Below are 534777 nucleotides of genomic sequence, written 5' to 3'. Positions count from 1 at the left end.
GGCCAATTGTTAGGAAACCATCCAGCTTTCTCTTTTGCCTGATGTGTTCATCTTTCAAGACTGAGGCTCAGGTCTCACTTTTTCCAGATTGATTTACGAAACAGCACTATAAAGTCATGATAGTTTGAGGCAAAAATGTAAATAATAAAACATGCACATATGTTCTAAATATTCAGGTTAGCACATTCTGTGTTTCTGTGAGATGGAAATCATGGAACATACTCAGCTGTAACAGACACTTTCTCAGAATGTCCTCAGTATACCTGTATGAGGGATGGGTTCTAGAATCGGCATTTTAAACAAGCACCCCACAAAACAAGCACTCCAGATGATTCTGAAGCCTACCCAACTTGCAAATCACTGAGTGCTTTTGCACTCTAAGGAAGGAAAAAATGAAGTTTTATTTCCTATCTCTAGGACTTGTAAGCGAAGCGAAACAGAAAAACAAGTAAATTATAAGTCAACATGTAGATTGGAGAAGGTGGAAGTATACAGATTAGAGTTACATACTTCTGATTGAGAATTGAACTTTTATTCTTCAATATGTCATAAAAATACATATAAAAGTATTTAATGTCAGTAACCCAAAGAGATACATGGTAAGCAAACTCAATAATAGATGTCCTGTAACAAGATGCTTTTTTAATAGTTAAACTAAAAACTATAAAGCAAATGACCTAATTAAGGAACATGACTTTGTAAGGGAAAGATTGGCTGGCCAGCTGCTGAAAGGGTTCAGAAAAATAATGATCTTTAAAAGATTAAACCTTGTGATCAAGGATGTTCCAACTGGGAGAAAAAAAGAAATAACATAATTAAATGAGTACCAGAACTAGAATTTGAGGCTCTAATGAAAAGACACTGCTCACGAAGGGGATGGGACCTCTGGCCAAACAAAGGAAAGGAGCCCTACAATCTATGTGAAATTGTACTCCTGTGACAAAGGTAAAATTGCATTAGTGCCCTTCTAATTATCTGCTCCTACCTTTTCTGTTCTCCAGGAGACCTCATGTGGACCAGGCAGTTTTCCTGTCAGTACAGTGGTTCCCCCCTTACCCATGCTGGATACGTTCCAAGATCCCCAGTGGATGCCTGAAACCGCAGATGGTACCAAGCCCTGTGTATACTGCTTTTTTCTATACCTACATATCTATGATAAAAGTTATAAATTAGGCCCAGTAAGAGAGTAACAACAACAATAATAAAATAGAACAACTGTAACAATATATTGTAAAAAAGAAAAGTTACATGGATGCGGTCTCTCTCAAAATTTATTGTGCATATTTAGTCCCTTTTCCATCTTAACTAAGCACGTAACACACGCTCTGTCCATAAATTTTACAGTTTGAGGTGCGACAGCAAAACTAGCATGATTTTCTTTCTCCTTCCTCACAATTTCATGGATAGAAAACAGAATGTTAGCAACCTCAGCATACAGGTTTGTTTTTTTTTTTCTTTCATTATCAAGTCGAGCTCTTCCACCGTCTCACTTAAAGGGGGCACTTTATGGCTTCTTGTCATATCTTAATGGCAGCACCAGTACTCTTGCAATTGGGGCTGTTATTAAGTAAAATAAGGGTCACTAGAACTCAAGCCCTGCAATACCTGAACAGTTGATCTGGTAACTGAGTCAGTTACAAAGTGACTAATGGGCAGGACAAAGGGATGAGTCACTGCCTGGGAGGGACAGAGCGAGCAGTGTGAGAGTTCATCACCCTACTCAGAACAGTGTGAAGTTTAAAATTTGAATTGCTTACTTCTGGAATTTTCCATTTAATATTTTCAGACTGGTTGATCTAAATAAAACTGCAGAAACAGAAACCTTGGATAAGGGGGCACTGTTGTACATTGACATTTTTGTTAAACCTCTTTATTCTTGGGACCAAAAAGGAACAAATCACATGGTTGTGAGGTATTTTAAATAACTTTGCAGTCAATAATAAAAGTAAATGTGACTGCAAAATGGCTGTAACTCAATAAAAAAATGTTTTAAAAAAAAGCAAATGGGAAATGTACTTATTAGAAGACAAATTTTAGGTGTTCTCTACCTCCTTGCCTCAGGGCCATAGGACACACACAAGACAAACACTTGAAGGAACAGAGGGTTAATCTACAAGGAGACTTACAAGGAGACATGATGATGCTGAAACTCAGGAAATAGTGGAGAGGCAAGAGATTATCAGCCAAAATCATTTGGGAATGGGAACCTGAATGAAACTGCTCATTCGCTACCCCCTGGTCACAGACCCCTTTAAAAGGCCAAAGTTTGCCCACAGGTCAGTTTTTCACTACCAGTCTCTTTCATAGGTGAATTAGCAAAATTTAAACCTGGCGTTTCCCTGCCAGCGTTTTATCATGAACTATTTCAAGCACACAGAAAAATTGAAAGAATTATGTTAAACACCCATTTATCCATCACCTAGATTCTATCATTAACACTTAGCCATCTCCGCTTTATCACAGTTTTAGCCAAACATCCATCTTACATTTTGACACATCTCCAAGTGAACTGTAGATATCAGTATGCTTCACCCCTAGATTCTTCAGCTTGTATATCATTAGCTATAGTTCAATATATTTACTTTTCTTGGGGTAAAATTTATAAAGTGAAATGCAGATTTCAAGTTCTACAAGTTTTAACAAAAACATATGGCTGTGTGACACAAACCCCTGTCCATCACCCCAGAAAACTCCCTCATACCCCTTCCTAGCCCATCCCCAACCCCCCGAGGCAACCATTATTTAAGGTTTTTTTCTCATAGATTAGTTCTTCCTGTTCCTAAACCTCTTATAAATGGACTCATACAGGATGTACTCTTTTTGCTCAGACTTATTTTACTCAGCATAATTTGAGATTCACCCATGCTGCTGCATATGTCACTGGTTTGTTCCTTTTCATTACTGAGTAGTATTCCATTGTATGGCTGCACAGCAGTTTGTTCATTCATTATTCTCCTATTCATAGGCATGTGGGCTCTTTTAAGGTGGGATTTGAGCCTGGTGTGTAAGGGTCTAGAGAGGTGATGACTGATAGTCAGGCAGAAGGCAGATATATGCTCCAGGCAGAGGGAAAGCCATGAAGCAACCTCACCTTCAGATGTTGGGCTGCACCCCGCAGGCCTGCCAGCCTTGTAGTCCCCCAGCCTCCAGATGGAAGAAAGATCCTGGAGACAGCGACACAGACATCAGTGGTTTATTGGATAGGGGGATCTTCCATGCTTGAAGCAAGGTCCGGGGTGACTCCCACCATGTGCTGCAGATGACAAGCAGGGCATAGTAGCAGTGGTTTGCTCCTCAGGGGAGAAGGAGGCTACCATTTATAGCGGGAACTGACATCAGGTGGCCTCACCAGTTACCAGGGACTAATTAAGCCCTATAATTAAGAAGATTGGATAGTTGTGAGTGAAGCAGGGCCTGGCTGAGTAGGGAGAATGAGAGAACAGCCTTCTTGAATGGCCTAACCATACACCAGACTCCAAATGCCAGGACAAGGCCTTTCCAAGGGAGGGTAGGTGTTTTCAGGCCCCACCTCCATCAAGTGCCAAGTGCCTGCTTCACCTTGCTGTGCCTCTCAATCTGCTCTTCACTTAGTCTTAGCCAAAAGGCTGAGAAATGATTCTCAGTTTGTTTTTTTTCATAACCGTATCTAGTTCAGGTCTTTATTTTCTCTCACTTGGACTGCTGGAGGAACCTGAACTGGTGGGTTTCCATATCTGATCTCCCTCTCCGACAATCCGTCATAAATACAGCAGCCAAGACAAACTCTCTGAGCTGCGCCTCTGACTATGTTGCTGCCTCACCTGAAGCTCACCCATCTACGGCCAAACACCACCTGGCCTTCAGGGTCCTCTACAAATGGCACTGATCATCCTCTCCAGACTTACCTACAATTTCCACTCCCCACATGTTAAATACAAGCTATGCTCAGCTCCTCACAAATCCCCCAAAAGATCTAAGCTTTGCCACAAACATGCCCTTGCTTATGCAGTTCTCTCAGCCCATAATTCCTCCCTCCCCGTATCCTCCAGTCTAAACCATACCTGGTTCTCAGGGTCCTGTCCAAATCCAAAATGTTACCTCTTTCGTGAAGCCTTCCTTCTCGTCCTCCTCTGAAGCACCTGGCACTACCTAGGCTCTGCTACAGCCCTTAAATGTGGCTTGCCTCCCAGCTGTTGGTTATTCTCATCTCCTCTCCTTTATTAGTAGGAATGTTTTCAGCTGCAAGTACCTGAAAATCCAATTGACAGCAGCTTAAAAAAAACTGGGATTTGCTGACTCAAAACAATTTGGTTTTTCACTCAAGATTGCAAAATGGCTTCCACTGCTGTGGAAATCAAGTCCATGTTCACAGCAGGAAGAAGAGAGAAAGGGAGCAATGTCAGGCACACATTTCCCTTTCATCAGGAAAGCAAAACTTGTCCCAAGTCCTAACATGGGAGTCTAATTCTAATAAGTTCACATCAGAACTTAGGATCACTGGCTTAAAACTAATCTTGATCTGTCAACTGGGGCTAGTATATTGTCCCCACCCAACAAAAACAGAGGTCTCTTGGGAAGTAAGAAAGGAGAATGGATATGAGACTACAATTAACAGTGCTTGTTACATCAACTCTGCCTGAATGCCAGATATTTCAACACAGAAACTACATCTTATTCACCTTTGTCTGCCCTCAAGATGTCTAGCATTACAAAATATTGACTGATGGATTGATGGATGGATGAGCAGAATCTATCCCTGGGGAGGACTCTAACTAGATGGAGTATAGCAAAGATCATTACAATGCAAGTCACCAGGTATAGAACTCCAAACACTTCTACCCACAGCATCTCGGTATCAGAGTCACCAAGGAAAACACAACACAGTCAAGCACTGGATGGAACATTTTACTCACATAGAGAATAAAGAGAGCAAGAGCAGCTCCAATGTTCCCCCATGGCTAGCAGGTGCCCTGACAGCCAACGTAGGGCAAACAGCCTACACACAACCCTCACCGAGGTCATTAGTGCCCACATTGAGCCTGAAATGGTGGTAAGCAGAATCCCACACATGGTGATAAACTGAGCACAAGCTATGGGGCTTTTTATCTCTGGGAAAGGAGGTGTTCAAGGTCCACATTTAATGTGCCCAAGAGGGGATCAAAATATGTGCCCTACAGCCGTTTGGGCTGAGGCGCATATGAGACATAGATAGATAGATAGACAGACAGACAGACAGCAAAATAAGTTAAACAGAATTTTGTATATCATCTTTGAAAACTCATAACCTGTATAACATTTTTTAGGAAAATGGGCTTCAACTTTTAAACAATTTGCAAATGAGCTATTTTCAAAAGAAAAAGAGTCGAAAACAACCAACACGGACGGCTCTTGTAGTGAGTGTTCTTTAGTTGGTTTTATTCCATGGGATCTGAATAGAAAACCATGCTAATTTCTCTCTTGTTCACTGTATGTCTGGTGGCTGTGTGTGAAAACCTAAGTAGGCAAAACACCTAGAGAGGAAACAACCGGCCTCCCATGGCCCCCAACCACCCTGCATTACTGTCCTCCCTGGTTACCAGTGACCCCACTCTCCACAGCTGATAAAAAAATTTCTAGACCATGAAGGCTCATAACACAACAACACAGTGCTTAGTGGGTAGAGGAGACTATAATCTAGAATTGAAATTGTATATTTAATTTCTATCATGTATTCAATCTCATTATAATAAATTCTATGTGGCATCCACATTTGGGGTTGATTTGGTATTTCAATATATTAGCCACATTGCTCTAAATTACATTCCCAATCAACAGATTAAAACAAAATTGAAGTGCACTTTCCCTGCAGTACATTAAAAGTGAAGTCAATGCTGTTCACTCACTGTTGAGTAAGAACTCACTGCCTTAGCAGATAAACCACTAATCACAATGACTTGATACAATGGAATTTTCTTATGCAGATGAAGTGCAGCACAGGTGTTTCTGATCAGCAGGCAGCTCTCCAGGTGGTGGTTCAGGGATCCAGACTCATTCCATCTTCTGGCTTCCGTCTTCAAATAGAGATTTCCAAGGAAAGAGCGTGGAGGATCATATGTGGGAGATCTGTTAGGGAGGGCAGGCTGGGAATTGGTACAGAGGACTTTCTTCCACATTCCACTCGCCAAAATTTTGACATATAACCACACCCAACTGTAGGGAGGCTAGGAAATGTAGTCTAGCTAGGGACCAGGGGAAAAAGGAAACAGATTTGATGAACAACTAACTCCCTGGGTTCTTCAGCTTGCAAAGGGAAGGAAATAGATACCAGGCTTACAACTTGACTTCTGCTTCCCCCATTTTTCTATTCTTGAATCTTTGTTCTGGGATTAAGAAATTTGGGTGAATAGCTTGGAACTGCATCTCGCTACCAGTAAGGGTCCTTGAGGTTTTTGAAACTAGACGACTAGAAGGAGTTAATGTTAATTGTTTTTTAATGGTTGTGAGAAATATAAGCAGAGTTCAGATCTTCTTAGGAAACAACTCCACATTTTAGGAAAGTAACTCATTCATGGACATAGACTAGATCTCTCTTGGAAAGAATGGAAAGAGCGATACCATTGTTTGCACATGGAAATAATTCTGTCATTTAGTCTTTTTTTTTAACATTATACATTGGGCTTGGATTTTAGTCCTATATATTACCTGTATTCTCATTGTCTATGTCTTTATATTTGGTAAAAAGTGTTCTTCTGTTGTGGGATATATTCTTGTTTGGCTTTTCCATCTAGGCTAAAAAGGCTGTCCTTTCTCAACAGGCCATTAGTAACATAGACTTCTCCACATTCTGTCCTCAAAACTTACTCCTGGAAGGCCTTTGTTTCAGGTGGTGAGTGGGAAGTGGGTCTGAACCCTGTGGGTCGCATTTGGTGACTACTCTCTGCTAGTCCTCTCACCCCTGAGTTCTCCTGTGTGCAACCCCAGGCAGCCTGACGACCCAAACATCCTTCTCACTTCCCTCCTCTATAGCACTTTGTGACATTTGACTTGAAATTAAGAATGTTGTCAATTGCCTTAATACAAACTCAGAGGGGCACAGAGCAGGTTCATTCAAATTGAATGGTTCTGAATTTCCATGTTATTACTCAGATACATAAATGTGATTGAATTGGTCAGAGTTTTCCATAGAATCAGAAATACATAGACAGATAGGTAGATACATACATACATTCATACATACACAGATTTATTTTAAGGAATTGACTCATGCATTTGGGCGGGCTGAGCAGTCCAAAGTCTGCAGAACAGGCCAGCAGGCTGGAAATTCACCCAGAAGTTGACGTTGCAATCTTGAGACAGAATTTGTTCTCTAAAAAACTGCTTTTGCTCTTAAGGCCTTCAACTGATTAGATTTGGCCTAACCATATTGTTAAGGGTAATCTCCTTTACTTAAGGTTTACTAATGGTAAGTGTTAACTATGCCTGCAAAATACCTTTATAGCAATCCTAGACTCATGTTTGATTAAATCACCAGATACTATGGCCTGGCCAAGTTAACAAAAGAAAACCATCACGGTAATCAAAACAATCAAAAATGTGATTGTGCTTTATGCCTCCCTGGAGTTATTTCCTTTTCACATCAGAAAGCTTTTTAAAAAAAAAAGGCAATACTCTCTTAAGCACTAATGTCACACTTGTTGGTCTATCAGGATGCTTTTTCTTAAAGATTTTGTGGGTCGATCTTAATGGAATGTCAAGCAGACTGGAGGGTTTTGATTTATGATTAGGTCTTAATTATCACATCCTCCATAGTTCAACGATGTTTCAAGCTTAGATTAAAAATAAAAAGTGACCTCTAACTTCAGATTGTCTCCCCTCTGCACGTGAAAATCCAGCTCCAACAGACCATCTCTCTTTGGCTTTTTAACAGTGACTCCAGGTATCTGCAGCTTCAAAAAGCATTCCTTTAGAAAATCAAATCTGAAAATATTCAAAGTGCTGGCCTTCAGCTCTGCAAACTTTTGACAATAATGTACATTGAATGCAATTTGTCAAAATCTGTTTCTTTTCAAAGCCTGTGGCTTAAGAGTGATTTCTGGAAAATGTTGATTGTAAGATAAGCTCTTTTCAGTCAGTTTCAAAAGATGACCCCCAGGGAGGTAATCATTAAGCAGAGGCATCTTTTCAGAGAAACAAAGAGGTGAGCAAACGCCTCTGGGCCTGCATTGCCGCTGCCCAGAGTCCTGAGCCTGCCCATTCAGGGCTTGAAAAGCAGTGCTGGGCCCCCACCAGGAGCTGTGTTCCTGCTGCCCCCACAGGCAGGTGTGTGGGGTGCGACTGAGGGAGCTTCAGCGTTTTGTATTTTAACTTTTCAACACAAATTCTAAAGCTGGGGAAGAGGGCAGAAAACAGCCAGGCTTCCACATGAGCCAGCCTTCAGATCCGTCCTTGAGTCACTCAGTTAAGTGGAACCAGTAATTGTCTCGTTGGAGACCTGCAGAAACAGCTTGTGGGAAAGAACAATTTGTACCTGAAATATATTCATTAGCTTGTGTGTCAAAAGGCCACACGTGGATAAAAACCATGATCTTGGCATTCTTTGCTCTCTGCAGTCTTGAGACTTAAGTGCAGAAGTCCACATGCCCAGGTGGCCACCTGTCTACCTCCCCTACCCACCTGCCTGGCAAGCCAGGCAAAAGGTGGAGGTGATGGGAGGGCCCGGCGGAACTCATGGGGATTTAGGTCCAGAGAAAGCAGAGAAGGCAGACACACTGTACAAATGAGCACTCCATTAAAGACCTGTTTCTGGTTTCTTGGGACCCCCCCTCACTGGTCTAGCTTAAATTGTGAGGGGACTTGGTATGCCTCACTGCCTGTTTCCTCCCACTCACACTCACAATTACAGTTCTGTTCATTGTCATTAAATACATTTAACAGGCACCATTTTTGCATGGTCTTCTGCTAAAGTCTGCACAAAGGCAACATTCCTAGCCCTGAAATTGTGGAAAGAGCACTGGACTCAGAGAGAGAAGGCCTGGGTTTCAATCCTCAGGTCCCTCTGGGAATGTTCATTAAAAACCTTAGTTTCAAGGAACATACCGATTGGAAACCTCTCATGTGATTGGGTGGGACAGAGTGCTGACTGTCAAGATACACACAAATTGAAACGGGAATATGAAGGAGGGGGTGGGGTGGGTGGGGGTTTGCTGGTTGTCAGTTGTGGCTTCTCTCCTGCTGTGTCTGATTGCCTGTGTGCCCCTTATAACTCCAGCCTACTACCACCAGAGGCTTTTGCTTGGGATCCTACTACTAAAACTGACTCTTCATTTTCCATGTTTCTTAATTCAAATTCCCCAGCAATAATATAATTGTTTCAGCTTTTAAAGTCAGGCCTTACAATAGCCCTATAAGGACTGGCTGCTTTGGGACAAGGGCCCTCCCCTGGTCAATCTACTGCCTTGAGCAGCCTATTCTCCCCTCCCTCTCTAAAGAGATGTGGCCAGCCAGGCATTCTGAGGCTTGGCTTGTCTAAAACACTTAAGCAGGTTATCTAACCTCTCCCAGAGGTTCCTCTGTTGTAGTAGGATGGTAACACCTGCCCAGCCAACAGAATGATCACTCATGCACTCAAAAATCATTTATCAAACTTTCATCGAGTGCTTTCCAGGCGCTGTGCTCAGCAATGGGGATTTAGGAGTGAACAAAACTGATGTATATCTGCCCCCGTGGAGCTGACCATCCAGGATCAACAAGATCGTATCTGTGAAAACACAGCCCCCACCCTCCCTCCTGCAGCCCCACCGAAGACCCAATGTTAAGATTCTTTCCTTCATTCTTTCGTTCATCAAGGATTTCATAAGCACCTATTGTAAGTCATATCAGCACTAGGGATCCAAAGATAAGTAAGACATGGTTTCTGATCTCAAGGAGCTCAGTCTATTTGAGAAATAAACATGTAAGCCAACAGGTGCTGGTGCCCAAGCACAAGTTAGCAGGTAGCGGATGAATCAGGGAAAAAGGAACCTCAGCTTGGCTGAGGAAGTAAGAGGAGGCTTCCCAGAGAAGGGGACACCAGAGCTGAGATTTAAGGGATCAGGAAAAATTTGTCCAGTGCTCAAGCAGTGGCGGGGAGTAGGGAGAGGAAGGACTATGCACATTCCAAGCAATGAAAATAACATGCAAAACACAGTGGTTATAGAGATTATCAGGAGTTCCAAAAAAAAGAAACACTCTAGGACTGCTGGAACTTAAAGTTTCAGAAATATGGCCAAAAAGGAAGCTAGAAAAGTGGTAGAGGCCAAATAATCATGCAGAATGTTGGGTGTCTCGCTGAGTAGTTTGAATTTTATCCTATGCCCTAGAGGGAGTCATGAAAGAATTTCGAGTGGTGAATCAATCTCAGTAATGAATCTGAGTCACCTCAGATCAACATTTTACAATGAGGATGCTGGGGGACAGAGCAAGGTTGGATTGGAGAGGGGCAAGAACAGAGGCAGAGATGCAGTAAAGACACCCTCCTAGGAGGGAGGGTATAGTTCAGTGGTAGAGCACGTGCTTAGCAGGCACAAGGTCTTGGGTTCAATCCCCAGTACCTCCATTAAAAAAATTAAAATAAATAAACCTAATTACCCTCCCCCCACAAGAAAGACACATGCAATAGTCTCCAGGAGAGATGATGAGGATGTGATGTGATGAGGGAACAGTGGGTAGGAGAGGAGGTGAGCATCCCCAGAGAGTTTTAAAAGGTAGAATTGGCAGAACTTGGTGATTGTTTTGAAAGTAGGGAACAGAAGGGATGAGAGGATGACTCCCAGGCTTCTAGCCTGAGAGTCTAGGGAGGAAAGGGGCACTGAACCCCAGAGAAGGAATTCAAAAAGGATGCAAGCAGAGAGGTGCTAACTCCATTGGGACACGTGGAGTTTGAGGTGCCTCTGGAACAAGCAGAGATGTTGAATGACTCTGAGCTATTGCTCAACACAGGAGGCTGCGATGGAGGTCTAGATGTGGAGACATCAAAATGTGGAAGCATCCAAGACTATGGGTCAAGAGACGGTACGGTGTTGAGAGTGAGGGTCCCTGGGAGGGACCATGGGTGGACACCTGTCTGCAGGAGTGAGGACAGTGAAGGCAGACTCCACTGTAATTGGAAGAAAACCCCACCTTCCCTAAGACTAGCTTCTCACTCCCATCCCACCCCTTAGGAGTCTGCTCTGGACAGAGACAGAATAAATCATTATTTCCTGACAAAGATTAGCGGTGTTTGCCTTAACTAAGAATTTGAGCTGGACTAGGATAAGCTGTAGCTTCAAAGTTTTAGCCGGGTGTGTTTGTGTATGCGCACGTGTGTTAATATATGTGGCATTAGGGTAGATGTTTTCTGAAAGGCTCAGTAATGGGCTGTCTTTCTGAAGCTCCATAAGTCTCTGGCTCAGTCCAGAACTCCTAGTGCTCTGCCTATTAACGTGCTCAGCTATCCCCACTGTGGACATGAGAAACTGCACTGGGAAACGTGAAACAGAGAAGCACTTAAGATGGGGGGGAGACGGGTGGGAAATGTACTTAGAGGTTAGCTGAAAGGAAAGATGTCAATGAAGCAGAGACTAGAGCTAGACAAAAGCAACAGAGGTAAGTGATGGAGCGGGAGGATGCCCCTGCGGGCTGCAGATCAGAGAAGGTAGGCTGGTCTTGGAAGGAGGCAGCAAGAAGGAAGGAGTCGGGAGGGTGGCTCCGCTCGCGTGGGAGGTGAAGTGAAAGGAAGTCACATGTGGAGAAACAACAGTTCCCAAGCAGAGCTTAAATCCGCGTGAAGATGGAGAGACGGAGCAAGCCTTTCTGAGAGAGGGAGCATGTGCTTATGCAATGTGGGCTCCTGGACAGGCAGCAGTGTGAGATGGAGCTGGCGAGGGGCCGTAGATATGTAAAGAGCAACCCAACTACATACAACCCATGCAGCAAAGTGCATTGAGTATCTGTCAAGGGCATGTATAATTGGGGATGAAAGTGGACATCTCATATATTCAAGCTTTTAGGCAGAACGTCATCATTTCTCCCTTAATAAATCCAGAATAATTCATAGAAAACACTAAAAGAAAACACAGGAATTGATGGAGGTTTGACAAGAAAGTGCATTTGAAAAAAAATTTCAGTCTCCATAATATATTAAACAGAGAAGAAAAGGAGAAAAGTGTTGATAGAAAAGTTGCAAAAGATAAGAACAGAAAGGTTGCAGAAAAAAAATACAAATGGCCCATACATATACGAAAAGCTGCTCACATTACTAAAAATAAGAAAAATGCCAATTAAAATTGTACTGTAAAACTGAAAAGCTTGACAGAATACTCTGGTACAACCCCTATGGAGGGAAATTTGGCAAAGTGAAGTACTCAGCACTACCTATGTAATCTTTTTTGCCAAAAAATTTAATCTGAATTGAATCAAGCCTCCAGACCCAAATTCTAATTTATTGGAAACACAGGGGATAAAGGAACAAGTCAAACGGCACCATCATAAAACCAGAGTGCTGAGCATTTTTTAGGAAAACTAGACTGGACCCTAAAAAGATGTCAATGTCAAACTTTAGAAATTTAGAAATGACCCAAATGCTCATCAACAGAGGCATGGACACATTTTGGTACAATTCTGTATTAGAATGCTATACAGCAAGAATGAACGAACTTCAATTACACACAACAGAAGAAATAAATTTCACAAATATACTGTTGAGTAAAAGAAACAGAAACAGAAGAATCAATACTCCACAGTTCAACTTACATTAAGTTCATAAACAGGCAACACTAATCTATGGTGTTAGAAGTCAGGATCCTGGTTACACTTAGGGAGATAGTGATGAGAAGAGATCAGAGCAGTTCAATTTGTGAAAATTCAGTCATAAACTTAGAATTTGTGTATATTTCTTTCCTTTCTTTTAAAACTTTAAAAAAATTGTAGTGTAACACACAGTGAAGGGCATAAAGTGTAATACTATTAATACATACTGTTAGATGGATTTTAACATTTATATGTACCCGACAGCCACCATCCAGATCAAGATATAAAACATTTTCAGCATCCCAGAAAGTTCCATGATGCCCATTCCTAGTCTATCTCTCTCTCTCTAACACACACACACACACACACACACACATACTATTCTGACTCCTATCACACTGGATTATTTTTTCATGTGCTGAACTTCATCCAACTTCTGTGTCTGACCTTTTTTGCTCAGCATAACACTTGTAAGGTTCATCCCAATCGTTGGAAGTGTCAATAGATTGTTTTAAATTATATGATAGTCCATTGTCTGAATATAGCACATTATGTTTATTCTCCTGTTGGAGAATATTTGGGTTGTTTCTAGTGTTGAACTTTTTTTTTTTTGAGTATAGGCAGATTTATTTAGAGAGATACACACTGCATAGAGTATAAGGCAAGAGAAAGGCAAGGAAAGAGGTGTGGGAATTGGGTGCTCAAGTTAAAGTAAAAGTAGGTACACACTCCATAGACAGAGTGCAGGTCGTCTACGAAGAGGGAGAGAGAGGGGCGGCCTCTAGTGTTGAATTTTGAATAATTCCTGTACAAATCTTTGGTGGACAAAGGCGCTCATTTCTCTTTGGTTGTAAATCTAAGAGTGGCCTTGCTGAGTCACTGGGTGGGCCTATGTTTAGCTTTAGTAGATACTGCCAAACAATTTTCCAAAGTGGTTGTACCAACCTTACTCTTACCAGCAATATATGAAAGTTCTAATATTTTCATAACCCCTTCAACTCTTGGATTTGTCATCTTTTTAATTTTAGCTATTTTGATGAGTGTATAATGGTGTCTCATTGTGGTTTTAATTTGCATTTCTCTGATGACTAATGATGTCTAACACCTTTTCACATTTATTAGTCATTTGGATATCTTTTTTTATAAAGTGCTGGTTAATGCTTTTGCCCATTTTTTTTTAAAGCTTGGTCTTGGTTTGGTTTTGTTTAGTGGTTTGTAGTGGTTCTGTATATTCTGAACCTCTGAGAACATTGTCAAATATAAGCACTGAAGCTATTTTCTCAATCTGTGGCTTTCTTGTTGCTTTCTTAATTGTGCCTTCTGATGATAAGACAGTCTTTATTTTAATGAAGTCCAATTTATCAGTTTTTTTCTTTTAAGGTTAATGCCTTTTGTTTACTATTTTAGATATATTTGCCTGCGTAAGGTCAGGAAGACTTTTTCCTCTGTTTTCTTTTAGAAATTTTATTGTTTCACTTTACACATCTAGGTCCATGATCCATCTTAAATTAATTTTTGTATGTTGTGTGAGGTAGGGGCCAACTTTTACTTTATTTTCTATATAAATATCCCATTTCTATATAAATTTCTGTATAAATACTCCAAGGTCATCTATTAAAAAGGTAATACTTTCCCCCATGTGATTGTAGTGGTGCTTTTATAATATATCAAATGCAATATTTGTTTCCATATATTTCTGGACTCTCTGTTTTATTCCATTCATCTATTTGTCTTTTTCTGAGTTAATACCACACTATCCTGATTATTCTAGCTTTATAAAAAGTTTTGAAAACTTACAGTATATATCCTCCAAATGCGTTTCTTATTCAACATTGCCTTGCCTATTCTAGGGGCTTTGCAGTTCCAAATAAATTTTAGAGTCACTTTGTCAATTTCCACAAAAATACCTCCTGGGATTTTGGAATTTTTATGAATCTAAAGATTAATTTATATAGAGTTAACAAATTTCCATTTATTTAGGTCTTCTTTAATTTCTTTCATCAAGATTTTATGCTTCTCAATGTCAAGGAGAAGTCTCACACATCTTTTGTTAGGTTTGTTTGTGGGAATTTGGTGCTTTTTGATGGTATTATAATTGATATTTTTAATACTTATTTTCATTTTTTGTTGCTAGTATATAGAAACAATTTTTGCCTAATGACTTTATATCAGGACACCTTGCTGAATTTGTTTATTCTAATAGTTTATAGATTCTTTTTTTTTTTTTTTTTTTTTTTGGTCTACAGTCATGTCATCTATAACTAAAGACAATTTTCTTTCATCCTTTCTAATCTTTAGGCCGATTTTTTTTCTTGCTTATAATGCTGGCTACAACTTCCAATTATTTTTGTACTTTTCTATATGTACAGTATAATTTAAAAAATTTTAATTTAGTGGCATAACTGAGCTAGACTAACAGACTAAAATGACATAATCATTGAATCTTGGTTTTAAAGTATTTACAAAAGGTGTGTTTTTACAATGTGGCAAAATGTTAACAATTCTTGAATCTAAACAGGCAACTGTGGTGCACAGGCTTGGAGTGGCTTCCATGATCCTCACCTCTTGGAGTTCATGCTCTTATGTGATTGCCTGTCCTTGGATGTGAGCAGGACATGTGAATTGCTTCTAGATGATAAAATATGGCAAAGGTGCAGGATGTACCTGTTTATGTGCATGTGACTGTGTGATTAAGTTACTTAAGATTGCTGTTTCTGTCTTAGTGAAGTTTCTCTCTCCCATGCTAGCTTTAAGGAAGCAAATGGCCATGTTGGGGGCCCATCTGGCGAGAGACTGTGGTAGCCTCTAGGAGCTGAGGATGGTGTCCAGCTGACAGCCAGCAAGACAGTGAAGCCCTCAAAGGACTGAATCTTGCCAGCAAACTGAGTGAGCTTAGAAGCAGATCTTCCCCAGTTGAACCTCAGATGAGACCACCGCCATTGTCAACACCATGTGCAGCCTTGTGAGACTTTAAGAACAGGACCCAGCTAAGCTATGCCCAAGATTGTGACTCAAAAACTGTGAGGTAATAGATACGTGTTGTTTTAGACTGCTGTTTTTAAGGTGATATTTTTGTGCAGCAATAAAAAACGAATACAAGGTGTGATGGTTAATTTTATCAACTTAACTGGGCCACAGGGTGCCCAGATATTTGGTTAAACTTTATTCTGGATGTTTCTGTGAGGGGTTTTTTTGGATGAGATTAACATTTAAATAGGTGGACCAAGTAAAGCAGATTGCCCTCCCTAATGTGGGTGGGCCTTGTCCAATCAGTTGAAGGCCGGAATCAAACAAAAAAGGCCTTTTTTTCCCCAAGCAAGAGAAACTTCTTCCTGCCTGACTGCCTTCAAACTGGGGCATTAGCCTTTTTTTCCCCCTGCCTTCAGACTCAAAGTGAAACATCAATTCTTCCTGGGTCTCAAGGCTGCTGGCCTTTGAAGGAGAACTACACCATTAGCTCTCCTGGTTCTCAGGCCTTCAGAATACCTAAGGATATACTGATATCAATGCAATATTCTTTCAACTTTTCTACATGTTTAAAAATATTCAAAATAAAAATTGGGGAAAATGTTCTGAAGTCAGGAAGCGTCAGGAGACAGTTCAAAGAAGGCTCCTATGAAGATTCACTAGATTTTTTTTCCCTCCCTTATTCTCAGCCTCCTTCCTTTCCTTTTTCTCCCTCAGTGAATTTACTTTATATAATATGAGTTTTTTAAATACACAATAGACAATGTAGTTAAACACAAATAATAAATCTACCCTTTTTTGGTACAGATTTATGCTCAATAAACATTACCCTAAGAAGGCTTAGCCTTAACCTTTGTTCTGCAAATGTTTCAGCATTGTTTCTACTGCCACATTACAAGATAAATGTCAGTGTAAATGAAGGGTTTTCTGTAAAACTCAGCAGTTTCACAGATGGCCTCTAATACATACTCAAGAAAGACATGATTACATATTTTTCAATAATTTCAAAAGCTCTTCTACTTTTGATAATGCTACTTTTGATGCTGCATGAGGTCACTTAAATAAACTCAGACACTGTCCTCCAGGAGTTATCAACCAAACTGAGAAAACTCCATAAAAATCAAGATTTTTACCTAGTCTTAATATCACCACTTTCCTCAGAAACCTCATTAATTACATATGGCCAAATTGCTGTTTTGCCCCACATTGCTTTCTCTGATGTGACCTGAATAATCATTCACAGAAAGTGAACAAGGTTAGCCAGGAGTAAATGATGGAGATGTGCCTCAAATTCATTTTCTTAAAAACATACCTTAAGAAAACCTATAACCATGAGACCATATTTTTACGGAGGTCTGTCACATCGTAGAGCAGTAGTTCCTAGCTAGGCTGCACATTAGAATCACCTGGGGAGCTTTAAAAAATACTGGTGCCAGAGTTCCCATCCTCCCATCTCAGAGAGTCCAATTTTGATCTGGGCTGTGGCCTGGGTATTAGTTTTAAGTTTCTCTTATGCAATAAAGGTTTAGAATTATTGTAATATAGTTCAGTGATAGAGTGCATACTTAGCATGTACAAGGTCCTAGGTTCAATCCCCAGTACCTCCAGTTAAAAAAAAAAAAAGAATTATTGTAGTAGAAGCTCAATACACATTGAGTAAATGAACTCTTTATATATTCTTAAATTACATTCGGAAACTAATTTGAATCAACTGATACTCTTTTAATTTACACCACTTGTGCTATAATGAAATGCACAAACTTACAGGAAAACAGAAAGGATCTAAGATGGAGAAAGGATTCAAAATGCTGTCAGATTAGGAATAGCTATAGCAACAGCTGATGTTGATTCTGAAGAGAAAGACCTGGGAACATGAGAGCTGCCTTCACAAAACTCAAGGGTACATTAGAGAGCAGAGATAGGGTCACAGATGACAGATAAAGCAAGTTAGATTTTGGCACAATATAAGACTTTCTTAAAAAGTAGTGCTGCACTGGGAATTATATTCAATATCTTGTAGCAGCTTACAGTGAAAAAGAATATGAAAATGAGTATCTGTATGTTCATGTATGACTGAAGCATTGCGCTGTACACCAGAAATTGACACAGCACTGTAAAGTGACTATACTTCAACAACAACAACAAAAAAAAGCAGTGCTATCTGTGGAACATTCTTTGACATAAATTGTAGCAATTTTTTTGGTTCTGTCTTCTAAAGCAAAGGAAATAAAAGCAAAAGTAAACAAATTGGACCAAATTAAACTTAAAAGCTTTTGCACAGAAAAGGAAACCATCAACAAAACAAAAAGACAACCTACTAAATGGGAAAAAAACATCTGCAAATGACATGATAAATAAGGGGTTAATATCCAAACTATATAAACAGCACATACAACTCAATATCAAAAAATCAAACAACATAATTAAAAAATGGGCAGAAGACCTGAATAGACATTTTTCAAAAAAAGACATACAGATGGCCAACAGCCATGTGAAAAGATGCTCAACATCATTAATAATCAGAGAAATGCAAATTAAAACCACAATGAGCTATCACCTCACACCTGTCAGAATGACTATTTCCAAAAAGAACACAACAAATGCTGGTAAGGATGTGGAGAAAAGAGAACCTCTGTAGACTGTTGGTAGGAATGTAAATTGGTGAAACCACTGTAAAAAACACTATGGAGTTTTCCAAAAAACTAAAAATAGAACTATGACATGACCCAGGAATTCCCCTCCTGGGCATTTATCCAAAGAAAACAAAAAACTAATTTGAAAAGATACATGCACACCAATGTTCATAGCAGCACTACTGCAATAGCCAAGATATGTAAGCAACCTAAGTGTCCATCAACAGCAACAGCAGATGAATAGATAAAGATGTGGATGAAGAAGATAAATATATTATATATATCACTCTCTCTCATTAGATTAAAAATTGTGAGAATGTGACATGGAAAATATGAACTTAGAAATAATGAAAAGAAGAGAAGAAAATTTCAAAATGATCTTATTAACAGCTTTAGATTAAATAAGATAATACATCTGTGAAACAAGGGGATGATGCTATAGAAAAAGAACATTCAGATACCAAAAAAGAGTTCTTGGAAATTAAAAAATATGATGACAGTTTTCACACACACACAAAATCAATGATCAGTGTGCCCTGGCTCTGCTCAACTGTCCTTAGAAGCATCCTCCACTCAACAGACTGCTTGATAAAACGCCTCCTATTACACTACTGAGCTGCCTGGGTTCTGCTGACAACTGTGTATGTGAAGTGCTTTTCTTGACAGTTTCAGTAAATCTCAGTTGTTAAAAACAAACTAATAAATACAAACTTTAAATATGATATTAGTAATGAAAAAAGCTCTTATGAAGTGGAAAGATAAATATGAGGAAATCCTGGGGGGGAGGGTATAGCTCAGTGGTAAAGCGTATGCTTAGCATACATAAGGTGCTGGGTTCAATCCCCAGTACTTCTTCTAAAAATAAATAAGTAAGTAAACCTAATTATCCCTCCTCAAAAATTATAAAAATAATAGAAAGAGGAAGTCCTACAAAAAGGAGGATAAAAAGACAAAGAGATGAATATAGGAGAGAAGTTACATATATATGATTAATCCAAGATTAACATGCTAAAAATCGAAGACCCAGACCAATAGAATAGAGAAAATGGAAGCAAATAAATTATCAAAGGAAAAATAAAATTCCTAGACTTAATGGACAGGAATGTTCATAGTAAAAGGTCTTACCACTGAAAGCACAGCAAAAATCAATTTTAATTTAGGATTAATATATACATAGTACTATATATAAAATAGATAAACAAGGACCTACTATAAAGTACAGGGAACTATATTAAATATCTTGTAATAACATATAATGGAAAAGAATCTGAAAAATAATATATATATGTATTATTGAATCACTTTGCTGTACACCCAAAGCTAATACCACATTGCAAATCAACTACACTTCAATTTAAAAAATTTTTTGATAATAAATTCTTATCATCATAGAGCTTGGAACAAAATAAAAATCAAAGCAGTGTAGCAGTGAAGAAGGGTCTTGACCAGACTGAAATGCAAATCTCTGCTTTCATAATACACATTTCTCTTCAACAAAGCTAAAAAAATTTAAAACATTTTAAAGCCTGGTATTTTGAGGAATTCTATAGTGACCTCTTTCATAAATATGGAAACCAAGATTCCTTGACCTAAACAAGACTAGAAGACAGAGTAGGTAATTTGAGTAAGGTTACCAGGAAAACAGCCTTGATGGTAAAGGCCTGCTGACTGCATATAATCCCAGAAAACTACATGTGACTAGTAAATTTCTCAAGATTACTTCTTAATATTTCAAAATTCTCTTGCTAAAGGACTAAATATTTGGATTCAGTGTATTTGAATTCAGTGTATAATGCATTTTATGAATGCCATAATTGTGTGAAAAGATATATCCATAATATAACAAGCTTAAAAATTTACAAAATTAAAATAACACATTTTGACTATGTTTCTGTTGATGATGTTTTTAATTCATCAAATTGTTCTTAATATTGTTATATTAGTTTTGCAACACAAAAAATTAAGTTCCTTTTCTTTTGCCTTTAAAGTAATTGGTCCCAAGTACAAAAGGCTAACTTTAATTCATTTTTATTATTTCCATGACATGTTCTAGGATAGTTTTGTGAAGACCTAAGTGTTCCATTTTGCATTCAGAGAAGTAAAATGTTCAAGGATGTTTAAACTCTGTAAAGTTGAATAGAATAGCATTTGACTGGCAGGATATAATTACAGATCACTAAGGATACAGTACAAAATGTACCCAGTCCCACCTCTTCATACTTAGCTAGGAACAGAATGCTTCAGTAAGATATGAGATTAATAAAATATCAAAAGAAATAATAATTCTGGAAGAACCAAATTTTTCTAGTTTGAGCCATCAGAGCTGGAAGAATTATTACCAAAATGTAATAAAACAAGGACTAGAACCTTTACTACTTGTGTGTCATTTAACTGAAATCTGCCTTTTGTTTTCTTTTTATTGTTTTCCAAGAATGTGTGCCCAAATACTCACCTAACCTTATAAAACCTCTATGAGCAAATACAATATTCTGTACATCTCTCTGTCTTAGTTCAAGTTCCCCCTCCACAAGGTCTAGGAACAGGTACTTTATTTGAGATGCGACCCTAGGAGGTAGAAATGAGAGAACAAAGCAAGAAAGGAGGAAACATATTTAAAGAGCACATTCTCAAGGTCATCGTTAGGTAATGGGGGCATGGCTGAAATTAGAGGTGGTCCGAGGGGATGGGACTTGAGGCACTGAAAACATCTGCTATACTCCTACCTAGAATCTTACCCCACATTCAAAAGACTCTCAGTAAAAGCTTTCTGAGTCATTTAATCTGTTTCAGTGACCACTCCCAAAGCTTCCTGCTCCCATCAGTGAGATTGCCAAAGATCATAGGAGAAGTTGTACATTGCCTTTTACAACTACATTCCAGGACCTAATTTCATTTTGTCAGTTCCACGTGTCTTTGTAGCAAATAACAAAAATCTTCTAATGATGGCTTAAGCTAAGGGAGTATTCATCATAAGGCTATGGGGATATCTCAGGAATCCCAACATGTCTATTAGGCTGAGTCTGGGTCTGGAAATCTGAAGGCAGCTCTCTTCTCTGCCTGCTGGCTTTTCTCTGCAGTTTAAAATGAGCCATAATGCTAAGTGGAACTGTAGATCAGTCATCCAGAGCCCACTGCCTATACTGAGGTGGCACCGCCAGTGATTCAAAGATCAGAGAGATGACCATGGGCCTTAAAGAGCTCAGAATTTTGCTAAGAAGTCAAGGCACATAAAGAATAATCTACATACAAACTAAGGACTAAATGACTGTTACCATGTAAGTATCACAGGAATTCATAAAATGGACTTGCCATTGTGATTGGGATGGTTGTCCAAGGCTCCATGGAGGAGGTGAGCTGGGTTTCTAAGGAGATGTAAAATTTAGAAAAGCTGAGAGGAAAACTGGGGGCAGAAAGGACAAAATGAGCAAGCAAAGGACCAGAGGAAGGAATGTGTCCAATTCATTTCCAAGAAATGACTTGACCGGTGGCAACAGATCACCATACTCCATCCATCCATACTGATTCACTAACTCCTTACTGAATGCTGGTCAAGATGGTAAACCAGAACCTATGATGATATTGGAAACATCTTCCTGTTCTTTTCAATCTTCAATTCAGGCATTGTCTTGCCTTGCATAAAATCTTGAAAACTGTTTGCACAGAATATAGCTTTGGTAATATCCTTGGAGATTTCTCTTTACCTAATCACAAGCATAGTCAATCTTAATGGGGATCGAGGAACACTTAAACCTCAGCCACTAGAAAACCACAAAAAAAGATGATTTTCTTTTCCAATAAGTCTTGACATGTTGGTATTTTTCCACAGAACTTAGAGACATAGACTATATTACATCAGTATGAGACCTCATAATCCATTTTAACATATCACGCTTAAAATGACTTCCTTTGAGGTGGAAGCAAAATTGAAAGCGATATTAATTTTTAATTTTCTAGTTCTTACCTCCTCATTCTTTGAGAAATAGAACATTCTCAACTTAAATCCATTAACTATCAAAGTGTCATATTACTTGATGATTAGTTATCATCACCTAAACATTACTTTAGTATAGAATATAACAGTTATTTTCATCACACTGCCATGTAATAATGCTCTCCAAATATTTTCAAAGTTAAAAATTTTTTTTAAAAAATATTGTATCTTAACCAGGTGATCACTTCTTAGTTTTCTTTCTTCCTTCTATATATTTGTTAAGTAGGAGCTACAACCTAAGCCTTGTAGGAATGGTTCTTATTTGAGCTCTCCTTTTTCCTGGTATAACATATACTGGACTTTTCCCACTAAGGCTTGTCCTAGTTTTGTCTGGATTTGCTTGTTTTCTCTGCTCTAGGACACCTCATTTCCTACATACTCGCCAGCTTGGTTTGGGGACAGGTTTTTTTTTTTTTTCCCACTGCACATCTTTTGCTTATCCAGTAATGTAACTTTTAACAAATAGTAAGAAGATCTATATTGGACATGAATCAAATGATAAACAAACAGCAACTCTAAATGGCAATAGCATGCAGAAGAGATAAGTTATCCTGAAGCACATCAGTGATTTTGACACATCCCATCTGTCAATGATGTAACATTAAAGTGTGCTGCATGGTAGTGATGCCTGGAAAGCAGTTTTATTTTAAATACTGATTTTCAAGCCTAAATGAGACAAATTCCATCCTTCAAAGTGACTTATTAGTTTTTTTTTTTTTTTGGTGGTGGTAGCATATAACTAATATCTGCCCAATATGTAAAGCCAACACTTCAAACTGAAGGAATAATTTTTCCTAGTAACCATCTAGTGTCACCAACTGGTGACAAGTCCAATGATGCCCACTCTCACCACTTCTATTCAGCATAGTTTTGGAAGTCCTAGCCACAGCAATCAGGCAAGAAAAAGAAAAAAAAGGGATCCAAATTAGAAGAGAAGAGGTAAAATTGTCACTATATGCAGATGATATGATACTATATATGTAAAACCCTAAAAGCTCCACACAAAAACTACTAGAGCTGATAAAAGAATTCGGCAAGATAGTAGGATACAAGATAAACATACAGAAACCAACTTGTGACAAGTCCAATTGCAAGGAAATTCTACTAGGCATGTCAATATCCAGACCAAAAGAAGAGGGGACCAAACTTCCAGAAGTTGCAGCTGGAGAGTTTTAGAAAGGTGACAAGTTCCTATAGGGTTGGGGAAAAAAAGTGTTTAAACACTTAGCCTTCTTGTCCACACATACTAGGGAGAGGAGGAGAAATTCAGGTTCAGTCCTGGCTCTGAGCCTAGCCTGCTCTTAGCCAAACCTGAATTTCAGCACCTACATAACTTTTCTGTGTGGCAATGCTCTGACCTCATGACCTGATTTTGTTACTGCCCTGGCCTCGTAACCAAACAGACACTTTTTGGTCTCATTTCTGCAAACTGGAGATCTGTCTTTCCCACCCCCTCCCCTACCATGCCTGTCTTTCCTCCAGGAGTAGTGTCTGATTATAATCCCCACTATGCAATTTGGGATAAATCAGTTAGCCAGCCTGCACCTCAATTTTCTTATTTGTAAAATGAGAGGTTTGGATGAGATGGTTTCAAAGATCCCTTTGAATTCTAAAATACCACTGCCTTTTTGTCAGGCTCTTGAAGACTGTGGCTTGTTCCTGATTAGACCTTTGTCTGTTAAAAGGGTGAATAGCAATTAAGTGCACTGAACAAACATGGTACAATGCAACATCCTTTGTAAAATATATGCTTTCCTGTCCATTGGACCCTTAAAGTAACTGTAGTTTTTAAATTAATTCTTCCTGGTCTAGAATTGGACCAGGTACAGAATAACACCACGTACCTTATTCTCACATACAGATTAAACAGTCGTTGTTTTTGCAAATAACAAAACCTACACATGCTAATTTACATTTATTGGAAAGATACTGGTATCTTAAAGAATTTCAGGAAGACTGGAGAATCAGCTTTGGGAACAGAAACTCAGGGGTGTGGGGCACAGTCAAGATCCCACCAGAGGTTCAGACAGTGTAGGGTGCTGGGCCGGGCACCATCAGCCCCGGTCAAATGTCACCATCCAGGAAAGCCTCCATTCCATCTGGCCACTCTGAGTGATCTCAGACTGTCTCTAGTCTTGCTGTCACTCCCTGAAGATCTGAAGTCTCAGTCAAGAATCTCTGATTGGCTGAGCCTTAGTCAAACATCCACACACAGGTCTAAGGAGTCCAAAGGGGGATTATCTTCTCCTCTTCAGGTTCTAAAGTGAGAAGCCAGATCCTGGCTATCACTCCTCTTGGATTTGCCAAAATATAAAGGATATTTGGATGCTGGACAACCCAAAATAGCCAATGTTCACAACACAGTTTTTTCCCTTTTGATTACAAACCTAATGCATTCCGGAGGCATATGTCAAAGGTTAATCATGATACGGAGAGGGGTACATCTGATCAATTATTCCAGTCTCACTTCATCTCCTCATTGATTTACATGAATAAGGAGTTGGTCCAGTTAATGAAAACATTTCATCAGTATGCTGACTAATTTACTGGACTGCTTTTCATATTTACATGGTTCCTCTGCATGACAAAATGAGTATTTGGAATGAATAATGAATCACCGGAAGAAAAGAAAAAACACATCTTCATTCTTAGCACAGGCTGTAATTAATTATTTTTTGTCATTGATTTTTAAAGTAAAGATAATACTACCTGGTATTTAGTTCTGGTCTAAAGTTCTTCACAGAGCTGATGTTAGTTTCCCTAAGACGTTGCATTGTCCTGGTTTTATAGGTCAGCTGGGATGTCTGTGGTATGTGGAATTTAGGTGACAGATGTCAGAAGAGACACTAGAGCTAAGTCTCCCAGACTCTTTCTAGAACAAATCCACTAAGCCTCAGAAACAGTCCTTCCTCCCTGAAAACCAGAAGGCCAGAAGACTCCCACCGGCTTGCTGCCATTAAGTGCGAACCCCTCCCATGGCCAATGTAATAGAAGAGAGTTTTGTCAAGTACAAGGACTGAGAGAATCTTCCAGAATAAGCAGTAGGCTCAGAGAACTTGTCTGAGGAACTGCAGGGGTATCAGCACATAAGAAGCCTTTGGTTCTGGTTATGTTTTTAAGATATTCAAGGGGCTAACTAGAGAAAACCTCCCTAAAGAGAAATAAGCAGCCAGCAACCCAGAGTCCTTTATCCTGGAACACAAAGTACCTCCCTGCACTGGTCCACCCAAGGGCTCTGACTCCTAGCCCCACAGGAGAAGCAGATCTTGTCAACGACTGAAGGAAATGTCTGTTCCGGTACAAAGAATGTATTTGTTGTGATACAGCTGTGGATGCCTATGACAGAGACCCTCAAATGACAATGGCTTAAATAAGCAAGAAGTTTTTTTTCTCTCCATGTACAGATCCCTCTACTCTTCACTGATGTGATACCCGCTTGTCCTTCAGGTCTCACTGGAAATGTCACCTCCTCCAAGAAGCCTTCCTTGATGCCACCTAGGCAAGTTAAAGTATTCTTACTCTCGGTTCTCTGAGCACCTTCTAACTTCTCTACCAAAACAATGGGTTATGGATTATTTAATTTTTTTCTACATTAAAATGAGCACAACAAGGGTAGGGACTGTGTTTATCTTGCTCATCAACTTATCTCCAGAGAACCACCTCCCACCAGCACATCACAGGTACTTATTTGGTGTGCTGAATGTACCTTTGTTGAATGTTCTCGAGGGTGGCAGGAATTGAGTACTTCTGTTTTATCATATGGAGGGCTGATGCTCAGAAGATTTCAACAGTAAATAGTATAAAAAACAAAACAGGGAAATAGTAATCACTTATGCCTCCACCACAACGGTAGATTTGGAAGAGAGCAGAAATGCGTATTTCCATTGGAAAATCCTTAGCTTATAAAGCAGGGTCTGGCAAACTTTATCTGTAAAGTGACAGTACATATTTTAGGATTTGCAGGCCATATGACCACTGTTACCACTACTATGCTCTGCTTTGAGGGTAGGAAAGAGGCAACAACCAAAATGTAAATGTATGAGTGTGGCTAGGCTCCAATAAAATTATACTTCAGAATACTGAAATGTGAATTTCATGTCATTTTCACATCTCATGAAATATTCATCTTTTGTTTGTTTTCAACCATTGAAAAATGTGAAAGCAGTGGACTTGGCCCATGGGCTGTGGTTTGCCAACCCGTCAGAAAATACACTTTTGTTCGTTTCTTTAGCCCCTCTACATGTTCAGTGCAATTCACACTGAATTGTGAGTCTCACTACCATGTGCCCAGGGCTGGGCCAGAGGCTGCTGACAGGCAAAGACGGTTAAAACCTGCTCTCTGCATCCAAGACCATGCAAAATGGACTCAAATAACGGTAACTAAGGCTGGCAGTGGTAAGTGCCCTAGAGAAGCCACAAAATGCAGCTGCAGCCTCTGATCAGGGGGAATGTATTTCATGAAAAGGTGGCATCTGAGAAATGGGCCATGTGCACCCAGGAACCAGCAGCTCTCAGTCTGACTGTTGCTTCAGATGAATCCCACAGGGAATCCTGGGCAGTAAGGCTGAAAGACTGTGCCAGGCTGTGTGAGGGACCCTCGGGGACCCTCAGGGTCCAACATAAAGCTCAGTTTGGTGGGCAACCAAGAACCAATGGGGATGATGAAACTGGTATTAACAAAGTATCCATTTTTTTAATGTTCTAAGTTTCAAACAGTTAAAAAATGGTTTCTGAAGCTATTTGGTCCCTTTTTCTGTAACTAATTTACCATCTATTTCACCAGACAAACTCTCCTGGGAAAAATACATTGAGTTCAAGGATGGGAAGGGAGGGAAAATGTTATTAGTGTACTCCAGCAAAGAGGGTTAGTGTTTTCCCAGGGGCCAGAGGTTATGAAAGGAGCCATTGTATGGTAAAAAGAAAACATAAAGCAAGAATGAAATAATAATTTCAAATATTCATTAGGTTTTGGGAAAACTCAGAGCTATCAATCACACAACGCCCTCCCTTGTGCCATATTAACTAAGAAACCCCCATTTCATCCCCGAGGAGAAAAATCACTCAATAGTATACTACCTCTTTCCTTTTGGCTTTGAAATGGGAGTATGGTTGCAAATCATGAATAGGAAAATAGTAAATCAGCCTTTCATATCAACATAAAATATAGGAAACAGGAAAAGTCAACTCAAGTTACAAGGGTGGAAACTGAATTCTGTTTCAGTTGTAGATAATGTCACCTTGCTCATGCAACCAAAAATTCAGGGCCAGTCTCCTGGAGTGCCCCCTATTAAAAGATACCATCTTGGGACATAAAATGCTCAGGAAATGGAAGTGACATTAATCTGCATGCAGTGACCATCTCCTTCACAAGGACGCACAGACTGATGAGAGATGAGGAGTCCACCTGCTGTGCCCAGATAAGCGGTCCCAGGCAGAGACTCAGGCAGAGCGCTGCAGCTCTGCCTTCCATTCAGGAATTTGCCCAGCTGCTCCTTTCTGCCAGCTTTATCCATCACCTTTCTCCTTTCCCTGGGCTTAGGATTAGTGAATAAGGGAGTCAAGTGCTGGTTTAGTGCCAATCAGTGATCAATTGGCACAAAGTATAGTGATGCAGTATCAACATTTCTAATTAATAAAGTAATTTTTATTTTAATTTTTGCAATAAGTATTACATTTATATGGCTCAAATTTCAACAGTTATTAATAAATATGGAGTAAAAACAAAACTCCCTCCCACCACTTTCCCCCAGGCTCTTGGTTACCCTCTCTACAGGTCACCTATGATTACAATTGCCTAAATATCCTTCTAGAAATATTTTATTCATATTATAAGCTAACATATTTTTAAAGGATAACTGTATTGTAATTGCATTGAGGCAAAAGGCTGGAATGACTAAGTCACAAAGTGCCATGGCTCAAACAAAATAGGAATTTCTTTCTTTCTCATATAACAGCCCAGGGTAGCTGTTCCAGGTCAGTGAGTGGCTCTGTACCACACAGTCATTCAGGGATCCAGGCTTCCCAGCAGCTCTGCCATCTTCACAAGGTAGCTCTAGCCACTGCCCTTCTTGCCATTGGATGGGAAAGGCTCAAAGGCAAGAGGCCAGGGATTCTCCCCTATGCACACTTCACTTCTGCTCACTCTCTGCTGGCAAAAGCTTAGTCACATGGCCACACTAGCTGCAAGGGAAGCTAGGAAATACAGCTGTAGCCCAGCTGTAGCTCTGCCTCAACTCTTGTGGTTGTGCCTTGTTACTTTCAGGAGTTTAGCCCCTGGCCCACTCTACACAGATCACCTTACAATGCTTTTCCATGCTGTATCCAAGTGAGGACAGCAGCCCTTCCCTTAATCCCCTGAACTACAGCTAATATTAGGTTGTAATGTTCAATAACTGTTATTACAAAAGAGAATGACCACACAGAACAGCCATGCTTAATGGTAGGCCCTACCAACTGCTTATCCAGTGAATACTCTCCCCTTTATTAATAGATTTTTAAAATACTTTAATAGCACTATGCTCTGTGTGCTTTATAAAAGTTAACTCATTTAATCTTCATAATAACCCTCTGAAATAGGGACAGTTATGGTCCAGTGTCCAGTTTACAGATGAGGAAAGTGGAACACAGAGAGGTCAAGTAATTATCCAGGTCACAGCTAGAAACCTATGCTAGGCTGCCTTTTTTTTACCAACAGAATCTTGATTTTATTGTAATTTCAGTGAACTCAGAAAAAAAAAAATTCTTGCTTTCCTTATGGTAGAGGTATAACCTAATTCAAGCTAATGAATATCAGGTGAAATCACTGAGTCAGGCAGCAAAGAAAACTATTGTTTTACTGAAAAACAAACAGGAGAGATAAAGATGACATACATATTTTGCCATTTGACCCTTACCCTTCTGATCTGGCATGTGGACATAATGCCTAGAAGTTAAGCAGTCATTTTGTGATCATGAGATGAAAACTGAAGATGGTTAAACAATAAAGGAACCAACTGCACCAGCCTTGGACTTATTTTTTATTTGAAAAATATATATATTTATAGCCTGCTTTGTTTAAGACACTAGCATTGGGCCCAAAGCCACTTTCACTGATATTTAAATCCAGATTATGGTTTGACTGCCCCAAAGTCCATAGGTCAATTATCCCTTTCTAGGGGTACCCCACTTATCCAGAGCCTCCGTCATCAGGCCTGTCCTGGGTCCTCTTCTCAGAGTTCAACCCTCATTCTGTCTGCATCCAGGCCTGATACCAACTCTATGTCCAATGGAGTCAACCATCTCCTCACGGACTTGAACTTCTGAATTCCATAATAGGATTTTGGATCTACCCACTTAGGTACTGAGGAAGCAGTCCTGAAACTGGGTAACCCATTTCACCACTGTCCCTGCAATTGTATTTGCTAAGACATTTACAAAGTCCAAGAAGAGCCAGATGTCTGCTAAATTTTGTAAAAATCCCAGACCTTTTGTAATGTCACAGAAGCCAATGTGCAGATGGACCTCTCAATCCACAAGGGTTCAGTCTTCAATCCAAAAGAGCCATATTAAATACTTTTCTGCTTGGGATACAGAATAGGTTCAGAGGCTGAGCTCCTACCCCAGGGAAGAGATGGCCTCGCCTGGGGATTGCAGTCTAAGGAGCAAGGGCTGGACATAAAACATATTTAACTGGTATCTGCTAACCTCCAAAGGCTATTATAAAGCTTTTCTTTCATGGAAACTTTTCTTTCCTTCTATCAGGAATTACATGGTGTGTGGGATCTGCTGTGGACAGACAGCTGGAGTTTTGGGAATTCTGGGCATAGACAAGTCTAAGGCTCATGGATTTTAAGCATAGACTCATAAATGGAGGTGTTAGCCCTAACTTCTGATCTTTTTAGCACATCAGAAGCATTTTTTTTTTCCAGAACAGGAAAGCAATTTTCTCCCAAAGATGAATCAGAAAACTGCTGGCAGCTTGGAAACAGCAGCGCATCACCACTCTAAGCTGTTAAGGTTTAGAAAATGTTGAGGAAAAGCTCAGCCAGGGCCCTGCCATTATGCTAGGACAGGGTGGGGAAAGAGGGAGACTTGACAGGAGTTGAAAGGAACCAGGGGGAAGCAAATTATAAATATAGGAAGTAAAACACACTCTGTTTTGCTCAGTGTGACAAGAAGCTTAGTGTTTAATGTTTTCCTACAGCCTTTTCTGTCCAAAAGAGAACCCTCCCCCAAAGATAATATTCACTGCATTTGAATCTTTTCTTAAGTGCATAAGGCCTTAAAAAATATACTTGCATCTGAAGAGCTGAAATTAAATATTTTCCTGTATGGATGAGAAGACCAGGGGCCACAGGCAAGGGGCTTAAGGCAAGAGGGAGAGAGCTCCACCCTGCCTTTGAAGAACAGGTATCAGACTCCTCCAGCCCACCCTGACCCAGCCACAGCCACGTAGTGTCGCCCGTTGTCCCTTGTCTGCCGCCGCCGCTCTGGAACACACCACTTAAGGCTTTCCAAAACTGTCCCCGAAACTTAAGAATGGTTTGCTTTAAGTGGTTAATTTTATGTTATGTGAATTTTACCTCAAAATATTTTCTCTTTAAGAAAGCTATTAGAAAAGAATATGTGAGAGATAGGCAGAAAAAGTAGTCAAGCAGGGTTTCCAGTTTAAATGCTGGCTCCCGGACCCATCCCTAGCACAGGTCACTCTTCTCCCAAACCTGGTTGGCTCCCTTGGTGTTAAAACCTCACTACACCACTGCTTCCCCTAGCAGCTGAATCACTATTCCAGGGTCTCCAGTGGGTATCTCCGTCATTTCTTGTTTGATCAAATGTACATAGTACTTTTCACTGACACACCTTGCTTTGTAAAGTGAGGCTCTCAGAGCCCCCACTTTCCTTTCATTCACTTACTTTCCCCTAACTCTCTGCTCTGTCATCTATATTTTTATTTTTATATCATTAAGGTTGATAAAAAGTTACTCTCTTCTGCAATTAAGTCTTCTGTGCATATATTTTTAGTGCACAATTTACAACTGCTTTTCAAGAGAATTTCCCAGAACTTAACAACATGAGTTCCCAGATGTTAAGTACTTACTAAATGCCTAAAACATTACATAAAAATAGACCCAGACCAAGGCAAATAATAGTGACACTGAAACCTCTGTAGAGAAAGAGTAAATTCTGCATGTTTCCAAAGAGAGAGGGAAGAAAATGTCCCAACTAAAAGATCAAGAATCACATGAAAAAATGCTCAATATCAATAATTATCAGAGAAATGAAAATCAAAACTACAATGAGGTATCACCTCACACCAGTCAGAATGGCCATCATTCAAAAGTCCGCAAACGATAAATGCTGGAGAGGGTGTGGAGAAAAGGGAATCCTCCTACACTGCTGATGGGAATGTAGTCTGGTGCAGTCATTATGAAAAACAGTATGGAGAGTCCTCAAAAGACTAAAAATAGACTTAAACATGTGATCCAGCATATATTCAGAGAAAACCCCAATTTGAAAAGATACATGCACCCCAATGTTCATAGCAGCACTATTTACAATAGCCAAGATATAGAAACAACCTAAATGTCCACTGACAGATGACTGGATAAAGAAGTTGTCGTATATTTATACAATGGAATACTACTCAGCCATAAAAAAGAATAAAATAATGTCATTTGCAGCAACATGGATGGACCTGGAGAATGTCATTTTAAGTGAATTAAGCCAGAAAGAGAAACAAAAATGTTGAATCTAAGAAAAAAAAAAGACAAGCAAACTTATTTACAAAACAGAAATACTCACAGACATAGAAAACAAACTTATGGTTATGGGGGGAAGACGGTAAGAAGGGATAAATTGGGAATTTGAGATTTCATTTGGTTTACTAACTAATATACATAAAATAGGTAAACAACAAGTTTATATTGTATGGCACAGGGAACTATATTCAATATCTTGTAGTAATTTATGGTGAAAAAGAATATGAAAATGAATATATGTATGTTCCTATATGACTGAAGTATTGTGCTGTACACCAGAAGTTGACACAACAATGTAAACTGATTATACCTCAGTAAAAATATATTTTTAAAAAAGAATCAGAATAGCCTCAGATTTTCTCTCAATAACTCTGGGAATTAGAATACAGAGAATACCTTCAGACTTTTGAAGAACAGTCATTTTCAACTTGGAATTTTCTACTCAGAAAAATTATCAAACAAGTGTAAGAGTAGAACAAAGACAGTTTCAGATATTCAAGGACTCAAAAATTACCTTCTACATATACTTTCTAGGAAGATACTGGAGATATGTACCAAAAAAGAGAGAGGAATGTCACAAATTAAGAAAGAAGAAAACACAGGTCTATCCATGAGAATCACAGAAACCCAGGGTGACAGCAGAGTAGAATTCCCAGGAAGCAGTCAATCAAAATTTGAAAAGAGTGAGGTAAAAGGAGAGTCCAAAGATTTGATACTATCCTTGAGAACTTGGAACAAGTTAGAGACAGAGAAGCTTAAGGGAGGTGGAAGGCGGGATGGAAGGGAAGACGAAAAGTCCAGGGGAAAAACAGCTGCTCAAGAAAGGAAAGTATTTATTAATAATGATGATGCCTATGATGATGCTAACCATGGGATTTTTAATTCAAAATGGCAGACTAACCTCACATCTCCTCTCTGCCTTGAGATCTGAATTAAGTAGATAGTAAATGAATTATAGTATAAACCACAATTTTGAAGAGGACTGGAGGGGTTCCAACAGTAGACCAAAGTGTTCAGCTTATTTCTACAGGGCAGAAAGTAGATGGAGGGATTTCAGACCAAGATGTTTATCAAAATCACACATCTACTTTTACTTTTTCCTAAGAAACTCTACCAAAACATATTTTCAATGGCATGAAACCATAAGGACAGGAAGTTGTATATTTCAGATCATCTCACTTTATCACTCACAAAGTAGGATGTGTTTCATTTGGTTTACACACCTTGGGTCAGTTCTGCCCCTCAGCTCTCATCACCTGGCGTCTTAGTGGATCTCACACAGCAGGGAGGTGGAGCAGGAACAGGAAGAGCTACAAGGCCCGTTCTGTTCCTGGTTCCATTCCTGAGGCTCCTTGAGTAAATCACCATGAGCCCTGGTGGTCCGATCGGTACAGTGGAGATAATAACATCTGTCCTATTTCCTTCAAGGGTGTGATTGCTGTACTAAAATGAGACCAGAAGTAGGTAGAAACTATGTGTCCTCATCTTCATGCCTTGAATGTTAAAGTCATCTTTCTTTAACACTCAAGTTACAACGAAGCAAGGCAAGCCTGCTTAGATTAAAAGGCTCTCCTGCCCCATCCTGTCCCATCTCATCCTCATCTACTGTTGAAAGTCAGTACCCACAGTTCTACCATCAGCCCTGAAACAGGTCGATCCTCAAAGCCTGGAGGATGGACAGGGACATGGCATGGGGTCAGGGCACTGTCCACTAACAGGGCCTTGCCCACAGTGCAAAATGTGATCCGTTGTCCATTGTTTTCTTGTATTGTTCGTTTTTATGAGGGGGAGGTAATTAGGTTTCTTCATTTATTTCTGCTTGGAGGAGGTACTGGGGATTGAACCCAGGACATCCTGGGTGCTAAGCATGCACTCTACCACTTGAGCTATACCATTCCCCACTCCATTATTTTCTTATTGTTCCAGCTCCCACAGAGGAGAGTCTGACTTTCCCAACGTTTCACTCAGCAGGGTGCACAGGTCCAAACTGACCTGGACTCTCATTCTTTCTAGGAAAGCCCCTTGCCTCAGACATGGTGGTGGTGCCAGGATTGTGGTGACCAAAGATGATGTTCCAGCATCAGCCTCCCTCTCCTGCCTACCGGCCCTGGCACAGCACCCAAGTCAACAGCACCAGTCCTCTAGGTGAACTGTATCTCAGGGCTTCATTGTTCTTTTTTTCCACCCAGTCCAGCCTCTCTCCATTCATCCAACATGTTCAACATCCATCCAAGAATACCCCAATAACAGGTGTAGTAGGCTGAATAATGCCCTCCCCAAGGAGGCTCACATCCTAATCCCTGGAATCTATGAATATGTTACCCTCAAAAACTTTGCAAGAAGTGATTAAACCAAAGATCTTGACGTGGGAGATTTCTCTGGATTATCTGAGTAGATACAGTATAATCACAAAGGTTCTTATGAGAGTGAAGCAAGAGGATAGAAGGAAGCGAGGGAGACAAAGACATGTGACAACAGAAGCTGAGTTGAGAACGAGAGAAACCGAGATATGAAGGGAGTAAGGGGCCACCAGCCAAGGAAAGCAGGCAGCTTCTAGAAATTGGAAGAGGCAAGGAAATGAATTATCCCCTAGAGCCCCAAGAAGTAACTCAGCCCTGCCAACACTTAGATTTTAGTCACCTAAAACCCCATTTGGACATGACCTCTAGAACTGGAAGAGGATACACTTGTGTTGTTTTAAGCTAAGTTTGTGGTAATTTGTTACAAGCAGCAATAGGAAACTAATCAAATAGGAGTCAAAATTCAATCATTTACTTTGAAAAGCTGTTTGGCAATATCTACAGAAGCTGAACATATGCCTGCTTCATGACTCACAATTCTGCTCCTAGGTATGTACCCAACAGAAATGTGTATATATGTTCACCGAAGACATCTGCTATAATGTTCCTAGCAGCATTATTTGTAATGTCCCAAACCTGGGAATTACTCAAATGTGTGTCAGTAATAAAATGACTAAACTAAGGTACATCCACACAGTGGAATACTATACAGCAAAAAGAATGAACAAGCTAAACCCATAGACAGCATGCATCTCTTCAACACAATGTTGAGTGAAAGAAGCCAGAAACAGAGTATATTCTGTATGATTCAATTGCTAGCAAGTGTAAATACAAGCAAAAGTCACCTATGCTGGTTGAAGCTATTACCCTGCCCCCCGGGAAGAGGGGGAATATGAGGGAGTCTTCTAGAGAGCTGGTAATGCTCTGTCTCTTGATCTTAATGATGCTTCAGTTTGAGCAAAATCATTGAAATTGTTAAATGCACATCTATTAACATCTACTATACATTAATAAAAACTTTTTAAATGAAGGAAAGGAGACCTGTGCCTTCATGCAAATTTGCCCAGTCCCTTCCTGGGAACCTCAGATTTTCCCAAACCAACAGGTGTGGGCAACCAGCAACCCAGATTCAGGATTCCAGCTCCCTAGAGACCAACTCTGGGCTGTGAACTTGCTTTACATATATTTACTAATGGGCCAAATTTAGCGGGCTATTTTTCTAAATAAAGGGAGCCTGCCCAGAGATAAGTCTCCTTTTCACCTTTGAGGACTCAAAACTACATATTATTTTTAATTGACATCATCTGCACAACGACAGAAAATGGTCATGGTCTTTTCTCCACCAGATAATCGCTGATAAATGAGTTAAAATCATTGCTTCTTAATTTCGTCTCTCATTATCCCACAGTGGAGTTTAATACATAAAATATACTTTGTGGAATTTTGTTAATTAATATGTATTATTGCTTTAATGACAGTATTATAAAGTTATAAACTGATAAAAACAAAAAGAAGAACGGTTGCTGCCACCAACACCCCAACCTGAAGTGAGACTCTGGCTTTCAAAAAGAGGATGCAGGGACGGGAAGGGGAAAGAGAGACACGTTGGGGAACAGACGCACGGACCAGCCAGGTGGCTAAGAACTGAGGAGAGGAATGCACATATGGATGGGGGGAACCAAGGGCCGTCTCCCCTCAGTGGTGGGAAAGACCCTGCTTCTTCTGCTCTGGGCCAAGCTGCCCCGTCCAAAGCGAGGTGGCGGGGTTGGGATGTGGGGATACGCGTTGGGGGGTATTTGCGGGGATAGAAGGCGGAGCTTCGGAGGCCAGACTTTGGCCCCTCGGGCCGGAACAGACTTTGGCCCTGCCGCCCCCACCTGCAGCACAGCCCCGAGCCGGCGCGTCACCCCCAGCGGAAACGCCGCGCAGCCCCGCCGTCTGGCGAGGTGCGCGCCTCTCAGCCCCCGCTCCAACGCTTCGCCGTTCGGGGTCCGCCGCCCGCCTCTCCCTGCCGAGCTGAGGAGGGGACAGGGCGGCACCTACCGGGATCTGCGACTCCAGCCGCCGAGGAGTCACCGAAGACCACAATCCAGCCTGGACGGCGCCCTGGGGCCACCAGCGAGGAGGGTCCGAACGGAGCCGGGGAGACGGAGGCGCCCCGCCGACTCGGCAGCGCGTCGCAGGTCAGTGTGCGGCGCCGGCTGTACGGGCTGCACTTGGGGAAACTTTGGTTTGCGTGTTGGCTGCTGGGAAGAGAGCACCTCCCCGCGCAGCCCGGGCCCGGCGGCCTCCGCGCGTCCCGCCGGGTAAGCTCAGGCCCTGGGAGCCGGCACCTCCCGCTCACCCTGATACTGCAGACACTTGACGCCTATCGAGGGCCGCCGGGGTGCAGGTCTCTGTCCAGAGACTCTGCCCCGCCATCCCGGGCGCGCTTCCCGGAGCCCACTTTCCGGCTTCCCGCAATCCCCGCCCGCTCTCAGCTAGAGCTTTGCGGCGGCGCGGGCTTGGACCCCGCGGGGAGGCGGGTTTCGCCTCCTTCTCGGCCTTGCCGCGCAGGGAAAGTCGTGGGGGCAGCCGGCGGCCGCAGGATGTCTGGGAGGATTCGGGCAGGGGCCTCGCTGGCGCGGGTCTGTGCCGCAGCGGGAGCGGCGCGTGCTCGGCTGCAGGAGCGCGCGGGTCGCAGGGTCGGACTTGGGCGGGTCTCCGCAGGTGCCTTTGGCGGCCGGGCGCCGGGAGTGCAGGCTGGGCGCGGAGGGCGGGCTGGTGGGGGCTGCGGAGCCGTTGTGGCTCGACAAACTCGAGCCACACAGGGGCGGGCAGCCAGCCGGCTCCCGGAGCCTCTTGGGGGCGCACAGGTTTGGCACCAGGACCCCAGACCTCCTTGTCGGAAAACTGGGGTCCATAGGTGCGCTTGCTCCAGCATGCGGGCATTGGCTGCCCTCCTCGGGCTTGCCATTTCCCAAGGGAAGGCAATATCCTCTCGGCGGGCAGTGCCGGGACTGCTCCGTAGCGGCTCTGGGCAGAACCCCTTCTCGTGGATGATGATCGCCTCAGCCCGCCAGCTGCTTGCCTGGGCTCAGAGGGGAGGCGACGAAACGCGCACCCTGCCCACATCGGTGTCCCTGCGCTGTCACCCCAGTCACCTTCCTTTGCCCTTCTCAAGCAGCACCTCGGACTGACACCCTCCCGCTCTCGGAAAAAACTGAGGAAAAGAGCCAGCGGGGACTGTTAGGACGTTACCAGAACCCTCAACAGCCTGGAAATCCTGTCAGCTTGATTCCCTGAGACTTGGAGGTATAGGTTTGCATGTCTTTATATGTGTGTGCTGGGAAGGGGGGTTTTCAGAGAGATGTAGGGATGTAGCTGCCCCAGGGCCCAGCCCCAGAGCCTGAAGGACAGCCGAAATAACTAGAATTAACCAACCCTTTCTGGGTACGTGTGGGAAAGACAGCAAACCTCACCAGCTATTCCTCCTTCTTGGGCAGTTTCTAAATATTTCTTACAAGCTGGTGCCAGAGAACACTTTCCCTGGCAAGTTATTACGTTTCCTGGGACAGTCTCAGCTGCATCTTTTGTCCTGGCTCTGCCCCTCTCCTTGAGTAGGGAGGAGACACATATTTTGCTGGCGGCAGGCAAGCTTGCCTCATTTCAGGTGCAGCTGGCCCATGCAGCAGCTCTGGGCTTCCTCAGACCCCTCTAGGAAGGCCAGGACAGCAGACCTCCAGTACCTGGCCCATTTTAACTCAAGGCTGTACTCTTCTCTGGACCTGTGGGTTTCCTTTGCCCCTCTGTAGGTATGGCAGGCATCTCTGCCTTTTGCTTCTGCAGGGGAGCATCAGATGACCTGGAGGTGATGATGGAGACAGCCTGAGGTAGAGGTTGATAGCTGTTGGAAGTGGGACTGGATGTGGGGCTGAATTGTGAGCTTGAAACACATTTGATAATTTCTACCTCCTGGCTGCCCTCCCCCACCGTGGTGGGATAAATAACTTTTGGGGGAGGGAGCATAGATCCTATTTGGTGGTGGAGTAAGAGGCGCAAAGGAAAATAAAATTCCTCTGTGAATGAAAGGAAAACTGGGGGTGTCTTGGGGAGAAAAAGCCACAGGGAAGGCCAAGCCTATCATCTCCAAGATGGCTTTTCAAGCACCTCAGCCCATGTGGCACTGCTGTGTAAGAAACCACACAAATCAGGTACTCAGAACAGAGCCCTACCCTGTGGGAAGCTGGTAGCCAAGAAGCAAGGGGGCATGCAAGAAGGGACATGGGAACATCTAGTTCAGTCTGGTAAGCAAAAGGAGTGATTTCGGGAGTTCCCCCACCTTCCCCTCCTCAGCTGCTTCATCTGCACAGAATAGGGTGGACCAGATGAGTGCTGCAGCCCTCCTCCCAGCAGTCCAGTGCTCCCCGAACACACACACACACACACACACACACACACACACACACACACACACACACACACACGGGCGCGCGCACAAATTGCCTGTGCATAGAATCCACTCCAGACACTTTACAGACTCATACTGAGTGAAATATGATTAACTACAAAACACCGTGGGGATGTCTTTCTTAACAAGGAATTAAAAAACTAGATTCCAAATAGGAGAGATATATGGACCAAATTTTTGGTATTTATGTAACTCTGAATAGCTTTGATTTCCTTCAGTAGGAACTGACAGCTGGCTGACAGAAAACTCATCCAGGGAGAGAATAGGCATAAGTGAAGTATGAAATTTTGAATAACGTTTTCAGGTAACTTTCTATTTCCATTTAGAGTGGGTGTCTGGTGGGGCAAATGTAATTATGGTTTGAGTTGCTTCATTTATTGACTGATATTTTTAATAGGGCTCATAATTTTAAGATCCAGTGCTTTTTCTTTTTCCTGGCTTCCTTTCCCCCGGTAGGGCTGCAAGCTGGAAATTCCACCCTTCAGCCTGTAGACTCTGACTTTATCCTGTTTTCAGCACACTGCCTCCAAGGTTGGAGCCTTCCTAATCAGTCTGTTCAGAGATTGAATCGTTGTTTTCTTGCCTAGGAGAGTGGTTGTCTAGTTGGGGTGGGGTAAAGTTCTGGGGGTCCATTTCTGTCCAGCCATCCTCATGTTCAGGCCTGTGCCTCATTGCTACTTTCTGTGTTGTTTGGAACCTCCAAGTGCTAAATCTCCTGGGTCCTGCAGGTAAGCTGGCTCCCTTCTCATGGGGACCACCCCCGCATGCTTTATGTTGTGGCCTCTGTTATGCTAAGGCAGTTTACCATGCTCAACCCACTCCCTCCTGCCATTTCCACAGCTTGTTTGAAGTTGCTCATCTGATGATGTCTCCCTTCCAGTTTTCTTTGTTCTTCAGAATATATATCTTCTTTTGTTAATAACTAAACTGTAATTTTAGTGGGGCCTTGGGAGTAGAGGCACTTAAAGATTAGAGTAAATATGCCATGATGAATTACAAGCAGTGTTAAAGTCATCCTGATTTTAAAATAAAAAGCAATTTATCCAGCTGTTTAATAATTAATATCTCATAGTACTGCAGAAATTATTGTATTTGGAAATTATAAGGAAAATGCATTTGAAGGATAGCTTTCTCCATATTTCACCTATTAGATTTGATTTATGTTTATAAAACATTATTTACAGATTCTAAAAAAGTATTTTAAATTTTTATGTCATTTAAATAGCCTGTGGATTAGAGACATGATAAAAATAAAAGATGGCTAAATTTTGAGATGAAATTTTAAAAAGAAGAGTGCAGTAATTAGGAAGGCACAATAGGAGTCTTTTCATAGACATTGTCTGATTTCATCACCAGCCCCCAGGGGATGAATGTTTTATGACTGTCTTCCACAGATGAGGAATCCAGGATTCTGAGAGGCTGAGAGATTTGACCAGGGCATACAGCTAATAAATAGGAGGTCAGGATGGAAATCTGGGTCTGTCTGACCCTTGAACTTTCTCCAGTTGAACTGCCATCTGTTTGGAAGGTATAACTGAACTGGGGAATCATTTATAACCTAGATTATAAAATAGAGTCCTATTGAATGTTAATATGGTATCAGCACTAGGTGCTCACTGAGGGTGTGTCCAGGGAGGAAACAGGAGGCAGGGACACTTCTGAACTAGGACACTTGCAGGCTAGAGAAGTGGGCTTCACCCCAGGTGGGGCTTACCTCTATGAAGAGCAAATAAGTCAAACTTCAATATCAGCATTTTTGACGTGCGAATTGGATGAGGTAAGATAAAAGAACAGGCTGAAAAAGAGTGAAGGCATGAAGACAAGGGAATTGTTCCAATAAAGTACTGATTACAGAACGAGACACTAGAAAACTTAACGTGTATACACACAGAATAAAATACCTGACAATTTTTTTCTCTGAAAAAATTTAATGTTCAAACGATTTCAAAATTGCTCTATTAAATGTGAACAATTTAAAAACTGAGAAATCCATTGGGCCTTACAAGTCTTTATAGTGAGCAATGTATAGTCTTTGTTGTTTTTGCTCAACAGTCCTCCAGTACTTGGGGGCTGGGGTCTGCCTACAGCTGCGTGGTAGGTAGATTTGTTAGCTGCTCCCCACTAGTGGTGCCACTGTCCAGCTTCTCTCAGGCCCTGAAGCCCACAGCACCCTCTCTTTCCACAGGACCATGGCAGGGCCACTGTCCCCCTACCCCCAGCATCCCAGCCAGCAATGCATTGCCAGCTCCCTTCTCCCGGAACCTCCTGATGCCAACCTTGGGAGGGAAAGTTATGACAGAAAGTAGCCAGATTTAGTATTGTGCAGAAAGGCCTTTACATGAGGATAGGTGAAAAAGGTTTGAAAGTCTTTCCAAAAGATTCTTATAAGACTTTAAAACAAAAACAAAAACAAAAACAAGATTGGCCCCAATATTAGAAACTGTCTGAAAATATAGTATTGAAATCTGGTATCTGGCAACTGGTTCTCATTTGAATGTCTGTTTCTCAAATGCTACTTTTGATCAAAGGTGTTTTTACATGATAGATTCTTCTTGAATTGCAGTTACTAAGTGGTTTCTATATTTTATATTATGTACCAGGTCATTTCTCTGAGTCTCTTTGCTTTATTAAATCCATTTGTATATGAAGAATGATAAAAGGTTTCTTTTAAGAGCGCCGTCTCATGAGCGCTCTTTTCAGATGTTTCACATTCAGAATAGACCTCTGAGTTGGGACCCAATCTGTCAACCAACTCTAAATTTCTAAGTTCCTGAGTTGCAGGTATGTCTGGCTCTGGAATAGCTTTTATAGAACACTAGATAGAGGGACCAAAAATTATGTATTTCATGTACTCTTTTTCATTGTATTCATGAATGCATATATTGAGTGATTGTTCTTCGCTTAACATCATGAATGAAACTAAAATGGAAACAAGTAAGTATATTCTTTTGAATAGTGCCTATTAGGAGCTTACTAATAAACTCCTTGAAAGTTTAGGCATAAATACTATTGATGACACCACAAAAACTGATTTATGTTGTGAAAACTAAGACCTAATATGATTCTTTATAAATTTTAGTTATGCAGCATTCTTATATAAATGCTGTGTTCTTGTTTGTATACATGTCCTATTTTACAATAAATAGAGTTTGGCAGTATCATGCAGAAGAGGATGTGAAACATACACTGTTTAAAGAATAATAATAAAATGGACACCTATATACACACCACCCTGGCTGAGAAACAGGACATTCCCTGAACCTTAAAAGCCTTTGTGTGTCCCTCCCAAATTGTATTGTTCTCCTTACCCCGATCAAGGGGTAACCTGCTCTTGACTATTGTCTAAATCATTCCCTTTGCTTCCTCCTCCCCTCAGTTTCCCAGTTATATATGATCCTTAAGTAATTATTTATTTTTGGAAAACTGGATAGTAAGCACACAATTAGATGAATAAAGAAAGGTCAGTATTACCAATATATGGCAAAAGTTCTCCAGAGAAGGTAAGATGAACAGTCTCTTAGACCTCAGTTCAGCTCAGTTCAGCTTAGTTCAGCCCTGCGTGTTGACAAGAGCCCCTCTGGGCAAGGTCGTGAGTCTTGGGAAACATGGGGCTTAACTATGATAGGGCTTCTGGTGGGCTGCAGTGTAGACCAAGTACTAGATATCCAAGGGGAATGGGAGTTTAGTCTTTTTCTCCTAAGCTCACATGACTTATCCCCAGATCTCAGAGCAGGTCAAAGCAGAACAACTGAGCAGGGCTGAAATGAGTGCCATTGGCTGACTCAGAAAACGGAATGGAGAGGAGAGCAGAGACGTGGGCAAGACAAAGCAAGTGGATTAAAGAACTGAGGTCAGGCTCACCTGGGCATTTGGTCCTCAGTTAACAGGATGGTAAAATGGTGGTATGATCTCAAATATGATACATGTGCCCATCCAGTATCCTGGCCTCTCCTCTCACCATCTTCCTGGAGATTTTTGGTATCTCTCCTTTGTAATGATCTCCAGCTTCTGGTGTCTTGTTTCTTCTTCCTTATTCTACCATCTTATCTTGGTAGATTATATTATTCAGTAGATTCTTGAGAGTGTATTCCAATTCTTGACTGATGTTTTGGCTAGATATAAAATTCTAAGCTGGAAATCATTTTCCTTCAGATTTTCAAAAACACTCCTCCATTGTCTTTCATTATTGTTGTTGATATATTTGAATTCATTGTAATTCTTGATCCTTTAGTATGTGACTTATCCACCCCACTCCCCACCTCCTGCATCCAAGCCTGTGGTATATATTCTGTTCTCAGTGTTCAGCCATGTTCCATTATCAGGATCTGCCTTCATCCATTGTGCTATGTTCTAATTGGGCCCTTTCAATTCGAGAACTCATGTCTCTCAGGTCTAGAAAATTTTCTTGACCTTATTCATCATGTCCTCTCCTGCTCGTCCCTTCCTCCACTCCCACTATTTTCTCTTGCAGGAACTTCTATTTGTTGGATCTTGGATTCACTGATCTAGTTCTCTAATTTTCTTGTTTTTTTCTTTCTTTTCTTTTTGGTTGACTGTGTTAGAGATTTTACTAATATTATTATCCAATCCTTCAGTTGAGTTATGCAGTCTGTATCATGTTTTTATCCTTTGAGAGCTTTTTATGGTCTCAGAATGTTCTTTTTTTCATAGAATCTTATCCTTATTTCATGGTTACATCATCTTCTTATCCCATGAGTTTTTGAAGTTTACATTTTCCTAATACCTGTCTTCTCCAGGTTGGTTTTTTCTATTTGTTCTGGTTTCTATCTTTAATGTAAGAGGCTTTTTTGTTGGTTTGTTTGCATGCTCGTGGTTAAAGGGCTTGGATTAAAAATCCAATGTGAAGCCTTCAGCACATGGATGATCTTTAAGCCATGCTGTAGGATGATCTGGGTGGCATGTAGGGGAACCCCTTGGTCAGTACTCTTAGGTATTTTTTCTTTGGTAGGTCAGATCCTTGAGAGAAAAGTATAGCGATTTTCTTCCAAAGGATAAAGGTATGGCTGCCATCCTTCTTGGAGCTGAGTTGGGGAGGAAGGCTATGAGTCCCTTCAAGCATTGGTCAGTTAGCATACCATCACGTCTCTTTTTTTTTTTTTTTTTTTTTTCTGTCCTCAGACATGCCCAGTGTCTCTCAGGCCAGAGACTCTGTTTCACCATTTCTGGAGAAAAAAAACCTCTAGACATTTTCTCAGGTAGGAGAGGGGCAGTCTCCTATCTCCTAGCGGCTCGGAGAAGAGTGACCTGAGGCAGTGCTTCTCAAACTTTAAAATGAATGCAAATCACCTGGGGATCTTAGTTGAACTGTAGGCTCTTGATTCAGTAGGACTGAGGTGGAACCTGCGATTCTGCATATTTAACAATTTTCAGGTAATGCTGCTGCTCCTGGTCCAAGATACGACCATACTTCCCATAGCAAGGACCCAGGGACCTAACTGCCTCTCTAACAGCTTTTCTCCTAGCCCTCCTTATGTAGCTGTCCTCTCCACCCAGCAGTTCTAGCGCCTCTGGCTGCCGCCTCTTTCACGGATTCTCCGGGGTACAGGGCTTAGTTCTCCGCTCTGCCACCAATGACTGGAGGCACAGCCTTCTCAGGTTGGCTGAGTCATTTACAACTGGCCCATCTGCTTGCTGGCTTCCAAAATGTTGCTGTTGTCTTCTCTCTTTTTCCTGCTATCTTTGTGAGTTTCTGTCTTTTAAAACAATCTTCAGTTTTAGGGGGTTTTAAGAAGGGGCAGAATTAGATGTGCGTGTTCTGCCACGTCACCCTAACTATAACCATCTGCTAAATTATTTTTTAAAGTTTGGTTATCGTATCGGTGTAGAGCCCGATGTATGATAAATACCTGGGCTATTTTAAGCCTCTAGGTCTTTGCACAAGGAGTGCTCTCTACTCCTTTCTAAACTTTTTCTGTCTGCCAGTCTTTTGCAGCCTTCAAGACTTAGCTCAAATGGTTAGCCTCGGTGAAGCTCCCTTCCGTCCCCAAACCATTAAAGCCTGTTGTGTTCTCATAACTTTAACTCATAACCAGCTGCTTATACAGTATCTCTTCCAAACAGCTCTGTAAGCTCGTCAGGGCTCGGGCCCGTACCTTTGTAGCTCAGCGCCCAGCACATATTAGGAGGACTTATAGCTGTTTAACAATGAAATTAATTTCTGTGTGTGTGTCTCTTTTCCTTTTTCCTTCCCTTTCTGCTCTCTTCATCTCTCTATTAAAAAGTCATATTTATTATCTATTCTATTATCTAATAGGAATTCATGCCCCATATTCTTAATTTTAAAAGTGAATGAGAAGAATAAATAATACTTCTCGATTTCTAAAAGCTACCCAATTAAATGAAATAGATTTAAATACTACATGAACTTTTATCTGATCTTTTACCCCAGCTCTAAGAACTGTCAGAAGACTAACATTTCCTTGGCTCTCGATAGACATAATTCTTATCACCTAATGAAATTATCTTTTGAATGAATTTGAATCTAAATTATTTAAATAAATTAAAAATCAATAATTTTCAGTTTTAATAAAATGTTTATAAAGTCTACATGTCTTTACTTCTAGCCTAGAAAACTTCTTTTTCAGAGAAAATGTACTGCTGTCAAAATTTAACCCACCAGTATGTTGCTAACCCCATAATCTAGTCAGTATATGATTTAAATAATGGAATCAGAAAAAATGCATGATCACATGCACACCATTCCTATCTCAGTGAGAATTCCAGACATTGTGTCAGTTATTTTAACATTTTCTAGTCCAAATGTTTTTCATCTTTTAAGAAAAACATCACAATGCCCCTCAAACTGAAAATCTAGATCTTAGTTGCATTATTTAACTGAAGGACATGTTTAAGTAACTTAATGCTAAGAAGTTTTTTAAATTAAGCTATCGTAAACATGCTCTATTTCAGTTGATTCAGTTGCAATTACACAGAATTTTGGCTTTTTTGCTTAAATTTGCATTTTAATATCACTTATAAAAGTATTTTTCACAAGTAGAAAATAAGTGGATTATTGTTTAATTAATGTGAGATTTAGAGAAGTTCTAGGCTAGTGTTATCAATATTCAACGAAGATTTTGAAAGTATATTTTACCTTGTACTTCCCTAAAGGTTGTTACTATTAAAAATTTTTTTAAAATTTTACAATTTACTATTTTGCTCCATATTTGTTAATAACATCTTATTTATGTCTTCTTCCTCTATACATATTTCAGAAATTAATTGTGAATAACATGAATATAAATTGGGCCATTGATTCTGGCTAACCTTTTGTTCTTCATCTTCTTTGATAACCAGTATTGATTCTGACTTCTGAAGATGGATGAAGGTATAGAACTTTCTAGTGATGGAAATTCCCTGATCAAAGCGGTCCATCAGAGCCGGCTTCGCCTTACAAGACTCTTGCTGGAAGGTGGCGCCTACATTAATGAGAGCAATGATCGTGGGGAAACACCTTTAATGATTGCTTGTAAGACCAAACATGTTGATCACCAGGGTGTCAGTAAAGCCAAAATGGTTAAATACCTGTTAGAAAACAATGCTGATCCCAACATACAGGACAAATCTGGGAAAACTGCTTTGATGCACGCTTGCTTAGAAAAAGCAGGTCCTGAAGTTGTTTCTTTGCTCCTAAAGAGTGGGGCTGACCTCAGCTTGCAAGACCATTCTAGTTACTCGGCCCTTGTTTATGCCATAAATTCAGAAGACAGAGAGACCCTGAAAGTTTTACTTAGTGCTTGCAAGGCAAAAGGGAAAGAGGTCATTATCATAACAACAGCAAAATCGCCCTCTGGCAGGCACACGACCCAACAGTACTTAAATATGCCTCCTGCGGATATAGATGGGGGTCATTCCCCAGCCACCTGTGCCACTCCTTCAAAAATAGACTTAAAAACAGTCTCATTGTCACGTTCACATTCTTCTGAAACTGAAATGACGCTTTTTGGCTTTAAAGATCTGGAGCCCTCAGGAAGCACTGATGATATGGGAGACCCAGTCTCCCCTGTGAGGAAGCCTGGTATGGCTCCTAACGGGCCCAAGCTACCTCAGGCTTCACCCTGGATCAAGAGTCCCCCCTCATTAATGCACCAGAACAGAGTGGCCTCCTTACAAGAAGAGCTCCAGGATATTACTCCAGAGGAAGAATTATCCTACAAAATCAATGGGCTGGCACTTTCCAAGCGATTCATCACTAGGCACCAAAGTATTGATGTAAAAGACACTGCACATCTGCTAAGAGCCTTTGATCAGACCAGCTCAAGAAAGATGTCATACGATGAAATAAATTACCAAGCATTTTTTTCAGAAGGAAGTCAGCAATGCACTGACATCCCAGTTGACCAGGACCCAGACTCTAACCAGACAATATGTGCTTCCACATTAAGAAATATAGTTCAGAAAAGAAACTCAGGAGCAAATCACTACAGCTCTGATTCCCAGCTGTCAGCCGGTCTTACCCCTACAACTTTAGAAGATGGCAAAGCACTTACAGGAAAGAAAAAAATCCTGTCGACATCTCCTTCCTTGTTGTCAGGGTCCAAAGAATTGTTGGAGAGTACCCCCCCAGGCCCCCTGAGCAGGAGAAATCATGCGCTTTTAGAAAGGCGTGGTTCTGGGGCATTTCCTTTAGATCACAACATTACACAGACCAGACCAGGATTTCTGCCACCCTTAAATGTGAATCCTCACCCTCCCATCTCAGATATCAATGTCAGTAACAAGATATCCAGCCTTCTTTCTTGTGGTCAAAAAGTGCTTATGCCAACAGTTCCTGTTTTCCCCAAAGAATTCAAAAGTAAAAAAACATTGCTAAGGAGACAATCATTGCAAACAGAACAAATTAAGCAACTAGTTAATTTTTAAGAGATGGCTAGAAAATACATTTTGTTCAAATGTCTATATCAGAGAAAAATGGAACTAGAGAAGACAATTCAAATGTTCATCCTTCTAAACTTATAATTGGTTAGTCCACAATAGGGGTATCAAAATCTACCATGTATCATCGTATTAGGCACTGTGGATCTACAAATAATATATAGTTTTTGCTAAGGGAATTCTCTCAAACAAAATTAAAGCTATTTTTCTAAAAACGTTCAATATCTAGCAACATCATGTGGTCCATATTTTTAATTTAAACAAAAATAAGCAAGGAAAGAAGGTCACATATGTTGGAGATAACTTCAAAAATTTCATTTGCCAAATGTTTTATTAGGAAACATTGCATTCAAATCAATAGTTTTTAAAAAACATTTCAAGTCAATAAATAAGATTATAACTTTCCACGATGCCAACCCCATAGAAGAAAACATTAACAGCTATAGTGTCCCGTGATCAATAAACCTAAGCTATAAAGAAAGAATGAACTAATTCTTGAAAAATGTTGACTGCAGGTAGGTGACATCTAATTAAAATTTTAAAAGGTCAACCATTATAGTAGACCATGCAGCTAATATTCATGTTGTCAGCTTAATCAGTGTCAAAATGGGAGATTAGAGTTTTATAAACTAGTAATAATCTATGACAAATGTTTGTGTGCTATTAGTTGCTTTGCTTTGTTTTTTAATGTTATCTTATGGAATTACTTCTCTATATCTTTTAATTCCTGTTATTGTTTTTTGAACACAGGTTCCCAATAACAAGATAAATCAAAAGTTAAAAAGCATTCCTAATTTACTTATATCTAACTATTCTTGTCTTTCCTAAGGACACCAAAAAAAAAAAAAAAAAGTTTGGGATTAATCACAAATAGAAATTAACTGCTTGCTTTGTCGTAAAAAGAAAAACTGGTTATTAGATTATCTTAGGTTAGCTACAATTAAGAAAGCCAATAGAAATTTAATTACAAAATGTACTAAATATTTGGCCAATATTACACAATACCTTTTTATTTCTGATATATAATTGTTAGACATTTGTATAATTAGGGTAATAAGGATAACTACCTTAATGTGACATTCCAATCGTCTAGTGTTTAGGACCTGTGAATAACTTGTAACAAAATAAATGAATACCGTGCCATTACCAAAAAGTATTATAAAATGACTATATTATCTATATGATTTCAAAATATGGTGTTTATACAGAGTCCTTATTTCAATCTAGCAGTTTAACAATAAAGATAAATCAAACTACAGAAAACCATACAAACTATACAAAACCTGAGTATATAATTTGATGACTGTCATACACAACTATTTCTCTGTCTTCTATCAGTAGAGGAGATCCTAGCAATTGGCATGATGCTTTTCTCTGTAACTTGATATAAGCAAGTTGTTATATACATAGTAATTATTTAATTTCTTGTGGCTTTTATTTGAAAAAAATAACTGGAAGTTTTTCATTTAATGTTTCAAAGAACACTAATACTAATTGCACTAGAAGTATTTTTTGACTCAGAACTTGGAATTGTACCTGATGTTAAAAAGTTAAACCCTTTTTGCAAGTTTTAATATTGAGGAAAGTTCTTGGCTTTAAGTTGTAAGGCTACAGTTTGGAAGAATATGTAGCTAGACAGTTCATAAATAAAATGGTATCAATAAAGACTTAAATGTCATTTTGATTATCACTGATATTTACTTATCTCAAATACTAATGATAAATATTTCAACATAACCTTAAGAGAAATTGTGCCACATGTTACTCTGAGAAGATAAAAACTAAGAAAGATAACTTTTGTTGCTATTCTTATCCCAACATGAAAAAAAATATTTAATAGGATTAAAACTTTGTTGGCCATATTTGGAAGAGCTTAGTCTTCTAACAATCCTGAGAACATCTTAGGAGCAGAGGTTGTTTGAGTTTGGTTAGTAAAGCCATCCTGTGGAACTTCACTCCATTAAGTGGAATGTATCACTAAGATCCCAACGGCAATCAGAGATGGTTGCAACAGGAGTTACATATAACCTCAAAGTATGATTTAACTTTAACTTAAAGGTATGATAACACTGCAGCCTAGATGTTCAGCTTTCCCCTAAGTTTTCTGGATATGTCTCCTTATGGTAACTTCCTCCCTAGCCTCCTCTATTTGCGTTAATTTGAGTAGGATTCTGTTACTGCACCCAAAATGTTTCTGACCAAGACTACTTAAAGCAGTATCAGTTGATCAAAATGGATAACATCGTCCAGAAATAAGTTATTAAAGGACTGCATGGCTCATGCACATAAAGTTCCAACTCATAGGGCAGCTTTGGCACCTAGGATTCAGGATAAGGAATTATGAAAAGCTAGAAAACATTATTTGATAAATTGGCAAGACAATGGCTGTAATTATTCTTTTCCCCTACAAAGTTCCAAATGGATCATTCATTTGATACATCCCTTTTAACTTAAAAACAACTTAAATACACTTTTGTACTGGGTTATGTGTATCAATGTTTACTACATTAAAAATTAAAACTGGGAGATTTAAAAAATATTCTTTTAAAATGACAAACCCATTACATAGTAGCATAAATATTTCCCAAAAATATATTGAGAAGAGTGGCACTGTTTTTATGTTTTTGCAAATCTTTTCATGTTTGGCTTAGTAGAAAACAGCTGTGGTCTCTTCTGTGTTTCTGCTTCAATCTGCTGTGATACGTTGTTTTAGTTGAAGTATATAAAGAAAATATGGCTTCACACAGATATGTAGTGGGGAAAGGAAGAAATAATTTAATAGGCTTTTCAGATAATTGTGGACAGTCTTCCTTGATACGATAGTCAAATTTGGCAAGTGGTAGTTTCTTAAATGGTTAGTTGTAACGTATAATCTGAGACCACATCAAGGAACTTCGATATTCTATTACACTAAATCTCATTGCTCTGTCTTACACTCTGAATGCAAGATTTTATAATACCATGCATAAGACATTTGGAAAATACTGATTCCCCGAGTTATGTAGATCTTCCAAGTGTTGACATGTTTCATTATATAACATAAAAAAACATTTTTTAAAATATTACCACTGATATCAGATAAGTCTTTAAGTATTGGGAACTGTCAAGCTTACAGTTGGATGAGTTCAAGTTAAGTCAAATTCTGATTTTTCATGTAAAAGCTCAGGTTTCATCATTAGCAACAAATACTGTTAATTGTCTTCCTTGAAGTGACAAGCTTGCTTTTGTTCATTTTTGAGAAAATATATGCCAGATACCCAAGACTAAGTAACTGGTCTGTCAGTTATTCTTCCAAGTAAATATTTTTTCCATGAAAAAATGGCTGGTTCAGTTTACCACAAGTACTTTTGTTTAAGACAACCACTGAACTTAAGTTTTATGTGTTATTTGACAAATAGTACTGTATTCAGTTGTAGCTAAAATTTAAAGTGGAAATACAATTATTTTCTTTAAGTATTTATATGTCTACAGAGTTTCAAGTTACATCTCTTACTGCTATCTATCCACCATGGATATGATCACATGATAAGTCTAAAAGAAGGGAACTATCTGTTAAGCACTTGCTATGTGATGAGCACTGAGCTACATGCTTCCATTGCATGAGTCTCCCTTAATTTTCACAACAATCCTACAAGAGAATCCTCATTTCCCCCTCCCCTGTTTTATTAAAGAAACCAAGACTCAGTGAGGTTAAATAATTCCCCAAATCTATGGCTAGTAAGGAACAAAGGTGGGGCTGTAAGGGAAGTCTGTCTGAATTCAAAACCCAAGCTCTTTTCTCTACATAGCACTACTTCATTCTCTGGGAGAAAACAGCTAAGTGTAAATTACATATCTTAGGACATCCATTGGTAAATTACTTTTCAGTAAATCAAAGAAGCAAAATGTTTTTCTGAATACCTTGCTTAGGACTGTGCCAGGCACTATAAAAGACAGTTTAAAATGTTCCCTTACCATGAAGGAAGAACTTTAGAATCCAGTTGAGGAGATATAGCTAACACGTATGACACAATTAGTAAATAATACTTCTTAAAATTAACTGTTAAAGTATTATCTGGAGACCACTGATGGTGTAGGCATTTTTGAAATGAAGGACTGTGTTGAGGACACTGAGTTGACTCTTAGAGTGGGAGTGCATTACAAAGGATCTTGAAAGAGTAAAATTCAATAAACCTGAACTTAAGCCCCGGGAGATCTTTTTATGTGGCATAAAGAAAGAACTTTTTTGTTTACAAAGGTTATTTTTCAGCAGAAATACTCACGGCATCTTTGAGTGTGAGAAATAAAGTCATGAAGAACTATTTTTTGAAATTCTAGTAGTAGAACAAGGGCCTGAACCAAGGTAGAGTTGGTGAGAAACTTGAAAATCAAATATTACCCAGATTAAAATTTCTGCTCTCCAACAGCTTGCTCATTCTAGATAAGATACTATGATCAAAACAAGGAATATAAAAACATTTATAGCTGCCAGCACACTCCCAACAATATAGAAATTCTAGATCCATCTAATTTAATCTATATATGGATTTGATTTTCCTACAAGAAAGCAGCTCACCCATGTGAAAGTTAAAAAAAATGTAAAAGCCTTTTTACTTACTCTTTTGTAGTCTCTGAAATAACCTGTTCTCCAAGGAAAAAGGGAAGAGGATGCTGCATTTTTGTGAAATATCTGTAATGCTACTGCCAACAAAATGTGACTTAATACTTGTCTGACACATGGAGTATTTCAATTACAGTATATCACAATTATTTTTATAAAAAGACTTAAAGCATCATTTTCATAAGTTATTATTAGACTAGGCCCACTGAAATCTCTTCTTTCCAAATCTTTTGTACAGTACGCCGAATAGAGTAAGCACCTGATAAATGTTCTTTGATTGGATGAACTGGAACATAAATCAGTCACCACAATTTATATGTTAATTAATTCAGACCAAAGCAAAGAAGGATTGTGAAACCAAAACATGAAATAGTTTAGAAGAATTTTCATCTTAGAGATTAATTTTGATTCCAATGGCTTGTTTAAATTCATGGTTTTGTGGCTCCAAGATATCATAGAAAACTTGTTTCTTGTCAAAATGGTCTCTAATAAAAAGTAAATCTTCAGTGGAATAGTTATCATCTTTTCCAGTCCACACAGTCAGGCTGTACCTACATTAAGATAAAACAGAATTACACAGTTAAAAGAGAAAGGTAAGAAATAGTGAAGAAGAATTCCAATAAGCCTAAAAATAGTTACTGTCATTTGTCTCTAACCCAAATTCACACAGATGAAAAAGTTCATTAGCATTGGTGGAACTATATTTTCCTGTTTCATTCTTTTATCAACATCAAAGGGACTAGAGAGAATAAAATTCACAATGCTGATGCCTAAATTAGGTACCTGCTGTATCTGAATTATAGGAATGTTAAATAGCTTTAGAAACCCAGGCTAGCAGCATTGGAAATGGTTCCAATTTTGGACAAAAGAACTGAGAAGACTGCTGATCAAGGAATCTGTTCCCTACAAAAAAACCACAGCTCTACTCTGGTTTCTTCAGGAGCCAGGCCAGAGCAAAAGCCTGACTGGAAGGGACAGTGAAGAGACACAAATGTCACTGACGTTCCCCATTCATATTCACTTATAAATGACCCTGCTATCCTTTCTGGGGGTTTCTGTATGAGATACAAGAATGCCAAACAGAGCAAATCTAGTTCTATTTCCAGAGTTAAAAAACAAGAATAATATATGCAGATTTATTATGGATGTAAGAATATGCTCAGAATTTTCATGTTATTTAAATTGTGTATTTCCATTTCTTCCTGTGACATTACTATCACATTACTCCTATTACATTAGAGTTTAGGAAAATGCAAAGCTGTTAAGTAGTTTCATATTTATTTTCTCCATAAACATGTCAGAATCCAGGGGAAAATCTGCAAAGCATTTCTTCTATTAACTATAAGAAACAGTCTGCCAATGCTTACACTCTTGTTATAGTGACATATTCCTGCCCTTAAGAACGATGACACCATTCTGGAAATGTAACAGAGAAAAGTACTTTGGATTTTATTCTATAGTATTATTATGTGACAAGCTCAAAAGAATTTTAAACTATAGCTGAGAACAAAGAAAAGAAAAAATGAGAATTACTTCAAAAACTTGTATTTTTGCTAAAATGGCATCTTTATTACTTTATTTCAGCACAATGGTGACAAACCTTATAAAAAGACACAGATAGGAATTTAGGTTAAAAGAAGAGCTTTCCAGTGTTATTTTGCTTCTTTTAATCCCCCCTCTACTGTATTTAAACTAAGACAGGAAAAATAAAATTGCCTAAGGGTATCTTAAATTGCATTCATTCAAATCAATTCTCAGGTTTCATTTTTAAAGCCCTTTTCATTGTGAAATAGGAAAACATGCATAAAACATAACTGTAAATACTTTAACAAGTTATTGTAAAATGAACTCCAGTGTAACCAAAACACAAATCAAGAAACAGAACATTGCCAACACCTCGCGAGACACCTGTATGTCACTGCCCCAACACCACCTCACCTCTCCCTTGAAGGAGTCCTCACAACCTTGACTTTTGGGCAGCCATCTTCCTGCTTTTTTTTTTGCTTTTGTTTTTAACCACCTATATATCCATCCTAAAAGATACAGCTTAATTTTTGCCTGTTAATGAATTCTACATAATTGGAATCATTTGGTATGTACTTTTTTTGGGTCTTGCTTCTTTTGCACAATATTGTTTGAGAAATTTATCCAAGTTGAAACAGGTAGCTGTGGTTTATTTATTTTCTTTCGAAAGCAGTTTAGCAGTATGTACTAAAGTTGAAAATATGGGGGAGAAGGATATACCTCAATGGTAGAGGTCCCAGGTTTAATCCCCAGCGCTGCCATTAAAATAATAAATAAGTAAACCTAATTACCTCCCCTCCAAAAAAACAAACAAAAAGAAAAAAAAAAAGGAAATATGAATACCCCATGACCTAGAGATTCTACTTCTCAAACTTCCTCTCTGATACAACCTTTATAAATGCAGGCACATGTGTACCAGGATATGTGTGTGTACACACATTTATATGAATGTTCACAGTAGCAATTTTTGTAATAACTCAAATCATGAAATAATCCAAATGTCATTCAACAGTAAAACAAATTGTGACATGCAAATAATAGAATATAGAATTAATTATAAATTCTGGATTAGAGCCCTTTTGAGTCACAAAAATCTTGCCCAGCTTTGTGCTAACCTGTACATGTTCTTCATGGTATCTTTTCACAGAAAGAATTCCCAGATTTTAATGAATTCAAATTACTCAAACATATCCTTTATGGCTAGTGATTTTTGAGTCTTGTTTAAGAATTCTTTCCCATCCTCAATGTTATGAAGATTTCACTACTGATATATTCCATTAAAACTTAGTTGTTTACCTTTCATATTAAAAAAAAGACTCTGAAAAAGATAAAGAGAAACCCAAAATCAGGGATAGAGTCCGTGAGGCCAAAGGACCAGGGAGTTTCAAACTGAAGAGGGTGACCAGCAGTACGTAAATGTTGCAGAGGTTAAGAATTTGGCTTGAACAAAGTATGATCTTCAAATGAGAAATTTCAGGAGAGTAATTAACTACATAGTAAGTGGAAAGTGAGGAAGTTGAGGAAGCAGATAATGAAAGAAATGGGATTGTAGGATCATCCTATTTGAACATGGCAGCCTGAAGTCAGCATTGCCTCCTTTTCCTCCTAGGGTCACTCCAAAGTAACAAAAAGAACAAAAGACTGAAAATAGAAACTTTATCTTCAATGAAGTTAAGAAACAGAAACTGCAAATTACAAAACAGGTGACAAGATTTCCAACAGCAACAGAAATTAAGGGCAGATGGGCATGGAGGTGGAGAGAGTTTGCTCAGGTATGCAGATTACAGAGAAAGCCTGTAACAAGACACTTCTAGACGAGAGTCATACCCACCTAAACACTGCATATTAGGAATGGGATCCTTGAACTACAAGTGGGAGCTTTCCTGGATTAGATTTGGTCTCAAGAAGCAGTGGAAACAAAGAGTTAGAACAGGGAAGCCATAGTGGTAGGAATCAGACTGTTCTTGTGAAAACCCAAAATATTAAATTTAAGAGATAGATGAGCATTGGATCTGTAGATTTCTTTGGGTAGTAGGGCCATTTTGATAATGTTGATTCTTCCAATCCAAGAGCACAAGATATCTTTCCATTTCTTTGTATCATCTTCAATTTCCTTCCATCAAGGTTTACAGTTTTCAGACTATAGGTAACCCCCTTGGTTAAGTTTATTTCTAGGTATTTTGTTGTTTTTGATGCAATGGAAATGTATATGCCAGTTATAAAATTCTGTTTCTTAAAGTGAAAAAAAAAAAACTGAGTGAAGGGCTGCAAATGGCAAAATTTCCTTCTTTCTTATGGGTGAGTTGTATTCCATTACATATATATGCTGCATCTTCTTTATCCATTCATCTGTTGATATGCACTTAGGATGCTTCCATATCTTGGCAATTATAAATAACGTTGCTATTAATAGTGGAGTGTATGTATCTTTTTGAATTAATCCTTATTTTGTGGTTGGCTTTATTCCTTTGATAACTATGTAAGTTTAAAAAGCTAAAGCTCTAAATGTTCTTAGAAACAATGAATAGTACATATGTGTAAATTTTAAAAATATGTGCAGTATATTGTGTACATGTATTTACATGCAATGTATTGTATGTGTGCAGTCAAATTGTAAGAATTCTACCTAATAAAACTGAGCAATGAAAAAAAAAAAAAAGAGCGAGAGACGAAGAATCTTAGAGATGCCACAACTGCCTATCTCCATTGACTGGGGAAAAGTTAAAGGCTAAAGTCACATGTAAGACTCTCTGAGTCATAAGGAGCACAGTCCCAATCCGTGTCCACTATAAACTTTGGGCAAGTAGCTGGTCTCAAATAAAAACCTCTCTTTAAGCAGAGTAGTCAAAAATAATCTTGCAGAGATTTTATACACGAGAGTGTGAGAAAATATAAGGAAAAACAAATGACAAATGGAGAAATAAAAACCTCATCTTTAAAAAACTATCAGATAGCTAAAACAGTAAAACTTAAAAAAAAAAAAGCCACAAAACAGATGAAAGCCATGACCAAACATCCTTTAAATGATGCAGTTGCCTGTTTGAAGAAAGAGCACAAAGCAGAGATATGAGTTCACAGGATTTCAAGATAATAGGAAAGAGATGATGAAATATGAATTGGTAGGTCTTAGGAAAGAAGTGGAAAATTAATACTATTATAGAAATAAGGTGAATTCTGAAGGTATACAAGGGAGAAAAGACATTGTTGGAAAATACTGTAAGGGACAAAGAAGACAAATTATTAAATCAAGTAAAAAAAATGTGAACAAATAAAAAGGAAAGAAAGACTGAAGGGAAAATAATAGATATCAAAGATAGGCAAAAGAGATCTACATATTCATAACTGGAGTCCCTGAAAGAGAAAACACAGTGTTACAAATGCAACAGAACAAGTATTTTAAAATGTCATTCACAGAAATATTCCAGAAAAGAAGAGCATTTGATTCTAGCTATTGAAAAATAACACCACAGCCCTGAAAAAACTGGTATAGAATGGTCCATATTGAGACATATTCTAGTAAAATTACTAAGCCTCAAAGATAAAGAACCCTTTCTACATTCTGTGTCCCCCATTACCCCTCTCCAAAATTAAGTCATTTATAAGGGCAAAAAAATAATCTGGCTGGCTTCATATTCTTCCACATCAACACTCACATTAGAAAGCGGAAGAGCAATGCTTTCAAAATCCTCAAGGAAAGGCACTATGAGCCAAGAATTGTACAGCCAGCCAATTTATCATTCGGTAATAAGTACAAAGTTGAACATTAAGAAAGGGAGTACAGTCAACTAAAATTAGGTGAGGGGGTGGAGAAATACACCAATTTTATTATTGCTCATGGAAGTTAACAGGCACTTGTAAAGAAGTAGATTAAGAGTATTTTATAAAGTAGCAGTAATAACAGGAAAAAAAACTAAACTTTTCAAATTTTCAGAATTAAAAATACAAATCAAAGAAAACAGCTACAGTGAAATGTATTTTTAAAGCTATAAAAAATCAAGTACACTAGTTTTTGAAAATGACAAGACAAAATGTGTCTGTGTTATGAATAAACTGTAAGTAAGTTAGACTCTTCTTTTAAAAGAAAAAGGGTGTTAGGTTATATTAAAAGGAGCCAGGTATCTAAGCCTCTGATAAGGAATTTAACAACATGGAAAAACAGAAGGCCAGAAGGAATCCTAAGGGTTTGGTTGAAATTGGAAGTATCAGTATGAACTCATGGGTTGTTTAAAACACACACACACAAACACAGAGATACAGAAATGGTTATAGATGTACATGTAGGGTTATGTATGTCTGTGTAGTTGTGTGCATGACTACACATATACACAAACATATATTTCCCCGTCCACTGAGAGGGAAATGACACCCTCGAAGAAATGATTATACTAAAATCCCATCTCTTGCTTTCTAAATACCATCTGCCACTATAATCAAGCAGGGATCCTGAAAGTGACTGATTTGAGAATTGGGACAAGTACATGATGAGATTGCCAAGAATGTAAGACTTGAGATGTGTCATGAGAGAATATTGAACTAACCCATATTGAAGACATCTTTCGTAATAAAAGGCCTGTAGTCTTTAAGACTGTCACATACATGAGAGGAAGGGAAAAACTGAGGAACTAACTAGGAACTAGTTTTTGAAGTTTTGAAGGAAACTGATGAGACATGACAACTAAATGCAGTGCATTTTCTTGGAGAGTTTCCTGGACCTCAAAGAAATAAAAACCATTGCTGGAATGGTTGGTAAATCTGAATGGGGTCTGTGGACTTCCTGCATGGCAGTGTTGCCTCAAAGCTGATACCCTGATTGGGAGGCTGCGTAGCAGTAATACCCTTGGGTGGGGAAGTACACACTGGAGTACTTAAAGAGAAGAGACTTCGTGACAGGAAAAGAGAAAGAGAGGTGGAGGAGCGCAAGAGATGGGGGTAGAGACAATGGATAAATGCTGGAAAACATTAACAATTTGGGAACTTGGGTGAAGGAGATGTAGTAGTTTTTTCCAACTCTTAAGTAGGTTTAAAATTATTTTTTCTAATGACAATAAATCACCCTTAAAACAGTCATTGAAAAATAAAACTCTATAAATTTTTTTTGAAATAAAGGATAAAGCAAAGTTATTTAAGACAAACAAAAAGAAAGACAATGTGAATTTAGGTACAAAATCATTAAACAATACCAAGAAGGAGATCTTTTAATAATAAAGGTATAATTCTTCATGAAGATAATAAAAGAGACATAAATATGTACCATATAACATATCAAACATTTAATAAGCAAAAATTATGAAGGCAGAAGAGGAAGCAGACAAAAGCACTTTAATAGTTGGAGACTTTAACTCTCTTCATCTATAAGAGAGCAAGTAGCCAAAAAATTAAATATGCCAAAGATCTGCACACATGCAAAATGGCACACTTATAAGGTTATTCATTAACACATTATTCATCATATCAAAGATTAGAAACATCCTTTATGTTTATCAAGAGGAGGCTGGTTAAATAAATTATAGGACATATATAACTGTGATGCACATTTAGAAAAGAATGCACATCTTGAAAAGAAAAATGAGGAACCTTTAAAAAAAAAGCTCCAAGATGTACTGCTAAGTTAACAAAAAAAAAGAACAGATCAGAAGCAAGGTGTATAATACCTTTTGTTTTAAAAAGGAGGGGAAATAAGAATCTATACTTGCATTCACTCTTATATGCATAAAGAAACTCCTAACTGTGGTTGTATAAGCAACTAACAGCTGTGATTAGTGAGGCTGGGCAGGACTGGGTGAATAGGAGAGAGGCTTGTCACACTATAGCTCTGTTCTCTGGTTTTTAAACCTTCTAGGAGTTATTACATTAAAATATTTTAAAAAGCAAACACAAAGGCATAGAATTAAATAACATAACTTATAATGTATGTTAATGTGTCACAGAAACTATTAGTTTTACTCTAATACCCAGTCTCTTTTCTTTCATATAACAATCCCCTGGGTTCCAACTATGCACAAGACTCTACAAATTACAGCTACATGTCCCAGATTCCCCTGCAGCTAGGTACAGGCACATGACTAAGATAAAGCCAGTGAGTGTGTGCAACTTCTAAATCATGCCCTTGAAGGAGAGGGTCAGGCCCCAAGCTTCTCTTTTTTCCCTCCTTCCTACCAATTGAAACAGATGTGGTAGTAATCGATATGACCATACAGATGAGGTCAACTTCCTAAGGAAAGCAGGCATCAAGATAGAAGGATTTTGGGTTGCTGACACTGTGGAGGCATCAGATCAGCCCTGGACTATTTATGCTTTCCCCGTTATGTGACAGAGAAACAAACTGAAGTTTAAGCTATTGTTAATTTAGATTTTTGTTATAACAGCCAAACTATATTCTCACTAACATACATGAACTCATACAAATACCCATATATCAAGCCATTAATAAAACTATAATAAAGTCTACAAAGTAGAAATAATATAGACATTATCTGATTACTGTACAATAAACCTAGAAAGCTATTAACAAATCCAAAATAAAATAATTCTACCACCTTGATGCCTAAAAACTTTTCTCTTAAAACAACTTTTGAGACTAAGGAGAAAAAGCCACCATTGCAGAATATTTATAAGTTAACAGTGATGAACATCTACATACAAGAAACAATAAGATACAGCTACAGCAGTGGTCAGAGAAACAAGTATAGTTTCAAATACTTACGTTAATAAATATAAACATATTAGTAAATATAAAAATGAAAACAAATTAAGCATACAACTCAAGAAATTAGAAGAAACTTCATGAAGCAGAATTTTAGAAGATATAGGGCAGAAATTAGCAAATCATAGATCAGAGAAATAAATAATCCAAGAGCTGGTTCTCAAAAAAGAGAGAGATTAAATCATTATCTAGTTTAATCAAGAAACAATGGAAAAAACTTCAAAAAAGCAAAATGAGGAAATTATTTTGAAGACACAGAAGAAACCAAAAGGATAAGAAATTATTTTAACCATCTATGTGTAAAAAATTTAAAAACCTGAATGAGGTGAACAATTTTCTAGGAAAATACATCAAAATTGGCTACCACGTAGAAAATCAACCATTTACCATATAAGAAATAGAAAAGATTATATAAGTTAAGCTTTCCATCAGGTTTAGATGGTTTCACTATTGAGTTTGCCAAAATTTAAGTACAGGCCACTTCAGTGTTACTTTTAACACCTGAGAAAATGTAAAAAGAAAGAAGGTCCCTAGTTTTTTAATAAAATGTTCATGATAGTAATACCTAAAACTGAGAAAGAAAAACTACAGACAAATCTCACTTTTGAATGCAGAAACCCCAACTAAAATATTAGCAATAAAATTCAGCAGCACATTAAATGCACAATAAATTCTGATCAAGCGGGGTTTATTCTGGGAAATGTGTGGATGATTCAATATATAAAATACTAAAATAACTTATTTTATTAATAGGTAAAGGGAGAAAAATAAGGTTATTTTCATAGCAACTGCAAAGTCATCAGTAAAAACTCAATACGCACAGGAATGTGGATTCTTCTTTAATGTTTGAGTATATACTTCCCTTACTCTCTACAGAACAGTGAATTACCAAACTGGGTCTTTTTCTGGATGATTTGTGAAAATTCTTTACCTGTTAGAATCTTTATATCTTTCTGACATATGTATCAAGAATAGCTTTACCAGAATCTTTCCATTTGTATGTTAAGTGTATCAAACTTTCCTTTTATAGATAGCTTCTAGGTTTTGTGCCTTACTAAGATAAGAAAGAAGGGTCTTCTCTACTCTGAAACTGACTAAAAAATCATCACTTGTGTTTTCTTTATGCATTTAATGTTTGGTGTTCATGTCTTTAATTTATTTGTAATTATTCTGGAGGAAGGATTAAGGAAAGATGTTAACTTTGTTTCTCCTGTAATGTTGGCCTGTTGTCCCAACACAAACTACTGAACTTTAGTTTCAATGGCTTGAATTACCAGCTTTTTCCTGTATTAAGTCCATGATAGAGTTGGGTTTATTTCTGGACTTTCCCTGATGTTCTATTGACTAGTCTATTAAAGAGATAGTATCAAAGCTGTTTCAATATCTGCAGCTTTTTTTTTAAATAATAATTTTTACTGAAGCAACATTTTCTAGTTTTTATTTATTTTTTATGAGGGGGAGGTAGCTAGGTTTCTTCATTGATTTCCGCTTGGAGGAGGTACTGGGGATTGAACCCCTAACCTCTTGGGTGCTGAGCATACACTCTACCACTTGAGCTATACCCTTCCCTCAGTAGCTTTTTAATATATAATATTTAATAGGTGATCCAACCAATTTTTATTACATATTAAAATAATAAAATTTTTATATGGGAAAGACTCCTGGAATTATGATTGAATTCGAAGGGACACTATTTTATCTTGTAACTTTTTGTCAATTTTTAACATAATGAAAAAAAAAAGGCCAATATTTACTGGGAACCTATTATGTGCAGCAACTTTTGTGAGGAAAGAGGTTAAAGACACGATGTTGAGGTTCATCAAGGAGCTTCATTCCAGTGAGGGAGTCTGACAGCTTATAGAATCAGTGTTCATTCTCTCCATCTGTTTCTCTCACACACAGTCTTTACATAACCAGTTTTCATTTTCTTTCTGTCTCTCTCTCTCACACACACACACACACACACTATTGTTAAACTTATACCTACCTGTTTGATTGCTTTAGCAGCCAAAGTAACTGAAAACACGACTGCCTGACTAATGCTGCTCTGACAGGAAATGTTACAGGCTGATTTAGTTCATTACATATATATTCCATCTCTTTCACCATTGCCCAACTGTAACCTTAAATGAAAAGAAAGAAATTTAACTTCTAAAATCAGAATCCTAAGTCAATTAAATTAAAAAAAAAACTAAATTACATATGAATAGGTAAATTCATACTAATTCAAAAAACTTCCATTTGGATTCAGAGTGAATTAAAATACCACTTAATGCAAGAAAATATTTTGAGTAGAAAGTGCAGAAAAAAATTAAATCTAAACTTGGGGGGAGGGTATAGCTCAAGTGGTAGAGTGCATGCTTGACATGCACAAGGTCCCAGGTTCAATTCCCAGTACCTTTTACAAATAGAAATAAATGAATAAACCAAGTTACCACTCCCTCATAAAAAGCAAAACAATCAAAAATTAAATCTAAAATCATGTCACAAGTGACCTAGAGTAAATTAAACAAAAAATTAAAACATTAGAAAATAATTTATTCTCTTAAGTACAAAAAAAACAAATTTTGAAACTATATTTACTTTAAAGATTCTTAGGTGCCACATCATTAATATTCTCTATAAACTTAGATTTTTCCATTTGTGTTAAGTTTTCTAAAAGAAAGATTGTTGCTAGGTATTTACTAACTGTTTAAGTAATAATTAACCTCAATTTTTTTTCTGGGGGGGGAGGGCTAGTCCAAAATAACTTACACATTTTTATCTAAAATAGAAATAGCATTAAAACTGACTTCTACATATGTGTTTCTGTGTTTTAAATCATGTTTAGATATTATGGAAAATACTTTTACCTGTTTTAAACAGTTTCAGGAAAAAATTTTATTTTAATAATAGCCTCTAAACTCTATCAAAAGCAGGTTATTAAAAATGTATTGGCCAGTAAAGGAACAATTTACAGAAAGCCTACGTGAATATGTTAAACAGCTAAATTCCTTGTAAAGAAGGGGAATATCTGCATTCCATTAAAATCTGGAAATTTTTATTTTTTTAATTAGAAAAAGGTGTTGCTAACAGAAGCTATACTTACACTACTATGAACTCTCTTTTCTAAAATTTGTAGCATAAGAAGTAAGAGAGGATAAAACACCTGGTAGTAATGACCAGGGGCCAGTGGGGGAAAAGCAGCTTGGAAAGATTCAGCTCCAACATGGCTTAAAGATCAGATATGGTTTAACTCAATCTCAACTGGCCTGAGATTAAAGCCAGAGTTAAGAATAAACTTTGAGTAAAAGGAGTTTAGTATCAGTATGGAGGCTGTTAAATTGTTTCCAGTTTACCTACTTTAACACTTTGAATTATATGCTATATTCTTTAATGAAATCAATATAAATTAAAATGATTAGAAAATTAAGATAGAATGCATTTAAAGCATGTTATTTTTCTCTCAGTCATATCAATTTTTGGTCTGGGGGATTAAAACCTAAATGTCCTACTCACTAGATAGCAGTTACTCTAATCTCTAATCTCATGTTAGACTTAAAAACTTTACATCTAAAAACAATAATAGCAAATGAGTAAAAAATGAATTTCCTGAACACAAGATAAAGGCTAACATCTCTATAGACTCTAAATACCTTCTTGGTTTGTTATTTTTACCACATGTTCAGGTGTCCCAGAGCTTATGGGCTGTTTACTGGAAAATCACTACCTAGGGATGTATGAAGAAATAGAAAGATGAATTCAAATAGTGTTACACATTTCAGTCAGGAAAAAGAAGCTGAATTTCAGGTCCATCTGTAAGAATACATGAATGGAAAGAAGAAATTCAGCCTCAAGGAGAGTCTCAAGGCCTCCCATCGCCAAAAAGAGCATGAGGGCACCAAGGTATCAGCAGCCTACATTTGGAGCCCCTTTTAATATTTTGGGGACAGAACTTGTGCTATTCAACCACACACCCTCTACTTCTGGCCTCACATTACATGAAAAGCTTTTATTCACCAATTCTTTATCTGTCATTTGACAAAGGGAGTTTGTGCCAAAGTAAGAGGGGGAAAAGAAAAAAAGAGTACAGAATGTTTTACAAGTTTAAAGAGACAAACTCAGGATTTGTTTAAAGTATGTAAAGAAGCAGCTTTGGTTATTCTAGACCTTGCAAATAAATATTTCCCATGGAAGCTTTGGTGACAGAACATCACCAGTGAATGAGCGTCTATCTGACATAGCAGAAGGAAGAGTCATACATACATCTTTAGGACCAGACCTTTCTCTCCACTAGGCTCATAAATTTTGTAGAATGTGTATTTGGTTTTGTAGTAAAGGTATTATTTTTATATTTGAGTATATTTTAACTTGACCAACAAGAAATACAATTTTTAAACTATTACCTTCATTGACTTTTTCAGGATGCCAACCTGTTGTCCAACCCAGGGAAAATGTCACATCTGGAAAGAAGGATGTCACAGTGTCTATAAAAGGTTTTGCATCCACTACTCTGCTATTACCATTTGGACCAGGAAGAATATCTGCATTAATCCACACAGGACGCTTCAGATGCCTCTTCACATTTTCCAAGAGCATCATGGATGGTTCTACAGCTGCTAGACTAAAAACAGTTTGTTGTCAATGAGATATATTCCTAAAGTAAAAGTAAAAAGAATTTCTTTTAGACTAGTAGCTTTAATGTTCTCAAATTCATAATAAAAGTATAATACAGTAATGCATGAGTTAAATAAAATCAAAGATCACATAGTACCAGAGGGGAAAATTAACATCTTAAAATGTTGATTTATACTTATTATTCATGAAAGTACTTTAAAGGTTCTATAAATGTATGAATAATGTCACTACTTGAGGATAGATAAAGATTTCAAAGCTCTGTGTTAGAATCACTCAGTAGAAAAACAATTTAAGAAAAGACAGGATTATTCACTCATCAGAGAATGTATAAACAAGATTTAAAAGTTAAATATACTCATATCCTGCAAATTCATATTTATGAAAATAGCCAAAGTGGCTTGTGACCTTGGAGAGAAGAGCCTCTTTTCCTTCATGTATTCTTGGGTGAGTCTGAATGCACAAACACATTTCTAAAAGTGACAGCAAAGTATAAAATTATAATATTTCCTTAAAGCTTTTATAAACTTCTTTTTTTTTTTTCCTTTATTGTAAACACCTTTCCTGGAAACTAGAGACAACTATATTTTGGTTACTTTTAAATTAAAAAGCAGCTTCACTCTTTTTACTTCCCTATATCTTTTCTGACACCTACAGATTTTTAAACACTATGGTTTTACTCAGTCTATATAATTTTTACTTTTTAAAAATATATACATAAACTTTACTGGAAAAGTATACTACTTATAATTCTGAATCTTTTCTGAACCTTTAAGGCCTATGTTCATTTTTTTAAAAAAAAAATTAGCTTTGAGTGAATCCCGTGACTGGAGGCTAAGAATCTGGGAGGTGGATGTTGGAAGGGAGAACCTCGGCACCCTCCCCCTATTTCCATTCCTCCTCTTAATGGACTGGGATCCTTCTGCCTGTGCTTCCACCACTCTTTACCTCACTCCTTTTGGGCTCCTACCATAACAGCAGAAACTGATCACCTCATTATTTATAGAGTCACATTAGAGAGCAAGGACACTGTTCATTAAAACCAGAGGAAACCAGCCTCCAGCCTCTCTTTCACTCTGCTTCTTAAGAAACCAGAATCCTTTCTGGAAATGAATAGGTCTTTTCGTTTCTTTCTTCTCACTTTTATGCCCCTGAAATGGAGGCCCTAGATATTAGCGGGTTAATAAACTCAAACCTTATAGACTCTAATTTAGATGTTGTCATTTTTCTGTCTCAAAGGCTTTCTGCCTTGAACAGCATCAATGCCATGTTAAAAACCACAATTCTGAGATCTGGTCGACTGCATCTCCTCCAAAATTCCCCCACTTCTAGTAACAAACAACTTGTACCTATAATACTCCAAAGCTTGCTTGTCTGCAAGTCCCACAGCAGCACAAGTCCCTGTGGGGTTCTGCTCTTCGTGGGTGGAGTAGGAGGAAACCTTGAACCAATCTACACATGTCTGCAGCTGACCTCTTCATTTCCAGAAGGGACTCTGATTTCTTAAGAAATCTGGAGTCTGTGGCAGTTGGGTTAAACATGAATTTCCAGTTTATATTCAGGAGGAAGCTTCTCAGTCTTTCTCAATTTAGTAAGCTGACAGAGAGCTGTTTTCAATGGTTTGCCATCTGACAATATCCAGTCTAATAGTGTATTCTCCCCCAAATTGAAATTCCACCAGCATATATTAAGTACTGTAAAGCACTGCACAGTTAAACATAAGGCACTAAGACAAAGAACATAATAAAATAAGAATTTAATATAGATATTCTGTTTTTTATATACATATTTTAATTTTCACTAATATATAGTAGTGCCACTTTCTCTTACCAGAAATTCAAATAAAAAGCAAAATCTACATGAAGAAAAACATAAAATCTTACTAAGGAAAAAACAACATTTTGTTGTAGTTTTAATTTTCTGGAACTTGATGAAATAATTGTAAAATTCCTCTAGAAGAGCAAATGTAAAAAAAAAAAAAAAAAAAAAAAGACTGAGGATGAACTTTGCCTACCCGCAAAATATAACCTTTACTACAAAGAATAACATAGTATATTCCTAGCCTGGAAGACTCAATATTGTAAATATTGCAAAATGATACTTCCCTCCCAATTAATCTATAAATTCCATGTAATTCTAATTAAAAATACCAGTGGCAAACATTTTCAATTCTTACATATATTAGTATTATAAAGTATTATAATTAGTATCATAAAGGATTGACAAAAGGTTTGCCAAGATGATCTTCTGACGAAAGAGGTCCTGATTAGTACACTACGTAAAATTTCTTTTTGGTAGTACTTATTTAGGAAATTCTAGCAAAGAAAGAATATAAACTTAGTTTTTATAGAATTGGGCTTTTTTTTTTTCCTAAAAAGTTACTTGTAATTCAAACTTTTGAGTATCACATCTATTTTCCTATTAACTTCATTTCGGAATTGGGGATAAAATAAAAATCATACTTAAAATTACAATAAGCCATTTACAATTACATTCTAAGGTAAAATTCCAGATAAAATTTTAAAATCACCATATATTACTAAGTTATTACTTGTATACAAACAAAACAACTTAGAGGCACAGAACAGGAACTATTAAAATTTGACTATAGGGTCACTCAGCTACCCTTACAGAGGTAGTACAGAGTTCTGGTTCAGCTCTCCTACAGATTATGTGACCACAAGCAGGCTACTTACCCTTCTCTGCCTGTTTCCTTATTTGGAAAAATTAGTATAATAGGATTACCTACCTATTAGGATTGTTATGAGGATTAAATGAATTAACACATTCAGTGCTCTTAGAACAGTGTCTGATGTGCAATAAGTGTTTATATAACTGTTAGTTAAATTCGTTCCCCTTCAAATATGACCAAAAACCTGCAAAATCTGTTTTTAGTGGCTCAGCCTTTTAGTGGCAGCTGCTAGCAGTTAGGAATGAATGAGCTGATCTGACTGGTGAGGAGCCAAAGAATGTATTATGGAGAACAATTCAATGGGCGATAGTAAAGATTTGAAAAACTGAACACATGAAAAAGCAAGGAGATCTAAAATGTTTCGCACCAGCATTAACAATCAAGTGGTTTATTCATGGTACAGAGAACACTGGACTGGCTGCAGGAAACCTAGAATCTGGTCCTAGCTCAGCTCCCAAGGGTAGCTGTTGTCACTTAACCTCCTTAGGACTAAGTTTCTTTGTCAATAAAATGGAGTGGGACCAATCACCATTCTAACAGCTTTCATTCACCAACGGTACAAAGAGGGTTACTGGTATATTTAGCCTCACAACAAATGATTAGAGTCATCTTAAAAACACTATGAATTAAGATTTCCAAATCCTTATTAATTTCTTGAGATAATTCAATTTTAAAATACTGTTCAAAGATAAGGTAGATTTACCACACCTCCTAGATTTTCACAGCAGCTGCCTTCATGGGCCTTATGGTGAGCTTTTGTGGTGTCACAATATATTCCTGGCTTTACCTGTAATTTTTATGCTGCCAGAATACCACAAAAGTAAAATTTCCCATGACAGCCAAGGAAAGGAAATGACACTTAACCTTGCTCTCTTCATTATCAATGTTTCCAAAATATTATTTGAAAGGAGCTCTTCAGTTATTGAAGAATTCTAGATAATTCCCCTTACACAAATATAATAACACAACTCAAGTAGGAAATGCATTAACTACCCCAATTACTGCCAACTCTCTCTCAGACTACCTTTTAACAAAAATAGTATTTTAAATTTACTGTTCTATTATTACAGTGATGAATTTTATTATTATGATAAATCTCTTTCTAAAACTAACTTAATTTTAGCCTCAAAGGATTTCCAAGAAACAATTTTAGCAAACAATCAGTAGGTCTTAGGTCCATTCCTGAAATATATTAGTTTGTGATACCATTTCCAGTTTAGATAAAGTATAAAGTTGGTTAGTCAGGCACAGATATATGAAACTACTGATCTTTTTCCCCATTGTTATTCTGTAACAACTGGGAGACTGAGTATGTTTGTACAAATACCTCTTGAAATCCAGCTTGATGCCTTTATTGCTTTTTATAACTTCAGCCAGCCATTCCTGTAAAGTATTATCGCTGTTTGTTTCAGGAGGATGGGCCATGATTGGCTGGCCATGTTCTGATCCATCACTTGGAAGAATGACATCAGCCTCTATCATATGAGCAGTACCTGTCCAAAAAGAAGAACTTATGTTAATGCTAATAAAATATTTGTACTGCAGAAGTTAGCAGGTCCAGTACCCTTTTAAAGAAGATAAAAAGGAAAGAAAATAACATTTACTGAGTAATGGCTAAGTGCCAGGTACTATACCAGACCTTATATGTCGTCCTTATTTGTTACGGATAAGCAGACAGGTGGTGAGGAGTTAAATACCTGTGCCTAAGTCACACGCTTAAGCTGTTGTCATAATATTTAACTTCTTCCCAACACACAGCAAAGTGAGTATACAAATGGAGGCTTAATAAATATTTGTTGAAGTTTCTGAGAATAAAAATAGTACTTTTATCTTCTCATTCCTCAAATTAGAAACTACAGATGTTTATTGTTTACGTTTGAAATTCTTTGTTACAGACTCAGTTCTTTGACCCAAGGCTTAGCTCATATTTAAAAACACACATTCCTGGAATGGATAACAAGTTTCACCAGTCACTTAGTGCTAAATGCTTAGCAGGCTGTGGTTGACTAACTACAAAGATGGCTGAGAACAATTTCTCCCATATGTACATACCTCTCTTCTCATTTTTTCTCCTCCTCTTGAGCCTAGACTGATTTTGTGACTTGTTTTGATCAACATAAAGTAGTGGAAGTAAAACTGTCATTTCTAGGCCAGTTTGTAAAAGGCATGGCAGCTTCTGCTTTTATCCTCTTGAAAGCCAGCTACAATGTAAAGAAGTTGAGGCAAGACTACTGAAGACTCAGAAACCATATGGAAGAACGCTAAATCTTCCTACCTGACAGACAGCAGTAAGGACATGACATGTGAGTGAGGACATTTTAGAATTTCCAGGCCCAGCTGAGCTCCCAGTGAAATGCTGCAACATGAGTGTCCCCAGCCTAAACCACATGGAACAGAGAAACCACTAGGTAACTCATAAAATCATGAAAAATAATAAATCACTGTTAAACTAAGGCCACTAAGTATTGGGGGTAGTTTATTACTTAGCAATAGAAAACAAGCAGAAATAGTTACCTGGAAGTGGGGCACTGCCATAGGAAAGACCTGAAACATGTGACACTGGTTTTGGGATCTGATAGGTTCTAGAAAGGCAATGCTAATGGAAGTTGGAAGAGCAGTGAGGAAATTATTTTTACATAACACTGGCACTTGTAGCAACTGGTAGAAGATAGAGAGGGTACCTGATGAATATTTGGATTTGGCTAAGGAGGTTTCCAGGCAGAATGATGAAAGTGCCAATGGGCTTCTTTTAGCTGCTAAAGAAGAGAGAGGTATGTAGGTGAGCTGCCCGGCCTCTCTCCCTGTCCTCCCATCAGGCCCTTGGGTAGAAAGAAGACTGCTGAAGGTCAGGGCATGCTTCTGCTTCGAGACTGTCTGGTCACCATAAGTCTCATCTCAGAGAGAGCCAGAGGAGGAAGTTGGCACATCAGGATATATAGCACCCTAAGTACAGGAGCCCCAGCTTGTGACAAACGCCAGACAATAGAAAACAGTTTTGTTTTCTCTTACTTTCTGCACAAGAAAATCCCAAATGGTTGCTATTTATACTCAAAAGAAAACTCAAAGAAATATCTTTATAGAAATGAAGTTAAATTTATCTCTCTTGCCTATACTGTTTAATGCTCTAATGCAGACATTTATTAATTTTTATGGATACATTTAGTTAATGATGATAGTCACACTTTTCCTAAATATATTGCAAAGGCTTTAAAAATACCAGTTTTCATTCTCAAAAAGACTTAATGATTTTTATTTTTTTAACCAGTATTTCTTTTAATAAAGATTTTTTAAAAAAATCTACATACAGAAATGTTATAACAAAATTATATTAAATGTAATTACTTTTATAAACAATTTTGACTATTTTAAGATCAGATATGTTGACAATGCAATGCCAAGTGGTGTTTGTACATTGTTCCTCCTGTACTTCATTTTTAAAATCACATTCTTGAAAATCCAATTTCATACGTTAATCAAAAGAGAAACAGCTCTGTTAATAACAGCCACACTAAATTTAAATATTCTAGGAGAAATGAGATAAACTAATGAATACACGTCTGCAGGAATCTGTTTTCCTTCCTTTAGACCAGAAAGAAATTGCAAGACTAGCCAGGGCTGAGAAAAGGGACCCAATGAAGAGCATCCTTCCAAACTATAAAACTTAGGGCTCCATTTGCCTAAGAGAAAGTGAAGAGGATACTATCTGAAAACTAAGTAACCTATGAAAAATTCCCAGATCAACATCGGACTGCCAGCAATTGGAAATAACTTCCATTAGTCACTTTAAAACAAGGTTAAAAGTAAAGTATCCATATTTAATTAGATTATTTCTAGGTATTAGACTTCTGCATATACTATTAAAAATTGTAAATTTTTAAGATTATTTCCAAATTTTTACTTATTGTTACACAGAAGTAAAATTTACTTTGTTTTGATTTTCTATTGTCAAAAAAAATTGAGATTGTCTAAATTAACCTATGAATTACAATCATTTATCTGTAGAATCTTGTTGGTTTTCGAGATACACAACCATTGTCTATAAATAATAGCTGTATTTCTTTCTATCTTTTTTAATTTTTAAAAATTGATATGTAATTCACATACAATAAAATCACCCTTTGAAAGTGTACCATTCAATGGTTTTCAGGATATTCAGAAGGTTATGCAACCACCACCACTATCTAATTCCAGAAAAATCTGATCATCCCCAAAAGAAACCCTGTTCCCATTAGCATTTACTCCCTAGGCCCTGTTCCCAACAGCTCCTGGCAGCCACTAATCAATGACTTCCTGAAACACTGCTTTTGCTAAAATTTATTTATTAAATAATCACTGTGTAGTTATTATGTACTAGGCACTGTTTTAGGTATTAGGGATTTGATATTAAATAAAATAAGGTTCTTCCCTTTGAGGAGTAAAGAAAAGCAAATTAAAATAGTATCTTTACAATAAAAGAAATACATACTCAGATACATTATCCAGATACATAATTAAGCAGGATGCAAAAAAAGTGTAAATTTTTACAATAAAACATGGAATTTCAAGGAATTCTTCCTTTTAAAACAGATCACTTCAAGCTATGCCCCAGCCCTCTGGTGATACTCTCATTCTCCTCTGATTGCAGCCAACAGGGGTACAGGAAAAGGCTAAGAAACTTGCTACAGTGTTCACCTATGTATATGATTATAGATTGAGCTAGCAAACCAAAAGGCTTGCTTTCTAGCCTAGGCACAAATACTGCCCAAGGCATTATAACTTAGTATTCAATGGCTTCAGCCATCCATTCAATGAATGCATATTGAGCTTCTCCTTAGTACACTGTGAAAGACACAAAGACATGTATCACATACAATCCTGATCTTAAAAATTTTACTTAAACCACTACAACATATAAGCAAATGTAACAATATATGAGAGTTTTAAATAAGGCACAGAAAAAGGTAAATCACCTCTGAAAAATGAGAAAATTCTTCCATGATGAAAATGTGAACATTCTATTAATAAAATGATCTTTTATAAAAATATTTATGTCAACTTAGAATTTACATTTGGATCATCTAAATCTCTGGTACCTGCAAATATGATGAGATATTTTTAAAAAGAGTTGAATTCATCCATTATGTAATGTAAATACAAGTCTGCTGACTCACTTTTCAGTGCCTCATTCACTTGTACCTTGTGGTTAGCTGCATGATACCAGATGATCTGGGCGCCATCTTCTGCTGTGATCTGGTTATTTCTCAGAAAATATTCTAGTATATTTTCACTCCAAGATCCTAAAATAACAGCATTTATATTAAAAAAAATTGTTTTTATTTAGTAAAATTATTTTTTCAATAAAAAACAGTACAACATATATTAAGAGAGAATAATAAAGTAATAAAACTGGGGAAAAGATAAGATTTTAAACAAGTATTATCAAGTGGCAAGTATAAAAAATATATATTTACATATAAATATGCTACATATGATGTAAGTAATAATTAGTAAACATACAGGATAGTCTGAGCCTCAGAAGCATGAGGGAATATGTAGGAGGGAAAGAAAACTGGTAAGAAGCAGATATTTTAAAGGAGGTATTTTCACATTATCTTTTCCAATCCTGGCACCATAAATAAGTAAAATGTATATAAAGCCAAAGCTACACTAAAAACTTCTAAATTTTGTAGAATTTAATTATTTTATCCATCTGAGGCTCCATTCTATATTTATATTAACAATTTAGAATCTTAAATTACACATTTAACCATATTCACCTTCAGATTATGAGTCTAAGCAACATTTACACAAGTGACTAAGTAAACTCCTGAGTTAGTATTTATAGATGTATCTAGCATGTACAAATACACATATATCCCACATCTATCGACTACTCCAGTTTACGGCAGACCAGATTTTCTCTTAATTAGTAATTAAAATGTGTGAGTTAACCAAAACTAAAATACTTGAATCAAGTCTACTCCATTTTATGCCATATTCAATACACCAGGGAGAAAAGGCTGAAAAACAGTGGAAAGTTATTTAAAATCCTACCTCCCCAATTCTTGTTCATTCATTTAAACATTTAAGTGTCTACCAAGTGACTGCAAATTTCCTATGCATTAGATTTTGTCTTCTGGTAGTTATTTATTAACTCCTCCTAATGATAGTTAAAAATCTAAAAATGGCCGTTAAGAAACTGCTAATGACATTGAGAAAAAGTAAAATTTGATTAGAGAATGAAGGAGCATATAAACATAACTTCAAACAAACATGCATGGAACTTAGCAACCACTCTGTATATTGGGCTAGAGAATAAAGAGAGAGCTGTAATGTCCACTATCCCCTAAGCAGTCTCCTGACCTTACAAATGCAGATGAAAATACAGGGTCATCATTTTTTAAATGTTTTATTTAAGCATTTTTAAAAAGCATATTAATTATTGGCTAAAACAATTATGTCCAACAATAGGAAATAATTAAATCACAGTATATCCTCATGATAAAATATGTAGTTGATGTGGCTGTTAAAATGAAAAGTTTTTGAGATACACCAAAAGTCTCACAGAGATGGTAACCATGCATGCTACCAGGATAAAAAAAGTTAGTTAATAGTGCATATGGGATGTGTCTGTGGCACCTTCAACTAAACACACTGCATTCAAAACTTTTATAAGGGTAACTTACAGATTAATAATAAAATACCATGATTCTAGAAAGTAAAAACATTTGAAGTAAAAAGTTTTCCTTGTCCTGTTAATGAGTGAATCTTCTACCTTACACTTAGCCACAACTATATATATATTTTTATATATACAGAATTTAAGACTCCAATTATCTATAATCTAGGATATTATTTCTATTTTAAGTAAACTGTTAGTCTGAAAATAGGGCCAAAAGAAAAGCAGAATTACTCACAATTTTTTAAAATTAAGGCTTTTGGGGGGAGCAGTTTTAGGTTTACAGGAAAAAAAACTGAGCAAAATGTATAGAGTGCCCATATGTGACCTCCCCCAATTTTTACATCTTTTTGTGGTGATGAAATTGTTCTGAAAGTGATTGTGGCAATGGTCACACAACTCTGAATATACTAAAAACCACTGAATTATATACTTTAAATGACTGAGCTGCATGGTATGCAAATTATATCTCAATAAAAATTTAAAAGAAAAAGTGTTTTAAAAAGAAAAATGTCTACCCTTTGACACAGAAATTCCATTTTCATAAACTTATACCACAGACAGATTTGCTTACATGTGGGAAATGACACATGTGATACAAGGATATTTATTGCAGCAGTGTTTGTAATAGCAAAAGAGTGAAAATAACCTAAATATTCATCAACAGTGGATTTGCTACATAAATTATGGCAATCCATGCAATGGAACATTATGCAGCCATTAGAAAGAATGAGGTAAATCCATATGTATGGTAATCTCAAAGGTATGTTAGGTGGAAAATAAAAAAAGCAAGGTGGAGAACAATATGTATAGGTACTGTAGTAGGAAGAATAATGATTAACTACCCCAGGATGTCCATATACTAATTTGGGGAAACTGACTATGTTATGTTACATAACAAGGGAGAATTAAGGTTACAGATGGAATTAAGGTTGCTAATCAGTTGATTCTGAAGTAGGAAGAGTATCTTTAACTATCCAAGTGAGCCTAATTTAATCAAATTAAGGATCTTACAAAATCCTTACAAGTGAAAGCGGAAGGCAGGGGAGTCAGTTTCAGAGTGATGCAATGTGAGAAAGACTTGACCAGCAACTGCTAGCTTTGAAAATGGAGGAAGAGACCATGAGCCAAGGAACTCAGGCCATCTCTAGAGGGTGGCAAAAGGCAAGAACACTGATTCTCCCTTGAGCCTCCAGAAGGAATGCAGCCATGCTGACACTAATTTTAGCCCAGTGAGACTCATTTCAAATTTCTGGCCTTCAGAACTAAATTTGTGTTGTTCTAAGTCACTAAAAACTAGTACCTCTAAAAAACTAGTTTGTATGTTAAAAAAAAAATTGTAAAACAAAACAAAAAAAGAGAACATAGTATACGGTGGCATGTATACTATGATCTCAACTATAGTTTCTTAAAAGTCAGAATAGTTAGAAAATATACCCAAAAGTTGCTAGTGGTGCCTCTTGAATATTAGCACTATGTAAATTTTCTCCCTACTTCAATATACTTCATCAATGTTCTATAATGAGCATTTATTATATTTACAATCAGGAAAACATTTAAACTGAAAAAAAAGAATTTTATTATCACAACTATCTGATGTGACTACTTATGTTTATGTAAAAGAAATTGTAACCTTCTGGAGTATAACTGCTTGGCTTAAAACACCTCTAACTTTGGGGTTAAATAATAGAGACACATTAATTACCAGCCTCCCAAGGTTGTAAAACCAAAAGCTGGAAAAATGCTTGGCCACATTTCTTTGTCTGCATTTCCTACTCTCACCCAGTTCCCAAAGAGGAATAAGACTGATCAAACTATTCCCCATTTCATCTGTTGAAATTATGGGTCAGGTAAACATCACATTTCTTCTATTTCAACCAAGATCTCAAAAAGCAATACTCCTCCCTCCTCACAGTCCTTTTCAATATCACACCAGAAGTGCTAGCTAATGCACTAAGACAACAAAAAGAAATAAAAAGTATACAAATTGGAAAGAAGAAATAAAACTGCTTTGTTCACAGAGGACATGGCTGTCTCTGTAGAGAATCCAAAAGAAACAACACAAAAACTCCTGAATTAATAAGCAATTACAGCAAGGTTGAAGGATTCAAAGTTAATACACAAGAGTCAATTGCTTTCCTATTGACCAGCAAAGAACAAGTGGAATTTGAAATAAAAACACAATACCATTTACATTAGCACCCACTAAACCAAAATACATAGGTGTAAATCTAACAAAATATGAGAAAAACTACTCTGATGAACGAAATCAAAAGAGAACTAAATAAATGGAGATATTTTCCATGTTCATGGATAGGAAGACCTAATATTGTCAAGATGTCAGTTCTTCCCAACTTGTTCTATAGATTCAAGCAATCCCAATCAAAATCCCACCAAGTTATTTTGTGAACATCGAACAACTGATTCTAAAGTTTAAGTGGAGGTCAAAAAACCCAGAATAGCCAACATAATATTGAAGGAGAATAACAAAGTTATGACTCTATCCAACATGAAGACTTACTAAAAGGCTACAGTAATCAAGACAGTGTGGTATTGGTGAAAGAAAAACAAATAGATCAATGGAACAGAACAGAGAGCCCAGAAATAGATGTGCATAAATAGTCAACTGATCGTTGATAAAGGAACAAGGCAGTCTTTTCAATAAATGGTGCTGGAAAAAGTGGACCTTCATATGCAAAAAAATGAAACTAGACATAGACCTTACACCCTTCATAAAAATTAACTCAAGATGGATCACAGACCTAAGCGTAAAATGCAAAACTATAAAACTCCTAGAAGATAATATAGGAGAAAACCAAGATGACCTTGGGTATGGCAATGACTTTTTAGATACAATACCAAAGATACCACCCATGAGAGAAATAATGGGGAAGCTGAACTTCATTAAAATGAAAAACTGCTCTGTGAAAGACAATCTTGAGAAAATGAGAACACAAGCCACAGACTGGGAAAATTTATAATTGCCAAAACTTTGAAAAAGACACCTACGATAAAGGACTATTATCCTAAATATATAAAGAACCCTTAAAACTCAATAATGAGAAAACAAATCTATTACAAAATGGGCCAAAGACCTTAATAGACATCTCACCAAGGAGGACAGACAGACGTCAAGTTTATGAAATGGTGTGTCACATAACATGTAATCAGAGAAACACAAATTAAAATGAGGTACAACTGCACACCTATCAGGATGACCAAATTCCGGAATGCTGATACACCAAATATGGATGAGGATGTGAAGTAATAGGAGTCGTCATTCATTGCTGGTGGGAATGCACAATGGTACAGCCATTTTAAAAGAGAGCTTGGCAGTTTTTTATAAAACTAAACATATTCCTATCATACAATCCAGCAATCACTACTTGATATTTACCCAAAGGAGTTGAAAACTTATGTCCATATAAAACCCTGCACACTGATGTTTATATGAGTTTTATTTATAACTGTCAAAACTTGGAAGCAACCAAGATATTTTTCAGCAGGTGAATGGATAAACCATGGTGCACCCAGATAATAGAATTTATTGTGCGCTAAAAAGGAATGAGCTCTCAAGCCATGAACAGACATGGGAAAACTTTAAACGCATGTTACTAAATGAAAAAAAAAAAGCCAATCTGAAAAGGCAACATACTGTATGATTCCAACTGTATGACATTCTGTAAAATACAAAACTATGGAGTCAGTGAAAAGATCAGTGGCCGTCAGGGGTTAGGGGGCAGAGGATAAGCACAAAGGCTTTTAAGGACAGTGAAACTATTTTGTATGACACTCTACCATGCATACATGTCATTCATACTATATTTGTCTAAACCCATAGCCGATACAGCACCAAGTGTGAACCCTACTGTAAAGTATTGACTTTGGGTGATAATGATGCATCAACGTAGGCTCACGGGTAACAAAAGTACCACCCTGGTGAGGGATGTTGATAATGGGGAAGCTATGTGTATGTCAGGTAGGGGGCATATGGAGACTCCCCATGTCTTTTGTTCACTATTCCTATGAACCTAAAACTGCTTTTTAAAAAATGCCTTTACAAAACGGCACAGTATTCTTGATATTCTTGGCTGCCCCAAAAGCTTTCCCCTTAACGCCCACGCCGGGAACCAAGGCTCTAGGCCAATTGATAGTGGGCGCACGATGAGAATGCAGACCACGAGATCCGAAAAAGGGAGGAGTGTCTCCAAAAGTCTCCCAAAGGGCCCCCAACTATGGGCAACGGGAGGGAGAAAATGCCAACTGCAAGCCAATCACGTGGAGCTCGGTCTGGGACCGGGAGCCACGGGACTGGCGCTTACCAGGGCTCGCGGCGGTCGCTGTCATCGTGATGGACAGCCGCAGTCCACGCAGGCGCTAAGCGGTGGGCGCCGCCGCTGACTGGTCACAAGTGGCAAGAACATCCGGCTCTACAAATTACAGGAAGCCGACCGAAAAGCTGCCTCCGGCGGCCGCCTGGGAGGAGCTTTGGACGCGGAGGCGGAAGGAGCCTAGAGCGGCGCGCACGCGCAGAGGCTGCGCTCGAGTTTCGCTTGCGCGCGGGATTCGCGGCTGGTGTTCGTGTCCAAGTGTCGCGCGAGTTGCTCTTCAGAAAGGCAGTCAGAAAACGGGTCGTTCTGAAGAGCGCCGCGTCAGGGAAGACCGAAGGAGAGCCGAGGCCCCATGGTTGAAAGCAGTTGCTGTTGTGGGGTACGAATTTCCAAAGTTGGATGTGTTTTCTCTTTTTGATTTTGGTAACATCCTGCAAAATGACGTGAAATCATTTTTCCGTAAAAAGGAGTATTTCAGCACAAGGAGACTGAAGTGATAACTTGAAGTTTTCTGTTTCCCTCTTTCTCACTCAGAAACACTTACCAGTTGGATCCTCCCAGCCACCGCCTTCTTTGCCCTCCATAACTGCTTTCCACAGCCAAGCTGGGGCTGGAAAAAGCGTCAGTGGAGGCAGACTGATCTGAGTTAGCAACATGGCACTGCCTTTTTCTGGTTCTGTAACTCCAATACAGCTCAGTCTGTCACTTGTAAAGTGAGAATACATCACCTGACACAAACCTCAAATGGCAGCCATTCTCGCCCAGCTCTTCAGATTTTAATATATTTCTTTCTAGACTTGAATTGTAATTATTTGAGTCTGTCTTCAGTCAGGCTTTGGTCTTACCTGGGTTTTTTCTAGCTCAATCAAAAAGATTTTTGGAGTTTTAGAAAACACTAAATTTAAATGACTTAACTGACCTTAAAAGAATTTTTCTTGAGGTATACAGTTCATTGGCTTGTATTTGATTTGCATTTCCTTATGATAAAAAATGTTATACATTTAAACTATACACTTCAGTGTAATTGTAGGCTTGTGCAACTGGCACCACAGTCAACTTTAGAATATTTTCATCACTCAAAGCAGTCGCTCCCCATTTCCTTCCCAACTTTAGGAACCACTTTCTGTCTCTATGGATTTGCCTATTCTTGATATTTCAGATCAATGGAATTATACAACATATAGTGTTTTGTGACTGGCTCCTTAGCATAATGTTTTCAAGGTTCATCCATATTGTATCATATTTATTCTTTCTTCTGGACAAATAAAATTCTGTTATTTGCATATACCACATTTTATTTGTCCATTCATCAGTTAATGCATGGACTGTTGCATAGTTTCCACTTTTTGGCTGCTAATGAATAATGCTGCTATAAACATTCATGTACAAATTCTGTATAGAATTATGTGGGTGTATTTCTCTTTGGTATATAGGAGTGGAATTGCTGGTTCACATGGTAACTGTTTAACTTTTTGAGTAACTGCCGAACAGTTTTGCAAAGCAGCTATATACCATTTTACATTGCCACCAGTAGTATATGAGGGTTCCAATTTCTCCAGATCCTCAGCAACGCTTGTTATTATCCATTTGTTGGTGTGTTTTAAATGATAGCATCCAAATTAACATGAAGTAACATCTCATTGTAGTCTGTATATCCCTAGTGACTAGTAATTTTGAGCATATTTTCGAGTGCTTATTGGCTTTTTATATATTTTCCTTGAATAAATGTCTATTCACATTATTTGCACGTTTTTAATTGGGTTATTTGTGGAAGTTTTGTTGAATTGTAAAAATTCTTTATAAAGTGTGACTGAAGTCCCTTTAGGATATCTGATTTACCAGTATTTTCTCCCGTTTTACAGGTTGTCTTTTCACTTTCCAGATGGTATCAGTTGCAGTACGAAAGTTTTTATGGCCTGTTGATCACCATATTAGGTCTGTATTTTCGTGGATTTTACAGTAACTGGTGCAATGAAAATTACCCTTCACTGTTCATTTTTTAGAGCCGCATAGTGGAATATGTAGCATGAAATGTCTGAGATTTGCTTGAAAAAAATCAAAGGGAAAAAAAAGCAAAGAAATCAAGGGATAGATAAAGCAAAAGTAGAAAATCTTGATAATTGTTGAATTTGAGGATTGTTGTAAGAAGGGTACGTGGAGTTTCATTATACTATTTTCTCTACTTCTGAGTGTTTGGAAAATTTTATGGCAAATATGTGTCTGATTACTTTTTTTTTTTTTTTGCACAAAGGAAGAGTTTCTTGCGTTAAGGGTATATGGTACATTGAAGAAAGAATTGAAGATGAAGAGCCTTATGAGGATTAGAATTTGAAAAATGGGCATTGATCTGACAGTTTGGAGCTGCTTTTGATGACATATATAAGTAGGAATAAATGGTATAATATTGGTTCTGATTAACCCAATTGGGGTAGAGGTGGTAAGATTATGTGTATTAGAGGAGTGGAATAAGATGAGGTCATCTGTGGAAATATGACCTTTGATTCAGTGTACACTCTTGAATAAGAGTGTAGCTGGCCTTGGAATTTACTTTAGACTCAGCACTTAAATATATATGTATATTTATAAATATTAATTTATATTCAATATTCTATATATATATATTATATATATCTCTATCTTATAGTTTTCTGGCCTCTATTTTCTTATTGACAAGTTTTCTGCTAGCCCAACTGCTAATTCTCCTAATTTTTACTCTCTGGTTGCCTTAGATTTCTTTTTAAATATGCCTACATGGGTAGCTTCCACTTACTTTGATCCTTGTCTTGGATTTATTCTGCAGTTCAGCAGACATTTTTCTACCAGAAGATGCTTAAATGTCATCTGCCAAATTGGGATTCTCTGCAATATAATTTAGTGCTAAAACCAGGGATCCTATTAATTATAAATTCCCTAAGTTGTGATTAAAAATGAACAAAAAACTAATGTAATTCAATGAATTTTCAATGGCCCTTAGGCTTGAAGTTAGTCAAAGTGTTTTTGAGAATTGGGAATTTAAATATTTTATATCTCAGTTCCTTTAGCTGCTTTAAGTTTTTCTTTTTTAATTTAACAAATTTATCAGGCATTATTGTCACTCACCCAATTAGCTGTGTTTGCTTACAGGGCTAAGTGAATCATGAAAACACAGATTCATGGGATTAAAAATGAATCTTAGTCATCATCTAGAATATGCACATTGGGTGTATTGAAAAGGGCATTGGTCAGAATGAGACTTGGCCTAGTTTCAATTATGAGACCTCTAACTTTATAAGTAGTTCCTAAAACTAGGGCTTCATTTTCTTCATTAGTAAAAGGAGGGACATTGGATTAGATGAACTTTATACTTCCTTCCTTTTCTGAAATTATAAGAAGAATCATCAGAAATATGTGTAATAAATTTAATATAGCTTACTTCATTGTTGGAAGTTATTGGAGAGTCATAATTGCTAGAAAATTTTTCCTTATATTCCAGTTCATTTAGTTCCTAGATGTGTGACTTTGGGTGAGTTACTGTCTTATTACCCAGTCAATAAATACAATAATAAGCCTCAGGGCAATTTTCCTTTTACTAAAGTCTGCTTTATGTGATATTAACATGGCCACTCCAGGTTTTATTTTGTTTTTTAGTGTTTGCATCTTTGTACTCTTTAACCTTTATATACCATGATATTTCACGTGGTTTCTCATAGATAGCATGTAATTGTCTTTTTTTTTAACCTACTCTATGTGTTTTAATAGCCATATTAGACCATTTAAATTTAATCTTTCATTTTGTTGGACTTAAGTGTACCATTTATCATTAATTTTCTGTTGTGCCTTCTCTTTTTCACTCCTGTTTTCCTTTCTGGCTTTCTTTTGAATTATTTGAATATTTTTCAGAATTCTCTTGTTATTTTGGCTTTTAAAAATCCATCTCCATGCATATTTTTTTGAATGGTTGCTGTAGAGGATGTTGTATACCAAGTTTTTTTTGTAATCTACCTAGAATTTCTTACCACTTCAAGAAAAATATAGAAACTTTACTACCGTACAGGGTCCTTTAGTACCTCCACATTAGGATGCAGTTCTCATACATATTAGGTTTATATACATTGAAAATCCCATCAAACAATGTTATAAATTTTTTATTTCAGCATTATATGTATTTTAACAAACTTAAAAGGTGAAAAAGTAGTCTATTCTGTTTACTCAGATATTACTGTTGCTCTCCCTTCTTTCCTGGCATTCCAGAGTCCTCTCTGCTGTCATGTCCCTTCCCTGTGAAATTTCTTTAGCATTTCTTTTAAGACAGGTCTACTGGTAATGGATTCTCTTAGTTTTCCTTTTTCTGAAATGTCTTTATTTCACTTTCATTCCTGAAGGACATATTTGCTGGTTAAAGGATTCTGGGTTGATAATTTTTTTGTTTTTTGTTTTTGAAGGCACTTTATAAACAGTGTGTCACTGTTTCTGGCCTCCATGATTTCTGATGAGAAATCTGCCATAATTCACATCTTTGTTTTCCCATATGTACAGTGTCATTTTCCTCTGGCTGTTTAAAAAAACCTCTTCTTTATGTTTAGTTTCATCAATTTGGTTGTGATGTGCCTGGGTATGGTTATACTTCCCCTTTTTGGAGTTTGCTGTGCCAGTGGACCTGCTGTAAATATATAATTTTTTGTAAATGTATATAAATTTATGCCTTTCACCAAATTTTGGAAGTTTTCAGTGATTATTTCTTCAAATGTTTTTTCTTCCAATCTTTCTCCACTTCTTTTGGGCTCCTATGACACAAATACTAGACAGTTAAAATATTGTTTTTTAATTAAATAGAGGTCTTGTAAAATCTTTATTTTGGCCAAAAAAGAAAAAGGTAATATGTCAAAGACCCATGTACCCACCACCCAGAATGAACAAATATTAACACAATTGCACCTTGTAAATACATGAATACAAACATGTATCAGACTAAGTACCGGCACTCTTTTCTTCTCCAGCCCTTTCCTGCTTCCCTTTGCTCTCTCTCTTCTGTTGGGTATTTTCTTTATTAGTCCACGTTTCATCCTTACAGATAAAAGATACAGTGACAATATGTAGTATTGTTTTGTGAGTTTAAATACTTCCAAAATGATATCATATTGTAAATAACTTTCTGCATGTGTTTTAAAACCCTCAATATTGTTTTTAAGATGTATCAGTGTTGATATATATACATCTAGATCAGAATTCTAATACATGAATCTACAACATTCGGGCATTTTCCAATTTTCTCTTATTAATAGTACAAATGGTGCAATAAATATCTTCTTATCCACATGTGCTAGTTTCCCAAGAGAAGATAATGAGAAATGGGATTCTTTAATTATTCAGGTTTACGTCTAGTCAACCTTACCAGGTATTGCCTGATTACTCTTCAGAGTGCTTGTACTGATTTAAACTCCCATCAGCGGTGGATGAGAGTTTCTGGTTATGCATATCCTTGACAACGTTCATCTTGTTTGATTTAATTTTTTAAAAATTTTATTGTGGTACAGACTTTTTTAAAACATTTTTTATTGAGTTATAGTCATTTTACAATGTTGTGTCAAATTCCAATGTAGAGCACAAATTTTCAGTTATACGTGAACATACATATATTCATTGTCACATTTTTTTTCGCTGTGAACTACCACAAGATGTGGTACAGACTTTTTAGTATTGCCCCATAGGTCCTTGAGGCTCTCCATTTTTTCCCACTTTTTTTTCTCATTGTTATTCAGACTGGATAGTTTCTACTCATGTATCTTCAAATTCACTGACCCTTCCACCCATCATCTCCATTCTACTATTAAGTCTCCTGTAAGTTTTCTAAATTGTAGTCTTCAGTTCAAAAATTTCTGATTCTTTTTACAGCCTTGATTTCTTTGGTGAGGACTTGTATCTTTCCATTGATTTCAATAGTGTTAAACTTTGCTTTGTAGAGCATGATTGAAATAACTCATGTTAAGTCTTTTTCTAATAATTCCAACATTTGGGTAACATCAGAATTGCTTTTTGTTCATTATCTTTTCCCTTGAGAATTGTTTATATTTCCCTAGTGTTTTGCATTTTAAATAATTTTGGATTATTATCTGGATATTTTGAGTATTACACAATTCTCGGTCCTATTTAAATCTTCATTAAAGGATTGTCTGTTTTAGCTGGCAGTCGATTCAGTTAGTTCAGACCGCACATCCTAGCCTGCTTTCTGTGGGCTATGGTTCCAATAATTTAGGTCTCAGTGACTTTGCACTGCCATTCTAATCTGCCCTAATTGTGTACCACCCAGTGGCTAGTCTGAAACTGGATAGTGAGCTACATTATAGTTCGGTCTTCAAAACCTTTGCTTGGCTGTTTCTGGTCAATTTCACACATGCACAGTGTGGGGGTGACCTCAGGATTTTCTATCCAAATTTAGAAGCTCCCTTTCTTCAATTCCCTCCTACCTATGGTCTTCCTCATACTCTCTGGTTCTAAGGTCACCCTTCTTGATGTTCTGGCTAGAAGGCAGGGCTTCCACTTCCATACAGCACTGCCAGTTCTGCCCTGCCAAATCTGCCACCATTGCACCAGAGGGGGAATCGGGTGCTGCCTTTTTGCTGTCTCTAGCTTGGTGCAGGGCAGGGAAAGTCCACACTGCCCCACAGGGTTTACACATGGTGGGGAGGGAGTGGTGCTGCTGCTTTTCTGTAGCTCTCCTGGAATAAGGTTAAGTAAATTAAAAAAGATTCTGTATCATAATCTCAAACCCCCTTCTCTGTCCTCTGACTAGAGAGAGCAGACTGTTGTTTATTCTGTTTGATATTTGTCTGGCTTTTTAAATCTGTGGAGTCACATCTTCCATCAGTTTTGAAAAGTCTACATTATATCTAAAAATATTTGCTGTCCTAACCTCCCCTCTCTGTCTGTAGCTAATTAAGCAGATGTTAGGAATTTGCACCATATCCTCTGTATGTGTTTTTTCCATCTTTCCATCTTTTTGTCTCTCCATGCTACATTTTGGATAATTTCTCCTGATTTATATTCCGGTTTATAAATCCTCCCCATATTCTGCCATTAAACCTATTTATGGAGTTTTAAAGTTCATTTTTTACATATTCTTGCAGCATTTGTATTTAGCTATTTCCCAGATCAGCTCCACCACTTTTTAGTTTCCTGTTCTCTACAGGTACTTCACACGACTTTCTCTAAACACAGAAAGCATTAGTACCTAAGACTATACGGGTTTAATTGTTTCTACTAATTCTTGCTTCTGGAGTCTAGTATTTTTATGTGCCTTTTTTTTTTTTTTAACTGTGTGCTAGTAGATGTTGCATTTGAAAAGTAGTTTGAGGCCTACAATTAAGGCCATTACTTTTCTGTGGAGAGAAGTTACATTTTTATTCCTCCTAGCACCTGGAGGAGGCATCACCAGAGGGGGACAACCTTAAAGCAAATTAATGCTTAAGATTCTTTGGATGATGCAGGCATTTCCAAACTTGGCTATTTTACCTAATTTATACTCTGGGTCATACACATCCAAAGGCCAAAACCCTCCAAGGGAGTCTCAGCCTATTGTAGAGTTCTTCTGGTAGATTCACAATTCCTGTTAGACTCACCACCTTGTGTGGGCCTTGAACTTTGGTATCTGTCCCCTATACCCATTAGATTGTCACATTAAGGCCCAAGGCTCACTTAACTTCTCTTTTTCTCTTTACTTTTGGACTGGACTTTCCATACTGTCTTATAAATCTCCTTTATATTTTAAGATGATTTTTGTATTTTAATCAGCTTTGGGTTTTCAGCAAGAGCATAGCTCTAAATATCCTAGCATGCAATTTCCAGAAACAAGAAGTTTCTCACAATTGCATCTTTGTTTTTACATGGCCAAACCCTACTCTTTCTCTTGGTATTCTGTGCACTTAGCACATACTGCTTGTGGCATGGAATCCATAAATGTTGATAAGAACTGTGCTGAAATTAGTCAAAGCAATTTTTTGAGCAATTTTTACTTACAGCTGCTCTAAGATAAAGGTATCCTGTTTTAGTTATCAAATATTAGTTAATGCATGTAATAAACCACCAGAAAACTTAGCAGTTTAAAACAACAGACAATTTATTATCTTACATGTTTTCTGAGATTCAGAAATCTGAGAGTGGCTTAGTTGGGTGGTTTTCATGATGTTCCAGTCCAACTGTTGGCTGGGGCTGCAATTTGAAGGCTTGACTGGGGTTGGAGGATCCCCTTCCACTCATGTGGCTGTTGTCAGGAGACTTCATTTGCTTGCCAAATGGCAGCTGGCTTCCCAAAGAATGAGTGATTCAACTGAAAGAGAGGGAGAAAGAGAAAGAGACAGACAGGGAAGGAGAGGTGGGGAGAGAGGGATGAAAGGAAGAGAATGAGTGGGGAGAAATGCACCAAAGATGGAAGCCATAGAATCTTTTACAACATAATCTTGGAAATGACATCCCATCCCTTCTTCTGTATCCTACTAGTCACGAAGACCAATTGTGGTAGTGTGGGAGGGGACTATACAAGGTGTGAACACCAAGGGGTGGAGATTGTTGTGGCCTATCGTGGAGGCTGGCTAGCACCTTATTTTACCAAAAGAAAAAAAAAAAAAGAAGAAAAAAACCTTTATTATATTTAGAGGTTCATAATGAAGCAATTGAATTAGACCTATTTTTTCATTTGCAAAAAGCATGAAAATATGGTTGTAATTTTATCAGTGTAAATGCAGAAAATGTTTCCCAAAAGGTGTTAAATATTAAATTGTGTATCATTCCAAGCTGAATTCAAAACAGCATATAAAGAGAAGATAGAAAACTACTGAAAATCTGATGTGAAAAAAAAGTGTCAATTAAGTGGTAAAAGGTTAGAATTTAGATGGTGAGGCTTAGTGTTAAGTAGGAAAAAAAAAATAAAGGTTTTGAATATAGCTCAAATAAAAAAACCCTTGCAAATATTTTAGTAATAAAAATTTGCTTTGAGAAAAATACTCTCCTTACTGAAATATGTGATCATAATTCCAATAATGCATTTTCTTCATGCCTTTCTGCAATTAAGATTGCTTTTTATCAATCATAGTGATTTTAGAAGCAATGAAACGTTCAATATTCTAAATATAAACCACCTAACTCAAGGTAATTGAGGAGATGACATGTAAACAGCATGCTATATGTTGTATTAAAATGAAGGGAGAAAATAAAAATAGATTATTTGTATTTGCTGCTACTACTGCACCTAAACCTTGGAAAGATATACAAGAAGCTAATACAAATGACTACTTGTTGAGATTGGAGACAAGAACGAGGTGGATACATACAAAGTGGGTGGTAAAACTTACACTGATAAATTTTTAACATTTTTTCTGATTTTTGAATGTTTATGTATTACATAAATGAAACTTTTTTTTTTAATCACAAAGAAAAAAATTAGAGGTTTAGAGATTTCTGGTTTATGTCAAGGTATTTTCTTTTAAAAATTGAGTCAAGTTATCAAAGTTATGCTTGCTATTTTAAAATAAGTTGTATTCTTTACTTATAAAACAATATTTGAATCCAGGCTGTTATAAACTTAAGCAGTTAATACACCCTAGCCAGGCTACTACTTTTATGATTAAATTATGAAGTAAGATATTCACACAACACAGAAGACTCTTTAAAGTAAATTGCCTTAAAAGGGAAAGTTCAATGTTCCGACATACTACCTATCTATACTCTTCAGATTTTCAGCTCTTGCCTAGATAAGTTTAATGCCCATTATCTACTAGGTCCTCAGGTTACCTTCTCATTATTGGTATGGCTATCCTTCTGGATTGTTTTCCATCGAGTTACTCGAAAATTCATCTCTCTATTATAGCAGTTACTTTTACTTTGTTAATTATCTGCTTCACACATTCAGCTCCAAGAGGGAAATAACTATTTTATTCATCTTTCAATCAATGAAGCCTAATAAAGTTCTCTGCACATAGCAAACAGATAGACACAGAAACTCCACTGGATTGCTGCAAGAAACAAATAGCCTAAATTTTACTTCACATCTCAAATTCAGAGAAAGACAGTACTCTTAAAAGGCACAGACCAAAATAGATCATTGTGGACTGAGTACAAAGAACCATTCTATTTCTTCACTTTTAAAAAAATTAAAATTAAGTATCAATGTGAAGAACATGACAAAATACAGTCAGAAACATATGATACATCTACAAAGAATACTTTAAAATGTGCCTCCAAAGGCGCGTAGTTCCAATTTTTATTAAATGTAGAGACTTTATGGAAACCTAAACCTATGCCCCCATCATGGGAAGAACTTTCCACTGGTTATTTTAAGGTAAATTCAGTATTCATAGATTGTGTGATTACTTACACTGCAAAGTAAACACACTATATAAAGAAACATACATCGAGTTTGAGATGCAGTTTTTATCTTATAGGATGTCAACAAAATTTCACAAGTTATTACATGTTGCCATTTTATTTAGTATCTGCAACATTTTATATTGTTTATGAAGTAGTTACTTCCAAAATATTCGTTTCCCCCATCTGTGTCTTTGGCTGTTACTACAGATGTGATTCAGTAAGAACCATATGACCAAACTGATTCAAATTCTCAGTCTTTCCTAGCCTGAGACCTAAGGTCCTGAGTTACAACTCTGACTTGGTCTTCAAGTTGAGATGCTTCATAAATACTTTTCTTAAAACAGGGCTGTTTAGTGTAGTTTCTTCTTCTTGAGATACAGGAATGTTTCTGATACAAAAACATATATTCCACATAAGAACAAAAAAAGCATTAAAATAATGATTAAATTTTATATAACTTAGATGACAGGATTAACTAAAATATGACCTTTACTTTTTTTTCAAACACAACGTACTTGTAAAAATTTTGCTATCTGAAGTAAAGAAAACTCTGTAAGTTTCAAGTACACAGAATTTAACTCATGTTAATATCCTGTTATAAAAAATAACTACCATATAAAGAATTTAAATATGCAAAAGTAAGTAGTTCATTAAAATTTATATTTAATACATTGATGTCAATGAAAATATGTCGACAAGCAACTTCTAAGGTTTAAAGGAGAAGTAAAAACAAAAAAACCTGTTGCAGGCTTCATTTATTGCTACATAATGACTACTTCAAGGGTCATCTGGCCTGTCGTCAATCACTCTTAGAAGTGGTATATATAGTGGTATACTTTGGAAGGAAAGGAGGAAAAATAATGCACTGCAATACAAAAATATTACCTATTTATAAATTATTAAAGCTTTATAAAACACATACCAAATCACATGGTCTCGCTATAAAAACAATATACTTAAATATAGAAGCACAAAATCCTGAAGCACCCACAATTATTTTAAGAATACCCATTTAATCAAGAGTAAACTATATATATATATATATAATTTGAAAAGAAAAAAGGCATAATTCTGATTTTAATGCAAACAATCAGTTTATCTAATCATTGGAGGTAGGTCTCCACTCCAATTATACAAATAAGTTATCTGCTTTATTCAAAGAATTATCATATAAGTCTAAGATCTGGAAACTGGTCTGTGCCATGGAAACATTTTTAACATACTTTAGAAACCAGTAATCTAACTGGCATATAAACAAAACAAGTATTTCTCTCATCAGATTACATCTGAAAAGATCCTTCATTAAAATCTAAAATCATTCTTGGCATAAAGAGGTATACCTAAGTGCAGATACTTTGGCTTAGTATTTAAATAACGCAATAAATGCTACAGATTTCTTAAAGACAGAAGAAATACTTGTCTTTCTTACTACTTGTGTAAAGCTTCAAAAACTGGATCTCTTAAATTTTTGGAGATTTAAATATTGTGCTAATGATTTAAAGAGATCATTCCTGCCTGAAAAGCAAAGCTTGCATCTTTCAAACATCAAACATATTTACTTTTAGTGTTTGTGGCATTTTAGCTTTAGTGCTGGAGTTAGTTTAACAAATCAGTTTGCAATATATAATACAACTCACAACCTTTCACTAAAATAGATTTTCTATAATAAAAAATACTAATTCTATTTCTAATGGTAAACTAGTAGAGTTGGAGGTCCCCCCATGGATCACAGGGATTAGAGCACTATCAAGATCATTGAGATAATGCTGAGGAAGAAGTTGGCCTTCGGATCCTGCCTGAAATTCAACCTGGAAAAAAAAAATCGTGATGAGTCAACCCTAGAAACTGGGCAGTCCTGTTTTGCTTAGCAGATGAACATAAAATAATTAAATTATTTAAAAATATCATTCAATTTAAGCAAGCATATACCTGATATTTTATTCATAAAATAATGTTTTACATTCTTCTATATTTCTTTTATTCATTTTCTACATAAATTATAATTGTCCCTCCCATGGATACTATGAAAATAAAATTGCTACTACTTCATACTTCAGGTTTCTTCTCAGTGAACATGTAAACACATTTGAGGACCAAGGTTTTAAATAATTACCAACATGACTAAAATAAAAACCCCATGGTATTTAAAAAAATACTTAAAAATATTTTGAATTTGTCATAAATAAAATATTTGAATTTAATTTTGCTGGTGAAAATTACATATGACTAAAAAACTTAACAGTGCTTACTGAAATAAATAATTATGAGACGCTTCCTTGAAAAAGGAGCTTTTAATAGTGAGATAAAAATATGTATCTTCTTTCCAGTAAGAACTATAACACACCCTGCCTGAAGAAAAGTAAACCTTCAGCATGTGAAATTGTTCATGTTTAGATTAACCATTCTAATGAAAAACCTGCTCTGAAATCTATTATACTGGATGTAGGAAACAGAAATGCACATTAAAATATTACTGGAGTACCATTTTTCACTTATCAAATTGGCAAAGTTCAAAAGTTTGATAATACACTGCTTTGATAAAGATGTGGGTGAAAGAACACTCACAAATTGTGGTAGAAATATAAACCAGCATAACCTCTATTTGAGACAATATGGTAATATCTATTGAGTACATACTTGGACCTGGCAATTGTACTTCTAGGAATGTTTCTCATATATACTCACACTTACGTAAAAGCAAAATATTCTGGATACTCTAATATCAGTCAGTACATACCAAACATGCAAAGGAACTAAATAAATTATGGTACAGTTATATAATCAACTACTACTATGCAACTGTTAAAAAGAGTATGTGGTAATATGAAATATCTCTAAGATATATTAAGGTAAAGAGGCAAGGTTAAAAGATAACAGTGAAAAGGGGAGGACAAAAAGGACATACAAACTTATTTGCTCATACATACAAAAAATTAGAAAGAATACATAGAAGTGGATAACATTTGATTGCCTGACAAGGAAGGGAGTACGAGGCGGAGTATGGAAGTGGACTAAAAGGTTAGGAGTGAAGGATAGGAAGGAGAACTTTCCAGGACTACTACCTTACACAACTCTACTGAACCATTTACATTGTAGCCTGGAATTAATCTCTCTAGAGGTCATCAATTACATAGAGTGCTGTGTGAATGCTGCTTCCTGGAAATGTTTAATGAGGTGGTCCTGCTATGTATACATTTGTGAGATAACAGAAAATGTATATGGTCTCTGCCCCCAATTCCTGGTACAGAGCTTCTAAAACCCTTGTCATTTCCCAAGTAATAAGAATACCAGGAGCATCTCTTACTCTAATATTTGTTTTTGACCCTATCCCTGACACAGGGCTCCTTAAAAAACTGTAAATTCCTAAGTGACAGGAGAAGGAGGAGCATCTTTTGTTCTGTTGAGGCAACTCTGGATGGGCTCCTGGATGGGGGCTAGTCACCAGAAAGACCAAGCCCGTGATTAGAAGCTTAAAATTTTAAGCCCTATCCCTCTTCATCCAGAGAGGGCAGAGGGGCTAAAAATGCAGTTAATAATTGATCATGCCTACATGAGGAAGCCTCCACAAAATCCCAATAGAAGGGGGGTCAGAGAGCTTTTAGGCTGGTGAACATATCCACACCAGGAGGGTGACACACCACAACTCCATGGAGACAGAAACTCCTGCACAGGACCCTACCAGACCTTACCCTATGTGTCTGTTCAACTGGCTGTTCATCTGTATATCCTTTAAACTGGCAAACGTAAACAAATGTTTCCCTGAGTTTTGTGAGCCACTCTAGCAAATTAATCGAACCCAAGGAGAAGGGGTTCATTGGAACTTTTGATTCATAACTGGTTGGTCAGAAGCTCAGGTGATAATCTAGGCTTGCGACCAGCATGTGAAGTAGGGGAGAGATAGTCTTGTAAGACCTGTAGGATCTGATGCTATCTCTGGGCAGATTCAGTCAGAATTGATTTGAATTCTTGGACACCCTGCTGGTGTCTGAGAGTTGCTTCTTGATGTGAGGAAAACCCTCTACACACCTGATGACCAGAAGTACTTTATGTGAGTAGGAAAAGAAAGACACTGTAGGGAAGAACCAGGTTTCTCCCTACATAGGGAGGAGAACACTGAAAGTTTTCCTTTTTTTTTAAACACCTTTAGACTTGTGTTAATTTTAAATCACATGACTATAGAATCTAGTCAGCATAATTTATAAACCTACTTATCAAGCAGGAATGTTGTGGAGCAGGGGTCAGCAAACTATAGCCTGTGGGACCAATCTGGCCCACGAACTGTTTTTGTAAACAAAGTTTCACTGGAACACAGCTGAGCTCGTTAGTTTACATTACTGTCTATAGGGTCTTTCACATAATAATGGCAGAGTTGAGTAGCTGTGAAAGAAATCAGAGAGCTCACAATGCCTAAATTACTTGTCTTGCCTTTTACAAAAAAAAAAAAAAAAAAGATTGCTGACCCTAGTTGTGGAGCATAAAGGAGATAATGTATGTGAAGTACGTAGCAAACATTACTGTTCAACAAATTTTAGTTCTCTTCAGTCATTGCAAAGTAAAAGGCTAAAGAAAACACTTCTGATTGTTTTAATATATAATATATTCATTTCAAAAATACATCACAGAAACATGCCTCACCATATCAGTGTCAATGGAAACTCTGAGGCCAATTTTATTCATCCCATTACTCTTGAGAGTTTTTAGGTGAGAGCACAGTGCAGCACTACAAGCCATGGCTATTTCTTTTGCAAACTGGTAACGTGTTGCTGAAATAGAGAAATCCTGGTCCTTTAGAAAGTAGAACACCTGAAATATATTTAATTAGGAAACAAGTCATGATTAAGATTAAAAGTAGGTTTAAAAATGCAACAACTGCTACTTTCAATTCAACTTTATGAGTAAAATTCTAGTATTAGTGCCATGAAATTCACTAGTTACGAGCATTCTATATATAGAGCTTGATCTATGCTCTAAGTAAAAACTTAAAACTAAAAGTTAGGGAATATGGGAATGACTTAGCTATTTTTGCCTAAAGTTAACCTGTAGCGACAAAAGCCTTGTTAATCCAGTATAAAGAAGGGTACTAATGAGTCAACCCCATAAGATCACCCTACTGTAAGGACATCTTAATGAAGTTAAGATCAAACAGAGTTTGATGTAACGTAACTTCTGTATCCACTATAGTTTCTATCTTGTACATGCATAAAATCACAAAGAATATATAAGAAATTAGTAATACTGTCTGACCCAAGAGATAGAATGAGGGGGAATATGGAGGAGGACTAAGGATGTGGGAGGCTATAGTTTCATATTCTCTTATTTTAAAAAAATTGAAACGTAAAAATAACTTTCCTATGTGAATGCTGATTATAAACTGATATCTATAAAATATTTTATTTTTTGTAAAATAAGAGGAAAATGAAAATATTATGGCCATATAACATATTATTGTACAAACAAAGGTGGCAATGCTGCCAAAATTTAACTGTGAGCTGACAGGCAGTACCACCATACAATAGCCTGAAATAATCCTGTGGAAATCCAAATCTGGTGTACAGAAGGCAAGGCTGGGGTAGAGATAAGTGTCTCAAGGTGTAACGTAAAGTGTAATGAACTGCAATTAAACATTCAGAGGTTAAGTCCTGCAAAATCTCCAAGTTAACAAAAACAAAAACATATCCAAACACAGCATGTAAAGGGAAGGAATCATCTTTCTCAGTTACCTCAGTACACTTTACAATCTTCTCATCAGTTTCAAAATCTGCTTCCAGTTTTATTTTTTCACTTGGAAATCCTTGTAATGATATTCCATCCACTGAACTAATAACGCTACAGAATAAAACACAATACAACAGAATTGTTTGCAGCAGAGTAATTTCTAAGAAATGAGTTATTGGATGTGAACAAATGGAATAAGGAGAAAAATTATGAAAGCTATGAACTTAAAGCAGGAATAAGATATCTCGATTATATACAAAATAATCAAAACTGGTTCATATTCATTTACCAAGAATTCTTGATTGTGTAGCAAATTACATCTTTTTTCATACACCCAATTCAGATCTGAGGTTTAAAATAACTTAAATAGTCTACTAACAGAAAACTTGTCTCATGAGTTTCAAAAACTCTATTTTGGAATCCTTCAGTGTTAGCCCTCTTCTTCTTTCTTTGCTTCAGACCCCTTAGCCAATCTCCATAAAACAAAGCAAATGGGTAACTAAAAAGAGGAGGAAGTGGCAGTAATATTCTGTAAGGTCTCTAATGCATATATTATTGAATTCAGTTATTTGTATATACAGCGAATCAATATAATATAGAATAAGTATCCAAAGGTTATCCATGACTTATATGACAAAAATAATCCTGAAATAATTCCATGGAGATTCATTTCTGGTGTATAAAAAGCAATCTGGAGTGAAAATATATGTGTGTCTCAAGGTACCATACAACAAAGTATCTTATCTTTCCTCAAACCTGGTATCAAAGTCCACACTGCTACACAATGCACAGTTTTTTCACTGGCCCCCTCCCAAAATGACCACCCTTTAGTAATTTACAGTATTCTGGCCAAGAAAACACACATGATGCTGGTTAGGTACGTGTTTGAAAAAACAGACTGCGTTCATTACTTAGAGTATAAGCATTCAAATTAATGGTACAATTCTGTATTTATTTATACAAAATGTTTAATTTTGTTAACAGGATGTTTTTATCCTTTCCCTTCGATCAAATCAATTACATCTTGGTAACAAAAAATTCCTACCCTTTGTTTCCTTTTTCTTCAGAATCTACCCAGCAGATATCCACATACTCTCTCATGTCTACAGCATCAACTTTCCCACATGTAATTTTAAAGTCCTTTTGTTCTCGTAGAGCTAGCCGCAAGCCATCCATGGTCTCCGGAGTTATTTGTACCATTAAGCCATCTAAAAAATGAGAGTTATGTTTCACATTTCTTTTATTAAATATCAATTTATGTATCTAAGCCATAAATTTTGCTATCAAAATGTGTTCTGTTTAAGTTTTAAATCATCTGTTAAATCATTTTGGTGGTTCTCTTCCACTAGGAAATACAAAAAATACTTCACAATGTTAAGGATTCTTTTTTTTTTTTAATGGTTAAACAAATAAAGGTAAGAATTTCTACTTCTGGCTATGATGAAATAACTTTGGCAAACTGCCCTTTCATAACAAACAACCATAAAAGCAGAAAGAATGGATAAGACAACTGTTTTCAGGTATTGGACAACAGGAAGTGCAATACCATGATATGTACAGGAAAACTCAGCAAATGAGCCCACAATTGCCCAGGCCCTCTGCTTGGGGCAAGTTTCTTCATGGTGACTCATTAAGCCTACAGTGGCCCTACTGGGCTGAGAAGTCAGAGACAAGACTTTAGGGAAACCTAGAATCTGCTCAAGACACTGAGGAGGGGAACACCAGAAGACTGTGTGCAAGGTCCTCTTTGAGTCCTTGGACTGGAAATGAGGAACTCTAATATTAACAGAGTGACACTAGATGAGGCCTAACAGAGAAGAGCTATTATATATGGTTGGGAACAGAACAGAGATACTAGAAGTCAAGCAATGTTGGCGGATGTTAGTAGTCTAGACCAAACAAGATAGACATTGGCACCTCATTAACCTGAACTGCAGCAAAGCCAAAACACAGCCCTTACAAAACCTGCAGGCAAAATAGATTTGGAGAATGAGTCCTGCCAGACTATAAACACTTCAGGATTTCCACAGATCCATCTGATAACAAAATAATGACTATACAAGCTCAGGGGGATTATTATTTCTTTCCTTCTACTAACTTAGGTTTTGTTTGTTCTTTGTTTTCTAATTCTTTTAGGTGGTAGGTTAGGTTGTTTATTTGAGGTTTTCTTCGTTTTTGAGGAAGGCCTGTGTTGCTATGAAATTCCCTCTTAGGACTGCTTTGCTGCATCCCATAGATTTTGTGTGGTTGTGTTTTCATTGTCATTTGTCTCAAGGTGTCTTTAAATTTCCTTCCAAGCAGAATTTTATATCTAGCAAAAATACCTTTAAAAATGAGAAAGAAAGAAAGACAGCTTCAGATAAATGAAAGGTGAACATCATTAGATAAATGAACGCCAGCTGACTTATATTACAAAAAATGCTAATGACTTCTGGTGTCTGCTCCAACATGTAAAAAGATTAGTAGTTGTCACTCCCATCCTCGTAACAGGAAAAAAATCTAAACAGTAAAATATCAAAGTATAAACCTAACTTCTATTCAACATAGTATGAGAAGTCCTAGCCATAGCAATCGACAAGAAAAAGAAATAAAAGGTATCCAAATTGGAAGAGGTAAAATTGTCATTATATGCAGATGACGATACTATATATAGTAACCCCTAAAGATGGAAAGATGTCCCATGCTGTTGGATTGGAAGAGCCATACTACCTAGAGAGAAATGGCCATCCTACCCAAAGCAATCCACAAATTCAATGCAATCCTTATCAAATTACCCAGGACAGTTTTCACAGAACTAAAACAAATAATCCTAAAATTTATGTGGAATCACAAATGACCCAGAATTGTCAAAGCAATCCTAAGAAAAAAGAGCAAAGCTGGAGGCGTAAGCCTCCCAGGCTTCAGACAATACTACAAAACTACAGTAATCAAAACAGCGTGGTATTGACACAAAAACAGACAAATGGATCAACAGAACAGAATAGCCCAGAAATGAACCCATATATCTATAGTCAATTACTTTTTTTAATTACCTTTGTCCTAGGGTTATTATGAAGAATAGATATAATGTATATGGTGCCTGGCATTAAAAGGCTTTCAATACTTGGCAGTTATTTTAATTATCAAACACCTTGACCTTCAAAGGAGTTTGGGCTGTGTGGGGCCAACTGACATCCTTCAAAGTCCAACGACCCCCATTTCTGGGCTCTCAGATGTCTGCCTGTGATTCCTTAATAGATAAAGTATATTCTTTTTTTAAAAAAAAATTATTTAATTGAAGTATAGTTGATTTACAATGTGTTAATTTCTGGTGTACAGCAGAGTGATTCACTTATACATATATATACATTCCTTTTCATAGTCTTTCTCATTAGAGGTTACTATAACATACTGAATATAGTTCCCTGTGTTATACAGTAGGTCCTTGTTGCTAATCTATTTTATATATAGTAGTTAGTATCTGCAAATCCTAGACTCCCAATTTATCCCATCACACCCCCTTCTCCCTCAATTCCAAAATATCTCCGTTTTGTAAGTAAGTTCATTTGTGTCCCTTTTTCTTCTTCTTCTTCTTTTTTTTTTGGTTCCACATATAAGTGATATCATATGGTATTTTTCTTTCTCTTTCTGGCTTACTTTACTAAGTATGATGATCTCCAGGTCCATCCATGTTGTTGTAAATGGCATTATTTTAATCTTCTTTGTGGCTGAGTAGTATTCCATTGTAAATATATACCATGACTTCTTTACCTGGTCATTTGGTCAACGGATATTCAGGTTGCTTCCATATCTTGGCTATCATCAACAGTGCTACTATGAACACTGTGGTGCAATGTATCTCTTGCAGTTTGATGACTAGAGAAGCTCTTTTAACGTTTGTTGTAAAACTGGTTTGGTGGTGCTGAATTCTTTTAGCTTTTGTTTATCTGTGAAGCTTTTGATTTCTCCATCAAATCTGAATGAGAGCCTTGCTGGATAGAGTATTTTTGGTTATAAGTTTTCCTCTTTAATCACTTTAAATATATCATGCCACTCCCTTCTGGACTGTAGTTTCCACTGAAAAATCAGCTGATAACTTTCTGGGAGTTCCCTTGTATGTTATCTGTTGCTTTTCTCTTGCTGATTTTTAATATTTTCTCATCCTTAATTTTGTCAGTTTGATTACTGTGTGCCTCAGTGTGTTCTTCTTTGGGCTGATCCTGTGTGGAACTCTCTGCGCTTCCTGGACTTGAGTGACTCTTTCCATTCCCAAGCTAGGGAAGTTTTCAGTTATTACCTCTTCAAATATTTTCTCAGGTCTTTTCTCTCTCTTCACTTTCTGGGATCCCTATAATATGAATATTAGTGTGCTTCCTGTTGTCCCAGAGTTCTCTTAAACTATCCTCTTTCTTCTCATTCTTTTTTCTGTTCTACAGTAGTGATTTCCACTAATTTATCTTCTAGCTCACTAATCCGTTCTTCTGCCTCATTTGGTCTTTTCTTGGTTCCTTCTAGTATGTTATTCTTTTCAGTAATTATATTCTTCAACTCTGTTTGAGTATTCTGTATATTTTCTAACTGTTTGCTCAACTTCCCCCTGTGCATCTATACTCCTTCTAAGTTCTCTGAACATCTTCACCATCATTACTCTAAACTCTTCTCAGATAAATTGCCTATCTCCTCATCACTTATTTGTTCTTCTGGGATTTTGTCTTGTGCCTTGGCCTAGAATATATTCCTCTGCCACCTCATTAGATTTCTATTTGTATTTTCAGATAGGTTAGTTAAGTTTCTCAACCTTGGAGAAGTGGCTATCTGTGGGAGACATCCTATGCATCCCAGCAGTACACTCCTCTCTTGTCACTCAAAGACCAGGGTCCAGCCAGTCCCAGGGTAGAGTCTTGCCTGCATTTGTGGATTCCTTCTACAGGCTTTGGGATTGTTGTTTTCTTATGTCTGGTATTTGCCCCCTGGTGGATAAGGCTGGACTAGAGGCTTTAGCAGGTTTCCTGGCGGAAGGAATTGGTGCATGCCTACTGCTGGGTGGAGCTTGATCCTAGTCCTGTGGTGAGTTGTTGGGTGGGGCTAGGTCTTGGTACTAATGACCCAGACAAGATGTCAGCCTCCAGGAAAGCATGTGTAGATGAACACTCCTTGAATGTCTGCCACCAACTTTTATATCTCCAGGGTGAGCCACAGCCGTCCCCTACTTTCCCTTGGAGACCTTCCATAATCAGCAGGCAGGTCTGGCCCAGGTTCCTATGAAATCACTGCCCCTGCCCTTGGACCTAGCATGAGCAAGATTCTGTATGCACTTCACAAGAGAGTGAAGTCTCTGTTTCCCCCAGTGCTGTGGTGCTCCTGGAGTTCAGCCCCACTGGCCTTCAAAACCAGATGGTCTGGGGTCTCCTCCTTCCAGTGTTGGAACTCTATGCTGGGGAGCCTGATGTGCAGCTCAAAACTCTTACTCCTATGGGAGGGCCTCTGTGACTTAATTATTCTGCAGCTTGTGGGTGGCCTACCCAGGGAGTATGGGGCCCGATTACATCACAAGCATGCCCCTCCTACCATCCCACTGTGGTTCCTTCTTTATGTTTCCAGTTGAAGAAGATCTTTTTTGCTAGGTTCTACTCTTTTCTTTTTTCTTTTTTTGATGGTTGTTTAGCAGTCAGTTGTGGTTTTGTTGTAGTTGTGAGGAGAGGTGAGCTCATGATCCTACTACTCCACCATCTTGACCAGATAACTACAGTCAATTAATCTTCAACAAAAGAGGCAACAATGTGCAATGGATAAAATAGTCTCTTCAGCAAGCATTGTTGGGAATGGACAGTTTCACTTAAATCAGTGAAATGAGAACATCTCCTCATACCATTTACAAAGATAAATTTAAAGTGGTTTAGAGACCTAAATACAAGACATGACACCATAAAACTCCTAGAAGAGAGCATAGGCAAAACATTCTGGGACATAAATTGTAGCAATATTTTCTTAGATCAGTCTCCCAAGGCAAAAGAAACCAAAGCAAAAATAAACAAATGGAACCTAATCAAACTTAAGTTTTTGCATACCATAAATAAAACAAAAAGACAACCTATGGAATGGGAGAAAATATTTGCAAACGATGTGACTGAAAGAGGGTTAATTTCCAGGATATACAAGCAGCTCATACAACTCAATATCAAAAAGCAAACAAACCAATAAAAAAATAAGAAGGCCAAAACAGACATTTCTCCAAAGAAGACACACAGATGGCCAACAGGCACATGAAAAGATGCTCAGCATTGCTAATTATTAGAGAAATGCAATTCAAAACTACAATGACATCACCTCACACTGGTTAGGATGGCTGTTATCAAACAGTCCACAAGTAATACATGCTGGAGAGGGTGTAGAGAAAAGGGAACCATCCTACACTGTTGGTTGGAATGTAAGTTGGTTCAGCCACTATGGAGAACACCATGGAGGTTCCTTAAAAAAAAAACAGTAATAGACTTAACAATATGATTCAGCATTCCCACTCCTGGGCATGTATCCGTAAAAGACAAAAATTCTAATTTGAAAAGATAGATGCACCCCAGTGTTCACAGTAGCACTATTTACACTAAGCATGACATGGAAGGAACGTAAGTGTCCATCGACAGGTGTGTGAATAAAGAAGATGTGGTAGATATATCAATGGAATATTACTCAGAAGCAACATGGATGGACCTAGAGATTATAATACTAAGTGAATTCAGACAGGAAAAGACACATATTATTTGATATCACACGTGGAATCTAAAAAATAATACAAATGAACTTATTTACAAAACAGAAACAGGCTCACAGTCATAGAAAACAAGCTTATGGTTACCAAAGGGGAAAGGGAGGGTTAGAATAAATTAAGGAGTATGGTATTAACAGATATATATTACTATATATAAAATAGAAAAACAACATAGACTTATGGTATAACACAGGCAACTATTCACTATCTTGTAATAACCTATAACAGAAAAGAATCTGAAAAAATCTACATATGTATAACTGAATCACTTTGCTGTACACCCAAAGCTAATACAATATTGTAAATCAACTATACTTCAATAAAAAAAAAACTTTTTAAAATAAATTTGAAAAAAAAGCTGAACAAATGGAAAATGAACAACTCTAAGATCTATCAGAGAATCGAGGTCACAGGGCAAACTGCTGCCCTGAAAACTGGAGCAAGATCAAAACATACCACAAAAAGCCCCAACAAAAACACATATATAATGTAGTAAGAAATAAGGAGAAGTATAATTGAATATATCACATTCCATCATCAGAATGATGGATATGGCACACAAAATTGAATTATGAAGTTCACTTATTTTTAAAAGATATTACTGAAAAACATGGATCTAGACAAGGAATTTACAATCACTGCTGCCATTGGGAGTCTCAGCCAATAAACAAGAAATGTAAATATAATAAAGGCATAAGGGCTATAAAGAAAGAAGCAAAACTACCATTATTAATAGATGTTGTACTTAGCTATATAGAAAACTAAAAGAATCTATAGATTAGAAGAAGTAATATTCTTGAAATTACCATACTGCCCATGGCAAACTACAGATTCAATGTAATCACTATCAAGATATCAAAAGCATTTTTCACAGAACTAGAACAAATAACTTTTACATTTGTATGAACATGCAAAAAAAAACCCAAATAGCCAAAACAATTTTGAGAAAGAAGAACAGAACTGGAGTAATCATGCTCCTTGACTTCAGACTATATTATGAACCTACAGTAATCAAAACAATATGGTACTGGCACAAAAACAGAACCACAGATGGATGGAACAGAATAGACAGCCCAGAAATAAACCCATCCACTTAGGGTCAATTAATCTATGACAAAGGGGCAAGAATATTCAATGAAGCAAAGACAGCCTCTTCAATAAGTGATGCTAGGAAAACTGGACAGCTACATGTAAAAGAATGAAATTAGAACATTCTCTAATACCATATACAAAAATAAACTCAAAATGGACAAATGACCTAAATATAAGACCAGAAACCATAACACTCCTAGAAGAAAATATAGGTGGAACACTCTTCGACATAAATTGTAGCAATTTTTTTTTGGATCTGTCTCCTAAAGCAAAGGAAATAAAAGCAAAAATAAACAAATGGGAACTAATTAAACTTAAAAGCTTTTGCACAGCAAAGAAAGCCATCAGCAAAACAAAAAGACAGCCTACTGAATAGGAGAAAGTATTTGCAAATGATATGACGGATAAGGGGCTAATATCTGAAATATATAAACAGTTCATACAACTCAACATAAAAAAAAAAACCTGATTAAAAAATGGGCAGAAGACCTGAATAGACATTTTTCCAAAGAATACATACTATGGCCAATTGGCACATGGAGAGACAGTCAACATCGGTAATCAGAGAAATGCAAATTAAATCCACAATGAGATATCACCTCACACCCGTCAGAATGGCTATCATCAAACAGAACAGACATAACAAATGTTGGCAAGGATGTGGAGAAAAGGAAATCCTCCTACAGTGTTGGTGGAAATGTAAGTTGGTGCAGCCACTATACAAAACAGCATGGAGGTTTTTCAAAAAACTAAAACTAAAAGTACCATATGACCCAGCAAAAGGAATCTAAATTGGAAAGGAAGAAGTAAAACAGTTACTGTCTACAGATGATATGATACTATACATAGAACTACACATACTATCCACTCCTGGGTATTAATAAAAAAAAAACCCAAAAATACTAATTAGAAAAGGTAAATGCACCCTAGTGTTCATAGCAGCATTATTTACAATTGCCAAGATAATGGAAGCAACCTAAGTGTTTATCAACAGATAAATGGATAAAGAAAATTTGGTGTATGTGTGTACACACACACACCAGAAAATTACTCAGCCATAAAAGGAATTAATTTTTGCCATTTGCAACAACATGAACGAACTTGAAGAGTATTATGCCAAGTAAATCTAACAGAGAATGACAAATACTGTATGATATCACTTATACATGGAATCTAAAAATAAAACAAGTGAATATAACAAAAAACAGACTCACAGATACAGGAACAAACTAGGGGTTACCAGTGGCAAGAGGGAAGGGAGAGGAGCAATATAGGGGAAGGAGATTAACAGGTACAAACTACTATGTATAAAATAAATAAGCTACAAGGATATATTACATAACACAGGGAATATAGCTAATATTTTATAATGACTAGAAATGGAATATAACTTTTAAAAATCATGACTCACAAGTGATTCATAATATTGAAACTTACATAATATTGTACATCAACTATGCCAATAAAATAAATTTAAAAATTATAATGGCATTAATATTACACTAAGATTATAATAAATAAATAAAAGTATATCATTTACATCAGCAATAAATTCTGTAAGGTACAGGAATAAGTCAAGATAAAATGTTCAAGACATATACCAAAACTTAAAATTTTATTGGAAGACATTTAATGTTATGTAAATAAGTTTAAGGTAGCCAATGTACACGGATAGGAACACTGAAAATAGAAAATATGCCAATTTCCTTAAAATTGAACTAGTGGTTTAATGCAATTCCAATAAAAAGTCCAATGGACCTTTTAGAACCTGACAAATTGATCCTAAAATTAATATGATAAATCAAAGGGCTTAGACTGGCTAGAGCACTACTCAAATGAGGAATAAGGCATATGTGTGGCATCAGAGATGGGAGGATTTCCTATAAAGCTATGTAAGTGAGATAGTATGGAGAATGATAGTGAAAATGCAAACCAAGAACCTCAGAAAATACTCTCCTTCAAAAAAGAACAAGGAAACGGATAAAGTATCAGAAGCAACTTTTTCAGAACTCTAGAAATTAATCAAAGACTTGCAGCAATCTGGGAAGTATTTATTTAAGAAAAATTGAAGAATCTTGGTAAGAACAGCAAGCTTTGTGTCATTTTACCTTTCTTATTCCCATCCTCTTCTCTCTAGCTTAGTAGAAGCCTTAAAAACCAACAGCCTGCAATCATGGTGAAAACCAGCAGCTTGGTATCTACTGGAGAGGGCAACAGTGGCTGGAACTCCTTCAAAACTTCATTACTGGAGAATTGTCATTTTTGACTTGCCAGCTAGTTTCCTGGAAGACTCCACTTACAAAGCTGTCTTTATTTGACCTGACTCTAAGCTTGCCCAGTGAAAAAAGTATTTTCCCAGGAGCATTTGTCAAAAACAATTAGAGGCCAGTGATCAATGTTATAGCTGTCTTATAGCAGCAGATAAGAGTAGAGGCAAACAATAGTCCAACCAAACACTTAAAGGAAAAGGTGAGGAATGAGATGTCCATAAGTGCTTTGAAAAGTTCTAACATATTTCTGGGAATTTAGAAGGCCACATGCATGTGCAATGCTGTGTGCATGCCCAGGGTATGTACATGATAAGGAAAGACCCTGAGCTCTTACCTCCGACTGACCATTAGGCTATGCAAAAGCAGAGAGTGCAGGCTAAGCAGTGTTGCTAAGTTTGAGGTAGACCCAAATATTAGTCATGTTCTAGTTCTCGGGCTGAGTGATGATTTCACATAAGTTTGTGGTAGGTTTGTAAGTATCAAATACATTTTAAGAAGGAAATGCAAAACATCTTTACATTAAAACAGTCTGAAAGATGAAACTCATACCTTCAACTATGCTGGACTTAGCAAGAAATCCTGAAGATGCTTTTAAGGCTCCATTGAATACCACAAAACTTGCACCTGTCACTGATTTAAAAAAAAAGTACAATTATTTATATCTTAGCCTGCTCTTTTTTTATGTTATATGAGATTTGTTAAATGCATAATGTGGAGTATAGCACATTTTAAGTACCTGATAAATGCTATGCCCATAACCCAACAAAACAAAATTAAGAAAAATATTGCATAAAGGTTAGTTAATACCCAGTATAAAATCACCTACTTAACATATATATCAATATAAGAAGCAAATATACTAAAATGTCAACAAAGGCTGTATCTTGGCACTTTTTTCCCTTTTACCACTTCTTGAAATATATTTTCCAAGCTTACTAAAAATGAATATACATACTGCTATAATAAGAGGAAGAAATTTTATTAACAGCCAGAATGTCTGACTATTTTAAATGCATTATTTTAAAACAATGCATCAGTTTTATGGAATACTTACTTCTACTTAACTTTCAATTTGTTAGGCCTTCTACTGCAAGGATTTGGTAATCAGAGCAATCACTGAGGCCATTCAGCCAGAAATGAGAGTAATGTCACTCACAGAGATCACCAGCTTTACCATTTTTATATTCTCAGCCACTTACAGTTTTTTAAATCATTGTTCATCCTTACCTACCCTGTGCTCCCTCAAGAGGAGTTAGAGCAGAGAGCAAACAAAGGTAAAAAACACCTTGCTCCAGAGAAAAATTACTGAAAACAAGAAACCTACCATATGGGATACCCTAAACCTGAAGACATCAAAATAAATACTGTATTCCAAGTCTTTAAACTTAATGTTGCCCAAAATAAAAAATAAAACAAACAAAAAAACCCTACACAAATTAGAAGCAATTTTTTGTTTGTATAGCTAAAAATGTAAAGCATACTGTTTTATCAGCATCAATTGTACAAATAAGTAAAATATATATATATATACCCTTTGAAAGGAATTCTACTTTTTGAGGTAGTTTTATGGATCAACACTAGGAACAAACACTCACCTTTTCTATGATGGCCAGTTGCACTGTTGGCCTGTGTTTGATAAACTCCATCATTCTGTATACAGACCAGATGAGAATCTGCTTCTGTACTAAAACTAGCTCCAATGCTAATGACATGTTCATTAGAAGAATTTATTACTTTCATTACCTGAGAAAAAATAATACTCATTTAGAAACATTTTTAATATTCTGTGACTTTATTAATTACAATAATTCAAAGGGTCACATTTCTGACCACTTTCATCAAGCTTCAGTCTGGACAACCTCCTGAGAATGTGACAGAAACAAATGTTTTAAGATAAAACTACCTTAATTAAAAGACACATAAAACAGTGAGGAAAAAATGAAAAAAATAGGATTAAACAAATTCCCTATTAGAAAACAAATCTAAAATTTCAAAAATAACTCTTTTTTGTCATTATATATTAGAAAGTCCAATTCAGAACAAACAAATTTAACACACTTCTAAGAGATCTAATGTTCAACAATTATCTTCAGAATTTGAAGAAAGCAGTTATACTTACATCATTGTATTTTTTCCGAGGTATTTTTATGCAGCTTTTCCCCATTTCCATATGAATCAATAGCTGATCTATATTATGCAAAGTATACTGGTAATTTCGAAGGTCCTACAAAAAATATTTCCATAAACCTTAAAGTACTATCCATGAACATTTATCCATTCATTAAATCATTTTTTAAGAGTATCCATCATTTTAAAACTTGTAATACATAATTATCAAAACGCCATCCAGAAAGCAATGCCAATTTCAAAAACCAACTAATCCTTCCAGCTGCTCCACAATAGTAATAAAGAATATCATTCTCAGGAAGAATTCTGTAGTATTGGGGGGTGATCTCCTCTTTCTCATTACAGATCTTCCAAAATAGAATAGGTCTTCAAACTGAACATGTATAAGTAAAAGCAAGTCCACTGAAATACTCTTCTATGATAGCTGTTTTAAACAGAAAATTATAGAAATTGGAGGGGAACCTGAGATCATCTAATCCAGTTCTTCCTATTAAAAATGAGGAAACTTAGGCCACAGTTTGCTCAAAATCATCAAACTGATTGACTTTTAGTAACTTTTACTAAGGCTTCAACAACAGTGTAGATCTCACATTATCTAAATGTTTAAGCACTGCAGCGTAATGAATCAAAAGGCAATTTGAATCAGGTACACATAAATTAGGAGATGTGTTCTAAAAAGCACTTCATCTAAAGCACAGGGACCTATATTCAATTTATTATAATAACATACAATGGAAAAGAATCTGAAGAGAAAAAATATAAATGTATGTATATGTATAACCAAATCACTTTGCTGTACACCTGAAACTAACACTGTAAATCAATTACACTTCAGTAAATTTTTTTAAAAAGGTGCTGCATCAAAAATAGAGCCCATTTATGTTAAATGAATTAGGATTATTATAAATGAACTTTCATTAATACAAATTTGCCAAATAGGAAAATATAAATATGTAAAATTTACTAAATAAATTTTAAAGTAACAATATAAGAACATTTAATAAAATAGTTCAATTACTCACAACAAGTAAGTTCATAATAGTGTGTCCTATTTCTCCAAAAAGAGGTTTTCGGCCTCTGATACTTGTTAAAGGAGCAGGATATGCTATACGTAAGAACAGAAAACTAGTTACCATCAACAAAAAACAAAAAAAAGTCAAATTTATTACCTTTAATTCTCATTTTTCAAACATTATAGATAAATACTACTCAATTAGTTTTTTTTTTTTAGACAATAAGAGATCACACCAACTCATACTATATATCTACTAAATGCTACATTGAACAGGGACCTTTAATATATTATCCTATTTAAATCCTATAACAACCAATGATGCCGGTATGTCTATCCCCACTTTACACATGGGAAGGTACAGACACAGATTAATAACCCTGCTTATGGTCACTAAGTTAATAACTAGTGAAACATATATGAAATTTCACATGCAATAAATAAACTATTCTTGAAAAAAGTAAAGGATAACTAAAGGGTACAAATTCAAAAAATTTAACACAGAAATTATTTCAACTTAGAAATAACCATATACAGAAACCTAGACCATTATTTCACAATCTTTATGTTTAGCTTTATGATGTAGACAAATTGAGCAGGGGGCAATAATTTATCTTCTTAATATGTAGGCAGCATAATAAAATGAACTCCCTACAGTATATACTTTTAAGAAAACTCTTCAGGGTTTTCTATGTTTTGTTGTGAAATTCAAAAAGAATTTTTTTAATGTAAGTTAATATGATAATTATGACTATCTAGAAATACATGACATACTAAGGTTGCCTAGACTAATTTGTAGTAGAAGAGGGCTGTTTTGTAATTTTAAAAGTAAATCAAAACAAGAGTAGTCCCATTAATCCACTGAACTTTTATTTTAATGAATCCTTGAAATTCTTATTTATATTCAGTATATCTGAACTCACTATGTAATTTAACTGACTATTCTAAAACTTACCTTTATATTCTGCACCCAGTCTCAACATTAAACGCATAGGAAAAACCTTTGCCCAGGGTATCTCTAGCTTCTGGATAAGAATTCCACAAAGAAAAGGATTACATGGTAACAGGAGATCATCAAGTTTCTGAAAAGTAGGGGTAATAAATAGAAATCCTCCGTGATCCTTGCTACTGAGAAAACTCTCAGAAAAGGTAATATTGTCCAAGTTTTCTATGTATTTTCCTGGAAATAAAGTCATTAATAAAAAAGTTTTAAGTTATTTTGAAGCAGCATTCTGAGTTTGAATAAACTTTCTTAATTTTTAAAAGGAATGTAAAATATTTTTTCCCCTTATTTCCACTCTTCAAGAAGCACTAATTACTGTGTGAGCATAAAGCTCAATTATTCCTAGAGATTGGACATTATGAACAAAAAATTTGAGAATGTTTCTAACTATAGGTGTTTTAAAATTTTTCTCCATACTGCGTGGTTGATTGAAAAGTCATCATGCCCCCCAAATCTTATATAGACAGAGAAGTATATGGTAGTCCCCACTTATCTGCAGTTTTGCTTTCCATGGTTTTAGTTACTCCTGGTCAACTGTGGTCCAAAATATTAAATGGAAAATTCCAGAAATAAACAGCAAGTTTTAAATCTCCCAGTGTCCTGCTCCATCCCATTGGGATGTGAATCACAACATGAACTCTTGTCCAGTATATCCATGTTGTATATGCTACCGGCCATTAGTCATTCAGTAGTAGTCCTGGTTACTAGATCAACTGTTGCAGTATCACTGTGCTTGTGTCCAAGTAACCCTTATTTTTCTTAATAATGGCCTCAAAGCTCAAGAGGAGTGATGCTGGCAATTCGGATTGTTCTCTTACTGTACCTAATTTATAAATTAAGCTTTATCATAGGTATGTATGTATAGAAAAAATAGTATACATAGGGTTCAGTACTGTCTGAGGTTTTAGGGGGGATCTTGGAACTTATCCCTCACAGATAAAGGGGGACGATTGTATAGACACATAAAAAGATCAGGAAAGTAAATCTATTTCCACTTTTAAAATAAAAGAAAAAAACAGTAAATATATTAATTATATAAAATGCTAGATTTAAGGAGATTGAAAATGATGACTAAACTTGTTTAAGTAATCAGCAATCTCTTCACAAAATAAATCTTTAGTACAGTTAGCATAGCTAAAAGCAAAAATGCCCTTAATTTATCCATCCCCTGGTCTGTACAGTTCAAAATAAAATGCTATACCTTTTAGAGCATCCTTATAAATGGTGATAAATAGTCTGAAGATGTCCTTTGGAATAGTATCTTCATTTGGCAAACATAACAGTAGAATAATAATTTCTGCCTGTCCCAAGCCATGTAGTCCATTGGTTGAGAAGTACCAATATTTATCTGAGGAATCTTAAGTGACAAAGCATACAACTGTTTAAGTGTCAGCTTCTATTAACCAAAAAAATTAAATATAATTACCCTTTGCATGAAGCACAACTTTTCAAATTCCTTATTTTCCCAAAGCCCTCCATACAAAAACTTTAAATTGAATTGTATAAGATTAATGTAAAAAAGAGAAAGGATGAAAAATTATCTGATGGAGTCAATTAATAAATACCACTAAAACAAAGATGCACTGACATGCTGAAATGTAGTGGGTAAGAATCAGGTTAGTTTCAAAGAGAATGAAAAGCTAAGAGATGCATTATTGAGTATTGAGGATTATCTATTACTGAGAATTATTTACTTCCTTACTTTTTTTTTTTACATTTTTTTATTGAGTTATAGTCATTTTACAATGTTGTGTCAAACTTCCTTTTAATTAAGCCTAATGTCATTTACTTTAATACTGTCTTTATTGTTACTAAATCCGGATTCTTGCTTATCTCAATTGCCAAATTTCAATTTATCTAAAAGCTATATGAAATATGGTCAGTTGTATAATAAGCATCAAAATACAACACAGCTATATGCCCATGGCCTTAAACTAGGACTGAATGAGGGAAACCAGTAAAAACCTTTAAGCTATTATTTTAAGTCCCACTGAATATAAACCTGCAAAATTTATTTATATTAATATTTAGCTGAAAAACTAGTATCTAATACTGCTTATTTTTCACAATTACCAGTCAAAATTTTAAATATAATTAAGAAATCCTGCTTACCAATTAGGCAAAGAAAGATGAATCATTACTTACAAAATACTAATTTGACATTCACAAGTAGATTAGCATTTAGGACAAATGTAACAGGGCCTTCGCCTTCAAGAAGCAAAATGATCTGTTCATGAGATGGGTGTTCTTCTACTACAGGCACTAAAACATGAAAGTAACATATTAGAATAAATATGTCTTTCTGTTAAATATGCTTGCAATGAAAAAAATGGATTTATAAATCCACCAATGGCTTGATCATATTTAAAAGCAAAAGCAAACAGGTTTCATAAAATCAACCAACATCTGGACAATTGTTATATACTAATTTTTACTTTTTGATTTATGTAAAGATATTAATATTGTCATACATATAAATCTTGATCAATTATATTATATATGGTACATGCACAAATATGTTGATTAAACAGCATATTGATGTAATATTTGCACCTTTAAAGTTTTAAAACAAACATTTTTATAAAGTGGATTCCAGTCTGCCAGCCACTCCAGTTATAAATTCTGATATTTACAACTGTGAAAGAAGTCTAGACCCAAGCTATACATGCTGCTTGCTGCTTGCTGCCTTATGTCAGTGACAAGTGGCGAAAAGAGCTTGACAATCAACAGGAAAATATACATGGCATACAAAGAACAGGGCTTTTTGCCACTAGCAGATGAGGAACTAAAATTCCTAGCTTTGTCATCAATCCAATACTCTTCTTTTTTTAAGGCACTATGCTCCTTAAAAAAAAAAAAATAGATATGGAGTCAAATACAATGGAAATATTTTTGGGACTAAAAGACTATGAATTTCCCTGTTGTATTAGACTTTTATCTTATTCTAAATTAGGGACCCAGATGAGATAAGTTATTAACAACAATTGAACTCAAAAGTTCAGATCTTTTCAGAATTTGTTTTTATATAGTAAGACTTTTTGTAAATTAAAATTACTAAGCCATTGTACTTATTTCAGGCAAATTGTCTAAGTTTAAAAAAATGTATTTCATACATCAAAATTCATCAATATATTCTTCCTTAAAAAAATCTCCTTTTTAAATTTAAATAACTGCTATCCTACCTGATCCCTTTTCTCCAGATACAGCCAGAAGAGGGGGTAAGCTGTCCTCATCATCAGGTAGAAGACTAATCTTATTGCAAACATTCTTCTCAATGCCACACAATAACCTATAATCTGAAGTACTAACAACTGGTAAATTGCTGTTAACCAAGACACCAGTAGGACCCGATGCTTCCTCAGTTTCTGCAAAAACATCATCATCTAGTACAAAAGAACCAGAAGTAGGTAACTCCTCAGTTCCTGTGTTTGTGGGCAGTTTTTCCACAGATGGAACCTGAGAAATAGGACTTTGAATCATCTCATTTCTTATAGTATCCCCTATCTCACTGTTTGTTTTTTCCATTGTAGTAGAATAGGCATGATCCTCTGTGTTTACCATCTGTAAAATATGGAATTAAGAAAACAAATCAGTTCGTAGTCTGTTCAAATGTAAAATAATATCTTTTTAATAAGAACAAATAAAACCAAAATGGACTCAGAAATTCTTCAGAAACCAAATTTCCCAAGAAATAGTACAATTTTGCTTCTTTAAATTCAGGAGCTTAGGTTTAGCTTTCCTGTATGCTCAGGTAGACTTTAATTTTATAGACTGGAAAAAGGAGGCAAAGAAAACTTCAGGATTCTGGACTCTTACACAAAGTGAGCAAGCTTAGTTCCCCCCAAGGTGCTCCTCCTCTTGATAGCCAAAAATGCCTGGGTTGGGTGGTAGCAAGGGAGAGGAAAGTTGGGGACGGCAGGAAAGGGAGTGGTGAGTAAGCAGAATGGTAGATATATTCCACAAAAGTAACCACTTGGAATAAACTACCCTCAAGTCTGCCTCATTTAAGCCCCTTTCTTTTTAGACTGGCCAAAGCTGAGTCAATAGAGAAACATTTATGAACTCAAGTAATACTAGCCTCTGTAAAACTGCTATTTTGTTAAAATGTTGATTGAGAATATGTGCTAGCTAAGAAACATACTTTTGGTAATTATGGCTACCTGTAAAATCTAGCTCATGAGCTCTTACTGACAAACAAAGTAAGTTTAAATGGTATGTGAATACAGAGCAGGATACATATCCATCTTGTCTAATGTATGTACCCAGGGTGAACAGGGTAACTAGCTCAGAGTAGATGCTCAGTAAATATTTGTTTAATGAATAAAAGCATTCCTACTTCATACATTAGTACTTGCTTCTATGAGTATTTTGCTCCTTTATGGGTATGAGGAAAGTAACTACCATTACATACTTTACTGAATATCTGAAAAAGCATTAAACAAATTAGTCTAAATTCAATTACGAAATCTCAGTTCTATTTCCTCATACCCGTGGTTATCAAAATGTGGTCTAGGATCCCTGGAGTCCCCAAGACCCTTTTAGGAAGTCAGTGAGGTCTTAGGATTTTCTTCATATAATTTACCTAAAACAACATACGACAACAGACTGAATTTAGAAGTAGACGTGAGAATCTATGTTCTATTAGACATTAAAGACATTCACAAAAAAATAAAACAATGTTATTCCCCTCACTAAACTTTTGGAAAACTTCCATAAAAATATTATTTCTATTAATATAATAAGTTTTTTGATGTAAGTTTATTTGTAATTAATTCCTAAAATTTTTCTCAATTTTAATTCCATAATTATCGATAGATATAACCCATATAATCTATAGCTCTTTGGCATTCTCAATAAGTTTTAAGAGCATAAAGGAATCCTGCAATCAAAAAGTTTAAGAATCATTGCCCTAAACTGACATTTAAAAAGGTAAAATATAAAATATATTCACTATATATGTTTCTCATTTCATGAAGCTCACAGCATTAAAAAAAAAAGTACTCTAATAATCATACAAAGAATTACCTACAAAATAAAATTTTCTTAAATTAACAAGTCATTCTTTAGATTCCTTACCAAGGGCATATCAGGTAAGAGAGGACTAAAATCTTCACAACATCTTTTACTTCCAGATGATAATTTTGTTGTATCTGCAACTTCGCCATTGGGCAGTATACCATCTGCAAACCATACTCTTTTCTGTTCTTTGGAGCATAATCCTAGAATCAGTTTAGAAAGTAAGCATTTTAATTTGATAATATTGCAATGATAATATTAAATGGGTCAGGAAACGTTTTCAGAAGCTTTTTGCTATCCATTGGCAAGCTCTGCATTCTCAGGGTTTCAAAGGCCTAGAAAAATGGCCTTTTGGGATTCATCTACCCAGAGTGGAAGTCTTTTTCCAATTCATACAAAGGCAGGGCTGGCCCTACTACATACAAAAAGAGTGGACAGGAGAGGTTACATCTTAAAGGCACTGAAGGCAGATTTAAAGCCTATATTAAGACTTAAGTTTGTGAATGTGGAGACTGAATAAAATTTAGGGACTAATGCACAGGGAGGGAAAGTGGAATAGATCAGAGCATGGCAGATAAGCAAAGGAAAAAATGTGAAGAACAAAAGAAAGAAGCATTAAAAAATCTAAAAAACAAACAGGATCTCTTGTGTATCAGAGTTCATTTCCTACTTTTAATTTACTTAACAAGAGGAGTAAAACATGTTTGTTCTTATAATGTGAATATTGAAATCTATTAATATTTATTAATATTTTCCTCTCAAATTTGGAAGAAGTAACTAGATATCTACATAAATATTTGTTCTCTTTTGTTAAAAAGCATCCATGGAGGAAGGTTATGAAAATTCCTGCCAGATGATTTAAAAACATATAAACATCATGGTAGATATTGACAGGCATATACAGAACAGATAAACAAGTTTATACTGTATAGTACAGGGAAATATTTACAAGATCTTGTGGTAGCTCATGGAGAAAATTCACATATGACTGAAAAATTGTGCTGTGCACCAGAAATTGACACAGCATTGTAAACTGACTATAACTCAATAAAACAAAAAACATATAAACATCAACAGAATCAACATCTACCTTCCAATCATAATACAGATAACACTGAAAAAATTTGAATCATATAATTTTTGCAATATGAATACACAAATAAGGTATCTTTCTTGTATTTGCAGTACTTTTATAATTTAATTATTTTAAAAGTCAATATATGAGAATATATAAATATTTTAAAGGCAGATTCATTCATCTTTAGAGCTATAATATACAACCATATATGCTGAATCTTATTATTTATGATAAACGGAAAATAGCTAAGTGAGAGATAAACTGAAATCCAAGAGAGTTGACAGAAATACTTGAATTTGTCTCCGACAGTTACAGTTCTTTTTCTAGCAAGTTACAGACTAATAGTTTTTGTTTAAAAGTGTACACAGGCTTTACTCAAGATCCTAAACTACAATAGGTTATGAAAAAAAAGAACAGAGAGCCCAAAGATTTTTAAATTTTTAGAAGTTTTTCAAAAGATTTAATAAACACTTTTTATTGTGGTGAAATATTCATTTAAAAATTTTTTTTAAGGAAAGGGAGATATGCCAACTTTTTACCTCCTAATTCTCAAACCCAAGCCCACCCTTCTACATGGAACTCTCTGATGCCAGGCTGGACGTCTGGGAAGTGCAAACTCCCAAACTCCCAGAGCAAACTGGTTCTGGTCATGTTCCATCAATGATAGGCACTGGTTGGAGACTGGAAGGTAGGAAGAGAAGGAATTCTTTGTTTCTAGATCCTGCCAGGATCTTTGCAGCAGCAGCATCACCAGATATACCTCTAAGTCCCATGATTTTCAGTACTCCTTACATCAAGCCTGGAACATGCCCTCAAGTCATGTGAACACCAACCCTACAAGGCACCTTGATGGTCCCAGCATTTGCCACTTGGTGTTCCTCTAAGAAGTCACAGCACCAGCGTGTGATGTGGTACCCTAACCCCTGAATCCCAGGTCTGAGAACCAAGCACCTCCTGGTGCTTCTGCACTGAGTTCTAGTAGCACTGTCTCTCCCCTTTTGTTCCCTCAACCCTAGGGATTGCTTCCTGCAGTTATGAATCTCTGAGCCACTTGAGCACGCCCTTTTTGTTCTTCCACCCTTCTGACGTATGTGTATAACCAGTTCCCTGTATTAAATTCCTTCTGATATCTAGTCTGGTTTCTCTTTTCTCACTAGCTCCTATCAACACTAGAAAATTTCTATTTTAATAATTTATCTTTAGACACAACATTTTCTTCTAGTTACCTTCAACACTTGGTTGTTTAAGTGCTGAGATTGGTAAAGTTGTAGGTGAGGGTATACTGGGTGTTTGAGTCTCCTGAAGAGGCTGGATGGTGGCACATTCATCAGAATGATTAGATTTAATAGTAGAACCAGTTGGACTCATCATCCTTTCAAATGCCTGAGCTATAAAGGGGGAAAAAAATTAAAATCTCAGATGTTTTTGAACTTCAAAGTCAGTTATGATAAATATTGTATTTTTTAAATTATAAGGGGAAAAAATCAATGGCTAAACAAGAAAAAGAAGTGGTACTTGGCAAAGATAATATCCTTACTTTGGTTGGCAGCACTCTACTTCAGTATAAGCTACCAATCAGTTATTTCCATATTATTTTGGCATATATTTGATATCTACTAAAGAAAATCATTGTTATTTAATATCTGTTTTTGCCCTTGTACCCCTAGACTCTATTTCCAACATAGTTCCTAGTAATTCTTTTAAGACATAAGTCATATCACATCATTCTTCTGTTTAAAATCCTTTAATGGCTTCCCAACTGGAATGAAAATTTCAGTTGTTACAATGGCTCACAAGACACTACATAGTCTGCATCTCTGCCTCTTCTGCTTTCCCAGTTAGCCATCTGACATCATTTCTCACTAAAATCCTACTTGCTCATCATATTCCACATAGGCCTCCCCGTTCTTCAAAAAGTAAAGCAAGCACCCTTCTTGCTTAGGGTCTTTGCTCTTACTGTTCTCTCTGCCTGAAATGTTCTTCCACATTGCTTTATCCTTTCACTTCCTTCAAGTCTCTGCTCACACATCATATCATCATAAACTCTTATTCTGATCACTGTTTAAAAATAACCACCTCTTGCCACCAATCTGTTACTATCTATCCCTCTTAACATTTTTTATTTTCATTTAGAACATTATCACCATCTGGTAGTCTCTTTGTTTCCTGTTCGCCTCTCCCCACATTCGTAAGCTCCATAAGATCAAAAGCTCCATAAGAACAGGGAGTATATTTTGTTCTCAGCTGGAGCTCCAAAATGCAGAACAGTGTATGAATATTGCTGAATGATTTTTTCATCCAAATAACATGGAACAGCACTGGTAGCTCTCCCTTCAGCCTTTCTCCAAACTAATCTGTTATAAATGCTGCCACTGCTACGATAATCTTCCTCAAGTGCCAATGATTTAGCACTTCCATGAAATGGCTTCCACTAACCAAATAAAATCCAAATAGTATTCTCAGTTTCAAAGTAATTTCCAACTTGCCCTAAGTTTCTATAATGGCACTCACATGCATGCTTCTTTGAAACTTGCAGAGTCTCAGCACAACTTCCTCATTATCCCAAATCTCTAATCAAACTATCTTTTCTTCAAGTAATTTGTCTTACAACCCTTGAACCAGCTTTCCCCTCTTATTTAATAACATTTTTTTTAATGACCATGTGTACTATTTTCAATCCCTCAGTTGGTGTTAAAATAACTTTTATTTATGTTTTCTTGTGGTGTATAAATTAGTGATAAACAGAACCATAAATAAAATTAATTACTATAAGATACCAAAACAGAATAAATAAAACAGATAACTAAATAGATAAATCCATGCAAAATATTTTCTTCGTTAAACCAAAGCTTGATCTCAGTATCCTACTGAGACTCTTTAATGATTATATCTTCTCTCCTAGATCGTTACAGTCAGAGTATGTTTTAATGTTCAACTAAAAATCTGACATATCAACTCAAATAATGTTTCAAATCTTCATGGCTGTTTTATTTTATTTTTCAAGTGGGGAAAAATAAATATGTAGCTTGTGCTAAGATTTCTGAAGTCTAGCAGGTCACCTGGCTAACAACACTAGCAGTAGTCTTAAAGGCTACTGAAGCAGCACAAGAAGAAACAAAACAACTATAAGCACTTAAACTAAAATCTTCATAAACATTGGTGGTAATATGGAAATACAAAAAGATTCACACTCTATCATCTTCCAGAGCAGAGGTCAACAGCAGGGAGTAAAGCAGCTTACCTCAGGCTAACAGACTCACATCAGAGCTTTTTGAAGAATTGCTGAAAAAATTTATCTTCATTCAAAAGAGAAAAACAAATTATTATCAGGTATTTATTCTCCTGGCTAACAGGAAGCAGTACCTGAACTAGTGCACAGGCCTGGTCTTAGAAAGTCCCAAGAAATATTTCTTGGGAATTAAACTGTCAACAAATCTTTGGAAATGCCAAGAAGTACTCAAAGGAACAAGCACGTATTTGAGGAAAAAAACACAAGCACGTGTGTACACCCGCACAAACACATACAACTGTGAGAACGCAAATAAGACCACCAAGATTATTGCTGGTAACAGTAAGCTAGCTAGGGAGCCAGAGAAGCAATGGGAAACACATGAAAATAAAATTCTAAAACTGAGAAGGAAAAAAAATGAGAAAAATGTCAAATAGCATGACAGTCCTATGAATTTATATAAAAATGATAAATATTACTACCTTATCTTTTATTCCCACTTTATGTTGTTTTTCTACAGAGTGGAACCTATTATCTTGCCTCATACTATTAATATATAAGACTGAATACTACTTATTGGTAGATATTCTATAAATGTTTAAATTAAGATGATGAGGATGAGGATGACAATGATGGTGACAAAAACAAATAGGCAGGTGAAATGTAGCATTTAGGGACTTGGTACCTGTTAAAAGTTAATGAACTGCCACTCCAGAAACTGAATGCTTCCTTTCCAGACTGGTAGTAATAATTGTGAGAGTGGAACAAAAAGAAGAGAAACCAAGCCTTGGGATGTCCCACCTAAGCCAGATAAGTCAACACTAGGTCCTCGCCTTAAGAAAATAAAGAAGTTTATCTTTGTCACAATCCAATTATTTTTAAGATTTATGCAATTACTGGAAGAAAATATGTCAGGTTAATACTCACCTTTACTAATAGTCTCATAGCAGACTACACATACTCTTGCTTCCTTTTCTAGATACTGCAGTTTACACTTCCTATTACAACAGACACCACAAAATACCTATGAAGAATAAAATATCAAATTTGGTTTTGTTTTAAGCACGTTTATACCTACTGGAGGCAGGGGAAGGGGAGACCCCCAAACTCTAACCATTTTTCTGATCATGTAAACAATTTTTCTAATCACTATAGGTAGTTATTAAAATGACTCTTTTTTTTTAAACTGAAATTAGGTTTCTGCAATTTAAAATTATATCTCTGATGAGACTTCCTTTAAATCAGTTATGTTAATTGGAAGGGAACAAAAATGTTCTTTAATGAATAAGTTAATAATTGAAAAAGCTTTCTCTGGTCCTTTACAACTTTTAAAAGTAGAATGTTATTCAAAAAAGAAACAGACTCACAGAGGGAACAAACTAGTGGTCTTCAGTGGGGACAGGGAAGGTGGGAGGGGCATATCAGATAGGGGTAGGGGATTAAGAGGTCAGACTACTATGTATAAAATAAATAAGCTACAAGTATATACTGTACAGTGCAGGGAATACAGCCAGTACTTTATAATAACTATAAATGGAGTTTAAGTTGTGAATCACTAGGTTGTATATCTGAAACTTATACAATATTGTAAATCAACTATACCTCAATTAAGAAAAAAAGTAAAATGTTATTTTTCTGAAAGAGAGTGGGGTTGATCTGAGACCAATATATTACTGAAAAATGATGAAAAAATGCAATGTTATTTCTACAGGCAACTCTTAAGAGTTTATAGATGATTAAGGCAATCAGACGACAAATAAAGACAGCTTCAGTGCTCTGAACCTTATGCAAGCCAATTTGCCTTTTTCTCAGTGTTTACTTCAAGTTTTGACCATGATACTAGCTGCAAGAGTGGTCCTGAAATTAAGTATTCAAGGACAAACTAGGAACTGACTGAATTTGGTACATCTGACATATTGTTAAAAAGACATGTATTCTTAGATTTCACAAAAATTAGTGTTCCTCATTTCCCAACATGTAATATTCATGACAATGTGACAGTTATTTAACCCTCAAGCAATCTGTAAAATGACAGTGCTTTATATATTTCCATGTAGGTGAAAAACAATGATTTTAAACTAATGAATCTTTTAATCATCAATTAATAAGCTTTTTGGTCACATTGTATTTCATTTGAAATGTCTTGAAAGAATAAAAGACAAAGATTTTTATAACTTACTTTACCACATGCTCGGCAGTGATGTCGCCGTTTGGTAAAAGTAAATTTAACTTGGCAGTTCATACAATTTGGAGCTTCTGAATCAGGAACCCAAGTAGGTTGTTTCTGGCCCAAAACCAGGCCTTCTTTGCAGGTGTTTGCAGGAAGAGAGTCTTCATTTGCAGTTACAAAACTAGATCCACCTTCAAAATTACTTTCTATATCAATGTAATTAGAGTTGAAGCTAACCTGAGGATCAGTAGTAGAATCTGTAGTACAAGTTGTTGGAACAATGGTATTTCCTATGCTGGGTTCACTTTCAGGCATATTTGGAACATCTGGCTTATCTGGTTCCTTTGAACTCCTTGTTCTTGATGGAGCACTAAACAATTGCTTAGGTCTGGCCCCTCCAACATGAACAGACTGACTGTTAATATTAGAGACTGATACTTCATTTGTAATCTCAGACTTACTGCTAGATAACCCTTGTTCAATGGGAAATGTACTTTTTTCCCCTAAAGAAAGGCTACCATTTTCTGTTATATTTTGTTTATCAACTGTTTCACAAATTATATTAATACCAGGGCTTTCCCCAGTAGCTCCTGCTTCAGCATTGAAATATATATTACTGGCATTTCCATCATCTAGGCCTTTCATATCTATCTGATTCATTTGAGATTTTGAGTCATTTACATTTTCTTCAAATGATTTTACGGAATTGGTCTGAAGATACTGTTCATTCAGAAAAGCATCAAGTTCAGCATCACTAATTGGTGCACCACTTTTCATGCCTTCATCAATATTAAAGTAATCCAAGTCTTGCCCATCAATATCATTGCTTGAAAAAGTAAGATCTTCACAATGATCTGGAGACTCTGGGGCATCAGAAAGCTCTATTTGAGATTCTGCAGCTGCAGAAGAACTGGTGTTATCAGAGTAATCCAAAGATTCAACTCTAATTACCATCTGGTCAGAATCTAACTTTCTGTCTCCCATCTTTTCAATTAGTGGCTGGTGAAGTATGTTTTTACATTTTTCCTGTTTCAAGAGATCACTCTCCTTCAAAGTTTCCCCACTTAAAATGACATTCTTCTGTATTTCTTCATGCATAGTCATTGCATCTTGTATATTATCTTTAGAGTCATTCTGAGGTAGACAATCACCATGCACTTTACTTTCGATTAATGATCCACACAAAGACCCAGGTACTGGAAGACAGGACAATGAGGAGTACATATATTCACTTGAGACATGTGAAGTTGAAGAGGGATCCTGGATTACATCTTTATTATCTTTAAGATCTAAATTTCTTGAGTCTTCTTTTGCAGATTGTTTTATAAATGCAGCAGTCCTATCTTCCTGAAAGGATAAGTCAGGTAATTTGAAATTTTCATCACTTAAATTTGAATCATTTAAGCATAAACCTCCATTTTTTGGAAGACTGCAAGGCAAAGAACTCGTGCTGTCTCCTTTTAAACATTCTGTGGCAACTCCAACTGCCACATCTACCTCCTCTTTTACCAAACAGCCATCAGCTTTTACTAATTCACATGGCTGGTTCTTGTGTTGTAGGTTGTCTTTGGCATCAAACATTTTGGAACTTTGTTCAGTCAAAGTAGATAGCATGTTAAAATCAACAACTGATTCTAACTGATTAGAGATCTTTTTATCCTTTAAATTTTCTTTTCCATCATAATTACATGAATCTAAAAGTGATGTATCTACTTTTATACCAAATTCTTTAGTTCCACTGATTTCTCTGTTTTGTAATTCAGAGTCATCATTTTGTTCCTCTATGACATTACCATGGTCTATTGAAGAAACACAGAAAGTTTCTGACATTGAAGATAAATCCAGTCCAATCAATGAATCTGCACTAGACTTAAAATCATCTGGCAATAATTTTTTAATATCTTCTTCACTGTTAGTTACATGAACTAAGTTACCCATGTCACTTATCAGATCACAGACAGGTTTACTACATCGTCCCTTGTACAGAGGCTGGATTTCATCTGAAGTGCCACTATCCACAGAAGAAAGGAGATCAAGTCCTGTTACATTTTTTTCATTTTGTATAGATGTCAGTCCCTCAAGTGTTTTTTCATTCAGGGAAATCTCATTTGTTTCACAGCCTGTTTCTGATGAGGCACAACAATTAATGCACTGTTGATCCTTTGGTAGCACTGAAGTTAGTTGTGAGGAAGCCAACTCTGAAGAAACTGAATAGTGGTTAGAATCATACGCATTTTGTGCATCCTGGAGATAATCTTGTTCATCTAATTAAAATAGAAATATAATGTTAGTCAGGAAACCCAAATTAAAATTATTACAAAGATATTATGGTTTGTAAGACTTCTGAACTAAATTTTTTTTAGACCAGAGATAGATTACTTTCTTGCAAAATGGTAATATCCTCCAAAATTATTTTTATTTGGATTTAAACTACCTGGGGTTTTTACTTTTCAATGTAGATGTCATACTATGACGGAAATTCCACTCAAAATAACTCAGTTGCACTGGAAAAAAACAGATTAATGAAGAGCTGAAAAACAATCTAACTTCTTTGTTCTGTCCTCTGGTTTCCTCGCCTTCATTCTAATATGAGGAAAATACTGTCTCTCATAATAATGAAATAGCAATTTATATAGAGCTTTCAAGTTGCAGTTTAGCTGGTTCATACGTTGATTTTAAAGGTCTTTCTTTACCTAAATTTGTATCTGGAGAGAACCTTCTAGTTCCTTACTTCTATCTCTGGCTATCGGTACTATTCAGTGTAAGAATACACTAATTCATGATAATGAGATAAATGAATGTTTTACAGAAGATAACCATGTGACCAAAATTGAAACCACATTTTGCTAAGATATTAACTACAGACATTTTAAAATTATATTAATGGCAAAAATGGAAAACCAACAAACCTGGATTCTGTTCAAAATCATCAAGGAGTTTGTCCAAGTCACTGACTGCTGCTTTAAAGTAACTGTCCATCCTACCTGTAGAATTATTCAGAATTTAATTCTTGTGTGCCTAGAAAACACAAAAAACGATAGTTCATTTAATTCTCTAACATATAAACATTATGCCATCTACTGCATGCCCAGAAACATAGTCAAATAGACACACAAAAAATTTAACAGCATTGCTTTAAGAAATCTATAATTTAGTTGGGGGAAATTCCTCTATATATACAAAAATGACAGGAAAACAAACTCTAACACCATAACATGCATACATAAACTATTGTAAAATGTAAAACTCTACATAACTAAATAACTCATGGGTCAAAGAATTCACAGTTTAAAGCTAAAAACAATTTTAAATACCATATAGCAAACAATATAAAATATACTACATACAAATAAAAATACTGCACATAAAAACTTGTGGGATTCAGCAAAAGTGGTACATCAACAGATACTTACAGCCTTAGATGCTTATACTAGAAAAGAAGAAAGAATGAAAACTAATCAGCTAAAAGCAGAAATTAAAGAAATAGAAAATGAGCATATAAGAGAGATATAAGAAAACTAAAAGTTAGTTTTATGAATAAAGTAGATGAACATCTGATCTGTCGCAGGATCTCCACCAAATAAGCCTGAAATACCTTGAAGGAATCTATCAAATGACTAATGGGATAATATCAAAAGGACACAGAAGCCAAGTTGAAAGGGATCTCACTGCTTAAATGGGACAAATGAATATCATATAAATGACTACAAAGGACTTACCACAAATCAAATGGATTTTAAAAAAACAAGAAATCTTAACCATACTAAAGACAAAAACGAAGAAACACTATACAGTAGAAGGGTTGCTAGGGCAGTAACCGTTATTCTGAAAGTTGATACTTAAGAGAAAAGATCTAAGAATTTATCCTGCCCTTTATTTACAAAATGCGTTTTAGGATAACAAAATAGTTGCTGAGGAAAAGTTCTTTAGATAAGACTTCCAGCTGATCAGTGCAGAAGGATACTAAAATTTTAAAAATCATCTCTTTGTAGTTCCTAATGCAATAAATGGACTAGGCAATGGCTATCAATGTATGCTAAAACTGTCAGATGAAAGGTTGGAGGGAAACTTTATAATGGTGGAATCAGGCCAACACATTTGAATCCAGTGATCAATTTCACCACCAATAAATGTGGAAGAACCAAATATTATGTGCTTCATGTTGAAGACAGCATCACACATAAAATATTCCTGTCTAAAAAAATTGAACCCGAATCTAATCAAGTTTTTAGAACTAACTACATGTTTACAGGAAATTCAAGCATAGAGGGACAAGTTAAATGATATCAAAAGAAGGCAAATGGCTTAATCCAGAAGAGGGAATACTTTATAGCAATGTTCCTCAAATTGTCAATGGTGAATGATCTTTTATTTTCAAAAAACTTCCAATCTGTTACAAACTATTACTTCTGTAAAACACAGTAAAACAATGCAGGTTTTGCAATAATGTACAAAAAGATACACATTAAGCATATCTGAATGATAGCCTGGATTAAGGACTAAGAGAGGGAAATGAAGGATAAAAGAGAATAAACAAATGAGAGGGCTTTACTAGGACCACTTATGATAGTTGCCATGAACTGAGGACACATGAGACTTAGAAAAAATTAGGGATACTTTAAAGATGGATTAAAAAGATTAAACAGAGCTTAAGAGAGCACTGAATGAACTAGAAGACCTATCTGAAGAAATAACCTAAAATGCAGCCCAGAGAAACAAAGAAGAGGAAAATATGAAAAAATAAAGAGACATGGATGACAGAATGAGAATGGAGCCTCATAAGGAGAAGAGAGAGCATGGAACAAGCATGTTTGAAAAGATAATGCTAGGAATTCCAGCATAAATGAAAAACACTATAGACACAGATAACTCATTATACCAAGCAATATAAATACAGCTGACCCTTGAACAACATGGGTTTGAACTGTGCAGGTCCACTTATATGCAGGTTATATGGAGGAACCATGGATACAGAGGGCTGACTGTAGTTTATGTGCAAATTTTCAACTGCAGAGGAAGTCAGCACCCCTAACCTCCATGCTGTTCAATGGTCACTATAAAAAGAATAGTTACTCTATAGGGAAGCTTTTGAATTCCTAAAATAGAACAGTCAGAGATACAAGGTCATCTTCAAAGGAACAATAATTATGCTATTACAAGGTAAACTTGAACAATTCTCAATAACACTGGTATGTCATCCTAATTCAATAAAGCATATTACTTCTTTTAGAGAGGGTAGGGAGGTAATTAGGTTATTTAGTTAGTTAGTTAATTTTTTTAAAAAATGGAGGTACCAAGGATTGAACCCAGGACCTCATACATGCTAGGCACATGCTCTACCACTGAGCTATACCACCCCCTCAGCATATTACTTCTTTTATTTCCATTTTTAAATTGTGATTATACCATACATATACAAGAGTACACAGACACCAAAACAAATAAAAGGAACTTGCAGGAAGAGACACGGTAGGAAGAAGAAAACTTCAAAGACACTAATATTCTCAGAAAAAAGCAATGCAACTATGAAACAGGAAGAGGAAGCCATACATAAGGAACATATGAAGAAAAAAAGTGATCGTGGAAATTCATAGCAGCAATCTTAAAATTCAAGTGAGGCTTATAGGATGTAGTAAAAGCAGTGCTTAGAGGGGCATATATAGCATTAAGTGCATGTATTTAAAAAGAAGAAAGATCTAAAAATCAATAATGTAAGCTTCCACCTTGGGAAATTAGAAAAAGAAAAGCAATTTAAGCCCAAAGCAGGGAGAAGAAAAGATAAAGACTGGAGCAGAAATCAATCACACTAAAAACAGGAAAACAACAGAGAAATGGAGAAAAATCACTGAAACCAAAAACTCTTTCTTTGAAAAAACTAAAAAGAATTGATAAACTAGGCTAATTTTTTAAAAAAGAAATACAAATTACCAATATTAGAAATGAAAGAGGGGTCATAACTACTGATACCATGGACACTTAAAGGAAAATAAAGGAATATTATGAACAACTCTATGTCCACAAACTTGAAATGGACCAATTCCTTAAAAAACACACACTATAAAAACTCACACAAGGAGAAAGAGATAACTTGAACAGCCCCATATATATTAACAAAACTGAATCAATAATTAATAACCTTCCACAAAATAAGTCACCAGGTCTAGATGGCTTCACTGATGAATTTCACCAAACATTTAATGAAGAAATGATCCCAATTCTCCACAATCTCTTCCAGAAAAAAGAAGCAGAGTAAACACTTCCTAATTCTTTAAGATCAGCATTACTCTAATACCAAAACCAATAAAGACATTACAAGAAAGAAAAACTACAGACCAATATAGTTTATGAACATAGAAGTAAAAATCTATAACAAAATATTAGCAAATTGGATCTAACAATGTATAAACAGAATTATACACAATAACCAAGTGGAATTTATACAGGTAAGCAAGGCAGGTTCACCATTTGAAAATTAATCCATACACCACATCAACAGACTAAAGAAGAATTATCATATAATCAAATCAACTGATGCAAAAGAAAAAGCATTTGACAGGATCTAACATGTACTCATGATAAAAACTCTCAGCAAGCTATAAGCAGAGGGGAACTTCTCCAATTTGATGAAGATTTTTTATAAAATACCTACAGTTAACGTTATACATTATACTTAAAGATGAGAAACTGGATGCCCTCCCCTCAAAGACTGGGACCAAGGAAAGGATGTCTTCTCTAACCACTCCTATTCAACACAGTACTGAAACTCTCACTAATGTAATAAGAAAAGGAAATAAAAAAGAAATAAAAATGTCTTTATTTGTGATGACATACTTTTCAATGTAGAAAATCCCCCAAAATTGACCCCCCCTCCAATGGAAAAGTGAGTATAATAACAAGAATGAAGGATACAAGGTTAATATACAAAAGTCAAATGCTTTCTATATATTGGCAAGAAACAACTAGAATTTGAAATTTTAAAAAATACCTGACTGGGACATTGTGCTGTGCACCAGAAACTGACACATTGTAACTGATGATACTTCAATTAAAAAAAATACCATTTACACTACACCTCAAAATATTAACTACATGGATATAAATATAACAAAATATATACAGGACCTATATGTGGAAAACTACAAAATACTGATGAATAAAATCAAAGCAACAAGACATCAGATTTATGTTTACCAGAAGTGAGAGTGAGGGGGAAGAAGAGTGGAGGAAAAACGAACTGGATGAAAGTAGTGAAAGGTACAAACATCCAGTTACAAGATAAATAAGTGTTAGGGATGTAATGTACAACAAGATGAATATAATGAACACTGCTGTATGTTACATATGAAAGTTGTTAAGAGAGTAAATCCTAAGAGTTCTCATCACAAGGAAAAAATTTTTTTTCTATTTCTTTAATTTTGCATCTATAAGAGTTAATGGATGTTCATTAAACTTATGGTGGTAACCATTTTATGATGTACATCAGCCAAATCACTATGCTGTACACCTTAAACTTGTACAGTGCTGTATGTTAATTTTATCTCAGTAAAACTGGGAGAAATAAAAGTAAAATAAAATGGATGAGACATAAATGTAAAATGCAGTATTATAAAACTTCTTGAAGAAAACATAAGAGAAAATCTACATAGCTTTGGGTTTGATCATGAATTTTTAAATACAACATCAATGGCATGAAAGAAAAAAAAGTGATAAGCTGGACCTTATCAAGGTTAAAAAATCTGCTCTGAAAAAGACACTTAAGAAAATGAGAAGACAGGCCACAGAATGGGAGAAAATATTTGCAAAACATGTATCTGATAAAGTAATTGTATCCAAAACTCACAAAGAACTCTTAAAATTCAGTAATTGGAAAACAAACAATCCAATTTAAAAATGGGCATAAGTTCTAAACAGATACCACTCGAAAAAAGATACACAGTTAGAGCATATATTAAAGTGCTCAACATCATTTGTCTTTAGGGAACTACAGAGTAAAACAATGAGGTACCATTTTACATCTATTATAATGGCTAAAATCCAAAAAACTGACAGTACCAAATGCTGCAGGGGTACCAAACAGCAGGAATTTTCATTTACTGCTGCTGGGAATGCAACATGGTACAGCCACTTCAGAAGACAGTTTGGCAGTCTCTTACAAAACTTAACATAGTCTTACCATATGATCCAGCAATCATACTACTAGCTATTTACCTAACTGATTTAAAATTTTATGTCCACACAGGAACTTACATGTCAATGTTTATAGCAGCTTTATTCATAACTGCCAAAATTTGGAACATCAAGATGTCCTTCAGTAAGTGAATGGATAAATAAACTCCGGCACATCCATGCAAAGGAATATTATTCTGTGATATAAAGAAATGTAATCAAGCCACAAAAAGATGGATGAATCTTATATGCATATTGATAAGTGAAAGAAGCCAGTCTATATACTGTAATGATTCTAATTTTATGACATTCTGGAAAGGGTAAAACTACAGAGACAGTAGACACATCACTGACTGCCAGTGGTTTGGGGTAGAGGAGGGTTTAACAGGTAAGGCAGAGTAGATTTTTTAGGATGGTGAAACTATTCTGTATAATACTATAATGGTGAATACAAGACATTAAGTATGTTTCAGTACCCATAAAACTTTACAGCACAAAAAATAAACCTCAATATATGTAAATTTTAAAAATATTTAGGTTAGGGCATCTCAGAATGCAGAATATGAGGGGAAAAAGTCTAAATGAATTACAAATATGTAAAACCACCATACTGAGGGCATGGAGAAATAAAGTGCTTCCTTTGGAAATCAGTGGAGTCTAAAGGCAAAAGGAACACAAACATTGTACTCTAGTTGATAAAGTTGTTTCTCATGGGGGTGTGGGTTAATTCTGAAGCCATCATACATGTATGCTAGAATTGAAATTAAATAAATGGATGGCTGATGGTAGGAGCAAGGTTTCCCACTTTTGGAGGGAAAATAGATAAGCAAGGGGAGGAAGTTAGAATGACCCATGTGGTAATGGATTTGAGTTGGAGACATCAGTATAAACTCCTGTTTGGCTTAATATGGACACAGATGGTTACACATTTGTACTAATTTTTTATTTGAAATGTTTATAGATATTAGCTTAAACATGTATCTCTTGCTCCATTAGCTGAGAAGGCCTAAATGCAAAATGTCTTGGTGGCAACAATGGAGCACACTAGTGCCCAGATCTTGGTTATCTGAGGTTATCTTCCCTTAAATCAAGAACCAAGATAATTATTGACTCTAGGAAAAACACAAAATTATATAATAAAGGTAGTATCATAACAATATACTACCTGGCTCAGCTTTAGATACTTAAATGATATAAACACTAAATAATGATTTAACTAAAAGTTAACATAGAACTAATTTGCAAATCTAAAGGAGGGGAGAAGTGCCATGTTTAAATATGGAGGCTGGTGTAACAAACCTAAACTCACATCTTCTATAAAAGGAAGGTGGTAAGTAATATCTAAAACTGGTAGGATCAGGGTAGGGAGGAGAGATAGCTGTATAAGTAAGCAAGTTATTTAGAAAATTAGAGGTGAAAAAGAGTTGACTGTGGAGCAGCCTTTCTCAATTAGGGTTCTGTGAGAGGCTTAAGCCTTAATGCCCTAAGGCATTCACTTTATGTAATGAATTAACATCTTTCCTATGTATCTGAAGTGTCAGTGCAGTTGACCCTTGAACAATGGGGTTTGGGCACTGACCGTCCATGAAGTTGAGTGTAATTTATAGTCAGCCTTCCGTATCCATGGTTCCTTAGCATCCATGGATCCCAAGCATCCGTACCCATTGATTCAACCAAGCAGGAACGTGTAATATTGTAGTACTTACTTACTATTGGAAAAAAATCCACATATAAGTGGACCTGCAGTTCAAACTCGTGTTGTTCAAGGGTCAACTACAGGCGTAAATCATCTTTGGGGGAATTGAGAAAAGTTACTCAAATTATTCTCTGTGTTTGTGAGTCCAATGAGGAACACTGAGAAAAGCTGCTTCTGAAGAGAGAGACTCAGGGGAGAGGATGAGGGCAAAGGGCTATTGTTTTTGAATAAAATTCTTGTAGTAGTATTTGACTCTTTAAATTATGTATAGGTATCCCTTTGATAAACATAAACATTACATTAAAAATAAATATATTAGCAAAATGTAGTAAAAAATCTGAATATAGAACATAGAAAAAAATAAAGAACAGAACTGAAAGGTCTAGAAACAGCTCCTCATTAGAAAAAGACAATTTTTCTTAAAAATTATGGATTTTATTAAATAATATCTACTTATAGAGTATTTCTATCTAAGTAGCAGTGTACTACTAAGTATTATGTTATCTGAGGCACCTAAAAGATACAACAAAAGGATAATTAAATAATAATATAGTCTAACAATTTGTAAAAGGTATGACATTGAAACCTTTTGACCGAAAATCTTATTAAACTGCACATACTTTTCATTCACTTACTGTGCCAGTAATCTTCCCTGTACAGAGACACGAAAGAAATACAAGACATACTCCCTATTCTAAGTTTATTTATGTGTGATAACTTGTTTTAGGTAGTATCTTTACTCACTTGGCCATGTATGTATTCACAGATTTACAAACAAATATTTACAATATTTACTTTGCAAAAAATGTTTTTTAAAAATCTCTTCATGACTGAAAACAAATTGGCAGCAACATGGAAGATTTATCAGAAAACAACAAAACCAAGAGTAAGGAGACTCCTAAAAAGGTTAAGGTGAGAGGTGATGAGGGCCTGAACTGAGACAGGGCAGACAGAAAGGAAACATATAAAAGTAGCTAAAGAATGGGAACTTTTGGAGAGTGAAAGTGAGAGAGAAAGCTAGGATTACTGCCAGGTTGCCATCGTGAGTGACTGGGTGGACACTGGTACCACTGACCATGACAGGCAACACAAAGAGGAGCAGGACGGAGGGAAAACATGAGTTCATGTTTGGACTGATGTTTGAAGTACCTTGAGAACATCCCAGGGAAGATGTCCAATAGGTAGTTGACTATAAGGATCTGGAATGCAGGAGAGAAGTCTGAGATAGATAAAAGATTTGGGAATTGGTAGTATATAGCTGTTAATAGATGAAATCACCTAGGAAGAGAATATAGAAGAGGACAGGAGCCTGACATCAGGTAACTAAAGGTCACAATTGGTGTTCCTAAAGCCACTCTGAAAAAACCTGCCCAGAGTACTTCCACAGAAAAATATCCAATATATATGTTAAAAGACAAAAAATCAAATTGCAAAACTTCATGCATAGTACAAACCCAGTTTTACAAATAAGTTAATATACATATAGTATTAGCAAAAGGCAAGGAAAAAAACAGAGGAGCAAACACCAAACTGTTAATAATGCAGTCAGATTATGCAAGCTTCTCACATCTATATTCTATGTCCTTATAGTTTTTTTTTTTACAAAAATATACTACTTCTGTAAACAAGAAAAGAAATAGTTTTGTTCCTTTCTTCAAAAAAAAATGATAGCATATATCCTTATAATATAAAAAGATAATATTAATCTGTTAGAAAAACACTTGGACAATGGACTATAAATGGGCAAGTAATATGAACAGATAACTAGTAGGATTATGAAAAAACATTCAATGTATGATCCACACTATCAAAGTGACATGAATTAGAACACATACCATTCCCTGAATATCATCTTTTTAATAATAAAACTACTCAATGTTTTGATAAGCGTCTGATAAAAAGAGCATCTGAGACACTGATGATAGGAACTTCTCTCAAGGGAAGAATGTGACAATATGCATCAATAGCCTCAAAAAGATTCCTAACATTTGCTCTAATAATTCTCTTTTTAGAAATTCAAGAAAATAATCTAAAATAACTGAAAACATGCAAAGATATTTCACCAAATCATTAAGTGAAACTATCTAAACACCAACATTAGGACACAAAATTATACAGGCATCAAAAGTAATGTTTATGTCTATCAAAGCCTTTATTTGGTGGGGGGGATTAGATATTTATTTATTTATCTTAATGGAGGTACTAGGGATTGAACCCAGGATCTTGTGCATGCTAGGCATTCACTCTACCACTAAGCTATACCCTCCACACTTCAAAAAAATTTTTGAGTACATACTCTATGACTTAGCAATTCTACTTCTAGAGAAACACTAGCAATTCTGCATAAGAACACATCACAAAGAACTTTCAACATTGCAATGTTTGTAAAAGTGAAATATGCAAAAACCTAACAGTTCATCAACACAAGAGTGGTTAAATCAGCTTTCTCAAACTGGACTGAGGACCTCTGGAAGCTCCAAGAGCTTTTAGGGTGTGAGGTCCTTCTAGTTCCAAATACCTATCTGTGCAAGAATGGATTTTCTTAATATGCTTCAGCCTAAACATGGTAGCACACCAGACTGAGGGAAAAGCAAATATGGGAATCTAGCTGTCTCCTGTAAAGCCAAACGTTAAAGTGATCTGCAAAAATGAAAAACAATGCCACCTTTCTCACTAAATATTTTAAAGAAAATATAGCTATTTTAAACAATATTATTTAATTCAGTATATCATGGGTTTAATGTTATTTTTAAATAAATAAGTAAAAATTTTCAAATTTTCTAAGTTTTAATTTCTAAAATGGTATATATCCTGTATTAGAAAACAAAAATTATTTTAGTCCTCAATAATTTTTAAGTGTGTAAAGGGATCATGAGACCCACTGGATTAAATAAACTGTGATACTGTAATTATAACTGGAGATGATAATTAAATGGGAATCTAGTTTTATCTGTAATGTAACTGTTTCAAAAGATATTTTGCTCATTAATCACTTGTGTAATCAAAAATCATAGTTATGTTTATGAAGTTTTTTTAACAACATGGGGAAATGCTTAAAATATAATTTTAAGCAGAAAAGCAGGCAATCCAACTGTATATAAAATCTCATCTTAGGAAAACGCCATGGGAAAATGACTCAAAGGTAAAAAGTCAGAAATAACTGTTGATGATTACCTTTAAATGTGGAATTATAGTTTATTTCCCCCTATTCTTTATTATATTTAAAAAATATTTACACTGAACATGCAGTTTTATATCCAGGCGACAAAAATGGGAAGAAATTCTAGGTAAAAAATTATATATAGTTCTACTAGATCAAACCACTTAACTTCTGCCAACTCAAAAGACAAGCTCAAAATAATACATTGAGGAACCTAATTCGACCAACGAACGCCTGTCTTGTTAAATGAAAAACATTAAGTTAACAAATTTATGGGCTGGTTCCCATACGAGTCAAACAAACAAAAACATTCTCAGTCTAACATACAATAATATGCAATCACGGTAGTACAAATCAGTTAATAGTTTAAAAGTTAGGTCATCTTTTACAATTTGTCAAAGGTACCAAAGAAAAGGCGACGGGAAGGAACAATACAGCGGCCTTCCGGTCTAAAACTGAGAAAATGCATCGGTGTGGGAATGGGCTTTGCGAGAGCACGGGCGGCGATGACAGATTCGTCTGCGGGGGCCGAGTCCTTTCAACGCAGAGGCTACCACTCCCGCCGCGGGAGCAACAGCCCCACTGCAGGCGCAGCCCCTCCCCTGCCTGGCAGGCGGCCCTGGGGGCGCTTCTCACCCCTACCTTCCGCGGCTCCGGGGTCGCTACCCCGGCACCGCAGAGCACTCGTGGCGGCCCCAGTGGGGTGGACACGGCAAACAGCCTCCGAGATGGCCCTCCCGGCCTGGTCCGGCCCTCCAGGTTTTACCGAGGGACCGCGAGGTTTGAGGGTCCAGATTTCCCGACCCGCCCAGAGGGCTCGGAAAAGGAATGGGTCCGGGGCCCAGGCTCGGCCCCTGGAAGGACAGGAGGGCCAGGCCCAGAGCCCTGGACAGCGAGACCAGAGGCCATCCCGCCTCCTCCGAGAGGGCAGCAGGGGTGAGGAGAGGCCAAGACGCCTGTTCCAGGGGGTTCTTACCTCTCCACACCCCTGCGGAGCTCTTAGAGGACTTGACGCGACACAGCGCTGACGAGTGAAGAGCGACCCCGGCCGGGAGTCCACGAAGTGCGCGACGTCGACTCAAGGTTTGTTTCCACCCCCAAGCCCACAACCTGGGGAAGAGTAGGTAGCGCAGGCGCAGAGGAGGCTTTCTTTTGGCTCTCACGCCCCCTCCCTCCACGTCCGCGGCCTCCCCAGTCCGGCGGCGCCTGCGCGATGCTTTGCGGAGTCTGATCCCTGGGCGCCCGGCTTCTTACCGGAAATGCCTACGGAGGTGCTAGGGTGATGGGGAAGCCTGAAGATCGGCCGTAGGTCGGGACTCGGTTTCCCGCTAGAGGCCCTGGAGCCGGGATCGGGAAGCGACCTGCGTCAATGTCCGGCTTCTTTGCCCTTCGCTGACCTAGACGCAGCTTCCCCCCGCCCCCAGCCTTCTGTGTCCACGGGGTCGGTGCTTCGCTCCGGCCTGTACCGGACACAGCCGCCTGCCCGGCAGCCAACCCAGCCTGCTCCTCGCGCTGCTGTCCTCCCGGAATACCTCGCTTTTTTGCTTCAGACTGGTTTTACACCCTCCGCCTCCACCGGCAGCAACAAAAATGTCCCTAACCCACTCGAGTCTCAAGCCCTCCAGCTGACTCTTCACTCGCAAGGGCTAGGTCTTTTCCTTTTGTAGCTTTAGTTCTGCTTTTCTAGCAGTGGCCACGAGAACAGCTGCCTCCCTTGTCTAAAAACAAAAGCTAAGTAATTTGGAGAAGTAAATGTCAATCATGTGATGCATATTTGTGCTTGTTGAGCTTTAGTATTTTCACCATGTTTCCTATAAATTTAAATGAGGGAAGAGACATTTGTATGGGGTTAGAGTATCAGTACAGACTGGGGGATATGTTCAAGAGTTACAGTAACTGAGTAGTATTTCAATCAGTTGTAATTTATGGTAAAGATTTGAGAATCAGGGTTCAAATCTCAAATCTGCAACTTGAACAACTATAGTTTGTAATTTTTCATAGATATGTAGTCTTCATTTTCCTAAACTCTGAAATGAAACTATGTGGCTTTAGTTCAACAATGAAACTTTCACTGATTGCTTATAATAATTTATGGAGCATATGCTATGCGACAGACATTGTGCTAGATGCTTTGCTTAGGTTATCTCAATAATTCTGTGAAGGTCATACAGTGTGCATTTACTATGTGTCTCTCAGGTGTTGCTCACAGACAAGTAAAGTGGGGTCACTACTGTTCGAGTTCTGGATTAAGTTTTTTGGGGCAAAATGAGGACTTTAGCCCAGGAGATAGTATCCCAGAAAGCTCCTAGATACTTCCGAGGAGGCAGGGGAGAACTCAGTATTATATATGATTTGAGTGAAGAGGGGGTTGTATGTGCAATCAAGCACACACTTAGGCAGAGGCTTGCTGCTAGTCATGAGTAGCAGTTGTCACCATTGATGAATTAGTGTTTTTCTAGATAGGAAGAGATGCAAGAATTTGGGCTCATAAAATCTTCTGAAAATATCTAACTATCTGAAGGCCTGTTCAGCCAGTTTTCCCAGAGCACAGAGTGCCTCATTTCTTACCTCCATCCTGAACTCATTTTAGGGTGTGTTGGAGGTCAGTGTTTGTAGTGGCTCACAATTTAATCCAAGCAGAGTTAGATGACAAGTGCCAACGTGATCCAATCCTTGTAGAGCAGATGGCAAGTGCCAATTTTTAGTCTGCATTACTCTTATAGAAACAGTCTAACAGCCAAGATGCATGTGTATATTTGAAATAGAAGTAGTTACATTGTACAGTGTGAGGACAAAGACTAGAAATAGAAAACACTAAAACCTTAAACAGATAAATGGGAAAAGTATATACATGAACAGTAAATTCACAAAATAGGAAATTTAAATGCCTTCTGCATATTTTACTGATGTTCAAATTCATTAATAATGAAAAGAAGATGAAAAAAATTATTTCCCATAGATCTAATTAGCCAGTTTGTTTGTATTGTGAATAAACTCCATTGGTGAGGACAGAGTGAAATGAGTACTCATATCCTGTTGGGGATATAAATTAGGAGAAAGATTTTGGAAAGTAACTTGTTGAATCATATCAAGGAATGTTCACATGACCTAATTTAGTAACTTCTCTTTTGGAAATTATAAGGAGATATTTCAGAATACAAAGATTTATATGAGTAACAATAAGGAAGTAAGGTATCAAAAACTCAAATACCTTTCACATATAAATGAAGTTGTGCTCGGTAATCACATTTTTTTTATGGATATTTCCTCTTTAGAGTGCATTAATACTAGGAGTTGTAAGGACTATAAAGATGGTTAAATTATGATTTTTTTTTCTGAAGAAGTTCACAACCCATTGTGTCATTCTTTTGCTTATTAACATAAATAGTTGAGAGATTGCTGCAGTATAATAAAATTACAGGACCTTTGTGTAGAATCTTGGTCAATTAAATTTTCTGTGATTTTCTTTGTTGATTGAAATGAATAAGAAAGCTACACATCAAATGCAATGTCAGATAAATATTAAGGAAAAAGAGTCTTTGGCATAATTCAAGTAATAATGAAGGAAATGTCCCATGCATCATCTTTGAACTAAAGATCCTAGTAAATGATTTCTTGACTTGAGGAAATCATCCTAGTTATAACATATTTGGCCAGTTTATCCTTAGACTAACTAGTCATTACTTGGATCATCAGTTTTTATTATTCTGAAAGGTAACTAGAATCTTGATAATTTTAAGAGGCTTAAATTCTTTTGTAATATGAACTTATGAAGGTGTCCCCTTTTCAAAAGTAAACTGGGTGGAGAAAATACCAGAAGTACATGAAAATAACTATTACAATTATTTATCTGTTTCATGGCTAGTCTTAGACCTACAGGCAATTTTAGAACTAGGGATTCATTGCTCCAGAATACAGAATGTGGCCTGGAACTGTTAGTTAACCATTAGTATTGAAGTGCTACATAACCATGTTCAAACACCCATGTCATAAGGAAAAGAGCCAAACCTCTTTTTAAAAAATTGTCTGCTGGTCCAGGGTCAGTTAGTTCAGCTATTTGGAACAATGTCACTAATGAAGAAATGGTTTTAATTTTGGTCACCATGAGAGCTAGTTTTTTAAAAAGCATAGAAAAAGTTTGGAAGGAAATCCACTAAAATATTAACTATGACTACCTTTGGAATGTGAAATTATGAGTGATTTCTCCCCCTTCTTTCTAGTGTTTCATATTTACCAGTGAGAACATATTATGTTAACAGTACAAGAGGAAAGGGGGTGGGGGGGTTGCCAAGAAAAAAAATCCAAAAGGAAAAATGGAATAATTCCTTTAAAAAATATTGCTGAATTTGTAATTGAGCCAACCAATTATCTTACATTCATTATGCAACCTCTATGTACAAAATATTGTATGACTGGGAGTCATAAGAGAGAAATAACCCAAAAGGTTGTATGAACACTTGTGTCTGGATACTGTCTTAGAAGTGTGCAAGGTACAGTCATTCCCAGAGCTCAACTTTAATACAATTTCAACATCATGACACAGGTTCTCCTGTTGAGGGAGTCAGAATTCTTTGTCAGTTATTTCTAGTTATCTTTTCTGGGCGTGTGATGGCAATGTACCTCCTGGCCCCCTTTTGGTTGACTAGGGCCATGTGACTGATTTAGGGAAATGAACTGTGAGAAGTGACATGTGTCTTTCTAGACTGGACATTTTACTTATGAGTGTGAGGCATTCTAGAGCCTCCTTTCCCTCTGGCGCAGCAATAGGCGAGACTTGATACTGTGACCACTTCATTAGTCTGAGTTCTTGAGGGATTCCAGAGCACTTCTAGAACAAGAAATAAACCTTGTTGTTGTATGCCACTGAGATGTTGGGGGTGATTTGTTACTGCAACATAGTTCAGCCTGTCAATGGCAGATAAACTTTGATCTAAGCCTGTGAGATTTGGGTGTGGCTATTCTGAATGACACAGAGAAAGTGTCTCAATGAGTCTATGTGCGGCAGCATTGTTTCCTAATGTTTTTCCTTTACAAGTGAATTATTCTGTACTTAATTATCATGACTTACCAGGTAAGTGTATTTTGTTGTAAATGCATGCTTAACCTCTGCTACAACTCAGAGTGACAGTGATTTTTTTTTTTGATGAAAACTTTCAATCACATGTGAAAGTAGAGAGACTAGTGCAGTAGAACTCTCAGCTTCATCATCAATTCACAGTCACAGATCTTATTTTATCTATAAAATCACCCACTCTGCCCCTCCCCCCACACCTCAATTATTTTGAGGCAAATCTCATTTATCATACCTTTTCATCTATAAATTTTTCTACACATATATTTAAAGGATAAGCACGGTTACAAAGTAGGAATAAAAATGCAATGAAATCCTTTTCTATTCAATATCTAACTTCCTTGCCAGAGAATAGGTTCTTGCCTTGCGCAGGAAAGAATTCAAGAGCAAGGCAAAGTGAAAGCAAGTTTATTTAGAGAGATACACACTCCATAGACAGAGTGTGGTCTGTCTCACTCAGAAGAGAAAGTGGCTTGGGAGATACACACTCCATAGGCAGGATGTGGGCCATCTAAAAAGGGTGAGAGGGAGAGAGGCTAAGAGGTGCAGAGTTGTTCTTTTTTATGGGCTTGGTAATTTCATATGCTAATGAGTAGGAGGATTATTTCAACTATGTTGGGGAAAGGATGAAGATTTCCAGGAAACGTGTCCCACTACTTTTTGACCTTTTATGGTTAGCCTAGGAACTGTCATGGCACCTGTGGGTGTGCTGTGGGGCTCAAAGTCTGCTGGAAGTTGAATCTTCGCCGTCTTGGTTGTAAACAGTCTGTCCTGTCCTCAGCTACTGTATCATTCCTTCAGTAGTTGTGCCCTGTCTCCTTCACTCCTGTCTCAACTTCAATATAGATAACCTTGTTTTATCTATACCCTATATCCACCCTTATTATTTTGAAGCAAATCTCACATGGCACATCATTTCATCCATAAATATTTCAGTATGTATTTCTAAAAAATAGCTTTTCACAAAAATGTATTAACAGTACCATTATCACACCTGAAAAATTTAACAGTAATTCTTCAGTAATGCCAAATATTTAAGCAAGGTCTATATTTTCAATTGTTTCATAAATGTCATCATTTTTAAATAGTTTGTGTGAATCAAAATCCAAATTAAGGTCAACATATTTAGATTGATTGATGTCTAATGAAGTTCCCTCGTTATTTTTTGTTCCTTGCAATTTGTTTTTTTGAAAAAGCCATGTCTTTTGACCTGTAAAATTTTAAGTATCTGGATTTTTCTGCACCTCCTTAACCATAATATCTTTTAATTCTCTTGCGTCTGTGTTTCCTATACACTTATAGCTAGGTCTAGAGGCTTGGTTTGATAGAGGTTCAGTTTTTTGGCAAGGCTATTCATGAGTGGTTTTGTGTACTTCCATTAGGAGACATACATCTTGCTGGCTGTCTTTCAGTGATCTTAGCAACCATTGATAAGCACTACTTGGATTCATCCTTTGATTTGGGGTTTGCAAAATGGTGACATTATAATCTATTATATCTTTTTTATTTGTTGGCTAGAATTCTTCTAGAGAAAAAAAATTTCCTCAACAGCAATTTAGTTTTCTTGAAATATAGTTTATGCAGGAAAGAGAAGTTAAATATTTGATCTTTTACTTTACTGACAGTTTTCAGAAGAATGAGTTGGTTCCCTTGTATCCTCTAAAGGAAACCAATGGTGTATGTGTGGGGGAGGGTGTTAAGATATATAGGTTGAATATATGTATATGTATGTATGATACTAAACCAATTCTCTAGGGTTTTTTTGGTAAAGAAATTTAAGCCTTTTCACCATTGTACATCCCAGTGTTTAATACTATAATAAACATATGTCATAGCCATTGCTAAAATCATGGTACTAAAAAATTATGAAAGTGGTCAAAAGAATTATAATTAAATTTAAATCAGATTAGGATGTACTTATAACTCTGTTAGATTTCTACTTTTTTCTAGCAAGTTATAAAACAGGTCAATAAGAAAAGGTTATCAAAATTATTCATTGCTCTTATAGTATATCTAAGGTTAGTCACAAATGAAGTCATCTACAAAAATTTCAAAGATACAGTTGTATCATATCAGTACAGAGTTATACTAATTTTATGTTTAGGAAGCTGGCATAGAGAAACTCAACCAAAGCTTAAATATGTTAAGATGGAATTGGTAATATCAGGCAATTTATAGAGAGCAGAAACAACTGTTAGTGATCTAATTCCACAGACAGCATATAAACCGGAGCCGGAAAGAGAAATGAAATTCAAATCAGAGAAGTAAAATTAATTATTCTACTTCTTAGTCCTTTGAATAATTATAATTCTTGAGGACAAGCTCAAAACAAAGGTTAATGTCCTTTCTGAGTCACATAAGCTTAACATTGTGCATAATTAAGAGAAAAGATGAACTGCATAATTAAGAAAAAAAATTATCATCTCCTTTCCTTATGTATATTCAAGAAAAGAGATCACGTTTCCAAACATTAGGAGAATTTTAGCTTTCTTCAGGTAAAGAGAAGACAAGGCACCTAGCACTGGGTGACGGAGACCAAGACCTGCAGGCATGCAGTGACCTTCTCAGGAACTTCACAGTGAGAGGCACAGTCTGAAGTCAATGGGAAGATCCCCTGTGAGATGCATTTCTGAACCTACCTGATCTTCAGTGCCCAAGAGGCAGGCTCCAGGGCTTTATAGCAGCATCCTTCAGTCAGAGCAATGGCAAAGATGGCAACCACGGAGAATAAAGGACATCCCAGCTTCCTGATTTTGACATTACTAGGATTGTTGCAGGACCCCATCAAGAAAGAGAAGGGAGTCCCCAAAATGATTGACTGAATTTTCCCTCCAACCTTAGAATAGATTAAACCTGATTTAGGAAATAAGGAAATGTGATATATCTTATATCCGGGCGTTGTGGAATAAAATCCATGCCTATTATATGTAGTTTTATAATGGTGATCTCTCAGTAAAAATAGAATGGAAATCCTGACCTTTATAATGAGAAATGATGATGTTTTTATTAGCTGGGTGTTTTATTTTTTTTTTATTTGTAACAGATATGATAGTTCAAAGGTGAATGTTCTCATATAAAATTTCTTAGACATACTCCTTCAAATCAAGAAAGAAAGATAACCAGAAGAACCTTTTCTGCACACCTTGCAATTTTCCTTAATATTAAAAAAGACAGTAGAAAAGCTAAATTAATCAGGTGTTTTTCTGTCATCTTCCTTGGCTTCTTAGCATCTGGCAAAGCTGACACTTCCTCTTTCTTGAAACTCCCTCTTCCGCTGGCTTTCCTGACACATCCCTCTTCCCGAAACTCCACGTAAATCTCCTTCGTGAGCTTCTCCTCTAGCAGAACACAAAATGGTGGATCTTCTAAGAGCTCAGTTCTAAGTGCTCTTCTTCTCCATCAGTACTGCAGGCTTCAGTTATCACCATCTGCTGAGGAGTCCCAAAACTACGTCTATAATTTGATTTTCTGTTTTTCAGTATCTTCTTTTTCTTTCAGTGTTTGAGCAAGCAAGTAACTTGTCTTTGATTAGCTAAAGCTTCTTCTTTATTATCCATCTGAATGCACAAAAATTTTTTAAAATGTGTGAACTTGTCAGTAAACCATAAACTGTATAGCCATATTAAGAGAAAAAAAAAAACTTATCATTATACTGTTCAGTCTTTTGTTCCTTAAACTGTCAGTATAAATAATTATCTACTACTTCTCAGACACATTCCCTACATATTATTGAGGATTTAAGAATAGAAACTATAGACAGTGGGGAGGGTAATAGGTCAGTGGTAGAGTTCCTGCTTAGCGTGCACACGGTCCTGGGTTCAGTCCCCCATACCTCCGTCAAAATAAATGAGTAAACCTAATTACCTCCTCCTCAAAATAAGAAAAAAAATTAGAAAAAGAAACTAAAGACAATGTCTCTTTTATTGGGAATTTTAAAATATATTTCAGAACAAATATATGCATTATATATGAACATATACCTTCAGTATTAGCTAAATAGGTAGATATATTCAATTGTGGGTTTTATCAACATTATCAATATTATTTCTTTCTGGGGAATTCTCTTTAAATCATCTACCTCTTTTCTTAATGTTTTCCACTAAAGCTGGTACTGTTTACATGAGACAATAGAATATAAAGCAGTGATTCTGCTGTTAGTTTGAAAAGATGATTTCATTATTACAATAGGTCATTGGCAGCTGTGACCTCCAATGTTATTCTCCTTTGTTACTCTATTCGTAGATGCTGCATTATTAAATGGATCACAAGTGTAAGTGAAACATAATTATAGCATTGCTTAAACTGAGCATGACTAAATATATTTATGTTTAATAATAAAAATATAAAAATTATACTTGATCGCTGTTATTAGAATGGTATTTTAACATTGCTTTAATTTATCTGTTCTGATTTTCTTTCTATACCTTTTGTCCATTTATGCCAATTTTAGTGTCTGGTTCTTTTTCCTGATCAAAAGGCAGTTTGGAGGACATCAGCCATTATAGCAGCTCCTCTTTACACTTTAAAATTTCCAAGCATTTTCTTTTTCAAAACTTTTTTTTGCATTCTTAGCCATTTTTAAGTTTACAGTTCCATGGTATTAAATACTACATTGTTGTGCAACCATCACCACCATCCATCCCCATAACACTTTCTTGTAAAACTGAAACTCTGTACCTACTAAGCCCTAATTCCCATTCTCCCCTACTTCTAGCCCTCAGCAACCACCATTACACTATCTGTCTTTATGATTTTGACTAATCTAAGTACCTTGTCTAAATGGAATCATACAATATTTGTCTTTTTGTGACTGGTTTATTTCACTTAACATAATATCTTCAAGGTTCATTCTTATTGTAGCGTATGTCAGCATATCCTTCTTTTTTAAGGCTGAATAATATTCCATTGTATGCATGTACCACATTTTGCTTATCCATTCACCCATCGATGGATACTGGGTTGCTTCCATGTTTTAGCTATTGTGAATAATGCTGCTGTGAGCATGGTTACACTGTAAGTGTTTTTGAAAGAATGTTTACCAGGTACTAGAGACAAACCTAGAATAATTCTTGCCTGAATTCTGAGACGATGAGCAGGTGATGAGCAGGTGTGGCCAACCGGCCTTGAGTCTCTCCCAGGGCCTAACGTTGTTCCTAGAGTAAGTCTGCTGACTTTGACTGTCCATTCATGTATAATGTGTTGAATTAACAACATGATGGAAGTGTGCATGGTCAGAACTTGAGGATTTGTGAGGAGTTGCTTTGGAATGATTGTGGACTCAGATATTCCTGTGGGAAATCCCTTATTATTGGTATCTGTAGGGATTTTCTCTTCAGCTAGCCAATTACCCCAAAGAGTATTATACCATACTCTTGGGGTTGGGGGAAGGGTTGGGGGACAAGGAGTGGGTAAATCTTGACTGGCAGCTTTCTCAGAATCAAAGGAGGAAGAATGATGGGGTTTCTTTTTTTTTTTTTTAACATTTTTTATTGATTTATAATCATTTTACAATGTTGTGTCAAATTCCAGTGTTCAGCACAATTTTTCAGTTATTCATGGACATATACACACTCATTGTCACATTTTTTTCTCTGTGAGTTATCATAACATTTTGTGTATATTTCCCTGTGCTATACAGTGTAGTCTATTCTACAATTTTGAAATCCCAGTCTATCCCTTCCCACCCTCCACCCCCTGATGGGGTTTCATCATTAGATATATGACTTCCACTTAGTAATTTCCCTGGATTCAGTACAAAGACTCTTGTATTACGTAAAAAATTAGAAAAAGGGCAGTTTTAAAAAGGACTTTTTGAAAACAAAAAGTTCTGAAATTCAGCATATCAAAAACCAAACTCTTGCTATATTCCCCAAACCTTCTCTTCTCATAGTTTGTTTACCTTGCTAAATGGCAATTTTATCCTCCTGGTGACTCAGAATAAACTTGGGCACTCCCTTCACTCTTTCTTTTTTCCCCTCACACATTCATCAATCAACAAATCCTCTTGGCTCCACCCTCAAAATATATCCACTTCTCACCATCTGGTATGAGCCACCATGATCTCTAGTCAATTGCATCACAGTTGCATCTATCTCCAGGCTTCCTCAGCTCTGGTTCTTCCTTACCTCGTCCATTTGTCCCACTGGCCATGGGAGAAATAACAATTTCCTGCTGTTGGTAAATTCAATGTTGCTTCACTGACCTCTGGATGACTTCTCAGTTCTCCCAACACTTTTGTGACTAGTTCCCCACATTAAATTTTCTATATTGGAATATCTTAATTCCGTTTTCCTACTTAGAACCTGACTGATAACTGCCCCTTTCAAAGTCCTGCCATGTGCTGCTAATACCTGCTCTAGTTTTATGTTTATAACCAGACTTCTCCTTTAGTGCATTGCTAATACTTGTTTGCTTTCACATCTACTCTGAAAGTTTAGAATAAAATTGTCCACCTTCTATAAAAGTAAAATATTTTTAGAATCATAGTATAAGTGTTTATTTCTCAAGACCAGAGAGAGCAGCTTCCAATTTGGCAAATCCCTATTAAGTTTTGGATACTGAGTGAGCTAGACATTTCGAAAATATTTTCTTGAATCCTTACAATAATGTGCAAGGTAGTTACCACTCTCTACTTAACAGAGGAGAAAACTGAGGCACGGAGAATTGAAGTGACTTGACCAGGATTACGTAGCTCATAGGTGGTAAGGCTTAACTTCACATGTATCTGTCTGATACGAGCGTTTTCCAGCGCCCCTTTCCACTTTCCTAATATGCCTATCTTCACGTTATTCAGTGTTTGCTCATCCTTGTGGTTTTAATAAGCACCAATAGGTTTTATTATATACTTTCATAATAATTTTAGGGCCACATGAAAAATATATGAATTTAGGAAATGTTAAGTGCCAGCATAAGAAACCGATTATGTCTTGATTAGGTCAACAATTGTACATGGCTTCAAATGTCATTCCAACTACTATTTGTACACTCAAACCATGGAAACAAAATCTAATTAATGAGTTTATTCTATTATATAAAACAAATAATATGTTTCAATACCATTGAGATCCACAATGAAGTTAACCCAGAACAGATTCTTCCATTTATTCTACAAAAAAGGGAGGAAAAAAACCAAAGCAGTTCTTTACCTAATTACTGAAACTGTTTTGAATGGAGAAAGCTGCCCCTTTTAGAAAGAAACAGGGCCCATAATAGAGGCAGTTCTCAAGCACCACAAGATTTCAATCTGAAAAGCATCCTAGTACCTTATTTGCTCACAAACATGAGTGTGCACACACAAGTTTATATATTATTTTTCAAGCAACATGTCCACAGAGCTAGAAAAGAAAGTATGAACCAAAGTGTTGAGGCTAGGATTTCAAGTGGGAATTAACAACAAATGGGGAAAGAACAGAGTTCATTTGACATAGAAAGTGAAACATGATCCCTTTGTCTTTTTGCTGTAAACCCTTCAGCCCTGGAATTTGCCTTCATTAGTTACAAATCCTTAGAAGGAATTTGGCCTAATTTCACAGATAGCACTTGGGTATATCCACATGTAGATTTGTACTTTGTGGATGTTCCTGTGACAAAGCAACATTCCATACTGGTTTCTCAGGGCTGCCTGGCATTCACTGTTGCCAGTTCCTTCCAATATTGGCTGCTATATGTTGAGAAATGAAAAATGAATTATAATATATAGTTGAGTAAAACACAAGCACCCTACAATTCCAATCTCCTGGGGAAAAAAAAAAACAACTTCAGAATCTACAATCTCATCATACATTTTTAAGACAAATAAAAAAGATTTCTTGATTGATCTACTGCTCTGGAAATACCTGTACCCCTGATCACTTATATTAGCACAGATGATCAGGAGTTAATTCTGTATCATTATGTATCCCAGTGCAAGGTAAAAGTACATAGAGTTTAGTTCTGATTAACTCACCAAAGTGTGATAAAAATAAAAAATCCTTCATTTGATACTGATTTTAACAACAAATAATATATTTTTATTTTTCAAGAAAAATCTGATTTCTGCCATATTAATGGGAGCATTATGTTCACCATTTTAGGCTATGTCTTTATAGTTTCAAATGCTTTCATGTGGAACTTATTATAAAATTATTTTTCTAGACTTACACTGGCTATAAAATATGTTCATTACAAAACATATGGACTTATTTTATATCTTATTTTTAGAGACTTGTAGGGAAGACTTTTGTATAACCTCTCATGATTGAGTGCTGCCTCCAAGAGAATAGCTAATCCTGTTCTGTTTACTCAGGGACAGGTTTTGCTGAGATTTATTTTTATTTTCAAAAATACCATAATGCTAAGGTGTTTAGCATTCCAGGCAGGAGTTAACAATGCATCCTCTAAAGATCTAGCATTTAGTCATCAGTCAGCAGATCTGGGTTTAAGACCTATCTCTACCACTAACTAATCCACGTCACCTTAGGAAAGTGCTTCAACTTCTCTGAGTCTAAGGTTCATATCAATACAATGGGATAATAATTACAGCTACCTGTCATTCACAGGGTTCAGGTGAAATAATCAAAAGTATATGAGAGTAAGTAGGGAATTTGTCCATTCTCTAAAGCTTGAGAACTTTATGCATGGCCGACATGGTGCCAGCAAAGTGGGAAGTACTCACCTATTTTCTCAGTCCCAAATTTGTGAAGTTTCCTACACTTCAACAATTTGACAAAAGAGTCGAAAGAGGAAGAACAAGAAAATTAAAAAAAAAATTTTTTTTTATCTAACTTTTGGATACTTCAAGATCCATTACCTCTGCAAAGGCAATCTTACAAACATCTATGTGTCTCCTGAGCATTCTCTTCCTCTTCCTTCTCTCCCTCCTTTTTAAATCAACCATTTAAAAATGAAACTCCAAATGCTTCTGATTCAAAACCAAGAAAGGGAAGATTAGAAAGAATTTGTTAAGAAGTTCTAACTGATGTTACCTAGCCTATTTGCTCTAACAAGAATAATTTCTTATAAGCAATGTATACAACATTCATCATCAACGAGACCTGATTCCCCAGAATTCCATCTTAAAAGTTGTATCAAATGAAATAAGTGCAATTCTGGACAATGTAATTATTTTGTCTTGCTGTATGAAAATATCCTAACTACCCCTAGTCCTGTTACTTTTTTCCTTATTGACAATTTAGAGAACTTAAAAAGTAAAAGTGGGACTACTCAAAGGCAAATTATCTAGAGAATTTCAGGATGGTGAAAACTAGTAACTAGAAATTTTATAGAGGTTCTTTAACCCAAGCATTTAGTTCTTGAGGTAAGTTTCTATCTTTTGGATAGTAAAAATAATAATAAAAAAAAACCAGTCCTCTCCACCCCCTTTTTACACAGAATAAGAAAGTAAACAAAGAGAGAGAGGATTGATGCTCAAAGCTTCTGAAATGCAGTATGAGGGACCAGATTTACTCTCCCATCAGAAACTACTAAAATATCATGCAGAAATATATGACAAATAGTTTTCAAAACATCGGACATCAAAAGCTGATGATGCTGGATAGATGTGAAATGACAAAGTGAGCCTTTTGTTTTTCCAGCTTACTGCCTCGAGAGTTTCCTGGCCATGGTGTAGAGAGAAAGCACCCAGGGGAAAGCCTCGTGGACTCCCCAAGTTGAAGAGACAGAGCTGGGTGCAGGGAGCACAAGGCAGCCAGAGTTTATAGATCAGAGTACCAGAGAGGAAACAGCTGCACAAAAAGAGACCCCCAGAGTTGGGCAGAGGGTCCCCCTCAAAGATTCGGCTAAGTACTGATAAGAGCACATTCATGATGGAACTACCCATGACTGGTTAGGATTAGACAGAATAGAAGCCAGAGCAGACACAGGGCCAGGACTAGAAAGCCTCACAGTTTACTGGGCATTGGAAAGAGTGCTTGCCTCAGTAGTGGGGACTAATTAGCCCTTGACTAATGCTGATTTGGTCCATATTTTTCTCAAATATTAATTTCTGTGCCATTTAGCTTTACATTTTATATAAAATTAAATGATACATTTTCATCTTCTATTATTTTACTTTACTACAAAATTCTAGCACTTTCTTTGTTGGTACAAGTTCTCAACATCTAAAAGATGTATCTATTTCATTGTAACACTACATATAAAACCAATTTTTAAAATACTATTATTTTTTAAGTGATTCTATATATTCTTTCTGCTTACTTGCGTTTTCAGAATTTAGCACTTTAGAATTTCAAGTTGCTTTAAAGATAATTCATTCATAGTACATTATTTTTTAAAGATTTTTGCATATAAATACATGTATATGGTTCAAAACAAAACAACAAAAAAGTTATACCATGAAAAATTCCACTCCCACCGATCCTCATCTCCCAGGGTTTCCACCTGTCACATACAAATAACCACTTTTAGGAGTCTTGTGTATTCTTCTGTTGCTTATTTATACACATATAAGCAATCACACTTTTCAATTCTCATACTAAAGTTAGCATACCGTATACACATTGTATCATGCTCTTTTTACTTTATAATTGATTTTGAAGATCTTTCTATCTCAATATACAAAGAGCTTCTTTATTCTTTTCTAAATTTGAATAATATTCCTTTCTATAGATTTGAAACCCGTATTTAATCAATCCCTACTATTGGATTTTTGAATTGTTCGCAGTGCTTTCTCTTAAATATTTCCACAATGAAAAACTTCATACGTACTTCATTTCTTATATGTATATATATGTAGTATAAATTCTCAGAAATGAAGTCACTGGGTCAAAGGGTAAAATGCATTGATAATTTTGGCTTTCATGAGGATCACACTGACTTTTACTTCTGCCAGTAATATATGAGAGAGCCTGTTTTTCCACAGACTTGCCAATAGAGTGTGTCCACTCTATATTTTTTAAATAGAAAATTCTCTTTTTCACTAATCCTCTGATACATTCTGATTGAATAAGAATATTTTCTTCTCTATCATTAAAATACGAAGTGTAACTTTTCATATTTTTAAGTATTCTTAGAAGGAGTGGGATACTAAAATTTAAAAAATAGTATCTAAATACACTTCTATACCATCATATATGCTTATTTACTTTCTTTGAGAAAAAACTAGTATCAGAAATGAGGTCTGTGAATATGTTATGTGCCTATTCTTTTCATTGATGTTTTAATTAAATTTAATGATTATTGATATGTACTGGTCCAAAACCAAAAAACTTGCTTAAAAAGTCATATTTTAAAAATTTAGCCCTGTTTTTAGAAACATTCGTTTGAATAAAAATTAGTATGAATCTCAAAACTTCTCAAGTTGTCTAGTATAAATGGCTTAAAAAATGTAAAAATAAAAACATAAGAAACCAGCAATCACTAGCTCATTACTTAAATGTATAGTTTAAAATGTAAATGCCTAAGTAATTTTATGGTGCATACTTGTGGAAAGTGTTACATTCACCAGTCTGGATTAGTCTTGGACCCTCTAAACAGTGGCTGATATCTACCATCATTCATTAACTTGAGACTTTTCAATTCAAGGTGTTATATAAGTATAAGTCATTGATTTTTTACTAAAAAACATACCACAATCAGACATGAGACAGACCTTGTGTGTGAAACCTGAGACCCAAGTGACAAATACAGATTTTTTGCCCAGTGGTTTGAGTATTCTAGGTCTCTGCTTCTCAAATTGGGTTCTGTAGAATCCCGAGACTCTAAAGACATTCTTTAGGGGCTTACAAATATTTGATTATAATTTCACATTGAAATGATGACTGTGATTTAAAAAAACCAACCTGAAATACTGTGGCTGCTATATAAAACAGTATAGCAGTTCCTTAAAAAATTAAAAATAGAATTACCATATGATCCAGTAATTACACTTCTAGGTGTATACCCAAAAGAATTGAAAGTAGGGTAAGAGATATTTTTATATCCATGTTTGTAACAGCATTGTTCACAGTAGCCAAGAGGTGGGATCAACTGACGTATCCATCAAGGGATAAATGGATAAACAAAATGTGGTATATACACACAGTGGAATATTATTCATCCTTTTTAAAAAGGAGGAAAATTCTAACAAATACTACATCATGGGTCAACCTTGAAGGTGTTATGCTAAGTGAGATAAGTCAGTCACAACAAGACAAATACTGCATGATTCCATTTTTATGAGATAGTGGAGTAGTCAAATTCATAGGTACTGAGAACAGAAGGGTGGTCATCAGGTACTTGTGGGAGAGGGAGATGGAGAGTTGTTGTTTAATGTGTACAGAGTTTCAGTTTTGCAAGATGAAAAGAGTTCTGGAGATTGGTTGCACAACATTATGCATACACTTAGCACTCCTAAGCGGTATGCTTAAAAATGGTTAGGTTTTATGTTATATGTATTTTACCACAATTTTTTAAAAATCCGAACTTTCAAATGTGTTATATTGGAATATCTGGAGGTCATAAACAAACTGATACTTGCACTGCCAAATAATTCATTTTTGCTCAGACTTCAGAATAAATCTTCCTTTGCCCTTTGTTTAGTTTAAAAGTATCCAGAAAGTCAGGCTATTAAATATCTGTCAGAATGTGGATGAATCAGAATATTCTCCACACTTTACATCCAAAACAAATATAGATATAAATCATATGCTAAGGTGATCTACAAACCCTGATTTCATATTTGGGCTGATTGAAACAAACTTCTTGTTCTTGCTGATTGATTTGCTAAAAGTAAATGCTATAATTTGACGTCATTAGTTAAATTCACAGTATAAAACAGCTAATTGTGAGATATTGTTTGGGAACACAGTGAATAGAGTCATGGCTAAAAGTGAATGGAGAGTGCTTCTCTTAGATGAACTGTAGAAGTGTGTTTAAAATTGAAAGACAGGGAGGTCTGATCTATAGGTAGAGATTTTTTCATAGAGAGAAAAAAAAAGCTTGAAAATAAGTACTAACAGGAAAACATGAGTTGATAAAATGGAGAAAAATAACAAGTTAATAAAATTTACAGTTAGGTGATGTTAAGACAAATGTCTACAGGTATAGCTGAATATATATCTGTGTGTGTGTATATGAAATAGATCTACAGTGGGTAGGGTATAGCTCAGTGTTAGTGCACATACCTAGCAAGCACAAGGTCCTGGGTTCAATCCCTAGAACCTCCATTAAAAATAGATAAATAAGCCGGAATACCTCCCCACACCAAAAGGAAGGAAGGAAGGAAGGAAGGAAGGAAGGAAAGAAGAAAGAAAGGAAGGAAGGAAGGAAGGAAGGAAGGAAGGAAGAAAAAGAAAGAAAGAAAGAAAGAAAGAAAGAAAGAAAGAAAGAGAGAGAGAGAGAGAGAGAGAGGGAGGGAGGAAGGAAGGAAGGAAGGAAGGAAGGAAGGAAGGAAGGAAGGAAGGAAGGAAGGAAGGAAGATCTGCAAATAAAACAGCGTGGAATGGTATGATATACTTACTCCTCACTCCTATAATATCTTTTTTTGAAGTCTATTGACTAGATGAACAATTTAGTGGCATGAAAAATTAAACATTTAAGATTATTCTTTACATATTTGGGATCTTGGTGAGGTATTAACCTCAGACATAAGGATTTTTCTTAAAAGCTAGACAAGCAGAGGGGACAGGGAAATGATCCAGAATTCCTGGGCCATGAAACAAGACAGCTTTATGATGTGGTTTTAGCACACTAGGACCTCTCTGTTTTACTTAATCTAAGAACAGAAATGGACTGCAGAGTCAGAACAATAATAGAGGAAGCATGTACCTTCAAATATGAATTGTACCTTCTTTTGCTTATCTACAGAGAAGAAATTTATTTGTACCTCTTGATTTTAAGTAAAACATCAAACACAACCATCAGAAAAAGTCAGCATTCTATAACTTTCCACCCACATATATAAAAATATCCTGTTCTTTGAGGAAAATTCTGCAATGGATTGAAATCAAGTCATACACTACCATCCTTTGTATATCCTTTAAGTCACAAATAACTAGATACATATGATAAAACCAGAAACCAAGTGTTATGCTGAAAAGTGCCTGGAAGAAAGGCCTGCATAACAGGATTAATTAACACTAAAAAGGAGATTTTAGAAGAAATAATGTTTAAAGCTTAATTGCATTAAACAAGACTACATACAAAAATCTGCTTAAAAATATGAAAATGCATATATGTATATATATGCATGACTGGGACATGCTGTACACCAGAAACTGACACATTGTTGACTATACTTTAATTTAAAAAAAAAATCTGCTTTAAAACCTATATGCACAGAGTTATATATACTACTATAGAAAGATATCTGAAATATATTGCCCATAATAAGGGCAGGATACAAAGTGGATTGTGTTCCTTTATAAAATACACAAATAAAATAATACTTAGCCCTCAATTAATGACTTTTATTTATTCCTGAAGATCCTGCTGTTAAATGAAAAGATATTTTCATTAATTTTGATGGGGGCAGTTGATGATATAGTCTATCCCATCTCAAAACACCCAAACAATTTTCACAAATAGAAAAAATCTATCAACAGAACAATGAAAACAAGATGATATAAGTAATATAAGTAATAAAAATTATTTAAAAGTAAAATAATACAGCATTGTAATAAGTGAAATTGTATTATATCATCAAAGGAGAAAGATCCCTATTTTTATGGAAGAAGGATGCGTGGAAATTTTTCTTTGGAGGATGGTGGAAAACAGATGGTTGATTCTCAGGCAGACAACTCTCTTCCCTATCAAATTGGAAAATATATATTTTAAATGTGTTAACATCTAATGTTTAATTGGTTGTTAAAATGGGTATCTCTTACACTCCTAGTGAGGTTCTAAACTGAAATAATCAATCTGAAAAACAATTTGATGCTATGTATCAGGAAGTATCAAAAATTATTATACCCTTTGAATAAGTAGTTCTCCTTTTGGAAATTTAAGAGAATAACAAAATAAATACAAAAGTCTATGGATAAAGAAGATACTTTCAACAGAGCAGTGGAAGTGCAACATTAAAACCATACAGTAGATTTTTATTTAAGCTTTAACAATGTCTATTATAATTAAATAATTTTCATATCTTATAACCCAGAAATTCCATTTCTACTTTTTTTTACCCTGAGAGAACATTAATCAAAGATATGTCAAAGAATGTTCATTGTTCAATGTTTGAATAGGAAAATAATGGAAATAACTCAGGACGATGACTAAATACACTGGTTTTGTCATATGAGGAATACTCTAATCAATACTGGTATTCAAAATTCAGTTGAAGAATTAAAAATTTCTGCTCTACAAAAGACAATGTCAAGAGAATGAGAAGACAGGCCACAGACCGGAAGAAAATATTTGCAAAAGACACATCTGATAAAGGACTATTAGCCAAAATGTACAAAGAACGCTTAAAATTCAACAATAAGAAAACAAACAACCCAATTAAAAAATGGGCCAAAGACCTTAACAGACACCTCTCCAAAGAAGGTATACGGATGGCAAATAAGCATATAAAAAGACACTCCACTTTATGTGTCATCGGGTAAATGCAAATTAAAACGAGATACACCCATATTAGAATGGCTAAAACTGGAACACTGACAACACCAAATGCTGACAAGGTTTTGGAGTGACAGGAACACCTATTCGTTGCTAGTGGAATGCAAAATGGTACAGCCACTTTGGAAGAAAGTTTGGTGGTTTATTACAAAGCTAAATGTACTCTTACCATCTGATCCAGCAATCTTACTCCTTGATGTTTACCCAAAGAAGCGGAAAACTTATGTTCACACAAAACCCACACACAGATGTTTACAGCAGTTTTATTCATAATTGCCAAAACTTGGAAGCAACCAAGATGTTCTTCAGTAGGTGAATAGATAAATAAACTGTGATACATCCAGATGATGGAATATTATTCAGCATCAAAAAGATATGAGCTATCAAGCCATCAAAAGACATGGAGGAATCTTAAATTCACATTACTAAGTGAAAAAAGGCAATCTGGAAAGACTATATGATTGAAACTATATGACATTCTGGAAAAGACAAAACTATGGAAACAATAAAAAGGTCAGTGGTTGTCAGGAGTTGAGAGGGCAGGAGAGGGAGGGGAGAAGAATGACGAGGCAGTACAGATAGAATTTTTAGGGTAGTGAAAGTACTCTGTGTGATACTATGATGGTGGATACATGCCATTATACATAAATCCAGACCAACAGAATGTACAACACCATGAGTGAACCCTAACATAAACTATGGACTTTGGGCGATTATGACGTGTCAATATTAACTTCACCAATTACAAATATACCACTCTGGTGGGGGATGTTGGTAACAGGGAAACTATGCATGTGTAAAGGCAGGGTGTATATAGGAACTCTCTGTATTTTACTTTCAATTTTGTCATAAACTTAAAACTGCTCTAAGAAAAAAATCTTTAAAAAATTAAATTGATACATATTCTTACACCTAAATATTTTATTTGAAAAAGGAGATAGTTTATTCATGTGTTACATGCACATTTAAATTGAATCATTATGTTTACATTTTTTAAAGATGGAAATGCTTGTAGTGTGATGTTGTGTGGGAAAAAAGCAGAGAACTCAACTGTAGGTACATTACAATGCCAAATGTGTAGAAAAACACCTAGAAGGACTCAACCCAAAATGTTAGTAACTGATTATCTGTAGATGGGAGGATTATGGCTTATTTTTCTTCTTTGTACTTTGTACCTTGCTTACTTTGTACTTTTCAATTTTTTAAACCTAAACATATATTGTAACAGAAACAAAAATGCATCTTCTCTTACCACCCCCGCAAAAAACTCCAGGCTACAATATGTATGAATCTTCTAGATCAGATCTTTAAACCCGATCTTGATGCATTAGCAATGCATGATTGAGCAAAAGGATGAAACACATTAAGCTAATAAGTGTTATTTTTAATAAAAAGAGATTATCGTAGGATTATTACATTGATGAGTCTAGTTTCAAGGCAGAATAACATAAAACACTAACACATTTCTAATCTGTCTTAACTGTAGAATTCACAGTTCTAGAAATAAAAATAAGTAAATAATATAAAATTCTGATCATCTTTCAGATTTTTTTTTCTAGGAAAAAGAGGTGGGAAAGGACCCCTCAGTTTTTAGCACATTACATCATTTGGTCTAAATGATGAGAAAAATACCAGTAGGGAAATGGGTACTGCATCAGCATGGAAGATGATAGTAGCACAAATCTAACAACTCTTGGGAATGAGAGTTGGGGGCAGGAGAGAGAGAGAGAGAGATGTCAGGAAATTAGGAGGCTCCTGAAGGAAGATGAGGGGCCGACAGAGTCTGGCTAGTCCAGTGTTTTCCAAATGACCAGTGACTACCACATAAGGCTATTGTGAAGGTTTCATGAATTAATTCATGTCATATACTTACCATAGTAGGCAGTCAATAAGAATTAACTACTATCACTATTGATGGTTATATCTTTCATTGTAAATTAATGCATTAGCATGGTTGTAGATATGTCAGTCTTCTGTAATTTTGGTTATATGCACATATGTGCCCTAGAGCCCAACCTAACCTGCATATCCTAATACACTGAATTTCCAAGTCTATAAAACTAAAGACAAGACACTGGACGTACTGATGTTCCACTGGATTACCACCTTATGCAGATCAAAACTTTTTAAAGTGAGAAATAAAAAAATTAGCAAATATGAAATGTATATTCCTTGATTCTTAAGTTTAGTGCCAAAAAATTTAATGATAAGGATTTAACTCTAAAGTTGACCAAATAATTGTAACAGTTTTGTAGATCTTTAGAGGTATAGTGATGTCTGTGTCATATTTGGAGTGGGTAGTATATTTGAATTTCATTAACCATGTGTAATATTGGAAAACAACCTTTGAAGTCAGTGATTATTACGTTAGCCAACTAATGACCTAAGAGTTGAGAAAGAGAGAAGCAGCCCCCAACATCTGGGAGATGGCCTGGCACTCACCATTAGGCCATGGTAATATATCACAGAATATTAATATTATATAAGACCATGATAGATCAAGACAAAGTAAGACCTCCCCGTAATCATGTCTGAATACAGACAATATGTGAAACAGTCCAAGCTTCAAAAATACCAAATATCTTCCTGTCCTGGCTAATGTGAGTGCTGCCTCTATTAATTAAAGCTTTAGTGTGGGTCTGGTCTTCCCTTTTTCTAAATAAGATATATTAAGATATCTAATCATAGAATTGTTCCCACTTCCTAACAGTCTTCAATCCAGAGCAAATTCCTGCTTCCTTAACTCCCATCCTCCCAAAATCACCTAACAGAAGTCTAAATCCAATAAGTTTTTTTCTAACATCCCTTTCCTGCAACCTCTCATAGTTCCCTGTGGTGTTGCCTCTCCCTTCCTGCAATGAGTAATCAGCCCAACTCTAAGTGTATTTCTGATAGTTTTTGGCTGAAGGGCACTGATGTAATTATATATGAAATATATTTACCGATTTCTAATAAGCAGTTCACTCTGGCCTTGACAAAACAGGCAAAAAATTTTATGTTCATGAACTCAGTTTTCAACTTTTAGTCCCTGCGTAGGAATAAAACAATAATCTTATGTGAACTCAAATAGGCCTTTCTTCCAAGTTATTTCACATAAACTTTAACCACAAAATGTTAATCTCTGATGGCAAGTTCTTAAAGCAGCAATATTCCAAAAGAGAATTAAAGCAGTTACTATGCATTGATTATTGTCATCAACTTTATATGCAAAATTGCTCATAGCAGTAGCCAAGTCATTGCCCCTTTTTACAAAGCCCTGATTGTGAATAATTTTGATCTTTAGCTCTGAGCCAGACTTACATATCAGTAGTTCTTCCTGGTGTTAAGATAATTGTTGATTAAATAAGAAAACTCAAGAACACATAATTGATGGCCTACCATCCTTTCGTGCCAAACAGTATTATTTAGTATTGGTTCTTATAAGAGCTTTTTCAGTGCTCTAAGGATAGTCACATTTGTAATGTCCACATTGCAATCACTGAAGGTACTTTGAAAGAGTGACAGAGTGTGTACCATTCCAAATATCAAAAAGTGCAAATGAGTAGGTTTTGGGGGGTTGGAGGAGTTGGGATCAGTAAACAAGATAACATAAGACAAGCTAATTATTTTATTGGCTTCCTGGTAGTCATAGCTCTAGACAAATTAATGCAAAACGTTTATACTTTCTACATCTTTAGTGAAATGTGGACATGCCTGTTATTCAAGTCAACAAATATCTGTTGTTCAATTGTTCCTGTTGATAATCTTGGTGCACTCATTGCAAAGTCCTGAAGTGCCTTGTAAATCAAAAAAAAAAAAAAAACACACAAAGAAATAGATTTATGAAGGTATGTGTAATTTTAAGGACAAAGGTATTTTATTACTTTTTTGGGAATTAATAATCCATACAAATTACACAGTGTGACTCACTCCTCAGCTGTTGCGGATAAATGGAAACTTTCTCTAAATCCACGCGAGTATTCAGTTACAATGTTCTACCCAAACTCTGAGTTTTCCTTAGTTTATTGAAACTGAAACAGAAGCCTGTTACTAATCTATAGTCAGAAAGGCATGCATGTTGAACTGTTTTCCAAACGTAAATGATTAAAGTGTGGGCTGTGCATAGTGGCTTCCTTCCAAAGAGTACAGACTGGAAAGGTGGGGGTGGTGGGAAATGGGGAGCAGAGGAAAGTTACTTTCCAGAGGAGAAACCTGAGAAATGCTACTTCAGCCAAGTGATCAAGGTCAACAGCTACAGAATTATGCTGATAATATATACCCTTGATATGATGTGATGAAAATGGCACTTTACCTCTGTGGTCTTCCTCTCATAAACCCATAATTCAGTCTAATCATGAGAAAAATAGCAGATGAAGTTCAATAGTGGGGCATCCTGCAGCATAACAGACCACTCAGTACTCCTCGAGACTGTCAAGGTCATCAAAAATGTGGAAGAGTGGAGGGTATAGCTTAGTGGTAGAGCACGTGCTTAGCACACACAGGGTCCTGGGTTCATTTCCAAGTACCTCCATTAAAATATATATGTGTGTATATTTTTTGAAAGACTGAGAAACTGTCATATCAAGATGAGCCCAAGGAGACCTGAGAACTAAAAATAATGTGGGATCCTGGAACAGAAAAAAGATAGGTTAAAAACTAAGAAAATCTGAATAAAGTATGGACTTTAGTTAATGATAAGATAGATAGACAGTGGTTTTCAATCATCTTGTATCTGTAAAATACTTGTTTCAGAAAATGTATTAGAGTTAACAGTCTGTGGCTGTGGGACTGAGTAAAGGTAACAAAATTTCTTCTAGTCCTCAGAACAATGGCTATTTTTTCTGCATATCACTGTTTTAACCAACAGAACTAGCCCAGGATGAGACAATTATTTGTAACAAGGGTGCTTTCTTCTGAGAAAATGATTTTAGCTGTTTTTCCAGAAATACAATTGTTTTAAAAGAAACAAATGCTGCTCACAAAAAATACTATCAACTCCAATGGCCAACTACAAATCTAAGAATTACAGATCACATTCTATTTTTGAGAGCATTGAGTTCCTTGTTTTAAAATGTTTATTATAGTAAGGCCAATTAAGAAACAATAAACATTGAGGGAAAAACTACAAATAGTTCAATGTTACACGCTCCTGGTATTTTCTCCATCCAGGTTATACACAAATGGGAAATAGCTTGTTTACAAATAATATGGTTTTTTAGCGTAAAACATTTGGAAATTTGGAAGAATTTACTACTATGCTATGTGCTACTATGTAATTTAAGCTTCCTAGAATCATCAACAAGATTTGAACCATCAAAGACCTAGAATTGCCAAAGCATTACTGAAGAGAAAGAAAGAGGCTGGAGGAATAACTCTCCCAGACTTCAGACAATACTATAGAGCTACAGTCATCAAGACAGCATGGTATTGGTACCAAAACAGACTTATAGACCAATGGAACAGAATAGAGAGCCCAGAAACGAACCCACAAACTTTTGGTCAACTCATCTTCAACAAAGGAGGCAAGAATATACATTGGAATAAAGACAGTCTCTTCAGCAAATGGTGTTGGGAAAACTGGACAGCAGCATGTAAAACAATGAAGCTAGAACACTCCCTTACACCATATACAAAAATCAACTCAAAATGGATTAAAGACTTAAACATAAGACAAGATACAATAAACCTCCTAGAGGAAAACATAGGCAAAACATTATCTGACATACATTTCAAAAATTTTCTCCTAGAAGAAATAAAAGCAAGAATAAACAAATGGGACCTAATTAAACTTACAAGCTTCTGCACAGCAAAGGAAACCAGAAATAAAACAAGAAGAAAACCTACGGAATGGGAGAAAATTTTTGCAAGTGAAACCGACAAAGGCTTGATCTCCAGAATATATAAGCAGCTCATACGACTCAATAAGAAAAAAATAAACAACCCAACCCAAAAATGGGCAGAAGACCTAAACAAGCAATTCTCCAAGGAAGACATACAAATGATCAAAAGGCACATGAAAAAATGCTCAATATCACTAATTATCAGAGAAATGCAAATCAAAACTACAATGAGGTATCACCTCACACCAGTCAGAATGTCCGTCATTCAAAAATCCACAAATGACAAATGCTGGAGAGGCTGTGGAGAAAGGGAAACCCTCCTACACTGCTGGTGGGAATGCAGTTTGGTGCAGCTACTATGGAAAACAGTGTGGGGATTCCTCAAAAGACTAGGAATAGACTTACCATATGACCCAGGAATCCCACTCCTGGGCTTGTATCCAGAAGGAAATCTACTTCAGGATGACACCTGCACCCCAATGTTCATAGCAGCACTATTTACAATAGCCAAAACATGGAAACAGCCTAAATGTCCATCAACAGGTGACTGGATAAAGAAGAAGTGGTATATTTATACAATGGAATACTACTCAGCCATAAAAGCCGACAACATAATGCCATTTGCAGCAACATGGATGCTCCTGGAGAATGTCATTCTAAGTGAAGTAAGCCAGAAAGAGAAAGAAAAATACCATATGAGATCACTCATATGTGGAATCTAAAAAACAAAACCAAAAACAAACAAACAAACAAAAACAAAGCGTAAATAAAGGACAGAAATAGACTCACAGACAGAGAATACAGACTTGTGGTTACCAGGGGGGTGGAGGGTGGGAAGGGATAGACTGGGATTTCAAAATTGTAGAATAGACTACACTGTATAGCACAGGGAAATATACACAAAATGTTATGATAACTCACAGAGAAAAAAATGTGACAATGAGTGTGTATATGTCCATGAATAACTGAAAAATTGTGCTGAACACTGGAATTTGACACAACATTGTAAAATGATTATAAATCAATAAAAAATGTTAAAAAAACAAAAAACCAAAAAAACAAGATTTGATTACCATTCAAAATAATGAAGCTGTTGATGATTAAAGTGATGACTAGTTTTGAGAGGGAATAATTTGGCCAAATACTTCAAAATTGGCATGAATTCCTCAAGTGCTCCAAATGCTCAGTCAAAATAATGAGATCTTCCCTAGAGTGAGTCTTAGCAGTTATTTCTCAAATTACACTAAGGAATTCTTTTTCATTAATATTTGATTTAGTACTACACCTGAAGTACAATTTTCTTCATTTCAATCATCATATGAAATAATAGAATATTTAATTGGTCAAATCTGAAAACAATCTGCAATAATTTCCCAATCTATGCATGTTGGTGAGAAAAATAATCATTAACTCCAAATAGTTGTCACAATGTTATAATTCACTGAATCCTTCACGCCTCTAGGACAAAGACATCTGTTACATTTCTGATTCTCAGTGACTGTAGCACAGTGCCTTTCTTATAGTACGTACTCATGAAATAGTGATATAATAAATCAATAATTTAATGAACAATTTGATTTGTTTGTGAAAGATACTTGAATTTTTGGCAGCCCGGTTACATTCTTCATATTAAATATTTTTATCTTTTGACAAACACTAATTAATGGTAGAAGCTAAGACCTTGGGTTGTTATGAAAGAAAAACTAAACTGTGATAAAAAATTTTCTGTATGTAATCCATAAAATATATAAATCATGCATAGGTAATCAAAAGGTGAATATATAGTGTGACCATACCATGTAAAATAAAATTAATAGCCAAAAGGTAGGGATGAAATATATTAAATTATTAACTATGGCTATCTTTGTTTTTTTGTTTATTTTTTTATTGAAGTATAGTTGATTTGCAATGTTGTGTTAGTTTCAGTGATTTAATTTTATATATATATGTATATATTCTTTTCATATTCTTTTTCATTATAGGTTATTAGAAGCTGTACAGAGTAGGACCTTGTTGTTTATCTATTCTGTATATAGTAATTTGTATCTGCTAACCTCAAACTCCCAATTTATCCCTCCCCTCATTCCCTTTTGGTAACCATAAGTTTGTTATCTATGGCTGTGAGTCTGTTTCTGTTTTGCATATACACGCATTTGTATTATTTTTAGATTCCACATATAAATGATATTGTATCATATTTGTGTTTCTCTGTCTGACTTCACATGCTATGATAATCTGATAATCTCCAGGTCCATCCATGTGGCTGCAAATGGCATTATTTCATTCTTTTTATGGCTAAGTAGTATTCCACTATATTATTTTTACACACACACACACACACACAGACACACCCCACAACTTCTTTATCTGGCCATCTGTTGATGGATAGTTAGGTTGTTTCCATGTCTTGACTATTGTAAATAGTGCTGCTATGAACATTAGGGTGCATGTATCTTTTCAAATTGGAGTATTTTCCAGATATATGCCCAGGTGTGGGATTGCAGGATCATATAGTAAGGCTAGTTTTAGTTTTTAAAAAAAAAATCTCCATACTATTTTCCATGGTAGCTGCACCAAATTACATTCTCACCAACAGTGTAAAAGGGTTCCCTTTTCTCCACACTCTCTAGCATTTATCATCTGTAGACTTTTTAATGATGGCCATTCTGACTGGCGTGAGGTGATAGATATCTCACTGTAGTTTTGATTTGCATTTCTCTGATGATTAGTGATGGTGAAATTTTTTTCATGTACCTATTAGCCATCTGTATGTCTTCAATGTAGAATCATTTGTTTAGGTCTTCTGCCCATTTTTGTATTAGGTTTTTTGGTTTTTTGTTATTGAGTTATATGAGCTGTTTTTATATTCTTACCAGTTGCATCATTTGCAAATATCTCAGTCCATTGGTTTTTTTCCCTTTCGTTTTTGGTTTCCTTTGTTGTGCAAAAGCTTATAAATTTAATTAGTTCCCATTTGTTTATTTTTACTTTTATTTCTATTATAACTATGGCTGTCTTTGAATGATGGATTTGTTGGGCTTATGTTCATAATATCTAGAATGAGGGATAACTATATATTTAGTAGATTTTTAGTACATACTACTTCAACATCATTACATAAGATCTCTGAATCACCCAAAATATATTTCAAGTGACATGATGCAATAGGGTTTCCCCCTCATTTTCTTTCTCTAAGGCATGTTTTGCCTTCATAAGCAAATTATCCTATATTTACACCTGTTATAGTTTTTTAGGTAAGTATATTTTACATAAATTTCCCCTCATAGTACCATTTTTTTAGGGTCATATTGAATTCTAATTCAGTTCCCCAGGGTATCAGACATCCCACCTAATTTTGTACCTTTAATACATCCAAGCATTTTCACAATTCTTCATCCAAATATCTAATGCATATAATAATCACAAGTAGTATCCATTATCATAATCCCAAACCATAATTACCATAAGTAGGTAATGCAGTCAGTAAAATTTAGATCTGAATAGGGTCTAGTTATGAATCTGTCAGATTTCTATTTTTTCCATTCACTTACACGAAGTGCTCAATATAAAAACTTTTTTTCAAAAATGTTATCTTGTTTTCACGTCTAAGCTTAGGTGCAAAACATACACATCTTCAAAGCTATGTACATATACATTTTCATATCCAAATACATATATTTAATACATATACTATACTTAATACATGTACAAATACATATACAAGTGTATATGTATTTCCTTTATACTTAATGTCATGTATATATGTATTATGTATTATACTTAGTATGTCATATTTGTTAAAAATAATATATATAAATACATACACTATCAAGCAAATATGTACTATTTTATAGAGCATCTGAATTGAATGCTTGAACACTGAGCACCAAGAAATTCATACTAGGGCTTAAAATGACACAGCACAGGCTTAGAACAAATCTATAGAGAGAACAGCCAGCTGCTGGTGAACTCATTCTCCTGCCAGTCACTTCTTAACACTGAAGCCAGGAAAAGTAGTGAAATTCTAATCAGTTGTTTTTTTCTTCAATAAAGAAATTTTGTGAGAGAGAAGGATGAAACAAATGACTAAGATAATCTTTGAGTTATATGAATTAAACTAGATAAGTTATTTTAAAAAGTCAAGGGGAGTTAGACAATTGTTAACTCATCCCCACCACTACAAAGATGGATCAGGTTTCTCAAGACTGAGAAAGAGTTTTTAGTGTCTTTCAGGCCTTGGACAGCAACAGAAACTAAAGGGACCACCCAGTGGTGGAGAAACAGAGAACAAGGGCATGTTCTGAAGTCAGTTGGAAAAGTCAGGTGAGACTCATACCTGAAGCCACCTGGGCTCAAAAGACTGCAGCCGGGACCAGGCTCCGCAGCAACACTAGGGGAGGGTCTTCAAACAATGACAACCATGCAACCACTGAGGACAAAAGGCCAGCTCCAACCTGTTTTCTGAGCCAGGAGCCCAGAATTCTTGTGTAATCCCAGGGAGGGAAAGAGGGAGTTCTCAAATCACTGAGGTTGACTTTCTCCCTTCTCAAAGCAGATTACATTTGTCTTAGGGAAATAAGGGTCTGTGACTTTTTGTACCCTATCATTTAGTGCTCATTAAGTATGGTTTTTAATCTCTCAATAGAGAAGTTTGGAATAGCATAGGAATACTTCCCTCTTTAAGAGCATTCCCAATGACCTTTATTAATATTTTCTACTCCTGGGATGTGGTAGCCAGTCACCTTTAATTTATTCCTTCAGATTAAGAATAGACTCTAAGGGAAACTAGCTGTATTTTTTCTCCATATGGTATAATTATTTTAATACTGATTTCATCCTACCTTCATCAGATAAATAAATCTCAATAGAAACACATAGATTTTCAGGCCCTTATAATATATATTAAACAAAAATATCCGATAAACATCTATTTTGTGCGTTTTTTCGGATTATGACACTTTAAAAAGTTTTCCTAGAATTCTATCTGCAATACGGTATAAGAAGACTTAGTAGCTTTCATGTGAGGATTATTCTTGCTATATTCTTGTATTCACACAATCCTGCCCTACAGATATTTTTTACTGAATCATGTTGATAAAAATAGGTAATAGGATAATAATCTCAAGTAGAATATTAAATATAATAAAATTATTATTTAATAACATTTCCTAATATTCTTTAAATACTAGAAAATCATTCTGAAAAATAATGTTAACACTTAAAGAGAAAAGTTTACCAATTGCTATATAGCAGTCATGTATTTTGGCTATGATTCTGGTATTACAGGCAATTTTCAAATCAATAATTTAAGCTCCCACCTCAAAAAGCTAGAAAAGAGAGAGAAAGAATAAACCCAAAGCAAGCAGAAGGAAGGAAATAATGTGGAGCAGAAATCAAAGAAATTGAAAAGAGAAAAAATAGTCAATGAAACAAAAAACTAGTTCTTTGAAAATATCAATAAAATTGACAAACCTCTACCAAGACCAACAGGGACAAAAACAGAGAAGACACAAATTTTCAATATCAGGGATGATACAAATGATATCACTACAAACCTCAGAGATATCAAAAGGATAATAAAAGGGATACTACAGACAACTCTATGCATGTAAGTTTGACAGCTTAGATGAGATAGATCAATTCCTTGAAAAACACGAACTACAACAACTCACCCAATATGAAACAGATCATATGAATAGCATTATAACAATTAAGGAAATTGAGTTTATAGTTTTAAATCTCCAAAAACAGACAAACAAGCAAAACCCCCCAAAAACCTCTAGACCCAAATAATTTTGCTGGAGAATTCTACCAAATGTTTAAAGCAGAATTAACATCAATTGTACACAATCTCTTCTAGAAATTTGAAGAGAAAGGAACACTTCCCAATTCATTTTATAAAGCTAGTATTACCTTAATACTGAAACCAGACAAAGACAGTACAAAAAAACAAACTACAGACCAGTATCCCTTATGAATATAGACATAAAAATTCTCATCAAAATATTAGCAAATACAATTCAGCAATATAAAATAATGCTGTGACCAAGTGAGTTTACTTCAGGGATGCAAGGCTGATTCAATATTCAAAAATCAGTCTATGTAATCCACCATATTAACAGACATTTTTTTTTAAATCACATAATTATTTCTGTTGATACAGAAAAAAGCCTTTAACAAAATTTAACATTTGTTCTGGTAAAAACTCTCAAAAACCTGGGAACAGAGGGAAACTTCCCTTCTTGATAAAGAATACCTACAAAATCTACAGCTGACCTCATATTCAAGGGCAAAAGGCGGAATGCTTTCCCACTACTTTTGTGTCTTCCAAGACACAGTTGCCCAAGTGGAAACCTTTAAGGAGGAGCCAAACTCAGCTTGCCAACACAATAAAGGTTTTTAAAAAGCCTTATAACATAGCAGAACTCCTATGTTGATAATAAGTGTATGAACTCAGAGGACTTCTAGGCTGAAGCAGAACTAATGACTGGAAGTCAGAGAAGATCATTGTCTACCAGTTGCTTTTCATAATTAAGAATTGCACTAAGGAAGGAGAAGATGCCAGCCTAGGTATAATGCTTCCCTTGAAAACATCCTCACCCTAATTTTAAAAGGTTATAGGCGTATTTGAGTTTGTGATTTTAGAGGTGCTAAATGTCCTCTTTTTAAAAATAATTTTTAAAAATATTTTTAAAATAATAAACGTGGTGTTTAAAAGACATTACTGGAAAATCTAAATATGGCCATGAGTGACAACAGTATATTTGGAAATACAATAACTGGTTAAAGTTGCCATTCTCTTTTCTTCCTCAGAGGATTGTCCCTTTTTAAAAACTAGCTTTAAAATGTTAGAACACTAGATAGTATTTTACTGTTGACAGAAATATATAGTAAGAAAAACACTGAAAAATGATAATGTTATAAAGATGATTGTATAAACACTAAGATATGTAAAACTTTAGATGATTAGTTTCAATAAAGTCCTTAAAGTTCTTAATAAAAAATATGCTTCTTTTGATTAGGTGTCATAATTGGTATCAGCCCAGAGTTTTGATCAGAGATGTCAAAAAACATCTCTCCATGCTGATATGTGTAAATTTAGTTCATTTTAGTTTCTGTACTATTATTTTTTATAATATTTTTATATATCCCAATTTAGCTGTTTTTTATTGATAAATAAGGGTTTATTTCCCACAGTATTGCAATGTTGCAAAGAATATTATTATACAGTCTACTTTTGCAAGAGTTTCTTTAGAGTTTATAAGTAGAAGTAAAATTGCTAGGCTGTAAGATAAGTGTATTTTCTTTCTTTCCTTGTAATTATTTTCCTATGTAATACATTAAACACAAACACTTAAAGGATATCATATAATGTCTATATATAATTTAAAATACAATACTTAAAGTCATACCAGTGTATCTACTAGATTGCTTAGTAATGTTTGGGTTATAAAGGAAACAACAGAAAGATATTTCTAAAAACTTAAAAATAATAATAATGAAAATATTTCCTATGAACATTTGTGATTCACATTCACAGTATATACAGGGAAATTTATAGCTCTTAATAAGTTTTTGAGGAAACAAGAAGAACTAAAAATGCACACAATAAGCATTCATCTCAAGAAATTGAAAAAGAACAACAAAACACTAAAAAAAAATTAAAATAAGGACAGAAATAATTGAAATGGAATAATAAAAATAATAAAGAAAGTTAACAAACCCAAATCCATTTTTTGGAAAAGATTAATGTGGTAGACCAAGAGAAAAAGTAAAGATACAAGTAAGCAAAATAGGATATTTCTCCCAGAAAAGTGTGACTTGCTAAATGGTACTTTTCTCTTAAATTAAAAAAAAAAACAACCCTTAAGATCAAAACAGAATATAAATATCAGTGCCTACTTCCTCGTAAAATGAAGCTTACAACAGACGAGTGCCAACCAAACTGACACACAATATGCTTCCCTGTGAGAGAAGATTTAATTAAACATGGATTAGTGGTTTCCTTGAGAAGTGTAATTGTCAGAAAAGAAAAACATTCAGCTGACTGTGACACTCCTATGATGAATCTTTGTCTGAGGCCTTTGCCTGTGTTAAGAAATATTTTAAAAATTACTTTCTACATCAATCAGGTTTGTGGGAGAACATTTTAAAAATAGTGACAATTATATGATAATGATAAATCCACTTCTCTACTTCACTTTGATCTGGTATACCTTTCTCCTTTATGTAACACTATCTTTCTTTTTCACTTTCAAAATATCAAGGAACCCAACTTCAGGACATCTTGTATACCTGTATTATTTGCTATTGTTCCCTTCCTTTTTGGCTGTGCTTGCTTCTGGTTAGTTTCTAATTCTCTCATCCAATCTATTCTTACTCCACAGACAGCAATAAGATCTTAGCTGAGAGAGAGCCAGAGAATCTTTGACCACTGGTCCTTGGTCCAAAAGAAAATTATGATCTCCCCTTTGTAAAAGGAACAATTAGGACCTACACAAGTTATGACTCAGAATCTTCCCTTCTTGGTGCAATGCTTCTTTTCATTATACATCCTTATGTTCTTTAATATAAAGCTTCTTATGGTTTTCTTATTGAAAAGATTAAAAAGTGCTCCCAAAGCATGGACATGCTAAAAGAACATGAAAATATCCATAATTGCAGTACCCTTAGACAACCAACCTAAGTACCTTGATGAGTCCCTCTGGATCCAATCCAGGGAGATTAAAGAAATAAATGTGAAAGATAAGAAATTAAAAGACTTTAGAAAACTTTTATCCATGATATAGGTAAGGGTTTCTTAAACAAAACAATGAAAATTAAAAGGGAGAAGTTTAATAAATTGCACTACATTGAAGTTAAGAACTTCTGTTCATTAAAAGAAACCACAAAAAAAGTAAAAAAGCCAAACCACAGTGGGAGAGAATGTTTACTACTCAACTGTCACAGGACTAGTGTTCAGAATACATAAAGAACTCCTATAAATCAATAATTTGAAGCAAAAATACAAGCACTTCATGAAAAACAAAACTCAAATGGTCAACAAACATAAAAAGTTGACTAAACTTAGTAACTGAAGAAGTGCAAATTAAAACTACCATGAGGTACTATTACATAACCATTGAATTAAAAAGTCTGGTAATACTAAATTTTACTGAGACTGTGGAGCAATGGAAGCACTTTTACAGTGATGGATGGCACATCAATTGGTACAATCACTTTAGAAAACAGTATGACAAAACCCAAGGGGTGGTTAAATAGATTTTTAATTTTTAATCATTTTTTAAATTGTATATATATATATATATATATATATATATATATATATATATATATATATATACAATTAATAATTTATTTATATATAAATAAATAAATTTCATGCATTTTTCTGTGCATTTGTCATGTTGCATATTTTTTAAACAGTTAAAAGGTAGTAAATAAACCCTTACTTTGATCTGAATGGAAACCAAATTTTAAAAATGAAATTTTGGCTCATGGAATATATTTAAAGGGAAACAAAGTGCTTATTCTTACTAAAATATTACTATTACCAAGAATTTTTTTTTCCCTGTGGAACTGCTATGGCTTGATGGGAAAAAGTTTATAGGGATCCAAGTACTTTGAAATAAAAAATCTAATACATTACTATGAAGAATTTACTAGGAAAAATGTCACAAGTGTGTATGGATTTTTCCTTCTTCCTAAGAGGATTATCCAAAAATATATATCTTAAAAGTTACTCTTGCTATTGGACAAAGTATACTGATGATAGGACTGGACATCCACAAGTTTCAAAAACACTGATTTTTATTGGTATTAGACCCTTAGGTATGAGAAAATACAGTGTTAAAGAACTCTGGACTAGGTCAATACTGATTCTTGTTCCAGATTTTCACTGATTTCACACCTTGGCTTTTCACTGTCAACAAGTGATGGCCTAAAGATCCTTCCACATATAAAATGCCATGATACTTCTCCAATAAATTTTACATTAATTGAAGGAACATAATACATTATTATCCACTGAAACCCACATGAAAAACCTTTAAAAATGTCTTGTTTCAGAAATTTTCATTTACATGTTTAGGAATTATATGTGTGTGTGTATATATATATCCTTATGGTAGAAGAACAATTTTATAACACATATAAAATGGTAAAGTCAATACCAAATCCAGACAGTCTGATATAGCAGAGATTTCTTGCTGTACTTGATGCTTAATTAAAAAGCTGTAATTTATTTTAGCAATAATTTTTTTTCCTGGTAACATGCACCACATATACAGTAAAGTATAGAATGAATTGCACAATGTTTTGTTCACCAGTAGCATAGATGGTAGTTTCCATTAGAGGGAAAGGCAAATGGAAAAATATGATTCTTTTAGTACCCCCAGTACTGTTTAATTGGAAGTCTTTTTCCTTTACTAAGGACTGTAATAGGAAAATTTTGTCTCTTAGATTATTTATAAAATGATACATATTCCAGACATGAAAAAGAAATGTTTATGGTGTAGGGAGCAATACTTCAAATTGTATGTTCCGTACTTGCAGCATAGTAAAATTTCTTATGCTCTATGTTTCATTCATAACAGAACCTGTGGTGGAGATTGTGATCAACTTTGTTGGGTTTTTTTAATTCACCTTTATTTTATCCTGAACTCACACATGAGATTTTTGGATCAGAGACAGATTATTATTACTTACATAATAGTAATTGTGCTAGTTAGTTCCCTTTGCTCCAGTTCTTATCTCAGGAGAGGTATGATGAGAACCAGATGTCACCCTACATGCAATGGAGCCTGTAACATAAGGGAGGAACGCTGAGAAAAGGAATCTAGGCATTTATGTAGAAAAGAAAGGCAGCTGTCCTTCTCCCCCTACAAAAGGAGGGAGAAAAAAAAACCCTCTGCTCCCTGAAGACAAAAAGGATCTGGGGTTCTCACTCTAACCCTTTTATAATGTAAATAAATCTCTCAGGGGTTAGATAAGTCCAGTTCTGCAGCTTTACAACCCAGAGATACCTTGATATCCCAGGCCTTACCCCAATTTAAAATGTAAACACCCATCTCTAAATTTAGGTAACTCTTTTGAGTTCCTATTATCTATACAGTTGTAAAATATCTTTCAGAGCTTACTTTTCATCCAGTATCTCAAGTTTCCATAAAATTTGCTTAGAAAGCCCTAACTCTGGGGGAACACAAAAATATTTTCTCTCCACTTCACAGTGTTCCAGGATTAATTTTTCCTCTGCCTGGACAACATGGTTACCGAGCCCTCATTTCCCAGTTGCTTCCAGATAGATGTGGCCTTGTGACTGAGTTCTCACCAATGGAAATTTCACTTTTGGGTATGGTGCTACATACAGTCTAAGGTTCAAACTGTGACTACCTCGAGTTTGTGTTGTGTGCAACAGATGTTAAATATCGTGGTGCTTCTCTCAAAAATTTGAAAATCCTGCAGTTCTCTTGTGAGTTGGTTGTGGTACCAATGGAGCTTCAGTGCACAGATTAGAAACTGGAGAGTTGGCCCCTTAACATTTGGCAGATAAATGACACTGACAGAATTCGTTCAGGTAATGCATATGAACAAGGGAAATGCAAGAAGTGATTCTTTGGTTCCGTGATAATGTAGTTTCTCATTTCATTCATTTAGCACCTCCTATGTGAAATCCCTGTTTGGAAATGGAATAAGACAAAGTCTGAGGCTAAAAGGATCACTCATTTTCTTGAATGTGAAGAAATGAAGATTAGGTGTTTAAACAAATGGGTTCTCCCAACAAATAGTGACAAATACAGTTTTCTTCTGAGGATATATTGACTTCACCTCCATTCCCAAAGGGTATTTTCACTGGGTAAATAATCCTGGGTTGATATTTCTTTCAGTTCTTGAAAAACATTTGTTTCTTCCTAGCTGCCGAGGTTTCTGATGAGAAAGTCGCTGTCATTTGGATCATTGTTCCCCTACATCGAATGAGTCTTTTTTCTGTAAATGATTTTTACTTTGTCTTTAGTTTTCAGAAATTTGATTGAGTGCCTTGAACTTCTTTGAGTTTATACTATTTGGAGTTCACTCAGTTTCTTGAATCTATAGGTTTATGCCTTTCACTAAATTTGGAGAATTTTCAGCCATTTTTTCGTTGAATACTTTTCCAGCCCACATTCTGCCTTTTTTTGTTGTTGGGGGAGTCTGATGACACCCATGTTAGATTTTTTCCATTCCGAGGTTCTTGGTATCATTTTTTCCAGCCTATTTTATCTGGAATCTTTCCTCTGATACCAACATTCTACTACTGAGTGCTTTCAGTGAGTTTATTTTACTTAATATATTTTTCATTTCTACAATTTCCATTTGTCTCTTCTTTATATTTTGTATCTTTGCTGAGACTTTATGTTATTTTCATTTTTTCGAGTGTTTGTAATTGTTCAATGAAACTTTTTTTTAATGACTTCTTTAAAATTCTTTTCAGATAATTCCAACATCTGTGTCATCCCCCTGTTGGCATTTGTTAATTGTCTATCCTCATTCAAATTGAGATTTTTCTATTTCTTGATATGGTGAGTGATTTTTCTATGTATTTTGGACATTTGGGGCATTGTGTGTTGAGACCCTGGATCTTGTTTTAAATCTTCTATTTTAGCAGGCTTCTTCTTATGCTCTGCCAGCAGGGTAAGGGTGTAGAAATCTAGGCTCCCCATGTGGCCTCCACTGACGGTTTACTATGCTGGGAGAAGGGGATCAGGGAGGAGCACCTTGTTACCATCAGGTGGAAGTAGAACTTCAGGGTCCCTCCTCTGCCACCTCTGTGCCAACCCAGAAGAAAGAAAGAGTGCCTCATTACTGCCAGACAAGGGTAAAAGTCTAGAGTCTATGCTCAGTATTTGCTGATGGGGGTGAGGGTGAAGGCATGGCATCTTTTTTTACAGTTTGGCCAGAGTAGGGCAGTTTTTGACAAAATGTTTCATTTTGCCAGACTGTTTCCTCATCCCTTGGCAAGAGAAAGCAGGCTTGTGGGTGCAGAGTGCACTTTTTGTCTAAATGCATTGGCATTTCTGGGTTATTGGCTCCTTAGTTCAGCATACATAATGGACAAAAAGAAAACCAAGGGAACTCAACACTATGCTGTTTCTTAAGTCTCAGGGTCCCTGGCCAGTACATCTCCTTCTGTCCACCTTTCAGAGTCTTCTTACATTCATTTTATACATAATGCCCAGGATTTTTAGCTTACTTAATAGGAGGAATAGGGAGAAATAATTCCGCTCCACTTTTCTGGAACCAAAAGTTCAACTCTCTTAACAGAAAATAATTGCTTTTCCCCTGGGTTCTGCCTCTACTTGGAGTAATGAGAGGAATTTTTTCAGCACAGAACTAAAATCTAGATACACATCTGTTCTAAACAAGCCAAGGTGTCCTTCCCCAAGGGCCTCTACTGCCTCGTATGCCCACCATTTACTAGTTGAAGAGCAAGGGAGAACTATTAGTGACAGCAGATCCAGAGGCTAGGGAGATTTATAAGAGAAAAATTGTTTAGAACATGGTTTATCAGCATTTTTTAAACTCCACTACTGCCCACACTTCAGTGGATAATAAATAGGAAAAAGAATATGCATTTGGAAAAATGAGCTTTAAAAGTTCACAGTTAAAGTGTTATATACTTTTTTCCCCAGAGCTTTCCCCCCAAGGGTAGTAAATAAATAAGAAAAAATATTTTCCTTTGTTTGTTCTGTTTTTTTATTTAGATCTTTATCTAGAGAATTTAGTAAATTCTCACTTTTGTTTAAAGTGTCATAGAATCTCAATCTAATAACTACAAAAACAAATCATAAAGATGACAAATGTGACCAAAAGTTGACATTAATGGTCATTAAAGACCAAACTTACGTAACTACTCAGGTAATGAATAAAGTTAAGTGTTAATCTTCCTACTCTATAGCTCGTTCTTGGTTGAACCAACAGGTCTAACCTAGGTTTGATGATTGATTGTGCCTGGAGCTGGATGTACTATAGTTTTGTTTTATTTTATTTTTTATTTTTGAAGAATTGCCTTTTCTTCTACTTTTGGTATTTTCTAACTTAGGCTGCTGGCTGGCCTCTTTTTTCCTATAAGAGCTCTTCTTGCAACATGAGTATTGAACTGGTTATTACAAGCTTTCTTTTTATGACAAGCATCCAGGCTTCTATAGAATTGATCTCCTTCTTGAAATGTACCTTCCATTTCTTGCATGTTTTGCTGTTGTATTCTGACCTTCTCTGCCTCTGATAACTTCTGTTCTTTCTTTTTCTGCTTGTGGTTTGTCTGGATTGGCTTCTCCTGTAGAGGTCTCTCTTTCTGATTATGGAGTTCCTTGAGAAGCTCTACTCTCTGCTCCAAGATTTGGCATTCATTCTCCAGCAAAGCTGCAATCAAATGCATTGAATATGTGTCTTGTTTCAGTTTCCTCACTTGTTCTTCCAGCTCATGCTTAGCTGACATCTCGTTATTTGGTTGAGTTTGGGAATGGGCTCCATTATGTTCAAGAGTTTTCATGTCTTTCTGAGACTTTTGATAGGATTTTATTAGTTCACTAAGCTCAGTCTGTTGCACACTCCAGTGTTCTGCTTCCTGTAGTAACTGCTCCATGTTGTTCCTCAGTTTGGTATTTTCTTCTTGAACGTGAAGGAATCCATAATTTGCTTTTTCCTTACTTAGCTGAGTTTCATGAAGGGCTGTTTTTACTTCTGAACAATTTACCAAATCCCTTGCAAAACCTTGTATTGTGTCGTTGGAGTTCTGGTTTTCCAACATCATCTCCTGTTTCTTTGTATTCTGTTCTTTTTCTAGGTCCAAACTACCAACCAGTTTTTTCAAGAGTACTTCATTTATTTTATCAAGTCCTCTGATTTTTTCTTTAAGTTCTGACACATCCTCAGAGATGTTGTTTTCCTCAAAAGATTCTTTTGTTTCTGTGGTCTTCTCTTCATAACTTGTCATATTTTTAATAATATCTTTAAGTTCTTTTAAGAGATTTTCAAACTTCTTTGCAATCCGTTGTTCAGTTGCTTCATGGTCACTAGTTTTTAGGGGAGGAGGAGAATCACAGGAGGCAGGGGGAAGGGATCCAGTTTTAAATAAGGCAATGATAATCCTAGGGTCCAAAGACTCTTCATTGACATCAGGAGGCTTAAGCGTTTTGGAGGGGGTGGGCCCTTCCATCTCAGCTGACTTGGTAGGACTGGTGACCAGGGCACAAGCAAAGCAGAAACTTAGAGATTCCAGGAAGGGAAGGTAGTGGTCCTCTGTGCAAATGGGTAGAGAATGTGGAACTAAGCAGACATCAGAGACCAGAGTTAAGGTCTGAAACCAGGAAGATGATGTTTATGTGGAAGGTAACATCTCAGACAACCTAGGGGGAAGGAGGGTGGGAAAGGGGACCGGGAGCTAGGGCTCCATCTCTCCTCCTTCAGGGTTCTGATGTTTATTCCCTGACCCTGGCAACTGGGTCTTTATTCTGTCACTGCACCAGTGTGGCCTGACCCCAGATTCTTTTTCCTTTGGGTCACAATAGAAGCCTCTTAAACTCCCACCCAGGGACTCAAAATCAACCTAGAGCTACTCCTAATCTCTGCTCCAGAAAGATCTCTATGCCAATCCTTCCTTTCTTTACTTTTCTAGGTTTTTATTCATCTCATTCAGTGACTTTCCTCTCATCCCCACCATACACAACCCATTCTCAGCTGTGACGTGTTTTCCTGCCCCGTAAGTGTGTGGCTGAGAGCACTTCTTTCATCGCATCTGGAGCACTTGTTGCTGTCATTCTAGGAGAGATGCTATTTCAAAATAAAGTTATCCTTACAAAATAGAACCCCAAGAGTGCTGGGATCTTTCTGTGCCTTTAGGAAAATAATGTCAGAAATCACTCCATTAAAAAATATTCTACTGCGGTAAGGAGAGAATATCTGAATAGTTCCTTAACAACCTAATTACAGATTGAGACTTTTCTTGGCTTGGAATGCAGGCACCCTTTAGGATAGGCTTAGTAAGCTTGCTCCTGAATCATTTACATCAGGGGATATAAAACTTTCATTACTTTTCCCAAGAACTTGTTCAAAATGGCATAATTTATCTAAAATATTTAAAACAGTTAAATCCTATAGTGGCTTACAGAAAGGTAACTGAAGGCTATTAAACCTAGTGCACTCTTGTCTCTGTCCTTAGGTGTCAGGACCTTGAGAATATTACATTCAATGAAAGAAAACATGAGTGGGACTTTTTTTTTTAAGTGAGGCTTTTTCTTGGCCTTCAAAATCTTGCTAGCAGGCACTTTACTGACCAGAAATATGCTTGCAGTCTTAAGGGAAAACTCATTATCTAGCAGGTTTGGGGTTTTTTTGGTTGTTGTTAGAGAAATTTATGGGTTCTTTTTCTTTCACAGCTCCCAACTCACTTGACTTTAGTTTCCCTGTTATGCTCATCTTCCAGCCAACTGGGCTCAGAGCCGTTGCCTCATGACCAGCCACAGATGCAGTGGTGTTGGTCTCTTTTTTACTTGAAGAAGGAGCACTTTTCTAACCCACACAATGATACTGCAGAGGCTAGAGGTTGCCCTTATGCTTTTAATCTGTCTCATAAGGTCCAACTTTGGTTGGTATTTTCCCTTGGACTCAAGCTCTCATTTAAGATACTTTTATAATCTCCAGGACAAGAAGACATTTTTTCCCTCTGATTTGGTAATTAACTCCTAGCTTTAGTGTATTGTAATCAAAACATAAAATATTTCTACTTTTGAAATTTTCTCTTTGCCCTAATAGATTATCAATGTTCATGTATATTTTACGGATGCTTGAAAGAAACTGTAGTCTCTATTTTCTTCTTGTGGCTTGCAGCTTTTTTATGCTTTTGGACATAAACCTGATATTACCCTTGTCTTTGATTTTTCTAGAAACTGGTTTGAAGGTAGCTTGGTCAAGATACCAAGAGAATTCTCCTTTTATAAAAAGGGGACTTAAGTATTTCCTTCCTCCCTACAAATATAATGAATTTCAAATAACATTTCTGTTAATTTTACTGAAATTTGAGTTGCTGTAGATGCTGAAAGATATCCAGAGTGGTCTTTTTTTCTTTATTGACCCGCAATCCCAGTGGATTGCCTTACAATTGCTATCTACTAAGTTTCCTATAGCGTAATGACTTTTCAAAAAAGAAACACAAAAAGAAGAGTAAAAAGCTATTAGAGAAAAAACTTGCATAGAATTATCTCTCTCTTTAAAACCAGTTTGCCTTAACAAAAACATAAACCATATCAAAGCGTAGATGATGTCAACATGTCTTATTTCCAGTGATGTTAACCTTGGTCACATCATTAAGTGATATCTGCTGAATTAATCTAATATAAAGTTATAATCTTTACCTTTGTAAGTAACAAATGTCCTGGGGAGGATGTTTGAGATTAGGAAGTTATCCTATTTCTCCTCAAACTTTTGCCTATACAATGTAATTTTAGTATACAGAGGTGAATCTTGCCTGCAACAATTTTTACAGTGGTGATCTAATGATGATTTTCTATTTCTTTTATTCCTTTTATATTTGTTGATTGGAATTATTTTGTAAAGAAAAGCTGTCTCTTTTCCTGTATTTATTTAACCATTTTTTTCTTTTTAAACAATTTCTTTTATTTGTCAATAGTAAAAATAGCAACTGTTTTCTTTTCTTTAAAAAAAAATACCTTTATTGTGGTATGATTCCTGTACAATAAACTGCACATATTTCAGATGTATAATTGGAAGAATTTTGATAGATATATACACCAATGAAACCAGTACCACAATTTCTGTCACTCCCCAAGAGGTGCAAATTTTGAATTCCAAATGTATCCCTTTCCACACCCTTTACTGCCTGGTAACCATAGTTTGTCCTCTATGTCTGTGAGTCTTTCTGTTTTGTAGATAAGTTCAATTGTGTCCTTTTTTAAGATTCCACAGATAAGCAATATCATAGGGTATTTTTCTTTCTCTTTCTGGCTTATTTCACTTAGAATGACAATCTCCATCCATGTTGCTGCAAATGGCATTATTTTATTCTTTTTTATGACTGAATAGTATTCCTTTGTGTGTGTATGTATGTATGTATGTATGTATATACACCACATCTTCTTTATCCAGTCATCTGTTGATAGACATTTGGGCTGTTTCTATGTCTTGGCTATTGTAAATAGTGCTGCTATAAACATTGGGGTGCATGTGTCTTTTTGTATTATATTTGCCTCCAGATATATGCTCAGGAGTGGGATTGCTGGATCATATGGTAAGTTTATTTTTAGTTTTTTCAGGAACCTCCTTACTGTCTTCCACAGTGGCTGTGCCAATTTACATTCCCACCAGCAGTGTAGGAGGGTTCCATTTTCTCCACACCTTCTCCAGCATTTATCATTTGTGGACTTTTTAATGATGGTCATTCTGACTGGTGTGAGGTGATACCTCATTGTAGTCTTGATTTGCATTTCTCTAACAAGTAGTCATGTCAAGCATCTTTTCATGCGCTTGTTGGACATTTTCCTTAACCATTTTATCCATTCATTCATTTACCTATGTGTTTATATAAGTATGGACTCAGATATTTATTTCATTTGGGATGATTATAATTGAATATGATCACTTTCTTACTCAAATACAAGTGAATAATTTAGTAGGATGAAATTTTTGGTATAATGAAGTATATTTTTATTTTGTGTAATTGTTCTACTTGCTCAATAGTAGTAGTAGTAGTAGTTGTTGTTGTTGTTGTTGTTGTTACTGCTGTTTTTTAACCAAAGTGTAATAGCTGAGTAATGATGGCTATTCAAGGGTTAGAGTCTTTATATTTACAAGGCATGCTATGCATGGTGTGATTTTAAACATAATGACCTATAGGATTGCTTTTATAGGTAGTAGCACACTTGCATGTAGCCATTTTGGAGGAGAAATTGTCTGAAATGTGAAATTTTATTCAAACAAGCAAAATATAGATGTGGCTGGACATGTGTATTAACCCTTTTCCTCAGCCATCCTCTCCCCTTTGACCACCAGGTGGTGCTGTGGGCTCTTAAAATTTCTAAACAACCACACCCTCCCCCTGACTTTTTTTTTTTTTTTTTTTTTTTTTTTTTTAATTATGGAACTCTAGAATGAGTGGAACTGTGGGGATATTCTCATCCACGGCCTAATTTTTTCTAGAGTTTGAGAGTGGGGATTCTACTTGACTTCCCCAAAGTTACAGCTGGTTATGATGAGGGTTGGAATTAGAGTATAAGCCTTAACCTCACTTGCCTGGGCCGGAAGGTTGGCTATGGAAGAATTTTAAAATTTCTCCTCAGTGTTATATAGGAAAAAGGTTATGTGGAAGAGCAGGTTTTCAAAGCTGCCGAGATTGGCTTGTTTTACAAGGACACTGGCAAACAAACCTATACACGCAAATGGCATTTTGACTGACATAACTATGACCAGAGACTCGCAAGAATCTAACCTTGTCCACATTTCCCTTAGAAGCAGGATTTCAGTATTGGCTAAGTCAATATTTGCAGCAACTTTATAGGACACAACTGCTATAAATAACGAGAGTGGCTGTATGGAGGGAAAAATTGAATTAAAAAAAATGCAAAACTTACACTCTGCAAACTACAAAGTACTGTTGAAAGAAATTAAATAACTAAATCAGTGAAAAAGCAACTCATGTTTATGGATTTGAAGACTTGATACTGTTAAGATAGAAATACTCCCCAAATTGATCTACAGACTCGACACAATTTCTATCAAAATCCCAGCTGACTCTTTTGCAGAAATCAATAAGCTGATCTTAAAATTCACACAAAAATTCAAGGAATCCAGAATAGGCAGAAAAGGAATTTTTCTTTTTCTTGAAAAAGAAAAACAAAGTGGGAAGACTCACATGACCTGATATCAAGACTTACTCTAAAGATATATGGATCAGAACAGCGTGGTATTGGTGAAAGGATAGATCAATGGAACAAAATGGAAAGCTCAGACATAAACCCACACAATTATAGTCAACTGACTCTTTTCAAAGACACAAAGGCAATTCAACAAATGGTGCTGGACAAATTGGACATTCATATGCCAGAAAACCAATAAATCTCGACATATACTCACACCTTCACTCTGCTTAGTTGTTCCTTATAGCCTGTATCCCTGTCTGGCATTATATTATCAATTTCTTTATTAACCACCTGTTTTCTGTGTTAGAATGTAAGCACTACAAGGACAAGATTTTTGTCTTGTTCTCTGTTGTATTTCTAACATTTATAAAATCCCTGACTCATGAAAGACATTTAATAAATGTTTGTGGAATGAATGAATGCATGTGAGATCTTGGCGAGTTTCCCTGGTAAGATTTACTGATGAGGCTATACCAAGATGCAGATAATAAAAAGATACTATTTCAGATACCTGAAGTGGCCTCCTAGGATCAATGGTAGGACCACTGACAGACACAGGTTCACTTTAACAGATCTATCCATTAAGACAAGCATAAGCAATTCCAGGTGGGTGTAGTATCAATAAAATAGAGGCTTTCACTGGTTTCAGAAGGGGGACCAGAAGACTGATCTTGGATTAGTGAATCTCCCTTTGAAAGTTTCTGTTGTTATGGTCTTCCTGAAGTTGGCTGGACGTTCACTGGCTTTGAAAAATTATTCTCCTTTGATACACACATACTAATATCTGTCTTGGGCTAGCAACTTGCCTTTTCTCGCTAGACCTCCTTCTGCAGTACGTGCAGTCAGCCAGCTGTCGTGACCTTTCTTATCATGAAGGGAAATCTGGGTTTCACAAGATCTTTGTTTTCTGTACTTCATTTTCCACTTCTTGAATTTTCCACTAATGAAATTTCACTGACTCTCAGCTGATATTTCTGCTCTTCTCTTCTTATTCTTCCTGAAACAGCTTCTTTGGAAAAATACTGCCTTTCTGCCCAAGAGTTTATTAAGAATATCAGCTTTCTGATGCAAAGGTTTGTGTTCATTTTCCAGTAGCGCTTTGGCTTAAATAAGTGAGCAAGATTTGTGTTCCAACTATTCTGTTTTCCAGCCCTTGCTGAGCTAGCAACTCAGCATTTAGTTTAGATTGGAAATGGCCTTTGTCTTTTTCAACTATTGTTAACAAAGATTCCTTTTTTGAGCCATCTATCATCTTTTTTAACTTCTTAGCTTGGTCACCTGCCAGCTTTCAGCTGCACAATGTCATTACTCAAAACCTGAATTTCTTTGTGTGTGTGTGTGTGTATGAGCAAAAGCTCTTGCTCTGTCTTTTGGAAATTTCTGAGCATGTTTTATTAGATCACTGAGCTTATTTCAGTTTTCTGCTTCCAGTTGTAAGTGTCCAAATTTCCTAAGTCCAGGATATTCTTTTTTAACCCTCAGGAATCCAGGTTTTGTCTCTTTACTAAAATTAACTTCATTAAATGCTCTTTTCAACTCAAAGTTTGCTAAAGTCCTTGTAAAAACTAGTAACATTTCCACTGAGTTCTTGCAATCTAATACTTTCTCCTGGTTCTTTACATTCCTGTTCTTGGGGCCTAAAATAACAAGTGGATTTACCACTGGCATTTGATTTGTTCCTTCAAGCCCTTTGATTACATCTTTAAGACCATTTTTTCGAAGAGATTCTTATTCTTATTTGTATCTTGAATTCCTCCAAAAACTTCTTTGTAGCTTTGATCTGTTTATAATCTGACAACTCTTTAAGAATTTCTTTTTTCCCCCGAGAAGCTTTTAAATTTCTGCACAGCATGCTGCCAGTCATGTCATATCTTTTTTTCTTATGGACAGAAGCATTCCCCCTGGAAAATGCCAAAGTAATTACTTCCTAGTAAGGCAGTTATGCTTATAGATTCCAAAGACACTTAGTGAAAATCAGGCTGTGGAGACTGCAGTTGGGGGCGGTGATGTGGCAGAGAAGAGAGAAGGCTGAGGCCAGCAGGCACCAGAGATAGAAGCCTGGATGCAGAACAGACGGTGGGTGTCCAGCTGATTCCTGGCAGAGCTGATTGAAAAGAAAAGTCCAGGAAGAGCTGGAGCTCAGGATCCATTGGCCCCTCAGGACTTCCTGCTATACAGCATCTGCCCTGGCACCCAGATCTCAATTCCAGAATCAGGCAAGGCTGGTCCATCTCCAGATCTTATTCTAGCCCTGCTACAGTCGGACCCTTTCCTCAGCAGTACAGGTAGCCCAGTGGCCCCTATGTAAGAATTGGAAACAGACACAATTTCCAGAATACTGTCCTGCCATCTGCCTGAGGATGGCTGTAATGAATGCACAAACCCACAGTGAGTATGGTGGGACTGGTGCCATCTACACCCGCACAGTCAGACACAGTGGGCACAGTGGGCTGTCCCTCTTGCCCCCTGTGGTGGGATCTCCTTCTCCAGAGCCCACTCGGGCTTCTCTAACTCTCTATGCTAGAATGATCCTAAAGGTAGGCATTGCTTTCCTCCTGGGAACGTCCCCAGTTCATTTAATTCCATCTGCCATCCACCCTTCTTTCAGTCCCTGACACTATTGCTACTTGAGCTAGAAGGTAAATCACACATGAATGTCCATAGGGGCCCAAAATATTTAAAGGAGAGAGTTAAGCTGCATAAGAAAGTAAGAAAAATTTGTTTTTGCTCTTAAGAGGCAAGTTAAAGAGCACGGGACTGAGTGTCACAAGGCCTAGGTCCCAGTTCCAGGTATGCCATTTTAGCTGAGCCAGGTGATCACTGACATTTTACTTTGGGCATTTTACTCTGGATCTGTGAGGTGTCACTGTAAGATCAGTAAATTGAACTAGATGATCATGAGGGCTGCTCTTACATTTGCCAATCTTTGGCTGTCCAGTGGTGATGGTTAGTGACCAGACTGAAGGAACAGTGAGAAACCTGGGAAAAGGCTCCCTGCTTTTCTGGGATGACGTGACTTGGGAGAAATTGCTTCCTTGGGAGGAATAAATATGTCATACCACCTAGACCTGGACAAGCAGCCTGACACTTTCCTGGTGTTTCTTTCATATCAAAGGCAGGGCCACTTCTAGCTTCTAATTGTGCAGATTTTGACCACAGTGCAAATGAGTGTTGAGGGTCTTAGGTAGAGTGCATCAGTTAAGGAAGTTTCTCTTCTAATTCTAGTCTGTCAAGAATAAGGGTTGACATTTATCAATTGTGTTTTCTGCATGAGCTGAAAGGATCACGTGGTTTTCTCCTTAAATCTGTTAATCTGGTGAATCACACTGATAGATTTTCTAACATTGAATCATCCTTGAATTATTTTGGAATAATTTTCTTTTAAAATACACTATTGGACTGGATTTGCTTATATTTTATTTAGGACTTTTCCATCTATGTTTATAAACAATGTTTTAAGCACAAAAGAGAGTTTATGGGCTCATTTAACTGAAAATTCCAGTGGTAATTCCATGTGTTTCTAAGTGAGAGTGATTTTTAAATTTCTCTTTCTGTGCTGACTTTGTCTGGCTTTGGTGTCACGAATAAACAAGTCTTGTAAAATAAGTTGTGTGTAACTTTCCTTCTTTTCTGTTCTCTTAAATAGTTTGTATAAGATGAAGATCAGCTTTCCTTTGAAGTTTTATTAAACAAACCTCTAAAAATATCAGCGTGAACTTGCACTTGGGCAGGATGGTGTCTGGATACCCTGGATGAACTTCCCAGTAAAACAACTATGACTGCTGGAGTAAATATTTTTAAAATTATATAACTGTATTACTGAGATGGTCAAACAAATATCAAAAGAGAAAGGAAAGTAGGAATTTAGAAGCAACAGACCATAGTCTTCCCTTGGGGCATCCCCAAATCCTCATAAACTTAAACTTCAGTTTTGACAGTTGAGTCTAATACAGGAGGATAGGTGACAAAACCCATCTCAGAGTCTACTAGAAGACTTCTCTATAAAGCTGGGTCTGCAAAATGCTAGGCCCTTTGTGTAAGGATAAAGTAGAAATGAAGGCACATCACAGAAGGGACCAGTAAGAAAATTGCTTATCTTGATCTTGTTGCTGAGTGGAGAGGGGGGAAAGTGACTGTCTTGAGAATTTAAAACCAATGATTATTTGGGCACAAGGCTGCCTGGAGTAAAGAGTATATTTTCCAGTCTTCTTGGCAACTAGATGTAGTCTTTCGACTGTTGTTCCGGCCCATGGAATGTAAGTGGAAGTGATGCTTGTGTTTCATTCAGGACTTTTCCAGGTATGTTCATAAATGAGACTGATTTTTAATGTTCTTTTCTGATGCTGACCTTGTCTGGTTTGAGAGTTCTCAGAAAGGGAGAAAGGCACTGGAGCAGACAACTAGCAGTCTGCCTCCGTGGTGTAAGAGGTGAATGAGGCATGGAAAGGGGGGCCACGGAAACAGAATTTTCACATCAGCCAAGGAAGATCCCAGCCCTGGGATCCTCTAAGCTTCAGCTACAATAGCTGCCGTAAAAAAGAAAAACTGCTATAATTACGTATGGAATGTGGAGGGGATGAAATGAATTATTTTCATCTTCATTCCAAAGTAATCTGGGGCATTTCGTGGGCTAGAAGTGGGGGGAGTTTTGAGTTGAGTTACTCAAAAGGGAGAAAAAAAGGTATGTGTTTGTGTGTGTGTTTAGGAGAGAGGTCCAATATAGTTTAAATATTTCTTGAATGATCCTTTTCCTGGATGTGCTTGTCAGAGCTTTTATTTTAAACAGACCTGAATTCAACCTAAACCCAGCCTTCTGCCTTCCTCAGTTCCTCTTCTCATCTGTCCTAACCTGCCTTTCTGTGGCCCTCAAAGGAGTTTCATAGTAACTGCAAATCAATGCCTTGTCCTTGAGCAAGCTGGGCCTCCCCTGTTCCCGCTCACAGAGCCCTGGACTTAAAGCCACAGTGCTGGTCTGAACCAGGGTGGGACACGTTAAGGAGTTCTTTCATCTGGGATGAACTGCCGACTTAAGGACTCTATTCCAGTCTCAGCAAAAAGTAAAAGATAAAATACATGTAACCCCATCTTGCAATCCCACTGAATTCCAACTGGTCCAGATCTACACCTTATTTCCCTATCACTAGATTGAATCCTGTGAGCACCTGTGTGTCTGTCAGTGCTCTACATTAGCAGTTCTCAATCGTTTTACTAGTATACTCCACGTAAAAGTTTTTAAAGTATGTACTTCCTCACACATTTCTAAATTGACAACTAAAATTTCTCATCACGTTTCATGTAGGTACATAGGATATAACTCCTGCATATTAAAATATTGACACAGATTTAACTGTTAATCATTCTTTCAAATATATTGAATAGAATCTAAATGCTATAGTGATTCTGATATGCACCACCATTCATATTAAAAATACACAGACAAGCTTCTCTTTGGCAATAGGAAATTCTATCTCACTCCTCCTTCTTGAATTTGTATTTCCAATACAGATCCCATCTCCAAATTTTATCCTAATGTAGCATATATTTATGCTTGAAAGTTTTTTATATCAACTCTGATAGTTATTTGCAATGAAAAAATATGTATATAAGTTGAAATTTTCTTTTTGTTTAATTTCTTGTGACCATAAGGCTTTAAGTCTTACAGGTTACAATTATTAGTGATATAAAATTGAAATATTATACTAATTGAAAGAACTTTAAAAATTATTGATAATCTTTTTTTTAATCTTGTAAAATAAATAACCATGTCAGGGTGGCTGTTCCACTCAGAGTCAATGTCCTTTTTGTCCCATACGACAGGTCTCAGGAGCATCAGGAGCATTGGTAAAGCAGCATTTCCTAAAAAACGATTCCTCTCTGGTCACAGGGTTTTCTTTTAAGTTGTTGACGTCTATTCTTTGGGTATTGAGGCTGGCATTTTTTGTTTTGACCAGAAGGTGTCAGGCAAAGACAACTATGGCAACACTGTCACTTGTGAAGGGGGAGGTAGGAAAGGAGGATTATATGAAGCTAGAACAGAGCACAGGTGGATGTTAGGGATCTGGAAATAGACTCTTTAAACTATGTACCTTGTGTACACCTCGAATATTGCACCCAAATTGAAGACCATGCCCTGCAAGAACAGTTCTCGAATTCAGGACCCTTTTGCACTCTTAAAGACTGTGGAGGACATCAAATAGCATTTATTTATTTGGGTTCTAGCTATTTACTTTATCAATAATTAAAATAGAAGAATTTTAAATATTTATGTAATTTACTTTTAAAAATAATAAACCCATTGCATGTTAGCAAAAATAACAAACTTTTCTGTAAAAAAAACCATATTCTACAAAACAATTACTATTTACATTTTTATGAAATAAATCTGACAGAAAAAGACAAATTCTGTGTGATCTCATTTATATGTGGCATCTAATAAAACTGAGCTTGCAGAAAAGTTAAAGGTAGATATTGAGAAAGAGAGATGAATGCAGTCACTAAATCTGCCATTCTGAACCCCAAACCTCTTCTTCTTTATTTTAGAATTATTTGCCGGTACAAAAATATAAGACAAGCTTCACTGTATGAGCTGTCCTCATCCTAAGGTGCCCTTATGACCCCTTGTCCTGATTTGGACAAAAAAGCTGAAATAAGACAAGATATTTAAGTTTGGAAATCAATGGGACATGATGGGGCCCTTTTGCTCCCAGCTCCCATCACATAAGAGCTGGTAGTTCTTGGCTCAGGCTCTTCCCTGAAAGCCAGGAGCCCCAGTGTCAACTACGGTAAAATCGAAAACCAGGAGTTCATATTCTAATATTTTGATCCCATCTGAACTAACAGCTGTTCCAAGACCTGTTTGCCCTCAAGCACTTCCTGAGTAACTGACTCCCAGAGTTAACTGGGATTAGGTTAAGGTACTGTTCTCTTGGGGACCCCCACGGAGCAGGGCCTGAGGGATGATGGAGACAGACATCACCTATTGACCAGGGCCCAGGTTGTTCGCCACTCCGAATCTGGTTGCAGTGAACATTTACGTAGAGTCAGCACTTGACATTCTTAAAGACCAAAAACCCAACAAGGCTTTACATCTACTGGTGTTTCTTCCTCCCAAGCGCTGAACCTCACACTTATTCTTAGTGTAGAAACTATAACATTCTACTCTGTCTCCTACTTTTCCAAAAGCCTCTGTGTTCCAAAGGAATGTAAAAATAACAGCAGCAGGAAATCTAGTACTTCTCAAAGGGAAATCTCAGGAGCTTAGCTCAGGAGGAGGGTGTAAAGTCATCACCATTAACCTTTCAGGGGCTAGAAGGTACCTCTGGAGACTGATGACCTACAGCACAGGCCTTTCACAAATTGGTGTCTAAGGCTTTCCTTGGGGGAGATTTTAGTCGAGACTTTTCTCTGCTAAATGGTTCGTCTTCTGTTTCCTCCTTCCCTTGTCTCTACCCCTTCACCCTCAAGTCTATAATGTGGTCTTAACTCTGCATTTTCCACTAATTGGTCTTATGTCCCAGCAAAAAAATTTTGGTGCTTGTTCCTTGCCTCAGTTTCCTGTGGCTCAAGTCACACGCCTCCATTTTGGGTTTCCTACTTTGAGGGGTGGGTCAGAAACAAATGTGCCTCCGACTCCATTTGCTTCTTCAGGAGAATGTAGTCCAGTTATGGAATAGAAGCCCACTGTTTTTAAGTAAAACAGAGGAAAAAGAGTGTTTAATCTTGCTTTCAACCTGCTAGAATCAGCATGGGAAAAGACATAGAAAAGTATCAAAAATTATTGATTGATGTCAGTTCAATAAATGCAGCCTTTTTTTTTTCCCTTAAAGCAGCTGTTTCTGTTTAACTTTTCATTTGGATTTCAGACTTATTAACTTCCTTGTGTGTGTATCCCACTTCCTTTTGTGTTAAAGAGAGAAACAAAAATGAAATGGTCTTTGAAATTTTTCTTATGATCTTTCTCAGCCATTGAAAGTTCTCCTACTGTTGAATCTAAAATGCTCTTCCCTTGCTGAAATCCTATTTTGAATAAATAAGCTGGATTGTCTTTCTGTGAAACCTCAGGAAGCTCCTTCCACTTTTCCAGTCTTCATCGAACAATGTAAACACCTTTCAAGTGAAACCCTCAATGAAAGCCTTTTATTGATTTTCATGAAACTATGGTTTCACAGGCAGTTAACTGACTTTAACACCTATCACCTCCAAAGGGCGCTTACTTCAAAGGATGCATCATGTAAAGTGAATTTAAAACAAACCAGCAGGAGTAGTCTCTTTAAATACGCATAAAAAAGATAAGACGACACAAAGTGCTCTTGTTTGAAGAAATGGGCTCACCTCTTGTTCGTCCTCTTAGGAAATTAATTAGAACTGACCAACCAGGAAAACTGAAGAGGACCCCTGCTCTCTTTTTTGTCCCCCTGCCTCCTACCCTCCCAGCCCAACCTCAAGCCTTTTCTCAATGTGTTTCAGGGAGTTTTTTTGAATTGAGTTTTAAAACCAAAGAAGTAAGACTAATTTTCCTTAGTATCCAGAAGAACATAAATGAGTTGTTTTCAGGAATATTTTCTTAAAGTTCATAATGAAGTTGAATAATGATTGTACTGATTATTTGCCTGATTTGCCCAAATATTTATTTCTGTGAGAAGTAATTGGAAACTTTCAAAGATCTACTTAAAGGCTACTACGTATTTTAATTAAATTAGAGCGGCCAAGCCTATCTAAACATTCCCACTGAGTTTTCTTAACAGAAAGATTAACTCAAAATCTGAGTGTACATGATACATCTCAGAGATTATGGTGAAGAATATGTACATATTATATAATAAGAATATATATATAAAATAAGAAAATATAAACATATATATATATATTATATATATATAATTTCCATTGATATGAAGACTATGCCCTTAACCCAAGAGGCCTTAAAAAAAATTAATTTGTTCCCAGAAGTGTTGAGCAATTCTGAAAAACCTGTTGAACAACCCTCAGCCCTCTTGATTAACTTGGAATTTGGGTTCCCTGGGGTGTTATATAGGAGTATTTTCCTTTGTATTATTTATACCCAAAGGGCTTGCCAAGCAAATTAATAATGTGAAATGGATTAAGGGGAGAATCTTTTGAATACTGAGGTGAAAGTTTTCAAAAGCACCCATTTGAGTGCTGAAGAATCATTAGTTTTCTCTACATGCAAGATAACAGGATAACTACAAAAGATTTCTCTGGTTGCCCCAAAGCATCTCCCCTAAAAATCCTGACCAGGCAACATAGTGTTAGCTTATTTGTTGTCACTACTTGAATTTGGAAAAATAAAAGCATATTTCTTAAAAAAAAAAAAATTCCTCTAAGTGGGATTGGCAGAATTATATTCAATTTTCTTTCTACCTTTGGATAAAGAGATATGAAGAAAATTATCTTAAGGAGAAGTTATTTCTCTTGTCCCAAGCAAGCAGGAGGCTGGGCGGGAGGTGGGGGGGGGAGCAGGGGGCTGTGGGGAACAATGACCTTAGAAGCTGCAGAGTGGGTTCAGGAGAGTGGAGCACCAAACTTTGTTTTCTAGAAGCTTTAAGACAGAGAAAAGAGTAAAGGGTGGTCGTTGAGTCAAAATGAGATTTTTGTTTGTTGTTTAATTTGGAAGAAATCTGACCATGTTTGCAGCTTGAGAATGATTCAATAGAAAGGAAAGACTGAAAATGCTTGGATGAGAGAAATCAAGGAGACAGGAGGTAATGGAATTAAGGTAGGATGAAGGTACAATGGAACCACTGGTGTTAAAAAGGAAGATGAATAACTTTTAAGTTGGGCAGCTCACGGAAGGTCAATACAGGGTTAAAAGCAATGGATTGGAGTCCCAAAGCTGCTGAGGTGCTCACCAGAACAAGGGAGTAAATCAAGAAAGAGGACTCCAGAAAGCCAGACATTCAACAGAAGACAGGAGGAAGGGGGTGGGCCAGGGTGGCAGTGATGCAATGGCAGCCTTGAGGGCTGCAGATTGCAGTAATCTGGAGAGCTCTGAGAGAAAGAAAATGCTCTTGGGAAAAATGGAATTGATACATTGTCCGACTTGGTGGATTATCTGGGAAAAATCAATTCTGGCAGATCAGATGGACAAATGGAGAAAAAATCAAGCGAGTCAAACGTAACACCAGATACTTGGTTCATGCTAGGTACTGCTTAAGTGCTTTAATGTGTATACATTTATGAATTTTTATGATTTATTTTTTAAGTATTTTATTTATTATTGGATTTTTAAATTTTATTTTATTTTGTTTTGTTTAATTTGAGGGGAGGAGGTAATTAGGTTTATTTATTTTTTTAGAAGAGGTGCTGGGGATTGAACCCAGGGCCTTGTGCCATGCTAAGTAAGCATGCATTCTACCACTTGAACTATACCCTCCCCCTGAATCTTCCTCATTTAAAGAGGAAGAAACTGAAGTGCAGAGAGATGAAATCACTTCTTCAGAATCACAGACCTAGTAAGTAGCAAATTGATCCCAGGGTCTGGCTCCAAAGTTTCTACTCCTAACTACTAGAATATCCTGCCTTTCCAGGAAAGGGGGATTCAATTGAAAAATTCAAGTGACAAGAAAGAAATGCTATTATTATACACTATGTGGCTATGCAATGAATAATTTTTACTAGGCACAATTACATAATCGTTGATTAATTTTATGAAAACTGTGATATCATTAGATTGGCAAGATAGGAGATGGAAGTGCTCAGTGGGTTAAGCTTTCAGATCACATGGAACATAAAAGATAATACACAATATAGTCAACAGATCAGGAAATTATGGCATAAGAATATTATTTTAAAATATGGAGGTAATAAGGAAAAACTGCAAAAATAGTTGAAAGTGGTTGTCTCTGGGGAGGGGACTGAAAGGTAGGATGTGGAGAAGGAGATACTACTTTTCATTTTATGTTTTGAAATACTTGTGACATTTAAAAAACATTGTACGTATATTAATTTCACAGAAATAAAGGAGAATGCAATTATTATAAGATGGGGGGGCACTACAGTGCTCCAGTTGTTTTTTCGTTGGTTTTTTTTTTTTTTTTTTTTTGGCCTGGGCCCCAAATTTTTAGGTTTTTGTTTCTAAATGAATACTTTGTTGTTTACTTGTCATTGAAATTAATTGAACTTTCACTACTAGATTGAGGTTCCTAGAGACTTTGTAAGTGACAACTAGAGAAATTTATTCTTTTATATTTAAAAACCTACAGAACACATCACTCAGTTTTTTTCCCAAAGTTGGGAAAGTTTTGTGGAATTAGAATAATAAATTTTTGTTTTTAAGCCATTCTTGAGCTGGAAATTAAATTTGCAATGAAGTTTTCCAAATTCAAAGACTAAAAAAAGCAAGTGTGTGGTTATGCTTTTGTTCTTTATACGTACTTAATTTTTTTCTATTTATTTATTTATTTTTAATGGAGGTACAGGAGATTGAACCCAAAACCTCATGCATTCTAAGCTTGTGCTCTACCACTGAGCTATACCCCACCTACTATGCTTTTTTCTTTACTAACATACATATATCACTATAGTTTTCAGTTCAGGGAGTGGTGTTTTTAAACTCAGCATTGGCTTCTCCTTCCTAAAAAGGGAAAACCAGAAAAATCTTCGAATTCAAGAGGGGAAAAAAGCAAATTATAAGCTGACTATTTATAATATGTCGTATATATAAACATGTATGATTAAATTGTATACAAGGAGTGAATTTAGTTAATTTTAGAACATTTTTGTGGGGGAAATATTTCACACAGTCTGCCAAGAGCTACAGTCTTTTTGAAGCAGGTCTGTTACTGCTTGTTCCTAAAAAATCCACATCAAAAGAAATGGTCTGTAAAATTACCTACATGTTAGGAATACCTTGTACAACTATCTTTCTTGAAAAGGCCTGCAGAGTACTTAAAATAAAATTAAGGTGCCACTGTTTTATGTTATGTCTGCTGACATGAACTCTATTCTTGTTAATGACCACAGATGCAAGGGATGCTACTTACCAGACCTTAAACAGTAACCTCAGAGCCAGGAAAGGAGTAAACCTTCAGACCTGGTGTAAAGAAAAGAGTGTTGCCAACTATTTTAGTTCTACAGGGAACAAGCCATCAGCCACTGATGCAGCCCAGTGACAGTGCGCCCTGAAAGGACATCAGGCTGGAAGAAAACAGGAAGCATTCTTCTTTTTGTCCCTGGATAGTTAAGATGCATATCTAAGGAATAATTTCATGATTCTTCCATCTTCCCATTCACAGAAAAGTCTTAAAACAATTAACTTGAGATGTCTGTTCTTTGTGATTAGCAGTAATCTTTTTATGTTTGACTACATGTTTGTTTTTTTTTTCCAGTAAAAATTTCATATATATCCTGGCTCTTCCCTAATCTCTTTGCAGAAGTTCCTCAGAGCTCCCTGAGAGGCTGTCTCCTGGGATATGCTTCACAGTAAGGTCCCCTAATAAAACTTAGTTCACAACTTTTACGTTGTGCGTTTTTCTTTCAGTTGACAATCCCCACATTCCTTTGAGTTATTCCAGCAGGGAGAAGGAATCAGCCTGTATAGATTATTTCTTAACATCTTTTTAATCCGTTTATTAATACTCCTCAGGGCAACTATTTAGTCAGTGCTTATGAAGGCCAGTCCCTGTACTGCATGGTCTGTAGGAGTGAGTTTAACGCACCATTGGTCCTAGTTTTGCAGATGATAAAACTGAGGCCCAGAGGTCACCCAGCCAGTTCTTGGTGGAGTTAAAATTTACAACTTTATGGCTCTAGAAGCTCAGGCTTTTTGGGTACTGTGGGCAAAGTCTACAAATCTTCCGGTTATTAAGTCATGTTCTCTCTTTTCAAGGCTAATGTTAATATAGTCACTGAGTCCTCCCACACTGACAGTGATTTGGCAAAAAGAGCACAGGTTTCAGGAGACGTGGATCCTACTACCAGCCTGTAATCCAGTGGCACCTGGTGAGGGTTCTCATCTTCCTAAGCCTCAATTTCCCTAAAAGATGAGGAGACCTCATGGTCCCACCTGGCTCAAACTTGTGTAGGAGTCACATCTTCCCTTTCCCCAGAAGCTGCCTGGCTCTTCCCAGCGGGTTGAAAACTCTTGGCACCCAAGTAGTCTCCCACGGCGAGAAGTGAGGCCAGAGTGACCACTTGAATGAACCTCACTAGACAGTCTTTGTGAGATCCTCGGCTTCTGATGAGTCACAGGCCGCCACCGAGCAGGTGGCTGTAGTGGTCTGGCACTGTTTATGCTGGGGTTTTTTAATTATTATTATTTTATTACTATTTTAAAAATTTTAGTTAGCACCAACTATCATTACTTTCCATGGCTTGAGTAGGGCCTGCTCCATTATTTCTCTTCCTCTAAATGCTTGCACCTGAGATTCTAGGAGATTTTTTTGTTACCGACCTGGCCCTTGGACTCTTTAATCAATAGAAATTGATAACAGGCAAGGTGAGAATTCAGACAAGGCTTAATTGGGGCTTAGCTGCAGCACCAGGGAGCAAAGGCGAGAAATAGGTATCCTTGCTTGCTTTGGAGGGAAGTTGTCTGGGTCCTTAAATGGGGTAACAATGAGGGTGGATCTGTGGGTTTGGCAGGAATTTCTTAGGTGGTCTCTCCACCCCCTTGGTGTACAGGGATCATGTGCAGTACCCTGCTTTTGCTCAGGGCATTTCAAACACTTGTAGTTTGTTTGTGGCCTTTTTGTATCCTGTTGCTCAAAATTGCCCCAACTGTTTGTGCATGCTTCCAGTTACTTTTAGTCACTTAGGATTTCTTTGTATCCTGTTGCTCAAGGAGCCATTTGTCCACGTGCAAGCACTGTGGTAAGGGATCCCAGGGGCCAGCCTGTCTCGATTATAGGAGATTCTGTGCAGCTCATAACCCAAGGACTGGTTCCCATGTGACTTTCCTCTTAGTGTCCACCTCCTAAACTGCTCCCAAAGACACTGCTTTGCCAAAAGCTCAAGGTCAAGTCAACCCCAGTATTGCTTCTTCAGCTTTGCTGTTAAGCTTTGGGCAAGTTATTTAACGTGTCTTGGCTTCATATGCCTCATTTCTAAAATATGTACAGGAATGTTTACTTTAAGGAGTAAAAGGATCTGGAGCAACGTCTGCGCTTGCGTAAATTCCGCTTACTGGGGAAGTGGCCGTGATGAGAGCAGATTTGGGTAGGGAGAAAAACTATGGGCGCCCTCTGCCTTCCGCATGGAACAAATATTGGGGACCCTTTTGTAGCGGAGTCGGATGAGGGGAAACAGAAATGCAAACTGAGTCCTTGGGCCGGAATCCGTCTTCAGGGTTGGAGAGGAGAGGTTGGAACATAGACCAATATCCAGGAAAGCACAGAAAGGGCTTCCCCGGGACCTCCCAAAATGCTGGGGTAACGTCAGGCAGAACATGTCTGGCAGAATATCCCAAGTGCCCAGGAATTCGAAGAAGTGTGGGCAGAGGGAATTTTTCCAAAAGTTAAGTTTTTTTTGGCAAATGAGGGAGATTAAGGGATTTCGGAAAACAGGGATCCCGTGGATACCACAGTTTGGCGAGAGGCAGAGCGCAGAGCACAGACTAGCACCCGGAGGTCCCCACTGCGCCGGTTCAGTGCAGGGCACTCGGAACAGCTCACTAATGACTCCAAGCTTCTCTGGAGTCGGTAACCAGCTCTTTCGCCAGAGCCGGGGATGAGGGGCGCCGCGCCCTCCTCGGCCTGGGACCTCCGGCTAAGGAATCCGGCACTGCCGGGCCAAGCCGGGCCGGGCCGGGCCGGCCCATCGACGGGCGGACTTCGCAGTCCAGCGCAGCACCGGGAAGTTATCACCACTGCCAGCCGCCTGACGCCAGCGGAAGTGAGAGCCCAGGAGGAGCCTGCTCCCCGGCGCGGCGCCCGGGAAGGGGCGGGCGCGGCTCGAGGGGGCGGGCGGGGCGGGGCCGCGGCGGGGCGGGGTTTGGCCGCGGTTGTTTTCACCCAGGCCGCGGTGCCTCGCGCTCAGCTGGGGCTACGCAGTGTGGAGGCGTGAGTGAGTTCGGAGAGGGACGCTCGAGGCCGGAGGGAGCCAGGAGGGCCGGAGGGAAGCTGGGAGCAGGCGAACGCGCCCGTGGTGGTCGGCTGTCGTGATGTCGGCGCAGTGCTGTGCGGGCCAGGTGAGCGAGGGGGAGACAGATAGGAGAGCCGGCCAGGAGCCTAGGCACCGCAGGCTGCCCGGGGTGCGCTCCACAGCGCCGCCGCCAAAACTGGGGCGAGTGACTACGGGCCGCCCGGGTGAGTGACTCAGGCCCCAGCGCAGCGCTCAGCCGTCGGGGAAACCCTGTGCCGCGGGCAGGCGGAGGGACACGGGGAAGCCCTAGAGGCGTTAGGTCTTAGGAACGTCACTTAGGGAGAGGCATGCAGGGCTTGAGCAGAGGATCTCGACTGCTTTCTGGAGCGTGTCGGCTCCTCCGGAGTATGAGTGTGCGTTGCTGAGCTCCGTAGCCCCCCGGCTTTGCCATCCCGATGTACCCAGGAAAAGACGTGGGTTTGGGCAATGTCTCCTCTTCCTGAACGAAACTCGGGTCGTATGGCCCAGGCAGGTTGCGCTTGACATCTCGCAAGGCTCTAGAGCATTGGCTCTGTTCCTTCGAAAACGTCTAGAAGCCTGTTTTCCAAATCACAGTGCTCAGGTCTGGGCGCGGGGAAATCTCAGCTCCGCTTCCTGAGTTTCCCGACCCAACCCTGGCTGGACAGATACTTGGCTGCCTGGGTAGAGCGTGAGCCTTCCTGTCCCTCCTTTCACCTAAACTTGCCTGAACCTGTTTTGTAACTCTCGCCTGTTAAACTCTTGATATTTGAAAGCACACGTCCGCTTGCGATAGGCGGCGTCTACTGGTTAGTAGTGCATCAGGGCAGAATTAGTAGGTTTTAACCCTTTAATGCTGATTTCACTCCTTCCTGCACAGTTAGAAAAAAAGTAGGTAAAACCTTGCGGACGTCGCGCTCCCTCTTTCCTAGCCATATTAATGATCAGCATTTCTGTACTGAGTTTCACTGGTGCGTTTTCGCAAATGAGTCTAACTCCGGAGGGCGTTCAGGTACCGGGCTGTTCTTGCTTCCTAATACATTTCAGCTTTGCTACAATCGAGGCCAGTCTGTAAGTGATGCAGGGGTTAAGCTGTGGGTTTCTGTAACCCGCCAATTATACTAGAAGATAATCTGTCCTCTTTTGAGTGGCCATGTGAAGTTATTACTTGGTTTTTGAGGTCTAATACTGTACTTGGCATACATTCAAGCTGGCCTTTTCAGAGATGAGGAAATTGAGGTTTTTAACTTTGAGGTAGAATGACTTGCCCAGAGTTAAGCAGGGCGATAGAGAGGGCGCTTAACACTTTCTCAAGGCTTTGGAGACCAGGGTGGACCTGAAAAGGCTATTTTCAGAATGTTAGGAATCTCAAGAAAGCTTTGCAAATCCTTTATTGTTGTTTTGAGAGAGTTCCAATTTGATGTGACGCTTCATTGTATAGTGATAACATTACGGATAGTTCGGGGCACCTGTCCTCCAGTCCCTTGAAAGCCCCTGGAGGCTTTTTGTGGCTCCTAGCAGCTAATTTAGAGCTCTGAAAATATTGCCAGTACTCAAGTGGGTCTTGTAAAAGAATTATTGGTATGGTTGATATCTTGGCAGGATTTAATGACTTGTTTCTAAAATCCCCTTCTCAGGACTTTGGAAAGAACCAAATCCTGGCTGTTCATCACAGGAAAGTTAACTTCTGCTTTCTTCTGGACTGCTTGAGGCTTCACTGTGGTGGGTCTCAACCCAGGGAGGGGGTGATGACCATATGCTTTCAAGTGGATGGGGCTGTTAAGAAATTTACATTTAAAAAAACACAGCACTGTCAGAAGCTATCTGAGTCTAGGAAACCTTAAGAAAAAAAATTTTTCAGCACCTGTGAATTTTTACTTACAGCACTTCTGACATAAATGTATGGGGGTTTGATTTTTTTGTTTTTTGGGTTTTTTTTTCCCCTCCCACCAATCAATTTCCCAACTCTCCAGATACTAATTGGATATACAGCAATTTGATTTAATTCTCACACTACTTGGAGTTAGTATCCCACAGGTTGAGTGTATAATCCCACAAAACTGCCCCGGCCCCCCACTCCCCAGTCTTCAGCTGCCAATCACCAGACTCCTGGGCCTCCTATACCTGGGACAAAGACCAAGTATATATTTCTGATTATATTGCAATATCACAGCACCTACTTACTATGTGCCAAGAGCTGGAGATGTGGCAGTGAACTAGACAAGCATCTCCTCTGCCCTCAGTGGTCAGTTTAGTTGTTGGGCTGGTGGAGGAGGGCAGCATTTCATAGCATGTAAACAGTGAAACAGTGAGTACTGGTACTGTAACAGGTCCTGGTGGCACAGCTGCTTTGGATAGGGTTGTTGGGGAAGTCTGGGAAGATGCTTGTGGAACTGAGACTGATCTAGGAGGAGAGGTGCCCCTGTCAGGGGTAGGATAAGGAGCTTTCCAGGGTGTTTGAGGAATAGAAGTGAGTCCAGGGTGGCTAGAGTGTCATAGATGAGGTAAGAGAAGTGGGAAATTTGACCAGGGACTGTCAGTCACCGTGGGAGTTAGGGTTTTTATTCCTGTTTCATTGAGAGGCTGTTGGAGGATTTTAAGCTGGTGAAAACTGTGGTTTGACTTACAGGCAGCAGATCACTTTGGGTGCTCTGACTTGACTGTATCAGGGACTAGAGTGGAGGCAGGGAGAACAGTCAGAGCTGTCCATTCAGTGAACTTTTTTTCAATTAAAAAATTTTATTAATTTTTTTGGAGGGGAAGTAATTAAATTTACTTACTTATTTTTAGAGGGAGGCACTGAGGATTGAACCCAAGACCTTGTGTATGTTAAGCATGCTCTCTACCACTTGAGCCAAACACCATCCCCCACCCCGATCAGTGAATATTTCTGACTGCCTCCTCCTGGGCTAGAGCAGTGTTGCAGGCTTCAGCAGTGAACCAAACTCCTTTCTGATGGTGCTGGAATCCTGGCAGTCTGCTGTTGCCATCAGCCAGGAAGGAGTGTGGTACCTTAATTTAGGCCGTGGTAGTGCTTACAGTGGGATGTTGTTGGCTTCTGGGCATATTTTAGAGGTAGAGCTGGACTTGTGCATGGGTTAGTAGTGGGGTGTGAGAATGAGGGAGATTCTGTTTATGGCCTGAGCAACTGGATACATGGTGGTGCCATTTACTGAGGTGAGGTGGGGGGCTTGACGGGAGGAGGACATTTGGCAAGGGAAACCCATAGTTTTCTTTTGGCTTTGTTACATATGAGATGCCTATTATAAATTAAATGGAGATGGCAAATAACTGGTTGGATATTTAAGCCGGGAGAAGTTTAATGTTGGAGATAGAAATTTTGGAGACTTTAACTGAGAACATTAGAAGCAATGTGTAACCGAGAAAAGAGCCTGGGCTCAGGTCTGGGTTCAAATTGGGAAATCGGGACACTGAGGGCTGGTGTGACTGTGCACATGTTACTTAGCCTCTGTCAACCTCAGTTTTTCCTCATCTGTTGAATGGGTGTGATAATCCTTCCTGGAGTTATTATGAGGATTACATGTGATAACAGACAAAAAGTCTCTAGTACAGGGTTTGGCACAGAATAAGGAACCCCCAAAATCTTAGAGGCTATTACCTACCTGCACTTGGATAGTTTCCAGGTCATTTTATCTTTGCAGTGACTGTGATATACACTTAGACTTTGCTTGGGCTGTTGGCTAATGGATGCTAATGGAAGCAGAGATTACAGGAGAGTGGTCACTGAACACCTGGGAACCCAGCACTGTTCCCAGGCCCCTGGGCACGGGGTGATAAACACAGAGCCTCCTTGCTCTCCTGCAACTTAAAGGCTAGTTGGGTCTGGAAGTGTGGGGAAAGCTACAGAAAATGACAGGACACCCTGTATAGGTGAAATGAGATGTGTGATTAGAAAATCTAGACACCCCTTTCAAGGCAGCTTGAGAATAAGGCTTGTCAGGGTTTATTCCGGGCAAGTGTAAGCATTAATGATAATAATGACAATAGTTGAAGTTTATTTCATGCCCACAAGTGTGCTGTTTTTAACATACATTGTATCATGCATTCTTCACAACAACCCTATGGGGTAGGTAATGTCCTAATTGGCCTCCTTTCACAGGTGAGGCCACTGATGTGCAGAGAAGTAAATTAACTTGATTAATGTTACATGGTGGTGGAGCCAGGCCTTCAACTTTGGTCCTCCTGACTCGAGTTGGAGCTCTGAGAGACTGCGATTCCTTATTATTCTTGTTACAGTATAAATACAGGATGCGGGACTGTTGCTCATTGTTGTTGCAATGGCCCTAAGGCAGTTTTGGGATACACAGCTGTGAGGCTGTCTTGGTAGATGTTGGTGGTTGCCAGGACTTATGGGTGGGTGAGGCTTAGCTTCTTCCCCACAGCCTGGTCCAGGTTATAAAGACAGCATGTCTCAGGCCAGATTCAGCCACTTGTGTGGCCACTCATCTGCAGGCGGGCAGTCAGGCACGGAAGAGTCCTGCAGCCTGATTTATGGCTTCACAAATTTGCCCTCGGTGCTCCGACACACAGCTGGAATGTTCACGTGAGGCAGCTGTGACAACCTTCTAGAAGGCAGAACTTGACCAAGACTGCAGGAACAGCAGGACCTAGGGGATGGATCAAGCCCACTTCACCTCTCTCAGGCAGACGACCCACTCTGTCCTTGTAGCCAGTTCATGAAATGGCAGGAATGCCCAGCCCAGGGTGTTTCCAGCCAGATTGTATTACTTGATCCCTGAGTTTTTCCCCAGTGGAAGCCCATTTCTAACATTTGTTCAATGACAAAGCCACAGAATGCCACCAGGGACAATCCGTTGTCGAAGATAATAAAGCCAGACATTAGTTAAAGCAATGAAAACAGATTTTATTCCATAACCACTCACTAACAATAGAAAAGAGCCAAGCTTCGTTCTGATGTGCACAGGTCACTGGGAGTTTTAAAGGGTAGAGGAGGGAGGGAGCCCAAGTAGAGTGAGGGAAATGAGGTGTAATGGTACAGAGAGGTGTTCGGCTCGGGTGTATGTGATGAAGCCAGCTGGGTCTGCTAGCTAGAGAGTTAGACTCTGTCCTGATGATTACATTGCAAAGAAATGGCATTTCCATCCTTGAGAAAGGCACTCCAGAGTTGTAGGAAACCTGTATATCTGTCCCTCTTCTCAGGGGCAGAAGGAGTCACAGTTGTAAGCCTTAGTAAATGCTCTTAAGAAAGGATGGTCTGGGCCCATCTTAGGTCTTGGCTCCAACAAACACATTTCTTTTTACAGCCTGGAGCTTTTCCAGAAAACTCAAAAGGCAGAAGGCAGTGGGGTCATCCAGGCATGCAGCCTTAGGCTGCTTAGAAGCCATGATAAAGTTTGGTCAGATCTCCTCACATGGGCGTTTGGGCAGAATTGCTACGTGCTGAGAGTTCTTGGAGTTTTCACCATTTCTCGTCATTATGCTGATTAACAAAACCTGGGGTCATCAGTGTCAGAGGTAACCAAAGCCTAAGCAGGATGCTTTTAGAGTGTAGCCTCTGTTAAGTGTTAGTTGGAATGGGACTTCGTCATCAGGGCATCTGATCATCTCTAGATGGTAGCTTAAAACAGACACACAGACAGACACACACTGTCCACAAAGACTTCTTTAGAAAGTAAATTACACACCACATAAAGGTACTGATTTCCCTGAGATGTCCTTCCTTTTTCTTTATACAACTCAATTTTCTGCTTTCAAGTCCAAGCTCAAGAAGTATTTTCCTCAGTAATGACCTTCCCTTTACTTTGAGAGTTCACGTAGATCTTGCACCCAGACCTGTCCGCACCACCTAGTACTTGGTCATATGATGTACTAGAATCGTCTCCTGGTTGCTGCATGAATGCGTCTTCTCTCTCCTCCTAGACAGAGTACATAGTATGACCTAGCTGAACCCCCTGTTGAGTGTTTTTTGGTTACAAAACTCTCCCTCCCCACCCCCAGCAGCTCTTTGTTTATAGTGATTAGGAATGTTAAGTCCTTATTACATCACTTGTTGCTTCCACCCTTGGAAGGGATCCAGGCACAAAGGTTCATTCTTTCCATGACTGATGCTTTTTTGGACAGTTTGGGGGTATTTGTGAAATACATGTCATCACCCAGAGAGAACCATATATTGATATTTTATAACAGTCACTCACACTTAATATATGTGATTTTACTTTGCAGAGTTGGGATTATGTTGTAAGTGCTATGTTTGATTCTACTCTTTTTGCTGAATTATGGGGTGGCCAAGCGGGTTTTTCAAGGGCATCAGCCACTCATTTGCAGCTGTGTTTTCTGGGCTTACACTCAGATGTAGGTAGTCCTCTCCCTTTAAACATGGCAGTTTTTCCAGAGGTGTTAAGTAAAAGTAAATATGTGAAAGTCAGTTAATAGGCTTATGTGTTAATAGTGTGTGTGTGTGTGTGTGTGTGTGTGTGTGTTTCAATTCCCAAAAGACTGAAAATAATGAAGGAAATCCTAACTTCACTCCCTTTAGATGCCATTGACAATATAGTTCAACCATTTTCAGCATCTTTAACTTGGGCCTTTTTTTTTTTTTACAGTCACTTACACGAATGGATGGTATTTGAGTCACCATTTTCCTGCTGTATGAAGGTGCTCGTCTGTGTTTCAGTTGCATTAAGTTTGAGTCCTGTGCTTGTCACTAGTATTGGCGGTTTTATTTTTCTATTCATTTTACAAAATGCTGGCAAGATGCAGTCAAATGGCTACATCATTGCTCTGCCTACTGACAAAGGTGGTGATTCGGCTGACGTTGAATTGTTGGCTCATGAGGCTCCCTGGGGAGCTGCAAGAGAGAGAGTGGTTTGGAGTATCTCTGTGTAGTTAGCCAAGTTCAGGTTGTTGGAAAGATGTCTGTCAGTGATCTTGAACAGTAAAGAGAGTGAAGGTTGCCACTGTAGGTAGAGAATCAACTTGAAGTTTGCTTAGGCAGATTTGTTTTCTTGGGCAGCTTTATAGCTGACCTGGGCGAGCTGACAAATAGCTTTGGGCTGTGGCAAGTCTGAATGGGATTTGCTCTGCTGGGAGGGCTGCGTGCGGGAGGGCCTGTCTGTAGGGAGTAGAAGGCAACCTCTGACTCATCTCTCTGCTGATGAGATAAAAGGTAACACCTCCTTCCCCAGTGCTTGCTTCCCACCCCTGTTTTCTGTATGAACATTGCCTCTAGATTTCCCAGAGATATTGAATATCTGGGAGTGAGTCAGCTGTGAGACTTGGAAGCTTACTTTTCAGTTTCCCAGGTGTTTTAATGTCGAGTGCCATTTAGAAGCCCTAGAAAGGATAGAGCAGTAATGATGGCATCGGCTGTTTGTATTTCACAGCAGAATGTGGCCAGTTCATCTATGATAATTTGACGTTAAAAAGGAAGTCCTCATATAACACGGTATGTCTGCAGAACTAGCCATTGGACACAACTGCATTTTATCTTTGACTAAGCTTCTTTCCGTGTCTTTCATCGTAATTGTTCTCTCAGTGTCCTAAGTTAAGCAGCATTGCTAGCGAATTGTCATTCTGTATTGCTCTTGTTAGTTGAATTTAGGATTGAGATTGGATGCTGGGGGCAGTATCGATCAAGTTACTCACCTAAACCACCTTGATTGTCCCTAATGATCAGGTTTTCCAAAGTACATCAGCTTTTGCAACCCTTGTTAAAATGCATTTTAAAACCTTTCCACTGGGGATGTCTTCTTTTCTCACTTGTGTATTAATGATATTTTAAAAGATTTTAGAACATAATCTGGGGGTCAGTGTAGCGTGTGGGTAGGAAATTCAAATAGTGGGTTGGTTTGATTACATCAAACATCTGTTTGAATTTTAAAGGAAACAGGATTTTACTTTTGGCTTTTCTTCTGTAGTTTGCCTTGGGAGATTAAAGTTGAGCTGATGTGTAAGGAAAACAGCTGTTATGGAAAAACTTATTTAGGGTGAGTTTTTATCACAGAATAAATTCTGAAACAATTTGTGGGTCTGAAGTAAGGTTAAAGTATATAGTGATTAGACAGCATTTTCCCCCTCATGAAAACTGTCTAGTCAAAACAAAAGTAGGAAAAACACATAACACAACCCCTTAAATCTTATTTATGCAAAGATAACTGGGAGAGATGGAAAACCAGATTAATGTTTGTTTAAGTATAGTTTTTTATAAACTGGCCAACTGTACTTTGAAACAAAGCCCACGAGGTCCTTTTGGGATTTATTTTCCAGTTTCTGTTCTCAGTAATTTAACGGAGGGCTGAGTCACCTAATGCTCTGATCCTTAGCATGTGCAGTTCACCAAAACTGGGGAAGAGTTCAGTCTTTTGTTCGTGACTCCCTGCTTATTGAACTCCTCCGGTGGTGATCTCAAACGACAGTATTTTGTAACCATAGTAATGAAACTGTTCTCTGTAATAAGACTCTATGTCATCATGAATTTTTTTCGGCTTTGGTAGCATTATTCCTAAGGACCCTAGGGTGTTGTTGACTTATTTCATTTGCTATTTTAAAAAAAAAAGCTAACAACCCTTAAAGCAATATGTCAATTGATAGATCTTCACTGAGTACCTAGTGTAATATAGACCAAAGGCAGCAACTAGGCTTGACATTAAAGCTTGGGAACAACTGGAGGATTGATGTTGGATGTCGTTGAGTATAAGATTTCTGCGGGGGGCTGATGGAGGTTGGTGTACCTCAGCTTCAGACCTTTCATGCCTGAGAAAGGGAAGGAAGCGGGGGGCGGGGGGGGCTCGGTGGGGGATGGGCCTACCCAGGGGAGCATGTGGAGAGCTGGGTCCCCGGGAATGGTCTCTAGGGGTTCCAGGCAGCCCTGCAGTCATACCCGTGTGTATTCTGAACGCTTTTCCTAGAAGAGGGTCCTTACCATTTCTCAGCTTCTCAAAGGAATCTTCTGATCTGGGAAAAAACCCAGATGTAGCCTCAGAAGGGAAAGACCAACAGTGGAGACATCTACATTTAAAAGGCAGACATTTCCTGTAGCAAACAGGAAAGAAAGAAAATTAACTGAGGATTAAGTGAGGGTACCTCCTGCCTGGAGGAGAAAGAGCCTAGGGGTGGGAGGGCCTAGGAGCTGGGGGAAACTGCTGGCTTGGTCAAGTTCTTCTTACTAAAGTTAGTGAGAGGGAAACTAAGAATTCTAGGGTGAGGGGTTTGACAGCCTTGGTTTCCAGGGAGCAGAAGCTCCAGCACTGTGAGTTGGGGAGTAGAGGGGAGCTGACAAAGTGAAACCAGGAAGGGTTGGTTATTAGGTTTGAAGAACCGTGGCAATGGAAGGGGAGGTCCAGTAACTAGTGGGGGATCTGGGGATTTCAGTGCAATGTGGTTTGGAGTTAATTTTAGGGAGGTATCTGAACAGGTTACCAAGGTGAAGGAGGAGCAGGTTATACCCGAGCAGATTTGAAGCTGGCCTGTGATGGGTCGTGGAGAAGTTTGGACACTTCCTGTCTCCAAACTGCAGGATGCTAAAGTTCTTTCACTCTAAGTTGCTGTGACCTACCAAAATTTATTGCAGAGGTAACCCCCATACCCTTGATGTTTCTCTTCCTTCTCCTTCAACCCCACCTCCCCTCTTTTTTCTGTTTCAGTTTGTTGAATCTAATCTGTGATTTTATTCTTTGGAAGATTCTGGAGAGGCAGGTCTAGTTCTGGAGAGATCCAGATTTTGCTGTTTGTGTGGTGATTTATGAGACAAATTGTAGAATCAGAGAAACTTTTGGAAGAGACTTTAAAAGGCGTCCCTTGTACTCCCCCATTTGAACCTTACGTGTCTTTTTAAAATGCCCCTCTTAATTGTACATCTGATATGTTTGAGCCTCTCCACTGTTGGGAAGTTCACTAGTTTTTAAGTTCCCAGTTTTTAAGTTTTCTGAGCCTTGGTTTCTTTGTTCATCAAATGGGGGAAGTCTGTGTCTTGCCTCCTTATGATTGTTGAGAGGGATGATGACAGACAATATTAAGACTCTGTTATCTGTAAATTGGTGATGCAGGTGTGTCAGGGTTCAGTGCAGGAAACTGAGACCACACTAGGTATTTTTAAGCTGAACGGCGTTTTTTGTTGTTGTTTTTTATACATTTTTAAATTGATTTATAATCATTTTACAATGTTGTGTCAAATTCCATTGTAGAGCACAATTTTTCAGTTATACATGAACATATATATATTCATTGTCACATTTTTTTCTCTGTGAGCTACCATAAGATCTTGTGTATATTTCCCTGTGCTATACAGTATAATCTTGTTTATCTATTTTACAATTTTGAAATCCCGGTCTATCCCTTCCCACCCTGAACGGGGTTTAATGTAGGGAATTAGTTGTTTAAGAAATGAAAGAACTAGAAGAGCAAGAATCAGGGGGCCACCTTTTGAACTCTTGGATTTAAGAACACACCACTGAAGCAGTAATCTAAAAATCTGGAAGCTCAGGCTGCTGCCACCACCATGACTGCCTCTTGACAGCCACACAGCTGGTGGCTTAACACCGAGATTCCAAATCTGGCCACTGCAATTGCCAGTCCTGTCCTAGGACCTTGCTTGGCAGACACTGCAGCCGGAGGCTGGCCCCTACCTTGTTTTCATCTTCCAAATATTGTGAGTGTTGCTAAATTGTCAGCTCCCCAACAGTAAAGGACTCTGAGAAATGTGGTTTCATTTTCCAGATTCTTCAGTGCTGGAAGGCCCATAGAAAAAGATGGGAATGAAAGCTGAATGAGATCATTGTCCACGTGGGGCACAGGCTATGAGGAACTAGTATAATAAACTCTACTAGTGAGCGCTGTACTTCCTGCCCATCGTGGCTTGATCAAACAGCAGCCTCAGAAGTAAAGCCAGAGTGTTGAGGGGTTGACTTAGAGATAGGAAGATGGAAGTGCCTTACAAACTGATTTCCCTTCCCTAGTCTCTTCACCACTTGCTCATTTTTCCATACTACCAGCAGGTTGATCCTTCTACTAAACGGTAGTCCTAATAATGTCATCCACAGCCTGATTTTTCAACCCTATTGGGGTTAATGTAATGGATTTTCCAAATACAGGTCTTTCGTAGAAATCTGTTAGTGGTTTGTATCAAGGTAACTTACATTCTGAATTATAGTGTGCTTAATACGTGTCTCCTCAGTCATTCCTCATGTTGGTAATTTGTGTTCTTTTTTCCATGACTCTAGCTAAGAATTTATCAATTTGATTACTCTTGGGAAAGGTACAATTTTTTGTCAGTTATTTGTTTTCTGTTACATTGATTTCTGCTCTTTATTTTCCTCTGAATTTAATCTACCTTTTCATTGATTTTTTTTCTTAAGGCAAAAACTTAGACTATAATTTTAAATCTTTTTGTTTCTCTAAAGTAAATATTTAAAGTCATATTTTATGTTGCACATTTTGATATACTGTTTTCGTTATCATTAATTTCAAAATATTTTCTCATTTCTCTTGTCATTTCTTCCGTGACCTATGGGTTACTTAGAAGTGTGTTCTAAACATTTTCCAAATATTTGAGGATTTCCAGGAGTATTTTTGGTATTTATTCAGAAATACCATCTTGTGATGATCAGAAAACACATTCTGTATATATTCATTCCTTTTTAACTTATTGTTTTATGGCCCAGAATGTGATAAATCTTGATGACTGTTCCGTGTTCTCTTGAGAAGAACATATATTCCACATTTATTGGGTATGGTGTTCAGGTTGGTTGCTAGTGTGCAAATCTTCCCTATCTTTACTGATTTTTGCAGGGAGAGGAGGGGTCTAATTCATTTACTGGGAGAAGGGTGTTAAATTTTCCAAAAATGATTGTGTTTTTGTCTTTCCCCCCTTTAGTTCTGTCAATTTTTGTTTAATATATTTTTAAACTCTATTAGGTGTGTACACATTTGGGATTGTTATGTCTCCTTAATGAATTGATCCTTTTATAAAATGATCCTCTTTATCTCTGGTAACACTCTGTCTTCAAGTCTTTGGATATACTACCCTTTTAACTTTCAACCCATTTGTGTCTTATATTTACAAATGTGTCTCATAAACAGCATATCATTGAGACCTGCTTTTTCATTTAACCTAACAATCTCTGTCTTTTAATTGGTAGTTTAAATCATTTACATTTAATGTGATTATTCATGTTTGAATTTCAGGCTATATATTGTTGGTCATTTCCATTTCCCCATCTATTCTTTGTTCTTTCTTACCTTTTTTTTGTGTGTGGGGGGGGCATTAATTGAATATTTTCCAGTTTTCTAACTTCTTGATTGTCTTTTTATTCCTTAAAATGTTGTAAAGACTTTAAGATATAGCACCTTGAAGAAGGATAAGAATCAGAATTGCACCATTAGTAATGGAAACTCTTATGGGTAGATCATCTACTAGACGCTGATTCAGTCTTTATCGCAAATGATGAAATAAATAACATTATATGAAAGCCAATTTTATAACAGTATTTACTGCTTTATAAAAATAATATAGTTATTATGGAAAATTTAGGAAATACAGAAAAGTATAAAGAAGAAAATAAATATCATTTGTAATCCCAGATAGAACAAACCCTGTTAGTATTTTGTTTTATTTCATTCTAATATTAAAATGAAATAGATCATGCTTTATGTTTTATATCCTAAGTTATTTTCACATAACATGAGAATTTTCACATAAGAATGAGAACATTTTAATGGCAATATTGCATTTAATTGATCGTATCAACATTTATTTCACTATTTTCTTTTTATTAGATGTTTAACATATTTCTTAAAACACACACACACACACACACAAAAGTATTGTAAGTAACTCTTATATAATTGTTTTTATGCCTATGCCTCTTACTTTAGGCTAGAGTCCTAGAAATAGTCCTATAACACAACGTGAATACGTATTTTTAAAAATCACACTGTGCAAGATGACACAGTAAAAAATGAGGTTGGGGCACAGCATTCAAAAGGTTTGACCAGGACACATTGAAAAAGCAGGGGGAACCCAGTAAAAATAGTATTACAGTTTTACAGATGTTAAATAGTTAAGAGATGCATAATTATTATGAAAAATTTAGCACTTGACCTTTAAAAAGACCTGAAATTTACTTGTAGAAGCAGGTGTTGGAATAGTTGCAGCTTGTGAGTTGTTGTGAAGTGGTGGACGGAGGGTTATCTGAAACTGGGTAGGAAGTTGTAACATCAGATGCGCTTTAGGAGTGACTCATACTGCACGTGGATCAGGGGAGTGTGCATTTCATGTGTTCCGCTGCGGCTCAGTTCTTGGGCACAGTGTTCTGCCTTCAGTTAATGTTTCTCACAAACAAAATTGCACGTCCTGTTATGCTCATATTGTTCCCTAACTTGGTAGGTGGGGAGAAAGTTTTCCTTGACCCTCTTAGGGTTTCTGGCTGGGTCTGAAAATTAAACTGACAAAGACAGATTAACAGCATACATTTATTTAATATGAGTTTTATGTGACTTGGGAGTCTTCATAAGGAAATGAAGACCCAAGAAATGGTGAAAACTACTTGCTTTTATATTAGATTGAACAGAGAGAGGTAGTTGTGGAAAAGTCACTAAACTATGTGGGGAGGGGAAAGGAAGATAAGAATTATTTTCACAAGGTCTGTTTGTATAGAAATCTCTCAATCTCAGCTTCTTGTCCTTGATAAAATTGTTTTCTTCCTGCCTCAGGGAAGGCATTCTCCTGTGGGAGTTTTATCTCCTGCTTTCAGAAAGAAAACTGAAGGTCAGAGTGTTCTTGCACCTGTTGTTTCTCAAGTGCACATAACTCAAAAAAATAATCCATAGGCCAAAGTGGGATATTTTGGGGTGAGATGCTTTGAACTCCTTCAGTATCAATCCTGTTGGAACAAATTTGTATTTTCAGAGCAAGTATAGCGGAACCAGCTGTCAAATGCATAACTCAGAAGCCGTAGACGGGGCAGACCTCCTTCAGAAAGGCTGACCGATTCGCGTGCCTGTTAGCTGTGTGAAGGAGGAGCTGCCCCACCACCCCCCACTGCCCCACCTCTCTTTGGACCAGCTCCCAGCGAGTGGCCGGAAGTGGCCAGAAGGGTCTTCTGCTCTCCTACCCAATTGTGCTCAGATTTATTGTCCTGTGTAGTAAGCGAACAACGCCACAGACAGCAACTTCCTATCTTCGAAAACAGCTCTCCTTCATTAGGGAGCTGTGGTTTAAAGTTGTCTTCCTGTCAGCCTCCCAAAGCTGAAATGACTTACTGGCCTGGATCTTAGAGAGGAATACGGTCATTTTGTATAGTGGAAGAGGCAGCGTAGAAGGTGGAAGTGGGTTCTGGCTCTGGGGCATAGAGGACCACAGTTGGGTTGATGCAGCTGCTCCTGGTTGTGAGAATCCTCAGTGTCTACCCAAACCGTAAACTGAAAATTGGGACATGCTGACAAAGGGGAATTGTACCTCTGGGTATGAGAAGTTTCAGTTGGAAGCCAAATTATTGAAACTTCTAGCACATCCAAATAGTTTTTAAGGCTAATAGTCAGACAGTTTGAAATTAGACCCATTTTGGGAAGTCTCAGGTTGGCAGCAAGCTAGAGAAAGTCTCGCTGCTGGCCGTGAGGTTTCTGATGGGAGTGATGCCTGTCGCTGCTGGTGGTGGGCTACCATTCTCAGATACTTTATGGGCTGGGAGAATCTGGTTAGTCACATGGTCATCTTCGGGAGCTAAATGAATTCTTAAGGGAGTGGCATGTCCACCCTCTCATGTTATTGAGGAAGAGGCAGATTCCCAGAGCTCAGCCCCCCTTCCAGGTTCACACAGCTAATCAGTGTGCAGCAAGGCTGCCACCCTGGCCTTTGCTACGCCCCCGTGCCCAGTACACGGGAGACGTTTGGTAACTGACAAGAGAGAGAATGGCTGAATATTGGGCACTTTCTGAAGGCAACTGCTGTCTTTGCAGAGCAGTTCAACAAAGAGTTCAACAAAGGGCTATAGATTTTAAACATAAAACTTATGATTGAAATCTCACTTTGGTTTTTTTTCACACTGTATTTTGCTGTAATAAAATCAGTTTAAATCTTTTGTCCTCTCTCTTCTCTTAAACTCCTAGGCAGTTGTTTGAATTTTTTTACAGGAAGCTCTGCTCTATCTATGGGTCACAGGATTTAATAGGAAGCAGTTTTTAAGAATGTGCTTTCTTATTTCTCACCAAGCGATGTAGTTTGTGAAAGTTGCAGGTTGCTGAGTGAGGGGTATTAGGCCATTTAGATACAGAAGCCTAACCAATGAGGTGCTCTATGCAAATTGCTATGCCCAGCAGTGGCTCCTGGCTGCATGCAGGCTTTGAAAAGCATGAAGCAGTAAATTATTTCCTTATGATGCGGGGGAGGGTTGTTGTGGAATTATATTTACTTGGAAGTAAGAGGTTTAGCAGAGCTGAGTCTCTGACTTCATCTTCCTGCTGTGGCGTGGCAGAGAGAAAGCAGGGCGCAGGCAGAGTGTGGAAGAGGCTGAGGCTTATTCCGTTTGCCCTCCTTGTGAGTCTGACTGTATCCCAGATTTCAGGGAGACGCCCCCTCCTCCCTTCGACTCAGCACTGTCCTTTCATTCCCCCTTCTGATCTAAGACTTTGAGAATAATAAAAATCAGGTACCATAAGCAAAGTAGGGAGCTCCTAATCAAAAAATAAAGGATCTATTCTCTAAGGCTGTTATTGGAAGAGATAAAGACAAAGCTGTAACTAGCTAAGTGAGTTACAGCATTTAGGAGCAATGGTCTTAACTAGTGTATGTGTCCCAGGGGCAATGCTGTTTGTATTTGAGCAGTTCTTTTCTCTTGAGTCCTATGCTGAGCTGGTACTTAGTATGCTTGATAACATTAAGATTTAGTGTCTAAGCTAAGCTAGTCAGATGTCAGTAGCACTCAGCAGTCTTTGTGAAAACACTGCCCTCACCTTAATAAGCAAGGCCACCGGGGATGGGATGGTGCTGCCTAGATAAGAACCACGGAGTGCTTGGGGCTTGATAATTTTTTCATACAGTTTCGAACTGCTACAAAACAGATTGAATCCTACTTGCAGAAGTGCACAGCTGTAGAGATGAAAAAGGACACAAATTAGAAAGGTAGATGATTCTACCACAGCACCGCCTTGACTGATGTGCACTCAAAACTTGACATAAAGGTGGCAGGTGGTATTTTAGATGTAGTTTAAGTGCTGCTCAGAAGTATCACATTAAGTGCTTAAGCTAATCTAGTTAGATGAAGTTATGTGTTTGATGGGAGACGGAAAAGCATATTTTGTGGTGAGAGAATTCATTTAGACATACTCCTGGTGTGTATTTTTAGGCTTTTTTTTTTTGTCCTTAGCCCAGAGGCGGTACAGTTGAATAGTTAAGAGCCGATTCTGGGGACAGGCAGCCTGATTTGAGATGTAGTCTCTGCTCCTTGCCAGTGGTGTGCCCTTGCTCTGTCCTTTAGTTTTCTTATGTGTAAAATGTGGTAATCACTAGCATCTTCTTAGGATCTTCCATATGGGGCAGTAACTGGCCCAGAATGTGGTGGTTCATAAATGTTCTTTGCAATAGGGAGGGCAGGGGCTCTTCCTTGGAACAGCAGGACTCAGAGTGTAAGCAGTGAATACCTTCTTTTGAGGTTTGATCCGTGCTCTTTATTAACATCAGAATAAGTAATATGTAGCTCTAATGTTTAATCATATTAAACTGGGTAAAAAAAATTGCATCCATAAAAAGTACTGGAACAGAAAGAAGAGATGAATAAAATTTTAAACTAATAATCTTGAAATGGTCAAGGCTTTTCTAATTGTGGCAGAAGATACATAAGCCAAATTGATGAATTTGATACATGAAAATTAAAAACTTGTCCATAGCAGAATATAAACAAAGTCAAAACAAATAACACAGTGATTCATAGGACAGAGCTCTGTTTTCCTTTATTTATAAAAAGTGTTATTATGAAACAACAGAAAAGACACGCAATAGAAAAATGGACAAAAGTTAGAGATAGTTTATGAAAAAGATGCAAATGGCTAATAACCCTGTGAGAAAGATACTCAGTCTTTCCCTTAATTTAAAAATATAATTCATGATGAAGGTATTTTTTACTAATCAGACTGGCAAAGTTAAATAATATAACAAGGATGACAAGGTGAAAGAAAAACATACCATCATAGGTTCATATTCATTCACCTTTGTAGGAATATTTAAATTAGCATAATCTCTTTGAATCATAATTAAATATGCCCATGTTTTTGGATCTAGCAATTCTACTATTTTTCCTACTATTTTTGTATTAGAAGTAAACATAGAACATCTTAATCATTGATACTGTAGACAAATTTAAAATAAAAATTGCTAGCCTTCTGTATGATGGAATACTATGTTGCCGTTAAAAAGAATGAGGTGAATTTGTGTGTGCAGGCAGGGGAGATGTCCAAGGCAAAAGTGTTCAGTAGGGGTTAAAGAACAGTATGTGTATGATGAACCCATGTATATGGTTTTCAGAAGGAAAAGGCACATATGTATTGATGTCTGTAGATGCTTGTATATACATAGGGATTTCTGGGAGTTTTTAAGATATACTAGAAACAGTCAACAGTGGTTACTGCACTGGAGTAGGAACAGGAGGTTGGGGATATTTCTTTTTCATTTGACACCTTGCTCTGTGCTGTTTGAACTTATGAGCGTGTGTTAGTTGCTTTAAAATTTTTCAAGCTTGTTTTAGCAAGCTTTAGGTTTTAACAAACTTAAATGTGTGAAGTTCAACATGTATGCATTTCCTGGCACTGGTTTCATTTTGATATTACTCGTGTGTGTGTGTGTGTGTGTGTGTGTGTGTGTGTGTGTGTGTGTGTGATGTATATTTAGAAAGTGGGTTTAGAGATAGCAAATTTAACTCATTTTTGTGTTAAGACGGAAACTGAAATTAGCAGCTGGGTTGCACAGTTGGTAAGGATATGTTATGTAATTTATTTTTATCTGCGCTCCTTACAGTTTACATATGTAAATGTAGACTCTTCTTGACTAAAGTGTACTGAGGTGAATAGAACTAGGAAAAAAAAAGTGTGCCACCCATAAAGGTGGGTGCCAAGGTTATAGTTAGGCTGTCAAGTCAGTCTTTGTCAGAGTGCTGCAGCTGGCTGTAGATTACTAGGAAGTATTGAAAGGGCTGTTTTTGGTACAAGACAAGAAAACTGTTAGTGAAATGGCAGCACCAGGACTAAGAAACAGCCATTTCCAATGTGCAGTCTGTTAAGAAAACTCAACGTTGAAAGATCGTGAAATACTTGATGTAAACTTTACAAAGCATTTTACAGCTGACCAGTAATTTAAGCATCACATGGAACAGTTTCAGCTCATAAGTGCTGGGAATTTGCCCTTGGGGACGCTTTATTCCTGTTGAAATTAACAGGTGTTCAATAAACTTCGTATTTTTATTTTTATTCTTAAAGTGGAGTTGGAGAAATGCCGAAGAGTTTACTTCTCTGTTGAGCAGAAATGTCCAACCTTTGAAAATTGCTATTTGAGGTTTCCTGATTTGTTGGGTACTTCTTAATTTGTCTAAAAATGACTATATTAGATTATTTTTTAATGAAAGAAATTATGAAATTTTAAAAAATCGTTTTGAGAGACAGTTCGCATACCATGTAGGGTACCCATTTAAAGTGTACAGTTAAATGGTTTTTAGTGTATTCAGAGTTGTGTGACCATCACTGCGATCTAATATTAGGACATTTTTGTCACCTCTGGCCGTTAACAGTTGTTCCTCATCTCGCCCCAAACTTCCTCAGAGCCCTGACAACTACTAATTTACTTACTCTATGGGTTTGTCTATTCTGGACATTTTATATGAATGTATGAACCATACAATATGTGATCTTTTACGACTGGTTTCCGTCACTGGGCACGTTTTCAGCGTTCATCTGTAGTCTAGTATGTGTCAGTACTTCATTCTTTTTCTGTACAGTACCACATTTTACTCACCCACTTGTCAGTTGATGGTTGTTTGTGTTGTTTCCACTTTATGGCTGTTTTAAGTAATGCTGTCATCAACATTTGTGTATGAGTTTTTTACTCCTATATCTAGGAGTAAAAATGTTTGATCATAGGGTAAGTATTTTTAACTTTTTGAGGAACTGCCACATAATTTTCCAAAGAGGCTGCTGCATCTTATTTTCCCACCAGGAGTGTATGAAGGTTCTAATTTCTCCACATCCTCACCGACTCTTACTGTCTTCTTTTTTTTTTTTTTCTTTAATTTTAAATTAAAGCTATCCTAGTGTGTGAAGTGGTATTTCATTTTGGTTTTGATTTGCATTTTCCTAATAACTAATGACATGGAACATCTTTTCAGGTGCTGATTGTCCATTTCTTCTTTGGAGAAATCTCTCTTCAGATCCTTTGCTCATTTCTAAATTGTTTTTTTTTTTTTTTTCTCAAATTGAATTTTAACAGGTCTTTATCTATTCTAGGTATCAGCTCTTTATAAGATGTGATTTGCAAATATTTTCTCTCATTCTGTGAGTTGTCTTTTCACTTTCTTGATGGTATCATTTGCAGCATAAAAATTTTTAATTTTGATATAGTCCAATGTATCTATTTTTTCTTTTGTTGCTTATATCTAAAAATACTCATGAAGATTTAGTCCTGTGTTTAAGGGTTTCATAGTCTTAGCTCATGTTTTAATTTTTCTGTATGGTGTAAGGAAGGGTCCAGCTTTATTATTTTGATTTGGATATCCAGTTCCAGCACCATTTACTGTTTTTTTCCTCCAATGAATTATCTTGGCCCACTTATCAGAAATTAATTGACCCTAAATGTTAGGGTTTATTTCTGGGCTCTCAATTCTGTTAATTTTTTAAAAAAGTAACTCTGCATTGGAGCAGTTTTTCATCTTGGGGTTTAAATCCAGTAGGACTATGGGTCAGTGGACTGGAGATTACAGTTTGGGGACTGGTGTCTAGTCATTCTTAGACGGTTGACTCATTTCTTTGTGTGATCATGAGATTAAATATTTACAGAGGTCTAATTGTAAGTTACACAGGACCTTAGTGTAGATGTTGTTGAAGGCATGAGACATTATTTTGTTTATACAAATCACAAAATATAAATACTGTGGCAGTAGAAACTGGAGTCATCCATGTATCAGTTAAGCTGGGCTCCTGAGTAATGATCTTGTCAGGACTAAAATACACTTCCTCGCTATTTGGAGGACTAGCCAGTTCTTTTTGCAGTATTTTCATTCATTAAGCAATGACTTAATTGGGAAATGAATTTTGATTGGATATTCTAAAACAATTACTGTTTTTTAAAAGTGCCGATACCATTTTTTTTTTTTCTTTTCCACATTTAGTTTGGTGAGGCAGTTAAGAATGCTGACTTTAAATCACGCCTGGATTTGGGCCCTCTCCTCACCCTTAATGAGCTGTGACCTTGAGCAATTTATTTCCTTGAACCCCAGTCTCTAGTTGCTTACAATGCCAATAATAGCAGAAGTAAGTATCTCACAGGTTACAGAGAAGTTGTCCACACCTTATGAGTCCATCATAGTATTTTTAAGTGAGTGCTGCATACATGGGGGAGTGGTTGTCTTTGTTACTATCATTTTATTTAGGTAATTATAAATCACCCTCCCCCAGTAACTTTTTGGATAAATGTAATGTTTGGGTGATGGAGCTTGTGCGTGAAAAAATATTGCCTACCATACCAGTAAACAAAGGATGCTGCGGCCGTCAAGTCATCAGCCACTACTGCTGCCCATCCCCCCACCCCTCTAGGTGGGGAGGATCCGGAGGGAACTCAAGGTGGAGATAAGTAGGAGCGCGGCCTCTGCCACCACCCGCAATGGTGTATCCCGAGGGGACTCAGGTGGGAAAGAACAGGACGCTAGCTCTAGATAGCTAGGTGCATGTCAAAGGAGTGATTTCAGTGAGCCCCAGATTTTTGTACCTTCCCACACATAGAAAAGTGCTAAATTCCTTAACTTGAGATATCTGATTTTCTTTAATTAACAGTAATCTTTTGATATAAAACTCCTATATATCCTGGATCCTCCCCTACCTCTCCAGAGCAGTCTCTCAAGAGTGATCTGAGAGGTGCCTCCTGGATTTGAGTTCTCAAAAAGTCCACCGAATAAAACATAATTCTCAACTTTTAGGTTGTGCTTTTTTTTTTTCCTTTTTTTCCCCTCAGTCGACAGGTTGAGGATGCTAAAGCTGCAAGTTCCTGGAGCAGGTTGAGCCTCCAAGAAGGGAGTCCTTAGGTTCCTTGTCCTCTGGGAGAAGGTTCATTGGTTCCTTGTGCAATGGGAAGAGAGCTGGCAGCCACATAAATCTCCCTAAGCATGAGGTTTGAGTTTGAGAAAATGAGATGCTGGTTGCTTTGGAGCAACTGGGTTCAGATCCCAGCCCTGTAAGCCTCCGAGTTTCCTTTTTGTGGGCACTGAGAATAATATTGGTAACCAGCGTTGTTGTTCTAAGTGCTTTACTACGTTTTTCATCCTGATAATCCTACGATGTAGAAACTACTGTTTGTAGATGAAGTGACGGAGGCGCAGAGCTGTAAGTAACTTTGTATTGAGTGGAATGAACATTTGATACAAGCTAATGTTGAACATGGCACAGGTGTCAGGTTGACATGGCTGATCTCAGGTGCTCTTTACCCATGTTATTATCGCCTTGATACAGGGAACAAGTCTGTTTGAACTGCTTCAGTGGCCAAGGGATTCCTTCCTAGGGAGCAAGTTTCTGTTATTTGTTTGTTTTTACCCTTGCCTGGTGTTGACTTGAACTATAAATGTTTAATGTAGGAGAGTTCACATTCTTGTTTCTTAATATTGATCACTTTTTAGTTATTTGGTAACTTCAAAGGTTGGTTGAAAAACTTTTGTTTTATGCAGACTGTGAAGAGATGATCCCAAGAAGTTAAATTAGCAAAAAAAAAAAAAAAAAAAAAAGAAAAAAGAAAGCTTCTATGTGTGTTAAGTATTGAGGTGATACTCAGGGAAAGGGAGTTTTCTGAATTTACCGCTAAATTTGCTTTAAGCCTAAGTATAATTTTTGTTTTCTCGCTTTGGCTTTGGTATCTTGTTATATAATTCACTTGAAGGAGTTTGGAATGATCTTTTTATTTATATTAGAGAGAGTGGGAGGTATTCTAATGTTAGCCATAGGAAAAAAGCAAGTCATGGGACATTTTAGAAATAGACATTCTGTGCAGAATCATAATGAATGAGAATGTAGGCAACTTAAGAGTTTTTTTTACCTAATATACTAGTTGAAAGAAGGCGGCTAATGATAAAAGGAGGTTTGGATTGTAGTTCAGATTTCATGCTTGCTATGAGGGCCAAACTCATTTTCACTCTATTTTATGCTTGGTGTCTATTTTTAAAACTAGAGTCCAGAATAATTGCTGGAAGCTTTTAAACACCATCCCCCTCCGTAGGACATAATTTTACCTCAGTGTGTGTCAGCAACTCTTGATGGCTGCTCCATCCTGGAGATGAACTGGGGAGGTGTGGGCGGAGTGTTAGATCTGGCTGACTGAGTTCACATCTCACGACCTTAGGAAGGTCGCCTCATCTCCATCCACCTCATTTTTCTCCTTTGTGAAAAGATGGAATCGACGTTCTTCCTCCCGTTTTCTCTTCTCTACTTTTTCTCTTGTCTTTCCATCACTCTTTCAAAGTCTCTGTAGCTTATAAACATTTTTCTTCTGATTCTAAAAGTAGTGCATTTTCATGCCAAAAAGTTAAGTAATATTTTCTCATTTGTGGAGAGATGGCAAAAATATCAGTTAAAAAAAATCATCAGTGAGTATCGTCTGCCTCTCAGGGTTGTGAGGATGAAAGGAATCTTTGTCAAGAATTTAGGATCGTACCTGGCACCTAGAAAATACACAATACAACTTTCTGTTATTCAGAAACTCATTATTTCTACCACTGCTATGACTTGCAAGGAGAATGAAGACTGCCGAGTGCCTTTCAGAATGATACTTGGATGTTGAAGGCTGTGGCTGTTTACTTATAGCTGCCTTTGGAACAGTGTTTGGTGAGGGTTGGTGAGGACGATGAGGATCTAATTTGCTCTTCTGATGGCCTCAGGTCTTATGTGCACATACCTGCTTTAGGGGCTCTCGATTTTGTTTTTTGTAAGGGGTGTGGGGCAGGTAGAGGAGGCTTCCAAACAGTGTGCCCTAGGTCTCCTGGAGATGTGGTGATGTAAAAACAGTTTCTGGACTCCTGATGGGCTTTGCAGTCAGAGACTCTGGTTTCCTCATCTGTAAAATGGGGATTGCGATCATAGGGCTCATTTGAAGATGGGAAAAGGATGTCTTGTTTGGAAAAAAAAAAAAAAAGGATGTCTTAGAAGCAGTTTTGGTGTACTGCCTGGATACAGAGGAAGTGTTTAAGGAATGGCAGGTAACTAGTATTTATAATGAGTACTGAGCAGAAGGATCTCCCTGGTTACCTGAGACACTCTCTGCTTTAATTTTTGGTGTTTTGATGGCAGCACAGCTTGTAATTTTGTCTTAAGCTGTGGAACTTGCTGCAGTTTGACACTTTGAAGTGGGTCTGGGGCTCTGGGGCTTTTTTCTGACTCTGGAGTATTGTTTGCTTTTGTTGGTGCACATGTGCAAGCACACACACGTGCAGGTGCATATCACACATGCGCACGGAATCGCCCTGTGCTTTCAAGGCAGTGTTGAGGTAGCAAAGCTGCTGCCTTTGTTTTCCCTGTGTTACAAGTCTCCTGTCCTTGCACATTCAAGGTCGTGATGCTCACGACTCTCATCCTTGCGCGGTTCTGCTAGAAAGAACGAGAATGAGCTCCAAAAGTAAGGTAACTTCTGTAGATCTTACGTTCATCTCTGTAGTGGGAATAAAGCTACTCTCCCTGCCTGTCACATAGGGTGGTTATCAGGATAGAATGAGAAGTTTCTGAAGGCGTGAATATATTAAATAGTAGAAAGAAATGGAGCTGGGAGGCCCCCAACTAAGACAGAAGTCCCAGTTTTTCCACTTATTATGTGTGCCTTTGTTATTTGATCTCAAGTTTCCCATTTATAATAAAGGTTCATGTCAGCAGACCTATGAAGAACTTTAAATTCTATGATGTATATAAAGAATCTAGTAAGGTATATGTTGCTCATAATAGGTGCTCAATAAATTGTGTTTGTACACACTTGTCAGTAGCTGTTGCTTCTGTTAATTTTGTTTCTGCTGCCTGTTTTACCCTATTTTCTCACTTTTCCCCAGTTTCTCCCTTGCCTTCTTTGGGAAAACCAAACATTGGCTAAAATTCCTGTCAGTGAAGCCCTTAATTTCCAGTTGGTAAGTGGGAGGTTGTATCATCAAAGGTTAACTCTTTGAGTTTCTGTTCATTCCTAATAGCTCTTTTTAGGGGGTTTTGTTTTTCGTGCTCTGGAATGCTTCATTTCAAGTTATTCTGAATGCCAAAGGGTACCAGGAATTTAGTCTGTAAAATGAGTTTTAATCTTGATGAGAACATTGACTCTCAAACTTGTTCTTGGGTGAGATACTGTTTGTAAAGCATGGTGTTCCTTAGTGGGTACCATGAGAAAGTTAGTGATATGAAATCAATATGATTTTATAGCAGAATATGATTATTATATATGTCCTATAAAATCCCAGGCATATTTGTCTGTGAAAAAGCAAGCTAAGTATCATCTTCTGATTCCTAGTTTTTAATTAATATTTATGATGTATTCTTTCTGTTTGCCATCTGCCCGTACATAATTGGGAACATGTGGTGAAGGCTTAAGGAAAATATATGAGATTAAGAAATGAAACTTGAGAAAATGAAGCTATTTTGGGGGTGTCTTTTAAAATGTAGGTTTTATTATTATTCAGGTGTGGTGAAGCCAACAGATCAAGAGACAGCTGCCTGGAAAAGATAGTTTGTTAAAGGGATACCCATGCCATGCAGGGCTACACAGAGAAGCACCAGGAGCTTGCAGAAGGAGTGAGGGGAAGGCACAGATAGGGGCCTTTTTTGTGGCTTCCTTGAAAAAGTCAAGGCAAGGCAGGGTAAGCAGGTTTAGGATTGGCTGATTTGAATAATTTCAGTGGACTCTAGAGCATAGATGTGGTTTGCAGTTGTCTGGTTCCTGACTCTGGGATGGTCAGGGCATCCTGGTCAGAGAACTGTTACTTCCTTGAGTCTAAGAGCCCGATTGAAGGGGTGGTCCAGAATGTAGCCCTGGGTTGGTTGTGTATAGGAGAGCCTTACTCACAGTGGGAAATTTGCTATCCCTTGGAATTTACTAGCCCTGGGAGGGGCAATCCTTCCTGGGTCAATAAGGCCCCAGAAGCCAGAGCATCAAGAATGCAGAAAATAAGGGAAAATTGCTGCATTATATTTTGTTCCTGCAAGTTGGGAAAAAAACTGTGATTTAATTTCAGTGACAGACCCTTTGGTCCAGCATGTGGCACAGGAGTGGGAAAAGGAACAGGGTGTAAGAAAGAACTCTGGGGTTGGAGCAGAGGAGGCCACAGTTTGGGATCTGGTCCCCATGTGGCCCAGCTGTGTTCTTACAGAGTAAATTTCTATTCAGGGACCACTGTATCACAGATTCTCATTGTCTTGTATATACTGAACTGCTGGTGTTGGTGGGAGGTAATGGCTGGAGACAGTGGGTCAGCAACACTTTTCCCTGCCACTGAGAAATCACCTCGAAGCTGTGGTCCCTCTGTGGTTGCTTGGTGGGGTGATTCTTCTTCAGGGAGGACAGTAGGATGTTCCCCATGTCAAAGCAGAGTCATAGGGGGGCTTATATCAGAGCATGAAGTTGGACTATTTTTATTAAAGCTATCCTTGAAACTTTTTTTATGGTATTTCTTCTCTTCTGGTATTCTTTGATTTTTGCCAAGATTGTCTTGTTCTTTAATGTACCCCCAAGAGAATGAATTTTATAAATAAAATAGACAGTAAGTCATAGCATATGTGGAAGGTAGTAAATCAATGGACTTTTTACTTTTTTCCAAGTCAGAAGACTTCTGCTCTTTGATTCTTCACCTTTTAATATTTGCATAATTTTCCTTTAATGAAAAAAAAACTTACTATGAAATTCATGCTAATGTTGAAAACCTGGAAAACGCAGGATAAGGTAAAGAAAACAAAGATCATTTAACATCACAGCTCTGGTTAATATTTTAGTGTGTTTACTCTGTCTTTTCCCAGTGATGTGTCCATGACCATTTCTCCGTATTAAATTATTTAAGGACATCTTTTTCAGGACTGCTTATTTGTCTGTCATAAGTCCCTCATCTTGTTGTATTGAAGCAGTGTTGATCCCATTGGAAACTTTTGTCGCCTGTTTGCCATCCATGGAGAGTCCTCCCGAGTGGAGAGCTAGGGGACTTGCTGTCAGGGTGTGGTGCGGCTGCCTTAAACACACATCTGTGCCTGCCCTTGGGCATGTTCCAGATCTGCACATTGGGATGCCCTGTCACTGCAGAAGGAAAGCTCTCATCTTTGTTCCCTGAGCCTGAGTAGGACTTTGAAGGAGCCACAGATCACCTGGGGAGCTTATTAAAAATGCAGGTTCCAAATCTGAGCCACTAAGTGTGGGGTGGGACCAGACAGGCTCCCCACGATGCCCCTGCTGCTGGCCTCATGGCCACACTCAGCACCACTGAGCAAAGGCACTTAAGAATTTTCTGGGCACACTGCACCCTCCTTTTGCTGGGAAGCAGTCTGCCCTGGGCTGGTCTTTTTGGTCTGCATTTCCTTTGTCCCCTTGTCCAAGCTTCTCAAGACTCCAGCTCTTGTCCATGGTCCTGTGCTCACAGCCGCATCCCCACCAGACCTGCTGTCCTCACTCCAGCACTCTCTGCAGTTTCCCAGGCCCCCACCCCCCACTGCCACCAAGTTAGGGTCCAGGAAAGTTTTTCAGTTACTTCCAACTTTATTGCCGCCCCCTCCCCCACCCAGCTTCCTGTCCAGGGATTCAGGCCTAGTGCTGTCTGATTCTTCTCTCTCCTGGAGGGTGGGGGCTCCCACTTCAGAGGCTCCTCTGTCAGCCCTGGCCCAGCTCCCAGCCTGGCACCTCACTGCCTTGGGGCTTCCTAATCCCCAGGCTGTGGATTTCCCTGGGGGAAGGAAGGAGGGGCGAGACAGATCCAGAGTCTTACCAGAAGCCATCTTCTCAATCCAACATCCAAACGACTCCACCCAGCTAGCTTGAGAAATGCTAGGTTTGATGGAACAAACAGCAATAATTAAGGTCCATTTCCTGAACTGCCTACCCCTTGGGCCTGTTGGCCTTGCAGCCCAATAGCAGTCCACTTGGTATGTGCATCAGCCTAGCTTTGTGGTCCGTGGTGTTTGGTTTTGATGCCGGGGTGCTGGATAGAAGTGCTCCATCTTGGTAGTTTTACATGTCAGAGGCAGCACCACTCCCAAAACACGTGAATGACGTCTTTCATTAAAGAGTGACCCCGGGGAAACCTCCCTCAGAGTCCCCTCTGCCCCACTTGCTCAAAAAGCCAGTGCTCTGTGAATTCAAATGAATTAAAAACACGAAGGTGAAGGTCGGGGCAAGGGACCCCCTGTATAAGAATATTTTCATTTCTTTTGATAAACGTTGATGGAAAAAATGTGATTCATGGACTCCGTCATGTGGCCCTGGTTCCTCTGGCAAATGTACTTTAATAACAGTGACAGGGAGCTTCCCAGGTCGGGGGCGAGTTGCCCGTGTGTGAGAGTTCACTGCCAACTGGTGCCATCGAGGCAGTCTGTCCCTGAATACAAGCGTTTTCACAAGTGCCACCTGGGGTTTGGGGCCAGCTGGCCTTGTCATAAGCCCCCAATTCAGAAGAGGGTCGAAGCTGCTGATAAAAACCAGGCCTCTTGGCAGCACTTCAACTGAAAAAGGCAGTTAACTGCAGGTATTTGCCTGCAGGAAAGACACACACCTAATCATTCCTCATCTTCGAGCTAGAAGTGGGAGGAGGAGATAAACTTTTGGGGATGAAAGGAGAGAAGAACCGGGAAGAAGGCTTCCTGAGGCTTTGAGGGACTGAGGGATGGTGAAATTAGCTGTGAGAAAGTGTTTTCTCAGCTGTAGGAAAAACACAGCTGTGAACTTCAGCTCTGAGAAAAGGCTGTTAAACCCAGCCCTTTCATGTGGCCCCAGGCTTTCGTATAGAGAGCTGGGTGAGAGCGACCCTGTAGAAGGGCCCCCATGAGAATCAAGACATTGCTGTTTCCAGTTTTTCTACTCATTTATGTGAAAATAGATTTGAAATGTCACCTTTTACCAGGAGTTTTGTGAATCATCAAGAGTTAGGATTATATGAAGTCCTGACCGGTAGAAGATCTAGGGTGGGTGGAGGTGGTGTGTGCAGGTTTGTCTTTGCACAGAGCCAGTGCAGCTAGGCTCGCCTTCAGAGAGAGGCATCTTGTCACCTGCCATGGGTCCGAGGTGTCTTGAGTAGTGGCCCCTTTTTGTGGTGGGGAGGAAGAGTGGCCAACAGTTGACCCTGCATGTGGGTTGTGTGTGAGATGCAGGGAGGGACTTTTCCAGCTGTGTGCTTCTCAGAAGTGGGCAGGAAGGTACATCAGGGGCTTAGGCACTTAGCAGCCATAGCCTGTAGCTTAAAGAGCATTCAGTTTTGTGGCCACCCCAGGGTTAACTCATCCTGTGCCATAAAGTGCCGTCACTTAAACTTTGTTGTGATGGAAACCTTTCAAATTGTACTGGACACTTTAACACTTACTGCCTTCTTGCTAGGGTCAACAGCATCATTTAAACCATTTAAACTATTTATGGTCTTTTAGTGATTTCCCATGTCTGAGTTGATTGCACTATAGATAAAAAAGCGAGGGCTCAAAGGCTAATAGCTCATCCTGCCTCCAGTCCGCTGAGTTGTCTCAGCTGGTGTGTGTTTTGCTGGTCCACTGATGTCTATCACTAGATTTGTCCTTGAGTCAAATCGCCTAATCTTTCTGGGCCTCAGATTTCACATCAGGAAAATGAGAGGACTGGACTGGATCAGAGACTTGCAGCCTAGGTGCTGCGACATGTCCCAGGTTGAGTAGAATTTTGGGGGTGCTGAGTTTGGTGTAAATCCACTAGAATGTAAGCTCCATGAGGGTGGGGGCTATACTTCTAGCTCCTAGAACAGTGCCCAGTCAGTAGTAAGCATTTGATAAATACGTGTTTATGAATATGTAAGAATGTTTGTAGTGTCACAGTGCACCCATGTTTTTTATACATCAGAGTTGCACATAGGATCTCACTTGGTGAGGAAAGATGTGTACCGTCAACCCCTTGAAACTGCTGTCCCGCCTGAGCTCTGAGGTCATGCCCGCTGGAACCGTCTGTGAAGCGAGCTCATTTCTGTTCTCTATCCCAGAGTATGCTTGGATTTAGTTGGCTCTGTGGCCCCCATCACCAGCAGTCTGTGGCTTGGCAGGGTCTGGGGACTGGGCTGGCGTAAAGCACCTCTTAGAAAGGGCTTAGCAGATTTCTTCATTGCAGTATAATCTCCATGACACAATCAGGCAAATTTGGGGTTTTGTGTTCCATTAACTGCTTGTTGATAAGCTATTATGAAGTAGAACAAGCAGGATTTTTCCCCCTCTTTCTTTGATGAGAAGACTTTAAAATGGTTTAAACCTAAAAAGGACTCTTCTTCCCATCATCCTACACTTTTCCATTTTGAATTTCAAAGTTTCGTTTTTTTACACTTTTCCCCCACTAGAACTTACTTTTAACTCATCTTTCTCAGCTCTGTTCTGCTGCAGGTGTTTGTGGCTTCATTGGGTACGAATGACCATTCTGATTGCCGTGCTTGTTCCTTAGGGGAAATAAAGAGGGCCCGTGGGAGGTGCTTCGGCGCACGTGGAGCAGCTTCTTCCAAGTTGCCAGGATGCTCTCCTGGGTTCAAATCTGAGGAGTTTCATTTCTAAAAGTGTTTTCTTTCAACAGATGAGCAGGAAATGACAATACTGTTTTTAATCATCAGTCCCCCTGCCTTCCGTATCGACCTGATGGGCTAAGGATAGTGGGCATCTCTGGGAGGAGGGACATGACTGTGATGATATAGATGGTGAGAACAGGTGGCTTTGGGGTGGGGGGTGGGGTGCTCTGTGCCAGGCTCTGTGCTAAGAACTTCTCCTGAACTGTCTCATTTAACCCTCATGACAACCTTGTGAAGTAGATATTTTTATTCCCATTTTACAGTGAGGTAACTGAGACCTGAGAAGTAAGAACTGATCCGAGTCCTCATGACCAGGCTGCATTCGAGCTTGGGTGTGAGCCCAGACAGCCTGGCTCCGGCACTCTTGCTCTTAATCCAGAAATCAGGGATTCTCAACGGGAGGGGGAGGGCAGTTGTCTGAGACATTTCTGATTGTCTCCACTTATGAGGGAGAAGGAGGGGTGCTGCTGCCATGTAGTGGGTAGAGGCCAAAGATGCTGCTAAACACCCACAGTGCACAGAACAGCCCCCCAGCCGAGAGTGATGCAGCCCCCAGTGGGGCTGAGTTTGACAGTTTGCTGTAAATGATGTCTCCCCAGGAGTGTTTGCTGTTGAACTGCCGGAAAGTGGAGTCAGCTTACCTTTTAACCTTAAACCTTATAGGTTCTTTCCACCAACCTAGTAAAATATATTAAGTGGTATTTTTTAGAACATATGTAAGCAGAGGGTGGTGTGATGGAATGATTTAAAGAATCCAACTGCTGTCTGAGAACAGAGAACTTGATCTACATCCTTTTGGTGCTGAAAGTAACCCTAACCCTGTGAGAAAGAGACTCCCAACAAGGGAGCAATTTTGTCCAGGATCCAGCGTGACCCCAAAGCCAGTGCTTCACCGGTGTTCACAGCCTGTCCTTGCACGTTTCAGATTCGCCCCTAGTGGCAGTGGGTACTGAGTGCCAGCTAAGGAGGGACTCGGACCCTTGACAGTGCTTTTCATGGAAGTGCTCTTGAAACCAGCATGTGCTCGTATGTTGAAACTCGCGTGAGAAACCACCCACCCCCAACTCCTTTCTGACAGACCTCCGGAGTAGTGTAGTAGGAGTCTTCTAGTTTTATGCCTCAATTCCAGTGATTGGCAGAAAACAGCCAGAGTGAACACATAGCTGAAGTAGATCTCATTTACTCACTGGCTGATTCATTTTTCAGATATTTTGAGTGTGTACCTCATAGGTAGTCATTTTGTTTTCTTCCAAAATAGAAACTTGTAATGTTTATCTAATTATAAGATGTGTGCTTGTTGCAAAGTGTTCGGAAAATACAGAAAAGCATAGTCACTCACAATCTTACAACTTTCTTAACTGCTGTTGGCATACTGGTACGTACTTCAAGATTGTTTGTTGTTATTGCAGATCTGTGTCTTGTTACAATTTTACCCCAAATATTATCACACCCTATACCATTCTTTTGTTAACTATTTTCGGTTAACACAGTGTGGGCATCTTTCCATGGTGGTAGCTTTTTCTGTATAATCTGTATAATCTTCTCAGTGGGTGCATTGGGTTCAACAATACGAACGTGCCAGGTGGAGATGGTATAGCTCAGTGGCAGAGCGCATGCTCAGCATGCATGAGGTCCTGGGTCCAATCCCCAGAACCTTCTCTAAATATAAGTAAATAAACCTAATTGCCTCCCTCTAAAAATAAATAAAAATAAATTGTATAAAATTTTTTTTAAAAATTAAAAAATGAATGTACTGTAATTTCAGTGATCAGTACTCTTTCTGATGCAGAAAGGAACATCTAGGTTTCCTTTCTTCTAAACAACACATAGGTGGTCATGCTTGTGTATATGTCTTTGTATTCGTGCTTAGTGAGGGTAGAAACAAGGGCCCTTGTTTATTGTTGCCTTCCCAGGAGCTAACATTGCACAAGCAGGAATGTAGTATAAGAACTATTGAGTGAATGAATGGCCTGGTTATTTTCATAGGACTAGGAATAGGGCTTTTTAAGTGGGGTAGGACTTGTAGGTGAGGTGGGGAGCTTGGTGATGGGAGGGGGTGAGCTGCTCAGGGCCGAGTTTTACTAGAGGTCATCCAGGTCCACTGAGGCCAGAGGTTGCCTGGGAGAGAGGAGGGAGCTCACCAAGGGAGATGCCCCCTTCAGATACTTGTTGAATGCTTTCTGTACCCCTGAGGGCAGGAGAGAAGAGCTGCTTCTTTGCTTGCCTCCTCCTTCCCACAGTTTCCCTGCTGTCGGAAACCAAGGTTTCAGGCCGGTGTTGTCTTTCTGTCTGGGACACCCTCTTTATATGCCAGCAGTAGGCAGAGCAGAGTAGCAGAGAGCCTACCAGATGCAAATCCTGGCTCTACCCGCTCGCTCACCAGCTCTGTAGGGCTGGGGTGATACAGTAGCTCATGGTAATAGTTGTTGGTTTGCTCTGTATTCTTCTGTGTGGGAGAAATCCACTGTCAGCCCCAAACAAACCAGCTTACTAACACATGGTAATATGTGCTGAGTTTCCTAAAACACATTCATTTTGTGAATTAGCGACTACCTGCCAGCTCTTATTTTCTGTGCAGTAAGATACTCCTTCACTGAGCAGAGGAATTGCGTGTTCTCGTCCTCCTAGCTTTCAGGTCACGTCATTTCCTTGCAAGCTACCGGGAAAAGGCAGCACCTGGCACCGTGGTGGCAAGAATTGTTATTTACGACTCCCTCCATCTTCTGGTTGTGGTGGACAAAAGGTCTGTCTAAGCTCAGTGGGCAGCTATTTTCTGAGAATAGAGTGGGGAGAATAAGCTGCAAAATGTTGATTAAGTTTTTCTCCTGTGAGTTCAGAGAAATCCCTTAAAGCTCCAAACACTGCTATCAAAGTAGAATCAGTTGTTCATTCCCTCTCTGCTGACCACCGGTGAGTCACAGCTAATCCTAAAACCTCAAAAGAAAGGGAAGAAAACTGGGCTATGACATCACCTGAGTAGTATCATGTGCTACCCCAAAAGGTGGAAATCTAAATATCGTTCAAGGATAGAGAGCACTATTTACTTTAATAAAATATTTTGAACCCAGTTTTATCTTTCCTGGTTTTTTTTTTTTTTTTTCTGTTTTCCTTGGTATTATAACTCCCCGCATGCACAGAAACATCTGGGTTCTGCTTCTAACAGATTCAACAACTTCATTTTTTTAGGAACTTCCCTGCTGCTGCCCCACCTCCTCACCATTTATGAAGGGACAGTATTATAATTATTATAGTTAACAGAAATCTCTTAAGTCTTTCCTCTGTTCTGCTAGAGCTTCTGGGTTTCCAAGTCGGGAAAAGGGACTGAATGTAGGGTGGTGTCAGATTTGAAGCTTTCTTTCCTGTTGCATTTTGGACTTAGTTTAGACGCACTAAGCCAACGGGGCTGTCCAGAACTCTCAAGGAATAAGTCTGAATGAATGAATGAATGTTTTCCATGTCACTGGGGGATTTACACGCCCCAGAGCTAAAGCAGTGAAACTGAAGAATGTGGCCCACGTTTGGGGTGATTCTTGTGTCCTTACACACTTGCTTGCCTTCCTAAGTGGAAGGAAGGGAACACGAGTTACGGTGATGAACATGAGTCACCGCCCCACCGCAGCTGTACCTCGGAAAGCATAGACGGGGAAGCATCGAGCCATGCTCATAGAACCCGTCGGCTGCCTGAAGAGCTTTTGACTGCTCCACTTTTTAGTTCTTCTCTATTTTTGATTGATTTTTCTCTCTTCCCTCTTGCTTTGGGTTTAACACAACGTGCTTGCTGTTGTGGGCCCAGCGGGTAGCCGGTCGGTGAGCCAGTGACACACGGGTTGGTAAAAGCATTTACCAGAGATTAAGTATAAGAATAGAAAAGAGTTTATCAGGGTACACTGTCATAGAAAACAGCAGGCCACACAGAAAGAGGTGTCTGTGTTAGCCCCGAGGTGAAGAACAGGGGAAAGTTTAATAGTTACGCTGCCGTAAGCACTAGCGGGCCACACCGGCGAGGGGTGCCTGCATGAGCACCGAGGCCTGGCTACTGAGGTCTTTTCTAAGGGAGGGTCACGAGGTGCCTGATTGGCTTGTGCACAAGTCTCTGGTTGCAGGTGAGGTAAGAGATGTAGGGTCCATGAAGGGCGGTGGGGGTTTGTGACAGATAAGGTGGGCTGAAACAAGCCAGCCTGAGCATTACCTAGGGCTGTTAGTTTGTTAGGGGAAACACACCCAGTAAAGAATATACTTTATCTGTTGAGGGATCACAGGCAGAAATGGGGGTCGTTGGACATTGAAGGACATCAGTTGGCCCAGCACTTGTCTCTTGCAGGTCATTTTTCAACACTAAGAGTTTATGGATGGTAGGGACCAGGTCACTGCTTGTGGGGATGACCAGACCGTAGCATGGATGCCACCACGCCTCTGGTCCTTGCGTTTTCACTGCTGAAACATTCAGCCTTGGAGCCACCCTCCACACGGTGTTCTAGACCGCCACCGATGAGCTGAACGGGAGATGAAACCTGTTTACCTCCCATCCACAGCCTACCTAAGCCCCTTCAATGTACAAGTGAGGAAGACGAAGACCCGGAGGCTCAGAGTTAGATCCTGGCCCCCTGCTTCTCCGACGTGTGCTGTTACACCAGTTGTCCTTCCTGTGCGCTTAAGCGAGCCTGTTGGAACTGTGAAAATAGGACTTGAGGGAGGGAGAGAGGAACTGTATAAGATCCATGTTGTATGTGTTTTTACACCAATTCTATGACATCTCTTTTGCTTTCTTCCTGATTCTTTGCTATTTCCAATTGGTGCTGTTGTCAGCTGTGAATTCTAGGTAATAAAGGAATTGTGCTTTTTAATTTAACAAAAAAAGAATCTGGAAGTTACTGCCAGTCCTAGCTCATGTTCTGCTTCTGTGGTCACTTTCTCAAGTGCCTGGCATCAGTCCTTAGAAGAACTGTCCTTAGAAGAGCTGGCCCAGGGGGCCAGCCCAAGGCCAGCGGGGGAGGACGGAGAGGGAGACTGGTATTTATTTATTGTGTTGTGTTGGGGGTATGTGTGTACAGCTAAGATTGGAGAAGAAAACTAACACTGAGGGGAGGCCCAACTCCAGGTAGCCGCAAGCAGCCTGCTGATCCTTTCTTTCATCTGGATTCTGCCCTGGGAAACACAAAGCACCTTCTGTTTAGCAAAGCCTTTGCTATTCATGCTGCTGCTATTTCCAAGGAAGTTGGAGAGGGTGTGGATGGCTCTTTGAAATTTTTCTTTTTCAGTATGTTTGGGGGAGAGGAGGGTTCTTCAGAAAGAAAAAAAATCGCAAAAGTCAGTGCCACAGTTGCAAATACTTTTTACATCCATATCTTCAAACTTCCCTTAAACTTTCTTTTTTTTAGTCATGAGAGTAATACACGCACACGGTGAGAACCTAGGCAGGAGAGCAGAGCAGCGAGATGTAGCTGTCTCATTCTCCTCCCCACTCTACAGGTAATCTTTGCATCTACACCTCCCCCCCCCCACCCCAGACATGGCAACTGAAATGAAAGCACACGACACAAGAGTTGTGAGTTAAGTTTTAGTTGGGGCAAACTGAAGGCAATAGCCCAGGCGACAGCGTCTCAGATAGCTCTGAGGAACTACTCTGAAGAGGTAGGCAGAAGGTCAGTATTACAGATGATTTTAGTGAAAGGGAAATACGTACAGTCAGGCACACGTATTGGCAGAGGCTGCTGCTAGTCATGAGGAGCAGATGTCACCATTAATGATCTTGTGTCTAGATATGAGCAGCTGCAAGATTCTGGGCTTGTAAAATCTCCTAAAATTAACTATCTAAAGGCCTATTCTGCCAGTTTTCCCAGAGCCCAGAGCACCTCGTTCCTGATGGCCACCCTGAACGCCTTTCAGGGTGTGTTGAAGGTCAGCGGCTGCAGCGGCTGCAGCGGCTGCAGCGGCTCATGGTTCAATCCATGTACAGGCAGGTGGGAAGGGCCAGTTTTTAATTAGTGCACAGATACGCATGCATATGAAACATCAGGGCTTACTGACTGTGTCAGTTTGCTGAGCTCTCATAACAGAGTACCACAGACCGAGTGGTTTAGACCACAGAAATTTAATTGTCATAGATCAGGGCGGCTAGAAATCTGAGATCAAGCAGTTGGAAGGGTTGGTCTCTTTTGAAGCTTCTCTCCTGAGCTTGTAGCTGGCTGTCTTCTCCCTGTGTCTTCATGTGGTCTTCTTTCTGTGTGTGTCTGTGTCCTGGCTCTTCTTACAAGGGCACCAGTCATGTTGGATTAGGGCCCACCCCAATGACCTTATTTAACCTTAACTACCCCTTTAATGGCCTCCTGTTCAAATTTAATCACATTCTGAGGTACAGAGGGGTTAGGACTTCAACATATGAATGACGGAGGTGGGGGTTGGGGTGGGGGTGGGTAGGGATGTAATTTAGCCCCTAACGCTGACTTCTTTTAAACTATATCCTATTGTATAGATCATCCATAATTCATTTATCCAGCCCCTTTGTAGCTGGAGAATAAGATTGTTTTTATGCTTTTAACAAACAACCTTATATCTAAATCTCTGTGCCCTTGGGCAAGTGTATCTGCAGAAGGAACTTGTAGAATTGCAAACATCATCCTCCAAAGAGATTGTCTTGGGTTCCTCTTGAATGTGTGATAATTTCTTATGGAAAAAGAGCGTGTGCGGTATCTACCAGTTAAAGTCCCTAATAATGAGCTCTCTGTGATACAATGCTGGTGGCAGAAAGTCAGAGTGCAGCACATGACTTGTGCCCTTGGCCCTGTGGAGTGGGCTGGCCAGCCCTTTGGCTTGAGGAGTGTTGCTCTTATGACTTTCCCGTATATCATTCACACAGCATCCATTTATTCCTTTCAGCCATTGATGGGCACTGTTTTGTTCATGTTACTGTTTATTTTTCGGTAGACTTTATTTTTAAGAGATGTTTTAATTGCTTCTTGGTCTTTTGGCTAGGATCAAGTGAAGAGATACTTTCAATTTGCAGCAAAACTGAGAGGAAGGTACAGGGATTTCCCTTAGACCCTCTGCCCGCACACATGCACAGCTTCCCCTGTTATCCACACCCCCCGCCAGACTGGTACATTCAACTTCACCAAATTTCACCTCAACTCATAAATACAATTCAAATGTTAAAATTGTATTCGTAACAGTGGTCATAGTGTGAATGAAAAATATTGCCTGTCATATCAGTAAACAAAGGATGTTGCAGCCACTGTAGCCGCCCCCCCCACCCCCCGCAGTGGTGCACCCTGAGGGGCTAAGGATGAGAAAGAACAGGACACTGGCTGAGGATAGCTAAGGTGTGTATCAAAGGGATGATTTCAGTGAGCCCAGATTCTTGCATCTTCCCATACATAGAAAAGCACTAAATTCCTTAACTTGAGATACCTGGTTTTCTTTAATACTCATCTTTTGATGTTTGGACTACCTGGTCTTTGTTGCAAAACCCCTATGTATCCTGGGTTCCTCCCTTACCTCTTTGGAGCAGTCCCGGGCTTGAAGTCCTCAGAATGTCCGTCAAGTAAAACATAATTCTCAACTTTTAGGTTGTACTTTTTTTTTCAGTTGACAATTACAACCAATGAACCTGCACTGACACATCATTATCATCCCAAGTCCATAGTTTACTCTTGGTGTTGTATATTCTACATTTGTTTTTTTATACCTTGACTTGTTCAGTAAAAGGTTTAGGGTTGTCTGGAGCCAGAGGTAACAGGACACAGGCACTTCTCTCCAAGCTTGGGACAGCCCCAGAGGTTAGGCTGGCCAGGAGTTGATTTTTCCAGTTTTGAAGGAAGATTAGGGGAGTAACATGCTCAGAGTAATAAAGCTGTAAGTGGCAGGGAATCGAATGTAAACCCATTTTATTCTAAATTATGCTCCTCCAGAAAGAAGTGGTAGGTCAGCAGGCCTGAGATGTTCTCGCTGCGAACATAACATTTCTTTTATGGATGCTGCTTTGAATTTCCACTTCTCATATCAATGTTTACCTTAAGAAACACACTTGTACCCTTGGTTACTGGCATCATTTGCTTTGATAAATAACTCTTAGGCTAGTAGAGAACTGCTGTTTGATGCTAACATTAGGCATGTGTGTATATATGTGCACACGTCTGTATATACATAAACACACATGAATACCGTAGTACTATGTAGAATGAAAGTGAAAAATAAGGAGAGTTTAAAAAATTAGATCCACACAGTGATACATGACTTTAATGACAGAATAGGATTAAATCAGTTTGATTTTTCTCTTCACATTTTCCGTAATCACATTACTGTGTCACTGTTTGTCTTTTAATGACTGATTAGGCTCACATTATGTATATATCTGTTCATTGTTCCCCTCTGCAGAAATAGTAAGTGTAAAGGTTGCTTCTGCTGTGGGTAAATCCTATCATGGGATGATACCATCAACTGCTTCTGAATTTTTCTTTTTCCAAGTCGGATAAATGTTTTGTTTATCACACTTGAATTTGAAATACAGTAAAACTCTTTATCTACGATCCTAGAGCTTAAGGAGTTAGCAACCAGTGAATGAGGCAGTTGTAAAGAATTTGGGAGGCAGAGGAGGAGGGAGGCAGGGCTGGGGAGAAGCCAGCTAAGCCAGTGGGTGGGGAGAAGGGGGAGCAGGGGAGGGAGAGAGAAGAAGATTCGGGGCATAGGAGTGAAAGGGATCAGCAGAATCAGGGACAGAGAATATGAATGTGTGCACGGAAAGGAAGGTGCCTGTGACAGCACCACACAGGCAGCAGTGTCAGGATCCCACTCGTGTGATCTGTTAGCTCAGCCCAATAGAATAGCTTATCTTACAGAGCAGTGGCCAAGCCTTAAGAGGTAAGAAAAGTCATGAGGAAAATGGCTTAGAAGACTGAACTTAAGATGGAGAGATTACATCAGCAGAATTTTTAGGTTATGAGATGGTACACAATGACAAAGGGCTCGAACAACGGTAGCTTCATGAAGTAAATGAAATAACTTGGGAAATGTGTAGGTTTCCAAGATCCGTTGTAACGTCATTATGATCACAGCCTGTGGTCTTACACCTCTGATCTCTTCTCTTCGTAAGTGATGTTTATAGTCTAGCCTCCTAATTGATGTTTGTTTTGAAGCCGTGCAAAGCTCTGGGCTTCCTGCTAAGTCATTACTGAGAGACTAAATTGTTAGGTTTTAGGTTTTATATATATATTGTGTTAATACATGTAGGCTTGGTTGTCTTTGTAGTTCATGGGAATCTCTTGTAGAATTCCCTGTTTGCTAAACAACAACAACAACAACAACAACAACAACAAAAAAAATCCCTCCCTAACCCCAGGTGTGTCTGATTAGGTTGTGCAAGAGACCACTGCGTATGCCAAGTACTGTTGCCACCATCACTGTAATAAACAAGGGGTTCTGAGTCTTCAAAAATAATTTGCTCCTGGTTCACAGCAAGTAGGTGGGCAGAGCCAGGCCCTAAACCCAGGCAGGCTGAACACACTGAGCTTTTAACAGCACTGTGTTCTGTTGCCCTGTGCTTTATTAAAGATCCAGTTTCTTTTTAGGGCTGTGGAAACATCTGATACTCTGTTGATGAGTATATGTCACCGTACATTTACTTAAACCCATTGAATATGCTACATCAAGACCAAACCCTTAGGTGAACCGTGGACTTGGGGTGATTATGATGTGCCAGTGCAGGTTCATCCTTGGGAAAAAATGTACCATTCTGATGACTGATGTTGATAATGGGAAGGCTATACGTGTGTGGGAGTCGGGGGCATAAGGGGAATCTCCATGCCTTCTTCTCATTTTTGTTGTAAAACCTAAAACTTCTAAAAACAAAAAACAAACTTTTTTTTTAACTGAAGTACAGTCAATTACAATGTGTCAGTTTCTGATGTTCAGCACAGAGTCCCAGTCATGCATATACATACATATATTCATAAAAAAACCCCAACTCTTAAAGAAGAAAAAATAGGTTAACACCAGACCCAAACCTGAAAACTCAATTCCTATTTTATTTAATATTCCCAAATTATGTCCAGTTGTGTTGACTGGTAAAGCCCAGTCATGCTCCACTCCTGAGCCTAAAGCCTACCCTGAGGAGCTTGAAGCCCAGTTTAAGGATGCTCGGAAGAGGCACCTATGTTTTTTGTGCTTCAAGTTACTGCCCCTCCTCTCCCCACCCTCCCATTACTTCCTGCAAAGGAGGATGGATGCAAGGGCACCTAACCTTTCCCTCCCAACATGTCCCCAGGTGTTCATGCAGTTCATTCTTTGGCTCATGAGTTTTGCAGGTCCATTTCTTAGGCCCAGCTTCTTGGTTTTCACATCCTTCTCGCTTCACTTAGTCCTTTTGCTAGTTCTTGGCTTCTTCTCTTGCTCTTGGCTGGCTTCTTTGAGAGTGATTGCAGTGCTTCGGGTGAAGGTTGCCTTTTCTGTGTAATGGTTGGACGTCTCCCAGGCCCTCACGTTTGTTGAAGACGATGTTAGACCTTCTGGTGAAGGCCCTGTTCACACACTCAACTGTTCGCTCACCCTCTGTGGGCCAGGTGCCTCAGAAGGGTGGTCTCCCCACCCACAGCTGTCTAGGGCAATAGGTTTGTAAAGTCGTGGCTCTGAGACTTTTTTGTGTTCTTTTCCTAGTTGGCCTGCTGCTGTGGGAGTGCTGGCTGCTCCTTCTGCTGTGGCTGCTGCCCCAAGATTCGCCAGTCCCGGAGCACCCGCTTCATGTACGCGCTCTACTTCATCCTGGTCGTTGTCCTCTGCTACGTCATGATGTCCAACACCGTGGCCAACGAGATGAGAGAGCACGTGAGTCAGCCGCCTCAGCTCTCCCCATTTCTGACAGCTGAGGAGGGTGCTTGGGAAACACTCAGTTTAGAGGGTGGTGCCCGCCCACCCCAGTGTGGTTTGGGGTTGTACCTGCTCTCCCGCACCTTCCTGAAGCCTCCAGTGCTTCCCTGCCAAGCGGGCAAGCCCTCGCCGTCTTGGTCTTTGATAGTAGGACCGATGCCGTCTGATGCTTTTGGTGGAGAGGATTGTGCGTGTTGGCTTAGCCTTGTTGACAGCTGTTCCTGATGAGATGTGTGGTCTTTTCTTACAGACTTCGGTACTTTTCCCTTGTCCTAAGGATGGCTGCCAGTATCTCAAGCAGTAGCTGTCACGTACTTAACGTGGCCTGTATGGGAAGTGTGGTAAAGCCTAGATAGTCCCACCAATAACGAGGAGTGGGCTCTAGGGCGACTTGTACTTTTCAGGACATGTCACTTGTAGGGTGGTTGTCTCCAGGGATGGGGGTGGATTTCCATCCATTTCTGGGGCAAAGGTAGGCCAGGTATATGTGATGCTAAGAGACACATATGGGACCTTTTTCTGGAATTTCCCCACAGTAGGCCTGATTACGAGAGGATGTGTTGGGGGTTCTAAGGGAGCCAAATACATAACACCATACTTCCCCTCCCAGGTTCTGAACAAAAGGGCAGAAAAGACTCCAGTGTCAGCTAGTAGATGCCAGATATCCCCCATAAAGCTCATGTAAGACAGTGTGACTTGTATCTGTAAGGAGGTGGGCTTCCTGCTGGTGAACCCCAAAATGAGTCAAACTTAACCCACCTGGGGAGCCCATCTGGGCCAGGGAACAACTGCCTCTGAGGGGGCACAGTTTACAGGGAAGAGCTGCAGGTGTGTTCTCTGGGGGCCGCGCCTGCTTGGAGGGAGCTGGGGAGAAGAAAGGCTCACCAGCCAAGCCCCACTTACCCTGCAGACCTACTGCTCGGCGCTGAATCTTCCCGGGGTCCAGCAGAGCGAGGACGGGAGAGGCTGGGCCAGTGCCTGTCTGGAACCATGGAGGTGGCATCACAGGGAGCAGCTCCCGAGGAAGTGTTTATTCTCCCCAACCTTATGCCAAAACTGCAGATAATTTTAATTACATTCAAGGGCTTCAGAACAACCCTTTTCTTAGAAGCATTTGTTATATTCTTATCCCTAGTTAAAGTAGGTCCTTTGACGCTTTCTGCTGGATAATGCTTTTATAACTGCAGTTGTATCGTCTGGAATGTACTGGAACTACTGTCAAAAGTTGTGAAAATTAGATTCTCCTCTGATTGCTTTAAATAGTGGGTCTCTGCTCAGTAAGGCCCTGCAGTGGGAGCTTTGGGGCTTTCAAACTTGTGAGAAAAGGAGCTTATAACCTCAGGAGTCAGTTGTAAAATCTTCCAAGGCATAAAACCAGGTGGAAATTCAGTGCCACGTGAGAGGACACATGAAGTGCTGTGGAAACAGAGTCAGGGAGAGCAAGAGTGGAGGCTGCCTCATTCATCTGCACCAGGCTCTAGTCCCTCTCTGTGGCGTTTCCCACCCGTTCTCTTCCTCTTGCAATGGTTTAATCTCGAGTGTTTGTGACATACAAGTGCCATACAATCTTGGGACGTACAGTGTTGTATGTTTGTCACAAGAAGTTTGAGAGGAGAGATACTGAAAGGGTAGATTTTAACTCTTATTCTGAAGGTCTGCTTAATCTCCCATTTACTATCTTAGCTTTTCAGGCAACTTTATGTTCTCTTTTTAAATTCAGGAGGCATTGGCATAAGGACCCAGTGTGTCCTTGTGATAGGAACTGCCAGTGTGTCCAGGTGTCTGTGGTGCTCTTGAGAAGCTGTCAGTCTCCGTAGAATTAGGCCTTGGATCCCAGAAACGCAGTCTAAACTACAAAAAGATAGTATCTTTTAGAGGTGAATATATTAGAAACATTACTGGAGTAAAGATAATTTGGGAATTGCAGGACATATTTTAGGATATGACTTTTGGGAAAAGTAATAATTTTTGTAACTATTAGTAATAATAATAATTTTAACATTTGAGTACCATCCAAGTAACCTGCCTCATGAAATAGTCCCTTACAACTCCAGCCAGTGTCTGTGATTTCTGATTGTTCATAGAATATTTAAGAAACAAAATATGTTTAAAAATACAAAGAAAGAAAAACAGAAGGTGTTGACTGGTATTGGTAGAGAAGGCTTCATGGAAGAAGTGACTTGTGTGATAATAATGAGTATTACAGTTGCTAAGATCTGTTGAATGATACCCTGTGCCAGGTTTTATGCTGAGCATTTTACCTGTATCATCTCAGTTCATCACTGCTGTGCTCACCTGAGCAAAAGGTACTGCCATTATCTCTGCTCTACAGATGAGGAAACCAAGACACTGTCATTTAAGTCATTCAGACCCTTGCCCAGGTCTCCAGCTGTAAGTGGTGGAGCTGGGATTTGAATCCAGGCTGATTGTGTTCTTTGTGGCTAGGCTCTGTAGGTAGAGAAAAGGGAGAAGAACCAGGACAACGCAGGTGTAGGACAGAGAGGACACGCGGGTAACTAAAGTGCTTGTATCTTGCAGGAGTTGCAGTGCTAAGATGAAGTGTATCGCCATGGTTGATGGCAAACGGGGAGCCTTGATAGAGTCTTGAGTAGGAGGAGGAGGCTGTTGTCACAGAAACAGGCAGAGATGTGTAGGGAGCTGAGCCCAGCAGTGGTGTGTGTGCAGTGTGATTTGGGGTCAGAGCAGAGGGAGGGAGGAGCGGGGAGGGGCAACCTTGATGCCTCACAGAGGCTCTTCTGAGTGTTTCTATGCCTGTCTCCTGAACGTACTTATTTGAAAATGGTTTGGCTGGACTTCCTGCCTAGGGAACGAGGCCCCTGTGGGTGAAACCAATCCTTTTCCATCTCTGGGACCTCTGAGGGGGCCAGCCAGCTGGTCACAAAGTCAGCTTGTTTCACAGCCTATAGAATAGAGGCTGACATCACCCTCAGGCCATGCTGGAGGGTGGGCGCTGAAAGGTCCCCTTGTGGGGAGCACACTGGGCTTCTGCTGTGGTCCCCTCCTCTTTCTTGGCCTGTGGAAATGTCTGAGGCTGTGACGGGGAGAGGAGGAAGCAGGCCTCGTTGTAATGACCGGGAAGGGAGTGTGTGATTGCCTGCCCGCCGCATTCTCGCCTTCGGCGCAGCGGGCTGGGCTCTGTGCAGAGCACGCGGGCTTTGGTGTGTGGCCGAGAACACGAGGGCAGCCCCTTTCAGTTATTTTCGGTTTTGGCCTTGGCTTCAGAGTGTGGCCTGTGTTTAAGTTTGAGCGAGAGGGAACCGCAAAGAGCTGCCGGGCCAGGCTTCGTCCTGCCTCTCTCACTGGGGAGACCGCTCTCCCGGGGGGACTTGGGCTCTGCTGTGCTGGCTGAATGGGGTGTGCTTTCTGTCTTCTCCCCCGGAGCATTTTCCCGTTCCAGCCATTTTGTTACAGGTCATTCTCTGTCAGTCACTGTGTAATTCAGGCAGGAACAGTCTTGAGATGTTTAATGCCTGCGGAGATTAAAAATCCATTTTAGAATGTATAACAACAACTAAAAAATTGGGGGAGAGAGTTAAGCTCCTGCTGGCACCTCTGAATCAAGATGTAACGTCTGTTTGGAGGCTGATGACGACACTTGGGGTTTGTGCATCTTGGGAAGCTGCATGGGCATTTTGGGAGAGAGGAGAAAGGAAGGTTCTTGTCCCTGTGGAATAGGGGAGTCCCCTTAGACTAATCGTTCATTGGAAAAGGGAGGACCCGTGACCTACGTGACCCTCAGGCCTTCCCTGCCAGCCGTGTGCCAAACCAAGGGAGGATGAGCCCTAAAGGTTCCTAAGCTGGAGCATCTTAGATCCATTTTCCTCACCCCGTGTTCCACTTGGTCCCCAGGCTGCTCTGATTCATTGACACGAGAGGTAGGTAGTGCCGGAGATGACTGGATCTTTGCATTTTACTTTCTTTCCGAATTAAAATATATCTTCCACATTGTAGAAGACTAATGTTTGTGGTGGTTTTGTAGTGTGTTTATTTGTTTGAAATTTAAATTTTGAAGAATTATGTCTTGTATGGAGATGAGAATCTACTACGGTTTTTATTCCTTCGTTTGTTTTACTTTATACGTTATTTTCTGCTGATGGGTTTGGGTCATTTTTCCTTTGAGTTAGTAGTAATGCGGAAATGGCACTGCTCCTATGATTGGATGAAAAGAGCTTTTCGGTTCTTTTCAGCACAGGGTGATACTATCGCAGGGCAGAGCAGGCTTCAAAGGAACGTTGGCTGAGATCTGACATGACCCAGACATCAGCAGGGCTCAGGACTGTAGTTTTCTCAGTGTCTTAAAAGCAGCTCCTGATTTCACTTCATTCTCTGCCTGGATGTGATGAAAGCCAGTGCTTGATGGTTAGAACCCCTGACCGTGCCTCCCACCCCACCCATTAGCCAGTGCCACACCCAGAGATTTCAGGTGTGCCTGGAAATCTAGCCCAGGAATTGTTATGTTGGCTTATAGGCTCTTGTTTGGCCAGCAGATTTTTGTTTGTTTGTTTAGTGTGGATCTGGCTGCCTTTAGAAGGGGCTAGCATGCTGCACCTCTCCACAGGCCCCATCACTGGACATTTACTTACATCACGTCTCATATATGCACGCTTCTTGTCCCCAGGAAAGGCATTTGGATTTGCAACTCCTGAAGTAGCCTAAACTCTTTGAGTTCACGAGTTTCTGAAAAGGCTGTAAATGTTGAAATGGACGCCAGGCTTCTCTGCCTGCAGCCATTACGGTGGGCAGTGTGGAGGTGACCCTGTGTGCTAGATTGATCTCCATGCAAATCTACATGCACAGCGCCAGGCAGGGACCCAAGAAGCCCTTCCCTGCCATAACTAGTCTACCCTTTGCATGCTGGAATCTGGCATCTTTATCCAAGTAACTGTTTAGAAATTGTCCTGATGAGGTTGATCCGCTGAGCTCAGTGCTTGACCTCTCAGTTTCAGGACTAATGTGGGGTGGAGGTGGGACACTGAATGGGACCTTCGTCTGGCCCCTCCAGTTACAGTCCCAAGTTACAGTCATCACCTCCCCATTTTAAAAAAATCATAAGTATGTATTCAAATCATGATTTCTACAGTTATGGTGAAGTCTGGAATTTGCCAGGGAAGGGGAGTGGGGTTGGATGCTGAGGCTGCCAACTGGATTTAAGCCCTTGGAACAGAAGTAGCAGGATAGACTTAAAGGATTTTCTCTATTGATTCAGAAAATCCAGTCTCTCTCAACACATTCCCTAGAGGTGATACATATTGTCTTTGGTCTGTACTTCTCAGCCATTTTCACTGTTCATTAGAAGGAGAAGGAGATGTGGTAAAGGGAAATTCATGTATATTAGTGGTATTAACATAAGATTACATGGAAGTAGATGGATGAACATGAAATAAAGGAAGGACTATTTATAGCCGGCTCACTGGGAGACCACATCCACATCTCGTTATCCTTCCCAGGAATGAGGTGGTCGTCTCTTGACCTGAGCCCTCCTTCGCCAGCTTTCCCCCGGCAGAGCATTCATTTCTGGCCTTGGTTGTTCCTAAATGTGTGTCTGCTGGTTGGGGGACACTTTTCTCAGGACAGCACCAGGGACCCAGACAGATCCATTCTCCCACTTTTTTCTAGACCCAGTGCTGACCACATAATTTCCGCAGGCAGGTCATAAAAGGATTGGGTTTCCACTCTGCATTCCAGGCAGTCCTGATTCAACCCCACCAGGCTCCCTGATGTCATGTTCCAGTTGTCATGTTTGGACTTAGATGGTCCCAGTGTCCCCAGCTTCATATGTTCACTTCCCTCGGACTTCTTTCTCCAGGTAACTAATCCCACAGGTGACTTGAGGATGCTGTTTGCTACTTGTATTTCTCCCAGACGATACTCCATTTTCAAATTCTGGAGTCACCAAAGTGCAGCACTATAGATAAACACAGAAGATAACTTTCCTTAGAAACAACTTAGATTTCAAAACGCTCTCCTGAGTACACCCTGCAGTCAGTTCACAGTGATGTTTAACTGTGCTTCAGTAGTTCCTGGAGTTGCCAGAGCTTTGATCCAGTTATGTTAAGAGGTGCTGAAATTTGGTAGATGAACTACTTTACTTTTTGTTTTTAACCTTCAGTGTTAGGAATTTGAAAGCATTAGAGTAAGTTTTGTTTTGGGGAAAGCTGTCCCATTCCTGTGCTAGTCATGGGGGATTAAAAAAAAAAAAAAAAGAAACGGTTACTAGTTAAAGGATCTGGTTAAACAGATAAGAAACGGAAAAAAGGATGCAGACCCCGTTGATGATAAGTGTTCTGCCCAGTGAAGAGACGGTAGATACCGTGAGGTGTGAAGTGTTAGGCAGAGAAAATATTGCTCTTTTTAGAGTATAATTTGAATAAAATGATTTTAAGGGGAAGAATCTTAAGTCTAATTCTAACCAACCCACTCATTTGACAGATGAGAGGATTGGGCAGTGAGGTGTCTTGTCCAAGGCCGTGACACCAGGTGGAGCTGGGACTAGGACCTAGGACTGCTGGCGCCCTGGCCAGTGGGTGCCTCTCCTGCCTGTCCGCTGGGTTTGGTTGTTGCTCAGATGTTTATGGAAGTAACAGGAGAAGCCTTAGCAAAACCCTCCCTCTTGATTCCTGCTCTTTGCCTGGACTAGGTGGTGAGAGAGAAGTAGTCCTTCTGGAAACAGTACCGCCTCAGGCCCTCAGAGGCTGTCTTAGCTTATCTTCCTCACCTGCCTCCTTCCTGCTGTGAAAGCCAGAAGCTGGGCCCCAGGGATGGCGGTTAGTCTGAGGTAGAAAATAGGGGCAACCGCAAATTTCGTCTTTATTTATTTGGTGGTTTTGCATGTGGAATAGAACCCACCCTTCAAGTTGTGTTTGGTGTGACCATCTTTTCAAAGTAAACAAATAGCAGCAACGAAAAATATTCCACTTTGATCCCAAACACCATGTAGTTCGTCCCAGCATAGACGGCAGGTATTCCTGCTGAAGCTGGAAAGTCTGGCTCTGGTTTGGATTTTGGTTTTTGCTGCTTGAATGTTAGGAGAACTGTGGACCTGAGACCTGCCTCAGGTGTTGCTACAGGGCACTGAAGTTCTGTAGAGTAGAACTCCCCATCCTTAGCTGGCGTTGTATGTTTTTGTGTTAGAACAAGTGTCGAATTATAAAAATTCCTGACCCAGTTCTTTGATTCTGGAGTGTTGTTTTTAATCCAGCTGAGACAGAATGCTTTTCAAAAGTTCTCTTTCTGAGCAGCAGATGGTTTGTATTGTTGTTGTACGTTTTATGTGTCAGTGTATCAGTGAGCACCTCTCTGAGGTTAAAGGTGGGTCTGGGCCATTGAACTTCAAGTTCTCTGTAGAACACAGAGGGAAAAGTCTCACTGTGGCCTAATCAGAGTTTCCCTGGGGGGAGCCAGCAGTGAGATTTTACCTCTTAAATCTTCTGGGTCCCCTTCTCTCTCCAAGTTGGGATGACTCTGGGGACACAGGTTTCCAAACAGTTCTATCTTAGATCTAAATTTCATCCTATACTCCAGACGTAATACCATGTGGGAAAAACACAGTCCCTGCAGCTGTCCCTTGTCCCATGGCTTCTCTTCTCGCTCAGGCCTCCGCTTCCTACACACAGGGAATGCGGGGGAAAATGACGGTGGGAAATACTTTTGTTCTGCAGGCAGTGATTTGAACTAATGTAAACCCTGCTGAGAGCCTTTTTGAGTCTGAACCAGAGACAAAGAGGTTTGATCCTCGTCCAGTAGTAATGAGCTTGCCAGGAGCCAGAAAACAAGAAACAATAGTTATTGTCCTGGGTCTGGAGGATCTGCGACCCAGAAGCTTTTGTGGGGCGTCAGATGTTAATGGGATCTCCCTTTCAGAATCCCTCCGACTGTAGGAGGGGGACAGTGATAAGATGCGAGAACTGAAGTTCTCCTAACCCTTTTTTCTGTCATCATCGAAAGCGTCTGTTAAGCAACTATCCGTAGACGGGGCCTTGGAGCACTCCGCAGATAAATGGGACAGTTGGAAACAGTTCTGTCGCTGTAAAAACGGGGCAGGAGGGCACAGACAAGTGGCACAACAACAGTAGCCTCCAGTCGCTGGGAGCAGGAAACATAAATACCGTGAATAGTTGAGTCTTGATACTTGATAATAGAGTTTAAAAGGGTGATCGTGATACTTGGTTAGACTGTAGTCATGTAACTTACCCCTCCCTCCTTTCCTGCCTGTGCAAGGGCCCAGCACTGTGCGAGGTGCAGGGGATGTGGATGTGAGTAACATGTGGTTGTCCTTAGAGACCCGGGCCCCAGGCAGTGAGTGGATACAGAAGGAGCCGCCAGCATTAGGCTGCTGTGCTTGTGGTTGTGTTTGAAAGTTAAAAATATGTGAAGTCCATTAGCAACTCTCAGACAGTGGTGTCCGCATAGCTTTGCCTTCTGTTAACCTTTGGGGTCACACTGGAGCTCAGGAATGCCTTCTCCCCTCCCTTATCAGAGGCCTGGGAGCTGAGGTGAGGTAGGAGGTTTGTAAGAGGGAATGAGTGCCTTGCCCTCTACAGCAGCGTTGAGCTTAATCACAAAGGGGCTTGGGTATTTTAGGGGTGTGGTTTTTAATTTTCAGTGTGACTGTTTCTACAGCCTTAAAATTAAGTCTAAAATTATCCCTTGACATGCTGACTTTCATCTGTGTGGGCTTTATTTTTGGCTCTGGGGACTGTGTTTGCATAACAGATGTGAAGACTTTTCTATGATGAGGGCTTCTGACCTACAGAGAAAAGCATTGAACTCACAGACACGTCTTTCTCCAGCCCTCTGCCACCTCCTCCGCAAAGCTTTTTTTTTTCCTTGCAGGCAGATAAATTAAAATACTTAATCTGCAGCTCTAACACTGACATATGGGAGATGGGCGATTTAATTCACTTAAAGCACAAGTTCCATTTTGGGACAGTGCACTGGAGAAGGCAGGAAACTCAGAAGAGTCCAAATGAGCTGGTTGGGTCTCCATTGTCCTTTGGCTTTTGATCTGTAGAGTAGGTCATCACCAGCTGAGGCGGTTCTGCACAGCCCCCTCGGCTCTCCTTCCTGGTAGTCCTGGAGCAGGCGAACTGTCCCTGTGAAGTGCCAGCTAGTAAACACTTTGCACTTTGAGGGCCGTGTTGGTCTGTAGCAGCTACTCATCTCTGCGGCCAAAACAATATGCCGACAAAAGAGTATGGCTATGTCACAATAAAACTTTATTTACACAAACAGGAGCTAGCTGGATTTGACCCACAGGCTGTCGTTTGCTCTGCTGGCACTTGTTAGACCTTGGTGGCCCAATGCATGTCGTAGGCAGTTACTGTCCCCTTATCTCTACAGGGGAAACTTCAGTGGCCTAAACTTTGTGCTGAGGGTGTCGGAGCTCCTGATGGAGCTGCAGATAGCTGGACTGTGGGAGCCACATACTGGATTGACCAAGCAAGAACAATGGAGCAGTAAATTTAGTGTGACACCTTTAGCAGTATTATGTCTTACTCTTTCTGGCCTTTTGAAATGCGTCATAAATCATCACAGGTAAAAATAATTTGCATTTGCATATAATATGTCACCTCTATATTCCAGGTTCACACACTCAAGAAGTTGGCTGATTGAGGGCTCACTTAGGCCATAAACACATTTTCCCACTGTTAAGTGGTCTGACTAGAAAGCTCTGCCTGTTTAGACATTTAGTCCACTTTATAGAATCTCCAGCATCTCTGTGTTCCAGAGAGAACTTTCAGTGGCCCCTGTTCCTCTCAGGGCAGCATGGACTCCTCCATCGGACCTGTGTTCTGGGGAAGTGGGGTGTGTTGGGGGGTTGTGGGGCAACAACCATATTTCCCATTTGAAACAAAGTCCAGATCTCCAGAGCTGCGGTTTTTCTCTCTGGGGTTAGACATGGATTTGTTTTCTGGACTCAGAGGGCCCCCTCCCCACTCCACCCCCCTCGATTATGGGGGCCAGTATTTACCGTTTAAGACCCTCAGAAGCGGGGATGCTCACCCTGGAGGCGGGGCAGCAGAGACTTCCTGGCCTGGGTGGGTGTGTGGCAGCTCTGTCGGTACCGCTCTTCCTCTTTTCTCTCCCTGTTAACCCCAACCCTAGAGTTTTCAGAAGCTCTCCCTGGGGAGAGTCAGGCATGATATGTCTATTAAAATTGAAAACGTATCAATTTTTATGACCCAATACTGCACCTTCTGGGTATCTATTCTCCTTAATGCTCTGCATGTGGATAGATGCACAATTTGGACGCCATCCATTGCACATTGTTTATAATAGTGAAAACTCAGAAACAATGTAATTGTCACTAGTGTCACAGAAACTAAGTTATGATTGGTCTGGGTTGTGGATTTCTGTCTAGTAGTTAAAAAGGATGCAAACAGATTTATGTGTTGAACATACAATAATCTGTACAACATAATGAGTGGGGAGTAACACAGCAAAGGGTCAGGAAGGTTACACAAGAAACTGCAATGGTGGTTCCCTCTGGGAAGCAGCCAGGTTAGGGCTGAAGTAATGATGGTCAAGGGGATTCAGTTATCTGCATCTTTTTTTTTCTTAAGTGAAGTGTAGTTGATTTACAATGTCATGTTAGTTTCTGGTGTACAGCAAAGTGTGTGTGTCTGTATATGTATATACACATATACATAATACTTTTTCATATTCTTTTCTGTTATAGTTTATTACAAAATTCAAGATATTGAATATAGTTCACTGTGCTATACAGTAGGACCTTGTTGTTTATCTATTTTATATATAGTAGTTAGTATCTACTAATCCCAAACTCCTCTAATTTATCCCTCCCAATCCCCATTTCTCCTTTGGTAATAACTAAGTTTGTTTTCAACATCTGTGTGTTTGTTTCTTTGTTGTAATTTACATTTTCTTGGGTAAGAAGAATATAATTATATATTGCTTGTATAACTGTAAGTAAATACATTTTGGAATGATCCTTGGACTCTTCTGTTTGCAGTTAGATTTCTTGCAAATGGAGGCAAAAGGCCTGCTGGGTTCACTTCCTGCCCCATACCCAGCCCCCCTGACTGTCTCCTCTCCTCGCCTGCCTACAGCCATCTGTTTGGCTTCTGCCCCTAACCCTGCTCTAGAGAATATTCTGATCTCTGCCTCCAATGACTCTTTATTGCCAAATCCAATGTTATTTCTGAATCCTCATCACTTTGGTGGTATTTGACACTGCTGACCACACTCTGCTTCTTGAAAGCCCCCCTCAGCTCTTCTCTGGTTCTGTACCTTTTCAGTGTCTTCCTCCCCTTCCCCCTTCTTCCCAGCCCCTGGGAAGCGTCCTGGGCACCTCTGTCTCCTTCTCCCTCCTTCACCCACATTCCTCTCCACATGAGTTTATTTACTCTACTGAAAGCCTCCTTCCATCTCTGCTGGTCACTTACCTTATCTCTAGACCTGCTGTCTTTCTGGAGCACCGCACCGTTGCCTGGCCATCTGCCCACACTTCCCTGTGATAATGGCAACCTAGCATTAAGTGAATTACTCCCCACCCTGAAACTGCTCTCCTGTGATCCCTACCCACTGCTGGGCCGCCATCTGACCAGCTGCCAAGCTGGAAACTGGGAATCTTAGTCCTGGGTTCCTCTGCCTTTACTCATAGGCCACATCAGCACACAGGTCCTGCCTGCTCCCTGGCCCCCAAGCCCCACTGCTTTTGCCTCTTTGAAGAGTTCTATGAGTTTTTGCTGGAATTCTTATTTCTCCTTCAAGATCAGTAACTCTTGTGGTTCTTGTTTGTACATTCTGCCTCTGTTATTACCTAATTCTCTAAGCAGATTGACGTTAGCTGGTCCTGTTGCCTCAAAACCATCCTCTGTACCCAGAAAACAGATTGAGGCTCGGAGGCAGAGTTTGGGGAAGAGTAGAAAAGAACAGCTTCATTGCTATGCCAGACGAAGGGGAGTCACAGCAGACTCGTGCCTTAAAGACTGTGAGTCTGTCTTGGGGTTGAGGTCTTGAGGTTTATAGAAAGACTGGAAGGAACAGAAAAGGTGACCACAATCAGGGCCTTCTACAGGGCGCTGCTACATTCCTCTGAACCTCGATGACTCATGGAGAAACTGTCCATGGAGGGTCTGTCTGCTCTTCTGAGATTATTGGCCCATTACCTCCTTCCTGGTTAAAGCTGTTGGATGTAAGGGGAAAGTTTGGCGGGGGGGGGGGGGGTGTTTAGCACAAAAGCAGTAAGAGAGAGAAAACAAACTGCAGGATTTCTTAGAAAGAATCAGCAGTTCTAGCCTCAGGGAAGGTAGTTCCATTCCTGCTCCTTCCGTCCCTGTTCCCTTCTGTGGAACAGCCCTTCAAACCATCATTAGTCAGTTCTCTGACAGTATCTTGTTCTCAGATTGAAAGGTTATTACTTAAAGTTTGACTGGAGTTCTTTTCTAACTGTCTAATCATATTTGTGGCGGTTTGATCCTGATGAAATGCTCGTGGTGGAGGAGGAGCTGTGAGCACTAGTGTCCAAGATTCTGAGGAGTTACTATTTGGGGACGTTTAGTTCTGATTGCAGAGGTGGTGGGGTCAAATGAAACCAGGCTCGGTGGAATTTTTGTCCCCCTTAAGGCTTTTAATAATGACACAATACAGACTTTTCTCTTAAAAATCCTTAGAAACTTGGACAAAAAGAAAGTGAGTACTGATTGATACTGTTTTTTAAAATAGCCCCCACATCCCAAAAAGGGCCTCAAAGGTTACAATTGACTGAAAATGAGCCTTGGTTGCCTGGAGACTGATTCTAGGGGAGGATGGAACTGATTTTAGCTTTCCTTCTCCATTTCTCAGCTCCTGTCCATTGGTGGGTAACATAGACATCCCTGCCGTGGACACTGGAATTATTCCACAGAGGAAAATAATTGTCTTAGAAAGCTTGAAAATAATTGGAATATTAGAAAAGGGAGAGGCTCTCAATTCTGAAACTGGAATTTGTTTCAAGTAAGAGGTATTAAACAGAACCTGCAGATCTGGTTCTTCTAGTTTGATATTACTCATGCTGAGCTGCCCAAAGCTTTCTTGGCTGCTGGGTTTCATTCAGTGCCCTCAAAATTTGATGCAATGAAATGTAAGATTCATTATCTTTGCTAATATGCCATTTTCTCATTTCTCCCAAATAATACTTTAATATTATAGGGGCACGACTCTTCTTTTCCTCTTCTGCATTTATTTCTGTAAGAACCACACCCGAAAGTCTGCACTTTATTTCTAAGTTTACAGCATCTGGGCCCCAGGCCATCTAGACCTGTTGACTTTTCATTAACTCTTCTGTTGTTTCTTTACATTTATTTGCCTGGGAATGAAATTATTTTGGTGGGTGGTATAGCTAGCATCTCTCTTTTATAGGGAAAATTGTATGGATTTTCTAGCTTCCACCTCTTTGAGCTTAATACTGGTGTTGATAGTTTGAAATGTCTTCCCTGGTTTGGAAGTTCAGATGTATTTTCTCTCAGGTGGTGACTAGGTCTCTGAAAGACAGGTAGTGGGTACTGTTTTTTTAGAACTCAGTTCTTAAACAGGCATACCTGGTTTTATTGCACTTTGCAGATACTACATTTTTTACAAATTGAAGGTTTGTGATAGCCCTGCACTGACCAAGTCTATCCGTACCATTTTCTGAACAGTATTTGCTTACTTCACGTCTCTGTCACATTTTGGTAATTCTTGCAATATTCACCCTTTTTCATTCATACTATAGTTGTTATGTCATTTGTGATCAGTGATCTTTGATGTTATTAACGTGACTCACTGAAGGCTCAGATGATGGTTAGACTTTTTGAGCAATACAGTATTTTTAAATTAAGGTATTTACAGTGTTTCCTACACATAATGCTGATGCACCCTTAATAGACTGCAGTATAGTGTGAACATGAGTTTTATGTGCACCGGGAAACCAAAAAATTGGTGTGACTTGCTATATTGTTATACTTGCTTTATTGTGGTGGTCTGGAACCAAACCTGCGATATCTCTGAAGTCTGCCTATATGATGTGCCAGGTAAGGATTCACCTTATTGAAAGTTACCTGGTACAGTTGTCCCTTGGTATCCATGGGAGATTGGTTCCAGGACCCTCTCAGATACCAAAATCCACCAGCACTCAATTCCCATATATAAAATGGTGTTGTGTATAATTTACACACCTACTCTTACATGCTTTAAATCATCTCTAGATTACTTATACCTAATACAGTATAAATGCTATGTAAATACTTGCTGGTGCGTGGCAAGTTCAGGTTTCACTTTTTGGAACTAAATGAAAAAAATTTTTAAAATATTTTCCATCTGTGGTTGGTTAAATCTGGGAATGTGAAACTGGCAGATATGGAGGTCTGACTGTATCTTTCAATATGAATCCTTTGGTAAAGTGAATAGAGCATCTACTGAATTCTAAGATGTTCATCTCTCCTCATGTTTAAACCAGAATGTATCAGCCAGTCAAGGGTTCATGAAATGTGCCTGGCTTCTCCCCCAAGAGTTCTTTTTATAAACTAGGTAGTACCTTAGAACTAAGGAAGCTTAATGGCTACTTTGGATTTAGGAGCTCTGATGAGCACTTTGTACAAGGAGTAACTGATGTAATTCTCAGGACAACTTCATGAGGTGGAAGGCAGTATTATTTCGTTGTACAGATAGGGAAATCAAGGCTCAGGAAGGGTGTATAATTTGCCCAAGTTGTTAGTGGAGTTAAGATTGGAAGTCCAATGAGCTGTTTCTTCTTCCTGATAACTTGTGGCTTTGAGTTTGGTTGCTTGAGGAATGGGAGGAAACCCTTTGCCCTCAGGTCTGTGCAGAACCAACACAGATGCTGTGTCCTTGGATGCCCAGAGCCAGACTTAGAGGCAACACCCTTAGCAAGCCCGTCCCCTTCACCCCACAGTGTGGAATCTGTGTGTGATGTCTGTTTTCTTTTTCCAAAGCTGGGATGGAGCTTGGAACAGCAAATATTTAATCAGAGCAAATTCCACTTGCTAAATCCTGCCAGCTTGTTCAACTCAGAGGCTCTTTGCCTAAAAATATTCACCACTTACTGAAGGTTTTAAATAAGTCACCCACAGAGCATAAAGCAGGTCTTAGTATTTGAAGCAGGAGTTGTTTGCCTACTTTTATTTTGAATTAAAGATGCAATGCCACCTACTCACCTTTCCATGAGCCTAAGGGCCTCTGGCAGTAGACAGCTTGGAGGGGATTTGTGGGGGTGTCGGGGGAGGGGTGCAGGCCTGCTGGCATCAGCATTCTCCCTGAGCTGGATTTGAGAAGAAGGCGGGGAGAGAAGTGGGTGTGGGGTAGGGAGGCAGAAAAGAGCCTGACCTTGAAAGATGGGCCAGTGTAGATGAAAAGGTGCTGATGTGCATGTGTTATAGTAGGGTGTTGGGGACGTTGGGGGCAGTGTGCGTCGTGAATTAGCTTTGCTGATAGAATGGAAGAGAGAAGAGAGGGAAGAAAAGAGTTGAATGAGTTTTATAGAGCAATAAACCCCAGGTGAACAGAACAGAGTAAGTGAGGTGGCCTGGTGCCTCCATGAATATGGCTTGGACAGTAAAGCAATATTACCTCCTTGTTACTGATACCACTCATTCAGGTGCAGCTTTTGTTTCCCACTAGAGGCTCTGAAATGTTCACTTTGTGTGGGGTCCCTCGTTACTTCAGTATATGAAGATTTTAACCATGTGAGTTTGCTCACTCACTGTGAAACACAGCGAAAAATTCAGACTCCTTCAGAAAGAAAGCCCTTGCTGGCTTCTCTCATTACCTGTGGCGCGGGGGTGGGGGAAGGGCGCTTCCTGTATCCTGTATCCTAATTGCTGTTCTGAAGCAATTTCCAGACCAGACATTCTCACTGGGATGCTCCGGTGCTTCCAGTCCTATATGTTAAAAACAAGCTCCTGATCTGTTCTTTCACTTCCACCCTTTGTCCTCTGCTAGCTCTACTCCCCCTCCACCCCAAACAGCTTTTTAAAAAGCAGTTAAGTGCAGAAGAGAACAACCCCCGCCTCCCCAGTCCTTCACTTTCTCATCGTCCCTGCAGTCCTACCAATTATGATCTCTACCCACAGAATTTCTGTTTTTCTCTGCCACTGCTTTACCTTCTTCATCTATAATCTGGACTAATAATCCAGTAGCCTTCTAATTTATCCTCCTGCCTCAAACCTGTCCCCTTTCTGGTATGGCCTCCACTTCGCAGCCAGAGGCATTCCAACTTAAAGAGTGGTTTCCCCTTGCTTACAGGATGGGAGCCAGACTTTAGCATGCCATATACCTGGCCCTTCCCAACAAGACCCTGCCTTTTAAGCTTCATCTCTTGCCAAGGAATACTTTTTTAGCATAAGTATGTCCCATGCAATATTAGTGCAAGTATGTCCCAAACATTGTATGGGACATAGTTATATTAAAAAATTAGTTATTATTTATACAAAATTAAATTTTAAGAAGACACTCTGTGCTTTATCTGGCTTGGTATTTTATCTACTTGGTCAAAAAGATAGCAGTATGTCTCTTTATGCAACTACATCTTGATCTAATGTGAAAAAATGGCAGTTGCACAAACTTGCTGAATGCAAAATGTATGGTGTTTCTTTATGAAATCTTTTATACCTGTTCTTGAAAATGGAGGCGTTGTAATACAGTCTCAGTATTAATGCATTTTTGCCTGAGACGCTAATTTGGAAAAACGTGTTTGAGATTCAGGTGCAGTAATCATTGCGGATCTTTTCTGAGGGAAGGAAATCCTCATCGAGGAAGATGGACTCCAATTAAATTTAGTCTTCTATGTATGGAAATCTTAACCTCAGTTATTATTGTTTCTTTAGAATCTTTTCTGGAGAAGAAACTAAATGCTTCAATTTTAACTCTAGCTTTGTGTCATTTTTCTCTAAGTGTTTTTTGTTTTTGTCTTGTAAATAATGGCTATAATACGATTTTAAACTTATTTTCTGTTCTGAAGAGTGTTCAACTTTGCTATTGATAAGCAGCAAGTTTTATTTTTTTAACCACTGACTAAATCTTTATTTTTCTGACATTAATAGAAATGTGCTGTTTATTCTCATTCTGTAAGATTTTAATTATTCTGATGATGTAAATAGGTTTTGCATTGAAACCTTCTAATTGGACTAGAATAAACCGTTATCAACATTTATCAGAAAATTAAGATGCATAAATAAAGAGCTCCAGTGGATCAAGAAAAAATCCAATTAACAACTAGTTTACAGAGAAAAATAAAATGGCTGTAACTTTAAGAAAAGATATGGACCTTACTAGTAGTTAGGAAGATGGGCATTGAAACAAGATAGGTTTTTTTATCTTTAAATCTTGGGTGGTTCAGGTTGGAAATGTGAGCTGTCTCAGATGTTACTGGTGGGATATAAACACAGCCTTTAAGAGTATAATTTAACTTTATCTCTTGAAATTTTAAAATGTAGATACTACTTTGACCCATTGATTTCATTTCTAAGGTCAGGAGTTTTTCGTATTTAAATAATAGCATATGTGCAACTATTCTATATATTTATGCATTTCAAGAAAAATATACTTGTGTATTATAAGTATACTTTTAAAAAATTCTGATGCTGGATTTCAGAATTCATTAGGGGTAAGTGAAAGTGGAGTGTGGTATATTATGAGCGCTGCATCTTTTAAAAAGATTCAGAAAAAATTAAGAGAAAGGTCTTTGGAAGGGAGACTTTTTTCTCAGTCTTTGTTGGCCTCTGCAAGTGGTGTATTTCGCATTGGGTTTTGACTTGTGGGCTGAAAGAACACTCCATGGCAGCCGCTCTTTATCCAGTTTTAACAGATGACTTTGTCTCTTTTTCCTCAGATCCCTTTCTTCGAAGACATTTGTAAAGGCATTAAAGCTGGCGACACCTGTGAGAAGCTGGTGGGGTATTCGGCAGTGTATAGAGTCTGTTTTGGGATGGCCTGTTTCTTCTTTCTCTTCTGCCTCCTGACCTTAAAAGTCAACAACAGTAAAAGTTGTAGGGCCTACATTCACAACGGGTAAGTCTTCGTGGGGACTGTTGCTCCTTTCCTTATGTTCAGAGCAGCATTCAAGGACCCTTCCTACTCGTCAGACCCTCTGACTGCTTCCTCTCTTTGAAAGTGTTGACCCTGATTTTAGGGAAGGTGGAACTTACACTTGTCACTGCACAGTGGCCTGAGAACTGGACTCCTATTTTAGCACCTGGTGCCATCGTGAGAAATGCAGGGGAGATAAGAGCTTTCGTGTACCAAGACCTTTTACCAGGTCACTTCCACCCCTGCAATGAAATGAAATAGTTTTGCACAATCAGAGGCCAGGCTGAGTCTGTCTAATTATGGGAAAAGGCAGCCTCCAGTCAGTTAATTACTTCCCCTCCATTTGGAGAGAACAGAATCGCAGATTGGCACGCTTACCTTCTAAGAGGTCTTTTGTCCTTCTTTGAATATCATTTAAATACATTTCCTCTTTTTTTTTTTTTTTTTTTTTTGTCTTTCTCCAGCTTTTGGTTCTTTAAACTTCTGCTGTTGGGGGCCATGTGCTCAGGAGCCTTCTTCATTCCAGATCAGGAGACCTTTCTGAATGGTACAAATTGGGTATTTGGGGGTATATCTATTTGGTTTTTACCCACTTTGTAAAATTGTTCAAAAGTGTAGTCCAAGGTACTTTTGATATTTAGAATTGCTGATCTTCTTGTGGCTTAAAAAAAATATGCCTCACCTGCCCTCACTTCACCCACCCCCTCTCCTCCCTGTCCCCCTCTCCCGCCTCTAACTCCTTCCCTCCCTGGCAAGGGGTGAGAAGACCTTTAGTTACTCTGCTGGCTGAACAGTTGAAATGATAAAGTTAAGGTTATTGGTTTAAAGGGGAAATGAGGCACTTAAAACTTGTTTGAAAACCAGTTTAGCACGTCAGCATCACCCAGGGAGACTTTATTCCGAGCTCCACATACAAACCCAGCGACACGGAACGCAGGGCTTCTTAGCAGCTTTAAATCTGCTGCAGCTCCAATGGGATCAGAAAGGCATGCTTCAGGCTATTTCTAAACTTACCTCACATCACATTTTGTAACACTGAATTATATGCCTTATTGATAGAACCTACCAGAATTATTGGATATGAAGCATTCCATCATAGCTGAAACAAGGGGCCCTTCTTCATATGAGCTAGAGAGGAAGAAAAAGCCTGAGTTTCACAGGTTTAAAACCCTGTTCAAACCCAAATGGATTCACTTTCCTAATTAAGATAGTGAAAATATTCACATTGTGAGTAAGGAGCAGCCCTAGTCCTCAAACATTCACATATCAGGGTCCAGCTAGTCTCTTAGGGTCATACTGGTTTTATATACTCCTTAAGAAAGTTGTATGCAAGTTGTCTTTTTACCTAAAATACTGTTAACTAGCCTTCTATTCCCCTCAGAGGTCCTTTTATGCATTAGAATCATATATTTAGAATGGGGCAGGACCTAGCAGTCAGCCCGCCAGCACAGCCCAGGCATTTTATAGACAGGCTGTAATCCAGAGAAGCAACGTGCTCATCCAAGGTTAGAGCATCTTTGTGGCTGAGCCAGAAGTAGAACCTGAGTCATTGGCCCCCAGTTTGAACCTCGTTTCCTCACTGGTGGGTCTCTACCCAATAAAATTTGAATCCTTGGTTTTTCTGGCAGTGTGTGTTTTTGCTTTAAAATTGTAGGTTGCTGTTGATTTTATGAATTACTGCATCTATTAAGATATCTGGCATTTATTTACAGCATGGAGGTGAAGCTTGGATGCTGTGGCATCAGACTGCTTGTGTTCACATCCTAGCCACACCCCTTTACTGTCTCTGGGACCTTGTCAACTTTTGTAGACTCTGTTTTTCTCATCTGTAAAGTGGGTATGATAGTAGCGCCACTTTGTCTGGTTGTGTGGGGATGAAATGTGTTACCAGTACCGTGAGCATGCGGTAATAATTACCTGTAGTCATTGCTCTTTTTTGAATTAAACACTGGGAATGATCACCTCATCTCCTTTTGAATGGTCTTCTTTTGCAGCCTGGCGCTATGTGGGAGCCGTCGGAGGCTTCCTCTTTCTAGGCATCCAGCTCCTCTTGCTTGTGGAGTTTGCGCATAAATGGAACAAGAACTGGTATGTGCCTTTATGGAAAGCTTCCCTGTGAACTCGCTCTCTGACTCAGAGAAAGTGCCTGCCTCGCAGACAGAGGCTCTGCTCCGAGTTGTACTGACAGGGGTTAGCAGCCTGCTTACACCAAAAACAATTTTGATGGCTCTCTCCCGTAATGCCTGCTCTTTGGGCCTCTGTGTTGACTCCTCTCTCATACTGTTTTTCTCTCCTTTCTGCCTTTGCTTCTTCCACTTGATTTCTTTTCACTTTTTGGCTCTTTTTCCCCCACACTCTCTCACTAGGGCTCTTTGTCAACCGGGGGTGTGACTTAACCACACTCAGCCCCCTCGCTGGCACCTTGCAGCCCCGGCTCTGTGCTTGTGTTAGTGGCTGAAAACTTGGTTAGACTTTCTCCTAAGCGCCCATCCTTAGGAGACTGAAAAAAGTGCTTTGAAGCTGAAGGTTCACTTTCTGCAGAGAATGTGTGATGGAATAGTTCTCTCCTCTTTTCAAAAAATTTTTTATTCTTTTTCAACTGCCTAAGAGGGGAAGGACCCCTTCATTAGGAAGACCTGTTGTATTACCTTAGAAAGCCATCCAGACTTTTAGAAAAAATGTAGACTCGTTCTGAGTCTTTGAAAATAGAATTCATATCCCAGGATAAGTGGGAAATGCCAAACTATTAGTGGCTTGTCTTATTTCTTGCTGAGCCACCTTAAAGAAATGACGACTAGACAAGGGTCCAGTCACTTCAGTGCTAAGGCCAAATTGACTCTCTTTGTAATTCTGGGCAAAGCACTTAGCTGCTCTGTCTTACTATACTTATAAAATAGGAATGAAAATAACTGCCTGCTGTACCCAGTAAGGCTTTTGTTATTTTGTAGATCTTGTAGACATCATGTTTTTTTATACTGTCTGGGGGGAAAAATCAGAAAGTTCTATATGAATATGACTCATTTATTTTGGACAAAACAAAATATATTGTCCGCATTCTCTCAAAACACTTCTCATTCTGACTACATTCCTCAGCTTGGTAGTAGTAGTTGTCTTGGTTTGGTTTTTTTAAAGATCAAAGTATAAGATACATGAGTGAAAAGATAGCATCACCCATTTTATTATTTGGTAAATATTGGAGTAAGCACCCCAATGCTTACAGCCAGTTTTTAAAATATTTACAGTACATTGAATAGTCATACAGATAGCACTACAGGAGTGTTTTGATGTTTTTTTTTTCAAGTCTTAATCTCTACAATAATACAGATTTTTAAATCTGAGTTGTGCTCATGTATAAGCTATGGCATACTGTCCTGCTTTTTGAGTCATCCTTGAAACCTAGTGATTTGTTTGGAGTTTCTACTAGATCTTGTTTTGAGGCAGCAAAGTTTTCCTAAAGATAAGCAAGATGGGTGACTGTAGTTTTATGTGACCATGTTTTCTCAGTCGTGCAGAAGAAATATGCACAGTAAGTTGGAGGTGCATTTTAATTAGATATCACTTTCCATTGGCAATTCTTAATGTTCTTGCACTCTGAAATTTTTACTAGACAAAAGAAATACGTCACCCTAAATCTTTTTCTAAAATTTTCACAAATCAACTTCGCATAAGGAACTTCATGGTAAAATATTAATATCTTTGATACTGCGTGCCTGATTTCCCATCAAATACTGTGTTCTCTTGAGAATTCTTGTGCTTCTTTATTCTGACCCTAATGTTTTGATTGATTCTGAAGCCATTTTCTGGGACTAATTATTGATGCCAACTTTTAACGGGCATTTTGGAAGAGTTTGGTTGCTTTAAAGACTTTCAGAAACCACCCACTAGGAATGACTCAAGAGCTTTGCAACAGTTGATTTTGCTGCTGTCTTGGCTTTGAGGCCAGTATCCCAACAAAATCCCTTTTGTCCACATACTCACAGTTGGTTGGTCTGCCTAAAATTAGGACTAAGCTAGGAAATGTACTAATATTGTTATTTTCATGTAAGTTCATCTGATTTAGTTTTTTTTGGTGTGCTTTGTGACAGAGATTATTACTTACAAGGTTAGTTTGAAAACGCAATATTCATCTCACTCTGCACGAAGCAACCAAAGTCTTCCTTCTCTTTTCCTTTCTTTTTTCTCTTTTTGTAAAGATCTTGAAAAGGAGGAGATCTCAAAGGCAGTAGGATAGAAAGGCCGTGAGCCTGGACACCAGGAGGCTGAAAGTTTTAATGCCTCTCACTGGCTGGCTGCTGTTTTACTTTAGGCATATGATTTGGCCAGTTGGAGCAAAAATTGATTCAAATTGGGTACCTTCCAATCTAGCAGATAGAAAGGAGCTCCAGGGAGCTGTGCAAAATAAAAAGACTTACAGGCAGAAGGGAGTGGGAGCAAGGAAGTTACACCACGCAAAAAGGTGGGCTGGATATTGTAAGATTACTTTCTTTTTCTTTAGTGGGTGGCAGAGGTCCATCAGTCAGATTACCTGACTAGTGCTGATCAGGAGATTCCTGAATGACTGGTTTAAGATTCAATTTCTGGGAGAGGTGAAGCTCTGAGTTGTGTTGGTTTAGTGACATGGGGCATAAGTGACTCCGTTTTGAACCTGTTGTCTGTTTTTTAACACTTTCTAGGTCAAATTTTGTGATTTGAAGTGTCAATTCTATATCAAAACTGAAATAACAAAAAGTAGATAGTATATTCAGGTGTTTCTAATGAAGACCCATTTTCTAGATTTTCTGGATTTTACATTCACATTGTCGTTGGGCTTTGTTTACTCCTAACCCTCACCCCAAACCTGAGCCCAGCCACCTCTCCTAACCTGATAACCTGGTTGCTCCTGTGTCCATACACTCCACCCTGCTGCCTGGTCGTTTTCTAATCGTTCTAATCTCCATCCGAGTGATTCTCATTGAGCATCGATTCAGAATTTTTGGACTATTAACTGTGTGCCAGGCACGGAGAGTAGAAGGGTGAATAGTTCACAGCACTTATTTGGGATGTCTGTACAAGAAAGATGTCATCAGGAGGACCAGCTGAGTCTGGAGCAGCAGGAATAGCAGCCACTCTGCTAACACTGCTGCATCAGGTTACTTTCTTACACAGTTGACAGTTCTTCTCTAGTGTTCATTAAGCACCTGTTTTTTGCCAGGCACTCAGCAGTAGGAGAGTAGCAGTGAATGCAGCAATGTCCTGCCCTGTGGAGCTTACATTCTCCTGGGGAAGCGGGAGTGGGGTGGGGGATCAACTTATAATCAGGCAAGTAAGTTATAGGTTCAGTGGTGGAAAATGCTCTGGAGAAAAAGGAAGTGGGGTGTGGGAGCTGGGGAGAGCAGGGCAGGAAAAGGCTTTCATGGTAAGGTGTGAGGGAAACGAAGGAAGCTGGGCAGAGCCCGAGGCAGGACTGTGCTGGGCTTGTTTAAGGAGCAGAGGGACATCCACTACGGCTTGACCCCAGTGGTGAGAGAAGGGCACAGAGACAAAATCAGAGATGGCCCTGGGGCCATTGTGTGGGATGGAGGGGTGCTAAAGGGACAGAACCTGATGTGTATTTTAAGTTGCGCAAGAGATTAGAAGGGGTCAGAGGTGCAAGTAGGGAGACCAGCGGGAGATGATCCAGTTGAGGGACGAGGTAGCTTGGAGCCAGATGGTCACAGCGGTAAGATTCTGATATAATCTGAAGTTGGAACCAGTGGAATCCTCTGCTGGTGATAGCATGGCGGTGAGGGATGTGAGCAGGGACAGAAACGTGGCAATCTCTGCAGTTCTTTTCTTATTTCCCCCCTCTCCCCAAACCCACTCCCAGTGAGAAGAGTAGAACTGCCATTTTCTGAGGTTGGGAAGATCATGGAAGAGCAGGTTTGGGGAGTGGAGGATTGACTTGGGAAGCTCATCTGGACCTGCACAGTTTGACATGCCAATTAGACCTCCAAGTGGGGATGTTAACAGCTGGATAATATGAGCCTGGAGTTGAGGGGAGAGATTAGGGTTGAAGATTTAACTTTGGCAATCTAAGCATAAATTGAATGGAAGAAAGACCTTCTCATACTAACAATTTGACCCAAAAGACGAGTGAAGAAACAGCTGGACCTACACACCGCTCAGCAGTGTTCACCTCTTTCTACTTAATTCATCCTCTCTCCCTGTCATCGATTACTGTCTGGCTCTTTCCTTTCTCTGTTCTCATTTTCTCTTTGTTTGTTTTCTGTACCTTCTTTGTTAGAATAACTCTGGTCATTGGAGCGTCTGGCTTGGTTTCAGGAATATGATGGTCATTATCATTTTGGCCTTTCCTCCCTGTTTTGTTTGTCTCTGGCTACAGTAGCTTTTTCATCATTGAAACATTTTAGCTGGGTTGCTTGAACACTTTCCAGCTTTGTGAAGACATTAAGCAAGTTGCTGTCTCTGTGAAAGTTTGTGAGAATGTGGTTATAAAGGACAATTTAATCCTAAGGCAGATGGTGGTGATTCAGTCCACTCACCCTGTTGTTGTTCTGTCCTCTTCATTTAGCGTCGACAAGAACTTTTTCTTTGTTCTGAACAGTTTCTATAGATTGTTAAACCACCACTTGCTTCTGCCATCCCTTTATTAATATTTATGTAAAGCACATTAACCTCATCTTTTAGATTCTTTATTGTAAATCCCATTAAAATTTTTACTCTTTTCCTGGCTGATTTTATTCTCCACTTCTTTTTAATGTCACATTCTCCTTAATCATACTCAGCATTGTTTGGGAGACAGATTCTCCTTTTCAGTGCAGGGATAAAAGAGCTGAGGTCAGCCAGCCTTTCTCTCAGTGAAGTTCATTGGCTTCTCTCTCCCTAAAGAGAAGATGGGCATCAGCAGAAGCTGCTGGTGGTACTTGGAGAAAGAGACTGGCACCTCCAGGCCTTGTGTTTATGGGGACACTCCTTATATAGAGAACTCCAGCAAAGAGCCACTTTCTGATCCTGCCAAAGCCTGTCCCGGGGTAACTGACATTCAGAAAGGGGAAGCTGGAATAGTCCATGGATATTCGTTTTAGTTGATGAGTACACTTAAGTCAAAAATGGAATTCTTTCAGTGTTTAGAGACAATTCCAAGCTTGAGCCAAGAAGTTTTTGTTTTTGTTTTTTTGTGTTTTTTTTTTGTTTGGTTTTGGCATATTTGTCTGTATCTCCTAGTTGGTAAAATAGTGGCTCTTCTAGATAACTCAGTCATGATGGCGCGGGGCCTGATAGCATTAGCTAGTAATGGCTGAGGGATGATAAATGTCGCCGGAGAATCAACTGACCTGTCTTCTCTCCCCTTCCTCTCGTCCACTTCCTGGAGAAACAGGACTGCAGGCACAGCTAGCAACAAGCTGTGGTACGCCTCTCTGTCCCTGGTGACCCTCATCACGTACTCCATCGCCACGGGAGGCTTGATTTTGATGGCAGTGTTTTATACACAGAAAGATGGCTGCACGGATAACAAAATTCTCCTGGGGGTAAACGGAGGCCTGTGTCTGCTTATTTCAGTGGTAGCCATCTCACCCCCTGTCCAAGATCGTAAGCACAGTGTTGTTTTGTTTTGTTTTGTTTTGTTTTTTCTCCTATGCTTATTTATAAGTGTCTTTGAGCAAACCCACTTTTTTTCCTCATTTTAATTGTGGTCATTCCTTAATTTATCACGGGTGGGTCAGCAACAGGAAAGGTGGGACTCCAGTGTCCTCTTCATATCACATGCCTTATGTCAAGAAAAATTTGAATGTGATAGAGTCAGTAAATAAGGAGATAGATGCTGCCATTATTAAATAATGTACTAAATTAAATAAAGGATCCTTTAAGTGGAAAATGCTCCTTAGTGGATATTTAGCTCTTCCCTAAAATCTCTGTGTAAAACTTGAATGAATGAGAAGGCTCTGGAAGGAGCTGTTTGTGGGCTCATCTTTCACTCGAGATCCCTGTGGACCAGAAATCGGGGACAGCATGGTCCCAGAGTCAGGAAGCAGGAAATCCGATCCCTGCTTGGCCAGCAGCTGGCCCCGGGAGCTAACCTTCCTCACCCCAAGTCCTTCCTCAGCAAAGCCAACAGAAACGTGCGAGCCCAACCGTGCTCACGGTTGTTTCAAAGCCAAGAGGAAGAGACGATGGGATTTGAAAGTGCTTTAGAAAATATAGGTGTGATTTGTCTTTTATATACAATTTCTGATATCTTAAGACAGTATGCTGTCTTTGATTATAGAAAGAAGTGTCCCTGGTCTAATGTCTCTTGTATGTTTCTTACATACCAGTGATGAAAGTGCACTGGACATTCAGGTCTCTAGACAGGAAAAGCACAATAAGGGCAACAAATGAATAGCTCTTGAATCCTTTCTAAAGTGGTGATTTAAAAAGGCAGCTAGTATAGGATAAAGGTTTTCTGTACTAAAAATTTCAAGTTCATTACTGAAAATGATATTTTTATTCCCCCAGTTCCTTTAACTGCTCAGTTAAGAATTTCCTAAAACATTATTAGTATTCAGATTAAAATTGCCTTTGGATTAAATCCTACCTTTTGAAATAGTTACAATATTTTGAAATATTTGGTTTAATGCCATTAGTTGTTAAGGTTCAGTCTTACTCCCATGCCAAAGAGCAACATTATAAAAGGGTCTATTTCTGTACCTATATTGGTCATTAGAATTTAATAATTATAATTCTGGAAATAAATTTAATCGTGGGTTGAGGAGGATATAGCCCAGTGGTAGAGCTAGTGCCTAGCATGCTCAAGGTCCTGGGTTCAATCCCTATTACCTCCACTATAAGAAAATAAATAAATCTAATTACCTCCCACTCCAAAAAAAAAAAAAAACCCACTTAAAAATGTTTTAAAATTTAATCAGAGTGGAGACCAGGTAAAATTAAATTTTTTCATGTCAGCAGGTGATTGAAAATTTCACCAAAAAAAAGGATAGATCCCTTTTATCACATCTTGGTTACTCTCAACCATCCAAGCAGTTTAATTTAAATATTGTAACATTAAAGCCCTTCTCCCCATGAATGATGAGTCCCCCATAGCTTTCCTCTTTGGCTTGGACCAGCTCTAGTATTCCCAAAAGTTTTTGTCCATTGACAGATAAGAGCTTTTTCCCACTGTCATGGACTGTGGGTGTCTGATGGCCTTGTAGAATGTGGAATCCAGACCCTACAGAATCCATTACTTACCCACTAAGCTATGTGATCTCACAAATAATGATGGTAAGTTTTCTTTGGAAAGCTTGTGATTTAAGAACTAACGTTATGAACCTTAGGGAGCCCAGGCAGTATGTTTAAGTACAGTTGTAGTTATTATCAAAATAAGGTGTTGGAGAGAGCTCGGCAGAACATGGTATCTCTACAGTGGCAGTTAGGCTCAGTAGGTCACTCCCTTCCCCCCAGATCTTTTCCAAGAAATCTGAGAAACACATCCTGTACCTCTTCTTTCCTGTAAGAGTAGGGCTCCAAGTTGGAGGAATATCATTTGAGGGAGACCTTTTTTGGGGGGCACGTATGCATTCTTATCATTGACATTTAAAACAACGTCTTCAAATCTGCCCCTCGTTCTCCAGGACAGCCGCACTCCGGGTTACTGCAGTCGGGCCTCATAAGCTGCTACGTCACATACCTCACGTTCTCAGCTCTGTCCAGCAAACCTGTAGAAGTAGGTAAGCCGGCTTGCGCTTGCAGGATGAATATTTTCATTTGTGGAGTCAGGACTGTTGTCTCCATGAGCTATTGTTTAAATATCAGGGATGTGATATATTAAAACAGGGAGAAGGTCCAGACTTTCTTATTAAACAAAGTCCTTAACATGAGATAGGAACATGGAAATTCCTTCTCTCAAGTTTTCCTGCTGTGCAGGAAAGACCTGGACTGAGGATGGCTGTTGAGTTTGCTTTTATGCCAAATCTGCATTTTCCTACTCAGAAATACTCAAATATTTAAGAAATATTTTTAAATATTCAAGAAATATTTTTGTTTTGCTCCATTTATTTTTTTATTACTATGATTTTTAGATGGTTATTAATTTACTTTTCTCTGGGTGGTCATTTCTCTGTAACAGAGTGTGGAAAGAGTAGGCAGCAGGAGACAGGATTGGAGCCCAGCTCAGCCCTTTCCTGGCTGTGTGACTGAATCGTTCATCTTAAATAGCATTTATTTATAGAGACAACAGAACCTGCCTGAGCTTTGGAGCTGGACTCCCTGGTTCTGCCACTTAAGTAACTCATGTTAAAGTTACTGACTTTTCTCTGCCTAGACACCGTGCCTTTAAAATAAGAATTTTAATTCTTTAATTTTAATTCTTATTTTAACAAGATAATTAAATAAGATTCCTCTCTTCCAGAGTGGTTTTTAAGAATTCAGTGAGTATGTGTGTATATGTAGGTATACGAACAGTTCCTGGCACATAGTAGGTGCTTAGAAAGGGTAGCTGTTATTCTTGTAGAGTAGTTGCAATGATTGTTTGAGAACTATAAAACCACTATTGTAAGTTGTTATATATGAGCCTCTGAACTTTGTCAGTAAAGGACTAGATTTTCTTATTTTGATTTCCAAACTTGTTATATTTCATCACCTTTATCACTTTTGTGATATATAAATGTGTACGTAAAGGTATACATCTACACCTAAGTGTATATAGACGTGTGTATGTTTGGGTACATTTGATCTCATATAAATCAGGTTAAATACATATACTCCCTTTCTCTAGAATAGAAAATTGAAGTTGTTTTCCGTTTTCAAATTTAAAAAGCAAATGCAAAGATGATTGGAAAGTTTTAGCATATACGTGTACTATGTATGGGTCTTGCCTTTACAGCTATTTATAGTACAATGTGGATATAATTGTAGGTCTTACGTTAAGTATAGTCTATCCTGGATATAGTTTTTTTTTTTTTTTTTTAAACTCTATCTTGACTCTAAGTTATTTAAATCTGGTCTCTTTAAGACTTTCTTTTATGGCTGTTTTGACTTTTTATGTATTAATCTCTGATTTTAACTTAATGGGGTTTTTGGTTACAACATTTTTCATTTTAATGGTAGGTATCACTTAAATACAGAAAAAAAAACTTTTATTTTTAATTTCGGGTGGTACTACTTAAATAGCAAAGTTCATATTTTGGTCAATTAAAAATTTTTGTTCATTGGCCTAAGAATAAAGATTCCTCAAACCACAGCATAAACAGTTAAGTTTACTGTTTCAAGTGTGAATACCAGTAATAATTTTAGTCCAACTTCAAACTCTTAGAATGTGTATGTTTGTAAAGTGGTTTCTAGCCTGTTATTTTATGTTTATGTTCCTTATTTTTGGGCAGAGTTGGCAAACAGACCCAGCTTGGGTGTTCAAAATTGAAGACTCTGTGTTAGATTAAAAAGTAAACTACTTACTACTGATGGCATTGTGATAGAAATCTTTGGTATGTAGCCTCTCAAAATTTTTTAGAACTCTAGACCACTTGAAGAGGTTCCCAGGTTACAGCCTGAAAGATGTCACAACCATCCTGTTACCAATAGTAAAGTGGTTCCTATTTGGTTGTTGAATAGTCTGGACACTTCTCCAAAGAGGATGGACACAGGGGACCCGCTCAGTTACTTGCACGCTGCCTCTGTTCAGAGGCTGCCCAGTCAACTGAAAAATGGGTCTAAGCGTACTTTTTACTATTGCTTCAATAGTACTGAAAAGAGCAAGACTCTTAGAGGCTCCTGGAACTGAGGAACCCTTTAGCACTGAGCTGGAACCCAAGGGTTGTGCTCTGAGAAGCTGCCTAGGTGGCAGGGGGCGCTTTGCAGTAGCAGCCGTCTAGTCTGAGTCGGACGGTGGAGTAGAAGTTCCCGGTGATGAGGCTTCATTATTCTGAGCTACCTGAATTTTCCCAGAGTGAGTGCTTCCGTGAGGTACAGCAGGCTTTTCTAATTTGGCTGTTTCTTTTCTCTCTTCTCTCTTCACAAGTTCTAGACGAACACGGGAAGAATGTCACCATCTGTGTGCCTGACTTCGGTCAGGACCTGTACAGAGACAAAAACTTGGTGGCCAGACTGGGTACTGCTCTCTCGTGTGGGTGCATCTTATATTCGTGGTAAGTTTTAGGAGCTATTTGAGGCCATCTTTAAAAGGCAGACTTTAAAAGTACAAGAGGAGAATTTAAATAAGTTTTAGCAGTGTGGGGCAGCCAAACAAGTACCATCTGAGGACAAGGGAAAATAGAGCCCAAAGGAAAAAGGAAGTATTACAGCACGAAATCTAGGTGGACTTCGTTTGCCTGACTTGTATTTATATGCGGTAAATAAAATGACTCTATGGTGTGTTGCAACCCTTTAAAAGACAGTTGAATATTACTTGCTGAAGCATTTTTGGCGGACACGGGAGCACAAAGTGAGGAAGAGATGGTATGTGCCAGAATGTTTTGGCAACTTTCTAATCCAAGGGAAATACCATTTGTTCTCCTGTTGATGGAAAGAGTACAAAGCACTACATACACAGTCATTTTGTGCCTGGTCCAGGAAAGACAAGTAACGTCCCTTTTCTTTCATGCTAAAACCCAGGGTGCTGTTAAGGAGGTGAAGTCGCTCCTCACAAGTGTGATAAGTAAGAAGGCTGTGTTTTAGATGGCGGGGGTGGGGTTTAGCCCACCTTTAAAATGTGTAAAAGATGCCAGAGGGAAAAAAGCAAGGGACAGATATGATAATTTTCTTACTCTGGGTACATATTTCACTGATGATTAAGCTTCCCTTTGACAGTAACCCTTTCATGTTTAGGTTTTACCTCCGTGTTTTACGTTATGTTTGTTATGTTTTAGTGGATAAAAATTTCAACTAATCACAGGCACATGATAGTCTTCCTCTGGCTGAAACTGAACAGCCCACGGTGGTGATAGCTTGTATAAATAGAACATCTTTCTGAGCAGGTTGGCTTTTTCTCTTACAGCTTCTAACTGTAATGCTTGAAAGGGACAACAGACATAGACGGGAGAGCTGAGTTTTATAAAGCACACGCTCACAGTCGTGCATGAAGTCATCACGTGCGTGCCTGTGCTGCAGGTGGTCCCACCAGTGAAGGCTGTGTCACAGCGACTCTCAGCCTGTCCCTGACGTAGCGACAGCCTCTCCTTACAGCAGAAGGGACCACGGTGACCACTTTCTGGCCTTTTGTTTTTATTAATTCCATAACTGTTCACTGACTCAGACCCACTTCAATGAATGTTTTCAGGAGGACCGTGAAGCACCCACATTTTACTCCTGATTCTCAGCCCTTCCTCTTAAGTAAGTTTTTCCTTCCTGAGCCCGTTATTTTATTGTTGGGCTTTGAGGAGAAATGGCAGCGACACAACTAATTTTATGCTTTGTCACTCACTTTTTTTCTGTATTGGCGTGTAAAAAATACTGGTAGGAGAGCGAGGAGAAAGTAAGTTACTAGGCTGTAAACAATAGAATATTCCATTTTTTACTTTTTAAAAAATTGGGGGGGTGGATAATTAGGTTATTTATTTATTTTTTAATGGAGGTACCAGAGATTGAACCCGAGACCTGGTGCATGCTAAGCATGTGCTCTGCCACTGGGCTATACCCTCCCTCACCATTTTTAAAATAAAATATAGTTGTGTTTACATAGGCAGAAAAAGCCCTGGAAGGAGATTTGCCAAGCTTGTAATAGTGGTGGTATTAGGGATAACATTTTTTTTCTCTTGCTTTCCTGTTTTTTCTAAAAAAAAGTTTTACAGTGAGCTAGTGTTTCTTCTGTTTGTATTATCAGTAAAAAAAAACTATGAAGATATTTAACAGAGTAAAATTGTAAGTTTTTTTGAGTGGCAGAATGCCTAATCCCACATGGAAAGAAAAAGGTTTGCCCCTTAGATAAAATAGAGTTTAGATTTGCTGTCACCCCATCAATGGAAAAGATGGCAAAAATGCTATTTAGTGTGCTGATGTAACTGCCACCAACGGTGTTAGTTTGTAGGATGCAACATCCACCCTATCACATTTCTACTGCCGCCCTTGAGTGAGAGATGATCATTAAAACGTTGTCCCCGTTGAAATTTAGAGGCACCTTAGTGGAGGTTATAAGTTCTGGTCTGATATTCCCAAAAGATGACAACTTTCAAAGCTGTCAGCTGCTACTTCAAGTCTGTCTACATGCCAGTAATAGACGTTATTGGATGCTAGTGATTGGACTGCAAAACTGCAGTGCCCAGTGGAACAAGGATGCAGAAAACACAGCTGCATCGAGTGGAGATGAGGAGTAACCAGGCAGCTCCGGGCTGGGGGCGTAATGGACAGGCTTCCTGGTGACGGCAGCTGATTCCTCCCAGGAGCCAGTGAAGCTGAGCACCCTGGGTCAGGGTGACTGGTATTTGCTCTAATTACCTACTGCAGCTCTAGGCAGAGTCAGCTTCGAGAACTTGATAACCAAGTGTCTTGGAGCTCATGAGGGAGTGAGTTCAGGCCTGGGAAAGCCTTGAAAAAGGGAATGCTGCGAGGTGTGGGAGGCACCCGATTAGGAGGGTTTCAAATCTTGACTTCCTAGACTCAGGAATGAAAGCTTGGAAGATGTTACAAATGGAGACTGCATTGCCTGGGTGAAAACCGTCCTTTGAAGTTGATTGCAGGAATATCTAGAATTCTCGATAGAAATTGTAGGAAGCCAGAAGACAGAGTGATGTATAATGAAAGGGAGAAGAAATCACCCATTTTCAGTGAAAGGCCAGGGTTGCCTGGGATTGGGGTTAACTTTTTTGGTAAGTTCTTAGAGGCTCACTGTGCTATGGTCTCACTCATCTGGACTCTCCTCACCCCCAGCACACACCAACACCACACACGCACAAATACACAAATACTCACATACTCACACACATCTTTAGGGGACTCTCACAATGACCTTCAATCTCAAGCCCTGCAGAAGCAGGGGCACTCACTGTGAGCATGTTTTACTCTTGGCTGTCTTAGCTTGGAAGAAGGGCTCAGTCAAAACCCACTCCCTGGCTTTCCAACTGAGGCCATCCTTACTCCTGAAGCCCCTTTTCTTGTACCTAGGCATTGTTGCTGTGACGAAGTGTCACAGCTTGCACCCCGTCAGGAGTTCCCTGGTGACTCTTTCTATAGGTCAATGCCCCTACTGCCTCTCAGGTCTGGATCCTTGCTGTGATAGACCCTGGCCTCCCCCAGCTATTCCTTAAGTCCCTCCTTTGTCTCTTCATTTTGACTGAAATTGTTATTCTGTTGGCTTAAGTTAACAAACTGTCAGATTGGACAGGATCATGAAGTCAGTCAAGTTCAATTCCCTTGTTGTACATAAAAGGCAACGGAAGCATGAATCCTGCTCCAGCAAATTCTCCCCCCAGTTTCAGGAAACTTACTTGAGTCTCCTTTGCCGGGAGTGTTGAGAGAGACGAGTTCATAGTCATTTTTCAGCCCCCTGGGTGGCGTGGAGTGAAGTCTTCACGGAGGTAGAATGAGCCGCTGGATGGCTTACATAACTGCATTATTAAGAGGCATTTGTGCTGTAAAATGTTCCCTGGCTGTTTCAGTTTTAGCTATGCGTAAGAAACAAGTGTGTGTATTTTTTCAGCTGTCCACGAATTTGAATACAAAATAGGAAAAACTAAGACTCTTTATTAGGGTCAAACAACTTGCTAGTTCAAAATGGGACATTCACAGCAGTACGGCAGACCATGTGAGACGGCAAATCGACGAGGGGTATCTATTCTTTTGGTGTGTTCTGGACCTGCTACTTTTATTTAAGAAGGAGAGTATCTTTATTTTGGGAATCCTGCCACTTCCTAATCTGCCAGCTAGAAATCTTCATGTCTCTGCATCAAGGGGCACGTTGAGGGCCCCTTCCCACCAGCTCCAGTCTCCTTTGAGAACTGTGAGTCACCAGTTGTATGGTACAGTGGGAACATCATTGAACCTTGATTATACTAAGGCTGGGGAAAGTCATGGGATCTCTCAAGGGCCCTGTAAGTTTGTTGGGGGCAGAATCTGTGGTCTCCAATAGGAAAGTCTGGACAAGTTCTTTGGAGATTCTCTGTGACCCTGGGAAGTTTGGCCAGTTCCAAAATCACACTGAAGCAGGTGTGTAGGGGCATCTGCATAGCAAATCATTCTTCTAGTATGAAAGAGGTTCTGGGCACCGCAGTGATTGAGGGTAAAAGGAGGCATTTTTTTGGTTGTCACAATGACTGCAAGGTATTGCTGGCTTTTTGTGAGCGAAGGTTCGAGACAAGTAAGGTGATTAGACATTCTCTGTCCAGTGAAGCATTGTCCCAACCAAGTGCTGTTGGTCTCCTCCCACCCCCACAGGAAGGCCTGAGTTAAAATCACTCAGGCCTTAGCCCTGGAAGGGAAGAGGTTATGGATAATCCGGGAATTGTTTTGTGCAGACCAGATGGGTCTTAGTAATAGCCAGAGTATAGACAATAAGAATTTCCTAGGCTCTTAAAGAGTTTGTAAAAACAGCATTTTCTTGATAATTCCAAAAAGAGTGTTTTGTGCTTGAAGGCCATGACTGAATAAGGGCCTTATTTCACAGCATTATCTACTTGTAGAAGTCGCACGTCACTAACGATGAGCTGATTACAGGTATTTCTAGAAGTGAGAACCACAGCTTCCCCATTTAGTGCTGTCTGCTGATGGAAGTGAAGTGGCAAAGATGCTAGGATCAAAAGCTTTGCTTTTCTGAAACACATTTTGTGCCCCAGAATTTTTATTCGAACTCTTTTAAAGAAGAACCATCATCTTTCAGATGAAAATTCCAGATATTGATCTCTTCCTAAAGTTTAGTCTCATTTTCCTCCATGGAAACAATACACTGTATTAAAGCATAATCCATATGCACAAAATGTGACACGCCCTTGAATGCAGGAGCAAGGTCTATGTTTTCTTGGGTGCACAGCCGTTGGGAAATGTTTCTGTCATTCCCTTGGCCAGGCTCAGGGTCAGAAAGTGGGGGTGGAGTGGGCCTCCATTAGTATCCATCTGTTCGAAGCAGAAATGAAAGTGATGCTGCTGGACTTGCGTGGACCACAAAAGAAGCAATAGTCTTGGATCCCAGAGGACTTTTCTATGAGGAAAGCTTTTTATTATTTATTTGCATCTCATTGATCTTTCTCTCCTTGCAAAAGAGGATGAGAATGAGCAGAGAAGGCAGCATTGCCTCTTGAGGTCTGTTTGGCTGAAATGAGCCTGCTGGGTCCTGCCTTTTCACCAACCCCTCCCAGCCCCCCACCCCCACCCCCTTGCCCCCACCCTGCTAGTGCAGGGGCTGCAGGACGGCAGGGATTGCTGTGTGTTTCGCTGAGACCCCAGTGCGTAGAACGGGGCCTGGCATGTGGCACACCTTCAGTAAATATTTGCTGAATAACTCTATACAGTTAGCTGGAACTCTAAGTATTGTATATTTTTCTATTTGCTTAAAATGGTCCTTTCTCCCCCCCAGGAAAATTAAATACCTTTTTAACCCCTGTAAGCCAGATTTTGTAGTATTTTACCTCTATGTGGAAAGTGGCAGGAGGAATTTTTTTTCTAATCACATTGATAGTTACTCTATGCTGAATTTCTAAATAAGAAAACCTTGTGTGGCAAAAGGTGTGATTATCACAGAAAATAGTGATGACCTTTGCTTTTCATGCCCTTGCGTTTCATTGCCATTTCTGGCTTCTTTCATTGGTTTTGATCTTTTCTAAGTGGGACTAATCAAAGGGAGAAGAAAGATAAAAGTGCAATCTGAAAATTATGTTGGCATTTGAGGGAAGAAGAGGCCAGAGCCAACAGTGAAAACCAAGATAATAGGACCAAAAAAGTTTTTTTTTTTCACCTATAAGCTTGTCTTTGCATAAAATAATCTAATGCAATCCATGTGAAAAGACACCAGCTCTCGAATCGGTCAGCCAGTTTGGGAACGAAGTGGGATGTTAAAATAGACAGCTTCCATTTAAGCAGAATGGTGGGTTAGAGTGAGCCTTGTTGGCGCCTGGCTCTGCCAGGCGTCTCTGCCCTCCTTCACTGTGATGTAACACGTTAACATGCTCTGCTGACCTTTTGCTTGTCTCTTAGTCTGACCTCGACGACAAGGTGGAGTTCCGATGCTCTGCAGGGGCGATACGGGGCTCCTGAACTGGAAGTAAGTTCGTTTCCTTTTCTTGCCCTGCTTTGTCTCAGAAGACCCTTCTTTCAGCAACGTTTTTTCTGTGTTCACTTGCATCTTTATTGGTCTGCAGTCCATGATCCCATTTTTCTCCTGAGGAAGGAACTCAGTTTTTTTACAGAAGAAATGTCCTGAATATACTATGGGATTGAAAAGAAATCCTCGATTTTCCTCCCACACATTTGGCCTCTGGTGTGGCATCTGGCTGCCCAGCTTCCACCAGCGGCCTGGGCGGCTTGTCAGGCTTTGTCAGGCTTCTCTCTGCTCTTTTCCTGTCGGAACAGAAGGGAGGAGGGTGGTTTCTTAATTTCCAGTCCATTCCCCTAGTCTATACCTGTCTTTGCTCTCCATCCACTGCACGACCACGAGGTTACATGGTAGCTTTCGAAGGAGGAGAGAAAGGTGGAGAAGGGGAGGAGCGAGCCTCTGTTCTGGGCCGCACTGGGTCTGTGCGGGAGCTTGCTAACTGCATCAGCTCCAGCCGGTGGGCATTTCACTGGGTGAAGAACTGTGAACAGTAGGCATCCAAAGAGCCAGGGCGGCAACAGATGCCTTTCAGTCAGCAAAACATCCGTTATTTTCTTTCTTGTGCAAAAGTTTCTCGGGGGGCCCTCAATGAAAGTCCACCAAGGTCAAAAAATAGACTCAGAGACATAGAAATAAGCTATGGTTACCAAAGGGGAAAGAGTGGGGGAAGATAAATTGGGAGTTTGGGATTAACATACACACAAACAACAAGGACCTACTGTATAGCACAGGGAACTATGGTCAATGTCTTTTAATGACCTATAATGGAAAAGAATCTGAAAAAGTTTATATATATATATAATGTATGTATAACTGAATCACTTTACTGTACACCGGAAACTAACACAACATGGTAAATCAACTATACTTCAGTTAAAAAAAAAGGTCTAATCACATGGAAGCAACCAGGAGACCCAGCCCTGACCCCAAGAATGGAAAGAACAAGAGGTCCCGGGGGTGGCCGAGACTTTGAGCCCTTGATGTGTGCCAGGCACGGTTCTGAGTGCTACAGCTGTGATTTCATTTAATCCTCAAAAAAAAAAAAAAACCCCAAAAAACCCAAGGGAGGGTTTTAATCTCCATTTTACAGAGGTAGAAAAACAGAAAAGTTAAGTCATTTAAACTTTTGATTTGCCAGCATGTGAGAATCTGTGTTCCTAACCACCGCTGCCCAAGAGCTCATTCTCCTGTCTGGCCCTTAGTGGAGGGAGAGCCCTGGTGTCTGTCCAGTTACGGGCACTTTGTTCTGCAGCTGTGTCTCAGGGGATGGTCCTTCCTGCACCTGACCTGGAGATAGTGGGCCATTATGAGGGGCTGTCAATCTGCCAGTATCAATCGCCAGCTCTTTCTGTCACTTAAAGAAGGAGAAAACTGTGCCGAGTTTGAATAGATTACTGCCTGCTACACAGAAGAGAATGGTCTCTAGAAGGCAGGCGTTTGTTCTCCCCACTGACTGGGTGACCCCCTGCTGAGGTTGTACTGCCGTGGTTTCAATATCCCTATTGTGTACAGAGTTAAAGTGCAGAGAACAGCAAGTCTCCAAGTTAGGTTTAAGAGAGATGTTTTTCTTCTCATTCCAACGAAAGAGCCCCAGTGTTTCCCTCTGAACTGGAGAACACGCAGGCTGGAAGTTGGTTTGCTAACTCCTTGCACCATGTTTCACAGGATGCACCTTTGAAAGAGAGCTAGTCATGCCTTGTGGTAACTTAAGCTTCAGAAGAACTGGGACCCCAGCACACTGTGTCTTGGGCCCACTGAATGAATTAGTGAATCTTAGACTATGTCACTTGATCCAAGATTCTGTCAAGGCCAGTCCCTCTAGGACAGGTTTTCTTGATACAGAAAGGAAGCAAGGGCTGGGCTTTGAGGAGTGTAAGTGGGACGAAGCCTCCAGCTCCCCAGCCCCTCCCCATGGCTCTCTGGAGTAAAAATACCGTCTGCCGGAAGGTGCCAAGGACCCAGCGCTTCCCAGACTGTAATGTTTCTTATTCTGTTTACCAGAGTCCTTCTGTGGTAATTTTTCATAACCTGATTTTTTTAAATTAAGTTGATTGTTTTGAGTAGGTAAGAAAGGGTACAAAATTTGGAAGGTACCAAAGGGTCTTCAGAGAAAAGCATCCCATTCATCACTGTCCCCAGCACCGCTGCCTCCATAGGCAGCCAGTTCAGAGCCTGATTTTAAGAGGAAGTGTGGGTAGGCCTCCTGGCCCCAAATCCCTTAGTTTTACCCTTGCTAATTCTGTTGGCTCCATCATCTCTTAGATGCCGCATGCTACTTACTGCCTCTTGTGAATCACGGACTTTGGAGTCCCCATCCTGCGTACCTGTCCCAGCTCTGTTACTAAGCTAGTTTTGTGGCTTCAGGCTGGTTACTTAACCTGCCTGACCCCTATTTCCTCAACTATAAACAGGATAATGACCCCAGCCACAGAGTTGGAAGAGGAGTTAATGAATAGCAAGGAGAATGAAGCACCAGGAGTGAGCTCCATGAGCGCCAGGGACCTTGTCTGGTTCACTGTGTTTCAGGTCGAGTTTCCCAGAAGCAGCTACTGAGGCAGAGCTGATGTGCAGGATATTTATTAGGGATCAACACATGTGGAAGGAGGGGAAGGGGGCAGAATTGGGCAGAGGGTGAAGTCCAGGGCACTGCAGGCTGGACAAAGCTGCTGCTCATCTCATGGGTGCTTGGAGCAGATATGGCTGATCAGAGCTGTCCCCCAGGGTCAGCGGCTGCACCTTTACACTTGTGCCGTGAGCTTGCCTGTGTGGGTTGCCCAGGAAGGGCTCGCTGTAGGGCAGGGCAACTCTGCAGCTGGGGCAAAGCCTGGGAGCTGCCATCCAGAGACTGTCCACTCAGGGCACTCGCAGGAGCTGAGCGAGCACTAAGGGAGCGCCTTTGAAGGAGGTCTGGGTGTCTTACCCCCAAGTCTTTGTATTTCCTGTCACCAGTGCCCCGAGCATCTGGGAAGGACAGATACTTTGTCAGAACCTTTCGAAGGACAAAATGTGCAGTCTGGGGCTTGGGATGTAGTTCGGATGGGGAGGGGCTGGCATGTAGGTGGCCTTTAGTGCTTCATTGATGTGGAGATGGAAAAGCAGGAAGCCCGCCTCCTGACTTTGTTGGTTTTGCCCTCCCAGGTAGCTCGGTGTTGCTTCTGCTTCGGCCCTGGTGGAGAGGGTAAGTAAGTAGGCAGCTTTCCTCCTGTGCCTCCATGCTGCCCTGTAGACGTGCAGCTCTGGTCTGCATCTGTAGGCATTTGGGATACAGACACAAGGAACTTGAATGGTGAGGGGAAATTTTGACTCCAAAGCTTGTTTATTGTTTATATACTTTATACATTCTTCTCGGAGGGTTGCTGGGTTTTGTTTGTTTGTACTGGTATTCTGGCAGGTGAGGGCCAGTCTGTATCTTGGCTCATGTTTATACAAATTAAGTTACACAGTGAGATACACAGGAGCAGGAAGTACATTTTTTTAAAGGAATGAAAATTCAGAAAATTTCTTTTGTTCAGTTTACTTTTCTTCTTGGATTGGAGGTCCTGGGGCTTGAGAACTCTTGGTCTGCTCTCTCACTTCCTTCTGAGCTTAAAAGAAATATTATGTTTTTAAGGGCTCTCTCCTGTTTAAAAAAGAAATGTGATGTTGGGTAACTCATCCTGTTGCAGAAGGTTCTGGGGTGAGTTGGGGGTTTGGGGCTTATGGCATAGATGACATTGCCTGAAGATACAAATGGTTGTGACATCTTTTCCACACACCAGTGCCTGGGATTAAAACAAGCAAGGGTGGCTTTGTGAAAACGGTAAGTGTGCATGTGTTCACTCACTGAGCTTTTGCTCATCTTGTGGTTCACAGACGCTGAAGGGCAGCAGAACGTCAAAGAGGGCTCACGGGTCATTTATGATGAGAAGAAAAGCACCGTCTATAACTACGCCTACTTCCATTTCGTGTTCTTCTTGGCCTCCCTCTATGTGATGATGACCCTCACCGACTGGTTCAAGTGAGTGGTCCGTTGACTTAGATGTTTTATAAGTTGTTTAAAAAAAAAGTCCTATTCTTTACATCCTGGAGATCAAATCTCTTGGAGTCAACGTAACTCTTCTCCAAGTCCTGCTTTACTCATCTTCAGAGAAACATTCTGAGTTCTTGGCAGTCTGTCGGCATGCTTTTAACATTGGAAACTGGTATGGTTACTGCAGCTTTAAGAAAATGGGAGGTTAACAGCATATGGGCAATCTTGAGAACGTTGTAATAGTAATAGGGGAAGAACTTAAGCAATCATCTGCTTTTAAGGAAGAGAAAATACCTCTTTTTCTACTTTGTCCTTTTTTATTTTTTTTTAACACTTTCACTGCAAAAGTTTGAAACATCTTTTTATTTTGTTTTTATATATGTATATATATTTTTTTTGTGGGGGGAGGTAATTAGGCTTACTTATTTATTTTTAGAGGAGGTACTGGGGATTGAACCCAGGACCTTGTGTATGCTAAGCATGCACTCTACCACTTGAGCTATACTGCACCCCCAACCCCGCCTCTGAAACATTTAAAAAAAAAAAACTAATGTGGAAGTATGAAAAGTAATAGTGACTCCCCCCCCCGCCCCCAACACCACCCTGTCCGGTAACCACTGTTGACGATATGGTGTGTATCCTTTCATTCCTTTTCTATGCATTTCTAAGGCTATATAATTTTTTAAAACATGAATGTGATTATACATATTTTTCTCCTTGAGGTTTTTTGGTTTTTGGTTTGTTTTTTTTTAAAACTTGGCAATAAGTGATGGGCCTGACTTTCCCTGTTACTGCATGGAGATTCTTTTTGGATGTCCTTTGACTGATCCAAAGTTTCTATTGGATCATAATTTGTTATAACATAGGATATACCTACGATAGACATTTAGGCATTAGAATAACCTAGGATAGACATTTAGGCTCATTGTGCAACAGACATGTGGAGGGTGACTCCTGCCACACTGCTGTAGATGGCCTGTATTCTACTGGAGGAGACAGACCATGATCCAAGTCAAATACAGTGTGTCAGATAGAGATGACTTTTGGGGATGAAAATAACAAGGAGGAAGAGGAATGAGAAGTACTTGGCAGGGCTGGGAATGGTGGGGGCAGCAGTTTCAAATGGGGTTATCGGGAAGGCTGCTCCGAGGAGATTCTTCTCAAACATCCTGAGGGAGAAGAGGGGTGGGAGCTTCTAATGCTTCCCAGTGATGCTTTGAGAATTCCTGGAAAATTCTGCCTTGGGAAGCTTAAGAACGGATGGAGGCAGCTATAAATCAATGCAGAAAATAACATATTGTCAAGGATGTGGAGAAATTGGAACTCTCTCACACTCCTAGTAGGTAAAATGGTACAGCCACTTTGGAAAACGGTTTGGCAGTTCCTCAGAATGTTAAACATAGAGTTATTATACCATCCCGCAGTTCCACTCCTAATTATATACCCAAGAAAAAAAATAAAAGACATATGTCCACGCAAAAACTTGTACACAGATGTTCATAGCAGCATCATTCTTAATAGCCAAAAAGTGGAAAGAACCAAATGTCCATCAACTGACAAATGGATAAACAAAAGTGTGGTATCCACACAATGAAATATTACTCAGCACCAAAGGAAATACTGTTACATGCTGCAGCATGGGTACTCCCTTAGAAACAATATGCTGAGTGAAAAAAAACAGTCACAAGCGGCCCCATGATTCTATGCATGGTGATGTGCTCAGAATAGGCAAAGCCGTATGGACAGAAAGTAGGTAAGTGAATGCCAGGGGCTGGGAGGAGGGGGGAAATGGGAGGGCTGCTAAAAGGTGCAGGGTTTCTATATGGGGTGAAGAGAATGTTCTAAAATTGATTGTGGCTGTGGTTACACAACTCTCTGAACATAATAAAAGCCATTGAATTGTATACTTTAAATGGGTGTGATTAGATCTGAATTGAGTTACAAGGGAAAGTAGAAAGGCTGGAGGGGGTGGAAGCAGGGAGAGATGTTCACTGCCTCCCCCCTCCCCACCCGCCCTTCCTGCTCTGACCACAGCCTGGTCTCTTGTTTCCCCAGCTATGAAAGTGCCAACATTGAAACCTTATTCAGCGGGAGCTGGTCCATCTTCTGGGTCAAGATGGCTTCCTGCTGGATCTGTGTGCTGTTGTATCTGGGTACGCTGGTCGCGCCCCTCTGTCGTCCCTCTCCGCACTTCTCCGTGTGAGGAGCTGAGCAGTCCCCTTGGTCCTGCAGGCTGGAAGTGACGTCCTTTGAACAAATGTCCCAGGAGTCTGAGCAGTGACTGGTACTTTGTGAAAAGCTGGTAGCCCCTAGCTGTCTTGAGTGGGTCTAACAAAAACTTTGAGGGGAAAAAAAAATCATCTGATTAGCTTTTTCATTCTAAAATTCAAAAAGAAACTACCATTTTGTCCCAAAAGAATTGAAATTTTCACCCAAGCTGATGCTGAGTGATGATCTATTTTGTATGTGTCTTACCCCTAAAATCTGGGATAGTAGTTAGGCTACTGTTTTCCTTCTGCATGTTTTTTTTTTTTTTTTAACCAAAACAGAGTTTGGGGCGCAACATCTTATCACAGGGATAAAAGCTTACCTTGTGTGGCCTGTTATTCCCATCCTTGAAATAGAAAAAAAAATATGCCAAAATCTTGAGCCCTTAGCCCCCGCCAGAGTGCAGACTCCTCTCCACACCTCGGCCTGCAGGACCCCTGCTCGCTATTCCCTGGTCTTTATCAGGTACAAGAAGGAAGCCCCTGCTTTTAACTCCACCCTTGTGCTGTTTCCCTTTGAAGTTGTGATGCTGGGAATCACAGACTTCGCTCTGCCCTTGTCCTCCCCAGAGGTCCCCTCATCCCTTCTGGGTTCAGCATTTTTTGTTATAATGTGAAAAAGCACAATTTGCCACCACCCCCCATGTCATCCCCCCACCAGATTCTCACTACCTGATCCGAGTTACTGCAATAACATGACTCGTGCTCGTGGTGTTATTCACATAACTATAGAAAAATACCGTGTTGTTTTCTTCACCTGAACGGTGGAGGGCTGTGCTTCTTCTTGTTTGTGTCAGTAACAGCACTCTAGGACCTCACCTGGGAAGCTGCTTCTTGACCGAAGCCCACTGCACCCCTCTTCCGGTGACTAAAGTCAGCCAGTTTCTCTTCCACTTGAGGCCTTTGAAACTGTAAAAGCAAAAGGACTTTTCTCCCCCCCAGATCTGTAATGTGACTATGCCATTTAATGTCTCTTATTATTTTGGGGGGTAGATTTGCTAAGGTAAGAATCACACGCAACACCTCAAACAGAGCTGACCAGGTAAGGCCTCCTATTATACGGGGTGCAGAAGTGACCAAATATACTTAGAAGAAATGCTGGGTGGGTGGGGGCAGTATTAAGCCATAAGCAAAAGCCACAGAAATTTCCGCAATACATACATCTAAGGTGATACTGAAGGGAAATTTGACTCTAGGCAGTGGCCCAAGAAGACGTCCATTTTCAGTGTTGATGCACTCAGCCAGGGAAGAATTTACTCAGCAGAAAGTCCATTAGAAACTCCACTGGAGAGGCGGTGGGGATCCTCCTCTTAGTATTTTCATGCAGGATGGAAGGAATCCTCTCAGCACCTTGGCAGACAGGGGCTGAGAATGAGAAGACTTGACGTTCTTTTTGTGCCCCGCGGTGTGCATTGGGCAGAATTGGGTCCCGCCTTGGCTGGGCTCCTGTGGGCCAAATGCTGGCCTGGGATGTGAGTCCAGTTCTTTATTTCCACTCACTCCTTTGCCCTCCACCCAGGAAAACCAGGGTTGGGAGTGTGGGAGACATACAACAGATGAACTCCTCCAGGAACTTGCCTTTTTCACAGTCCTGGAGGTTCAGTTTTTAAAGCCACTCACGTGTGTGTGTGAGAGAGAGAGCCTTGATTTGTAAACTTGATGAAATTTTGTTCAGACCAGGTGTTCTTTGAGCCCGGTGGTCCAAAAGTCTTCTGGAGGCGCCCGGTGAGTGGCTGCCACGTGCAGCCCATGGTTAAGCCAGCGGGAGTGGGAGCTGTGTGGGTCGGACAGGTGGAGGGAGTGGTGTGTGTCACAGCTGCAGCAGTGACACGGGCTCCGGGTGAGCCAGGATCAGCTTTAGCAAAGACCGAGAGGAGAGGCAGATCAAGAGCCAGCGTGCTCCCAGTAACTGGTTTCCTTGTGTTTCCTTCCTGCTTGGGTCTAGTGGGGTCTGGTGGCCAGCTGTGTGACTGCAGAACTGGCCCCTGTGGCAGGTCAAGGTCAGGCTGACCAGGCCCTGAGTTCCTTGTCTGGCCTGGAGAAGGAAGCTCAGGGACACACAAAGGAAGGGACATTGTCAGTAGCCCGGCCCTCGGAGCTTCCTTCTTTAGCCCCCTTCCCCCCCGACAACCAACCCACATTTTACAGGTGCTTAAGACTTGGTTTGTGGCTGAATAATGTTTCTTTCTGAAGGTTGGTCTGACATAAGAGGAAGAGTTACAGTCACTGATTTTTATTCTCCACTAAAAATTTAAGCAAGTTTATCTGAATGATTGAGAGAGACGTGGATGTACTCTGAGGACTGAGGGCATGTAAAAAGTTGACTTCAATGATTCTTAATTGTGATAAACAGTACTCAGGTGATAAGTCAACATTCATGGGTTTAAAGAACCTACATTTTTGTGCTGTTGTATTTTAAGAAACTGGAAAAATTATGCCAGTCTCTCTGAGTTGCTGTAAGAATGATGTTCATTTGATAAACTCACTGATAATCTTTTTAAAATGATAGACTTTTGCTTCCTAGAACTTTTTGTACGTGATTTTAAAAGTGCGTTCCCAGAAGCTGCTGGTCAGACTCCTTCAAGCGATGAGAACCGAAGATTTTTTAAAACTGCGTGTGATTTCTCTGTGCTGTTCTCCATGTGGGAATTCCCCCCTCCTGATTTTGTGAGTAAGAACACTTGAGTAGGGCAGGGGCTCTTCTGGGAGTGTGGCTTTGTGTATCTAGACATGTCACCTGACTGATGACCAAATGCTTTTGGAAACCCTACTTTGTCCTTCCTGGTTTGAATTTTTTAATACTGGTTAGTTGGTTTTGCCTTTGTCCTCACAGTTTCCTGGGAAATAGCTTGAAAGAATTGTTCACCAGAGGTGTTTGGAGCCCCTTGTAGAGTCAATGGGCTGTGTGCCTGTGGGGTTACTGGGGACTTGAGGTTCTGATGTTCATCAGGAGTGGCCTGCAGGGGGGTTCCCGTGCCCTGTTGTTCATTTCCAAGTGCTCAAAGGCGCCTTCATTATGGATGACCTACATGCAGTGCTAATTCCCCACCCCCCCACCCCCCAACTGTCACCTTCTGCCTTTTTAAAAATATGTGCTTATTTAATTTCGGCCAGAAGTTTACTTACCATTGGTGCTTCCTGCTCCCCTGCAGGGGGAGTTTCAGGGCCTGTGTGCATTTAAGCTGCCCAGGCCTTTTTCTCCCTTGACTGCCTTTCTAAAGAGCATGTCATTTTGATATATACTCGTGTCCCCAACCCCTCTTGTCAATGAAAGAGGGTTTGAGCTATAACTAAGAAGCGTGTGACCTTGGACCGAGGCCCCGCATGTCCAGACAGAAGGCTGGACCCTCCTTAACTAAGAACGGTGCCATAGCCCCTGGGTTCATGGAATTCTGTGTGGTATTCTCCTTAATTTGCTAAATCCCTATGGCTTTGTTCTTAGCCATGTTTCCTGCCGTCTTTAATATATTTGTAGAGCCTCAGACATTTTAATCTAGTGCTGCATTTCAGGCAGAGATGGACTCTAATGTTGGACCCATTTCACAGGAGTGAAGAGACGTTTACACTAATCTTTTGAACTAATGCTAGCCAGTCTAAAGTTCTAAAGATCTTTCTCTCTTTCTTTCTTCCTCAGTAAATCATTAGCAGATGCATTCATTTTGAAAGGGGGAAATATTTGGCTTTTACCAAAGAGGTTTTTTGTTTTTTTTTTTTTTAAGGCAAAATCCTTTCAACAGAAACTTAATTGGGGAAGGGTAAATTAAGAATGCCTATGTCCAAATCCACTTCTATAGGTGATTAATCGTATTTATGTGAGTAAAATGTTGAAAGAATCCTTTGTGGTGAAGGATCCTGGGAAATTCAGGTAAAGAAAGCTTGCAGTAGATGGGTAATATATGTCTTGAGAGCTATTTATAAGAAATTTAAGGATTGTTTTGTTTTCCTTTATTAAAGAGCTAAGTTTTTTGTGTGTTTTTTTTTTTTTTTTACTTGGTGAAAAAAAACTACGGAAGTTTTATAGTCATAACTTGGTTAATTTTTAAAATTTTTCTGAAACAGTTAACTGTAGCCAAGTTACATGGATGTTTTGCAGTATTAGAATTTGAAAATGTAATATGTATGGTAAATCTACTGTCTGAAATTTATAATGGTCTCAGATATGGTTGGAGTTTTTGTAACTTTTAAAATAGTTATTTTTTCCTTTTAGTCACAAAGGCAACTATGGATTTATATTTGTTTTTTTGAATGCTAATTTTTCTATGAAGAGTCTGAAGTTGACCAGTCTTTTCCTATGTAGAAAACTCAAAACTTGTTAACGCTGTACTTTAATAAAATTGAAAACTGAAAATCATGTTGGTGTTTTTTTCTCCCTTCCTTTGAATAAAGTTCTCCAGGTAATGTTTTCTAAAGATGTTGCCTTCAAATGTTAATCAGGTCTCTCTCAAGCTTCGTAGAGTCTGTTCTGAGTCTAGAGAATGAAGATACAAACAGGAAAACCTAAGCTTTTTGCCTTCTTTGCTGAACGCCCCTGCAGCCTGCTTCCTTTTTCTTATTCTTATGATAATGACACACTGTCTTAAATATGAAAATTAGAGTAGGTCTTTAAAGAAGGTAGTGTAAGTTCTCCAGCATGGTTCTTATTTTTCAAGATTTGGCTATCCTGGGTCTTGTGTGTTTCCCTTTGAAGTTTAGAATTAACTTGCCATTTCCCTCGATTTGGATGGTATGGAGTCCATTAGATCAGTTTAGGAAGAACTGACATCATAATGACATTGTCATCTGACCTATGATTGTATCTTTCATTTATATAGGTCTTTCAAATGTCTTTAGTAGTATTGAATAATACTTTTGTTTTTAATAAAATATCTTTGTGTGGGATTTAATCTTGATACTTCTGATTCTCATTTGTATGTGAGATTAGTATCCTGAATTTTTTATGTGTCACATAATATAAAATTTACCATTGTATTTGTTTTTAAGTGTACAGTCAGCTGTGTTGAGTACATCTATGCTGTTGTGCAGCCAGTCTCCAGAATTGTTTTCGGCTTGGAAAGGTGTCACTCTCTACCTTGAACAGCAGCTCCTCCACCAGACCCTGGCAACCACCATTCTACTTTCCATCTCTATGAATTTGTCATTTGTGCCATTTCCCCTCCCTCTGCTCTTTCCCACATAAATGCTGATACCGTTCAGGTCTTCTGACTTCTGTGCTTTGACATTCACCACTCCTGTTGTAAATGTTGCCCGTAGCTATGCTGTCTTATTGCTCTGTTTTTGTGTGGAAATTCAGGAAGATCCAAAAACTATGCTTTGACCATTGCTATCATTTCTTCTATTCGGTCTAAAATTGAACCCTCTGCAATAAAGCTTTCCACACACACCTTTCCTGGGAACCTGCTTTTCAAAGTTGTTGGTAACCTTCCTGTTGTTGAATCCATTGTCCTCATCTTACTTGACCTACCAGCACTTTACGCTCTTAACTGTCAACTAAATTACAAACCTTGTTTAGATTTCATTGGTCTTTATATACACTCATTCCTACCTTTTGAAAGGGATTATGTATTGTAATTATCCTGTCCCTGTTAACATTGCCCTTAAGATCATGGGAGGCAAATAACTTGTCTTTATGATTCTCGAGTCTGTGCACAGGATGACCTCCAAGGAACCACCCCCGGAAGAATCATCGCTACAGGACCTGACTTAGTTCTTAGCTCCACCTTCTGGGTCATCTTTTGTTTTCCTTGAGAAAAGGCCTGATTTGCAGCTGAATAGTTTACTCAGCCTGCGGCCTGCCTGGAAGTGGTCCGGAGGCCAGTGGCTTCGGTTTGAGCTGTCTCTGTTCCAGTCCCTTTTAGTACAAGCTGGTAGTGCTTTTGTTAGTTCAATTCTCTTAAAAACATTGTGTGACTGTTACTGGGATTCACTGCATTAGATAAAAACCATCCCCACCAATCCTTTCCAGAAACATCCCGGTCTTCTTTGGGCTACAGATCAGAGTGCTATGTGACAGTACCCTGATTCTTGCAGAAGCCCTTTTATCCCACTGAGATTAGGACACACTTAGGCATAGAAACCTGTTGTCTAGGTCAGAGGATTTAAGTACTTCCTTAAATATTTCTGAGATCTTAACAAGGGGCTTTATCTTAACCCTGAGGCCACATTTTACTTGCATCTTAGACATGGTAAGTAGCTAATAAAATAGTGTTGATAAGTATTTCATTGAATTTATGTTGATGCATGGTTAAATGAGAAATAATTTAGAAAACCACATAAACAGTATGATCCAAATCCTGTGTGTGTGAACTCTTAAAAATTATTCTGAGACTTGTTAAAAAAGAGAGATTTTATTCAAGACAATTCAGTAGGGGTTTTGCAATAGAGCAGAGAGATCAGTTTCGACTCCATGTAAGGACAAATGGGGACTGATAGCCGACGAGCATAGCAAGGGGGTCCCGTGGGTGGAAAATGACTAGAGGAGACATCGAGGGAAGAGCGATTCTTGCTAAAGGTGGGCCGAGTATAAGCAGATAGGGTAGGAGGTCCTCGGAGGAAGAGAACCAGACAGAACTTTCTTAACATGAGAGAAGCCATTTTTGCCCTAGCCATTCTGTGATCTAAGCACAGCAGAATAGGTCTCAGGAGTTAATGATATTAAGGGAACAAAAGAAGACGAAAACAGTTATTAATGGGACAAGGAGATACCCCTGTCAGAGATAATATATCAGTTGTAAAGACTCCCAGTTCTGTTTTAAAGGTAAAGATTAGCCTGAAGCACAATCTTGAGTTGTTTTGCAGAATTCAGAGCCTGCCTTCTCCTGATTTGGCTTGGTTGTGTCTTTTGGCTTGACACCCACCAAGAGATGAACTCAGTGTTGGGTAACATGATGCCTTATATGTTGAAGGTAGGAGGTGAAGAACTTGGATCAGATATCAAGGGTGGGGAGAGTTTTGCTAAGACTGGGTTGTGCAGCCCTGGCAGGGACAGGATGGATGTGGAAGGCTAAGGTTGAGACCTAGTCAAGAAGAGTGCTCAGGAGGCGCCTGACAAATGTTTGGTCATGGCTGCTGTACCCCGATTGCTGAACTGAGAGTAGGAGGCAGTTTTGGGGAGAATTAGGAAAAAAAAAAACAAACCAGCTTTATTGCTTTGCCAGGCAAAGGGAGTCACAGCAGGCTAATGCCTTAAAGACTGAGAGCCTCCCTTGGGGTAAGGGTCCTGGGGTTTTATAGGAAAATGGGAACAGAAGAGTGATGACAGTCAGGGTGTGAGCAGGGGATACTTACCTTTCATCTTGATAAGAACTTGCTGCTGTTATGGGGGAATTTAGGAGAGTCTGCCCATTTTCTTGAGCTTCAGTCCATGACCTTTGAAGACCTCTAGGGTAAAAGGGTAAGTTATTGTAAGAAAAGTGTGCACAGGGAGGGGAGCGTGTTAGTCATAAGGTCAGCTTAGCAAGAAGCACAGGCCTGAACAACTCAGAAGCCATCTTGTTAGTTCTCTGCTCTTTCAGTCAAGAAGAGGCGTGGTCAGGACACGCAAGCATGCTTGCGCACTCGGAGAAAATGCACCCAACATGTTCACCAACTGTTCTGTCTTCGCAGCCACACCCCCTGCTTTTCCCTCTCCATATTTTGGGAACTGTTCTCATGCTTGTAGCAGGAACAGCCATTTTCTTTCCATGCACTTGTCATACCTACAGTTAATTGACCCAGGAGTGGACTTTCCATCTAAGCTGGGCAATCAGCCTCTCTGGAAATTTGGACTGGGAACTGAAAGTTCAGCTTTAGACTGGGTGCTGTCCTGAACCGAGGAGTTGGGAAACTTAAAAGATGTTGTTGGTGACTGGTTGAGATGTTATGGACACAGGGAGAAGCCAATTTGCAGGAAGATCTAGGATTAAAGCGGATGTGCAGAGGAGCAGTTGTGAACAAGGGGGGGGGGGGTGCCAGAGAGAGAAAGAATGGACTCCTGGGTTTCTTAGGGTGTCCCTAATGTTCCCCACTTCCATTCCATTCTGGATCTCCAGCTGGAAATAACAATGATGGCTGACGTTCACTGAGCACTTGATATATTGGCACATCCCCTGGCACAATTCTCACAATGATCCTGAGGAGGTGACTGTTTCAATCTTCATTTTACGCATGGGGGGAAAAGGTGAATTTGTCTTAAAATCCTTACTAAATGCAGTTGTTTTTACAGAGGTTGCCAAATCTCACCTCTCCCCACCCCTCTTTCCCATCTCCTTTTCCTTACCACCCCCCACCCCCAAGATTTTCCCCTTTAGGTCAATTCTTCCTTTTCATATTTAGAGCTTTCTCTTAGTTTCTCTGTTGGTATAAGAATTGTATCAGTAAGGAATTGCATTTGAGTAACAGAGACTGAACCTCAGTGGCTTAAACATCTGGGATTTTGGTTTAGCCTCTCAAGGATGTCAGGTCAAATGTTACTGTGAATTCAGAAATTCGTTTGTGGACTCTAGGGGCTGCTTTGCAGGTTCGTTTTATCTGTATTCCAGGCAGAAGACTAAAGGGCACCGGGCTTCCTGAAGAGGAGCACGTTGTGTTTTACGGCAGGAAACATGAAGGTCTGGGATATCTTGTTATTGCTAGAAAACAAGAATGCTTTCAAAGACCCTCTGATGACAAGCTAAGTTATGTCTAGCAAGGAATATTATCTAGAAATAAGTTTTGTTATAGTATGTTGTGTATGTTTTTCTGCCTTTTAGTGTGAGAAGTTGAGTGAAGAGATTGATGAATTGGACTTACAGTATTAATAAAATTCACAAGAAGATACAGATAGTTAAGTTTGAAGCCAATGTTTAAATGTTTAATTATTATAATATATTAGGTTTATAAGGTTAATCTTTTTAGATTTAGTGAGTTTTAAAAGTTGAGAAAGCTTCATCTATACTAATGTGAGTCATCTTTGTTGGGTTTTTGAAGGGCTTGAGAAAGTGAAATGTATCAAAATTAGATTGTACTTTGAAATTTCTAAAACTTAATTTTTTTAATGTGATAAACATTTGGGTATAGTTATTAAATTTACAAGTCAATGAGACATTAATCAAAAACAAAATTGGCTAATATTAACAAAATTAATCAATTTATAAAAATGATATGAAGTTAAAAGCTTAAACATTGTTTTAAATATATATAATTTAAATATATAAAATGTAAGTTGAAACTCAGCTAATTTATTTCAGTGCATAAAAACACTCTTCAGACAAGGAAAACTCAATTGACACTTTGGGTGTATCAGTCAGTATAGGCTAAGGTATGCTGTGGTAACAAGCAACTCTGAAAGTCTCATTGGTTTACTGTGACTAAATTCAGTTCTTGCTCAAATGACATGTCAATTACAGGCTGTCAGCAGCTCTGCTCCAAGTTCTTGTCATTCTGAGAGCCAGACTGATAGAGCAGCCTCTATTTTGGGACATTGCTGATAAAGGGTGACCAAATATGCCACTCCAAAATATGCCACTTTGGAAAAAGGATTCTTTTGAGCTGAAAGCAATTGAGAAGAAGATACAAGAAAAGTTTTTTGCCCTCTCCCTGTTTGCCTAAAAGCAGAACGTAAATTTAGAAAAGTGTTTCTTCTCCCCTGTCTACCAGGAAAGACAAACATTAATCCCTGGAGACAACTTTGGACCCTTATCAATGGAAAAGGCATTGACTTAAATCTGCATAATGAACCTTACTCTGGTTCATCATGCCTTTCCTGGTCACCTCTTCATACTTAGCCTCCTCCACACCTTTCTTTTGTCTTTAGCTAAAGATTGTATTTAAGCCTGAGTTCTAAGCCACTTCTGAGAGTTACTCATTTTCCCCTGTATATCTCCATGTATACATGAGGTATAGAATGAAGGATAGCAAAATATGCCATTTTGGCATATTGATTATTTTGAGCTACAGCAAGGAGGGAGCAATGCAAGAGAGAGGCTTTCTCTGAACACCCTTTATCTGTCTGCAATTAGGGCCTCTAGAAGGAACTCAATTGTCATAGATCCCCCTCCCTGGGAATTTTATCAACCAAGGAAGAGTGACTCATCACAGGAGAGGAGATTAGAAGTTGACACCACACCCAGACAAACTTCAGCATAAACTCTATCTGTTCCTCTAAGTGTCCATTCATCTTTCTTAAAAATCACTTACTCTCCCTTAAGAGGCCTACATCCCCCTTCTCCTTTCCCTATTAAGATGGTATTTAAGTGAATTCTAAGCCATTTTGGAGACTTAATGATTTTTCCCCTGGGTATCTCTCATGTATACATGAGTTACACATGTTAATAAATTTCTTTGTTTTTCTTTTGTTAATCTGTCTTTTATTACAGCTAAGAACTTAGAAGAGGGGAAGGAAAATTATTTTTCCTCCCCTACACTAGTCTCATGGAAGAAAGGAAAAACATGGTAGAATCACATGATAACTCCAAAAACTTCTGCCTGACGGTGATGCATATCACTTCTGTTATCACTGCATTGATCAGAGCAAGCCCTGTGGCCACTCTTGAGGTCAACAGAGCTGTGCAGATAGAGAATCTTCCCACAAGGAGGGCTACCTCACGTCGCATGCCCAAGGCAATGGGCAATGAGGCAGGGAAGTGTCACCCTCCCCCAGGGTGGGGCTGCTAATATTTTGAGCAATAATACTGTCTTCTATAATGAGACATAAGATTTTTAAAAATTCTTACAATTTACTTTTTCCCCTGTCACACATGTAGTCAATGTGTCCTGACTTACAGAAGTGATTGTTACAATGTGTCCTGACTCACAGAAGTGATTGGGTATTGGAATTATGATTTTAATTTTCTTCTCTGAAAATTTCTGTAATGAACGTATATTTCTTTTGAGACAGAATTCAAATTTTAATTTAAACATTTCAATTAAAAATTTCTTTTGTAGACAGATTAAAATTTATAAATTTTATTTGGACAAAAATGACAGTGGGTAACTAATTTGTCTTTATCACAAAAAGGATGATGTGTTTAAAGCAGGGTTTTAATACCTCACAACATAGAAGGAAAAAATGTATTTTGGAGAGGTATGTAGGTATCTCTCTATCCACCCTGTCTGCTTAGAAAGAGTGTGGCTATGAAATGGAATGTGTTTGTTAAATACATCAGTAAATAATGAATGTTGGTTAGTTGGGTGGGGGGAACATAGTCTCATGAGGGCTCAGAGGCATTTTGTATTACAAGACACATTCTTTTGTGGTTATCTGCCTGATGTCATGAAATTCTGACTTTGCCACCAGGGAAGATGATATTTCTCCTTGGCAGGAAACTTATACTTAGTACAGTTTGGATCTCATTGCATATGATCACAGTGAAACTTCCGTGCTTAATTGACTCTTCATTTGCTTCTGCTTTTACAGTCAGTACCGAGCCTACTGATGAACTGGTTTTTTGGAATCCAAATTGGATCTCTGCCTAATTGGTTGTTTCTGTCCCAATTCTGCTTGGTTGAGAGACTCAATCAGATTTTCAGTTCTCCCTCCACACCCACCATTTTGGCTTTTCCATCTATTTCATTGAATTTTCATAATGATAACCCCAATATGTGCTTCTCGTCCTCTTTGTCTCTTGGAGACAAGAAAGCCCACAAGATCACACTGACAGGTGACTCCTAAGCTCCTCCTTGTTCAGATAGAATCTCTGAACTGAACAAACGAGATTAGGCTTGCAGAAAGGTTCATGATTTAGCCTGTGATCCTACTGAATAAACGGTGATAGAATCAATCTCACTCTCAATCTTTCTTCCTTTATTTCAAGTACTAACTTTATTTATGTATCTTCCTTCCACCATCCCATCCACTGCATGGCCTTTTCTTGACCCATGTGATGACATCTCTTGACATACCCAAGCCTGCCATCTTAGTTCACTTGAGAACCCCAGGGTTACTGTAACAACTTACCTGACTGGGTCCCTCCATTTTCAGATACCCTCAATCCTTTACCAGCATGGTGACCTTTCAAGAATGTAAATCTAGTCACCTAGGTCACTCCTGTGTAGGGAGCCCACTACCTTTATCATGTATTTATGGTTTTTCAAGCTGCCTGGGTCGCCTGTCCAGCCACTCACCCTGTCTTCACTGAGGATGGACTGCTTGCAGACTTATGGTAGAAGGACCCTTGAAGGAAGCACAGTAAGATGCTGCCTGCTCTTGAGAGCTTGCAGCCTAGAAGGGTAGACCTGCCGTTTGTGAGAGCTACCATTTACACAGGGAGTGTACGTATTCGCTTATTTATTTCTCGGAAACAACCCTGAGGGATTGGCATTGTCGGCAGTTCCCCCAAATGGAGGCTCAAAGATGTTAAGTAATTTAATCAAGATGACCCAACTAACTAGCAGTGGTGGAGCTGGTTTTTGAAGCCAGGTCAGTCTGATTCTAAAACTTATATTCTTCTCTGCCCTGAGCAGTGGGCTGAAAGGATATGTCCACATGCTAATCCCCCAAAACCTGTGAATATCACTTTGGCAAAAGTAATGAAGGTATAGATCCTGAGATGAGGAGACCATCCTGGACTATCCAGGTGAGTAACAAGTGTCCTTAGACACACAGAGGAGAAAACAGACACAGAGGAGGAGATGGGATGACTAGGCAGAGATTGGAGTGATGCAGCTGCAAGCCAAGGACTGCTGATAGTCACCAGAAGCTGGAAGATGCAAGGAATGGGTTATTCCTGAGAGTCTGGAGGGCCCTGACCGTATCTTGATTTCAGACTTCTGGCTTTCAGAACCGCAGGAAAATATGTTTCTGTGTTGAAAGTCACCAGTCTGTGGTTTTTTGTTTTTGTATTTTTAAACAGCAGTCACAGGAAAATAATACGGACTATTTGCTTTTAGTAAAAGCATCAGGGAGCATATAATTCAAGGCTAAATCATGTTGTGTATTGACAGGTTGAAAAAAACCTTGAAAATCAGAGATCACTGAAACTGGGGATCAGTTGGCCCCATGTAATTATCTGTTAGTGCCTGTCCCTTCCTCTGTGTCAGACTTACATCATCATCACCATCACCTTCATCATTTCTAATAGTGGGGTTTTTTGTGTGTATATATATATTTTTATTGAAGTATAGTCAGTTTACAATGTGTCAATTTCTGGTGTACAGCATAATGCTTCAGTCATACATGAACATATATTTTCATATTTTTTTTCACCTTAAGTTACTACAAGATACTGAATATAGTTCCCTGTGCTACACGGTATTAACTTGTTGTTTATTCTAATAGTGGTGAGTGCTTGAATCTGCTAGGTACCAGACTAAGTGCTTTACCTGCATCCCCTCAGCTAAAACTCCCACCGGTTCTATGAGGTAGGTACTAGTATTAGCCTGTTTTACAAATGAGAAAACTGAGGCTCAGAGAGGTGATTTCCTACCTCTGGTTGTACAGTGAGTATGTGACAGTGGGAGGACTGGAACTCAGGTCTGTCTTACTCCTGAGTCTTGGCTTAAGCAGATCCTGACACCATCTTCCTTGCTAGTAAATTCTTACACACATGCTTAGTCACTGTAGTTAAGGGCACCACCGTTTAGGGTGGCCATGGCCAGAGCAGGGGAGCAAGCGATGGTCTCCATGAACCCGAGTCCTCTGGTCAACAGCACGCCTCCCAGGCCAGACCAGGCCTGGCTCCACAGATGGGTGTCACTGAGTGAGTGACTGATGGGACGGGATGCCAGCTGAGCTCTGACTGTTTCAGGGCCATTGGAAGACTGTGTGACATTGTCCTGGAGGTAAGCCACCAGTTTCTGAAATTCTGTTCCTGGGCTGCTGTCTCCAGTAGGGGAAAAAGCAGGTGAGCACTGCCTCTCCCTGCCTCAGCCACAGGGCATGGAGACATGGCACGCAAATCCCAGCGAAGGAAAGGGGGAATATGGACTGAAGTTCCCTGTGAGGTTCGTAGTTATCTGGACGGATGGGCCTGTGCCACCCTCTGTGTGGCTGGAGGAGCAGGACACAAGGCTGGATTTTCATTTCTGTTCCCTTCCCAGAAATTATCAATATTGTGGAACTAAGACCCAGGCCAGATATCCTCAGTGCAAGAAGAATGGAAAGTCTCTGGCCCTGATTCTGACAGGAAAGCCTGGTTTTAGAATTTGAAAAGGTGATTGAATACAGTTTGCTTTTCTCTAAGTAGGGGAGAAACAAGACGGAGTGCTGGCGTGCTGGAGGGGCCGAAGGTAAGGGGCCTGGTTTTGCATTTTGCTGCAGCCAAGAGGAGGCATTCCACTCTGAACCACATCCTCACCCATTGCTCCCCACTTCCCCCACGGCCTTCCCCAGCATGTTTCCATGAGGCCAGATTGTTGATTTTTTTTACGCTTGTGTGGAATTAATACCTTCTATCCCTTCTAACTTTATGACCAATCTGTTAGGTACCCCAATCAAGGATTTCCCTCCTTTCTAGAATTTTCCCCGTTTAATTAGCACAGGTAGGAATCCTACCGAAGATTTGTTAAAAGAGCCGGGGAAGATTTCTAGCTGGCCCTGCTTGCAGAGGGTAAGTGCCTTGACCTCTGTTGTTTTCGTAATACTTGTACCTAGCCTTCAGATTTCAAAAGGGGTGGAAGTTACGTTTACCAAATTTCTGCAGACTGATACCTTAAAAGAAGTAAGTGTAATACAGCAAAAAGTGTACAGACTTTTATGCAATAAATGGTAAACTCAGGAAAGTTTTATTTATTCAACAAAATTGTGTTGCACACCTACTGTTTACCAAATTCTAGGGAAATGAAAAGGAACAAGTCTGCCTTCAACTTGCTGAAAGTCTATTTGGGGAAACCATTCTGCAGCTATTGAAAATCATGTTTTCTGGGGCTCTGGAGAAGCCCCAGAATTTCATAACATAAGCATGTATTGAAAAGAATTCAGGAAGCCCTCCATGGAACTGGGCTGATGACACTTAAGCACATACAAGATTGGAAGGACATTTTTCAAAATGTGAAAATGGATTATTTCAGAGTCGTAAAATTGTAGGATTATTTCCTTTATATTTTGCAACATTTCTGAGTTTTCTAAAGTGAGTTGCACGATTTTGATAATTAGAGGGAAAAAGATATCATTAAAAAATGGTTGCACCTGATTAGCTGCAGCCACGCTGTCTGTTGCCAGCTGATCCTCTGCCTTTGGCAAGAGATGAATTTCATGAGCCTGGAAGCCTGGCCAGGAAAAGTGCAATTACCCAGAACGAATCCACCCTGGGGCCCGGCCAGCCCCCGCTGGAGCGGGGGATGTTGTGGAGAAGCCCATCTGGAGAGGGGCTGTGTTGTTTCTCAGGGACACCCCCAAACTGAGCTGTGCCCGCCTATGGATTCCCTGGGCCCTCACTTAAAAATGAATTGCTGGTGCCGGACTGGCAGCCAGCTAAATGCTGCCTTGACTCAGGGACTGGTGCCTGCCTTGAAGTGCAAGGAAAACGTGTCTGGGCAGAAGCTCAGGTGGAACTGCATCCTCCACTGAGCTCCAGGGAGAGCATCACACTTCCCTCCAGTCTTCACGCTGCTTTACTGGGAGTCCAGGCTTCTGCCACAAGGCGTCTGAGCCTATGGTTCCCTCCTACTGTACCATCTAGCACTGCTCCACTGTGACCGGTGACATCTGCATCACCAGGGGGAAAGGCAGAAGCTCAGGGCCTCCAGGCAGATTTGCTGAATCTGCATTCTGACAAATCCCCAGATGACTCAAGAGCACAGCTGACTTTGCATAGCTCTGCCAAACTGCCACCTCAGGGGGCTGAACCTCAGACAGGCTGCAGGGGAAGCGGGGCGGGCAGGAGGAGGACGGCCTGGAGGAGCAGGAGCCCATGGGAAGCTGAGCCTTCAATCTGGTGGGCTGGGGAGGCCAGGCCAGGGCAGCTGGAGAGCACAGTGATCAGCATCTTACTTCTGCTATTGAGGGCAATGGAAGCTGGACAGTAGCCCATTCCAGGGCAACCTTCTCTAGGAACGTGGGGGTGCTTAGTGGCTAATCTCTCCTTGTTCGTCACAGGGTCCCTGGAGCCTGATGGGAAGCAGAGGCATTATCTTCATTTTCCAGATGGTTTTAGAGGGGCTGGGAGGAGGGAGGCTGGGATGTTGCCAGCCTAGTGAGAAAGCTCAGAGCTCCCTCCTCAGCCTAATGATGCCAGCTGGCTCTCAGGCCAGATAGGAAGGCTGTGTCCAGACACACCATCATTCCAGATCTCCGGAGAGTTGCCATTTGGGCTGTTGGATTCTCTCACTCAGCTGAGGCCCTGCATGGGGGCTCCTCGGAGGTACAGACTCCTGGGCCACTTTCATTTTTTGAGGTGGGGGTGGCGGTGGCAGTGGCAGTGGTTTCTGATACATTAAAAATGCAGAAATGCCAAAACAGGTTAAATGTTACAGCATTTAAACATTTTTTAATTAAAAAAATTAATGTTTAAAAACACATACAATGTGAAATACAGATTTTAAATTGTATTAGTTTTTTAGGGCTGCCCTAACAAAGTCCCACAGACTTGGTGGCTGACATCAGAAATGGTTTCCTAGCTTTAGAGGCCGGAAGTCTGAGTTCAAGGTGTCTGCACGGTTGCCGCCTCTGAGGCCTCTCTCTCTGGCTCGACAGTGGCTGTCTGCTCCCCAGGTTGTTACGTGGTCCTCTCTCTCTGTGTCTGTGTCCAGTCGTGCTCTTATAAGAACACCAGTCATATTGGATTAGGTCCCAGCCTAATGGCCTCATTTTAACGCAGCTACCACTTTAAAGACCTAGTGCAGTGCCTGCTGGCTAGGGCCCAGCCAGCCCCACTCCTGGGCTCTCAAATGTCTGCCTCCAGCCCCTCAAGAAGAACAGAGTACACCCTTTTCCTTGACTTGTGCCTGCCCTGGGAGAAATAACTGCCCTAAGAAATGGCTAATCTCAGAATACTCGAGGCGTACAGGCCTCACTACACATCCTGCCCTTATCAGAGTCAGAAATCCTTTTACTCAGAATAACCTGACAAGTCTCACCTCACTGGTAACCACTCAGGTACCTGTTCACGAGCTGATCACACAGCCCCCTGTCCCTTGGGTGCACAAACCCTTCCCCAATAAAAGACCCTGCACGTTCACCCTCGGGGCTCACACAGGCACCTCTCGTCAGTGTGGCCTGCCATTGTCTATGACAGAGTGCCTGGTAACCTCCTATCCTATTTTCACCCTTTGTCTTTGATAAATTCTTTTACTGCCCACGACACCAGCCCCCAACACCTGTCTCCAAATACAGTTGCATTCTGAAGTCCTGGGGGTTAGGAATATTTGGAGGACACAACTCAGCCCATTACAAGCATCATTTGGAGAGAACATCAAAAGCCTAAAATAAAACCTCCTCATGAATGTGAGACCCAGGCCCAGTGGCCATCTTCCTTCACCCTGTCTGTGTCCTGGACCCACAAGCCATCCAAGTGGGCAGCAGGAGGTGTCTGAGTTTTCCTGTGTTTGTACATGGGGGTGGAAACAGGGAGAAGAAAATCTCCCTCCCCCCAGCCTGCTCTGGCCTCTTGCTGTCCACTAAACCAGTCTCCACTGTGGTCCTCATGTGGAGGCCAGATTTCTCCTTTAGGGGGAAAATCTAAAGGCTTGGCTTCAGTCAGTGCCTGCGGTTGGTCACAGCCTCCCCAGGGGCCAGGACTCTGTTACCCCCATGCTTGGGGCATGCATGAAGAAAGTCTGCCCAACATTGGTGTCTTCTGGCCCTGAAGATGATCCTACAGTTCCAAATCCTGAAAGTACTTTCCTGGGGAATTATTCAGTAATCCTAAAATGCCTCTCTGTGCCTGAGGACCTGCCCCTTCAAATGGGCGAATTTCAATCTTTCAAGTCTTCCTTTCTCCCTGAAGCCACCTGTTAGGTGTTGAATTGTGTCCTCTAAAAAAATACATTGGAGACCTAACCTCCGCTACATCAGAATGGGATCCTCTTAGGGATGGAGTCTTTACAGAGGTAATCATGTTAAAATTGTTGCTGGAGGTTCTTGCCTCCCGCAGGAAAGAATTCAAGAGTGAGGCATAGTAAAGTGAAAGCACGTTTATTTAGAGATACACACTCCATAGACAAGAGTGCGTGCGGTCTGGCTCACTCAGAAGGGAGAGCGGCTTAGGAGATACACACGCCATAGGCAGAATGTGGGCCTCAAAAGGTGACAGGGAGAGAGGCCGCGAGGTGTGGGTGTTAAAAGTAAGTACACGCTCCATAGAGTGCGAGTGGTCTCAGAAGGCAAGAGAGAGATGACCACGAGGTGCGGGGTGGTTAGTTTTTGTGGGCCCAGTAATTTCCTGTGTTAACAAGTAGGGGGATTAATCCAGCTATGTTGGGGAAAGGGCAAGGATTTCCAGGAATTGGGCCCTGCCTACTTTTGGGCCTTTCATGGTCAGCCTAGGACCTGTCATGGCGCCTGTGGGTGTGCATGAGGCTCAAGGTCTACCGGAAGTCGAATCTTCCCCCATCTTGGCTGTAACCGGTTTATCCCGTCCTCAACTGCTGTGTCAGTCCTTCACTGGTCTTGCCCCGCCCCCTTCCCTCTGGTCTCAAAATGAAGTTATTACAGTGGGTCCTAATCCAATATGACTGGCATCCTTATAAGAAGTGGAAATTTGGATATAGATATGCATAAAGGGAAGATGATGTGAGGAGACACAGGAAGAAGGTGGCCATCAACAAGCCAAGGAGAGAGGTCTGGAATAGGTCCTTCCCTCACAGCCCTTGTGATTTCCCAGACTGATTCTCCAGAACTGGGAGGCATTATATTGCTGTTGTTTAAGCCACGCAGTTTACAGTACTTTGTTACAGGAGTCCCAGCAAACTGACGCATCACCTGTGGTAACTCCTACCCCCCATCCCCCCTCTCTCCTTGTTTGCCTGGCTCACTTTCCATTACACACAGACTTGACTTGTGCAAGGCTTGCTTGGCTCTCTTCAATGATCATAAGCCTCCTGAGGGCAAGGACCAGGATTACATTTCTTTAAAAAATTCCACTGGCCCTTGTCCAGTGCCTACCAGGAGGTCAATGAAATCATGTTGATCTGAAGGATTTTCCTCCCTTCCTGTTGCACTTCTGCCCAGAGACTTTCTGGAGTGGTTAGGATGGGAGGCTGAGTCTAATGTGGTCCTTCTGGGTGGGCCTGTACACAGCAGTGCGTTCATCCAGGCCACAGGTTCTCGTGACTTGGTGTCTCCCTTTCCAGTCTGATCCTGAGAATGAGCCCTCTCAAGTGGTGAAGTTGTCACCATGACCTTGAAAGGACATTCAAGAAGCCCTGGGCTCTGGAGGAGGGCTCTGTTGGTGTTGGGTGTGGTAGGGGAAAAGGGTGGCCTTGTTGGATTCAAGGGTCTTCTGCCTGTTCCCTCCTGGAAACCTTCTCTGGGTCTTCGAGCCTGAGCTGTCACAGAAGCCCACCTGTTCTCCAGGGTCCGTGGGCACCCTTGGCCTCCCTGCAGGCCCTTCTCAGAGTATGTCTGATTTGAACTTTGATGGTGGCATTGTCGAAGTCTGGAGTGCCAGCCTCTGCTCGATCCTAGCAGGCAGCCCTTGCCGCTGTGCGTGTGTTGGTGGGAGCTGAGTGGGACAGCCAGGAGCCTGGGGAGGACAGGGGACCAGAGCGAGGATGAGAAGCTCGAAGAGGAAGCGGTGGTGGTGCTTCTGAGGCAGGGAGGGGCTGAGCGCTGTAATCCCAGCCTAGGGAGTCAGCTCCGAGGTGGTGGTTAGTTTTGATTTAATCCGGGCCCAGCCCTCTGGCTTGTGATCAGTGCAATAAGGAGAGGAAGAGCTCTGGGAGCCCAGAGGGAGTGATTTCAGTTACCTGAAGGGCAGGAGAGGCCGCACAAGAGAGGTGACCTCTGAATCGGGCTCTGAAGAGGGAACAAAAAAGACTGACAAGGAGGTGCAGGCCTCAGGGCTGCCCACAGCCCCTCCTTGCCCGACCCTTGAAGGCGACCCTTGGGGCCAGGGTGTTTCCAACTTAATCACCAAGGCTGGACTCCTGGGATGGGCTGACTGCTGAGGGCATTTTAAAGAGCAGACCAGGTCAGGAGAGTGTCAGGAAAATATGTTTGAAATATTAACTCAAGTATTTCCCCACCTTGCCGCCCCCACTCCCCCTGCACCTGTCTTGAACTTTCTAGCAGCTGTCTTCCCGGTCCTTTGCCTCAGGTGAGGAACGTGACAGAGAGGAAAGCAGACCTCAGGTTCTAAAAGCCTAAAGACACTCCAGAATGGGCAGGACCCTGGAGCTAGCCCAAGTGCTTGGGACTTGGCGGGGTTTGATGAGAGGGTGATTTCACCTGGACATGAAAAAAGAGTCCTCCCGGGTGGAAGAAGGAAAGCAAGGACGGAACAGAGGAAATGGAGGTTCCTACAGTGAGGGGATGTCCTGTGCCCTGGGGACTAGAAAGCTCCCCGGGAGACCCCAGAGAGGAAGTGGCTTGTGTGGTGTGTTCAGGCAGAGGTGACATCTTGGTCCCCAGAGGGTCCTATCCCAGTGTGGTTCACAGCAGAGCGAGTTCCTTCGCAAGATAGCCGTAGCTGCAGTGGCAAAGCTTCAGCTTTGAGGACCGTGACCTTGGTCGACTAAAAAAATTGCACAACATAAAAAAGTTGAGATGTTTTATTCAGTGGACTTTCTGAGGACTTGAACCCAGGAGGCGGCCTCTCAGATCTAAGAGACTGCTCCAAAGAGGCAGGGGAGGAGCCAGGATATAAAGGAGTTTTTGCAACAAATACCAGGCAGTCAGAACATTAAAGGATTACTGTGGAAAAAACAAACAAACAAACAAACAAAAAACCCCTCAAGTTAAGGAATTTAGCTCTTTTCTGTGTATGGGAAGGTGAAAAATCTGGGCTCATTGAAATCATTCCCTTGATGCGCACCTAGCTACCTAGGGCCAGCGTCCTGTTCTTTCCCATCCTGAGTCCCCTCAGGGGGCACTGCTGTGGGCAGCAGCAGAGGCCAGGCTCCTGCTTGTCTGCATCCTGAGTTTCCTTTGCTCACTGTCTGGGGTTAGGGGGTGGGTGGTAGCGGCTGATGACTTGACATCACAGCATCCTTTGTGTACTGACGTGGCAGGCAATATTTTTCACTCACACCTTGAAAGGAGGTCTCGTGTTTCAGTGACTGTGGGCTGAGGGAGCGATGATGTCTCAGTGGGCACGCAGGGCACCCGGGCTGCACCCCTCCTGGGGGTGCCTTCTCACCTTGGTCTATGTGGTAGTTGGAATTTCAAAGTTTCCCCCCCCACCTCCCTGAGCCATCCTTCCATCCTCTCGTTATTCAATCAAACACCAATTTAGCACAGCTGGGAAGGGACTTTGCAGCTAGAATTAAGGTAACCAATCAGCGGACCTAAAATAGTGACGTCAGCCTGGATCACCCAGGTGGGCCCAATGGAATCAAGCAGAAGAGGAAGGCAGAAGGTGAGTCAGACATCTTCCAAGCGTGAGGAGGATTTGCTGCCTCCTTGCTGGTGCTGAGGGGCCCTTGTGCAAGGCCCAGATAGAGAGACTTCTAGGAGCTAGGGGTGACTCCGGCTGACAGCCAGCGAGGGAATGGGGACCTCAGTCTCTTGACTACAAAGAGCTGAACTGGGCCAAAACCTGGATGCACTCAGAAGACAATTCATCCCTAAGGTCTCTGATAGAAACCCCGCTTGGCCAAGACCTGATTTTAGCCATGTGAAGCCGGTGTTGGACTTCCGACCTACAGAAACTGTGAGTGGCTGTTTTTGTGTTGTTTTAAGGCACTAAGTTTGATAAGTTGTAGCAGCTATAGCAAATGTTTGGATGGTGCACCTGTAGTTGTGCAGAGCACAAAGTGACAACATGTGACAACATACAGACACACAGACAACCAGAAGACATTGAAGATCTCCACCTTTGAAGCTTGGGGGGAGCTTTGACAAGATCCTGGGTTCAGGGGGTGGGTAACTTTCAAACGGAGATCACGTTTCTGCTGTGCTGGTGGGATGAGGATTCAAAACAAATTCAGTGATAGAAAACGTGTGTGTATTCGGCACACCTGAGTTTGTGGCCTGAGCTCGGGACCCAGTTCTGGAACTTTTATAGAGATCTCACATTTGATGGAGTTAGAATTAATGTTTCCTAAATGCTAAGAGTTTCTCTGTCCAGGTCAGCACTTTAAAGGCAAGGAAGAGATAGAGGCAAGTGTCCCAAGGCGGGTCTCTACCCGGCCCCCAGCCTGTGCCCATGGGACCTTCCCGGGCTAGGGCTCGGGCTAGGACTCGGGCAGGAACGGCATTGTTCTCTTCTCTCACCCTGCTCTCCAGCTCCGGAAGCACTGGGGCCTTGCGCGTTGCTGCTGGGGAGGAAGTGTCAGCTGCTTGGGGGCTCTCAAAACCGCCCAAGCTTCTGCTTTGTCTGGCTTCCCAGCTGGGAAGGAGCTGGCGCTCCTGTAACATGCGGGAGCAAACCTGAGGGCAGCCCCTGAGCGAGCTGTGAGAAGAGAAGGGGGGTGGATTTGGTGGTTTCCAGGGTGGAGGAGGGGTGGGCGAATTGGTGAAGGGGGTCAAAAGGCACAAACTTCCAGTTAGAAAATAAATAATTTAAGGGGATGTGAAGTACAGCATCGTGACTAGAGTTCTTTTTCTTCCTGTTTTATGGAGATGTAGTTGACATACAGCACTGTGTAAGTTTAAGGTGTACAGTGTAATGATTTGATTTACGTACACCATGAAGTGATTATCACAGTAAGTTTAGGGAACCATCTGTCATCTCACACAGATGCAAAACTAAAGAAATAGAAAAAAAATTTTTTGTTACTGTGATTGAAAACGCTTAGGGATTGACTCTTAACAACTTTCGTATATAATATACAGCAGTGTTAATTATATTTATCATGCTGTACATTACATCCCTAGTACTGTTGCCGGTGGATGCAACTGGTGTTCCAGGTTCTTGTCCCACCCCAGAAAGAATTCAGAGATAAGAGGTGGTGGTTAAAAAAAGTAAAGTGAGAATTTATTAAAGGATGGTTAGTACACTCTCAAGGGGAGAACGGTCAGACTCAGGTGAGCAGCTGCCCTGTGTTTCTTTGGCAAGTTAGTTACGTAGGGTGTAAAAATGAATGGGCGGAATATTCACTGGGAAAGGAAGGGTTGGGTTCATATTCCCTGATTATTATTCCAACTCCACCTTCCCAAAGGGAGGAGGGATTTTTGTCCTTATTTAGTCTGGATCAGGAGTGTCATGGCGTCCTTGCATGATGGGTACTTGTAATCTGCAAGGCTAATGTTATTGAAATGAGGGCAGAATGAGCAAAAGGTTACATTCGGACACTGGAAATTCCTGCCTTTTCTCACCTTTCTTTGTCTGTCTCCAGGCCACTCATCACCCCAAAAGTTGTGGTCCCTTATCAGCCCAAAGGTTCCTGCTTTTCTTTCTCTGCCCAGGGATCCGTGGTGCTTACGTGATGTATGGTTTCCTGCATTTGGCTTGTGCCCCTCCTTTCTGCCCAATTCCTGCCATTTGGTCTGTGTCCCCCTTTCTCTGCTCATATCTAGCTATCTGCCTGCTCTAAAACTTTAAAACTGGGAGTTTGTACATTTGACTGCCTTCATCCAATTCTCCCTACCTCCACCCCACCCCACGAATCTGATTTCTTTTTCCTGTGAGTTCATTTGTTTGTTTTGAAGTATAATTGACCTGCAACACTGTTAGTTCCTGTTACACAACACAGTGATTTGATATTTCTATACATTTCAAACTGATCACCATGCTAAGTTTAGTTATGCTGTGTTGTTGTACAGAGATATTACACAGTTGTTGACTGTATTCCCTGGAGGCTGCCAAGCCCAAGATCAAGGTGCCATTCTGGTTGCCTTCTGGCGAGGACCCTCTTCCTGGCTCACAGCCGGCACCTTCTCGCTGGGTCCTCATGTAGTGATAGAGGCTGGGCTCTCCCTGGAGCCCTTTCTTAGGCACTAATCGTGTTGATGAGAGCCCACTCTCAGGACACACTTTCCAAGCCCTGCCTCCTGATACTATCACCTTTGGGGGTGAGAATTTCAACATATGCATTTAGAGGCAGGGAAAGAAATATTTATTTTATTTTATTTTATTTTCCTTTTAAGTGTTCCTCTGATCCCTTTATGGCCTCTCTCACCTCTCTGAACTGCTTTTATTCTCCCAGTTTGGTATCTCACCTTTTAGAGTGGGGCGCTAAAAAGCTAATGGAGACCTCCCTGGGCGTTCCTGCCCCATCACTCCATAATTAACAACAATCATGATGATCTTTGTTGCACTTTTTTCTCTGAATATTATTATAACACTTCCCATTGTTCGATATGCACCGTTATGTTCATGACTGTACTTCTAATTTCCCCGTTGTTTTGTTGGGCATTACGTTTTTCCTTTTTTCTCTTAGAGATGAGTTTGCTCTAAATATCTTTCCACATAGGGCTTTTATTGCCACCTAAATCATTGTCTTCGAATAGATCCTGGGATTGGAATTGTCAGGTCAAAAGCTTGTGGGCATTTTCATCACTCTTTCCTGTGTGTTGCCAAATTTCTTTCTAAAGGTAGTGGATACAGGTCCGATGTTAGCAGCAGCAAATGAGTAAAACCCTCAAGTGCATGATTTTCAAGTCTTTCTTGACTGCTGTTTGTCTTAAAAGTACGTAATAGGACTCATTATTGTTTAAACGTCATTATTGTTTAATTTTGTCTTTGGTTACTAGGGAGGTTGAACATTCTTTCCTAGGGAACTGGGCTAATTTAGGAGAAACATGAGGAATACCAATGGATATAGAAAAGCTCCTCAGAGGACTTTCAAATAGTTGCAAAAGCAAAATATTCTGTGTTGAAGTGTTGGCAGTGGTTCTTAACCTGCAGGCCACGGGCTGGGGTGGGTTGCGTCTCTGAAATTGTATGCAGAATTTTGTGTCTTTACGCATGTTAGCAGGTGGGGAGGGCCCTTGGCTTTCATCACAATTTCACAAGGGTCTAGACCTAAAAGGCTAGGTTAATTGGTGGGAGATTTCTACCCCAAATAAGAAAAAGGCAATACAGGAAGACACTGCGGTGAGGCTTCCCTTGGTTTAAAATCTCCTTCTGCTAAATTGCCAGCTCTGTGACTTTGGGCAAATGATTAACTTCTCTGTGCTATGAAGTGGGGATGATAACAACAGCAGCTATTTCATGGGGTCGTGGTGGTGATTACATGAGTTCATGTAGGTAAAGCACTTTTAATAGTGCCTGGAAAATAGTGAGTGTTTAACAAATGTCGATTGTTCAAAACTGTTATAATTAGAACCTTCCAACAATAGGGTAAAGACTGCCTCATGTGCCTAACAGGTCAAAAGCTTGGAGGAGCTAGTGAGTTCCCTGTCGCTTGATGGATTCATGACATAGATGGCGACTGTCAGGGAGACTGTTGAGAGGATTCCTGAATTGGGAGGAACTCTAAGTTTCTGTGAATTAAATTTTCCCTCTGGGCAGGTGGCAAGGGTGAGACCAGCAGCCCTCCAGCAGGAGCGACAGCTGCGCTTGCTAAAATGGAAATGTACTTATGAACAAGCAGGCTGTTTCGAGAGTGTGTTCCTGGCACAGGCTCCTGAGGATGTAGAAGAATAGTTGGAAAAAAACAAGTGCCATTTCTCCACCATTAGAGAAGAGAGACTCAGCCCTGGTGCCCAGGAAGATGATGTAGTAGCAACTGGGGGCGGGTGCTGTGGAGCAGGGGCTGCCTGCTTCTAATTACTTCTCTGATGAACAGATACTTAATGAGCATTCACCAAGGTCTGTGGGCTGGGTGTGATGGTGGAATATGGGTGGGGTTAAAAAGATGAATAATAATAATGAAAAAATAAGGTGCTATGGTACAAACTTCTGGAGCTCAGGGTACAAAAACATTTATTGAGCCCTTGCTGTATTCATAGCACAGACTCCGTAACTCTGGACTTGTATTCAAATTTAATAAGAGAATATTTATTCCATAAGAAAAAAAGAAGATGAATGAGATCCAGTACTACTATTCCTTCATCATTCTAGTTTGCATTTTAATTATTGGACCTCTGGGCTATTCATGGAGGGGCCGTGAAGCCCAGCTAAGAGGCTGAGGCGTATGGATGTCTTTGGGATGAGTGATGCAGAGAGAAGTTGGACATTTCTGCATAAGTATGTATGTGGGTTTTCATGAGCACAGGGTATCCATTCAAGCTTCAGATTCCCTAGCTCTGGATCAAGTGAAATCTGAGTGGGCTGGTTTGGAGGGAGGTCTGCTTCTGGTTGGTTTATCCAGAAGCAGACACTGAGTTAAGGATTTAGTAAAACTTGTTGACTTGGGAGGTGAAGAAACCCCAGGCAGGGATGGAAAGGTGATTACCACTGAGGCAACTGGAGCTTCATCTTGTTAGGGGTGACACAGAACACATGCCTCCAGGGCATGCCCCCCCAAGGTGAGGGGCTGGTTGGAGTCTGTTCCTGGGGGCTCTTAATCCGCCTGCACATCTAGCCTGCTACATAAATAGACAAAGTGGTCTCAGCCCCAGAGGACGCTCTGAAACAAAGAGCTGCAGGTGCTGGCAGCCTGACTTCAGTGAGTGAGGAGTGTTAAGGCAGATGGACGCCAAAAGCATCAGCCACAGTTTTTTTCAGTAGGAGTAAAAAGTTCCCTTGATGTCAGCAAGGCCAAGTGTGCTTTGGGAAGCAAGATGGATCCCAGTGAGCTTTTTGTCAAGCCTGAGGTTGACCAGGGCCTCTGTACCTTTGACCCTTGAACAGCACAGGAATTAGGGGTGCTCACCCTCTCTCACAGTGGAAAATCCAGCGTAACATTATAGTTGTCCCTGCATATCGTGTGGTTCTTCATCTGTGGATTCAACCAACCGCAGATCATGTAGTCCTGTGGGACATATTTATTGAAAACATCCGCATACAAGTGGACCTGCACAGTTTAATCCTGTTTTTTTCTTTTAAAAATATTTTATTTATTTATATTTTTATTGTATTATTTTATTTTTTTGGCAGGGGGGAGGGCAATTAGGTTTATTTATTTCTTTTAATGGAGGTACTGGAGATTGAACCCAGGACCCTGTGCATGCTAAGCATGTGCTCTACCACTTGAGCTATATCCTCTGGTATAGATTGCTGGGTCTTCTCCATCAAAACAGGAAGTGGGGATGGCATCCAGGAGACCGCAGGAATTTTGTCACATACTTTCTACGAGCACTTCCTGTTTGAGTGCTTTCAGACTTCGCATCTGGCCTGGCCTGGCCTAACTGGGGTGGTTCTCAGCAGGAGAAGGAGAAGCCTGATCCTGCAGGTCCCCAAACCTGAGATCTCGTCCAAGCTCTGCCCCTAACAGACAAATCCCAGGGGTGACTGGACCTCAGCTTCTCCAACTGTAAAATGAGGAGGTTGAAAAAGGTGGTCTCTAATGATCATTCAGGTATAAAATCTGGTGATCCTATGGTTTTGGATACATAACTTCATAAACACTTGCTAATCCTGAATATCTTCTGTATTAGGGAGAATTAAATTCAACTGGAAGTAACAGAAAAGCCCCAAATAAACTGATAAAATTGTCTCTTATTTTCAAAAAGTCCGGAGTAGAAGTTTTAGGGCCAGTGTGCTGTCGGTCCCATCCTGTTCTCTGCTGTGACACTTCCATTCCCAGAGTTTTCTCCTCAGTTGAGGATGGCTTCTGGAGCTCTGGCTGTTACATCCACATTCCAGACTAGGAGAGAGAATAAAGAGGAAATATCAGCTGTCTTTAAAAGAAGGTTCCCAGGGCTACCATGATTTTTTTGTTTTTGCTTACATGCCATTTGCCAGAACTTAGTCATATGACCACACCCAACTATAAAGAAATCTGGGAGATGTAGTTTTATCCTGGGCATCTATGTTCCAGATAAAATTGTGGGCTCTATGCCTGTGAAAGTAGGATAGAGCAGACATTGGGAGTCTTAGCCTCGACCTTTAGTTTCTCCAGGTACAGGACTAGCCAAATAAACCACCCATTTAGTCTCTGCCCCTCGCCCCTATGTGTCCAATCTCAGTGGGCTCCACTTTGAGTTGGCTTCTCTGGCTCTACAGGCAATTTGTGGTTATTAGCCTCAGCTTTTACTGTTGGGGCCCTCTTTCCTGTTATTTCCTCACTAATGGTGCAAAAATAGCGCTTCCTTTAGTATTTGTATTTTACAAGCTCCATGGCCTCACTCAGCTGCTGGTGAGAGGTGCCTGATGTTGCAGAGGTGCCCAAGACCACACCCCATTTAGTGACCTGCTGGGGGACTCACAGGACTCAGCATACAGTTGAGCTACAGTGGTGATTTATTATAGCCACAGATACAAAGCAGAATCAGCAAAGGAAAAATGTGCACGGGGCAAAATCTTGGGGAAACCGGCATAAGCTTCCAAGATTCCTCCCCATGAATTGTCACCCAGGCTGTGTTTAATTCCCTCCGCAAGAACTTGCCACAACACACGTGGAATGTCCACCAGGGAAGCTCATTAGAGGTTCAGCACCCAGGTTTTTACTGGGGGCTGGGCCTGTAAGCACTCTGCCTAGCATGTACCAAAGTTCCAGACGCCCAGAAGAAAAGCAGCTGTTCAGTATAAGCCACATTGTACAATATGTGCCACATTTATCAGTTCCGAGAATGGAGGCAGCCTTCCCCAAACCCAGGCTCTCAGGTGCCAGCCACTGGCCAACTTGGTAAACAGGCTTTTTTTTTAAGGTATAATTTAATATTAAGAGATACCTAAAAATATAATTCACCATATAAACAGAATAAAACAATAAACAAATAGTCCTTGTAGGAGATGCAGACAAAACAATTTTATCATTTAGCATAGATAGTCATCAAAACTACAAGCAGGCTTTTAGGACAGTAATCTCAGGCCTGCTATGTTAACTCTTTTCTGCACAATTGAGGATTATTTTCTATAACTATATAATCATTTCAGGTTATGGACCCAATGACACCGGATTTGGTTCTTGCCTCTGCCATTTATAAAGTAGGTGTCCTTTGGCAAGTCCTTGTGCCATTCTGTGCCTCGGTTTCCTCAGTTACAGAAAGAATCCTCCCTCGCGTCCCCCTCCTCCCTCTCTCCCCACCCCCCTTGCAGGGTTGTTGTCAGGATCAGAGTTAATGTGTACGAGGAGTCTGGGATGCTCTCAAATCAACCTATTACTGTTATTGTTAGTCTTTTTCCTCCCTGTCTTTGTTGGTGGTATGTTGTTTTGGTCCGATGCCTGAGGCAGAAGGCTGTGTGGTGGAGCTTAAAGTCGGGTAGGAGTGTACTGGGGTCTTCTCTTTGTCCTGGGGCAAAAGTGGGCCCTATTCCCCACCTGCCAACAGCAGTGTGTATCTGGAGGGACTGGCATGAGCATTCTGTTCTGCATCAGCGGACCCCCTGGCACAGCAGCTCTGGCTGAGTTTGAGTAATCAGTCAGGGAGATTGTTTCCTTGGCCCTCCTGTGGGGTTTTGCAGGGCTGTGCCCCTCTACCCCAGGCCGCAGCTCCTGTGGGCCACCGGCCCTCACTGCACCCCTGCCCTCCTTGGGAATGGTGACTGTTCTTTCCTCTTGTTCAGCCAACGGTGGTGGCAGGGAAGAACAGCTCCCCTCTTTTGGAGATGGGGCAGGGAACATAGGAAGGGATACTGTATCTCTTGATTTCCCCAAACCTGCCCCCACCTTCTTAAATAGCCCCTTTGTTAAACTCTTCTCAATTGTGAATTTGGGCGCCTTCTGTTTCTTGCGGGGCCCTGGTTGGGCAAGTTGCTAGGACACCTGGATTAGAGTCCAGGCTGTGTTGTTCACTGGCTGTGGGACTGTTGACAAGTTCCCTAACAGGTTGTCAGCCTGAGGGGTGGAGTCTGACCCTTCCCTACTCCCGCAGGCCTCGCAGAGTGCCTCGGACGTGGCAAGTCCAGGGTCTCAGGCTGTCACCTGTAGGGCCGGGCAGGAGCCTACTGAATAAGAGAGGGCTGAGCAGCACCTGGGGCGCATGGAGGACGTGGCCATCTCTGAGGTTCCTGTGCAGGAATGCAGATGGTGCGTCCAGAGCTTTTGACTTTCTTTTTTTAAGCAACACTGTAAATCCAGATTTTTATGTGAGCTTTTCCAAGTTTTAAATGTTTTTTCAAGTTAACAAAACACCAAGCAAAAAATCCAACAATGACAATAACGTGCAAGCCCAGTTTTGACTCAGTCAACTTCTGTCAAGCCCTTGTTGTGGCCTGGGACATACTGCCCTCTGCTCCCTGGAAAATCATTCTTCCTGGTGGGATCTTTAGGACAAGGCTCTTTTGGACCCAGCTAGGAAGTCTCAGGGTTAAGTGAGTAGGGGGTTCTTCCAATAGACCAATGCTTTATAAATAGAGTCCAAGGGCAAGGGAATCTGGAGATTAGCTTTAAGGTTCATCCAATTCTAAACTAAATTTCACTTTTGCAATTATGATCAGTATTCAAATGAAAATGGCTTTCACTCATACAGAGGCCTGGATTGAAGCCAGCTGGATTTGTATACTTTTTTGTATCCCTGACAGTGCTTAGCACAGTGCCTGATACATGGTAATTGCTCATTGGGTGTTTGATGAATGAATGAGCGAGTGAATGATGAATGAATAATGAACAGACGGATGAATGGCTCTTTGCTTGGCTCACGGAGAAGACTATCATGTGAATTTAGGTTGAGGGATGTAGAAAAAAGTCTTTTCTACGCATTTCCTGAAAAAAAAAAAACCCAAAGAAAATGAGGCATCAGTATTCATTCAGAGCCTAATTTGCAATAATTCAAATTTCGGTTGTTTGAAATATGGTGCTTGTTTTTTGTTTAGTTGTATGTTTTGGTAAATAAGAATTCTTAAGCACTGAACTATTAGTAGCATAGTTCTAGGAGTATAATAAATTTTCAATAAGTTGTAGTAGTTGTAATTTTCCTTTTAATGAACTTTGGGAGTCTTAATCAAAGAGCAGCTTGTTCAGAATAGGGGTATTTTTAGAGGATTGCTGCCGCCTAATGGATTCTATGGAGAAAGACAGAAATTTGAAGCTAACTGCTATTAGGCTTGATGTGGTGAGTTTTTCCAATTCAGCCCTTCTTGGAGGGCCCCCTAGTAGGGTGTGGAGATGAATAGTGCACAGTCCTCATATTCTAGGAGCTCATCATAGAACCCACAGGGCTGGAAGGGACTTACGAGACGTTCGTTCTTAAACCCTGATCCTCAGAATTCTGGTGGGAGAGGGGTGGGAACATGATGGACTTGGGAAGATAAATCATTAAAAATAAACTAATGAACATTTTCCACGAAAACTTTCCTTCTGTAAGTTTTCCTTAGACATTAGATGTCTGCTACTGTTTATTCTAGCAGCTGCTATATAAAACAAGCAATTAATGAAAAACTATTTAGACAGAAACACGAAACGTGGCAACAGATGTGCACACTCAGTTGGACATGTCTTTTTTTGTGGGCACATGTGGTCCCAGCAGTGATTCCTGTTGTGCTTTATAGTGTATAAATCTGATAGTACTCAGCAAGTTAAACTTTGTGGAGGGGAAACCATGTGTGCTAGTTCACAGCTTGGATAAAAGATTGAAATGAATCCCTTTTTCAGAGTACTTTGAGCTGGCGCTGTGACTTCCAAGGGCTACCCTCCAGGGCAGGGTTGGCACCAGGCTCCACCACCCAGCCACCCATCTGGAGCCCTCTGCTCAGCGGGCTATTAGTGGAATTTCTAGCATGAAGGATGTGGCCTGGTCTGAACACAGGCATCTTTTAATTTTAAGAACCAGTTGAAACCGTAGGAGCTGACTAATCCAAGTCCAATCTGTAGTGGCTCAAAAAACTGAGTTGAGGCCCAGACTTGGTGGTGTGAGTTGGGAGTTAAAATCAAGGCTGTTTGTTTTGTTTCTATTTCAGTTGCTCCTATTTATATTGTTTAATCATCCATACTTCTCTTAGCCAATATTCTGCAGAATGCATTTAAATTGCTCATTGGCTTGCTTGACGCTTCCGTAACTTCTATTCTTTTTCTTCTTGTAGAAACAACAAACATGCAGGAGTTTTAGGTTAGAATGGTATCTGCGCTTTGCGGACTCCCCATTTCTGCACATGGGTCTGGGGCTGCCTGCTTCTGCCTCTGGTGAATGGAGTGGGATGGACAGTGTCACCAGAAATACCTTCTGGAGTTGGGACTGCAGGTCCTGGAGGTGGTCCTGCTCTCCCTGTGACCCAGTTCTCTCTGAGTGTAGATCCCTCTGGCCCTGCCCCTCATGTCCTTCCTTCCTTCCTTCCTTCCTTCCTTCCTTGACTTTTCTTCTGTCTGCTCCCCTTTGTTGGGGCTTAGCAGATGCCCCTGCTCTCACTCTGTCCCCCTGCCCTCTCACTCGGCCGACCTCCACTGTCAGTTCTGATTGGGGCTCCTTCCTCACCTCCATCCCCTCCATTCAGGGCCCCGGGGGTTATATGGCTTCAGAACAGCAGGTCGGTAGCCTTATCTTTGGTGGTCATCCTCTCTGTTTCTCTTCAGCCACTGGTGGCGATCTGGTCCTTCACCACGTGGGGGCGCTATTTTCAGGGTGGCTGCAGTGATGCTCCTTATGGGTCTCTGCGCCAGCGTAGGCTCGGCTACCCAGAGCCCGCCCCTCTGCCCCTCTGAACACAGTCACCAACGGGTGCCCCTCCACCTTCTCGTGCTGTGTGGGCGTGGGGCAGACGCAGCCACTCTGGACCCACCAATCCTCGGGAATCCCCTTCTCTCTTCCTCTGCACCCCTCCTCCAGCTTCCTCTCTATCCCCCGCCTGCCGCCAGCAACTCAAGCTTCATTCCTTGACTAAGTCAGACTTTTCCAGTGTCCCTGGTGGCTATTTGTTTATTTCAGGTAGCCCCAGAAACCCAAAGATGAACCTACACTAGGGGTCACCAGCAGACGAGGTCATGCAGAACGGGGCGGGGGAGCTCCCCGAGACGCTGGCCGCCCCCTGCTCGTGCGCCCCTCCCCACGGCCCTTCATTCAGGCAGAGCGTGGACTCCGGCTTCTCACCTCAGAGGGGTTGTCAGGGCTGGCCTGCACCTGAGCTCTTAGAGGAAGTTTGGGGTTTGGGGGAGCAAGTAAAGGAAGACAGGAAACAGACAAGATTTCTTGGTCAGAAGAAGGGGGCTGGGGGGAGGATGAGGGAGCGGGAAGAGGGGAGGGGCGGTAGGGCTTCCTGCGGCCCCACAGGTGGGCGCCTGGGAGGAGGCGGCTGCCCAGTTCAAACAGACCTGGGGTCCCCTTCGTGGTCTTGTAGCCTCGGGGAGTGGGGGTGGGTGCTGAGCACGGTCAGGTCAGGAGGGGTTTGTGCGGACAGATGCCCCACCCCCCGCACTTTGGGCCTGAGTCGGTCCTGAGAGATGAGTGGGAACCGCAGGAAAGACTGAAGCTATGTTTCTTCCGAGTTTGGCAGAAAGAGCTCTCAGAGTACAAGCGCACTGAAATGTGGGAATTAAAGTTGTTTTCCTCACAAACCTGAGTTCAGCGTGTGAGTCATGACTACTCTGTAGCTGAGGAGGTGGGCGACGTGAGGAAAGGGCTTTTCGTTCTTTCTTGATAAGCTAAGGAAGAGGCCGCAGTTACTTCTCAGTCCGGTGTCTCCCCTCAGAGAGGGGAGCTCTCATTCGTGCATCCCCAGCGTCCCTGAAGCAGACATGCTTAGTCATCCTTATAAGGTTTAATGTTGAGGGATGGTAAGGAGAGAGGGGTGCTCCAGGCCACATCCCCACACGGGGTCCCAAGTTGGGGCTAGTGCATCCCCCTCCATCCAGTGACAGTCCCCTCCGTCCGATGACAGTCTCCTCTGTAGCGTGACAGTACCCCCATCCGATGACAGTCCCCTCTGTACATTGACAGTCCTCTCCATACACTGACAGTCCCATCCCGTGACAGTCCTTTCTGTCTGGTGACAGTCCCCTCCATATGGTGACAGTCCCCATTGTAGAAGTGGGCTGTGCTCTAGAACAATTGTCAGCCACTTATTTGTAATTGAGGATGCATTTCCCCAGACTCCTCCAAAATAAAAAAAAATCCTGTTAGTGTTGTCACTGGGCTGTTTTTTGTTGGTTTTGTTTTTTACCTATGAGGGCAGCTTTTGTACACAGAAAACACAATTTATGGCTACCTTGGATTCTTGCACCAAAAAATCTGGTCTAGAGGTGAAGAAACTTGAGAACTGGGTCATACATGAACTAGGGGAGTGGGATATGAGGCACCCTGTTTGGAGGGTGTACACTTGGGGTCCCTAATAACACTGGGACTGTAGATGGGCTCAACCCTCCCTCCTGAGTCAGGAGAAAAATCCCTTTCCATGTCCGCAGCTCCAGATCTTACATCCTCGCCCAAATCTTTGGCTAATAAACAACCTCAGTTCACCCCAAATTTCTTGAAACAGTGTAGTTTCCTTAGTGGGTAAGGGTCTTTTATTCCTGAGAAAACTTCAAATTAAGTATAGAGATGCTGAACCCATTGTCCTAATATTTCTGTGTGGTGTTTCGGAATTATCTTTGACTATGTGATATTTAAAGTACTTGATATATTTAAGAGAATTTGGCATTTTAGAGAATGGAATTAACTTGTGATTTGAATGACAAATGTAAAGTTGAGTGTTTGATTTTAGACCTGTAATTTTAAGTTAAAAGGTATGGGAATCTTTGGTTGAATATATAAATAACAGTGAAGTGGTTAAGATAACTTATAATTCACAGTATTTGTAAGTTTGTTACATTTATAAGAGTTACTGAAGTATGTAGGTAGGTTTTTCAGTGAGATGAGAGAAAAATTTATATGTAAAACTTAAACATACTCAATTTATAATACATTACAAATTAATGTAGTATTTTATTATGTTACAGATTAATGTATTAAATTTATAAATTCAATTTTAAATGCTTAAGTAAATTTAGTTAAGTTTGCCAATGAGATTAGATAATCAAAAACTTAGACGTGGTTATAAATTGTGCTGTAGAGTAATGAGTAGATATTTCTAGAGTATAGTAGGGTAATAAGATTTTTAAGTTGAATTTATAAACTTAAGATTTTGCAGTTTGTATCTTTAATTCATTCTGAGTTACAGGAGTAATAACCTGGGAGGGGAGAGGGAAGAGCTTCATGTTCCCTTTTTGGGGAGGTGAAATGAGTCTGACCTCCCTTTCTGCACCTGCTCCTGTGCCCCAGGGCTGTCTCCTGATGCTCTCAGAGCCCTCCTCCTGCGCCAAGAGTTCTCCGCTCATCCGGTGGGATTCTACTCAGGCACGGTCTTTTTCCCACAGTGACATGCCTCTTCTCTTTCCCGCTCACACCTCTGATGCCCTCAAGACCCTTGATCTCAGTGCGAAGTAAGGAGGTGAGTAGGCAGTGGGATCAATTTATCCTAGTTGGTGAGTGAGTGATGTTTGCTCAGACTCCTAAAGGTGTTAATAAAATTCAAGTAAGGACTCTACTAACCTGAATGAAACTCTAATAGGAATTCAAGTCACTGTGCTAAAGTTGAGTATAAACATTCAAAAATCCCACGTTGCAACTTGGGGAAGAGGGTACCATTCCCACAGTGTACATCTAGCACTTGGCCAGCCTCTCTCAAGGGCTTCCTGATTTTCACAACTTTCCCTACTTCTCCACTTTTAAAAAATTGAATCTATTTGACATATAATGTGTGAATTTAAGGTGTGCAGTGTGTTAATTTGACACACTTGCATGTTGTGATTGCTGTTGCAGAGATACTTGGTACTTCTGTCACATTACATAATTATTTCTTTTTAGTGGTTGGGATAATTTTTAGTCTCTTGGCAAGTTTGATGATGGTAGTGCAATATTGTGTATATTCACTGTACTGTGCATTAGATCTCTATGATTTATTTACTACTCATTGAAAGTTTGTACCCTTAAACCATAATAATCTTATCTCCTCACTCCCCATCCTCTGGTAACTTTTTTCAAAAGTTTAACTTTTTAGATTCCACATATAAGTGATACTGTACAGTATTTGTCTTTCTCTGTCTGACTTTATCTCAGCATAATATGCTCAAGGTCCACTCATGTTATTGCAAAAGGCAGGATGTCCTTTCTCATGCTGCAATAATATTCTATTGTGTATATATGCCACATCTTTTTTTTCTTTTTTTATTGAATTATAGTCTATGCCACATCTTTTTTATCCATTCATCTGTTGGGCATTTAGGTTGTTTGTGTATCTTAGCTATTGTGAATATAATGCTGCAATAAACATAGGAGTGCATATATTGCTTTGAAATCCTCTTTTCATTTCCTTTGAATATATACTTTGAGGTGAATTGCTGGGTCTTGTGGTAGTTCTATTTTTAATTTTTTGAGGAAATGCCATGTTTTCCATAGTGGCTGCATAAATTTACATTCCTACAGTGTATAATGGTTCCCTTTTCATCACATCCTTGTCAGCACCTCTTGTCTCTTGTCTTCTTGATTATAGTCATTCTAATCAGCAAGGTGAATCTCATTGTGGTTTTGATTTGTGTTTCCCTGATGCTTAGTAACGTTGAGCATCTTTTCACATGCCTGTTGGCCACTGTGATGTGTCCTCTTTGGAAAAATGTCTGTTTAGTTCTCTGCCCATCTAAAAATTGGATTGTTTTTGGTTATTGAGTTGTATGGAGTTTTAAAAATATATTTTGGATATTGATCCTTTATCTAATGTATGGTTTGCAAAAATTTTCTTTCATTCCGCAGGTTGTCTTTTCCACTTTGTTAATTGTTTCTTTTGCTGTGAAGAAGTTTTTGAGCTTGATATAGTCCCCCCATTTGTTGATTTTTTTGCTTCTGTTGTTTGTGCTTTTGGTATATCCAAAAAATCATTGCCCAGATCAATATCAAAGAGCATCTTTCCTAAGCTTTCTTCTAGGGGTACTTCTCTACTTTTTAAAAGTTTTCTGAAAGTTGCAAGCTTTCTACACTCGCTTCCAAGATACTGATGAGGGATGACTAGGAATAAGATAAGTACACCCAGTTGTGTGTTGGTAGATGTTTGACAATCAGTTCTCTAGAGCTCTGATGTATAGTATTTGTCAATCTCTGTGGTATAAATACTCCCACCATGGCCAATTTCATATTTTCAACAGTGTAACAACTGGCTCACAACTTTCCTAAACATTTAATGGTTGGCTGGCATGAACTGGCATGCGCTGGTTTAAGTACATCACTGGTTCTATCTACCCTCTTATTGCCAGGAAGATGAGTTTATTATATATAATGTAACAAGCTCTCTAAGGTGTGGAATTATGTCCTAGAGCTCCCGTGGGCCCATGGTACTAGCATGGTCATGGACATGAAAGTATTGATTATCTCCTGCTTTGGGGGGAGCAACTGCACAGCTAATAGCAGATCATAGCAGAGGGAATTGTGTGGGTTGGGGGTGGCGCAGGGAGGTTGCCTCCTCTTTCCACCAGCCTCAGGGAGGCAGTGTCGGGGAGAATCTAGGAGCATAGAATAGTTTTGTTAAGTATACCAGACTCACTGAAAGTCAGATCAAGATACTGTAAGACTTTAGTTGATCAGATCTGGATGTGAATCTAACACACTTTCCCTTTATAGCTTAGTGTACTTCATGTATGGATTTGCTGCATACTTCAGTGATTAGAATGAACTTCCTCAAGAAGAGGATCTGTAGCCTTCAGGACGGACTGCCTCGTAAAGTGCCAAGGACTCCAGAGAAAGGACACCAAAATAGCTATAAAGGTAAAACCTCACTGTGCCGTAGAACGGGAGGGGGCCCAGGAGGGCCGGAGTTCCTGGAGGCCCTAAGGGCTCAGGAAATGACCTTTCGGGGGATATAAAAAGCAAGGGAGGTGGGAGAGGAGAGATGACAGCCTCCAACCAAATGGGTTTACTTCTCCTCCCTGGGCTTTCTAGAATTGGAGATTTGCAGTTGTGGAACCGCAGGTCCCATGACACCAATATGACCCATAACTCCTAGGAGGGCAGCTCCTGTAGCAGGATTCTCCTGGGAGACTAGATAGTAGCAGTAGAGGGAACAACTGGTAGACAAGCTCGAGTTCTGGCTGCTCACTAAAGACCTTCATTGAAGAGCTAATGTCCTGAATTAGAGGCAACATACACCTGCAGGCTTTACATGTGGCCTGAAATCCTACACCTCTCATGCTGGTCATGCGTATGCCATTGTATTTTCTGACTACTGAAATCATAGTAAAACACTGGTGACAGTGTTTATTCTTTATGATTTAAGATATTTCCAGGAATTCTGGAACAGGAAAATGTATTACTACCCAGCAGTATTCCTTGAAACAAAATCCTTAGGGAATTTATAAATATTTGCCTAGAATCTTTGCCTGACCAATAGAATGGGAGACAGGCTAGTGCAAAAATCAGGCAAATTTCTGTCCTGTACGGACAGTGATGCTACTGATACCACTGTAGGTTGAGTCTAGGTTGTAAGCAGCTTCTTGAGTTGTAGGAGGGCTTTATGATCCATCTACACTATTGTCCCCCTCACTTAAGAGGCACTCAGCCAGCCAGCAAATATTTACTGGAAACCTACTACATGCCAGGTGCTATGTTATTAGGCCATTAGGGATACTGACTAGTGAGACATGGTCTTTTGCTCGCAATAAGCAGACATTCCACTAGGGGGAGCCAAATATATAAATAAGCTTAATAATTGTACTGAAGGTGCTGGGATAGTTGTCTGTGGGGAGGAGATCAGAAGGAATTGGACAAATCTGCCACAGGATTGATTAGGAAATGTCTTCACAGGGAAGGAGTCCTCAGGGCAGCGTTTCTGAGGCTCCTTACCCAGAACAAGGAAGCTGCTGAAGCGAGCGTGGGGCTGTTGGGCTTCTGTGTGAAGCGAGCTGGAGAGATGGAAGATGAGACCTTGTGACTGATGCACACACTCAGCCTCAATGACCCGGTCTGAGGATAAAAGATCCCTGAGCAAGTGGAACATGGACATTGCAGGGAACAGCAAACACACCATCAAAGTCTGAGCCCCGTGGAAGTGATGTCTGAGTAACACGGTATTTAGAAATTTATCTCCTCTTTATTGCCACATTCATACAAAAAGTCTGATATATCTGGGTGGGCAAAAGAAAGCCACAGTGTATACAAAGAAAGTTGGAGGAGGTTAAAAAATATATGGCTTTACTGTTTGAAGAGCAGTGACGGATCGTTTCCTCGGTTTAACTATCCAGGCGATCGAAATTCTGGGTTTGAAACTCTTGGAAGTCCTCTGGGATGGTGTCTGTAAACAAGAACAGGGGTGGGGGTGCGATTAGGAAGGCTCCCTCCTTCCTGCATCCTGGTGCAACTCGTTCTGCGAGGCCGCCTGCAGGGGGCGCCGTCAGCCTGCGCAGCAGCCTCCAAAAGACCCTGCAGCCATTTTCTACCTCAGACTGCTTTGTGAATTGCTGGCTTAAAGCCCAGGAGAACTCATTCACAGGCCTAAAGCAAATTAGCCGGCAGAGTGGATTTTGAGCTTGTGATGATGTTGGAACTGTATGAAAATAAAGGCTGCCTGTAAATTAAGCCTGACTCGATCTGTCAGTGAAACCCCAATCAAAAGCCAAGCAGTTTAATTCCACAAGTCTCAATTTCCTCATCTACCAAATAGGAAAAATGAGATCTAACGTTTACTGGATTACACTGGGACTATCAGGTCTCAGTGAGTAAGTGGCATGAGCTTTGGGCTTCTGGGAGGGAAAAGTGCTATAAAATAAGCTGGCATTATTTGAGTTTTCCTAGCAGTAATATTGTGCAGTGACAAGAATGTATGTTACCATTGCAGCGATACTTGAGGTTAGACCAAATGATGTTTTCCTGGGAGAAGCAGAACACGCCAAGCCTGCCTCCACGCATGGTGGTGTCTATGGTGACCCCGGAGTCAGCCACCAGCTCGGAGCCTTCATAGAATCGCACCCTGCAAACAACACAGCCGGAGGGGGTCTCCGTGAAACTCAAACCAAGGTCAGGGTGAAGTGCCCATTGTGAGACCCCGGGGCCCCACTTCTTACACACCTGTGTACTCCTGGACTGTGCTCTCCTGTTCCCCCTTCCCTACTAGACTGGAAACTCCATGAGGTCAGGGACCATGTGTCCATGTCCTCCCATTTTCTGTCTCTCCAAAGACCTTGCACGATGTTGGGCACTGAGTCCAACTTGATGGGTACTCACTGAGTTAGAGAGAAATCAAGTACGACCCAGGACCAGGAGGCTTTGTGACTTCACTGTCCGGTGAGTTATCTTGTCTAGACATTTTATCTAGTTATCTTGCTTTAAAATTGTGGCTTTTCCTTAGGTCTGATTGGTATCATTTGGTAGAATCCCAGAGCAATGATTCTCATCAGGAGTGACAGCACTCCCTAAGCGGGGTTTTAAAAATGTGTGGGGGCATTTTTGACTGTCACCGTGGCATTTAGTAATGACAGAAGCCAGGGATGCTGGGTGGCTCACAAGGCCCTGGAGTGAACAATCAAAACTTGTCCTGCACCCACTTTTGAGGTGCACCTCTACGCCCTTGGGCAGGTGACAAGCCTGCTTATAATTATCTGGGCCTAGAACCTAACTTTCTTACTTGTGAACATCAGGCATTTTTTTTGCACTAATATAAAGTGATTTTCCAGGGTAAACTGAGAAACTGTTGGGTACAGTTGACCCCAAAACAACACAGGTTTGAACCGCATGGGTCCACCTATATGCAGACTTTTTCCCATAAATACTACCCTACTACAAGATTTGTGGGTGAGTCCACAGATAAGGAGGCCGAATATGGGACTTGTGCATCTGCAGATCAGGGCGGGTCCTGGGACCAAGCCCCTGTGTTGTTCAAAGGGCAACTGTACTTCGTTTTGTTTGAAAATGAAGAGCTGTTCACCATGTTAGGAATTCACATCACTGCTGGCAACCCCACTGCTGTAGGTTAAGTCCCCAGCACAGTGCTCTGTGGTAGAACATCACCTTCACAGTGGTTCTAGGGGGTGCAAATGTCTATTTCATTTCGTGTTTTGGTGTGGTTGTGTCCCAGCCATGATTTTGGTGTAATTTTAGACAATCAATCTGATCCCTCATTAAGAAGTAAGAATAATTTATGTGTGAGTAGGTTATATTTTCTATGGTTTCATTTCAAAATATTTGTTATTTAAAAGGGGCAGTAAAATTAATAGGGCTGAGAACATGATCATCTTACTGTGAGACAGATTACATTTGATATAATGTCTCAAAGAGGAACAAAATATAAATTAATCCTCAGGGTTTCCTTTTTTCCTACTAGGCAGTTTTCCTGCCCTGGTCAAGAGAATGCACTCAGTACCCATTCCTAAAAGCACTACATAAAGCTGGAGTGGGTACTGATCTGCAATTCTGAGAAGTGAGAAAGTATACTGACGAAATGTCACAGATGTAGCCCTAAGGAATCCTAGCTTCTGAGAACAGCCTTTTAAAGTCGTCCTGCAGGGAAATAAGGCAGGTGACACTGGCTCACAGGAGGATGGGTTCATGCCGAAGGTGGCACGCTGTCAGGCACTGGGGAGCGCTGCCCTCGTGGAGATTATCAGACTGTAAGGGGCTCAGTGCAGCTGAAATATTCTCAGATAACTGATCACACAGGGCCTGGGGGCCCACACGGGAGCGCTGATGGGAGGCTCAGTGCACGTCTCACCTCACACAGGTCAGCGTGGTTCAAGAGCCCCAGTCTGGCCCTCATGTCCAGGCGGTCAGTCTGAGCTGGGGTGTCATCCTCCCACCTCTTTTCTGGGAACCTGGGGTCCCGGTGCGCCTTCGGGGACCATCTGCTCTGGGATGCAGAAGGAGGGTGGGCTTTGCTTCAAGTGCGGGGGGTGCGCCGCCTACCTGATGTAGCCCACCTGGGGCCTGTGCTGCAGGAACCAGCGGTAGGACACCTTGTCTTTCCAGCCCACGTTCCTGGAATCCTTCCACAGCAGCCTGACCTGGTCGCTGGTGTCCCCAGTGTGCCACAGGGAGTTGCGGAGATGCTCCCCAGGACCTGTCTTAGACTTAACAGCCTGGACAACAACACAAGCGAGGTCTTAGCACAGAACACACAGACCCTCTTCCTGCACCCCTCATCCCTGGGATGATGAAGGGGTGGGAGGTCATGGTTACCACCTGGCTGCCTTGGATCCAGACATAAAGCATAAATACTTCAGTGCCATTTCTACTGAGGTGACCCCCAACCTTGTAGTAATCAGCACTGGCTAGTAATCCACAAACCCCTCCCATGTTTTTCCGGCCATAAATCCATTGCTCCCACATTTGTCCAATGAGGACTCTGAATTGCTGCCTTTCCTCCCAGCAGAAGTGACAGAGGTAGCCTCTCAGTCCTCCTGTACGATGTCGGCCCCATTGAGGAAACTGATTAGCCAGTTTCCAAAAGAGTGGCCTGAAGGTGTCCCCCCAAGTCTCCCCCACCTCTTGGGCGCTATTCCTGCTGCTGTCCTCACCGTCAGCTGCCCAGAGGTGAGCATGTAGCTCGTGTGCAGGAAAGAAGGCCGGGCCCCAGACGGGCTCCAGTGTTCCTCGACTTGAATGCTGGCACAGAGGCATCAATTTCTTAGGTGAATCACAGAATTTAACAGGAGAATAAAGGGCCCGGAAGCAAAGGAGACAAATACCTTGAGCTGAATGCCAGGTTCTGCAACAGCTCGGAACGGGGTGGCCTGCCAGTACGTCTGCTCTGTCTGTTTCCACATGACCACATAGAAACTGGAGCTGTCTTGGTAACCAAAGATAAAGCCGGCGTAGTCATCATCCGTCTGCGTGTTGACGTGGAAGGTCCCTTCGAAGTCAACTCCATTAAAAGCCGTGTACCCTGCAGAGATGAGAGTAAGATTTGAAAGCCAGACAAGCCACATGAGTAGCTGGAAAAAGCGGATTCTACACAAGTGGTGACAGAGGCCCTGGACATACCCACTGCCAGGCCGGGATCGCTGTTCATGGTCTGCACGATCTCCATGCCCTGTGGAGAGAGTGGAAGGAGTTAGAGGGATGGAATAAGCTCAAGGAGGCCTGGAACCTCAGGCATCACCAGTAAGTGGACAGTGACATCTGAGCTCTGTGTAAAGATTTCATTCTCTGAGGAACTGCTCTAGCTTGTCATGTACTCAAAGACAGCACACACTTGCCAAAAAAAAAAAAAAAAAAAAAGCTCAATAGAAATAATTTTGCTAAAACTGTCACTTAAGCTGATTCAATAAGCCCTTAATTGGAGAATAAACACTTCAAATGAATGTGACCTGCTGGGTGACACTGGAAAATTTACTTTTAGTTACATGATGAAGAAGACACATGGGAGGCAGGCTGCTGCAGAGATTAAGAGCATGGCTCTTGGGTCAGACTGCTTTGGTCCCAAATCCAGCAATCTTAGCCGCTTACCTGTGATGCTACCATGAGTAATCATTGCAGCTCTATGAGATGAGATCCCACCATCGGTAAAACAAGGCTCATGAAAGTGCTCTGTCACAGGGCGACTGTGAGGAATAAATGTGATGTGGAACAGTGCCTGACTTGCAGTCAGCACCGTCTAAATGTTGCCTACTCCCCTCAGGAGGGCCTGGGCTGAGAGACAAAGCTGAACCGCCACCAGCCCTGGGACACTCACCTGGTTCAGGACCACCCAGTTGGGATCGATCTGGGCATCCCCTTCAGGGTCCAGGACCACGGTCTGATAGGCCCTGAAGTCGGTCAGGGTGACCTCCGCGTTCTCCGGGCACACGTCGATCCGATCGATGACCTGGTCCTGGTCAAAGTCCGCCTCACAGATGTCTCCTACGCCATCGCCTGAGGGGGTGGAGGAGGAAGAGGGGGGCTCGATAACCGATAACCGTACTAGCCCCAACCCCCTGCCCCGGCTCCACGACGGGGAGGAGGCCGGGTAAGGGGCAGAGAGCGCCCAAGCCCTGCTCCAAGCGAGGCTTTCAACCCGTGTCAGGAGAGGCATCTTGGAGTTGGCTGTGTCCAGGCCCCACCCTGGAGCCTGAGAGGTGGGCGGCTGAAGCCCACTGTATGTGAGCAAAAGGACTTTCTGGGGACAGAGGGGAGGCCAACTGTTCCAAATCGACCTGACAAGAAACCCTAGGTGTCCTCTGAGGATGCGGGTTTCACCAGCTGGTGGATCTTAAACCTGACCTTATGTAAGCAAATGACTATTGTACTTTCTAGACTGTAACATATAAAAAGCCGGGAAATTACGGTCACCAGATTCTAATAATAATTTACGGTGCTCCTTAGGCTGAACCTAGCTCAGAGTGTTTTATCCAGCAGACCTGATGGTATTAAAACTTGAATTTGCATAGCTGGGGCTGGGCGTGCCCTCGCCGGATCACCACCGTCCTCACCACGCTGCTGGTGCAGCCCTGGCTCTGTGCACAAGGTTATCAGCTTGGCCCCTGTGGACCTCAGAATTTGCGAATCCACCTGTGCTGGGGCTGCTGTGCCCGTGTCTATCTGGCTCCTGCCCTGGGACTCCTGGTGAAAGGCACGAGCAAGGTGGCAGAGCAGCTCTCCAAGCCCCTGGCGGGAGCATGTGGCTGCTTCCCTGCCCCGCTGTGATCTCATCCTAGGGCTGCTCAGAAGCAGCTCTTCCCTGACCTGGCGTCTCCTAGTCATCTACTGTCCCCACAAGCTGTGGCTGCTCAGAGGTGGCGCCCCGGGCTGAGCCCACTCACTGTTGCTGTCCTCCTGGGCGGGGTTGGGGACCAGCCGGCAGTTGTCTGGTCCAGGGGGCACCAGGTCTGGGATGCCGTCATTGTCATCGTCATCATCACACTCATCACCAATTCCATCCTTATCAGTGTCCAGCTGGGCACTGTTAATGACCGTGGGGCAGTTGTCTGTGCTGTCCTGGTGCCCATCTCCATCACTGTGGGAGGAAGGAGAGGTGTTTGCGTCACAGTTCAGCAGAGGACACGGAGAGTCCAGGTTTCTGGAGAGAGGGTTTGAGGTCTTAACCAGGCTTAGTCTTTTATCTTAGATGAGGCTGTCTTATGGGCCTCAGAGACTATTTCCCACTTCCTCAAACTAATTTCTGTGATTACGTGATCAGATGCTCCTATAAGTCCCTGGGCACAACTCTGACCCCTGACAGAGAGAATGTGTGAGGGGCGGGGGCCAAGGTGCTCCCAGGGAGTCCCAGCTCAGCCGCTCATCAGCAGGTGGCCCTTCGGGCTCAGCATCCTCATCTGTTCAATGGGAGTAACAGCCTATCTCACAGGGTGGTTAGGAAGATTAAATGATTAGAATGTTGTGTATTACATTTTAATACATGCAAATACCCTCCTGATTACCTGGCTCTTAGGAAGCCCTCCGGTGTTTCCTTTTCTGTGACTTGTCACCATTTCTGGCCGTAGACCAGGAGGATCAGATGTGGATGCCACAGGGAGGGGGTCAGGGACAGCAGGGCCTTCCTTCCCTACAACACTTCTCAGAACCCTCGTTCTCCACCCATCTGGTGTTTCTTTCCAGGCCATGCAGTCCCCTGAGGGTGAGTCTGCCCTGCCCCAGGTTTCCCTGAGTTGATGGAGACCTCCCCTGGCTACTCAGGACTAGAGCAGATACTCCTTTCACCGGCTCCACCCCCGGCCCTTCCTGGCTCAGCACCTGCCCCCACACACGAGATGCAGGAGGGAAGCCAGGGGCCAGTCCATGCCCTTCAGGCCACGCTTCCCAGGGGTCCCAGAGCCCAGAGAAAGTGAGGTCTCCCTGGACCAGCAGATGACGACAGGGCTCCAACAGTGGGATTCCTGGGCATGTGGCAGGGCTGCTTTCTAAGTCATAAGATGGAGCTATTTCCATGAGCAGCCATTCCATATAGCCCTGTATACTTTTATGCAAAAACAAGCAGTTTCTGTCCTCAAGTTTGTGGGAATTAAAATGTAGCGGAATGACTCATTTTAGGCAAATATCTAGAGGCCGGTGGGACAGGATATTTTAGAAATCACTTGGAGGGCAATCAGTGCAAGATGACCTGCACCAGGGAACATTCTTGACATACACCATTGAGGGAAGTTGTCAGCGTGCTATTCCCACCTTCCACTCAAAAACAGACATCCTATGTCACACTGGCACTGACCTGCCTCCCCGCCTTGCTGTGGTAACAGTAATACCACAGCTGCCATTTTCTGCAGGTCACCTGAGGGCGAGCACTATGCTGGGATTACCTATATTATCTTTCATTTTTACCATCACTCGTGAGATGTGAATTATCTCTAATTATCTCTACTTCGCAGATGAAGAAATTGGCACTCAGAGACTGAAGTATGTTTAAGTTCACGTAGCTAACATGTACTTTGCAGCAAGGACACAGCACAAGGACAGAGGTGGGACTTTACAGGAGCTGTCCTTGAGCAAAGTTGGGCTGGAAAGCTGCTGTCTGGAGGGCAACCTCTGAGAAGAGGTTGAGAAGGGAAGCTACATTGCCCCCTGCTTTGCCTTGTAGGGTCCTTTCCCTGTCTCATCCCTGTCCCGCTGCCCCTATGATTCCCTACGGAGATGAAAGGGTTTAGAGGCTTGGACAGCAGGTGCCTCTAGGGAGAACTGTCCGTGCCTCTGTTCTTGGTGATGTTCCTATAGCATGTGGTCCAGCCCTGTGTCTTAACGTGGGACTCCATCCATATGAGGCTAGAAGGGTTGACACAATTCATCAACATAGAACAATTTCACTCAAATAAGGGGAAATGAATGAAAAAAACATTCCAAGGACAATGAAATAACAGTGATCCTTCCACAAACTGTCAGCTTTCCATTTTGGGACAATGGTGAAGCTTTCCTGAGCTGAAAGAATCTAACAGCAAAGGAGTTAATATCTACTGAGTGCTCTCTATGGTACAGAAACTAGTTCTAAGAGCTCCATTCCACTGTCACCCCCATTTTACAGATGAGAAAATGGAGGCACAGAGATTCGGTCACTTGCCTCAGGTTAGCTGATTTGTAAGGGAAGCTGCGTCACTCCAGAGCCCATCTCTAAAGCGTTATGCTACACGGCCTCTCCTGTAATAGAATCTCAGTGGCTCAAGTGCCTAGTGACCCCTCCTGATACTGTCACCTCCCCCATGCACAGAGGTGCAGTGACCCTGACCAGAGGGCAGGGCTGTAGTCCCGCTAGCACCTCCATCTACCCAGAGAGATGTCAAAGCAGCAAAAAGCTCCGAAAGAGAAACCTTCCTTTGGGGTTTTCACCTGGCCCTGCGTAGCTGCGAGCGGTGCCGTACCTGTCCTGATTGGTGTCACAGGAGTCCCCAACCAGATCGTTATCCACGTCAGACTGCAAAGAGAACAGAATGTGTTATCCATCCCTGGGCCTGTGTGCACAACAGAATGTTCCAGAGAAGGCAGACCTGGCCCATCATCACGGGATCTCAGGAATCACTTCTCTGGAATTGGGGTGGTGTAGACTGTAAAAGGACAACACCATATTGGTGTAGGCACGAGGCTGCATTTTCAAAAAAGCCTTCCAAAATGCCACGCTCCGTGGCTGGGCTGCCTACACACCAGATGAGCCGACTGGAGAAGGGCGCCGGGGCAGCACGCGGCAGGGGGAGATGGGGAGCTCGGGCACGGGTCGGAAGGGAGCCAGCCACGGGCAGGGGACGAGGCAAGCAGATTCTGCTTTGCCTCTGCTTTTGGGAATCGAGCCCGAATGGCAGTGAGTCAGAGGGCAACAATGACTCCCCGCTCCCAGGGCTTTAAAAATACGTGACACATCATACCCAGTTATCCACAGGAAGGAGGAGAGAGAAGGGCAACCACTCATCACTGACTGAACCTAATCTGAAATGTCCATACACAGGCTGTGCTGGGGTTTCGGGGACAAAAGGGACACACAGTGCCCAGTGGTGAATTTCCATGTTACATTTTCCTTTCAGCAAAAAAAACTTGTTTTGGGCATCGTTAAACTCCTATTACTAACCTCAGAGGGACTTCGCAGCATGTGAGATTAATCCAGAGGCCCTCAGATCTCCTGCAAGGTGCTTCCCATCACCTCCAAGCCCAAGCCTGCAACCTCCCCTCCTCTGCTGTCAGGGGTAAGGAATAGCAAACAACTGAGCCGGTGGGCTCTGCGGGTTCTTCTAGACACTGGTCTCAACCAGTCTTTGCAGAGGGGAGTTCAGCCTCGAGTTTGAATCCCCTTGGATCCTACTAACCTGGTTAGGGTTGCTGACATCAGGACAGCTGTCACAGGCGTCCCCCACACCATCTCCATCTCTGTCCCGCTGGTCACGATTGGAAACTTTTGGGCAGTTGTCTAGGATATTCTTTATTCCTAGGAGAAAAGGAACGCTTCCCTGAGTCAGGCGAACATCACAGACTGGTGTGGAACACAGACTTCTAGATGCTGCAGACATCAGGGCTACCACCTTTGTCAGCAGTTACCTGGAGGTAATGTCAAAGGTTGGACTCTGGGAGAATTAAAAATGCACAGTGACCTCAGGCACTTAACCCCCGAGTTAGAATTTGTCCAAGGTAACCAGGGCTATCACTGCAACCAGATGAAGGGGGTCATGAGGGCCAGGTGGCTGACCCTGCAGAAGGAGGACCTTGTGGGTGTGTGAACTGTAACCGGGGCCTCGGGGCAAGGGGGCGCTGTGCTGGAGCCAGGCCCAGCGTGCCCATCTCTTCCCAGCTTTCTGTTCAATCGTGTCATCTGGTACTGGTAGCCTAAAATCAGTGGTGGCTGGCGGAGCATTTATAGCCTGGAAATTGTCAAATGCTACAACTTGGGGCATTTTTTGTTTTGTTGAGCTGATTTACCAGCACACCGCTGGATCGGGGTCATCAGTCAGGCTTGTAGAAGGTGAGGCTGTGTTTTAGAGAAGTGTGGATATTCTAGAGTGGTGTGTGTGTGTGCTGGTTGGTGGGGCGGCGGCGGGGGGAGTGTTTTTCTAAAAGGATCTTCCTCTAAGGCCCTGTGATGTGATATGTTTTGCAGAAATCATGGGATGCAACCTGTACTTTGATGACAGTCGTGTATGTATCATGGAAGCTATACAGGAACACGTGTCTTTCCTCAAGTCCTGGGAGGCTCCAGAGTTGTGCTCCAGGGGTGCCACTCACACAGATCACAAGACGAGGCCCTGCAGTGGACCCTCAAGCTGGGCAATACAGCTGCCCCGCCCAACAGCTCTTCCCAGAATGGGAGGGGCTGTCCGGTCTCCTGGGAAATGCCCGATTCTCTGCAGGAGGAGCCTAACCGGGGGCTGCAGACTGTGACCCTGCTCAGTCCCTGTCGCTCAGTCCTCCCCTTCCAGGACTCTCACACTTGAGAAGGATGGTAAGGAGAGGGGCAGGTGCAGTCTGGGAAGAGAGCTGCCCTACAAAGACACACCCCTGACAAGGCACTGCTTGACAGGATTCCTCCAGTTTCTGGCAATGGTGTTCCAGAAACACCAGGGTTATTAAATAGGAGAGGGGGCCGTGGAGTCTCCTTCCACAGGAACAAGTGGAGCCATCCAGAGCGGGAAGGCCCTGAGTCAGTAATTCTATTCCTGCCCCTAAGAGAGAACAAGGGGAAAAGGACAAATGGGTCCCAAGTAAAAGACAAAGCAAGACAAACCCACCATCTCCATCCATGTCATCATCGCAGGCATCTCCTTTTCCATCCCCATCAGTGTCCTTCTGGTCATTATTTAGGACATTCCGGCAGTTATCACAGGCATCCCCAAAAATGTCCTTGTCACTGTTCCTCTGGTCCACATTGTGGGTCAGGACACAGTTATCCTAAGGGACCAGGAAATCAACATTAACCCTGTCTTTTACTGAATCCCTGCTGTGTGCCTGGTCCTGCCGTGGATGCCAGCCACCCTCCACCCCCAACTGTCATGAGATGACAGAACTCAGGAGGCCCAAGTTTATCAACTTTACATTTTAAACATATGAGAATCTTAGAATAAAGTGTTGTAGTGCTCTGGGAGCGCAGGCATGGAAACGAACATTCGGGCTGACTCATAGAAATGGTTGACTTCACAGGCTCTCTTCCGCCAGCCCTGGTATGTGGCAGTTCACAGGCGCTCCCAGCAAAGCAGGAACCTACCTGCTCGTTCAGGATCCCATCTCCATCAGCATCGTCATCACAGGCGTCTCCAATGCCATCTCCATCGGCATCCTCTTGGCCAGAATTTGGCACGTACTTGCAGTTGTCCTAAGTCGGAGGAACACAGCTCAGAGAGACACCTACATCTGTCTTGTCTTTCAGCTTACTGAGGTATAACTGACAAATAAAATTGTAAGATATTTAAAGTGCATAATGTGATGATTTGATATACATATATAATGTGAAAGGACTCAACCATCGAATTAATTGACACACCCATCACCTCACGTATTTATTCTCCCCCCCCCTTTTTTTTTGCTGAGAACATTTAAGTTCTACTCTCAGCAAATTTCCATTATACAGTACAGTGTTATCAGCTAGTCACCACGTTCTACATTAGATACTCAGATCTTACTCATCTTATAACTGAAGGTTTGTACCCTTTTACCAACTTCTCCCCATTTCCCCCCACCCCATCTGTCTTAAGTCAAAAACTATTTCTGAACTTGAGACTGACTGTGGCCGCCTGGCGTTATTGTGATGGCTGTTTTGCTACATTTGAGCAAAGCTACAGAGTACGTGTGTGTGTATGTGTGTTTATATGGGTATGTGTGTATGTGTGTCTGTATCTGTGAGTTATGTGTTGTCTGTATCTCTATGTGTGTGTGTTGTGTTTATATGTATGTGTATGTATGTATATCTGTGAGTGTATGTGTGTATACGTATCTGTGAGTCTATGTGTGCCTGTGTGCGTGTGTGCGTGCGTGTCTTCCCCTTCTTGTTCCCCGTACCTTTTTGCAGTTCCTGGCAGAGCACGGCAGTTCTTCGTCAGGGTAACTGTCAATGTCCACGTCCTTTCCGCAGATGAAGCCGTCACCAGCCCAGCCGACTCCACACTGTGAAGGTAAAGCCCATCAGAGGCCCAGGAGCTGGCGCTGGTGGCTGACAAGGGGCCCTGGGCCTGTGTGCGCATGCCCAGAGGGAGGGCCCAGAGCCAGAAAGCTTTGTTGGGTAGGATTTTAAAACTATTAAGTTGTACTCTGAATAGGCCAATGGTTCAAAACTCAAAAGGTACAAAGGAAGATAGAGTGAAAACTTTCCCTGTCCTGGTTGTTGGCTCAGCAGTCCAGGCAGTCAGCTGTCAGAGACATGCTGGGCAGAGACCAGCACACACACATACGTTCTTTTTCTCTCTCTGTCCTTCAGCACCATTGGTAGTACACATATATCCACTGCTAGGCAACTTGATTTAAAAAAATTAACATTGTATCTTGGAGCTCCTTCCACCTCACTGCCTGTAGATCGTGTCATTCCTTTTAAGGCGCACAGATGCATCAAACAGAAGGTGGTGTGCATGCACCTCAGCTAATTCAACCCATCCTCTACTGGTGGGTGTCGAGTCATTAAAACCCTTTTCTCCTGCAGATAGTGCTGCCACAAATAATTCTATACATTTGTCATTCTGCACATGTACTGGTTTCTTAGTGTGAAATTCCTGGTTCAGAGGGTATTTGTAATTTTGAGTTATTGTCAAAATGTTCCCCATGTGATTATCCAGCTGCTTCTCCCAGTGGGAATTAACGCACACGTGGGTGGTGGGTGGGGTGGCCGCTGTGGCACTCTCCTTACCATTCCTGAATCTAATGGTCTTCTAGGTCAGCTTCCACCACAGGGAGAACCTTCCAAGGTGCTTCACCTCTATTCATAGCTTAAGGTTCCTGCAAGTGCACTGCTGGGTCTGCGTGTTCTCTAATTTCTTAGAAAAGTCTACCCAAGCTCCCTGCTACCACCAGCTGCCGACAGCAAGCCTTCGCTGTCGGCAGACTAGGCGTTAAGACAACAGTTATTCTATCCCAGACTCTGTAGCCATTTTCTCCAGTCTTTACGGTGCTGCTGCAAGGTCCTTATTATCTCCTTTTACAAAAGTGTCAGCTCAGCTCAGAGTGCCAAGTCTCTTGGCTCAAGGTCTTAGAGCTGGGACTTGAACTAAAGACTGTCCCAGTTCAGTATTTTTTGCCATTAATATTTGGTTAACGCACACTTAGAGTTCTCCCTCTGATATTCCATATCCTAGCTGGCCTAGGATGAATGACAAACCCAAGAGAAAGGAAATCCTTCCATAAGTGGCATCCTGGGTGGGAGCTCGTACCTGGGAGCTCAGCCCAGGAGCAGGATGGGTGCCTGCAGGAGGGGCAAGCAGAACAGCAGGGGGAACACAGGGAGGGGGCCCTGGAAAATGATAGGGAACCAGCAAGGGGCAGGGGAGGGAAGAGTCTGGGGAACAGGGTCAAGGCCAAGGGAAGAGAAACTTGACACGAGTAAATGTTAGATTTCCTGCCCTCGACGATCAAAATACAGTGATTTAAGACCAGTGACTTTGTAAGTCTGTTTCCAATCGTCTGCACTCTCCTGCAACCAGAGATTTAGAAGGCAGGATTCCAAAGCGATCCTTCCCATAACTACCCCCATTTCCGCTCAATTGCTTCAGCAGGGCCTTGAGAAGGCCTGGAAAGCGCAGCCATGGGGTACAGTCCTTGACTCATTTGAATGAAGAAAAAATTTCCTTTAGGAACAAATACGTTTTTAATGAGCCATTTTCTGGCAGATTAAATTATTTTAGTACTCACACCAAGTGTATTCATCCTTTACCATCTGTCCTTGTACCTTATTACAAATTCAAAAACATATCAAGAGCCCCATCACCCACCATCCCAGGGGCGCTGTTAATTTGTTCACAGAAAATGAGGATTTAAACGTAGATATACACCTGCCTCTCGAGGGTAATCAACATGTCCAGTCAATAGGAATTAAGAGAATTGGTTGATTTTTTTCTCCCCCTTTGACCCAGATTGTTCCTTCATCAGCACCTCGGTTACAGATTATCCGTATTGTTGGAGAGAGCTGACATCATTACAGTTAATTCTTTAGCTGAGTTTTGATTCTTCTCATTTTCCTATTTCAAAGTGATATGCTCACTGTAGGAAATTTTGCGAACAGAAAGGTAAAGAAGTCTGAATTTGAGGACTAAAGAAGAGGGAGAAAGTCTCCCAGCATCCATCCAGCCGCTCAGGGTGATCACTGTGAACCCGTGAATACCAGACCCCAAAGGGCCTGGCTCCCTGGGGAGGAAGGAGGCGGTGAGGCAGTGAGGCAGTGAAGATGGCTGATTTAGCAGTGTATCTAGAATCCCCGAGGACTCTGGAGCCTGGGATTTGTGGATGGATGGCAAGACCGAGCCTCCTTCCTTACCAAGGGCCCACTACACACCTGCCTGGCAAGAGACCCATGAGAGGCTGCAACTGACCCGCCCTCTTCCCGGCCTCCTCCTCCCCAGGCTGGATCCTGGCTGAGAACCTGGGAACCAAACAGGAAGGAGCGTGGGCACCCACGGAGCTAGTCCTGAACCTGGCGCAGGTGGACGAGCACTGCAAGAAACAGGAGGTTTTTCTGCCAGGGTTTATGACAGCAGCCCACCACCCATCACTGTGGCTCACCTCTGGGAGTATTAAGCCAGACTGTGAAACTGGACATCTTCAGGGTGAGGACAGTTAGAAACGGCAGCAGTGTGCTGATACCAACAATGAGCTAGGGCAGCGGCAGGAAGGGAGGGGAGGAGGCTCTTTCCCCTCCGACCGCTCACAGAGGGTGCTTGGGAGCTGGGGCTCCATGGGGGACTCTACCCTGAGGCCCCCAAGGGGATGGTGTCAACCCTCAGCCAAGAGGGAGAGAAAAGGCAGCCGATGGTTAGGGGGCCTTCAGATTGCTCCCTACAAACTCAGTTGACTTCCACTACATCCTTTGTTTATTTTGATGGAAATGTTTTCATTGTTGGGTATTTTTACTCTGATGCAAGCAGAAACTGGAGAGGGTTGGTGTTTCAAACGGAGAGAGAAAATGACAAAGCAAGTAACAAGTGACTCACCACGCAGGTCACATCCCCCTGCCTCTCCTCGATGCACTGTGCGTTCACACTGCAAGGGTTCAGTTCTGGGTTTCTGCAGTTTCTTTCCATTTTGCATCCCCTCATCTGATCCCCGATGTACCCTGGTTTACAAGGCCCACAGCGATAAGATCCCTGCAGGGAGCAAAGCGAGACAGTGAGCCAGGAGCTCAGACCTGTGAGCAAAGGTACTGTGACTGTATGTATTTTTATATGTAGTTGATGAGGCCAGGATGAAGTGAGCCCCCTGCCTGCCTGTGCTTCCCTACATCTTATGAGATCGTGTGAATACTGGGGAAGACACCACCAGGCTGGAAGCTGCAGCAGTCCACAGAGGCATGCAGGAATAGAACCGAAGGCAGAAGAAGGCTGCTGGGCGAGCCAGCATCACTTTGACTTGCCCGCTGCACTGTGGAGGGCTGAAGGCTCCAATGAAGTCCTGGGAGGTGGCGTGAGAGAATTCACTTTGGGCACAAGGGACAGTGGTTTGATTAAAGAGCAAGTTAGAAAGTTTTGGGTTTTTTTTAAAGTGACAAAGGTACAGAGAAATGTCAGTGGCCTTGCCCTGAAATTCTGCTGAGGCAGAAACCTGGCAAATGAGCTATCAGCTTCATTGCGATGGCACTTTCAGCACAAGCCTGACTTTTTTTTAAGTTAGTTTTACTGAGAATTTACATATCATGAAAGAAACCCACGTAAAGCATACAATCCAATGATTTCAGTTACTAACTACCCCTTTATCCCCAAGTCCAAAGGATGCCCCCTCAGTGATCTTTCTGGATCTGTCAGCCTCACTGGGCCACCCACTCTGGTCAGTCCTCTCCTTTCCTTTGTTCCTGTGATCTTTTTCCTTTGCCTGCTTCTTCACTTTTGAGGTTGTCTGGAGTTCTACTTTCTAGACAGTTTCACTGTCGACATTTCTCCTCCCTATGGGGGCTTTAGTTATTCCCTTCATATCAGTGTCTTGCAAATCTATTTCTGCAGACTAGCTTTGTCCCGGTAAAAATCTAAAAAGCAGTAAGTCCTGGTGTATTCCTTGGCAGTACAGCGTTGCGGACACAAAAAAGGGATCTGCAGCCAGACTGGACATCTTATGAGATGTGTGGCTTTAGCCTAATTACTGAACTCTCCTGTGCCTCAGTTTCTTCAGCTGTAAAATGGGGATAATAATCGTGCCTATTGACAAGGTTGTGAGGATGAAAATTAAAAACCTTTCCCAGGAACATATAGCAAGTGAGAAGCAGTCCTATAGAGAATCAGAGCATCTTCCACAGACAGTCGACTGGGCTACACCTACCATCTGGGAAACAGTCAACAGGAATGTGCAGAAATAAAACCCATATCTGAATGGTTAAATTTTAGACCTCATCCCACCCAAGTGCTAAGCATTTTAATTTAATACGAATGACTTTGAAAACTTCTATGAAAATGATAAATACCATTTGGGAATTATGTTGTTACCAATAAAATGCATATTCTGGAATACTGAACTATTAATACATACTAAGAAGCTCTTCAATATTTTTTTTCAGGGTTGGAAGTAGTTAGGTTTATTTATTTATTTTTAGTGGAGGTACGGGGGATTGGACCCGGGACCTTGTGCATGCTAACACACTAACATACGCTCTACCACTTGAGCTATATCCTCCCCCAAGAAGCTCTTCAAATTAAAAAATACAAGAATGATAATATTTTATTCACTAAATATTCATCTAAAAGCCCAATACTGCCACTTTGGTGGAAGATAAAGAACAAATTTGGCATTTATAAAATTATTCTTATATTAAAAATTACTTAAGAAATTACTCATGTTAAAAATTGTTTTCAGCACAAACTTTTATCCTCATTTGCTAATCAAATATATTATGTCCATGTGTTCTCTGTGTATTTGGGGGTTATGATTTACAAACATGCACTTCTTTTAGCAACTGGTCTTTGAAAACAAGAGCCATGAAAAATACTTACCAAAGTGTTGATACAGATAGAATTGAGAACACACGCTCCATTTCGACACTCATCAATATCAGTGCAGACCTAGTGCAGAAACATTTAAAAAGACACCCTGTTTAAGTAGAAACGCAAAGAAGTTTTGCTTTGTTTTGCTATCTTGGTGCGAAGTGATGACACGGAATTTCAGGTAGGGTGGGGACCAGAGCATCACTTTCACCATCTCCCTGTGTTTGTACCAGTCTGTACGCAACCTACTTTCAAGTGATAGTTGATGACCTGGTGTTTAAAGTTGTTCAGAAAAGACAACTTACATGATTAATCTTTTCCACAACCTTTTAGTGAGGAAGGTTCTTCTTTATCTTGCTTGGGACTTGACGCACTTCTGTCTGACGGTTCCCATCTTTCTTCAATTCTGAAAAATCCTTAGCTTCCCTCTGCTATTTTTTTTTTTTTAATGAAGGTCCTGGGGATTGAATGCAGGACCTTGTGCATGCTAAGCACACGCTCTACCACTGAGCTGTACCCTCCCCCCCCATTCTTTCTTTGTAACTATAACTTTAAAATATTTTATTTTCTCAATCTTTTCTTTTGACTCAACCTCTTGTCCCTATTTTCCATATCTTTATTTCTCTGTGCTGCATTCTGGATGATTTCTTAGATCCACCTTCCAATTTATAAATTCTCTGCTAGCTGTCTTGCCCATCTATTAAATTTTTAATGTCAATGGTTATATTTTTCATTGAATAAACTTTACTTGGCTGTTTTTCAAACCTGCCTGTTTTTTTTTTCCCCACATTGCCCTATTACTTTATATTGTCATGTTTCCTCATGGTAGCTTCTTCATAGAAGTTGCTTTTTTTTTTTTTTTAATGAGCACATCCTTGGTGGCCCCACTTTTGCTTTGGGCATCCCACTGGCCTGAACTGCGGAGTCTCTTTACAAAGTGATTTGGCTTTGACATTAGCTGGGGCCCTGGGGATCTGGGGATTTTACTGCTCCAGGGCTGGTTTTTACATCAATTTTTTGGCTTGTGCATGGAATACACTGTGCATTCTATATGGAAGATAGATTTGGAGCTCCTGACTGTATTTTGTACAAGCTTGGAGCTTTGCTTTGTTGTGGGCAATTTTCTTTTTCATCAAACCATGCCCAAAGCTGGTATCAAGCTTCCTGTTGATTTGGGGGCTAGAAAAGTTTTCTCATCTCCTTGTAATGAGTGGTAGCTCTTTGAGGCTCCTGGCTTTTCTTCAGGGGTGTTAGGTCTTTCTAAAGGTTCAAGACTACACCTGCTATTCCCACTAGTGCTGGAACCCCAGTTCCCCAACTTGGAGGATTTACAACCAGCTCCCACCTCCCATGAGCTGCCGTGGCATCAGCTTCCATCCACAGCTCTGACTCTGAGCTCCCTCTTGGTTTCCAGAACCTGCACATTTCCTTTTATTTCTTTTGATACTGGTGATGCACTAACACTTGTTAAATTTCTGCAAGTTGGCTCCCTTCTACTTGAGTTCTGTCTACCACATCGCTAGAAACCCACTAAAGCACCTTCTATTTCGTTCTGTCTAGTTTCCTTGGTTTAGTCTTGGAGATTTTGTCTTTAGAGAAGGGGAAGAAAAACTTGAGGTCATTACTCTAATGGCTTCTTGCCACTCCCATGTGTCTAGCTTGCTTCCTTTATCTAGTCTAAAAAAGGGTGCCCCCTAGAATCTTGTGATAGGCAGCTAGGAGATAATGAACCCTGCCCTTCTTCAAAGCTAGTAATTTCCCTAAGGTAGTAAAATATATTTATAGACCAACCATTTTTGAGGGCTGAAAACATCAAAAAGAATTTCAGTCAGGCAGTTAAATAAGGACCAAGATCTAGTAGAACATTTGGAAATAAATGGAGACTGTCATGAAGTGCGTAAGTGCTTTATGGCAATTTACAACTTATGTAAGAAGAAAGGGGGTTTTCCACGGGGGATTATTTCTACTCTTGAAATCCTCTCATCTCTGAAACAGCTTCTGATCAGCAACACTGACTCTATAAAAATGACCTAATTTTTCAAAGCTTGTATTTGTTTCGCCTGTTCTCAAGTCGTTCTGTGGGACAAAATGTTCAAATGGCTACCAAGGAAATAAGCCTGAAATCACACCATGTGTTCAGTATCTGCACCCCATTCACTGTTATTCTAAGGATACTGAATTATCCCAACTTACTAGCTTCCTCCCACCAGCCACGATGAACATAAATATTCAGAAATGAGCTAGAAAACTTCCTAATGTGCCCACATGCACATGACACTCCAGATGGCATTGGTGGCTCAAGGAGCAAAGGGTCATATGGAAAGAGGTAGGAACCAACCAAAGGTTTTCAGTTGAGAATTAAAGATTAAAAGACTCTAACTTCAGCTCACCTGCTTGTTTGTCTTGGCAAAACTGATCCCCACCCCCTGCACCGTGGGTCCTGTGAAGCCCACCGGGCAGGAGTCACATCTGAAGCCGGGAGCCAGGTTCACGCAGCGCACGCCTGGGTAGCAGGGATGGTATTTGCACTAGAGAGAAACAAAAATCTTGTCTTTGGCCACATGGAGAAATACTCTCAAACTTTCATTCATCTCTTTGCACATGCTTGTTTACTCTTTTAACTATCCACTTTTTGGTGGTCGAAGTGATAAAAGGAAATAAAGGCTTCCAATTTCATAGTTCCCTGTGGACTCCCTGACCCTCACTGTCCGGGGGTTGCCTTGTCGTGAGCTTTGCTGTATTACAGAGTAATGCACAGCCAAGTGCAAAGGGTCCGTCATGTCAACCAGTCTACTCCCAGTGTAAATTCCTTGGGAGTAAAAAATCTCTGTAAGAGGACGGTGCTCCTTGACCACTTGTCAGCTGGCTCTTACCTGAGTCCAAGGGCATCATCAAACCAACTACTCAAACAAAAAGACCTTGACAAGACAAAGCCAGGGCAACTGTTTCTTCAGTAGGATGGGCTTGGCCAGGGTCTGTGTCCGCCTTCACACCCTATCAAGTCCACGGCCATTCCAAGGCTCTCAGAGTCCCAGAGATTCATTCTGATTTTTTTTTTCCTTACCACTTCAACTAATGTAAAAAACATGACCACTTCCTGCCCTTTCAAATAGAGGAAAATTCCAGCTCACAGATAAAAACCAGATGCAGTTCTGAGAAACATGTGCAGATGTTTCTCCAATCGAGGGCGTACTGGAGGCCCCTGGGACTGCTCACTACCTGCCGAGCTAATGAGCCACCTCAAGCCTGCAGGTTCAATGCATGTGATGAGCTAAGCTCCTCCAGCCCTCCTCTGGCCTGATGGGAGGAGAAAGGCACATTCTGGGGGCAACCTTGCCACCTACTGTGAACACTGCTTTGGGGCTGGAGCAGTGACTGGCTAACCGTGGTCCTGAAACAGTCTCCTTCCGAGGCTTGGCCAGCCGGCCAAACAGCCTGTATTTGCTGTGTGTGTCTTTCTGGCTCCATCTCTGGGCACCTTTGGTTACCATAGGCCACAGGGCCACCTCAAAAGGTCCTGATGGTTTGAAATTCCTCTCTGCTCCCCTATTTAAGGAAGCCTGGAGAAATCAGTTGCAAGCCCTGAAATACACCCTTACACGGATCTTTCCCCTCCCATTATTTGCAACTGTGTGGCAAAATCACAATGGTAACAGAGCCTGCTTAAGAGAAATAATCGTTAGCGTTGAAGGCTGAAATATCAGCACCGTAGCAACAGGAACCAAAAGAGTGGGAAACGCAGAGAGGAGGTATCATGAACATGGCCACGACCAAGTGTCCTGCCCCCTCCTTCGCACTATGCACCGTATCTCTTAGGCTTCCTGAGGGAGCAGTTCTTATGTAGCCTGGAGGACAGCCCAGATCATCCTTTGGTCACAGACCTAGCTCCTTTTTCCGTAAGCGGTAGGGTGTGCAAGGCACCGAGGGAGCCCACCCCACCTAGCTCAACTGTACCTCATCAACATCAGAACAGGTGACTCCATTCCCTGTGTAGCCCTCGGGGCAGGGCCCACACTGAAAGCCATCTCTGGTGTCAGTACAGCGGACGCCGCGGAAACACGGGTTGGAATCACACCGGCGCACCGGGGGTGTCGGGGATGCCGGGGGTGCGGGGGGCACCAAGGTGTTTGGCGTTGGAGACTGAAAGCTGAGAGGACCTAGAGAAAAACAACCACCCACAGGTTTATTCACCGTCAGAAAAAGAGCTGATACAGAATGAAGTTTAGTTTCCCAATGAACTTCTTTTCCCTTCCCTCCATCTCTGTGCCAAACCTCCAGAAACCACAGCCAACGGAGCCTCACCCACCCAGGCCCTTCATCAGTCGGCATGTGCTGGTCCAACTCAGAATGCTCCAGTTACTAGAAAAGTACTTACCACAAGCCTGGCATTCAGCTATGGTGTTTCGCAAAAATGATGTTTCCTTGACCTTTAGAAATGGGAAGGGGGAAAAAAAAGCTGGAGAAGGAGTATCTGATGTATAATCCAGGGATGGAAGAATCCATGTGTAGCAAGCTATTAAACATTTCTCAAAGGAGTGCTGAAGTAGCCCTCGGTGGCTCCCACTCCACTTGGAGCCCTGGTGCGTGTATTACATGTCAGTCCCCCCTTTGCAGAGCCCTTCTGGCAGAGCCCTGGGGCAGCGGGCTGCGTGGGGCCACCTGAGGTCTGGCCCCAGGTCCGCCTCCCTGCCTCTGCGGGCCTGCAGTCCACTAGCTCCAACAGAGAGCTTCTCTAAGACTGGGGCTTTCTGGACTGTGTGTCTTGCTTGTTACCTGCTGTCTCAGAAGATCCTTCACTTCTCCCAGTAGCTGGTTTAGTTGTGACATTTGCCCCAAGAACTGCCGATTAAAGTCTCCTGTAGGAATAGCAGAAGGTAAGGAGCGTTCAGCCAGTCACAACCACTTCTATGGCGACTCAAAAACAAATGATTTCCCAGAGAATCAGCATGACAAAAACCTCGGGTATAGGAATTTACCTTGAGGTCATTCATCTAATTCAACCCCAAAAATAATGATGATCATGCCCTTGACGAGTTAGTCCAAATTCCTATGAGTTATAAAAATAAAAGTGCAGGGAAAATATTTCTTGCCCTCGACTTTGGCACAAGAGCCTGGTTTCTGTAGGTAAGTCCTGTGGGACTGCTCTGCTAACAGCCCCCCTTGCGATGAGGGGACCCAGCTCATCCAGGGGCCTGGGGGTTTGTCTGTGTTGACGGAGGGGCGCAAACAGCCCGAGAGCCCACACCTGTGCCTGTGGTGGCCAGTGGCTCACTCTGCTGCAGGAAGCAGTCCTGCAGGCTGGCCACCTGGAACAGCGAGCCTCTCACCACCAGCTTCAGCTCTTCCAGGGAGTCCTGGAAGAAATGAGATTCATACCACACATTGCTGATGCCATTCAAAAGCCAATGAGCGTGCAGACGCACACAATCTTCATAACCAAGGAGGCCTGTATACTTGGACTCTGACGTCTTACATAATTTTGTGGGTTTGCATTTTTCCCGAAGACTGCCAGCCCTATCCTTTTGACTGAAGCAAATACAGAAGTAGCCAGGAGCCTAGAAAAATGCTGGCATCGAACGAGGCCTGAGAGTTCAAGGTGACTAAGAGAAAAGGCTGTTTTCCTTCATGGTAAATAAGTTATTTTGTGGCCGGGGCCTCTTAAGAATTGTCTGTTTATGGAGTTCTGACTGTAATGAATAAGATACTGATCTCAATTTTAAACACTTATTGTTTTTAGGGCGTCTTGGCTCCAAGTTTTCAGAAAGCCCCTGGTTTCCTTGGATTATGAGAATGCATAAACAGTGGACTCTAGGATATAAATTTCATGTATTTTCACATTACTGATTGATATCAATCGTTCATTGTTAGCCAGGAGGTCAATTTCCTCACCTTTATTTTGTAGTTTTTACTTGTACCCATTATTTTATACATATATGATGGAAAAAGTTTATGTTAACTGTTGACATAAAGTTATCATCCTTAGTTTAGAAATGAGCATGCTAAGGAATTTCAGAGGAACTTTTTTTCTGATTTTCAATTTCGCTAAATTAAGATGCACGCAGCCCCTGCTACATCACAGAGACCGTGTTGGAAGCAGACCGTAAACTCTTTGGAGGCTGGGCCATAGCGGTTTTGCCCACTGTGGTGACCCTAATGCCTAGAATGGCCTGTTAATTGACTGACTGACTGACTGACTGAGAAGGTGAACAGAAGATAGGGCACTGTGGTCTTGTTGATAGTCAAAGGAGGTAGAAATTTTGAAGAAAATTGCAAAAAGTTCCATCCATTTCCGATAATCTTGTCACGGCTGACTCCTGGCTCTGACTTACTGGATGGTGGATACTAATTTCTAAAATGGCCAGTGACACGATTTCTGTCATTCTGATTACTTGGGCTACTTTGGGGATTCAGAAATGAAGTTCAGCATTCTCTCCATTATTTTTTCTCTATATGTAAGTCCACACTAAATACATATACATCTCTTTCTCCCTCTCTCCAAACTTGGATTTTACCTATCTTGAAATTTCTGCTTGAAAATGCTCCCTATTTTTCAGGCACAAAGTCTAGTATCAGATTCATAGTTTTTATATTAGTATCTAAAACTTCTCAGCATTCCTGGTTGTCATGGAAATTACCATTTACACTCTGCTTCTTTGTACAAAGGGGTCAGAACAACTTGGTAAAAGCACATATAATTTAGTTAAAACACATACAATAATGAAACAGAAATGGAAAATGCTGACTGAGATACAGAAGACAACAGTATGAGGCAGAAAAGATGAATATAGTGACTGATTTTGGCACTCACTTCCACATCAGATGAAATTCAGGAACTATAACCAGTTAGAGTAATGATTAATAGAGAAGAAAGAATGCTATTTATTTCTTAGAAACAAAGTATTTCCTATCACAAAATTCTAAAAGAAATATGTGTGGCAATTTCTACAGTAGGGGCAATGATGTAATGAAAAAAATACCATCAACATGGCATAAACAGAAAACAGAGGTGATGAGACTTTTAAGGCCTCATGGAACTCAGCTGGCCGTAAGGTCCTTTTTGTCAGCAGGGATGTTCTAGAGGGACCTGTGAAAAATATGGTTCCTGGTGCTGGCCAATTTCCAGTCATTCTTTTTCACTTTCATTAAAAAATAATAAATAGCAACATTAGAGAAAGATTAAAAATAGATCATCCTATTGCCCTAAGATAGTTGAAAAATCTTTGCTATTCCTTTCCAGCTTTACCATTATATCCCCAAACGATCCACTTATCGTCTAAAGCAGCAGTGCTCGATTTTGACTTCACGTTAGAATCAGTATTTTGAAGAACACTAATGCCTAGGCATCATCCCTGTAGATTCTGGTTTAATCCGTCTTGAGGGTGGGCCCTCTACTATCAGTTTTTCAAGTCCCATAGTGATTGATTCTAATATGCAGCCAGAATTAGACCCACTCTCGACCTCAGCCCATCCTCTGCCTTCCCTGGGCCTCAGCAAGCCAGCTTTCCACTGCGGAGGATGGTTTGTGGGTTCCTACCTGTGCCCTCCTCTGGAAAGTCCTCAGTTCAACAGACCCCGGACTCTGGGAGAGGCCAGAAAAGGCCCTGGGGAGGTTCTGAATGGCGTCCACCTGCGAGCAGTCCACGTAGAGCTCTACAGAGCCAGCCCCTCGGTGCAGGTTGGTCAGTCTCAGGAGGACCCTGTGCCGCCTGCCGTCAGCCAGCTGCAGGTTGTTGAAAACCACCAAATGGATCTTCCCATCATTCTTCAGGTAACGGAGGATGGCTGGAACCAAGCACATAGACCAGTGAATGATGGGCTAAGGGAAACGGGGGTGATGCTGTGCTGAACAGCCTCCAGGTGACAATGACAAGGCTGGGTCAGTGGGAAAGAAAATGCAAGCAAGTCTGGATCAGAAACGTCTTGTGTGCCAGGCATTGCTCTGGGCACTGCCAACCCACTCGGTCACTGAGGATGTTTTGTCCTCATGAAAAGACAGACAGTAAGTACTAAATGTGAAAATAAAATGATATAATTCCAGACAGTGATAAGTACAATGACCGAGCAGAACCCGTCAAAAGTCAACTAACATCCAAGCAAGCTCCCGATGACACAAATTCATTAGTTCACCGAACATCTACCGAGCACTCCTACTGAGCGCTGCCCTCACTCACTGCAACGACGACAGGTGAGGAACGTGAAGCTCAGGGAAGCGAAGGAACTTGCTCAAGGATGTAGCAAGTGACAAGACTAGACTGAAACAGTGCGGTTTATTCTACAATTAAAAGCATGGTAGGCACGCCGAGGCCTTTGTAAGCATATGGTGAGTCGAGTGTCATCTGTCATATCGGCCCTCAGCAACTCACTGTCAGACTTTGTTATAACAAAGCTCAGTCAGAAAACCAGAGGTACGCATGGTTGCAAAGGAGGGACTCGGTGGGAGATCCACTGTCTAAAACAAAAAAGAGCTCCCAGTATTTTGTTGAATGGAAAAAAGGTTATGAATCAGTATAGTTCCATTCTGAAAAAAAGAATTTGTAAGACCTGGAAGACAGACTGGCTAGACGGCCCTTCTATGACTGTAGTACAACACGACGCTTCCGGGAGGAAAGGATTGGTAAGACTTAAATAAATGTGGTATGAAGAGAAAGAAAGCAGATGTGAGTAGAAATTCTTGAGGTATTTTAAGTATGGGATACAACAGGAGTTTTACCCCTTTATTGAATATTGTTGAGAATTTATAATAGTAATTGCACGGCTGGAAATTGGAGGCATGGGGTAACCAACAGGGGGGGAAAGTTGAGCCCAAACATATGTGCTAATTCAAGTTTTTAAAACGTCTATTTCTTTCCTTTTTAAAAAGAGTTTTGCAAGTCTCTGGAGTTTTTAGAGGCCAATGAAAACAGCGCCTGGTCCACCAGACTTCAATCAGGTCACAGACACACATACGCAGGACCTTACTTTCACTACGGCCATAACCTCTGTTCCTCAGTAACAGTTTAAGAGGATACACACAGTAGCTTCAAACAAATACCCTTGGTTTTTCTCCCCAGACTGAGATTTCTGCGGAATTCAAAGGAAACCTATTTTCATGGGCTTCTTGCCTCTTTTAGCAGGCCTTCCAGGGCCTGTGGGCCATGATTTATTTTCATAAGTGAATCGCTAAGTTTAATTTTATAAATAGTACCTAGTGGAGTGCTTTACACCCAACAGGTGCACCTTAAAGGCTGCGAACATGAACTTCCAACGAATAATTAAACGATTGCAGTGAAACCTTTTCACATATAAATTAGAAAGTTTAGAGAGTGTTTAGAGCAATTCAACATCTACCGCAGGCAGCAAAACCTACTCTTGTGTTCAGCTGTTATTTAAGGGCATTCTATACTTCTGCCTTGCTTTGTGTTCAGTGCAACACTGAAATGACAGAGTCCTCACGCTCTTAGATCTTGTGACAATAGCAGGAGGAAAAAAAGGAAAAGAATTATGGAAACTTCCATCTTCCCAACGTCTGTTACAGAACAATTATCAGGTGCTTTGACATTTACTATTCTTCACACCTGATCCAGTAATTCTCATTTCTCTTATGGCTTCCATTTTTCATCTGTATTGTGAATTCCTTACTTCAGTGCTTCTGTATTTATTTTCTCTTCAGAGCAGTAAGACTATCCCAGAGGGTAGACAGGCACCTGCTCAGAAAACTCAACACCTTCACATCAGTCACACTGAGTCTAGGAAAACAGCCTAAAGCTCTGATCCCAGGAGCCTGCAGCCAGGGAGTTTCGCTGACTTTCTCCAGAAGCAGCATCATCAGAGGGAAAAGAACAGACATGGTTCCCTTGCTTTCTCCGATCCCCCTTTCCCAACTCACCTCACCCAGTCTTAGCCCAACACACACACATAGCAGAGGGGAGCAAGACAGAGGGGAAAATACTAGCCAGTAGGACTGTCACTTCCCCCTCCAGGAAGAGTGAAAAGCCCGGCTGGAAGCTGGAAGGAGCGGTCTTCTGGTCCACCCCACCTCTGCCCCTCACTGCCCAGGGAGCACTGCACACAGGACAACAAGGCTGCATACAGCTCTGCGTCTTCAGCTGAGGCGCATTCAGTTCTCTTGCTCACATCTCACTGAAACAAGCTGGCTTGGTGATTTCCACCTGGTTCTCTCGCAGTGTGAGTACCAAGAACGCATCTGATGAGATCTGAAGGTTGCAGGTCTTCAAATGGCATTTCTGCCTCTACTCTGTTGCATCTCTGGGTTCCTCTGCCAGATTCCTGACTCACCTTCCTGCTGGGGGTCTCTTTCTGTGCAATCTTTCCAGATTGACAGCTTGAGCTTCTTATAGGACTGCTCTGACCAAGTTATTGCCTTCTCAATGCAACACACAACGAACCAATGAAATCCTTCACTAGCTCCCAAGTGCTTCCTCATTAATGTCTATCTCAGGGCTGGCTCAGCCTTCCCGCCACCTTCCACGCTGCTGATAACCAGCCAAGCTGAACAACCTGTTCTAACAGCCCGCTGTCACTCCTCTCTAGCATTTCCCAGCCTCCCTCATCCTTTTCTTTCTGTGCAGAATGTTCTCTTCTCCATTGCTCTCCCTCCTGCTCCACCACTGTTAGAAACCTGAAGCCAAATCTAGCTCAAACGCACCGAACTCCCTCTAGCCTTCCTTCTTCTTCTGCACGGCTGGAAGTCACCTGCCTCACTCCCTTTCTCGGGGCTTTTCTAGGTGTACTTCTGCGGGACTTGATTCCAGGCATGGCTCGGATACTTACTACCCATGTGACTCTGGGCCCGACATGTCCATTTCTGAAATTATCAAAAGGAGTTAATAAAAGCTGCCCTTCTTACTTCATTTTGTTTTCAGTGGTTGTCAAATAAAAACATGCAAAACTATGAACTGCTGTACAAATGTGGGAATTGGTATGTTTATTTGCATTTATTTCTTATCTTCTCTACTAGAACATAAATCTTTGGGACCAGGAATCTATTTCTTCCTAGTTTTCCCATATGCCAGAGCCTCTGAGAACAGCAAATACAACTATTTATTGAATGAAAAAAATGGATAAAATATTCATGTGTCCACTCTGATTTTTTACTTTTTAAAATATTTTTAAACTCTTGTTATTTAAAAAAAATGTATTTAAAAACTTTTTGGTGGGGGTAATTAGGTTTGTTTATTTATTTATTTAATAGAGGTACTAGGGATTGAACCCAGGACCTTGTGCATGCTAAGCAGGCACTCTACCACTGAGCTATATTCTGCCCCTCAACATTCTGATTTTTTAAAATCCACAATCTTTTAAAAATGTGGGGAGCAGTTTCACTTGGTTTCTTTATATAAATCCTTTCCTTCCAAATTACCATCTTTGTGTACTTGAGAATTTGGAGCCTGTTTTTATGGCTACATTTCCATGCCTGGGGACCAGCCTGACAGGAAGCACGTAGCCTTGCCTGACTAAATGCCATCTCCATGACTGGTAGGAGATGAGGCAGCAAACCCAAGCAGTGAAGATATGAAATATTGCTATCTTGGGAAAGAATTTTCAAAAGGTGCTTTTTGAAAAGTGGACTGGGTAGTCAGAAATATGATGATGTGTTGAATGTCAAAGCAATGAAGCAGGGTGCCAGCTTTAAAGAACTGGAAATGATAATATTTTGTCTGCTTGGGCAAAGGAGTTCAGAGTAACCCAGCCTGCAAGCAGCAAACTCGGAAACATCATCCGGGGCTTTCTGCTTTGCTTGGCAAATGGCTTTGCTCTTTGGCACTTTTAACTATATGATGAAAGCCACTGCTGTCAACCTTTCCTCCCCTTCGTAAATAACTGTACATTAAAAAAAAAAGCCTTCTTGCCAGTAATGTCCCCTGTGAGGGACATTCTTCTTTGTCTTCACTCATCTTCATGCTCTATACACTCGGTCTTTGTAACTTTAGTGCTTTGGAAATACACATAAAAGGTAAATCATCAAACTGCTTTTCCTGTAAGTACTCTAGGTGACTCCCAGGTGTGGCAAATGCAGTCTGTGTGTTTTGAAATTTTCTTACAGTCGTTTAAACCAATGTAAAATTTACAGAAAACACACACGCACAAACACATGCATACATGGAGCAAAGAAAACACCCAGTGAAAGGAAGCGCAGCAATTACACTGAACACCTGCAAAGGGCTTCATGTTTTGATAAGTTATGAGACATCACTGTACACAACTATCTGGTAGGCGACAGAGCTGTAAGTACACACAGAATCCCAAGGTCATGGCACAGGAGAGAGTTGCAAAGAAATTTAAACGTCCATGGAACGCTCTCTAGCCTTAGTAGAGCCACAGAATACCAGCATTATATAAGTCATCCAGCTTAATATCTCCCCTCACAAATCCCTTCAATAAAAGTACAGCCTCTACCAGCCCATTTCCAGTAACAAAGAACTCATTACTTTGCAGAAAAACCCATTTCACTTTTGGATTGCTCCCCAAGATTTTCCTAATTCAGGGCCAGTATCTATTTCCTCTGACTTCTACCAGTGTGTCCTAATTTTACTCTTCAGAACTATAGACAGAAATAATCTTATCCTCAATCAAAATGATATTCTTCAAATATTTTAAGGCAACTTTCATCTCTCTATGTCTTCTGACTCCTTTATTTCTCCAGTTCCTTTTAACTTTTCGACTTTTGAGGTGGTTAAAAAAAAAAAAAAAAAGGGAACCAGAGGCGTGCTGGTTTGGTGACTCCCAAGGTAATCTCTGACTTGACAGGGTCCCTGTGAAACATGTCCACAACCAGACACAGTACTCTAAGATGTGGCGGGACAATTAAGAGTACATTGGGACTGTTAGCTCCCTTAATCTGCCCACATGCACATGTTAATGAAGCCTAAAATGTATGAAGCTTAAAGTTTATGAAGCTTTTTTAAAAAGTTGCATCCGTATATCTGTTCATTCATTCATTCAACAAACATTTTTGAGCAACTAAGTGTCAGGCACTGAGCTCAACACTGGCTGGTTCTTCATGTTGTTGACTAGAGCACTTAGGATAGGGTCTCCCACGTCCTCTATGTCTGCAATTTACTTTCCACTCCTAGAGGATGGGTTGACATTTATTGTTGTTAAATTTCATCTGATTGTGACATACTGTGTCAGCCTGGTAGGATCTTGTAAATCTTGATGATGGCATCTGACATATTCAACTGTCTTTTCCAGCTTTGTGCCAATTGCAAATATAATAAAATATTGTCTATGTTTTCACCTAAGTCACGTATGTATTGAAAAGTTCAATGCCTGGGGTAGAGCCTTGTAGGAAACCACCAGATATTTTGCTCTAAGGCAATTTACCAACCCCTAACAGTACTATTTATCTAGCTCACTTTTTAAAAAAAATACTCAGAAAGGTATAATGGGTGACTTCATTAAAGTCATTAAAAAGTGCGTCATGATTTATTTTTAGTAAACCCATTTGTCTTCAAATAATCCTAGCTTTCTTTTCCAGGCAATTCCAAAATGTGTGAATAATAATACAACCCTCTGGGGGCTTGTCCGAAAGTTTACTAAAATTCTTTCCACTTTCTGCATATGACCACTTTATAACTGAGCTCGTTCAAGGGTACCTCTTAAGAATACTGTGAAAGTTTGAAAGGAAAATGAGTGTTAAGCCTTTAGCACAGCCCTGGTTCCTTGTAAGGGCTCCATAAACACATATATTATTATTAGTGTTTGAGGCATCTCATTTTTTCCCCTTCATTATTTGGTTCAGAATTCTAGTCTTTAAGCTCCTTCATCCCTCTCAAGCTGTATCTCTCTTTAACCTGCAGGCTTCAGAACAACTACTCTGAACTATTTGACATCTCCTATCATAGGCTTGACTGGTTCTATTCTATTCTCCAGAATTCCAGCTAATTCTTGGGGTTCCCTTCATTTCCACAGCACCAAGTTCCTTCCACGTGGCTATCAAATCAAGACTAAAGATGCAAGGTAGGTGGGTATAGCTCAGTGGTAAAGTGCATGCCACACATGCATGAGGTCCTGTGTTCAATCCGAGGTACCTCCATTAAAAATAAATAAATAAACCTAATCCCACCCCCCAGAGTTTTTTTTTTTAAAAGACTAAAGAAGCAGTCTTCTTATGCTTTTTCTGAAAGATGAAGCTTCGTTAAGGTAAGCCAAGAATTCACCAAATCATCACTTTTGGAAGACAGTTGCCTAAATAGTAGAGGTGTCTGTCTCTCATCCAGCCATCCATCCATCTATCCATCTATCCATCTATCCATCTAGTACAAGAACCTGAGATTTTACTGAGCTTCACAATCTAAGCAATGTTATACTTCATATAAGTCAGTTCTTGCAATCAACGTGGGAAGTAGCTATTATCATTCCCACTTTAATGATAGTAAATCGAGGCTAAGAGTGATTCAGAGCTGTATTCATGGTGACATAGTTGTTAAGATTTTTAACTGTAACAAACTCGGGATACTAACTGGAAAGTTGCCTCTATGCCAGATTCAAGAAAATCATCAACTATATCTTCTACCAAGCCAGGTGGTTTCTGTAGAAAGCTTATTTCTACCAAGATCGCACCACCTGCTTTACTAGTAGTCTGATAGAGCATGTCTATCAGAAATACTACCTGTATTTCTTTTACAACCTCATTTAAATGATCTTCACCACGCATCCATTCAAAAAATGATTCTGAGCCAGAACTACTATGTGACAGATATCGTGCACCTCTAGAGTTGCCACAATAATGTATGTCTTTTTTTTTGTTCGTTTTAAACAAAGCTACTCTTCTCAGCCTTCATCTATCCTATCCTATCTGTTCACGAATCACTTCTTTGTACAGGGCACAAAGGAGCTACAGGCTGCAGTAAACACACAGATGAGTTAAGAGATGCTCAGTTCCTGCCTTAAGGGAGCTTATACCTCCTGGAGTAAAGATCTGTAAGTCATTCACACAAGGCAAACTAAGAGCAGCGCCTCCTCTAGAGGTACAAAGTCATAGAAGGGAAGGTGTCACAAGGAGTGTGATTTCAGTATCTGGAGATGGTGCAGGGCATGTCCTGGGGGGAGCAAAGGGCAAGAGGAAAAGAACAGACAAGGAGAGACAGCATGAGTGGGCCCGGGGAACGGCAGTTAGTCCACCCAGCTGAAGCACAGGCGGCACAGTGGCTGGAAGGATGGACAAGTTGTCAAGGCTGGCTGGGAGTCAGGCAGCGGAAAGCCCTGAATGCCCAGCAGGGTCGTATGCACTTTATTCTGTTTGGGATGGGAAGCCACTACATGTCTCTGGGGTCAGGCCTACCTTGACCGAGTGACGAGGTGGCCATGGTAGGCTGACTTGGCAGAGCGTGAGAGTAGAAAGAGATCAGTGGCAAACTCATTCCTTGTGGTCGTTATGAGACACACTTTAGTTTCTTGTAGGAGCTCATCTAGGGCCCAGACAACCAAATCCTGCTCTTTGAAACTGTACAGTCATCGTCTCCCAAATTATGGCCTTTAATAGACGGAAAGTTCCGTCCTATTTCCTACTCTGGGATTTTAAGTCGCTAGAGATACATCTTGATTTTCTCTGTTTCAGTCTTTTCTATGCAAAGCAACAGCAGAGGAGGTCAGCTGAGCCTTGCCAGTTGAATGATGGGGGCTCAAATTCCAGGCAGATGATTCTCCCACCACCGTCCACAATCACGGCAGGGGTGCACGGCCACATGTATGGGCAGGCCACTCAAGAGGGCTGCTCTCTTGCTCTTTGTCCATCCCCTGCTAGACCAGTCCCTGCTTCACCTGCACCCTACTCACACAAACGTGCTCGCTCCCTGCCGCAGCCAGTGTGTGTCCTAACCCTTAGGCCAGAACGGCTCCGCCTGCTAGTTTATTAAAAGGAGACATCTGCTCTCATGATGGTCATTCACCTGAGGGACTGTGAAGGCTGTGCCCCAGCTGCTGGTTTCCCTGGTAACTGATGAGCCAACCTGACATCAATTTCCCCATAAAAGATAGCCTCCTCCTCCCTAGCATAGGAAAGACCACTGCCTTGTCCTGCCTGCCGGGGTGGGGTGTCCCTCCAGGACTTTTTGTTTCAGACATGTAAGATCCCCTACCCAATAAACCGCTGATGTCTCTGTTGCTGTTTCTGGGCTCCTTCTTCAGATTCAAGGCTGGGCAACCACAAGGCATGTAGGCCTGTGGGGTGCAGCTCCAGACCACCACTGAACACGTCAATGGGGAGGCACAACCACATGCCACGCCTTTTCCTTGGACCTGGCGGACCCAGCGACCACCCTTTCTTGTTCCAGTCAGAATGGGCTGCTGCTCCTTTTTTTTTTTAGAACTTTCAGACTCACCAGTGATGGCAAATCTGTACTTTTTCCTATTGCTCCAGTGAAATTTCTGTGTCAAATTCTTCAACTCTCCGAACTCTAATACAAGTATAAATTCCTCTTTGTTGTCTGAGAATTGTTATTTCTGGATTCTCTAAGACTCCCTTTAAGAAATATTTTTCCTAAGGCTACTTATGTTTCCTAGTAGGTTGGCGGGTGGAGAGGTGTTCACAATCCTTTCCCCGTCCTTCCCCTTTGACGTGGAGATCAGCTGGTATTCACAGCTGACTCCAATGACTGGTGAGTCTTCAAAAGAAATGCACCAACAACCCCCTTACCCACCCATCTACCTGCCCACATGGCCGGCACTACCCCAGCCTATCCAGAGTGAGCACAAAGAATCAGCTCAAGGGGTAGGGGAGAGCGGAGTGGTAGAGCACATGCTTAGCATGCACAAGGTCCCGGGTTCAATCCCCATCACCTCCATTAAAAAAAATAAACCTAATTATCTCCCCTCACCCCCCCCCCCCAAAAAAAGGAACTAGGCTAGACTCAAAGACCAACAACAAAAAAACCCAAAAAAACCCCAAACCCCACAAGAATCAGCTCAGGGGAAGTTGCTTTTTTTTTTTCCAGGCAACAGATTTTCCACAATGGCCAACTTAGAAATAGAGGGTGAGATCTGGTGAGAGTGAATGGCTAGAAGCAGAGTTTTTCACTCTACAGAGGGCCTTTCGGCTACTAAGCTGAGTGAGCTAAAAGGAAAGGCTTTCAGTGCATCTAAAATAGACAGCTGAATGAGAAGCTACTGCTCTTGAGATAAAGCAGGATGGCTTTTATAGATCACAAGCTGAGTAGCTGGCTTGTTGGAGGATAAGCCATTCCTTCAGTAGATGGGAGGAAAGATGGGGCTGTCTGAACCAAGGCCAAGAGACGGGCGAGGTTATGCCCCATCAGGGCTGAAAGTGGGGCGCAGGGAGCAGGAGTGGCTGGACCACCTGCTGAATCACAAAGCAGGTCCCTGACTCCTTCTATAATTTGAAACCTCACCACAGCCCCGGAGAGCCCGTGAGGAACAGACGGAGAAAGCAGACTCACGCGTGAGATGGGAGGAGGGAAGGAGGATACTGGAACTTGACATCAAAGCGCCCCTTTCCTTTTTGCTTTTAACTCTGTAGTCCTATGACAGCTAAGAAGTAGGAACTTCTTTGAGCTTCTAACACTTGCAGATTTGAGTGTTCAATCACAATTAGACTCAGAGTCGGAAGCACTCGAAGTGTCTACTTTAAACAAGTAAAGCAAACTGAAGAAAATGGAATATCTAGCCAGTCCTTTTTTTCTTTTTTATTAAAAGCATGAGGCAGCACGAATGTGTATCTGTCACATTCCTCAGTAAGCAGGAACAGGTGTTGTCCCCAGGGCACGGGTGGAAGAGGAGATGAAAAAACAGCGACCTTTCTCTTTGGAAGGCATTTCTTAGCACATGTAGGAACTCACTTTGACAGTCAAACATCTGACAGCAGAAGGTCCAAACAGGTGACAGTCCTGTGTCTACTGGCACAAAACGGGCAGAAAAGTGAGCAGCTCAATATAGTTCTACTGCTGAGATGTACTGTCTCCACCAATCCAGGAAGGTGCTTACAGAGCCAGAAGTTAGGTCTGCTAAGCCACATGCTTCCAAGGGAGCACAGGAATGGTGTGGGTGGCTGTTCTGGGCTGAATGTTTGTGCACCTCCTAAATTCATGTATCAAAGCCCTAGCATCCAACATGATGGTATTAGGAGTGGGACTTTGGGAGGGAATTAGGTTTAGATGGGGTCATGAGGGTGGGACCCCCATGATGGCATTAGTGTCCTTATAAGAATAGGAAGACGGAGCTCCCTCTTTCTCTCCACAGGCACACACTGAACAAAGGCTATGTGAGGACACAGTGAGAAGGTGGCTGTCTACAAGCCAGGACCTGGGCTCTTACCAAGAACCAAATATGCTGGCACCTTCATCCTGGACTTACCCATCCCCAGGACTATGAGAAGTAAACGTCTGCTGCTTTAGTCACCTAGCCTATGGTATTTATTACAGCAGATCAAGCTGACTATGACAGTGGCCTAATGTTCCTAGGTCCGGAAGGACACGAGGAAGGGAGGATGTCAAAGGTTATTTTGGGTACAAGCAATTCTTTATTTTTTCCCCCAGTATCAACTCACCCTCACTATATAAGTAAAAGAACAATCAGAAGAATTTGGTGTTGAAAACAGAAATGAATGGTGGATGGAACCATCTTAAGGAGAGGAGACCCCAAATCTTGGAATAGGAGGAGAGGATTTTTAAGAAAATGATTTCTGTAAATTTGCTCACCTTTGTTTAAGCGTCCCATCACAGTAAATTCAAAATATTTGCTGTTGTCAGTTGAAGAGTAAAGGCCAAAGATGGTGGCTGTGCTTTTAGTTTGCAGCTTGAAGGTGGAGATCACATAGAGCTCGTTCAAGGTGGGGTCTGCCAGGATCGGCTGCAGAACACTTGGGTTCAGTCTCTGGCTGGCGGATGGGAGAAGGTCAAAGACTGGGGAGAAGGAGGAGAAAGGGATCATTAGTGGAAGATTTAACTTTGGGGCAAACATATTTTTTGGAGGGGGACAATTTGACAGTAAGCTATGAAGTAAATGAATATTGTCATCGTTTTTCCACATTGCCAAACTTGCCAGGTCTTCTTTATCACTCTTACAGTGGCTGGACATTTGAACCAGAGAAACAGCACAATATTCATCACTAGGTTACAGCCCCCAAGAGAAGAGGAAATCTGTAAACCCAGAATTGCATTTGGCTGAAGAAGTGGCTCTGAAAATGCCCACTAGGACAAGCAGATGAGAGCATCCAAGTCATTGTTTCTCTCTCTCCCTTTTTTTTTTAAATTGAAGTACAGTCAGTTACAGTATGTCAATTTCTGGTATACATATATATACATATATTCGTTTTCATTATAGGGTTCTACAAGACATTGAATTTAGTTTCCTACGCTATACAGAAGAAATTTGTTCTTTTAATCCATTTTACATATAGTAGTTAATATTTGCAAATCTCGAACTCCCAGTTTATCCCTTCTGTCCCCTGGTAGTGAATTTCCGCCTTGGGGTCCCTCATGTGCCTCCTGGACCAGAGCCAACTGTCTTTTCCTCGTCAGGGATAAATGACATGGGGAACACAGCAGAAAGCATCGATGTGGTGGGATACAGTGTCAGCAAAACAATCTGCCACCTTTGTGAGACTGAAGTGTTCCCTCTGTGCATTTACAGTTCCCCAATATTTCTCTGTTAAGGAATCCCGATGTAGAAACAAAAACAAAACAAAACAAAAAAAGTGGCTTCAATTTCCTGACTGTACCCTGACTGACAGAGTTGGTCTACAAAAACTAGATGTTGCATTTGTGTTTGTCTAAGTTACTTTTGATCATGCCAGCAGCACTTTCTCTCAAACTTTATGAAAGCTATGAGAGTATGTCCAGTTAATTTAAAAGGCAAAGGCCAAATTTGGGTAGTACTCACTAGAAGTTACTTAGTATTTCTCTTGATTTATGCAAATATTGTTTAAACAACTCCACAGTCTGTGGGAACCTCAGCCTCCAGAGCTGTCTCCTGGATACAATAATCTGGTTACTGAAAAGGGTCATAGTATCCATAATTAATAAAGAGCTCTTACAAATCAATAAAATAAGCATCCCAATAGAAAAATGGGCAAAGAACATGAGAAAACAATTTGCAGAAAAGGACAAAGATAAACAAGCATATATATAAGTGTTCATATGCTGAACTAATGATGAAGGAATTGCTAACTTAAACAATAAGATATTATTTTTACCATCAAATTGGAAAAACAATAAATACAATGATACCCCACTGTTGGTGAGGATTCAGGGAAACGGATACCTATATACTGGTGGGTAAGATATAGACTAGTATAAACATTTTGAAGCCAGTTTAAACAACAGTATCAAAGGCCTAAGACATTCATGCTCTTTCATTTACTGATTCTACTACAGGAATTCATCTTTAAGGAATAATGGATTACATGATGATTTATTTAGGTACAAGGAGAGTCAGCACCAGTGGTAATTCTAGAATTTCTATTTAGGAAGGAATTAGGCAAAAACCTAATTGGGAGAGGTGGGAGACCTGAAGCTGCGCCGGCTTCGCACTTTGTTGCAAAAACATAAACTGTCCTTGGCAGAGACAGGAGGACTTGGGAGCAATTATGGGGATTTCAGCCATCCCAACCATCCTGGGGCACTGCAAATGTTCAAAAAGTTCTTCAGAATATCAAAACCCTGGAAACTGAGTGTCCTATATTAGAGCAGGATAAATGAATTTTGGTCCACCCGAAAAGAGGAATACTATCCATTAAAAAGGGTAAGGCAGCTGAATAAAACTGAGATATGGAAAGATGTTCATGAGCTATTAAATGGAAAAAGATTATAACACTGTATATATATACATATATATATATAACATGATTCCATTTGAAATACAGATTTGCATAGAAATAGAGATGAAAGATAATACAATAAAAGGCTAACATGAATAGTAGTTATCTCTGGGTTGTATAATTATACATTTTTAATTTCCTTTTCTTTTGCTTATTCAATTTTCTATTTTTTAAAAACAATAAATGGGTACAGCTTTTGCAAGAAAAAAATAAATAAAAGTTATAAAATAAACAGGGAAAAACCTAGTTACTAAAGAGTGTCTACTCTTTCTAAAGAAAATCTATCTTCAGATGGGGTCTGTGCTGTTCCTTTCATGTGTACCAAGGACCTTATACAATAACAAATTTAATACTAGGAGTGTTATAAAGCAGAATTATGATCTTTCTAGCATCCCACATTCTCTAAACATGAAGACTGCTGCCTACTGTACTTCAAAAGGCGCACAGAATTTTTAAGTTTCCAAAGAACTGGAAACTTGACATTCCCACTAGTGAGGGCAAAGAGAAATAAAGCAGTATGTTTAAAAGTTCTATTCATGACAAGGCATCTTCAGAAGAGAAATATGTGTTTAAGGAATGGGAGCTGCACGCAGAGCTAAACTCTTGGTATTCCTGATTCTTGCTCTGACCACGATTACTTCATAATTCAGCTCAGACTAAATTTACCACATTCAATCTGGATGGCTTGTCTAATTCACTGGCTTCTCTCTCAAGAGGCAGAGTTGGGATTAGTTAGTAATGAGTTGGGAGAGTATTTTGAGAAGGAAATGAGACACCACAGTTTTCTATTAATGTTATTACACTTGAGTAATAGTGCCAGGATCGAAGCACAACGTTCTAGTGTGAGAGGTGAATCACTGCTGCCAATACCGTACTACTGTATGGAAGTCAAACTCATGGTACTAAGAGCAGCAACACAGCTCAGAGGAAAAAGGAGATAAGCAAATTACTCAGCTGAGTTGATAAACACAAGACTAATTAACTCAATAAAAGAATCTATCAGAAACTTGACTTAATCAGATTACCTATGGCAACTAAATTAGCTGAGTAATTTGGATGGTATAGCCTTATTTCATATTTCCATAAAACAGGCATCTCTAAGAAGCAAAATCCACACCTGCAACACACCATGAAACTGCGTTCAAATGTCAGGAACTTATATAACACAAAAATACTATACCCATGAGGTCAAACCTGTCTAATAATGTCTGCAATAAGAAAACTTATCAATTGTGTTTAAAAAGCTTCCCTTCTGACACCAAAAGCAAAGGCAACAAAGGCTAAAACCAACAAGTGGGACTAATATCAAATGAAAGCACTTCTGCACAGCAAAGGAAGCCGTCAACAAAATGAAAAGGCAACATACGGAATGGAAGAAGATGCTTGCAAATCAAATATCTGATAATAGGCCAATATCCAGAATACATAAAGAATTCATACAACTCAATAGCAAAAAACCCAAACAATTAGACTTAAAAGTGACAGGAAATCTGAATCAACATTTGCCCAAAGATATACAGATGACCAACAAGTATATGAAAATATGCCAATACCACTAATCATGAGGGAAAATGCACATCAAAACCACAAGATATCACCTCACACCTGTTAGAATGGCTATTACCAAAAGGACAAGAAACAGCAAGTGTTGGTGAGGATGTGGAGAAAAGGGAAGCTTTGTACATTTTTAGTGGGAATGTAAGTTGATGTATGGAAAATACTATGAAGGTTCCTCAAAAAATTAAAACTAGAACTACCATATAATCCAGCAATTCCCCTTCTGGGTATTTACCTGAAGAAAACAAAACCATTAACCTGAAACAATCTATGTACCCCCATATTCCTCTAAGCACTATTTACAGTAGCCAAGACATGGAAACAACCTAACTGTCCATCAATAGATGAATGCATAAAGAAAATGTGGTGTATGTATATGTATATATGTGTGTGATATACACACACACAGTATTATTCAGTCATAAAAAATAATGAAACTTTGTCATTTACGACAATATGGCTGGACTTTGAGGCATTATGCCAGGTGTAATTAAATCAGACAGAAAGACAAATACTGTAAAATCTCACTTATATGTGGCATCTTAAAAACAGAAGCAAAAACAAACAAAAAAGAACAATCTCATAGACACAGAAAATGGATTGGTGGTTGCCGGATGCGGGGCGTGGGGGAGTGAGGGGGTGTGAAATGGGTGAACAAGGTCAAAAGATACAAACTTCCAGTTATAAAATAAACAGGTAATCAGGATGTCAGGTACAGGATGGTGACTATAGTTAATAATACTGTACTGCATATTTGAAAGTTGCTAAGAGAGTAAATCTTAAAAGTTCTCATCACAGGGAAAAAACTTGTGGCTCTGCACAGTGGTGGATGTTAACTAGATTTAATATGGTGATAATCTGCAACGAATACAATTATCAAACAATTACGTTGTACACCTGAAACTGATATAACATTATCTGTCAATTATGCTTCAGTTCTTTAAAAAGTCATTGCATACTTTCTTATCTCTCTAGAAGCAAAGTCACAATGAATAAATACTGTAAGGTACAACATTTAAAACATTTCAACCCAAACTAAAAGCAGTACAGTATGCTCTGAAATCACAATTCTGGTTGCCTGGTCTGGCATCAAAATCAGTTATTTGGTAAAATGCAAAGTTTAAGGGCAATTACTGCAACGGGTGGGGAAGGGACCTGAGAATACCCCGCACAGGCATTCTTCATTCTGGCCTCCTAGAAATAACAGTTTTCACCTTAAGTGGTGCGTCTCGTCCAGCTTTCCTTAGTCAGTAATTAATCAACCTCGGGCATCAATTTCAAACAGATAAAGGTCGTCACTGGATAGCCAGTTAGAGCCTTAAAATCTTTTCTTGCTAAGAAAAGCTTCCCTTTTGTCTTTCCAAAGTTCTGTTTAAGCTTAAGTGCTTTCTGTCCAACGGTTATTTTCACCCCATTTCACAAAGGGGGGTTGAAAATTGATTATCCAGGGTTATTTATTGAATTTTTACCTCTTTATAGACAAAGACTCATATCTTAGTCTTTCCGGTTCAATTTACCTCAAGAATCAAGAAATCAAGCCAACTCCCAAAGGAGGCTTTGGGGTCCGAGCAAAGTTGGAGCAGAAAAAGGCGAGCGGCAGGGGCGGTAGAGTAATATCGCACCTTTCTTGGGGATGTGAGCCTCAGACTGAGCGAACATCTCTCCCGCCTCATCGAAGGATTAAGGTTGCAAGGGCTGAGGAGAGGGCCTGCCAGAGAGAGCCTCAGAGGACAGAATCCGCATTTCACCCTTCTCCGGACAGGACGCGTTCGAGGTCTAGGGCCTCCCCTAGGCTTGGAAGAAAACCCCAAGCCTTTGCATAAACTGAAAATAAGGTTTTCATCCCCCAAATTATTTATCTCCGAAAACTCTAATCTCTAATTACTCCAATCACAATATGCTTTGACTCGGGCCCCAGACGGACAGAATGGTGCACAGCGAGGCCCCAAGAGCCAAAGGCCGAGCAGGGCGCGGAGCTGGTCTCTCCGTTCGCCCAAGGGGACGGCGGGCTCCGCGACCGTGACCGAGGGACCAGAGCTCGTGGCCCCCGCCCCGGCTCGCGCCCACTTACCCTGCGGGGTGGCCTGAGCGCCGGCCCCCAGCCACGGCTGCAGGGCCAGGTGCAGCAGGAGCAAGGCGGCTCCTCGCGGAGCCAGCATGTTGGCTTTTCCTGCTCCCCGCGGGCGCCCGCGAGTCACACAGCAGCGGGGGTCCCGCCTGGGTGTGCGGGCGGCGCTCGGCCTCTGGGTCGGGCTCCCGCGCGCGGCGCAGGTGAGCGGAGCGCGGCGTGCGAGCTGCCGTCGGGGGCGGCTCTCGCGTCCTGGCGCCGCAGGGATGGGTGCGCCGGCGGCTGGGCTGGGCGCTTTATGGTCTGGCCGGCCCGGGGAGGGGGAGGGCCCAGGCGGGGGCGGCCCCCTTGGCTGTGATCTCCTCCCACCGGGAAGCGTGGGGGCGGCCAGAGCTGGGAGCGCGGGCGGCGGACAGAAAGGCGTGAGCGTTGGGACTGGGGACCCGAAAGATACCCCGGCAAGCCGGTCTCGGGGTGGGTGGGCGTAGTCGCCGGCCCGGGACCGGCGGGGGGGTTTAGGAGGATGGGAAGAGCGAGGGTGGGCAGCAGGGGGCTGGTGGGAAAGTGAGGACGCGCAGGACAGGGTAGAGATGAAGAAGAAAGGGGCAAAGGAGGAAGGAAGTAACACTGACCCGCTAGCGCTAGGCACCATCAGTCTCCTACCTCTGGTACTCCTTTTGTTTTCCAAACAGAAGAACGTCCTTTGGACAGGCTTTTAAGGCCCATCTTGGGTTCTTTTCCCCAAGGAACCCTGAAGGATCTCCAGGAACGTCGCCCCCTAAGATGGTCCAGAGAACAATTGGATTCTTTTATTTCTTCAAGCTTGTCTTGAATACTTCAGATGTTGACTTTTTCCCATCAAGTTTTGAGACATGAACAGTGAATGTTTCAAAGTTTTTGAGTTTTTAGCAGAAGTAAAACACATCTTTAAAGAATCCATCCAGACAGAACCATTTACAGGATGGTAGCGTTTTATGGAGAATTTATTTTCAGTCCAGTTTCCGAACACTCTGCCCACTTCTGTTTCGCCTTCCCAAAAGGTTCCATGTGACAGTTTAAAGCTATGGTAGTAGGACCTAAAAGAGACAGAAGAAGCATAAGGAATTAGTCTTCCTCCTAGGCAAAGCTCCCTAAAAATAATGTGGATTAACGAGAGGAAAAAATATTTCAGAACAATGGCAAACTTTTCCCTCTTAAACAATCTTGACTAATGGAGAAAATCCAGCAAAGTATTTATATCCCTATTTTTATGTCTCAGAGAATCCCACTTCAAAGTTTAAGAAGCTGTCTGCCACAAGCTGGAAGATTAACTCATTTTACTCCCAAACTCTGCTGGAATGACCCTTCGCTAATTATGATTCCATTTACAGCTAATGACCTGGAAATTTGTGAGCTAAATTCAGAGCTCATTTCTATTTGAGGTCTAAGCTAAATTCAGAGCTCATTTCTATTTAAGGTCTAACATAGTTCTAATCCAGGCTTCATTTAATGCCACATTACACTAAAGTCACTGTATGGTGTGGACTGCCATATGCCTATGTTGTGAGAGAGCCCCGAAGAGACAAAGGGTGCATGTTTCCAGCAATGTGACTACACTAATGAGATGGATTAGACTAGAGACTCTTCACATCTCCAAACAGTGTCCTCCGGAGTGGCCTGGGTTGGAGGGGGCTCCAGGCTCCCAACTTCTACTTTAAGCACAATAGCTTTCCTTGTATAAGTTTTATACAATGGATTTTAGAGTAAGTTATTGGAAGGCAGATGCCATTTTTTAAGTCATCTTTGTTTAGTCATCTTTGCCAGGCATCCCCTAATCTAGAAAATTCCCATCAAAATGGCTTAAACAAGTAGGCACATAACGAATTTTGGTTGAAACTGGATGACTACTAAGTGTAATTGAGCAACAGAAGGATCAGATGACTTTCTGCTAGCCTAAGGGAACTTACAATTTAGTTTTGCTTCTAAAAGAGACTGCATTTTTAATGAAGCCATTCTTTGGGGATTCTCAATCAGCTTTTTCTTCCTATCCTCAGAATCAGGAGGAATTTTGAATACAATAAAATGCATTAAATTGGCTGTGAAATATGTGGTAAAGGAAGAGAAAGGGTTAATCAGTTTATTTTCTGTGCCACCTCATTAAAATATCTGATGTTAACACTTAACAGACTGAATTTTAATTTAAGAATGTATTAATTTACTTAACTTCTCCCCAGTATCAGACTGTGAGCTCTTTGGCACGCTCTCATTTATTTTTGTAGTCCTAATTCTGAGTACAATGCTGGCACCTGATAATGAGTAGCTCATTGAACTGGCTTTCCTTCTCTGAGTACTGTAAAGCAGGATAAGAGGCTGTGATATGTTGCCATCCATTTGTGCCGTGGATTGCAAAAGCAGTCACAGCGCTTCTATACAGATCCTTTGCTTTCCTGTTGTAAGCCTAGGCTTAGCCATGTAGCTTTCTTGGTCAACAGGAATTTAGCAAAAGTCCTACAAGCAGAAGCTTTAAACGTACTTGTGTGATGGGACTTGCTTACTCTTTCACACTTGGCTTTGCTGTGATAGCGTGGCCGTGCTAGCCCGCTGGAGGATGAGACACGGTGCAGAGCTAATTCGCCACAGTCATCGTAGGCAAAGCCACCTGAGAGCAGGCGACAGCTGCTGACTCACACAGGTGGGTAGATTCAGGCAAGATCAGCAGAGCCCTGTTGTTGACTCCAGACATGAGAGCAACAAATGTTTATTTCTGTATGCCATTAAGATTTGGGGGTTGTTTGTTATGTAACATAATTATAGCAGTATGATGTTACTGTAGCAAATGATAGACTAGGTTTCATTCATTTTTAACTGTTGTAACACAGAGTATTACCCCATTTTTGATGATTGCTGACAGCTCTCAAGCTTCACCATTCCCCTTCCTCTTGGTCCATGTCTGAGCAAGTTGATAAGAAAGCCTGGGGGCTCCTTCCTTTGGTGCTGGTAGGGAGTTCAAACTGTGCAAGCCCTAGACCCTGCACGGGAACTCCCTCCCCAGCCCCACCCCCCTGCCATCCTGAAAACCCCAAAGCCAGTCTCCTTTCCCTGCTCTCTCAAGCCATCCTCAGACCAGCTGGGGAATCCATCCTGCTCTCACCAGAAAGCCTCTCTGTGGGAGTAATATACCTTTTGAAACCATTTTGCTGCTGGGAGTAGGGCTATCTCCTCGTGCTCCTGTTCTTCAGGAGTGGGAGTAGGTCCTCCTATTACAGACTGCTATTTGGCACAGCTGAGTAGAAGCTTTATACATATTTGTTAATTGATATTTGAATAAAGTTAGTTATCATTAGTTATGTCAAGTTTTCCAGTTGAATTCTTGAAGGGAATCGACATGGAGGATAATTCTTACCATTTAAAGATGGTTTAAAGGGAATATGGTTTACACTCTAGTGTGTGAGGACATTTACCCCACAGCACTGGAGAATGTGGACTTCGGGCTACTATTTAGTTTAGTGTTGATAACAAAGGAAGGTTCTTGACTAAGTGACAGGAAAATAGCTTCTCTAGAAACTAGTTAACACACAGAAGGGCCTAGTAAATGAAGCAGGGGGTTTTTGATTAGTGTGCAATTAAAATTAAAAACTTTTGTTCAGAACTCAAAAAAAGATACTTTAGCAATTAGGCACTGAAGATCAGTGAAGCAAGAAAAGAAGTATGTAAAATCACTCATTTTCAATCTCACTAAGGGTCTAAGTAGACTATTAAAAAATTCTCATTAAGCCTCTTTAATACACTTTACTAAATACTGTGTAAAAATTCCTTAGGAAAATAGCCAAAAATGCAACGGTGAGGACATTAATTACAGATAACTGTGTCTACCCAACTTGAAGGCCAGAGAGAGTTTTGACAACTGGCATTTCTTAAAGTAACTGCTCTGCTTCATTAAAAAATACATTAATCCATCCAAATGGTGGTTTCTGCAATGTCTAGTGGTAACAGTGACTACTGTGCCAGGAGAAACCCAAACTTAGTGTCGGATGTCTAAATGTATTCGCCAAGAGAGTATGAAGCAAAGTGCAATGAAATAATAGGGCATGATGCAAACTTGCAAACTATGCTAAAGTTCTATTCATTTGTGTATGAGGAGTTTAGAATTGGAGATAATTTGATGGGAATTGGATTGAAATTCATCTATGGGAAACAAACAGTTGTAGGCAAATGAATAGTATTACTTAAATTCCTGAGGGCATATTTAACTTTACTAAAAGAACTAACACATGAAGGATTTTAGTAGTTAACTGTCCTCAGTTAATTATAAATGGGCCCTAACAAGTTCGTAGAGGAGCTGGAGAGTATATATATATATATTTTTTCCAACTTTAATTCTAAAATTATGTGCGTACTGCCATCAAGTCATTGACAGAAGTGTTGAGTTAGAAAGAGTATTTGCTGACCAATCATAAAATCTTAGAGTTTCTTCTCATTAATATAATCAGTTATCCAACAAATAATTATCATGTGTCTGTTCATTAATTCACTCAACAAACATTTCTGGACAGTTTTCTAGAATGCGCCGCGCACTGTGTTAAACAGTGGCCCTACAACAAGGAATGAAACACAGTTCTTGTTCTCCAGCTCAGAGTCTGCTCCAAAAAACAGAGAGATAAATAATATGATAAAGGCTCTAACAGACATATGTCCTAAGAAATAAGGAAATGCTGAGGAGAGAGCAACTTGTAGTTAAAGAGAATTAGGAGTTACTTGCTAGAAGAGCTGGCTTTTCATTGGGGTTATGAAGGATGAGGAGGCATTCTCCACGCAGCAAAGGGAAGAACACTGTTAAGCAGAGGGGATGCTTGCTATGTGCAAGACTGTGGAGGGAGATGTTAAGATTATGTCTGGGGTCCTGACCTGGGCTGCCTGGCAGATCATAGTGCCATTCACTGAGACTTGATGATTTGGCTCAGCTATGTTGAAGGTGAGGCACCTTCAGGACATTCAAGTGGAGCTGTCCATGAGGTGTGTAGTTACGTGGGTCTGTAACTCAGGAGAGAGGCTTAGCGGTGTGGGTATCATTCATTTACAGGTAGCAACTAAAGCTGCAGGTGTAGATGAGGCCGCCTAAGAAGCATGTGTAAGATGAGGAAAGAACACTGAGGGACACTAATGTTCAGAGCTGGTAGAGAAGGAGGAGGCAGCAGAAAGATGTAAACGAAAATTGGCAAAGCGTGGTATCTGGGAGGCATGGTGAACAGTAGCAATACTGTGGAAAAGTCAAGCAAGATAAGAACTAAAAACTGTGCTTGGGCTTATCAACACGGAAGTCATTGGTGACTCTGTTGAAAGCAGCTGGATGGAGTAGTGTGGGTGAAAGAAAACCAGAGTACTGCCATTTGAAGCGTGGGAATGACACACTACGAAGTGGAGATAATAAGGGTAATAATAAAAGTAAGATAACTTTCAGGAAGCTTGCCTGTGGTCTGAAAAGTGGAGATAGGGCAGTAACTATTGGGGGAGATAGGGACATATTTTGATGTAGACAGAATAGAGCTGCCAGGGAGGGAGTTGCTGATGCGTGAGTTTTCTTAATCTAGGGGCATTGAAAGTTTAACTAGCATCATGTAGTGGTCTATTAAATTTGATATTTTGTTTTCTTATAATAGTTTTTGTTTTCTGCGTCACATCAATCCTCTAACAGCATGACCTTCACAAGAATGAAGGCTGTCTTACTATGGATAACACTAAGGAAATTCCTTAAAAAAACTAAAAATAGATATACTGTATGACACGGCAATCCCACTCCTGGGCATATATCTGGAGGAAACACTGATTTGAAACAATACAAGCACTTCAATGTTCACAGTAGCACTATTTACAACAGCCAAGCCATGAAAGCAGCCTAAGTGTCCATCAAGAGATGACTGGATAAAGAAGTTTGGTGTGTGTGTGTGTGTGTGTGTTTGTGTGTGTGTGTGTGTGTGTATATATATATATATATATATATATATATATATATATATATATATATATATATATATATATATATATATAATGGAATACTACTCAGCCATAAAAAGAACGAAATAATGCCATTTGCAGCAACATGGATGGACCTAAAGATTATCATATTAAGTGAAGTAAGTCAGACAGAGAAAGACAAATATTTTATGATATCACTTATATGTAGAATCTAAAAAGAATGACACAAATGAACTTATTTACAAAACAGAAAGAGACTCACAGACATAGAAAACAAACTATGGTTACTATAGGGGAAGAGGGGAGAGAGAAAGTGGGAGTCTGGGATTTGCAGATACTACTATATATAAAATAGATTAACAAAAAGGTCCTATTGTCCAGCACAGGTAACTATAATAAATATCTTATAGTAACACCTAATGATAAAGAATATGTATGTATAACTGAATCACTATGCTGCACACCAGAAACTAACACACATTGTAAATTAACTACACTTCAATTAAAAAAAATGAAGACTGTCTGTGTTAAGACAGTAACAAATTTCCCATCCCCGGGGTTCATTATCTCCTATAATGTGAAGTCCAGAGGAAGAGAGTTGCAGGGGTAGTGGTGGTTCCGTGAAGTAACACTGTGGTGCCTCTGGATCAGCTCTTGGACCTCTCTCATGGTTGCTGCAGCTCCAAACATCCTATCTTTACATGACATCGTACAATGGTAGGAAGCAAGGAGAGGGTGAGGTTTCTGCTTTTGTATCTCTCAACCGCCAAAGCCCTCTTCCCCCTTTTTTCCAGTGAGGAAAACCTTTCCCAGAAGCAGTCACACAGACATCTTTCTCCTCAGGTCTTATTGTCCAGGAGGGGGTCATAGACATACCCATGTCTCGTCTGCCAGCACAGGTGGGAAAGTGATGTTTCCAGCTTCTACTGTGGGAGTGGGCTGGACCAGGAAGGACTTGGAAAAGGAAGGTGGCTAACTGACCCCTCCACTGTGGTCACCACAGGCTCTGTGCCTGCCACTCTGAGAGCGCCCCCTGCAGGGCTGGGTGTTTACAAGGGAGTCTTTGGCAAATAGTCCTTAGTCTCCTTTGAGGATCATGGCGCGAAAAAGACAAGTAGGTGAAGTGAGAAGCGAAGTGATAAACTGGTAAATCAGAATAGGAGGCAGAGTATGGGGGAAAAAGAATAGACTTAAGGAAAAAAGTAGATGGGCAAAAAGAGATGAAATAAATTCCATTTCAGTGGGTTTAATATGAAGAATATTTTTCATATAAAAAAAGTTCTTGACCAGGGATTTAGCAAACTGTGACCCACAGGCCAAATCTGGCCCACCACCTGTTTTTATAGGGTCAACAAGCTGAGGGAAATTTTGATGTTTTTAAGTGGTTGAGGAAAAAAATTTTAAAAAAAGAAGAGTATTATTTATGACATGGAAAAATTATGTAAAATTCAAATTTCAAGGTCTATAAATAAAACTTTACTGGAACATATCCATGTTCACTTGTCCACAGCTGCTTCTGTGGCACAGTCACAAAGTAGAGGAGTTGCAACCAAGTCTGTATTGCCTTTACTCTCTGGCCCTTTATGGGAAGTTACTGTCCGCTGTTCTAGGCCATACATTTTCTGAAATCCTATCCATTATGTTAGACTTAATTACTAAGCAGAAGAAAGGATGGGAAGGCAGAGAAAGCAAGTGTGAGTGGATTCCTGTGGCTGGTTCCATCCCTTACTCTCCTACTTTCTATTGAGACCTGTGAGTTGAGGGGCTCAGGGCATGACAGTCACCTCGTGTTTCCTAGTAGCACCAGCTAATAAATATTAAATCTACTGTTCCTCTCCTTCCTCTCTCTAGGTACAGTTTCCTGCCAGTGGTATTAAAATGGTCCAGCTTTTTATCAGTCTCAGGAGAAACGGGAGAGAGTTGGTCATTGACTTGAAAAATCTGTCTAATGAAAATGTGCTTCCTCTTCTAGGGAAATGTGGACTGCAAGGTATTTTATTAGGCCATTTGAGCATTGCATTTCGTTGGTATATAGCATGTGTTTCATCATGCATGCCAGTTAAAAATGGGATTCCGCCTTACAAAACTCTCAGAAAGAGATTTCCGTATGGTGTTCTGGCATGTCCTTTCACAGAAACAATGCTGAGGATGGGCGTGATTGCTCGGGATGTTGATGATCTTGGCTGCTGTGTTTGAAAATTGACCAGAGGAAAGGAACACAGACATGACAAATCCAATAAAGTAAAAGTTTCAGCAGAGAAACCAGAGGTGAGCAAAGGTGGCAGAGGAATTGGGAACAAGGAGAGAGAAGGTGGAAGGAAAGGTGAGAAGGCAGCCACGGGTCCCTCTGGGACGAGCTTCTTATGTCCAGGGGTGTTGAGTGCTGATTCCTTTTAAAGTATCCATCAGAGTTCCATGCCCCATCTGATACCTTCATTTTTCTTTATTGCATGCACGCACACGCACGCATGCACACACTCTCCCCAGAATGTAAGCCCCTTTCTCAGTGCCCTCTGGGTGGGGCCAGGATGTTCCAATGCAGCATCTTGAAGTCACCAGTGGGGACATGGACTTTGGTGCCAGTCCTTTGAGGACTACTGTCCCTCTTATCTTGGTCATGACAGCAATCTTTCAACATTATCTGCACACCAGATAGTTAAGCAGCTAAAATCAAGGCCTGCGGGCTTGCCCCAGCACACTTTAACAGGACTTTTCCTGTGACATTATGACTTGTTTTTTTAATCTTCATTTGCCTATACAACTTATGTATGTACTTGCATGCATATTCATGCATGCATATATATGCATGTGTATGTATAAGTACACACACACCCCCCCCATCTTTTCCTCTTTTCTGTGGCAGAGTCTTAGTAACCCACATAATCAATCAACTTTATCTCATTTAGATATGAGATATTTGATCTCATTTAACCTCCACCACACTGAGGTAAGATAGATGGGATGGTTATAATTCCCATTGTACAGACTAGAAAACTAGGGAGGTGGAACGGCCTTCCCAAGGGAATGCTGGAGCCTGGACTCAAACTCAGGTCTCTGACCCTGGGCCCAGCGCCTTTTCTACTCTGCTGCACTGCCTTGGGGAAAAAATCAATGTCTGATCAATGCAGAAAACTCTGCTTCCTGGGAAGGCTAAGTGAAGTGAAGGCTTTAGAAGGAATTTCTTGTTGTTAATTTATTTCTTTCTAATATATTATGTGAAATCCAGAACTCAGTTTTCCAGTATTTGCTTTTTCTTTCTCTACACTTTTTAAAGACCATTGCCAAAATGGTGGTGGCCACTGACACAGTGTGTCATGACCTAGCCCTGTCTGTGAACGAATGAGCAGGACATGTGGCAAGTGGAGCCGCACCTGGGTGTACGGCCTTGGGGAAGTCCCTTCAACCCTGGCTGGCTGAGGGGGTGCCTCTGTTGCCTCAATGGGATATGGGCATGACGCCTACCTTGAGAATTGAATGGGAACTAGCTCCAGGATGGTGCCTGATATATTATGGCTTTCAATGAACAGGGGTTGCTTATTCGTGTGTTGAGGCTCTGAGTTCAGAAACCTGGAGCCAACTCCCAGGATGTGTGAAACATTTCTGAGAAGGGCCAGTGAAAACAAGCAGGGATGGAAGCCTGGTTAGGAATGCAGCCATACTGGCTTTGATCCCGGCTCCGTACTGTGTGCCCTCGGGGAGGCATTTAATGGCTCTGTTCCTTACACTGGAGTGTCATTCATAAGGTGGAGATGCTAATGGTACTCACTGTAAGCTGAGTGGAGATGCCGACAGCACTTTTTAGGTGAGAGAATAAGTATGAACATTTAACCCGGTGCCTGGACGAAGGTGCTTCATTGTTAGTATCATTTTTTCATGGGGTTCAGGTATTTCCATTTTAACTGAGTTTGTTAATCTGTTATTGTCCAGTGCCTAATGCGAGGAAATGGGGAGGCAGTAGGTTGCCTTGACCATCTTTAAACAAGTAGAATATATTCTCTTCGAAAAAGGGCACCCAACCCTCTGGTAAAACAAGGGAGGGACAGCAGGACTTAGAGGAAATTTTAATTACCCGGACTACAAGCAGAATTAATGCTTTTGCTCCCTTGGTAACCTAGGGCAAAAACTGAGCTCCCAAATCAAGGGGGAGGCTGTGCTATTACATATAGAAGCACTGTAATCTCACTCCTGGATAACTGTGTGTGTGCAGGTATAGCTAGATATACGGGCCAACTTATAGATCAGAAAACAGAGAGTTTGGGGCACTGGTAAAGGCTAAGGAAAGTCCCAGGATAGAAATATCCTCCATGTACCACCGTAATTGACACTGGGGAGTAATTACCTATAATCAGGGACTGTGGGACATCATGGAATTTTATGATTCTGAGATTTGCTTGTTGCAGAATAGATAATGTTTGTTTATTTTTCTTTTATTTCTTTTTTAAGATGAAAAAGATTTAAGAGATTTTAAGAGAATTCTTTTTTTTTTTTTTTTTTTTGATGGAGATACTGGGGCTTGAACCCAGGACTGTGCATGTTAAGTACATGACGTACCACTGAGCGATTACCCCGTCCTCCTTTTTTCCTTTGATACATACTCCTGTTCATCAGTTGAGGCTGATGTTCATCCAGCTGAGGAAACTGATGGTAACCTACTCAGCTATGTAAGGGAAAGGTTTGCCCTGTTCTTAAATGGAGGCTTGTGTTAAGAGAATTGTGACATCCTCACAGAGTGGTTTGGTCCAGAGTATCCCAAATCCGTTATGATAAAAAAGAAAATGTGAGAGATGTGGGCTTTGTAGTTTGATCCTTATATAAGTGAATAAATAAAGCATGAAAAAAGGATGTATCTTACTTGTGGCTGTGAAATGTATTCATGACTTACTGAGAAGGTGTTCTTTCATGATCTAGCCTCTCTTTATGTATGTTTTTGGTACATAATGTAGAATTATGACTTTACAATGATTTGAGTAAATGAGCTTCATAAATCAGGAGAAAAGTTGGCTTGATAGAGTACTTTTTTCGTGTTGAGACAACTATATTTTCACCTGGGTAGCCGAAATGTAAATATACTGGATTTATGCATTAAGGCCAGGGGCTTTTTAATAATGATATGATAAGGAATATTTTTTTTTTGAAACCTGCTTGTGGTTATAACTGTTATTTAAATCTCTATGGGAATTGGGAGAAAAATAATTGTAACTGAACTTGTATTTGAAATGTCGTTGCATGAAGACTTCTGTTTTCAGGAATGTAATAGAACAAGATGCCCTGAATGAAATTAAAATTTGGGGGTAGAAAATATTTTAAAAGTTAGATGAATTACTGAGCTGTATGAAAGCAAGAAGTTCACAGAGGCCAAATATAAAGTTAAAGCATGAATCTTGGGAGGCAGATGGGCACCAAAGTCAGCTTTTACACTGACAGCATCTGCCAAACCCTGGGACACTCAACTTCTGTTTTAGCAGCTTCATAGGTTGAAGGGACAAAAAAAAGCCCAAGGGCCTCCTAGAGTGAAGGGACTGATGGGAGGACCCCCTTCCCCATATAAAGCTGAGAGAAGGAGTCACATCCTCAGTGTAAGAGTAGATTAGAAATAAACCTCCTGTTCAGGTGGGCTAAGAAGGAAACTCGACTGTCTGGATCTTGGCTCTGGTACAGGGGAGAAAAATCTACCCCCTATGAATTTATAATTATAGCTATCCCTCATGTGTTTTTGTTTTGTTTGTTTGTTTTTGCCTTTTCCCTCAAAATTAAAAACTTTGAATGTTTTAGAACCTACAAAGAAATCAAGAGAAAAGTACGATGAACAGTTCTAGGGTCACTAATTTCTCTGTGCATATATTTTACATGTGTCTGTCTGTTCATATAGATAAATATCTGGGGTTTTTTGTTTGAACCAGTGGAAATTAACTTATATTCCCTGGACACTTTACCCTTAAATACTTCAGCAGGCATCTCATAGAAAATGACATCATTCCATGTAATCGCAGTATGATTACCTCACCTCAGAAAAGTAATGGTAATTCCATAGTATCGTTTAATATATGTTCTGGATTCAATTATTCTTGATGGCCCTGCAAATATATTTTATGACTTAAAAAGAAAAACAGAAGCTGCTCAAGTGCATTGCATTTGATCATTCTGTTTCTTTTCATTAAGAAGACTATCCTGCTTTTCGTGAATATGGCAATGATTGTTCTGAAGAATTCAGGCCAACTGTCATGTAGAATGTCCTATCACGTGGATTTGACCAATTGTTTCTCATGTTTAGATTCAAGTTAAATATTTTTGTCAAGAATGCTTCATAGTTGGTTTTACTTCTTGTGGTTTTCTAATCCCAAATTCATGCTACTGGACTGTGTGAAAAAATACCAGATAGTGGTAGTGCCTCCTGGCAACTGAAGCTGAAGAAAATCCCCTTGGAGGACAGCACCTTGAACTCAATTCTCAAATAGTTCCTACAGATAATGTTCCAAAAAATATAAGCCCACAAAAAATGACAAAACAGTCAAGGAAAGAAGGCACCAGAGGTGAGAGCCAATACAAACAACAGATGCAGAATCACACTTTCACAGACTTTCAAACTTTACGGTAAATATACTTAATACGCTTCAAGAAATAAAAGAGAAGTCTGAAAAAAAAGGACAAGAAACAAACAAAAAAATTATTAAAAAGCAATTATATTTGAAATAGAACCTCTAGAAATGGAAAATTGAATTGAAGTTAAAAACAATGTATGAATTAAACAGCAGATTGGATGAAATTAAGAGAGAATTGGTGAAGTGGATGATGCATCTAAAGAACTTACACATAACATGGCTGAGAAACAAGGTTAAAAAGAGATATGAGGAGTAAAAAGTAAGGGAGGAGAGAGTGAGAAAGGCCATATGTCAAACTGGAGTTCCAGAAGGAGATAATAGAAAGAATGGAAAAGAGACAGTATTTAAAGAGATAATGGCTGAGAATTTTCCAGAATTGTAGAAAGACAGAATCCCTCTCAACACCCAAACAGGATAAATAATAATTAATGGAAGCCAGAAGATATGGAATATTATTTTTAATGTGCTGAGAAAAAATAACTATCAATCCTGGAGTCTACAATTAATGAAAAGAATAATAGTAAAATAAAGACATTTAAATACAAATAAAACTGAGTATAGATCCTCACAAAATGAAATGCTAAGGAATATACTTTAGACTCAGAGAAAATGAACTCAAATTAGAAGTCTGAAATGTAAGAAGAAATGGTGAGCAAAGCTTTCATAAATAAAGAAATTTAAATACTATATAAAATAATAAAAATAATGTTTAATTTATAGAATTAAAAGGCAAGATATAACTAAAGTACCATAAACTATAAAGTTGGGAAGGAAACAATTCGATTTGTTCTTAGAAATGTCCCTGTATTTTTCAGGAGCAGGTAAAAAGACTAAGCTTATATTTTATTAAATATTAAATATCTATGCTAACCTCTAGAAGAATAGGAGATGTATTGCTCAGAAACTAGTAGAAGGAAGAAACTGAACAAGGAAAGAAAATACCCCCAAACACAAAATTCTTTTGATTTTCATGATGCTAAACTATATCATGGGATTCTGTCATCCACATCACTGAGTTTTTCTTATATAAAGATATAAATAAGAAATTTCTTTCTGCTCCAAGTATCAAAAAAAGCTTGTTTATTTTAGGAGGTTTCTTTATGGGTAATAGGTAATTTTGTAACTATCATGTTTTCATTTTTGCTTTTGTCACCTGGAAGCCCAGCCCTAACGCTGACCTTCACTTTAATAATTACATAGAAACTACTATCTTATCTATCTTTTAATTCTCCCTCCCGTGTTGATTATCTAACATGTATTCTTTTTCTGATCCCGATTTTCATCTCACGTTCTTGTCCGAAATGCTCTGTAGAACAAATTAGGTAGGAATAAATAAATATACAGTTGAGTGGATCAATAAGTAAAAATAAAATTATTAAAGCAAATGAAAGATTGAAATCTGGAAAGTGGTAACTATTGCTCTTTAGTCTTCTTCACTAGTGACAGCACAGGCAGAGTGAGATGGATTAATCTACCCTGTTTGAATGAGCGCATCCAACGTTGGAATTCCAAGCAGTCTGCCTATGCTTGGGGTCTTTAGCAGCTGCTAGTGGTGCAAACCACCACCAAGATGAGCAAAATCTACTATGAGAAAGAGAAATGAAAACTTACTACTGGCCAACTTTTAGAACCAGTAGTTGTTCTAAACATGATAATATACGTATACATGTTTCATCATAGATGAACAGTTTTGACTCTCAAGTAGAAAGGTGATGGAGAAAGAACCTGCCCTCCTTTGATATAATGAAGCTGATTATGGCAGTTGAGTTTGTTAGAAGGTTTCTTCTCACTTGATTCAATTTATGCTAAAAATATCCTTTCTCTGAGCAATCCCACTCAGAAAATCAGTGGAGACATTCAAAAGAACACAGAAAATAAAAATGAAATGAAATAAAACAAAACGACATTTTAAGACTGCAGTGTAGGTGTTATATGGGAGGAGGGCAACCGTGGGGTCACCTCAAGAATTAGGCTATGCAAAGAAATAGCCTTTTGTCAGCTGAGCACGCATAATGGGTAAATCCAGTATGCAGCCCCAACTTGTAGAATAGAGACTTGACTTTAACCTGTCCTCATGAAAGATTTTAACACATTTAAGGAAAGACTGGGACAGTCAGAAAGGAAACTGGTCAGCACTGAAGTTTGGGGATGGGTGGCATGGGAAGAGTCAGTGAGGCAAAAGTTGGCAGTGGACTCATACGTTGTCCTGGCCCCAGACACAACGCTTCTGGTCCAAGGGGCAGACAGGCCACATGGTGGAAAGGGATGCGTCAGGTAATCATAGGCTGATCCCATTCAACCTCATCCTCATTGCTTGCCAAGCAACTTTTTTGTTAAATTGGCTGCCTCGCAGTTTGTCTAAGAACGTACTTGCCAGGCTGAAGCTAACGTCAACCTTATAAAAGACACCTTGCCATTTAATGACAATACAGGCAGTCTTCAGCCTCCCTGCCACAATGACAAGAGATGGTGGCTTTTATGTTAGGTTCCAACCCCTGGGCCAGTCAGTAGCAGGAACTGGTCAGGCTACTTTGTTCAGGTTGAGGGGGAGCAGGCGGAGTTTTCTTAGTCTCTTTCCTCTCCACACACTGTTATTATGTAAGAAGTCCAATTACCTCTCATAGAAAGTGATACATTTGTATAAGTGCTATCTGCTTTGTGCCTGATTTGGGTGAATATAATTACTGTTTTTTTTTTTTGTAGGAACAATCATATTTCAGTATTTTTATCCTCTACATTAAGCGACTTGTTCTGAAATGTAACAGGTCTTAGACAAGCATCTAATCCCAGAGGTGGACACAGACAGAGCTCAAAGTAGGGCCCTTCATGGAGATGCTGCTTTATTCGGTTCCTCTAGTGGCTTGGGGTTTTGGGCAGCAGATTGGAAGTGTGCTCCTGGGAACTTCTTCCTGCAGAGCTCTGGGAAGCCAGTCCTGGGCTCATTCTGAAATCTAACTAAATTTGGTGTCGTCATCACTACTCAAGGGACATCACTGGATGTGAGCAAACTCTGCTGTTCTTGCCCCACTTTTACCTCTCTTCTTAGCTCTGTGCTTTGTGGGTAGCTTCCTTGATGTAATAGTTTTTGATCTCAAATAGTCAACAAGCTTCACAAATGCAAGCAATGATTTTCCTTCCCTCTTGTAATTGTTCCCCAATTTCCATCCACCTTTCTTCCCTTTAGGCAAGGATATGGATATGGCCTCTTAGCCAAAGACTGTATTTTCCGGCCTCTTTTGCAGCCATGGTGGCCATTGTAGACATTCTTGATAAGGAGATACAAGGACAAGGGGCTCGTGCAATTTCTGGGTCACATATTGTCATGGGTGCTGTGTTGAGCTGCCATCTAGCCATCTGGGGGTTGTTGGCGGATGGCCCTCTGAGAATTGCCTGAGCTGGAAAAAGCCATCTCATCCAAGGTCATGCCCCCTTTCCTGGAGCAGCTAACTCACAGCCACTAATTGGTCAAGGGATACAGAGGCCAACTTCCCGTTTCAACTCTGAAGGGCTAACTACAGGGTCATTTGAGGCCTGATTGTGACTGTCCTGCAGCCTACTTCTCCCTCTGCCCAATTCTGCTTCCTTCCATCCCCCACACAGAGGCTGATCCCAGGAGCACTCCCTAACGAACCTCCTACATGCTAATCCCCATCTCAGATTTCCCAGGAAACCCACATCTTTAAAAGAAAGCTATTTGCCTGCATCTCTGCCTACCTTTCTACAGGTTGGAACACAGAGGGGTGGTGGTGAGCAAGTTTTGACCGTATGAATGAGGAAAATGCCTTACAGGGTGGAGAAGCAACAAGATAGAAAGTACATGGGCCCCTGATGACGTCATGGGTCAAATTCCCAGTGAACATCGGACCACTGACCACCTACATGACTCTAGTCTGTTATGTGAGAAAATGATCAACTTTAATCTTATTTGATCCACTCTATTGTGGAGTCTCTATGTTAGAGCAGCTTAGCCTGTATCCTAGGAGTTGGAGAAAGTGTGATCAATTCTAGTCACATAATTTAAGACCTTATAGACCTCAGTGAGGACTCCGGACTTAATCTTAAGGGCATCAGGTCTTTGCTGCATCCTTAGGCATTGCGTATATTGTTTGTCTAAGACAAAACTGTGGACCAGAACTGAGTTGCTTTGCCCTTACAGCAGAATTGGCTTGACATACGTTTTTTGAAAAGTAACTTTAGTGGAGTATTTGCCTAAATTTAGTTAGAATGACACAGTTATTAGGACTGTTTTGCATTATCCTCACAAAATACAAATTTGTAGATTTCAAATTAATAAAGGCAGAAGAAGAAGTTCATGTGTTCTTTTTGGCATTTTGTTTGAACCACTGTTCTTTTGAGTCTCTTTTTACTGGAAGTAGATTTGATTTTTTCACTCCCTGGTCTGGCAGCCCTGTAGAACTTGAGTGGAAAATAGGATTATGCTGAAAATTCCTTGGAGGAAGGAATGATTAGTGACTCTATACGACTAAAGAACAGTAATTAGAGCCACCAAGACTTGAAAGGTCAAGTCTTTAAAAACGTCTCCATAATATGTGTAACCACATTACTTTCTTGGGTTAAGACAGCAAACTAAAGTCATATGTTTTCCTGGGGAAAACAGAAGCAACAACAATGGTAGCAAAATTCCCTGTCAAATTGTTTTCTGAAAATCAAATAGTAAACAGTTTCCCCACTCTGGTTTGTAACACAACTCTTGGCAATTTGTTTGTTTTGGACACACACACACATGATTATTCATCTAGGTGGTCTAGGTTGGAATTTCAGTTATTGCTATCCAAATAAAACACTCCTTTTCCAGAAATCAGCAGCCTCTGGACTAACTGTTCCCTCAGAGCCCAGAGGAAGGCTATGCTGGGAACCTGAGCCTCCTCACAAGTACATTCTACCATCCTTTTCTCTCGAAGAGGAAACAGAAGCTTCTCTACGAGACCCTCAGAGTGCAAAACAACCCCACGTCCACCAGCTCTTCAACTCCTCAACCATTTCCCATCAGTTCTCCATTCGTATCTCTCCCAAGATGCTATAAAATGAAAACTGCATAAAATATGGCTTCTCCTTCTTTCTTCAAGACCCAGACAGGCCAGTTTTCTCCCAAGATACCACATACCCTACTTGCTTATAAATAAGCTTCTTTCCTCATAAGAGTGGTCCTCAACCAGGGACAATTTTGCCCACACCCCAGGGGACATTTGGCAATGTCTAGAAACATTTCTGGTTGTTACAATTAGGAGATGTTACTTGAATCTACTGAGTAGAGGCCAGGACTGCTGCCAGCCTCTCACAACGCACAGGACAGTCCCACAACAAAGAACTGTCCAGTCCAAGGTGTCGGTAATGCCGATGTGGAGAGACCTTGCCTTGGTACGGTTTGAAATTTTATTTCATCATTTTCCGAATTAATCAGCAATCACATACTCTGGATTTTTTTCAGGAGCAGTACTTGGAAACAAAATTTGCCCCGTAGATTATAGTTACCATATTTAGCAAATAAAAAATACAGGAAGCTGAGTTAAATTTGATGTTTTTACTTATATGAAAAATCTATCCATTATTCATATGAAATTCAAATTTAACTGGGCATCTGGTATTTTATCTGGCAACTTTACCTTCGATGGAGATATTTGTCTTAGTTTTCACTGGTAGGACCACTTTCATATCTTAATTTAAACTACTGATTTTAGCTAGAAGATGCTCACTGTTTAAAAAAATTTTTTTTATGTTAATGTGGTACATAAACAAACTAATTATTTTTCAGAAAGACCACATTACTATGAACACAGCTTGAAAGTATCTTTAGTTTCTTCTCTGAAAATTATATCAATCTGATTTCTGTTAAACTGCCGAGATGTGATAATAAACTTTCTAATGTTTGTATGCTCTGCTAGGAATGTCCACGTTTATTCTGGACCTGGACCTTGTTTTTCCTAAGATCTTACCCCAAATATACAAATCAGGGTCTTTCATTTTCTTTTCTCACAGGAGCATCTATTGCTTTCTTCACCCTCAAAATAAAACTAAGTGATTACAATTTAAGAAGAATATGAATAATTAATATTGATAATCTCAGACAAAATCCAACATGCCATCCACATCACCAGAAAAAAAGTGACTATAAGATCCAAACCAGTAATATTTCTCTTTCATAAAAATGTGCAGTATGTGTGTGAGCCCAACGCTGGGGTCAGAAGACTAAAATGCTGGTTGAGGTTCTGCTGCTGGCTCACTTTAGGCCTCTCCCACATTCTCTGGGCTTCAGTTTCATTCACAGACAAGTTGGGTCTCTGGAGAGAGTGTGGAGAAAAGGGACCCCTCCTACACTGTTGGTGGAATGTAGTTTGGTACTGCTAGTATGGAAAACAGTATGGAGATTCCTTAGAAAATGAAAAATAGACTTACCCAATGATCTAGCAATCCTACTCCTGAGCATGTATCCAGAGGGAACTCTAATTCGAAAAGATACATGAACCCCAATGTTCACAGAAACACTAAATACAATAGCCAAGACATGGAAACAACTAAATGGCCATTTTCAGATGACTGGACAAATAAGTTGACTACAATGGTATATTTGTACAATGGAATACTACTCAGCAGTAAAGTGGAATTTGCTGCAACATGGATGGACCTAGAGATCGTCATTCTAAGTGAAGTAAGCCAGAAGGAGAAAGAAAAATACCAATTGATACCACTTACATGTGGAATCTAAAAAAATGACACAAATGAACTTATTTATAAAATAGAAACAGACTTACAGACATAGAGAACAAACTTATGGTTACCAGAGGGAAAAGGGGGTGGGAAGGAATAAATTGGGAGTTCAAGATTTGCAGATACAAACTACTATATATACAATAGATAAACAACAAGTTTCTTCCGTGTAGCACAGGGAACTATATCCAATATCTTGTAGTATCCTATCATGAAAAATAATATGAAAACAAATATATGTATGTATATGTATCCCTGAACTATTATGCTGTACACCAGAAATTGATACAACATTGTAAACTGACTATACTTCAATTAAAAAAAAAAAAAAGAATACCGAGAGATGTCCGTCACCAGTACCTGAAAGCACCTGCCCAGAAGGCATAGTCCTGACTTCCCCAGGCCTGTCGAATGCCATGCTGATCTCACTTGCAGAATTTGAACAGAATCATTTACACATCTTAGTCATCACGCTAAAATGGATAATCTAAAACCTTTCCGTTTTCTCCATTTGGGGCAAAAAGTAAAACCTTAAGGCAACCCTGAATGACACTTCAAAAAACCTAGCTTCTAATTTCAGCTCAGCCACTGTGGCTAGGCTTCCTGTGACAGCTACCTGCCGTGTGTAGAGTATCAGGATGCTGAACTGGGAGGGTTTTAAAGTCCTTTCAGCTGTAAAAATTTAGTCCCCTTTATGTTCACCTCTCTGGCCCTGATTCATTTACTCCACATTAGGAGAGTCCCAAGTATGAATGACTCGTCCCCCTACTTTCTATCTGCCTTGTGCTCAGCTGTACTTTTTAACTTTGAAAGACACAGACTTGTAGAGGAGTAGAGGAATGTTTAAACCCCACAATATATGAAGAGCTTCTCCAGAATCTCTCACCAATCTGTTTCTGATGATAAATACCAGATGCTATAGAGGAAGATTAACTATGCAGACAACTTGAATGTAAATTATACAGTAATGGCAAGAAGGGGGGCTATGGGAATATGGGATTTCATTTTGAACTTGGCTAAGGCATCTGCTTCTGCCCCCAAAGAGGAGTAATTTTCAGTTGCTGTAGGTTCATTCATACATACATGTTCATCGTTTTTTCTTTTCTTCTTGAGGGAATTGCATTTGCCCTACCCCCCCCCCCCCGCCCCCTGCCTTTTTCCTTTGGAAGAACTGCTTTTATGTCTGGGTTGCAGAGGTCAGAACGCTGCAGGCAGTTGCTTGAGCCTTGTGTGTGGTGAGAAGTGGTTAGAGAGCTTACTCACCCAGGGCAACAGTCCACAGGACAGCTCGCTAGTAAACAGCATGGTGTGAACACTCTTCTTTTCGCTCTCTCTCTACTCATTTCTTCTCTTTGTCTCATCCCCTTCCCCTCTGATCTCTTTTTTGCCCCCTCACTTCTTTCTCTAAATGTTTCCTGCATCTCCAATTTGCTTTTTAAAAGTGTATGAAATACTTCAGGTATCTATAAAGGAATAAGGAATCCTACAACAGACATTCATTCATTCCTGCTACTCAGCTAAGTTTGCTGTTGCAAATTATTGAAACCCATTCTATACCCCTTGCCTGATGTATCCACCCTCCATTCTCCATCCCAGGAGTTAAACACAAGGCTTAACTTGCTACTCAATCACCTGTAACAGGTGTAATATGGAGCTCAAAAAAAAATCTTGTTCTAACTGAAAAAAAATGCATTATTTCTTATGATGAAAATCAGGGTATTAATTAAATTTAAAAAAAGAAAGATAAAACAAGGTTTTTCAGATGAACTTTCACTGGAATAAAGGTTCCTCCAGCTGCCTCCTGCTGCACAGGCCTGCACTAGTTAAAGTGTCCCAGCACCATCAATGCAATTGTGTTCAGAAGTCTTTTTTCTGAATCTGTGTAATTCTAATGCTTGTTCCTTTAGTTCTCAGTCTTTCCTTTTTTTTTTTTTTTTTATCCCTCTGGAGTTTCCTCAACTTCCAATGTTTCTCTCCTGTCTTGTGACAGGATTCACTCCGATGACATTTACTGCTTGGACAATTTATTCTTGAACATAAAATGTTCTCTCTCTGCTCTGCACCAAGTGAATATAGTTGACTTTCTCTGCACCTTTTCTATTTAAATGATTTGGTGAAAAAGGATGAAGACCATTCACATTAGTATGGAGCATGAGGTCACTGAGAGGGATGCTTGCAGCCCTTCTGAGGCTGGGTGACTGTTACACATGGCAGAGGGCATGGTCTTTGGGCCTCTGTTCCCCTTTGGGAAATGCTAATGGTTTGGGAGCAGCAGAGTCACCCTTAGCAACCAGGCCTTCCTGACATCCATTGAGAGGATGTCAGTCCCCGATGCCAGGACTATGAGGGACTTCTGCTCCCATTAGGCCCAGCAGGTATGCCTTGGTAGAGGTGCCCTTGATGTGAAGGTCTGGTGTCAGATCCACATCTATGACAGGCAGCTGTCGAAGGCAGGGGCTGGATACCCAAAGAGCAGAGGGCTTGCTGAGGAGTACCCACCAAGTGCAAGCCCAGAATTAGATGCTGGTCAGTTTGCTCTTTTAGTATTGATGACAGTTAACAAAAACAGAGTGCACGGTATGGTATAAAATATGAAAGTAATAGATGTCTAATCAATATACCCAAAGTACAAAGGATACTGGAAGAAAGGTCATATAATACTGACTTTTTCCAAATAATGCTATTTAAATGTTTTCAAAATTGTTTTTCCCATTCTTGCAATATGATTTATTTCCATCTTTGGTAAATAGTTAATGGCAAGAATGTCTATGAAGTAAATATGACTTAGTGTAAAAAGCTCGGGCTTTGGAGATCAGCAGAACTGGGTAAAAATCTTCATGTAATCACTTATCGGGACAAGATTATTTACCCATGGTGTCTCCAAGTCCAAATTCCATAGCGGGACTTCATAGGCTTCTGAGGGTACCTGTAGTCTTATTTCTCATCATTATCTACTGCTCACTTTATCCTCATGAAATGTGGAATTACACGTAGTTGCCAGACCACAGAATATTATTTTTCTACTCCTTGTCTTTACCGGAGTTGTTGTCTCTGCTGGGAACTCCTCCTTGGTCAACTGCCTAAGGGGTGCTTGCCTGACACTGCCTCATCTCCAAGCCCTCTGCAGATGGGTGAATTATCCCTCCCGTGTAATTTCATGATCCCTTAAACTTATCCCCATTAGCACGAACCACACAGAATGGATATTATATGTTTATCTCCTCCAGTGCAAGACATTCAGAAACAAGAACCACATCTTATTCGTCCTGGTGTCAGCATTTAGTAAACGCAATAAATGTTTGCTGGACTGAGAGGGATATATCTGTGAAATGAGTATAATACTATCCTAGGATTGGTGTGAAGAGGAATTCTAAAATGCTGCTGCTCATTCTGCCACCCAAACTTCTAATGTATTCCTAAAACACAGAAACAGATATATTGCACGTGCAAAGAAAATATATATTGACAGTCACCTCTAGATGTTGTTTTTGTACTCATAACATTTTCCATAGAAAAATATGTTCATCTGAAATGCAACTGTATTTGCCAATTTTAAGATACCACTTGGCTTATGAAATCCAAATAACAGGAATAGATTTATGGACCAGAAGAGCAGTTTGAGAGTCAACTGGTCTCTCTTAGTTTTTATAAACTGTTGGCCATATCTGCAAGTAGAAATTATCTTGAAGAAGAATAAATGTAAAAATACACTGGTTTTCAAATAGGTCAACATACAAAATGAATATAGCTACACCTAAAAAGATCAGAGAGAAGAGATTTTTTTTTCCTTCAGAATGGAGACCCTGGGGTATATTTCTTTTGCCTGAGGAAGTTTCTTCAACAATTCCAGCCTTGTAACCCTTCTTCCACCCCCACTGCACACACACACAAGTTCTTGGAGCATGACCCCTGGGTATTCATACTGAATCACTGTTCAACACTGGAAAAATACACCCGAGAGAACTCCTTCTGAACTCGCCTTGCTCACTCTCTTTATCCTGTTGGTTTTCAGTATTGAGTTAGTCTTGGATGAGAGTTCGAGGTCACTGAATTACCTCCTCCAACAAAGAGGGGCAAGGGCACATAAATTGTGTTTACACACAATAGTCTTATCATCCATCCTTTTGATGGGAATCAGAGGTACAAATGGAAGGCTATGGTGGCAGTAACAGAAGATATGAAGTATTTGGGAGCCAAAGGATGGATATGCCTTATAGAGGCAGGGGTCAGCAAAAGGAGGAACTTTCCAGAAGCAGGGAGAAGATGTAATGGAGAGATAGAACATAGACAACAGAGGAAATCACTATAAAGAGGAGTAGACATTGTGATGAGAAGCAAAGGGTAAGTCTGAGACACTGGAAATTGAGGGGAAATAAAAATTCTGCTCTTTTAATAGTTGAACATATGCTTTGTCCATCCCTCTGCGTTGAGGGAACCCTCACCTATTAGGAGCATCTATTATGTCCTTGTTGGCTGCTGTGGGGGATATACGACTTAGCCCCTGCATTTGGAGTAGAAAACCAGGATGCAGCTTCATGTGTGGGCAACCAGATGGTGTGACTAGATACTGTAATACAAAATTAATAATATTAACAAGTATTTACATACAAAGACATTTTTTCAAGTAATCAACACATATTCCAGTCTCCCATATACCTACTCAATAAACCTTTTAGCTTGATTTTAGTGTTGTTGCCCTAGCACATCCATGAATATGGGAAGCAAGATGTCAAAAGCTGTGAATAATACACAAGTGTAAAACTGTCCTGTGACACCATTTCAAACTCATTAGACCCTGTCTTTTCATCTTCCTAACTCACATCCATTACTTAAAATATATACTAATTCCATTTAGTCTGCTAAGATAACATTTAAAACCTTGATATGAGTAATAATTGACATATATTTTTTATTTGGCAGATATCTCTTTATTTCTTTTTTTAAATTTTATTTTTTATTGAAGTGTAGTTGATTTATGATGTTTGTTTCAGGTGTACAGCAAAGCGATTCAGTTATATATTTATATATATATTTTTTCAGATTCTTTTTCATTATATGTTATTACAAGAAACTGAATATAGTTTCCTGTGCTACACAGTATATCTTTGTTGCTTGTCTATTGTATATATAGTAATGTGTATCTGTTAATCCAAAACTCCTAATTTATCCATCCCCTGCCCTTTCCTCTTTGGTAACCATAGTTTGTTTTCTATGTCCAAGATTCTATTTTTGGTTTGTAAATAAAATTTGTATCCTTTTTTAATATTCCACATATAAGTGATATCATATGATATTTGACTTTCTCTGTCTGACTTACTTCACTTAATATGATAATCTCTAGGTCCACCCATGTTGCTGCAAATAACATTATTTCATTCTTTTTTATGGCCGAGTAGTATTCCATCATATATCATTCCATCATATATACACACACACACACACATATGTATATGTATATATTTATATAGTGCTGCTGTGAACATTGGGGTGCATGTATCTTTTCGAATTAGAGTTTTCCCTAAAGCTAAAGATTTTTATACATTGCTTTTTTTCCTTAGAGAAAACTCTGAAGTATATCTTTAGCCAAAATAGAGTATGCTGGGTTATCTGTAAGTCACACAGAAGATTCCAATGATTTCCAAGGTTGACTCAATCTGAGTGGTATTGGGAACTTTATCCAGTGATGAGATGGTATCTCCAAGAGCTTCTTAATCCCAGCTATCTATCCTTATTCATTGTTATCAATTATGGAAAGCCACATGGTCATCTGAATGTAGCTCAGCACCATTTGTGGGAAAATATTTAATGGCATGGCCCTGCTGATGAAAAGATATCCTGAATACAAAGGTCCACATTTTTAATTGCCATCCGACAATTAAAGGGTCCTGAATATTTTGTGTACTTATTTTTTGTATCACACACCATTATATCACATTTAATTCTTTTAAAAAACTCTTTATTTAGCTATTTATTTTCAAATAAATAAGACTCATAGGAAGTTTCAAAACAGATGTACCGGGAGGCTCTATATACCGTTTGTACTATTTCCCCCAGAGTTAACATCTTGCATAACTACAATACACTATCAAAGCCAGGAAATTGACATTGGTACAATTCACAGAGTTTTTTCAGATTTCACTGGTTTCACATGCACTTGTTTGCATGTGTGTGTGTATACAGTTCTATGTAACTTTATCACATGTAGATTCGTGTAACTACCACCACAATCAAGATACAAAATCATTTCTTCACTGCAAGGCTCAAGCTATCCCTGGTAGCCACACCCACTCCATGACCTTTGGCAGCCACTGATCTGTTTTCTGTCTCCTGTTATTTCAAGAATATCATCTAAATGAAATCATACAGTATGAAACCCTCTGAGATAGTTTTTTTTTTCCAGCTCAGCATAATTCCTTTAAGATTCATCCCAATTACTGTGTATATTAATAATTACTTAGTTAATTAATAGTTAATTAATCTCTTTTTGTTGCTGAAGAGTACTCCATGGTTAAGGATGAACCAATGTTTGTTTAACCATTCACCTATTAAAGGACACTTGGTATTTTTCTAGTTTTTGATAATCATGAATAAACTGCTATGAACATTTGTGTACAGTTTTTTTGTATTAACATAGGCTTTCATTTCTCTGGATAAATGCCCAGCATTGCAATTGGTGGTTGTATGCCAGCACAATAATGCAATGCCTTTCAGTGAAATGTCTGTTCGTGTCTTTTTGCCATTTCTAATTGGTTTGTGTATTTATTTTACTGTTGAGTTTTGAGAGTTCTTTACATATTTTAGATATACGTCCTTTGTTAGAGATGTGTTTTAATCCAAGTCTATGTCTCCTTCTAATAGGGACACCAGTCATTCTATTCAGAGTCCATCCTAATTCAGTATGATCTCATCTTAACTTGATTACATCTGCAAAGCCCCTGTTTCCAAATAAGGTCTTGTCACAGGTACTAGGTGTTAAGACTTCAACACACTTTTTCTTTTCTTTTCTTTTCTTTTCTTTTTTTTGCAGGGGTGTGGGGGAGAGCAGAAACAATTCAACCCACAATATATGATAAGATAATGTTTAGCTTTGGGAGAAACTGCCAAACTGTCTTGCAAAGTTTTTGCATTCCCATCAGCAATGAGTGAGAGTTCCTGTTGCTCTACCACCTTGCACAGCAGCTGGGATTGTCAGGCTTTTGAAGTTTATCTATTCTAACAGGTGTGCCATGACATCTCATTGTTGCTTTAATTGCAATTCCCTATTGACAAATGATGTTGAGCATCTTTCTAGATGATTATTTCCAACTGTATATCCTCTCTGATGAGGTGTCTGTTCATATCTTTTCTGTTTTTAAATTGGGTTGTTTGTTTTCTTGTTGAATTTTAAGAGTTCTTTGTATATTTTGGATAACATGTCCTTTAACAGGTATGTGTTCTGAAAATATTTTCTCTTCAGTCTGTGGCTTATCTTGTTATTCTCCTAACAGGATATTTTGTATTTCATTATTCAGTTGAATGTATTTTTTTCCTCTGACACCTCCTCTTTGACTCAATGATTATTTAGGAGTGTGTTGTTTAATTTCAAAGAGTTTGGAGATTTTACTATTGTCTGTCTGTTACTGATTTCCAGCTTGATTCTAGTATGGTCAAAAAATATATTCTGTATGATTTCATTAAAATTTTTTTGTTGCAGTTTGCTTTATGAATCAGGATATGGTCTACCCTGGTCAATATTCCATGCGCTTTTGGAAGCATGTGCATTCTGTTGTTGTTAACTAGAGCATCCTGTAAATGTCAATTAGATCCTGTTTAGTTCATCTAGGTGTTTGCTTATTTTCTGTCCAGTAGTTCTATCAATTGCTGAGAATGGGTGGGGGGTAACTATAATTATGGATTTGTCTATTTTTCCTTCACATCTATCAGCTTTTGCTTCATGTATTTTGAAACACTGTTGTTTGGTGCACTTATTTAAGATTGGTATGTCTTCTTGGTGGCTTGGCCCATTTGTTGTTACGTAGTATCCCTCTTGTCCTTAGCAGTTTTCTTTGCTCTGAAGCCTAATTTATCTGATATTAATGTATCAACTCTTACTTTTTTTGTCCAAGTATTTTTTTTACTTTTAATTTTTGGGGGGAGGGTGATTAGGTTTATGTATTTATTTATTTTAATGGAGGTACTGGGGATTGAACCCAGGACCTCATGCATGCTAAGCATGTGCTCTACAGCTGAGCTATACCCTCCCCCACAACTCTTATGTTTTTGTCTGATCAATCTTTGCCTGGTATAGCTTTCTTCATCCCTATATGTTCAACCTACCTACATCATTATGTTTAAAGTTCCTTGTAGACAGCATTTACCTGGGTTGTGTTTTTTTATTCATCCTGCCAAACTCTGTCTTTCAATTGGTGTATTTAGACCTTTACATTTAGAGTAATAATTGATTTTATAGGGTTTAAGTCTATCATTTTATTCCTTGTTCTCTATTTGTTCCTTGCTAATCATTCCTCTGTTTCTCTCTCTCCTTCTTGTGAGTTACTTGAACATTCCTTAAAATTCTATTTCAATTTATTTAATGTTTTTGAGTACATCACTTTGTATAATTTTCTCATTGGTTGTTCTAGGTATTACAATATACACATATAATTTATCACAGTCTACTGGTATGTGATGTTTTATCACTGAGTAAAGTATAGAAACCTTATTTCCTTTTAGGATCCTTCAACACCTTCACTTTTAAAATATAATTCTCCTATTTCTACATAACTGATCACTATGTCAAATGACTATTTCATTTAATTCTTTTTAATACAAGCATACATTGTTTTATTGCACTTCACTTTATTGTGCTTCACAGGTTTGTTTTTTTTTTTTAACAAATTGAAGGTTTGTGGCAATCCTGTGGCAAGACTTGCTTCGCAATTGAGAAAGTCTATTGGAATTATTTTTCCAAGAGCATATGCTCACTGTGCATCTCTGTGTCACATTTCTCAAAGTATCTGAAACTTTTTCATTATTATTTTGTTATGGTGATCTGTGGCCAGTGATCTTTGATATTACTATCACAAAAAGATTTTGACTCATAGGCTCAGATAATGGTTAACATTTTTTGACAATAAAGTATTTCTAATTAAGGGATGTACATTGGTTTTTTAAAGATATAGTGCCATTGTACACACCAAACGGCCTACAGTATAGTGTGAATGTTAACTTTTGTATGCACTGGGAAACCAAAATATTTGTTCAGCTTGCTTTACTGTGTTATTTGCTCTACTGTGGTGGTCTGGAACCGAACCTACAATATCTGTACAAAGTATAGAGAACAGGTCACTATGCTGGAGGAGCAAAATGTATCCCTTTCAATGTGTATCACTAATAGCCTTGATACCAAATGAATAAATAAACCTGCTCCCCATTTAAATTTCTAGGCAATAAGGTACCATTGGAGGAATTCACCACAACTGTGCTAACTTGGCTAGGCTTCAAGATGGCTGAGCCCCGCTGCTGAAGCTTTAGATTCCACCTTCCTTCACTTCGCAGGGTAATTCCTAGGATCCCTTCCCTATTCTGTCATCATCCTCAGGACCGAGCTTTAAAGGGTACTAAAGCCCAGGTCTCCACATAGGACTTCTAACAGATGGAATTGGTAAAATGTAAATTGATCCTGCTACATTCTCTAGCTAACTTCATTTCCATGAAAAAAGGAGTTGAATAACTATTTAAAGAATATCTCTTCAAAAGGGCATCTAGTTATTAGCCTACCCATGGCTCTCACTTGATTTGTCTCCTTCATAGTAATTAAAATTTGACCTTTGCCAACTGTCAGCAATGCTTCCATTCACTTATTACTAATTCCCTGTTTACATTTTCTAAGTTGTTCTCTATTTAAACTCCAGCCTCTTTCTCTCAGGCTCTTTTGATTTGTTTTCTAATGTAACAAGGAAATTTGAAGGTGACTGATTTGAGCTAACTCAGCATCCCATGCTCCCCTTGAAACTTCCTCCAGTGTCAGAAAGAAAGCATGTCTCTCAGTTTCAATGCCAGCTCCACCGCTCAAGCTCCTGATCTCAGCCTCTCAACTCTTAGCGTAATTCATAGGACCCCAGCTCTCTGCCATCCTCGGGCTTTTGCCCACTGGTAGCCAATTTTGTCTTCATGTGTATGTACAGCCACCCTGTCATCTCCTTTAAGAACTTTATCTTGAGTCCTCTACTCCTGTCCCAGTCCTTTCCTTCCTTTATCTGTCATATTTCTCATGATATTATATCTGCCCTATTCCTAATACCATTTTTCTTCAGGAATCATATGCAATTTGATTTCTAACAAATTATTCAATGAAAAAATGCTCAGTGCAAGGGTGTCAGGTGCTTTTCTTCTAATAATATTCAGAAGCATTTCCTCTCTTCATTTCCCGCATTTTAATTCATATCATACAATTTATGTATTCATAAAACCCTTCCTTCTCTGATGTCCACGAAACAACAGCATTCCAACTCCCATCCATGACTATGTGAATCCATTCATGTTGTACTAAGACTTTTACTCTTCTTTTCTACTTCCTCAAAACTACGTATCCTTATGCCTTCTAATATCACCACTAATATCACCACTCTTTCTGATCAGTCTCCAGCTCATTATCAAATCCAGCATCCAGTTACTTATCTTCAGATTCTTTGCCACCTTCATATGCCTTGACTTGTGTAGCACAGCCCAGTGGAGTGCCCTCCGCTGTGCCGATCTAAACTCACTGTAGCCATCCTTCAAGGTTAGCTAAGGTCCTACTTCTCCCAACAGGCCTTTGCCAAGCATTGCAGCACACTAAAGCCTTCGTCTAAATCCACGTTAGACTTGTGGTCTGCCTGACAGAATGGTGCCTGCTAATCATCTCTAGCTACCTCAGATACGTAGGCCTTGTTTTATTAAGCATGAATCCCCCTGACAGCCCAGCAGGGTGCTGAGCATATAGAAGTTGCCTAATGAGCTTGTTTAATGGCTTAATCCTAAAAAAAATTATTAAACAAGTAATGATAGTAATATGGCACTGATAATTCTACTGAGTGAAACTAGGATTTTTAATGGACCTCTTATAGGGCTACAGGCAGAATGACATAGTGGTTAAGAGTATGAGCCCAAATTATCAGAGAAATGCAAATCCTAACTACGATGAGGTATCACCTCACACCAGTCAGAATGGCCATCTTTAAAAAGTCCACAAATGATAAAATGCTGGAGAGGGTGTGGCGAAAAGGGAACCCTCCTACACTCCTGGTGGGAACGTAGTCTGCTGCAGCCATTATGGAAAACAGTATGGAGATTCCTTAAAAAACTAAAAATAGACTTACCATATGATCCAGCAATCCCACTCCTGGGCATATATCCAGAAGGAACTCTAATTCAAAAAGATACATGCACCCTAATGTTCATAGCAGGACTGTCTACAATAATGTAGCCAAGACATGGAAACAACCTAAATATCCATTGACAAGTTACTGGATAAAGAAGCGGTGATATATTTATACAATGGAATACTACTCAGCCATAAAAAAGAATAAAATAATGTCATTTGCTGCAACATGGATGGACCTAGAGATTGTCATTCGAAGTGAAGTAAGCCAGAAAGAGAAAAAGAAAAATATCACATGATATCACTTGTATGTGGAATCCAAAACAAAACAAAACAAAAAGACACAAATGAACTTATTTACAAAACATAAACACCCACAGACATAGAAAACAAACTTATGGTTACCAGTGGGGAAAGGGGTGGGAAGGGATAAATTGGGAGTTTGAGATTTGCAGATACTAACTACTATATACAAAATAGATCAACAGTAAGTTTCTTCTGTATAGCACAGAGAATGATATTCAATACCTTGTAGTAACCTATAATGAAAAATAATTTGAAACCAAATACATGTATGTATACGTATGCTTGAACTGTTAGGCTGTACACCAGAAATTGACACAACATTTTAAACTGACTATACCTCAAAAAAATAAAAAAAGTATGAGCCCAGAATGTCTGGGTCAAATCCTGCTTCTATCACCTATTGGCTAGGAGGCCATGGGAAAGTTAGTTAACATCTTTGTGCCTTTATTTTCCTCTCTGAAAATTGGGGAACATTACAGCACCTACTTCATGGATTCACTATGAATATCAAATGAGTTATATAGGATACTTTAAACAATTTCTGGTTGTGTAGAAATTGCTCCATGAATGTCAACTATCAATGTTATATCTCAGAGGTAAAATGATAGTGTCTCAGAGGTAAAAGAACCTTCATTTTATAAGTGAATGAGTTGAGGAGTAAAGGTAAGATGATTGGCTCAAGGTCACATGGCTAATTAGAAACAAAGTCAGGAAACCAGCTCTCTGATTTCTAATTGGTGTTTGTTATTTTCCTCCCTTGGGTTTTCATATTTGAACACGGAGCTGAATTATAGAACTTTAGAGTTGAAAGTGACATTCAAGGCTCTCTCGTTCATAACGCATGATCACTTGTCACAAACCTTTCATCTTTGCTAACAGCACCACTTCACAGGTTCTTAACCACCCAGACAAAAGATCCTAATAGAACCTGCACCGTAGCTCCTAAGTTAAGAAACACATGAGGGATAGGAATGAATGCCAAGATCAGGTCCTCTGAGTTCAGATGACTATCATTAGATGAAGCCATTTTTAATGTCTATATTTTGAAAAATAAGGTTTCTTTTTCTGGCAAAACATTGTCTGGAATACTCATCACAAAGCTGTGATTCAGGTCATCCCACACATACGTGAATGTTTTGCAGACAGTATGCTTCCTGGTAGGAAACTGAAATTATGATTCTGATGAATGCTGAACAATACTCTTCAGCAGCCAGAAAAAGGCACAGGGGCCAACTACCCATACCAGGCATAATTCCTTGAGGTTTCAGCTTTCTGTGTGGTTCTCTGGAACAATATTCAGCCTGGTTGTGCAATCAACTGCACTAGGGTTTTAAAATTGAATCTAGCAAATACCGACTCTCAAGAGGAATTGCAGCAATAAAAGTTTGCTATAAAGTAAGGCACAAGTAAACCTGTGTGTAAGGATTCTCTCATCAGAAGCAACAGCTTGCTCTGTCTCAATTCAGTGCTAACAGATTTCATTTCTCTTTAATGCAAATGAAACTGTCGTAAGTAACAGCAGCAGTAAGGGAGGAGGGTGAACTGAGTAATTCTACTGTGTGTCCACGAAGAATGTACATCCACTTTCACCCTCACCTTCATCTTATAAACATAACTCAAGTAATCTACATTCTCTGTGTATGATTCTTACAAATGTTTGATTGTAGTGTATGGGCTCTGAGCTTTACGGCTTGAGACTTTAATCCTCTAAACAGGGAAGTCCAATTACTTGAGTCTGAAAGTTGAATTACCTTCTTTATACTGAAGACTGAACAGACAGCCTCCACTAATCCCACAGAGGATGCATCATTCCTGCTTTGTGCTTCCATATTATTTTATTTTTATCTCTAACTTTACTCATGGTAATCTGATTTCTTATACTTAATTCTTTGTCTCCTTCATAAGCTACAAACTCCTGAGGACAGAAATCATGTCTTATTTATCTCTGTATTCTCCCAGAGCCTTCCAGTGTTTTGGACATAGTAGCTACTCAATAAATATTTTGACATTTAATTTTAATGGTATGTATATTACATATTTCACAGTTTAAAGCACTGTGAATGGAATCTCACCTTCGACATACCTTTCCTTCCCACTTCTGAGAACTCTTGCCTTTGAAACATGAAAAAGGATTTTAGCAGATTGAGACCAGGATTTGAGCAGATTGGATGGCTACGTAAACAGTAAGGGAGTGCTTAGCAATTATTTGTTGAATTGTAATTTTATGAAAATATGTACAGGTTTCTTTCCAGTTCTCAGTTGTTTAAAGGGACCCAACCATCTCAGTGGGGTGGAAGAAAGGAAAGAATACAAAGTTAATAACTGGGAGGGTATCCCAGAAAGACTACCATAACTCTAGAAAAAAACCTGGCACCCAAATCCTAATTCCAAGACCCAGTAAGCATGTTAGGATCATGGCATTCCTCTTTTTCCTCAGTTTTTCTGGGAAATTGTCAGTTTGATGGTCAAGAAACATTTAGTTCATGCCGATTTGGCCCACAGACACGACTGGTGATGTGAATTGCAGGGTGCAGTCTAAATTAAAAGTGCAGGGCCTGTTGTTCAAACATTATTAAGAATTTCAAGACAATGGCACCATAACATGAAGGCAAGTGTGGGCTCTTTGAAGTACAGGGCCCTGTGTGACTATAGAGGTCTCACAGCTGTGAAGCCAGTCCTGTTCATTCTTCAAAGAACTTCCAGTACGTCGAAAGACAAAAGGCCTATATTCAATACAAGTTACAGTTCAAGTATGTACAGAAGCTGCAGGAACCCGGAAATTCTTAACTTTGGAAACTCGTCCCAGGGAGGTGACAGTTAAGCTCATTTTTTGAAGGAACAGTGGCAGGGGAAACAGCTATTCCAGACTGAAGGAAAGTAGAGCTCACTTGACAAACTTCAGGAATAGGGTTCCTTTTAAGGAGCGTCGAGCAAGTGAACACAAAGATGACACGATTGAGAGTGGAAAGAGGAAAAAGCCAAATATTTGAGGGAAAGGAGTCAATTACAAAGAACCTACTGTATGCCAAGTTCTTCACCTCCGCATCATAATTTTAAACACAACAATCTTGTGAATAAACTGTCATGCCTGGTTTACAAATGGATTAGTTTAGGCCCAGGGTAGTAATGTTCAAAGGGCTTGGGACATATTAGGCATCCAGTAAATATTTAAGGAATGAGTTTGTCTGACTTATGGCCCAGAAACCTTAACCCCTGGCCAAGCTGATGGTAAGGGTGCTGTTGTTCACCCCTTCAGGGGTCCTTGACATCTCTCTCCCAATCCCCAAAGTACCCTTCCCTCCCCCTCGCCCCGCCCCCGTGATTCCACGTGCCGGAAATTAGGCGGCAAAAGTACTTCCGGGATAGGAAAGGCCGGCGCCGGCAAGATGGCGGCCCCCTTGGAGCTCAGTTGCTGGGGAGGCGGCTGGGGGCTCCCGTCGGTGCACAGCGAGTCCCTGGTGGTGATGGTGAGGCCGCGTCGCGGGCCCGGGCGCGGGAAAGAAGGGGAGGGGCCAGAGGCGCGAGGCGGGCCGGGCCCCCGGCGGCTAGCTGTGGTTCCCCGCGGCGCTCCCGGGCCCAGGCCAGCCGGGGCGCTGCTTGCTGCACGGCCCTGGGCTCCCTCCCATCCAACGAGTTACAGCCTAGCCTGTGACCCCGCCAAAGCCTGGCGGGTTAATCGTGGCTTCTCCGCTTTGCTCAGAGTTTTCTCAGCCTTGCAAAGCTGTCTGGGCGGTGGAGTGAAAGCCCGAAGCAGGAGGCGCGCGCTCCCCTCTCTGCATCTCCCGAACCTTTTGGGGGAGCAAAGTCCCCGAAAGCCTCGTAGCTGGCGCGCAATCCCCGGCTAGAGGTTGGGGAGGGACGCAGTCACTGAATCAGGCGTTTCTGCCTTCGGGGGACCGGGCTTTGAAGTAAAGCTGCTCGGAAAATTGCAATACGTACTCACAGTCTAAAATGTTTTATTGCAAATTCTCTTTCAGGCTTACGCCAAATTTTCTGGTGCACCCCTGAAAGTCAATGTCATAGATAACACCTGGAGAGGTTCAAGAGGTACAGTGTAAACTTTTAAACACTCCTTTCTGCCCTCTCTATGCACCCCTACCCCCCACCCCCGTTTAAAGCTTTGAGGCATGTAGTCATGGAGTGCCTTGGGGTTTTAGTTCTCACCATATGACCTTGGCTGTGTGTTGCTTATGTTTTGATCATTCTGAGTAATACTTCAAAGGACAACCAAATGAGTGGAAATTATGAGAAATGAAAATGCTCTCCAGAACTGTTTTTTTGTGAAATGGCAAAAACCTAAAATGACTTACTCATTTTTTCCTCCTCCAAATGTGATTGGTATAGTTTTTAGGATACTGGAATATCATCAGAGGAAATCGAAATGCTTCCTTGTATGTAAACTGTTTTTTGATTATAGGAGATGTACCAGTTTTGACAAGTGAAGACAATATTGTTTCTCAGCCAGCAAAAATACTAAACTTTTTAAGAAAACAGGTGGGTGGTTCTGTTTGAAGAGTTAGCTTCTTGATCTCTGCATGTTACTTTCTAAAAGAATTTTTTTTAATAAAAATTTTTTTTAAATTTAGAATTATTTTTTGGAGATACATGGGGTTTGATATAAAAATAGACTTCAGAGTCAGTGCTCTAAATCATTAGTTGTACTGTGATTTGAAAGCCATATAGTTACAGTCAGTTTATATTTTATATTATATATTATTTTATATATTTATATATTATATTATTATATTTTATAATATTGGCTTTTATTGAAGTTTAGATATAAGCAGATTCAATTTAGCCATCTTCACTATTACACTTATTGATATGATTGTGAATTTAGTCACATAATTGCTACACATTTTGTGCTGGGTCTGAGATCTGAGTTCCCATCTACTAGCAACTATTTGTTTTTTAAAAGCATAAGCTAATAGTTGCAGTTAAATGTTTCATGAAATAATGTATCCAAAATGTCTAAACATTCAAAGATTTATATAATGTATCCAAAATGTTTAAACATGTAAAGATTTATGTAAATGCAAAAATTACTGGTTTTGCCAATACTTAAAAAAAATCTTGTATCAACACAATTTAGAACTTTCCTAAATTTGAAGGCTTTCTCTTTTCATGGTGAAATGCAACTAATTAGAACTTTCTCCTTATTGTTAACAAAAATAATAATAGCTTCTATGTATTAAGTTTGTATTACATGTCATGCACTAAACTAAACCAGGTCATTGACAGTCATTGAAATAATAGTTAATTTAAAAAACCTCTAAAACTAACGCGTATTCTCCTTACTGTGTGCATGATGCAATGCCAAGAATTTTATTTGTATTAAGCAGCATTTGTCACTGAATTTGTGTTTCTTCCCCTTTTAATATGGTAGCCAGTTTTGAGGAAGAATAGGAATCCTAATTTATTTAGCTTCACCATTTTGGGATGCTGTTGACTTAGGAGATTTTTGGGTTTTCTATTTTTTAATAGAAATATAATGCTGATTATGAGCTCTCAGCAAAACAAGGGGCAGATACACTGGCTTACATTGCTCTCCTTGAAGAGAAGCTTCTTCCTGCAATGGTGAGCATTGGTGAATATTATAGTATTTTAGTGAGCTATTGAAAATATACTTAGTCTGTTTAGAAGAAAAATAATGAAAAAGGCTTAAGAGAAAATTTCATTTACATATTAATCCTGATTCTTTCATGTAATTGGATTCTTTTAGACATCCAACTAGTGAAACAACACGAATAATCTACTGTGTTCCTTATTCTGGCTGCTTGGAGCACTCAGAGCAGTCAGCAAAACTCACACGTTTAAAAATCTTGATTTAAAAAAAAATCATGATTTATTCTTGAGTCATTCTAACTGGACAATTTGTATGAAGTCATTTTATTCAGAGATATTTATGAAAAACTTTCACATTGATTGAGTAATCTTGCTTTTAAAGGAATATTTTTGTAGTGTTTTTCTTCCTCCTTTTTGCAGCTTCACACATTCTGGGTTGAGAGTGACAATTACTTTTCTGTGACAAAGCCATGGTTTGCATCACAAATTCCTTTTCCCTTGAGTTTGATCCTACCTGGAAGAATGTCTAAGGGAGCACTGAACAGGATTCTCCTGACCAGAGGAGAGCCCCCGCTCTACCACCTCCGAGAAGTAGAAGCTCAGGTATGGTTGAGATCACCTTCAGAGCAAGGGCCCTCCTGAGGAGGGACAAGAGAGAGAGTGGAGATGAACGTACCTATAGATGCCTGCCTGAAAAGGAGTTTTGAGCATCTTTCCAAGTTTTGAGATGTAATTTTATCCTTATTTAGATATACAGAGATGCCAAGGAGTGCCTAAATCTTCTGTCAAACAGATTGGGAACATCTCAGTTTTTCTTTGGAGATACGTGAGTGCATCCCCTTAAAAACCATTTGATGTTTTGTGTGCATATATTCAGTGAGCAGTTATTTAAAGCAAGTTCCCTTGTCCTCCCTCCTTCCTCCCCCTCAATGAATTTTTCACTTAAAAAAAATATTTAATGAACTTTTACTATAGGAAACTTTTTCTGTTGGTGGTAATCTAACATTGATTTAATGTGCTGCGTATGTGAATTTAAAACATCTAAGGCTATTCCCACCCTGTCTCCAGTTTCTGTATAACACTTGTGAATAAAAATGAACCTTAAATTTACAACTTAATTTTCTTCTAAATAAAATACATGGTAGAGTATTAAAAAAAAAAAAAAACTACTAACGAGTAAAACCCTAGTTGTATCACTTTTATAAGCCGGAATGGGTAGTAAACCTTTAACTATATTCAATACCTTGCAATAACCTTTAATGAAAAAGAATATGAAAACGAATATATGTATGTATATGCATGACTGGGACATTATGCTGTACACCAGAAATTGACACATTGTAACTGACTCTATTTCAATTTAAAAAAAAAGACTATATTGTATACTTCAGAACTGACAAATGTATTTGAGAAAAAAAAATTTTAAACATAATCCCAAATTAGTATTTTCTTACATGCTTTAAAAAAATCCTTAATTTATTTTTAGGCCTTCAACCTTGGATGCCTACGTGTTTGGTTTCCTGGCACCTCTTTATAAAGTACCCTTTCCTAAAGTTCAGTTACAAGAACACTTGAAACAGCTCTCCAACCTGTGTCGCTTTTGTGATGACATCCTAAACAGTTATTTTAGGCTTAGTCTTGAAGGTAGGCTGGTTTCTCTTCAGCTAATTTTTGTTTGCATAGAATATTTGCATATTCTCCTCAGGATGTATAAGCCAAATTCATTACTTGTTAAAGAAGTTTGTGTATTGTCTTTAAATGCTGGTTTATAGAACATTAAAAAGTTCCAACTTTAGTTTTATTCTCATGTGTTAGTTCTTATTTAAATAGAGAAATAAATATTTGCCTTGTCTGTTCTTAGGGATTTTATACATTTCTTGCTTCTTGTTCTTTAACTATTGCCCCTTTGAAGTGGGTCATTTTCTTCTAAAAGTTAGCTACACATATTTATTGAGTCCCTGCTGAAAGATGGCATTTATCCTAATGCAAATGGGCAATTACTTTAAATGTTGCTTCTAGCATTTTCCTGGGTGAACAGAAATCAGCAGCAGATTGCTTTTGGTGAGGTACACTCCCATGATTCCACTACTTGAAAACTGATTGCATCAGACTGGAGGTATAGTAAATAGAGGGCACCTGTCACTTAGCATCTGACTCTGGGAGTGTGGGGCTTTGCGCTTAGTGATTGTAATACTGAATTTGTATTGGGAGATCTGGCAAAAATTGTCCTTTTAAGAAATGGAAGTTATAAGGATAGTTGGCTTAGGGACAGTTTGTTGTTTATAGTGGGTGATGTGTTTTGTATATGATACACTTGGGAAGTGTATAACAAGGGAAGGGTTAGTTGTTTGGAAGTCATGAAACTGAGTAACTTTCAACCCCGTTACTTTGGAGCAGTGGTTAGCAAACCTGACTAGAGAACAAATAGAAAATCTTGGATCCTATACCAGATATACTGAATTTGGATCTCTTAGGGATACATCCCAGGAATCTGTATTTTTTTTTCTTTTTTTTAAGTTCTTCCAAATGCTTCGGATGCCTGGTGGATGGCTGTTTGGACCTTAGAAAGCTGTTCAAATAGTTGTAACTAAAGACCCATTTGAATGGGTGGGGAAAGGTACAACTCAGAATTGAGAAGGAAATGAGGACTGCTGGGCTCTTACTAATTACTTTGGCTGTCTGCATAACACTTGGCTGGCAGGGTCTCCCTAAGGACACATGTAGTCCTTTTGCGTAAGGTTTGATTTTGGAGCATTACTATCCCTCTTAACTTTCCCTTTGAACCTAGAATGGTTTGTCACTTTTTTAGGGGGTGGGGTGGGGGATGGGGCACTTAGCAGGGTGGATAGACTCAAAATTCTTTCAATCTAAACAGCTTGTAAGGCTTTCAAAATTTCCTCTTTCTGATTTCTGTCCTGGCTTCTTAGGCATCTCTCCTGCTGGACAAGAAACGGTAGATGCAAATCTGCAGAAACTCACACAGCTTGTAAATAAGGAGTCCAACTTGATTGAAAAGGTCAAGTTTACTTCAATCATTATTTTGTATTAGTTGAGTATCTTCCTTTCTGCATTTAATGTTGTAATTTGGGTTATGCATTAACTTTACCCTTTTAGTTTTTTTTTAAGTTTTTTTTTCCAGGAAGCTATTTAATATATATTTACTAAAGTTGTACAAAGTAACTGTTTTGAAGCCAGTAATGGCTTGATTGCTTCAGGGGAAAATCTGATGATAAATGGTATTGTGTTTACTTCTACCACACTTTTCAAGGTAGGAGATCCAAAAGCCTGGCTTAAAAAAAAAAAAAAAAAAAAAGAGAGAGAGAGAGACAAACAGAAAACACTTCTTGCTTGCTTGTCTGCCTCTCTGCCTCTGAGGGTTAAAATTTCTTGAGATTGTAAGTGCCTGTGCTTCTCCTTTCTTGCTAATAGCACTGTGAGGTTTTTTTCTTTTTCTACATAAATGGTTTTATTTGTCTCCTTCCTATCCTCTCTGTTCTAAATGATGTCTACAGTTTTTTCCCCCAGTGTGGATATTTTTCCACCTTGGGAGTATGCATTTGGTGTGAGAGATTTTGAGGAACTGGGTAAGAGAGAGAGCCAACGATGAAATTTCAAGGGTGATTCTAATTGGAAAAATACGACAGTTATGCATTTTTTCCCCAAGTGTCTAATAAACTTACTTTTTTTTCTTTATACGATGCGGCCTGATAACACTGATTAGCAGTTCTTGAGGACTGATTTATGTGAGTTATCTCATTTAATCCTCGCAACAGGTGAGGTGTTGTGCAGGTACTGTTATCCCCATTTTACAGATGAGAGCCTGAAGCTTCAAGAGTAGCTTACAGTATCTCCTGCCTGAGGTCATTCCGCTGGCAAGAGCTGGAGGGGGAATTTGGACCCTGGAAATTGGATTCCAGCATGGGTTTTGCAGTTAGCCATTTAACTCATGAATAAAATTACGTATTTACTACTAATAGCCTGGTTTATAACTGCCACTCTCTGGAATGACCATTCTGTTTCTTTGTATGGTATTTCACATATCTCTTATTAAAGTTTGAGTAAATTGAATGAAAGCCAAGCTTGTCTTAATTCTTAGCCTAACTCAGGAAATCTCATGAGAGGAAATACATTGAAAGTTAAGTGTGGAGAATGGAAAGATTTCTCAGACTGTTTTAGACACTTCTCTGCTAGTTGAAGGCTATCCAGTGTAGTTTCTATTTCTATCTGTGGCAGATTCATTACAGACAAGTGAAGGGAACCATGAAATCCCTACATATGCAGAAAGTGAAACCAAGAGTCCCCATTAGCACTTTGCACTCTTCCATCTTGCCATCAACAATTACCGGAAGTTTCCTGACCTCTGTCTGCCACTGCCCCCTCCCATCCCACCTCCTTTCTGATCTTCAGTACACTTCACTGTTTGCTACAGCATATTAGAACAACAAATTCTATTGGCTACCACTGTTCACCATTTGGACAGAAAAACTAAACTTTAAAGAAAGAAAGAGTTATGTTTGAGGAACTTAGTTTTTGCAAGGAAAAAAGCCATCTAACACAATTGATTCAAATAGTTCACTGGGAATACTTTTTTCCTATTGGAAAATTAAGAGTTAATTTTTTATTCTCTTTCCTTTCCTATAAATCCCCTGTACCTCTGCTGAAATATTTCCTCTCTGCTTTATGAAAGCATCTTGAGAAGATAAGGGAGAGTTTTGCTCTGCATGTATTCAGAACTCTCAAAAAGCCTGCCTATCAAGTGGCTGATAAGATTCTCTATCTTGCTGGTTTGTTTTTTTTTTTTTTTTTAAAGCACCTGTGTATATCTTGCTGGTTTGTGGTCATTGATGGCAGCTGCTTTCAAGTCTTTTATGAGGCAGCTGAACCCCAGGACCTGAATCTTGCACTCAAGATGTGCGGTACGCTGGTTAAAGGTAGTTTTCTAAGGTCTGACTCAGTTCTAAATAACCCCTCTTCTAGCATGTCCAGGGATGCTAGTGCCCTCCTTAGGGTAAGTCTGAAACTCTTGGGTACTTTCTCAGTATGCTCCTTATTACTTTGTTTCTCTGGAGCAGACTTAGAACTGACCCAATGTTTGCAGTGCCTAGGTCTAATAATTTGTCTTCCTTTCTGTCTTTTTCTAGCTTCCCTTGGAAGCCTAAAAGAGGTGATCTTTTGGAGTGGAGTTAGGTCATTTTTATTGAGGCAATGAGGAAAGAACAATACTGTTAGAAGACCCAGGTTCAGATTTCAGCTCTGATAGTAGCTTTGCAACCTAATGCAAATTTGGTAACCTTTCTGAGCTTCATTTTTCTAATCTGTAAAATGGAGAATGATTGTGCCTTTTTTTCCTTTATAATTGTGTTGGGAAGATCAAGTGAGGTATTGTACATGAACATACTATGTAAACCGTGGAGCTTAGTGTAACAGAAATTTTGCTTTTATATTTCTATTAGAAGATCTCTTAAACCAGGTTGTGCTATGGCTGAGTTCAGTAGACTGTTCACTTTGTGGAATTACTATAATTTTGTGAAGGCATCAAGAATGAGCCATACTGCCTTTATACATATAGTGAGTCAGCTAGTATTTAGATATGACGTTTAGAATTTTTAAGAGATTATTTGCAAGAAAAAGGTCTCTCTAGCAGTCCTGGGAATGTAAGGTTCTGCACTCGTCAAGACTGTAGTCTGGATGGGGAGGCCACAGTCCATGTAAGTGGAGCCACAGCCATTAGTCAGATGTACCTTTTGTATTTTCCACAGATGGATGACAATCTTCGCCAAAGCCCTCAGCTTCCTCCTCGGAAACTGCCAACACTTAAACTGACTCCAGCAGATGAAGAAAGTAATTCCTTACGACTGTCACCCTGACAGTCATCATGCTTTGTATCCAAAGTTGTATAATTGTTGCAGTAATCTCACTAAGTGTGCGAGGGCAAACAAGAAAATGTCATAAATGGGTATAAGGAAGACTCTAAAACAAAAGGAACTTTCTATGACAGCAATTTCTTTTTAGCTAGGAAGCTTGTGTTTTAGCTTGGCAATGCACTTTAACTAACATCAACGTGAATGTTAAATGAACTTGGGGAAAAAAGAAAACACATTGTACTGTATATAAAAAATCTGCCTTAACCTCGGCAGATTTTTGTCTTTGGTTCACATTTGCTGGCCAAAAGCTCCACTTCTGTTCTGAATGTGCACTCTTAATTTATTCAAGTTAATTTATTAATTTAGTTTCCTTAGCCCAGTTTGAATATCTAATCTGTGGCTCTTGGGCTGAGGCCTTTTTCTTCTGGTTAGAAATCTGATGCCTATTTTAGACATTAGGAAAAGTATATTATTCTAATATTCTATTTACTTCAATAGAAAAGCCTGTATTTAACTTTAAAAAGCAACAAGGAATGTGTTTTTAAATTACGCTCTCATAAGTCTAATCTTTTGGGGAAATATATAAATATTAAAGGTGGTTACATACACTATTTGTCTGACTATATGCACTTCAATATAGCAGTATTTGCTGATGAGTTCAATATAGGTGAGCAAGGGCTCTTTTAATTTATTGGAGCTTTACACCTGTGTATTCGTAGTACATCTTTAACTCTAGTCATCTCTTTCTTGGACTGATTTCAGGAGAGCTGAATGTGTTGGTCATTGTCACTATGCCAGGCTGTAAAGTCTCACTGAAACTTGCCCAGGTGTTAGATACCTCGCAGGAGGGGCCCACCGACAGAGTAATAGATGTACCTACTGTGCGCCTGGTCCGAGTTCACCGTGCTTGGGTCAGACCAGTGTTCTTTCATAAGAAACATATCATGTGGTCAAAAGCTTTATGACAACTAATTATTTTCCATATAATTTAACTACAGTGGAAGGATCCAATGGAATAATTGGAAATAGCAGTTGATTTTTAAGAACATTTTCTATGTATTGGTTGCTGAATGGTTAAAGGATTTGCTGTGCAGGTAATTTTTACTTATAATAGAATCTTACTTATTTTAGTGGCTGAGGTGCTGCTGTTGTCCTAAAACCACTTCTGGGTTTTTTTAAATACAGGACCATGTTTTTGATTAGTGTCTTAAAAGACAACTATGGTGCTCAGCAAATCTTATCACATCCTGCAGAAACCCCCAGGTTAAGAAAACAGCTTTGTAGTCAAGAGATTTGTCTAATTTGAGCTAAGTTGAGCTCAGCTTTGACCTGTATCTCTCAATTTGTTCCGTATCTAGGTAGCTATTTATACAAGAGTCTTTAAGTCACTGTAAATATTTTTTCTTGAAGGTTTTAATTAAATGTGAAACGTGGTAGTGTTCAAAATCTTGTTCATCTGTTTGGATGCATTGAGGGAAAGTAACTCATGAGTTTCACATTACTTCTGCAACAGGTGGGAAAGGGTGTGTGTTACGTGTTAGACTTCTATTGGATCCCAGCAATTGGAAATCTGTATGAATATTCTATGTTGGAAATTATGACCGCAGGACTTTATTGTCCTCTTGGAATTGATGTATCTTGGAGAAGGGTGGTTAGCACGTTAATCAGACATCTGTTTATGCTTTAGTCAGGGTTAGTTGTTTTCAATTATGATTTCTATTAAAACTTCCAAAAAGCATTTGAAGTGGCTTATGATTGTCAAACACGTGTAAAACAGGATGACTAAAATTATTTTTTGAAAAAATAAAAAATGTGTTGGAGAGAGAACTATAATAGACCTAGCAGGTTCTAAAATCAAGTGGTAAATTTAACTCCGAGTTTCTCCATGGGCAAAGTCAAAAGATTATACTGGGTTATGTAAATTTTTCTGTCCGCAAAACTACTAATACCCATGAGTAAGAAAACTGTTTTTACATTTTTATAAGAATGTGGGAGATTGTGTTCTTGTGACACAAAGATGCAGCCAGTTAAGCATACTGTCATGTTTGCTGTGTTGGAAGTTTAATCAAAAGATGCCATTTTAGGATAACAAGTATTTGTCATTTTTTTAGTAGAGAAGACAACTGTAAGTATGATTTATTTCCTTTTGGTCATTCCTGCTTTGAACTGCCTTTAGATGTATACTGTATGGGCCATGATGCTTCCAGACTACCTTTCCTAAGATGCAAAATATGATTTAGATAAGTAAGACCTGATATGTTGGGTTACTTAGTTGACCTTGGTATAAGCCAACGAGATGCCCAGAAGCTATCATCGCACACACCACTCCAGGGACCAGCCACACATATAGGAAGCTCTTGGAAAGAAACAGCTTTCTAGATAGGGCAGAGAGCTTGTGATCAACCTGTCAGGATCTGCTATGGATAATTTGCTGAGATAAATGGTCCACAGTCTTTAAAGACTGTGAGCAACTTTCTTTTGGACGTGATGGTGGAGAATAATATGATAAAAGGGACTATGTTTGTGTTTGTATTTCTTGGCATTATAGGATTAGAAAATAGGTCAGATAAAGTAAAGATCTTCCATCCACAAACTCATCGGTCATCCATAAGCCTGACCATTCTCGTAATACCAAAGAAACTATAAAGAATATTGAGGATAGTCATTCCTACACACTGTTTTTTTTTTCCTCTAAAAGGTTGGCATTAACAAATGAATCAAATTTCAACCTAGGTATATTTGTATTATTTTTTGAGTGCTAGAGGATTGGTGATTCCACATTAAATCCAAAGCATTTTGATTTCCATTTGTAACTTCTGTTCATTTAATATTGCTTGATATATTAACATGAAAGAACAGGGAAGCTTATTTCAGAGTGCTAAGTTACAATTTTCAGAAGCCTGCAAGATGGAAAACTAGACATCGAAAGAGGCAGAAATTGGTTAACAGTGATAGTATCTGAGAAAACCAAGTTTTAGAGGCAGCATCTTGTGAAAAAAGTGGTAAAGTTGGTAGTATGTTTTCTTAGAGCCTCTTCCAGGAATAGACATTTACGAGGTCTATCAGATTTTTTGACAGTTTTTCATAAACTGTCAAAAATTTTCTCTCTCTCAAACCAGAATATAAATGCTTAAATGTAAAGATAAGAAGCTGAATGATGGTTACATAGGACCACTCTGTACTATTTTTGGAACTTCTTGTGAGTCTGTAATTATTTCAAAATAAAAGGGTTTTAAAAATAAATTCATTAGAGTAAATTTATCACTATCTACATAAGTTATGATTTAAAATTTAATGCTTCAAATATAGTATTCAGTTCCAGATGAATAAATACATAATATAACTTAAATATAATTTATTTCATTTTTGAGTTTAAAGGAAAAAGAAACTCAGGTTTGTAACAAATGATTATGTAAAGATCTATTTTGCCTTGTCAGCAAAGAAAAAACAAGCTAGAACCAAGAACCCCTTTACCCTAGGATATAAAAAAATTCTATGATTTTATATTTGTAATTACGTCTTTTTCTTCCTGCGGTACCTGGGTTTACTTTTGAGGATAAATGTTTTGAGAAGAGCCCTTCTGTGTCTCTGTGTGGCAGTCCCTCTTTGCTGTGCACGTGTTCTCCAACTACATAGCGCACGAAATGCACTCTAGGACCACGCTTTAATGAAGAAGGCTAGGCATGTCTGCATGCTTTTTATTTTAAGCTCATAGGGATTCAGTGATTGACTTTGTCTTGGTTGTTTATATAATTAAAGTCCTGAGCAGAGCCACATAGTGTATTTTGGGTTGTGATGGTGGTCTTTTGTGTATGTTGTTCGCATTAGTAATTATCTTTTGCCTTTTTTCTTATTCAGCTCTGTGGAATTTACATCTACTTTTCACTGTTTTTGTATTTCTTAAACAGATTGTTAGGAAATTTGCTAGTTACATGAATCAAAGATCAGTAATCCTAGCCTCAAAGGTTTTATTGAAATTTCATGAGATCTTCAAAATGTTGATTTTCACAGAGATATAAAGATGGAGTTTTTTGTTTTTAAAGGATTTGCAAAATAATTTAGCCCCAAACTCTTCTTGGGAAATAATATTTGTTAGAAACCTGAGTTACCTGCCCTAGGCTTAAAATTCTTGTGATTGAGGTGGAGAGGTACTCTCAGAATAAAAAAGCATACAAAAATTGTTTGTTGCAGATGAGGAGTCCAGTGATTACTGATGAGAATTAACATTTTTGAGCAATGATGTAAGAAAGGGTAACTTTGAGTTGGATGTTTGTAAATAGAGGGTGAGTGTTACAATAGAAGACTATTCAGAGCAAAACAAAGTAGCTTCTATAGAAAAAAAAATACAGGAAAGTAAGTCTTTTTGTATGCTCATTATTAATTTGAAATTATATTGTAAGATTTTTTAAAATTATCTTTTCGTTTCTTGGAGAAGCAGTTCAAGATATATCTTGGCAAAATATATTTTGTATTATTATGTAGAGGGTTATGTGGTCAGGTAAGTTTGGGAAATGCTGGGTTGGACAAAGTTAAGTTACTGTGGGCTTTTCAGGACCTTGGATATGCTGTGGTGTGGTTTCAAACTCTAAGAAGGGCCTGTATTTTATATGCCATTTCCCTAATTTATTTTTATGTGGATTTTTTTTTTAAGTAGGTGTCATGTGAGATTTTTGTCCTGGGAAATACACTTAGGGAAATGCTGCCCTAGAGTGTTTTTGCTTGTTTGTGCTCATTGCAAAGGTTTCCTGTTGTTGGCTGCCCCTCTAGTGAGTGGTGATAAAATGGGAAGAGACAGGTTAGGAATCCCTTAGACCATGGAGTTGATGGAGGAGTCACTGAGGTTTAATTAAGTTGCTTGTTTAGGCACATGAGGTCACATGTTGGTCAGTCCAGCCTCTTTCCCTAGAATCCCAGGTGGCTTGGAAGAGCTGTACAGAGGTGTGGACCGCTGGTTTCAGAGAACTAACCACTTCTTAGGCATCTATCAAACAGAGGGAACCAACTTGGAATTCTAGAACAATTTTCCAAACTGTTTTTGGTTATACTTTAAAAGTGACAAAAAGATTTCATGTATAACTGAAAAATTGTGCTTCACAATGGAATTTGATACAACATTGTGAAATGACTATAACTCAATTAAAAAAAAGTTAAAAAAAAGAAAATTCACTCATCAAACTAATCACAGTTCCCTATAAATATTATATCCGACAAAACTCTAGGGATACATATGGTTTTGCAACCTTCACTGCACAAGGTCGTAGATAACACTGTGTTAAATATATAGTTCATAGCTGCATTCACTTTGTATTCTTTGTGACATTTTATTGGCTCTCATGCTGTTATTGGTAATAGGGTAATGTCCACAGAACCAAAAATGGCAAAAGAGTTTTTCTTCCATTACCTGTGCTTTTTCCTTTTTTAAAATAAGAAAATCATAAGAAGAGCACAGTAGGAAGGTGTCTCCAGTTCAAATTAAGAATCAAATATTGTAGCCAACAAAGGAGAGTTTTTAAAAAACAGTTCTGTGTTTTTATATAGAAAACTGTTGTATTTTTTGAAACTTGTAATTATGTGAAGTGATGGATATTAAGTAAGCATTATGGCAATCATTTTGCTATAGACACATATATTGAATAATTATGTTGTATAACTTAAACTATTACAATGTTACATATCAATTATATATGAATAAAATGGGAAAATATTTAAAAAAATAAAAGTGACAAAAGGCAATGGTATTTGTAGCACTAACGTCACATACAAGCTGGTCATTATATACACACAGTGTCATAGAAAGTTACAGTTGCTTTGGTGACAAAAGCAAAGGAAATTTAATATTTTCAAGATCTGTTACTGAAGATATGGCCTAAATGAGGATTGTATGTTTATGTGTGCATTTTCTAAGATGAGGGTTTAGAGTTTTTTTTATTAAACTCTCAGCTGTTTTTATATCCTAAAAAACTTAAACCTCACTAGACCTCCAAATTTTAGAAGACTAAATATGTCTGATTTCATTTCAAAGTATGAAACCAGTTCACAAATCAAGTGTAAGGATGCTCTTTGTTTTCTGCAATGTATACTGTTGCATATTTGGAAATGCATGCTTTGAATGTGTATTTGATAGAAAGCTTGCCTTTGGGTTTGAGTTGTGGTGTAATGGTGAACATCTCGCCATGTGAAAAGCAGTTGGATCTTTGTTCTGATCCTTTAGATTTCCTCATGCAAATTCGGAGAAATGCCTTTTAATCATTGAGTTTACATATTGCAGATCCTTGAAGGCAGGAAAAAAAGACTTGCTGGAGTTTGCATCAGTCCTGAGCGAGTCATGCAGTATAGAGAAGGCTATGCCGTCCATTTGTTCTTGAGACTGTTGGCTGCCTCTCCTGCAGTGCTGGCATCTTTATTTCTTGGAGAAGGACGGGTGTACTCAAGCTTTTATGTTAATTGCATAAAGATGAGCTTTATTCTTCTTCTGACTTGATGTTTTATTTTGTAAACTGAGAAATAATGCCTTTCCATTTTTTCTGTTCATTCCTGAAGTGGAAATCTGAGGTGTCTGTAATGTAACTTTAGCTTTCTGGAAGACTGATAGCAAAGAGGACAATAGGAAATATATGTATACTCATACTGGTTTTGTTCCATCAAGCTCATCTTTGAATGATAAACATTTCAAACATCTGTTCTAGTGTACAAATACTATAGTTCTGTTATAAAGTAAACAGTCTTAAAATAAGCAATGTTGATCACAATTTCAATATTCTAGCCTTGCCTAGTGCGAATATATTTTACTGAGAGACTATGTATAAATACCCAGAAGTGGTGATGATGATCATTGTTGTAAAGAATTTATTCTCATAAATGAGAAACTGGATACAATGTTGAAATTGCTATTTTTCACAATAAAATCTCAAATTGCTTGAATGTTTATTAACTCCTGGTTTAATGTTATTTATTTCCGGAGGTGAATATTCCATTGGGGAGAATTTTTGGGTGGTTGAAAATAGTTCTGTACTAGGACTAGGCTAGGTAGAGGGTTGTTCTTTTTAAAATATCCATTCTTTGGAAAGATACCACATGCTCCTGGATTGGAAGGGCCAATATTGTTAAAATGTCCATACTGCCCAAGGCAATCTTCAGATTTAATGCCATCCCTATCAGATTACCCAGGACATTTTTCACAGAACTAGAACAAATCACATTAAAATTTATATGGAATCACAAAAGACCAAGAATTGCCAAAGCATCACTGAAGAAAAAGAATGAGGCTGGAGGAATAACCCTCCTAGACTTCAGACAATACTACAACGCTACAGTAATCCAAACAGCATGGTATTGGTACAAAAACAGATGTATGGATCAATGGAACAGAACAGAGAGCCCAGAAATGAACCCACAAACTTTTGGTCAATTAATCCTTGCCAAAGGAAGCAAAAACATACAGTGGAATAAAGACAGTCTCTTCAGCAAATGGTATTAGGAAAACTGGACAGCTGCATGTAAATCAATGAAGTTAGAATATTCCCTCAAACCATACACAAAAATAAACTCAAAATGGCTTAAAGACTTAAACATAAGACAAGACACAATAAATCTCCTAGAAGAAAACATAGGCAAAACATTGTCTCACATACATCTTAGCAATGTTCTCCTAGAGCAGTCTACCGAAGCAATAGAAATAAAAGCAAAAATAAACAAATGGGACCTAATTAAACTTGCAAGCTTCTGCACAGCAAAGGAAACCATAAGTAAAACAAAATGACAACCTACGGAATGGGAGAAAATTTTTGCAAACAAAACTGACAAAGGATTATCTCCAGGATATATAAGCAGCTCATATGACTTAAGAAAAAAACACAACCCAATCCAAAAATGGGCAGAAGACCTAAACAAGCAATTCTCCAAGGAAAAAATACAAATGATCAATAGGCACATGAAAAAATGCTCAATATCACTAATTATCAGAGAAATGCAAATCAAAACTACAATGAGGTATCACCTCACACCTGTCAGAATGGCCATCATAAAAAAGTCCACAAATGACAAATGCTGGAAAGGCTGTGGAGAAAAGGGTACCCTCCCACACTGCTGGTGGGAATGCTGGTTAGTGCAGCCACTGTGGAAAACAGTATGGAGATTCCTCAAAAAACTAGGAATAGACTTACCATTGACCCAGTAATCCCGCTCCTGGGCATATATCCAGAAGGAACCCAACTTCAAAAAGACACTTGCACCCCAATGTTCATAGCAGCATTATTTACAATAGCCAAGACATGGAAGCAGCCTTAATGTCCATCAAGAGATGACTGGATAAAGAAGAGGTGGTATATTTATACAATGGAATACTATTCAGCCATAAAAACCATCAACATAACGTCATTTGCAGCAACATGGATGTTCCTGGAGAATGTCATTCTAAGTGAAGTAAACCAGAAAGAGAAAGAAAAATACCCTATGAGATTGCTCATATGTGGAATCGAAAAAAAACCAAAAAACAAAAAACATAAATACAAAACAGAAATAGACTCATAAACATAGAATACAAACTCGTGGTTGCCAAGGGGCGGGGGGTGGGAAGGGATAGACCGGGAGTTTCAAAATTAGTAGATACTGACTGGCATATGTAGAATAGATAAACAAGATTATATGGTATAGCACAGGGAAATATATACAAGATCTTGTGGTAGCTCACAGTGAAAAAAAAAAAGTGACAATATATGTATGTTCATGTATAACTGAAAAATTGTGCTCTGCACTGGAATTTGACACAACATTGTAAAATGACTATAACTCAATAAAAAAAAGTTTAAAAAAAGTTGGACAACCAGTTAAATTGAACAAACAAACAAACAAAAAAAGAAAACATAGGCAAAACATTATCTCACGTACATCTTAGCAATGTTCTCCTAGAGCAGTCTACCGAAGCAATAGAAATAAAAGCAAAAATAAACAAATGGGACCTAATTAAACTTAAAAGCTTTGCAGAGCAAAGCAAACCATAAGCAAAACGACAACTTACAGAATGGGAAAGAATATTTGCAAAAGATGAGACTGACAAGGGTTTGATTTCCATAATATATAAACAGCTCATAATGACTTAATAAAACAAACAACCCAATCCAAAAGTGGGCAGAAGACCTAAACAAGCAATTCTCCAATGAAGACATATGAATGACCAATAGGCAAATGAAAAAATGCTCAATATCACTAATTATCAGAGAAATGCAAATCAAAACTACAATGAGGTATCACCTCACACCCGTCAGAATGGCCATCATTCAAAAGTCCACAAATGATAAAATGCTGGAAAGGTTGTGGAGAAAAGGGAACCCTCCTACACCGCTGGTGGGAATGCAGTTTGGTGCAGCCATTGTGGAAAACAGTATGGAGATACCTCAAAAGACTAAAAATAGACTTACCATATGATCCAGCAATCCCACTCCTGGGCATATATCCAAAGGGAACCTTAATTCAAAAAGACACCTGTACCCTAATATTCATAGCAGCACTATTTACAATAGCCAAGACATGGAAACAACCTAAATGCCCATCAACAGATGACTGGATAAAGAAGAGGTGGTATATTTATACAATGGAATACTACTCAGCTATAAAAAATGATAAAATAATGCCATTTGCAGCAACATAGATGGCCCTGGAGAATGTCATTCTAAGTGAAGTAAGCCAGAGAGAGAAAGAAAAATACCATATGATATCACTCATATGTGGAATCTTAAAAAAAAGCCAAATGAACTTATATATAAAACAGAAAAAGACTCACAGACAGAATATAGACTTGTGGTTACCAGGGGGGAATGGAGTGGGAAGGGATAAACTGGGAGTTCCAGATTTGCAGATGCGGACTGGTATATATAAAATAGATAAACAAGTTTATACTGTATAGCACAGGGAAATATATTCAGTATCTTGTAGTAGCTTACATTGAAAAAGAATATGAAAATGAATATACGTATATTCAAGTATGGCTGAAGCATTGTGCTGTACACCAGAAATTGACACAACAGTATAAACTGATTACACCTCAATAAAAAAAATAAAATGTCCTTTCTGTGATGCATGGAGATCATGTGTACTCTTTCCACTCTGTACTCAAGGAGGTTACAGACCTGCTCCCTAGGCCATGGTATGCGTATGACCTCAGACAGCTCACACAACTTCTCAGAGCTACAGTTATCTCATCCCTCTGGCCCTACAAGTTTCTTTAAAATTTTCGCTTTTGCTCACCTAGACAGTCCAGTGACGTTCCATGTAATTGCGTGACGTCATACACTGAGAAAAATAATGCAATTCCAGTTGGAGGGGAGATATTCATATTTTTTTGCTTCCTTTCTTTTTTTTAATGGAGTAGGATTTAGGGGTATATAGACTCCTGTTAGAGCTGTTAGTCAAGTAAGGGCAGGTTCCCTGAGGGGATGAATCTTTGTTAGTAGAGTTTATTTTTTACACTGAGGTATAATTTACATATGGTAAAATGCCTCAACCTTCCACATGTATTTCTCTCACATGAGGAGCCAGCTACATCTTCATTGATACTTCTATCCCCAAAGAACACAAACCTTAACTGCATACGAACTTTGGATTCAGATAAAGTTTCTCTGGGTGGATTGATCACCTGCTTTCTGCAAGAGAGCAGGAAAGGTGAATTGGTAGAGGTGGGATAATAGAATTTTTTTGAGGGAAGACAACTGTTGGAGTCACAAAGCTGAGAACCTTTCAACAAAGATCTCTGGAAATTTTGGTTCTTAATTGCTCAGCTCCGAGGCTTGACTTGGGTCTGGGGCTGTTGGGGGCGCTCCTGGATGACTGCTGAGTAGGAGATCCTCAGTGCACAGTAGGCTACAGCATGAACAGTGCTCTGTTTCCCCTTTGCCACAAATAGCAGCTACTGTTAGGAAGACATTTAAGTTCTACCGTTTGGGGATCTTTTCTGAAGTGAATCTCCATAGGAGAAAGACTGAGATGTAGGAGAACCACTAAGATCACTGAGTGCTGCCCGTATGTTTGAGATGAGTGTATATGAGAACAAGAGGGAAACGGTGGCGGACAGTGTAAGGATTTGTCTTACTCAAGGTCATCTTGTAATTAAGTTCCTAGTTGTAACGCAAAGGGATGCTCATCCCTTCTCGATCTGACAGGAGAAAGGATGAGAAGCCATGGTGCATTTCTCCAGGTACCTTCATCAGCCTCCTGGAATGCTCGAGGCATCTGTGGTTAAGAAATGAAGATGGCTGTGCATCATCAAAGGCGGTTCTAATTTCTAACACAGCCAACTGGAGGCTCCAAAAGTTGTATTTTTCCAAAAGAGGGAGGCTCTTATATTTATCCTACTTTTTGAGTAAGCGAGTGAAAATAAGGACATTTTGACGTTTATAAGTAAAATTAGGGATTGGTTTCTCAGATCCTAGTTTGGGGCAGGTGGTCTTTTCAAGAATTCACATTTTGAAAAAGTTAAGAAATCTTTTAGTGTAGTAGGAAGCATGATGCTTCCCAGATATCACAGTTAAGACCAAACAGATTTCAGTTTTATTTTAAACGCACAAAGCAAACGGACTTATCTGAAGGCTGTCAGATCATGCCTCTCCTGATATGTGTTGTCCCAGGTTTCCCCATAAAGGGGGAGATTGCCTTTTTCATCTAATGGACATAGTTTACATTTTGTATTACATGTAACATCCAATTCACAGGGTGACTGCTGCTAAAATGGTTTAGAAGAAGGTGGGAAGGGATGGAGTAGATGAAGAAATTAAGAGGAGAAAGGACCAAAGAGAAAGGAACTCTAAATATGATGGGATTGGGGCTGTGGGGATGAATAGAGAAAGAGAATGGATTTTAGAGTTAGAAAGCCTGTCTGAAGACAGCACACCAAACTGATGATTTTAAGCAAGCTGCTTGAGGCTTAGTCTGCGTTACTATTTATTGCAATGCAGTGGAGTAAGTGAACCTGACACCAATTCTCTTCCTTCCTTTTGAGGCCCCACAGCTCTGGGGTACTTTAGCTTATTACCAATTTTAAATATGATTACATTGTTATTACGTGTTTACTCCTAGTCTAGGCAAATCTTTTTTATGTATTTGATTTTTGGAAAAAAATTATTAAAATTTAGAAGCTATCAACAGAAAGAGCCCCATCCCACCTCATGAATAACTTCTGTTAACCTGTTGGTATCTAATCTTTTGGTCTTTTATTTTCTATACACACACATACACAATTCTGTATGGGCTATAATCCCATAGTATATACTGTTCTGTAATACGCTTTTTCACTTAATATTCAGAAAATCTTGTAGGTCATTACATATTCTACATGATTTTTAAAGGTTGTGTGGAATTTCACTGTATGGGTGTAACACTGTTCATTTCATTCCCTTGTGATGGACATTAGGTTCCTCTCGTGATGGTCCTTGTTGCGCATTATTAAGTTGTTTCTCAGGAAGATTGCTCCACTTTGTGTTCTCTGAGGCCCCGTGGAGGGGAGCCTGTTTTATTGCAACCCCACCAACTTCGAGTATTCTTTATCTTGTTACTAATCTGGGAGGTAAAAAATAGTATATTTATTTCTTTAATATGTATTTCTTTGATAACTAGTAAGGTTGAATATTTTCCGTCTGTCTACAATCATCTATATTTCTTCTGTAAGTTGTCTATTCATATTCTGCATAAAAGGAAAATTACTTAACTTCTCTGAAACCCTGTTTTCTCAGCTGTAAATTGGGGTTTCCATGTGGTCTAAATTCAATAACACATTGTGGATCCAGAACATGGCAGGTGTGTAAGAGTATTATTTCCTGGATTAAGAGCTCTCAGACGGTAGAGACATCTTTCTTTATTGTATCCCAGCACCTAGCACAAGGCTTGGAACATAGGAGGAACTCAGAAAGGTTTTGAGATGGGACGAGTAGATGGGGTTTGAAAACATTTTGAGTATATCAGGAAAAGGAATGAGAAAAGCTGAAGCCAAGACCCAGTGAATCAGCAGTGAGAAAACTGGTGGGTTCCTCAGAAGCTTACTATTAAAATGAAAGAATTTAAGTTCTCTTCTCAAAGCTCTACAAGAAACAATTTCTTATAGATTAAATGGCTAAAGGACATTAAATACCCATATTTAGGCTGTAATTAGCCTTGACAAGTTGAGTGATATTTTTTTTGGTAAGCTAAGGCGTACATATTTTAAGCACACTAAAGTACACTAAGGTGAATAGTTAAAGGAATTAATAATTAAAGTTTTTGTAAAGTGAATAATAACTTAATTTTAAAATGATTAATCCTAATTTTCACATATTAGATTTGCCTAGACTAGGAGTAAACACGTAATAACTATATAATATTTAAAATCGGCGATAAGCTAAAGTACCCCAGAGCTGTGGGGCCTCAAAAGGAAGGAAGAGAATTGGTGTCAGGTCTTATATTATCCAACATGCCCTGCAATCATGGAGGAGGGAGTCAGTGGTTTGTTAATGAGATTTGCAGATGGTTTTAAATTGAGAGGTATTGTAAACAGCAGGAATGACTGAGAAATGATACAAAAGGAGCTGGAAAGGTTAGGAACATGGACAGGAAATAAAATGATTCAGCCTGGAGTAATCCAAGCCATGTGACATCTGGGGCCAAATAAGAAGAAATACCGATATGCCATGAAAGAGACAAATATGGAAAATAGTCATCTCAAAGGAGGTTGTGGGGGGCAGGGGGCGGGGAGCGGGGGTGTGGGGGGAACTGGAGGAAAACAAGAGAGGTAGGACGCAGGAGCTATGGTGCTGAATGCCTACTTTGTGCCCAGTACTTTGATTTGGCACTTTCCATGTTGATTTCTTTTTGATCAAGGTTAAGCAACTCAGTGCTAGTAAGAAATAGAGGCTGTGAGGATTAATTATGCATGAGAGCTCAGTACTTAACGAAACAAAAGCTCAGCCTCCTTCTGCTTGATCCTAATGGTTGTTAATGGTATAGGGAGCATTGTGGAAGTGGCCTGGAATCTTCAGGAAGGCAGGGAAAAAGTAGGAAGATCATTTGCCACATTTCTACCTGGGCATTTCTTGTTGAGAGAGTGTTCCAAGAATTCTTAGGGCGGCTTCCTCCAGGCTATTCTAGTTGCCAGCAGCATGAGGGAAATAAATAAAACCTTTGGTAAATTAGTACTGGAGTCCAGCGGAAGCAAAAATCAGACATGTCTCAGAATGGCTGCTCCATGAGGCGGTCTGTTCCTTCCAGCCATGCCCCTCGCTCTCTTCCGGGGCCCTGATGTTAACCTCTAGTAACACAGAGCTTCCATCCCAGCCCCTTGCCTGTGTTTCCTACTACCCCTTATCCTTCTCTCTTCCTATAAAAGTCTAGTGATCATTTGTATTTCCTCTAGATATCAAACTAAATCAGATTTATTGGTAATATTGGCCTACTTGAGCAGTCTCCAACATTTTTTTTTTTTAATGCAGCCACCACTTCTCATTTTTTCAGTTATAAGGGTATTTTTCTTTCTCTTTCTGGCTCACTTCACTTGGAATGACGATCCCCAGATCCATTCAGCTGCTGCAAATGGCATTATTTTATCCTTTTTTATTGACTGAGGAGTAGTCTATTATATGAATATACCACAGCCTCTTTATCTAGTCCTCTGTTGATGGACATTTAGGTTGCTTCCATGTCTTGGCTATTGTATATTCACTGATCACTTTTTAAAAGGACTTACTTGAGCTGTGGTGCTGAGGCCTGACAAGGCTGCAAGCGGGAAGACCAACTGGGAGCATATTATAGTAATCTAGCCAAGAGATGGTGGTGGCTCAGATGGATTAGGATGGGAGCAGTGGAAATGGCAAGAAGAGATTGCTTTCTGGATATACTTTGTGGGTACCATCAATAAAATTTCTTGACTGATTAGATGTGAATTGTGAAAGAAAGAGAAAAGTCAAGGGTGACTTCAAGATTTTTGATATGAGCACTGGATGGATCGAGTTGCAGCTTTTCAGGGAAGATAGGGAGTTCCACTTTTGATATGCTGAGTTTGTGATGTCTGTTTCACATCCAAGTGGAGATGTTGAGAAAGAACTTGGGTAGATTTAAGTTTGGAGTTCAGCAGATAAAACTGAACAGCCATGAGGATAAGGATGTTATTTAAAACCATGAGATTGAATGATCATCAAGGGTTTAAGTTATAGAGACGAGAAGAGGACTAAGAACTGAGACCATGGACACTATGAACATGAAGATCATGGAGAGAGGCAGCAAGGAAGCCTGAGACCAAGGAGGTTGGAGGAAAAACCAAAAGAAGGTGATGTCCTTGAAGCTAAATGAAGAATGTGTGTTAAGGAAGAGGGAGTGATTAAGTGCAGTCAATAGAGCTGAGGGTCATGTAAGATGGGGACTGAGACTTGACTATTGGATTTAGCAAAACGGAGGTCATTGGTGACTTTGATGAGCAGTTTCCATGGAGTAGTGGATAGGAATAAGTTCAAGAGAGACTAGGAGGAGAGGAATTGGGAAGAATGAGAAGAAAAAAAATGATGACTATGATCATTGTAAACAGCGTGACAGAGCTGGGAAAGATATCCGGAGGTAAAAATGCCTTCCCCTGGGTCTTTGGGCTCCCACCAAGGAGGCAGCCACCTACTTATTTATGTATATATATGTATAGCTGTAAAGCAAGTCAGCATGCAGCCATCAGTGTTGAGCTAGGTCACTAGGAAATCTTCCCCATTAACAGAGATTCAAGTAGGGTTTAATAGAGTCTGTTAGGGGACTTCTGATTTATTACAAAATTATTGCTGTTTGAAACATGGGTTCTTTCTTGTAATGATGAGCTAAATTATTTCCTTTTGTGAATAAGTTCTGGCATATTAATACTTTTATACTCAGTTAAGCCAGACGATGCAGAGACCAAGTCAATCACTGGAGTCTTGTCTTCTTTGTCTAGAGGATTTCAGCTTCTGTGGTTTAGGTAATAGAATTTGTTTCCTCTACCCAGGACTGGGGCCAAGAGAACTGAGCCCAAATGAAGTAAATCTGCATCTTTATTTTCCATTTGAGCTACTTAATGACTGTGTGCATTCATTAGGGGACGGAATGAGAACACAATTTAAAATTAAAGAGTTACCACTATAGAAAGCATTGGGAATGGAGTGTCAGGCGTTAAGTACGTTTTAGGGAAAAAGTAATGTCTTAAAGACACCGACTTTGTTCTGAAAACAAACCAGAAGCCTTGGTGTCATCTTACGTCCATCCCTGCCTATTGAGTCAAGCCACTGGTCGACTTGAGGGCAGTCTGCTTTGCATGGGCCATAGCGAACCAAAACACGAGTTTATCAGTGCAGCACTGCCCAGGGAGAGTAACCCTGCTTAATACCTCTCAATGGCTTCTTCTTATGATCAAGTTGAAACTCCTTAAAACAGCTTGTAAGACATTTCATCAGCTGGTTCAAGTTTAACTATGTCTCACCTTCTGTCCTCACCATTGACTATCCAGCCACCAAACCACCTAAGTATAACCCTATACTTTCTTTTAAATCTTTGGATGAAGAGGTTCCAATGAGTAGGAGAGAAGCCACAAAATCAGCTTAACAAGACTAAACAGAGAATTAGATTTTTAGGCTCCATTAAAACAGAAATGGAAGGGAGTTTGTATGGTCAAGCCACTCAAGATGGCAGCCCTCTTGCTCTTTGTCCATCCCCTGCTGGACCCAGTCCCTGCTACGCCTGCACCCCACTCACATGAACATGCTCCCCGCCAGCCCTAGCTAGTGCCTGTACTAACCCTGAGGCCAGAAGGGCTCTGCCTGCTAGTTTACTAAAGGGAAACATCTGCTCTTGTGATGGTCGTTAACCTGAGGGACTCTAAGGGATGTGCCCCAGCTGCTGGTCTCCCTGGTAACTGATGAGCCAACCTGATGTCAACTTCCCCATAAATGGTAGCCTCCCTCCCCCCTGAGTAGTAGTGATCGCTGTCCTGTCTTCCTGCCGGGGTCGTGGGGTGTCCCTCCAGGACCTCAGGTTTCAGACATGTAAGATCCCCTATCCAATAAACCATTCATGTCTCTGTCTCTGTCTCCAGGCTCTTTCTTTGGTCTGGAGGCTGGGCAACTATAAGGCTTGCAGGCCTGTGGGGTGCAGCCCAACAGAGGTTCTTTGTTTTCGTGTTCCTTATATTCAAATCACACTTGATGAAGGTTTTTGTTTCCGCCTGGCTCATGCGTGTGTGTAACAGCATGCACATAAATCATGTTTGGCTTCTTCTCTGCTCGGCTTTGAGAACTCTCATGGCTTAGCGCTTGGCCCTGTTTTTACATTTTACTCACTCACTTCACACACCCACTATAGACACTTTCTCTTGTTTGTCTTCTCCATTCCCCGGTCTTTAAATGCTGCCTGTAACTTGACATCTCACAGACTGACATCTCCAGCCCAGGCATCTTGTGTGAGGTCAGACTCCTATTCAAAGGAGATACGTAAATGGTCTGAAGCAACCTCAAACTTCTAAAATGGAAGAAGATTATGCTTCCCCTCTGCTTAATACCTTTGAATGGCTCCTTGTTATAAAGTCTAAGCTCCTTAACACATTAAGATGTTTCAAGATCTGGTGCGAGTTTAACCATGCCCCACCCCGTTCAACACAAAGCTGAACTCTGATCTTCACTCTGCCAAAGTCTCTTCCTCTGCTAGTGTTTCCTATCTCAATAAATGTCATTGGCATTACTCCACTGCTAAAGTCAGAGACCTCAAAATTTATCTCTTTCTTAGTTTGTAAGAAAACCTACTCACATGCCAGGCAATGTCTGAAATGTTTTATCTATTAACAACTTGTCTAATCCTTTTAACAAATCTGTAAAGTAGCTACTATTTTTATCACTCACTTTATAGTAAGGAAACTAAGGCACAGAGAGGTTAAGTAATTTGCCCAAGGTCACACAGCTTACTAATGGTGCAACTGGGATTTAAACTTAGATGATGTGGCTTCAGAGTCCATGTGCTTAACCTCGACACCAACTATTATTCTAGGACTCTCTTTATGATTCACCCCTGACGAGTTCACATCCAGCTTATCAGAAGTGCAAACAGTACCACCTCCAAAAATGCCCTGAACCCACCTGCCTCTGTCCATCACAGTTGCTACCACCCTAGCCTTTTGCTGAGACTGTCATACTTCCTTGGAGATCTCCAGTTCTACACTTGTCCTTCCCACCTTCCTCAACTCAGCATCCCCAGTCATTCTTCCCAAAGAAGCCAGGTCTTAGCTTGAAGGTAATTTTTTTTTTTTTCTGAGAAGTCTTCCTTAACCCTCCAAAATGAATCACAGTCCCCTAGTGATTCTTTCTCCTATCACCCTATTATTTTCTTTCGTAGTAAACTTCATAACTGATAATTACTCATTTGTGTGTTTATTTTCTAAAGCTCCATGAGAAGGGTTTTATTTCCCACTATCTTCCCAGTGCCTAGCCCAGAGCTTAGCCCATAGTAAGCACTTAGTAATGTTTGTGAATGGATGGCTGAATGAGTGACTAACATTGAGCAAGAAGCGACTATATAATTTTTATTTAATGTGTTATAATGAAAGTACAGTCTCACTTCTTTATGATGGTCTAATGGGAGGCAGCTGTATGAAGCAGTGAAAAATACACAATGTATGATTTTTAAAACAAAGTGCAGTTTTACAGCTCCAGTGAAGGACGTTGTATAATTCTAGTAAGCATGCCACCCACTGCTTTCACCCAACATTCCTTTCTAAGAACTTCCATCACGACCATCGCTCCCCGAACTCAGCTCTTTGGACCAGGGATAGAAACTGCTTCAAGCTGGGCTAATTAGATCTCCCCCCGTCAGAATTTAGAGTCAGGAAACTGAGAAACAGATCTCTAAGGCAACTGCATCCATTCATCCTTTGAATATTTCAAATATTGAGCATCTAGAATGTACTTATTATTGGGGAAGTAACAAACAAGGCAGGTCTCTCCTTGAAGGCAGTTACAGCTCAGAGGAGAAAACCTGCTATTGGAATTCAGCATGTTAAGTGCTGTGACATGGGAATTACCAAGGAGTACACGGGGACACCTAAGAGAGATATTTAATACAGTCTTATGAAGGCACAGAAAGCTTCCCAGCAAGGGTGATGTCTTAGCCAAAAGAAAGTTCAATAGGTCCAGGGGAGAGCAGGCACGAGAGGAAAGGGTATTCATTCCAAGCAGAGGCAACAGAAAATGCCAAAACAGCACACTCAGTCTGGCGTGCGGTGATAGGGAGATGAGACTGAGAGGGGAACATGGTCTCCATCACGAAGCCCTTGTCAGCCTTCATAGAGGACTTTATCCTGAGGGCCATGAGAGGCCTGAACAAGGGATTTTAGCAGAGGAGTGACAAGCTCAGATTTGTACTCTAGAAAGATCCCTGCAGTCTCTGTGCAGAGGAATGTATTGGAAGCAAATGGATCAGTTAGATTGTTGTAGAAATTCAGGCACGAAATGATGTCGGCAGGACAAAGTTGGTGACCATGGAAGAGACAGAGTGAATGGCTAACGTGTATTTAGGATGGTGATGGGTGAAGGCAAGAGGAATTAAGGACGATGTCCAGGCTGATGGCTTAGGCTCAAAGGAGATCGTAAGGCCCTGAGACAGGAGACACATGAGAGACCTCAAGGAAGAGATCAGGGCTGGAGACATAAATGGGAGCATAGTCTCCCCCAAATTAAATAAAGCCTTTAGGGCTGACTTTATCCAGTGAGTTTGTGGAGATGGGGAAAAGAAGAGGTCCACGGGTGGAGTCCTGAGGAACTCCACCATTTAAAAAGGTAAGCGAAGTAACCCAGAATGAAAAAGAATATGAAAACGAATATACGTATGTATATGTATGATTGAAACATTATGTTGTACATCAGAAATTGACACACTGTAACTAACTATGCTTCAAAAAAAAAAAAAAGGTGAGCAAGGAGGGAGTGAATACAAAAGAATTTGAGAAAGTGTGTCCCGAGAGCTGGTTGGAAACACAAGGAAGAGTGATGTCAAGGAAACCAGTGGATGAGACCCTCTCCAGAAGAGCCTCCCGAATGTCTGTGCTCTAACAAAAAGACCTCAACAAGGAAAACTTCACGGGAACTAACTGCTCAGGGACATCTTACATACATGACCATTGCTCTTAATTAAGTCAGCATCACTCTTAACCTTCTTACAACAGCATTCATCTGTTTGTTCCTAAGGATGCTAAAAAGCTTCCTGACAGTCCCTTTGCCCTAACACCTTGCAGATTCTCTAAGGGTGGTGCCTGGATTCAAGAGGGTTGTCTGAATTTGGTTTTCAAATGTTATTACATGTCAGTTCGTGAAGCACACTTGAATGCCAGAGTTGAGAATGTGGAAGAAACTAGACATAAGGAACGCTTATTTTAAAAATGTTTTTCAATGTTAAGCATCTAACAACCCACTAAATTAAGCATTTCGTTTGTGTTTATGACCTGTCAAACACTGCCAGAACTTGGGAGCAAGAAGGAAAAGATGTTGCCTGTTTGTCATCTCTCAGAGCGTCCAACTTCTGAAGGCCACTCTGAAACCAAAAAAGAACTTTCCTTCATCAGTGGACATTTGTCGAAGGAGAGAAGCACTAGTAATAGGATCCAGGCCATGTAATGTTCGTTAAACAATGAGCTGCTGATGCCAGTCGGTAATCGCTTTTTTCCATTTTACTTTCAGTGTGCGTGTTCCTCAGAGGCTTGCATGGGGTTGGATCTGGTATTTTCATCAGAATTTTAGTATATTTTCAGTATCGGTAACATCTCCCTCCCTCCAGCTTACACTGAGCAATAGATGCTCCTGGGTCTGATTTGTGTGCCTTCTTCTGAATGTTTAGTCAATTTAATACACATGGCGGATGTATTCTGGGGGGAGGGGGGAACAAAACCGCTAGGCTTCTCGGCAGAGTCATTTTAAAGATGAGGTGTTGTTTAAAAACAAAGCCATACCATTCATCACAATTATAAGGCAGGGAATACAGCACTCTGCAATGTTTTATAAGAACCTTTCCTTAAAGACACTTGTTTTCTTGGCCTTACAGGCACTCAGCTTGTCTGAAGATGATTTGGTGACATTCCTCTGAAGCTTCAGGTCCTGGAAAAACTCAATCCTGTTTACTGAATGCTTTCTGCTTAAAACTGTTTCAGTGAATGATTAATGAAATGGAAAAGAAAGCATGATAGGAAGGCAGTTGTGGTGCCACTCTCGGGTCCAGGACAGACGGTCTGGCCAAGCGCCGGGGCCAGACCACAAGCACAGCCTTTTCTCTCCTGGGTTAATACAAGAGGTGCGAAGACGGGCGAGAGGGCTCCAATCCCAGTCCACACACTCAAGGTTTAACAAAAACTTTCTTCATTTTTTTATAACAACTTAGTTTCTAATGCCAGGCTCTTATTTCTCCTGGCCAACAGAAAAAAAGAAAGAAACAAAAAACGCATAACCTCAGTCCTTCCTGGGGTCCCCTCCCTACAGCTATTTACGCCAGTGTCTCTGGAGCTCATGTAGTGCTAGGACCCCTGGGGTGGGGCCCACCTGGTCCTCGTCTACACAGTTCATCTCTGAGCCAGCTCTGCCCTTTCCCGGCCTGCGTGGGTGGCAGACCAAGCCACTGTCTGTGCTGCTGGCGACCGGTGACACCCTCTCCACCTTCCACACTGCCCCCAAGCATCTCTGCCAGGCTGCCTTTATACCCCGCTGACGGTACTTTTCCAGGAAACAGGGCTTGCAAATCTTCCTCTGTGTCCCCTCCATCTCCCTTCCTCTTAGCTGAACAGAATATCTATTTTGGGGAAATCGCTTCTTTCTTTCTCTATTTCTTCAGGACAATCTGCCCCCACCCCCAGCTGAATCCTCTTCTGCTAAGGGCTTACTTAGGCTTTTGTTTGCAGTGCTTGGAAGGAGAGTCTTTGACTTGTGCCCTGCCGTGAACCTCCTGTGAGCACAGAGTCAGCTATTATCTGCTTAAATGGGAAAGAAGGAAAAGAGAACAAACAGGGATACAATCATGAGAGACAGCTCAGAAGAGCATCCTGGCTGAACACACACCTCCCCTGACTTCCTCTCCTGACACTGGGACACCAGTGTTTGTTAGAAAATACTGCCTCACTCCCTCCAGCTGCATTTCCTGATGTCCATGGGCCCGGGGCCCTCTGGGTTCACACACGGACAGGCGCACCACATGGCAGGGAAGGGGGTGCCCGGGAGAAAGACAGTCCTTCAGCTGAGCAAGAAGCCCTGACCCAGTCCACTGAGCACAGCACCTGCTCTGTGAACCATTCTGACCCAGCGCCGGGATGCTTCTACGCCCTGGATGGGAAGATGGTATGGAGAAACAGAAAGCACCATAACCCCAGAGTGGGTCCAGGCACGGCTGCTTCTGGTCTGCACCTTCCCACCCTGTCTATGCACGCGAAATGAAACACAGGAGAGCAGAACACAGAAGGCAGAGTCCTTTCCCCTCCAGCCAGAGAGAGGCCTTGGGGGTGAGGAGAGAAATGGAGGGCCCTGGAAGAAGCTGGAGAAGGAGCCTGGACGGCCCAAGGTCTCTGAGAGGTACAAGAGGGTTTCGCCCCCCAGGAGTTCTGGCAGGTGGTTGGGAGTTGGAGACCGCACCAGGTGGCTGATCATGAGGCCAGCGGAGAGAAAAGAGGGAGGGGCAAGCAATGGCCTGAGTTCTGGTGCCACCACCAGCATCTTCCCAGAGGCACAGAGGAACCTGCGACGGGAGGAAGTTCTGTCATTATGCAGGTGGGAACCTGCTGGGGAGGTGGTTGTTATTTTAGCGGATCTGTGGACAAGCTGCTAGAGAACCTTTACAAGGATCTGTCAGCTAGAAGGAGCCAGGAGTTACAGATATCCACACCCACGTTTCTCTACATACATCAGTATTTTAATCCATGCACCATAGTGGAATAAGATGAACCTTTCCCCCGGGGGAACCTGGGTATAAATTCCAGGCCCATTATTTCTAATGATATTAAAATTTTTTTCTTTTTTATTGAAGTAGAGTTGATTTACAATGTTGTGTTAGTTTCTGGTGTGCAGCAAAGTGATTCAATTTTACATATATATATTCTTTTTCAGATTCTTTTTTCATTAGAGGTTATTACAAGATACTGAATGTATTTCCCTGTGCTATACAGTAGGTCCTTATTGTTTATCTATTTTATATGTAGGAGTGTGTATATGTTACTCCCAAACTCCTAATTTATCCCTCCCCTGCTTTCTCCTTTGGTAACTGAAAGTTTATTTTCTATGTGTCTGAGTCTCCTTCTGTTTTGTAGATAAGTTCATTTGTATCCTTTTTTTTATATTCCACATATGAGTGATACCATATGATATTTGTCTTTCTCTGACTTACTTCTCTTAGTATGATAATCTCTAGGTCCATCCATGTTGCTGCAAATGCAGGCCTGTTAGTTTTTAGCTGTCAAGTTCTTGGGCAAATTGCATGATCTCTTTTCATTTTATGCAAATGGCATAATAGTTTTATAAAGTACACCCAGCAAATTACCTACCATATAGTGAGGACCAAATAAATGAGAGTTGCTACTGTGATTGTTGTTGTTATGATTACTGTCACTGTCATCTGATCCCTTGATTTCACTAGTGAAAAACCAGAGCAGGAACCTCCAGGGTTTTAGCCTCTCTTTGAGTTCTTCCCTTTAAGAGGCTGCAGTTGGCTAGCTAAGTGAAGAGAGCCTATAATCAAATGTCTAGTGGTTGATGTCTGGGAGACCCCAGAATCACTCTGTCCTCATTAAAGTCACACACTTGGGTCATCACAATTCTCTGGGTGTACTGGGGCTGAGTCTACAAAAATGATGGCATTTGCTGAACCTAAGCCGTGAACAGCTGTGCTGGGCTAGAAATAGTTTCCCAAACGCTGACTTTCTTTGCCAAGTCAAAGGCACAGCTCACAGAGCCACAGAAGCAGCTAATAGGAGAGGTGTCTCTTTTTCAGGGTGACACCCAGCAATCTTTCACCTTAAGAAAAAGAGAAATGGCCAATTTCTAGAGTACAGTTGTTGGCCTGTTTTGGTACCACGACACAAGAAGAGATTCAGAGGGAAAGAGAAGCCTCAGTAATTTATTAAGGGGAAGCAGGTTCATTAAATCAAAATCCCAGCAGGAACTAAAAGATAGAGAACTTCCAAGGCTTCTGGCTCCCACATCCTCTGTCGCCTGTTGTCAAGAGCATTTGTGGACTACGTAGCCAAGTCTATGTCCCCAAAACCCAAGCCAGCGAAAGAAAGCAATGCATTTGGTGGAAAAGTCATAAAAATAAAGACATCCTAATAAAGTAGTTGGACTAGTCTCACTGCATTTTGACCAGGAAAGGGAGCTATGGAAACATTCTGTCACCATCAGTGATCTCCTTGCCATGAAGTCATAAATCACAGAATGCTGGTGTAGGAAGGACTTCAGAGGTAGAGTACAGTCGCTCGCCTGTGCCCAGGGGCTTAAACCTACTGTGAGGCAGCTTCAGAGCTAGACCCCAGGGCTTCTCACTCTCAGCCAGGGCCCTTTCCACCAGCCAGGCAGCTGTCCCAGAGATGGCAAGGGCACACATTTTTGGAAAGTACTCCAAGCTCAGTAATGAAGAGGTGCCTCTTCAACACTAACTCATACTTGCAGCTGGGGATCAGGGACAAGAATAACTCTGCATGATGAATCTGAAGGAACCAGGAGGCCAGCAAGAACACAGCCTGCCTCTAACTTCTGATCGGATTGTGCGCCAAGTTCATTTTCAAGCCATCTGTTTGGACACCACAATATACTTCCAGATAGAAACAATGGTATAAATGGTTACATTCACAGGTCCATCTAGAGAAGCTTATTTAATATATAACTTTACCTGGAGCACCTGACTATTCCTGATACTCCAACTGTAATGAGCCACTATTTGTGTCTGTTTCATTAACAGAAAAACAAAATCCAGGCTCCAGCTTGGAAGGCAGCAACAGAGCTCCCGTTTTCCTCTAGTGGGAGTGGTTTCCCTTGCAGTTGCCTGAGACTCCAGGCTCTTGGGGTCAAGGAAAGAGGCAGGAACTCTTCCCCAGGCTCTGGGGACTTGCTCTTCCTCTGCTGGCTCTTAAACCTGACCCTTGGAGGGTGCTGGTAACCAGCAAACGTCTCACTGGTCTAAGGTGAAATATAATGTTGAAGTTCTAGGGCAAAAAGTTTCTCACAAAGCAAAGTGTATTCACCTTAAAGAACCACTCTATTCTTGAGATGACTTTTCTCAATTTAGGGTGTTGAATTATCTTTTTAGAAATGATTGGAGTCAATGGTACTTGTTTTCTTAATATCCTTTCTTGGAAAAATAACAGGGGCAATCCTATGTTGTTGGTCGCCAGAACTGCATTCCAAAATTTGGCGAACTCCAGTTCTGAGAAGCACTGCTCACTACCTCCCATTACTCGGGTCTGTTGGGGAAGGTTTTGGCTGTTGTGTCCATCCCTCGGGGCTCTGGGAGGGGTGAGCCAAGGTGAAGTGAGGGAGATATGGAATAGGAGGGGTCCCTCATCCTTTTCTATTGGTGCATGGGACCATATGGCTCCTCACAAGTTAAATGCCCCAAAAGAGGGTCTGATCACTCCATCATTCATTCATGCAATAGATATTAATTGAAAACCACTGGCCCAGTCTACCAATTTCATTTCCTGATGGGGCTTCCTGGCTCTAGTCACTACCAGGTCCTGTCCATCTCGGTAGTAGAAATAGTTTTCTAATCTTATCACTACCCTTTTCGGAAACTTTCAATTGTGTCCTTACTGTGTGTGAGGCCTTGAACCTATGGTATCCGCTGTATCTGAGTCTTTACCGAGAAAAAGGCGCCAGATAGAAGCTGAAAGTTGGTTTTATTAAAGGCTCAGTGAGACACAGGGGTACACGTGGAGGTACTTTGGTGCAGGGAGCAGAGTGAGACACACAGTCGGGGAGCAGGCTCACCACCTGGTCCTGGGAAGAACCAGCACTGCTGGGTCCCGGGCAGGGCCTGGGCTGGGTGTATAGAAATATGCATCCCCAGCAGACTCAGCAGGGGACCACTGATGCCCAGTGGCCCCAGGAGAATGTGTGTGAGTGGGTGTGCCCACAGCAGAGGGGGCTCGATTCCTGGCTGACGTAGTGGCTGCACCAGTGGTAGAAGAGGTCTTGTTTGGGAGCACGAGGGAGCCGCCTCCAGGGAACACCGGTGCTGTTTGCGGGACACTCACTCTGAGCGAGTCAGGAGCGGACAGAGCCTGTGGAACCCCAGTTAGTCCTGTTACTTTAAAACTTTTATCCTTCTGTTCTGATGAGCTCTGAGGTTGTCGCGGGTCATACAGGCTTTGGGAACACAGTTCCTGAGAAAGACAGTTGATGAGAAATAGTTGCAGGGCTAAAACGTATCCTTCCACTGTTGTTCTGAGAACAGAATGCTGTCAAACAGAAGATGTTCTGCACTGGGGACATGTTGATGAGAGCAGCTAATTACAGAATCCAACCTGACACAGAGAACTGGAGCCCTGGGCCTGTCACAGTCTCCCCAGGGCCTCTGTTGTGGTGTCTGCAGATTTGTGCTTTGTAGGCAGTCTGCTTCCTCACTTGGTTTGCAGCCAGGGGATGGGGTGAAGATGAACGGATCATCTGACAGTGGTGACTTCTGGAATGGAATATGGTTTGGGGCTCCTTGGGTGATGGGGGGTGACCTATGTTTAGACCTTGTGGGCCTGAGTCGGGTGTGGCCCGCAGCATCTGCCATGTCACCCAGCTCCGAGCTGTTTGCCCTCTGAGACAATGATGGCTTCAGAGCACCCTGGATGGGTCAGAGCAGAACTAGCATTGCCGTAACTGGGAGACAGGCCTGCAGTTTAACCCGCTGCTCCTCGGGGTCCTTCCCTGACTTAAGCACCAAGGTGATCAGGGCCTCCCAGCTGCCCAGGGGGCGTGCCCTGGCTTCCTCCTTCAGTTTTTCACAGGCAGAAGTTCCGTTCCTCCCAGGTCTGCTTGTGGAACCCCGATGGCGAACCATCTGTTCTCAGTGTTTTCCCAGGTTGCAAACTTACTGCAGGGAAGACGGAGTGTTTTACAAACTCTGCAGCTATTAGCTTCCCTGCTAATCATACTTCGGGGTAGTGGGGCGCTTTTCTGACGGTAAACTCTCTTTAAGCTTGAATCACTGAAAATGTACACTATCAGCAATGTTGGGAGGAAGCAAATTCCAGCTGACCGAGCAGAGAGGGCTCTGGAAATCTCTTGGCCTCTGCTCTGTGTTTCTGTTGTCTAAGTCTCCTTTCACGAGGAAAGATTTTAGCCTTCAGGAAGGACGCTCCGGAAATAATATTCATGACCAACGGGCCTGCCCAGATCACAAGCCCATCCCTACCCCGACCCCCGCCCTGGGCTCGCTGACTGACATTTCTTCCAAGCCACACGTTACAGGGGAAAGGCAGCTCCTTAAAGAAAATGTGGTGGTTATGACCCCAAGAAAGGAAAATGGATGGCGACTGGCCACAGGTACTTTGCAAGTTCAGGATTTCCATGGAGCTCTAAAATTCAACAACCCTAGCATGCGGTAGGGCATGGGTCATGGGTGGAACCTTAGAAATGTGGGACCATAGACCATTCCCTCTCTCCAGAGGGAAGAGGGGTGATGGGTGGTGAGGGGGAGGTAGGGGTGGGTAGAGGGGCCTCAGGAGGAATGGCCATGCTGGAGGGGTGGTTCTGGGAGCTCTTCCTTGCCTTTCTTGAGGACACCTTTCTTTAATCAAGGGCTGCAGCTTTCCCAGAGGCATTGTGAAACTGCTGCTGGATCCTTCTTCCGAGATCAGAGGATTAGAAGTAATTCCCACAAAGTTTCCTTGGAGTCCATGCATCTGACAGCTCAGACTAGGCTTAATGGGGAAAGGCAGCCAAGGAGCTAAAATTTTCAGAGGACTCTGGGGAGGATCCCCCGGAAAATGTTTTCAAATTCTGGACAATGAACGTTTTTGTTTTTGTTTTTTTTTTAATGACTAAAATTGGAGCCTATGACATATCGGCAAATGGAAGCTGAGTTCTTGTGAGGACAACCATAAAATCAGAAATTATTCAGAGTAAAGGCAAGAACCATTGTAGGTTTCCACAGAAGCTTCAAGCCCAGGACTGAAAGGCAGGTTCTGGTGCCAGGCATGGCTGGGGACATGGGGAAGGCCATTCTAATCATGACACGTCACTCAATCCAGGGCTACAGTTCCCAGGTCAGGAGGCAGGGCAGCATCATAACCTGAGTCCCACCAGACTCTGTTTCTGATGGAGCCTCTGAGGGCTACAGATGGTGCAGCATGGCTCAAACCTAAACACAGACTTAAGAGAAGGCATGAGTTGGGAAATATGGGCAAGAGGGCACATGGTTGGTGGTGACTTCAAGTGCAGCTAAAAAGGAGGGGGGCAAGGATTGGATGGAGGAGTTCCAGTGTGTCCACCCTTGGCCACCCCTACTCACCAGAGGAGCTAAATGTGAAGCTGCCATGTGACATTATCAGAGCAGAAAAGGCTCCATTTGCCAATTCTCATCAGGAAAGAGGTAGATCTCTGCTCTTAGCTGATAACCCTTAATCCACATCTTTGTCTAGCAAGCAATCCAACTTGGTCTATAGATATGACAATTTGACCTAATACCTACAAATGGACTTTGGCTGCCTAAGATCAGTCAGGATGAAGAGAGAGAATAAAACAGGTAGGGCTTGATATTTGATTCAGAGGAGAGAAGCAGAAGGAAGCCAGAAGGTTGGGTTAATGTGGAAAGAGTGAATACACCTTGCATGTGGAAGAGCTTGGCCAGCAGAGAGCAAGCACCCCATACTGTTAGTGGTACTCCTACAAGAACTCTGCCAAGTAAGTATATTCCTGGGAAAGCATTTTGCCAAGTGGTAGGCTGATTGGAAGCCTTTTTTTTTTTTCCTTTCTTTTTTCTGCTGGTATGTGTGTAGTTAACATTAACTGTGTCATTCCACCCGTATTAGAGTCAATCTGTTTCGCATCTATCTGGGTCACGACATTGTATGCTCCTTGAGGTTAAGGATGGCGTCTCATTCATCTTGGCATCCCAGAATCTGGCACAATCCTTCATATGTCATCAGACCTCAGTCGTTGTGGTTGTGTTGAATGTAAAGCAGCATGGATGGGGATACTTGCAAAAGTCTCCTCATGCTAATTACAGCCAGCTCCTTACCCAGTTCCCCAGTCATCAGGTCCTCAGAAGTGTGGCTCTTCCTGAACGCACTCACTCGGATCTGTGACCCTCTGGGAGGTTTGCTGTCCTTCTGAGGAGGAGGGAGAGGTGCCTGCCCTAAGGATAGGCTAGCCAGGCCGCTTCAGTGCCTGCTGCGATCCTGAACATCCCAGCAACTGCCCATCATCCTCCTAAGCTACTGCACATATTTATCTCCTGTTGACAAGCATCAAACCAAGAAAGGCTTACGAGTTACCAATGGGAATAAAGCAAAACACTTTCTTATCCAAGCATTTCCAACACAGCTGCCTTTGTTCTATTATTGGTCATCACCTTGGGGATGGCTTTGAGGACAGGGAGCCCTGGGCTTTTAACCTTCTGGGAAACAATGTCTACAGGGATTTTTCAGGTGGTCTTTTGCTGACTGGCAATATGTGCTGGACATGTTAATGGGGGGTAAAATGTAGTTTTGAGAAATAGGTATTTCTTCTTTTTTTAAAGAAAGAAACAGTGTTTATCCTTGTCCAGAAGATGCTCATACCCATTCCACTTTCATCACCAGCCCTGTGAATTCTCAGGCTGCTCCTTTCTCCATGGGGCCTAATTTAAGGATGTGAATGAAAACACCTGCACCTCAACCTGGGCGAGTTCCTAGGGCTGTGCAGGGTGAGAGGCATTAGCTGATGGGCACTGTTGTGCTTGGCTGCTGAGGGAGTGCAGTCAAGCGAAGTGTGTACGCCCAAACAGTCACGGTGGTTATCTCCAGAAGGTGGAATAGCGGGTGATATTTAGTTCTTTCTTGTATTTTTCTGAATTAATTGGATTTGGGGGCAATTAGCATGGGCTATTTTATAATCAGAAAAATTAATATAATACAGCCATTTTTAGAATGGTCCAGTGAATCAGGGCTCTTGTGTGTTCTCCAAACACAGCCTGCTTAAGGCAGCCCACTCCGCATCCTGTTCCTTCTTGCCTTGCTGGGAGTGCTCCCATGTACACTTATTCCAAGTGACCGCCCCAGCCCTACATCTCAAGGCCCACCCCTCCACAGACTATCCCCCCGACAAGGCCCCAGCGATGTCCCCACCCCTTTATGAAGCTCTGTAATGCCCTGGAGCTAAAACTTCCTCATATTCCAGTATCGCTCTCTTCACAATTTTTATAATTGATTTCAGTATATTTGTATAACTGATTTTGAAATACTCAATCAATGTATGAATTCATTCTCCTTGTAAAGATAAAATCACCCCTGGTCTTCTCCCTCCATCCCCAGGGTTAAATTGCTATTATCAATTGGTGTGTTTCCTCCCCAATTTTTCTGTTATGTACATACTTAAATGCAAACATAGATACTATATAGACATGTATTTTTGTTTGTTTTCCTTTCTATTTTCATAAATAGTGTATTTTAAGGCACTGCAATTTTATTTTTTGCTCAATAATGTATCTTGAAGCTCTATCTATTCAATAACTCTCTAAGTGCTACAGAGTATTCTAAAGTATAGCTAGTAATTCCTCAGTCTTGGATATTTAGATTGTTTCCAGCTTTTCATCATTACAAGCAATGACCATCCTGGGGATGCCGCTGTGCATAAGGATGGTGTATCTTGGCGAGAGTTACTGAGAAGTGAAATTGCTGAGTCAGAGAATATGTGAATTAAAAAAATTTTTTTTCAGTAGATTCTACCAGATTGCTCTCCAAAGTGGTTGCGCTAATTGTATTTCCAGTGGGATTGTGTGAACATACCTGCTTCCCCACACCCTTGCCAAATCCGAGTAGCATCAAATATTTCAATTATTGTCAATCTGGTGAGTATGATACATTATTGTTCAAAATTTTCCCTGATTATCAGTGAGATTGAGCAGATTTTCTTAAGTTTATTTGTACTTTCTTGTATATAAATTGCTTGTTCATTTAAAAAAATTTTCTTGTTTTTGGAGAGAGGGAAAATCTTTTTGGGAGAGGGAGTTTGTATGGGCTGTTGATGTGTTCTAGATAATAATCCCTTGTGATTCACATGTGTTGCAAATATTTTCCCTCAGACTTTGCCTTTTTTTTTTTTTAACTTTATGAATGATTGTCTTTTGTACAGAAGGTTTGTTTTTTTAAGAGTCAAATTTATCCATCATTTCTCTATGTTTTACTTTCTACTGGCTCAATAATACCTGTGGCTTTGCATTATATATTTTATCTTTCTTTTCTCAACTTCCTCGTGCCTGCTCCATCTCACAAAGCTTGGCGTGTGTGTGCAGTGAAGACTTGGAAGGACTATTTGAGCCCATTGCTGTCCTACTGCACATTCCTTATCTGTACTGACACCAACTCCAGTGACTGCAACCAATTCCTCCCTTCCTAGGGAATTATGAAAAATCAACTCGTTGGAAAGTAGGCCTTTGGCTGGGGTTGTGGAATCATTTATGGCTGTAGACATTTGTCTTTGTAAGGTCTTAGTTATCTTTAATTCCCACTCCAGAAAAATAAATCTTATTATTAGACAATCAAGCACACATGGAGTCCAGGAGAGAGAGAAAAAATAGAAAGAAAAGAAAAGCTCTTTCTGTTTCGTTCATTCATTCATTCATTCATGCATCTATTCATTCATTTATTCAGTCAGTCAGTCAGTCAACACATATTTATTAAATGCCTGTGATGTGTCAGGTACTTGGCTCTGAATTTGGAACCCAACAAAATATCCCTGCTCTTGTGGAGCTGACATTCTAGCTACACGTTTCTCTAACTTGTCACAATGAATGGGTATCAAACCCCCCTTGAAGAGACATTTGGGACCCTCCTCTGCTCACGTGATGGCAGTTGGAGAGAAATCTCATTGTGCCATAACTGTGTTTCTTTAAACCCTGTGTGATTCAGAGTCTGAACTTGGGGCAGATTTGTGGATATCAGAATAAAGGTATCGCAAAGTACAGAAACCTCCAGGCTAGTCACTTGAACTGTCTTTAAACATGTCTCTATATCATTCTGAGCTCTTACACCTACAGACAAAGTTGAAGCCACTTCTATTTTCAACACAAATGCATTGAGCCCAGGGTTCTACTGGGGTCACCAGAACTGCAGTGGGCCTGGCATCTTGTTGTGGTTCAGCCACCAATCAGTAAGGGACCACACTGATTTTCACCTTTGCCTCTATTTTGGTTTCCTACCACTTCTTTCTTTTCCAAAGGCTTTTGGAATATTCTGAGAAAAGAGAGAAAATGATTTAAAGAAAAGAACAAGTTTTGTTTTGACTTCAGTTTTCTCTAGCAGTATCTAGACAGACACTGGCCGTATCTAATAGTAGATACTTTGGGGTACAGCCTTGCACAGCAATACTGAGCAGTGGTTACAGATATAAGATACATATATATACAGACATAAGCTCTATATACTGACCCAGGAAGAACTCACGAAAAACACATTCAAAAGAAGAGGGATGGTGTAACTCCATTTGGTAGGAAAAAGAAACACCCCTGAGTCAGTGTGTGTGCGTGCACGTGGGCACAGGTACCTAAGAACCACCTCCAAGGATAAATGCCAAACTGTAGCAAAGTTACTGTTACGGTTTTCAGGGTTTGGGGAGGAGCGGGTCATGGGGGATATCTTACCTATTGTTGAAAACATTTCCATAATATTCGAATGCTTTATTATGAGAACATGCTATTCTATAATTGTAAAAAATAAAGATAACTAAAAATATTTTCTGTAGCTTTGGACAGTCACTTTTTTTGGTGATGCCCGGGATCTAGAAACACTTGGCCCCTTGGGTACTTCTGCCCGATCTCAGACCTGTCCATTCTCACACTTTCTGTCATTTCACAGGATATGAATGAAAGGCTTCTACTATGAGATTAAATTAATATTTTGTAGTGTTGTATAGTTCACAAAAAGGTATTTCTCTTCTAGTAATATATTGATATTCAATTTTCACAATAGTTCAAAGAGGTGAGGTCTTACATCTCCTTTTTGCAGATAAGAAAACAGGCTCTGAGAGGCGGGATGACTTGCCCAGTGTTGTAGTGGACTTGGGGTCTCTGCCCTGCTGATGGTGAAGCACTCTTCCTTGGAAACAGCAGCCCTGTGTGTCCCATGTCGCTGCCTTGGGGAGCAGGAGCAGAAACCTGACCTGGGCTCAGCCAATCAGATGCCCCAGGAACCTGAACTTGGGACTGAGAGTCACGATCCACACTGGCAGGACCTATAAGGTGTAAACCCAGGAGTTGTCTGCCTTGTGGGCAGGCAACCCCTCCCGAGCGGGCCCTGTCCCCTCTGCGCTGTCACCTCCACCATTGCAGTCATATCTCCATTCACAAACACTGTCACTGAGCTGCAACACTTCTATTGAAGGCGGCGTGGAATTAGGGGAGGAAAACTGTTTTGCTACAATAACACAGCTGTGGGAGACATGACAGATGTGCTGCATGAATCAGATTTCTTTGGCTGTAAACACTCCGCAAATTTGGGTGTGTGAGTAGGGGATGTACACCTTCGTTTCACACAAATAGTAACTCCAGGCTGCATCCCTGCTCCATATCTGGGGGAATCCCAGACAGGCAATTGTCATTATTTATTGATAATTATCCTCAAGTACACCCGGTGCCTTATGTAAGTTTCGTGGGTGTGCCTATGCGGGGGCACAGGTAGGGAAAGAAAGGAAGAAAAGATGCCGTTTTTCTCTGCTTTCTCCATGTTCACCCTTAACAGAAACCTAAAAAGTACAGTGTGGGAGGCCAGCTGCTTTAATAGTCACAATCCTTCACTCCTCCCTGTGTCCACAACCTTCCCCCAACTCCGGTTCTGGGCTGGGTTACGTGGTTTGCTTTAGCGAATGGAATGTTGGCAGATGTGAGATCAGCTGAGGCTTGAAAAAGCGTCTGAGCCTTTCCACTCTCTTGCTTCTCTGCAGTCACTGTGAGAACATGCCTACACTAGCCTACAGGAAGACAGTGAGGGGCAGCAGGGCTGAGTGACCTCAGTCCAAGCCATCCTGGAACAACGTCCAGCTCAGCCCCAGACACATGAGTCAGCTCAGCTGAGACCAGAACTGTCCACCTGAGCCCAGCTTACATCACCGACCTGCAGACTCTGAGCTAAAGAAATGCTTACTATTACACGTTTGCTGAGGTTTTGTGCTTGCTTTTTATGCGGTATTACTGGGGCAATTGATAACTGATTCATATTACAGGAGGTGTATCTGCATAGGTCACTGTGGTACATTCCTTGGACAATTATCTGGTTAACTTTTAGAACTTTTTAGGTGACCCAAAGCAATCCCCCTATAAACCTGTCCCCACCATCATTGCTTAAGAAAGAGAAATTGCTAAATCCTCACTTTTCTCTGATACTGTGTGTGCAGCAGAAGCCTTCAGCTGTGGCTTTGTGGTTGAGTTCTGTTCACTTCTCTAGAGCTCAGTTAATCTTTTCATAAACTCCAGTTTCAAAGAAGGTCAAATGGCTACCCTCTCACAAAAGAAAGATAAAGATCACACGGCCTTCGGATAAATGAGCTTACAATTATGTGGTGAAAACTGAAGTACACATTTGGGGTTGATATAGAGCTCTCTTGAGGGCATGATCATTGTGAACAGTCCTGTCCGTCATCCCACAGCGACCTGGCAGAGGCCAGGCCAATCCCACCAGGCCTGGTTGTAAACAGAGTGAACCGTGTAGCCTCCTAGAGGGGCAGCTATTGAGAGAAAGGGGAAGGTGGGGGACAACTCTCCCAATATGCACACTGCCATGTCCCCAGGGCAGGGGTTCCTAACCCAGACTATACAGTGTCAGCCTAAGGGGGAAGCTGGAGCATGGAAGCATCTCCTGCCCAGAAAGGATCTCCTTGACTCTGTAATGCTGCCTCCAAATTGGGAGGAGACCCTGCAAGAGTTAGGACCCAAAAGAAGAGGATGAAACCATAAATGAAACAAAATGACAAAACTATGGAATGGCAGAAAATATTTGCAAATAATGTGACTGACAAAGGTTTAATTTCCAGAATATATAAACAGCTTATACAACTTAATAACAATAAAACAACAACCAATCCAAAAATGGGTAGAAGACCTAAACAAGCAATTCTCCAATGAAGACATACAAATAACCAATAGGCACATGAAAAAGTGCTCAATTTGCACAGAGAAATGCAAATCAAAACTACAAAGAGGTATCACCTCACACCTGTCTGAATGACCATCATTCAAAAGTCCACAAACGATAAATGCTGGAGAGGCTGTGGAGAAAAGGGAACCCTCCTACACTGTTGGTGGGAATGCAATTTGGTGCAGTCATGGAAAACAGTATGGAGATTCCTCAAAAGTCTAAAAATAGACTTACCACATGATCCAGCAATCCCACTCCTGGGCATATATCCAGAGGGAACTTTAATTCACAAAGATACATGCACCCCAATGTTCACAGCAGCACTATTTACAATAGTGAAGACATGGAAGCAATCTAAACGTCCATCGATGGATGACTGAATAAAGAAGCTGTGGTATATTTACTCAATGAAATACTACTCAGTGTTAAAGAAGAATAAAATAATGCCATTTGCAGCAACATGGATGGACCTGGAGATCATCATTCTAAGTGAAGTAAGCCAGAAAGAAAGAAAAATACCATGTGATATCATTCATATGTGGAATCTTAAAAAAAAAAAAAAAAAGAAAGAAAGAAAGAAAAAGAGAGGACACCAATGAACCTGTCTACAAAACAGAAACACACTTGCAGACATAGTAAACAATCTTATAGTTACCTGGGTAACAGGGTGGGAAGGGATATATTTGGGAGTCTGAGATTTGCAAATGTTAACCACTATCTATAAAAAAAGATAAACAACATGTTTCTACTGTATAGCACAGGGAACTATATTCAATATCTTGTAATAACCTTTAATGAAAAAGAGTCTGAAAACAAATATATGTATGTATATGCATGACTGGAACATTATGCTGTACACCAGAGACTGACACATTATAACGAAATATACTTCAATAAAAACAAATGAGAAAACAAACGAAAGAAGAGGTTCATGTGAAGCGAGAAAAGCAAAGAGGGGAAGGGGCACTAGACTCCATCCCACACTAGTCTGGTCTTGGCCTTGAACTCAAGGGAGTTTGAGCTTGAAGGCGCTGGGGAGACCTACATAGGTCAGTCAACTTGTAATTCTGCCAAATGACAGATTACCCAAAAACAAAACCCCAAGTCATCTTCCATTATACTTTTTTAGAGCAGGACTTTTGGACCCCAAATAAGTGATAAAAGCATAATCGCAGTATGAAGAGTGGCCTTCCCCCTCCCCCAAAACAACTTAGTAATCTTACACCTTCTCATATATAAAATTTTTTATATTTATAATTATATATGATTATGATTATAGATATAATATTACAAATTTGTATATAATTATCCTTATTTTTCCTATTTCACTTTTCTTATTTCACTTAGTAATGAAAATGTCATCATGAATGAGTCAGTGCTCCTGGCCTCCCTCTTTGCTGGGTGCACATTCCTGCAGGACTAGTGTTGGAAGGCATGCTATTTCATGCCTCCTGGAAGACCCAGAAGACAGAGTATCCCCCACCCCAAAGGAAGTCTGAACTCTATGTGGTGGGGGGCGAGGTGGTGGGGGGCACGGGGAAGACGGAGATGCTCTAAACTCTCCTCCCTGTGCTGAAGGACCAGGGTGGAAGGAGAGGCCCTCCATCCCAGGTGCTTGCCTGAACCAGCCCACACATTCCTCTTTTTCTCCCACCTACTTCCCAGTTTTCTCTTATCCATCTTCCCTCTTCTTCCTGCTCCTACTTGCACCGTGGTTCATAGAGTGATACTTATACTAAGTATGTTAAGTCTTTACAAAATGCTCCACCATCTTGGTCTCTGCTTTTAACATTCAGATCTTAAAAAAATGTATAACCTCTTTGGAGAGAAGGATAAGCCCAAATTATTTTCTGTGGTTGCAAAGCAGGCAACGTCTAGTCATCATCTTTATGCTTCTGTTGTGGCCGTGGTGTGGGGCCATAATCCCGGAATGGCAACTGCACGCACAAAACAGTTTAGCTTCCGAAGGGATTACCTCAACCCTCAGCTCTGCTGTTAGCAGATGGGAGAAGATGAAAATGCTGGTGGCGAGATAATTGGAATAGATGGGGGCTGTCTCGGGTGTTTGCAGGTGTTGGAACGTGAGCAACGTAATCACTTAAATGTAAAGAAACTGCTAAATAACTTCCACCCCAAATTAGAGAGACAAAGAGGCTGACGCTGGGGAGGGCTGCTGGAAGGAAAGGTGGAGCAGGAGGAAGCCTGTGGTTGGCGCACTGAGCTTGGCAGCCAGGGAGCAGTTTGGAGTCCACTGTGAACCAGAAAACACCCACCCGGCCCCTAAGAGGGCTGGATTTAACACAATGCTTGGGATTGAAATCATAATAGGAAGCCATCTCTTTTCTTTGTCTTTTTTTTTTTTTTTTAGGTGAAATTTAACATTAAAGATTCACTTTGTTTAAAAATGGAAAAGTCTTTTTACTAGCAACCTTGAATTAAGAGATCGACCCTGGTAGCCTTCCCACTCCTGTTCAAGCCTAGTGTGTCTTATTTTAAAAGCCTAGTTTGCTTCTTTGGAGGCCAGGGGGCATGAAATGCAATGACTTGTTGATGCTCAGTTTTCCCAGCTGTGTCTCTAGGTAGACAATGACGTGAGGCAGACAAGGGCAAGTGTAGGCGCTGGGGCTGGGGCTGGGGCTGGTGGGAGGGGGCTGCACGGCCAGGGAGGGTCAGCAGCAGTGGATGCTGAGCTGTTTGAGATGAGATCTGGGTTATGGGTCATGGCAGCAATTTATAAGGAATACTAAAACATTCCTGGGAATGGAGCAAGATGGAAAAATTGTGTTTACCGGAACTGTTTTCAGGAAGATAATTGTAAAGAATCATTTGAGAAGCTGTTAAGGGTAAAGAGGAGGCACTGAGACTGCTATGGGACCTGTTCTTGCCCGAGCAGAGGATGCAAGCTGGGGCCAGAGCTGAACTGCCTAAACCAACAGAGGAGAGTGGAATGCTGCGACCAGGAAGCCTCCGTATTAATCCTTCAGCCACATGGAGCCTATCATTTAACCTCCCACTGTTCAGAATGGACTTCCAGCTGCTCAGGACACCCCACAGGCCTGAGAGGGCTGGGCCTGAGGCTCTGCGCTGGTGGAGGGAGAACAGAGGCCTGGGTCTGTGGGGAGGGGATTTGACCGTGCCAGGTCCAAATGAGCTCTAGGGGACAGAGCAAAGTCACATGCCCCTGGCCAGACCGCATGGGCCTGAGAACTGCCCTCTTTCTAGAGGGGAGAAGCATCCCACCACTGGGCAGCTCAGCAGCCTCTCTGAGAGCGTGATACTCACGTCAGCTCAGGCAAACGATGGCTGCATTAGTCAGGGCTCTCCCGAGAAACAAAACCAACAGGAGATTAGACACAGATCGCTACAGCTGCAGACGTATGGCTATGCTGAGGAGATCAGTACAGGAATCGGCTCATGCAGCTCTGGAGGGGGAGTCCCATGACCTGCTGACTGCACGTTGCAGAACCAGGAAAGCTGGTGGTATAATTCCATCCGAGTCCAAAGCCTGGGGACCAGGGGCACTGATGTCCAAGGGCAAGAGGAGAAGGATGTCTCAGCTCAAGCTGAGAGAGCACATTTGCCCTTCTTCTGTGTTTTTGTTCTATTCAGGTCCTCGGTGAATTGGATAACTCCCACGTGCATCAGTAAAGGTGATCTTTGTTTGCTCGGTCTACTGATTTTTCAAATGCTCATCTTCTCCAGAAATATCCTTACAGACATACCCACAGCTGATGTTTTACCAGCTCTCTGGACTTTGCTGAGCTCGGTCAAGTTGCCACATAAAATTAACCATCACAATGATGAAGTGAACTTAAAACTGTTATTTCTCCTGTGTGCTTGTCGGGACTCTCAGGGGCGATGCTGAGAATGGGGAGCCACGTAAAGATAGTCTACATTCCCTGCAATGACGAGCCCTAGGAAATAAGCCCTAGGAAATTGTTCTACCTGTCCAGCACAAAGTCTGGGTGCCGGGGCCTGGCTAGGGGCTGGGAACATGATGACGGAGAAGACAGACTTGGGCCCTGGCTGAATTCCCAACTGGGCAACAGGGCAGACAAAGAGAAGGACAATGCAGCCCAGGAAATGTCATGGCAGGGAAGACACTCTGACAACAGAAGACACTGTGCCACCCTGTCCCTCACCCTCACCAGCATCCAGGGTCATGAGTTCACAACTCTGTACACAATCTGATGGAATAAACGTTTAAAGGAATTAATTTGAATTTGGACATGGTTCTTAATGGCAGAGTGTGGCAAAGCTCCATTTGGCAGGAGCACATGGGAAGGAAGGGGAATTTCTGGCAAAAGAGGTGACAGCCAGAGTTGTGGTAAGTCTTAAGTGTCTGCCTAGAAGTCTTCACCCTATACATGAATCATTATTGGTTAAACTTGGAGGACAAAATCTGTGCAGACTTTGTATCCCTTAACACCCAGCATACTGTGGGTGAGGCTGTCAGTTGTCCTCTGACACCCACTTCCTCCCATTCTGCAAGTGCTAGACACATGTAGGGACTCCATCTCCCAGCATCCTTCACAGCTAGCTGTGGCCATGTGGCCAAGTTCCGGCCAGGTGTAAGATAAAGTGACACGTACAACTTCCAGACCACACCCTTGGAAGGGAAGCTTCTCCTCCTTCCTGTGGTCACAAAAATACAGACAGGGCAGGGCTGAGCCAGCTTGTTTCCTGTGCACCCCAGGGGATAGTAGAGCAACAAGGAAAAGGGAATCGGGGTCCTGAGTGGCCTCAAGTTGCCTACCCACCCTCAACCACCCCCTACTCCAGGCAGATATGTGGGAGAGAAATAAACTTCTGTTATATTTGGGCCCTAGTATTTTGGGGTCTGTTATAACAGGTAATTTGTACCCTTCCTATTACACTGGGGCCAAATGCACTATTAAATCATTTTTAGAAATTCATAAAGGAAAAGTCAATAAATGGCTTTGGAAATAAATAAATACCAACCAAATGAGACAAGCAAAAGCTATGTATTGAGAGCTTACTATATAGGTGGGGAGTCAGCCACGGTCACTTGCATTTGGCTAGACTTAAAGGCAGGCAGAAGAGAGGGGAAGCGTGATAGTGGAAAGAAAGGGAAGGCTTCAGATGTGCCCTGATTGGAGGCTGGTGGCCTGGGGAAGCCGGAGGCAGGCTAACCAGAAGCAGGCATCTTAGGTGATGGTTGGCGGGGGTGGCGGGGGCACATATTTGATTTTTTTTCTGGTTGGTTTTGAGTTGGAAGCAGGAACAAAAATTAGGGAAGCTGGAAGTTGTTAATCAAGTCCTGGCCATTTGGGGCTGATCATTAGAGAAGTCTTGTTGAGCTTCCTGGATTGTCACCAGAGACAGCAATCTGGCTTCCTACGAGTCTGACTTACAGCAGGCTGGCTTCCTGGGCTGTTGCTGGTAGATGAGTGGGTTGGTTTCCTGGGCAGGTTGCTGCAGGTTGTGGTGGTGTTGGGGGAGTGTTTTAAAATCATCTTGCTGACACAGAACAATGCAAGAAAAGAGAAGATTTCCTTTATTCCTCATGGATAGAGAGGGCATTGTTGGGTTGCACTGAGAACTGGTCCAGTTAGTGGCAAAAAAGGGAGGCCCCCGGGGCTGAGGAACGGGAGCTCTGTGACCCAGCAAAGGGATTTCTGTGGTGCTCACAGCCAAAGGGCATTGGGACTTGAATTGCTCCTGACACTTGCCTAGAAGAAAAAAGTGGCCTGCAGCTCCATGTTGTCACATCCCTCTTGGACTTGGGCTGGAGGACAAGGCTCCAGGCCACCCTCCTCCTCCATCCTAGACCCCCACAAGCCCAATGAGTCCTAAAGCACACTTTGTGAATTTGACAGACCAGTGGTCACAGAAGAAATTGGCTTTTTTAGTGAGAAGCCAGTTGTCAGCAGGACCCAACACGCCAGGAGGCCCTGATTGCCCGCAGATGTCTGGACGGCACCCAGCTGGCAGGTCCACGCTCCCTTTCAGATCTGGTGTCCATTCGCGTGGTGTGTGGGACAAGGGGACCCTTCTTCATGAAACCGAGGGCAGCGTGCCAGGTGCTCGCCCGAGCTGCTTTCTGGATTGGGGAACACCTCTCCCGGTCATGAGCTGCAGAGCTCAACCTCGTGCACTTCCGTTTCCAAGAACATGGAGTGTTGATCTTTGCTGGAGACAGATGCGGCTTTATGCTTTGTTCTCTCCACGGTTACGCACCCCCAGCCCTGCAGGCCCCGTCTCCTGCAGGCTCTCCAGGGGCCCCGGGAACTTCAGGCAGTCCCGACAGAGTCTGGGCTCTGTTCTTGTTGGGGGCACACCCAGGGAGGGGGATGGCCACAGCTGGCCGTCTGGAGGAGGCAGGCTCCTGAGTTTCCAAACTGAGCATCGGCTGTCTCCTAAAATCCTGCCCTCTTGCCTTGGTCTTCCTCATTTCTGTAACTGGCATCACCATCCACTGTGCGGATCAAGCCCCAAACCTAAGAGCTACGTGGGACTCCTTCCCCTTACCTCCCACTTCAGTCAGTCCTATCACCGCTCCCTTCAAAACATGTTTGGAAGAGATTTACTTTTCTCCATCTCCACTTTCCATTTCTTGCAACAGCCTCTACCCTGTTTCTCCTACCACACACTCAATCCCGAATGATTCATTCTCTTGGAACCAAGAATGATTCTCTCAAACTGGGCTCTGCAGGAACCCTACCCGCTGCACTCCGCTCCCTTCACACTAGTTTCTCTCCTTTCCTCGGCACATCCACCTCCTTCCCCCTTTGAGGATCCTTCTTGGTCTGAAGTAGTCCTACCTTTCCACAACTAGCTTCTGCTCATTTTTTCAGGCACTTGATAAATAATTTTTGAGTTGATGGATTGGTAGATGGATAATCTTGGGGCTGCAAAGGACCAGACCAAATTCCTCCTGAAGGTCACTCGGGTCTATAATTCCCAGAGCTGAGCCAAACTGAGCCAGGCCTCAGTCCATGAGTCCAGACAGGTGTCAATTCAATTCAGAAAATATTTATGGAGTGCCTACAACGTGCTAGTCTTGGAGATGTGATCATGAACAAGACAGACACGGAGCTTATAGGAAAGAGGGGTGGGAGAAAATTAAATATGCAATTATGATACAGACTTGTGCAATCTGTAATTATAATATGAGAAGGGGGGTGAACTGTCAGAGTACACAAAAGAAGCATCTGAATGTTGTGTGGGGAGTTGAGGGAGAAGACAGACCGCCTTCCTGAGCACTATGTTGGCTCAGGTGGCTCACTGTTCTAGGTGCTTCACACGTAACGTCGCATCTCCCTACAACCATCCTGCCAGGTAGTAATGATCACCGTATTACAAATGCGGATACTGTAAAAGTAAGAGCTGTGCCCAAAGCCACTGCTTTAGGATAGAGTCGCTGGGAAATTGACTGAGATGGAGATTTGCACAAAGGAGAGCTCTTAGAAACACCACCTCGAAGGCGTGCAGGCGATGGGGTTAGGCAGAGGGAGAAGCAGGGGCCACAGTGGCCTCAGATGATACCACAGGCTCTCAGGAGCTGGAAGGCTACTCTGAACTGAGGCAAGGGGGCAGGCTTTGAACCCCCCCGAACTGAGCAGTCATTGAACCCAGGTTGTGTCTGGGATGAGGGTGTAGCCCCGGGTGTGGTAGCCCCCTTCATCTGATGGCAGTTCCTGGAAGGTGGCGGGTAAATTGTTAACTGTCAGCCTTTGGGAGAACGAGAGCCTTGGTCCTAACCCAGGTGCCCCAGCAGCCACCCAGCTCCTGCATGGGTAGCTGGCACTTGTAATGTTGATGCATAATGTTGAGGAGATGCTTTAAATACGATGCCACGTTGACAGCTTTGGTCCCGTCTCTTCCCTGTCTACCATCACTCTTTGGTGATATCATTAGTTTTCACAATTTTAAATGCCATTTATATGATCCCACATTTATATCCCTAGTTTAGGCCTCACTCATGCCCTTCAGACTCATATGTCACTGTTTTTTGTCATCTTCACTTAACATTTCCAAAAGTAACTCCTGATTCTTACCCTCCTTGCAATCAGTTCCTCCCACCCTTCCCATCCCAGTGAAGCACCCCTCCTCTCTTCCAGCTGCTCAGGCTAACAACCTTGGATCACACTTGACTGTTTTTTTCCGCTGAGTCCTCATTCAATCCATTAGGAAACTCTTCAGAACATACCCCACAGCATCTCCCCATTTCACTCAAGGTAACTGCTTGTAATGGCCTCGTCATCCCTCACCATCTCCATCAACTTATTTCCTAGCCTCCCATCCCACCCCATTTCATCCAGACAGGCTTGTTCCTGGAACAATCCATGCATGCTCCAACCTCAGGGCCTTTGCATCGACCCCCACTCCCATACATCTTTATAGCTCACTCCTTCACCCCCTTTAAGTCTTTGTTCAGATGTCACCTGCTCAGGGAAGCTTCTCTGAACACATGATTTAAATCACACTCTCCACTCTCTGTCTCAACTTAATTTTTCCCCCAAGCATCCATTACCTCCTAAGATAACTTAATTATTTATTTTTATTTATTGCCAATCTCCCATCCCCTGGCAACCACGTAAATGTAAGCTTCATGAAGGCAGAGACTTTCCTGCTTTGTTCACCATAATCTGGGGACCTGGAATGGGACCTGGCACATAGTGGGCATTCAGGAAGTGTTTGTTGACTGACTGCATGAAGCAGTGGAGAGGGTATTCAAATGGGTCTGTCTGGTTTCAAATGCATGTTCTTGCCCACACACCACCCTCTGCACGTTTCCTACACAAACTCCTTCAAGACAGACATAATGCCACTGAAGGGCCTGAAGCAAATCCTGGCCTTGCCCAAGGTCTCACAGTGGAGCTGGCTGAGGTCCACATGTCAGAAGGGATTCCAGCTGGGCTTCATTTGCTGGGCCAAAAGAATTTCTCAGGGTGCTTCATAGGTGAAAATCTGGCCCCCAGCCCTCTAGTGACTGGCATGCCTTGGTGTCCAGGCTTCTGGAGCCCTCTCTGAGTAAGACAGGGCAGATTCTGACCTGCCCAGTGACTGGTGAGGTTTCCTATGGTTGTTCAGGTTCATGGCTGGGATGCGGAAACCTGAGCTGTGTGTTGACACAGTCCTCCAGCCTTTTCATTAAAGTAGCCCGGGCCTGCCTGTCCGCTCAGGCTGTTGACAACTGTCCATATTCTGATGTCATTCAGAATTTGTTGTTACAGGAAGTCTGGAGACAAGGGGTTTGGCCACATTAATTTAATCTGAGCCACATGTAAGTGGGCCCTTCTTCATTTTTAAAAGCGTGTTTTAAGAACTAGAGCCTGTATGGGGCAGGGGAAAGGGCTCCAATCTTGGAATTAGAAACCCGAGACCAGACTAACCTTGACTTTTCACTGAGTAGTTACGTGATCTTGAGCAAATTACTTATTCTGTCTAAATTTCATTGCCTGCTACACAATGATTTTTGCTGCGCAAAAGCTTTTAAGTTTGATTAGGTTCCATTTGTTATTTTTGCTTTTATTTCTTTTGTCTTGGGAGACTGATCTAAGAAAACATTGCTACGATTTATGTCAGAGAATGTTTTGTCTATGTTCTCTTCTAGGAGTTTCACGGCATCATGTCTTTTATATTAGCTCTTTAAACTATTTTGAGTTTATTTTTGTATATGGTTCTGGTTTCACTGATTTACATGTAGCCTGGACATCAGTAGTTTTTCAGAATGGAAACTGACTACCTCTAGGTGGCGCTCGAGGGTTCCATTTTACCACAGTCTGCACCACTCCCTGTTGTCTTTCACCAGAGTCACTCATCTGTGTTACATGCCTGGCCTTGAAGTAGCTGAGTTTTCCTTCCAGTGATAAAAATCTAATGATTCTAAGAAATACAATTCTTCCTGTAAGTAGTGGTACTCAATGGGTGAAGGTGGGGAAGGGAAGCAATAGCCTTTGAATTCTAGAATGAAGGGACAGTTCACATGCTGATTGTATAACCTCATTCTGTTATACTCCAAGCTCCATTAATTTTGTCACACTTCTTTCCTCAAAGATCGGACATTACTCTTACAAGATCTCTGACTGTCATAGAGTATAGTTCCACAATGCAAAGGAGAGGGAAGAAACTTTCTGCAACAAGGAGGCCCTGAGCAGATGCAGATGTGCCCCCTCCCACAACACATCTGTAGGTACACTAAAGTCTAAACATTAAGAAAAATGATTTTGGAGGAAAAAAAAGTATAATTCCCTCTGGGGGTGCCAGAGATAGAGAAATAAAAACCAGTGTATGAGTATAGGAAAAAGAATGTATATACAAATATATGTATAACTGAATCACTATGCTGTACACCAGAAACTAACACACTTTGTAAATCAACTATACTTCAGTAAAAAGTCAAAACAAAAAAAAACAGTGCATGAGCTGGTGTGGAGGTGGCCCAAGGGAGCTCTGGACCCAGACATGGATTTAGGGGTGGGAGACAAGGTCTGGGGTCTGTGCAGAGCAGGGGTGATATGGAGCCTTCTAGGCAAGCCTCAGAGAGGAGCTCTTCTGTTCAAATGATTAGTGCAATACAAGGAGAAATAGAAGCCATTAAAAAAAGAAAAGAAAAAAACCCCACTATGTTTGAAACAAGCATGTTTGAAAAAGAACAGAGCTTCACTTACCTTAAATGACCTCCTCTCTCCATGAATACTCAAGCTCTCACACTTCTCTGAGCCAGTGCGTGAAGTGATGGGTCAGTTTTTATAGCCAATGAAGTGCATTTTGAACATTCAGATCTTGAGATTTCAGATCCTAAGGTGCTTATCTCAACATCTAACATTTACTGACCACCTGCCTCATGGCAAACACTGGTGGTCCCTGCCCTCGAAATCTTTCATGACCTTCTGGCCTTGGGAAGTAACGTGGTCAGGCCTCTCTGTGAGTCCCTAACACCAGCCAGATGCCCAAACTGGTGCTGCCAGGTCTGGCCCACGAGCATCTGCCCCATCGTGAGAAAGGCTGACCACACTTCCCACTTTCAGCCCAGGGCATCTGTGGCCAAGTCCAAATGGAAACACTATTGTCTTATTTAATGAGAGAATTTTAAAAAAAAAGACTCAGTATAAAAAGCTACTCTGTTGGTGTCAGGGGAAGGGGTTTCAGGAAGTATTCTTAGTATCACTGGACTCAGTGAGTCTACGTTGTATTACACTGTAACTCAGTGTCGGTGCCATCCTCTCTCTGCTGAGCTATACCAAGATCTTCTAAGACATTTGGGATAAGAAGAGGCTTGGCAGGAACCGAGGCATTTATAATGGGAAAAAACAGAACATTTTCTTTCATGAAAGGTAAAACTTCATCACATATTCTCCAACTCAGATTTTCTGACGCGTGCCCTTTAATTGTATTCCAGTTCTTTTTTAAGGGGGAGGTGAGGGGAGGGTTAGGGATGAGGGTTAATATATTTCCTAGTTCTAGTCTTAGCAAAGGTGACAGTCCCCTTGGAATCAACAACTTTAGTACTTCGGACCTTGACAAGACCACTGTCCCTCACAAGATACAGTCCATTTAACAATACGATCATGGAAGTTTCACCTCTCCAAGGGTTTTTGCTTTGTGAAATCCAGGCAGCTCCTGGATTCCTCCTTTTTTCTTAGAGGAAAGTAAGGGTGGATGGGTGGGTCCTACAGCCTGGAAAGCCCAGAGTCTTCTGGGAATCCCTTGCACAGGTATCCAGGAATTCAGGATGAAGCTGCCTTATTCATTACCGCTGCCTCTGTGACCAGTGCCAACTGCTCCCAGTCTACAGGATCTGTGTGGGGAAGGTTAGGGGCTGCAAAGAGAGGGTCAGGGGGTTGAAGTCTGTTTCTCTGGCTGGCCCAGGTGTTCTTTTTCAAGCAGGGGAAGGGGCTATCTTATTTTTGAGCACCCTTCATGGTGTGATCATTTTAATTTTCTGATGTGCGCAAATGATGTACGTCATCACATATTAGTTTCTGAAGTCAGTGTTAGTTTTCTGATGCAGTTAAGACAACTGGATTTCACATCACTCACTCTAGCTTTTGAGACATGGAAAACACATCATCACCATCTTTTATGAAGCAGATGAGCGCTAACCTCCGTCCCCCAAACCCACGACCCTGTCTCCCTCCACTCTCTCACTCAGCTCCCCCTGTCCTGTCACTGCTGGGAACAGAGGTTAGGCCTCGTGAAATGCATTCCTCTCACCAACTCACAGAGTGTTCAAATAGAGTTTCCTTTGCTCCTTGGGCCATTTTCAAAGGGGAGACTTTTTAAATAGTCTTTCTACGGAAGTCACCAAAAAGACAGAAAACAGGAAATTAACTGAATTACCAAGAAAGACTGCATATGACTCTAATTTTGTCCTTTCAGCTAATGAAGGTAATATGCCCTGCATACACCACAACATCACTAAAACAGTAAAATAACAGGGAAACAAACAGTCACGTTTTTGCCTGTAACTGATTTAGTCTCTGGATTCATATTGTAAATTTTTTTTTCCTCAACACTTGGGAGGAAATGATATTTTTTTCTCTTATAAAAAGAAACTAGGAATTTATATTTTGTTTCTATCACAGGAAGAAGCTTTAAAAAAGCTTCTTGTGGCCTTGTTGAATAGATTCTAAGTATCTTTGATTTTTAGAGTAAAATGTACAAAACAGCAAAAAACAAACAGATTGGTTTCAACCAAATTTACGTTGATCCCAATGCTGCTATTTGATCCAAACACACTGTGCATTTCAAAGCTACAGGAAACACACACACACACACTAATAACAAAAGCCCAATCCCAACATAGTTCTCAGTTGGAGGAGATTTGATTTCTGGTAAATGGAAGCTCCCAAAAGGAACAGGAGAGGATAAAACCAGCATGCCAGACAAAGGTAACTGATCAGCTCTGAGACCCCCGCTCCCAAGTGCAATTTCAGGGGCTGCTGAGGGCACTGCAGATACCACCGTGGGATCAGGGCTCTTTGGACACTGGTATCTCTGTCCACATAGGGAGTCCTTCTTTCAGAAGTCCAGGGCAGTCTCCCCACATCCTTCCAGCAGGCTCATTTATTCCTTTCTGTTTATAGGCTAAGGGAAGCTCAGCACCAGCCCGCAGCCAGAAGGCACACCCCTACCTCACAGCCACGGGCTGCATGAGCACAGAGGTCGGGGTGGGCAAACAGCTGGGTTTTGCTGTTACTTAAGACATACATTAGGGAGAATCCCTGAGCCCACTGCCCTCCATTCCCAGAGCTCTCCTTGCAAGGAGTTGAATCACTGTGGCCATAGAATGGCCACCCAGAATTAAACATGACTGACTTCATTAGAGGGTTTCAGAAAGAGAAGCTAAATTGGTTTTGTTGACTCTGGTCATTAGATCTTGACTACAGTTGTTTGTTGAGATCCACCCAGTCTAGGATTCTTTCCAATAAGGAGATATTCTTTTAACTGAAGACTTAATACCTAAAATAATTGAGACTATGCCTACCAGTTGAAAGGAAAAATGTGCAGAGTTTTTCTAAATTCATTAAAGTAGCTCATGCAGTAGAATGCTACGTAGCAATGAAGAATCATATTTTAGAACAGCTATCTGTTGGCCTATAGAGATGTTCACGCCATATTACTGAGTGCAATATGCAATAGTAAGCACAGTATGATCCAGTTTTTGTAAAAAGTAAATTACTTACATTCTGTAGCTCAGACCTCTTCTTAGTGCCGTCCAGCTTCCAAGGTCTTTGGCTTCCCTCTGACTCTCTCCTCCTCTTCAAGCTAATCTGGGGGAGGAAGTCAAGAGAAATAATTTATCATCACTGAGCACTATTCTTCCAGCTCTTTCGCTGATGGCACACTTCTCTAACTGTTAAAAAAAACATAATTTCCATACATACAGATGGCAAACTCATGCCAAAGTTTTATTAACTCATTAATGAAGGAACCAGCAGCAAGACGAGAGCTGGTGTGAAGGAAATTTGAGACATGGGGATTACATAGTTAGTGGGGAAAGGAAGACTGACATAATATTACTGCATAGATACAAATAAGTTAATGTGCTTTAGGCATGTTCTGGGGTTAACTTCTTTACCAGCCCTCCACCCCAATATATCATCACACCTTATCATTTTTCTTAAAGTTCATCTCTTATTTACCAGGGTTGTAAAATGTCTGGGTCACAACCAAAGGGACAATTCCTGGGTGGGTCAGATGATCCTTCACAGACTTTTTAGAAGGTCATGCAGCCATCATTTTTGCCTTAATTTCAAGTTTTAGATAGTTTTTCTTGCACAATGACAAAAACTTTATGTCCTGGGTCCTTTGGAGTTTAGAGTTTGGAAATGTCAAAGCTAAGAAATGCTTCTTGTTCTCAACTTTCCTGCCATATGACCCTTCCTTTCTAGACCTAGGAGAGAACAATCCTAAACCAGTGTGGGGTTAGCAAAGATCCAAACCCAAAGTCTCAGTGTCAGCTTCTTCTGGAACTGGGGCTGTTGATGGACTGACAGGCACAGTGAATACCTCCCTCAGTTCCAGAACAGTGACATCCAGGCCTCGACCCTCTTGGAAGGAGAGAGGAAGAAATTTCTTGTTTATTTGGCCAGTCCAAAGAAAAGACTTAAACACAAGTCTTCCCCCATAAATGAGCTACCCAGATCCCCCTACAGTAAAGCCTTAGGATTGTCAAGCCTGACCTATATATTCAGAGCTTCCAAGCAGCATATTAGTCCCCAGCTCTTAATCATAAGCAGTCAGCCAAAGAATACCAGACAGCTGAGGGAAGTCAATTTGGAAGAAAGAGATGCAAAGAAAAAGCAACTTGCAGAAAATAGTGAGAAGCATGCTTTTTAAGAAAGAAACCAATTATGAGTAATATGTTGGAGAGCTAAGAAAAGATACTGTAGCCATGAAATGAGAACAGGACATTATATATCCCTCCCTCCATCATACACAAAGGAACATTCAGGGGTAAAAAATGCTCCTGAAATTAAAAATATGATAGCAAAGGAAGAAGGGATGGAAGATAAAGTTGAATCCTTAACTTTAGAAAGTAAAGCAGAAATATAAAGAAATGGGAGACAAGTAGGCTTCATCTAAGAGGTCCAAAAGCCAAATAACAGGAATTCCAGAAAGAGAAAACAGAGAAAATAGAAGGAAGAAATTACTGATGAAATGACTGAAAAAAAATTCCCGAAGTGAAGACTAGTGAGACAGGTGAACACAGGGAGCCATGGCTCACTGGAGCAGAGTTTCCTGAGTGGAAACCATGGTGGGAATTGATGCCAGGATAGGAAAATCTGCACTATAATGGACGCTTTGCTGGAAGCTCTGTGGGGACAAGCATGAATGTTAAAAACTCCAGGTGGACCCAGTTATAGAGTGGCCTCCACAATTTTGTGAAATTACCTCCAGGAGCTTGACCAGGTTCTCACAGTAAATATTAGAGACAAATCCCTTTGTGCTTCCAGCAGGGTCAGAGACAAAAGAGCCATTCTGAAATACACCAGAGCACTCAGTTCTATTTACCAAGGTCTGCCCTCAGGAAAGACTAACCAGAGCCTAACCGGCTGCGATATTATCAGAGCCTAACTGACCTAGATGAAGGGAAATACCCAACTCCAGCCCACTGTAGCCATTCTTTCTCACCGAAGGGGGAAGGAAAAAAACCTGAGCAAACCTTTAAAGTTCCCATCCATTCACTAAGAGACTGAGACCGAGTCCAGGGACTACAGAATGCTTCCCCTCCCTCACACTCATCACATTACTAAAGTCCTGTTTACAACAGTCGCTTTTACCTTGTACACCACATCTAGCTATTAAGAAAAAAATTACAAAGCATATCAGAAGGCAAAACACACAACTTGAAGGGACAGAGAAAGCATCAGAATCAAACATGGCAAGGATGTTGGAATGATCAGATCAGGAATTTAAAACAACTGTGATTAATTGCTAAGGTCTCCAACAGAAAGTAGATGGCATGCAAGAGCAGAGGGCAATAAAAGCAGATAAGCAAATCCTAAAAAAGAATCAAAAAGAAATGCTAGAGGTAAAAAATGCTATAACAGAAATAAAGAATGCTTTTGACAGGCTTACTAGTAGCTTAGCAGATGAACATGGCTGAGGAAAGAATCTCTGAGCCTGAGGATATCTCAACAGAAACTTCCCAAACCGAAAAGCAAAGAGAATAATATTTTGTAGTTTGGGACAACTACAGAAGAGTGTAACATACACATAACAGAAATACCAGAAGGAGAAGGAAGGTAGAAGAACAGAAGAAATATTTGAAATGACAATGATTAAGAATTTCATATTAATGTCAGACATCAAACCACAGATTGAAGAAGCTCAGAAAACACCAAGAAGCATAAATGAAAAAAAACAAAAACTGAAACATATCATTTGCAAACTACAGAAAATCAAAGATAAAGGAAAAACCCTGAAAGAAGCTAGAGGGAAATTTTTTTTTTATCTATAGATGAACAAAGATAAGAATTACATCTGACTTCTCCTCAAAAACCATGCAAGCAAGAAGAGAGTGAAGTGAAACCTTTACAGTATTGAGAGGAAAAAACCCCATCAACCTAGAATTCTGTACCCAGCAAAATTAGCCTTCAAAACTGAGGGAGAAATAGAGACTTTCTCAGACAAACAAAAATTGAAGGAATATGTTGCCAGGAGGCCTGCCTTGCAAGAAATTTTAAAAGAAATTCTTTACAGAGACAGAAAATCAGAAACTCAGATTTACATAAAGAAGAGTATTGAAGAAGGAAAAAGTATAGGTAAAAATAAAAACTTTTATTTTCTTATTCTTAATTGATCTAACAGGAAACAGTTTGTTCAAAATAATAAAGCAAAAATCTGTTCAATTATGTACACTTATATATATAATTGAAATGAATAACAGCAATTCACGGGACAGGAGGGAGAAATTAGAACTATTTTGTTATTAAAAGGTATTTACACTACCTATGAGGTGGTATAGTGTTTTTTAAAAGTGGACTTGGATTAGTTGTAAATATGTATTGTAAACACTAAGACCACCACTAAAAATAGTAAAAAAAAAAAAAAAAAAAAGAATTATAGTGGATATATTAAGAAAGGAGAGAAAATGGAGTTGTATAAAATGCTCCTAAACTACAAAAGGCAGAAAAAGAATAGAAGAAAAAATAGGAACAAAGAACAAGAGCAATAAGTAGAAAACAGAACACATATGGTAGATTTTAATCCAAATATATCAATAATCACTTTGAATGTCAGTGGTCTAAATGCACCAATTAAAAAGCAGTCTGAATAAGCCTATATCTACTAAAGAAACTGAATAACAATTAATGACCTACAAACCAGAGAGTACCAGGCCCAGAGGGTTCACTGGTGAATTCTACCAAAAATTTAAGAAAGAAGTTATACCAATTCTCTATAATCTCTTTCAGGGTGTAGAAGCAGAGGGAATACCTCCTAATTCAGTCAAAAAGGACAGCATTACCTTCATACCAAAACCAGATGAATACATCATAAGAAAAGGAAACTACAGGACCAGTACCTCTCATGAACACAGAAGCCAAAGTCCTCAACAAAATATTAGCAAATCAAATCCCAAAACATGTAAAATAAATTATACACAACAACCAAGTTGGATTTATCCCAGGTATGCCAGGCTGGTTCAACATTCAAAAATCAGCTAATGTAATTTATCACATCAATAGGCTAAAGAAGAAAAATTATATGATCACATTAATAGATGCAAAAAGACATTTAACAAAATCCAACACCTACTCATGACAAAAACTCTTCAGTAAACTAGGAATAGAGGGGAACTTACTCAATTTGATAGAACACAAAAAACCCACAGCTAACATTAGACTTAGTGATGAGAAACTCAAAGCTTTCTCACTAATATCTGGGACAAGGCAAGGATATATCCTTTTATCACTTTTCAACATTGTACTGGAAGTACTAGCAAAGCACTAAGACAAAAATAAGAAAGTTATACAAATAGGGAAGGAAGAAATAAAACTGTTTTTGTTTGTAGATGACACAACTTTTTATGCAGAAAATCTGAAAGAATCAACAAAAACCTCCTAGAACTAATCGCTGAGTACAGCAAGGTTGTAGGATACAAAGTTAATACATAAAAGTTAATGGTTTTCCTATATACTACCAATGGACAAGGGAATTTGAAATTAAAAACACAATACCATTTATATTAGAGCTCCAAAAATGAAATACTTACATACAAATCTAACAAAATGTGTACATACAGATTTATATCGGGAAAAGCACAAATCTCTGATGAATGAATTCAAAGAAGAACTAAATAAACAGAGAGATATTTCATACTGATGGATAGGAAGAATATTGTCAAGATGTTAGTTCTTCCCAACTTAATCTATAGTCAATACAATTTCAACGAAAATGCCAGCAAGTTATTTTGTGGGTACTGACATACCAGTTTTAAAGTTTATTTGTAGAGGCAAAAGACCCAGAAAAATCCATAAAACATTTAAGAAGAACAAAGTTGGAAGACTGATACCACTAGACTTCAAGACTTACTATAAAGCTACAGTAATCAAGACAGTGTGGTATTGGTGAAAAAACAGACAAAAAGATTAACAGAACAGAAAAGAGAGTCCCCAAACAGAACTACATAAACATGGCCAACTGATCTTCGACAAAGGAGCAGAGGTAACACAATGGAGCAAAGACAGTCTCTTCAACAAATGGTGTTGAAACAACTGGACATCCACATGCAAAAAAAAAAAAGAATCACAGCCCATTAACTCAAAATGATCATAGACTTAAATATAAAACAAAGCTATAAAACTCCTGGAAGGTAAAATGGGAAAAGACCTATACAGCTTTGAATATGGTGATGACTTTTTAAATATAAAAAAGGTGTGATCTATGAAAGAAATAATTGATAAACTGGACTTCATTAAAATAGAAAACTTATGCTCTGGAAGAGATAATGTCAAAAGAATGAGAAGACAAGCCACTGACTGGGAAAAACGTTTGCAAAAGACATGTCTGATAAAGGACTGTCATTCAAAATATATTAAGAACTCCTAAAGCTCAACAATAAGAAAGTGAACAATCCAGTTAAAAAATGGGCCAAAGATTTGAACAGACACCTCACCAATGAATCTTCTACAGATGGCAAATTGCATGTAGAAAAGATGCTCTACATCATGTGTCATTAAAACAACAATGAGATACCACCACACACCTATTAGAATAGCCCAAATCTGGAACCATGACAACCAAGTGTAAGCAACAACTCATTGCAGTGGAGATGCAAGATGGTACAGTCACTTTGGAGGACAGTTTGACAGTTTATTACAAAGCTAAACATACTCTTATTGTATGATCCAGTAATCACACTCTTTGGTATTTATTCAAAGGAAGTGAACTTTATGTTCACACAAAAACCTGCATTTATTCATAACTGCCAAAACTCGAAAGCAGCCAAGATGTCCTTCATCAGGTGAATGGATAAATAAACTGTAATATATCCAGGCAGTGGAATATTATTCAGCATTAAAAAGAAATGAGCTCTCAAGTCATGATAAGATATGGAGGAAACTCAAAAGCATATTAATAAGGGAAAGAAGTCAATCTGAAAAGGCTACATACTCTATGATTTCAACTATATGACATCCTGGAAAAGGCAAAACCATGGAAATAGTAAAAGATCAGTGGTTGCCAGAGGCTGGTGAGGGGTGGTGGAGAGGGATAAACAGAGGATTTTATTTGTCTCTATGCAGACCACAGAGGAATTTTAGGGCAGTGAAAATACTCTGTGTACTATAATGGTAGATGCATGTCATTATACATTTGTGCATAGAATGTACAACACCAAGAGTGAACCCTAAGGTAAACTACAAACTTCGAGTGATTAAGGTAAGTCAACATAGGTTTAACACTTGTAATGAATGTTCTACTTTGGTGGGGGATGTTGGTAATGGAAGAGGCTATGCATGTGTGGAGGCTGGGGTATATGGGAAATTTTACACCTTCCTCTTAATCTTGCTGTGAACCTAAAACTGCTGTAAAAAAATAGTCTAAAAAGTTCAAACAACAAAAAGTGAAAAATCACCTATAATTCCACCTCACACATAGAATAATTGCTAGTATTTGTACACACACAATTAAAACAGGAATATGCTACACATACATTTTTGCTACTTGCTTTCTTACTCTACAGTGTGTTGTAGCCACAAATAATATGGGATTGACCTTAATTTTTAATGGTTGCATATTATACCATATGTGGGGAATATACCACCATCTGTTTTAACTACCTAATAGAATATATTTCATCTATGTATGTGTATCTGTGTGACTATGTGTATATGCACATAGGTATACTTGTCTGGTTATCACCATATTATAAATTTCTAGGAACGGAATGAATGACTGAAAGAGAATGCTCATTTACCATTTTGATACATAATGCCAAATTTCACACCAGAAAGGTGGTACCAATTTATGCAGCCATCGCTGCTAATAAGAGTTCGCTTTTCCAATGCTAGGTGTTGGAAATCTTTTTTCTCTTTGCCAATTTTAGGCAAAGAAATGATATCTCATTATTTTTAATTGGCATTTTTTGGTGTCCAGAAATGTTGCACATATTTCCATGTGTATATTGGCCATTTGTGTTACCTCTTTTAAAGTTTGCTTACCTATGTGCTCATCCATTTTTTCTATAGGGATGTTAGTCTTTTCTCATTGATTTATTAGAACTCTTCGTATTGGGAATATTGATTCTTTGTCCTGAATAACGCACAATGATCGTTTAAATATGGTTTTCATGAAGCTGGTTTCCAATTTTATTTTTTCTCTTCCCACTAGATTTGTTCAATCCTGGATTTGTTCCATCTTTTTTTTTCCCCCAAGGTTTTTTTTTTTTTTTTTTATTGAAGTATAGTCAGTTTACAATGCTGCGTCAGTTCCTGGTGTACAGCATAATAATTCAGTAATCCTGGAACATTCTGTGCAAGCTCTGTAAAAGGCCTATTGCTTGTTACCCTGGGCATATTTCTTTCTGTGTATAGCACTGTGTTCTGTCTGTATCTTTAAGTTTCCTTACATCCTGAGGGACTCCTCAGTGATGAGAAGGATTTCGACTTTTTGGTGAAAAGAGAACATCTTCCAGTTTTATAACTATCTGGAAAAAAAAATTCTATTCCTCACCTGTGCTCAAAGTCCTACCTGCTAATCACATGATGAGTCTTTTTGGCATAGCCAGACTCCTTCCTGAGTCATCTCGTTAGTGAAAATTTAGTTATGGTCTGAGGGGCCCACCATGAAAATCAAAGACATTTCTATCCCTTGGGAAATTCCAAAGATTTAGAGGTTACCTTCCAGGAATGAGAGAGAAAGGCCAGCCACTATTATTATTATTATTATTATTATTATTATTATTATTATTATTATTATTATTATTATTAATTAGTGATTATGACAATGATATAATTTCTAGTGTCTCCCACCTCTTCCACTTCAGAAGCAAAATGCCCTAACTCAGTGAAACTCCTATCTTTTCAGAGAGTGCTGAAGAAGTCAGTCTCATGGGGAAATCTGAGAAACAGCTGTGGACCTGCATTTCAATTCTGCTTTGGTGTGGAAGAGATCCTTGGCCTCAGCTTCAGGTAAGAGGGTTTCTGTTGGTTGATCCTCCCTGGCACACACTCTGAAATCTCATCAAACTGTTAATTTCCTTTCCTGTGAACACTCCCTTGTTAACCAGCCCCTGGGCATTTTCCAGCAGAAAATGGAATTGCTGGCTTTCCCTGGCTCCTGTTTATAGTCCAGTGAATTGAAAGCTGAATCAAGTAATCACCATGTTCCATACTGATAGAATGCAGGTGGAGGACCGAAAGCAGGAGAATGTCAAGTAGTCCATTTGGGTCCATTGGGACCAGCGGAGGGAAAGAAAACTGAAAAGGAGAAATATGCAGAGACTGAGACAGCAGAAGACACAACATTTAAATAGGAGCTGTTTTAATGAGACTGTGTCACCTCAGAGCCAACAGATGTCAGCAGATGGGATGCACCTGTCCCTAGAGAGCCTCACAAAGCAAAATCAAGCACCAGAGCCCAAAATGGAAACAGGAAAACCAAAACACACTCCCAGATACATGTTAGCAAATAAAGTCTCAGCTCCCAAAACAACAGGTGTTGCTCAGAGGAGGTGCACCTATCATCCCCCCACACCTCTACATCTTCTGAAAGAAGACCACTACTCAGGCAATTTTAGAGCCTGCCTCTTCGGTCATTGTTAGTGTGATCGATTTGCACCACCAACACTCACTCATCTGTTTAAATTAAGTCAGATGGCTTTGGCTATAAAGAACCTGTGGAGTTAGTGCAGCCCAAGTCTCTGGGGTCTGTTTTGCAAGAGGATATTTTAACTCAGGTGATGAATTCACTAGGATTTTGGAGGATGGAGAGAGGAAATCTGGTAGAGCCTTTTTTTCTTGCTATTGTTAAGGGCAGCTCTTGGAACAAAGGAGAATCAGGAGATGAGTTGGCTGGTGTATATATGTTAACCTAACTTAACCCCCAGTACGCAGTGCAAAAATCTACTGAGCTTTTGCTAAGTGAGGAGGGCAGCTGGTGGAGGAGGGGTCTCTACACGAGGCTACTAATCTGATCGGTCAGACCTCCCCTTCCTTCCCAGGATGTTTGTGTTAATTCTCCACTTGTATCAGGGAAGGGCATTTTGGAAGCCTCGGGTAGTGTCCTCACTCTCCACTCCCCTCCTGCAGAATTGCTGCTCCTGGGGCTGTGTACAGACATGAGGGGAAAGCTTATTCCAGAAATACTCCATTTCAGTCTCTAAGGATGACGTTCCAGGGACAGGTTTACGCTTTCTGAGTTGCTGCTCATCAAGACAGACGCCAATGGTGACTTAAGGAGAGAAGAAGCTGAACTGTAATAATAAACAGTGGCCAAAATCAGAGTGTAGGGTTTCGGGCAGGCTTCCCACCCAGGCTCCAGCTGGGCAAGGACCCTGCCTTTGTTAATATCTTTGTTGCCACAACAAAAGCTCACCTTTCCCCACCATGCCCCCATCTCTACATTCCTCTCCCTGCAAAAATGGGACACCTCTTGTAAACCCTGGGATCCTACTTGAGTCCCCTGAGAGGTTTCAGAATTACTGTTGGGGGAGGCACACTGTTCCTTTCCAAGCTGCTGCTTAGTCACAAAGATCAATGCTGTGAAGAAACCACAAAAAAATAAGTGGAGGGGGTGGGTGGCCTTCAGACTCTGTTGCTATCCCCTGGGGTAGGGTGGGCTGGTGGGAGGGGGTGGCATGGCAGAAACACATTTGAAAGCAAGTCATGGGAAGGATGGGAAGGACATTTTGGTATCTTTAAGGGTGCCCTAGGTGGAGGGCCTCAGGCCTCCAAGACCAGATCAGCCCCAGGAAAAGATGTGACGGAAGCAGCCTGACCTCCGTGGCTCCCTCGCTCCTCTCCATCCCTCCCACTTTCCCCATACTTGTTCCTTCTCCTTCTTAGCAAAAATTAGTCCACTGGGGACTTGTGTGACTCACAGTGGCTGCTGATTACCCTTCCAGAAGCACGTGGGGATGATCCTTTAAGTTAAAAAAAATACTCTGCATTTTTACTTTCAATGGGTGACGAGGACATATTTGAAGGTAGGCTAGGGGGAACGGGGATATTTAACCATTTGTTCATTCCACAAATAATCATCGAGTCCTTGGTACATTCTGGACCCTGGTGGGGGCAAGATGGAAGGCTCTTCATGTCCTTTGGTCTTTCCACATCAATTGCTATGGCCGGTTTCCTCCTAAATTACCCAAGGGCAATACTCACCACCATGATTGGTGATTTTCTTTCAAAGTCAACATGTTCTATTCTCAACAAGGAAAGCATTAAGGTACTAAGGAACATTTGACCTTTCCTGGGTCAAGTTATATTACAAGAGTCCCAAACTTAGCAGAGATTGGCTCTACATGAGTCATGTGTGGTTGGCTCCAAGTTTAAGTGTCTAGGTCTCTCTCTTCAGTTCCATACACAAACCTCCATTTATTTGTCTGTTAATCAGCTCTGTCCATTTCTCCTGCAGGCACCTCAACTTCCACGTGTCCAGAGTCAAACACACTACCTTCCTGTGAGACCTACTCTCCTCCTCCTGTGTGCTGTGTATCACTGAACGGTGTCTGTACCCAGCCCCAAGAGCAGCAATTCTTCCCCTATTAGTTAGCCAAGCAGGCAGCCCCCATGGGCATCACTCTTGAAGACTCCTTCTTGCCCAATCTTTCAAACCAGTCACCAAGTCCTGACTATCCTACTACTTACAGAAGAACAAATTTTGTCATGTCTTTAGGTCAGAATTGGCCAAAGGCATGCTTTAATTTCAAACACTTTGCCAGGAGAAAACTAAGCAGTCAGGTGCTTTCTGTCTAATCTAATCCATTGAGTGATGGATTAATTAATACAATTATTGAGTTCACTTACAACTTAAGCAAGGAAATTCACTTTCCCACAACAAACACATTTATGATTTAAATAAACAATTTCTTAAAAGAATGCATTTTCTATCCTCTGAGGTTATCACAAAACTTTAATGGTTATTCTGAGAGAATCCATAAGTGCTTTGTAAAAGTTGTGAATCTTGGCAAAACCCTTTCTCACTGAAAATCTTAACCATAGAAAGGAATCAGCATCGTGATTCAAGATGCAGAACGTGTACATTTTTTTTTCTCAAACATGTCCTGACAGTGGGCTGCTAAGAGCACACCTTACAGACTGAACATGTACATTTTAATCCCATTTGAGATCTCTGCCTCATGTGGATTATTGTTAAATTATACTCCTGTCGTCATTAGAATGTAAATGTGGATTTTTCCTTCCTTATTTTGCAGAGAAGGGCAGTAAATGACACAGCACTTAATTTTTGAAGTACTTATGTCAATAATATGATTTATTTGTGTCTTAGTCCGATGGGCTGCTATAACAGAATCCCATAGACTTGGTGGCTTAAACAACATTTGTTCCTCACAGTTCTGAGAAGTCCAAGCTCAAGGCACTGGCAGATTCTATGTCTGGTGAGGGTCTACCTCCTGGTTCATAGACGGCCACCTTTTCACTGTTTCCTTACATAGTGGAAGTGGGGAGGAAGCTCTCTGGGGTCTCTTATAAGGGCATCAATTCCATTCATGAGGGCTCCACCCTCATGACCTGATCACTTCCCAATGACCCCACTTCCAAATACCATCACATTGAGGGTTAGGTTTCAACATATGAACATCAGAGGAGACACAATTAGCCTAAAACACTTCTCTTTATAGAGCTTCTCATAAAATATCATGGTGACCTAAGTCTTCAATTTTAACTGAGGTTAATTAGTGTTGAGATAACAATTTTCATTTCATATTCCTAAAATTCTCTTGTATCTATCTTCTTTTTCATCATCTCTACTGTCATAGCCCAAGTTTAGGCTCCATCACAATTTGCCTGGAGAACTGACCGACAGTCTTTTACATGCGCTCTCTTTCCAGGCTCGATATCTTCCCAACCATTCCCAAGACTGAATGACGCTTGCAATATGTGCAGATATGTTCTTGCAATTTGTCTGCTTTAAAGCATTTATGGGCTTCCCTTTGCTCATAGATTAAACAGAAACTCTTTAGAGTGGCATAATAGGCCCTGTGTAGAAAATGAGTAAAGATCTGTGATATTGTGATTTATAATAAGAAATATGTATTTGGTCTTTGTCCCTGTTTCTGGCATAGAGTTCCTAAAACGTTTGTAATTTCCTAAGTGATAATAGCAATAAAAGTGTCTTGATGTTCATAACAAACTCCTTTCAACCACAGCTGAGTTTATGGTAATGACGTGACTTTTGGAAAGCAAGGATAGGGGATGGTTGCCAGGGGAACCAACCCTCTGACTGGAAGGTTGGAACCTTCAGTCCCACCCCCAACCTCTGAAAGGAGGGGAAAGAGGGTGGAGGCTGAATCAATCGCCAATGGCCAATGATTTGATCCGTCATGCCTAGGTAATGAAGCCTCCATGAAAACCCAAAAGGTTGGATTCAGAGAGCTTCTGGATTGCTGAACACTTGGGGGTTTCACATTTGGGGCCTTGGGGAGAGAGGCACGCTCAGAGAGGGCATGGAAGGAAGCTCTGTGCTCCTTCTTACATACTTGCCCTGTGCATCGCTGCCAGCTGGCTATTCCTGAGTCATATTCTCCTACAACAAACTGGTAAACCTAAGTAAAGTGTTGGGGTTCTGTGAGCTGATCTAGCAAATTAATTGAACCTGAGGCAGGGGTCTTGGGAACCTGTGATCTATAAGAGTCGGTCAGAGGCCCAGTAACAACCTGAATTTGTGACTGACGTCTGAAGTGTGGGGTAGGGGAGACAGTCTCCTAGGACTGAGCCCTTAAACTGTGAGATTTGATGCTGTCTTCATGTAGACAGTATCAGAATTGAATTGAGTTCACTGCTTGGTGGTGTGAAAAAACACACACACACAGGACTCCTCCCTGAAATTTTCCTTTCATTCAGTCAGGATTCAAAAAGAATCAAAGAAATCACTCTAGACATTTTAAGAAGAGGATTAGTACAGAAACTAGGTGTTCATTAAAGTTTTGGGAGAGCTTGGGATGTAGCTGGATCTCCAAGAATGCCATCACAACTGGCCTGCCAGGGGAGATGGTACCTTTGCCAAAATTAAGAAGGTAGGGAATTAGGACACACTTCTATGGCTAGAACTTCGGTGTTAGCAAGCTGCTGCCACCACCATGACACTGACCAACTATGAACCACCAACTAGACACTGGAACACTGCCGCAGGACAGCTCCACAGCTTCAGCAGAAATCAGCCAAGGCCATCAGGACTACATAGCCTCTGTCTCAGCTCTGAACCCTCTAAATCTTGAGTCGTATATGCAATTGCTGGGACCTGCTTTGCATCCAGACCTCTGGTTGCAAGGGAATCTTGGAAAAGTAGTCTCTAGCCATCCAGGAAGACAAATAGAACAGAAGGTAGGAATGGGCACCAAAAGTGCCTATCGGCCATACCCAACACATTTTTTCTCTTGCCTTCTGTTATGACACAATATTCTGGTACCATAACCCTGTGGCACCTCTTCTTCTACATGTTTCGTACATATTGCTGTTACTCAGGATTCAGATCTATCTTTTTCTCACTCTGTAGACTCTTTCTGGGCAATTTTATGTACTCAATACACAAATATTCCAAAATCATCATCTCCAGCCAGGTTTCTTTCACACATGGTACCCACATCTCCAGCTGCCTACTGGATCTCTGCCTAGACATGTCATAGGCACCCCAAGCTGAACATATCCAAAAATTAAACTGATCATGTCCCCTCCCCTCAGACCTGCTCTCTCTCCTGATGTTCCCATCTCAGTAAATGGTGAGATAAACCATCTCATTTCCCAAACAAGACACCTAGGAGTCATCCTTGACTCCTCCTCTTTACCTTCCATGTCTAATTAATCCCCAAGTGTTAGGGAATTGTACATATTAAACATCTCTCACAGACACCCATTTCCACTATCATCTCCAGTGTGAACTCCTGCAAGGGCATCTCAGATGGTTTCCTTGTCTCGAGTCTTGCCTTCCTTCAACCTGTCCTCCATATTGTATACAGGAAGCTTTGTCAAAATCATACATCTGATCTCCTAAAATCCTTGTAGCTCTCCATACCCTTAGGATGGAGTCCAGAGCCATTCATATGGCTTCCCAGGTCCCAAGGCTAATATCCAACTTGTGTTCATCTGTAGAGCTAGTTATCCTGGCTGTTCAAATATTGAAATTCTCCCATACTTTAGAACTTCCACCTCACTAGCCATTAACTAAAGAGTTAATGCTGAATCTGTTCTGATTGGTTGATGCTTATGCCAGTCAGTACTCCCAAAGTATAGACTACTGGGGGCTACCATTGGCTTCCACCATGAGAAGGTTGACACATTGGTACTCCCCTCCCCTTAACCCCAGGTAGGTGTTGCTTAGAGATCATTCTGGTTTTCTTCAGCACACCAAGCCGATATGCTTCCCAAGCTCCATTCCTTGTCTCAGTGAAGTCCTCTACCCAGAGTGTTCCCAAGAACACTCCATGGTTGGGGGGATGATATGGACCCTGGCGGACAGGCTGGCACCCCAGGGCACTCTGAGACTATGATCAACTACCACAGGCCAGTGCTCACTCAGAGTCACACTCACCTGGCCACATGCGGGAACTTCAGCTGCTGTTGGACTTGAGCTTCCAGAGTGTAGGAAGAAAAGATGGGAGAGCAGATGAGTGGATGGTTTAAGGTCCCTACAGGTCCTAGTTAGTTACCAGGCAGGGTTTCTCAAGAATGATGGATGCTCCTGAGAAAGATGGGCACCCACAGGGATGGTTTGGAGACTAGTGTGAAATTCAACTCTGTTGAATTCCTCCTTTATTTATTGGAAGGGCTTGGTTAAAACCCACCCAATACCCTCCTGTCTTGGGCATTTACAATGTTAATTTTATTACTAGATATAAGAACTAATGAGTATAGAGTGCTGGCTCTGTTCACTCTAAATGTACATTAATTCAGTGGAGGACTATGGATGTCACAATGTCCACTTTCTGGATGAGAAAACTAAAGTACAGAGAAGTTATCTGAAACTTAAGTGGCTGAGCCAGGATTCTCAACTTGTGGTTCAGTACTTATCTGCCAACTGGAGCCTCTTATCTAGTCTGAAGGATTAGGTTAGACCAAGGTATGCCACTCCAGTATACACTTTTAATAATTTAGTCAATATAGAAAATATTGAATAGATAAAAATCTAAGACAGTATTGTATGAGCTAAGAAATTTTGTTAACCTAATTGCTGTTAGTTCTACAAATGCCGAAAGAAAATTCAGCATCTTGAAAAATATCACCAAAATTAAGTGAATTCTCTTCTCACTGAGTCTACGCATTACTTAATGTCCTGCAATTTAATGGGAAAATCTTTGGAAAAGTTTTATCCTGACTCAAGGGCATTGTTTATCTAGTGGTAGGTACATCAAACACAGAAATTACATCTTTGAACAATTTGTACTATTAGTCTAATCTCTTAGTAAGCAAGAAGTTGAATAATATCTATAATTTATTCTATTTAGAGGATAAAATGGGATACATTTTAAAAATTGGAGTTTATGTAATTAGTAATTTATATTCATGTCTCAGTTGTTAAACTCTTTTATTTCACTCTTGCAAGGCCTGCACAGTCTAGCCCCTGCCTGTCTCCCAAGCTTTCTTTCACAACTAACTCTTCCTCTCACTCTGTGTTCCAGCAGTTCTGGAAGTTTCAGCTCCTGGGAGTCCTCTCTTCTTCCTGGAACATTCTTCTCCCTATGACCTCAATTCTGAGCAACAGCTTAAGAATCACTTCCTCTCGGAGCTCTTCCCTGTTCTCTGGAGTACCCTGACTATACATTAGCAGAACCTTCTAGAATTCCCTCAGTGAAACCTCATCAGCCGTTACTGTGACCCCTTATCCCGGCTCATCCTTCTTGCCAGACTATCAGCCCAGTGAGGGCGGGGCAGCCTCAGTCCTGCTGCATTCCAGGGTCTAGCAGGTGGCCTAAATAGAATACCTGCTTGGCAGCCATTTGCTGAATGAATGAACATCTGTCTGTGGTCCCTCAAAGCAGTTTGCACTTACCTTTAAGTTAATAGATCATAGGGATATTTGTTTTTAAATTGACCACTGAAATTTTGCAGAAAGTTAAATTCAAATTATTTTCTAAGGTGGTTAAAATTGGGTGGAACCCAAGGTTTCTGACTGCCAGGAGTCTTTGTCTAGGGCTGGCTGTTTAATTGACTGAGCAAGACCACTTGTTATTTTTAGATTTTCCTTTGTAGTCCAGGGTACCTGCTCTCCTTCCTCTCCCCACAACTCACCACCCTGATGACCTCTGTATTTGAGCTTGGCCAGGCCCCTCGTGTTGTTTGACTTGGACAGCATTTTGACCACTAGACATTTGCTTGCTGGATTTTGTTTTGGTTTGGGTTTTTTTTTTTTTTTTGACATGCAAATGTTACATTTGGTTGATTTGTGGTTAAACCCTTCTTGAAAGTTTCAGACCTCAGCTTCTTGGTGATCTCATAAAGTTTCCAGAGACTGTGTGTCATTCATAAGCTAAATATCTGGAAGGAAACCCAACTTTAAAATGCAGTTCCCAGTGATTTCAGCCTGAAAGGTGATATGTCTGTTTTTCTAACATCTCCAAGTCACTGGAATGTGCATTGGCAATACTTCTAGACCAGATTTCTGGGGAACTGGCTCATTTGTCTAAGAGACACAGTTAAGTTAAAGACACTGAAATCTCAACAAGCCTCTTGGCGACTCCACTGCAACTACACAGATGGCTGATTTGGAGACTAGCATATATATTAGCTGAGACAAACAGCCACATGTCCTGAAAGAAGAGTAGTACTGCCCAACTGATATCAGAACAAAGCTTCTGAGAATGCCCATTAAGAACATCATAAATGCTGTACATGGTCAGACTACTGGTTGACATAGCTCAACATTCATTCATTCATTCATTCATCCATTCATTTGACATGCACTTCCTGCACAGGTGCAATGGGCCAGGCTCTGTGCTAAGCCCACATGAATTAGAAACAATATCTGTCCAGTTGGGCAAACAATTACAGTGCCCCGTGGAGGTGTCCCACTGGTGGAAAAGTGACCACCCTTGCCTTGGAGGAACTGGGGGGACTTCCTAGAAGAGGCTCCATTTGAATTGGGTCTGGAAAATAAGTGGTAGTAACTGGTCTTAGAAGAAAGTGGCAAGGGAACCTCAAGGACGTAAGTGTGGCAAAGGCACGGCGCTGGGAAGGAGCCTTCTGTGTTCTCAAGACATTAGGAATTTGGTGTGCCTAGAGCACAGGTCCCTCTAGAGAGCCACCGGGAACATTGCTGTGGGAACATGGTGACTTGGTCTTCATAGCTTGATTTTCACAACTATTGTATCTAATATCGATGAACTTATGTGGCCTCTTCTTGGACCTATGTTTAATTTTCATCTTGAACACGTTTGGGGGTAACAAGTTCCATTCATAGGCCACAGGCTGTAGAAAGATGCACTTCCTTTTATTTGTCCTAACATACTTCCCTAAATGATCACCAGCAGGGTCATTTTTTCCCCTTCTTTTTATAATTACAGTGTTTTGGTACTCCTACCTAATCCCCAGGGGTCACATAGATAAAGAATGAATTTGAAAGGCGCCGTTGAAATCCTGACCAGGGTAACAATGCCCACCTAAGAGCCAAAATCCACGTCCCTCCCCTTCCACCTCACACCTACAGGCTGCATGTGGCTTTTTTGTAACTCTTTCCCTCTTTGATGACCTCCCTTGATGTTAATGTTCTTATTTGTTTTTAGAATAAAAGCAGAAAACCAATTTATTAATGGCAATGAGAACTAGATCTGCTCAGTGAGTCACGGTAGCCAGAGCCAGGTGTCCTTCTTGTGCAGCTGGAAGGAACCTGAACCTGGGCTGCTGGTTAAAAGGATCCAGGTGTTGAATGGCACCAGGCGCTGAGAGCTGGTGGTGTCCATCTCCACAAGAAGGACTCACCTGGCACCTGGGCCGGAGTGGCCAAGCCTAAGAGGGATGGGCCTTCGCAAGGTGAGACTCCAGACAGTCACCTGCTTCTGATACCATAAGGATAAAAATGTTCCCAAAAAGGAAAAGTCCCTGTAAGTAGAATAAGAGCTGGCTTTGTGAACAATGTCCCTCAAACCCCAGCACCCTTTGGGATGCTGTTCTGAAACAGGAAGCAAGAGTCATTCTGGAATTTTTAAAGGAAGGGACAGATTTCTAGTCTGGAAACATCCCTGGAGTAAACTGTTCCCTCGTCATGCGTGACTTTTCCTCCTCCCCTTTCCTGAGGGCACTGAACTTGTATGGCTCTGCCCTGGGCTCTTTCCCGCAGCTTCTCCTTGCTTCTTGGTTCACCTCACCTCAGCCTTTATTCTCTCTGTGCAAGGCCACTCACTCACAGAGGCAGGCAGTAGGAAGGAGCAACTGAACTTGGAGGTCCGTGGGGTCCCATGCTTGTGGCTGCCATACCTGGCATCCTCCCCCATCGTCCCCATCCATCAGCTTCTATCGTTCAGGTCTTAGTGTGAACATTGCTTCCTCAGGGAAGCCATCGCAAACCTTAGGACTGACCAGACTTCCCTGCTCTCTGCTCCCACAACATGTCGCTTTCAGTTCCCACTCAATTATCTGACTCTCCCGACGCGCTCTGAACTCAGGAGGGCTAGAACTGTCTCTATGCTGTTCCTCACTGAACCAACCCTAGCTGGTAGCACCTGGCCTCTGGAAGACAGCAGGTATTTGTTGAATGAATGGATGACTGATGAAGGAGTGATCGCTCAAACTGTGTGACAATCTTGGTTTCAGGAAACAGGCTTCTTCTGAAATGGATCGTTCTAGACGGAAGCTTCACCTTTATGGGATATTTTCAACTTTCAAGCTGAGCTTTCAGAACAATTTAAGAAACCCCTTGAGGGAAACATTTCGAGTTAGAGCAAGGCTCCTGAGTCACGGTGGCTATTTCCCAATTCCACCTTGGAGCAGAGTCTGGAGCAAAGGAGAGGGAGATAACAGGATGCAGCAGAAGCCTAGTTCCTAGTCCAGCTTTGGTCACTAACAGGATCTTAAATTTCTTCTCCAAAAACCTGTGTTCATATGTCTTTCCCTCCTTGGGTTACTAAGAACCCTAAAAGATGTAACAGATGTGAGAATGTGTTGACTAATGCTGGTGCTGGCCCGAACCTGACTGTGTTACCACTGCCATTGTTGACGGATGACAGGTCAGGGTGAGGGGATGCAGGGCAAGTGAATGAAGGGAAGGGAAGCTGTCGGCTGGGATAGCAAGACTCCCCAAGATGTTCTGGGAGAAAGTTGTGCCTTGGAGAACAGCATAGGGGTTCAGAGAAGATGGGGTTGCCTAGAAGGACATCAGACCTTTTTGAAAAGTAAGGAGGGACAGATAAGCCATGGAGACCCACTCATTCACTGATTTGTATTGGGTGTAAAAATGGACCTTGGGGTTGCCAGAGTCTGAAACGATCCCTTAGTTCCAACTAATACTCTTCACCGGGAAAAACGTGGGCAGGTCTGCGGTATGAAGCAGCACTTCCTGACAAAGAAGTCTGCCGATCTGTTTAAGATGTTCAGAACAGTGTCCCTCAAGATGTCTGAAATGCCTCAGCCAAGTTGGCCAAGGCCCTAGGAAACATTACGTGCTACTGAGAACCATGTGGCTTGGCGGAGGCTGCTCTGCTGCTCTGTGCACAGACCAGTTCAACCTCAGCGCACTGGGAACGACCTGCTAGGGCCCCTCTCTGCTCCCTGAGCTCCCACAGGGAGCACCCATGGATGAGAGCCCCCTCCCGGTTTCTGAAGGTTCATGGTGTGCTTGGAATCAATCCTGGCATCAGAGAACCCAGAGAGATCTGGGTTCAAGCCTTGGTTTCACCAAGTCAGCTCTGTGACCTTGGGCTATTTCCTTAACTAGGACTTTTCCGTCTATAAAATGGAGCAAAAGCAGCAGCCTTTCTCATAGATTTGGTGTAAGAATTTCAGATAATGCATGTCAGGTTTCTGGCACACAGTAAATGTTCAATGAATGAGAATTATTATTGTTTAACTTAGTTGAGAGTGGAAAACAGACCTCGATTTGGACCCTGGTTTTGCCACTAATTAGCTGTGTGATCTTGGGCAGGTTACTTAGCCTCTCTGAACCTCATTATTTTCCTTATTTGTAAACTGAGGAAATACTATGTAACCTTCAGTGGTATTATAAGAACTAGAGTTTATTTAGGAGAGGTGCCTAGTTAGAGGCCTGGCATGTAGTGGTACTCAGTGGAAGTTATCTGCTAAGATTATCTGTAGATCAAAGAAGGAATGAAAATTCTTGATTTGGTTTGTACCGAGCAAGTATATGTAAGGATAACAAGCCACTTGGAATTGGTCTGCGGGAAACAAATTGTCTTCTACAACAGGCTGCTTTATTTCCCCAGGTTAGACCAGTTCTGAACCTGGGGGAGCCGAGGCAGAGGCTGGGGACTGGCCCAGGGCCTGGAAGGGTCAGACCCTGCCCCCCCGCCCCCTCCTAAGGGGGCCTCCTTCAGCTGTCCATTTTCCAGGAGACATTTTCGCCTCCAGGCTCAGGTCCCCTGAGGAGAGCTGGAGCAATAGGTCACCATTATTTCTACCGCCACAGAATTTTCAGACCATGAGACTCCCGTCTCTCCCCAAGCTGGGCTGGCCCATCCCCAAGAAGGAAGGAAGCCAGGAAGTGGAGGACATTACAAAACCATTTTCTATCTGTTCTGTTTTTAATTGATTTCACAGTAGGGGAAGAAAAATCGGAATCGTTCCTACCTAACCTTTCAACGCGGGAGGGAGTCCGCCTCTGGTCAGGAAGCCCACCTGGAAGGAGCTGGAGTTGCTCTGGGTGATCTCAGCTTTCCTCCCTGCAGCCTGCAAGCCCTGGCAGCACCCACCCGAGGGCTGCTTCTCTGGGGCCTCTACGTGCCACCCTCTTTACGCACTGGCTTGGGAAGAGGGGAGTCCTGCCTCTGCCCTGGGCTCCAAAAGGGCCAACTCTTTTCCACTCAGTGTAGCCCTCCTGTTAGCTGGGCTCCCCAGTCTCTTAGATCAGGCACCCCAGGCCACATGGCAGCTCAGAGTCCTCCCGGGATTTGTGTGGATTCCCGGATGGGGGGAGTAGGGGTGGCTAACGTTGCACAGTTATCTGTGGTCTCACAAATTCTCTGCACCTTGTGGCAGGATTGTGGCCACCCAGATGGTGTGTGAAGTAGTCTTTGTCACATCTGGTGTTTGTAGAGTGGTCATGGAATGGGCTACAGAGAAAACAATAAAGATGTGCACATTTGAGACCTGTTCTCAGAAGGCGGTTCAGCCATCCAGCCACGGATGTTGGGTGAGGGGGTGGGTAAGGGGGCGTATCTGCATTTACTAAGTATTTTTTATATAAACTGTGCCTCCCAGGAGGGAAATCTGACTGAGGAACAAGGAGGCAGGAGACTCTGCACATCTTTTTAACTTTCTGAATTTTGCATCATTTATATGTATAACTATTATGTGCCTATATGTGCACACACATACACACCATACCATGTGTGTATATATATATATACATATATACGTATACACACACACACACACACACCCCTCGTGCTCTCTCCCCTCACCATCTAAAATGCTCCAGCCCCTTCTCTCTGCAGAGCCAATCCTTCAAGAGCTGATTTCAAAAAGGCTTCTTTTTCCCAACTACTCAAGTCCTCAGCAGTCCCTTTTACCCTCTCTGAACGCCGACAGGATTTCCAATCAGTCTTGCTAAGGTTTGTGGGACCTACCCACAAACCATCTCACAGTGTACCAGAGTGTAACACTGTGTCTGTTTCCAGAGAGCCACCCTTGTCCCTACTCAGGTCCTTGAGCACAGAGACTGACCATAGCTCCGTTTCTCTGGATTTCTGACAGCACAAAGCTGAATGAATAAATGAGAGACAAAGGCCAAACTAGACAATTCTGAAGGAAAAGGGCATGGCTAAAACAAAATGCCCTTTAGAACCTCTATCAAGTACCTGGTAGGAGCTCCTGCTGCTCCCAGAACCAGCTGGAATGATGGAAGAGACAAGTTGCTCTCATTGGACCTATTACCTCTCTTCTGTTGCAATGAGAATAGCTGGGTCTTCTCCAGGGGATGTGTTTTAGACGAATATCCTGATGTAGGAACATATATCCCCATGCAACATATACTTCAGCAAGTTGTAATCTCTTTGCTGGTGGAGGGTCTTGCCTTGATGTTGACAGCTGCTAACTGATCAGGGGGGTGGTTGCTGAAGTCTAGGGCAGATGTGGCAATTTCTTAAAATAAGGCAACAATATTGACTCCTTTCTTCCAAGAATGATTTCTCTGTAGAACGCAATGTTGTTTGACAGCATTTTACCCAGAGTTGAACTTCTTTCAAAATGGAGTCAGTCCTCTCAAACTCTGCCACAGTTGTACCGACAAAGTTTATGTAATACTCTAAATCCTTTGTTGTCATTTCAATAACCTTCACCAGGAGTAGATTCCATCTCAAGAAACCACTTTTTTTGCTCATCCATAGACAGCAACTCCTGGCCTGTTCAATTTTTATCATGAGATTTCAGTCATTCAGTCACATCTTCAGGCTCCATTTCTAATTCTAGTTCTCTTGCTGTTTCCAACACATCTGCAGTGACTTCCTCCACTGAAGACTTGAGCCCCTCAAAGTCATCCATGAGGGTTGGAATCAACTTCTTCAAAACCCTTGTTAACGTTGATATTTTGACATCTACTCATGAATCATGAATATTCTTAATGGCATCTAGAATGGTGAGTCCTTTCCAGAAAGTCTTCAATTGACTTTTCCCAGATCCATCAGAAAAATCACTATCCATGGCAGCTTTAGCTTTACAAAATGTATTTCTTAAATAATAAGACTTGAAAGTCAAGATGACTCCTTGATCACTGGGCTGCAGAATGGATGCTGTGTTAACAGGCATGAAAACAACATGAATCTCATTGCACATCTCCATCAGAGCTCTTAGGTGACCAGGTGCCTTCTCAGTGATCAGTGCTATTTTGAATGGAATCTTTTTTTCTGAACAATAGGTCTCAACAGCAGGCTTAAAATAGTCAGTAAACCATGTTGTCAACAGATGTGCTGTCATTCAGGCTTTGTTGTTCCATTTTTAGATTATGGGCAGTATAGGCAGAGTAGATTTAGCCTAATTCTTAAGGGGCTTAGGATTTTCAGAATGGCAAATGAGCACTGGCTTCAACTTCAGGTTACCAGCTAGCTACATTAGCCCCTAACAAGAGAGTGAGCCCATCCTTTGAAGTTTTGAAGCCAGGCATTGACTTCTCCTCCTAAGCTGTGAAAGTCCTAGATGGCATCTACTTCCAATAAAAGGTTGTTTTTTCTACACTGAAAATCTGCTGTGCAGTGTAGCCCCTTCATCAGTGATCTCGGCTGGGTCTTCTGCACAACCTGCTGCGCTGCTACCTCAGCACTTGCTGCTTCCCTTTGCACTTCGATGTTACGGAGACAGCTTCTTTTCTTCAATCTCATGAACCAACCTCTGCCAGCTTCAGATTTTTCTTCTGCAGCTTCTTCATCTCTCTTGTCTTCACCTCTCTCCATCTTCAAAGAACTGAAGAGCTAGGGCTTTGCTCTGGATCAGGCTTTGGCTTTGGGGACTGTTGTGGCTGGTTTGATCTTCAATCCAAACCACTAAAACTTTTTCCACAACAGCAAGAAGTCTATTTCGCTTTCTTATCTTTCATGTGTTTCCTGGAGTGGCACGCTTCATTTCCTTCAAGAGCTTTTCCTTTGCATTCATAGCATGGCTACCTGTTTGGTGCAGGAAGCCTAGATTTCAGCCCATCTCAGCTTTTGACATGCTTTTCTCACCAAGCTTAATTATTCCTAGCTTTTGATTTAAAATGAGAGATGTGAGGCTCTTCCTTTCACTTGAACACCTAGAGGCTGCTACAGGGTTATTAATTGGCCTAATTTCAATAGTGTTTTGTCTTGGGGAAGAGGGAGGCCTGATGAGAGGGAGAGAGATGGGGGAAGAGCCGATCTGTGGAGCAGTCAGAACACACACATTTATTGATTAAGTTTGCTATCTTATCTGGGTGGAGTTTGTGGTACTCCAAAACGATTTACAATAACATCAAAGATCACAGATCATCATAACAAATTATAAAAGTTTGAAATATTGTGAGAATTATCAAAAATGTGATGCAGAGACACAGAGTGAGCAAAATACTGTTGGAAAAATGGTGCTGATATACTTGACACAGTGTTACCACAAACATTCAATTTGTAAAACAACATAGTATCTGTGAAGAACCATAAGTGTCATAAAATGAGGTATGCCTACATATATTATGTTTTTACTATTTTTATGTACATACCTATGGTAAAGTTTAATTTAGAAATTAGGCACAGTAAGAGAATTTCTGAATTGTCAGCATGACTCCTCTTGTCCTTAGAGGTCACTGGTAAGTAAAATAAGGGTGACTTGAACACGAGCACTGTGATACCGTGACAGTGGCTCTCGTAACCCAGGTGGGCTGCTAAGTGACTAACGGGCTGGATACCCTGACAAAGGGATGATTCCCTTCCCGGGCTGGGTGGGGTGGGTTGGCGCAAAATTTCATTCTCAATTTCAAAATTTTCCATTTCAAATCATTCCTCAGAATGGCCCACAATTGAAAACTTATGGATTATTTCTGCAATTTTCCATTTAATATTTTTGGACCAGCTGACCGTGAGTAGCTGAAATCTTGAATCAGGGGGGCTACCGTACTCCTCGCTTTTGAAAATGGAACCCAAACAGAAGCACGCTTCCCTCCCACAGCTGGCCCGACCTCTCCAGCAGGGGCTGGGGTGGGAGGGCAGGTCCCATCACCCAAAGGCCAAGAGGCTCTCCCAGCGCTCAGGCCCCTCCTCTGCGTGGCAGGAAGAGCGATGACCTTCGGCTGCTGTGCTTTCAGGGAGCCCCAGTCCCAAAGGCCCAGGCCTGCTGGCCCTGCTGAGGTTCTTCCCCGTCAGCCGTGGCTCTGAGGAACTACCAGCATGAAAGGCAAATGGCTTCATCCTTCCTGCCTCCGGCCTCCCAGAAATGCACCCCCAGGGAACAAGAATCCGCCCCACTCGGCTCTGCAGCTGATCCGGAATCAGCCAGATTCCTCCTCCGCTATCACCTCCCACAGCCCCTTCGTCTCTAAATCCTGAAGCCCGGATGTCTGCTTTGGGAGCCCAAAATAAAGTCTCATCTCTTTTGATGTTCAAACCGCATCAGCCTGGTATGAGCAGAACAGCCAGTCTGCCACGTGGGGTCTCCCTACATTTCTGGGAATCCCCAAATGATACAGCCCGGTGGGCGCTGGTCACTCCATCTGCCCCATGTGGTTCCATCGCTGCAGTCCGAGCCCCGGGCTCACCTCACGCTCCTGTAACTCATTTCTCCGGGATGTGCTTGTATAAACGAACAGACTCACTGCAAGGAGGCCGGTGACACTTCCCCCACCCCATCCTTGATCCCACACAATTTAACTCCCCAGGCTAGGACAAGGGGGCAGTGCTTCCAGAATGTTTGGGGACTAAGAAAAGCAGATCACTGTGTTCCTCCTGGGGCTCGAAGTCCCCAAAACCCCAACCTCAAGGCCATGGATAACTTCCAACAGGCTCCCCGATCTCAACAAGAATCTTTAGATCAACATTGCATCTAGATCCCCCAGCACCCCTTTCCAGAAAGCGGGAGTGCTGTCCCCTTCTCCTGGCTTATGCAGCCCCGGACCAACTGGCCCTGGGAACCTCCATTTCCTTCAAGATAAACCCAATCTCTGATTCCCCAGGGCCCAGATAAGGCAACTGCACTACTCAACCCTGCACTGCCTGTGTTACACTAATTCAAGCACCCCCAGGGTGTGGTAGGCAGAAGAGTGCTGTACTCCCCACAAAGACATACACATTTTAATCCCGAGAATTTGGTTACATGGCAAAGGGGAATTAAGATTTCAGTTGGAATTGTTTGCCAATCAGCTGACCTTGAGATAGGGAGATTATCTGGCACTGACAATGGAGGAAGGGCCACCAGCCAAGGAATGTGGGTGGCCTTAGAAGCAGAGAAAAGAGCTGTACGGCCTCCAGGAAGGAACACAGCCCTGCCAGCAACTTGATTTCAGCCACGTGAGAACCGTGAAGAGTTCTGACTTAAAGTGCTGTAGAATCATAAATTTGTGTCATTGAGAGTCACTAAGCTTGTGGTAGTTCATTATAGCAACAAACAGGAAACCAACACATAGAGGATACCAAGAATGCCATCTAAATTCTAACTTCAAGAAAAAATTTTCTAACTCTTCACCACTTAGCATCAAAACCTGCAGATGTCACATCCGGATTTATGAAGCCTTTACCATTTGTTTCAAGAACAACGTGCTTTACTTTGGTGTAGACAGTTTATCCTGGTGGTTCCCTTGAAAACAAGAGAGACTATTCCAAAGTTTAAAGTGTCCATCTCCAGATACCCAAATGGCAGTTCTCTTTGACAACAATCCCCAGATGATAAGTCCCTTTCTAAAATAATACATACTTTAAGTTCCTCTTCTCCAGGCGCCTGGATCATAGATCACAGATATCTCTCCAAGTCATCCTCCATTTCAACTGCTGTGAGTGAGTCTGAGGCCAGCTCTATCACTTGCTTGAAAAACTGTAACAGCCCCGGACCCCCCATTCCATTTCTCAGCACTGTGATGGAGGGATCTTTCTAGAGTCTGATCATCCTCCTGTTTCTGAACAGTCAATGGCTCCCCATTGCTCTCAGGATAAAGCACATGGTCTCCAAGCACATGATCAGCCCCTGCCCGTTTCTGGCCTGATTTCCAGCACATGTTGAACTAGCACCAGGGTGGCTCTATCAAATATGTAGTCACAGAGCACTGAGTGTCAAGCTATGGAACAGACAGAGCCATAGTTTTGTGCAGTCAAGCCTGTAGGACATAGCTGTGGCTGTTATGGTTTGAATTGCGTCTTCCCCAGATTCATATCTTGAAGTCCCAGCTTCCAGTACCTCAGAATGTGATTTTAGTTGGAAATAGGGTTTTTGCAGCTGTAATTAGTTAAGATGAGGTCATACTGGGGAAGGGTGGGCCCCTGTTTCAACATGACTGGTATTCTTATATAAAAGGGAAATTGGCTGTGAGCACACTCAGAGGGAGCCCGCCATGTGAAGACTGGAGGTACATGGCCAGGAGCCAAGGAACCACGAGCAGCTAGGACACAGATCTGGAGCAGACTCTTCCATGGCACCATCAAGGGAAGTGTGGCCCGGATGACACCTTGACTGGGAATTCTAACCTCTAGAATTACGAGGCAATGAACTTCTGTTGTTCGAAGCCACTCAGGTGGTGACATTTTATCATAATCGCCCTAGGAAGCTAACACAGGGCCCCACCGTTTTCTCAGCCACCAGTGCTCAGGGTTCTCTGCGTGGAAATGTGTACACACAGCAGGGCTCTGAGAGGGGAGAAGCTCACATTTTCAAAGGTCCATGAAGTTCATTGCAGTGAAAACCGAGAGGTCCCTGTCCTTTACTCTCTCACTGCTTCTCAGCCTCGTGGAAACCAGTGGCTAAGAAGAACTCATTAGAGAGCGTTAGTCAGCTGGCCTTCAGTGGATTGGTTTTGTTCTCTTCCTTAGAGATAATGAGGACTCAAGAGCAACTCAGTATTCTTAAAACATCAAACGTTCCAGTGAGATCAAAGCAGAGCTTTAATCTCTTTCCTTTGCCCCCATTTCTTACTTCCACATGGCTTCCCCCAATCCTCGTGTTCTCTTAATTAAAACCAAAATGGACGTGACTCTTCAGTCCCAGTTAATAAGAGGCAAAGCCAACTTGGTGAGTCTGGGCTCCGGAAACTTCCCCAAGCAGGATGTACACGTGAGAAAAGATCGTGTGGGTGGTGGGGGTGGGAATGGGTCAACACAAGCAGCCACCATCCCTTCCTGGCAGGTTAACTGGCTTCTGTGTGGGACCCTGGAGACTCATTCTCAGGTAGGCTCCACCATCCCTGGGCAGGAATGAGACCAAATGGGCACCGAGGCCCTACTCTCAGGGGGCAAGGCTGCAACAAGGGGCCAGGAAGTGGGTTGGGGACTCGTGTCAGATCTGCTCCTGGGGCCCAAGCCCTGAGGATCATCTCTAGGTGGAGAAGTGTCCATAGGCGAGGGTAAGGAGGTGGAAGTCAGGCTTGGGGAAAAGAAGGAGGAAAGGGAGAAAGGAGAAAAAGAAAGGGGAGGGAAGGATTAAAAGGAGGGAGGGAGAGACGAAAGAAAATGGCACCAGAGATGACGGAGGAAGAGCCTGTGTCCTGTGACCAGGCCTTGTAGGAGCTTCAGTCCAGTCCTTGTCAGCTTGGCCACCCAGAGGTGGGCTTGTGCCCCACGCAAGGCTGGCTTTCAATGTAGGAGACCCAGGCAGTAAAGGCTTCTGTAAAAACCAACCTACCTCCCAAATGTCTTCCCCATAAATGTGATGTTTGCCTCAACTGCCTTTGCCATTTGTCCCTTTGGATGAAATCTCTGTCTTGGAGCAAATAATTAAAGCTAAGACTTCTTTTGGTGGGGGGGCGGAATTAGGTTTATTAATTTTTTTAATGGAACTACTGGGGATTGAACCTGGGACCTAATTCATGCTAAGGATATGCTCTACTGCTGAGCTATACCCTGCCCTCAAAGCTAAGACTTCTCGAATGTCTACATGTTCTAGGCACTGTTCTAAGTGTTGTTTGTGTATTAGCTGATTTAATCTGTATAATAGCTTCCTGAGTTAAGTACCATTATGGTCGTCATCATCTCCACATTTCAGATGAGGAGACTGAGGCACAAAGTGGTGGAGCAACCCACACAATGTCATCCAGCTGGTAAGTGGTAGAGCCAGGATTTGAACCCAGTCTGGCCGGCTCCAGAGTCCACACTTTTCCCATGGAGCTACACTGATTCTCAAAATGAAAACCACAAGGAGCCCTACCACCATGGCTTTCAAAGCCATGTGTTGCTCCCTACTTGGAGTTTTTTTTAGGATGAGAGGTTATTTTGAAGATAATTAATGAGAAACATTTGGAACCATGGCCTCTGAGCACCCCTCTGTAGTCCGCCAGCTGGGGTCACTAACAATGACTGTCCACACTCTCGTGCCTACCCGCCTCCCCCACCACTCCTGAGCTGTGACTGGAAAGCAACAGGCAGATACCACAATTGTAAAACTCGGTCTCATCACCTTGTAATACGGTGTGTAAAAGCAGGTCACCAGGCCGGCAAAGCTGTTCCATCAAGGACCATTACTTAATTTTTTGGAAGCCAAATAACAACACTGGATGATACAAAAACAAGTCTGCCTGTCTTTTGAGTTTACTGACACTTTCCTCTCAAGAAAAACACAAGCTAAGCCTCTAAAGGCAGTGAGATTATGTAACAGTATTATTACCCAAAACAATGACAACCATCACAAAAATAGTCCTCTCTTGGGCAACTTTTATGCATCAGAATAGCAGGCTAGATCTGGAAATTACCTGTTTCATTTTACAGTTGAGATCACTGAGGCACAGAAGGAACACGGGTTTAAATGAGTTACTCAAGGTCAGATATATCAGTAGTTTTTAATCCTAACCATACGTCAAAATCATCTAAGAAGCTTCTAAGTACATAGCTACTTGGGAACCACTCCAGACCTGCTTAGTCAGGACCTCAGGCAGGTGGCGTCAAAGGGCAGCTGTACAGGCTGACTAGCGACAAGAAAGAGTAGACAAGTGTCCTGACCCCACATGACACTCTCTCCCCTACCCGCTGTTGTCTACTTGCCCACTCTTCTTTGTTATTCCCAGGATGTGTAAAAGAAAAAGACAGACAGGCAGTCATCTCTGTTTCATACACACACACAAAACCTGTAAACGACGTTTCCCATTACATGCATGGCCCCTACCTCTATTTTGGTACTTAGTGTGTTAAAAGTATTCCCTGACCCTGGGCCATAGAGAGTGATGTTTGACAAGGAAGTGACTTCACTTTTTAAAGTTTTATATATCCAGATAATAAGCTCAGTTCCCAGTACAAAATAGATGTTCAATAAATGCTTTTATACTAAGGAGTAGAAAGGAGGATGTGGGGGAAATTGCTTAGTATGGAAGTTAATAGGAATAATTAGAATCTTTTACTTCCAGAGGCCCAAGATACCTTGAGAATAAGTATTTCTCTCTGTGACAGAAAAGGACATGCGTCAGAATTACACAGAGGACCATCAGGAAATCTTGGTCAACGGCACAGATTGAACCAAGGTGGGAAGTTTCTCATTATGCTCCAAGCTCATATTAATTCTGGATAAAATGAAGCAACAACAAAATGTTATTGTTGTTGTCATCATTATTGCCATCATTTCATAGCCAAACTCACAACTAAGCAAGGAAAATTCCCAGGTCCCAGGAAAGAAGTCGAAATTCAAATCCATAAAGTCGAGCAGGTGCTAAAAGCAAATTGTCCATGGGGACATCAGAACCAGGTGCTGGCAGAGAAGATGCATTTTAAGATCCATGGGAACAGAATGAGGCTTCATGCCAGCAGGTGGTGGAAGAAGAAACTGACCTCTTTGAATAAAGCTAAAAGCCAGAAAGAGCTGTTCCTTCCATGAAATGAGGACTCGAAAACTCTGCCCACTGGTCTAAGGAACAGCAGGAAGCTGACCATCTGCCCAATGTCGTGGGTGGTGAGAGAGGAGACCTCTAGAAATCAAACTTCCAAAACTGTACCATGTGTAGGTGTTAGTCAGAATTTCTCCAAAGTATAACTAAAGGAAGTTATAGTCAAAAAATAAACATGAAAAGTCTCCAGGGATGAGCCCCACAAGGCAAATGTGAACCAAGTGACACAGATGCCTGCAGAATACAAGTTCAAAGAGTCCACAGCAGACTCCACCTGCTGAAGATGAGCGCATGGTAAATAGGTCTAACTTCATGACAAAAGGAACTATCTTGAAATGTAGTCAACGGATGAAACAGTTGTGAAAATTTGTACCCTATAAACTATAGATAATGGAATAATATTAAAAAGTTTTAAAATAAGTATGTTTAAAATATTCAAAAAGAGGAAAGGCAAAAGACATAAAGCAATATCAGAGCATTGTAAAAAAGGAACATGCAGTCAAGAAAGCAGCATTTTCTGATATTACTATATACACCTGAAAAATATAAGCAAGTAAATGGGAGACAGTAAGGGAATATAGGAAGGTGGTTAGGACAAGATCAATAGAGAAATCAATGGTCTTCCCATATAAAAGCAATAACCTCTGAGAACAGGATAACAAAAAGACCTCATCTGTAATAACCACAACATCAAAATATAAAATACCTAGAAATAAATATGAAATATTTAAGATCTATATGAAGAAAATTTTAGAACTACTGAGATATGCAAAAGATGATGATAAAATGTAACGACAAACCCTATTCATGCATAGAAGATGTGATATCAAAAAATGTGAATTACCCCTAAGTTAATCTATTCTTGCTTATTTATTTTTCAGAAATACAACTTGAAGGAATAATGGCCAAATTTTTTCCAAACTTCATGAAAACTATTCACCCACAGATCCAAGAAGTTCAGCAAAACCCAAGCAAGTTAAAGGCAAATCACACAAAAATGCATTATAATCAAATTTCTGGAAACAAAAACAAAGATAAAATCTTACAGGCAGTTAGAACAAAATAAAACAAAACATATTACATATTGGGAAACAAAAATTTTGAATTCTACTGACTGGTCATTAGAAACAATGGACGCCAAAAGCAAATAAAATGACATCTTTAAAATGCTGAAAGAAAAACTATTAATCTAGAATCTATATCCAGCAAAAATATTCTTTAAAAGTAAAGACAAAAATAAAAACATTTTCTGGCAAACAAAAGCTATGTGAATTTACTGCCAGCAGACTTGCACTAAAAGAAATCAAAGAGGCTATTTTTCAAGCTGAAAGAAATACCAGATAGAAATTTGGATCTGTGCGCAAAGGAATAATGGAAACTAAAATGGTAAATACTTAATATAAAGTAATTAAATATAAAATACTTATTCCTAATTTTTAAAATTTCTTTAAAAAGATGTTTGATTGTTTAAAGCAAAATAACATCAATGTATTGTGGGATTTACAACATATGTAGAGGCAAAATATATGGCAAGGATAATATAAAGTTTGGAAGAGAGAAGTAGAAATATACAGGTGTCATATGATATAAAATTTGAAGACAGGTTGTGATAAGGTGAAGGTGGGTATTGCAAATTCTAGGATAACCACTTGGAAAATAAGTTAATTAAAGAAAGAGCTATAGTCAAGCCATTGGAGGAGATAAAATGGAATAAAAAAAATAATAAATCCAGAAGAGGAAAGGACAAAGATGAAAAGAAAGAACAGGGATCAATTGGGACAAGTAGAAAACAACAGCAAACTATTGTATTTAAACCCAAGTACATCAATAATTACATTAAATATAAATTGTCAAGTGCACAAAATAAAAGTCAGAAATCAACAAACTAGATAGAGCCAACAAGTATTATCTTCAAGAAAACCCATTGTAAATACAAAAACTCAGAAAAGTTAGGCTGGGATGGGAAAAGATACACTGGGGAAATAATCCTAAGAAACTGGAATGGCTATATTTATAGCAGATGAAATGGATTTCAAAATAGTGATTACCAACAAAGATAACAGACATCTGGCAATAATAAAGTGGTCAAATGCTCAAGAAGACATAATCCTACACGTGCATACATCCAAAAATAGAGCTTAAAAAAATACAAAAAGCAAAAGTTAACAAAACGGAAAGAAACAAAATTTGAACACTTCATTTTTAGTAATTGATAGGACATGCAAATAGAAAATCAGAACCACACTTGGCCTAATTAACATTTACAGTTGATCCTTTAACAACATGGGTTTGAATGCATGGGTCCACTTAATGCGTGAATTTTTTTTCCCAGTAAATACCTACTACAGCATCATACGATCTACAGAAGCCTCAGATGTGCAACTGGGGATAAGGAGGGCCAACTTTAAAGTTATCCACAGATTTTTGACTGCTTGGAGGGTTGGCGTCCCTAACCTTTGTGCTGTTCAAGGGTCAACTGTCTAGACCATCATGCCCCAAAACAGCAAAGTAACATCTTTTCAAATACACAGAAAAATTCAATTTATAGTCAATGGCACTAGGCAGTAAAACAAGACTCAAGGCTTTTTAACAGGATTAAAATTATACTTAATATGTTCCATGATGATATCGGAACTAAATTAGAAATCAATAACAAAAAAGATACGGAGAACCTCTAAATATTTATAAATTAAATAGTGTGCTTCTAATTGGCCTATGGGTCAAACAGGAATCACAAGGAAAATTAGAAAATACTTTGAACCAAAGGACTATGAAGATACAACATATTAAAATTCATGGGATGCAACTAAAGCAGTGCTCAGAGGGAAATCTATAGCTCTATATGGTCACATTAGAAAAGAAAAAAGTCCCAAATCAATTATCTAAGCTTTCATCTAAAGAAGCTAAAAAAGAAGAGAAAATTCAACCATAGACAGGAGAAAACAGGCTGGGGCTAGATGGAATAATTACACTGATTAGAGCTAAAATAGTGGACAAAATACAAAGGCAACTGCTTGAGTGCTCTGAAAAGAAAAGCAGCAGGTTGAGAAGAGGAGTCCAAATTCGAATAAGCAACCAGCATAGGGGGACGTTTCCAGGGTGCCCCCACCCTATTTTGCTTGTGCCTTTCACCCAAGGGTGGGCTCTGGTCATGGTCCCCAGGGAGTCTCCAGTCATGAAGGAAAATCAGAAGAGTTTATTGCAGACGACCTGCTCGAAAAGAAATGCTAAAGGAAGTTCTTCAGGCAGAAGGAAGATGGTATCAAAGGAAAACTTGGAACTTCGGGAATGAGGAAGACCAAGAGATATGGTAAATATCTGCATTAATAACAACAATTTTTTCCCTTTCATTTACTCAATATGTACGGCTATTAAAAGCAAAAATCCTAAGATTGGTCACATTCTCGTGTACATAGATGTACTACATTTGACAGCTATAACATAAAGAAGGGAAAGGAAAAATCAACGGGGTAGCAAGACTTCTACATTTTATTTGAAAATAAACATCTTACAGTAAAATATCACCTCTAAGTAGATTGAAAGTATCTATGTGTATACACACACATATATATAGTAACCTCTAAAGCACCACTAAAACTAAAAAGAAAAAAGTTTAAGTCAAAAAGCCAATAGATAAATTGAAATGGAATACTAATAATTCAAATATAAATTAATCAGTAGTAATTAAATGTTCAAATAATCTAAAAGGAGGTATGAAATAGAAAACAGAAGACAAAAATTGAGTGGAAAACAGAATTCAAGAAATCCACTTTAAACATAAAACTAGAGCTAGGTTACAAGTACAAGGATGGAGAAACATACACCGTGTTGGTGTGACTATACTCTTATCAGACGAAGTCAATTTCAGAGCAAGGACTATTTCAGAGATAAAGGGGGACATTTCAGAATAAAGAGCTCAATTCACCACGAAGATAAAACAGTCTTAACTGTGTATGCCCCTCACAACAGGGTTTCAAAATATGTGAAGGAAAAACTCAAAGGACTGAAAGGAAAAGTAGACAAATCCACAATGTAGTTGGAGATTTCAATATTCTTCTCTCAGTAACTGATGGAACAAGCAGACTGAAGACGCAAACAGTACTATCAACAAACTTGACCTGAACGCTATTTACGTGGAACTTCACCCAACAGCAGAATACGCATTCCTTTCAAGTGCACGTGGAACATTCACCACAATTGATCACATTCTGTGCGGAAAACCAACCTTAGCAAACGTAAAACAATTGGAAGTGAGCTCTACTCTCTGAACCGAACAGAATTAATCCAGCAATCAGTAACAGAAAGATATTTGGAAAATGCTAATAGCCCTCAATAGTAATCTGTATGTTTATATGTCACTTTTCTGTTTTGTATACTTAAAAAGTCAGTGAAAATATAAACTATAACTTTAAACGTTTAAACTAGTCCAGAATGAAAGCTTGCTGAGAATTAAAATAATCATGGCGCCTTCTTATTACTAGATTGTTCTCAGTCTCTAGTAAAACTCAAAGGAGAGAGTGGGTGGTTGGGAGGGAAGTGAAGACCCCCTCAAACTTCCAGGAGAAAAAAATCTACAACAATCAAGAACACAGCAAATCTGTCAACAGCAAATGAAAATTGCAATGTAAATTGTTAAATTGTGAAATGTAAGCCTTGGTGCTGTTTTGTTCTGTGACACTTGGTAAATAGAGAAAATAAGGGAAAATTCTGAGAACTTGCTGTCCCTCCAACAGCCTCTACTTGCCCCTTCTCCCCTTGTGGCCTCCCTTCTCAGGGAGACTGGACAGTCACCAGGGTCCCCGTTTCACGAGCAATGTCGATTCAGACCATGGAGAGCATCACCTGTTTCTGCTCACAGCTCTGCCCGCTCCTCTCCCCTCAGCATAAAACACTGTGGTCAAGCTTCACCTAAACTTTAAAGCCACCACAGTGTCCAGGATGCAACTGTAAGAAGATACTCAGTCCCAGCTATGGGAACTTGGGCATGCCACCTGACTGCTCAACCTTGGTTTCCTTACCTTGGAAATAAAGGTAATTAACCCACTTCCCAGGAGTTGTGAGGATGAAATAAGATAATAGGTGTGAAAGTGCTTTGCAGGAAAAGCACCTCACAAATGATTTCTTGTTAAGGACACCAGTCTCAGGATCTCGAGCTTGTGCTTACTGAGGGTAGTGATCAGTTTCTTTCATCTTCCTTGAAACGGTGTGACCTGAGCCAGTGAATCATTCTATCATACTTATTAGAAGCGGGGCAGAGATGACCAGCTGACCATCCAAATCCCAGCTCCCCCTCACATGGTTTAGAGTTGGTGCTGGAATAGTAGCTGACCAGAAAGAAACTACATTCCAAGCCCCCCTGACATCCTTGTGTGGCCAAGGGTCAAGTTCTTGCCACTGGAATTTGAGTTACAACTTTCAAGAAGAAATGCTTTCTTCTTGTTCTTTTCTCCTCTTCTAGCTCGCTCAACATGTATGAAAATGACCAGACCCAGTTCATAGGGAACCACAAGCCAGCAAGGGTCTGAGTCCCTGATCAGCCCATAAGAGAGGCACCCATCACAAGAAATGTCTGCATGGAGCTGTTACACGAGCATGAAATAAACACCTATGATGTCTGAGCAATTATACATTTCTGGTATCTTTGATAAAGCAGTTGGCATCACCTTAACAAGGAGGGTACATAGTGGTTCTAGGTTTAATTCCTTGCTCTGTGAAGATTTTGTGACCTTGCTCCTGGTACCTATACTTTTATACCTCAGTTACCTCACCAGTAAAAATGTGGATGATAATAATTCTTGCCTCATTGGGTTGTGAAAGTTAATTGATGGAATGCATACAAGGTGCCAGTAATGATAAACGCTCAATAAATGTTGGCCACTACTATTATTAACAGTGTAGGATTACCAAACCTTTTTTGAAAGTTCATTCATTCATTCCCAGGAAAAACGACTACCCATGCAGCTTGTCTCCAGGTGACTGTAGCCATTATATGCGTATCAAATGTCTTCCAAAGAAACATCTCTAGGGCCTTAGCGTTTCCTCTGGACAGTTTGTATCCTTATTGAACATAGTTAACTAGCAAGTCTCCAAGCCTAAAGTTTAAGGCTAAGCTGATACCTGAAGAGTTATGTATATGGATTTAATGATAGTTCATGACTTGACCAACTATTATTTAGAAGCCCCACTCACCTCCCCTCTCCAGGGTGCGGTCAAGGATGCTACTGCCATACAGCTGCAGGTCCGACTACAACCAGCAGAGGGCAGTGCTGCACACAGACTGTTGTAACTTAAGAAGATGCCCAGAGTCTTTCCATCATCAATAGTTCTTTTTTCCCCTCCCCATTTTCATTCCTTGCCTTTAGAGGAATGACTGTGATATTTCAGAAAAGTCTGCTTATCCTCGGTTGTACTCAGTTTTCACAGATTTTAGTCTCTTGTGTGGCTACTGGCACTCGTGTGGTTGGACGAAGCATATCCGCAGAATGTAAGGAGGCCCCTCGCTCTACCGGATCTGCTGGTCTCGCTACCTGCGCTCCTATCCTCCTTCCCTGAGTCACTGGACACCCACCCAGTTTCTGCCAGCGACGCCACCCCATCTTCTCCCACCCATCCATCGCAGATTCCGGGGTTCAGTCCTACTACGTCAGTGATTCTCAACTGTGTGCGGGGTATGATGCATTTCAGAATCTCCTACATGAAGTGTTCCGAAGACACTGTGCCGGCTCCCACTCCATAGCTCCTGAATCGGATGCTGGGGTGGGCCAGAGTATGAAGCAGCTCCCGGGGTGATCAAGGTCTGACAGGCACTCCCACCGCCACCCTGTGCACCGCTGGTGTAGTTAATGAAGACCCAGATGAGGTAAATGGCAGGAGACGGAGAGGACAGCCCAGGTGGGGGTGGAGCTGGCATGACTCAGTAATGGATCGGTTCCCTTCCTATCCCCATTTTCCACCAAGGGAAATCTGAAACCCACTCACTCCCAACAGGTGAGTCACCTCTCTTAACTGACAAAATTACAGCCCTCCAACCATTCTGTCCTCCTCAGTTACACTCTGGGTTTTTATCCACATTCTTTCTCCATCTTTCCTCCCCACTCAGTGTGCAGCCTGCCTCTGCCTCCATCTGTGTCTGGAGCCTGCCTCCCTCCCTGGCTCTCTGGGGACCCCCTCCTCCCATTATCTGTTTCCCACTTGCACCTCTGGGGTCTCCCTCTCCAGGACTCGTGTCCTCTCTCCACAGCCCCATCGCCTGTCCTCAAAGCTTCCCTCTTACCCACTCCCTCCTCCAGCTGTCACCAGTTCTATGAGTTCTCCCTGCCCCTGATGACCCTTCCACTCCGCCCCCTTTTCCTTGTCCTCTGTCCTTCCTTTTTCACTCCTCCCCATGGCTCCCAGCACATCCTCTGAGCTGGCTCATCTCCACGAAGCTCACTCCTCAGACTGACTCCAGAGAGGCTCTGCTGACATGCTCATCTGACGCGTCGTGCCCTGAGTGAAAACTTTCATGGCCTCCTCACCCAAAACCGCTGGGCAAAGCCCCAGCCCTCAAGCATAGTATCCAGCCCTCCTCCACTTGCCTTTCCTTCCCTGCCCCTGCACTTCTCACTCCAGCATTTTGCACCCACGAGCCTCCTAAACAATCATTACCTGTGCCTGGCACTCCTTTCCCCAGTTTGCTTCCTAAAGCAAACTTCCGTTCATCCCACAAAACCCAGCTTGGGCACCACCTCACGTGAAGAGCCTTCCCTGACTCCCTTGGAGATTCTGTCCTTCTCTCTTGCAAGATAACTCTGCTCTAAAATCAGGCTCTTCCTGATGCACCTTCCCACTCATCAACCTTCGAGTCATTAAGCATTGCTGCTCTGCACACTTCTTTCATTCACAGTTCTCTCTTCCTTTCCAAGCTGTGAGCTTCTTGAGGGTGCAGACCAGGACTCACTCATTTCAGCCCTCCTGGTGCCTCGCTCAGCAATTGTGGGAATGGGTCAGAGCCTGACTCTCTGCTTCCTTTCACGGTCTTTAAAGGTCTTTAAAATACCAAATCCCTGCCTTTACTTTGTTCCCACTCCCACTCTCCCCTTCACCCCCTAAAATCTGTTCTCCGCCTGTGTTTCTGATCTTTTAAAGAAGCAGATGAGTCAGCCACATGTCTAAAGTATGCTGTGCCCATTCGCTTCCCATCTTCAACCTCTGGGTCACTGGACACTGGTGACTACCACCTGCCTTGATGCTCTTCCCTCTTCTCTTGGCCTCTGTAGTGGAGAGGCACTGTTTTTGCCGTGCCCATTCCCCGTTCTCCTGGGGACAGCACCCCAGTCTGCCTCTAGGACCTATCCCTCCCTCACTCTCAGTCCATGTGGTTTGGATGCCTCCCTCTGTAACTCGAGATGGGTGTTGACTTAATTCTAAGCATCAGAGCATGACAACCCATTGGCTTAGAAATGGATATACAGTGGGCTACCCCAGAGTCAGGCTCATTCAGAGCCCTAGACTGAAACTGCCTGGAGGAGAACTGCTCTTCCTGGTGGAGAAGGTGGAATGGAGCTCCTGAAAACTGTTTTGTCATCATAAGGAGAAGGTTCCTGGGCCAACACAGTGAGGCAGGATAAGGCGAAAGGAGTGAAAACAAGTCCCCAGATCACTGAGCCCCTGAATGCATCTGAGCCTGGACTATCCCAGACTCACCTGTTATGTGAGTCAAGATCCTCTTTTATCATTAAACTGATTTGAATTGAGTTCCCTATCACTTGTAAACAAAGATCCTGACTAATTATGGTTATTATGATCTGCAGTATATTGGGTATCCCCCTCCATTCTCTTTCTCCTTCCCTGGTTTCTCGTTTTCCTCCCATCTCACACATGTAATCCTGATGCTAACAGAAACGTTCATTTGCAGAATGTTTTACAGCTCAGAAGCCACCTGGCGAGAGCCCTCTCCAGCTCACAACACTCTCCCTACTGAGCACAACCAATTCTGTCGCTCCAATTCTCCCATCTATAGAGTGACCCAAGCTCTCACATCCATTGCGTCTTCTCCACAAAACCCCCACCCTCACTTTTCTAACCACCTGCCATTCTTTCGAATCCCACCAACACCTCTGACTTGTCTGAAACTCAGTTCTTCCTTTCGATTTCTCTTTTTTCAAAACAGTTCTCTTTCTGATTATCTTCATTTTGGCCAAGGTATTAGCATTTTGTAAGTTCCCTGATCGGAAACCCTGGAGTTATCCCTAATTAAAGATATAATGAGTCCTTCCCTCTTGGTTTGGGAATCAGCCCTGATTCAAGCTGGGCTACAGGGAGTGCCAGAGCCTAGTAGGAAAGGGGTGTGCTCTTCTTCCTGGGTGGCGGGGCTGGGAGGAGCCGTGACCTGCGGTGGTCATCTGCCTGCCTGAGAGTGAAGCCAAGCCTGAGGGAAGCAGAGCTGAGGGAGAGAGGGTGGAAGACTCCCGAGGGTGCCGTCTGCACCCCTACACCCAGCCGTGCTGAAGCCAGACCTAAGCCCTGGACATTTCAGTTAAATTGCCATTTTTGTTTCAGCCAGGCTGTTTTCTTTTATAATCCTCTTATAATACTGACACAGACTTTGTCTGTTGCTTGGCACAAGGATTCCAGATCTGATTGCGGATACTTAAGAAAGGTCACACAACCACCGACTGGCCACAGGTCCCCTGAGGAGTCTGGATGGGATGGCCTGAGATGTCCTTTCAGACTCTGAGAACAGGGCTGGGTTTATCGACGAACCGCCTCCTCCCTTTCCCAACTTCTTCCTGTGGGCACATCTCACCACTGCCCTGGTGGGAGCCGCTCCCCTTTCCTATCTTCCCTGTCAACACGGGGCCTCTCGGAGGGGACATGGAGGCTGGGAGCTTGTCTTCTTAGCTCAGTCAGTGTTTATGAGAAGGAAGGGAGGGAGGGAAGAGAGAGAGAAAGGAACAAAGGGAAGGGAAAGGAAGGCAAGAAATCTACCATTCATGGTATTTTAAGAACTTAATTGTGAAGCTCCATCTTGACTCTTAATTATCAATTCAAAAGCCCCTACTTGTATTGGCTACTTTTTAAAACCTGAAATGCTCCTCTGTGCTTTTAGCTCTATTTTAAGAATAATCCATAGACGACAGTGCTGTGCAACAAACATGCCTATAGTGGAGGCTTCCATTCTGGGGTCACCCTCTCTTGACCTCGTCTTCTTGCTCACCCCTCCACTTTCCCGCGATTTTCTTAGTTTCCTTCTTTATTAGAACGGAGTGCTCAGACACACAGCTGATACGTCGAATCATAAAGGTGTATCAGGGCGTAACTGCAGAGGATCCTTCCAGGCGTGTTTAGACAAGTGACACCATTGTCTAAGTTCTCTAAGAAAAACTCGATAAGGAGACAATCCTCCCTGGCAAGTTACAGAAACAAATAATCTAAGATATGCCTTCTCTGTCTTCATTATGAGAAAGGAAAGAAAGAAAGAAAAGGAAGGAAGAAAGACAGACCCTAGACATCATCTGGTAAGTTTTTCCATCTAGATGTTTCTTAAGTGGTTAGAATGGTGCTGAGTGTAATTGTGGTGGCGGGTCCAGCTGGCCTGGACTCCTTACAAGGGCCTCTGCATTGCGGCGTGTTTAAAATAGTAGTCACTGCCTCCAGCGGACGAGGTTTCTAAGGGAGTGATACTGTTTGTCTGTGCATCCAGCAATTCATATTTAAAATACGTGTTGAGAACTCACTGGGTACTGCACTCTATTAAACTCTGAGGGAGGAGATGCCAAAACATGCGGGCACTGTCCTCGCTCTCTAAGCATTTATAAGCTAATTAGAGAGAGAGGCTACACCCACAGCTCCAGATTTCCCTTCAGCAGAGAGCCAGAAGCCAGTTCTCAGCCCTGGCCTCACATTGCTGTCACCTGAGAAGCTGTAGGACACTGCTGATGCTTGAGCCTCATGCCAAACAATTAAATGAGAAATATCTAGGGAGAGCTTAGGTATGAATATTTTTAACCCTCACCTTGTCGCCCCGCCTTCCCCACCTCCAGGCGAGTCTAAGGTGCAGTCAGATTTGAGACACTTTGGCCTAAATGCTGACTTTCCTTGAACACGGAGACCAGCTTGCTCTCCCTGGTTTCCTTACCCTGAAGGAATAAGTATTATTGACTCTAGAAGGTCCAAATGTTTCCATCAAAGAAACACCTAGGAAACTTCAGACCAAGTCCTCTTTCCCAGAGAGCACAAGGTGGAGGAGGTGGCAGGAGGGGTGTCTCACTGTAGCCCCTGCCCTCACCTGGAAGGTGTCTTGACTCAGGATTGACAAAAGGCAGGGCCAGCCGGCCAGCCCGGGAGATGGTGGAGTCAATCCCCATACACCCCAGCTCTTAGGCTGACCACTTATTTCTCCACAGTCACTGGACTTGCTGGAAGGTGCCTACATTCATGGACTTGGGGTCTGGACTGAATGAGAAATACATTTCAAATCACAGCCCTGGAATCTTCAGAGGCAATGGAGGCTGACCTAGATTTTCTCCTCCCAGGCCTCCATCTCTGACCACATTCCTGGCCAGTACAGGTGCAGAGACCGGTCTAACAGAGGCAAGCCGGCCCCAAGTGTCCCCGGACAGACATTCCGAGGCCCTGACTGCAGCTGCCTGGTGGGGAGATGCAGCCTAGCCTTGATTAAAGGAGTCTTTCATTTCCCTTTGTCTGAGTGAGCCCTTTCAGCCAACGTGAATCCATCCGTTCAGCTGATTCTAACCTAACTGCCAGCACTGGCAGCCAAAACCTCTACCACCCTGACCTACCTCTGTAACTGCCCTGACCGACATATCTGTGTCCTCTCACTGACAGTTCACACTGGCCAGGCTCCAAGCTCTACCTCAGAATATGATTCATCGAGAACACCAGAGCATGGGAGACGCAGACTGGAAACTTCTTATATGTTACAGGCAAAAAAAAAAAAAAAAAAAGTGAGACTGAGCAATGGAGAAACAAGCTTCCAATTCACTGTCTCCTAAGGGTGAGGGCAGGCTGCTTTGTCCAGAAGGTAGTACGTTTTCCAAGGCTCCAGAGGGGCTTTGAGAGCTTACTCAGGCCTACTGCTGAGGAGGGAACAAGAGTTTTTTCACCAATAGAAAAATCCAGGCCTGAAAGCCCACTTTACCCAGTGTCAGCGTGGTCTGGGCCTTCCAGAAGGGCTTTGGCATCATAAAATCTCACTTGCTCACAAGCTGTGTTTTTTGGGAATCAGTGACACCTAGGGCTGTGGTCCCTCAATTGCCTCCCCTAAATGTTGGCCCTGCCCTGAAGGGTGAGATCAGGCCATCTGACCCCCTTTTGTCCCTAGCCCTCCTGTCCCCCGAGTCTCAAAGTGTCACAATCTTAAATGTCATCTCTAGACCATCTTTAGTCAATTCTCTTCTTCCCAGCCCTCATTTTGAATGAGCTTGGAAGGAGTGAGAATGCCTGCCTCGAGCCTGTGTTCACAGAAGACATTTCCGCTTGCCCGAGGAGGTGGAACCTGCTTGTCTGGGGGAGCAGGGAATTTAGCCCACGAAGTCTCCACACGGCGCCAGCTGCATTCTAACAGTTCATCCCACCAACATGCACTCTGTTTCTACTACATGCCAGGTGAGGGCCAGGCTGCACACTATACAGGATACAAAACTGAGTAAGGAGCAGCCCTTCAGAACAGAGAGTAGGGAGGGCAGTGATGCCCAGGATTCCTGGGGAGGGGGAGCAATTTCAAGTGCTGTGTTACTGATATTGATCTAAAATGGTATCTCATAGCTTCGTTCAGGCCATTTGCAAAATGGGAAATTCCCCATCCTGACTCTGTCCCAGAAGGAATTTGTAAACTTACCCCATGTTGTCCCAGAGCCCCTCACTGAGCCACCATTGCCAATTTTCTGCTGTCTTGGCGGGGCACCTCCACTGGTGATTGGTATGGCTTCCTGTGTGGCTATCCTATCCATCACTGGGCGTTCTCCTCCTTAAGACAAGAGCAGCCTTAGGGGTCCTACATAAAAGTATGTGTGTTCCCTTCCAAACTCATTCTATGAGGCCAGCATCACCCTGATATCAAAACCAGACAAAGATATCACAAAAAAAGAAGACTGTAAGGCAATATCACTGATGAACATAGATGAAAAATCTCAACAAAATAGTAATTATTAATTAATATTAGTTATTAAACCAAATCCAATAATACATTAAAAAGAACATACACCATGATCAAGTTGGATTTATCCCAGGGATGCAAGGATATTTCAATGTCAACAAATCAATCAGTATATTACACCCCATTATCAAACTGAAGAATGAAAACCATATGAACATCTCAATAGATGCAAAAAAAAGCTTTGACAAAATACATTCTTTTTATGATAAAAACTCTCTAGAAAGTGGGCTTAGAGGAAACATACCTCAGCATAATAAAGGCCATATATGACAAGCCCACAGCTAACATCATACTCAATGGTGAGAAGCAGAAAGGTTTTTCTCCAACATCAGGATGGAGACAATGATGCCCACTCTTGCCACTGCTTTCAACATAGTTTTGGGAATTCTAGCCACAGCAGTCAGATTAGAAAAAGAAATAAAAGGAATCCAAACTGGAAAGGAGGAAGTAAAACTGTCACTGTTGGCAGATGACATACTATACATAGAAGATCCTAAAGATGCCACCAGAAAACTACTAGAGTTCATCAATGAATGTAGTCAAGTTATAGGATACAAAATTAACACACAGAAGTCTGTTGCATTTCTATACACTAACAACAAACTATCAGAAAGAGGAATTAAGAAAACAATCCCATTTACCATTGCTTAAAAAAAAAAAAAAAAAAACCTAAGAATAAACCTACCTAAGGAGGTAAAAGACTTGTACTTGGAAAACTGTAAGACACTGATTAAAGACATTGAAGATGACACAAACTGATGGAAAGATATACCATGGCCTTGAATTGCAAGAATTAATATTGTTAAAATGATCATACTACCCGAGGCAATCTACAGATTCAATGCAATCCCTATTAAAATGCCAATGGCATTTTTCACAGAACTAGAACAAATAATTTCAAAATTTGTGTGGAAACACAAAAGACCCTGAATAGCCAAAACAATCTTGAGAAAGAAGAACGGAGCTGGGGGAATCACACTCTCTGACTTCAGACTATACTACAAAGCTGGCAGCAATCAAAAACAGTATGGTATTGGCATAAAAACAGACACACAGATCAACAGAACAGGAGAGCCCAGAAATAAACCCATGCGCTTATGGTCAATCAAGCTACAACAAAAGAGGCAAGAATAAACAATGGAGAAAAGACAGTGATTTCAATAAGTATTGTTGGGAAAATGGGACAACTACATGTAAAAGAATGAAATTAGAACATTATTACCATATAAAAAATAAAATCAAAATGGATTAAAGACCTAAATGTAAGACCAGATACCATAAAACTCTTAGAGGAAAACATAGGTAGAACACTCTTTGACATAAATTACAGCAATTTTTTTTTAAATTCATCTCCTAAAACAAGGGAAATAAAAGCAAAAACAAACAAATGGGGCCAAATTAAACTCAAAAGCTTTTGCACAGCAAAGGAAACCATCAACAAAAGAAAAAGACAACCTTCTGAATGGGAGAAAATATTTGCAAATGATATCACAGATAAGGGGTTAATACCCAACATATATAAACAACTCAACATCAAGAAACAATTCAAGATTAAAAAATGGGCAGAAGACAGGGAACTGTATTCATTATCTTGTAATAACCTATAAGAATATGAAAACAAATATATATGTATATATATGACTGAATTATTATGCTGTACACCAGAAATTGACAAAACTGATTATATTTCAATAAAATAAATATAGATAAAAATAAGAAGTTTAAAAAAATGGGCAGAATAACTCAATAGACAATTTTCCAAATAAGAAATGCAAATGGCCAATAGGCACATGAAAAGATGCTCAACATCACTAATTAGGGACATGCAAATCAAATCCACAATGAGCTATTACCCCATACCTGTCAGAATGGCTATCACCAAAAAGAACACAAATAACAAGAGTTGGCGAGGACGTGGAGAAATGTGGAGAAACCCCTTGTACACTGTTGGTGGGAATGTAAATTGGTGCACCCACATGGAAAACAGTACGGAGTTTTGTCAAAAAACATAAATTGAACTACCATGTGACCAAGCAATTCCACTACTGGGTATACATCCAAAAAAAAAACAACACTAATTTGAAAAGATACATGGACCCCAATGTTCACAGCAGCATACTTACAATTGCCAAAATATGGAAGCAACTTAAGTGTCCATCAACAGATAACTAGATAAAGAAGATGTGGTATAGATATACAGTGAAATACTACTTAGCCATAAAAAAGAAGGAAATGTTGCCATTTGCAGCAACATGGATGGATTTGGAGGGCATTATGTTAAGTGAAATATGTCAGAGGAAGACAAATACTGTTATGATGTCACTTAAGTGTGGAATCTAAAAATACAACAAACTAGTGAACATACCAAAAAAAGAAGCAGGCTCATACATATGGAGAACTAGTGGTTATCAGTGGGGAGAGGGAACAGGGGAGGGGCAGGATTGGGTGGGGAATTAAGAGGTACAAACTATTAGGTATAAAATAAGCTACAAGATACATTGTATAACACAGGGAACAAAGCAAATATTTAAGAGAACCATAAATGGAGTATAATCTTTAAAAATTGTATATCACTATACTGTATACCTGTAACTTATATAATATTATAAATCAACTACACTCCAATTAAAAAACAAACAAACTAAAAACCAATTTTTAAAAATGGCGACCATTTGCAACAACACGGACTTACCCTGAGGGCATTACGCTAAGTGAAGTAAGCCAGAGAGAGACAAATCCTGCACGTTCACAACAGATACATGCCTCAAATCATATTGTATACCTAAAACTAACACAATTTTATGTGTCAATTATATCTCAATAAAAAAATAATTTTAAAAATTTAAACGAAAGAAACAAAAAGAGAGTGTCTGTGTTCCCTCAGTTGAGAACTCCCCCCCCCCCCACTGCTGCTGCCGAAGGCAGAGCGGGGCCACGAACCTCATGAATTGGGGGATCAAGCACCCTTCTCTCAGCCCTCAAAAGGGTTCATTTGGAATAAAGACTAATTTAGGCAAAAGCAGGGAAAGTGTTCTTACCTTAAACTTTCCAGCGAGGCCCAAGGAAGTGCAACCCGAGAGAGCGCGGCGTCTTCAACCCCCACACGCCCTGCCCTGCGTTCTGTCCTCTGGAGTCACCTTCAGCTTTCGTTCTCAACTCTCTTTTCTGGGAGAAGTTTTTGGAGGGCCATCCCCCATCTCACTTCAGTTATTTCGGTGAATCTTTCTTTCCTGAGTCAGCCCTTTCGCGACACATTTCTGAAGCGGGAGCCCTTAACCTCGGCGCCGGGCTTTAAGCACTGACACCTGGGTTCCGCCCGAGGGTTCTGATTCAGGTGGTTTGGGGCGGGGCCCAACCATCACGAGTTTCGGTTTCGGTTTCGGTTTCGAGCTTCCCAGGTGATCCTCATGTGCTGTTGAAGGGCTGCGACTTAGCTTTTCTCTGGGCAGGCTTTCTTTTACACTCTGTTTTCTATGTGCTCTCATTATAGAAAAAAAGAGCTGAAGCCAGGACAATAGCTTAGTTCTGAAAGTTCACCTAGCCCTCCCCTCCCCCCAAAGTGATGTATCTTTCTTGTTTTCAGCCAGGGTTCAGAGACCTCTGGTTCTGGGTCCAAATGTCACCCTCGGTGTTACCAGATTTCAGAAGTATTGCCCTATTTCTGCTTATATTTGTGAAAACCTAACCACACCATTATATCCAAAAAGCCACACCAGGAGGCTGTTACTCCATATGTCATGGCCGTGTGTGGCCCTCTGGGTGTGTCTTTTTCCATTTCTTTTTGTCTCTGCTTTCCTCTGCCCCTCAGTTTTTTCACCTTTAAAATATCTTTGGGTGTATTATAAAATATAACTAAACTACTTAATTTTTGTCCATGTTTTTTGCAAATAATTTTTGATCTTCATTTTTTACTTTTTTAAAGATACAGTTCTCTCTGAAAGAAAAATGAATGGATGGCTACTTAGGGGCCTCCCTTCAGTTTGTCAAGACAGGATGGGGTGGGGAGAGCACTGTCCAGGGGTAACCAGAGTCCTGCCTCCATCCTTCACTAGCCATGTGCCCAGGGATGCGAGCCACCAACACCTCCCTCTCTTCTCTCAACTAGAAAATGGAGGATAACATCTTCACCGCCCAGATCCACAGCCCACGTCCACAGGTTCTTATGAGAATCAACTAATCCAGTGTTTGTGAATATAGCTTAAGGGGGAAATATGATTCCTTTTCATTGGGCATACGTCAGCTTCAATCTTTCCACAGAAGAAAATTTCCGTGCTCATTCTCTAAGCTCGCATTTCGATTTCTTTGAAAACCTTGCACTCTTTGTGTGATCAGAGCTCTTGCTGGTCTAGAGGAGACTTTTCTTGGGGGGGTCAGTGGGGGGAAGGCTGTTCTGTGGTCCTTCTGCTGCTTTCTGTAAGTTTCATTTCAGAAGGCAGCTCTGGTGAGGTTCCATCCCTACATCTGCAAATCACATCCACAGGGAAAATGTGACTCACTGCAGTTACTGTGCTAAGTTTTCATGGATATTGTTCAGGGAGTAGGTGTTGTCTTTGGGCCAATCACTTGAAATCCTCATGACATCAGCCCCATCACTGAAAATCTGACTACTGTGCCCCGACAGGAAGCAGGGAGAAGGGTGGGCACTGGGACACACGTCTCGCTAAGAAAGATGCCCTTCCTAACCCTCCTGAAGGATCAGAGGTAAGACGGTCAACAAACACAGATCACCCAGCGTACAGTAGGAGAGCAGTCAAGGGCGACCCACCAGTTATAGCAGGCTCGTAAGTAACCTAACACAACATGACACAGCTAAGGTGACAACTCCTGTGAATGGGGAGAGACACAAACACACCAAATTTTAAGCTGCACGGATAAGTATATGAAATTCTCGCTTCCCGCTTTCTTTTTTGGCTACACCTGACGTCACTAATTGGTCATCACACGGTCTGCAGGTGATCCTGGATGCAACCTCTCCACTCAGTTTTAACAGCCACTACCACTCAGTCCGGGATGCCAATTGCTGTGAAACCGTTGGACATTCCCAGTTTAAAAGGTTTCAGTAACCAAATCAGTTCATCCATGGCACTTGGTGAAACACTCAGATCACATGGGCACATTTGGCCTCCTCCTCGTTCTCATCTTCATCATCAGTGGCATCATTGTACTTGTCATCATAAAGCTACTTTGAGCGATTTTCATTGAAAAGCACATGAGTCTTGAAGTGGCATTCTTTCAGGGTTGTGGGGGCCTCCAGTCTACCCTGTCATGCTTTAGTCTTGGTGGCTAAGCCTGTTTCCTGGTGATCTCCGCATACACTTTCCGTTTATTGTCCCTCCATTTCCAATCATTGCTGACTATATTTCAAAAAGAGAAAAGAAGCTGTATGTGTTGTTCTTTTTGGTCTAGGGTTTTCTCTCCCTTATGGTAGTAGGATGGTTCCATGAACCCACATCAGAATATTAATGAATTATTGAATCCAAGAGAGCAGACTGCTGACAGTGAGGTGGACTCTAGGAGAAAAATCTGGGAAGAAGGGAAGACACTCTACAATAAATTGCAAAGGAGCTCGGACAAAGAGAAAAGTTAAAAGGGAGAGAAACATCCTCTGCTGAAGGAGGAACATATTCAATATAGAAAGTTCATTACCTTTTGATTTCTCCTTGGCACCTTTGCACAGTCGCTTGAAAAGGAGTGCTTACCCAGGTCCAAGCACCCTCCTCCTTTTGGTTTGGTGACCTCAGTCCTGGGAAGCTGTGCTGCTCCAGAAAGTCAGCAGTTAGGTGAGAACAGACTCTGAGAGGCCTGCAGAGTTTCTGACCTGCAAACAAACAGGCGACCCAGCCCCCACCTCCTGCAGTGTGGACCCCCCTAAGGCAGCTTAGCAGGCCCTGATAAAGCAGCTGTCAAAGCTAGTGGGCCAGAGACATGGGACTCCCTCCCGAGATTCACGGGACTCTCTCTCCATCTCAGCCAGATGAAGACCTCTACCCCAGGCTCATTCCAGTGCGAGCTGGAAGATAGGAAGTTGTTAAGGTGTAGGTGGAGCATGGAAGTGGGACAAGATGAAGCTCAAAAAAAAAAAATTAGTTTTAAATAAATAGAATAAAAACCCTAAGTTGATGAATAGAATAAAAACCCAAAGTCACCACTTCTAATTATCCCTGAATTCAGAGCTGGAGAGAGATAATGGACCCAGTCAAATGAGAGAAACCCAAGAAGCCTTGATCCATTGGTAAACACAGACTCCTCTATGGAAATGAGTGAACTCCCCACTGGACAGCCAAGCCAATGTGGAGCTGAAGCGTCAGGAGTGCCGACTGCATGTGCTGTGGATGGGTGTGCACATGGCGGGCAGCGTGGTCCAACACAAACCTGAGGGAACATTACAAGGCTGTGATTCAGATGCACCTGTCATCACCTGGTCTCAGCAACCCCTGTGGCCAGCAAAGATTCCCAGGGCAGTGAGTCACTAAGGCAAGAAAAATCAGAGAGACCAGAAGGTACTGAATTTCAAGACTGACCAAGAAGCAGGTCAGTGAATAGACTCTTACTGAATATCTTAGGTTCTGCCCCTACAATCTGAAAGATGGATGTGAAGGAGGGGTTGGAAGCCCTGAGCCTGCTCATGAACTGCCCAGTGGGGGTGTGGACCTCAGACTCTGAAATCCTAGGCCGAAAGGCACAAGGACCCCCTGACTCCAGCTTCACTGGGCTCTGTATTCTAGACATGGTGGAAATGAAGGCTGGAGGTGTGATAAGAAAAATGTTGAAATAAACACCTATCTTGTGACCGGGTCAAGATCCTTACTATTTCTGTTTTGGATGTGGGGCAGAGGGATGTAGGAGACAGAAGGGAGGGATGAAGCTGAGAAGAAGGGAGTGGAAGTGCAATAAACATTTCCTCATTCCAGACCAAAGGGAGTTTGGCTCTGTAACTAGCTCTTGTAAATTAGCCCAAGTAAAACCAGTCAGCACATCCTGCCACAGCCCGGGCCTGTACCTCCCAGGAATGTGTTACACCGCATCTGACATCATCATCTGTAATGCCTCTGATTGCTCAGTAGCACCACAGCACCCAGGTAGGTACACACTCCTACCTTCTAAGGAAATGCTTGTCTCAGTCTCCCTGACCAGGACTGGGTGCATTTGACTCATCAGATTTTCTGATTCTGATGCTCTTGGATGCTCTGTCTGGAAGGAAGTCTTCCCTAACTTCACCACATCCTCCCTCTCGCCCCCTCAGCTGATATGCCTCCCGTTGGTACTCTAGCCCACTGTGTCTCCATCTCATTGGACTGTGAGATCCCCAAGGGCAAAAGCTTTATCTTATTTGTGAAAAATCCGCAGGATCATATGATGGTCCATTCGATGTTTCTGTAAGGAAAGAGGGGAATCCAATGACCAAATTACCCAGGTCTGCTGGGACTTGCCTGATGTTAGCATCGGAAGTCCTGTGCCCCGAGAAACCCCTCAGACCTGGGAAAACTGGACAACTGGTCACCATGCCAGAGGCAAAAGAGAGAGAGAAGGAAGCAAGCCAAGAAAGAGGAGGGAAGGAGTGAATTAAGTTAGATCCAGTGGGCCTGGGGCAGAACCCTGTGTGCTCTGACTTGCTGGCATGCAAGCAGCCCGCCTTCCCGCCAAGGTGGTGGCAGCTGAGTAACAGGTGAGCTGTTGGAGACTGTGGGGACATTCATGGAGCTCATCCCTATAGAGGAGTAGAGACAGTGGGCCAGATGTGATCCAGTCATAACTGAATTCTGAAAACAGACTTATTATATTCCTTTAGGGAGCATCGGTTGAGCACCTACCCTTTGTCGGGTTGTGGGCTAGATGCTGAGAATATGGAAGCTGTGAGGACAGGCCCCGCCCTCTGGGAGCCAGAGGAAGCAGGATGTGCTGAGGGAGCCGCCCTGGGCTTCCTGTTCAGCCCATGGGTGGAGCTCTCTGCATAGAGTTGATGCCCACAGTCAGTGGGCGGTGTGTCTGCCAGGTCTACCTTGGGAATCCCAGCGGACGGAGTCCCACCTCTAGAACAGGCCTTCACCACACAGTCCCTGGTCTGTAAAACCCATAGTGTAAGAGGGCTGTTGCCCGGTTGATTTTTAAGCAACATATAGGCCTTCTCTGAGGGCTGTTAAGAGGATCACCATGCTTCTAGCTTAAATCAGACTTGATGTACAGCCAGGCAGACATGAGCTGTCAGGGCCTGCTAGGGGCTAGGCACCGGGATGAGGCCCGGGAAAGAAAAGGATGCGGGATTTCCGCTGAGCTCAGGGCAGTCGGAGCTAATCCCCCAAATATCAGCCCTGCCTGCTCCTTCCACAGCCCTCCAACCAGCAGTGCCAGGGCCAGAGGCCAGGCAGCTGTCTCCTAGCCCAGAGACGTGGCACAACCAAGCCTGTGCAACCAGACACATGACCAGTGTCCTGCCCTCTTTTGCTTTACTCCTAATTTTCCATTCTCAGCCACAGGTTGTGGCCCAACAGGACTGTTTTGGTGACTTTCTTTCATGACACACAGAATGGACACTTGGCAAATGTTGAGTGGAGGGGACCATCTACCTCTTGGTGGAGATTCAACCTCCACAGATCTGGCGCTGTGTCTCTTTGGCTCTTAACAATTGCCGGCTGATTTTCTTCCCTAAACTCCCACCCTGCTCTGATCCCCTACCGTGTTTTCAGAGAACTCGGACTGGTTTGCGGAAAGAGGAATACCTCTCTGAGTTGTTTCAGAACTAGAAACTTTGTAGGAGGCACTTTGTTTTGCAGACCAGAGGGAAACAGACATTAAATGAGTCTCAGAATTAAGAGAAAGTCACCAAGCTTATAAATGATTTCTGTCCTTTTCCTCTTACCTGTTTATAGAAGTTTTCTTTCTTCCTTCCCTCCCGTCCCTTGTTTCTGGCCACAAGCTGGGGTGTGTAACAGGAAAACTAGACTTGTTTTCTGCCTTCTGGGAATTCACCAGTAATTGGAGTTTATTACCATCACAAGGCAAAGACTGGGAGTTCAGCTCCTTAACAAGCAGGGTCCTAATGAAGCCCTCAATCTCCTGCCCATTGCATCCCATGCTAACAAAACACAGTACGCTAAACAAAGAGGGGAGTTACTGGGAGGGCCTGAGGGGAGAGAGGAAGGAGTAATCAGAAAGGCTTCACAGAGGAGGTGATGTTCAAGTTGAGATTTGAAGGATGTGTAGGAGCGTACTATGCAGTTAAACTTGAACACAAATTCTTAGCAATCCATGATTAAGATAAGTCAAAAACACACAAAAAGCGCATTTATATCAGAGATTCCACTTTCAGGATAAACACAGGGGTTCTGCATAAATTTCACTAAGGATGGGCCACTTCCTTCCCCAGAGTCCCTGGTGTGTAATGGATGTTCATGTCCAGACTGCTGCCCCTTCAGATGCTGTGAGATCCCATGTTCCCTATCTGTAATGGAGATAAGAAAGTGAGCTAACACTCTGTAGAAAGCTTTTCTAAATTAATGGTTAAGACAGAAAGATTCTGGCTCTGTTCACACTTAACTAGAAACTTCCATGAACCAAAATGCCCCGTTCCCCAGGCCGGCTGGCTAATGGAAGTCTTGTGGCATCTGTCTCCTTGTTTTGCTGTCTTCCTCCTGTTGGCTCCAGGGCCCTTCCTTTCACGCTGGGTTCCTGTGCCCGTGTCTCTGCAGCCGCATCTCCTTCCCCCACCTCTCCTCTCCGCCCTCTCACTTGTCAGTGCCTGACTCAGCCGGAGCTGTGTGGGATCGGTGGGAGTGAATCAGTGAGGTGGGACTCACAGGGAGGTTCACCGTCCATTTACTGTCCCCTTGCTAGGGTCCGCCTCGAGCCTCCTTAGCCGACCACTCTTGGAACATCTATTTTGGTGGGTGAGGCCACAATCCCAGACTCCAGACCGAGCAGAAAAAGCCACACTCACGGGGTAGATGGTCAGAGAGATTTGTTTCTGAGGGAGGAGACTGGAAGTCTGACAGGACACAGCTGGCTGAGGGAGGGAGCTGGAAGATTCCGCCCTGGGGTGAGGAAGAAGAGGAGGAGGGGGTCTTTAAATAGCAGGTGGCTTCACTGTTTCTATAAATGAAAACGGTACGTTTTCACTGAACACTGATTACGAAAATGGTCTTTTATTAGATAGCTGCATCAACCAGAGGACAGCCCTTGAGGCGCTGGCTGGGGAGCTTCTGTGCAGTTCATAAGCATGGTTGACTGCACCTCCCCATGGCGCCACGAATGTTTATTTCCTTCTGCTCAAGGACTCTGCATGGGCCAGGAATGAGAGACCCATGGGGGTGGAAGGACAGCAATAGGCCAGGGCTTTGCTTCAGACGCTGCCAGATTCAATTATTCTTGCCATTTGTGTATTTATCTGAGAGTCATTCATCCTTCTTCTGAGAAGACTGAAAAAGAGACACACATGTTCTGCCCTGGGGCACTGGGGAGGGGAGGGAGGAGGATGCAGGGAAGAACAGGGCTTGTAAAGACCTCAGCAAGTGTTCCCTCCATACAGCCGCGCTGAATGGAATTGCTCTCTCCTCCCTTTAATTACCTGAAATATCCCTTCTGAAATCGCAGAGTGAAGAGCTTTCCGCCTCTGAGTAAATCACCTGCCTTCCAGCCCCTTGCTTTCAGGAAGCTGACGCCAACATCTCATGGCACGTTGGAGGAGTCCAATCCACCTGCCAGCTTCCCAGGGAAAACATGGTAGCCCAAGGGGTTAGGAGACCACAGTCAGGGATGGATCAAAACCTCACTGGCCAAGTCCCCATGCTAAGCCAAGGGCCCGCTATTATTTCCCCAGGAGGGGTGAATAATAACAGTTGACATTTACTGAGCACATACTATGTGCCAGGCACAGAGCTAGACTTTTTTTTTTAATCGACGTATAGTCAGTTTACAATGTTGGGTTAATTTCTGGCGTTTCAGTCATACATATACATCTATAAATTCCTTTTCATATTCTTTTTCATCATAGGTTGCTATAAGATATTGAATATAGTTCCCTGTGCTACACAGAATAAACTTGTCTATCTATTTTATATATAGTAGTTAGCATTTGCAAATCTTGAACTCCCAGTTTTTCCCTTCCCACCCCCGTCCCCCTCCAGTAACCATAAGTTTGTCTTCTATGTCTGTGAGTTTGTTTGTTTTGTAAATAAGTTAATTCATGCCTTTTTTTTAAGATTCCACATGTAAATGATATCATATGGTATTTTTCTTTCTCTTTCTGGCTTACTTCACTTAGAATGACTATCTCTAGTTCCATCTGTGTCACTGCAAATGGCATTATTTTATTCTTCTTTATGGCTGAGTATTATTCCATTGTATAAATATACCACAACTTCTTTATCCAGTCATCTGTCAATGAACATTTAGGTTGTTTCTATGTCTTGGCTATTATGCTGCTATGAACATTGGGGTACATATATCTTTCTGAATTAGAGTTCCCTCTGGATATACGCTCAGGAGTGGGATTGCTGTATTACATGGTAAATCTTGCTAGACATTTTATATCCACAAACTCATTTTGTTCTAACAATTCCATGAAGTAAGTTCTACATTCAGATGAAGCTGCCAAGAAGAGAAGAAAGAACTAGCTCACAGAGACACAGCTGGTTGGTGGCAGAGCCAGGATTCAAACCCAGGTTGGTCAGAAGCCTAAGGCTCTAAACTGCCCCCTCCCTTGCCTCCCTTCATGCTGTGTTGGGAAGGAGTTCAGAACATGTCACCCCCAAATATACCACTCGGGCATACTGACTGTTTTGAGGTAAAGGCACTTGAAAAACAGCAGGTACAAGAAAAACACTCTGACCTTCCCTCTTTTTCTTAAAAGTAGGAGATGAAATTCCCACATGAAAGATGTCTTCCCCCCACCAGCAGGAAAGTCACATTCCTATCATCAGGAGAATTTGAGATGGAGAGATTTTTCTACAATCAGACCTCGATAAAAGAATTCTTATCTTCCTTTCGCTTCCCCACATAGTTTTTAGTCACTTTTCCACAACTGCCTCTCTTTGTTCAACCTAACGTAAAAGCAAGTAGGTTTCGCCATTTCTTGGGTCTTCATTTCCCTATGAGGACTCCTGTGTCACAGAAAACCTGTGTGAAACAAATATGTATGTTGCTCTCCCATTGTTCTGTTTTCTGTCCATTTAATTCACAGGCCTAGCCCAAGAGAACCCTAAGAGCGCGGAGGTCAGGGTCTGGCTCCCTTAGAACTGTTCCCTTCCAAGCTCAGTTCTCCTGCCCGCGCTTTATCTTTTCTTCTATCTTCCCAGCCTTTCCTACAGCCGGGGGTGGGGGGGGTGGGGGTGGGGGTGGGTTGCTGGGCAGCCTGTCTGTAAAGATCAGATGTCCTCGGGCAGGTCTGCCTGGTGTGGGACTTTCTGCTGAGCTATGTCACGGATATCACCACCGTGAAAAATCCAAGCAGAATGTGTGCGATCCATGTCCTAGGTAATGAAAAGAGATGCTTAAAGGCTTTCTGGAAGAATCGCCTTCTTTAGAAACCTGGGAGGCCCAGGAGGCCACACGTGGAATCAAGTTACCACCCACTCCAAGTCCCCCGAGAGAGAGCATGCACCCAGAGGCACATCGTTCGAGACTCTCCTGCAGAATGAAGGCCTCTCCTGAACGTACATTTTGTAAAACCATTTCAGTCAAGTGAGGAAAACTGACTTCTCAACATGGAAAGATAGTTTTGACAGCAGTCCTGGAAAAAACACTGGGTCTTGGATACTCAATCAAATAAATTAACTTGGAGGCCTAGCTGGATTCCCCAAGCAAAGAGCGTGCAGCTTCTAAACACTTCTCCTCGTCAGAGGGACGGTACGCATACAGACACAGAACATTCCAGGAGCGGCCTCACAGGCATCTTGCGGTGTATCCATTCCCCAGGGGGAGCAGCGGGCAGCTCATCCACTTCCCAGATGGTGGGTTTTGGAAGACAGAGGCTGGCTACTCTCCAAGCCCTTTCCTGATTGCCTGACTTTGGCTTGGGGACCAGGGTGGAGACCGCTGCTCTGAGAAATGCATTTGCTGTTCAGTTGCAAAACTTCTCCAAGTGATTGATGAACCAGCCTCAGGGAAGAAGTAAGTCACCAGCACCTGAAATATAGCCACCTCTAGGAGGAAATATTTCACCCTTTCAGGAAGCCCCAAGCCACATGGACATTAATTAGAACAGGAATGAAAGAGGATCAGATTCTGCTGCGGTTGTAGGGACCCCAGGCGGGCTAACAGAGGAGCCGTGGTCTCCATAAGGAGATGAGAAATTTACTCCCAGTAAACCTGACCTTTGTCTTCCCCTTTGGCTAAATGTCCCTAGTATCTGATCCAGACCCCCGCGGGGGCCATAACTCTTTCACAGCAGATGCTGTTGGCCAGCCTTAGGAAATCAGGCGGCTGCCCTCCAGCCTGCAGGTGGAAAGGTCACCGGGCGCGTTGGCCCAGGGCAGGCTTCTGGCTCCGGGAAGAGCTAAGTTCAGAGCCGGCCTTTTGGGGAAGCCACCAGCCTTGTTCAGGCCAGATCGCCAAACTTTAGGTCCCCATCTTGTGACCTTGTCACAATAAGGTCACCTCTCTGGGCCTTTGCTGCTTCTTGTACATAAGGTAGGGATCAGACCAGATATGTATCCTCACGCCTTTATTAGCAGTGACACCCATTTTATAGACTAAATACTACAAGATACCCCAGAACACATCAAACAAATTCATGTGGAGCTTCTTCAAGGTTGGTGTAATGTGATGGAAAGGAGTTTCATCATTCACATTCCAGTGCTGTCACTTAGTATTTATACCCTTGAACGAGTTATCTATCTGTCAAGCCTTAGTGTTCTCATCCATAAAATGGGAATTATAATAATACCCACTGCATTGAGTGATTGTAAGAACTGAGGGGATAATGCATGGCGAGCACTCGGTATACTAGGGCTGGATAAGCACCTGTGACTGCTATCTGTTATTCACCACTAACAGATTGTAGCCAGTGCGGAGTTTCATACATTCAATCCTTCCCCCTCATTCAACCGCATCCTTCTGCAGCTGTAAAGAAGCGGTGAGAGAACTCAGGGCTCTATGGAGCCCAGCCTGAAAACCCCTGGATAGATAGATGAGTGTTTGCCAGACTTTCTGAGATCATAATCTCCTGAGGAGTTTACCAGACACCCAGGTGTCTGGTTGTCACCGAACTCCAGCTGTGGTGAGAGTCCCACGGCATTGTGCTTCGCAGGTACACAAGGTACTTCTTATCTTCAAGCTCTCTGGGGCGACACCAGGAGAGGATCTCGACAGTCCCTTCAGCTCTAGTATGCCAGGATACCAACTCTTTCTCTGCTTCGATCAGGGCCAGGACCCCCATCCAGATAACCCTGTGGGCTCCAGGTCACCCCTACCATGCTGGTGGGGATGCGGCCGGTGCCAGGCTCTGACACGCCTGTGGGCGCAGCTGGGGCTCGCCCTCTCACTGACCTCCCGGACTCTGGCCTCTCAGTCTAAATCCATGGCCCTTGCCCATCCTCTCTGCCTCAGCTGACTTTCCTGGCTCTCACAAGTGCCTGCCCAGAACCAAGGTCTCTGCCTGATCTCCCCCTGGCCTGCTGTGTTCTGTTATTGCCAGTATCCTGGTGGGACAATTTCACGGATGAAATCAGAACGCATTAGAGTAAGAAATCTAAAGAGATGCTATTTTCTGCCTAATCTGTTTTCTCCCCATGGGTCAATTTGGCTGCACTTTTATTTTGAAATAAAAGAATCTAGAAACAAATGAGCAAACACCTTATTATTGAGAACCATCTGCAGAAAATCCCACTTAGCAACTCCAAGGTCAAAGCTTATCTGTTCTGCCTCATACACAAAACAGCCAGCGGGCAGGCAGGATGGGAAATCACAGGATCAGAAAAAAGTATGGGTAAAAGCAAGCATCTTCTTTTCAATTGAGTGTAAAAGTAAGAGTTCTCTCTGCCACCCAAAATCCTGAAACTAAGAACATTTGTGTATTTTACAGAAACAACAACGATCCTGTTGAGTTGGCTGGGGCGGTCAGGAAAAATCCACAGCAGCCCTGAGACTCATGCTTGGCTCTTTCCTTCTCTTTGATCCCAGATTTTCATTTTTTTTTAAAGTGCCATCTGTTCTTCCTATAACTTTCATGTTGGAGAGAAATAATTTCAATTCTTGAAATTATGTATTTTCTTTCTTTCCCTCAGTCTGGTTCCCTCTTTCAGCATAGGTGAAGGTGAGAGAGGGAGTCAGAACTGAGTTTCTATTAACACCGTGTGTGACTAACTCCCACCAGGAAAGGACGAGCCCTGTGATGCCAGGCTAGTAAGCAGTGTTACAAGTAGACACACAGTAGGATTTGTTCAGGTTGCCTACAGACCTTTGCATGATAATGGAAACGTTCTATATCTGCCTTGCTCAGTAGAGTAGCCACTAGCCACACCTGGCTTGTGAGCTCTTAAAATGTGGCTCATGCAAGTAAGGAACTAAATTTTTACATTTATTTCACTTAAATTAATTTAAATCTAAAGTTAAGTATTTTTATTGACGTATAGTTGGTTTACAACGTTATGTTAATTTCTGCTGTACAGCATAGTGATTTAGTTATACATGTATATATATTCCTTTTCATATTCTTTTTCCTCATAGTCTATTACAAGGTATTGAATATAGTTCCCTGTGCTATACAGTAGAACCTCGTTCATCTGTTTTATATATAGTAGTTAGTATTTAGATATATGACACAGTTTAGGGGATTTGTTGTGTGTGTGTGTGTGTGTGTTAGGGGAGACTTTAGGGAAGGTAAGCATAGCTAGGATCCTGCAGCAGCAGGCTTTGACCCCGCCTGCCTCCTCCCTTGGTCTTTTCTTGGTCTATGGATCCCTCCATGCACCACCACTAATGGCCCAAACATCTCATGAATCAGGGTCCTCCAGCGTAGGGCCACATAACTTTTTTTTTTCTTTTCTTCAATGATTGTAGTTTCCAGCTACTGTTGTCATTATGTGGGCTCTCCTGATATAACTCTACTCTTTAAGATTTCTAGCATAAAAATTAGTTTCATCTAGGAGGCTAACTCCAATCCACACCCTTAAGTACTTTTGTGAGAAGGAATGTGAGGTCAAGCCTGTTCAGCCCAGAGAGCACAGCAGAAGCCATTAGAAATGTCTGCCGTGGCTGCAGGCACTGGGGAGATGGTGGAACTGCTTCTCGTGTCTGCCAGCCTCACAGTCAAGCCTTGTTGTTGCTTTGCTTCATAAACTAGTGAACCAATCAACTTGCACACATCCAGTACATTCTGTAAAGGTGCTGTCAGGCCGATGCAATTTGATTTCTTTTACAACCGACAGCCTCTTGTTTTCTTTCTCTCTCTCTCTTTCCCCGCTAATGCTTGCCTACCTTTCCAACCCACCATTGTACCTCCAACCCCAATACCTGTGACACTTTAAAGTCTCTTGGCAAGACACTACTAAAATACATAAATAATTCATATAAAGTTAATCTGTTCTTTAAAAAGACACAACTAGGCGAGCCAGGTTGAATTAAGGGAAGGAAACCAACCCTTCCCACAAGTCTGCCATTCTGGGCTAAAAGAAAAAGCCGGTGGGGAGAGTATAGTTCAGTGGTAGAGTGCATGCCTAGCATACACAAGGTCCTGGACTAGATCCCAGCATCTCCATCAATAAATAAATAAGTAAGTACACCTAATTACTTCCCTCTCAACAAAAAAATTAAAAAAAAAAAAAAAACCCAAAGCCATTGACTCCTGGTTTTCTCCGACTCAGGATTGTATAGGGCTCTTTTACAGTCCTGGGTCATCGATGATGTCACCTAATTCCCATAACCAACATGAAAAGGGCAGGTCCCACGCTACAGATGAAGAAACAAGAGGTCCAGGGTGGACAAATGCCTGGCTGATAGTCACGGGGTAATTTTCTGCTGGAAGCAGGGACCCCAGACTGAGACTGAGGGGGACCTGGGCATTCCTAGGTGGGATGGTATGAGCTGCTGTGGGCATACCCTCTCCTCCCCTCCAAAATATGAATAACTTGGAGGTGCATTGATTAGGCTATTATTGGGTTCTAGGACTTCTCTGTTTCCAGCAGGCTACAGAGGCTTGGAGAAACCAAGTTATACAATAATAAACAGAAACATGAAAGTCTAAGTTAATTTCAAAATGTGATCCGACAGCAGAGGATCCTACCTGCTCAGGCAGTGCGGTCAGAGCTGCAGTAGAAGCTGAGGCAGAAGGAAGGCAGTGTAGGAAGTAAAACAGAGCCCAGCACTTTTAGCAAATGCTCACTTGTTTGCAGAAATAATATCTTCAAAGAGAAGGGAATAAAAAAAAAAAAAAAAAAACACTTGGTTGTCTTAGTAGTGGGCCAAAAAGAGATCCTGAAGGAGCAAGTATGGCTATCGGACTGATGAAAAGTAGGGCACAGCTATGAAAACTAGCCTGGGCTCTGCCTCATGCCCTTCGGGTGCACAGCAAGGCCGGGAAGTCTGGCCTCCTGCTTCCGGGGAGCCTTGCAGGCCTCCGAACACAGGCGCCTCAGCAAATATGTGCTAGCTGATTACCTAATTTTAAAGTCTCATGCATGTACATTTTTCAAGGAAATTTGGCAAGGGAAACCAAGTAACTATTTTTGGTTTCGCTTTAGGTTACACTTTATCCTGCACAATTTTGAGCCAATACAGTGAGAATATATCATTACATACGGGGTAGTTTTAGCAACTTTGCAGGAGATGAACTTCCTGCCACTGGTATTTATGTTCTGATGCAGAAGACATCAAAAGGAGGTGTTAGTGAACAGCTCACAGTTCTAGACGTTTTAACGTCAATCTGTATTTGATTTTCTTTTCACCCATTTCCATGTCTCCTCTTCCTGTGAGAGTATGGCCGGGGACGAGGGGGCACAGCTCAGCAAGATCTAGGGCTGTGAGTCCTGACCACAGCTGAAGTAGCTTTGAAAAATTCCTTTCCATCACGCCTCTCGTATAGGGAGGGTGAACTAAGGAGTAAGGAGAAATACTGTCAGGGTCAGACCAAGCCAAGCCTGCTGGGGACTGTGTAGGACAAGGAGGGGAAGAGGAGCTCGACTTTCCACCATCTGGCTCTTCACCCCCCAATAAATGGCACCCCTTGAAGTGGAGGCCACTGCCGGGGAGAAGGGGAGAAGCAGAGAAGCAGGAATAGCGTCCGGAACCCATTGCCTGATCTGTTTCCTCCTCACCCTCTTTTTCTTTCACCCAACTCAAAATTTTAAAACTCTTCATTTTCACTTTATCCTACATATTAAAAATTTTTTCTATAGTGTTTACAAATCCCATGTTATCGTTAGCTTCACTTACTAACATGTTTTTAAGTTCTCACCTCATTGTTTTTGGGTTTTATTTTAATAACATATCACTTCTTTTTTCATGTTTTTAATCTCCTATTGGGGTTCAGCCATTTATCCTATTTTAAACCTCATCTAGCTTCTCTTTTGAAAAAAACTCTTAATATTCTTTTATTAGAATGGTAACTTTTCTTCCAACTTCCTAGATACAAACTTTCTTAAATATTATTTTTTGAATTTGAAGATTTTTATTCCTCTCATTTTAAAACTCAGTTTACTTTAGTTATTTTTTCTTCCTTTATTTAGTTTGAAATTTCAAAGTGCTTATTTTAAAAATTATTTTGAGATAACTTTTTGTGTTTAAAATATTTGATTTTAAGCCCATCTTAATATTTTAGTCTTCTTTTACTTTGGAAATTAAGTCTTCAGGAAGTGATAACCTTTCTGTTCTTCATATATATATTATTTTCCATGATTTGTTTACCAAATGGTGAGCAGAAGTGTAGCCCCCGGAGTGTTCAGAGTAGGAAACACCCCATAGACAGGTTGGAGGTCACTTTCCCTCCTGCTGCCCCTGTAGGCTCCCCTATCTTCTCTTAGCAGAGACACCACCCCAGTTAAGTGCTGTTTGACAAAAACCATCTCCTCATCTGGCTGGAGAGATCTAAGAGTTAAAGCCCACCCTGCCCCCAGGCAGGAAACCTCATGGTACAGATGGAGCCTTAGGAAAAATAACCCCGTGGACTCCCTTTCTGTCTCTCCTGTGCTCTGAGGATCTTTGGGGCCTGGCTAAGATCTGTGCGTCTGAGTCTAAGCTTCCCCATTCTTCTCTGCTCTGCCACGGGGAACAGGATGCCACTGAGGGGAGATTAATGAAGATTTGTGGGCCCAGGATGCCCGGCTCAACTCTCAGAGCCCCTCTGGAGTGATGAGAGCCGATTCTATGCAGTGTGCCTCCGGATCTCCTTTGAGTCCCTTTGGAGAAACCCCCAAGGGGGCTGTCTTCTTGAAGATGGCATCTGCCTCACTGCCACATACTCCAGCGATCTGCACTCCTGCCTATTTAGAGAAGGGTATCTTCCGTACACCTTTCCTGACACAGAGACTGGCTGTTCCAACTGCCTTTCTCGCTGGTCCACATCCACTATCCCCTTGGGAATGTTCCACTGGCTCCGTTACCCTGGTGCAGACAACATGGTTCAGAAAGCCTGTGAGCCCCTTAATTCTAGAAAGTGTCTAAACAAAAATTGTTGTAGCTCAGAGGAGCTTGGCCTGCCAGATCTTGTGAGCCAGCCTACCAGGAAAAGCCCAACCAAATTCCACTCTGAAAAGCTTGACCTAAAGCCCAGTGTTACCTGAGTGTCAAATAAGAGACACCCCCGAGGAGAAGCAGGTAAAGAAGCAGGTGAGATTTGGGCATATTTAGGCACAAATTTAGGCCTTGGAATTATCTACGTAACCTGGGTAAAAATCTTCCCGTTGAGGAATGTTCATAGGATCCACTTTGTTTGGGTACATTCTTCTCTGGGGAACCAAGAGCTGAAAAAGGTTTTTTTCCCAGGAAACATGCCAGGTTTGCATTCACCACAGTCCAATCTGCTTCTTCCTGTAGTTCTGTACCCAGAAAAGTCTCCTGCCTGTACCCAAGGAATGAGCAGATGGGTCGGGGTGGGGTGGGGATCCGTGGAACTGTTGCCATAAAAAGCTCTCAACAGAAATAACACCTTGTCCTTTCTGCAGCACTTAATACTGCCCTCCCCGGGGCTGATGCTCATGAAAATGTGTTGCATGGCATCGAACCCAGGCCACAGGCTTCCCTTGCTGCCTCAGGGATGGCTAGATGGAGACCACCCCATCAGTCGTGCTTCCTCACGGAGGAAGTTCAAGGTTCCTCCAGTCTGAGTCCTGGGGTAGAGAGAGGTACAGGGAGGAGCCTCAACCAGCGGCATGCTACAGCTTCGAGACAGCATTCAATTTGTCAGCTCCCTGGGCAGTGCTTGGCCATGGTGCCACCTTGCCACCACAGCCTTGAGTGTGGACAGAGGGGAAAGGAGCTGGGGATGCCCAAGGCCACTCAGGGTGCTTCTCTTCCCCATCATCAGCCTAAGAGGCAAAGTATTGTTCTCCTCCTCCCAGGAGACTCTGGGCTGGACTGAGAGGGAGGGAGGAAGAGAGGGAGGACAAGGAGTTTCAAGATAGGTATTGAAGACAGACAATCTTCAAATTCAGAAAAAGACTACCCACCTGATAACAGTGACCTGTAATATTCAATGCTACTGACTGTGCTGAAAGAGGGTTGCTCATTTTGAAGGACAATATAGTCACATGAAACCAGCACTTTAAAAAAAGTTAATATCCTGAATTTGAGGACCAACCCTTCGAGGGGTGAAAAATCATATTTGAAGCAAAGACTTAGATACAAGGAAGTTTATCACAGCATTATCTACAATCCAAAACCACCACCAACAACAAAGCAAAAACAAACCAAAAAAACAAAAAACAAAAAACAAAAAAAACCCACAAAAAACCCCACAACTTAAATGCCAAGGGGCATTACATTCAGATGGTGGACCATTTTTCAATCATTATACATCAGATTTTCACTACCTATTGACACAGCGAGATGCTCTAGTATAATCCCTATCTTTGAAAAAATGATCAAAATTTGCCAAATTTCCTCATTTCTAAGATACTAACAACTGAACAAGGTAACAGAGGCTTAACAAAAGTCTTTTAAGGAACATTAGAAAGCGAGCAATATGTGCCTTAGAATAGAAGAAATGTAGTACCTCTTTGGCATTACTAGTGACTTTTATTTTCTTCTTTATACTTTTTTGTATTTTCCAAATCTTTAACAGTGAACATAATTGGCTTGTAGGATTGCTGGGATCTGTGTCTGTTTCCTGCTGAATGAAGGCAAGTACCACTGCGGTTTCTCCCTGCCCCTGATACCCTCCGCTCAGGGAGGCTGACGGAATCACCAGATTGGTGGATTTAGAGGTGACGCTGGACTTTCCCAGCTCGTGCCACTCCCTGTTCTTCAGGAAGCCCACCTACCAGCCCAGAGCACATCCTCTAGATTGCCCAGCTCATGGGAGGAAGGTTGGAGGGGCTATCATTTGGGGGGTTTAGTTCAGCTCTGGGATTCAGTATTAGGAAGCCCACTTGCCTGCTGATATAGTCCAATTTTCTAATATCAACTTTATCAGTGAACTGGTCATAATTGGTTTCCCAAGTGCCTACTTTTTTGTCTTATTTCTCAGTTCAAAACACAGGCATGGAAGAGGGGTGCTCTACTGAACCCTCTCAAAGCCTCTAACAAATAGGTTAAATATCATAGTCAGAAAAGAATCACTGCACAGAGAAAAAACCTAGTTAAGCATAGCCAAGCCCCCTGGGGAATGATGCTTCCCACACAGTGAGCTCTGTGTAGGGTCTGGGGAGGGGACAGGGACCAGGGCATTCAGGACGGGCCTCTATGGAGACCAGAGAGCCAGTGGGAACCCTAGGTCAGAGCTGTCTTCTCTCTCCTCTTTGTGCTTCAGCATCTCAGTTACAAGATGCCACTGAGAGAAGAATCTGCTTCTCCTCTGCTTGCAGCATCTCTTGGTTGCTAAGCAGATCCCTTGGGTAACTATGTGGGCATAAAACCTTTGCAGAACTGCCAGGAATCTGCTTCATCCAATTGTCAAAATGAAAAATGAAATCATTCCTCTCACCTGTCACTACTTTGCACAAAGCTTCCATTATTGAATGGTGATGGCCCAGAATGTTATTCTCACCTACTTGCAGGAATATAAATGAGTTTTGCATATTTTACCCCCAAGAGAGTGGGAGGGGAGGAAGAGGGTGCTGGGATCTCTCAAGATGATACTCTTGTGAGTCAATGATTGGGAAGAAGCAGGTGGAACAAATCAGCAGTGTCTTCTGCCCTTGAAAAAATGGTGCTTCAGGCAGGTGAAGACTTCCTGACTCAGAGCAGGCTCAGAGATGTCTGTGAACCCCTCTGATGACTTCCTGAACTGGATAACCTGTGATCATCTCCTTAATTAGAGTCAGAATCTCTGAAGGTGAGGCCAAGAAACGTCTACATTTTAAAGAAACTCCTTAGATGATTCTTCTGTGCACGTTAAAGTTTGAAAACCACTGCTTTCTCTAACATAGATATGTATACAAACAAGTGCATTAAGATATCATAGGTGTTACGATAAAAGTATGTCCAGGAAGGAATGAGACAATCTCAGCAGGATGGTGCATTTTAATTGCGTGTAAGGAAAATGCTGCTTTCAGTTTTGGAAAATGAGTAGAGGTTGTCCAGGAAGAGGAGGAAGGGGAGAAGGACATCTTAGGCAGAGGAGAACTGCTAGCAAAGATACAGCCACCGGAAGTTGGCCTGATGAGCTACGAGTAATAAGAGCTTGAGCACACCATGTTAGGAGGGGAACCACAAATCAGGGGACAAGGGGAGGGAGGACCTAGAGGTTAAGAAGTCTAGAATCCAACCTGTGGTCCATGAGTTGTACCGAGAGCAGCATGATCAGATTTGCGTTTTAGAAAGGTCGCTCTGAGAGCTGCCGCAGAAGGTGGGTTGGAAGGAGCAAGACAGGAGGTGGAGGACCCACCAGAGGCTGTCCTCGCAGCCCAAGCTGGGCCCCGGCTGGTATGAGGGTGGCGGAAATGAAGTCCCTTGTCTTCCTTGGCCCTGATCCACTCAGCCGCCAGGTATATAGCACTAAACTTGAACCACAACACTGTTCAGATATCCTACCGTCTTTATTGAAATGATCAAGAAGTATGGAACTATTGCTTAAGCATCAAATATGATGGTGACACATCTCTCCAAATACTTAAAAATAAAATTTTAAATCATCTCATGAAACAAGCTGTGGTTCTTGGGCAAGTCAATTAATCTGGTGCTTCTTAAACCAGGACATGATGGTGCTAAGTGTTACAAAAAGCCCCACGATAAAAAGAGTGTATCTTCTAGTAGTATACAGCTTCTTTGAAGATCAGGGGGCACTGTTTTGTATTAGTTCAAATGCAAACATATTCTACTGTCACGGGCCAGTCTGGACTCTGACGGCTCTTTCTTCTCGGCTGTTAGCCCATCTGTAAAATGCACGGTTTGGTTTCCGTGACCTCTAAAGTCTTTTCACACTCCAATGTGCAATGATTTTTTTTTTCCTAACTAGTTGACATCCTCATCTTTTCCCTCTAGATCTCAGAGAGAGGTCATTTTCCCTATTTCTGTAAGGTCACCTTCTTTAATTCATATTCCGGCTGTTGGCAGCTCTTCACCCAGTTCTCAGATCCCTTTAAGCATGAGGTGGGGCCTCTCACCCTCCGCCCCTGCAGCGCTCGCTCAGCCAGAGTTTCTTCTGTTCTCCCTCCATCCATCTTTTCTAGTTTGTCACCTTCCTCATCCTTAATTTTAAAAAGGAAGAGTGAGGGAGGCAATAAAGACAGAGTAGCCCTTTCTTCTGGGAAGGGAGACTTCCACCCTCCATTTGACTTTTCCCTCAATTACTGCTGGTTTGACAGTTTTTTTCTTTTATTCTGAGAAGTCCTCATTTTGAGTTTGAATTATTTTGCATTCAGTGACTTTTCAGCTTTTGATTTAACCTTTAACCACTTTGCCTGTCAGCCTCCCATCCTTTTCCTCCAAAATGCTGTAGGAGCGCAGAAAGGAGTCCTCCCCGCTTAAAGTCATAACATCACTTAGAGTGGAATTTTGCTGAAACTTGAACCAAAATTTGATTGGTTTCATCAAGCAAGGAGGCAGCGATATAAGCCTGATGTTGCTAAGTGAGTTCATGATCTGCATTTTTCCCAACTTCTGATGAAATCAATATACACACACGTACATGCACACATACACGCATTCCTAAAAACTGTATGTTTAGGGATTTGGCTGGAGATTGGAAAATTCTGCCATGAATGGAACACTGGTTTAAGACAGGAAACAAAGGATAGGGATAAGTAAATTGATCTCTCAATGGAAAAGGAACCACGGTGGAGTTTCTAGGAATAATTGCAAGAGAATTCTTATTTAAATTTTAAAAATTAAATGTAGAGTAAGAAACACTCATGAAACCTCCAGTTTTTGGAAGTCTTTTCAGGTTACTAAATGGTAATCTGATCAGGGCAAACCACAGAATGGTGTCTCAATGATAGGCGAATGGGCAAGAACCTGGAGAAAAGTGCAGTGTGGAAAAGTATTCCGTTACATATTTAGGGAGGAAGAATTAAAATTATACTTATAAAATAATAATATCTGAATTTTCTACTACATCCCACTAAGTATACAACATCGTAAGGAAATGCAAATTAAAGCCACAATGAGATAACTCAGTACATGCACTACCCTAGTCAAAGTGGAACCTAGGAGTCATCGTAAGTTTATTAAAGAAATTAACCTGCTTCAATTGCTGGGGCCAAAGCTAGAGTGAATGGTTTTGTATATTCAATGAGGATGTTGGAAGCCGAAGTGTGCGCACAATAATGACAATACCAGTAAGGGGGAGACAAGCTGCTCTTTATATGCCTCCTCATGTGCCAAGCACAGATAGATGCCAAAGAAAGCACACTAGGAACTGAAACAATGGGATTAAAAAACACCAATTATTTGAAGTTTCTGGATAGGGGAGAAAAACAGAAAAACCAAGACTTCTGGGTTTAGAGAGAAAGGCTAAATGGAGTTTGGTTAAAGTTTGTAAAACTCTGATAGCACTAACTCCAACTAACTCCAGTTGATCTAATAGTATACTTACCAAGCAACCTTCCCACATGGGCTTGTTTATAGAAATAAAAGCATTGCTCCTGTAACACAACCGCTCCGGACGCTTGCCCTGTTCCAGCTTTGGGACTGACCAATTGCAGGAACAAGTTCAATCACTGATTTTTTTTCAGCGATGCTGCCCCATCATCTATAAAATGGGTGCGGTCTGAGAGGAGGAAATAGTTCTTTAAGTGCTTTGAACTCTTGAGAAGGAATGTGCCATATACATGCAGGTAGAACTTAATGTAATTTATCCTCCAAACAGGAGCACTTTTGAAAGCACTATTAATAATTAGGCTGGACAACAGGTATACATAGACCTATCATTCTGCACCATCATTGTGAGCTAGGGCATGGACTTCAAATGCTAGCTCAAAGTCCAGAAGAAACATTTCCATTAGCCCACTGCAAAGTCAGAAAAACGAGGGTCAGAAATAAAAGAGTTTTTTTTTCAATTGTGAAATATTTCATGTACACCAAGGAAAATTTGCAATTTACGTATAAAGTATAAAGAATAAAATAACAGATGAAGTCACCGTAAATTCCTTCCCAATCACAGTCCTCTCCCTCTTTGCTAGATTTTATCATTATCCTGAATTTGTTTATCATTATCTTGAATCTGTGTTTATCATTCCCTTGCTTTTCTTTATAGAATTACTAGATATGTATGTGTCTCTAAAAATATATTATTTAGTTTTGTAGGTTTTTTAAACATTATGTAAATGGAATAATCATTTGGTAGGTATTCTTACAGGATCATTTTTTTTTTGGCCTAACATTTTATGCATCTGGAAAAATACAGCATCACTTCTGCAATATTCTTACCAAAAAAGAACCACCTGAATACAATCATAAGGAAACATCAAGGAGACCCAAATTGAGGAATATTCTACAAAATAACTTGCCCATAATTTTCCAAAAGGTCAAGATTATGAAAGCCAAGAAACGACTAAGAAATTGTTCTAGACTGATGAAGACTAAAGAGACATAACTAAATGCAATGTGAGATTCGGAACTGTATACTTTTGCTATAGAGGACATTTTGGGGACAATTAATGAAACTTGAACCGGGGTCTGAGAATTAGTTGATAGCAATGTATCAATACTAATTTTCTGATTTTGGTAGTTGTACCATGATTATACAGGTTATTGTTCTTACTTGTAGAAAGTATAAGTAAGAAATTTATAGGATCTAATCTTTTTTCTAGCAGATAGATAAATATCCCAGTACCATTTATTGAATAGGCCATCCTTTCCACACCGACATCATAGCTACTTCTATGGTATTTCAAGTTTCCATACATATTGGGTGACTATCTGGGCACTCAGTTCCCTTCCCCTGGCCTTTCTGTCTGTGCCTGATTCCCCTTCATTTTTCCTGAAGCACATGTGGTATACAAAAAATTAAAATCTGTTTACATTCAATTTGTATCATGATGGGGCCACCAGTCTCTGAATTGCTTCCCCCAGCCCCTCCCCTTCCTTATATTCCACGTGCCAACCATCAAGAAACCACTTGCTTTCTGTTTCTCACACACACACCAAGCCTATGAACCTCGGCTCCATTTTGGGAGGAGCAGCCCTGAGCCCTTGTCTTCTCCACACACCTGGGCTCCTGCCTGTAGCATTTTTAATTGTGATATCCCCATTGCTAGGTTCTGGACCCCCTCCAGGGCATTCCATGCTTGTAAATAAAACACCAGAGATTTCTTTTCTCGGCATCTTTGGAAAGCACGACTCCTTTGGAAAGAAGAAGCCCTCAGCTAAAATAGTGCTCACCGATGAGGGAAGCATGTGAGCAAGGAAAACAGATCATGAAGGCCTCTCCCACGTGGGAGCTGTTATGCCCCAGTGCACAAACGAGGTGCTTCCTTTTGGAGCCCTCTAACAGCCAAAGGCAGTGGCTCTCAAAGTGTGGTCTCCTGGTCAGCAGCAGCAGCACCACCTGGGAACGTCTTAAAAATGCATCTTCTCAGGACACACCCCTGACCCAACTGAATCAGAAACTTTAGGAAGCCCCAGGTAATACTGATGCACTCAAGCCTGAGAACCACTAGCCTAAGGGACCTTCAGCCTGGGAATAGTCTCTTCCCCCAGCTCTTCAGGGTACAAAGATGTGCTCAAAGGTATAAACTTATTTTCTGCAGCAAAGCCCCCAGAAGTCATCTGTCCACACAAGCGTTAAATGACTCATTGTAGATGTCCTATCTTTTGAGCCAAGCTCAGATTTCTAAGCACCTGCTGGGAACCTTCTCCACAGATATCTGCCTGGAACCTCAGACTCAGTGTTTCTTCTCCCTCAACCATTGTCAGCTCCTGTATACATGAATGGCATTACCATTCCCCAGCTTAGAAACTTTGATACGTTCTTCAAATCCTCCCTCATCCTCACTGTTCACATGCAGTTACCAAATCCTAGTGATTCTAAATCTCCAGTGTCTCTGCTTCTCCACGTCTAAGGACTTGCTAGGTGTACTGCTTTTTGCTAAGCATTTTACATGTTACTTTATTTAGTTCCCCCAACAAACTATGAAAGGCAATTCTATTACTATCATCCCCATATTACAGAGAGGAAACTGAGGTTTAGAGAGATAGGGAAACTTCTCCAGAATCACCCAGCTGTATTTCAAAGGTAGATCTTAAATTTATCTGAAACTGAAATCAAATTCTGGATTTAAACACCCATATCTCCTTTTCCTCAAAGGAGCTCTAAAATCATCATTACTCTCCTAGTGATAGTTTCTAACTGGTACCTGGCCTTGAATTAATCCTCAGTAATGCCTTTGGGAGTCTTCCTAGGAAGAGTATGCATTCCAACACTCTAAAATCCTCCATGGGATTTCACTGCCTAAAGAATAATTCTAAACCCCCTAGTTCTGAAGACCTCCTACTCCACACCCAGGCTCCACCTTCCTCCTTAAGCTTGCCTCCCACTCTGTTCCTCCAACCTAAATCACACACTGCACTTTGCATCTGTTATTGCTCAACTCCTTACCCAACCTGAAAGACCTTCAACCACCTGAGCAGCAGTGCCTACCACTCAGATTCTCCCACTGTTTCAAGAGATGGCAAATACAGGTCCCATCAGTGTGTAAGTTAAGGTGATAATTTTACAATAAAATTGAGAAGTAACTCCTTTGATGAGCACGTCGGGTACATTGTATTATTTTCCACAAATATTCCATACTACTCCCCAGGGGAGGATTATCATTTCCCGATACCGCTGACAGCAGACGTGGCCATATGACTGACTTTGGTGGCTAGAAATGGAGCAGAAGAACTCTGGATAACTTCCAAGCGGCAGTTTTAAGAGCTAATGGGTGGTTCACGTAACTCCTCCCCAGCAGGAAATAGCAATGTTCTAGTTAGAGCCTGCTGCATCCGCCTGCGCCCCGGAGTAAAGATAAGCTGGGACTGAGCCACACTCAACCCACAATGGACATTCAGCAAAAGCAAGAAATAAAACTTTGGCTTATAAGCTGCAGAGCTTTCCAGGGTTTTGTTGTTGAGGCACTATCTCGACTAAAGAAAGAGGGCTTTTTTTCCAATCTTCTTTGAATGGAACCAGTTAACCCTAGCCTGCATCCCTGACATCAGAAGCATTAGAACCGAGCCAACAGGGTGGGTGTGTTCTGTGTAATGAAAAGATGCCCCTCCCTGGGGCAAGTGCCTAGATACGACCTCAGGCTACCCAGACCACAATGTAGACCAGTAACCACTAGCCCACTCACCAGTGCCACAACCGGGAGATGACCACCATCTATGAAAATGTACTAACAGAGGGGAGGGTGGAAGAAAGTGCTGCGTCTGTGCTCCCTGCTTCTAAGAGGCTTCTGCTTGAGAAGCCTCAGGGTCAAGAACTCAAAGCAGCTGGCTCAGGGGGCTCACAGGTGGGAAGAAGTTGGTATGTATCCCTTCTTCAACCTGAGCCAGTACATCCCAGAGAGGTCAGGCACAGAATACTGAGCAAGATGAAAGCCAGGGGACCAAGAGGAACCCCACACACACCTGTCTTGGTTGATGAGGGCACACAGACTGGGGTGAAGCTCAAGATAGACTGGAAGACTCCTCCTGGCTTATGTGCTGGCTTCCTCAGGATGCCCACCGTGCTCCTCACCTCTGACCCAGATCTCCTCTGCACTTTCTGTAATAACTAACTCAGGGCTGCCTGTGACGACACTGGACTTGTTCCTGAAGGTCACTTCTGATGACACTTCCTCCACAAAGCCTCTCTTCTTCCGAATGTCAGCTTTCTCCTCATTCTGTAAAGTGGTGGGCACTGTGCCAGACTGACTGAATTCTACATCCCAGTGTCCACAGCAGTACCCTTGAGTAGTCACATTTATCACAATAGAGCAAGAACATCCCCCACACTCTCTCTTACTGTTTAAACCTAGCACTGAGTGACCAAAGCCAATTTAACAAAGAATTCCAAATGAAGCATGACATTAGCTTTAAGCTTAGTTGCTAAGAGATGACCTCTTTATAATTTCAAAATCCAAAACCTCATATTAACCTGCTTGGCTCAGTGTAAACTTTGTACCCTTAAGAGAGAGAATCAGTACCAAGACTCAAGCTTGTAATCAATAATTAGCAAGTGATGAATAAGAATAATTGTATGTTAATCACTTTTTAAAAGTATATATCTTCTGATTCTAAACAAGTTTAGGTCCCACAATGCTGTGAATACAGTAGCCTCGCCCCCCTTATCTGAGGGAAACACGGCCCAAGATCCCCAGTGGATGCCTGAACCGCAGACAGTGCTGAACCCTACGTATACCCTGCTTTTTCCTATACAGACATCCCTAAGGTAATATTCAGTTTACAAATTAGGCACAGTAGAATATCTGGCTTGCCAGCGTCACTGCTCTTGCACTTTGGGCCGTTATTAAGTAGAATAAATGTTACCTTGACTGTCGAGCTGCTCATTGTCACGGGAGGGATGGTTCAGGACGGGACTAGATTTCATCATACTATGCAGGACGGCACTCAGTTAAAAATTTATGGATTGCTTATTTCTGGAATTTTCCATTTAGTATTTCCAGACTGCAGTTGACCGTGGGTAACTGTAACGGAAGAGAGCAAAACCGAGGATAAGGGGGAGACCACTATATCCTTATCCCTAAACCACATACTTAAAAATGGTCAAGATTGTAAATATATATTATGTGCTTTTAAACCAGAATTTTGAAAAAGTTAAAGTCCAGTTAGATCTATAGAATATGCTTGTAAGGTCTCAGCGCCTCTGAATCCCCATAGGTGACTGGGGTAAGCCAGGCTGTAAGGAACTGCTATAGGCTAGAACCATACTGTAACTAAATGCAGTTCTGGATTTGCTTCCCCTATGTATTTGCTCAGATCTCCTCAGTCACTCAACACAGCAAGGGTGCTCTAAGCCTCAGCCTGTGCATGAGGTCCCGGAGCTGCCGTAACAAATTAAAATAATGGAGATTTATTCTCTCACAGTCTAGAGGCCAGAAGTTTGAAATCAAGGTGTTGGCAGGACCATGCTTCTCCCTAAACCTCTAGGGGAGAATTTCTCCTTGCCTCTTCCTAGCTCCTGACGGTTGCTGGTTGCCAGCAATCCTTGGCGTTCCTTGACTTACAGATGCTCCACTCCAGCCTCTGCCTGCATCCTCACATGGGCATCTTCCCTGGGAGTGACTCTCTTGTCTCCAAATCTCTCTCTCCACCCACTAGATTTAGGACCCACCCTATTCCAAAGACTCTATTCCCAAATAAGGTCGTGTTCATAGGTACCAGGCCTAGGACTTCAATATACTATTTTTGTGAGGCACAATTCAACCTACAATCGTCTGAAACTTTTTTTTTCCTTCAAGTTTCTTTGGCCAAGAGAAAAATCAGAGATTTTTAAAAGGGACATGATGAAGAAAGTAAGTACAAACAAACAACAGCGACAATAGCAACACAACGGAAAGTACAATACCATGAAAACGGAGATGCTTATTCAAAGACAGCCGAAGTCTGGCCACAGTCTGACTGGTCTGCCAGAGCACAGGAGGCTCCTCTGGGGACCCCTCCTCAGAGCATCCATTTCCATCTCTTTTAGGGCTCCATCCCTCACAGGCCTAGGTGCTTTCCTAGACCATCAGTGGTGGTGGGTGAGCCCCTCTTGGGAGGTACACACACCTCCTTGCCCCTCCAGGAACACGCAAGCTGCCCTAATGCCTTCCTCAGTCAGAAAAGTAAGTTTCCTCCCCTGTGCTTGTAATTACTCCCCAAGGACCACTGTTTTAGATCCAGCACACACCATACACGGCCCTTCCTCTGGGGCAGACTTCTCTGGGCGGGCTCAGGAGGCAACCGCAGACCGACAAGTGCTGGGGGACTGCAGTGCTGGCGCTGCGGCTTAGGTTCCAGCCAGCCCTTCTCAGCCTTTCAAATCTGCTCACAGAGACCCTGCTCCCGAACCTTAACAGATACAGTTTTTTGACTTGGTTCTGAAGAATAAATCCCCGCCTTTGTGAAGGTAAGTCAGAGCCCTCCCACTAAGCCTTGCATCACCATGGCAACTGAAAGCTCCTTCACTAACTCAGAAGGTTCTCTTTTCTGAAACTCTGCAGAAATAGCCACCGTGGCATCTTTGGCTCAGTCTGCTCTGGCCAAAGAGAGATGACGACAATTACTCTGTAGTCTTTGTAAGTCTTTCATAATCCCCTTAGGTGGGACTTCCACCTCCCCCGACTCTGCTTGTCCTTTCCTCCATCTCTCCATGCCTTCCTCAGCTGTGAAGACAACACATGAACAGTTGTGGGGTGGAGTACTTAGGAGCAGTTTTCTACCACCATCTCCCCCTCTCCTCCACCAGTCAAGTCCTACATCCCTCCAAAGCACCTTATCATCTCCATTCCATTCCATTCCTGGGTCCTTCACAGCCTGTAGAAAAGAAAATGGCGACAGCGAAATAAAGGAAAAAAAGACTCTATGAATTGAAAAAGAAAGCAGGAATACTATGTTGAATATGAGATCTACCTGCCCCCATTACCTGCATTCTTAGCTGTAAGTACTAGAAATAAGCAGGCAGGCTTTTATGTTGACATCTTTTATTGTATCCCCAGACAACCAATCTCACATTAGGGCAAGTAATTTCCAATCTGCTGAGTTCTATTGTTATTAGGAAGGTAAATAGTAGAAAAAAATCAGTGAAGATTATAAGAGAAAAGTTAAATAAATATATTTGTATTTTGAAAGCAGTATTATCAGCTTCCCCACTGCAGAATTGTGGTACTTTAAAAGTGCATTCTCTACACATTTTTTCAGGTTGTGTTTAACTCTATATTGATTTTGCAGTATCTATCCAAAGGCTTTAAAAATTTGTACATTTTAACCCTTAATTCCACTTCTAGGAACTTACTTAAAGAAAATAATGAGATGTATGTGCAAATATTTATGGACAAGGATATTCATTTTAGAATCATTTATAATAACCAAAAGTTAGAAGCAAATGTCCAGCATCCAAGTATTGGTTAAATAGATGATGCTGCATCATTATAACAGAATATTTAGCACATATGAAAAACTATATTCTTAATGAATATTTACGGTATGAAGGAAAATATGTATACACACTCACATACATATACATACATCAGATGTGATTCTCTGGCTGCTGGTAACAAAAAAGAACAATTTGAAATGGCTTAAGCATTTGTGACAAAGGGGACATTGCAGTGCACTGGGGAAGGGATGATCTTTCATGAAAGGGACTTGATCAATTTTTTTTCCATGAGGGAAAAACTGCGTTTTGAATTCTACCTTACGCCATACACAAAAAAATCAATATATATATATATACACACACACATATAAAATACATATATATATTACATATATAATACATATGTGTGAATCTATACATACATATATGTATATATATGTAATCTAAATGTAAAAGCTAAAATAAAACAATAAAACTTTAAAAAAGAAACATATAAAAATATCTCCATAGGGGCAGGGTAGACAAAGCTTTCTTAAATTGAACACAAAAACTAACCATAAAGAAAAAAGATAAATTGAATTTTATTAAAATAAAAACTTCTGATTATCAAAAATCATTAAGAGAGTGAAAAATTAAGCTACAAAATGGGAGGGAAGATGTTTGCAAAATATATACCCAACAAAGAACTCATATTCAGAATACATACAGAAATTACATAAACAAGTTCATACTATATAGCACAGGGAACTATATTCAATATCTTATAGTAACTTATGGTGAAAAAGAATATGAAAATGAGTATACGTGTGTTCATGTATGACTGAAGCATTATGCTGTACACCAGAAATTGACACAACATTGTAAACTGACTATACTTCAATAAAATATATATATATATCTACAAAAAAAAGAATACATACAGAAATTGAACAACAACAAAAGACAAACAACACAATAGAAAAGTGGGCAAAAGGTCTGAACAGAAACTTAAAAAAAAGATGTCCAAATGGCCCATAAATCGATAAATACATACAAAAGTGTTCAACTTCTATAACCATCAGGGAAATGCAAATTTAAACCACAATGTGGTATCACTATATACTCAACAGAATGGTTAAAGAGAAATAGACAAATATTACCAAATGGTATCAAAGATATGAAAAAACTGAAATGCTCACATAGTGCTGGTTGGAATGTAAACTAGAACTTAACTTTGGGAACACTTTGTCAGTATCTACTGAAGCTGAACATAGGCGAGCCACAGTCCAACAATTCTGTTCATAGGTATTTACCAACAGAAACTGTATACACATTTACTAAAAATAGGTACAAGAATGTTTATAGCAGTACCATTTGTAATAGCCCCAAACTGAAAACAATTCAAATGTCCACCAACAGCAGCATAAGCAAATAAATTGCAGTATATTTATAAGTTATACTACCATAAAGCAAAGAGAATGAACAAATGATGCTACACACAACAGCATGGATAAATCTCACAAATACAACGTTGAGCAGAAGAAGCCAGAAACAAACAAACAAAATACTGTGATTTCATTCTTAGGAAGTTGCAAACCACGCAAAACCAATCTATGGTTACTTGCAGACACTGGTTACCTAAGGAAGTGGGAGCAAGTGGGAATCACTTATTGTAACGTTCTTTTTCTTGATATACAAATATTACATAGCTACCCATGTATTAATAGCATACATATCTATATGTATATCAGCTTTGAAAAAATTCATCATGCTGTAAACCTGTGGTGCGTTTTTCTGAATGTATGTTAAACTCAAAAGAAAGGCTAGTGGCTTAAAGGCATAAAGGTTTATTTAACTCAGGCCACAAAAAGTTTAGAGGTAGGCACTAGAGAGCTGGAACGTCGCCTCAACCATGTCGTTGAGGATCCAGGCTCCCATCTCGTGCTCCTTCATGCTCAGCATGTGAATTTCATCCTCAAGGTTGCAAGATGCCTGTGACACCTCTAGGCATTACATCTGCTATTGGGAAGGCAGAGGGCAAAAGGCCCAAAGCTAAAGAGCATACCAACCGGGTCTAGGTCTATGGTATCATGGATAGTGTTTATGTAGTCATCATTTTCCATAGTTTCCAAAGTTCCACAGTGATATGTATTAAGGTTATTTTTAAAAAGCTCTGTTCACTGAATGGGAATAAAGCAAAATCATTTTCTGATTTTGAACTTCAAGCCCCACAGAGGTAACTCACAAGGTTTCCCATTGGGCTGAATAATTGGAGATGCATGTCTATGCCTATAGGGGCAAAAAAGTAGCCCTGAACTTAGTCTCGGGAGGGTGCAGAACAATGCACTGCTCCCTGATTCGCACGTTATACGGTGCCTGTAAAGACCTTGAGTGGGGGCCCATAAATGCTATTCTTTGGGAGCAGAGGTGTTTTTCACCTGAAATGACTTGGGGAAAATGGCAGCGTCCCACACAGCCAGGGTTTGGTGTGTAGGTGTCTGCCGCTGCTGTTCAACACTCAGATGCATATTTTATCCATTTTCTGGAGCTCTGCAGGGGAGAACTTAGCTCAGAATAATTAAGGAGAAATGCAAATCAAGAAATAAGCTTGGTTATAGTTTAATTCACTGAAAGAAGACAAAGTAAAAAGCAGTATAAATTATATTTCAACAGAGTTGATTTCCTGAAAAATACCATTGATCAACATTTTTTCTTAGGAAAATGACCTCTGAAATGCTTGTGTTTTGAACGAGTCAAATTTATTCACCTTATCTGAGTGATCACTCTTGACCCTGAGGCTTCAACCCTTCACTCACCTCCAGTCACTGAGAAAACCTGGTGACCAGCAAACAAGCTCCATTTGGAGCTTCTGCTTCAAGGACCCAAATATTATCCTCCCCCTGACTTATAATACAAAGACCATTTGGAGAGAGCTCTCAAATTTTCCAGTGGAGAGAAGTGGGAAGTTGACACATAGTAGTTTGGAATGGTGAGAAAAGAATAAAAAATCCCTATGATTTTCAGACTTGACTTTCAATGATATTTATTTACTGCTCAATTTGTATGAAGACCTAAGCTAAAACCTGGGGTATACAGAGAAAATCTTTCCCACCACAGGAGCCCTCCACAGCCGTGCCCTAGAGTCACCCCAACAGCCACTCCTCCCCCTACCCACTACACCCCCTATACTGACCTTTGAGTCCCTCTCAGGCATCAGACTGTTTCTCACCTCCTCACCTTTACTCTATGTCAGGAATACTCTTCTCTTCCCTCCTCCTGCCTCCATAACCCACTCCCCTCCATCTGGCCAACTTCCACTCAGCCATCAGGTCTCAGTGCAGACATTTCTTCTAAGAAAGGTCACTTAAGTCCTCCCAAGTTACCCTGCCTATGTTTTCATTTAGAACTTCCTTCCACTGCAGAAACTTAAAGGGCACAAGGAGACAAAAATAAAATGTCTTTTATAACTATATCTCAGGAGTCTTGCTTATTCAACATGCTAGTGACATAAAACTAACATGATTTGGTCACAGCGAACAGACATGTCCTCCCCCTGGTCTGTAACCTCATGATTCTTCTCCCTATATGCTGATCAGATACTTGCGCTCCCATCTGGGCTTCCCTGAAGGGAAGGATTGCACCTTACTCATCTTGGTTCCTAGCAGGAATCAGTAAGGTATCTCAACATAGTAGATGTTTAAAAAATATATTTTAATTGAATATAGTTAAATATGTTATATTGAATTGACTCTAAACAAAACTGGGCACCAAGGTTACTCCATGAGGGAGTTTCTATTCAGTCTTCCCAACTGGGTTTATAAAAACTGATTCAAGGTCACAGTAAATGTGGAAACAGTATACACTTCCCCATGACAAATTCAAGAAAAACTCTAGGCCAAATAGTGAAGCTGGTGCCTTTAAAACCAAAGCATTTTTATAGACATGAAAACTTGGAAGTCAATTGAATATCTATCAATAATGGACTGGTTGCATAACCTAAGACTCATCCTTCCAGTGGACTACAGTTAAGCATCAAAGTAGTGACACCAATCAGTTTGTTAATGTGAGAAGATGTTCATGACATAGCTATAAGTAACAAAAGCAGATTATGTAATAGTGGTTTTATTTACATTGTTTTAAAGAGAGAGAGTGTGTGTGTGTGTATATATATATTCAAAAAAAAAAAAAGAGAAGAGCCTGGGAGGAACACATACCAGATGTTAACATTGCTTTCCTGTAAGTGGTGAAATTAAGGATAATTTATCTTTTGTTCTAAGTACCTTTCCTGACTGCTTGCAATAAGTAAAACAGGAAAATATTAAACTTTCAGTGGAGATACAATGGCCATGGAAAACATAACTGCATGCCAAGGTGTGTGTAAGGACACTGTGCTATTCTGAGGGGTACGCCAGGCTCTTTGGTTGTAAGAAGTTCCTGCATTATAGCTGAAGTAATAACAGCTAAAGTTTTTGCTATTGTTATATTGCAGGCACTCTGCTAAGAATTTTACATACATTAATTCTTTCATTTACATGTCACAACAACGCTTCCCTGCTTTATTTTTCTTTATGGGACTCAACACCTTCTGATACTAAACAATTCACTTATTTATCTCCTTTATTGTATGCTTTTCCTCTCGCTAGAATGTGAACTTCTTGAGGGCAGGGCTATTTGTTAGTTTTGATCAGCACTGGATCCCTAGAATGTATGACAATGCCTGGCATCTTAGTTATCACTCGAATGGATGAATGAACAGCCTTGTGCTGTAACAGCTGGTACTATTTCTGTGTTACACTGAAGACTCTGAAAGAGGCTACACAATTTGCCCAAAGTCACACAGCTATGAAGGAGCAGAGTCATTGCTCTCTCAATCCAGAATCACCTGATGACCTGTGTTCTGATCACTCTAATCATTTACAACAAATCCTTGAATGAAAGTGTCCTCCCCTCCTACTACATGCAGTCAATCCATGGGAGAGACAGAGATGTCACATAACAAGTTCCAAGTATGGTTTACTTCTGACTATTAAGTAAGTAAGATCGTCACATAATAGATGATGTTCTATGATCTGCGATGGTCATCATAACAGGTATGATATTTTTTTCAGATCAAAAGCAGTTGGAATAGGGCCTAGAAATCTAATCAAGCATTCACTAAATAAAGAAGAAAAAAAAAACGTAGAACCTAGAAAATGGACTTTAGGCATCTTTTCCTTTTTTTAAATTGTGAGTGTAAGCATTTGGACTGAACAGATAAAACCCCCAAAGGACAAGGATTTTCTCAGGGAAAAATTCTCACCCTGATGCAGGGAGAAAGTATAGCAAACCCAAATATTTGGGCCCAAGGCTGGTCATAGCAGTTTCATATACAGGCCATTAAGATCTACACATAACTTTCCTTGATCACCAAACAATCTTTTTACTGTCACCGGACTCCCCATGTGAAAATACGGCAGTTCACCTGAGCACGTTGGATTTGTGAGGTGAACAGATGCTGTAGTGTGTGCAGCTTAACCCTGACCATGGTGGGTGCCCACAGGTCTTGGAGTTCAGGGGCCTAGAAAGAGAATCCTCTGACTGGCAGGTATGTGCTCTCCAACCCCTTTGGCAATTTGATTTCTCACTATAGATTAAGCAATTAGCATTCTAAGTTATTAATGAGTCTTTTGTGGGCTTGATTAATGTAGGTGAGTCCCGGTGGACCTGATAACCTTTGAGAGCTCTTACGAATCCAGTTTCTAGATCTTCACTGGGAAAACCAGCCCTGAATCATAATGACAATTCTAACCTCCTTCCCCCATATACACACATGCCCACACATGCATACACTCACATGCCGCATACACACAGTCACACATGTGAAATACACACAACACACAGATGCACACACAAACACTCACACACACACACATATACACACCTATGAGGCCTCGTTCGGCCAGGCAGCCTCCCTGGATAACATCATCATCTCATCTTCCCTGTAACTGCAAAATCACACAGCTGGAAAGATATGAAACATTTCTTTCACATACGCTTGTATTTCTCCGTCTTTAGTGGTTGCCAACTTTCCATCGAGGGTAAGATCAGTTCAACACAAAAGTCCACCCAGGTACAGCAGCAGATCCCCCCCGAAGTTCTGCCCGAGGATGGTCCTAAAGGCAACCAGTCATAGGGCTGCTCCCCTGGAAGCAGGAAGCGAGCAGAGCCACAGGGCTCTGGGATGGAGCTGGGAGGGAGAAAACAGCTTTTCTTCTTTCCCACCTACACCAGGCCCCTTCTTCGCGGGAGCCAAGAGCTGGCAAAGGTCAGCCTAGGCGGCTTTTATAAAATACCGTGTTTAATACTGAAAAACATAATACCCAAACATGTGAAAGGGCAATTCTTTGAGACTAAAATTGCATTAATTCTCATGCCTGTTACTTCTTGTTAACTCACCCAGAATATAGCCTAAAATCCTTACTTGGCCTTTAGCACCATTATAAACTGGCCCCCAGTTACTATCTGTCTGCATCCATGACATTCTCTCCTTCCTGCTTGTTCTACTCCAGCCCTCAGCCTCCTCACTGTCCTCCTCCACACCCCCGTGCTGCTGCCTCAGGACCTCTACACTTGCTGCTGCTTCTTCGGGAGGGAACACTGTTCCTCTGCAGACATCCACATGTCTGTCCTGTTCCCTGGCTTCATTTAGGTCTTTATTCAGATATCATCTTACCAGAGACACTTTCCCCTAGTTCCTACCTCTTCCTCCTCTTCATTCTCTTATCTAGATTTATTAATTTTTTCCTGGTTCTTATTCCCCATTGGCATACTATGTATGTGTTTATTGCCTATCTTCCTCCACTAGAATATCCGCTCCTTGTAAGCAGGGCTTTTGTCTGATTTGAGGACTGCCATTTCCCCAGGGCCTAGAATAGTGCTCAGTCCAGAGTAAGACCTCACTAAATGAGTGTTGAATGAATGAATTGTGTGTTTCCTTCCCCATTTTCCTAATTATTTCACCCCTGTCTCTGAAGTTACAAAATCCTCAAATAACATGTTGACTCTAGAAGGGTGTCATTCTCCCTGAAGTGCCTCGCATGCAGGAGAGTCCCCTGCTGAGACAGGGCAGCCCAACATGAAGCCTGGGAGCTTGGGTCTAGTTGAGAAACAATTTTCCTTCATTAGCTAGTTGTACAGAAATGCATGAAAGGGAAGATATTAAGGGGATTCTAAAACCATTCTAAGGGGTAATGGCCAGTCATCTTTGGAAGAAAAATGTTCTTTGGTTTAGGGAATTGCTTTTAACAGGCCTTTTAGGTCTACAAAGAAAGGCCTAAAGTCTGGGCAGGGCAGAAGAGGCTGAGATAGGAGGGCATAATTTTGCTCTCATTCTATTATAAAAGATGTCTATATTGGTAAGAGAGGTGTTTGTATTTTGATGTTTTCTAGTTCTGCTGGCTGATTGAAAAAACAAAGACTGAGCAGAAGTTAGAAACTTCTATCTTCTTCTAAAGAGTAAAGTAGAATGGCAGGGTTAGTCTGTTCAGCATGTCTGGACGACGGGGTTGAAGAAGAAATCAGAAGGGGCTCCTGGCAAATGGGATGCTTCACATTCAGTTTTATTTTTGCCTCATGATCTATGAAGAAATTTCCCTCATTAACCCCAAGTCTTCAACAAAAATCTGTGTTAACTGCTACCAGTGTCAGCCTTGTGTTAGCACTGCCTTAAGGAATCAATGGAGACTCTGTCAATGTTTTCAGACAGTTAAGGTCAAATGGGGCTGGGGAAGCATGAAGAAGCAGTGGTGAGGTGGCTAGAGGTGGTGGAGAATTTGGAAGCAGGAGGGCAGAGATGTCAACCAAGAGCATGTAATCATTTAGAGAAATTCTTAGAAGTTTGGCATAGGAATCAAAATTTCTTGCCATCAGTAGTACATCAGTATTTGGATAGTAAAGGAAAAGGTGACTCAGAAAGAATGGAAGACTTAGGGACTTTGGGGGTCCCTGAAGTGAATTCTGCATCACAGAATTCAGACTGGAACCTCAGTGGTTATCTCCTTTTAAAACTTTATTTAACCATAGAAAACTTTTCATCAAATAAATTATTATGTGGAACCCAATGTGTCAAACAATCAAAACTGAGCTGATGTGAGGGAAGGGATAGGGGTTTGAATTTATGCCCACTGGCTTTCCCATTGGATCTCATGTTGGCCCTCAGGCACATCTATGAAATCCCAGTGCCCGAGGAGCACAGTTTAGAAACCAGTGGTCTGGACTCAAAGCAAGAAAGCTCTTTAATATTCCAGACGGTTGACCCTTCAGCTTGACTGTGAAAGCTTATTACCTGCTAAGCAGCATGTCTCTCAGTCAACTGTCACTGTGGAGTGTTCTCCTTTCTCTTGAACCCAAATCCTCAACCCCGGACTTACACTCACCAGTCCTGGTGTAAAAATCAAAATAAGCCCAATTCTTCCCATAGAAAAGCCTTTCAAATCTTTGAAGACCTCTTATACCCTTCTGTAACTTGTCTTT

The 534777-nt window shown here is 40.7% G+C and overlaps 7 protein-coding genes and 2 long non-coding RNA genes across 29 annotated transcripts; 5 read left to right on the top strand and 4 right to left on the bottom strand.

Moving 5' to 3' along the window:
- Window positions 1-36259: 36259 nt before the first annotated feature.
- Window positions 36260-64982, top strand: ANKRD34B (ankyrin repeat domain 34B). 5 transcript variants are annotated; one of them, XM_010975048.3, is made up of 4 exons: window positions 36260-36534; window positions 37518-37645; window positions 39020-39105; window positions 46119-49363. In XM_010975048.3, exon 4 carries the CDS (start codon window positions 46140-46142, stop codon window positions 47682-47684), a length of 1545 nt encoding a protein of 514 aa, XP_010973350.2. In that variant the 5' UTR covers window positions 36260-36534; window positions 37518-37645; window positions 39020-39105; window positions 46119-46139; the 3' UTR covers window positions 47685-49363. The 5 variants fall into 5 exon arrangements, 4 of the variants coding, with proteins under 4 accessions (XP_010973350.2, XP_064338068.1, XP_031303220.1 ...); XM_064481998.1 differs by having other exon boundaries at window positions 37515-37645; XR_010378884.1 differs by lacking the exons at window positions 36260-36534; window positions 46119-49363 and adding an exon at window positions 64927-64982 and having other exon boundaries at window positions 37202-37645.
- On the bottom strand, window positions 48009-78931 carry FAM151B (family with sequence similarity 151 member B). Of its 3 annotated transcripts, XM_010975047.3 has the most exons (6): window positions 78810-78931; window positions 72980-73105; window positions 69157-69322; window positions 64909-65126; window positions 62511-62646; window positions 48009-52847 (listed from the first exon to the last, which is right to left on the bottom strand). In XM_010975047.3, the coding sequence occupies exons 1-6, from the start codon at window positions 78832-78834 to the stop codon at window positions 52688-52690; spliced, it is 831 nt and encodes a 276-aa protein (XP_010973349.1). In that variant the 5' UTR covers window positions 78835-78931; the 3' UTR covers window positions 48009-52687. The 3 variants fall into 3 exon arrangements, with proteins under 3 accessions (XP_010973349.1, XP_031303239.1, XP_064338086.1); XM_031447379.2 differs by lacking the exon at window positions 78810-78931 and having other exon boundaries at window positions 73005-73105; XM_064482016.1 differs by lacking the exons at window positions 72980-73105; window positions 78810-78931 and adding an exon at window positions 69882-70013.
- A 115-nt stretch (window positions 78932-79046) lies between these two features.
- LOC105084835 (uncharacterized) lies at window positions 79047-83879 on the top strand. Its single transcript, XR_836747.3, has 3 exons — window positions 79047-79197; window positions 80681-80753; window positions 81070-83879. It is a non-coding gene; the product is annotated as an uncharacterized LOC105084835 (long non-coding RNA).
- Window positions 83880-86885: 3006 nt separating this feature from the next.
- ZFYVE16 (zinc finger FYVE-type containing 16) lies at window positions 86886-135283 on the bottom strand. 4 transcript variants are annotated; one of them, XR_010378873.1, is made up of 19 exons: window positions 134612-134808; window positions 123523-123631; window positions 120623-122877; window positions 119371-119467; window positions 116441-116602; window positions 114197-114339; window positions 112303-112681; window positions 111266-111382; window positions 110322-110477; window positions 109073-109297; window positions 108128-108210; window positions 107098-107202; window positions 106574-106721; window positions 105528-105608; window positions 95917-96079; window positions 94877-94982; window positions 93792-93959; window positions 88581-90964; window positions 86886-87120 (listed from the first exon to the last, which is right to left on the bottom strand). XR_010378873.1 is itself a non-coding variant. In XM_010975046.3 (18 exons), the coding sequence occupies exons 2-18, from the start codon at window positions 123590-123592 to the stop codon at window positions 90803-90805; spliced, it is 4620 nt and encodes a 1539-aa protein (XP_010973348.2). In that variant the 5' UTR covers window positions 123593-123631; window positions 134890-135283; the 3' UTR covers window positions 86886-90802. The 4 variants fall into 4 exon arrangements, 3 of the variants coding, with proteins under 3 accessions (XP_010973348.2, XP_064338058.1, XP_010973347.2); XM_010975046.3 differs by lacking the exon at window positions 134612-134808 and adding an exon at window positions 134890-135283 and having other exon boundaries at window positions 86886-90964; XM_064481988.1 differs by lacking the exon at window positions 88581-90964 and having other exon boundaries at window positions 134612-134809.
- A 38844-nt stretch (window positions 135284-174127) lies between these two features.
- On the bottom strand, window positions 174128-175273 carry SPZ1 (spermatogenic leucine zipper 1). Its single transcript, XM_010975044.3, has one exon. The coding sequence runs from the start codon at window positions 175250-175252 to the stop codon at window positions 174128-174130; it is 1125 nt and encodes a 374-aa protein (XP_010973346.1). The 5' UTR covers window positions 175253-175273.
- A 19654-nt stretch (window positions 175274-194927) lies between these two features.
- SERINC5 (serine incorporator 5) lies at window positions 194928-282675 on the top strand. Its single transcript, XM_010975043.3, has 12 exons — window positions 194928-195111; window positions 235607-235774; window positions 253665-253843; window positions 254326-254408; window positions 255856-255949; window positions 261219-261430; window positions 263452-263547; window positions 265833-265959; window positions 271931-271997; window positions 275187-275226; window positions 275901-276045; window positions 278113-282675. The coding sequence occupies exons 1-12, from the start codon at window positions 195085-195087 to the stop codon at window positions 278258-278260; spliced, it is 1386 nt and encodes a 461-aa protein (XP_010973345.1). The 5' UTR covers window positions 194928-195084; the 3' UTR covers window positions 278261-282675.
- An 11160-nt stretch (window positions 282676-293835) lies between these two features.
- On the top strand, window positions 293836-328548 carry LOC105084830 (uncharacterized). Of its 8 annotated transcripts, none has more exons than XR_010378842.1 (8): window positions 293836-294577; window positions 313587-313660; window positions 315880-316023; window positions 317059-317321; window positions 318089-318534; window positions 326178-326691; window positions 327242-327583; window positions 328279-328548. It is a non-coding gene; the product is annotated as an uncharacterized LOC105084830 (long non-coding RNA). The 8 variants fall into 8 exon arrangements; XR_010378850.1 differs by lacking the exon at window positions 293836-294577 and having other exon boundaries at window positions 313164-313660; window positions 326178-326336; window positions 326583-326691; XR_010378844.1 differs by lacking the exon at window positions 293836-294577 and having other exon boundaries at window positions 313165-313660; window positions 326178-326336; window positions 326580-326691.
- Window positions 317325-496978, bottom strand: THBS4 (thrombospondin 4). 2 transcript variants are annotated; one of them, XM_064481950.1, is made up of 24 exons: window positions 496739-496978; window positions 449932-450018; window positions 359300-359712; window positions 352892-353095; window positions 341773-342020; window positions 339484-339592; window positions 339012-339094; window positions 338614-338665; window positions 338193-338395; window positions 336629-336766; window positions 334248-334316; window positions 332265-332417; window positions 329134-329238; window positions 328343-328450; window positions 327870-328029; window positions 326457-326575; window positions 325524-325576; window positions 322983-323176; window positions 321917-322095; window positions 321226-321274; window positions 320931-321127; window positions 320149-320321; window positions 318081-318220; window positions 317325-317545 (listed from the first exon to the last, which is right to left on the bottom strand). In XM_064481950.1, exons 4-24 carry the CDS (start codon window positions 352908-352910, stop codon window positions 317484-317486), a joined length of 2613 nt encoding a protein of 870 aa, XP_064338020.1. In that variant the 5' UTR covers window positions 352911-353095; window positions 359300-359712; window positions 449932-450018; window positions 496739-496978; the 3' UTR covers window positions 317325-317483. The 2 variants fall into 2 exon arrangements, with proteins under 2 accessions (XP_064338020.1, XP_031303136.1); XM_031447276.2 differs by lacking the exons at window positions 359300-359712; window positions 449932-450018; window positions 496739-496978 and adding an exon at window positions 358640-358902.
- MTX3 (metaxin 3) lies at window positions 392932-407920 on the top strand. Of its 4 annotated transcripts, none has more exons than XM_031447280.2 (9): window positions 392932-393027; window positions 393538-393607; window positions 393978-394054; window positions 395045-395137; window positions 395546-395728; window positions 395875-395951; window positions 396612-396769; window positions 398053-398141; window positions 400885-407920. In XM_031447280.2, the coding sequence occupies exons 1-9, from the start codon at window positions 392947-392949 to the stop codon at window positions 400990-400992; spliced, it is 936 nt and encodes a 311-aa protein (XP_031303140.2). In that variant the 5' UTR covers window positions 392932-392946; the 3' UTR covers window positions 400993-407920. The 4 variants fall into 4 exon arrangements, with proteins under 4 accessions (XP_031303140.2, XP_031303153.2, XP_031303162.2 ...); XM_031447293.2 differs by lacking the exon at window positions 400885-407920 and adding an exon at window positions 397145-397241; XM_031447302.2 differs by lacking the exon at window positions 398053-398141.
- Window positions 496979-534777: the final 37799 nt, after the last annotated feature.

The sequence above is a fragment of the Camelus dromedarius genome, chromosome 3, assembly GCF_036321535.1.
Source record: "Camelus dromedarius isolate mCamDro1 chromosome 3, mCamDro1.pat, whole genome shotgun sequence".
NCBI classification, from domain to species: Eukaryota; Metazoa; Chordata; class Mammalia; order Artiodactyla; family Camelidae; genus Camelus; species Camelus dromedarius.
The sequence above is the reverse complement of the archived record's forward strand: the minus strand, read 5'-3'. Positions and strand labels throughout refer to the sequence as shown.

Bases quoted from the DNA above. Each gene is read 5' to 3' on its own strand.
- ANKRD34B (XM_010975048.3), top strand. From the start codon at position 46,140: ATGGATGAAGGTATAGAACTTTCTAGTGATGGAAATTCCCTGATCAAA.
- FAM151B (XM_010975047.3), bottom strand. From the start codon at position 78,834: ATGACAGCGACCGCCGCGAGCCCTG. The intron at 65,127-69,156 runs GTATTTGTACAA...AACTGTTTTTAG, and splicing joins ATCAAGCTGGATTTCAAGAG to TCTAGCAGCTGTAGAACCAT. The intron at 52,848-62,510 runs GTAGGTATAAGT...ATCTTAATGTAG, and splicing joins CTGCTAAAGCAATCAAACAG to GTACAGCCTGACTGTGTGGA.
- ZFYVE16 (XM_010975046.3), bottom strand. From the start codon at position 123,592: ATGGACAGTTACTTTAAAGCAGCAGTCAGTGACTTGGACAAACTCCTT. The intron at 122,878-123,522 runs GTTTGTTGGTTT...TATTTTAATTAG, and splicing joins TGATTTTGAACAGAATCCAG to ATGAACAAGATTATCTCCAG. The intron at 112,682-114,196 runs GTAAGGAATCTA...CATATTTTACAG, and splicing joins TCTTACCTGATATGCCCTTG to ATGGTAAACACAGAGGATCA.
- SPZ1 (XM_010975044.3), bottom strand. From the start codon at position 175,252: ATGGAAGGGCCCACCCCCTCCAAAACGCTTAAGCCTCCTGATGTCAAT.
- SERINC5 (XM_010975043.3), top strand. From the start codon at position 195,085: ATGTCGGCGCAGTGCTGTGCGGGCCAG. The intron at 255,950-261,218 runs GTATGTGCCTTT...CTGGAGAAACAG, and splicing joins CATAAATGGAACAAGAACTG to GACTGCAGGCACAGCTAGCA. The intron at 265,960-271,930 runs GTAAGTTTTAGG...CTTGTCTCTTAG, and splicing joins GGGTGCATCTTATATTCGTG to TCTGACCTCGACGACAAGGT.
- THBS4 (XM_031447276.2), bottom strand. From the start codon at position 358,727: ATGCTGGCTCCGCGAGGAGCCGCCTTGCTCCTGCTGCACCTGGCCCTG. The intron at 338,666-339,011 runs GTAACAAGCAAG...CCATTTCTAAAG, and splicing joins AGGATCTTCTGAGACAGCAG to GTCAAGGAAACATCATTTTT. The intron at 334,317-336,628 runs GTGAGCTGAAGT...TTTCTGCACTAG, and splicing joins TTGCCAAGACAAACAAGCAG to GTCTGCACTGATATTGATGA.
- MTX3 (XM_031447280.2), top strand. From the start codon at position 392,947: ATGGCGGCCCCCTTGGAGCTCAGTTGCTGGGGAGGCGGCTGGGGGCTC. The intron at 393,608-393,977 runs GTACAGTGTAAA...TTTTGATTATAG, and splicing joins CACCTGGAGAGGTTCAAGAG to GAGATGTACCAGTTTTGACA. The intron at 395,729-395,874 runs GTATGGTTGAGA...ATCCTTATTTAG, and splicing joins TCCGAGAAGTAGAAGCTCAG to ATATACAGAGATGCCAAGGA.